General features: G+C 41.6%; 3 pseudogenes; 2 read left to right on the top strand and 1 right to left on the bottom strand.

Moving 5' to 3' along the window:
- Positions 1-40,479: 40,479 nt before the first annotated feature.
- Positions 40,480-42,760, bottom strand: LOC142454443 (ATP-dependent RNA helicase DDX50-like; annotated as a pseudogene).
- A 21,212-nt stretch (positions 42,761-63,972) lies between these two features.
- Positions 63,973-64,976, top strand: LOC142454442 (succinate dehydrogenase cytochrome b560 subunit, mitochondrial pseudogene; annotated as a pseudogene).
- Positions 64,977-551,243: 486,267 nt separating this feature from the next.
- On the top strand, positions 551,244-552,711 carry LOC142454441 (ribosomal protein S6 kinase beta-1 pseudogene; annotated as a pseudogene).
- The last annotated feature ends 24,005 nt before the right edge of the window (positions 552,712-576,716 follow it).

Raw genomic sequence — 576,716 nt, 5'->3', positions numbered from 1 at the left:
GAAAGGGTCGCGGCAGGAGGAAGGCTGAGAACCACTGCTCTACAGCCTTAGAATCGATGGAATTCATGACTGCGAGGGGTACGCACTTCAAACTTCTCCAAATGCCTTGTCAGTCTGATTTCCAACTTTCAACAGTATGTTGCTATTAAAACATTTTCTAGTCTTCTTTATTCTGATGGGTTTTATGTTAGAAAACAAAACAAAAAACCTTTTTTTTTTAAACAAAATACTTTCTGTTGACATTTGTGGGTTTTTAATAAGAAGCACAATTAAATGATTCCTCAACTGGAAGTGCCAGCTGGATTCTGAAAACACAAAAAATGATGGATGTTCTATTTTTTTACATTCATTATATATTTAGCCTTACCAACATATTTTACTAATTATTTTGCATATTATTATTTTTTAAAGTCCTGTTGATCCTTACTGGGCTCGCTTCCCCTTATGTCGAGCAGTTCTTTTTGTAAGGGTCCATGGAGAGTAAAATCTCTGTGCTTGAATGCCCAAACATTTCCCGGATGTATCAATTATGTTTTTCCTATGTTTTGACATTCAGGTTCTCAGTGGGATCTTCTTGGCAAATGAAGATGGTATTCTGTCATCTTTCAGATTTTGTTTTTGCTGATGGAATGTGTCTCGCCCCCCACCCCCCCACCCCGGTTCTTTTCCTTGTGTTAATTTAATTGACCTTTTTAATGAATTATAGTGATCCTATAGGACTGAGTAGAATATTCTGAGTTTCCAAGACTGTAATTCTTTTTTAATCATTTTATTAGCGTATCATATAACTCTTATCACAATCCATACATACATCAATCGTGTAAAGCACATTTGTACATTCATTGCCTTCATCATTCTCAAAACATTTGCTCTCCACCTAAGCCCTTTGCATCAGCTCCTCATTTTCCCCCCACCCTCCCCATTCTCCCCTCCCTCATGAACCCTTGATAATTTATAAATTATTATTTTGTCATATCTTGCCCTGTCCGATGTTTCCCCTCACCCACTCTTTTATTGTCCATCCCCCAGGAAGGAAGTCACATGTAGATCCTTGTAAATGGTTTCCCCTTTCCAAACCACCCTCCCCAATAACGCTGCTCACACCACTGGTCCTGAAGGGATCATCCACCCAGGATTCCCTGTGTTTCCAGTTCCTATCTGCACCAGTGTACATCCTCTGGTCTAGCCAGATTTGCAAGGTAGAATTGGGATCATGAGAGTGGGGGGTGGGGAAGGAGGAGGGGAAGCATTTAGGAACTACAGGGAAGTTTTATATTTCATCATTGTTCCATCGCACCCTGACTGGCTTATTGTCTTCTCCCCGAGACCCTTCTGTAAGGGAATGTCTAGTGGCCTACAAACGGGCTTTGGGTCTCCACTCCGCACCCCCCACCCCCCAAAATTCATGGTGATGTGATTTTTAGTTCTGATGATGCCTGGTATCTGATGCCTTCGACAACTCATGATTGCACAGGCTGGTGTGCTTCTTCCATGTGGGCTTTGTTGCTTCTGAGCTAGATGGCCACTTGTTTACCTCCAAGACTGTAATTCTTTATGGGTTTAGAAAGTCTCAACTTTGGAGTTGTTCGTGGTTTTGAACTGCTGATCTTGTGGTTAGGAGCCCAACATGTAACCCATGATGTCACATTTAAATAATTCTTCTACCCTGTATTTCCTGCAAACTTAGATCCATATCCAAGCAGTGATTGCTTTCAAAGAAACTACAATTTTGACTCCTTAGAAGCAAGGGTGGTGAGATTTTGGTCTTGCGTACTTTGGACACACTGTCAGGAGAAACCGGTCCCTGGGAAAGGACAGCATATTGGGCAATGTAGAGGGGCAGAGAAGGAGAGGAAGGCCCTCGACAAGATGGACTGACCCGATGACCACAACGATGGGATTGAGCATAACAACACCAGTGAGGTCGGCGCAGGACCGGGCAATGCTTTGTCTGTGAGTCAGAACCAGCTGAAGGCACCTAACAACAACAATAACAACAACAACAACCGCAAGAACAATTTTGGTATGAATAGTTAATAAATGATGCTAGCTACTTTGTACTGTAACACGTTAGAAATGGCTATGTATATTTAAAATATAATTTTACAGCTTAGGAGGCATTTCCTTGTGTTTTGAGCTCAATAGGATCTGTGAGCTTACATTATGTGTTCCAACCATCATCTCAGAGTTGCAATACGTTTTTACCTTTTCTTTTTGTTAAAAAAAATATCTTTCTGTTTAAAGAAAAAATAAGTAAGGAGTCCTGGTTGCACAGTGGGTTATGCATCGGACTGCTGACTTCAACATCTGCAGTTCAAATCTACCAGGTCCTTTGAGGGAAAAAGATGAGGTTTTCTGGTCCCATAAAAAAACAAAAAGGGGGTGGGGGAGATGAAGGCATTGGGGGAATGGGGCATTAATCCACCAGTGGGAGGGTATTGTTTATGTGTCCACAGGAAAGGGAGAGAGGGACCAGACCTCAACCTGGTGCACCAAGCCTTGAGGGCAACATACAGGCATGAAGCAGCGAACTCACAGAGGTCTGCGAGGCCGGGTCAGCTGGCCCCTATCCCAGCTACTTCGACCACCTTCCCAGAGAATGTACTATAGAAGACAGCACTGATGATACAGCTCAAGGAGAGCGGCGGCGGGTCTTCCCAGACCACTCAGGAGCAAGCTAAGAGAGAAAGGGAGAGAGGTAGTGGGCAGTATCCTGGCCCACCAAGCTTTGAGGACGACCTTCCTGCTTGGAGCAGCTAATGCACAGACAAGACTGTAGGGTCGGCCCCACCACAAGACAGGACATCTCCTTACTGACCCACAGTGCTGCAGGGGGTCAGCCCAAGAGAGACACAGTGCAGGCACTGTGCCCGGTCTGACCCCTGACACCAGGGAGCAACACGAAGGGAGTGCAACAGAGCAGCAAGGGGAGCAAAGGACCAAAGTCCCCAAGGAATTCTGAAAATAGACTTTGGAGGTGCCCGCAGGGCTTGGCACTGCATCAGACCTGATCAGAACACATTCACAAGGGTCAGCACACAGACCTGGAACTATTCATAGGCTATTTCTTTCTTTCTTTTCATGTCTATATATATATAAGATAGGCAGGATAAACAATCCTGAGGAGAAAACAATAGGATCGACAGTTCCGGGGGAACAGGGGAGAGGAGGAGGTGGGGGAAAAGGAAGAAGGAGCCAACAACCCAGGGACAAGGAAGGGGACAAGAGATCTGAAATCGATGGCGAGGAGGGCATAGCATGCCTGACGGGGTCCAATCAAGTGCAGCATAGCCAGAGAGGAAACACAGAGAGCCAAATGAAGGCCAAACATGATAGTGGGACAGGAGGAAAGGAAAAGGAAACAAAGTACTAGAAGGCAAAAGACATTTATAGAGGTATAAAATACATTACATATGTAAATATATTTAAATATAACAATAGCTATATAGGTCTGTGTACATAGATGCATATGTTAGGTATTAAGGCAGCACTATCTATTGAGCCTTTACTCAAGTCCACCCTCAACGCAAGAGCACTTTGTTCTAATAATCTGGCATTGCGTGATGACCACCTTCCTGACATGATCACTGAAGACAAGACGGGTGCATAAGCAAATGTGGTGAAGAAAGCTGATGATGTCTGGCTTTCAAAAGAGCTTTTATTTTTTAACATAATTTTATTGGGGGGATTGTACAACTCTTATCACAATCCATCCATCCATCCATCCATTGTGTATCAAGTACATTTGTACATTTGTTGCCCTCATCATTCTCAAAACATTTGCTTTCTCCTTGAGCCCTTGGTATCAGCTCCTCATTTTTTCCCCTCCTTCTCTGCTCTTTCCCTTATGAACCCTTGATAATTTATAAATCTTTATTATTTTGTCATGTTTTATACTGTCTGACATCTCCCTTCACCCACCTTTCCGTTGTCCATCCCCCAGGGAAGAGGTTATATGTAGATTCTCGTAATCAGTGACCCCTTTTTACCCCACTTTCCTGGTATCACCACTCTCACCACTGGTCCTGAATCCAGGATCATCTGTCCTGGATTCGCTGTGTTTCCAGTTCCTATCTGTACCAGTGCACATCCTCTGGTCTAGCTGGATTTGTAAGGCAGAATTGAGATCATGATAGTGTGGAGGAGGGGGAAGCATTTAGGAACTAGAGGAAGAAAAAAACAAAACAAAAAAAGATCTAGAAGAAAGTTGTATGCTTCATCGTTGCTACACTGCACCCTGACTGGCTTATCTCCTCCCTGAGACCCTTCCGTAAGGGGATGTCCAGTTGCGTACAGATGGGCTTTGGGTCTCCACTCCACACACCCCCTCATTCACAGTGATATGATTTTTGATGCTGATATCTGGTCCCTTTGACACCTCATGATCACACAGGCTGGTGTGCTTCTTCCAGGAGGGCTTTGTTGCTTCTCAGCTAGATGGCCGCTTGTTTACCTTCAATCCTAGCGTCCGGTGTTTTAAAGACTCAAATTTAAATAAGTGGGTATCTAGTAGAGAAACAACAAAGCCCACCTCCTTGGAGGTGGGAGACTTTCTGCTCACACCCTGGGAGACATAGCAGCTAACAAGACACATGGGCCCAACCTGATGCAGCCCTGGGTGCTGGAGAAGCCATGCAGAGACCCCTGCCAGCACTGAGGTGTTTCCAATGACACTGGATCCAAAGACTTCCTGCCCACTGGCCCGTGATCTTCCACATTCGGCGTCATTGCATGTGTTTTGTGAGTCTGAAGAGGACTTTATAGATTGATATAGGAAATATGGGCTAATATCAGACTTAGGGACTTGATGTGGACTGGACTGGGATGTTTTCTCAATGTTCAATTGCTCTTGTATATAAATCTCTTTCTTATATACATGTGTGTCCATGGATTTGTTTCTCTAGTCTACCCAGACTGACACAATGTACAATCCCTGCCACTGCCCCAGTCCCTAGGGGACGAACAATAGAAATGTGGGTGAAGGGAAACAGCGGATGGTGCAAAATATGAAAATAAAAATAATTAATAAATTATCAAGGGTGGGAGAGCTGGGGAGGAAGGGGAAAAAGGAGGAGCTGATACCAAGGGCTCAAGTCAAAAGAAAATGTTTTAGAAATGTTGATGGCAACATATGTACCAATGTGCTTGATACCATTGATGTATGGATTGTTATAAGAGCTGTAAGAACCCCTAATAAAATCATTTATTAAACTTAAAAGGAAAAAAAAAAAGAGACTGTGAGGCAGAGCACCAGGCTTCCTACTCCACAGTAGAGGCCAGGGAATCATGTGCTTGAGAGGCTGAGGGTCAGAGGGCGCCGGCTGTGGACAAAAATACTGTATCCTTAGTGTTTTCTGATCTTAACTTGTGATCAGTTTCCTGTTAACTTTCCTAGAGAAATTCCAGGTGTGCGGTATTGTCTGTGAGTGTGGTGTGGCCATTGAAACGGATGCTCAAACCCAGCAGAGAAGGGCAGTCCCATGGCAGAAGCACGTCTGACTTCTGTCTTATGGTCATTGGCCTTGGACTGGTGTGGAGTTGCATTTCCTTCCCCCACCGAACCTGGAGGAGGTCACCTGTCGCTGCCATGCCCTTGCTTCCGCTCCTAACAACAAACAACAACAACAACAACAACAACAACTATCTTTCCTTTGTCCCCGTATCTTCTAATTTTTGGCTTTTAAGTCCTTGTTAACCTTTTAGTCTCCTACAATTATTTTTTTTAGCACACAATAGACTTTTAATGACAATTTCTGGCTAGCCTGTCAGTCTTTATCCATTTTAGCAACACAGATTCCAGAAATTAGCAAATAAGATGACTAACAAAAGGTTAAATAACCCATAATTACCCTAGCAGCAAAATGGAAGATTAGACAGAAATTAAAAGAATTTTTGTTTGTCTGGTTATCAATGGCTCCCCCATCCCAATAATCAGATGTACTTTCCTGTTAATGAGAACAAATGGAATTAAAGGATGTCTATAGTGTTATAGCTGTTACAAAATGTTCCTACCAGTACATGTTTATAATGACTAAATAATTGCCGTAGCTCCAGGCCAGGGCATTTTCTTTAATTTGCAATGGTTTAAGTGAACTTCTCTTGTACATTAGGCTGATGGGTTTAGTGATGTCTCTAGGGTTTTCTAGACCTCTGACTCCAGATTCAAACTAAGTTAACAAAAATGAAGGCAACCAAATCTTAATTATCTCTGGGGAGGAGAAAAGTTTGGCAATTAAATGTTGGATATACTAACAGATCCCTGTGGTGGCCACATCCTTTACCAGTGATCCCCAGCACTTGCCTGCCAGGAACTTCAATGGGATGCTTTCAACTAGAGCCTGTGCAGGCTAAATGGCAGCTTCTGCATGATTCCTGCAACTTTTCTGGAAGTTTGAAATTGTTTCAACATAAAAATATGAAAAATAGATTCTAGTGCCTAAAAATGAGTGAAATAGATATGTCATACTCCTTATAGTATTTCTATTTGTACACTGCACATACATTATCATTAATATGTTTTACGATAAGCTCTTATTAGAACATTTATTTCTCTCTCCACTCTCTCCTTTGTTCTCTGATTACCTCCTAAAGCAAGAAAAGCAGAAATTTGGACCTCTAATGGCCATGGAATGTGCACGGGAGGAAAAGTCCAAGAACTCAGAAGGGCGAGGTAAATAACCCCAATTACTTCAATAGCCCAGGGTCATTGTCGGTCTACTTGCAAAATCATGGGAAGTCAAGTCCTTGGCTTTCTAGGCATTTTCTTTAAAGTTCCCTGGTATCTAGGACCATTTCTTAAAGATGGAAGGTTAGGAAGGGCATGTCTTGTAGTAAGGACTTTCAGATCCCTTTTCACTATCTTGTGGCAAATCACTTAATCTCTTTGAGCCTAGGGGCTTCCTAGGATTGTTGTGAGACTCTCTCTCTCTCTCTCTCTCTCTCTCTCTCTCTCTCTCTCTCTCTCTCTCTCACACACACACACACACACACTCCATCTATATACAGCGGTTCTCAACCTGTGGATCATGACCCCTTTGGGGGTCAAATGACCCTTTCACAGGGGTGGCCAATACATCCTGTATATCAAATATTTACGTTACGATCCATAACAGTAGCAAAATTACAGTTATGAAGTAACAAGGAAAATGATGTTATGGTTGGGGTCACCACAACATGAGGAACCGTGTTAATGGGTTGCGGCACTAGGAAGACTGAGAAGCACTGGTCTAAACTGAGGGTTATTTTGAAGCTGAGCGCTGAAGCTTAGGAAGCTTCCTTTCCCACGCCTCTGAAATGATTTCACCAGGCATCTATATCGTGATCTGGTTTGTTGTAAACATTACATATAGGAATGCTGCAAATAACCTAGTACAGGACCTGGTTCACAGTAAGCATCCCGGAAATGTCTATGAAGATTACCCCACTATGTGTGAAGCATGGTGTAATTGGGTAGTGCAAAAGGTAAATAACGATTAATGCATATGACTGCAAATCAAGATGTTGGTGGGTCGAGTCCAAGGGGCTGTTGTTCTACTATAGGAAAACCAGCCATTGAAGACCCTATGGAACATGGTTCACATGGCGTCACTGTGAGTTGGAATCAACTTCATGGTATGACGGTAACTGTACTCACTACTGATGTGTACAGTGTGCACACCTCCCCTATGAAGACTGCTTTTATTCCCTCATCTGTTTGTTTTTCACCTGAGTGTGTGTATTGGGTCTGGATCCGTTTTTCATTTAAGGAGGCACAAAAGAAGCAGGAGAGTATAGGAATAAGCTGGGGAAGTTGCATATGGCAACCACAATTTTCTGAACCCAATTCAGAATGCATGATCTGATATTGGGGAGATGGGGACAGGATATTTGAAATTGGGTTGATCTGGCTAATGGGATACAAGGTGCTCTGGTAGGATAGTGGTTACATGTTAGCCTGTGAGCCACCAGCTGCTCTTGGGGAGAAAAACGGGGCTTTCTACTTGCTGAAAGAGTTAAAATTCTTGGAAACTCAGAAGGGCAGTTCTACCCTGTCCTACAGGGTCACTATGAGTTGGTATCGACTCATGATAGCAGTGAGTTTTTCTTTTCTTTTTAATGATCGGAAAATCTGATACCTGTAGGGACATATGAACAGGGAGAGAGAGAGAGAGAGAAAAAAAGTACTTGGGGGTTGAGGGAAAGAAAATAAGTTCTAGGAGGAATTCTCCTTTTCAGCCACTGGAGGCTGCTCTGGCTTTTCTTATGAGTGTACTTAACAAATGATGCCTACTAGGCAGGAAATGTATGAGCCCAGAACATGAGAAATATGATCATCCAAGGAGGAAGCCAAACAATGAAGCAAATGTGATCCTCAAAGGAGGAAATGGCGAGATAGATATCCGTCCCTTGTCTAAATATGAGCTCAAATATCAGGCAAATATCATCGTCAAAGGAGGAAACTGGGGGATAGCTAGTCATTTGAGCCTGAGGCAGAGATTTTGAAGGGGGGCTCACCTTAGAAGAAAAGAATTATGTTCTATGTGTTATGACACTAGTGGGGCAGTAGGAGGGCAAGTCACCTGATAGCTGAACTCCATGAGCTCAAATCTCTTATTTGAAAGCATAAAGAGAGAGTCAATACCTCTGGGGGGTGGGTGTCAGGTGCATGCTGAGGTGCCAACCATTTGCATCAGGACTGTTCCTGATAAGGTGGTCAGCAGAGAGGAAAGAAATGAATGTTTCCACCTTCCCAATTCCTTTCAGTCATTACAAACACCATTATTGGGAACACTGAGAAACTGTAAAGAAAATATGCTACTCTTATTTTCACAAGCCAAAGATAACCTCTACTGATTGACGAATTTATTTTTGCTTTAAGATTTGACATGATAGACATTGGTTAATAATATTAACTCTAGTTTATTACATCTTCATTGTTTTGATGTGGCAAATGCATGAAATCACAATCAGAAGATAAAACTTGTTGTAAAACCTCAATCATTTGAGATAGACATGTTATTGGATGCCCGGAGTCGGGTCTGGACCATAGCCACCTCATGCACAAGAGAAGAAGACACTGCCTGGTCCTCGCTAGTCTTACCATTGCTCCCATGCTTGAGACCATGGTTGCAATCCATTTCCTCGAGAGCGTTCCTCTGCTTCTACTTCCTCTCCACTCTTCCCGCACTGCCCCTCCACTTTACCAAGCACTATGTCCTCCTCCAGGACTGGTCTCTCCTGACAACACGTCCAAGGTATGTAAGACGACGGAAGTTTCACCATCCTGGCCTCTAAGGAGCGCTCCAGCTGTACTTCATCCATGGTCCTTTCCATGTTCTTCTCCAGCACCACCATTCAAACGCACCGATTCTTCAGTTTTCGTAGTCAATGTTCAACCTTCACATGCACATGAGGCAATTGAAAATATCATAGTTCTTTGGTCATAATAGTATTCCACTCTTATACCTTCTATTAAAAAAATCATCTTATTGGGGGCTCGTACAATTCTTAGCACAATCCATACATGCATCCATTGTGTCAAGCACATAGGTACATTTGTTGCCATCATCATTATAAAAGTATTTGCCTTCTACTTGAGCCCTTAATAGCAGCTCTTCATCCCCCCCCCTCACTCCCCTCTGCCCCTCCCCTCCCTCATGAATCTTTCATAATTCATAAATTATTATTTTGTCATATGTTACACTGTCTGACATCTCTCCTCACCCACTTCTTTGTTGGCCATCCCCCAGGGAGGAGGTTATATGTAGATTCTTGTAATCGGTTCCCCTTTTCCAGTCCACATTTCCTCCACCCTCCAGGCATTGCCACTCTCACCACTGGCCCTAAAGGGGTCATCTGTCCTGGTTTCCTTGTGTCTCCAGTTGCTATCTGTACCAATGTACATCCTCTGGTCTAGCCAGATTTGTAAGGTAGAATTCGGATCATGATAGTGTGTATGTGTGGGGAAAGCATTTAAGAACTAGAGGAAAGTTATAGGTTTCATTGTTGCTACCTGCAGCCTAACTGTTCAGAGTGGGGATATCTTCCTGTAGGCCTGCTGGGCCAGGATGTGCTCCACTCTCTTTCCTCCCCCTTCATTTGCTCCCTTACCTTCTATTTTCCCTTATGCATATTTCAATAAAATAGACATACTTTATAAAATTAGTTTTGTCAAAATATGTTATAACTTTAATTTCTTTATGATTTGTTCTTTGTGTATTTCTATGACTATTTTGCCACCAGTTGGTATTTCTTACCTTTTAAATGGATTTTTTTACTGTGAATCAGGCGACAGATGTTGAGACCATCAGCTCTGCATTTAGATGTTCAAATGACTCATCACCTGCTCACTCTCTGTGTTCTATCCCACCCTCCCCTACATCTCTTCTCCTTCTTATGGATCTTTAGCCTCCTTTTCACCTAAGTCAATACCTGTCAGCTTTCTAGTCTGTTGCTTTCCCTTCCCACCTTTACCCGCTCCTGTGCCTCTTCAGCCCCTTGGAACCTTCAAAGTCTGTTCCCTTTGGTGTGCAAACCTTGGTCTTGGTTTTTACCCTGATAGTAGTAGTCTCACACTATATTTGTCTTTTTGTGGTTGACTAACTTCACTTAGCATACTGTTCTCTAGGCTCACCCAGGTCATGAGGCACATTGTGGTTTCATCACTGCTTTTTGAGTGATGCATAGTATTCCATCATGTGTAGGTACCAAGGTTTCTTTATGCAGTCTTCTACTAATGAACATTTGTTCTCTAACTTCTTGGGAACAGGGCGGTGAAGAACATGGGAGTGCATACATTGTAACACCTGCTCACTCATTTCTTTCTTACAATAAATCTAAACAACTTGAGGCAGGGATCCTGACTTTCAATTCTACATTCTTTCTGTCTTCTCAGTGCTGAGAACATTGTTAATGCTCAGCTAGTAATTTAGTGGTTAGTGAATTTTTGACACATTGGACTGAGGAATGGACCACACTATTCACAAATATGTATTAGAGGCAAGAAGATAACTAATTCCTGAAGTGTGAAAAATTCCTAGAACCTGTGAGAGCATGTTCCAAGAAAGGTAATATAATGTATTCATAAATTCTTTTACATTTCTCACTAGATATCCATTTTCTTCCCCTGAAATGTGGGCTATATTTACTAATTTTTAATAACTAGAATGTGGAAGAAGTGGTGGTGTGTGACTTCTAAGATTATACCATAAATGGTCTTGCATATGTCCCTTTGCTTTCTCTCTTGGATAACTTCTTTTAGGGAAACCAACCACCAGGTCTGATGGTGCTCAAGCAACCTTAGGAAAATATTCAAATGGAAACTGACATCCAAAAGGCTTCCTGACAACGTCCACATGGGTGAGCCATCTAACAATTAAATCTTCTAGCACTGATCAAGCTCTTAGATGACAGCAGCTCAACCAACGTCTAACCCAAGCCTCATGAGACACTCTGTGTCAGAACCAGCCAGCTAAACATCTTTCAAACTGGTTGGCCTACACATAGAATTTTGGGATATTTTAAATGTAATCACAGATAACCGATACAATGGGTACAGGACAGTGAATTTTTAATGTGGCTCTCCTGGCTATTATCTCTGTAACTCCCACCAAACAACCTTTTTTGGATGGATCTGGGTAAGAAGCCAAGGAAAGATGCTGAGAAGATTCAGTTGTGCTTCTGAGCTGGACTCCTTGCGATTGTCATCCTGCTGCATATAAAATGAGCCATTTCAGAAACAGGAGGGTGATTTCACTATCAGTAAGAGCCAGGAGTGGAGTGCTTCTTTGGACCCTGGTATTCTTGTGCAATGAACTTTCCTGCTCCAGGAGACAGTTTTGAAACTGCAGGAGTTTCAAAGTGACAGGCGAGCAGCAACAGAACCAGGAGCCTGAGTAGGAGAGAGAACAGTGGGTTTCCTGGCCTACAAAGCAAATAAAGTTGAGTGTTTTGGGGCAGGAAGTTAATTTGTGGGGTGGAGTGCCTCTGGGCACTTAATTGGTAGAGCTGATTTGCTGACTCAGAGAGTTGGATCTGAGTGTCTTCCAGTTCAGGCTTACAGCAGAATGGTATGTATGTGGGACATTTATTTGCAGCCCTAAACTCACTGTTTGACATGCTCTGACTAGACAACTGTATCCTGAGGGTTTTCACTAGAATTATAACCTATTAACTTCCATAATAAAATTCAAAATTGTAAGCATTGTGTGGCCATTGCAATGAATTACAGAATCCAACAAAAAGTAGAAAGTGTGTGCTTTGGGTGTGAGAATAAGATGCTTTCGATTTTTCATATTGGACCATGTCTCTTTTCTGGTAGGCATCTGTTAGAACTCTCAGAAGCTAACAATACTATGTTGGGGACATAATTGTCCATATGCCAAATAAAACCATAGGTTTATAAGGACCAGGTGGGCTCTAAAGAGCTCTATCAAAGAGTAATTGAATGGGCATCTCAAAGTGTCTATTACTTTGGTTCATTTTTTTATATCAGCAAAAGGAGAGATTTCTGGAATGTTCCCAGAGCTTGTTTTATATATATATCCTTAGGTCAAATAATATATTTGAATGCATATATTCAAAGGAGACAGAAAATCATAAGCAAAGAAGCCATCTTTTTTTTCCTCTCAGTGCTCCTCCTTGCTTCTAACCACCTCATACATAGAGCTCTGATTTCAGATGCCTGAGCTATGAGGGCTTCCACTGAACAATGGGAGGTAGGGCTGAGGAGCACGTGGCAAAAGAAGAGAAGGACTGAGGCGTTGGTGGGACATTTGAATAGTCTTTGGAAGAAAGAATTTGCTCATGGTGTGGACTATCGATTGAGGCAGAAGACCTGTGCTCCAGCCTTGGTGTTATTTCCCCCCCAGGAACTTGTACTGGCAATTAATTCACATACCATCCAATTCAATAGTTCAAGCTCACAAAGAAGAGTTGTGCAGTCATCACCACAGATAGTTTTAGAACACTGTCTTCATTCTTATTTTTGTTGTAGCTTCCATTTCACCTCCCCATCTCCCTGGCTACAGCCCCAAACAAAGAAATTCACTGTCTTGGAGTCAGTTCTCCCTCAGGGGCTCTCAGTCGGATGGGGGAGAACTGCCCCTGCGCGTTTCGGAGACTCACTCTTCGCAGGCGTAGAAGGCCCTCTTCCTGGTGATTCCGCGTGACAGACCTTTGGATCACAACCCAACTGCAACCGCTGGGCCACCAGCACTCGTTCACCAACCCGCGAAACAATTAATCCAGCTACTGTCTCTGGAGATTTACCCGTTGAGGGTTTCATATTCAGAAAAACATTAAATTATCAAGGGCTTGTGAGGGAGAGGGGGTGTCGAGGGAGGGGAAAAATGAGGAGCTGATACCAAGGGCTCAAGTGGAAAGCAAATGTTTTGAGAATGATGAGGGCAACAAATGTACAAATGTGCTTGACACAATGGGTGGATGTATGATTGTGATAGGAGTTGTATGAGCCCCCAATAAAATTATTTGAAAAAGAAAAAAGAGGGGAAAAATCTTAAGTTAAATGAATCAAATTAAAGGAAATATAAGGTATTTGTGTAAAATAAAATAATTTCAGCAAGCAAGAAAGAAAATCTCTGCCTTCAGTTTTTCCTAAGTCCAGGTAACATCCTACGTATTCACTACATGAACCATCTCTATTCAAAGCCTTTATGAACTGCGTCACCAGGTCTAGCTTTCCATTTAGTGGTGGCAGTATGATTCTATCTCATGTTACCAAAAGTTCATTGATTATTTTAGCCTCAAACCTCCATAGATTCTCTGGGAGACCAATTTTTTTGTGACCATTGTTCATGATTGGCTCTTCTGTCCCAAAGGCATAAAAAGCCAGGCTAAGCGGTGCATCCATTGAGTGGACTCATTAGAAATTAGTCTTGTCTGTCTGCATTTGCTTTTCATCTGTTTCATCCACTATAATGACAACTGCTATCAGGTCCTTCCCAGCCTCTAGCCACCCCACCCAACCGGTACTAACCTTCAACATAGCAACCACGCAGAGAAAGGAACCCCAAAACTGGTAAAAAGTAAATGGAACCACAGCAGAGTCTCTTGAAAGACAGCTCCCTGGAAACAGAAACAGCCTGGAATCAGGCTTCACACTCCGTCCAACGTGTAATAAAAGTACTGAAACCAAGACCCCGTTCCTCACGGAGCTTGTATATGTTTTGTACAAGAATCCCTCCGTAAAAACAATCTCTAATTACAGACCACTTTCCCGCAGCGTAAGATACATCCAGGAAGGGAGCTATCATACAACCCAACACCAAGCATTTCTTTTCTTGGCGTCTTGGTTTTTAGGTTTGTTCTTGGAGTTATTTGTGGTATTGATTCAGAAAACTGCATCAGACAGAACACATCACCTCTAATTTCTTAGATACCGTTGAATTTATTGTATTTTAATCTGTGTAAAGGGATTTCCTCTGAAGAATCGGGATGTTATGACAAGCTTTCTTACTTTGAATAGGAAATTATGTATTTAAACTGCCCACATTTTGTGTGTGTGTGTGTTTGTGTATGTATCATGACCTTTGTTTCACAGCTTCTCTTCTACATCCTTTCTTATAAAGCACACTGTTCTGAACTTGGGCTTTGTACTCATTCAGGCCTATTAAAAGGAGCAAACTTTTACCTGTTAAAGGTGAAAGTTTCCCTTCCCCACTCTTTCCCCGCCCCTCCCAAAATACGTGCATGTGTGTGTGCGCACACACACACACACACACACACACACACACTTCCACGGCCATTATGTTAATTCTGATTCATACCAACCCTATAAAAGGGTTCTGAGATTGTAAATCGTTAAGGGAGCAGACAGCCTGAGCTTCCTTCCAGGGAGCGGCGTGGACCATGGACCACTGCCCGCGCGGCTGGGGAGCAGCAGAGAGCCTTCTCCACAGAGCCACCAGCACTTGAGCGGCAAGATTTGAAGACAGCAGATGACGTATTCCTGAAAAGCTTAAGAATGGTTCCTAGATTAGGAAGCCCTTTAGAGTCTCTGCTTCCCATTCAGCAGGGATAGTGCCAGAGAGCAAATCGAAGGCAGGAACCTGGCCAAACACATTCTCTAACTTGGATCTCAATGTGATTTCCTTTTTCCTGGGCTTAGCCGCATGTTCCTGGAGAGTCAAGTTCCTATTAGTACTTGGAAGGAAAAAGAAGCCACTGAGGTAAAGCTCTGAGTCTTGATTTTCCTCACGCCTTAGCACGCGCCACCTGGTGGAAAGAATGTGAAGGCATGCGACTGCCTTTTCCCACAGTTCAACTTGCAGTTTGCTGGGATTTACTCAGTCACTTAATTGATGCCTTGCTCTCTCCATCGTAGCCCAAGGTAACAAAAGTCAACATCCTCTCTCTTGGGGCGATTTATTTTTGCCACAGGCAGAGCTTTACTTATGCTAGAGGTCAGGAAACTGGAAAAACAACAGAGCCCGCTTAAGTACAGGTTCAAAGCACTTAGGAATCTAGCCCTCAGAAGATGTGGCCACCACAAAAAACTCTGTCCGGAAAAATTTTGCAAAAAGTGGACAAATAAAGATGAACTGGTTTCCTCTGAGTTGTTTTCTTTTCTGTTTTTAACTTATCTTACAAACAACATTGTAAATGATAGGGAACCAATCATAATGCACGTGTTCCTTGTCTGTAGGAATGCAGTTATTATATCCAGGGGATCATATTTGAAAATTCAGTTCAGACATCTAGACTCCCTACACATACATGCCTTTGCTCTGGGAATTCATTTTTGAACCAGTTGTAGAATTTGATGGTTCCATTATTAAGCAATGAGTCAAATAAAATTTTTAACTTGTGTTTATTTTATATTTGTGTGAGAGTCATGATTGTACCCACTTTTAAAAATTATAGTTTGACACAAGATAGGGTAGAGGAGATAGTTCTCTCTACTGCTGCTCATGGGCACCCTGGGTAATAATGATTAAGAACGCAGGAAAGGCTCCTGCTTCTTTTCCTGACTGGACAGAACCCGGGAAAAGCTAAGTGCTTGCCAAGAGTATCGATAAGTACACACAGCTTCCTCGAGTGAGGACACTTCCCTACGCTGCAGTCTGACCCTCGGCTGAATTTAAGCCACAGAGTGGAGTGAATTTAAACATACATTCCTAACACAAAATTACATTCCCTTTTCATTGACTCTACTCTCTTAGTCACCCTATATAGGTTGTGAATCTTTATGGGAGTGTGTTAGACTGGGTTCTCTAGAGAAAAAAAACCCATAATGTTGTTAATTTAATTTAATTTATATTTATATAGATAGATATATAACATATGAAATAAACAGTTATTTAAATTATAACAGTACAAATGGCTCAGTGCAACTCTCTCCCATGAGACAGTTGTGAGACACTGGCAGTCCTTCAGGGCTTGAGGGCCGCCAGGTAGTCCTCTGTAGAGCAATTCAGGCTATCTGGGCCCAGGCAGCAAACAGCAAGGCAGGTCATCAACAGTCAGCCAGATGAGAGGGTCTGACAGTCCTCAGCTCAAGAGATGTACATTCCAATGGCGTGGCGAAGCAGGTTTTGAAGGAACCTCAAGTTACAGCAACACAGTCCACAGGTTAGGTGTCCCACAGGTAGCGTAGCTTGCAAAGTGAGGCACAGAACAAGCAAGGACTGGTCCGATCATCAAGGAGCAAGAGACAAGAAAGATGAGGTTCATCGAGCTATTTATCTTTCTGTCCTTCAATTAATCCCACATGTGTTTATTGGCTAGGTTGGCACAATAAACTAACTACCTCAGGGAGCAAGCAAGTTTATTTTTTCTTCCTAGATGTTTCGGCTGCCAGGGGGCTATTTTGCCAGGACATGAGCTTTATGAATGGTGTCCCACTTTATCAGTGTTAAAATCTGGTCACCTTATCCTAGAGCAGCTAACTAATTCAAGCCACCAACCTTGTGGTTAGTAGTTCAGTTCTTGCCAGACATCACCGCAAGGCGTCATACAGTGCTCAGTGCTCAGTGGTCCACATTCCCCTGACCCCCAAATGACTAGCACGTACAGCGCTCAGTTCAACTCATTGGTGAGCAGTTAGCATTTAGTGCTTTCTTCACTCTCTAATCACAGCTATGCAGTAAAACCTGCCAGTGGCCATCAAGTTAATTTCCACTTATAGTTACACTACTGAATAGAGTAGGATTGCTCCTTTGGATTTCGAGACTATAAATCTTAAAAACAAACAAACACTTTCACTGGCGCTTCATGCACATATCATACATTTCAATAGTTCAATCATAACAAGAAGAGTGGCACAATCTATAAACTCCTCATAGCAATAGTACTCAAATTCTATGCCATTGGGTAAATTTATTGATGTTATCAATGCAATTGACTGATACCACAGGGGGATTATTGGCAATGATTTTATTTGTTTGTTTGGTTTTTTTAATTGTTTTTTTGCTTGTTTGTTTCTTTGGTGGTAGTGGTGTTGTTGTTGGCTTTTGTTTCTGCTAATATGAGACTATACATCTTTATGGGAGTTGACAGCTTCATCTTTCTCCCAAAGAGTGTCTGGTGGGCTTGAACTTCCAACTTTGTGGTTAGTAGCCCAAGGCTTACTCAGCTCACTCACTATGCCACCACTTCTCCTTTAACCTAGGTAGCAGGAATTACTAAAAACAACTGTTAGTTTTCCCCAAAGATGGGGAGGGGATTTTGGGCAAAGCTGGGATTGAACATTGAAGCAGAGTTAGGTTTTGTGGGGTCTGAAGTTTATTTCTTTAGGGGATTTTCTTAATGAAAAATATTTCAAAGTTATGAGTAAGAAATTTTAAAAAGGCAGGAAAGTGATTATGCACTTAGAATGACAAAAGAACACAGTAAACTATAAATTCTAACAGATATGAGAAAACAATAAACATCACAAGTTCAGGAAAAATAGAAATATTTATATTGATTGCCTCAAATGCTTTCACAATATTTTTTCTTATTTTTGACTGTCTAATCATTGACTGTCTTTTAATAAGACTACAATTTATATTTTTTTCTATAGAAAAATACATCATTGAGACTGCTAACATGGCTTATTGAAATTTGTTTTTTATTACTGGTAGTTAAGGTGAATAAAAGTGGCTCTTCACAGACCTGCCTAACTCTCCATAGCACTTCCACAAGTTTGCATTGTACACTGGGCCACTCTCACTAAGAAGGAATGAAGTCCACGACACATTTCTCATCGTGCCAGTCTCCGTCACTGGAAGTACTTCTCCCAGGAGAGACCGTCTAGCGCGGCCAGGCATTCAACTTAAACTCCAGCTCACCGCCATCCTTTTCTGGGTTACTTGTTGTGGTCCACATCTGGTGTTTGAAAGAATGCCCGCAATATAACTTCTGGTTCTGTACATTTCAAACCTATTTTTACTCTACTTCCTGTCTACTTCTGGGGTGAGAGCCAAGGGTCATATAGAGGAGGATCGCTGGCCCAGCATCTGTATGTCCTGGTACTGGGTAAGCCGAGTTGCAGGCTTGCTCCTGTAGCCACTCAGCTCTATGGGATGGAAGTGACTAGGAGCTACATCATTATCGTAAATGCAACCTCAATGTATTTCCAACTGAACTTCACTTTACTGAACCAGAAAACCAAACTCACTGCTGTCGAGTTTATGCTGACTCATAGCAACCAGATAGAACCGGGTAGAACTGGCTTTCCAAGCAAGAGAAGCCCTGGTGGTGTAGTGGTTGATGGGATGCTAATGACAAGGTCAACAGTTCAAGGCTACCAGCTGGAAAAGTTTACAAAAACATACGACGACTTTATGAATTCACTACTAGGGCCTTGGAAGGAAATCACATATGTGAGGGCCCTTGTGAAAAGTGATTCACCAAAAGAAACTCATGTTTCATGCCTGAAATCCATGAATATTACCTAATGTGACAAAGAAAAAAAAGACTTCAAATCCGCGGTTCTCAACCTGTGGGTTGCAACCCCTCTGGGGGTCTTTCAGAGGGGTTTCCTAAGACCATTGGAAAACACTTATTTCTGATGGTTTTAGGAACTGAGACACCGCTCCTCGCTCCTCTATCCGTCTCCAGCTGGGTCCGCCCACATGCAGATATGCCCACATACGAGTACTCAACATGAAGACTGTTACCCATGCTAGACCATGCTTCAAGACAAACTTTCATTTACTTGTCATTAGAAATAAGTATTTCACAATATAGAACTACATATCATTTTTGTGATTAATCACTATGCTTTCATTATGTTCCATTTGTAATGATGAAAATACATCCTGCAGATCAGAGATTTCATTACAATCCTCAACAGTAGCAAAATACAGTGACGAAGTAGCAACGAAAATAATTTCATGGTTGGGGGGGGGTCCCCACAACATGAGGAACGGTATGAAAGGGTTGAGGCATGAAGAAGGTTGAGAACCGTTGCTTTAAATGAAAGTGTGAGGGATTACCCAGATATCCAAATGAGCCCTAAATGCAACACATTTGCCCTTACAAGAGGGAGGCAAAGAACAAGAGAAGACAGTGTGAAGGATCTTGGAGCAATGTAGCCCCAAATTAAGTGGCGGCAGCCACTTGACGTAAGCAAGGGATTCCTTCTTCTCCAGAACCTCTGGAGGGAGCGCGACTCTGCTGACCCTTGGTTGGCATCATGAAATCAGAACTGTCGGGGAATATATTCTCTCTGCTTTACCCAACCAAGGTTATAGAAAGTCACTGCTCTTTCCGTTCACACTCATGCTTAGCAAGAACAGGAAAAACTTGTTGAAACTGTAAAACAGCCTCCAGACCAGAGCAATGAATTCTTTTCTATAGTATGTCTTGCAAGAGGCAGGGCATAAAATCCGACATGTACGTACATAAATAGATCTCCACACCAGGAACCCTGGTGGAGTAAAGGTTGTGCATTGGGCTGCGATTCTTAAGGGCAGCTTGAAACCAGCAGCCACTCTGTGGGAGAGAGACGGGATTTTCTACTCCTCTGAAGTGGTAGTCTCAGAAACTCACAGGGACAGTTCCACCCTGTCCTACAGGCTTGCTATGACTATGAGGCATCGACTGGATGGCAGTGAGTGAGTTTATGTATACGAGGGGGTACCACCCCCAAAATGGGAAAAAAGCTTTGCTAGGCAGAACTTTCAAAGTATGCATTCTCCCTATGCCTTTTCCCCACTAGGCGAGCATCCAGCAACTGGTTCTGAGTTAGTGCACCCAGTGGTGTCGCCTGGGAAGGCTCTCTCTGGTCACCATGCATTTTTCCGTAAATGCAGTTTGCGCCAACCTTGTTATTTATTTAGTGTGTGTGTGTGTGTGTGTGTGTGTGATGGTCAATTTAAGAGAACAGTGTGCAGCTGTGACATTTTGTTTCATGCTTGGAAAAATGCTGCAGAAACTGTTGTGATGTTGAACACTGCTTAAAAGGACAGTGCTATGGGGAAAACTTAAGGGTATGAGGGGTTTTCTTATTTGAAAAAAGATGAAATGTAAATTGATGACAAACCTTGTTCTGGATGTCTGTCAACTTTCCAAATGGAAAAAAAAACTTGTTGACCAAATTTGTGCACTTGTGCTTAAAGATTGATGACAGACCATTGAAGAGATGGGGAAGTTATCTGGACTATCTTGGAGATCGGTTCAGCGGATTTTAATGGAAGATTTGGGAATGAGAAGGGTGGCTATGAAATTTGTGCCTCAGGTTCTGCCTGACCAGGAATGAGAGCATCAACTGGAAACATGCTGTGCTCTGCCACCCAGGATTTCCCCAAGGTCATTACTGGTGAGGAGTCATGGAGCTATTCTGATGACGGCAAGGCAAACATCAATCAAACCAGGGGAAGATGCCATTGCCACCTTGTTCCCCCAAAACTCGTCAAATGAAATCAAAGATCAGGACAATGATGCTCATTAGGTTTTTTGATGTGAAGGGATAGTGCGCTTGGCGTTCATTCCACCAGGTCAGACTGTTAATCAAGCTTTCTATTTCGAGGTTCTTAAAAGATTGCGTACCAGTGTACAACAACAAAATGGTCTGATTTGTGGCTGATCAGCTTTGCCACTACAACATTACACCTGTTCAAGCAGCCACCTCAGTGTGCCAACTTTTGGCTAAAACAGCATGTCTCTCTGACCCCATGCACCTTACTCACCTGACCTTACTCTGTGTGACTTCTTTTTGTTTCTGAGTATGCAGGGGAACAGGAAAGGCCAGCAATTTAATGACATAGAAGAGGTGAAAAAAACCCCCAAAAACGAAGGAGATGCTGTCAGCCATCCAAATAGATGAGTTTGAAAAAATTTTCCCAAAATGGAATCACCGAAGAGTACTTTGAAGGTGATAAGGTTGTTTTGTAAAAAAAACCCAAAACATAGCTTTGAAAAAAATTCATTTTTGGGGGTACCCCCTTTTATAAACAGAATTAGTGGTTTTGATGAAAGAAAATAAAGATAGGTGTTCTTAGGGTTCAGTACTAGAAAATGGGAATTCTAGAGCTACCAGGACTTTGGGCTCTCATGATGTCCCAGTTTCTGGATGCTACTTTACAGATATCCTGCAAGTGGGCAGCTTTTAAAAACAGACCCATCTTTTCTTACAGTTCTGATTGTCATTAGGTGCCACCGAGTGCCTCTGACTCATAGTGACCCCATAGGCAGCAGAAGGAAACACATGGTCCAGCCCTCCACCACCCTCACAAGTCAGTGTGATCTTTGAGCTCATTGTTGCAGGCACTGTGCAATCCATCTCATCAAGGATCTTTCTCTTGTTTCGCCTCCATGAGAAGGATAGGCACTGTGGCTGCAACACGGGGCTCAGGCCGAGGGACCATTGTGAGGGTGGTGCAGGACTGGCCGGGGTTTCCTACTGTTGTGCGCAGCTTCACTATGGGTCAGATCCGACTTCATGGACACCTAACAACAACTACTACCTTGCCAAGGCTGATGTCCTTCTCCAAGGATTGCTCTTTCCTGAGAGCATGTCCACAGCACACGAGCAGTCTCACCACCCTTGCTTTCAGGAAGCATTTTGGCCTGTTGTTCCTTTAAGAAATATTTCTTTGCTCTTCTGGCTTTTTGTTAGGGGGTGTCTAGTTGGTTTGGACTCATAGTGGCAGCACAGGACACGGGACAACTGCCCCTGTGAGTTCATGAGGCTGTAACTTTTTTTTAAAGCTACTGATTCTTTTATTTTTATCATTTGTTCGCTCTCTCTGTCTCCTAAGAGAATAAGTCAACATTCTGAGTATTTTTTCTTCAGCCATAGATTACTTGAGGCTGTAACTCTTGATGAGTAGAAAGGCCCATCTTTCTCCCAAGGAGCAGCTCATGGTTTGGAACTGTTGACCTTGTGGATTGTCGTCCAATTCCTAACCGCTACACCACCACGTCTCCTTACAGGAACCTAGAAATGCAAAATCAGAGTGTGGCTCTAGAGAGAGGGCCTGGTTTTTGTTGAGTATTTACTAGTGGAACGTGACTCAGAGACTAGGGATCTTTGGAGGTCCTGGGCCTGTGGATTTTATCTGCTTCAGAAAGCATTGCTCTTCCCTTGTGTTTGCTTGTCTGTCTTTGTCTATGCTGCTCTCTATATTTCCTGGAAGCAATTAGGCTTAAGAAACACCCTATTGGATGGTCCAATTAATATAACAAAGAAAACATTTCCCAACACATCTGCAAGTAAGTATAGGGTTTAGGATCTCAACTTATATATATATACTTTTTTCAACATATAATTTTGAGGAACACAATTCAATCTACACAAGAAGGTGAGTGAAGACAGAATCCAATCCTATGTTTTCTGACATCAGCTCTCAAGATAAGAATCAACATAAATCACAATCCCTACTTTTCACTATGCTGAGTTCTGACACCAGCTGTGTACTCATCACTTCTAGTCTTTTGGAGCTAGATTGGAACTTCAAGTTCAAACACATAGTCCACCATGTACAGCTAACTCCCCCTGATATCAGACAGCGGTCCCCAGTCTTCCCCTCATTTCTGACCTGCTGATTACATATTTGGGCTTTCTACTACCCCTTCAGGACACCAGCTGCAAGTTTGGGATCCCTTGGGCTCCTTCACTCCTGATGTACTGGTATAAATTTGGGAATTCCCTCTATTTCCTCAGGGACCAGTTGTAAACACAGGTGTGGTAGTTACATAATCTGGTGTCAACTTGAGGATTAAGAGTTTTGGGGTGGAGCCTAGCCTGTCAATCCGGAGATAGCCAATGAGACCTGTGTGTGGGCATGGCCTTCTCTTGAGAATTCTGGGAACTGCTAGGAGACACTTCTCTGTCTCTGCTCCCTCTCTGAGAGATGCTTTACTGACAAGACACATGGCACTATGCTGAGAGACTCTGTACCCAGGGAACTGGAGGAGCCACGTGGAGACCCCTGCCAGGGCTGAGATGCTTACGCCACTGGATCCAAATACTTTCTCCCCACTGGCCTGTGATCATCCTGCATTCCATGTCATTGCATGCATTTTGTGAGTCTTGAAGAGGACTTTATAGATTGGTATCAGACATATGGCCTAATATCAGTCTTATGGGTTTTGACTAGACTGAGTTGGGATGCTTTCTTAATGTACTATTACCCTTTATATAAAACTCTCTCTTATACACTTATGAGTGTCAATGAATTTGTTTCTCTAGTCTACCTACCCTGGCTAACACAGCTCTCTTCACTTCTGATCCACTGACTCCTATAGGGTCGATAATTTGCTGGGATAACTCACAGAGCTCAATGAAAACTATGTGTAACATGACAGTTTTATTATAGCCGAAAGGATACAAGTGAAGAGACCCAACTCTCCTATTCTTCGTCCTTCCAAGGGACCACGAAGTACCAGGTGGGAGCTCTTTCTTCAGATCCGAGAGGACGAAGACCAGAGTTGTGCCGGTTCCTTGCGGACATGTAGCATATTTTAATCTTTATTAAAATATAGGATAGTATTTTAATGTACGTACTTTGCCTTTTAAAAAGAGTTCTGAAGCTGTTTAAAGTTAGTGTCTCACAATTTCTCTCGTTGGCAGAGTGATTATTACTCAGTTGAACGCCATTAACTACCGTGGTGATCGCTATAGACTCATCCTTACGCTCAGTCAATTATTGGCTGCTATATTCCTTTAGCGTGCTATTGGTTGAAGAAAGGAGTGATGAGGAACACAGATGTTAGAATATAGCAAGCCAGGAACATAAAAATGAAATATTTCTTCAAATTTCCTCCAAGTAGTTCAGTTTGAGTTACTTTCTGTAGCTCAAATGCATTTTAGGGATACATGGGATGTTCCTGGTATGATATATAGGTTCAAAAGAGAAAATAGAGTCATGACTGAATCCAAGTTTTCTCTTCATCGAGTGAAAGTAAATTCTATTCATGACAAAATGTATTATTTACAGAGAAGTATTTGAAAATATTAGCTTGAAAACTTCTCTTACTTTGTCAGTAAGAAATAAAAGATGCACATATTCAAATGAATCCTTTTGTATTTTAATGTAAAATGCAAAAATTCAAATGTTTACTTAACAAGAGGAGTATTTGCCTAAATTTGGTGGCTTTGCATAATGATTCTCTTGATTACGTATTTTTATATAAGTTCATTTTGTAAAATCACACATAATCTGATGACATTTTGGAAATTGTTTTTGCCAACAAAAATTTTTGAACATAGTAATTTACTCCCAAACAAACAAAAACTCATTGCCATTGATCTGATTCCTATAGGACAGGGTAGAAGTGCCCCTCTGTGTTTCTTTTTAGGAATAGAAAGCCTCATTCTTCTGCAAAGCAGCTGGGGGTTTCGAACTTCTACATGAAACCACTACACAACCGGGGCTCCTATAAATAATTTGAGGCAAGTAAAATTGAAAAATATATCTTTGTGAATTAGAACAATAACTGGCTGTCATCTAAAAGGCCTTAATTTGTATATTACTGAATAAATTAATACAAACTAGGTTTAGACTAAAATATCTTTTTCCCTTTTTATTGTTGTAAATATAATATAATGCATGCGTTAGTCTGGGGGAATCAAATCCAGAGACACTCATCTATGTGTGAGAGAGCTTCATATCAAAGAGTAATTGTATATTAAGAAAACATCCCAGCCTAGTCCAGATCAAGTCTATAAGTCCAATATTAGCCCACCTATCTCATACTAGTCCATGAATTTTCTTCAGACTCACACAGCACATGCAATGATACCAAAGGCAGGCAGCTCACAGGCCAGGTGGTGGAACGTGTGGTGGAAGCATCTCAGCACTGGTGTGGGTCTCCACATGGCTCCTCCAGGTCCCGAGTGTGGCTCCTCAACAGGAAGGTGAAGCAGAGAGAGAGTGTGTCCCACCTCCAGGACAGAACAGAAGTTCCAGAATCAAGGCCATGACCATAAGGAGGGATCATTAGGCTGTGACCTGATTGACAGACTAGACTCTGCTCATTTTGATTTATCAAGTTGACATGAAATAGCATAACTACTACAACACATTTTTTTAAATGAGCATTTTTTGTACGTACAATTCATGTACATCAATTTAATTTTTAAAATATTTTATTTTTGTGAATATGCACAGCATATTCGACAGCATATACCAATTCAACAGATATTAAAAGAACTTTATAGTAATTATGTAAAGCTATGTACATCTAAAATGATATTCTTTCTACAAAAATAATTTAATAATCATAGGTTAGTAAAATGATACAATAATTATAATACCACATATGGGAGATAGAGGAATACATGTGCTTGAATTGTGGTGCAGATGAAAAGTATCAAATGTCCTGGGTCTTCCAAGAGAATGAGCCAATCTCTCTTAGAAGAGATACAATGAGAATTGCCTTAAAAGAGATAGCAGGTAGACTTCAGGTCTCCTCTACTTTGAACAGGTCATCAGGAAAGATATGCCATAATAGCATAAGGAGAAGATACTGTGCTTAGTAGAGGGCCAATGGAAAGGAAGAAAACCCCTCATTCAACAGTTGCTACAACAATGGACTTACATATACTACTAGTCCCGTAGATAGCGCAGGGCAAGGTTTTGTTCTGTTCTCCATAAGGTCACCATGACCCGTGCCAACTTGATGCCAGCCACAGCAAGAAGAACATTTATGCCACTAGACATTATCGTTTAAGGTGCAGGGTTTTGACTTTCCTGGACTGGAATCCACTGATATCAGTCTTTCTCTTTCTTTCTTTCTAAATAGTTTTACTGGCACTTAATCCACATATCACCCAACTCAAGAGTTCAATCACATCAGGAAGAGTTGTGCAATCAATTTTAGAACATTTCCCCACCCACCACGGTAAGTCGGTTTTAAGTTCTAGAGAGTGCTCTCTCCTTCCACGTACACTGTTTGCTCCTCCAACCCCCCTCACCCTCCCTATCTCTCACCCCTCCCACCCACCTCCCCATATCAAGCCTTGAATCAGTTCTTCCTTTATGCCTCCACTCCTTGTGGACTTCACGAACTGGAAAACCAGTCTATTTCAACTGCTAGCACCCTACCATAGGTGTTTTGAGACGGTTCTCTTTCAGAGAATGATGCCAGGGTTGCATGGCTGACCTTGCAGTTAACAGCTAACCCACAGCATTGCCAGGGCCCCTTTTGCTGTAACCTAGGGACACTATTCACATATAATATAATATGATGGGTACAGGAACTAAATTCAGAAGTCAAGAAGATTGACATATATTGTTTTTCACATATTGTCACATTAGACCCTCGTTGAGTCTTCCAAAGGAGATACTGTATCAAGTTTATTGACACTTTCAAAAAGCAGTTGATCAGTAAGTGAAATGATTCAGATTTGACTCCAAGTCTCACTTATCTAAAAGCCTGCCATATGTCTCCCAATTCTGTCTTGGTGGCTATTACTGGTATTCAAAGGCCTCAAAATGAGGGTGGGGTGGGCATGGAGAAGGGACATAATCACAATCACAATCATTCAGGAGAGAATCACTGAGGTGAGGAGTGAGGGGACAGGATACTTCTGTCTTGTATTTAAAACCCAAACCAAATTCACTGCCATTGAGTCAATTCTGACTCGTAGCAACCTTATAGGACTTGGTAGAACATCCCTGTGGGTTTGTGAGTAATTTTTGTGGAAGAAGAAAGCCTCATTTTTCTTCCACAGACTACCTGGTGGTTTCACACTCTTGAAGTTAGCAGTCCAATGCATAACCACAATGTCACTTGGGCTCCTTGGCTTTGAACTGGTGGCAAGAGAATACTTCCCTTTTGGACACACCTTGCTTGTAGTCCTCGAAGAGCACTGACACAGGTGGGTGTGGTTGGCGATTGTTTCTGTCTGTCTGGAGCACAGGCGATTATCTAGGTTAGTAGGATGATATCGAACAAAAGTCTGGCACACGTACCAAGAGCAATGTTTACCTTCCTCCAGATTTTGTCAGGAGATAACCCTGGAAAGAAGCCTTGTATAGCTTGACTTGGGATTTCTCTGGAAGTGGATTTAAATACTAAACCAAGCCACTGTCCTTGAGTCAATTTTGACTTATAGTAATCCTAAAGGGCAAAGAGGAATTCTCCTTTAAGGTTTAAGAGACTACAAATCTTTATGGAAGCTGACCGTCTTATCTTTCTCTCCTCAAGTGGTTGGTTGATTAAGTTGAGCTGCCAACCGTACAGTTATTGGCCCAAGGCTTAAGTTACTTTATGCTACCAGGATGCCTTGGATTTAGATCAGAGCCCTCAAAATCAGGTGCCAACAATATAGCCTCAATTCTCTTTTCCATGAACTTCTGTATTACAGGTAGTATGAGTCTTGTCCTTGGGTCCGGGAAGTACATTCTAGCTCCTGTTGTATATACAACCCAGAATGATCTTTGACCTAGCTTATGTTACGGTGCTTTCTTAAAAATGGTTCTAGGTCATGGAATCCAGTGAGGCTCATGGGCCAGAACCCTGGTTTTAAACACCCAGTCAGATCCAGCTTGAGAGTCTTCGTGTGGTTGAAGTCAGGGCACTGGAACAAGGAGAAAAAAACTTGTGCTTTGAGGTCAAATGCTAAAATAATCTTGTCTTAGTTATTTAATGCTGTTACAATACAAATAATGTAACTGAATGGATTTAAAGAACAAAAATTTGTTTTCCCAAGGTTCAAATTAGGGTTGCAACATGTCAATTCTTCACACAGTCCTGCTGTTCATTAGATTGTTGGCATTCCTTGGTTTCTGTCTTCTGTGTAGGTGTGTGTTGGTGTTTAATCTGCTATTTTTATAAGTTAAAAATGACTAGATTTAAGGTTTACCCTACTTAACTCACTGCCATCAAGTTGATTCTGATTTATAGCGACCCTATAGGGCAGAGTAGGCTCCCTCTGTGCGTCTCTGAGACTGTAACTGTTTACTGGAGTCGAAAGCCCCATCTTTGTCTTGAGGAGTGGTTAGGGGTTTGAACTGCCAATCTTGCTGATCACAGCCCAATACAGATCCCGTTATGCCACTAGAGCTCCTTACCCTACTTAAGTAAGATTTCATAAACATAGCAAAGAGAGTTTCATCTGAGTATGAGGATTCTACCACTTATTTTGTGGTGGACACAATTCAATCTCTAACAGTGTGTTATAATCAGTTAATTTTTGATGACAACACAAATGCTGTATTAAGTCTGTCTCTTGCTTCCTGACCTTCCAAGCTTATCTTTTATAAGTAAGAAATGTGTAAATGTATATGTGTTGCTATGGAGAACAAAAGATACCCTCAAATTAAAATATATTTTATAGAGACCCATTTACTACCTCTTAAACAGAACAAAGGCTAGACAAAGACAAAAACAAACCACCCGGAGAAGGACAACCATCAGCATGAGGTCATAACGGTGTCCGAGGGATTCCCAGTCTACTTCGTGAGGCTATGGGAACGGACATTGTTACAAAATCGTGATTCCTGGCACACCAACTCCTCATGGCCACAGGCAGTGTTACAGAATCGAGAAAGGGCCGTGACTGGGTTACATCGGCTACATCCACGATCGTAGGTTAGAACACTTGATGGAATTGGTTCGGAAGCCCCTGACTATCTTGCTCGGGGTACGGCTCATAACCATTCAGCCCTAGGAGCACAGGATCCCCCGGGGAGGGCCTCCGCAAGCGCGGGAGGGTGAGTGCCCATCTCAGGGCCGGCCAGGGGCTTCCAGTAAACATAACTATCTGAGTTCCGGGCTTTTTACATTGCTGGTCAGTGGTCAGCGAGAAATCAGTAGAGGCTGATTCCACGTGGAACCTCAAAATGGACTTAGAGCTCCTGCCATAGACTGTAGTTTTGGAAACTCCAGCGCTCAGCTTTCGAGCGCTAATGCAGTGTGTGTGTGTGTGTGTGTGGTGTAGTAGTAGTAGTAGTGGTAGTGGTAGTGGTAGTGGTAGTAGTTGTAGTAGTAGTTAGAGAAGGCCAGGAGTTTATAGCAAGGGAAAATACAAATAAAAAATGGGATGGGGAGGAGGAGGACAGGAGAGACAGAGAAAGAGCTGTGGAAAAGGTAAATCATATCTAAGTGAACGATGATAATTTACTTGAGGAAAGGGCAGTGGAGTCAGCTGATCTCTAACATTGTCTGACTATGAAAGCAGTAACCTTTATAGAGAGCGAGGGATTCACCCAGGGACAGCGGAAGAGGGGCATTGTTCTTTGCCGCGCCAGATAGAATGTGACTTTTATTAAAATAAGAAAGGCCAAAGGGTGACAAGTGTTGAGAGTGGGCAGAGTTCTGGGGAAAGCACGCATAGTTTTCTGAAGCAGAAGTCTCCCTCCTGGCCGCTCATTCCGACCGCCACCCGATAACCGTCCCGACGGGACGGGAACAGAGCCTGTCTTCCCACCCAGCCGATGGCGTGCTTAGTCAGAAACGTGCAGCTCAAAGTCCATTTTGCTCTGTCTGTGTAAAGATGTTTAGCTGAATCATAAGCATTCAGTGTAGACAATGCATTTAACTTGGTTAAGGATTCTATCCTCACAGATGCGGGGGCTTTTCGTGACCTCGTTTATTACGAGGGCGCTTTGTGCGCTGCAGTATCAATGGGCCAGCAATGGCATCCTGTCCTGTGGGGGCCTCGGTTCTGTCTTTCTTATTCGTTCCCTTCCTGACAAGAAGGGCTGTAGTATGGGGGAAAGCCCCCCCCCCCACCCGCATTTTCTTCTGAAAACGAGCCAGATCTCTGAAGGGCTTTGTTGATCCTGTGGAAAATCAATCAGTGATTGTAAACATGTGCACAGGGCAAAGGTAACTACATTCCCAGAGCCTGAAAAAGCCTTTATCATCTTGGTCAGCCTCTGGTTGATTTCTGTATGATCCCTGACTTTTATCTTTAATTAGAACTTGATCCTAAGCAGCCAAGTCCATCCCATTTCAAATTATTTTGTCACTCTATTAAAGAATAGAATGCCCACCATGATTTCCTTTCCCACGTTTGCTGACTGAGCTTCCTGGACTAAAGCAAATCAAACCAAATTCACTGCCACTGAGTGGATGCCAACTCATAGCAACCATACGGGACAGAGTAGAACCTCTTCTATAGGTTTGGGAGGTTGTAATTCTTTATGGGAGTGGACAAACCTGTTCCCCCGCCCCCTGCTCCCAACTCCCCACCCCCTCCCCCCTGTCCCTCCCGCCCTCCCCATCACCCAGCCTGGTCTTTTTGAACAGCTGACCTTGCGGTTAGCAGACCTGCCTGTAACCACTATAGGCTGTGAGGCTAGTTTATTTCTCCATTCCGTTAACTTTGGAATTCGCTACATGCTATGACTTGAGGTAGTTAGTGAGATGTATGTGGGTATAACATGCAAAACAGAAGCTCTGCATGTAACTATTTTAAATATTATCACCGTCTACTCTGCTCTCTGCCATGAAAATAGCGTGCTTCAGACACTGGGTGACTTCAACAAGTTCATGGAAAAACCCCATTAGTTAGCTTTCTCTCTCTCTCTGTCTCTGAGAAGCTGGCAGGCTTCCTGGTTAGTAAACCATAGCTGGTGCACACGTGGCTGCTCCGGGAGGCCCTGCTTCGCGGGTCTGAGTAGAAGAAGCGCTCAGGAAGGAGGCCGAGCCCGTAGGACAGGAGTGGGATCAGCCAGGGGCTCAGTCGGGCTGCGGGAAGCCCCAGTGCGTGCACTCAACCATCCAGCTCGCTTCCAGCTTGCTTTTGGAGACTTGGCGGATGCAGCTGGTCCAGGAGTTGGTGGCCCGGGCCTGGATGCAGCTCAGGCAGCACAGGTTCTCGCAGCTGCTTCCACGTCATAATCAGGTTTTTGTCACAGTAGCCCTCTTTGATGTAGAGGTCAGAGATGTACGTGGGGGGGGGGCAGGAACTCCATTTGCCTCATTCCCTCATGGGGCCTCTTTCTGCTTCTCTGTCTTGATCCCATTCACGCAGTCTTGGGGTGGTGGGGGGAACTTTCCAGCTTCTTTTGATTTTGGCATTTTTATTCAAATGGGCAAAGATTTTAGGATCCGCTTGCCAAGGCCGGTGTGATCAGAACACCTCTAGATGGCGCGGTTAGAAGCTTGGATTCTTCTCCGCATGCTTCCGGAGAGGTTACGTTTCCTCTCTGGTCTTCAACTTCCTCCTCAAAAGCCCCGTCTCTGACGGCCAGTTCTCTACTCAAACTACACTATCTTTTAATTCCTGTTTTTTCATGAACTTTTTGAAGAGTCCTCTTATTACTATTTGTAATGTGCGTGAGCCATCCATCCCGTTGACATATTTCTTTCCCCATGTAAAGACTGAAGAAATCGGCTCAGAGGGATTACAAATACATTCTGGACAACACTCTCATACCTCGTTGGATAAGAGGCAGACACTTGAATGGAAGAAGGAAGGAAATATTGCATGGCTTCACATGAGGAAAAGCGTGTGTCAGAAGTGTATCCTCTCGCTACACGTATTCGGTCTATATGCTGAGCAGATAACCTGGGAAGCTGGCCTCTATGAGTCAGAAAGCGGCTCCGGGACTGGGAGAAGGCTATGAACCACCTGCCACATGCAGATGACACCCTTTGCTTGCAGAAAGCGAGGAGGACTTGAGTCATTTATGGATGAAAGAAGGATGGCATCCTTTCACATGCATTACAACTCAGTGTAAAATTCTGGACCAATAGGTAGCATCGTGATACGTGGAGCCAGGACTGAAGTTGTCGAGGATTTCAGCTTGCGCTGACAATCGAGTCTCATGGCGGCAGCCGTCAAGCTATCAAAGGAGCATGGCACAAGGTAAACGTGATGCCGAAGACATCTGTAGTATGTTGCAGAGCAAGGGTGTGACTTTGAGGACTCAGGGGCGCCTGACACAGCGACTGCCCACTTCCTTCAGTGGCTTTTCTTTGGATGCCATGGAAATGTTTGTATTTTCCATATTTGTGTCTTTGGTTCTTATTTTTGACATCATTGACTACATTCTTTATTACAATATCTGTTACATAGTGATGAAGGCATGTAGCCAGAATGTTCCATAGAAGAAAGGACGGTGAGACTTTATCTCACATACTTCGGACATGCTATCATGAGAGACCAGCTCCTGGAGAAGGATATTATGCTTATTAAAGTTGAGGGCAGCGATAAAGAGGAAGGCCCCCAACGAGAAGAATGGACAGTGGTTGGAGCCACAATTGTGAGGATGCCCAGGGCTAGGCAGTGTTTCACTCTGTCTCACTCCAAAGCCAAACCCACTTCTATCATTGCACATTGCAACCCAATGTCATCTCACACAATGTTTCAGAGACTGCAAATCTTTACAGGAGGAGGCAACCTCAATTTTCTGCCATGTAGGGTCTGCTGGGATTTTGAACAGTTGACCTTGCAGTTAGCAGTTCATTGCTCAGGGTTGGTTCCAATTCAAACAATGCCGAGACACCCTGGTGACAATGTGGCTAAAGTACTTGGTTGCTTACCGAAAAGTTGGTTGTTTGAACCCCTAGCCACTCCACAGGGGAAAGATATAACCACCTGGTCTGTAGACAGCTACAGCTTTGGAAATCCCATGTCCTTTGGCCACAGGAGTCCGACTCAGAAACCTCTCCATAGCACCCACCAACCACAACCACACTGTCGCCCCCAGGTCACCTCTCGGTTTGAGCTGGTTGTCAGGAAAGTGCTTCGCTGTGGGATTGGGAAAGAGGGATGCAGGAAGGTCAGCTCAAGCTATGTGGGAGACTGGGATCTATGCTCTTGTATGGAGTAAAAAAGTGAAAGCTCTATTACCAGGCAAGAAGTTGAGATTGGGTATCGATATCTCTGCGATACCCTCCCCCCCACTCTTCTCCGCTCCCCAGGTCTCAAAGCCGGATGCCTGAGAGTCCTCTTTTGTTCCGGTTGCTCACTCTCTGTGGTGCGCTGCCAACCATTTCTATAGATTCTGCTTTCCTCATTCTCTCTTTCTTTACTTCAAGTCAGACTTTACCATCTTCTAAGCTGTGAGCACATTGATAGCAACAACATTTATTGAACACCATGTTTCGCTTGGAAAATGTTTTATATGCATTTATTCATCTTATCCTTTAGGCAACTCTATTTAATATTTTATATAGTATTATATTAATATGCCACATTATAAAATTCAGGCTGAGTAGGTTAAGAATTTAAGTCTCATATCTCCCAAGTAAAAGAGCTTGCCCTAGGTCTTTCACCCTGATAATTTCTATTCCTTCTATTGGCATATGGCTGGTCCCTGGTGGCAAGGGCAGGAATGGGCTTTGACCTTGGGGCATCGGAGAATTCAGTGGCCATTGCCCACAGTGAGTAATCACCGATTCTGTCTCTTTAAAATGCAGATGTGGCCTGCTTCTTTCCTAGGTAACACCATCAATGATTTTCTACAGCTTTCAAAACAAATTCTGAACTCCATTACCTGATTCCAACCCTCAGCCTTTGACAGTTTCTCATAAAGAGCTTATGCTGAATCCACCAAGCAATGCTAAATTTCTTTAAACGCACACTGTTCTCTCTGGATGTCAGCACTCACAGTCTCTTCTGCTGGCCTGCTCTCTCTCTCCCTTTCCCCACCGAGCCTGTCATCTGCACATCCAGTCTTCTAAAAAACACATCCCGGCCTTCTCCTTCACTCACCTTGGCCACTCTCCTCCCTTCAGGCTGTCTTAATTCTCTGTGTACATACTAAAAGGACGAATACATTTAAAAAATCTGTTTCTTTTTCTATTTCTCCCCTTCGTCTTCAAGTCTTAATAGTCTTCTCAGCTCTAGGACCTAATTGTGTGCCTGACTTTTCAAAACTCAAACCCAACTCTCCGTCACCAAGTCAGTTCATAAGGACCCCGGAGCACAGGCCAGAACGGCCCCTGTGGATCCCACGGCAGAAAGCCGCATCCCTGTCGCTGGCAGCCACCGGTGAGTGCCGATGGCTGACCCTGCGGTAGCGGCCCAGCTCATAATCCATTAGCCCACCAGGGCTCTTTGCCTGCTCTTTAGTGCCATGAACGACCAAATATGCACCCAGAATAAGAAAGATCCTAAGTAAATAATACACGAGGGCATCTAAAAGTTTGGTGGAACAATTTAATTGTCTTTCAATTTAAAATTTGTTTCACAAACTTTTGAGGGCCCTTATGTTTATATCAACATTTCTTAAGTTAAACAAAGTATATATATTGTGATGGTTAGGCTTAGATGTCAATTTGGCTAATCTATGCTTCTCAGTGGCTTGGCAGATATTATGCAATCATCTGTCATTTTGAGCTCTGTTGGGAGCAGCCAGTCAGTTGAAAGGCATGTTTCATGGAAAGTGTGATCTGGGTCCTATCTAGATGAATTTTCTAGCAACTCTCTTGCTCTCAGCCCTGTGTTTGATCCTGCATTCACCTTTCATATTCTGACCATGAGTTCTTGGAACAAGCCACCTGCCACCTGATTTGCTGATTTGTTTCATCAGCCCCTGCAACCATGTGATCAAGAAAAGCCTCCAATCAATGACTGGACCATGGATTTTGGACTTCATTAGTCTCTACATTTGTGTGAGTCATTTCCTGGGAATAAATCTCTATGTACTTATATACACACTTCATTGGTTTTAATCCTCTGGACAACCCAGCCTAAGACAATAGTGGAAAGTGAGCACAATGTCAGGTCTTCTTCATTTAAAAAAGTACACGTTAATTCCTCTGATGACCTTGCATGGAAAGAGGACTTGATGCAAAGGGCTTAACTGGAGAGCAAATGCTTTGAGAGTGATTAGGGCAAAGAATGTACGGATGTGCTTTATACAATTGATGTATGTATATGTATGGATTGTGATAAGAGTTGTATGAGCCCCTAATAAAATGTTTTAAAAAAAAGGGAAAAAAAAGAGAGATGGTCTTATGTGACATAAAATGAGTAAGGCCTTTGGAATCAGATGGAACTGTACTTGGATTCTGGCTATGACATTTGTCAACCTTGAAACCTTGGTTACATTTTAAAACTCTTTGAACTGGGAATTCTTTATCAGTCAAAGTAGACTTATTAATGCTTACTTTTAGGATTTTTTAAAGAGAAGTAAACAGTAAAATGTAGAATTGTCATATAGAAGAAAATCAATAAATAATCTCATGCTTAATTCCTTTTCTTACCCTCTTTATGTCTTTGTTCTATTTCTCTTCCACCCACCCCCTTTCTATCCAGGCTGATATCATGCTAGATACAAAGAAGGGGGTTTGACTCTCGGTCTTATTGTTTATTGACTACTAGATTTAAAACTAGATTTTTAATTGTGTAAGTTAAAACAATTCAGTCCCTTGAGTTACATTGCTTTGTTTGCTTCCAGCACATAACAGGCGTGTTACACAGAGTCTATTCAGTAGCATGTATTCATACAGGAAATATCATTTGGGCCCCAATGATTTCTAGCTAAAGAGCCTCTGCTGGCAGGAGGATTTCCGGGAGGGGCGGGCCAGTGAAATCCGGGTGAGGCTGCAGCTGCTGACCTGGCCGATCAAGACCAGCTCTGAGCCATCTGCCTGGCCAGCACTTGATTGGTTGGACATAGAAGGGAATGAAAACCAATCAAGAAAGATGACCTTTTCTGGAATTAAGCAATTTGCCAGCAGCTGCAGAGATCCTGATACCTCAGTGAGAGTGAGCAGATTTGCCTGGCTTTTGTGTTGGGCTCACATCAAACTTGTAATGTCAATAAGAAAGCAATGGCGCTTGTCTTTGTTGTAAGCCTAATGAAACCCTTGCTGGCTGCACTACATTTCTCCCTTGGACACGTGCCCCCTGCCCCCCCCTCCGCCTATTTCCTTTTCTGTAGCATCCTTCTCTGCAGTGGCTCTTTTATTCTTGATTTTCAAACAAGGGCAAGGGGATGGAGGTGAGAAAGAACAGTTTGAAAAAGGAGAAAAACTTTTCAGTGAGGGTTTTGCATTTTCTCCAAGGCTCAAAACCGATATGCTGAGAACCGAAGTTCCCAAATCTACTGCCCTTCAGCCTATTTCAATGCACAGCAACCTTATAGGGCAGAGTTGTGGGTCTGAATTACTGACCTTCCTGCTGAATGTTAAAGAAGGTGCTTTAACCACTGCTCCACCAGGGCTCCTATCTGTTCTCACTCACTGTCATTAGTGACCAGCTCAGGGTTTCAAAGACTCCCCTCCCATCTTTATGGGAGCAACAGTCTCGCATTTCTCCCATGGAGTGGCTGGGAGGTTTGAACCACCAACCTTGTGGTTAGCAGTCCAGACCCCAACACACAGTTTTCCATAGTTCTTGTCTGCTCAGATCCTCCCAAATCTGGGAAAATTGTGTTATCAAATAATGGGTGCTGAGGTGAAGGTGGAGTACAGTTGGCTCTAGGTTAGTATTCTTGCTGAGGGCGACATAGTCCCCCCCCCCCCCTTCCTCCTGGGAACCCACTGCTCTCTGAAATATTTCCTTTGGAAGCTTGGTTTGTTAGGGCTTTAACTTACTTCTATGTGACTGAAGAAAATAGGAGACTTTATTAGCTGATGCATTTTAAATTCCCAGGATAGAATTGGCATTGAATAATGTCATTAGAAATCAATTTCTCTCCATCTCTGGGCTTTAGTTGCAAGCTTTATGGGTGGGTCCCCAGCAACTAAAGGAGAATACCATCCTAAATTTAAGTTCAATTGTCAGGAACTAAAGCTCTCTCTCCTATAGCTCTTGCATAAATCCTGAGATTAACTATGATTAGAGATGACAGAACAAATCACGGTGGCCAGAAAATGATGTTTACCAATTGGCCAAGCCTAGGTCGTGTGTTTTCCTCACCCATCTGCCAGTTTCTTGTACTGTGTGAGCTGTGTGTTGCTGTTATGTTGCATGTTATACCACTAATATTTCCAACACAAACAGCCCTGATATTTGGTTTTATCTGTGCTTCCAGACTAAAACAGACTATAAGCCAAATTGATCCGACCACCTACTTCCCTAAACCAGTAACTGAATGCCCTATGGCTTTCTCCCACGGAGTGACTCTGCTTCTCACTGGAGTCCTTGAGTGGTGAAACAAGGCTTGGTTGTTAATTGAGTGACTGGAGGTTGGAGTCCACCCAGAAGCAACTCAGAAAAAAGGGCTGGTGATTCACATTGCATGCCACTGATTTCCATTAGTCTGTGACACACATAAATGCTGTGCTATAGAACTGGAGGTGAGTGAGGGTGGAAGGCGGTCAATATATATAGTGGTTGCAATAATAGACGTGAACACACCATTCTGAAGCTGGTGGGGACAACTAGGCAACATTTTGTTCGTTGTGCACAAGGTCACCTTGAGTAGGAGGAGACTTGATGGGAACTAACAGCAGTCACATGTTTGTCGTAGGCAAGCAGTGGCCTGGGGGTTCTTGAGGCCACTGTCAGGTATTGGAGTACCTGTGCCCTCCAGATCTGGGAGGATCGCCATCCCAACTAGGTAGCCTGAGAATTGAGAGGGAACTGTGGGATATGACTGTCCTACAAAAGAGGAAAAAAAAGACATGGATGTAAGGCAACCAAGCAAAACAAACCAATTGTCCACAAAAACTGGCAAGCGATCAGAAAGACTAATGACGCTTACATAGAGGAATGCCTTTCAAAGCTGCAGTTAGAAAACAACCAAGAGGTCTCTGGGGTTAATGCTTGATTCAAATTTCTAGTAGTTACAATCATCATACTGTGAATTTTAGTAATTTCATACTCTGAATTTTAGTGAACTTCATGATGCAGTGTCTTATGTTTATTAGTCCGAACTCTTCATTTTTGCTTTGTATTAGTATTTCAGTGTTGTACACTACTATTTTTGTTCCTTATAAAGATGAAAGCAATAATATTCCTTTTTTCCTTTAAAATATTTATTGCTGGCTTACTAAATGGATAAAAAATCCTACTCTGACACCATAATTAAAAGTGTACTTTGAGTAGTTAGATATCTAATTGAAAGTAAGGCTATTTGTCAGTAGAAGATACAGAGCCAAGACATTTTGTGGTCTTGACTTGAGAAGGATATTTAAACATCTTCTTTACCTTCATCAAAACTGAGGGTTTATTTTTAATAAAGAATATAATAGGCAAATCTTACAGGCAGAGGATAGATTGGGAAAAGATTCTGCATGGTCTAAAACTGACGAGAATGTTTCCTAGAATAGATAAAGACTTTCCACAAGAAACAAGAAAACATTAAAAAGTCTGAATAAAAGGAAAGGGCAAAGCACATGCAGAGGCAGTTCGCAGAAAAGGAAACCCCTAAAAGCCAACAAGTTTATGAAGAGAAACAATATTCACGGCCATGGAGTCAATGACAACTCGGCAACCACATAGGACAGGGTAGAATTGTCCCTGTGAGTTTCTGAGACTGTAATTGTTTATGGGAGTAGAAAGCCTGTCTTTCTCTCACCATTCAGAATCAGAAGCCTACAGTTTGAACCAATAATGCACTTTCCCTGCGATTAGATTAGAAGCATGTGAAGGCTGGAATGCTAATTGTTGGTGGTCCTTTAGGATGGTACTGTACCATCATGCCCTGCCTGTGAGGTGGAGACAGGAGAACAATCAGGACAGTCTTAGTTAAATTAAACACATACTATATAATCTAGCAATCTGCTTTGGCATACGTGCGCTCCTTGTCAGGTTCACAAGGAGGCGTGCCCAAAGTTGCTCTTCGCAGAACGTTATTTGGGGGTGGTGACATCTCCATCAGAATCCACTCAGAAGACCGAAGTCACACAGTGAAATTAAGCATGAAGAATTATTGACTAGAATAGACTATAGGAGAAGTGAGGTATTGGTTAGTGATAAATCAAACGAAAACCAAAACTAAAAATTACTAGTTGTTATTGGGTCAATTGCAACCCATGGTAATCCTGTGTATTTCAAACTGGGATCTAAAGAGTTCTCAAGGGTTGAATTTTCAGAGACAGACCACCGGGTCTTGTTTCTTAGTTGTTTCTGGGTAGACTCAATCCTCCAATTACTCGATTAATATCCAAGCATTGTTTCACTAGTCAAGGACTCCAGGGGGAAGTGGGGAGAATCTTAAAGAACATAAGAATGTAGAACAGCCAGGATTTTACAGCTGAGATGGCTCACCCAAAAGAAAGCCTTCCCATGCCCTCTTCTCCCAGGACTGAATGGCAGAGAGGTCACTAGGGTATATAACATGCTGAAAATTTGCCCTCCATCTGCAGGTAAAGGAGCCCAGTGATGCAGCGGCAAAATGTCAAGGTCAGTGGTTCAAACCCACCAGCCACTATGCGGCAGTTTGATTCTGTAACTATTCCAACCTTGGAAATCCTATGGGGGTAATTCTACTTGGTTCTACCCGGTTGCTGTAAGTGGTAAATGATTTGCCAGCTGTGGACTTGTCTCTGTTTTATAGGTTGGGAAGCTGTTCAGGGGAGATGTTTCGTTGGAAACACTCCTCTACAAAACTAAACAAAGGGAAGTTGCTTCATGCCACGGGTCTCTGTGCTCGTGAAGGTACTGGAGAAGCTGCGAGCAACAGAGGAGCTAGAGGCCCCTTGTTGTAGCATGACCAGACTGGGCATGAGGAGGAGGAGAGCAGTGGTGGGAAAGGCCTTTGTACACTGCAGTGTACACAGTGGTGGGAAAGGCCACCGTACACTGCAAGAGCTCAGCACCGGAGAACTGTAGTGTAGGAGGCTACGAGCGCACGTGGGAGCCAAGAAAGAAAACTCCCTTTTTTCTTGCAATGTATGTTTCTGCAATATCTTACAGACATTGCTTACCATTGCACTTACTGGTTAAAAACAACAACAACAACAATAACATATATATGTACATATAAATATATATACATATGTAGAGAGAGATCCGATTCACTTTCTTTTTTTTTTTGAAAACAGACAATAAAAGTATTTTTTTATTCAAAGGTATAACTGGATAAGTAGATTTGTTTACAACCATTCGTGTGAAATACTTTAAAAAATATATGGCCAGCTTCTTTGCAAATAGCAGATACATACCTCAACTATGAGGCCCTAATTTTTGGTAGGTAATACACATGATTAGACAGAAATAGGAAAGCTCACACTGGTAGATTAACTATCAAATTCTCAGTCAAAACTCCATTTGTGGCCCCCACTTCTTGATCGATTTCTATTTCCACTTTGTCTTCTACTGTCTTGTCTACTTCCTGACCGGCTTCCCTGGTGACTGTCTACCTGACCGGCCACCAGATCAACCACCTGACTGGCCTGACTGACCACCTGACCAGCCACTCCTCAGCCTGGAATTAGAAGATGTGTTTCCATCATAGTATTTTTCAATTTCAGGTAATTTGGCTGGCACTGAGAGTGTCCAGTCTGAGTCATGCCACTCTGCCTGCAGTCTTTCTGATTCAGTTGTTGGGACAGCAAAGCAAACACCCATATTTCCTACTAGGAGGCACATTCTGGTAATTCTGGACACAGCATTACTACTCAGTTCTCTATTAATTCCTTTCCAGGCACAGTTAACATCCTGTATTGTTCTGGGCTTTCCAATGTCATGGCCACAAACCCCTTATCAGAGGTGCTTAAAGATCATGGTTCAAAACTCAAAGCGCCCGAGATATGGGCTAATGCTGCAGCCAAAGCACCCACTGGCCCCTTTTCTTCTATGAGTCTCTGAGCTGATGGTCGGGACAAATCAACAGCAGCCAGAGACAGACGCCAGAGATCTGATGGCATCCGTGCTTTTAGATTTAACTAAATCCTTTGTAGAAGGAAGACCTACACATTTAAAAGTAATTCCTGCTTTTTGTTCCACATATCTTAGTTGACCTCATTCTCGTGGTTGCTAAAAACATAGGCAAATCCCTATGTCCATCCAGAGCGATGGATATAGGACTCAACATCCTGCGGGGGAGAACGTTGGATCACCGGGTCAACCTCAGAAATATCCCAGCCTCGGGCAGCAACATGGGTAACCACCAACACTTTGAAAGTGCCGTCTCTGAAGCCTTTTAGTGTAACTTCTCTTTGTGACTGTGCAAAGTCGCCATGTAAACACTGGGCATCCTGTTTTATGTGTGGATTCATGGCCATCTCAGTCACATTCTTTGTTTTGCAGAAAATAATAGCCCTCCCTTCAGATCCACTGTAGACTGGAAGGACCTCTCCAATAACTGCTGACCTCCGAGACCCATGGCACCGATGGCCAGATGTTCCCCACTAGTTGCAGCCTTTTGAGTCATCTTTCCAACAAGGTCAATCTGTTCATATCTGGATTTCATGTATTTTTTTGCAACTTTGTATACCCACTGTGGGCAAGTTGCAGAAAAAAGTAAAGTCTGAGGATTGTCTTCAGAATCAGCTTTGTCAGATTCATGGATAATATCTTCAACTTGTTCAGCAAAATCTAAATCTAACATTTGCTCCACTTCATCAAGGACCACATGACGCAGTTTCGAAAGACCCAATCGGCCGCTCTGCACATGGTCTTTGATTCGACCAGGGGTCCCAACCAAGATGTCAATACCATTTCGAAGATGGCTAATTTGACTTTGATACGATGTTCTACCATAAAAACATGCCACACTGGGCTTCCTAGTTATGTCTTTGAAATCCTTGGCTACTTGGTTTGCCAGGTCCCTTGTTGGAGCCAAAACAAGTACCTTTGGGGAACGGCTTTTTAAATTGTCTCTTGATTTCTTCGGAGTCTTTCAACCAAGGGGATGGCAAAAGGGAATGTCTTTCCTATTCCTGTTTGTGCCTGAGCAATTAAATCTTGTCCTTCCTATACAGGATCAAAGGTCTTAACTTGAATGGGAACAAGATATGTTACCCCTCGACCTTTCAGAAGCTTAATAGTTTCTTCAGAAACAGGGAAATTGGAGAAGGCTCCTTCTTTTTGTTCACGTGTTAGGGCCTCATCTAGTTTAATATCACTTGATTTATGGGTGGAACTGTCTCAGGATGACACTCGCTTTGTTTTTTTCATATCCAGCAATATTGCCATTAGGCAGATCTTTTCTTGACTTATGAGATTTAGAGAATTCATCTGAAAGTTTATTAAAAACCTTCAGTGTCTCCATTTAGCTTCTCTTTCATTTTTGTTTTTTGGCCCTTGGAGCATCTAGATCATCTGTCACACTGTTTCCCCTTGCTTCTGATTTCTCAACTGAGTCATAATGGTGCCTTGACTTCCTTCTATCATTCCAGCATTGTGTCATCTGTTTTCGGCTTATCTTGTTTAAATCTTCACAACAACCCTATAAGGGAAGTATAATTCCATAATCCCTCATCTAAAATGCCAATATCCAAAAAGCTCTTTTGCCTCTCCTTCCTTGGGCTCTGTGACTCCTCCAAGGGTGCCTCAGCTCCATAATGTCCCCCAGAGGAGTTTCCCAGGCATTACTCACTGCTGCTGCCGCCTTCAGGGCATGGTAGCCACAAGCACCCCTGGGCAGCGACAGAGTGAAAGGAAGCTGGGGCAGGGCGACAGGCCGGCCGGGGCTGTGCGTCACTTCCCTCATTTTCATAGATAAGGAATAAGTGGAAAATATCTTCTTCTTGGTGATCGAAACAAAGTTGGAGATAGTGTGATAGAATTTTGCAAGACAAACAATATCATCGCAAATACCATTTTTTTAACACTACACATGGTGACTATACACATGGACCATTCCAGATGGAAGACATAGAAACCAAATGTATTACATCTGTTGAAAGAGGCAATGGAGACGCTCAATATCAGCAGCTAAAACCAGGCCACAGGCAGAACATCAATTGCTCATATGTAATTTTAGGTTATAGGTAAAGAAGATAAAAACAAGTCCACGAGAACCAAAACACATCCTTGAGTCTACCCCACCTGAATTTTGAGAACATCGAGAGAACAGATTTGATGCCTTGGACACTAATGACAGGAGTCTCGGGGAGCTATGGTATTGTAACAAGAACATCCTAAAAATGTAGTGTATCATCAAAAGTATAATGAGTTTTGTGGAACAAATCAATAAACATTACAAGCATAAAAGTAACATTATAAAAGCAGAAAGCAAAAGATCATTAAAAAGATAGGAAAGAAAGAATAGGTCAAAGTGGATGTCAGAAGAGATTCTGAAAATTGCTCTTAATTGGAAAGTAATGAAGGCAAAGGGAAGAAATGATGAAATTAAAGAGCTGAAGAGAAAATTTCAAAAGTCACCTAGAGAAGACAAAGTAAAATATTACGATTAAATGTGCAAAGACCTAGAATTAGAAAGACAAACAGGAAGAATATGCTCAGCATATCATCAGCTAAAAGAACTGAAAGCCTCGAGCTGTAATTGACAAATTCTGAGGGCAAAATATGGAATAATGCAGGGAACATCAACATAAGAAGGAAAGAATACACAGTCGCTATACCAAAAAGAACTTCAAGTAGTAACATGACCAAGACCCATTCCATGGTACTGAAGGAAGAAGTTCAAGTTGCACTGAAAGCATTCATCTAAAATAAGGCTTCAGTAATTGATGGAATAACAATTTGAACATTTCAACAAGCCGAGAAGTAAGGGAAGCCCTTCCTTGTCTATGGAAAGACATTGGGAAGACAGTTATCTGGCCATTTATCCATAAAAAAGATGATCCAATAGAATGTTCAAATTATAGAACAGTATCATTGATATCACATGCAAGTAAAATTTTGCCGAAGATCATTCAGTAATGCTCTGAGCAGTACATTGGCAGGGAGCTGCCAGAGGTTCAGGCTGGATTCAGAAGAGGTCATGGAAAAAGAGATAGCATTACAGATGTCAGGTGGATTGTGGCTGAAAGCAGAGAATACCCCAAACATGTTTACTTGTGTTTTATGGACTGTGTAAAGGTATTCTACAGGGTGGACTACATGCGTTGGGTAGAAGAGGAATTCCACAACACTTACTTATTCTCATGCAGACCGTGTACATGGGGGATCAAGAGACAGTTGTGAGAACAGAATGAGGATACTTCATGGTTTAAAATTGGGAAAGGTTGTATTCTCTCACCATACTTCTTCAACATTTAAACTGAGGAAATAATCAGAGAATCTGGATTATATGAAGAAAAATATAGCTCCAGAAGTGGAGGAAGGCTTATTAATAACCTAGGATATGCAGATGCCACAGCACTTTCTGATGAAGACCAAGTGTGGTAGCTTTCAATGGAGTGCATATGGATTACAACTCATGTAAAGAAAACCAAAATCCTCACAACTAGAACAATAGGTAACATCATGAATAACAGTGGAAATTGTCAAGGATTTCGCCTTGTTTGGATCCACAATGAATTCTCATGGAAGCAGCAATCAAGAGATCAAATGGCACATTACATTGGGTGAATCTGCTGCTGCTGCTGCTGCTGTTGTTACGTGCCATTGGGTTGGGTCCAACTCATAGTGACCCTATCTACGCACAACAGAATGAAACACAATGCAGTCCTGCACCAGCCTCACAATTATTTCTATGGTGGAGCCCATTGTTGCAGCCATTGTGTCAATCCATCTCGTTAAAGAAAGGCCTTCCTCCTTTTCAAAAAAGTCATTTTACTGGGGGCTCATATAACTCTTATCATAATCCATACATCCATCTATTGTGTCAAGCACATTTGTACATTTGTTGCCCTCATCATTCTCAAAACATTTGCTTTCTCCTTGAGCTCTTGGCATCAGCTCCTCATTTTTCCCCCTCCCTCATGAACCCTTGATAATTTATAAATCATTATTATTTTATCATATTTACACTGCCCGATGTCTCCCTTCACCCACTTTTCTGTTGTCTATCCCCCAGGGAAGAGGGTATATGTAGATCCTTGTAATCGGTTTCCTCTTTCTGCCCCACCTTCCCTCCACCCTCCCAGTATCACCACTCTCACCATTGGTCCTGAAGAAATCACCTGTCCTGGATTCCCTGTGTTTCCACTTCCTATCTGTATCATTGCACATCTTCTGGTCTAGCCAGACTTGTAAAGGTAGAATTGGAATCATGATAGTGGGTGGGGTAGGGTGGGTGGCATTTAAGAACTAGAGGAAAGTTGCATGTTTCATTGATGCTACACTGCACCCTGACTGGCTCTTCTACTCCCCTTGACCCTTCTGCAAAGGGATGTTCAGTTGCCTACAGACGAGCCTTGGGTCCCCAATCTGCATCCCCCCTCATTCATAATTATATGAGTTTTTTGGTTCTTTGATGCCTGATCCCTGATCCCTTCGACACCTCGTGATCACACAGGCAGGTGCACTTCTTCCATGTGGGCTTTGTTGCTTCTGGGCTAGATGGCCACTTGTTTACTTTCAAGTCTTTAAGACCCCAGACACTATATCTCTGGATAGCTGGGCACCATCAGCCTTGCCTTCCTCCTTTTTGCAGAACTTTTTTTTAACCAAGCCTGATGTATTTTTCTAAGCACTAGTTTCTCCTAACAATATGCTTAACGCATGTAAAACAAAGTCTCTCCATCCTTGCTTCTAAGGAGCACTCTGGCTGTACTTTTTCCAAGAGAGATTTGTTGGTCCTTTTGGCAGTCCATTTTACATTCAATATTCTTTTCTAGGACCACAATTCAAATACATGGAATTTTCCTCAGTCTTCCTCATTCAATGTCCAAATTTCACATGCATATGATGCAATTGAAAATACCATGGTTTGGGCTAGGTGCACCTCAGTCCTAAAAGTAACCTTTCTGCTTTTCAACACTCTAAAGAGGCCTTCTGCAGTGAAGTTGCCCAATGTAATGCATCTTTTGATTTCTTGATTGTTGCCTCCATGAGCATTGACCCTGGATCTACGCAAGATAAAGCCCTTGACAACTTCAGTCTTTTCTCCATTTATCATGATGTACTTTTTAGGTCAGATGTGAGAATTTAGGTCTTCTTTACATTGAGTTGTAATCCATACCGAAGGCAGCAATCTTTCATCTTCATCAGGAAGTGCTTCAAGTCCTCCTCACTTTCATCAAACATGGTTGTGTCATCTCCATAGAATGGGTTAAGAAGCCTTCCTCTAATCCTGATGCCAGTCTCCTTCATGTAATGCAGTTTCTCTGATAATTTGCTCAGATTACAGATTGAATAAACACGGCGAGAGGATAAAACCCTGTCACATGCCTTTCCTGATTTTAAATCATGCAGTATTTCCTTATTCTCTTTGCACAACGTCATCTTGATCCATGTACAAGTTCTCCATGAGCACAATCAAGTGTTCTGGAATTCCCATTCTTCTCAAGGCTGTTCATAGAGTGTTCTGATTCACACATTTGAATGCCTTTGCATAGTCAATAAAACACATCTTTCTGGAATTATCTGCTTTCACCCAAGATCCATTTGATATTAGCAATGCTATCCTTCTGGCCATGTCCTTTTCTGAATCCAGCACGAATCTCTGGCAACTTCCTGTTCATGTAGTACCACAAACATCGTTGGATAATCTTCATCAAAATTTTGCTATTGTTCTATAATTTGAACATTCTGTTGGGTCACTTTTTCTTTGTAATGGGTACAAATATGAATCTCTTCAAATCAGTTGGCCAAATAGCTCTCTTGCAAATAGATGAGTGAGTGCTTCCAGTGCTTCATCAGGTTGTTGAAACACTTCAATTCGTATTCTGTCAATTGCTGGAGCCTTGTTTATGGCTGATGCTTTCGAGTGCAGCTTGAACCAATTCCTTCAGTGACATCGGTCCTCGCCCATATGCCACCTCCTGAAGTGGAGGGATGGTGACCAGCTCTTTGTGGTACAGTGACTGTGTAGTCTTTCCACGTTCTTTTGATGCTCTCTGCACCATTCCATATTTTGCCCATAGAAACTGTCAATGTTGCAACTCGACGTTTGCATTTTTTCTTGAGTTCTTTCCATTTAAGATATCTTGAACAAGTTCTTTCCTTTTGTCTTTCGAATTTTAGGCCTTTGCCCATTTCATTATAATGTTTTACTTTGTCTTCTCTAGCTGACCTATGAAATTTTCTCTTCAGCTCTTTGACTTCATAGTTTTTCCCATTTGCCTTCATTACTTTCCAACTAAGGACAAGTTTCAGAGCCTCTTCTGACACCCACTTTGATTTTTTATTTCTTTCTGATCTTTTAATGACGTTTTGCTGTTTTCATGAATGATGTTTTTAATGTCCTACAACAGCTCATCACGTTCTCTGTCATTAGTGTTCAATGCAGCAAATCTCTTTAAATTCAGATCGGACACACACAAGGTCGTATATTAGCTTTGGGGACTTGCTTTAATTTTTTTTTTTACCTTCAACCTGGACTTACACATGAGCAAATGTTGGTCTGTTCCACAGAAAGCCCCTGGCCTGGTTTTAGCTGATGATATTGAACTTCTCCATCATTCTGCTTACAGACATAGTAAAATCACTTCTCTGTGTTACATCTGGATAGGTCCTCATGTATAGTCACTGTTTGTGTTGGTGAAAAATACTATTTGTTAAGAACAAGTTGTTGATCTTGCACAATTCTGTCATGCAATTTCCAGCTTCATTTCTATCACTAAGACCACATTGTATTGTTCCTTCCTCCTTGTTTCCAACATTTTCATTCCAATCAGCAATAATTATCAGCACCTTAATTGCATGTTTGATCAATTTCCCATCAAAGACATTGGTAGATTTCTTCAACTTCTTTATCACTAGCTTTTGTGAGAATATATATTTAAAGTGTTAAAATTCAAGATATTATTTTTGAGGACTAAGGTGCATCTGAACCAGGTCATGGTACTTTGAATCACCTTGCATGCAGATGAAGTTGGACCATGCGTAAGAAAGACCGAAGAAGAATTAATGAATTTGAATATGGTGCTGGTGAAGAATATTAAAAATACCATGGACTGTCAAAAGAACAAACAAACCTGTCTTGGAATAAGTTCAATCAGAATGCTCCTTAGAAGCAAGGAAGTTGAGGCTTTGTCACAAGTACTTGGATATGTTATTAGGAGAGATCAGACCCTGGAGAAGGACATTATGCTGCTTGAAAGACAGGGGCAGCAACAAAGAGGGAGGCCCTCAATGAGATGGATGGACACAGTGGCTGCAACAATGGGCTCAAGCACAGGAACAATTGTGAGGATGGTGCAGGGCTGGGCAGTGGTTTGTTCTGTTGTATGTAGAGTCCCAATGAATTGGAACCTACTGGCCGGCACCTCTCAATAATAACAACAACAATTGGCAAAAAAGAGTGAACTTGGCGTTGAGGCAATAAACTGGTAACTGGCACAGGTCAGGAATTTAAGGCAATTTAGGTATATATTTCTGCAGAATTGGAGGGGGGGGGATTGTAGAGAATACACACTGTAAGTACTATATGGGCATAGCTGGTTGAGCATGTTTCTTCACTTTATTGCGCTTTACAGACAAGCTTTGTGGCAAGGTTGGCTCTAGCAAGCCTATAGGCGCTGTTGTTTTGGACAGCATGTCCTCACTTTGTGTTTTTGTGTCATATCTTGGTAATTCTCACAGTATATTAAACATTCTCATAATGCTGCTGAGCACTTAGTAGATTGCAATATAGCATAAACAAAACTCTCATATGAACTGGGACACTAAAGTCATGGGACTGCCTTTATTGTGATGATTGGTCTGGGACTGAACCCACACTATTTCTGCGATATGCCTGCTTAGTGATTAGAAGCAAAAGACTGAAAATGAGTATACAGCAACATACCGTATATAGTCGTGTATAAGCTGAGTTTTTACATCTATTTTTTGTGTTTAAAATTTTTTTTAAAATTAGGGACTCATACAACTCTTATAACAGTCCATACATACATCAATTGTGTAAAACACATCTGTACATTCATTGCCCTCATCACTCTTAAAACTTTTGCTCTTCACCTAAGCCCCTGGCATCAGCTCCTCATTTTTCCCCTCCCTCCTGCTCCCCGCTCCCTCATGAACCCTTGATAATTTATAAATTATTGTTTTGTCATATCTTGCACCATCCTATGTCTCCCTTCACCCACTCTTCTGTTTTCCGTCCCCCAGGGAGGAAGTCATGCGTAGATCCTTGTAATTGGTTCCCCCCTTCCAACCCATCCTCCCCCAACCCTCCCAGTATCGCCACTCACACCACTGGTCCTTAAGGGATCATCCGCCCTGGATTTCCTGTTCCTATCTGTATTAATGTACATCCTCTGGTCTAGCCTGATTTGTAAGGTAGGATTGGGATCATGATGGGGGAAGGAAGCATTTAGGAACTACAGGAAAGTTGTATGTTTCATCATTGCTACATTTCACACTGACTGGCTCGTCTCCTCCCAAGAGCCTCCTGTAAGGGGATGTCTAGTAAGCTGAGTTTTTCAGGACATTTTTAATGCAGTTTTTATGGTAAAAGTAGGTGCCTCAGCTGATATTTGGGTTGGCTTATACTCGAGTGTATATGGTATATGAAATTTAGAAACAGGAGCTGACAGAAAAAAGTATGCAGCACAATGAGACCTAGAATACAATAATGTCTCAAAAACACACACTCAAACAGAGTCACAATACACGAGGGGGTGACAAAAATTTGTGCAAAAAATTCCACCATCTGCTCACCTTCCTGACACAATTGCTGAAGACAAAGCGGGTGCATAAGCAAATGTGGTGAAGAAAGCTGATGGTGCCCGGCTATCAAAAGATATAGCATCTGGGGTCTTAAAGGCTTGAAGATAATCAAGCAATCATCTACCTGAGAAGCAACAATGCCCACATGGAAGAAGCACAGAAGCCTGGGTGATCATCAAGTGTCGATGGGATCAGGTATCAGTCATCAAAGAACAAAAAAATCATATCATTGTGAATGAGGGGGAGTGCGGGGTGGGGACCCTAAGCCCACCTGTAGGCAACTGGACATCCCCTTACAGAAGGGTTTAAGGGAGGAGATGAGCCAGTCAGGGTGCATTGTAGCAATGATGAAATATACAACTTTCCTCTAGTTCTTAAATGCTTCCTCCCCCCACCACTATCATGATCGCAATTGTACCTTACAAATCTGGCTAGAGCAGAGGATGTACACTGGTACAGATAGGAACTGGAAACACAGGGAATCCAGCACAGATGATCCCTTCAAGACCAGTGGTGAGAGTGGCGATACCGGGAAGTGGGGTAGAAAGGGAAAACCAATCACAAGGATCTACATATAACCCCCTCCCTGGGGGACAGACAACAGAAAAGTGGGTGAAGGAAATGTCGGACAGTGTAAGACATGAAAAAATTTATAAATTATCAAGGGTTTGTGAGGGAGGGAGTGGAGGAGAAAATATGGAGCTGATACCAAGGGCTCAAGTAAAAAGAAATGTTTTGAGAATGATGATGGTAACAAATGTACAGATGTGCTTGACACAATGGGTGTGGATATGGATTGTGATAAGAGTTGTATGAGCCCCCAATAAAGTGATTTGGAAAAAAAAAGAAAAGTTATTATCATGAAAAATAAAGATTGAAATTGTAAACAAAAAATCCCATCAACTTTCATTTCTGTTTTTTTCATGAACTTTGTGATATGCCCTCGAATGGTTTTCCAGTGCACATTCTGACAGAGGCAGACACATTAAACCCTTCGTTATGTTTGCTGTGTGGGCAGGCAAATAAAAAAGGAAATAGATATTAAAGTGAATATAAATTATAAAAGGGGAATTTTTACAGTTACAATATATGTCATGAAATTAAGCACAATTAACTTGATGTTTAGCACGCGGAGTATAAATTTTAATTTGTTATTTTTCTTGCTACATATGTGCAGTGTTGATAGTGTATATTCTTAGGGCTTATTAGTTGTTTGGAATTTATCAAAACTTTTCAGAGGAGTGATGTGGCAGTTTGATACTCTCCAGCCAACTTTGAAAGGGGTGGAGTCTAGCCTGACAATCAGGTCACAGCCATTGAGGCCTCTGTGTGGGCATGGCCTTCCCCTGAGGATTCTGGGAACTCCTATCTTCCTCCCTGGAGGTGGAACACATTCTTTCTCCTTGTGAGACATTTCTGCTGACAAGACACATGAAGCTACACTGCAGCCTGGAGCTGGAGGAGCCATGTGGAGACTACTGTCAATGCTGAGATGCTTCTACCGCCACTTGATCCACAAGACTTTCTACCCACTGGCCTGTGATCTTCCTGCATTTGGCATCATTGCAGGCATTCCATGAATCTGAACAGGAATTTATGGATTGTTATCAGACATGTGGGCTAATATCAGCCTTACCGATTTGATCTGGATTGGGCTGGGATATTTTCTTAATATACAGTTACTCTTTATATAAAGATCTTTCTTTACTCATATACACATTTGAGGGTCTATGAATTTGTTTCTCTAGTCAACCCAGACTAACACAGTGATATCTTTTTTCTTTGAAGAGTAAGGTAGTCACACCAAAACAGTAATCTAGGCTGTGATACACGCAAACGCCAACCAGCCAACAAACTATTAGATTCTATTTGAGGACTACAGAGGGGGAGAACCTAGGCAAAAATGATTTGCTTTTAAAGTAATTAATATGCAAAATAAAACCAAATCAGTGTGTTCATATACATCCACTCTCACAAGGTAGTAGTTTAAATCTCCTGTGAAAAAATAAGTTATGACTTTAGTGAAAAAGTGAACTTTTCTATGAAAAACATTTTCACAAATGAGGTTTACCTTAGGACTATTAAAGCAAATCTCTCAATTTTATAGAAAAGCTCTTTATCACTTTCCATAAACATTCTGAGATAGACATTTAACTTTCTGTTTACCAGATACTGAATAAGCCCACATTTAGCTTAACGTTTACTGTAACTTATACATCAATGTTCACTAAGATTTTCCTCAATTCTCACAAAATGGTGTCTAGCTGAGTACTCTGTCTTCTCAAGGCTCCCATGTCACAGCCTTCCAATTCCTTTCAAGGATCCTCATTAAACCACTAATTAGATTTTGTAGCCTTTGGCTTCAGTTACATTTTCTTGTCAAGGCTGAATTAAAAAAATATATGGGTACCCCTGAAGGAGGAATGTGATCAGTAGGCTATGATTTCTCTAGTGGGGGCTATGAGACAGCAAGTTACCATGATGGTGAACTGGTGATCTATAACCCTGGAATTTCATATCTCTGTTTGTTGGGGATGATGGAAATAGGTTATTACACCAAGTCTAAGGTGCTCTGTGAGCAAGGATTCAGTTCTCTCTTCCTTCTCCAAGTGAAGTGCAGACATAAAATAAATGAATAAGAATACATACTGAAATTGCTTCTCTTACTCTCATTCAACACAGCAGCAAAACCAAAAAGAATGTGACTAGCAAGCTAATCATTTTAGAGTTTAATGTTCAGACCCACATCTTACACTTTATATAATTTTCGTTAATGCTGTTGCTCTTCTCTGGAATATTTCTGTATGAGGCATTCTTTTAGTGCACAGGAAACTCCATGGTTAAAGCTCAGAGCACATGATTTTATTTTAATGACATAATCAACCTCATATATTCCATCTACATTGGGGGTTGAGTGGTCGAGTCTGCCATTGCACCTCGTGTATGGTCATCACCCATTTGTCAGTGGAGGCTTACATGTTACTGTGATACTAACCAGGTTGTAGAGAAGCTTCAAGAACAAGATGAACTAAGAAGGGAGGCCTAGAAAACCGCTTCTGAAAACCAGGTGTTTCAGTCTGGGGAGACTAGAGAAACGAATCCATAGAAACTCATGTGTACCGAGAGAGTCTTATATAAAGGGTAATTGTACATTAAGAAAGCATCCCAACCCAGTTCAGTCCAAGACCATAAGTCTGATCTTAGCTCATATGCCTGATACCAATCTATAAAATCCTCTTCAGACTCACGGAACACATGCAATGAAGCCAAATGCAGGATGATCACAGGCCGGTGGGTAGAAAGTCTTTGGATCCACTGAGAAGCATCTCAGTGCTGGCAGGGGTCTCTACATGGCTTCTCTGGCTTCAGAGCTCTGGTTGCATCAGGGTAGATCCATGTGGCTTCTCCAGCTCAGGACACTGGCGTAGTCCCATGTGTCTTGTCAGCTGCAATGTCTCCCAGGGAGTGAACAGAGAGAGAGAGTGTCTCCCGCCTCCAACGGGGAAAATACCGGATTTCCCAGAATCATTAGGGGAAAGGCTATGCCCACACCAAAGCCTCATTGGCTATGACCCGACTGGCAAGAGTAGATTTCACCTTACTCTTAATCCCCTTAAGTCCCAAATGATACCAGATTATATCACTACTACACCAGGCAATGAAAACTCCTATGGGTCACAACACTCTGACTGAGCAGTGTTTTCTTCTGTTGTTCATGAGTTCACCTCGTGTTGGGGGCCTTCTCTATGGCACCTAACAAGAGCCACATCCTCATCTAGTCCAACGGTGAGAGTACAGTTACTTGCTAAAGGAAAAGATAAAGTATTAATATCCTGGAAGTGATACTTTCTGTGCTCCCCAAAAGTCAGATGCATGGCCACTGCGTCAACTCGGACACACAGCAGCCCTCTAAGATCCGGCTGAACTGCTCCTTGGGGTTGCAGGAGTAGATAGCCTGCTCTCTCTCCTACGGGCTACCTGGTGGCTTTGAAATGGCAACCTTGTGGTTAGCAACCCAACCCATAATCGCTATGCCGTAGTATTATTTTGATAAGGGGCTCTGTTTCATTGACCCTTATTTTAGTTGTAAGGAAAATGCATCTGGTCTTTGTACATAGTTTTTCTATCAAACTTTGGATCTTGCTTCTTTTAGGGGTTGCTTTGACTGGATCGGATACGTCTTCTAAATAGAGCCATGTTGACACATCGAGGCAATCTCCAGCGTTAAGCATGGAGCCTCAGAGAAAGAGTTATGGAGCATTAATCCAAGAAGATGAGGGCGCTGACCTGATGTTTCATGGCAAGAATGATTTATGTTTCCCTTGAGTCTCCCCACTTGTCTCCTGAGCCATTATGAGGATGGAAGATGCGGTTGGTGGGGAAGAACATGTGAGGCTTGCACTGGGCACTGCTGTCTTCTTCTCTCATATAAACGGTGTCTGTAGGCAGTTAAGCTGCTTGTATTCTTGACAGATGGCATTTTCTCTCCTTGGGGGAATCTTTGGACGTAGATGTTTATGTGGATGCGGGAGGCTGAAAAATAAGCACCCTGGTGGTATCCACATCAAAACCCTGAGTCATTTAATTTGGAAAAAGCATCTCTGCCGTAGTGGAGGAGAAGTAAAAAAAATGCTACAAAATCCTGGAAACACTTATGAAACAAAAACATCGAAGTGTGAAGTGACTGTTCTCAACATATTCTCTACTGAAGTCTCTGCGCTTCTGAAGGTGGTGCTTCCGTTTCTTCAACCCTTCCCCAAAGTATTCGTACCTGTTGATTCACACCATGTCAAAATGTTAGTTTTGGAATCTTTGTGGGAACTCAAATGGTGGTCCTTTTAAATGTTGAGATTTGGAAACAGAAAGCAGCCAGAACAGGCAAGAACATGACTGTGAAGTGTGTGAGGTAAGATTTCCCAATGAAATTCTTGTAGGACAGACATTACAACCTTTGCAGAATGACAAGGTGCCTTGTTGTGATAGGGAAAAAATTCGAAGTGACTTTCCTGACCTTTTTTCATAGCAATGCAGTTATCAATTTTCTTAATTTTTTTTGGTAATAAGCTCCCATGATCATCTTGCGCCATTTGAAAAAAAATTAAGATTACTCTTTTGGAATCACAACCTCTCTCCCCCCTCACAACAAAACAAAACGAATCAGTAGCCACCCCCTCCTGCTACCCTTTGCTTGTCAGTTGTCACCAAGATGGGCTCAGGCACAGGAGCAAGCAGGAGGATGAAGCAGGATCAGGCAGGGTTCCGTGCTTTTGTGCAGAGGGTCAATCGGTCGGAACCAACTTGATAGCACCTAACAAAAACAACAACATACCTTTTGAGCTGACTTACCTCACTGCCTAGCAGATCCCCTTGCAAGGTACTCATTTGATCCAACCTCTATTTTACGTTTTGCTTTCTTCTAGTCTTTAAATTTTGGTTCTCAACTTTCCTCATGCCACAACCCTTTCATAGGGTTCCTCATGATGTGGTAACCCAACCATAAAATTATTTTTGTTGCTGCTTCATCATTTTGCTACTGTCATGAATTGGGCGACTGCTGTGAAAGGGTTGTTTGAGCCCCCAAAGGGGCCACGACCCACAGGTTGAGAACCACTATAAATGTAACCAAAAAAGTTTTATTGGGGGTATAATTGACATATCAAATGATTCAATGGCTCAGTCATGTTGCAAAGAGTTCTGCAATCATCACCATATCAATTTTAGAACATTTTCCTCTTTCTTGTAATCACTGTTGTCAGCTTGCCATATCCCCTCCAATTTCCCTGCCATGTCCATAGATGTTTGCTGATCCATTCCTAGCTCTCTCCTGGATTTCAGAAGCAGTAAAACATTCAAAACAAAAACAAGAAAGAAAGAATAAAAAAACCCAACAACAATGATATCATAAAAGAGAACAATCCAATAGAGAAGAAGGCAGATGAAAATGATGGTGGCAATATAGGTAAAAGTGTGCTTGATTCAACTGGCTTCTGGATTTATTATAAGATCTGTAAGAGCCCCTAATAAAGTGATTAACAAAAAAATAAAAAAGGAGGCAGAGAATATAAAAAAAATGGAAACCAACTTAAAATGGGTCCAGAGGTCAAATGATAAAGCATGGCATTTTAACATGATCACATCTGTCATAATCGACTTTACAACACTCGGCCTGACAGCAGAGTCGTCCTCATCCCTGAATGACATTCAGAGAGGATTCACTGGAAGCTTGATTCTCATGGGAACCCCTGACTGGAGTTTGGACTTTGAGTGTCACCCATAGCCTTCTGCAAAGTGGGTGTTAGGAATTTAAGCTGTGGTAGCGTTCCTGAAGGTATCCTACTATCACGATGGGGGAAAGAGGAGGCTGCCGCCTCTTGTGAAAATGTACAGTCCAGGAAACCCACAGAGGGCCACTGCGTTGGAACTGATTGAATGACAGGGTTTTGTTTTTGTTTTTAAACAAGACTAACACAAATTTAATACAAAGAGACCTTGTCTGAAGGCATTCACTGATTGAAGAGACATGTTTAAACCTATTTTGTTTGGAAAAAAAATCCATGAATGCACAAACTGGAATCCCAGTAGTAATGCTTTTTGCCATACCCTTGTAATTAAATCCATGTTCCTAAGACGAGAGTATTCTGAAAGATCAGTGTCCCTAAAACCAACGAAGATGTTTTCATAAGGAGCTACAGGAAGAGACCAGCGAAGGTGAAGGCAGAGGTTGAAGCTCAGGAAATGAGAGAATGCCAGAAGACAACTAAAGCTGGAAGAGGCATATTTTGGATTTGATTGTGTACTCCTGGTCTCTCAGACTGTGAAAGAATAAATTATTATTATTTTGTCACCATATTTTTCTGAAGCCTTTTTTTGGCAACAGCAAAATGCGGAAATTAATAAAATGGCTATAGAACAAAAAAGTGTGTGTGTGTGTGTGTGCGTGCGTGCGAGTGTGTGTGTGTATGTGAGTGTGTGTGTGCGTGCGTGCGTGTGTGTGTGCATGTGTATGTGTGTGTGTGTGTGTGTGTGTGTGTGTTTAGGAACCCAGTGGCGCCCTGATGACATAGCAGTAATGGCTGGGCTGTTAATTGCAAGGACAACTTTGAAACCACCAGCCTCTCTGTGGGAGAAAGATGCGGATTTTGGATTGAAACACCCACAAAAGGTTAGTCTTGGAAATCCACGGGGCAGTTGTAATTTGTCCTATCGGCCACTGAATCAGCAACAACTCGATGGCAAGGCATGGGGGACCAAGGTAGAGCAGTTGCCTGCTGTCTGTATGATACGGGTTGAAAGCTGTCATGGAATGTTTTCCCTTTTTGGACTCATCTAAATATTCCCCCTACTTGCTATCAAAATTCATTGTGACAAAAATTGTGTCAATTATTTATGCTTTGAAATTTGGGGCTGGCAGAAGCCTCTGTTGACCTGCAGAAATTTGAGGGTGATCGTTCATAAGGATTACAGCCAAGAACACCTCACAGGGCTGTTTGTGGTCCTCTGCCACACAGGGCATGATGAGTTGAACCCAGTTTGGTATTACCTGAGAGTCCTCATATCGGACGCCTGCGATTAGGTTATGCGCTGGGTTTTGAACCACAAATTCAGTTGTTTGAAATACCCAGGTGCTCTGAGGGAGAAAAATGAGGCTTTCTACCCCTACTGTGAAGACTGATAGTCTCAGAAACCCACAGGGACAGTTTCCCCCTGTCTTATACGTCACTGTGAGTCAGAATCAGCTCGACAGCAGTGAGTTTTGACTGAGAAGTAGCCCTCATTCTCAGAGATCCTACAGGACAGGGTAGACCTGCCCCTGTGTGTTTCTGAGACTGTAACTCTTTATGAGAGTAGAAAGCTGAGTTCTCCTCCTAAGGAGCTGCTGGTGGTTTTGAACGGCTGAATTTCTGGTTTGCAGACCAATGCAAAGGAACTCTGGTGACATAGCAGGCTGCAAATTGGGCTGCTAACCACACGGCCAACACTTGGAAACCACCAAACTGGGAAAGAAGAGGCTTTCTACTCTGTTAAAGCTCTATTGTCTAAGGAACCCACAAGGGTAGTTGTACTCTGTGCTTAAGCATCGTTATGAGTCAGAATTAGCTCAGTGGCTGTGAGTTTAGTTTCTGGTTCAGAACAAAAACCAGTACATTATATGCATTAGCCACAGTGACTGGCTTTTTATGTGATTTGTCAGATAATTGAAATTATTTAAGAATGAGAATCCGCAAGTAGAATAAAGGTTTTTGGGGGAGTGGTAAAGGGTACAGTGGGGGTGGGGGAGGGTGTAAAAGGGAGATGACGTCAAGGAGTCCATGCAGAAGAGGAATGTTTGGAAACTGATTGTGGTAGCTATTGTACAACTCTACTTGACGTGATTGATCTATGAAATGATAGAACATATATATTCAACCCCAATTAGTAATAAATTAGAAACCAAACCAAATCAGAGAATGAGAAGCTAGCCCAGGAAGTTCTGGTCCAGTAGTCGGGTGGTGAGGAGAAAGCATCAGGAAGACCACAGTTCAGGAATCTGGGTTTGTGGTGCGTGGAGTTGAGGACTCACAGGCTAACTCGGGCAGCTGAGGCGGACATCCTGTGCTGTGGGAGTGGAAAGCAGGAGAAAAAGGGCAACTTTGCCCACGAAAGCTGAGAAAATCACCTTGGCTTACACCATCCATTTTTTCTGAGGTCAATTTCTCACGCCCTAAATTGCATTTCAGTCAGTATGTGTACATTTTTTCTCCTTTTGAATCGAAGTCAATGTTTTGTTCGTTTTTCAATATTAAAAAAGCTTTTTGTTGTAAATCAAGGGAAGGCTTACAGAGCAGACCATAGATTTACATGTAACAATTCACACAATTTCTTACTCAACTCATCTATAGCCACCCGCTCCATGGCACATGGCTTATCACCTTACTTGCATGTGGTCCTGTTCCCATTTCTCCTATCCTAACTCTCTGAATGTTGTCCCTAGGTAAATGCTGTCCTTTCGACCTTAAACTGTTGATTATTCAAACACAATGGGAGTTCAGTTCCAGGCATGAAGAGTCAGGGCCATAGAGTATTGTGGCCTCTAGTCTCCATCCAACCTATTAGCCTCGTCTTATATTTTCAAATCTTTAACTGCATTTATGCAAGAGAATAATTATTAAGTCTTAAATGGGGCAAGAACAAGACAAAGGTACATTATTCATATGAAGGAGACCATTAGCATAGGGTCATAATGGTGTCCAAGGGTTAGCTGATATGTTGTTGCTGTTAGGTGGCATTGGGTTTGTTCCCACCCATAGTGACCATAGTGACTGTGCACAACAGGATGAAACACTGCCCGGTCTTGCCCACCCATACAATTGTTCCTATGCTTGAGCCCGTTGCTGAAGACACTGGCCCCATCTCATTGGGGCCTTTCATTTTTTTCACCGCCCCTTTACTAACCAAACACGATGTTCTTCTTCAGGGACTGGTCTCTCCTGACAATATGTCCAAAGTTTGTAAGACTAATTCTTGCCATCCCTGCTTCTAGGAGCATGATTCTGATTTACAGAACTTTAAAAGTGACATGACAGGTCCAGGGACTCGGTCACAAATGTATGGCTGATGGCAGATCAATACATCACAGTTACAGGTGGAATTATGGGAGTGAGAATGGGGTCATGATTGGTAATTTGTGGTAGACAAAAGCACTTGCAAGATTGATCCAGGGGTCTCCCCAAGGCAGTCAGGGCATGCTTCATAACTGGGGGACCTTCAGTACAGTTGTGTACATTTTGAGTGCACATGAGGGCCAGGCACATGTCTATATTTATGGGAATATGTATTTTTATGGATTACAACACATATATATATATTATTATGTAATAACCAGTATGGATGACAACAACTGCAGCAGTTAAAACCAGACCAGGGGCTGACTGTGGCACTGACCATCATCAATTGCTCATGTGCAAGTTCAGGATAAAGCTGAAGAAAATTAAACTGAGGCCACAGGAGCCAAAATGTGACCGTGAGTCTACCCTCCTTGAATTTCAAGAACATCTCAAGAACAGTGTTGATGCAGTGAACACTAAGGAGAGAAGCCCCGATGAGCTGTGGGAGGACATCAAGACCATCATTCACGAAGAAAGCAAAAGGTCATTAAAAAGACCGGAAACAAGTCACAGTTCAAGTTCAAATGGAAAAGCTTGCCTTTGTTCCACATCTGGTTGCTGCTGTGGACATTCCTTTGCTGAGCCGACACTGCCATCCACTTTTGAGCAGGTGTCTGCTGAACACACTGACTCATGGTCAACACGGAATCAGAGGCCATGGACACTAACAACTGATGTTCTCTGTTTCTTTTACCCTTTCCCATGACTGGATACAGTGCCTTGTCCTGATTTATAAACCTGGAAGAACCTACAAAATTAAATGCTTTGGGGTTTATTTAGGAAAAGTACAGGAAACATTACTGGTATTTTTGGTGAAAAAAATCAACGTTGTACAGTTTCTTTAAATCTAAATGAAACGTGAAATTTGTTTATAAAAAAGGACAGGAAATAAATAAAAGATCAGAGTGGAAGTCAGAAGAGACTGTGAGAGGCGCTATTAATTGTAGAGTAGCCACAGCAAATGGAAGAAAGACGACGTCGAGACGCTGAGTAGAACATTTCAGAGGGAAGACAAAGCCAAATAGTACAACAAAATGTGCAAGGACCTGGAATTAGAAATCCAAAAGGGAAGAATACTCTCAGCGTATCTGAAGTTGCAAGAACGTAGAGAAATTCAAGCCCCGAATTGCAATTTTGAAAGACTCTATGGGAAAACTATTGAATGATGTAGGAAGCATCGAGAGAAGGTGGAAAGAATGCACAGAGTCACTGCACCACATACAACTAGTCGACAGTCCACAATTTCAGGAGGGACCATGTGAGCAAGGAAGAAGTTCAAACAACACTAAATGCACCAAAAATAAGCTTCCAGGAATTGATGGAAATACCCATAGAAATGTCTCAGAAAGCTGAAGAAGCACTGGAAGCACTCACTTGTTCATGCCAGAAATTTGGAAAACAGCTACCTGGCCAACTGGAAGTGATCCAGATTTGTGCCCATTCTAAAGAAAGCTGACCCAACACAATGCTCAAGCTATAGAATAAATATCAATGATGTCCCACCCAAGTAATATTTTGCTTACTATCATCCAACAATAGTTACAGTAGCACATTGACAGGGAACTTTCAGAAGTTTAGGCTGGATTCAGAAGAGGACATGGAGCAAAGGGTTACCATTGCTGCTGGCAGAAGGATCTTGGCTCAAAGCAGAATATACCAGAAGGATGTTTACTTGTGCTTCATTGACTATCCAAAGGCATTGACTGTGTGGACTGTAAGAAACTGTGGATCACCTCGAGAAGAATGGGAATTCCACACCACTTCCTTGGGCTCATGCAGAACCTGCACGTAGACCAAGAGGAAGTTGGGTGAAGAGACCAAGGGGCTGCTGCATGGTCTAAAACCAGGAAAAGTCTGCGGTTGTATCTTCCCAGCACACTTGTTCAATCTATATGCTGAGCAAATACAGAAGCTGGATTCATCAGAGAAGTGGTATTCTATGAAGAAGAGTGAGGCATCAGGATTGGAAGAAGGCTTTTATCAACCTGCATAGACAGATGACACAACCTCGCTTGCTGAAAGTGAGGACTTGAAGCTCATGACAATGAAGAGCTAGGATTCTAACCTTCCCTATGGACTACAACTCAATATAAGGAAGACCCAAATCCTCACAACTGGACCAATATGGGGCATCATGATAAATGGAGAAAAGGTTGAAGTTGTCGAGGGTTTTGCCTTGCTTGGATTCACAGTCAATGCTCATGGAAGCAGCAGTCAAGAGATCAAAAGGCATGAGACTTAAAGTGCACCTGACCCAAGCCATGGTATTCTCCATTGCCTCATGTGCATGTGAAAGTTGGACATTGAAGAGGAAAGACCTCAGAAGAATCAATGCATTGGAATTGTGGTGCTGGAAAATAATATTGAAAGGACCATGGACTACTCACAGGACAGACCTATCTGAATTAGCAGAAGTAAGGCCAGAGTGCTCCTTCGAGGTAAGGATGGCAAGACCTTGTCCTACATACTTTGGACATATTGTCAGGAGAGACCAGTCCCTGGAGAAGACCATCATGTCTTATGGAGGGATGGTGAAAAAGAGGAAGGCCTTCGATGAGATGGATCAACACTGTGGCTTTACCAATGGGCACAGGTCTAGGTACCATTGTGAGGCTGGTGCAGGGACGTGCGGTGTGCATAGGTTGCTGTGGGTTGCAGTGGACTCGATGTCACCTAACAACAGTAACATGCATTTGTGCCTACAAATAGGTTTGGACACAAAGGAATCTGCTCATGGTATGCCTGGATCTCACCTTGTTGGATTATGATAGGACTTCAAAAAACGTAATGAAAAATGGAATTAAGAGAAAATAGCATTTTCCCCCACAATTTTTTTTAAAGCCCTCTCATATAACTTGAGAGAAGCTATGTTATATGTGCATGCGTATGTCCTCAGGAGAAAAGGGACTTACTATGAATTTGCTATATGTGTCCTTGGTGCACCAGCTTTCCTGATAAATGAGGCCCTGGCGCTCATCATTATAAATTCTGACTTTGCAACAGCGTTTTGGGATGAAATAATTCTTCTAGACTAACTAAAAGGAATCAGAAAGCTAAGTAGAGAGAGGCAAGTGAGTGAAACAATGTAAGTACAGGAGCAAGTGAGCAAAACCATTAGGCGCGTGTAGCTAGGTGCAGTGGATAACGTGCCTATCTCCCGGAATAACGCTATTTCCCTAAACAAAGCAAAGGAATCAGGTTGGTAGCCAGGCACCCACCCTCATCTGGTTGATTAATTTCCCTCGGAGGGCAGCAATTACACCTTCATACTGCAGGTGGCAGCATTGCTGTGCACAATCCCGGCTCAGCCTCGTTGGCTGGGCAGTGCGATGAATCGGCCCAGGCAGAAGTGCGTGCTTGCATTATAGGAGACTATAGCTTTTTGGAATTTCATTAACAAAGGAAAGACCACTCTTATTGTTATTGCAATCGTTTTCCATTTCTTGATGTGAATCTAGAGCAGATACATACAATAGCAATGTTATAACTTCCTGAGGCGCTATTTTAAATGTCTGAAGCAAGGGTTTGTTAAATTTTTGGTCACTGTGAAAATTGTTGCATTTTAAATTATATGTACAGATGAAATTATTGGCCACGTCTTGGTGAGATTACGCTCCGGAAGTATTCATTATGCTGGTGATAACCATACTTTAGTTTTCAGGTGAAAGTTATTCTCTGCTACATTTTATTTCCTTGATTTTATGTATACATTGAATAATGCCTTATTAAACAATAACTAAAACTGGGAAGTTTCTAACATGTTTACAGTTTTGTGCAGAATATGTAAATCCATACATTCCTACCTCCTTTGGATGATGGTTAAATAAGCCATTTTTAATTATGGTTTATTCCCAGGCATGATAGAACATCTTTGTAAAGATCATTGGTGTTGACTGGTACAGATAGGAACTGGAAACACAGGGAATCCAGGGCAGATGATCCCTTCAGGACCAGTGGTGTGAGTGGCAATGCTGGGAGGGTGGGTTGGAAACGGGGAACAGATTACAAGGATCTGCATGTGACCTCCTCCCTGGGGGATGGGCAACAGAAAAGGGGGTGAAGGGAGATGTTGAACAGGGAAAGATATGACAAAATAATAATTTATAAATTATCAAGGGCTCTTGAAGGAGGGGGAAGTGGTGAGGGAGGGGGAAAATGAGTTGCTGATGCCAGGGGCTTAAGTAGATAGCAAATGTTTTGAGAATGATAAGTGCAATGAATGTACAAATGTGCTTCACACAATTGATGTATGTATGGATTGTGATAAGAGTTGTATGAACCCCTAATAAAATGATTAAAGAAAAAGATCATTGGTGTTGAGTTGAATCCGATTAATATCATCTCCGTAGGACAGACTGCACTGCCTGCATAAAGTTTCCAAGCTACAGTCTTTACAAAAGCAATGCCACGGTCCAAGATGGCTGCGCTCTTGCTGAGACATGCTGGCCGTTATTGCCTCCGTGCCCATCTTAGCCCTCAACTCTGTATCAGAAATGTTGTTCCTATGGGAACCACAGCCAAAGAAGAGATGGAGCGGTTCTGGAATAAGAACACAGCCTCAAATCGTCCATTGTCTCCCCACATCACTATTTACAGTTGGTCTCTTCCCATGATGATGTCCATTTGCCATCGTGGCTCTGGTATTGCCTTGAGTGCAGGAGTCTCTCTTTTTGGCTTATCTGCTCTGTTGATCCCTGGGAACTTTGAGTGTCATTTGGAATTCGTGAAGTCCCTGTGTCTAGGCCCAGCACTGATCTACACAGCTAAGTTTGCACTTGCCTCACCTCTCATGTATCACGCCTGGAATGGCCTGCGGCATTTGATGTGGGACCTGGGGAAAGGCCTGAAGATCCCCCAGCTCTACCAGTCTGGAGTAGTTGTCTTGGTTCTCACGGTGCTATCCTCTCTAGGACTGGCGGCCATGTGAGAAGTTGAGAGTCCCAACAGCTTCCCATAAATCATTACATACATCTGTCTTCCTTGTTGTTATTCCTGTCTCCAGCCACAGCAAACGTCTCCTGATTTGATGAAACTCTTTTGTGCTTGCAAATCCCTTCAGATCTCAGTAATAGTGGGGAACTTTGTGAAACCAGAGTAATGGAAAGGTGTGCCATTTCCTCCTAGCTTCTAAAGTCAGAGTGGCAGCAACAACTCCTGTTTCCTGCCCTCAGCTCACAGCCTGCTCTGGGCCTGGGGACCTTGACTCTCCCTCCACATTGAGCTGTGATTTGTGCTGAGGGTCAGTTTTTGGCTCCTTCTTCCTGAGACAGTGGAAACAATGCCAGCTCTGTGGCCTTCACCCTAGGAGCTGGGGGTAGAGCTTTGGGTGCCACTGCCTGTGGGTTGCTGACTTAAAGGACAATTCTGTTCATTGGTCAGAACCCAGGGTCTTTAGTGCCCACACACTGTGACTGAAAGAAGAGGGGGTGGGAGGGGGGAGGGGAGGAGGGGGAGGGAATTAGCCAGTCCCAGCTAGAGGGAGATTGGGAGGGTGAGTTGGCTCTGGGAACAGGTGCTTTGGGGGAGAAGGCATACAGCCTTTGATGCAAGAGGAAGATCCACCAAACATTGTCATTGAACTTATTAAAAGAGTTTGCTTGTTTTTCTATTCTTTGCATTTCCAGGAAACAAACTTCTTTATGTTATGTTTTCTAATCCAAGGTCATGTGACATTTCTTTCTGAAACGGAATTAAAATACTCACTTTGAAAAAGAAAAAAAGCAATGCCACACGCTTCTCCTGTGGAGCTGCGGTAGGTGGATTTGAACTGCTGACTATCAGCTGAGCACGTAACCACTTACTACCAGGGTTCCTAAAAATAATGATAACCGAAAGAACAACAAACAAGCTCAAACTCTCTGCCACCAAGTTAGCAATGACTCACAGGGACTCTGTAGTGTGGGGCAGAACCACCTCTGAGAAGTTACAGGAATAGAAAGCTTAGTTGTTACTATGGAGCTGCTGGTTGGTTTGAAACTGCTAACCTTCCATATTGCAGACCAATTGGTAACCACTGGGCCACCAGGCTCCGTATTCATTGAACCCTTTCTAGATGTTAGCTACTCTCCTAAGCACTTTATATGTATTAAAACATTTACTTCTCATCACAATGTTCTGAGATATGTATTATTACTACTCGTATTTTACAGATTAGGAAATTGAGACAAGGAGAGATGAAATAATCTTTAGAAAATTTCCAGGATAGTCTACTTTTACTCTTCACATTAGTTACTCTTTGTTTTATGAACTTAATCGTGGTGTTCCTCAGAACACAAAGGATTAAGTTCCCGAAGAGCGGATGCAATGCAACACACACATCAGTTAAAACATTATTTTTATATAATAAATTTAATGTGCAGTTAATTAAAAATTCCTGTTTCATTTGAGATTATTTTTCTTCGAAACTTACTACATTAAAGTCATATTTGTTAAACAAGGAAAAGAGTCAATTTGTTTGTGCTTTTTGTGTCTGTAGAAAGGGAGTCAGAGGCAGTGTTTGAGCTCTTCTTATTCCGAGAGGGGGAGGGAGACTCACCATCAGTGTCGGCTGCCCAAAGCCAATCCCATGCAGGAGGATCTCAGACAGGCCTCGACGCTCTAGCTTTCTTTCTAGATTCTGATCCCACCTCTGACCAACAGCATTCTCTATGTCCCATTTGGATCCCAAAATTCATTGCAATGGCAACACAGAACTCACAGACCATAACCATGATTATGGTTTAAAAAAAAAAAGAAGTTAACAAGTTATACAATTTAGGATCAGAAATGATCAGAAAATAGTTCTTTTGTCAGGATTAAAGAATGTTCTCTGGTGTGCCCTCAGGCATCCCTTTCTCTGGCTCAGTCATTGGGCCTGCCCCCTACCCTGCTGGGACAATGGTACAAAGTTCTTTGAGCACTGCTGAGAAATGTTCGAAGGGTACCCAAGCTTCAGTTGGAAAGTGCTCAGCTCTAGCTCCATGTGGTCGGCAAATCTAACACCCCAATAAAGTGACTGGAGACTACCTATTCTTCAGATGAGCCTCCTGCCCAAGGCATTCAGTTTTATTCACTCCATAGGCTGGGAATTTAAAAAAAATCATTTTATTGGGGGCTCGTACAACTCTTATCACCATCCATACATCAATTGAATCAGGCATGGTGAGCCCTTGGTAAAAGCACTCCCCACCCTCCACCCCGCGGCGCCCCCCCCCGCCCCCATTAACCCCATGCTAGATTGTACATTGTTACTACTTTCATCTCTCACACTGACTGCTGTCTCCCTTTCCCCATGTTTTCTGTTGTTCTTCCCCTGGTTATGTGTCGATCATTGCGATTGGTTCCCCCTTTCTCTCTGATATCACTATTCCCACTCCTGCTCCTGGATTCTGTGTGTCGTGAGCTCCCATCCCTTTCTATACCTGTGTACATGTTCCGGTCTAGTCTGAACTGGGAAGCAGCACTGGGGTCATGGTAGTGGGGGGTGAGGAAGCCTCAAGGAACCAGAAGGAATATCGTGTGTTTCATCGATGCTTTACTGTACCATGGTGACTTATCCCCTCCCTGTGGACCCTCTGTGGGGAGATTGGTCCACTGTCTACAGATGGGCTTTGGATCTCTGCTCCAGCTCCATCGTTCTCAACAATATGCTTTTGTTGGTTGGGGAGTTGAATGCTCTGTGTCTTGCTCTGGCTCTTGGATCTGCTGCTGCCTCTGTTTCTTTGCAGCTTCTATGGTATCACGGCTCTCTCTCCTGGATTGAGGACACTCAACGAACAGGGACATCATTGTCCACGGACATGTTCCATTCTTGGCTCTTCTTTTTGATGGTAGTGAGACACTCGCCCGTTTATCCTGTGTAGCAGGGAGGAAGGGGTGTCTGGTGGCCAGTTTTATAACCAGAAGAATGGTAAAACTGACTGTGCTAGTCCGGGTAGACTAGAGAAATAAACTCATAGACACTCGCGTATAGGAAAGAGATTTATATAAAGAGTAATGGCCCATTAAGAAAACATCCTATCCCAGTCCAGATCAAGTCCATAAGCCCAGTCTTAGCCCTTATGTTCAATACTAATCCATAAATTCCTCTTTATACGTATGCAGTCATGCAATAATGCCCAATGTAGGTTGATCACAGGCCAGTGGGTGGAAAGTCTTATGGATCCAGTGGCGGTAGAAGCAGCTCAATGCTGGCAGGGGTCTCCAACACCTGTATCCCGCCTCTAGAAAGTTATTTATCTTCTTAGAGCCTTCAAATGAGGTCATGAAGGTGTGACCTGATTGACAGCTAAACTTCACCCCTTTACTCTTAAGTTCAAATTGACACCAGATTATGTAGCTACCACACTGACCAATCCCCATGTCAGAGTTCCAAGTTTTTAAAATCACAATGAATTCTATTAACAATCATTCACAGCTAAGTCATATAATCTATCAGCATCTCCCCAACTATCTTTTACCCAGACCTATCAAGAAAATGTCATTTGGTGGGAGTTGTAAAGGCTATGGCTAAAAGGGTCAGCTGAAATAGTTCACTGTACCACAGTTTCTAACAATGGCCTCCAAGAATATATTCCTTCGAAATGCCAAAAGCCCCCAGGAGGAGAGTTACTTGCAAGCAAAGCATTTTTGTAAAATGGATAAAAGTGTCTCTACAGATACCACACCCAGTTTGTAGGACAAAAAGGTAGTAAGATTCCTAGACTTTGGGACAGAAACTTGGGTTTAAATGATTACTTTGTAGTCTCATCAAAGTCACTCTTTGTCTGGGCCACAGTTTCCTTATCTTTAATGGGAATACTAATGCTCTGGAGTAGAGTTGTTGAATAGAACGAGCTACCAGCCAGAAAGCATCTGGGATTAATAATGATTATAATTATACAATTATGATCAAAACTATTAATGCCTTACTTTTGTATAAAAATTACATAGAAATGATATCCTTTATGCCTGAGCAGGCTCTCTTGTTCAGCTTAACAGTGCAGGGAGTAGTTCTTGTTTAGTTTTTTGTATGTCTTAGAGATTCCACAAACAACACCTTTACGGGTCAGTTTTTTGATAATGTTGACAATGATAATTGAGATAAAAATCTCTCACTGCCCGTATATGTTAGTCCGGGTAGACTAGAGAAACACACTCATATATATATGAAAGAGCTTTATATACAAGAGCAGTTGACTATTGCAAAAACATTGGAGCCCAGTCCAGATCAAGTCCAAAAGTCCAATACTAGCCCATATGTCTGATACCAATCTATAAAGTCCTTTTTCGATTCATGAAACACATGCAATAATGCCACACACAGGAAGATCACAGGCCAGTGGGTGTAAAGTTTTGTGGATTCAGTGGCAGTAGAAGCATCTCAGCACTAGCGGGGCTCCACATGGCTCCTCCAGTTCTCAGGGCACAGGGTCTATTAGTGTATTGCTGTGTGTCTTGTCAGTAGAGAATCTCTTAGGGAGGGAGGGAGGGAGGGAGGGAGGGAGGGAGAAAGGGAGGGAGGGGGAGAGAGAGAGAGAGAGAGAGAGAGAGAGAGAGAGAGAGAGAGAGAGAGAGAGAAAGAGAAAGAGAGAGAGACTCCAAGGGAGTGAGTAGAGAGACAGTGTCTCCTGCCTCCAAGCAGAAAATATAGGAATTCCCAGAATCCTCAGGGGAAGGCAGAGGCCTCATTGGCTATGACCCGATTGACAGACTAGATTCTACCCCTTCACTCCATGTCCCCTCAAGTCCCAAGTTATGTAACTCCCAGATTATGTAACTACCATACTGCCCTCAGGGTGATGCCAACTCACAGTGCCCCTGTAGGACAGGGCAGAACTGCCTGTGCGAGTTCCCGAAGCTGTAATTGTAGCTCTCTCCAGGAGTAGAAAACCCTTTCTTCCTCCCAAGGAACTGCTGGTGGTTTCGAATGGCCGACCTTGAGGTTAGCAGCCCAACATGTGACCCCAACACTACCAGGGGTCAGGGGTAATACACCTAAACATTACAGGACAGGTTTTAGTTAGAAAATGTGGCTATCTATAGTTAGGCTGTTTGCACTAACCTTCTGGGTCACCCTTCCTGCCTGCAGACATATTTTCCCCCCTCTGTTTGCTGCTGTTGTTGAGGACACTCAGCAACACATACATTCATCAAACATTTCTCCGTGTGCAATTCAGTGACTGATGATGTTCTTCAAGCTGTGCGGACCTTGTCGGCTTCCGTTCTGGAGTGGCTCCTCCTTCGTGAACATAAACTCACTGACCCTTCAGCTGCCGATCTCATCTTTTGAGATGTTGTTGCCAATCTGATCCTATCTAAACAAACAGAAAAACCCGAACCCACTGAAGGGTCCAGTTCATAACGTCCCTATAGGACAGAGTTAAACCCCACTTAGGGTTTCTGACACTGCAGATTTTTTTTACAGAACTAGACAGCTTCATCGTTCTCTCAAGCAGAAGCTCAATCTCACTGCCCTCAAGTTGATGTTCATTCAGAGTGATCTGAGAGCATGGGGTAGAACTGCCACTGCGGTGCCTGAGCCGGTAAGTCTGTGAGGGTAGGAAGCCTCAGCGGCGGTTGGCAGATCAAAACACGGCCCACTATGGCACCAGGGCTTCTCTTCCTGCCACTGAGTCAACTCCAATTCATGGCAACCACGGGGGGCAGGGTAGAGCCGCCACTGTGGGTTTCCCAGACTGTAACAAGGGTGCAGAAAGCCTTGAGTGGATTTGAATGACCACATTCAAATTGAGGTTAGCAGTGTAAGTACTTAACCCATGGTGCCACCAGGGTTCATAAAGACAATGCTCAAAAGAGCACAGTGATCAAGGCAGACTAGTGCAGCGAAGGTAAGCTTGGTTCTAAGAAGACTCGGGAGAATTTGAGTTTAGGATTAAAATGATATCAAGGCAATAGTTGTAGGGGCTCACTCACCCTCCATAACTCCAGAAAGTTTAGCGCCTATGAGAATTTTAAAAAAAGTTCAGCATTTTCTCCTCCTGGTTCAGGATTTTTCTATAGAATCTTTGATTAGAATGGGACCCTGGCACCCTCCAGGTCTTATGGGCTCATGGCAAAGGAGCTAGTTGTTCCAGCAATTAGCTGCACTGTTCATACTGTCCTGCTGTTCTGGCTCGTCTCCCGCTGCTGCTCAGGGGAATGGAAATCAATACCTGTGCCTTGGATGATCGCTCACCAGCATTTAAGATCCTGGGCACCAGGCAACAAATTAAGGAGAACAGAAGAACTCGACTCTTTATGAAGCTAATTCACCAGGGTGTTCCATGAACCCAAGACCTTATCCCTCCCAAGCAAGGAACCAAATCCCATAATGTGTTTGGCTATACATAAACAGCCTTGGTAGCGGTTCTTCTCCCATCCCCCAGTGTTGTAAATATACCTATCAAATAACTTTTGCCAATTCAACTTTTTACCCATGCCCAACTTATTGACAGCGATTACAGTAACTTGCTGTGTAACCCTATCATTAATCACAATTAACCTTTGTGGCAGTTACATAATTTCCGATCAATTGTGAAGGGGTGGCATCGAACCTATCAATCAGGTTTCAGCTTGATGACTTCATTTGGAGGCACAAAGGAGATAAATAGCTCAATGGAGGCCAGACACACTCTCTGCTTGTCTCCCTGTGAAACATTCCTGTTGACAAGTCACATGGAGACACATTGATGGAGCCAGAGCCCTGGAGCTGGAGAAGCCATGTGGAGACCCACACCAGCACTGAGATGCTTCCATCACCCCTGGATCTACAAGACTTTCCACCCAATGGCCTGTGTTCTTTCTGCATTCGGCGTCATTGCATATGTTGCATGAGTCTGACGAGGAATTTATAGATTGGTATTGGACACATGGGCTAATATTGGACTTATGGACTTGATCTGGACTGGGCTGGGATGTTTCCTTAATATACAATTACTCTTATATATAAAACTCTTTCTTATACACATATGAGTGTCTATGAATTTGTTTCTCTAGTGAACCCAGACTAACACAACCCTCCTTTCTCTACCTCCACCCCCAACCCCTCCAACTACTAACACACATTGGTTTCTCTTCTCATGCTTTTGCCTTTTGTTGTCCTTTTTGGTATAAGTAAGGTCACAGAATATTCCCCTTTTGTGATAGGCTTATTTCACCCAGCAGAATGTCCGCAAGAGCCATTCATACTGCAGCATGCTTCAGGACTTCCTTGTATTTTTTAATTCATATTTTTTCACATAGCTGAGCACAAATTGTACATGTAATTTTATGTTCTACTTTTTATACTGAAAATCATATTACAGGCATTTTCCCATGCCCTCTACTCTCCATAAAATCATATTAATGGCTTTGTACTTTACATTGTTTGGAATATGCTAATCAGTTTAACCAATTGCCTTACGTTGGACTTTTAATATGACTCAAATTTTAGCATTAATACTAAGGTTTGGTTGCCTCCACCCTGTAACTATAGGTTTAGACCTCGTTTTGTTTCTATGCTGGGAAAAGGAGCCAGATCTGTGTGTCTAAGAGTTCTGGCTCCACTGAGACTCTTTAGTCAACATAGAAGTGCCTAGGAGGAGCTGGCAATGTCTCTGAGAACTGTCAAGGCCCCATGGCCTCCGGGAAATATCTCTAACCATGTCAGTGGCCAGCTTATTCCATGAAGATGGGAGTAGCATGTTCTATTCCCTGTTCCTCTTTTTAAACCCATCAGCATGCTGTCATTTCAGCAACATCTTAACAAATGAAAATCCTCCTCTGAGTCAATAGTAATTATAGGAATTTATCACAATTGCCAATCAAGGTGTACTGAAGAGACTCATCTTTCTTGTTAAATTAGCTTTCACTGCACGCAAACAGTGAGTTATCTTTAGGAAATCAATTGCAGGGAAATTACAGCTTTCATGGAGTGATATAACCTTGCCAACCGTCTTGTTATACATAATTCCTCTACCAAGACTTTCAGCTGGGCTCACATGGCTTATTTTTAGGGATCGTATTTCAATGCAATAAATGTTGAAAAGCCAACTTCTAAAAGCCCAAGAAAGAGGCGGAGGTAAGTACCATGGAAACATCATAAGACACAGCCAATGAAATGAGCATTCCAGAAGTGGTAAGTGGGCTGGGCTTTGCTCCAGTGGGCTTGGGGGGGGGGTGGGAACGGGACAGTTAGGTACTAGTGGTAGGTGTGACTGGCACTCTCTGCCTATTTAAACTGGAAGAAACTTTAGTTGGAGGATTCTTTGGGTAATTTCTGAGCTCTTTAAAGAGGCAACAGCATAGCTGTGAATTCAGACAGACTATCTAAGATTCATGCAAGCAATGTTATCAAAGAGTTTCTAAGGCTTTAGGTTGTTCTGAAAAGCCCCAGTGTTCCGGAGACATCCACCTTCACTTCCTCCCGCAGCCAGAGAAAGTCCATGTTTGCATCTGATCTCTGTTCCCAGTTCCCACTTCCAAAGTATGGCTCATCGATGCTATCACAAGATGGTAATTAATATGCAATTAACCCAGAACTACTAGAGAATTACCATGTGGTTTTAAAATGAACTTGACTTAGCAATTTTTCTGCTTATTGATTGTGTCCGGCATGTGTTCTTTTCCTGGAACAGTTGTGCATGCACTTGCACTAGATGATGGCAGCTGCCATGGAAATCAGACAGAAATCCTAGCTTGTCACTGAATGGGTCTCGCCTGCACGGCAAGTGTACGGGGAGTTAATGTCTTAGGAGGCTCTCAGTAGAGTTGGCAGAAAGACCTGTCTAAAGTTGTGTGTCAGACACTGTAGTAAACATCACTTGTGTGTTGTTTGTCATTTTACTTCATCCACAAACCACCCCTACAGGACTGGACTATTGTTGTTTCCATGTTCCAGAAGCACTTGCCCCAAGTTACAAAGCTAGAAAATGTGGAGGAGCGATTTCAACCCAGTTACCTTGACTGTTGACCCCACGTTCAACGTCTCTTTCCTTACTATGTTGTTTAGCAAGGCTTCCAGAGGTTTATGCACCCACAGTCCACTGAGAGCACAGCATCTTTTCTGTCTCAGTCTGTCGAGTACTATACTTCCCGAGAACATCAGAGCCATATTATCCCCAGAGAAGTGAGGTCTCTCTTTGGGAGGTGGGTACGTGCAGGTCCTAAGGACAGGACTGCAAGAGCTGGACTCTACTCCTATTTTGCAAGAGATGCTTCATGTGATTTTGGGAAAGTCGCTTCATATTTTCAGCCTGCATTGTTTAATTTTTGGTTTAAATGGTAGAATTGCTCTGTATGAAGTTTATGGTTCCTTGCAGCAAGAAGATTGTATAATTCTGTGGAATTAATACTTTTACACACATTCCTGAATGATCATATAGTTTCAGGGGGTCTATACATTGTTCTAAATTGTGGACTCTTAGTGACACCAAAGAATCATTGAGATTAGAGGAAGGTGCTGGGGAATGGGAGACTGGGAGAGATTGGGCATGAGGTAGGCTGCGACAGGGAACATCTGGGAGAAAGAAGTAGCGATTTGTGATAGGTTCATTGTACCAACCTGGCCAGTAGGAGCATGTGGGATTAATAAGGTCGCAGTTTGATTGGAGGGCAGAGAGATAAGTGGCTTGGAAAGCCCCACCTGTCTCTCTCTTGTTCTCTGGTGATTGGACCAGTGTGTGGATGCTTTAGCTAGTTCTCTGCCTCAACTTGTGAGCTATACTACCCGTGGGACACCCAACCCGTGGCTTGTGTTGTTAGAGCTTGAGGTTCCTTCAAGATCTACTTCACCACATTGCTGCTATATACATGATTGAGATGGGGACTGTCGGATCCTTTCATCTGGCTGACTGTTGGCGACCCACCCTGCTGTTTGCTGCTTGTGGATGAACTGCCTGCATTGCTCTACGGAAGACTCAGCAGTCTGCTTCCTTGACCTTGGACCAGAAGCCCTCGTGAGTTGAAGGACTTCCAGTATATTAACTGTTTCACAGAAGTGAGTTGAACTGAGCCTGCTGCACTGCTGTGTGGACTAATTAGCTGTTCTAGTCCTTTGTGCTGTATATATATATCATAAATGTCCTGGTTTTGTGTCTCTAGAGAACCCTGTCTAACACAGGTTTGGTATGTGTTGAGGATCAGAAACAGCAACTTACTATTTTTTGCAAAAAAGGGAAGGTTCATTGACTGTGAGGCCTACCAGACAAATTGGATCTGAGAGTCCAACAAGGCCAAGAGCCATTCTTTAGTGTCCAAAGAACATTTGTAAGAAACTTTTAAAATAGGCTTTCACCTCTTTTGAAATGTTTAACTGCTTCACTGGGTTATAATCTTTATAAACCTATCCTTGTAAATACGTAGTTAGGTTTTTTTCATTCTACTCATCTTTTCTGAAGTACTTCATTGTGTTTTTTGGTGAGCCTTCAAAGACTTTTGACACGCAGTTTTCCCTCCGATTACTGTGCTTTTCTGATACAGGGCTCCAATAAGCCTGCAGGGTGTTCTCTCTTGCTCAGATGTCGTTGCTAGCACATACAGAGCTTTGTGTGAATTAGTGAGAGGCACCCTAGGACAATCACAGTACCCAGTGATTGTGTGGCCTGATGGGCAGATCGCACCTTTGTGGGAAAGGTTCCCTTTCCTGTGGGCAGCGGTACCTGTGCCAGGGCAGTGGGGGAGGGCTGGAAGCTGGCCTCTGATACCTGAACAGTCTGCACAGCTTCTCCACTTGGGGCAACGGGGCTCTGCTACTGGAAGAGCAAAAACTTTGGCTGGCAGGAGCCTGTGGACAAATTGGGTTAAGTTTTCTCTCTCTGTGAGAGTGGCCTTCTATCTGCCGGGTGAAATTGAGATGTCTCTCTGATTCTGTTTTCCCTGTTTATAGGCTGTGGTTTCTGATGTATGTCAGGGCTGCTAACACTTGTTGGTTCTACCAGTTGATAGATGAGAGGTTTTGCAAGGGCATAAAATCAACCTGCCTCTCCTAGTTTCTCTCCTTGATCTAGTTATGAGCTTAGCAGTCAAAATAGTTTATGGCCCCCTCCTGTCCGGAGAGGATATTGGGGAAACCCTGCTCTGAGAAATGATGCCCTGGCACTAATTCAGCTTGCATCTGAAGAAATCAAAAGGAGGGTCGGCAGCATTCAGTCGGTGCCTTTGCTTTCAGGATGGCAAGGGTGAAGGCCTTGGAAGCTGCAGCCTTTGAATCAGAGCCCAAGGCCAAACACAATCTGATGGCTCTTCCAGTGCCCTCCCTGTCCCCTGGAGCCCCCGAGTCACAAATCTATAGAAGGCAGTAGTTCTTTACCCTGAAGGGGCCTTGGAGCCCCCTCCAGTTGTTCTTTGCAGACTTCTGTCATTGCTAGAAGCAAATGCTACCCTTTAGGCCCCCAGGGCTTTAAGGGCAAGGCCTTCTGAGCATCTTGGAAGCCCGTGGGGTGAGTGAAAGTGGGTATTTAGAAACAGTCAGCAAACATTTTAAAAGGCTACGATAATACCTCTTCTTTCATCCTATTTGCTGTTTCAAAAAATAATAAAGCAATATCAAATGAGGCCTTTTTTTGAAAGAGGGAAAAGTGTGGCCTGTAATTCCTGTCCTTCACAGCATTTTTTGCTTTTGCCTGTTGACTTTCAGTACTTTTTCTGGTATCTATGCATTTTCACAGTTATAAATCAGACTCCCAATTTATGATGCATTAGGTGAAGAGAGCAGAATGCCAAATGCTTTTCCATATTTCTTCTTCATATTTCCCGGTGTCTCCATTTTAATGGCTGGACAATACTCACATATTAGAATGACGCTTTCAGAACCTTGTTCTTTAACCTTTTCTCCTTCTGTGACCTTGGAGCTTTTTTAGCCTCATCCTGCCTGGGAAGGAGTGAGGGACTGAAGCTTTTCTCTTCTGAAAATATCCTGGGTGGACAATGCTAATATAATATAAACATAAAGATCTTGCCCTCTAAAATGTTTGCTTCTTATCAGTGCATCCTCCTTTCTAAAGTCTTGTTAGACATGTTATGAGATCCTAGCAGTAAGCTCTACAGACGAGGAAAAAGAACCACATGGAAAGTTCTAGAGACCTACTTACTCATGCGTGCTCATTACAAGAGTGATGACTGCGTGTTGACTGGTTGTCAGCTCCTTCCCAAGGCTCATCCTGTAAGAATAAAAAAAAAAAATCTTCCTAGCATTTAAGCTTTCACAAATAATACCTGCACTGCCTACCTTGCCTAGGAGTCTGGGTGACTAAATTCTGGATGGCACCAAGGGCTGGTGAGAAGAGACTGTGCACACCCAGTCCTCAGGAAGGTACCTCACCAAGATAGGGAGGGGCTCAGAAATTATCTGTTGAATTGAATTGTGATGGCTCTACAACTCCTCATTTTGATTTATCATGGCTATTGGGCCACTGGGAGTGGTTTCCAAAAAACACCCTTGGAGGTGATGGTATAATTTGGGAATGGATAAGGGTGATGGCTGAACAACATGATGAGCATAATTCCTATCACCAAACTGTACATATGAAGATGGTGGAAGTGTCAGATGCTTTGTTACACAGTATCTATCACAAAACCCCAACAACTTATGTTTGTTTTAAAAGAGTAATCAATAACCTTTCATTGTTTTGACATATTTTGGAGAAACGAAGACGAAAAAGAGTGTATATGTTCGGAGATTACATGGAGGAGTACGAGCACTTGCACATTACTCGTTCTCTGCATTTCGTCACAGTTACCAAGGACTCACAGCTTAAAGTGCATCCCTGTTCCTGGGATTTCCCTAATGAAATTCTTGAGGGCATTTCGGCATTGGGCGCCATGGGTGGGTGCTAAGCATGCAAAATTGAACATATTAGAAACAATGGCAGCACTTGAAAGTCCCTAGCTTAATGGGAAAATATGTACATGCAATTTGACAAAACAAGGTGGAATGGGCACTGTCAGGAGACTTAGGAAGAACGGGGAATTAAGGACATCTTACAGGAGTCAAGATTTGATTTCTTCTTTGAGGGATGAATGAGAGGGTCATCTTAGCAGGAAGTAGCAGCCAATGCTCAGTGTTGGGGAGCGGGAGTTGGGAGGATGAGCATCAAGGAGTGTGAGGAACTGAGCAAGACAGCAAGGCAAAGGAGACCCGATGATGTATTTAAAACCGAGGGGTGAATTAGTCAGATTTACATTTTAGGATGAAGCTTTTCTGGAAACTGCATAGAGGATGGATTGAGGGGCTGTGTAGGGGGCAAGGTGACCCATTAAGAAGATCATTCTTTCAACAACTATTGTTCCCACTTACTGGTTATGATTCTTATGCTACAGACTAAACTAAACAAACTCACTGCATTGAGTCAATGCTGATTCATAGCCCTTGTGGGTTTCCGAGACTGCAGATATTTATGGAAAAAAGCCCATGCTCCCTGAGAGCTGCTGGTGGGTTTGAACTACTAACTATGTGGCTTACAACCCAATGTGTAACTACTACATCAGCAGGGCTCCTATACACCACACACAAGGGCCCTTAAATGTCATATTACTGTCCCTAAATCAAATCAATCTTCTCAGTGCCTGTTAAGGGTCTGACTCCACAAGAAGCTTTGAGAAAAGCTCTCTGACTTTCTCTTTCTATGCTGATTGTAGCACATTTGCTGATTATTCTAGGGCACAGGATTCTTAAGAGTAATCTTTGTCATGACTAGGCCCACAGGTGCTTCAGTTACAATTCCCTGCAAGTCCACCATCTTCCCTTCAGATGCACTGCAGTCTCCTAAGGTTTTGAAAACAGCCAAAGCCAAAAGGAAAAGCTGTCTTCTGATATTACAAATCCCTTCGAGCTGAAGGAGGAGGCCTGGGCATCTTCAGATGGAAGGAGAACGTGTAAATGCTAATAAAGTAACCTGCCACACGCCCTTTAGAGGCAGAGCCTGGTTAGTGGTTCTCTGATCCGCTGCTTGGTAACAATGCTCGCCCAAAGATTCCTCCATCTTAGACCCCTCACAGAGGGGCTCAGGGGAGGAGATGAGTCAGTCAGGGTGCGATGTAGCACCGATGAAAAATACAGCTTTCCCCCAGATCCTAAATGCTTCCTCCCACCCAACTACCATGATTCGAATTCTACCTTGCAGGACTGGATAGGGCAGAGGTTGTACACTGGTGCATATGGGAGCTGGAGGCACAGGGAATCCAGGGTGGACGATACCTTCAGGACCAAGGGTGTGAGGGGCGATACTGGGAGTGTAGAGGGTGAGTGGGTTGGAAAGGGGGAACCGATTACAAGGATCTACATGTGACCTCCTCCCTGGGGGACGGACAACAGAAAAGGGGGTGAAGGGAGACTCCAGATAGGTTAAGATATGACAAAATAATAATAATATAAAATTATCAAGGGCTTATGAGGGAAGGGGGAGCGGCGAGGGAGGGGGAAAAAAAGAGGACCTGATGCAAAGGGCTTAAGTGGAGAGCAAATGCTTTGAAAAGGATTAGGGCAAAGAATGTACAGATGTGCTTTATACAATTGATGTATGCATATGTATGGATTGTGTTAAGACTTGTATGAGCCCCTAATAAAATGTTTTAAAAAACCCCAAAGAACAAACAAAGATTCCTCCATCTTAAACGCTGGAATCTGTGAACTTGCTACATGATGAGGTAAGGTTTTGTGTCTTCCTGGCTGGCTCAGGATTCTCAGTAGTTTGGCAGTTAAGATGTAGTCATCGCCCATGACAACATATAATACAATGTAATCACCTCTGTGACCTCTTCTATGAGTGGTCAATCAATTGAAAGTAAGTTTCATCAAAGGTGTGGCCTGCTTTCAATGTATGTGAACTTATGAAAAAACTGACCTGCTTTTTGTTGGGTCTGGGTCCTGCATTTGGATCATCATCTGACCTCTGATTATTTTGACTTAAACCCACAGAGATCACTTATTGCCTGCCACTCGTGAGAGGTGTCAGCACCCTGACATCTTATCTACTGACCTTGGATTTACTCACCTCCACAGCCAGAAGTCTGCTGTCTGCCTGCCAATCTTGAGTTCATCAGTCCTTATCTGCATGTTATACATATGATACATTGATATGTTCTCACCGCTATCCAGTCAATGCTGACTCACAGCGACTCTATAGGACAGGGTAGAACTGTCCCTGTAAGTTTAGATGATTGTAACTAATTATGGGTGAAGAAAGCCTTGTATTTCTCCAATGCAGTGGCTGGTGGCTGGTGCTGACATTTTTGGATCATACCCCAATGTGTAATTACTACACCACCAGGGCTCTCTCTCTCGTTCTCTCTACACCCACCCACCCACCCACTCATATGGGAAAACATAATAAATAGTGAATATCTAGATTTATGTCCCCCCCCCGGCCCACACACACTGATTTTGCTTCTCTAGAGAATCTAGTCTAAGACACATGGTAGCAGAATTTTTTCAGAGGTGACTAAGAAGTGATTCTAGATTATTTGGGTAAACCCAAAATGTTAAATGCAACACTGTGTCATGAATCTTTTAGCACCATTTTTAAAATTCTTTGTGGTGGGAGTGAAGGTTTACAAAGCAAATTACTTTTCCATTCACCAATTTATCCGTATTTTGTTTCACATCATTAGTTGCAAGGTTCTCAGTGTAACAGCATTCTTCCTATTTCCTCCGTGGGATCCAGTGTCTACTCACTCTGTTCCTTGCCCTTTCTTTGGGCAGGAAAACCAAACCAAACTAGGCAATTCTGATACATCAAAACTCCATAGGGCTTTCAAGGTTGTGACCTTTTATAAGCAGATCACAAGCTTTTACTCCCAAGGTACCCTTGGGTGGGTTTAAACCACCAACCTTTTGATTAGTAATTGAGTGCTTGAAGGTCTGTGCCACCCGGTACTCTAATCACAAGAGTCCCGAAACGTGGAAACGCGCAGCAGAGGGAGGATCAGGAGGGTGAGAGGTGGGAACTCATCACGGGTGTTGGCTCTCAAGATGGACACAGAGCTGTGCGCCGAGGAACACGGCAGCCACGAGGATCAGGGAGCATTTCACAGCACCCCCCCTGACCTCAAACAAAACAAAAACAAATCAGCAAACTAAACCAAACTCTCTGTTGTCTGGTCGAGGGCTGACTAATAGTTACCCTACAGATGGGGTAGAACTGCCCCCATGAGTTTCCAAGACCATAACTATTTACTGGAGTGGAAAGTTCGGTTTTTCTCCCACCGAGCAGCTGGCAGTGCCCAACTGCTGCCCTTTCCGACCACTGGGTCATCAGAGCTTCTCTCTCATGGTGCACCAAGGATGAGATTAAGGGCTTAAATTCTACCCACGGCCCAAACGAGCAAGGAAATGGGTTCTTCCCTAGAGCTTCCAGATGGGGAAGATGGAGCTGCAACACCTGTGTAAGCCTGGTCCGCAAAACTGCAGAGTAACTGATTTGTGTTGTGCTAAGCAAATCCATTTGTGATCACTTATTTTGATGGCAACAGGCACCTAACAGCATCTCATAGCCAGCAAAAGCCAGGAGTGGACCTCAGAGCTGTCACACTCTCCAGGCCACCCTCTCTTGTCTTGCGTGTCATCGTTTTACAATGTCCCCAAGTCTACCAGTACTATGCAAGCGTTAAATGAGAAGATGTGTGATTTTTTTTCTTTTGGAATAATCTTATTGTTATAAAAATTTAAAGACAGTCAAACAAAGCATTGAAAGTACAAAAAGAAAGCAAAAGCCCTTAGAAATTCCATCATGTAAAAACTATCACGGTTATACTTTTTATAAATATCTTTCCAGAAAATCTGCATTGTGTGTATGTATGGTAAATATTTAGACTTTTTATATGGTTCTGTAATTGCTTCCCTGACTAGATGATTTTTCATCGACATCTTTGTGTCAGTAAATACAGATCAACACCATTATTTTAGGGGACTGAGTAATATTCCATTGTCTGAATGTTTCATAATTTACTTAAGCAATTCTTACAAATGAGCATTTATGCTCTTTTCAATATTTAACTCTTAACTGTGATGGATGCCTTTCTAGCTCACCTGATGCTTTTGTGCATACCCTTGAAGCCGCTCTGGAAAACGCAGCTGTTCAGAGAGGATGCAAAAATCGCATTTTGACAAAGCTGGGGGGCAGAAAACTTGCCCGCTAGGGTGGTTTTTATAACTCATATTCTCAGCAACAGGGTGTAAACCAGTCATTTATGTTTCCATGCATTAGCACTGCTCTTGTGGGCACCCACGTGGAACCAGGCTCAGGGGCTCTGACAGACACACGCCACCTCGCAGGCAATCACGTTTTCAGGAGCCAGATCAGCAGGCCTTCCTCTCATAGTGGCAGGATGGGTTCACGAGCTGCCCCGAAATTCACCTATGTGCCCCCAGGGATTTAAATTCTGAATTGTCAGGGGAGGAAGCACTCTGCCCTTGATAGCCCCTCTCTCTGCCGGGAGGGGATTTCTGGTTCATGTTTGCATCTGGCCCAGGTCTTCCCTGTCTTCCGTCTATCCCAGAGGCTCTCCGTAGGCAGCAGGGGGCTGGCACGGGCCGCTTGCCGAGTGAGGCTTTTCCTGAATCGTCAGTTTTCTCCCTTTCCGCTCATTGCCTCCAGCCCCAGCCAACAGCCGGAGACAGCGGAGTGATTCGTTGATTCATGTTAACAACTATTAATCGGGCTCATTCGTTCCCAGGACACTGACAGTCGGACGCTCCTCCTTGTCTTCTGTTTTCAGGGCACAATTGATTCCTTCTCGCCACGCTAAAAGGCAGCCGTTTAAATCATATCGATGTCTATAGTTCAAAGTGATGCCTCTGATGTCTTGCGTGTGAACAAATTAAATATGGACTCTGGAAGCCCGAACATGCCATTTACCTGTCTGCAGGCACTCGATGGAGCGCGCTGAATGGCACGAGGCACGAGGCCCTTTCATCATGCGGGCAGAGATGGGCGAAGACAGACGCCAGCCTACACGGCGGTCGCTCAGGAAAGCGAACAGAAGCGGAAAAGAAATGTGGACCTTTCCCCAGAGCCAACAGGGAGAAAATGCCTCTCCCAGGTGCTCTGAACTCAGGCTGCTAATCTCAAAATACTGTGAGAAAATAAATGTTACTTGTGAAAGCTCACGGTTTGCTCTTTCTGCTGTAGCAGCACAAGATAAGGAGGACAGGTTATTCCCAGGGGTGACGTCTGTGTTTCCAGCAGGTCAACGGACCGAGCGTTCTCTGTGGTAGTGGAAGGGACGTACATGAAATCAGGGAGCACAGGTGACACGTGCTGGCTGGGCTAGGCCTGCCTGGGCAGAACAGCCGAATCCAGGTTATCTTTGCCCCAAATGCTCCACGTTATTTTCTTATCAGTATTCGTTAAGCAAACATATGGTGTCCCTGGACACGGCTGTTTCATTGGATCCACTGCCACATCTCTGCCTGGCCAATGTTGCCATTCTCATTTTATAGAAGATGCGAGAGAGGCTAAAACAACCACGCTTCCTACTGTTGAGTTGATTTCACCTCATAGCAACCCTATCGACAGAGCAGAACTTCTTCGTTGGATCGGAGATGGTAGATATTTATGGAAACTGACTTTCTCTCGTGGCTTGAGTTGGTTCAAACGACTGAGCTCTGGGTTAACAGCACAATGCTTAACTCGAGGTGTCACCAGGGCTCCTCACTGAGGCCCAGAGATGCTACATAACTTACTCAGGATCACACAGTTAGCATGCCACCAAGACTACATTAGGGATCAGTGTCCCTAGATGTTCAGCTTCAGTGAATGTCTTTATTACAGCACAGCTTCTCTTGGGTCCCGAAACATGACCCTCTGCCGCCCAGACTATAATCAAATTTAAACATGCCTGATTTTGTCATTGCAGTGCCTGTGTATAATAGGTATTTATAAGATGCCTAATTATAGTTGACTGAGCACATACAATATGATTTCATTTATTCTGACTTCTCTCCTTCCAGCCCGTACCTTCTTGTAAAGATGGACCCCCTTCTAAGCCCATAGCAACAGGACTCTGAGCTGGCAGTTTCCTTATAGCTAATGAGATGGAAATGGTAAAATAAACAAACTGGGGAAGGAGAAGGCAGCAAGAAGGAGGAGAAAGCAGATACAGAGATATGGTGACCTCTGATTCTCCAAAGCTGTTTATTAAACGCATTTTTGAGCTAAGACCGCCTGCTGTCTTCAGTCTGCACGCTGCCTTCTCTCCTCCTAATTAAAGCCAGCAGGCTAGGGTGGAAGAAAACAATTTCAAAGCTAGGGGGTGGGATAGGGAAAAAGAAGTAGCTTTCCTTTTCTTATTTCTGCGAGAGACTCTGAGCCTGTGTTGGGTGAGGCCGGCCTGAGGGCCATACCTGAGAAATTAAAATCCAGGGTGGTCAAAGGCATCATTTGAATTGATGGTGTTCCCCCAGAGCCTCTGGACCCTGGCTCAGTGTGCTGTCAGGAAGGGAGTAATAACTGAGGGATGCTGAGCCTTAGTCAGGCTGATGTGTTTGATCTGCATGGCTCTCGCCTTGCCTCGATGGTTGCTGGTTTCTCAATGGGAGAAAGTAGCTCTTTGAAAAGCGACTTCAGTTACTATTATTCTCCTTTGCTCTCAAATGACAGTGAACATCAGAACCACCTGGAAAACCCATTGCTCTCCAAATGATTCTGCCTTACTGTGACCGCACAGAACTGCCCCACAGGGTTTCCCATGCTGCCTTCATTCTGGAAGCAGACCGTCACATCTGTCTCCTGTTCAGGGCTGGGTCCCAACTGCTGACCTTTCAGTGGACAGTGAAACCACAGCATCACCAGGCCTCCTCAGTGAGTCTGACACAGGAAAGTTGAGACCTACTGTTTTAGAGCAGAGGTTCTCCAATTGTGACCGTGGGAACCATAGTATCAGAATCACCCAAGACTCTTTAGAAATGCACATTTTCACTTCCCACTCTGGTTTTACTGAACCAGACATTCTGGGATGGAGTCCATGAATCTGTGTTTTAGTAAGCCCTGGTGGCACAGTGGTTAAGCACTCAGCTGCGAATGAATAGATTTGTGGTGGGAAGCCACCTGCTGCTCGAAGGGAGAAAGAGGTGGCAGGCAGTCTGCTTCCAGAAATATCACAAACTTAGGAAGCCCAGGGGACAGTTCTATCCTATTCCATAAGACTTGACAGTAACGAGCTTTCTCCCTAGATACAAATGGTGAGCTGGGACACAAATCAGGCCTGTGGGCATTAGAGAATACACCCATCGTCACTGTGCTTTACAGCCTCCCATTTTGACAGAGGACCACAAGTTAATAATGTATTGTCTTACAGGCTTTGTAAGGGGGATGCCACTGAGAGCTCCCCTCTCTGCCCTAATTGACTGGCCCACAGACAAGTGCTATTGTTTGGACTGGTTGGGATGCGAATGCAGAGTTGTTAGGATAGCTGCCTTTAAGTGGACTCCAACATTATGTACAACAGAAAGGGATACTACCTGACTCGGTGACTTCTTCACAATGGCCAGCATATTTGGGTCCATTGTGTGTGTGTTGTGCCAATCATCTCATTAAGGGTCTCAACAATCATCAGAGGATGTTTCTGTGTGTAAACCTCTCCCCCACTCCCCATAGTTGTGGTAGTGATATAATCTGGTGTTAATTGGGGGATTAAGAGTGGAGGAGTGGAGTCTAGTCTGTCAATCAGGATATAGGCAATGAGGCCTTCTCCTGAGGATTCTGGGAACTCCTGTATTTCCTCCTTGGAGGCAGGGGACACTCTCTCTCTGCTCATTCCCTGGGAGCCATCCCTGTGGAGAAGATGCAGAGAGAGAGGCTGATGGAGCCAGACCTCTGGAGCCAGAGAAGGCACATAGGAATGCCCAGTTGCCTACAGATGGGCTTTGGATCCCCACTCCACACACCCCCCATTCACAATGATATGATTTTTTTGTTCTTTGATGCCTGATACCTGATCCCATTGACATCTATTGATCACACAGTCTTGTGTGTTACTTCCATGTGGACTTTGTTTCTTCTCAGCTAGATGGCCGCTTGTTTATCTAGAAGTCTTTAAGACCCCAGATGCTATATCTTTTTTTAAAAGTCATTTTATTAGGGGCTCATATAACTCTTATCACAATCCATACATATATCAATTGTGTAAAGCACATTTGTACATTCATTGCCCTTATCACTCTCAAACCATTTGCTCGCCACTTAAGCCCCTGGCATCAGCAACTCATTATTTTCCCTTCCCTCTCCACTTCTCCCTCCCTCATGAACCCTTGATAATTTATAAATAATTATTATTTTGTCATATCTTACACTGTCCAACATCTACCTTCACCAAGTTTTCTGTTGTTCATCCCCTAGGGAGGAGGTTATATGGAGATCCTTGTAATCGGTTTACCCTTTCTAACCCACCCTCCCTCTACCCTCCCGGTATCGACACTCTCACCACTGGTCCAGAAGTGATCATCTGCCCTGCATTCCCTGTTTACAGTTTCTATCTGTACCAGTGTATAGCCTCTAGTTTAGCCAGATTTGTAAGGCAGAATTGGGATCATGATAGTGGGGGAGGAGGAAGCATTTTGGAACTAGAGGAAAGTTGTATTTTTCATCGTTGCTACATCACACACTGACTGGCTCGTCTCCCTGAGACCTTTCTATAAGGGGATGTACAGTGGCCTACAAATAGGTTTTGGGTCTCCACTCCACACTTCCCGCCTCATTCACTATATGATTTTTTGTTCTGATGATGCCTGATACCTGATCCCTTTGATACCACGTGATCTCACAGGCTGGTGTGCTTCTCCTATGTGGGCTTTGTTGCTTCTGAGCTAGATGGCCGCTTGTTTACCTTCAAGCCTTTAAGACCCCAGATGCTATATCTTTTGATAGCCGGGCACTATCAGCTTTTATCACCGTACTTGCTTATTCACCCACTTTGTCTTCAGCACTCATGTCGGTATTGGTCCCTTTCTTGCTGAGGTGCTGATATTTTAAAATAAAAGTTTAGAGATCCAACTCTTATCTGTCATATCATCGCCTACTGTTTTGGGGTTCACTTTGAGCTCTTTTGGTGAAATGAGATACGCAGAAGTGTCTAATACTTAGCAGGTTCCAGTTGTGGTAGTCACATAATTTCATGTCAACCTGAAGATATATGACATTGTAGGGGTGGAAAAAGGTGTAGGGGCGGTATTCAGGCTGTCAATCAGGTCTTAGCCCTATGGTGCCTACTTGTGGCACCATATGAGGGGCCTAGGGAACCTCCCTGCTCTCTGCCTTGATCTTCCTGCTTGTTGGCCACTTTGAGAGCTGCTGGAACCCTACCGTGTTTCCACTGACCTTGGATCCACACAACTTTGCACCACCAGCCTGCATCATTGCACGTGGTTGTGTGAGTCTGAAGAGGGACTTATGGCGCAGTATTGGACTTATGGACTTGAGTTGGACTGTGCTGGGATGTTTTCTTGATATAAAGCTCTTTATTATTTATGTCACTGGATTTTTTTCTCTAGTCCCCCTGACCTAACACACAGTCATATAGTTAGTCTTCTGCTGTTTTATGTTTTCATCAATTATGTTTCATAGTGTCTTTATGCCATGGATTAGGGCTCCTAAAATTCCCACTATGTTTTTCATTGATGGTCTTTGTAGTTTTAAGTTACACATTTAGACTTTTTCCATCTTGAGTCTGTTTCTGTAGATGACGTGTTTCTGTATATGGTTCCCGCATAGCTGTGAAAATGGCTCCGATAGTTGTATATGTGGACCAAGCCAATCTAGTGTAAAGTCTGTGGGTCAGATGTTAAACTGGAGGCTTCTCTTCACGGCTGCAGCAACTTCCGGTGCTGATGAACCCAAGCTCAGGAGGAATAGCATAGACCAGTGGCTATGGAGGTGGATGAATTAAAGGGCAGTAGGTCAGACTTGCTATTGGAGAGATCAATAAATCCAAGATCAGTCTGAGCACAGGATAATGGAAGGCTACTGATGACTCGAGTTTGACAGGCAATATGGCAAGTTGCTGTGTCAAATCCAAAGACCAGAGGAGGATAAGCCAGGGGCTAGATCCAGGATGTACACAAGTAAGCAGTCACCATCCAACATTCCCCTAGTTCCTAAATTCCACCCCCACCCCATCATGATCCCAAGATACACAGGGAATCCAGGATCGATGATTCCTTCAAGACCAGTGGTGAGAGTGGTGATACCGGGAGGGTGGGGTGGAAAGGGGTCACTGATTACATGGATCTACATGTGACCTCCTCCCTGGGGGATGGATAACATAAAAGCGGGTGAAGGGAGACATCAGACAGGGCAAGATATGACAAAAAATATATAAATTATCAAGGGTTCATGAAGGAGGGGGTAGGAGGGAAGGAGGGCTAAATGAGGAGCTGATATCAAGGGCTTAAGTGGAGAGCAAACGTTTTGAGAATGATGAAGGCAATGAATGTACAAATGTGCTTTACACAATGGATGTATGTATGGATTGTGATAAGAGTTGTATGAGCACCCCCAAAAATTATTTAAACAAAAAGTGTTCACACACTATCCACATATATAGGATGAAGATCACACCCCTCAGATAACTTCCTGTCAATTGCATTAGGGCTGTAACCTGAGAAAGGGCTTGTATTCCACCGTAATTTTCTTATAGCTGCTTGGCTGCTCATAACAAGTCCCTTTATGGAGTTGATTACATTGTGTTAGATCACATCATGAGGCCTACTAGGCCTCAATGGCCAAACCACTGAGAACCATGGCCCAACGAAGTTGATGCCAAACCTAACTATGCCAGCATGAGATATGGGTCCTAGATCATGTTCCTATGAATGGATATCCAGTTTTGACAGCGCCATTTGTTAAAGAGACACTCTCGTCTTCATTTACCGTATATACGCGAGTATAAGTTGACCTGAATATCAGCCAAGGCTCCTAATTTTACCATAAAGACTGCGTTAAAAATGTGCGGAAAACCTCGGCTTATACACGAGCATATACGGTAATAATTTGGGGGCCTTTGTTAAAGATCAGCGGTCCATAGATGGATGGATTTACTTCTGGGTGCTCATTTTGTCATCTTGGTCTCATCATTGTACCAGTACCAGCTGTGTTGACTAATATGCCTGTGCTTTCCGTCAGGGGAAGTGTGAGGCTTCCCGCGTGTTCTTTTCTCGTCCAGTAAGGCTTTGCTTACACAGCACCCCTTCCCTTTTCATATGAAATTGGTGATTAGTCTTCCCATCTCAGCCAAGAATGATAGTGCCTCACAGATTTTCAGGAGGCCACCTGGTTAGTGGGAAGGACATACATGCTTTTAGAGTCAGGCCTGGATTCAGTCTATTCCTAGCTCTACTCCTTGCAGTTGATTGACTTTGAAGGCGTTGCTTAACTTACTTGAACTTCAATTTACTCTGTGTAAAATTAATTTATTCAACAAATATTTATAAAGCATCTACCATTTTTCTAGCTGCTGGGGCTATAACACATTTGATAGTTCCTGTCCAATGTAATTTACATTACAATGAGTAGAGGGAGACCATAAACAAGTAAACCAGCAAATAGGCTTTATAATTCCAGTTAATATATAGAAAATAAAGTAAGAAAATGAACAATGCATTAAAAAAATCCTTTCCTATAGGATTATTTTGTGGATGGAAAACAGCCCTGGGATATAGGTGGTTGGTATTAATAGCTTTTAATCTCTGCTCTGAAGCCCTGGCACACAAAATAGTTCTTTGTAATATAGATATAACTCTTAAGGGCAGACAAACTTTGTGGGAGGAGCTTTCACATTAGCATGGGTCATATGCCTCTGTGTGTTTAGTGGAATACTCACCCAGATTAAGCAGGGATCCCTGGGTGGGGCAAACAGTAAAGTTCTTCACTGTTAATCAAAATGTTTGTGGTTTGAGTTGACCCAGCAGCACCAGGGAAGAAAGGCTTGAAGGCTGGGTGTCTATTTGAGAAAAATCAGCCACTGCAATTCCTACGAAGCACAGTTCTACCCTGACACCTGGCGTTGCCCTAAGTTGGAATGAAGTCCACAGGAACGCGTGCCGGTTAATGTACAGAAAGCTTCCACTGTACCCATGCATTTAGATTCTTCTTTACCCTGTTTTCAGTTCTCTGTGCATATAGAAACTCCTTTCATCCCACACATTAACTAGGGTGAAGCATCTGGAGGAGCCCCCAAATTTGTCTTGCTTGGAAAGGGAAGCCATGTTCAACCAAGGAAGGAGGACATTCATGTCTTAGATAAAATAGGGCAAATGAGAATGGTCAGGGTGAAGGGCATGTTCAATATTTGACTATCTGTTTACTTTAGAAGAAATAAAAAAGCCCGTCTTCTGTTCAGGCATGACTAACCTGCCTTGGCCATGGGGAAAATTACCAGAGTACCTATGTTCTCACTGCTGAGGGGCTGGAAGTTTGTATTTGGAGAACAAGAGGGGTTAAGAAAGATCCCTCTTAGACATTTTTAATTCCTGGTTTGGAAGTAAAAATCTTCTTTTTCACATAAGGTGTTCTCAAGTTGATACCCTGGAAACCTCATGTGTTCCTGTACTGCCTCACACGCCTTTGGCTCCTTCCCCAATGTCCCTGTGGGTGCACATAGTGCCTTAACTTTCAGGGCCTCTCCAGTGTCTGAGACTCATTTGAAAGAGCCTTAAGAATACCTCATCATAATTTGTGTGATTTTAAGTTTAACGAGTTTGTCTTTTTTCCCTGTACTGTCTGCGGTCTCATTTCTAAGGTGTAAGTATTAGATAATTAGACACTTTCCTTGGAGCGTGTGTGGATGGAGAGACAGAGACAAGAGTACTAGGGTCAGTCAAGGGTTCTTGAAGGAGGTGTGGCACGAAAGTTAAAAAGGAAACCAATGACTTACTCTGTATCTCCGATGTAGGAAGGGCATATATTTTGTTTCTGACAATCCAAAGGGCAATAATTTGCTCTACTTAGGTTTTGGACAATTTCCTTAACCTTTCTGAGCTTTAAGAAACCCTGGTGGGGCAGCAGGGTTAGAGTTCGCAAGCTAACTGCAAGGTCAGCAGTTCAAATCCCCCAGCCATTCTGCAGGAGATAGACAAGCCTGTCTGCTTCCATCAAGATTTTTTTTCTTGGAAACTCTGAGCAGCAGTGCTATGCTGTCCCATGAATCAGAACAGATTTTATGATGCAGGTTTTTCGTAGCTATTGTTGCATTTCTGAGTACTACTTTTTTTGAATTAAAATGGTAATAACAATAACAATAACAATAATGATAATAAAAATACCTATTTTACAAGGCTGGGATAACAGAAGAATAAAATCTTCCTGCTCTGAAGTGCCTGTGCACTAAGTGCTCAGTATTTAGCATATCTTTTATGGCCCCCATCTTACAAACTCACTCACCTTTTACTAATTTCCTTCCCATTCAGATGAGAAGTGTTTTTAAGTTTCATACTTTAGCGGGGGGGGGGGGGGAAGAATATGATACATTAATTTGCATTGTGATTTTGGAGCACATTAAGTCAAATGCTAGCTTTCCCATGGTTGCTTCATTTTAAAAGGGAGAAGCCAATGCTTAGTACAAATGGTGGGTTTCCACTCTACTATGGTACCATTCAGGAGCCCAAATAGCAGAGAGAGTTCTGTGCTGGGTTGCTAATCAGCTTAGCAATTCAAAACCATCAACTGCTCTGAGGGAGAAGGAATTACACTCTTGGAAACACACATAGGTAGCTCTAACTTTTCCTGTTGGGTCACCGTGCTAGATAGGGTTCTCTACGGAAGCAAAACCAGTGGCGATTGTATGGGTATGTGTATAGAAAGAGATTTATGTACAAAAGTGACTCACACACTTGTTTTTTTAATCATTTTATTGGGGGCTCATACAACTCTGATCACAATCCATACACACATCAGTTGTGTAAAGCACATTTGTGTATTCATTGCCCTCATCACTCTCAAAACATTTGCTCTCCATCTAAGCCCCTGGCATCAGCTCCTCATTTTTGCCCTCCTTCCCCACTCCCCCCCCTCCATGAACCCTTGATAATTTATAAATTATTATTTTGTCATATCTTGCCCTGTCTGACGTCTCCCTTCACCCCCTTTTCTGTTGTCTGTCCCCCAGGGAGGAGGTCACATGTAGATCCTTGTGATCGGTTCCCCCTTTGCAACCTACCCTCCCTTCATCCTCCTAGTATCGCCACTCTCACCACTGGTCCTAAAGGGATCATCCACCCTGGAGTCCCTGAGTTTCCAGTTCCTATCTGTACCAGTGTACATCCTCTGGTCTAGCCAGATTTGTAAGGTAGAATTGGGATCATGATAGTGTGGGGGGAGGAAGCATTTAGGAACTAGAGGGAAGTTGTATTTTTCATCATTGCTACACTGCACCCTGAGACCCTTCTGTAAGGGGATGTCCAGTGGCCTACAAATGGGCTTTGTGTCTCCATTCTGCACTCCCCGCCTCATTCACAATGATAGGATTTTTTGTTCTGATGATGCCTGATACCTGATCCCTTCGACATCTCATGATCGCACAGGCTGGTGTGCTTCTTCCATGTGGGCTTTGTTGCTTCTGGGGTAGATGGCAGCTTGTTTACCTTGGCTCACACAGTTGTAGAAGTGGGTAAGACCCATCTGGTTGAAGTCTGTGGGTCAGATGTAAACGGAAGGTTTCCAGACTCCTTTAGCTGTAGGGGTTGGTGAACAGGAAGCAGGAAGATGAAGTTTGAAGACTACAGACTGGCAGATGCCAAGCAGAAAGAATTTGAGATGGGCAGAATGGCTGATGGCCATTTGAGGGCGGCAGTCTGCTGATGGCTTCCAGTGTTGCCAGGTGATATAACATATGCAGGATTCAACTCCAGTGGCAGCAGTCAGCTAGCTTGTACACATTGTGAATGTATACTAAGTGTAGAGCACACCTTGAATGAAGCCTCCCTCTGTCACATGTAGGCTGTGACCATAGGAAAGAGGTCTATTCTGACACAACTGCTTAGCTACATCACATAAGATCCTTTAATGGAGTTGACCACACTATGATACATCATATCATGGGGAGAATCTTGGCCCACCCAAGTTGACATAAGCCCTAACTACCATAGTTGCTATGAGTTGGACTTGACCTGATGGCAGTGTTTTTTTGTTTGTTTTAGTGGTGAAATTCACTTGAGGTGCCTGTGGCCAGGAAAATTCTCTGGTGTCTGGGAAACATCCTTCAGAATTACATAGAAGATAGTTTTTACACATTTTTTCAATCATGCCCAGGAAGGGAGACTTCCCTTCCCAAACAGTTATGCAAGCAAGTCTTCTTGAGCTTTAGCATGGGTCAATTAGTTCCGACCACAATCTGATGGTGGTAGTAGTAGACACTCCTCCCCCTCCCCCCCCCCCAGATTCAAGTCAATTCCAACTCCTGGCAACCCTGTAAGACAGAGTACAATCAACTCATGTGGGTTTCTGAGACTATAAATCTTTATGACAGTAGAAAGCCTCATCTTTCTCCTGAGGAGAGGATGGTGGTTTTGAACTGATCACTTTGTGGTCAGAAGACCAACATAGAACCTACTATATCACCAGGGATCCCAACAAATGGGGAGAGTATTGAATAATATTATTATTATAACATGTAAGTAAATTTTTGCTGAACATAATTTAACAAAAGTTTCAGCGGTGTATCAACATGAAGCTGGAGAAATTCAGGTCAGATTCAGCACAGAATGTAGCATGAGGAATATAATTGATGAAGTCAAACGTTCCTTGGCTCAAGGCAGTGAACAGAAGAGCGGCATGCTTACTTGTGTTTTATGGACTATGCAAAGGCATTCAACTGTGGGTCACATTGGGAAGAACTGGAATTCCAGACACTTCATTGCGCTCATGTTGAATCTGCACATGGTTCAAGAGGCAGTCAAATGAGCAAAACAAAGGAATAGCGTGTGGTTTAAAGTTATGAATGGTGTGTGTCAACGCTGTATCACTTTACCATGTTTATTCAATCTATACGCGTCTCAGCAAATACTCCGAGAAGCTGTATTACACAAAGAAGAACATGGCATCAGACAGGAGGAAGGCTTTTTACGGACCTGTGATATGCAGATGATTTAACCTGGCTTGCTTAAAGCAGAGAGGACCTGGAGCACTTGCTGGTGAAGATCAAGGATTGTAGACGTAAGTGTGCACTGCAACTCTGTATAAAGAAAACTAAGACCTTGACAACTAGACAACTAGACAACATCATGATAAATGGAGAAAAGATGGCAGTTGTCAAATATTTTATTTTGCTTGGCTCCACAATCAATGCTCATGTGAGTAGAAATGAAGAAATCCAAGGATGTTTTGCACTGGGCGAATCTGTTGCACAACAGCAAGGACACCACTTTGAGGACTAAAGTGTGCCTAACTCAAACCATGTTGTTTTCAATCACTTGATATGCATGTGAGAGTTGGGCAATGAATAAGGAAGACCACAGAAGAGAGAGTGAAGTGTGATGGTGTTGAAAAACATTGAAAATACAATGTAATGCTAGAAGAACAAATACATCTGTTTTGGAAGAAGTGCAGCCATAGTGGCCCTTGGAAGCAAGAATGGTAAGACTTTGTCTTATGTGTTTTGGATATTTTAGCAGGCGAGTCAGGTTCCTTGAAATGGCCTTCATGCTTGGCAAAGTGGAAAGTCAACAACAACAAAAAGAGAAATCCTCTCAACAAGATGGCTAACACAGTGGCTGCAATGAAGGACTCCAACGTATCAATAATCGTGAGGCTGGCACAGGACGGGGCAGTGTTTCATTCTGTTGTACATGGGGTCACTATGAGGCAGAACCAGCTTAAGGGGACACGACAACAAATACATTGTATATTTTCTGTGTGTCAGTCTGGGTACTTTAGAGAAACAAATCCACAGAAACTCATATATAAGAGAGAGTTTTATATAAAGGGTAAGTGTGCATTACGAAAACATCCAAACCCCGTGCTGCCCGAGCCCACAAGTCCAACATTAACCCTTATGTCCAACACCAGCCCACAAAGTCCTCCTCCATCTCACTAAACTGACACAATGATGCCGACTGCAGGAGGAAAGCCGAGTAAGTGAGTGTGTAAGCATCTCAGCGCTGGCAGGGGTCTCCACACGGCTGCTCCAGCACCCAGGGCTGCATCAGGGTAGGTCCATGTGGCTCCTCCTAAGGGATGTCTTGCAGGAAGTGAGCCTTGCCAGCTAAAGCAGGGAACTGGCTAAGGCAGCTGCAACTGGGTGCGACCATCACAAAGGAAGAGACCTGAGAACTCCAAAGGCAATGCTTAGTGAACCATTTATTCCCCACCCTTCAATTAACCCCTCATGTGTTTATCAGCCAGGTTGGCACAATAAACTAACTCATTCTGCAATGATAATGCTATATCAATAGTAGCAATGAAAGGAAGGAGTGACTCCAGGGGAAAAAAAAGAGAGCTATACTTTAAAGAATAGTAGACCAGGTATCTGCTAGCACATTTTGGACAGAGTGCTTATTAAAAAATTTAGAAGAGGTGGGAGTGAAGGAGCAAGTGTAGGTTCTGGGACCCTGTCCCTACTCAATATATTTCAGGACTGCTGATCACAATTCATTTTTCCTGAAGGACAAAACCAATGTCCTTCTTTGACTCATTGCTGTGTCTTTTAGATGTCAGATCCCGAACAGCCCAAGGATGGCACGCTATCTGTCCACACATGATTTTTGAGAGGCTAATGTAACCTTTTTGGTCCCTGGATGGCTGACCTCTGTGATGGTTTCGTCCATTTTCTATAAATGACTCTCTCTACCACTTGGTTAATTATGTGATTCCAGCAGCCAGTGACAAGGAGAAAATTAAAAATCCATGCTGCATTTTCCACAACACTTTATTGCTCTATGCAAAAGAGGGCAACTGCAATTTAGCTGAGCGGCGATGAACAAGATCTGCTTCCTTTCCCACATTTCAGTCCGCCCCCCTTCCCCCCCTTTCCCGGGAGAGAAGCGGCCTGAGCAGTTGACTAAAGAAGGGACGAGAGCAGGTGTGGAGAACAACATAAATTACCATTATCCCTGACAATTCTGGACTGTGCCACCCACAGAGAAGGAGTTCAGCCAGACTTTCCTCCCCTCCCTATTTTAGTAAGGGCCAGTAGCTTGTGTGGGCTTTTAACTAAATGCATTAGTATTGAGCATAAAATCACCTTGGGCACATTTGATCTCTTGCTTTATATTAACACCGATCCATCTGTTGTGGTTGTGACTCGGCTGGAAAGCCCAAGAGACACAGAGGGTGGCCAAGCACGTTGAGTGCGGGGCGGGGGGGGGGTAGGGAAAGTGGTCTGGGGGCCAAGAAACCTGAATGCGCCTTTTGCTTATTTGCCACCTCTTTGTCACTTACCTAGCTAGTGTCTGATATTGGGCAGTGGGTTAGTTAAAGTTTATTGTGCCAACCTGGCCGATAAACACATGTGGGGTTAATTGAAGGGTGGAGGGATAAATGGCTCAGTAAGCACTACCTTTGGAGTTCTTGGGTCTCTTGCTTTGTGATGGTTGGACCAGGGTGCAGCTGCCTTAGCCAGTTCCCTGCTTTAGCTTGCAAGGCTCACTTCCTGTAAGACATCCCCGAGGAGAAGCTGCATGGACCTATCCCAATGCATCCCTGGGTGCTGGATCAGCTGTGTGGAGACCCCTGCGAGCGCTGAGATGCTTACACGCTCACTGACTTGACTTTCCTCCTGCAGTCGGCATCGTTGTGTCTGTTTAGTGAGATGGAGGAGGACTTTGTGGGCTGGTGGCGGACATATGGGTTAATGTTGGACTTGTGGGTTTGGGAGCAGTGGTTTGAATGTTTTCTTAATGTGCACTTAACCTTTATATAAAACTCTCTCTTATACATGAGTTTCTGTGGATTTGTTTCTCTAAAGTACCCAGACTGACACAGGCAGTTACTCATTCTCTCTAAGGTTTGATTTTTTTTACTTATAAAATGCAGATTTTGAAGATGCAGTGTTCTTCTTCACATTTAACACCTCTGAAATCATAATGAGATTATAATGGATTATATTTAAGAATTGTGTCAAAGTTTAATGACCTTCAGTTTTTCTTTTTTTAATATTCCACAAAGTGATACTGAGCCTTAGAATTGACATTTTAGACAGGATGAAATGAAATACTATGCCAATTTCTTGTGGTAGCAATTAGAGGAGTATATATATGTAAACCACCTGACTCTGAGTAATCTTATAAGAATCCTGGTATGTAAATCTAACTTGGTCACTCTGTGCCACTTAGAAAAGTCATTCAAACTTGATCCCCTGATTTGAAAAATGGAATTGTATCTAATGTTTCCATAGGGGTTAACTTAAGGTGTTTAGGACCAAGAAACTAGACAAGGAATAGATGTTCAAAATTATCTGGGTCATCTGCATGTGAAATTTTGTGGGGGATACAAAGATCAAGTTAACTTGGTCAAGTATGGGGTTTATGATTTATGGTTTGAGAGTGGAAGCAGCATTATGGACACAATAGTATTAATATTACATAGAATGAGATACATGAGATAATGGAGGTATAAAAAAGGCTTGTTTACAAATAACGGGAGAAGAGAGAATTCCATCAGCCAGGGTTAGGAATTCCAATGTTAGTTTGTAGTCTTAAATCATGCCTTGCTGGATAGGGTGGAGTATCTGAGGGCACGAGGGGATAGGAAGGACACACAAGGGGACACGTGAGATTATGGTTCACCTGCTTGCTCAAACGTAACGCCTAGGAGCCATCTCCGATGTCTTTGATTTTATTTTATCTCTGCCTCCCACAACTGCTCTACCAATGAGTTCTGCCAACCTACATCCTCTTTCTAGCACAACCCAGTTCACTTCTCTTTATGTCCTTTGCTTCCACTCTGACCCAAGTCACCATCATTTCTCTCCTGAACTCTGTAAAGACTTTAACAAGGCTACGTGCTTCATCTCATGCCCCAGTTCAATTCGGTGTTAAATCGGATTGACTAGGGAAATAACTTCATTGGCAATCAAGTACATTTAAGAAAGAGCTTTATTTCAAGGAGTAATTGGTTATCAAGAAAACATCCCAGCCAGTCCAAATCAAGTTCATAATTCCAATACCAGCCCATAAATTCCTCTTCAGACTCACGCAGCGACATGATGGAGAACGCAGGAAAATCACAGGCTGGTGCAGAGTCTTATGGATCCAATGGCAGTGGAATCATCACAAGGCTCTGGTAGGTCTTAGCTTCATGACTTGCCCACAGAATTATGAAGCAGAGAGAGAAGGGACTGACCTCCAGGGAACCATTTCTAACTCTTACCCTCCAATCTATCTGTGACCTGTATTGACAGGCTAAATTATATCCACACACTTCTGTGGGAGCTGTGTTGGTACAAAAAACCTCACTATCACAACTCCATTCTCCTCCGGGTAGCCAAAGTGATCCTCTTAAGCTGAATAGTACATTAGTGTGTTGCTACCTTTACCATAGCAAATGGCTTCTCTTCCAACTCATAGTAAATATCAAATTCCTCACAATTTGAACTCTGATACTATTCCCTCCAGATTTAGATTATATAATTTATCATCCTTGGGTGTGCTTCTTCCAGGTGGGTTTAGTTGAGGTCTCACTTGCTTGGAAACAAGCCTGTAAGACCCCAGAAGCTTTCTATCTGATAGCTGGGCACTATCTAATTTCTTCACCACACATTGCGATAGCACCCATATCTTGTGTGTTTCCTCCAGAGAGCAAGTATGGAGCAGGGCCATGTTGTAAGAATGAATCGATCTTAGATTGGAACTAGGATTAATGCAAGCCCAAGGCAATGGATGACAGCAGAAGCCCAAAATATAATGGGAGGATCTACCCAGTGAACAAGCCTTCAGTGATTTCCCTCTAATCATAACTGAGTGATAGGAATAAGCTGCTTATCAGACAGAGAGTATTGGACAGATATCTATAGCAGATTAAAATGATAAATCTGACTTGAACAGTTAAAACCTTTTCACTTAATTTCCCTTGTGCTTGATTTATTGTTTAATAATAATTTTGGTGCTTTTTGGCTCATATTGGAGTTTATCTCTGCTGTATTTTGTCATTGTGTGTAGCCTCCTTGGATTTTTGTTAGGTGTTTTTCTGTTGTTTTTTTTGTACACATTAAATCCAGGATAGAGGAACCTAGAGAGACAACTAGAATAAGGATCGCTGGGGGTGGGGGTGGGGTGGAGGGGTGTATGGTATCGGGGGAGATATTATCAAGGATTTCAAGAAGGAAGAAAACGTCTTCAAACTGATTTTGGTAGCAATTTTACCATACTGCTTGGTGTGATTGAACTATGGAATGGTAATGATGTCTGTTTAGCTAATAAAATATTTTTTTGGGGAAAAAATCAAATTCCTCACCTGGCCTACAAGGCTTACAATATCCAGGTTCTGCTCATTTCCCAAGCTCAGCTCACACTGCTGCCCTGCTTGTTGCTGATACTCTAACTTCTTTGGACCTCTTTATTGTTCTACTGAACCTTTGTCCTGGCTGGTTTTGTTTTGTTTGTTTTATATACTTGTTATCTAGATGTCCACGTGACCGCTCCCTTGTCATTTAGGTCTCAGCTTAAATGCCACTTGCCTAGATGCCTCTCCTTAGCACTCATTCTAAAGTAGCTCCTCTATCATTCTCTACTGATTGCATTTTTTGTTGTTGTTATAGCATTTATCATTTTTAGAATTTTTTTCTTGTTTAATGATTCTCTTTTCTATTAATTATAAAATATCTATAAATAAAAACTTAGTCTTAAAAAAAAAGCACAACCATTTTCATACCCGGATCACTTAGTGGATATTTGGAAGCAGCAGCAAGATGGTATCAATGGGCTTTAGCTAAGTTTGAGATTGCTGTGTGCTCATGCCAAGTACTCATGATGTCACTGAATTGTCAAGGAGATAGAGCTTTACACATCTTTGAGAAGGTGTTCAAATGCAATCAAGATGAAATTTAAGGTATATTAACCTTGTTAAAGTATAAAACATGGATTGGATAGGGAAGAGACGAGAGAAAGGTGTTGTTAGATATCATTGAGTCACACAATGACCGTGTGCATAAAAGGATCGAACATTGCACGGTGCGTTCTACAATGGTTCATATGCTTGAGCCCATTATTGTAGCTATGGGATCAATCCATCTCATTGAGGGCTTTCCTCTTTTTCTCTGCTCTCCTACTTTACCAAATCTGATACCCTTCTTCATGGACCATCTCTCCTGACAACATGACCGAAGTAAGTGAGATTAAATCTCACCATCCTTGCCTTTAAGGACCACTTTGGCCATGCTTCTTCCAAGACAGTCCCTGGTATTTTCAATATTGTTCTTCAGCACAACATTTAAAATGCATCGATTCTTCTGCCATCTTATTTTTTCAAAGTTCAACCTGCATATGAGGCAATGGAAAACGCTATGGTTTGGGTCAGGTGCACCTTAACCTTCAAAGTAAAACACTTGCTTTTCAATACTCTGAAGAGGTCTTGTGCAGCAGATTTACCTAATGCAATCTATGTCTTTTGACTTCTTGACTGCTACTTCTAGGACCATTGATTGTGGATCCAAGGAAGACAAAATCCATGACCACTTCCACCTTTTCTGCATTTATCATGATGTTACCTATTGGTCTAGTTGTGAGGACTTTGGTCTTCACATTGAGTTGTAACCCATACTGAAGGCTGCAATCCTGATCTTTATCAGCAAGTGCTTCAAGGCTTCCTCCCTTTCAGCAAGCAAGGTTGTGTTATATTTACCACAGGGTGTTAATAAGCCTTCCTCCAATCCTGATGCCTCCTTTTTCTTCATATAAACCAGCTTCTTTGATTATTTGCTTGGCATACAGATTGAATAAGCATGGTGAAAAGATACAATCCTGTCTCATAATTTCCTGATTTTAAACCATGTAATACTCATTCCCTTATTCTGTCTACACAGCTGCTTCTTGATTCGTGTAAATGTTCATTTCCCCCCTCCCATGTAAATGTTCTTAATGAGCACAATGAGGTGTTTTGGAATTCTTTAGTATGATCTGCACAGTCTAATACTCTGGCAAAGTTAATAAAGCCCAAGTAAAGATCTTTCTGCCTTCAGGTAAAATCCATCTAACATCAGCAATGATATCCCTTGTTCCAAGTGCTCTTCTGAAACTGGTCTGCACTTTTGGAAGCTCCCTGTCAATTTACTGTTGCAATCATTGTTGGATGATCTTCAGCATACCTTTCTTTGCATGTGATATCAATGCTATTGTTCTATAGTTTGAGCATTCGGTTAGGTCACCTTTCTTTGGAAAGGAACAAATAGGGCTGAATAGGGAAGAGACTAGAAGTAGGAGATCAGTCAGGAAATGAAACCTGAAACACTACTTGAATCTTAAAAAAATTGGTAGTTTCTCTGGCTTATTTCCTTAGCATTGCTCATCAAAACAATAGCTTGATGCTTACATAGTACCTTGGACCAGTGGCTCTCAGCCTTCCGAATGTTACGGCCCTTTAGTACAGTTCCTCATGTGGTGGTGACCCCCAACCATACAATTATTTTTGTTACTATTTCATCACTGTCATTCTGCTACTGCTATGAATCAGGTGACCCTGTGAAAGGGGCATTTGACCCCGAAAGGGGTCACAACCCACAGGTCGAGAACTGCTGCCTTGGACATGAAACCGCACGATCATTTATCACTTTTAGATGTGCTTCTTTGTTTACTCATTTGTTCCTCTCCGTTTTTCACTCGTCTCCTAACCTCCCTGCTCAACCTCATGAGATCGCCAGCTCTGTGGGACTGGCCCCAGCCTTAGTCCTCTGGTGATCACTGAGTCTAGCACAACTTAAGGCACACAGCAGGTGGTCGATACCGGCTTGCAGAATGAACAGATGTGAGAGGAAAGTGCATTTCAGTGTTTTTAGGAAGCAGTCAGCACAAGTCACTGCAGGTTGGCCCACAGGTAAAAACCTGTATGTTGCAAAAACTCCATGAATGGAGCCTGTAATGAATTCAGAGACTGAGATAGACATAACAATATTATGAGTGAGAAGGTGGCGATTCTGTATTTTGATTTCTTCACCAGACTTTGACCCATTATTACAGAATTTTTCAGGTCATAAATGGAAAAGAACTGTTTAGATGCCTTCTAGTACTAGGAAGATAACTGGGGCCATAATTCAGTAGGCTTTCTTTTGGGAATGAGAAATCCTCTTTTCATTTCATTTGATGTTGCTAAGCTCTGAAGATTGCCAATTAACCCTGGCCCTCACTGGGTGCCTTGATAAAATTTTTAAATTTGTGGTCCTTGAGAAAACAAAGCAAGCAAACCTATTATTTTTTGTACTTTTATATCTTTATAAGCCTTTATTATAGTCTGCTTTATATCGCGGTTATTTGTGGTTACGTCTTTCTTCCAGAATAGATGGTAACTCTTTAAGGCAGGGATCAGGACATTCATTTTTTTCTTAGCATGGTGCCAAATATATAGCAGGAACTGAATTGATGCAGGTTGCATTGAATTTGTTGTAATTGTACCGTCAGTCACAGAGGAAGGGATGTTTGTCTTTGTTGTAGTCCTCTTGAGAAGTAGGAGTTACTGTCATATTTGTCCATCTTTCAGTCTAAGCAAAAAATATTTGCACATTGTCTTCAATTGATTAATAAAGCTTAAAGCTATATCTATGTACAGTGAATCCAAGAGTACAACCAAATCACCTACAGCATAACTCTTCAGAGACTTGGCATTATCTGTGGGGCAAAACTTGTCTTTTTAAAGAGCTCTATCAGTTCCCTTCTGAGAATTTTGCAGCTTCAAAGGAGAATTCTCTGGTTACTGCCTGCACTGTACATGTGTGAACTATAGGGACAAATTAGGACTTAAAGTGGTTCCTTCTTGAAGAAAGTGTAGCTGCAGAGGTTATCTAAGCTACCTGTGGCCTTGGGCTGAGCTTGAGTTGTGTAGACATACTTAACTTTTGCATAAACACTGAGAATCCTTTGGAAATATTGGTTCTGAATCTTGATAGGGTCTTGGGGATGGATCTCTAGTGAGTCAGCTAGAGCCAACATCACTGAGCATATTTATCCCCAATGGATTGCTCACCTAGACTCCTTCAGGGCTTCCATGCTCCCCTTAGCTCAAGAGGAAGGTATCATACTGGGAATGGAAAGGTCCTCTTCTAAATATTAACCTTGTGGGGTTTGTGGAAATGTTGGCAGATAGTATTTGCAGGTTACATTTTGGAATTAATTTTAAATGTTTTTTTTTCTTCACAAAACTAATTTAAAAACTCATCAAAAGATGAGTGAATAAACAAACAGTAGTCCACAAATGTAATGGAATCATATTCAATGTTAAAGAATAATGATGAATCAATGAAACACCCAATAACATGGATAAACTTGGGCAACGCTGCTGAGTAAAATAAGTCAATCACAAAAGACAAATATTGTATGGGATCACTATTATAAAAAGTCAGAAAAAGGTTTACAGGCAGAAAGCGACATTCTTTGGTGGTTATCGGGGGTGGAAGGGGAAAGAGAGGGGGCGTTATACTAACAGAGCAGCAGTCAAGAGGTCAAAAGACATGTGGCATTCATTAAATCCCTGCACAAGACATCTTGAGAGTATTGAGGAGCAAGGATGTTACTTTAGGACTCAGTTGCCCTTTACTCAAGCCGTGGCATTTTCCATGGTCTTATATGCCTGCGAAAGTTGGACATTGAATTGTGGTTGGAAGAGATGCCAGCCAGCCTCCCACCAGTAATCACGGGTTCGATAGGCACAATTGTAAGGTTGAGATATATAAATATCATATTAAAGTCATAAAGAACATGAGAGATAGAAGAGAGAGAGAAATAATGGAGTCAGACACAATTCATGGTAGCAATGCTCACCTCAGCCCCCCTTGATGGTCCACATGCAGAGAGGGGGAGGGGAAGGAGGACAATGGGAAAGGGAACGAGGGAGCAAGGAGGGGAGAGGAGAAGGGGAGCTGAGGAGAGGTCAATAGGGGAACCTGAGAGAGAGCTCTTTATTGCTAACCCAGGCCTATATATCTGGGGGGGGGGAGGGGTGTGCAAGCCCAATAATTATAGGTAAAGGCATACGTCCCAGGAAGGGGTTGCACTATAGGTTATGCAGCAATGAGAGGGACAATCTAGGGAAATACATGCAATAGGAAGAGGAGGGATTGGGGTATACATGTGACGAGAAGGGAGGATCCTAGATTCAGGATGGCAGCCTAACTTTGGATGTCACTGACCTATTCCCTGGCTCAACTATAGAGACCATTAGCAGTGGGGTGTGAACTCCACCTACAGGAACCAAATGGATGACTGCAAGCTTTTAGGGAGTGGCCCATTGTCCTTAGCAGCAGGGAGTGGGACCTACCATAAGACTGACTGCCTTCAGGGAGGATGTCTCTGGGTATCTGACCTGTCCCCACATGCTAGCAAAAGGCCGCCAATGTTTGGCTTGTCTTTAGGGGAAAACAAAGCTGTGGAAAAGTCTCTTTATAATCCCACATTGAATAAAGAAGATCAAAGGAAAATTGATGCCTTCGAATTCTGTGCTGAAGAAGAATATGCAAAGTACTACGGACTGCTAAAAAGACAAATGAATCTACTTTGGAAGAAGTAAGGCTAGACAGTGTTTCTTAGAGGCAAGGGTGATGAGACTTCCTATGTATTTTGGACATTTTGTCAGGAGAGATCGTTCACTGAACAAGGAATCCTGCTTGGTACAATGGAGGGGCGGGGAAAGAGGAAGGCCTTCGAGGAGATGGATTGACCCGGTGGCCACAACAATGGGCTCAAGTGTAGAAACCATTCTGATAACACAAGCGTGTACAGTGCTTCATTCTATTGTGCACAGGGTCTCTATGGGTCGGAGGTGACTCGGTGGTGCCTAACAATGTAACAAATGTTTAGACGTTCCAGGAAGTGATTTGAATGCTCAGGTTCTATTGGCTTCCACTTATAGGGTGCCTCATAAATTTCATTATGCTGTGCATTGGCCCTCCTCAATCCGTGGACAGAATACTGTGACACCACGGACGTGCAGAAGAGTGGCAGAGGAGTGGCAACAGCAGACCCAAAAGCCATAGAAGGAGACAGCATGGTGGCCTTCCTGGCTCACGGAATGGGTAAAGCTGAGTGTTGTCCAGCAGGAGGCTTGCTTTCAGAGTGGGTTTACTTCAAGCACATAATTGAGGGATCTAGATTTGCTGACTCACACAGGTAGAACTTAGTGCCTTTAGTCTGAGGCTTATGGTGGAGTGGCAGACCCTTCGGGCTCTTTTCAGGCAGTGCTAAAAGAGTTTTGCTATATGTCTCAAGCAGGGCAGAGGCCCCGGGACTGAGCGTCAGAGAGAGACCTGCCTGCATGTATGACTGGGAAGCTGTCCTAATCTTGAATATTTCTGGTTGTGACTTGTAACCAGTTAACTTTTCTAATAAAACGCATAATTGTAAGTGTGGTATATGAGTTTTCTGTGGTCATTACAATGAATTATTGAACTCAGATGACTAGAGTACTAGAGGAGGGGTGGCTGGTGACAGAACTGGTAAGGATGGGTGGGAGTTGGAGATATATCTGATCTCGGCCTGAGGAACTGGCCTGGCACTGATGTGGACTTTGATTTTCCTTCCCCATTTTATAGTCAATGGAGGGTTACCTGCCTCCCCCCATGTCCTTTTTGTACATTAGGTCATCTGTGAGCAGTTTTCTGTATCTTGAGATGCTCAGCAGAAGCTGTACTTATATTTCATGAGAAGGTCAAAGGGATCAACTAAAATGTCAGGTTCTATTATTTTTTGTCTTGATCCAGTATAATGATTTCATTCTAACTGGACTCACAATCAATACCGGTGAGCGCTTGCTGTCAGGAGCTGTTGAGCTGATCCAACTCATAGCCACCCTACGGACACGAGAAGGAAACGCGGCCTGCCTCTGCACCACGCTCACAACTGATCTTATATTGAAGCTCCCGGTGGCAGCCACCGTGGCAACCCGACCCAACGGCACCTAACAACCACAGCACATGGTAGCTGCGTGTTTAGTTTCACAGGAAATCACCAAACTATGTTCCGCAGTGGCCACACCATTTTACCTGTTGCCAGCGAGGTACGAGTCATTCGGTTTCCTGTATCCTCACCGTCATTTGGGGTAGTCCCTCTTTTTTTTTAGAAAATTCTGAGACGTGTACAATAACATCGCATCATAGTTTTGATTTATATCTCCTCAATTGTGAACGATGCTGAACTTCTTTCCAAGAACTTCTTTGACATGGGCATCTCTTCTTCGGGAAAATATTTCTTCATATTTTTGTCCGTAATATCATTTGATTGTTCCTATTTTTGCAATGGGGTTTTGAGGAGTCTTTGTATGCTCTTAGATAGCAGGTTGCCAGCTACATGGTTGGTGCTTTAAGCCCACAAGTCCCTCCTCTGGAGAAAGATGAAGAAAGTCTCTGCAGGGATCACAGTCTCAGAAGCTCCATATCCGATGAGTTGAGACGAATAGTAGTTATCCAGTGGGTTTGTACGTTCTGGGTAGAAGTCATTTGCTGATTTGCAAATATTCCTCCTAGCCTGTGGCTTATCTTCTCATCCTCTTCGCAGGACTTGTCACAGATCAAAAGCTTTACATTTTAATGAGGTTCATTTTTATCCATTTTTTTCTTTTTATGGGTTATGCTTTTCTGTCAAGTGAAATCATCTTGTAGGGGAGGGTGGGAGTTGCCTGGAAGCAGTGGGATGGAAAGAACATGTGGGTTAACTGTGAAACACTGAAGGACTAAGTGGTCTTCATTCTCCCTGCTTGGAGGGTGGTCGGGTGCCTCGCTTTAGTACTGAGTCAGTGGGGGAGGGTGAGTCAAGCCTTGACATGCCATTAGTGAAAAGGAAAGGGAAGCAGGCAGTGTGTCTGTAGTGTGGACACAGAATAAAACCCCCAGGAGCCACGAGTTAGTTCTAGAATTAACGAATTGCTTTACTCCAGCCTAATCAAATACTCCAGCTCATTTCATGGGAGATAAATGACAGGACCTTGTCATCCTTGCTCCCAGAGGAGGATGCATCTGTGATTTATGTGGCTTGCCCCCGAGAGCCCAAGGTGGAGGCCTGCCTTTCTGATGGATGATTTGTGGCCCATTGACCTTACTGCAAGGCGGTTACTCAGGGAACAGGGTGGGGAGAAGAATTCAAATAAGCTACTGCTCATAGGACAGGCAGGGATGGTGTTCCCAAGGACTATTGTCAGGTTAAACCTAACATAAATATTCAGCTTTCAGAGAGACCTGACCCGACTCAAGCTAAAATCCAAATAATTGGTATTTGGCTTTGTTGAATCTGTCTTTGGTTTGTTAATTCAATGGTTTGAATCTGTTATTGGTTTGATAGTTCAATGCTAGAATTCTTGCTTTCTCTGTGGCAGACCTGGCATTGATTCCTGGCCAAAGCATGACAGACAGCACCCTTTGATACTGAACTGCTTTCAGAGCCAGATGAAGACAGATGAGGGAGCAAGATCTTGCATTGTTCTTCCAAAAATTAGCCAGTGAACTCTATGAACCACAACAATCTGATTGGCAATAGGCCAGGGGGATGGTGAGCGACTGTTTTATTCCATTGGGCATTGATTCCTCATGGAGTAAGGGGCCGCTTGGAAGGCAGGTAAGAGCAACAGTGATCGTTGGTTGACAGCTGTGTCCATATTGAGGCTCTAAGGGGTTGTGTTGCAAGAGAAAAGAGAATTCTGTAAGGTAGAAATGATGTTCATCAGGAATGGAGTTTGGGGGGTGAGCAGGGGATACCCAAGAGAGGCTGTGTACTTAGTACTGTGAACACAGACAACACGCAGTTCACGATAGCTTTCAGATAGGCTGCACGGTGACACAGTGGCCCATGGTGAGGTGTTCAGTCTCTACTAAGGCCCAGTAATAAGCCAAGTGCTATTCTGTAAAGGAGAGTAGTCATCTTTAGAGGATGGCAGAACTTTGCTCCCAAATCCTTTGGGTCTGCTTTGTGATGCACCAATGGGGGCCTGCCAAAGGCTCCAAATTCTATGGCATCTTTATCTGCCGTTGACACTCAAATAACCATTGGCTCACCTGGATCATATGGCCCAAGTGGTGAAGCAGCTTGTATGGCAGCCTGGAACTGCTGCCGAACCTTCTTCTGTTCTGGGCCACATCCAGAACTTTGTCAACGATATATCTGTGTTTGTGATTGTGTTCCACTGGTCTACATACCATGTTTTGACTGCTGCAGCTGCGTAATAAGTTTTGAGGTCAGGATGTGAGATGCCTTCTGCACTGATCTTCTTAATAAGTTCTTGCTTATCGGGTCTCTTTCCTCTCTATAAGACACTTTATACAATTGATGTATGTATATGTATGGATTGTGATAAGAGTTGTATGAGTCCCTAATAAAATGTTAAAGAAATGAGTCATGAGTTTTGTCATTTCTTTAAAGAATAGAATTGGGATCATGATCAGAATTGCATTGTATATATCGAGTGCCTTGAGTCCTGACATTTTCTCAATGTTAAAACATCCTATCCACGAACATGGAATATTCTTCCACATGTTTAGGTCTCTTTTGGTTTCTGGTAATAGTGTTCTGTAGTTGTTTTGTAAAAGTCTTTTGTTTCTCTGATTAAGTTTATTCCTAAGTATTTCTTTTTTAGTATACAGAAATAGATTTTTGGGGTGTTAATCTTATACCTCGCCACAGTGCCAAAAATATCTCCATTGTTTCCAACTTTTTTGGGTAAATTCTTTGGAGGTTCCTCCTAGGTGTGGATAGTGTTTCACTTCTTCTTTGCTCATTTGGATGCCTCCCCTTTTTCTTTCTGTGGTCCAATCACTCTGATAAAGGCCATCTTTGTCTGGTTTCCATTTGCAAGAGAATGCTTTCAGCTTTCCCTATTGGCCTTTTATTAAATGTCTTTCTGTGGTGAGTGATATGACCATGAGGCTTTTATTTTTTGTTTTGTTAATGTGGTTACATGGATTGCTTTTCTAATGTTGAAATATATATATATATGAAATTCTCTGCCACAGTCAATGCTGACTCATGGTGACCCTATAGGGCAGGATAAAATTGCCTCTGTGGGTTTCTGAGACTGTAACTCTTTTTTTTTTTTTAACATTTTATTAGGGACTCATGCAACTCTTATCACAATCCATACATACATCAATTGTGTAAACACATCTGTACATTCATTGCCCTCATCATTTTCAAAGCATTTGCTCTCCACTTAAACCCTTTGCATCAGGTCCTCATTTATTCCCCCTTCCTCCCCACCCTCCTCTCCCTCATGAGCCCTTGATAATTTATAAATTATTATTTTGTCATATCTTGCCCTGTCTGACATCTCCCTTCACCCCCTTTTCTGTGTCTGTCCCCCATGGAGGAGGTCACATGTAGATCCTTGTAATTGGTTCCCTCTTCCCAACTCACTCTCCCTCTACCCTCCCAGTATAGCCACTCACACGCCTGGTCCTGAAGATATCATCCACCCTGGATTCCCTGTGCCTCCAGCTCCTATTTGCACCAGTGTACATCCTCTGTTCTATCCAGACTTGCAAGGTAGAATTTGGATCATGATAGTTGGGGGTGTAGAAGCATTTAGAAACTGGAGAAAAGCTGTATTCTTCATCGGTGCTACATCACACCCTGACTGACTCATCTCCTCTTCTAGCCTCCTCTTCAAGGGGATCTCCAGTGGCCAACAAATGGGCCTTGGGTCTCCACTCTGTACTTCCCCTTCATTCACTATGGTAAGATTTTTTTTTTCTGATGCCTTATACCTGATTCCTTCGACACCTCGTGATTGCACAGGCTGGTGTGCTTCTTGCATGATGGCTTTGTTGCTTCTGAACTAGATGGCCGCTTGTTTACCTTCAAGCCTTTAGGACCCCAGATGCTATCTCTTTTGATAGCCAGGCACCATCAGCTTTCTTCACCACCTTTGCTTATGCACCCATTTGTCCTCAGCGATTATATCATGGAAGTGTGGACCCAATATGATTTTTTGTTCTTTGATGCCTGATAACGGATCCCTTTGACACCACGTGATCACACAGGCTGGTGTGTTCTTCCATGTGGGCTTTGTTACTTCTGAGCTAGATGGCCACTTGTTTATCTTCAAGCCTTTCAGACCCAAGATGCTATCTCTTTTGAAAGCCGGGCACTATCAGGTTTCTTCACCACATTTGCTTGTTCACCCACTTTGTCTGCAGCAGTTGTGTCAGGAGGGTGAGCATCATAGAATGCCAATTTAATAGAAGAAAGTATTCATGCATTGAGGGAGTACTTGAGTAGAGGCCTTCTGCCACCTTAATACTAAATATATAAATATAGGCACATAGATCTATTTCCCCATCCTCATATATATATTTGCATATGTACATGTCTTTGTCTAAACCTCTATAAATGCCCTTTGCCTCTCAGCTCTTTCCTCAATTTCCCTTGACTTTCCTCCTGTCCCACTATCATGCTCCGTCCCCACCTGGGTTTCAGCTATACCTCTTCGTTATATTACCCTTGATCATTCCCTACCAGGCAGACTGTAACTTTTTATGTGTGGGGTCCCATTTGATTACGGTGCAAGAAGTGTGTACAATCGTTATAAAAATCAGTCGTAGAACATTCTATATTTTTCGTGTACTCCTTCTGCTCCCCATTTCCCTCCAACTCCCTCTGCTGTAGCCCGAGGGACCACTAATGCAGTTACTGTCTCTGTGGATTCACTCATCCTGGCTTTCATATACCGAAAAACAAAAAAATTCAAAACAAAAAGTCAGAAAAGCTAACAATAATAGAATAGAGAAAATCCCATTGGAAAGAAAACAAAAAAATATTAAAATTAGAAAAATCTTAAAGTGTGTCAAAAGGGAGATCAAATGATAAGGTGTTAAATTTAGCCTAGTTATAGTTGTCACAATTCACTTTCCAATGTCTTCTGGGTGACAGTAAGGCTGTTCACATCCCCCGCCTGTGCTCAGAGAGACTCACTGGGGCTCATTCACATGCATTTCCCCTTTGCTTCATTTTTCCTTACCCGCTACAAATTTTAGATATGTCAAAAAGAGTATCAAATCAGACACTACTTTTGAAATACTGTACTTGTCTCTACCCTACCCTCTATCTGATAACCAGAACATTCATATCTATTGATTATGGTCAGAGGGTATTCACTTGAGGTTTAATCTATGTGTACACATTGCAAATGGATCTTGGGCTTCTAGTGTCATCCATATCCTTCTGAAAACCAGGAATTTACAGGATATCTTTCCCTTCTTTAGATATGGATTATATTATTTACAATCCTTGGGTGTAACTTATGTGTACTTAGTTGATGGCTCACTTAGATGGTTGCTTGTTTGAAGACAGAACTTTAAGACCCCAGACTGCTATTATTTCTGATAGCTGGGCATATGGATATATATATATATATATATATATATATATATATATATAATCTCCAGGATTTTGTTGATAATTTTTACATCTACATCTATAAAGGATATTGGTCTGTAGTTTTCTATCTTTGTTATATCTTTGCCTGGTTTTGGTATCAGGGTTACACTTTTGATAAAATGAGTTCTGAAGTTTGCTGTCCTTTCTTATAATCTTGAATAGTTTGTGTAGAATTGGTGTCAGCTCTTCTCTGAATACTTGGTACAACACTCTGCTGAAGCCTTCATGCCCTGGTCTTTTTTTGGTGGAAGTTTTTAAATTACCTTATCTATTTCTTCTTTTTACAATGGATCTGTTGAGGATTTCTGTATCAGTCTGCATTTACGTGAGTAGATTATGTGTTTATAATAATTTGTTCATGTCATCTAGGTATTCAAATTTGTTGGAGTGCAGTTTTTCATAGCAATGTGTTATTATTCTTTTTATTTGATTTGGTTCTTTTGTGATGTCACCCTTTTCAGCACCAATTGTTGATATTTACATCTTTTCTTTCTCTTCAATTGTTAAGTTTGCCAGTTATTTTTCAATTTGTTTATCCTTTTGAAGAACCAACTTTTTGTCTTGTAGATTTTTCTATTGTTTTTCTCTTTTCCAATTCATTCATTTCTGCTCTAATATTGATGATTTATTTTCTCATGTTGGCTGAAGGTATATTTTGTTGTTCTTGTTGTTGAACATGGTGGATTAAGGTGTTGATTTTGGTTTTCTTCTTTTTTAAAAAAAGTACCCATTGATTGCTATACACTTCCTTCAGACTACTGCTTTTTTTCCATCCCTTTTATTACCCATTTCTAAGTAGTGTGTTGTCCAGTTTTCAGGTTTTGCCCTGTTCTTTCTATTATTGCTTTCTAATTTTCTAAAAGTGTGGTGATCTGAGAAAATGGGATACAGAATCTCAATACTTTAAAATTTGTTAAGTCTTGCTTTGTGCTCTAACGTGGTCTATTCTAGAGATTGTTCTCCGTGTCCTGGAAAGGAATGCATACTGTGCTGCTGTTAGGTGGTGCGACAGTTTATTGTGCCAGCCTGGCCCAAAAACACAAGTAGGATTAACTGAAGGGCAGAGGAATAAATGGCTCGGTGAGCCTTGCCTTGCTTGTTCTGTGCCTCAATTTAAAGGGGTACACTACCTGTGGGATGCCTGGTCTGTGGACTGTGTTGCTGTAAGTTGAGGTCCCTTTAAGCCCACATGATTGGAATGTTTGTCTCTGGAGCTGGGGACCGACAGTTGATGACAGTTAGGGACCTGCCTTGCTGTTTGCTGCCTGCGTATATATAGCCCAGCTCTCTCTCTACAGAAAGGGACTGGCAACTGGCGCCTCTCAAGCCTTAAAGGACTGCTAGTGTCTCACTGCTTTATAATTTAACTGTTAATTTCTTGTATTATCTATCTGTATATAATTTAACGGTTCATTTCTTGTATTATATATCTATCTTTATAAATATATTTATATACAATTACTAGCAATCTGGTCTTGTCTCTAGAGATCCCTGTCCAACACAGATGGAGCACTGTGAATATGTCTAGGTCGAGTTGGTTAATTGTGTTGTTTAGTTCCCTTCTGTCTTTACTGATTTTCTTCCTTGTTGATGTGTCTTTCCTCTAGAGTTATGTCTTACAGTCTCCTAATATTGCTGCCATAGTGTCATGTCTCTCTTTAATCCCGCAGCTCATATACTTGTGTGTTTTCCCTTTATTATTCTCTATAACTCTGTGGCTCTTTGGAGTACTCTCTTGACTCGATGCTCCCCCATTCTTTAAAATTCTACCTTCTTGCCTTGAGGTTGAGTCTTACAGTATAACACTTTTGGACTCTTTCTCAAACCCTTGCTTTGAAATTTCTCCTCACTACATATGCCCCATATTGTAGGAGGTGGATGCAGGCATCATTTTATTGTTTTTATTAAGTCTATTTGGACTTTTTTACTTGTATTTAATAAACAACTAAAAACCCTCACTGTTCTACAATAACATGTACAGGTACTGCTTGTGTTCATGAGATTGTCAGGCAGGTGGCTTTGCTGATCTTACCTGAACTTGTTCCCTTAAGAGTCAACTGCCTACTTCCTGATTTCGGATGGGCTTGGACTAGGCGTGATGTGTCTTTCATCCCTCGGTAGGCTTGCTTGGGCATATTCTTATGGCAATGACAGTGGAGCAAAGTGAGAATAAAATAAATCATGCAAGTCCTTTGTTGTGCCATGCTTGTCAATGTCTCATTCAGTAAAAATGTGTCTCAGATAGCACTATATATTTAAAAAATGTGTGAAAGTGGAATTAAAATATTGGATTTTTTCACAAACTCTTTGAAGATCCCTTTTATATGTCAGCCATATCATTTACCAAGATGGTTAAGTTTTCTGAAAACCAGCTATCGCACAAAAACTGGTGTTAGTGAAAATGGAGGGCGATCACAGAATGGAGGATGCCTATGTCACTTCATCACTGCCAAATTACGTTGCTGCGTGGCTTCCAAAGCACTGGCAGAGCCACATGGACACATGACCTTGCCGCTCACGGCCAGTGCTCCTTTCACCTGTTACCTGGATATGCACTATACCTAGATATACATTGTTAATGGGCAAAGTAGTTGGAAAGGAGTTTTTTTTTAACTACTGTTGTAAATGTGAAATAATTGATAATGAAATTGATAACAAGTGAGGAGTGGGTGTATTTGTGTGTGTGTTTAATACCTATATCCGAGAGAGCTTCTGTAATGTTTGTGGAAAAATCCATTATTTTTAAATTCTGTTTTTTATGCAGACATTTTGAAGCACCCTTGTACACACACACACACACACCCCGAGGCTGGAAACAAATAGACAAATTAGCACAGTCAGAAATTGTCTGAGGTTCAGAGGTAAAGCCAAATTAGAATAAGAACTAGGTAGTTATGGATATAAAAGTTAGTAGCAAAGTAAGAAGTTTGTTGTCAGTTCCAACTCATCGTGACCCTAAACCCAACAGACCGAAGCCCTGCCCAGTCCTGCACCACCCTCAGCTTTATTCTGTGCGCCACCCCACTGTTCTAGCCACAGAGTCAGTCCATCTTGTCGAGGGCCTTCCTCTTTTTTGCTGTCCATCTACTTTACCAAGCACGATGTCTGTCTACAGGGACTGGTCTTTCCTGTTAATGTGTCTAAAGTATGTAAGAGGAAAGCTTGCCACCCTTGCCTCCTAGGAACACTATGGCCATACTTCTTCCAAGACAGCTTTGTTTGTCCTTTTGGGAGTCCATGGTACTTCCAATATTCTTCGCCAACACTTACTGCCAATGAGTGGATTCCAACTCATAGTCATTCTACATAGGGTTTCTAAGGCTGTAAATCTTTACAGATCACCTTATCTTTCTTCCATCAAGTGACCGATGATTTTGAACATCCAACCTTACGTTAGCAGTCCAATGCTTACCTGAAAGCACCACTAAAGGGATACGTATCATAACATTATAGTAGAAGGCCAAATATGGATGTTTTGCTGAATTAGCCTGGATGACTCAAGTTGAATAGTCTTAGCTGACTTGTCATGATTCAGCACATATGCCAGTTGGAAACCCCAAACCATAGCCGTTTGACATTCCTGCATGCCTGTGAGTACTAGCAATATCTGTAGGTGCCTAAATCTCAATTTAAGAAAATTTATTCATGAAGACAAACAATATGATGAGGGATCTTCTCTTTGAGCAGCAGCCTTTGAGGGAAAATAATATCGCATGCCTCTGGAGCTTAATTCTCTCCTTTTCTGAAGTTATATTCTTGTGATACCTTATGTTCAATGAAAATCCATTTGTCCTTTACGATCTAGCTTATTTGTAACATTTTCTGTGAGCCCCATCTAAGCACTTCAGGCTTAATTCAATACACTTTTCCCTTCAATTGCAAATAGTACATTCATAATGTATAGTCTTTGTTATGATGCAGGGGTTACTGTGAATGCTTTTTAGTACCTCCACACATTTGAATATGTATATATATATATATATTATTAAGTACAAGGGCCGATAGTTATTCTCACTTTATCGTTAAAGGGTCAGTGAAAATTAGGGCATCCTTTTTTTTTTAAATTTTATTTTATTTTATTTTATTTTTTTATTTTTTATTTTTTTAGGGCATCCTTAATAAGACAGATCGATACAATAATAGGCTCAACTATAGCAACACTTGCGAGGAAAATGCACAGCCAGGCTGTGCTTCTTTCTGCTATACGTGAGGTCAGCATGAGTTGGAACCAAACTGATGGCTTCAAAATCTATTTTTAAAAAATCTATTATTTTTTAGCTCCATTTTTTGTGAACTTTTTGCAGTCCCTTTGCTAGACTCTAAGTTTTTGATAGGATGCCTTATATTAAGGAATGCACATACACGCATGAGCTAGTCTTTCAAAAACTTAGATTCTAATTGTGGTCGTTGAGGCTTTGATTCAACTTGGCTGGACTAGGATTCTCAGTGCTTTGCAGGGTAGACCGAGTAAACTCCCCTGATAAGATCTCTTTCAGGGTGTAATTTCCTGCCAACATAAGGGAACGCTATGAAAAAGCTTGTTTGCTTTTGACTGGCTCAGGATCCTGCTTGCGACTCAAGGACTTCCTGTTGTTTGGACTTGAGCCAGTGGCCTGGCATACTGTTGATCAGTCCACAGAGCTGTCAACCGCCAACCATATTATTTACCTGCCTTGGAATCATTTTCCTCTGCAGCCAGAGCCTGCTATCTTATTTCTGATCTTGGGTTCACCATCCTCTGCAGCTTTGCAGATCACCTGACCCACTAACTCGGAACTTGCCTGCTTCTGCAATTGTGAGAGCCATTTCCTTGATAGAAAGTTCTCTCTATATGTCCACTTCACTGGCTTTGTATTTCTAAAGAACCAAGCCTAAGATAATAGTATTATATGAGGACTTCAAAAAGTTTGCAGAATGAAATGAAAAATAATATACTTAAAAATCATTGTATTGGGGGCTCATACAACTCTTATCACAATCCATACATCCATCCATTGTGTCAAGCACATTTGGACATTTGTTGCCATCATCATTCTCAACATATTTGCTTTCTATGTGAGCCCTTGGTATCAGCTCCTCATTTTTCTCCCTCCCTCTCCACCCTGCTCCCTGAGAAACCCCGGATAATTTATAAATTTTTATTATTTTGTCACGTTCTACACCATCCGACATCTCCCTTCACCCACTTTTCTATGTCTGTCATCCTGGGAGGGGGTTATATGTAGATCCTTGTAATTGGTTGCCCCTTTCGACCCCACCTTCCCTCCACCCTCCTGGTATCACCACTCTCACCACTGGTCCTGAGGGGTTCATCTATCTTGGATTCCCTGTGTTTCCAGTTCTTATCTGTACCAGTGTACATCCTCTGATCTAGCCAGATTTGTAAGGTATAATTGGGATTATGATATTGGGGTTGGGGTGGGGGAAAGAAGCATTAAAGAACTAGAGGAAAGTTGGATATTTCACTGTTGCTACACTGCATCCTGACTGGCTCATATCCTCCTGCCACTCTTCTGTAAGGGTATGTTCAGTTGCCTACAGATGGGCTTTGGGTACCCATTCTGCACTCTCCTTCATTCACAATGATATGATTTTTTTGTTCTTTGATGCCTGATACCTGGTCCCAGTGACACCTTGTGGTCACACAGGCTGGTGTGCTGTTTCCTTGTGGGCTTTGTTCCTTCTCAGCTAGATGGTCGCTTGTTTACTTTCAAGACTTTAAGACCCCAGACTGTATCTTTTGATAGCCAGGGACCATCAGCTTTCGTCACCACATTTGCTTATGCACCCTCTTTTTCTTCAGCGATCGTGTCACGAGGGTGATCATCATCGAATGCCATTTTAATAGAACAAAGTGTTCTTACATTGAGGGAGTATTGAGTGGAGGCCCAATGTTCATCTGCTACCTTATTACAAAACCTATAAATATATGCACATATAAATATATTTACATATGTACATGCCTGTTTTTAGACCTCTATAAATGCCCTTTGCATCTTAGCTCTTTACTCTATTTCCTTTTACTTTCCTCTTGTCCCACTATCATGCTCAGTCTTCATTTGGGTTTCAGTAATTCCTCTTGGTTACATTGTCCTTGATCAAGCCCAACAGGACTCTTACACCTTCCTCGCCACCAATTTTGGATCATTTGTTGTTCCCTTGTCCCTGGGTTTGTTAACACCACTTCCTCTCCCCCACCTCCCCCTCTCCCATGTAGTTCAAGGTCTGTTTGTCGACCTTTTTCCTAGAAATATTTTACTAGGAACCCTGAGGATGTGGTGTGCTTGGAGTAGGGCAGCTAAGCACAAGACTGGAGATGCAAACTGACTAGCTGCTCTGTAAGGGTTATAGATGAGATGATCTGCCACCATGAGAACTGCAGTTTCAGAGACTGTACATAGCTCATGATGAGCCAGAATTGACTCAATAGCAGTGGTTTCATTTTTTGGGTTTGCATATCTTATACATTGTTGGGGACATAGTCAGCATGTCACAATGCCATTGTTTTGATGAAAAAAAGAGAAAGAAAATGAATGAATGAATGTCTGAATATGTGGACGAGTAAGAAGGGCAATTCAATGGCCGATCATTGAGGAGATAGAAATCCATTAGTTTAAGAGTTAAGCTACTATGGCCTAAACTCATCTTGTTAAACCAACTGTCACCAAGTTTATCAGGCCTCACTTGATCTCACACCTTAAAATCATAAAACTTCAGGGCAATCAAAAGCAAGACCTTTTCTGGGAAAGGTGAAATACTCTTGAGGCACAGGACAAGAAAGCCTGCTTATCTTTGAGTTCATACAGGCTGCAGAGCTTAAAAGTTTAGCAAGACAGACCCATATTTTTATCATTCCTATTTCCCCCCCTTGCCCCACTGTAGAATAACTGTAATCATTTATCGAGAATTTACTGAAATAAATGTCTTACAAGCTTTGCTTCTCCACGATAACTCAGAGCAACACCCACAATTGCTATTTTGTTTTGTTATTACAGGAAATAAGATTTAGAGAAAGGGTAGGTAACTTGTCTAATGTCATGGATCTAGTAGCTAGCAGAATAAATTTGAATATAAGTCTGTCTGTCTGGTAACTAAAGACTGCATTGTTCTGTGTCTTACCTCAAGTATGGGTTTGCTTTGTTTGGAATAAAAATCTTAATGCACAGAATTAGTTGATTCAGTTAAACTACTAAGAAAGTTTTACCTCTTAAAACATCAGCCCTTCACCCCATACCTATATCACCCAGAGACATGTTTTCTTCACCCCCTTTGGGCCACTTAATTATATTCTCTCTTCTTTAGGAGGAAAGCTGACATGTAATTATTTTCATGATTAACACTCTTGTGCAGCTAATTGTAATTATGCCTTATAATCACAGTTATGATCGTCAATTACTCATTCCTGCCTCATTTGAATGTTTTTCTTTATCCCAATTTCACAAAGTTGATGGAGCTAAAGTGCCTGCTTCTGCTTCTTTCCACACCACACACACATTCTCTCTCACTCACACACACACACTCACACACACACACACACACACGTGAACAGTCATTATTTTCGTCTTTACTCTTTATTCTCAACTTTGTTCTTGCCCCTAACTCACTGTTTATTTGGTGTTGCCTCTAATTTCTGGTTCTGCTTGTTTCAACTCCTTATCTGTTGGACTTCCAGCCCTAGGTTTCTGGCCAGGGTCAAATACGCAGTAGCCGACACTGGCCCGACGCGGTCAGCAGTCAGTTACTATTCACAGGTACTCTCAGTCTGAGAGAGGAGGGCGTCATGTGCTCTGAAGGGCTGGATGGAGATCACACTCAGGAACAGCATGAGCAACATGAGGCTGTTAAGGGATGAACTTTAGAGGGTCAAGAGATTGAGGTGGCCCTGGCTCCCACCAGAGAATACAATTGTGTCTTATTTGGAAAAATTCCAGGAGGTAACAGAGAACTGAAACTGCTACCCCAGGGTAAGAAGGCCCTTTCCCAGGTCCCTTTGATAAGGAGGGCTGTTTGGATAAGGGACCTTATCCACAGGAGCAGAGTTAAGAGGGAAATCTGGGACTAGGCTATTTGGCAACACATCGTGTTGGGCCTGATTGTAGGCCTCACACTCCATTGCCATCGCCTTGTAATTGGAACAAAGATGTAAATGTAGAGATGATGAACAGAGGCCCCGGAGGAGGACAGGACACATTTGAGCTCTACTTCCATTACTTGTAGCTCTTTGATCACGAGAATGCTATTTGACACTCCTGTGTCTTGGTTTTCCCAAAAGGACAAGGAATCATTTGTCATCGACTGTATTTTAGTTCAGAGTCGAGGACACTAAAATGCTCACAGCATTGATCTGGTGTGTTTGACACATATTCCCAGTGAGCGGCAGCTTTTCTCCTGTTCCTTTGTCAGATGCTTGAGGAAATGATTTGGTCTCGTATGCCATATTTTTGCACATATTGCACATGCATAAATAGTGCATATACAGATAACACGCATCGCATGCATAGGAAACTAACACATCAGAAGGTGGTATGGTTGGCAATTCCATGCAAAACCACACCAGACAAGGCACACACTATTTGTGTATAGATGCAGTAGTCTTGGATTGCACAATGTAAATTCTCGTGCCAGGCTACCGCGGTCTTTCATGGCAGAAAACCAAGTGTTTTCTGGGAGCTTAGCGAGCCTTCAGCTTCTCATTACCTTCTTCTGAGTTGGGGAATCGTCAGGTTATTTCAGTCAGAAGCACCATCTCCCCTTCACGGCCCCTGACACAGGCCTTTTGGGAACTGCAGCGTGAACGTCAGCAGGCGTCCCCTCCTTACTGTATCAGCTTCAGACACATGGAGAACTTGACTCGCTCCTTCATTCTATGCCATCCAAATGGCCCCTTCAAAAATGCCTCTCCATCGTCTCTTGCTAATGCCATGCTCATTACCATTGATTCTTGTCCACGGCGACTCTATTGGACATGGTAGAACTGTCCTATAGGGGTTTCCAGGCTATGCATTTTTACAAAAGCTGACCGCCACGTCTGGATCTTGAGGAATGGCTGATGGGCTTGAAACCCTGACTTTCAGTTCACAATTAATGTGTTAACACTTGTCCCATCAGGGCTCTTCCCCGGCTATTACCAACTTTAAATCCATTAATCTATTCCATTCCCATTGTTCAAATCACGGCCACGTGATAGCTTCCCTATGGAACGTTCCCTATTTCCTCAGAAAGACACAGTCTTGTCATTCTCCTTTCTTTCTTTTTTTAATTATATTTTTATTGACACCTAATCCACATATCCTATAATTCAACAGTTACTCCTTCAATTATATCAAGAAGAATTATACAATCATTACCACAACCAATTTTAGAACACTTCCCCTATGGCTAAATCGATTTTACAATGAGTTTTTAAAAAAATCATTTCATTCAACTCATTTCATTTCATAACCATTTCATTCATACAACTCTTATCACAGTACATATACACACCAATTATATAAAGCACATCTTTTGTACATTCATTGCCTTCATCATACTCAAAACATTTGCTCTCCACGTAAGCTCCTGGCACCAGCTCCTCATTAAAATGGGTCTTGTAATCACAATCAGTTCCAGTGCTCCCTCCTCTCTCGCCTTCATTGTTTACTTCTAAATCTTCTCGTTCGCTCTATCCCCCACCCCACCCCCACAGGCCCTATAAACCTTCGCATCAGTTATTATCACTATGCATCCACTCCTTCTGTGCTCTACAAACTTGGAAGCCCAATAGAAACAATAAAAACAAAATCAAAATAAAGTGGTCAGGATACTATATTAATAATATAAAGATAAAATTACAAATAATGAGTAAGAAAGAAAAGATCCCCCTCAATATGTAAAAAGCCAGGGAAGAAATTTTTGTCATGGAACACGCAACCTAGAACCCTTGCACCTAGAACAAATTCAGGTTGGGTCAATAGAGAGGTCACCTGACCAAGCATCAAGTTCAATCTAGCATAATCAAGATTAAACTTGTCTGGGGCTAGTGGGGGTCTGACAGCAGCTTAATCTAAGTAGTTACCTCTTGAGATAGTTAATGTTTATTGTGCCAATCTGGCTGATAAACACACGTGGGGTTAATTTGAAGGGCAGAGAGATAAATGGCTGGCTCACTGAACCTCGCCTTTCTAGTTCTCAGGTCTCTTGCTTTCTGATGGTCGGACCAGGGTGCAGCTGCCTTAGCCAGTTCCCTGCTTCATCTGGCAAAGATCACTTCCTGCAAGACATCTCCAAGGAGAAGCCTCATGGACCTACCTTGATGCAGCCCTGGGTGCTGGAGCAGCCGTGTGGAGACCCCTGCCAGCGCTGAGATGTTTACACCACCATTGGATCCACAAGACTTTCCACCCATTGGCCTGTGATCTTCCTGCATTCGGCGTCATTCCATGTTTTGCATGGGTCTGAAGAGGAATTTATAGATTGATATTGGACATATGGGCTAATATTGGACTTATGGACTTGATCTAGACTGGGATGTGTTCTTAATATACAATTGCTCTTGTATGTAAAGTCTTTCTTATACCCAAATGAGTGTCTCTCTATGAATTTGTTTCTTTAGTCCACCCAGACCAACACACCCTACTAGCCCATTGAGATTCAAAGAGAGGCTAGAAGAGTTTGCCTAGAGAAACAAAGAAGAGTAGTCTACTGTTAATCAAAACCCTAGAACTGTAACATAATTTACCATTGAGTTGGCTGAAAATACAAAATGTAACAGCTTCCTCCCTTGTAGTAAAATTTCCTCTTAAATTTAATCAGCAGAGAGGTTCCAAGGAAGTAGACAGCAAAGCCATTTAGCTAAACAATGAAACCTGAGACTTCAGGTGTAGTCTGACAACCCCTGGAGATCCGTAGCTAGTAATTGGTAGTCTAAAAGGTAGATATCAACGGCTTTCTGGGAAGTGTGCTTCTTTTAGCACATTGTTTGGGGTCCTGTAATGATTGAAAAACCTGCTGATTATTTCCTACAAGATTTGTTTTTTGTCACATAGTTTGGGGCATATAACTTGCTTGATTTTCACTGAATTCTTGAAGCAGTTTGGAGGTAGCAAATCCCATTGTTTCCTTCTGTTTCGTGCTTGCAGAAATAAACTAGAGTTTCTTGAATCAACTTGGTCGTTGTATTTGGCTGAGACAGTGACAGGAAATCCCAGACCCTTGTTTCGTGGTGTCAAGATCAACAACAACAACAACAACAACAACAACACACACACACACACACACACACACACACACTTTCCTATTAGATCTAAAGATCTAGTAGGAATTGTAGGGGTATTGGTGGAGGAAAGGCTTCAAAGTTCCTGACAGCCAATGTCTCTTTTCTTTTTGGTCCAGTTGCCAATAGTCTACACAGTTCTTCATATTTTATGAAGTGAAGGTGAACCTGTATTTTCTTATAATACAAGGGGTACCCCCCCCAAACAACCCAGAATTTTTTCAAAGCTATCTACTTATTTATTTATCTTAAAAAAACAACCTTATCACTTTCAAAGTATACTCTATTACACTTAATATGTTTATCAAGTCTGCAATTCCATTCTTGGGAATATTTTCCAAACTCATCTGTTTGCATGGCTAATAGCACCTCCCTCATTTTTTTCTTCACCTCTTCTACATCATCAAATCACTGTGTTTTCATGTTCTTCTTCATTTGCAGAAACAAAAAGAAGTCACACAGGGTGAGGTCAGGTGACTCAGGTATGTGGGGCAAGAGAGGCATGCTGTTTTTTTTTTTTTTAAACCAAAAACTGGCACACTGAGATGGCTGCACGAGCACTGTCGGTGGCAAAATCAGTCCCCCATCTGCCACAAGTCAGGCCTGTCTGCTGCACACTGTTACACAATCTTTTCAGCACCTCCAAATAGAAAGTTTGATTAACAGTCTGGCTGGTAGAATGAACTCCAAATGCACTATCCCCCTCACCTCAGAAAAACAAAACAAATAAGTATCTGCTTGATCTTTGGTTTCACTTGAAAAGCTCTTTTGGGCAAGGTGATGATGGCATCTTCCACTGGCTTGATTGATGTTTGCTTTCAGGGTCGTAAGAATAGCACCATGTCTAGTCCCCAGTAATGACTTTGGGATAAAAAAAACTTCAGAACTGTTCTTTCAAAGCACAGCATGTTTCTTGGTCAAGCAGAACAAGAGACACAAATTTCACGATGACCCTTCTCATTCCCAAATCTTCTGTTAAAATTCACTAAACCGAACTCCAAGATAGTCCAGATAACTTCCCCATCTCTTCAGTGGTCTGTCTTCCAGCACAAGTGTCTGAATTTTGTTGACATTTTCATTCGTTTGGGAAGTTGATGGATGTACAGAATGAGATTTGTCATCAATCGACATTTCACTTTTTTTGAAATGAGAAAACGCTTGTACACTTGAATGTTCCCCAGAGCGCTGTCCTCCTTGTAAGGAGTGTTCAACATCACAACAGTTTCTGAGGCATTTTTCCCAAGCAGGAAACATTTCACCGTCACACCCTGATTCTTAATCGGCCATCACACAAAATAGGTGTAAGTGAAACTGCTTGTATGAAAAAATTCACTGTGACCAGAGGGAACCTTCCCAGGCGCCACTGGGTACACTAGCTCAGAGTGAGTTGCTCGATGCTGCCTCACAGGCAAAATGCATACAATGAAAGCTCCGCTGGGGAAGCTTTTTTCTGTTTTTTTTTTTTTTGGTAGCTCCTTCATATGTGGTCTCAAATTAGAGAATAACACTGAGAAGTCTCAGTTTGGTATCAGGTTTACTATGAAATTGTCCTCTTGAAAAGCGTATAGAACTGAAAGAAATGAACAGAACAAACATCTATTCAATGCTTTCTATATGCATGAGATCCCAATCATTGCTACCCTAAGACCTGCATCTTTGTTTTACATACAAACAGTGGACACATGCTTCGGGTCAGACCATCTGGAAAGCCAACTCTGCCAGGAGATTGCTTTGTTAGTGAGGAGGTGTTTTCAGCACCAGCTCTTGTGTGGGAAGGGAAGCAAGTAGGTTGGAGTGGAGGAAGAAGTCAGTACTTAAATGTGGTGAGAAAAAAGGTCTTACAAACCCCCCGTGCTTTTTAGAAGTATTCCATGTTGAGAGAGGGGATGAAACATTTCTAACCTTGCAGTGCCCAGCTATTATAAGCATTTTGCCTCTGGGAAAGGGTATAACCTTGGGCGAGGTCGATCTGTCTTCAAGGGTAGCGAGGGCTGGAAGGGGAAGAGTGCCTGTAGGCAGTACTTTCCGAAACAGAAGGGATGAGCCATTCAGTCTTGAAAATGGATTTGCACTACAGCACAGCAGTCACATCAATGCAATTGTGATCTCTGGAAGCCCATGCCCTTCTCTGACGATTGCTTCAGGGAAGTGTGAGACTGACAATAGCCAGGTTGGTAGTTCCAACCCATGAGCCACTCCAGGAAGAAAGGTCAAGCTATCTGCTTCCGTAAAGGTCTACGAAGTGCCAGAAACCTTAGGGTTGCTTTAAATCTCAGAATCGCCAAGGGTTGGAATCTACATCATAGCAACAGGATTTGTTTTGGTTTTTAATAATAATTGACCCCAGCTGCCATATTTTCACCATGGCATCATTCTCTTGGATGTGCTTCATGCCGCCTAGTCAGTTCTGACCCGTGCACACAACACTGTGTGCAACAGAATGAAACACGATCCAGTCCTGCACCAATCGCTCAATGGTAACTATGCTTGAGTCCACTGTGGCAGCCACGGCGCCAGTCTGCTTCTGTGAGGGCTTCCTCTTTTTCTCAGCCCCTCTTCTTTACCAAGTGCGATACCTTCCAGCAGGGACTGGTCTTCTTTGAATTGGACATAGTTGAAAAAAAATTTGTACTAAGAAGTGGGCTCCTGCTCTAACAGATGTTTAATATGTGGATGTGGTTCTGGAACTGGATAATGAATTAGAGATTGGGGGAGTTCTTGGCTAGTCAAGGCACTTGGCAAGGGAAGGAGGAGGAGATGATAAATAGAGGAAACTGGCTGGAATCTTGAATACAACAGAGAGGTGGAGACAAGCTTACAGCACAGGGGAAGGTGAAGCCCAGAGAGATTGGAGATAATGAAAGGGCCAAGGAAGAAAGGCAGGGCGTTCATACCCCCCTCAATTACTGAATAGACTCTTGAGTTTGGGGTTTGAGGTGAGAGCACAGCATGAAGTCTGGGTGCCAGAATATACCTACCTGAAAGGAGGAGGGAAACATCAGAGGACCAGCCAATAGAAGTCCCACCAGAAAGCCAGTCTATGGTTACATAATACAGGGAATCATGCCCTAACCAAGTTGACATGTATCCTCTCCCCACTTTTTTTTTTTAAATCAGTGGCTTTAAATGTTTAATTACTTGATTCAAACAGAGGAAGAGCTCTCTTTGGTGCAAAGTTTCCCTGTGCAGAGAATGTGCTGAATCTTTCTTGGATTCAGCAGTTTTTGAATGTAGCCAGCAGAGTGTTACAGGCGTGTGGGACGTGCAGATCTCTTAATATCAGCACCAATATCCTATCACCAGTCATCGTTTCGTCATAGTAAATGTTCTCCTAGTCCACATACTTCCATTTTTGATCTGATGCAATTATCCTATGCATTGTAAATCTTGACCTTTATGACATTTATGAGACTAGAAGTAGAGGCTGTTATGTTAATGAGGCGGGGTATAGCATACAGGATTGGGTTGCATCTTGAATCAATCTTTCGAAAGATACAAGAGATTAAACAAGTGCACAATAGAGAATGGGAGGATCTGAGTATTATCCAAGAAGAAGAGAAGGGTGATGCCAAAATACATGGGCCTTCTCAAGGACTGCTGGCGTGGCAGGTGTTGAAAGGAGGCAAGGACCGTCCTCCAGAGTCAACAGTGGTACTCCTCTCCTAGCGCTGGCTCCATACATTTGGACTTCTAGCTTCCTGAACTGGGAAGTTTCCGTTTGTGGAAGCCAGATACATTTTTGTTATGTGGATGCTTTGCTACGTGTTATGTTTTGTTGAAGCCATGTTAGTTTTATTATGTATGTTTTGCTACATTGTTATGTTTTGTTGAAGCCATGTTAGTTTTGTTATGTGTATGGTTTGCTACATTGTTATGTTTTGTTGAAGCCATGTTAGTTTTGTTATGTGTATGGTTTGCTACATTGTTATGTTTTGTTGAAGCCATGTTAGTTTTGTTATGGGTATGCTTTGTTACGTTGTTATGTTTTGTTGAAGCCATGTTATTTCTGTTAGAGCAGCACTAACAAATAAGATGAACTTGGACCTAAGTCCCACCATTTAACTTTTCCTCCTCTGAGAATGAGAGACTGGGTAATAGTTAAGTGGAGTAAGGGCATAAAATGTGTGCTAAATGCACGGACAGTCTTAATAATCCATAAATACTCAAGAAGATAAAGTGATGCCTTGCCGAAATTCCTGAGAAAGTTGTGCTTCCTAGGCCCCTTTGCTTATGAGGCCTGGCTACACTTCTTGTCCTTGGATTCTGGGGTGCTCTCCTCACACATCTCCTCAAGGAACTTTAAGACCAGAGATGATCAAAGTAAGAGTCAGGGAAGTCCTGAAACTTATTTAAAATTCATGTGATAATAAAAGGTTCAAGCTTAATTTTTATTTCAACAGTAAGCCCCCCTTTATTCAGTCTTGTAAATTAAAAATAAACTCCAATAAAATAGAATTTTGGAATCACTATGCAGTGAAACCCTTGAGACCTAAACACAGCATGGCTGCCTTGTTTGTCCTGGTCTTGCATGTTACTTTCTGCCTTTGACATGGCACAGTCACAACCATTTATTTGTGACTCAGTTTAGAGGAAAATATTTTGAGTTTCCCATCTCTGACAGGTGTCTGCATTACATAGTTTCTAATTGTTGCAGGTTTTACAGTATTCATTTATATTCAGTATGTATTTTGCAAATGTACTTTTGTAAAGTACATTTATGTTCCTCACCTCATTTTGATCATACAGTGTCTATCCAACAAGCTGTGGGAATAGGCGGTGCAGATACCGTAACTCCCATTTTCCAGAAAAAGGAACTGAAGCCTGAGCCAGTGTTAAAGTCACGGGGCAAGATAAATAGAGAGAGAGACATAGAGATGGATAGATGGATAGATAGATAGATAGATAGATAGATGGAGATTGAGGTGAGTGCAACAGAGTCCAGAAGCAGCTCTCTTTGCTACTAAGTTGTGTCTAAATTTTTTTTCTTCCAGTAATAAATGTTGACTCAACTGGAACATAAGCCAAAAGTTTCTTTTAAGAGTTGGTTTTTTGAAATTAGAATTTAATGGAATTTTCTAGTTAAAGAATCATGAGGTCCTCAGAACTGAAAGGAAAAAGAAAAGTCAAGATCAAGTCCAGTGGATTTAGGACCAAGTCCTTGGAGGAATAATTTTGGTTGCATATATTCAAGAATTTAAAGATTGGGGCACACTATGGGGCGACTAGGGTGTATGTCTTCCATTGTCTGTGTGTCTCCAGTGTTCCTCAAGATCGGCTTAAGGAACTAGAGGCAGAGAGATTATTTGCTTAAGGAACATCATAGACATGACATAAGGTGGTTCTGTGTAAATTTATACACTTAGCAGCACATTTTCCCCAGAATAAAGCCAGGTCTAAATAAATAATAAACCACTAAGAGAAGAAGAAATGGCCTCAGGCTAATAGGAAATTTAATATAATTCCTGGCACTTCTTTGACTCTGAGCTATTATATCTTTGGGGTTGTGCAAACAGATCTAATATGAATACCTTGAACCCTGTACATTTTAAGATCGGGTGTAGAATTGCAATTTTCTTTTCTGAAAAATGTTCCTACTTTGGCTCAATCGTTAGCTATTCCAGGGAGGTATTTGTGAGTTGCATGACAGAGTTGTGTTTGATCACTGTACAACTGGTACGCCTTGATGTCTTGTCATTGGCTAACACATTTCTACATGTATCTCTCTCTGTGAAACTCTGTAGGCAGGAGATCCATGACCAATGACTAGGTGAGTGTCATTTTGTTCTTCAGGTTGACTTGATGACAAAAGTGTATGAGGGGACATTAGTTGTTTGAAAGTCACATTTTTGGGGGAAGTATAATGGAGTCTGATCCATATTTCTTTTAGAAGTTTACTATGTCTCTTGAAGAGAGATGAGGTAGCAAAGTGAGTCATGTGTGTGCATGTGATTATTGGTTATGTGTGTGGATGCACATCTATGCAGGGGCTTAGAGATAGAGATATAGACTACTTTGGTCCTAAGATAGATAAGTGTTACCAAAATGCATATTTTAGGACAGGCTTTCATTTTTGTCCACCAAATAAGAACTTCTTTTTTATTATTACTTCTGTGGTCTTTGGTTTCTCTCCAACTTGGAGTCAGCCTTTATTTCTCCTTCCTATACTCTCAACAAAGTGTACTGGGAAGCACTAGATTTTCAAGAAGATTCGGTTACCACGTCTGAAGTCCCTTTCAGATGACTGAAGGAAACAGAGACCTCCAGCTCCGTGGTTAGTGCTTTATTAATAGAGCCAACAGGAAAATACTTGTGTGGGGTTCTAACGGGAACCGCAGGAATTCATCTGGGCTCATTTCATTGAGACGCTTCAGAATCCTACGGAGTGTCCTGCTGTGACATTGGTGACTATTTAATGAACTCAGTGTGTCCCTGTACTTTCCCTATGAGCCCACTCAGCACCACACCACTCACGTGCTCTCTCTCTGGGCCCACTGTTCCAGTTTCCACACCAAAGCAGGCTGCCCCTCTTCCAGAAATATCTCTTTATGCTTTGCTGGCCTGGTTTAGATGGATCAGAATTCCAAAGTCAGAGTTTAGAATGCACAATAAGGGCTTATTTTCACAACTGTGAAAACTCCACTCAGGCTCATAACGGTGAAGCAATTTGGCTAACAGCATACATACTAACCCAGTACACCCAATACCTTGGAGGCAATTAGGTTCATAGTGACCCTATAGAAGAGACTAGAATGGTTCTTTCAGGTTCCTGTGGTTGTACATATGTGGGGAGCAGACAGCCTCTCATTCGTCTGTGGAGTGGCTTAGGCGGTGATTTCCTTACGAGGGGGGGTTTCAACTGCTGACCTAGCAGTTAGCAGCCAGTGCAACGCATGCCCCACAGTGCTCCTTGCATCGATCTTGGTGGAGGAACAATTAGAACACAAAGCTACTTGGTTCCTAGTATTTAAGGACTAGTTTCCCAGGCCTTGAAATTCTTAGGTGGTTCAGATGGTTAATGCATTTAGCTCTTAACTGAAAGGTTGGAGATTCAAGTTCTTGGTTGGAAGTTCAAGTGTACCCAGAGGTGCCTTGAAAGAAAGGCTTGACAATCTATTTCTGAAATCCGTGCATCAAAAGTCCTACGCAGCACAGGCCTACCCTGAATGCATGGGATTGCCAGGGGTCAGAGTGGACCACACAGCCACTCCGCACTCAGCTCTTTGTACTTAGCAAACCTCGACAAACCAGGCATGGAACTTCTACACTCAACTCTGTATCCTTACCCATCCTACCATAGGTGTCTATGATTAGAGGCTGTTCTCTTGGTCTCACATGAGAATATTATACATTTACCACATTTAATTTACTAATTTAAATAAAAATTTTACTTGTGATTTGCCCCTATGTTGGTTCCTATTTTGAAATCCCAACTTCTGATATTTATTGGACTAGATTTTGTGATAACAGGCACACATCAAACGTGCTCTGCATTATACCTGCCTGTTTTCATTCAGTTGATGAGTTAGAAGGTGAGCCTCTGAATATTCATTAATGGGCCCATGCAATAGGAAAACAAGGCTTTTGAGAAATGATAAAAAGGAGCTACTGGTCTAGAAGAGAAAAGTCTGAGAACTCAGTTTCTAATGTTCTTGTGTGTGAAGGAAGACGGAAGTGACTCAAATGGATGAAGTGGGTTTTATTTGCCTAATCAAGATCTCTGATCCCAGAATTTACAGATGCCGGTATAGTTTATCAACAGACATGTATATGGAAACATTCCTAGCTCAGGAGATTTGACAGCTGTGTTATTACTTTAAGCACTTATCATCTTACAAGTGGAAACATAAAACCAAACATAGAAAAGGACAAAAGGAGAGCCAGCAGCACCCCAAATTGCACAGCCCAGGTTTTACGTGTAACACTTGGTGTTCATCACTCTATGCACGCACACAAACCACATGTGGAGAAGGCCTGCGATAGAAGCCATCTCATGATAGAACCAGACTGTTATAAGCTTTTAGTATGAAATGCTAACTTTGATATTTTTATGAGCAAGAGTAACAGGCAGGTAATAGGAATTGCTGAATTTATATATTTCCTCACCTCACGACCACTTCATTTTGAAAAGATCCTTTCAAGACTACAAGAAAAACAATACTAAGAAGTTGAAATTATTGTGTGTTTTTAAACTCCACATTTCAACTTGTGACAGCACTGAAGGTCTTCTTGTAATGAAAAAACTGGCACTCTAAGTAGTTCCTCTCCACGGTCCCTCTTGCCCTCCACCTACAAATGTTACGCAATCAGCATTTATAACATTCACCTTTTGTTACGTAATCATAATTTTCATGGTTCCACAGTGGAAGTTCTACATTTAAGGTTGTTCGATTTCTGGAGATTGTAGCAAATTTCTCAAAGCACCCCCCTCTCTCACTCAGTGCAGAGATGCTTCTCTGGAGCAGATCTCCTTGGGCTCCATTTACATGCCCTGCTGTCTATAAATGGCTTCCTACATTGTTATCAAAAGGCACCTATTTTCTTAATCGTTTATTCCATGGGTTTCCTGGGATATTTACTCCATTAACTTCCTAAGGACATTTCAATTCTTGAAAATAGATCTTGGAAAAGTAGTTGTAGCTTGTCCCATTGGGTCAAATCTGAAGGGTGTCAACAAACACAGGAACCAGTTTGTAACACCCTGGGGCAATTGTTTGGGCAGTTGAGATTATTGTATCTGGCAGTTAATTTTTTTCTTTAATTAAAATATGTTCTTTTTATTTAAAATAGCTTAGAATCTAGAGGCAAACAAAAAGGAAGCATCAATTTTTACCCACAATTCTACCACTTAGGGATAAGAATTGTTAAAATCTTGGTAATTAATTCATTTTTGTATTCTTGGAAGCTCTTTCTCTATTCATAGAAAAAACTACTCATTCTGGAAAATGAAGACATGCTTAGCCTACAATATTATTTATAATATGATTTTTAAAAGCATAATATATTGAGAACTATTTTCATTAATAGTTTTAAATAAACTAGGCCTTTAAATCAATTAAGAAATTAATCAGTATCAGAATGCTATCATATGGAATTATCATCAAATAGTAACACTTTTATTTTAAATCAGTTTGAGAACTTTACCTATATTGTCAAGTTTATTAAGCATACCACTGTCAAAAGCATGAAGTAGGGAAAAGGCATCCATCAATAGCTTATTTAATGTATTCATCATTTTTTTGCAACACAGAATTGTGACAAGTGATAGTGCATAATAATGATACTAGAGTGATCTCTCAGGAATTAATGGAATACCAATTAAAATGTTTCAAAAGGCTGATGAAGCACTGGGAGCACTTGCCAGTCTATGCCAGGAAATTTGGAAAACTACTTAGTCAACTGACTTGAAAAGATCCATATTTGTATGCATTCCGAAGAAAGGTGACCCAACATGCTCAAATTATAGAACAATCACTTAGATCACATGCAAGTAAAATTTTGCTGAGTATCATCCCACTATGATTGCAGCAGTACATTGACAGGGAGCTACTAGAAGTTCAGGCTAGGTTCGGAAGCAGACATGGAAAAAGAGACATCCTTACAGATGTCAAATGGGTCTTAATTTAAAGCAGAGAACACCAGAAAGTTGTTTTCCTGTGTTTTGTTGATGATTCTAAGGCATTTGACTGTGTGGATCATAACAAGCTATGGATAGCTTTGAGAAGAGGGAGAATTCCAGAACACCCGATTGTGCTCATGCAGGATCCGTAAGTGGGTCCAGAGGAAGCGGTGAGAACAGAACAAGGGAGTACTGCATGGGTCAAGATCAGGAAAGAGGTGCGTTGGGGTTGTATCCTGTCACCGTAATCATTTAGTCTATACACTGATAAAATAATGAAAGAATCTGGACTATATGAAGTAGAATTTGACATCAGGATTGGAAGAAGGCTTTCAAACAATCTGCAATATGCAGATGATACAACCTTGCTTGTTAAAAGTAAGGAGGCACTTGCTAATAAAGATCAAGGATTAAGTACAGATTACAACTCAGTGTTCAGAAAACAAAAATCCTCATAATTAGAACAATGGCGAACATTATGATAAACGGAGAAAGATTGAAGTACTTAAGGATTTTGTCTTGCTTGAATCCATAAACAATACTCGTAGAAGCAGTGGTCAAGAGATCAAAAAACGTGTTGGGTTGGGCAAATCTGCTGCACAAGACCTCCATAGAGTATTGAAGAGCAAGGATGTTACTTTGAGGGCTAAATTACACTTGACCAAGCTATGGTTTTCTCCATTACATCATATGTATGTGAAAGTTGGACACTGAATAAAGAAGACCATAGGAGAATCAGTGCATTTGAATTGCGCTGCTGGCCAAGAATATTGAAATTCCCATGAACTGCTAAAACAATGAACCCATCAGTCTTGGAAAAATTACTGATAGAATGCTTTTTAGGGCCAAGGATGGCAAGACTTTGTCTTCCATACTTTGGACATAATGCCAGGAACGACCAGTCCCTGAAGAAGGATATTATTCTTGGTATAGTGGAAGGTCAGTGAAAGAGGAAGCCCATCAAGGAGATGGATGGACACAGTGGCTGCAACAATCAACTCAGCCTAGGAAACTGTGAGGATGGCGCAGGACTGCGCGGTGTCTCATTCTGTTGTACTTGAGGTTGCTATGGACTGGGAGCAACTCAATCCCACCTAACAACAACCACAATGGAGGGATTTTTTTTTTATCTCCAGGGTTTTTCTCTTCATAACACAACTCTCTTTTTTTCCTATCTGAACAATTATTTACATATAAGAAAACATTTTCTAACCTTTCATAAAATCTTCTAGATAACTATATGATCAGTAATAGCTTGGGAAAACTCTATAGAGTTAATATCTATTTACTACAGTGTCACCATTGTCAGAGTCAGTAAAATGCGGGGACATTTTACTATAAATTAATTTCTCTGACTTACCTACCCTTCATAAATATGGTTACAATTTCTTCAGTTAGTGGACAGATCATGCTTGTTATTCTGTGGATTTGAAGTGTTTCTGCAGTGACTCACTTCCACAGGCAGGGGGACTCCGTTGGAGTTTATTGGAACTACAGAGTGAGTCCAGGCATTCTTCCTCACAGACCAGTCGCTCAGATCAAATGAAGACTTCAGAAAGAAATCAGTGAATACCCGTGAATTATTATCCCTGGATGTAAACATTGAAAAAGATCTTGGAAAATAGCATGCAAGTCAAAATTAGGCCTTTTAAACTTATTCTATCCTTTCTTTTTGCCACCTCATATTTATTTATTTTAACTGCTGTGAACTGTTGTTGGCAGGTGCTATTGAGTATGCGCAATACAGTGAAATACTGCATGGCCCTGCATATTTCTCTCAATTGTTCTTATGCTTAAACTTGCATTTTTCAAAACCATTTTATTGGGAGATAATACAGATATCATATTGTTCCATAGTTCAATCATATCAAGTAGTATTGCACAATTGCTACCACAATCAATTTCAAAACATTCTCTTTCTTCTTGAACTCCTTGACATCAGCTTCCATTTACACCCCACCTCCACCCCAGACCTGATACTATTCCCTCGTTTGGCTTGGGATTATAGGATTTACAATCCTTAGGTCACTGGTGATGTGCTTCCTCCATGTGGACTTAGTTGACATCTCAATTAGATGGCTGCTTGTTTGGAAGCAAGGCTTTGAGACCCCCAGATGAGCATAAGCCGGTAGTTACAGCCATCATGTCAGTACATCTAGTTGAGAGCCTTCCTTTTCTTTGCTCCCCTGCGCTTCTCCAAGCATGATGTCCTTCTCCAGGGACTGGCTTCTCCTGACAACATGCCCGAAGTACGTAGACGAAGCTTTGCCATCCTTGCATGTAAGGAGAATGGTGGGCGCACTTCTTAGTTGAAGGTTTGTAGAGAAAATCAGTTTTACCTTCCACAAGTCATACACATTTTGTTTCATGTCATTGATTGCAACCCCCACACTTGTCCTATTCTCTCTCCATGTTTCCCATCTTCATTCCTACCTCTTCCTGACAAGAACTTTGTTCCTGGGCAAACGCTCCTCTCTTGATCTCAAATAGGTGCTTATTCTAAGGAGTGAATGCCCCACTGTGTTCCTCGTGTAGACCTGCCTATGGAGATTGAGCAATGTGGTGAGTTGAGTGTCAGACCTGAAGGCTGACGATGGTCTTGGGGGTTTCATCACTCTCCATCGTACTAACAAGGCCGGTCTTTGAAAAATGAATTTGAATTTTGTCCTGCATGTAGCCTCTATTTAATCCAGGACCTTCTAAGGCACTCCCTTTCAGATGGCTAGCAGGGTAACTGGACTCCCTCTAGTTTTTCTGGTCTCTGGGTCATGGAGGCTGATCCATAAATGACCCTCAGTCTGTTGAACCAATTGGTTCCATATGGCTTTGGTGTCCATCACTCTTCTTTGCGCCACACGGGGAGAAGCCAATAGCTGTCCCTTAGAAGGTCACTCATAAGCTCTGAAGACCACAGTAGCCCCTTACTAAGGCAGATTCAGGACACTGTCTTTGTTGACTTTGTTAAACCTATTGACGTCGGTGTCCTTTCAGACTGTGGTCCTGAGCTTGCCAGGCCCAGTGATTCATTTTCTCATGGCGTTTGGTTACATCTAAAACGTTTTCATAACTTTTCCTCCTATTTGCTTCCATACTCATGGTCATATTCGCAGCATAGGTAAATGCATATGCAGAAATGTCCTCTACCAAACACACACACGTACACACACACACATTTATATACGTTAGCGAATAGACCCTTTCTTTTTGACAGCGAGGCAAAGGAACAAGGACATGATACCTGCTTTTCCTGAGCAATTATGACCCATGCTAAAGTCGTAATTTCAGAGGTTACTTTAAAACATAATTACTGCGTTTATTAGTGCTGTAGGCCTTTCTAGCTTACAAAATTCTGTCACATACAGTGCTACTTTGATCTTAACAGAATTATTGTGAGATGCTTAGAGCAGGTATTACTCCCTCCCCCCCCATTTTACAAGTAAAAATAATGATTGAATCAGGTTGTATAGCAAGTATAGCGTAACCTTATTCTGGCATCAGAATAACTTCAAAACCTTTTTTTGACATTAATAACACTTTGGAAAGTAAGTCAGACCCCCCTTTCTGGAGCCTCCTGTTTTTATTGGGGTTGCTGTCTCCAACTCCCCTCCAAACCCAACAAAACAAACAACAGCAGCAAACAAACAAAAACAAACCAAACCCTCCCAGCTCACTGCAATCTAGAGACTCTGACTCAAAGCATTTGCCTATGCTGCCAATGTGGCCATGTATATGGCAGCATAAGGGAAGGTGTGCCCCGCCTCGGCGGGTTTCTGAAACGGTAGCTCTTCATGGGAGCGGGAAGCCTCATCTTCCTCCCGTGGAGTAGCTGGAGGCTTTGGACTGATGACCTTGCCGTTCGCAGCCCAGGGTTGCGGTCTAGTTGGCGCCACCTCATATGTCAGCGAACAACACATTGCTCGGTTCTGTACAGTCTTCATGATCATTAATATGTCTGACTCCATTGCTGTGACTGTGGTGTCATTCCTTCCCATCATGGGGCCCTCATCTTCCAGGACTCTAGCAGATAAGAGTCTGCTGCGACCCATAAAGTCTGGCTAATTTTTAGAAGTGTATTGCCAGACCCCCACCCCGCGCCCCCGACTATCTCTTAGAGCAGAAGCTCTGCAGAATCCTCCTTGCTGTGGGGGATGTGGCACAAAATGTCAATGGCAGAGCTGGACACATCAGAGCAACAGACAAGCCTCCACAGAGCAACAGACATATAGATGAGTGGCAGTCCTATATGATATTTAGCACCTCTTTAGCAGGTATATCCTTAGACCACATCAACCCGAGGGACTCATGGGGAAACTACAGATTAATACATCTATCAGTCTCAGGAATGTTTCAGAAACATTCTTGTCACTTTTTTTTTAAAGTGCTTCGGTGCTTCCAGATGGCCTTTGGGCTTTCCGTTCTATCAGCAGATTTACCAGGAGGCCTGTGCTTTTCTTCAAGGAGCCCCCTCCACGTGTGAGGGATTATATACACACAGAGAGAAAATTTTAAAAAGAAAGCATGACATTAAGTGGCAGGAATAATTTATGCTTGGGGATGCTCTATAATCTTCCCTCATGCTAACCTATTTTTAAAAGAAACAAATATATTAGTAATGCATTCAGATGGGTCATAAATCAAAATGATATAAAAAGTGCATGTTGGAAATCTTTATCCCACTCCTGCCCACATCATCCAATTTCTATCCATTGCAAATAACCACATGAATTCTATTAGTTTACTAAGCTTACTATAACAAAGTGCCACAAAGTAGGCTGCTTTAAACAATAGAGACTTATTGCATCACAGTTTGGGAGTTTAATCGTCTGAACTCATGAGCTCGCAAAGCCATTTTCATTGGGAATATTCTAGTGGAAGAGCCTTTCTTGTCTCTCTCACCTACTGATAGCTCTCCATATTCCTTGTTTCAGATTGGATTACGACTTGTCCTTATTCAGTATACGATGACCAAAACACCAGACCAAATTCATTGCCATTGAGTCAATTCTTGCTCACCACCACCCTAGCAGACAGAGCAGACCTGCCTCTGCGAGTTTCCAGCCTTTAGGAGAGTGGAAAGTTTCCTTTTTCCTCCCGAGAAGCCACTGGCAGGTCTGTAATATTTGTTCTTGCATTTCACAGATTAGCTTGGAACCCACTAAGCCACCAGGGTTCCTCACAATTCTAAGTACACAATTAGTGCATAGAAAGTGCCAAACAATGAAAAAAGAACAAGGCCAAAATGAATGAGGAACTTAAAAAATAATTTTACTGGGGCTCGTACAACGCTCATCACCATCCATCCATCCATCCATCCATCCATCCATCCATCCATCCATTGTGTCAAGCACATTTGTACATTTGTTGCCATCATCATTCTCAAAACATTTGCTTTATACTTGCGCCCTTGGTATCAGTTCCAAAGAGGACATTTTCATAGGATAACCCTAAAGGTCAATATTCAAAATTTGATATATAGAATTTCAGCAGAATATTTCCCATCTAATCAAAAGTTAATGAATAGTGAGCTTATTTAATTTCTTGATGAGGTCACCATTTTCCAATCACTGCCCCAGACATTGTGGCATTTCTCATTGCCTTCATTCTTGGTTCCTTTAGTCTCGCCCCACCCCCAGTTTTATTGGCATATAATTCACATGCCAAACAATTCAATAGCTGACTCACATCAAGAAGAGTGACACGATCATCACCACAGTCAGCTTTAGAACATTTTCTTCATTCTGGGCCTCAAGTGTTACTAGCTCCGCATTTCCCACCACTTCCCCTGTCAACCCCTCAGGAGTTCATTTATTGTTGGAGCCCTTTGAGTTCTGAGTGGGTGGAGGGAATCAAAAGATACAAATTCTTGTTTTATCTTAGCTTCCTCCAATTTTAATTTAATTTTAGCCTTTGGAAAAAGTGTTCTTTTTAAAAAATTGTTTATTAGGGGCTCATACAACTCTTAATTGCAATCCATACATACATCAATTGTGTAAAGCACATTTGTATATTCATTGCCCTCATCATTCTCAAAACATTTGCTCTCCACCTAAGCTTACGGCATCAGCTCTTCATTTTCTCCCCACTCTCCCCGTTCTCCCCTCCCTCATGATAATTTATAAATTATTATTTTGTCATATCTTGCCCTGTCCGATATCTCCCTTTACCCACTTTTCTGTTGTCTGTCCCCCAGGAAGAAGGTCACATGTAGATGCTTGTAGTTGGTTCCCCCTTTCGAACCCACCCTTCCTTTAGCCTCCCAGTATCGCCACTCACACCCTTGGTCCTGAAGGGATCATCCACTCTGGACTCCCTGTATTTCCCCTGTTCCTATCTGTACCAGTGTACATAGTATTGTGGGCATCTTTGCTCATGATTATAATGAAACGAAGGAGCTTTTGCTTTTCAGTGCAAATGAACTTGGACTCTGGGGCATCTGCAGCAAGGTAACAGCATTCCAGCTGGCTCCAACAACTTAAGGAACCTGATGTTTAGACTTAAGTGACAGCAAGTACAGTCAACCAAGGTCTCTGCTGCTTGTTACAGGTCGCAGTGAAGAAGCTCCCAGTTGGTCTTCTGGAGATTAAGTTGATGAGATGCCATTCTTCCTGTTGGGAAATGAAATGCTTGGACCGTTGTGTTTGACTCCCAGCCCTTCAAAGTCTGCACGATGGTTGCAAAACTGTTGAAGGCTTGGACAGGTTGTTGTTAAGTGCTGTCCAGTCAGTTCCGACTTGTTGTAACCCTGTGCCCAGCAGAACTAATCACTGCCCGGTCCTGTGCCATCCCCACAATTGTTTTCATGTTTGAGGCCATCAATGCAGCTACTGTGCCAAGCCATCTTGTCAAAGGTCATCCTCTCTTTCACTTCTTGGATACTCTACCGAGCAGGATGTCTTTATAACATGCCCAAAGCACATGAGATAATTGATTCTTGCCCTCCTGTGTCTAAGGAGCATTCTGGGTGTACTTCCAAGACAGATGGGTCTGTTGTTTTGGCCTTACATGGTACTTTCAATATTCTTTGTCAGTAACATCATTCGAATGCACTGATTCTTCTACTATCTTCTTTATTCAATGTCCAACTTTCAGGTGTGAGGCAACTGGAAATACCACAGATTGTCTCAGGCGCACCTTAGTCCTCAAAGTAGTGTCCTTGCCTTTTAACACTCTAAAGTGGTCTTGCGCAGATTTACCCAATGCAATACCTTTTTTATCTCTTGATCACTACTTCCCTGAACAGTGATCGTGGATCCAAGCAAGACGCAATCCTTGACAACTTCATTATTTTCTCCATTTACCATAATATAGTTGAGAGGATTTTTATTTTATTCACATTGAGTTATAATGCACACTGAAGGATGCGATTTTTGATCTTCTACAGCAAGTGCTTCAAATCCTCATTTTCAGCAAGTAAAGTATGTCATCTGCGTATTGTAGGTTGTTAACAAGCCTTCCTTCAGTCCTAATGCCCCATTCTTCTTCAGATAACCCACCTTCTCTCATTATTTTCTCAGCATACAGACTGAATAAGTACGGTGAGAGGATGCAACCCTGACTTATTTGACTTATACCTGATTTTAAACCATACAGTACGCCCTAGTTTTATTTGCACCTTATTCTGTTTGTATCCTCGATCCATGTATAGGTTCCACATGAGCAAAAGGTAGTATTCTGGGATTTCCATTCTTCTCAAAGCTCTCCATAGTTTGCTATGATCCACACAGTTGAATGCCTTAACATAGTAAAAATACAAGCAAATATCTTTCTGACATTCTCTGCTTTCATTCAAGATCCATCTGGTAACAGCAATACCATCCCCTGTCCTCTTCTGAATCAAGCCTGACATTCAGCTCCCTGTCAATGTCCTGCACAACTGTTTTTGGATGATCTTCAGTAAATTGTAGTTTAAGAGTGATATTAATGACAGTATTCTATCATTTGAGTATTCTGTTGGGTCGCCTTTCTTTGGAATGGGTACAAATATGGATCTCTTCCAGTCGGTTGAAAGGGTACAGGGTTAGAACGGCGAAGTGCTCCTAGGAGATTTGCTTGCACAGGTAGATGTGTCTCAAACACACCCTTTCCTTCCCATTCTCAACACCGCATTCCTGCCTTGGCCTTGAAAATTTCCTTCACCACTTTTTTTGACTCCAAATAGTTGGAGCTATTGGTCACTTGCTGAAAAATAGCAGGGACTGTTTGAGGCTATAGCATGAAGCACTTCCTCATGTTCTTCATCAAGTCCCAGCTGGCCCAACTGATGTGGCCTTTCTGCCAGACATCCTAGGTTCATGACACCCTTGGGGAGCAGCTGTACCCGACCCCCTTCCACTTAGGTATTCTTACACTTCCTTGAAGGGTCAGCTCATATGGATTTGCATATCTCTGTGATGCCCTTTGTGCTCCCGCCGATGGGACTGAAATGTCCACACCATGCTTCGTACGCACTTGACTGCAGCCCACCTCTGATTAGCGGAGAGGGCGAATATGCTCTCTGCACTAGTCCGAATGCACTCAAGAGGGGCTGAGTCTCAGTCAACTCAGGTGTTTTTCTTCAGTATTTACTACCATGTTTGCCCATTTCATGTGTTAAGTATATAAATATACAGAGTATATGTACTTTAGAGTTTTTTTTTTTGGGTAATAAACAGTGGGATCCAATAGGTGAGTAAAGTATAGGCTAAGATGAAAGCCAGGTTGGGAAAAGATTGTGCTAAAACTGGAACTCATTCTTTCTGTTTTTTTTTTTTCCTGGAACACGAAGGGCACCAAGAACGAAGAGACCAAGGATGGAGGCAGACGTGCCAGAATTGTCAGGGGCCTTTGCGATTTGAAAATGGTGCCCTCACCAGGAAATTAAAATGAGCTCATTATCTCATTAACTTTTGACTGGAGAGGGAATATTCTGTTGAAATTGTATTATCTTTCCAATATGACACGTTGGTAACAACCTGGGGTTTTGAAAGAAGCTTTGTTTTCTTAGCAAGAAATTCCACCAATACAAATGAGTATCCATAGAGAGGAATTCCATTTTAGGATGATCCTTCAAGGCAGGAACCATGCATGTCTAAATTGCTTTGTGTGCATGATAAATCCCAACGGTTGATTAAGGTATCCTTATACCATGAGATTAAATCTCACTGCCAACATATTGGAGTAGTTAAAAATTTTAACAGCTATGCAAGATAATTGTGCTTGACCAACTTTTTTCCTTCTCCCAAGAGTTCCTTTGAAATGGAGATAACAATCTGAGCATGCATATTAGCAGTCACCACCTTTAACGACCTCTAGCGTCTGAAGGGGGTATTATGAATTCTACAGTTAATAGATTGTTTACATTGCAGCCTTGTTTTTCAGAGATGAGAGAAAACAGTGAGATTCTGAAACTGCTTGCTGGTTACCTTACAGATTTGAGAGCATCTATGTTCTTAGCATGAAATATTTTATTTCTAATAGTAGATATGGTAGGAAGAGAAAGAAGCTTGAAGTCAGGAGACAGGGGTTTTAACTTAGCTTAAGTCTGCTTAACTTTGGTTAAATTCTTAGCCTTGTTCCCATTTCCCTTAATTATAAAATCAGTAAGAGGATATACTCGAAAGGGCTTGGGAGCAACTCCGTGAGATCCAAATGGTTGAGCACTTGGATGTATGATGTGCCCCCAGAAGCCGCCCCAGGCTCGCCTGGGTAGAAGAGATCCGCGCACGCACTGAGCTGGTATTCTGAGGAAAGCTCTTCAAGAAAACCTTTGAAAACTTCTGAGAGATACTGGGAGGTAGTGTTCCATATTTTAAGCTCTCTAGTGGTTATCCTCACTGTTTTTCTGGGTGAACTCTATAAATGCTCTCTTGGATATGAGAGTTGGGTGGGCCACAAGGTCACTTTCTGGAATCTCAGGCTTCAACAGGTGTGTGATAGCACAGGGCACGCCACCAAACCCCAATGCCACCCAATGTGTCACCCACATTCACTTCAAGAAATGATTTTGAATCAACCCTAACTTGTAGAAAAATGAGCAATTATATTTGGGGATATAAAATCATAGTTTCTTTTCCTAATTCGGGTTTTCTTTCTGTTTGCTATAGCAAGAGAGGTACGTAGTCAGAGCATTCAAAAGAGGGGTCACCAATAAACAAGCTTGAAAACGAGATTACAGGAGAGCACAAATCATCTTCCTGAGCCCTACACAAAGTTAAAGGTCTGCACTTGAAAATGAAGGGGAATGGGGCCAAAGAGCTTCCTTAGAAAGAATGAGAGTTTTTCTGAGCTGTGAAAATCAGGGGTGGGAAGAGCAATTGCTCAGCAGCTGCAAATAACTTCACACCAAGATGGAAAGGCAGCGACATCTGAACGAATGTTACAGGTGGCTGAATTAATTAACTCCAAATCCCAACACCCCAAAACATCCGGTGCTGGGATTAGGGAGCAAGAGCTGGTTTACTTGTGAATCCCAAATCTCAGACATTATTTGGTTTCAAATTGGAACTGTTACAGAATGGTCCAGATGGGGAAAAAAAGAGGGGAATAGGGTGGTTGGATGTTTCCTCTCTTCTGGGGAAATGACTCTCCACTCTTCTGCTTCTCACGTCTCTTTGTCCTCACATCCGTTTCCTCCAGTTGCTGCCTCCTTGACTCCCTCACCCCTGCTCATCCCCTGGCTTCCCCGTTGCATGGACGGCTTCTCCATTCTTCACTCCATTCTGTTCTTGCCAATCTCCTCTACACCGTTGCTTAATTTCAGTTATTTTCTTTAACTTTCTCTTGACCATATGAAAATGGGTATATTAAGGATGAACATGAATAATTACCAAGAGGCATGGCAAACGTGTGACAAAAGAGAGGTCATCAAAGGCTATATTCGTATGACAGGAGTGAGTCGACCACTCATGATTGAGCAGCTCTCACGTTTGCATGGTGTCTGTTTTCATCAGGGTCCTGGTGGCATTCTACCCACTGCGCTGTTAACCTCAACCCGCACACCCGTTGCTACTGGGAGAGGGAGACGGCCTTGTACTTTAGTAAACAGTTGCAGTCTCAGAAACACACAGGGGCAGTTAGACCCTGTCCCATAGGGTCGCTGTGAGTTGGAATGGCTGTGTGGCTGTGAGAAGCCCCTTCACATTAAATAACTGACCATAATTTTTCCTCAGACTTCCTGACAATGTTTCTGACAGAGAAAGACGAGGTTTAAGGGGAAAGCTAGACTGGTGAATCCCTTTTAAGTGTCGTCTTTCGAGTTGTAGAGCAGATGGGTTGATAAGAAAAAGAAGTTTTCCAGGCAGCAGAGGATGCTGTGCACTCCTCATTTGCCTTTAAGGCCTCCTCTAACCTATAAATCTAACCTAAGGGTGTTAGATTCATATACAATTACCTGTATCTCCACAGGGCGTTGGAATCACATAGACTTAGGTTTGAATTTTCCCTTGGTGGTTTTGATATATACTATTTGATATTGAAGTTATTATTTAACTTGTCTAAGCTTTAGTTTTGGACACCAGGTTGCTCAGTGGTTAAGCACTTGATTAGTAAAGTCCGGAGGTTCAAACCCACTGAGCTGCACTTGGACATCTGCTCCTGTAAAGGTTGTCTCCTTGAAAGCAGTGCAGAGGCAGTTCCACTTTGTCACAAGGAGTCCTTATGTGTTAAAAATTGAGTTCTTGGTACAACAAATTTTGGTTTGCTTACCTAAAAAGGAGTTATGATAAAACTCATCTCAAGGGATGGCAGAGAAATTTAATTAGGTTAATGCATGTGAAGTGCTTCTTCAAATATTATGTATTCAATCCATGATACCTACTATTATTAATATTTCCATGCAAAAAGCCTACAGAAATGTTTTGGGCAGACTTGTAATAATTTGTTACAGAAACAATCGCCTGGAACAGTCACATTCTTGGAAGGCTTCTGTAAGTATAAATTGAGAATCATATGGCTGGATTGTATTTTGTTGGAACAGCTTAGAATGACGTCTCACACCAGAGGTTATCAAAGTTTTTTTTTCTGTAAAGAGTCAAATAATAAATCGTTTAACCTTTGTAGGTCTCACAGTCTCTGCTACAACTATTCAACTCTGTCAATTTATGGTGAAAATAGCTATATGTAAGTGAATGACTGTGCCTGTGTTCCAGCAAAACTCTTTATGCCAAGGAGATAAGCATTAAATAGTTTTAATAAATCTGTTTTAGACTATTAAATCTGGAAAAATTGATTTAAAAATAAGAGTGGACTAGTGTATTCAGAATGCTTAGTGAAAGTGAGGACTTGAAACACTTGCTGATGAAGATCAAGAGTGCAGCCTTTGAGCTTGAAAGGTGAACAAGCGGCCATCTAGCTGAGAAGCAACAAAGCCCATGTGGAAGAAGCACACCAGCCTGTGTAATCACGAGGTGTTGAAGGGATGAAGTATCAGGCATCAAAGGACAAAAAAATCATATCATTGTGAATGAGGGGGAGTGCAGAGTGGGGACTCAAAGCCCATCTGCAGACAACTGGATATCCCCTTGCAGAAGGGTCACAGGGAGGAGTTCAGCCAGTCAGGGTGCAGTGTAGCAATGATGAAACATACCACTTTCCTCTAGTTCTTAAATGTTTCATTCCCCCCCCCCCCCTTACCTCCACCACTAACATGATCCTAATTCTACCTTACAAATCTGGCTAGACCAGAGAGTGTACACCGATACAGATAGGAACTGGAAACAGTGAATCCAGGACAGATGATCCCTTCAGGACCAGTGGTGAGAGTGGTGCTACTGGGAGGGTGGAGGGAAGGTGGGGTAGAAAATATGAATGGACTATTGTATTCAGAATGCTTAGTGAAAGTGAGGACTTGAAACACTTGCTGATAAAGATCAAGAGCACAGCCTTTTAGCTTGAAGGCAAAAAAGCAGCCATCTAGCTCAGAAGCAACAAAGTCCACAGAGAAGAAGCACACAGCTTAAGTGAATACAAGGTGTTGAACGGACCAGGTAGCAGAACCAAAGAACAAAAACCATCATTGTGCGATCACTTTCCTCACATAAACACTGAAGGCGAATGTGTGCATAAGCAAGTGTAGTGAAGAAGGCTGATGGTGCCCTGCTATTGAGAGATATAGCGTCCGGGGACTTAAAAGCTTGGAAGTAAACAAGCGGCCGTCTAGCCCAGAAGCAACAAAGCCCACATGGAAGCAGCACACCAACATGTGTGATCATGAAGGGCAGAGGGGACCAGGTTTCAAACAACAAAGGCAGGAGGAAAAAGTCATATCTTCGGGAATGAGGGGAGTGTGTGATGGGGACCCAATGCCCATCTGTAGACAGCTGGACATCCCTTGCAGAGGGGTAGTGGGGAGGAGATGAGTCACTCAGGGTTTAGTGTAGCAACAATGAAACTCAAAACCTTCCTCTAGTTCTTGAATGCTTCCTGCCCCCCAATTATCATGATCCCAATCCTGCCTTGCGGATCTGGTTAGACCAGAGGATGCACAGCGGCGCAGTAGGGATCTGGAAACACAGGGAATCTAGGACGGATGGACCCCTCAGGACCCACGGTGAGAGTGGTGACACTGGGAGGGAAGGGGGTGTAGAAAGGGAGAACCGATCTCGGGGATCTATGTGTAACCTCCTCTCTGGGGGATGGACAGTGGGAAGGTGGGTGAGGGGAGACGCCGGGCAGTGTAAGATAAAATAATTTATAAACTATTAAGGGTTCATGGGGGAGGGGAGAGCGGGGAGGGAGGGGGAGGGAAAAAAAGGAAACCTAGCTGATTCCAGGAACTCAAGTGGAAGGTGAATTTTGAGAATGACGAGGTAAGCATAAGGGTGCTTTACTCAATTGATATATGTATGGATTGTGAGAAGAGTTATATGAGCCCCAATAAAAAGATTTATTAAATTAAAAAAAAGAAAGGGGGAAGAGATTACAAGGATCTACATATAACCTCCTTCCTGGGGGATGGACAACAGAAGAGTGGGTTAAGGGAGACGTCAGGTACTGTAAGATAGATACAATGATAATAATTTATAAATGATCAAGGGTTCACGAGGGAAAGGGAAGCGGAGAGGGAGGGAAAATATGAGGAGCTGATACCAAGGGCTCAAGCAGAAAGCAAATATTTTGGGAATGATGAGGGCAACAAATGTACAAATGTGCTTGACACAATGGATAGATGTATGGATTGTGATAAGAGTTGTACAAGCCCCCAATAAAATGATTTTTAAAAAATAAAAAAAAGAATTAAACAGACAAAAAAAGTGCAGCCTTCGCAATGAGTTGCCACTCATTGTTAAGATTACAAACATTCTCACAACTGGACCAATTGACAATACCTTGGTAAATGGAGAGAGATGGCCATTGTCAAAGATTTCATCTTTCTGGGATCCACAATCAGTGCTCATGGAAGCAGCAGTCAAGAACCCAAACTGTGGATCTGTCACAGACCTCTTTAAAGTACTGACGCGCAAGGATGCCGTGTGGAGGAGTAAGGTGTGCCTAGCTGAAGCCACACTATTTTGAAATGCCCGAGAGAGATGTGAACGTTGGACTCTGAAGAAGGAAGACGAAAGAAGAATCGGTGCTGGCGAAGACTGTTGGAAGTGCCGTGGATGACAGGAAGAACAAGGACTCTTGCTTAGAAAGAGCACAGAATGCATTCTGAAAGGAGGACGGTGAGACTTCGTCTCCAATACTTTGGACATGTTATCAGGAGAAAGCACTTCCGGGAAGGAGACTTCGTGCTCGGGACAGAAGGGAAGAGAAACAAACGAAGATGGATTCACATGGTGGCTGCAGCAATGGACTGAGAGAATTCCACGGACGGCACAGGAATGGGCAGTGTTCTGTTCTGTTACACACGAGGTTGCTATGAGTTGGAAGCAAATTGATGACACCTGACAACAAAAACTCAGTGGGTCGTGCAAAAACGAAGTGCCTATAGAATAAGGAGCCTGGGGGCCTGATGACCACAGGGTCAGTAGTTTGGAACTACTGGCCACTCTACCAGCAAAAGATAAGGCTATCTACTCCCGTAAAGACGGACAGGCTTAGAAACCTACAGGGGCTGTTCTAGCCTGTCCTGTTGGGTTGACGGGAGTCAGAATCAACTCAATGGCAGTGAGTTTGAGATTTGTGGTTTTTTTAATCGATACTTTTCTTACCTATGTCCTGAAACATCACTGTCTTTCTTCAGGTCACACATGAAGTATCGGGCATTAGGTGACGTGGCTGGAATCGCCTCTTGGTTGTGATGTAGAACTGGGATTAGAATTTACATCTTTTGATTCTTAGGTTGATTTATAGTGCAAACTGTCCTTTGCTGACTCTACATAATAGTCTGTTTTCTTTGCCCTAGAATTTTGTCTGGAAAATATGATTTTGTTTAGTTCTCTCAAAATTATTTTCAATCTTCTCGTGTATTGATTTCTACAGAGATTCCATTGCTTAGCAAGGGAGGCAAACTCACATGCCTCCGGGATCAGGAAGTTAACAAGCCTTGCATGAGACCATATGGAGTGGGGGGAAATGTGGCAAATTGAGAGCATATGTTGCTTATAACAGAGGCTGAGTCTATTCAGCTCAGATGATTATAGTTCTCAGGGATGAGCCCAAGGAACACAGATCCTTTAGGCAAGGCCCAAATCTGGATTTTTACCCAAAGTTATATCAGCATGTTTAAAACAAACAAAGCCCATGATGACCAAGCAACATGTACCCAAGGATTACAACCAATTTGTAGGCTGTTGTTTTGTGACTTTTTCCTTAGACCGTCATTATTTCACAGGATGACCTATGCACGACATAAAAATATTTTAAAGTGTTTTGATTTCATTTAGAAATATATTTGTTAGATGACAGTAGTGAACTCTGGGGTCAATGGGATATAATTAGATGCTGCTGAGCTGATTGCACCTCTTAGCAGCCTTATGTATAACAAAACAAACAAACAAACAAACAAGCAAGCAAACACTGTTGCCACTATGTCATCCTCAGAATTGCTATTGTGTCTGAGTTCATTGCTGCAGCCACCTTCTCAATCGGCCTTGTCCGGGGTCTTCTTCAGTTTGCCGACCCTATCCTTCACCAAGCATGACATTTTCCTCTAGAGGTTCGTCGCTCTGGATAATGTGTCCAACCACGTGAGACCAAGTCTCACCATCGTTGTTTCCAAAGAGCATTCTGATTGTACATCCTCAACGAAAAATATTTTAGGCCTATTGGCACTTTGCATTGCATTTCTTTTTCCAGCCCCTGACCCACCGTTCACTCCCACCCCCCACCCCACCCACCCTGCACCAAAAGACCTAGCAAGCATGGCGGTTGTTTATTTAAAAATGGAAATTCGGGAGGGATGTGGTTTCCCTCATTTCATAGATACCTGAAGTACACAGTGCTTTCCTAAGGACATTTAGAGTTAAAGGACTGTCGAGAGCGGGTACGGTGGGGAACAAAAGGAAGCGAGGAGGGCGGCAATGATGGTGACAAACGAGTTGGAGAGGTGAGCTTGGGGAGAAGTTCCCAAGTGTGGGTGCTTGGAACAAGCCCAGCTGGCTACCTAGCAATCACCTGGAGCTTGCTGATTTGGGTACCTCACCTTCTTCGTTTCTGATTCTGTTGATTTGGGGTTGGATGTGGGCATATTTTAAAAGCACATATTTCAAAAGCCCTCCAGTGTTAGCCAGGTTTGGAAGTCAGGAGATCACATGAGTCTGCAGCTGAAGGAAGCGCTTTTGAATTCCCAGGGAAGCATCTTTTGGGGAAGGTGAGGCCCAGTCGCTACAATACTTTGAGGGACACACATGTATGTAGGGAACCAATAAAGCCAGTTTTTGTTGAGTTGATTCCAACTCACAGCAATCTCATGCGTGTTATTTATTTGAAAATAACAGTGTTACTGACATGTAATTCACATACCATGCTCTTCAAGAGTTAGGGCGTATCATAAAGAGCTGCACAATCAGCACTACAATAATTGCCAGGATACTTTCTCCCTTCCTGCACCCACTTCTCCTGACTCCCGTTTTCTCTCCAATGCCCCTAACTCCCTCCCCACCGATACACACCCAGTAAGCCATCAGTCCAGCTACTATCTCTACAGGTCTACTCTCCCTGGATTTTAAATACTGGAAAACACAGAAACAACAACATCAACAAGAAACCCAGTAAAAACAAAACAAAAAGCCCCAATAATAAAATGAACTGGAGGAAAAACCCTAATCAAAAAAGGAAGGAAATACAAAAAACCAGGACAAATTTTAAATGGATCAAAAGGGAGATCAAATGATAAGGTGTTAGATTTTGATCTAACTGGTTCGGAGCAATCCACTTTCCATTGCATTCTGTACCGTAACGAGGTTCTTCACGTGCCTGGTCCATGGAGGTTCAGTCCATGTGTATTTGCCCTTCACTTGGAGCCTGCCCTGCATTTTCACTGACTGTCAATGACTAATTTTTTTTAAAGTAGATCACCAAGTCTTCCTTCTAAAGTGCTTCTGGGTGGAACAGAACCTCCCACATTTTGGTTAGCAGGTCAGTGTATTTCCCATTTACACCAGTTAATAAAAGAAAAGAAAGATATAGAACCCATATTATTATTGCTATAGTTGGAGAAAAATATTTATTGAGAAAAAATGGATATTTAAAATTTTTTTGATAATGAGTAGATACTAGATTAATTCGGGTCCACTGTATATACTTTCTTATCCCTATCAAAGATTCCTGAATCACATGTTCTCAGGGTTGTTTTAGATGTCTATGCAGTTAACATTGGCAACCCCTGCACCTGTGTTTCTGGGACCATTTGTTGTTAGACTCTATCAAGTCAGGCACAGTTTAACCTCAAAATGACATGCTTGCTGTTCACCCCTGAAAGAGGCCTCATACAACAGATTTACCTACTGCCATTTCTTGACTGCTCCTTTCAGGAGTATTGACTGTGGATCCGAGGAAGAAAAAACCCTTTGAAACGTCAATCTTCTCTCCACTTATGAAGATGCCATCTATGGGTCCAGTTGTGAGGATTTTTTATTTCTTTACATGGAGCTGTAACCCAGATGGAAGGCTGCAACCCTTAATCACCAGCAGCGAGTGCTTCAAGTCTGCTTTGCTTCCAGCGAGCAAAGTTGTATCATCTGCATATGGATATCGTCCAGTTGTGCACAGCATTGTACGTCAGCACGCATTTTGAATGTCCTTTTTGATCATGAAGGTGATGCCCTTTCTCTTCAATGTGTCATTTGTGGTGTGGTAGACCATAGGATTGACTTAAAGTGGCTAGCACCAGTCCATTCAACTTCTCTAATACCTAGGTTATTGCTTTTTGAACAATTTCATTTTTGATGATTCCAAGATTCTTATCTTGAACCCTGTATTCATACCGTGTACATTCCATCTTCCAATTATTAATGAACTCCCACTGAATCACGCTACATCAGCAAATGAACTTCCTAAAAGCTTTAGTCCAACCACATCATTAGTGCGTGATTGACTTTGAGGAGGCAGCTCTTGCCCAGTTGTATTTTGAGTGCCTCCACTTCTGGGATGACAACAGACAATGCTTTGCTGTCATCTGTAGGGCCGTCCTTTTTTTCTCTCTCTCTTTTTCTCCAGAAGTAGGTATCCAGGCTTTTCTTCCTAATCTGTTTTCCTAATATTCATATCTACGCTTGTTGTGCTTTGGTGACTTGTGAGATGCCGTGATGCTAAAAGCTATTTTGCGGGCATTTTAAGAACCAACTCTGGGTGTACCGATTTCTGGTGAGCATTTAGTCTATTTTAAGACCTACTGGCGTTCTCTAGGAACATGAATCTTTTTTTTTCTACATAGGGTATATTTTGAGTAGTGTGAAATCCTCCACCTAGTCTTCCTGCTATCACTTGACACTGTCCTTCAGCCTTACTATTTTAAAAGATGCTGTAAGCGTTTTCCATCATCTTGAAGTAACCGTTTTCATTCTTAGGGGTTATGATGGGTAGATAGGAGCCCTGACGACATAGTGGTTATGTGTTGGGCTGCTAATGGAAAGTTCAGCAGCTTGAAACTACTAGCTGCCCCGTGGGAGAAAGCTGAGGCTTTATACTCCGATAAAGACTTACAGACTCAGAAAACCTCAGGGGGCAGCTCTACTCTGTCCTGTAGGGTTGTTGTAAGTCATACTTGACTCGACAGCAGTGAGCATGGTAGGAATGTGTACACAATAGCTGCCATCAATTCTTTCCCTCTTCATAATGTGCGGTCTTCTGTTTTTACATAGTGAATGGTGGCATGCGGTTCCTTCGGTTTGGACTGGCTTTGTGAAGGCTTTTAACAGTATGCTGTGGAAGTGAGCTGGGATTCGGTCTGGGTTTAGCCAGTAGACAGACAACTTCTAACTCTACCACACAGAGAGGTCTATCAGAGAAAGAGTTGCCCTGTGTGTGGGTGGTGGGTAATGGGGCTGGTGAGTGGTGGTGGTTTCTGAGGTTGGAGGGAGTGATTTCTTATCATGTTTCTATACATCTTATGACCCTCTTGGCCATGAACTATCTTTGTAAGAATATTTGTAGGGCAAACAACCTTGGAGAATAGCGATAGAGTAACTGCCCTGGACATATGGTAGATTTTTTTTTTCATATGGTAGATTTTTTTTTGCTAAACCAGATGATAAAAATATTTTCCTTTGGAAAAAGAGGAAAGAACTAGGAGGCAAAGGACATTTATAGTGGTATAAACATAGGCATGTACATATGTAATATATATTAATATATAATGATAAGGATATAGGTCTATGTACATACATCTCTGTACATAAGGTAACAGATGGACATTGGGCCTCTACTCAAGTCTTCCCTCACTGCAAAAACACTTTGTTCTAATAACCTGACATTCTGTGATGCTCACCTTTCCAACATGATCACTGAAGACAAAATGGGTGCATAAGCAAATGTGGAGAAGCAAACTGATGGTGCCTGGCTATTACAAGATACAGAGTCTGGTGCCATAAAGGCTTGAAATTAAACAAGTGGCCATCTAGCAGGGAAGCAACAAAGCCCACATGGAAAAAGTACAACAAACAACCTGTGTGATCAAGTATCAGGCATCAGAAGACCAAAAATAAACAATCATATCGATGCAAATGAGGGGGTTCAGAATGAAGACCCAAAACCCATCTGTAGACAATTGGACATCCCCTCACAGAGGGTCACAAGGAAGGATGAGTCAGTCAGGGTGAAGTGTAGCACTGACAAAACACATAACATTCTTCTAGTTTGTTAATGTTTACCCCGCTCCCCACTATCATGACCCCAGTTCTACCTTACAAATCCAGCTAGACCAGAGCACGTACACTGGTACAGTTAAGAGCTCTCGACACATGGAATCCAGGACACACAACCCCCTCAGGAACAGTATTTCAAGGAGAGATATCATGAGGGTGGGTGGAAGGTTTGGCAGGGCAGGGGGATGGGAGAGAAGAGGTAGAACTGATCTCACTGATTGATGTATAAGAGAAACGTGGGTGGAGGGAGACAGTGTATGGTATAAGATATGAAAGTAATAACAATTTATAATTATAAAGGGTTCAAGAGGGTGGGAGGGTAGGGACGGAGCGAAAAAAGGAGGAGCTGATACCAAGGACTCAGACAGAAAATGTTTTTAAAATGATGGTGGCAACATATGTACAAATGTGCTGGATACAATTCATGTATTGATTTTTATAAGAGCTGTAAGAGCCCCCAATAAATGAGTTATTAAAAATATATTTTCTTTTGGAACAAAGGCTGTGCAGGTGCTGGCTCTTCTTTTAAGACTGGGAGTTTTCGAATATTGGCATTCCTCAGATGTGGGGGGAAAGTCACTGTAAGCAGCATCCGCTTGGGTCCCTGCACTTTACTTCCCTGGAACGTGTGGGTGGGGCAAGGGGAACGCATGCAAACATGAAGCTCATGCTGACACCTGCGCCATTCATAACCTTCGTCTCCCACAAAAGACTTCCGCAAGCATCTGGAAAACTCTAGCCGCCTCATTTGCCACTTTGCAGGTAGGGGAAAACCTGGGGGTGCTTCCTCTTTTTGGATATCTGGTCAGTCCCAGGGGAGGCACCACGTGTGAATGATGAAACCACACTAAACACTTCCCTTTCAGCAGACACCACATGGGAGAGAAGAACTGTCCAACTGAGCCCACCTGGATGGCAGATTCCTGGCAAACGATGAAGAGGTCAGGTTTGGGGATGGTAGCAGCCGATAACTGAAACAGGGAGCATAGCTGACATAGTCTCCTCCCAGGATAACACCAATGGGCTTTGCTCATTCTTTCTGTTCACTAAGCATAACTCTCAACATTTTAGAAGCATGCTTTGACATCCAGATAGATCTGCCTAGATCTACATCTATCTATTTCAGAATTGTAAATTCACACTTAACAATTGCAAGTGGCTTCTCATTGCTGATAAGATAAGATTCACAGTCCTCTCACTTGTGCCTCCATCATCCTCAACTGATGTTATTATCCTTAACGCTGCTTTCAGAGCAGTTTTTAGTCTACGCTGAATATGTAATTTTCATTCTTGAACTCTGAACCTCAGTTCCTATGATTTCTTTGTACTAGAATGGTCTTCCAGCTTATATCCTTGCTGATTGTTCTTCTCTGCGTCTGTGCAGCAGTTTTTGTTAGTGTTACATGGATTATTAACTGCATATTGGCTTCTGCTCTAAATTAAAAATAGAGTTTTTATATATAAGGGCAAATGTGTTTATTGCAGAACAAATTCAAAGCCACCACTCTTCAAATAAAAAGAAAATCATTATTCTAGCTCCCACATCTAATTCCTGCTTTGTTGCTATTATATTTTCTGTCCTCATCCTGCACACAGATGCCTGCATTTAAATATAATCAATTTATATATACAAGTGAATAAGATGTCATAAATAATTTTTAAAATTGTAATTTATTTTATTTTTAATGTGAAACTATTCAGCAACACATAGAAATCATTGACAATATTCTTAGTGCTGGAATTTTGCTTAACAAGTTTTGAGTCAGGAGAGATGATTGAATTTAAAGCACAGAAAAGGATTTTAACCAAATTGATTGCTAGACATCTACGGTTAAAAAAATAAATAATAGAAATGTGAGGGGTATGCACATTTGAAGGCTTTTGATGCATGCTTGTGATGTTTCTAAGACGATCTTCAACGCCATGTGGTGTAAGTCCCTACTACGCTTTCCCAGTCTATGTGTATAAGCACTCCCCACATGAACGTGGACATAGAGCTTCCCAGCCTTTATGAGTCTTCACTGGCGTTCACTATAAGCTCACAGAAATGTGTAAGCCATAAGAAAGCCATAAAGACACTTTGAACTTAGACACAGAAGTATGTGTAGCCACAAAGCAGCATACATTTATTCAAGTAACACGTGTGTTCCATAGTAGTTTACCAACCTGCCCTCCCTGCCAAGTGTTTTTGTAAATATGCTGTGCTGTTATTGATATACTCGAGTATAAGCTGACCCGACTATCAGCTGAGGCACCTAATTTTACCACAAAAACTGCATTAAAAATGTGCTGAAAAATTTGGGTCATCCACGAGTGTATGCGGCGTTTTGCAGCAATGCGGGCCCCAAGCGGCACAGTACACAGTGCTGCTCCGCGGCACAAGGGATGGGAGTGGACCGACGAACATAAAAGCCATGTATTTAAGGTGAATAAAAATATGACTGTAAGGAACACAAACAGCGTTTAACTTCACTTTGACAGAACAGGTGATAACAAAAGAAAACAAGGCATAAATCTAAACAACCTCCTTGACCTCTAGTCTTGAAGAGAAGCTGCATCCTTTGGCTGTACTCTAACCCTGGAGAAAAGGCCTAACACACTCATCTTTGCCGTCACACTGACCCGTGAGAAGCCAACGTGAAGTCAGTATAAACCCTGCATTGCTGCTCACTCACCATGAAAAGACAGAGAGGGAACTGAGTTTCCGTCCGCCACAGGCAACCTACCTATGTGGGACGCGCCTGAGTCTGAGTTGCGGTGAAGTCCTCCTACAATTTCTGGTATAAATAGAGCTTGCAGTCTAAAGATTCGCACTCTATCCATTGCATTGACATTAGAATCGTTCATCTCTAGTCTCTGCTTCCAAATGACTGTTGTGCAGTGTGTGTGTTTCCATGAATACCTTGGAATTACACGCATTTACACATGTCACACCTAACTATCGGTCTATTACTTCTCTTAAGCACAATAGCTACCAATATGGACTTGAACCGAGCAAACATTAGGAAGCTGGTGTAGGAGTGCTGTCTCAATGCACAAGGGCGCACCGTGACTCCCCCCACCCCCACTAACAGCAGCATACGCCTGTATACCACTTCTTGACTATGAGGCTTCTTTTATGGTGTGCAGAACCTCTGCACAAACATCCTCTACTCAGATCTTCACAACAACGCCAAGTGCCTGGGAGTCAGATATAGTGCAGAAAGATGAAATAAGAACTCGGAGAAGTCCAATCAGAACCCAGGCCTTGTGCTTTCTCCAGGGCTTGGGGCACCCTCCCCTCCTGCATCCACCTGGAGAGAGAGCTGTGTGGGAGCCATGGCCCCAGTGAGGCAGAGAAGGTAGGGTCGCCAGCCTCGTCCAGGGCTACCACCCATCTGATGGACTCCTGGATGCTCCCACGAAGTTTTCTTCCTGGATTGCCTGTGAACCAACTTCCTATGTACTGGCTTGACTAGTCAGACTTTTCATTCTTTTTAAAAAGTTCTTATATTGTTGCTGTTGCTGAGACAACATCGTAGCAAAGCAGGCATCGGCTCACCATCTTCCCGAGGACAATTCAGGGTGTGGCTGAGTTGTGCATCTGTTTCCACCTTCATCTTCCGATCCGTGCTTTCTCCATGAACAGAAACCCGCTACTCCCCGAGGTGCCTGTCTGGGTTCCCTACAGTGGCTGTCGTCACTCTGATCCCTCATGGAGAGTTCATCAAAGACCACAATGCTCCAGGCAGACGATTTTCACTAGTTTAGCTGAACTACCGTTTGGTGTTAAGAAGACTTTCGTGGGCATGTTTTGTTTGTAAAGATTTTAAAAGATAAAGTAGATGGGTTTCCATTTCCTCCTCTTAACAAAAAGGACTTACAAGGACACTTTGGGGAAAATGAGAAAGGTCAGCAACTTTCTACATTCATAGCAGTAGATGCTGTGACCTTCAGTTGAAAGGTGGAGATGGGGGCTGGGAAGGGGCAATGGAGAGCCAGAGGAAGAAGAGGTGTGCCTGTGTGCATTTCCGCTGTGGCCTGGACGGTGACCAATGGCTCTCCCCTCAGCTGCCGGGTGGCCTGTTAGCAGAGTGATTGAGAGAACCCCGCCCCTCTGGCAAACCTGGCTAATGTAACGGAAATGATAATTATTCCCAGCTCTGAGCCTTTCACTTCCTTCTGCACGGCAGGGGTATTAACGTTGATTAAACGCATATGCTTTGGGTAGCCAGCTCCTCCAGTCACGTATGGAGTGATCCGTTTTCTTCCTGTTCAGTTAGCAAGGGAGCTACTCAGACCCCAGTCATGCGAACAAAGACTGAGCGGGGCTGAGCTCACTCTTTTTAGGAAGTGAGTCTTCGTAAGGGGAGAACACCCACAGAGTACAACCTCTCTTTCATGTTCCTGTACAGAAAAATGCTTATTAAAGTTAGAATTCAATTTTAATCGTTTTAATAGGATTTATGGTTTCCCTTTTCTTTCAACAACATATATTGGATACAATTAATAAATTATACTCATGTATCTAAAAATCCCAATTTTACAACAAATGTACATGTATGTATACATAGATTATGGGTGGGTTGGGAGAAGTAGCACATTTTACTTTTGGGGGAAAAAACTCACACTTCCTTTGGGTTAATTTCCCCCCGTTTTAAAGTTTCTCTCTTAAAGAAATTGCTCAATTCTACAACATTTCTCAGAGGCAAGGAGTGATGTCATGAATTTAGTAATCAGGGCCTGGTTTTCCCCATGATTGGCATGGAGAAATATAAGAGACCATTGCACCTGACCCAGGCCTCAGTGTTTCCCATTGCCCCGTGTGCATGTGAAAGTCAGACACTGCCTAAGGAAGACTGAGGAGGAGTCGATGCACTTTAGCTGTGGTGCTGGGGAAGAACCTTGAAAGTGCCAGGGACTGGTAAAAGAGCAAGTGAATCTGTCTTGGAAGAAGTACAGTCAGAGAGCTCCTTAGAGGCAGGATGGCGACACTTCCCCCTACATACTTCTGTCATGTTGTCAGGAGCGACCGGCCCCGGCCAAGGTCATCATGCTCTGTAGAGGGGCAGTGAAAAGAGGAAGGCCCTCACGGAGGTGCACTGACACAGCGGCTGCAACAAAATTTGAGTTGCAGGTTTGAATTTTTCTTTAGTCTAGCTGGGACATTTTATCATGCTAATGACCTCAATTTAACAACTCTGTAATGCTTCATCATGACTACACAATGCGTCGCTGCACGCATGCACCATCATTTAATTAACTAGTCTTCTTTTTCTTGACATTTGGATAGGATGCAACTTTTTATTATTGTAAATAACAATGTAGCAAGTTACACCTTTATGCCAAACTTTCTGAGCACATCAATATTGGCTGACGCAGGACCCTTTCCTAGGGGCGTAGTAGGACCACAGAAGCATTGCTAAGGCCCTTGGTGTGGACTGCCCCATGACATCCCGGGAGAGGTTTCTCAGTTAGGCACTTGCCTACAGTACGGGGAGGTGTTGTCCAGCTGCACTCTGTCCGGAGTGCCTTCTTTTATGCCTCAGTGAGCAGTGGAGAGGTCAGCTGCTAGTCCCATTTCTAATAGATGAAGAAAGTGTGGCCCAGTTAACCTGCCCAGAGTCAGTCACATGGGCAAGCATGCAGTTAGGAAGAATAGTCTAGTGACATACATCTTAACTCAGTGCCAGATCCTTAACCTAGAATAAGATAAACACAGTTTGCAATGCCCGGAGGTGGCGGAACTGATAAGAAGCAACAAAAGAGATACAAATCAACAGGTCTTCTAGCACTTTTGCCAGTCAGTTGGAGACTCTAAAGGGAGGGACAGAAATAGCTGTTACTTAAGGATGTAATTGCCTCTGCTCTATCTAGGGAAAAAGGGTGAGAGTTCTAATTTGTGGAAGTCACAAAGTAAAGTGCTTTGAAATGTACTTAAGAAAAAAACCAAAAACAAACTCAAAGTGCTGAGACAGCTTTGTTCCTCAATAACCACAATAGAAATTTGATCATAGTTACATTTTTTAATCAGCTGTTTAGGGGATTCACGTGGCTGGTCTCTCGATGGTGCTTGTAGTTTTATTTATTTATTTTAAAAAGAATGAGCCATATAAAATTCCTTAGGACGGATATCTCTTTCTAACCTAAATTATGCAGGCACGAAAGACAATAACGCAAAATGCAGACTGTTAACTCTCTGACAGTTCGCGGTATTGGGGAGGAAGAGTCAGAATACTTCAAATCAGACACAGTCACTTAGTGTAGCGCGCATCCTGGGACCATCTCTGCTACAGCTGCCCCATGATCCAGCTGCTCACATCTGGATCGATTTGCTGAGTCCCGGCAGCCTGGGCCGGTGTTTCACTGAGGGAGATTGACTCCCACACAGCTGTTAAGCAGTAGGAGCAGAGCATCAGCTCAGATACAATTAATACCATCTTGTAATAAGGAGATGTCACCCAAAGAAACAGTTGCTGAATTGATTCTGATGATACCAAGGAGAGGACTATCATGACAATGGTGATTAATAGAACCCTTAGTGGGTTTACACTCGTTGAAGTAGCATATTCTTGCCCCGCCTTTATGCTTTTGCAGTCTTGCATGCACCACTCATTTAATGCAGATCAGGTTTATACAATTGCAGGGAAATTTTGCTTGGTTTTGAATTCTCTATAACTGAGCTTAACACATTTAATATGACTTAGGTAGACGATTCAATAACAACTATATGACAGGCTGCCTTTCCCCCACCCACCGCTGTCCTTTTTTTCTCTGTGTAAAATTGCTTGAGCAGGATTTCTTACAAGAGTGTCAGATTGTTTAATAGGAGTTAGAAAGGGGCTCTGGATGCCTGGTATCCCATGATGCTCTGTCTTGGTAAGAGAACATTTAACTGAGCACAACACTCCCGTGTAGCTCCTGGGTGATATGGACTGTACTGTACACAGCTGCTGACTGGGAGTTTGGAGGTTTGAGTCCACTCAGCGATGTCTAAGAAGAAAGGTCCGATGAAAGTGTTATGGTGAACAGTCACACATGGTGTGACTGGGGATTAGAATCGATGTTCTGGTTGTTTCCACTACCTCGGTATCCCCAATGCTGCTCCTATTGAACTGGGAGAGTGATTTGCTCCATGTGGACCCGACTCAAGAGTTGTAGACCTTTTGGGAACTCCATGTCATTAGCCCCGCAATCAGCCTGACAATTTAAAACACACACATGTCCAAGTTGGCCTCCCGTAATTGAGATGTATAACCTAGGTGATGGGGATTACCAAACTTTGTATAGATTAATTTTGAAGACTTTTCACTGGAAGGAGCGGTTGGGACCTCTGAGTTTAGCTCTATTTCAGGGTAAGGGGCCAGAGATTTATGGCTCTGCCAAGTTCTCCCTTTATACTAGTGCTGACCGTGTGCTAATGGGAGAGAAACGACCCAGAAAAAGGGGGCGAGAACGAGAGCACAATCCAAAGAATGTAAGTCATGGCCCTGCCCCGTGCCTGTAGAAGCTGCTGAGTCAGTGTGCATTCTCTTGTGCTTATTCCCATAAGCAACAGCAAAATAAAACAGATTGCATCTAAAGCAGAAATCCCGATTCCGACTGAGCTGTTTCTAGGTTCCCCGTGTTCTAATCCCGCTTTCTCGGCTTTCTAGCTGTGTTGCTGCGGATGAGCCACACAACAGTGCTGTGTTTCAGTAGTGTCACTGCTAACGTGGTGATGCGGTTGTTCCGGCCACAGATGCTCCCTTCACTGAAGGCGTTGTTGGGAAACAAGGTTCAAAAATTGAAGGGAAACCGACGGAGATGTTTCAACAACTGATGCAGTACCAGAAGTGCTACTTGTCTACGTCCAGAAAACTTGAAGACAGCTACCTAGGCCAACCAAATAGGAGAGCTAACTATTTGTAGCCATTCCAAAGAGAGGCCACCCAATTAAACGCAGAGACTATTGAGCAATAACCTTAACAGAACATCTATGGATAAGTGTGCATCTGTGAAACCTGTACACAAACCTAAGGGCAGCCATTCAAACAGAACAAGGGATACGGCATGGCCTGAAATTAGGGAAGGTGTCTGTCAGGGTTGTATTCTTTTATCCTATTTATTCAATTTATATGCCACGTGAATAATCAAAGAAACTGGACTGTATCAAAAATGGCACTAGAATTGGAAGAAGGCTCATTAACAACCTGCACTGTACAGAGGACACAACTTTTCTTGTTCAAAGTGTAGAGGATTTGACGAATTTACTGATGAAACTCAAGGACCACAGTCTTCCGTTTGGATTCTACCTTAACAATAAGAAAACAAGAATCTTCACAACTGGACCAACAAGCAACATCCCACATGATTAATAGAGAAAAGATGGAAGTTGTCAAGGATCTCATTGCATTTGGCTCCACAGTCAATAGTCATGGAAGCAGCAGTTAAGAAGTCAAACGGTGCATTAAACTGGGCAAATCTGCTGCTAAGGACCTCTTTAAACTATTAGAAAACACATGTCACCTTTAGGTCTAAGGTGCACCTGACCTAAGCCATCGTATTTTCAATCACCTCCTCTACATGAATGCAAACCTTGGACAGTGAATAAAGAAGATGGAAGAAGAATGGAGCACTGAATTATGTTGTTGGTGAAAAATATTGAATATAGTATGAACTACCAGAAGAGCAAACAAATGTGTGTTGGAGGAAATGTGGATGGAAAGAAGCAAGGATGGCAAGCCTTGGCGTGACCCACTTTGAACACGCATCAGGCAGGACCAGTCCCCGGAAGAGGCTATCCTGCTTGGTAAGGCAGATGGCCTCAAGAAAATGAAGCTCCCCAGGGAGGTGGACTGATACAGCGGATGAAAGACTGGACTCACACAAAATAATGATTATGAAGACGCCCAGGACTGGGAAGATCCTTGCTCTAGTATACAGAAAGTTGGAACCACCTCTAAGGCCCCCGAGAACAGCACGGCGCCTCATGGGGTTGGTTTGATAAAGGGACCAGTAGTGCAGGCAAGGGCCTCAAGGCAGTGACCATTCAGTAACCTTCGGTTTGCCTCTGTGTGTGTGTGTTGCATGCGCTCAGTGTTTCACACGGGCTAAACGCGAGCTATGTTTAGTGCCAGTGAGAAGTGTCAGCCCTTGAGGAGGGCTGCTGAATGTCAGTTATGCTTATGATTGTACTCACCACGGGGGGGGGGGTGGGGAATCCTCTGACAGGGTCCCTACAAGAGGAGCTGTAAAGCCTGCAAGCAGCGCAGCTAGAGCTTGACGCGTGCTAGTCAGAAAGTTCGTGCCTGTCCAGAGGCACCTCGGCTGGCCTGGCGAGCTGCTGCTGAGAGGCCACAGAATCGAAACCCCATAGAGCACTTCTACCCTGCACACAGGGGAGTTACCACCACGTGGCTTTTGAAAACGACTGTGAAAAGACGATTAAAATAGACGGAGAGCTGCACAGATTCTACCTGGCTAGGGTTCAGCCATCTAAGATCAGCCCAATAGTCTCCACTTAACAACACACTCCCAGGGGAGTCTGAAGCCCATAATGGAAGGTCCACTTGAGAAACAGCAACCAAGGAAAGGGTTTCATTTGTAAAGGTGAATGAAAATGAGGCCCATGTCTCTCTCCCACCCCCGCTTTTTTGCCTCCCATCCCCATCCCATCTCCATGGCAGCGTGGGGCCTGGAAGCCAGGCACCCTGACATCCTAAAAGTTGTCTCACCCAGCCTGAATTATACTACAGGAGGCCCAGGGAAGGCAGATGTCTCTGCCGTCAGCATCAACTTCTTGATTTCTTCAGGTTTCTGCCTGTGGGGTGTTTAGGTTTTTTTCTTTTTCCTTTTGAGCTTCAAAGTGTTTAATTTGACCAGCAGAGGTAAACCCTTGAGGATCGATGTGTGAACCATTTCTTTAACGAGTGTTGGCTTTCTGCTCACCTGGAATGAGTCAGAGCGGACTAAGGAGTAGCAGGGCTGAAGACGGTCTGGTTTCTGCCATGCGCTGTTATAGGGCAAGCAGGACACCCTCCATCTACCACCCACCACCAACTGCTGGTACATGAGTGTCCATAGGGACTCCTGATACACGTGCTGGGTATTGGAATCACACCACCAAGTCACCAAATATTTGTTTACATGTTTTTAAAATGAACTAACAGAGATACAAGAAGCCTCACTCCCTCACTCCCTATCAGCAGACCACCCCCTGAATACTGGCTGCACCTGCCAATCAATGATCTCAGGTGGTTTGCAACCACCCAGTCCTGGGCATTCTGTGCAGAAGCAGCTGGCCAGCAGGCTCCTTCATTAATAAAACAATATTCATTATAATCATATTATCTCCTACGAGTGTGTCAAATACTATGCTAAAAGCATTTTATGTAGTTTCATATTTAATTTACACAAAATTCTCTAAGTATTACTATTGCCCCTTTATAAGTAGACAACAGAAACTTAGTGAAGTTAAAATAATTCATCTAAGGTTACAAGGCTAGTAGCATGAGAAAGGTTCTTGAATCAGAGAATGGAAATTTGACAAGAGAATGGAAATTCCTTATTTTCCTAGTGGGGACCCATTAACTAATCACTTGGTAAGGAGGTTCAGAGAGCACTGGGATGTTGGGGAAGAGGAAGAAGGGAGGGAGGAATGTTACAACTTTGGGAAAAGCATACATTTGGGGGTGCTAGACATGTCTTCTGGTGAAATAAGATTCCTAAGCAGAGAGAAAGCCATGACATTAATTCCTTTCTTCAGTCCAATGGTTTACTTCACTTTTGTGTCACCCATTGGAATTCTCTAGTCCCTTGAAGCTTACCCTGCCCTGTAATAAATGTCAACCATGTTGAGCACTCTCTCTGGCATTTCCTATTTACTCATGTGATGGGTGATGCCTTTCTGACCCTATTCTTTTTCTCTCACCAGCATGAGTCTGCCAGGCACCAACTTTCCTAAGTCTTCTCGGTGAAAGGGGATACAGAGATGGGTTGTAGTAGGATAGCACGCTAGATGAATTTGTTTCTTTCCCCGTCCATTTCCACCCCTGCGTTCTGAAAGTGGATGTGGAGAAAAGTCTTGCACATCCTCTTCCTTGGCTAGCCTCTTGCCAAATTCAGTTGTCATAGAACACCTACTTACAGGGTCATACGTGAACCATGCAGAACATTCATTAGCAGAGATCCAGGATACCTGGGAACCCAAGATGAATAGAACAACTAGAACCGCCCAGTCAGTTTCTTGCTTGCTTCTGCATAGGCCTCCCTGGAGAAATTAGTTCACAAAGCCATCAGAATGATTCTTTAAAACTTGTGTCAGGTCATGCCATATCTTTAAAGCGCTGCCAAGACTTTCTTTGCCCCGCAGAATACCATGACCTACCGTCCCTGCCAGCATCAGTCCTCTGGACACCGCTTGCACATCTTTTGCCTCTCTCCCTGCTTGTCTCACTCGCCGCAGCAACGGGAGCTTTCTGACGGTACTCGGAGAAGCAGAGTTGAACCTGCCTGCAGGCTTCGCGTTAATTCTTCCCTCTGCGTGGAAAGCTCCCTCTTCGGTCTTTCAAAGAATTTTAGAAGATGTGATTAGTGAGCTCATCCATGGCCAATCTAAACAGACCTGAAACAATGTTCTTCTGCATACCATCAGGCACTTTTAGTTTCCTTTCTACCTGTCTGGGTTAACCAGACAAGTCTAGTGACACTCATATGTGAATAAGAGAGAGCTTTATTTCAAAGAGCAATTGTACATTGAGAAAGCATCTCAGTCCAGTCCAGATCAAGTCTGTAAGTCCTATATTAGTCCATATGTCTGACACTACTCCACAAATTCCTCTTCAGAATCACGCAGCTCATGCAAGAAGATCACGGGCTGGTGTGTGAAAACCTTGTGAATCCAATGGCAGTGGAGGCATTTCAGCGCTGGTGAGGGTCTCCACGTGGCTCTTCAGTGCTGGTGAGGGGCTCCAGCATGGCTCCACGTGGCTTGTCCACAGGAATGTGAGAGCAGAGAGCGAGTATGGCCACCTCCCCAGAGAGAGAGAGCAGTTCCCAGAATCCTCAGGAGAAGGCCATGCTCACAAGGACACATCCTCAGGCTGTGACCCGATTGGCAGGCCAGACTCCACCCTTCGCCCTTAATAACCTCAAGCTGACAGGAGATGATTAACTACCATACTGTCTGTCTCTGTGCTCCAGTAGACTCGAAGTTTAATGAAAAAAGGGATATTATCTCTTCTGTTATATCACCAGTGTTGAGTATAGTGCTCCCTACACAGTAAGAGCGCCATAAACATCTGTTGGAGAATTGAGTGAATGCATCCAGCATCCTAAAACAATATCCTCGTGGGGTGATTAGGTGCTACTAGATGACTACTGGTTACTTAACATACCCAAGTGTCTCCTCTTAGTACTTCTGCTTTACCCACACCCATTTTATAACCCCTCCCATGCATTCCTTGATGAAAAATGACAAAATGGTCATGTTATTTACCTCCTGATATTCCTTTGTAGTGGGACATTTTAATTTCTACTTTCAGAATACTGATAGAAAGGTGACTTGGTTTGGCCAATAAATACCAACAGACAAAGTCCTTAGAGACTTAAAAGGGGCTGACACAATGACATTCTGCGGCTAAAGTAACCTTGAACCCTTAGGTGATCACACCATGGATCGCCTGAAGCATAAATAAGAGACAGGTAGTCCAGTGGCCCAAAGTGCCCCAGATGACAGCTATCCAGCGACAAGAAGCTGAAACACTGTCTTGACGAGTGAGCCTGCAGAAACCAGCAGAGTCCTTGCCAGAACCAACTGGCTGAACCTACCCCATTGCTGGCCTGCAATTTTAAAGTATTTGAAGTAGTTTATTTCATGGGAAAGACTAAGAGAGAAAGAGAGAGAGAGAGAGAGAGAGTGCTGTAAAGAAACAAATCTAAACCCACTGCAATCAGGTCTTTTCCAGTTTAAAGAAACTCCACATAGGGTTTCTGAAGCTGAAAACAAGATGGGAGCAGAGAGCCTTCTCTTTTAACCATGGAACAGTTAGGGGGCTTGAACTACCGCACTGCCGGACCTTTGAGAAATTCACTGCCATTTAGTCAATTCTGACTCACCGAGACTCTGGCGGACAGGGTAGAATTGTTCCTGTGGGTTTCCGAGACTGTAACTCTTTACAAGAGTAGAAGGCCTCATTTTTCTCCCGTGGAACGGCTCCGGACGCAGACTCACTGCCTTGGAGTTGAAGTCAATTCACCGTAGAGGTGCCCCTCTGTAGCTCTTTACGCTGGAGTAGAAAAAACCTGTCTTTGCTCCCGGTCGCAGCTGGTGGTTTCAAACTGCTGACTTGCATTAGCAGCCCACTGAGTAACCCCCTACATTACCATCCATGGAAACAGGCAGATTTATTTAACCCTTAGTCAAGTTGTATCATTGTAGAAAATCATAGTTTTAAAAAATTTTATTGGTAGCCTTTGAATTTTGAACATTGAAAGGTAGGTCTGCTTAACAACTACATTTTTGTTGCCTCCGGACCTAAACAGGGTGAATCATTTAGCAGGGCACTGAATAGTCTTTCATAATAAGTGGAGATGAGAGTTGCAGAGGTCCATGAAGTATTAATTATAAAGAGTGGTAAGAGGATATCTCATTGCAGATGAGATCATTCAAACCGTGGATTCTCAATGTGAAAGAGGTAATGCCAATATATCGCCATGGACAGTCAGCAAGCACTCCCCTGTCCATATAACCCTTAAAACCTTATCTATAACAATCGCTCAATAAACCTCAATAACAATTAAATGTAGGGTTAGGGTTAAAAAAAGAAAAAAATTAAATGGAAGATGACAACACATTTTCAACAGCAATGGGAAGAGGGTTTTTCCAAGAAAAGAAGGCATATATTTTTGATATGTCTATATTTTTCTTCATATCTTCTTTATTCTATTACTCTTTAATTGATTGCCGTTTGGTTTAAGACTACTACTGTTGAAAATAGACACAGAACAACACACACCCCATGCAGCCATGTCCACGTGTACACGTCCATGACCTTGATTCCATTGTTCATATTGTGCAACCATTCTCTCGCTCTTTTCCAAAAAAGGTCCTCCTCTGTTGACATGCACTCACTGTCTCCTAAGTGTCTTCCCCAACCTTTCCCATTGCTATTGTCAATTTGATTCCATCTAGACAGTTCTTTTAAAAAGCACAGCGCTCAAGACAGATATTCTTTACGAGTTTAAGGAGCTCTGGTGGTGATTGAGCTTTGAATGCTTTAGAGTAGGGTCGGTGGTGAAAACCAGACAGTCACTCCAAGGGAGAAAGATGAGACTACTTGAGTTTATAAAGATTTATCACCTTGGAAACCCAATGTAAGGTCACTATGCCTTAGAATCAACTTGATGGCAATAGGTCCACAAACAAACAAATAAATAAAAACTGCTATTGAGTTGATTCCCACTCGGAGCGATCCTATAGGACAAAGTAGAACTGTACATATTTACAGGATTAGAAAGTTTCTTTTTCCCATGGAGTGGTTTTGAACCACTCACCTTGTGGACAGTAGCCCAATGTGTAACCCACTATTCCACCAGAACTAATGTGGCAGCAGGGAGTTAAATTGTTTAAAGAGGTCAGGCAATATTTGGAGTTTTAGGTTAGGTATTATCTCAGGGTAATGATTTTGGCTCTGGGATCTCAAATTCCATGAGAATTTGTAATTCTGTCCTGAAAAAACCTTCATCTTTGATCAATATCATTCTATATAATCATCGATGAATAATTTTGGTGATGTTAGCTGGACACCACTAGCTCTTTGGGTCTCGTGGCAAAGGAGGTGATCGTGTATGTTCCTGGTAATGATGTCTTCCTTGGTTACTACAGGTAAATAGAGACGCATTGTTGCACTTTGGATGGCCAATGGTAAGATCTTAAGATCCCAGGAACTAAGCAACAAACCAGGAGGTAGAGCACAAGTAGTGAAAACTAGGATGTCATGAGAAACCATGATTCCCAGTCTCCAATCCAAGGATTCGAATCCTATGGGGTAACTGGTTGTACACAAGCAGCCTCAGCTGCTCCTCTACTTCCCTCTGCTCCTCTTCTTTTTGTTGTTGTAAAAATATATTCAACACATTTACCGTTTTGACCCATTTTTACAGGTGTACAACTTGGTGACACCATTTACACCAAACAGCTCTACAATGATCACGCTTAACCCAATGCAATTTTTTCACTGCCATAAATAGACACTCCGTGTTCTAAAAGCAGTAACTTTCCATTTCATCTTCCCATGGCCCATGGTAAACACTTATACATGTTGGTCCCCATACATTTGCCTGTTTTATTGTTTATAAGTGAAATCATTGAATATTTTTTATATTACGATTGATTGATTTCACTCAGCAAAATTTCACTCCCTCCATGTAGTATGTATCAGGAACTTCATTTCTTTTTCTGCAGAAGTAGTATTCCAGTGTATGGATGTTCATATTTTCTTATCCATTCATCTGTTGGCGAGTACTTAGGTTGTTTCCATTATTGCGCTATTGTTAATAGTGCGGCAGTGAATATTGATATAGATGTGTCTCTTTGCACCACTGCTTGTAAGTCTGTTGTATATTTTCTAGTAACGAATTTTTAGGTTTCATGGTAGCTCTATTTTTCATTTCCCCGCCCCCTCCCACAATGGCTGTCCCAGTTTGCATTCTCCTCAGCAATGACTGAATTCTGCCTTGGTCACGTCATGAAAACATCACAATTTTTGCCTTAGCCAACCCGTAGGTGTGGATAAAATGCTAGAGCCGATGCCATTTTCCTGTTAGGCAGCCCATATCTAACTGTGGTAGGACAATGGTGATTCACCACAGGCCCTCCCCAATTCCAAGGGCCCAGAAGGCCAGGGTACCCGCCGGACTGCCAAGGCGCATTCCCTCCTCTTGCCATACAATCCTTTGGAAGGATCAGGAAAAAGAAGAAGAAGAAGAAAAAAATGGAATTTTCCTTAACTGTCAGGCAGGGTAAATATACCAACTTCCTTTATTCAAGGGGGAAATGCAGTTGATTGACAGACTAGAGAGAGTTGCTCCTCATTTAGCCCACCAAAAGATATTATCTGGCTTTAAGCAGTGTTCGGGAGCACAAGAAGGTAATAAACCATGTGTATGAGCTCGGTTCTCAGGGGAGGCAAAATTGCTGCAATGGCAGCACTGAAATGGTTTTGTTTTGTGTTTTCCTTTCTTAGGCTTTCTGAGCATGCCATGCTTAATAAAGGTAAAAAACATGGTGAGATTATAAAGAAATAAGAGCCCTCTCAAGGAAAAAGTCTCTCCACTCGCTTTCCTGGTAATGATGTCCTTTTAACCTGCTGGCACTGAAGGCACGAGGTTGGCCAGGCTGCATGGTGGGCACATTGTCAACGAGCAAACCAGGGCCTGATACAGTGGATTCGTAGGTGAATTTGCAGTGTCCTGGATGCTGCACTCTGTGAAGAGAAACCACTCCATCATCCTCTCAAGAGACTGTGAGCTGCATCGCGGAGAGCAGAACTGCTTCCTGACCTTTAGGTCTCAGGGTCTGGCCTCCATGCTGATGTCCTTGGTCACCATAGACAGGTGGCTGCAGTTCGTTTACAGGCTCCACATTGGAGTTCTCATTTGGGCACACTGTAAGGTCACGCAGTGGTTCATTTTAAATGAATCAATTCCCCCATGCTTCAATTTACTTAATTCTAAAATAACTTAAAGGACTAAAAACATTCTTCCAATTTCTTTTTCTAACTCTACATGTTCTGCTTATATTTTTAGCGCGCGACGACGTTTCCATTCTGTCCGTGAGGTTTCCCATGGCCGGCTCCTCAGAAGTGGACAGCCTATTCTTTCTTCATTCTCTGTTCTTCGTCTGGAAACCTGCTCATTGTGGTGATCCTGCTGGCCTTTGAAATGCCAATACCAGTGACATAGCTTCCGGCATCATAGTCACACACACAAGCCACCACGGGACAGCAAATGGACAAGGGGTGTCCTTGGAGAAGGACGTTGTATTTGGTAAAGTAGTGGGGCCATGACAAAGAGGGAGGTTTTAGACAAGATGGATTGACACAAAGACTACTCCGATGGGCTCGAACATAAGAACAACTGTGAGGCTGACACAGGACTGGGCCATGTCTCATTTTTCTGTGCGTAGGGTTTCTGATTCAGAACCTGATAATTATGAGATGCATACAGAGTCAGCCGTTCTAATTTGCTTCTACTGAGCATGGACTTTGTATCAGGCATCGGAACCCTGTTCTAGATGCTTACAGGTGCTCACAGTGTGAGGTGCATTAGTGGTATTATCCTCACACAGGAGCTCCTTTGTGGTGTAAATAGCTAAGCATGTGGTTGCCACCCTAAAGGTTAGTGGTTCAAATCCACAGAGAGGTGCCTCGAAAGAAATGTCCAGTGATTTATTTCTAAAAGGTCATAGTCATTGAAGGCATCATGAAGCATTGTTGAGTGACGTTTTTCTCTGATACGCATGGGTCGCTATGATTTGGAATCAACTCTATGACAATTTTTGTTGTTGCTGCCGTTTGTTTTCTTTTGAATGGATGAGAAAACTGAACCTCGGAGAGTTGAGTCACATTTCCCAAGAGTCTTCTCTAAAAAGTAGCAGAACCAGGATCCAAATCCAAGGACTTTTGTTTTAGAAACTTCTCTTGTGACCACTTAACTATACTGACTCTTGAGTAGTAGTAAATACCTACTTCTGTAGGAATTTCGAATAAGCTTTGCCAATGAAGGACCTGTTACAGTTGCTTCCAGATGACTGCTATTTGTTCAGAGTTTGTCATCTTTCCCTTGCACTACTTAAAACTTTTTTTCTAATTTAAGAAGAAATTATTAGTTACTGAAAGTATTACTCATTTTGACCAACAATATGAATAGCTGTTGAAATCCCTTCTCATTCATACGCTCAGCTAATTAATACAGGTCACTGCATTTACTGACATCTCTAGGCGAAGAACAATAGGGATTATGTGAAAGCCACAATTTCTGTCTCCTCAGGGGTTTTGCATCCACCGGAGAACCAAGAATAGACAGATGAGTACAGAAAGGACAGGTCAAAGCAGTCTGCAGTGTACAAAGGCGTGGCACTGGTACTATGCTGAAGGGAATGGAGCCGGAACGATAAAGACACTGTCTTTCACCAGGGGCAGCTTCACCCTTGCATTTTGGGATGGGTAGAATTTGAGGAAAAGTGCAATTCCAGCTAATGTGTCCAGGAGACCCAATGGCTCAGAAGTTACGAGAGAAGTTTCTGGAGTTTGACTGAGCTCAAGTCCTGCTTCTGCTATTTGTTAGCTGTAGACAGTGAGAAAGTGGGAAATTTCATCTCCCTGAGGTTCAGTTTCATTCAGGGCTCCAATAGGAAACCCATCAAATACACAATACGCACCATCGGCTAAGAGAACCATCTGCTGAGCTGTGGTGCAGGAACCTGGAGCAATGGTGGTGAACGGAAGGAAGAGCTATTTTGCTCAGACCCCGAGAACAGGAAGTAATGTCACTAGACCCAGTAAGAGAACAGCATAGGGGAAGCCAGCTCTTGGGGAGCAGAGTCTTGAGGTGAAGAACACAGTTAGCTGAAACTAACCCTAGAGAGAAGGAGCCAGGACATTAGCTGTCACCCAGAGGTTCCTGGGAAGCATAAATAACGAAGCATTTGACTACAAGCCCCGAGTTGCAGGCACCTTTGGAGATGGGCTTGGCGAATGGCTTCCAGTGGGTCTCAGCCATGACACCTCCACGGAGCAGCTTGGTCTGCACACAGGAGAGGACCAGACGTCCGAGGTGGCCCAGTGGCCACTCCCCACCACGGCTCCATCCTGCCTTCCGGCCGCCTCTGCCCCTGTCCCACCACTAACCAGAGCAGGAAGCGGGGTCCCTGGGAAGGTCTGGCACAGGCGGTGTGGAGGACAGCAGTGTGGCTCTGGAGGAGCAAAGAGAAAATTGCTGGCACAAGATGCGTCCACCAAAGTGCTACTGTCTAGAAAATCATCGAGAGAACCCGATCTTGCCATCCGTGCGAGTCAGGTTTAGCGATTTCAGCTTCGTTCTCAAAGCAGTAGGAGTTTTTGAGAGAGCAAAGTGATAGTCTGATGTACTGTAAGGCAGCGTGGGTGCTCGAGGGCGAGGTGCCGAGGCAGACCCCAGGCTTGCCAGCTTCATGGCTTCCCATGGCCTTGGGCTCGCACTTTCTCTGCGGCCCCCATCAGGGGCAGCCTTCCCTCACCACACAATGTTTCAGAGCCGCTGATGTCAGGCCTTTCCCCGCGGAAACTCCTCTCAGGGTCGAAGGCCCCTCTTCTTCCTTGTTTAGTGGCTACTCATTGGGCTGCTAGCATGGGGTACACTAGTTGGAAACCAGCAGCTGCTTCTTGGTAGGAAGAGGTTTTCTACTCCTGTGACGAATTACAATCTCTGAAACCCAGGGGGCAGCTCCACCCTGTCATCCAGGGTCTGTCTGAGTCACCATCTACATGATGGCAGGGAGCATTTTAACCTACCCAGGTAAAGGTAGCCTCTCCTTCACGCCCTTGCTGCCCACCCTGTCCTCCAGGGTCTGAGTCACCATCTACATGATGGCAGGGAGCATTTTAACCTACCCAGGTAAACGTAGCCTCTCCTTCACGCCCTCTCTGCAGGAGCATATTGACACTACAGGGCAGGGTAGAACTGTACCTTTTTATGTAACTCAGTAACTATTGTCTTGCTCTGGAGGAGCGGCTGGTGGTTTCGAACTGCTGACCTTTCGGGTAGCAGCCCAATGTGTAACTCACTCTGCCACCAGGGCTGGTAGCCTCTTGAGCCGTTAGATATTCTAGAAAGGAGGAGAGCTGGCTCTGATGCTGCTTCCTGAACGTCCGTCTCTGAATAATCCTAGAATCAGGGCACAGACCATTGGTACAGAAAGAAAGTGAATGCGGCTCATCATAGTCGGTGGCTGAGCTTCCCTCTACGACTCCCGAGGTAGTGGCTTGGGATGCACACCCTTCTACAGACAATTGCACAAGCTACTTTGCATTGTTCTTTGGACCTGTAATTCATCTGCTGTAGAAATGACTGCGTTGGTTGTACTACATATTTCCACTTTGAACGCTGCCTTTATTGGATCAGCTGAAATGTACAAGGAGTAAAACCCTCCGTGAGAGAATCAGCCCAGCACCTCTAGATGGGTTGAATGACCGAGGTCTTTCTAGAGCCAGGGCGTTTAGCTTTCAGGACTGCGTCTGCATGTTATGACGGTGTGTCTGTCCGCCATGCAGGGTTGAAATGGACATTCACAGTGGGTTGACCTAAAGAACTTGGCCCTATCATTCCCCGTTCTTCTTTTGGAACAACGGACTGCAGCGTTAGGAAGGAACCAGAAGGCCCGGTGTGCTAGTGTGGGTACTCCAGAGAAGCAAATCCACAGAAACTCATGTATAAGAGAGGGTTTTATGTAAAGGTAAGTGCACATCAAGAAAACATCCCAACCCAGTGCTACCCAAGCCCACAAGTCCAACATTAACCCATTAACCCATATGCCCAACACCAGTCCACAAAGTCCTTCTCCGTCTCACAAAACAGAAGTAATGATGCTGACGGCAGGAGGAAAGTCGAGTCAGTGAACGTGTAAGCATGTCAGTGCTGGCAGGGGTCTCCACACAGCTGCTCCAGCACCCAGGGCTGCATCGGGGTAGGTCCATGTGGCTTCTCCTTGGGGATGTCTTGCGGGAAGTCAGCCTTGCAAGCTAAAGCAGGGAACTGGCTAAGGTACTGTATTCTGGTGCCACCAACATAAAGCAAGAGACCGGAGAAATCAAAAAGCGAGACTCACTGAGCCATTTATCCCTCCACCCTTCAATGAATCCCACATGTGTTTATTGGCCAGGTCAGCACAATAAACTAACTACCTCAGACGGTGAAGAGAGGAATTTGCTGTTGCTTGCCCCAGGTGCCCCAGGAGGAGGGATATCCTTCTATCCCCATGCAGGGATAGCTCTAACTTATATTGCGCTTGAGTTTTTAATTCTTGTTCCATCTAGATGAGAGTACTGAGCCTCTGAAGCCCAAGCCAGGATGGAACTGGTTCCGAAAAAAAAATCAATTACATAGTAAACCATTATATTTCTTTCTCGACAGTTACCCAATTTTCCTCTTACCCAAATTGTAGGCCACTCAGAAATCTGGCTGATTGCTAAGAGGCTCAATCTCAGGGTGGGAGGAGTAAATGGGCCTTATTTTCTGATGAACACAGATGAGGTTGCCATTTGCAGTCTTCAATCAACAACATCGGGTGACACTGGCAGAGGTCACCCCCTAACCATGTTTTCATAATAGGAATCTGAGATCCCTTCACCAGGCAGCACACAGGTCAGTTTCTGCCATTTCCCACAGTACCCCTCACTTACAAGATGATCTCAGATGAATTTGGACTGGGCTTCAATTTTGCTTTGGGATGCACATAAAATAATTGCTTTTGAAACAATACCCTCATGATTAAAAAACCATTGCAGCTAAAAATATTTAAATCAGGAAGCATCGCAAATAAAGGACTTGGCAAAACACATCAGATACGACAAAAATTCCGCTAGCTGAATGTGAAATAGTTACCAAAAGATGAGATGACACCCCAGGCCCCATGAAGTGTTAGAATTTTGCTGGGTACCATTTTGTCTAAGATGTTTATCCATCTCCATGTAATAGTGACTAATTAGATAAATTCTTTGTTTCAGTTTGAAAAGCTATTCAGGTTAACACCTCCACTTTTTTTGTTGATTAGTTTTATCCAGTATTCTGCATTTTTTCTTTCAAAGAATATATTATTCACAGAACATGAGCCTGAAAAACAGGGATTTAATTTTAAAAAAATGGTTTGTTTAAAAAAGAAATAGGTATCAGGGGAACAGGGTACTAATCCATCCAAGGGGAGGGTATTGTTTATATCTCCACAGGGAAAGAGGGGCCAGACTTCAACCCCGTGCTCCAAGATGTGAATGCAACATGCTGGCATGGAGCAGGGAACCAGTGGAGAGGTCTGAGGGGCTGGCCCCAATGCCAATTACTATGTGGACACCTGCCCCTCCCTCAAGAAGAATTTATTTCAGAGGATGGCACTGAAGCTGCAGCTCAGGGAGAAGGACATGTCTGATCAAAGCACATGGGAGCAAATGAAGGGGGAAGAAGAGAGAGTGGAGCAGATCCTGGCCCACCAAGCCTTGAGGATGATATTCCCACTCAGAGCAGCCAATCCACAGAGAAGACTATATGGCTGGCCCCACTATGAGACACTACAAATCTCACTGACCCCATAGCCCTCCAGGGGACAACACTGGAGACACGGTGTTGGAATTGCATCTGATCTGATCACACCACACCGAGGCAGAACACTAAGGGTGTGCAATAGAACAGCAAGGAGAACAGAACAACAAAGTCCCCAGGGAATACCAAAAATAGACTTTGGGGCCAGTGTGTGGCACCGCATCAGACTTGACCAGAAAACACTCCTAAAGGCCAACAAACAATCCTTGGACTAACTACAGGTTTTTCTTTTTTGTTAGTGTTGGTTGTGTGTGTGTCATTTGCTTTGTTGTTGTTGTTTTGTTTTCTTTGTTGCTTGGTTTTTCTCTGTCTTGTTTTTTTGTGCATGTTATTATCTCCACAGGCCTGTCTCAATAAAATAGGCTGGATGAACAATCTGGAGGAGAAAACAACGGGACTGACAGTTCTGGGGGAACATGGGAGAGGGGGAAGTGGGGGGGGGGAATGAAGTGGTGATAACAAACCCAGGGACAAAGGAACAACAAGTGATCCAAATTGGTGGTGAGGAGGGTGTAGGAGGCCTGGTAGGTTGTGATCAAGGGCAATGTAACTGAGAGGAATTACCGAAACCCAAATGAAGGCTGAGCATGATAGTGGGACAAGAGGAAAGTCAAAGGAAATAGAGGAAAGAACTAGGAGGCAAAGGGCATTTATAGAGTTCTAAATAAAGACATGTACATATGTAAATATATATGAGGATGGAGAAATAGATCTATGTGCATATATTTACAGGTTTAGTATTAAGGTAGCAGATGGACTTTGGACCTCCACTCAAGTACTCCCTCAATGCAAGAATACTTTGTTGTATTAAACTGGCATTCCATTATGCTCACCTTCCAGACACAATTGCTGAAGACAAAGCGGGTGCATAAGCAAAGCAAATGTGGTGAAGAAAGCTGATGGTTCCCGGCTATCAAAAGATACAGCATCTAGGGTATTAAAGGCTTGAAGGTAAACAAGCAGCCATCTAGCTCAGAAGCAACAATGCCTACATGGAAGAAGCACACAAACCTGTGTGATCACGAGGTGTCTAAGGGATGAGGTATCAGGCATCATCAGAACAAAAAATCACATTATTATTGTGAATGAGGGAGAGTGCAGATTGGGGACCCAAAGCCCATCTGTAGGCAACTGGATTTACCCTTATGGAAAGGTCACGGGGTGGGGGGCGGTGAGAGACGAGCCAGTCAGGGTGTAGTGTAGCAACGATGAAACATACAACTTTCCTCTAGTTCCTAAATGCTTCCTCCCTGCCTCCCACTATCATGATCCCAAGTCTATCTTACAAATCTGGCTAGACCAGAGTATGCACACTAGTACAGATAGAAACTGGAAACACAGGGAATCTAGGACAGATGACCCCTTCAGAACCAGTGGTGAGAGTGGCGATGCCAGGAGGGTGGAGGGAGGGTAGAGTGGAAAGAGGGGCCCGATTACAAGGATCTACATATAACTTCCTCCCTGGTGGATGGAAAACAGAAAAGTGGGTGAAGGTAGATGTTGGACAGTGTAAGATATGACAAAATAATAATTTATAAATTATCAAGGGTTCATTAGGGAGGGGGAGCAGGGAGGGAGGGGAAAATGAGGAGCTGATTCCAAGGGCTTAAGTGGAGAGCAGATGTTTTGAGAATGATGAGGGCAATGAATGTACAGATGAGCTTTACGCAATTGATGTATGTATGGATTGTGATAAGAGTTGTATGAGCCCCTAATAAAATGATTTTAAAAATTGGTTTGTTTTATTTTTTCCTCTTTTTCCTGTATTTCCATCCAACTAGTCTTGACTTTCCAACTTCAGGTGCACCTCAGCGATTCTTTTGATCTTAATTACAAATGATCCTGGTCTCCCTCCCTCTCTCTCTTTTCTTCCCTCTTATTCTTGTCCTTCCAAGCATGCGGCCTTCCGTATTTGACAACGTTTCAAATGTAAGGCTGTCAGCAGCCGATTCCCTCAGCAGTGGGCAGCCGATTCCCTCTCAGTGGGCAGCTGCTTCCTCTGCAGTGGGCAGCCGATTCCCTCTGCAGTGGGCAGCCGATTCCCTCTGCAGTGGGCAGCCGATTCCCTCTGCAGTGGGCAGCCGATTCCCTCTGCAGTGGGCAGCCGATTCCCTCTGCAGTGGGCAGCCGATTCCCTCTGCAGTGGGCAGCTGATTCCCTCTCAGTGGGCAGCTGCTTCCTCTGCAGTGGGCAGCCGATTCCCTCAGCAGTGGGCAGCCAATTCCCTCTCAGTGGGCAGCTGCTTCCTCTGCAGTGGGCAGCCGATTCCCTCTGCAGTGGGCAGCCAATTCCCTCTCAGTGGGCAGCTGCTTCCTCTGCAGTGGGCAGCCGATTCCCTCTGCAGTGGGCAGCCGATTCCCTCTGCAGTGGGCAGCCGATTCCCTCTGCAGTGGGCAGCCGATTCCCTCTCAGTGGGCAGCTGCTTCCTCTGCAGTGGGCAGCCGATTCCCTCTGCAGTGGGCAGCCAATTCCCTCTCAGTGGGCAGCTGCTTCCTCTGCAGTGGGCAGCCGATTCCCTCAGCAGTGGGCAGCCAATTCCCTCTCAGTGGGCAGCTGCTTCCTCTGCAGTGGGCAGCCGATTCCCTCTGCAGTGGGCAGCCAATTCCCTCTCAGTGGGCAGCTGCTTCCTCTGCAGTGGGCAGCCGATTCCCTCTGCAGTGGGCAGCCAATTCCCTCTCAGTGGGCAGCTGCTTCCTCTGCAGTGGGCAGCCGATTCCCTCTGCAGTGGGCAGCCGATTCCCTCTGCAGTGGGCAGCCGATTCCCTCTGCAGTGGGCAGCCGATTCCCTCTTTGTCCCTAGTCTGTTCTTCCTCGGCAGCTCTGCTCAAACCTGTCCACTCTGGGTGACCCTGCAAGCATTTGAAATTCCAACGGCCCCGCTGATTGCTTCACGGCAATACACAAGCCACCGCAGTGTGCCAAGTTGACAGGCAGGTCGTGCCTCTGCAAAGGCATTCAACTTTGTGGATCATAACACACTGTAGATAGCTTTGAGTAGCATGGGAATTCGAGAACACTTCATTGTGCTCATGTGCAACTTGTGCAGGGATCAAGAGGCAGTAGTGTGGACAGAACAAGGGAATACTGCATGGTTTCAAATCACGATTGGTGAGTCGGGGTTGTATTCTCTCATCACCTTATTCAATCTGTATGCTGAGCAAATGATCAGAGAGCCTGGGTTACATGAACACGTATGCAGCATCAGGATTGGAGGAGGTTTAACAACCTGCAATATGCAGGTGACACAATCTTGCTTGCTGAGAGTGAGGAGGACTTGTGGTACTTGCTGATGAAGATCAAGATTTGAAGCCTACAGTGGGGGCCGCAAACTTGTGATAGTTAGGTTAACATGACACCTTTTAGAAGACATGGGTGGAGGTTAGCCTGTCAATTATGTCGCACGCAGCTCGATGGCCTCCTTTGGAGTTGTGACTGAGATAAATGCCTCTCTGGAGGCCAGCCCTTCTCTCTCTCTTTGCCTTTACCTTCTTGCTGGTGAGCAGCTCTGAGACCTGCCAGAGTCCTGTGATAAACTGTGTCCTTGGATCTACAAGACTTTGTAACCACCACCAATCTGCATCATTGCATGTGGCTTTGTGAGTCTGAAGAGGAACTTATGGACTAGTATTGAACTTATGGACTTGAGTTAGACTGGGCTGAGATGTTTTATTTATGCATAATTACTTCTTGATATAAAGTTCAAGTCAACCCAGTCTAACACACAGTCAAGGTGAAGAAGACCAAAATCTACACAAATGGACCAGTAAGTAACATCATGATAAATGGAGAAAATGTCGAAGGTACCAATGATTTTGTTTTGTTGGTTCCACAATCAATACTCATGGAAGCAGCAGCCAAGAGATCGGAAGATGTTCTTTGCTGGGTAAACCTGTGGCACAAAACTCCTTAGAGTGCTGAGAAGCAAGGATATTACTTTGAGGACTAAGTCATGCTTGACCTGAGCCGTGGTATTTTAAAATGTCTCATACACACATGAAAGTTGGACACTGAATTAGGAGGATTGGAGAAGAATTGATGTCTTTGAATTGTGTTGAAGAATAACAAAATCACCATTGATTGCCAAAAGGACAAACAAATCTGTTTTGGAAGAAGTTTTACCAGAGGACTCCTCAGAGGCAAAGATGGTGAGAATTCATCTTAGGTACTTTGGACTTGTTGCCAGGAGAGAGCGGTCCCTGGAGAAGGACATCTTGCTTGATAAAGTAGAAGGGCAGTGAAAGAGAGGAAAGTCTTCGAGGAGATGGACTGACCCTGTGGCCGTAACAATGGGCTCAAACACAGAAGATGGATGAAGATGGTGCAGGAGCAGGCCACGTTTCCTTCTGATGCACAAATGGTTGCTATGGGTCAGAACTGACTTGATGGTGCTTGATAGCTGTTCCTTCCCTGTCTAGCTTTGCCTTTCTTCATTGTTTAGGCCACTTAGAAGGTGGAATGTGTCCCAAGCTTCATGCTCAACTGCTAACTAACCAGCTGGGAGGTGGAGTCCATGCCGAGGTGCCTCAGCTGAAAGTCTTGCTTGATGTGCTAGTACCAAAGTATCAGCCACTGGAAATTCTCTGAAGCACAGTTCTACTGTGACACTCACGGCACTGTCGTGAGTTGGAATTCAACGGCAACTGTTTTTTGCTTTGCTCTTTAATGAACTGTAGACACTTACTTCCAAGGGTGCATTATTCTGTCTGGGTGACTGGCTCTCACCAGATATTACGTGGCATAAATTCTCTCACTTTGAAGTGAATGACTTACACTGAAAGGAGAACACATTTTTTTTTTTGGGTCACTTTTTTTTCCTTTCTTCCAATCAACTAAATTCACGTTGGGCAAAGGAAAGGGTTAATGAAAATTTGTTTGACTTTCTCCTTACTCATAGCAGGGAAGCTTCCCAAATGATTATGGGCACACTCCACACTTATGGACACACTCCCCACCTACCACGTTCATGGGAGAAACAGGAGCAAGGTGCATTTTGAGAATGCAGTGGGCTTCTGCGAGGAGGGGTGTTTGGGAAATGTAAACGCAGGGGCAAGAGTAGATTGGAGGGGTTGTCTCATTCAATCCTTGATTATCTGTGTCCCCGCAGAGTGGAAAGGGTCAGGAGGGAAATCCGGGGGACTAGGCTGAGTTCTCCTTCCTCTCAGATCGCACCACCTTTCTGATTCTCCTTTCATGGAAGCTTCAATGTGTTCTTCATTGGATTTGATCTCAAAGTTGGATCCCTACTTACCAGAAAAGCCCCTGGGATGGAGTGTGATATCATTTTAGAATAATTTACCTTTAACAATATTTCAATTTATTTGACGCCCTTCTTATTTTTCTCTCCCAGGGAAAGTATGTTCCCATTAAGGCAGGACGTCATCGATTTCGTCTAGAATTCAGTTGTTCCTGCTTCTCATGGTTCCAAATTGAGCCTTCTTCTAATCCCTACCCCCTATTATCTTTCTATTTCAGACTTCTGTATACAACATCTGGTTTCTGTAAAGATGTGCACTGTTCTTTCGGTCTCCTTAGATCCCAAGCACTTAACAAGATGTAGCCCACACGACCAGACCTGAGCAGGTATCCTCCAGCATGTATCATGTATTGATTGTGCAGCTATTTCCCCCCCTCTCCTGGTAAATATTTTTTGCTTTTCCAATAGGCTAAAGTTCTCTGAGGCAGACATAGTTCTATGCAACTCACCACAACCTGCACTGTTCTTTGTAGGAAGTAGATATTCATGATAGCCGTGTTTGGATGATGATTACTAAATTCCATGAATATTTGATTGAGTACCTTCTCTGACTTGAAAAGGGTACTAGTTAAAAAGGATTGAAAGCATGAAAAAACAACACAAACTCCCCAACCCTGCCACCTAGGAGGTCAAAACATAGTAAGATAGCAATTACTATCATGTCAGATTTTACATGTCAGATCCTTGCGGTCTGGCAGAAAGAGTCAATGTTGACTTAATTATCATTTTTTTTAGCACTTGGGGATTTTCAGGTGATTTCCTGGCATGTTAAATGCAAGACTAGAATTGAAGTAATTGTCTTTAAGGTGCCCTGAGTTATTTTGGTCAATGAACTGTAAACATTAGTTCCCATTTAGTAACTCTCCCAATATACATTCTGAGCACTGGGTAAGGAGAGAGAGTTGTATCACATATTTAGTTGTTGTATGGCTTTGAGTTGATTCGGACTTATGGTGATCCTTTTGAGCAGTAGAGAACTGCCCCATAGGGGCTTGCTAAGCTGAAATCTAGCAAGCAGGTCTCTGGGACTTTTCTATCCTCAGTGCTGCTGGTGGGTCTGAACCATCCACCTTTGGGTTAACAATAGAACTTAACCATTGCTCCACTCGGGCCCCTGGTTCTCACAGATTCACAACTGGGACTCATGCAAATATTGCTTCCCTACTATGAGGCCGGTTCTGCCATGTGTAAGAATCATTGCAATAAAACCACATGCTCCTGGGTGATTAATTTTGACTGCAGTGATACTGGCAGACTTCACAAATAAATTGACATTTGAGTTGGCCCTTGCCGATTGGATTTTGACAGCCCGAGTCGGAGGAAAGAGCAACGCAGACAGGTGAAACAGGATAAACAAAGCCATGGAAGTGTGAACGCTTCTGCCCTAAACACACAGTGGACGGCTAATAGCTGAAGGTGGTTGGGATATTGATTTTCAAGGACTCTGCCTGACCCAAGGCAGAGGCTACATTGGCAGTTTCCAGGTCAGAGCCAGCCTTTGGCCAAATTTTGCCTGGCCCAGAATAAGGCTTTCAGTTTTATTGAGTAGCTGCCAACATTAGAAAATCTGAGCGTTTGTGTACACATTTAGATTTCCTGTTTCTCTAGAAAAAAAAAATCTAGCTGTAGTGATCCTGCATTTTCTCAGGGAACCAACTGGCTGGCACTGAGTAATGGCTGCCCTTTTTCAGACAGGCATGAATTCAATGTGCCACCACCTCTGTTTTCTTGGCTCCATTCAAATGGCACAAGGACCTATTTGTGTTTGTGCCTTCTGACCAACTGTACTGAAGGTTGCGTGTCCAGAGAGCTGGTGTCTGCTTCAGGGAGCTTTATGCAGTGGTTGACCACACATCAAGAGCTCTGATGGCATTAGTTGGCTAGACACAAGGTTGGTGGTTCCAATCCATCAGGCTCACCGCTAGAGAAAGATGAGGCTATTTGCCCCTGTAAAGATGACTAGCCTCAGAAATCCACAGGGCCGGTTCTATTGTGTCCTATAGGCTCATCATGAGTTGGGATTGAGTCAAAGACAGTCTGTTTTGTTTTGTTTCTTTTTGAACATGGATGAAGATAGCTCTTGGGAATTAATCAACTCCTCAAAGAAGGAAAACTATCGGGAAGTCATTCTAGAATGCTACTCTGGGGACTCTTGTTTGATTCCAGCTGGGACACCTGGAAGAGTTTTCGCGTCAGGAGCTAATGACCCTCACAAGGTCACCGATCTCTTTCCCTCGCCACCCACGCAGTGTGAGAGCCGGTTAGCAGTGCATCTGCGGCTCATGGCTCCCACGTAAGTAAGTGTTCTTTTCTTCTGGATTGTAGGCTGGCTGTGTGCCAACAGGAATTGAAATCCCTTCTCTAAACGAGGGAGGAAATGTGTATGTGTGTGTGGTTTTTCCTTTCAGTCCCTTTGTTCGGCTCGTATTGCCAACCAGATGTTCGTAGTCGCTGGACCTTTGTCAGCTAACCTTCCGTTCGTGTGTCTCTCAAGAAAAGTGTACTTTGAGTGCCGTGGTGCCCATGTGACCGGCCTGGACCGTGGGCATGGAGGCACCGCCCCCGCCCCCCACTCCCGGGCGTGCCTGCATGGTGATGCACACCTCAAAGCCCAGCTGTGTGCACTCTGCTGCCACGGGAACCTTTGAGCTCTCCCTCATGCACACACGCGCTGTGGGCCGGCTACCTATTAAGAACAAGAGGTTCCTAACTGACATAACCTTCTTTTCAGAAGAATAAAATAGAAGGTTACTGAGACCACGAGCTAATCTGTCTAATTAGATGCCTCTGAGCAAAATGCATAAAATTTGCATGAATTATTTTAACATGCAAAGAATAGGACGCGGGAAGGGAAAAACGAGGAGATTTGCATTTTGGTGGGGAGGGGAAGGCTTTGGGAACATCCTCCAGAAGGTCCTTGCTTCGACATTCTGGAACTGCCAGCAGAGAAGCCACAGCGCCATCGAATGTCAGCAAGGTCAGCCCATCCAGCGTGGACGTGGCCAGCGGTTGTTCCTAGGCTGGTCTGCTGACAGTCCGGAGAAGCAGCCCAGGGCCTGCACCCAGGAGGCTGCGTAAAGGCCGGACTGGAAGGTTTGGGTAATCAGGCTGTTTGGGAAGGACAATCTCTTCTTGGACCCCTAGGTGGCACTGTTGCACCTGTTGTCAGAGTGCAGGGCTTGGACCAGGTGCCTCACTGCAATTTAAGATGGAGGGACACAAGGAGGGGGAAGAAAGAAAATTCAACATCCTCCCCTGCCCACCTCCCAGCGTCACAGCCTATGCTTCCTCCGCCCCTTCCCCTGTGCCACCCTATGGACAGTGTATGCTGTGGAACCTCATAGGCTTTATTTGAAACCAGGGTTCTCTAGTCCCTTTGCTCTCTATGTGCACAAACCTAGGGATGATTCACTTGGGAACTTGATAGACATGGGCCTTGCCGCTCCCCATTCTACTTCTCCCTTCCATCCTCCCAGTTCTTCCTCTCCCCGTGGCTGCTGCCCTTTGCACAGCCAGAGGGAGTGCTCTGGGATAGAGGGGCCGGGGGCTCTGTGCCTTAGCCTGAGAAGAAGCGCCTGTTAGTGGTGGTGAGCCAGCTCTGAAGAGAGCCCCTTGCTACCGCTGTGAGCAGGAGGAAGGCAACCTGACTGAACCGCGAAGGGAGAGCGGGAATTCAGCCAATTGCAGCTCTCCTCTTCCGGTTCTTGCTGGCAGCAGGGAAAACCTGTTTCCTGCCCGGTTGACAGGTTTGGGCCACGTGTGAAAATTACATTCTGACTTCTAGTTAGAAGTTACCAGGTTGAGGTGGGAGAAGAAGAACTCACTATTAGAATTCCCTCAGTTTCCCCAGTGCTGTCATGCGGCATCATGCTGACACAGTAAGCAAAGCTTTGGGGGTGTAAAAAAAGAAGAAAGAAAAGGAGGGAAAGAAAGGATGGCTTGGGAGATTGGGGTGAAATACGCAGACCTCACAGCATAAAATGAGCGATGCTGGATGACATAGAGATCGCAGAAAACATTTGCATAGCACTTTAAAATTTCCAACCCCCGCCACATGAATTTTCTAATTTCTGCTCTATAGCATTATCAGTTCCATCTCTTATAGAAGGACACCAGCTCCTCTCCTTGACTTGCTCAAGGTCACAGAGGAAACAGAAGAACTAGGCTCCTAAGCCAGATCTTTTAACTCTGAAGTCTGCTCTGTCTAGGTCAGACAAAAGCAAACCCACTGCCTTTGAGTGGATTCTGATTCAAGGCCACCCTATAGGTCAGGGGTGGGAAAAGTCCGGCCTGAGGCCTTTAGAAGGCTTGGAAAACCATCACAATACCAGCTCATAGCAAAGGCGGCACCTAAGACAGCAGTTCCAGCCATCACATGAAGGGTGAATTAAAGTGCTTGACCAAATGTAGCAGGCTAATTTTTAAGTCGATCATTTTGTATGGCCCACGAATGATGTGCTCATTAGCCAAATGGGCCTGAGCAGAAAAAAGGTTCCTGCCACTTCAGCTGTTTATTTTTTCCCTGAACAAAATCTTTGGTTAGAAGCAGTGTTCACATTTAACAGAGCAACACACACACCCCATTTGCCATCCAAGAGGTTGTTTTTCTGTCTCTCTCTCTCTCTCTCTCTTTTTTGTAAATGAAAGTTCCGCCTTTCCTCTGACTTGAGAAGCAATAGCCTTCTGGGCCTTTTCTCTGCTTGCTTATCATTTTTGCTCTAGTTCCTTTGTTGACCATTTTAATAGTTTGTGCCTCAGTGGTGCCTTCTGTAAAACAGGTTGACTAGATTTTCTTCAGGGCTTAGGCATCCAGGGAAAATTAGTTAATGCTTTATGAATCACTGAGGGGTCTTTGAATGAAGAGTCAAGACAAGGATTAGTTTTAATCATTGTTTTAATAGCAATTTATTAAGTCAAACCTTAGGGAATCACCTAAGGATATATGATTTCCTCTGCCTGAATACATCTTTGAGGTTTTCGAAATTTTATAATGGATGAAATAGTACTTAACAGCTTCATAAACCAAACTGTTACGCACATTTAAATGGTCTTCATTCTTATTATCTTAACTAATGAATTTTGCTAGGCATCTCTGTTAGAGCTGTATGATTTATAAAGATTATATTTACTTTTTCTCCTTATAAGAACCTAATGAGACCAAATTGGTTGCATGTAATCAGACACTGGCCTTTTTCATCTCTTCAGGTTTTATTTACGAAAGCTTATTAAAGCAAACGTACTGAGTAATATGCAGCGATAGCTAGGTTTTGCCTAATGATCCCAAACAGCCAACACAGAATGCAGATAATGAAATGACAGGCTGGTTACAAATGCAGGAGCAGAGGAAATGCACTGAGGACCCGTTGTAAAAGCCTTCCCTAGGCAGAACACAAGCATGGCGCTTTCACCAGGGAGCATCTCTTGCTATAGGCACCTCGACTGAGACTGGACTGACTATCCCAGAAAACGAGGCACACACCCTTTGCTTTCCAATAGCCGTGTCCTGATTGTTGTTCGTTGCTCTTCACTTAACTCTGACCCAAGGACCCCCTGGTACAGCAATGGAATGTTGCTCAGTCCAGGGCCATCTTTACCACGATCATTTCCTAGCCTGTTTTTTTTGGCCACTGTGCATACTATTAGGATGGAGCTATAATGAATATAGCATATAATCCAATAGTTAACAGAGCATACACTTCCGTAAGAGTGGAACTACTATGTCGAGAAGAGTTTGACATCAATCATCACCACAATCCATGCTGGAATCTTTTCTACCTCTTCCACATGGAGGCGAGCTCTCCACTTCCTCCACCCTCCCCTTCCACGCCCCTAGGTGGTCATCAACTCTGTTACCGTCATGTCTTCGTGATCCTACACATCCCAGTTTCCTTATGCTAATAAGTATACAGATCTGAGGCCGACAACAAGCGAGGATCCGTGAACAATGACCACACACAACTGATAAAGAGCCCAATCTAAGAGAAAGCAGAGACTATTCAAAATTTAGAATCATTTCACACTGGGTCTGTAAGGAGATCAAAGTATAAGATGATGAATTTCAGTCTAAGGGCAGTTACTAAAATCCCCTGTATAATCCTCTTTGTCGGCTATTCTGCGTTTCCATTGCTTTCCATCCTGGAGGCACATCTTTCAGCACTATATTGAACACTCTTCTGTTGTGATCCACAGGGCATGCCTTAGCTAAAGTAAATTTCCAGGATTTTTATCCTTTTTCTGTCGTAGCCTGGAAGCTTCACAGAAACCTGTCTCCCATGGGTGACCCTGCTGGTATTTGTGATACCAAAGGCATGGTTTCTAGCATCCTAGTGCCATACATGCTATCTCAGTTGGACAAACTGACAGGTGAAGAGCTACATGGTTTCTAGCATCCTAGTGCCATACATGCTATCTCAGTTGGACAATCTGACAGGTGAAGAGCTACATGGTTTCTAGCATCCTAGTACCATACATGCTATCTCAGTTGGACAAACTGACAGGTGAAGAGCTACTGGTAGCATTGGACTGATGACTGCACTGGGCCCCAGTTTCGATAACCTGACAATTTCAATGTACCAAAAGAAATTATATCAGGTAGCTCTCAGGGCTTAAATATAACAACAGCAAATAAAGACATAATCATTTGTCTAGCATGAGTCTAGCTCTCTTATGAGTTCTTTGTTTTGCCTTCATTCATATTAGCTCCATTAATACTCATCACATGTCAAACCTCCTTCAAAGATACAAGTAAAATACAAATGACATGACGTGCCTCTCATGGATGCTCTGTTGCTCCTCGATGCTGTCTTTTACTCACTGCCAGTGAGTCGATTCTGACTCACGGAGACGCGTTGTTGTTGTTGTCGTTAGGTGCCATCTAGTCAATTCTGAGGCAAAGTGAGTGACCTTACACACCACAGAATGAAACCCTTCCCGGTGCTGCTCCACCCTCACAATTGTTCCCATGGCAGAGCCTGTGGTTGGGCCACTGTGTCAATCCATCTCATTGAAAGCCTTCCTCTTCTTCACCACCCCTCCAGCTAACCAAGGCCTGGCCTCTCCTGACACCACGTCCAAAGTACATGAGATGAAGTCTCACCATCCTTACGTCTAAGGAGCCTTCTGGCTGTACTTCTTCCAAGAGTGATCTGTTTGTTCTTTGGGCAGTCCATGGTACTTTGAATATGCTATGCCCAACATCATAGTTCAAATGCATCGATTTTTCTTTGGCCTTAGTTTTCAATGTCCAACTTTTACATGCATATGGGGCAATTGATTTACCGAATGCAATGCACTGTTTGATCTCTTGGCTGCTGCTTCCATGAGTATGGATGGCTGATCCAAGCAAGACAGCTTCCATCTTCTCACCATTTAGCATGGCTCTGCTGGGGTCGCGATTCTGCATTGGGCTGCAAGCTACTAAGTAGACAATTCAAAACCGCCAGCCGCCCCACGGGAGGAGGACCAGGCTTTCTGCTCCTGCAAGCAGTGTCCCAGGAACCCACAGAGGCAGTTCTAGCCTGCACTATAGTGACACGCAGGGCGAGTCAGAATTGACTTGATGGCAGTGGGTTTTCTTTCTTTCTTTCTTTTTTTAATTCCTCAGATGTGGACCACCTATTTTTTTTTCATACCTGTTGTTAGTCTGGGAGCTCTCCTGAAACCTGTTCACTTGGGTGACCCTGCGGACCTTTGGAATACCGGTGACATAGCTGCCGCTGTCACAGCAACGCATAAATCACCAGAGTAGGACAAATTGACAGTCACGTGGTGGCCGCCATCTTTTTAGTCCCTTAATCCAGGATGTTGTAATCCCTTTCTTATTGCGATAAAACACAATAACAACAACAACCTCACTGCCACCGAGTCGATTCTAACACATAGCGACCCCGTAGGACAGATTAGAACTGCCCTGTGGTTTCTGAGACTGCAACTCTCCATGGGAGTCGAAGGCCCCTCTATTTCCTGAGGAGCCACTCGAGGTTTCAAAGTGCTGACCTTGGGGGGAGCAGCCCAGTCAAAACCACCCTGCCACTAGGACTCCTGCTTAGTCTGAGCTCCACTCACTTTATCTGAACACAGACTCGCTGCACTTTAGCAGTAAAACCTGGAGCTGTTCTTTTCTCATATGACTCAGGACCTCCTCTGGATTAAGGGACTTGATTGTTTTCCCAGATGTCAATGTTAAATGTTCCCAGCCCTCTGTAATGACTTCATGTCTTAGTTATCTGGTGCCTCTATGACAGAAAAACCACAGGTGGGTGACTTTGACAAACAAATTTATTTTCTCACAGTTTAAGAGGTTAACACTTTCTCTCTCAGTTGGCTCTGAAAGGAGGTTCTTGTCTATTCTAAGTTTCTGCTCCTGGGTGATTTTTATGTGGCTTGGCATCTCTCTTTGCCCATCTCTGCTTACATGTTTAATCTCCATATATCAAAAGAGACTGACTCAAAACACTAGCTCCACTAATCCTGCCTAATTATCATTACACAGAAGAGCCATTCCCAAATGGGATTATAATGGCAGGCATAAAGGTTAGGATTTACAGCACATATTTGAGAAGGACACAATTCAATCCTTAACACTTGGCGATCCATCAGCTTTCCCGGGTAGGGCTGTGGGATAAGCAATGGGCTTCAGATGGAAAGACTGGCAATTCCCACTCACCAGCCCCTTTGTAGGAGAAAGATTGGGCTGTCAACTTCCATAAAAATGTACAATCTTAGAAATCCTACATACATTGGAAACATCCAGTCGCTATGAGTCAAAATTGACCCGATGGCAGTGAGTTACCCTTTCCCAGGCTGTGTTTATAGCTGTTTATACATTTATTTCCCCCTTGCAGCACCTGTGGGTGTAATGCATTTGCTAAATTCATTATCCTTTGGGTGAACAACTTCTTCTATAAAGTTCCCAAAGGTGTGCTCCCATACTATTATTTTGAGATTTGGCAAATACATCTGCTCTCATGTTACTCATATTACTGAAGAATTTATAACTTAAGAGAAGCTTTCATGTTTGGGGGCAATGGATGCCCCAAGCCCTTGTACCTCTATTTAGTTTCTAAAATATTCTTTTTAGGACACCCCCCCTTAAGAGAGAAATATTTGAGTTCTTGATTAGTTGATTGGTTCTTGCCTCTACTCTTTAAGCTTGTTTACTTCATATTGTTACTCTTAGTTGTTGTTGAGTCAACTCTGATTACGGGGAACTTACAACAGAGTGAACATTGCTAGGTTCTGGGTTATCTTCATGATCTTTATGCTAAGCTGTCTTAGAAAACCTAAAGTAGTGGGAAACAGGACTTATGGAGTTAGAGAACAGTAGAGGTTACCTAGTTTCACATGAAGTGAAGCCAAAAAAGTAATTAAGGAGAGCGAAGAATTAGAACCGAACTCTCAGAGATAAATATCCTTGCCCACAGTTTATTGAGATCAAAGCGACGTCTGCTTTTCCCCCCCCCTAAATCTCCGTGTTGTCATGCAGATGACACAACCTTGCTTGCCCAAAGTGAGGAGGACTTGGAGCACTTGCTGATGAAGATGAAGGATTACGGCCTCAAACAGGGTTTACAACTCAATGTAAGGAGGACCAAATTCCTCACAACTGGATCAATGGGAAACATTGATATAATGTGACATTATCTAAGTGGAGAAAAGATTGACGTTGTCAAGCATTTCATCTTGCTTGGATCCACAGTCAACGCTCGTGGAAACAGCAGTCATGGGATGAAACATCACGTTGCACTGGGTAAATCGGTTGCGCAAGACCTCTCAAAAGTGTTGAAAAACAAGGACGTTACTTTGAGGACGGAGGTGCGCCTGACCCAAGCAAGCCATGGTATTTTCGATTGCCTAATATGCATGGGAAAGTGGAACATTCCATAAGGAGGGCTGGAAAGAATCGGTGCATTTGAATTGAGGTGCTGGCAAAGAAGGAGGAAAGTAACTTGGACTGGCAGAGAAATAAAAAGAAAATCTGTCTTGGAAGAAGTCCAGGCAGAATGCTCTTTGGAAGCTAGGAGGGTGAGATTTCATCTCAGCTATTTGGATATATTATCAGGAAAGACCAGTCCCTGGAAAAGGGCAGCATGCTTGGTAAAGTGAGCCAACCCCGAAAGCAAGCTTACTGTCATCGAGTCAACTCCGACCCATTGTGACACGAAGGGGCATGCTGGAACTGCCCCCGGGGCTTTCTGTGATGTAACTCTTCACGGGCGGAGATGCCCTCATCGTTATCCAGAGGGGCAGCTGGTGGTTTCTTAATGCTGACCTCAAGGCCAGCAGTCCGACGCCTCATCTGCAGTGCTGCCATGGCTACTAAGCTCCCTGCCATTTATTCACTCGCGCAATTGCACTTCAGTTATGGACTTCCAGTGACCCGTTAGGATAGGGTGGGACTGCCCCGGTCAGTGTCTGAGAATGTTAACTCTTGACGAAGTAGAAGACCTCTTCTTACTCCGACGCAACTGCTGGTGGGTCACACTGCTGACCTGGTGGTGAGAAACCCAATGCACAACCTCTGCTTCCCCAGGGCACCTGCTGATGTCTAGTGTTTCTGACACACACACACACACACACACACACACACACACAGACACACACACACACACACACACACCCTTTATGTTCTCTAGCCATTTTATTAGCTTCCTCAATATGCTGTCAAAAATGAAGAAAAACATGGTCTGGCTTAATATTGATTTATTCTCTCACAGTTCTGGAGACCAGAAGTCCAAAGTTAAGGTGCTCACAAGCCAAAGCCCTTCCTTGCCTCTTCCAGCTTCTGCTGTTTCCATTCCCCATCATATCTGCCTCCATTCTCATGACAGTGTCACCGGCCACCCTGTCAGACACTCTGTGTCATGGGGCCACTTCCCGGGCTGCACCACACCCTCTATGTGTTGATCTTTATGGGCTGTTCTTTTAGGAACTCCCATCAGCCCCTTTCTGCTGCCTGCCCCTCTCTTCACCCCAGTGTCATTTACCCCCTTTCTGGCCCCAACATCAAGACTAACTCTATTGGGCATTCTGTAGGCTGACATTTTAACTTGACTTATCATCTCACCCGAAATGTTCAGGACCCCAAATTCCTACATATTAAAAAAATATCTCTCCTCCATTGCTACTACTCAAAGAGTAAATGTGAGAACTACTGAAATCATGAACTTGCCTCGGGGTGGATGATCTGGGGAGAATGGTCATTACCCATGTCCATGGAACAGCAGCGTGTCGTGTAACGCCTAGGCCTGCCCTTTGGAGTCTCCACTTTCAAGTCCCTTCCTCTCAGGGGTGAGTTCTATGCGGGAGTTAACATTCCCATCCACGGACTAGACAGAGGCTACAGCCAGAGAACGCCATGGAGGGATCAAGGAGGAGGTGCCTCCCACATGAACCCTCGTGGTAGGGGCATCCTAAGACCAGAGAGGAGAAAGAACAGAGAGCCTATTGTTCATCTAAAAAATTACATCTCTTCTCCTATGGTTTCTGGTTCACTTCTCCCTCATTTTGTTTTATTTTGCAATTTTTAATCCTGTTTCTGTGTTTCTCCTCTTCGACCCTCATAGGCACATTTCTTCTTGAACCATGAGCAATTTTTCTGTGTTATGTTGTTCCAGAGACGTTTTCTCTGATGACCCCTCTTCAGTTCTGTACCTATTTTTAGCTGTCTTCATACGCGCTTCCCTTTTGTTTGAGCTGTTTATGATTCTGCATTGGAAGCAAACCTTTAGTCCTCTGCATCCTGAGTATATGAGCTGCTATTATTTCAGGGCGCCTGTCCCTGCTCTTTTACCTGAAGCATTTGAGCCTAAGAGAATTTATTTCCAAACCTCCTTATATCCACATTTATGAGCATCTTGTAATAACAATGGTAGATGTCATCATCTCTGTATTACTCTGCCGATTGCCAAGTCTATCTGCAGGGCTTGCCTCATCTACCTGCGCAGCCTGCATCCTCTCTGCGGAGCTTCCAAATACCTGTTGGCTCCACCCCGGTTGTAAACTATTGGGCAGAGACGCCTTCGAATCCTCCTTTCCAGACTCCATCCAGTCTCAGAAGAACATTATGCACACAATGGGCACTCGGTTTTCTGGGTGAATTTATAAACCATGATATCTCAGCCCTTAACTTAAATATCTCTAGTACAGATACCCTAGCTTAAGATAACCCAGTATTTGAAAGCTGAAATTTACCTGCATATAAATTATTTTGCATGACAAAATAATTTGGCATAGACATTCCTTCACTTTGAAACTCCCTCGTGAATTATTTTTATTTTATAAGGCAATTTAATTTATAAGGAAAAATAGATGAATTTGACTCAGGGATACATTGATTGCATAATATAAGAACTCTTGGTTTTCAGTCAGTGACTTATGGCCTGCTAGTATTTCTTTTGATCATATAGCTTTGTCATGGGGGAGCTTTATTTTTCATTACTACACACCACAGGTACTCCATTTACCAAAATGCAAAGTATTTGAGGGCAGATAACTCTGAGAGGGATGAGCCCACATTCTCCAGGCTAGGATCTCTCTTGTGCTGCCCACTTACGGCCTCCGTGCAGGATTTACAAGACTGCAAACCATTGTGGCAGCCAACAGCCTCCTCTTTGCTCCCAAGGAAAGGACCGACCTTGCGGTGAGTAGCCACCACCTACCCTCCAGCACCACCAAACCATGATATTTCATGATATGAAACCAGAGCAAATCTATGGCCACGTGGCTGCGCCTGACTCACAGTGACCCCATCGCCTTTCTGAGTCTTCGTGCACCTTCACACGAGCAGACCTTTTCTCCCTCTGAGCTGCTGGTGGCTTTGAATTGCCAACCACTGGGTGAGCAGTTCGATGCTTACTGGACACACAACTTCAAAGGGGACTTGTCATGGACACACACACACACACACACACACACACACACACACCGTTACTAACACCCCCTCCCACACATACTCTCCACCCAAATGACATTTATTCACTCGCGCAATTGCACATCCACACACACACCCCTCCGACTTCTCAGGTAGGAAGAGGGTCCCGCGTTGCCTGGCAGATCCAGCATGACCCAGGCCTTGTTTGTGTACCTTGTTCGGCCCTGCACTAGTTCATGACCGAGTCTCCAGAGACTCCATCCATGGGCAGGGGTCACTTTCCTGTGTGACCAAGTTACCCTCCCTCTTCAGGGCAGGAACCAGGGAGCTGACACGTCTTTGTGAGCCTGCCCGTTTTTGTGGGCACACTCTGATGCAAACAGCCAACCTCTGGCTCCCTCTCTTCTCTCTCCTACTCTTGAAAGCCAATTTCCTGCTTCAATCTTATTCTTATGAATAGAAACACGGAGCTTGCATGGAGAATGAGAAACTACTGTATCATAGGAAGCAATCACACAGAACACAAAAAGCCATTCAAAGTAATTAAACTACTCTCATCCCCTTTCCTAGATTTCTTTTCAGCTCCGCGCTGATGGGCTGTTTATCTTTGCCGAGGCAGCAGCAGCCAGGCCCGGGTTTCGGCAAGGGCTCCCGCGGAGAGGGCAGGATGAAGACAAACACTTCTAGGCTGCCAAAGGGCTTCAGCTTGAACAGGAGCAGGGGCAAAGCCATCGCCCCCCCCCCTCCAGTAAGGAAATATATAAATAAGAGTCGGGGGCGGGGGGGGCGGGTAGACTAGGGGTGATGTGCCTCTCCTAAGAGGTGAGAGGGGGCTGGGGGAGGGGGGCGCGGGGAGCTCGTTGTCTTCCAGCTCCTGGAAGCTTCTGTTCTCCTCAGCTGTGGGAAGGAGGCTGCAGCCCTGCGCCCAGCTGTGCAGAAGGAAGCCATCTAAGAGACTGGCATGTGGCATGGGACACCCAGCAGGCATTGCAGGGGGGGGGGGGATGCGGGGGAGGACAGCTGGGCAGGAAGTGGGGTGGCGTGAAAAGGCTCCCTGTTCATACCTGCATGGAAGCTTTGCAGTTCAGAGCAGAGAACGGAGCTGGGCCGTTTGGCAGGCAGAGGGCTCTCCCACCTTCTTGTCCTGGGAGGGCACACCTTGGATCTTACTCAGGGGGCCTCCGGGTTGGGATAAAAGGGAGGAACTCAAGCTAGCTTGGTAACATCGACACTGCCACCGGTCCAATAGCACACATGTGTCTGCAACGTGTTTCTTCTAATCAAGATGGCTCCAGAGTTGGTGAGAAAGCAGTTTACCTTAAAGTGAGCTGCTGAGCTGTCCTATAAGCCAGTGGCTCAGTGAGCAGCGCTTGGTACGTGTCAACTCAGAGGTGGCACAAAGGACCAGCGTTACAAAGGCCTCATCATAACAGGTTCTGGGTGGAACAGGCTAGTGGGTTTGGAAGTGGGCGTAGGGTAGGATGGGGTGGGGTCACTTTGGATCCAGTTCATTCTGGTTCAACCCTGTGCTAAGAACCGACATTTCAGAATGGAAATCTGGTTGACACCTAGATTGCGATTCAGTATATCTGGTTGGAAACGCAAATTCTTAGCAAGGGGTCATGAACCAGAATGAACCAGGTTCAAACATGAACTAACTTCTTAGGGATGGAAGCTCATCTGCTGTCAGCCCTGAGGCTCAGATCAGTTATGGGGGTTTTCTGGGCTTCAGGGAGCTTTGCATCTAACAGAGAATCTAACTTAGGTGGACGTTTTTTGCAAGACCTGGCCCACGAAATGCAAAATCAAGCCATCTCAAGTTTATTTTAGGGTTAAGTAAACTGTTCTCATGCCCCACTGTCTGTAGCGGCACAGATTTCTCTCAGTAGGTTCAACTTCTTGGTGTAGGAAAACATCTATTGCAGAGTGACCCCAGAGGCCCCCCTTTCTAATCCCATCTACCCTCCTCTGATTGCCTTTTGGTTTAATATGTGGTGCGAGTACCTCACCCATTCTCTCCGGAAGACCTGTGGTGTCGAGCACTCTCATTTCACATCTGTCATTATCTTTTGTATGCAATGAAGTTTAATGTGCAATAAATGTAAATGGGCAATGCATATTCTGTGTTTTATTAACTCTCATTTGATCCTGTTGTTGCCGGTGACTGCTCTGCGTTGCCAGGATTCATCAGCCAGAATCCCAGAGGTTCCTCCACTTCCTTGGCCTGTCGCCTGCTTCTTAGCACCCCCTGGCAAAGAAGACCTTTGTGCTGCAGTATATATTCCAGGAGAAAGCACAGGTACCTGCTTGTGCAGTTGCCCTGGCTCACTCCTGCACTCCAGGGGGGTGGGTCTTCCCACGTTGGGAAACACTAAGCTAGACCCCTGATAGTTGATTTCCTTTGCATGTCCTATCTCATGTCTGCAGTCAACCTTGCCCAAGTGCGCTTGGGTGGTACAGATGGTTAACACATGCAGCTGCTGACTAAGAAGTTGGAGGTTTGAATCTACCCAGAGGCACCTAGGAAGAATGGGATAGGGTTATCATTCCAAATAATTAGCGAATGAAAACCCATAGAGCACAGTTTTACTCTGATAAACTAGGGCTGACTGTGGTAGAATCAACTCAACAGCCGTTGGTACCTCAACCCAAGGCCTGTTTTTGTGAGGTCACTCTGCCGGCCCCCAGCTGTCTGGGCGACGTGCACCTATAGTGTAGATGGCATGGTCTTTGTAGTGTGGTTTATGCCCATCTTTACCCAGACTCAAAGGGCAGAGGAGGAAGGTCTCTAAAACATCTATCGTTAATGTCATGTACAGAAGTTTAGTAGATAGAGAAATTTTGCAAATAGTCCTTGAATTTAAGTCAAATCAAATAACATTAGCTGCCTCGACAGGAACATTACATCTCTCCCTGCCACACCCTTTAAAAACCTTTTTATAAGAACCTAATCTTACAATAATTTCACTCACTCTGCAAAAGTGTTCAATATGCTAAATGAAAGTGATCATTCAATTTATTCTGTCAGTGGGAATCCTTGTAAGATACACGTGAAGTGGAGAAATGTTTATGGAAATGAGAATTTATTCTGTGGGGTAATGGCAAGAGGGTTAGGTGCTCTGGACCCTCAAGGCCAGTAGAGGAGTATTCACAGGTCACTGGGGTTAATGTGCCTTTTTAAGTGCTTACATGATTTCTTATAATGCACCAACACACTGAAACATAGCACTAATCGGAAGGATGGTAGGACCCACAATTATATGTAGGGTTGCTATTAGTCAGTATTAATTTGGGTACCTAAGAACAATTTATTACTTAGGGTTGCTTCAAATATTGTAGAGAAATAAATTTTAATTTTGATGTTTATAAGTAGGCTACGGTACTTACATAACTTCATGTCAACTTCATAAATAAGTCTAGGGGTGAATTCTAGCTTATCAATCAGCTTCATGATACCTCCTTATGGGCATGGCCTTCTCATGAGGATTCTGGGAATTTTCTCTCTTTCTCCCTGGAGGTGGGCCACTCTCTCTCTCTACTTTACTTTCTGGCTATTGAGACACTCAGAGAGCTGAGGGAGCCAATTGGAGAACCATTCCAGTGTTGAGATGCTTTTACCCCCACCGGATCCACAGGACTCTCCACCCACTGGCCTGTGATCTTCCCGCACTCAGCATCATGTGCTATGCAAGTCTGAAGAGGAATTTATTGACTAGTATTGGACACATGGGCTAATATTAGACTTATGGACTTGTTCCGGGATTTTTGATGATATCCAATTACTCCTTGATATAAAGCTCTTTCGTACACACAAATGGGTGTCTCTGGATTTGTTTCTCTCGTCAACCCGGCTTAACACAATATGGTACCGGGAGTGGAGTACCAGCGAAACAAATCATACAGGCGGCAACTGGATGCTTATTTGACCTCTGCTCATAGTAGTTTCTCTTCTTTGCCTCGCTGGAGGTCAGATACGGCCACATTGTTTCCCTGATTGTTTTCTGGAAAGGACATGAGAAATGAAGGTTTTGTGTGATAAAGGTACATTTTGAGCTAAGGGTGTGGAACTTCCCCTTGAACTTTTCCTAGGGTGGAGTCTAACACGACGGCCATTCGTAAGAATTTATCCTAAGGAAATATGAAGCATATTTATAGATATTTATTCATTTAGAATTATATTCTCGCTTTAAAAACAAAACAAAAACCAACAGTTGCCATCAACTCGATTTTGACTCATGGCTAGTCTGTAGGTTTTCCAAAGCTGTGATTCCAAAGACTCTGACATAATTCCCACATGGAGAAAACTGCTGTTGGGGTTGGACCCATGAGTCTTGGGGATAGCAGTCAAGTACATACCAATGGGACACCAGGGCTTCCAGCATATTCTCTATAGGAATGCTTATTCACTAACTGGAAACAACTGACATATTTATGAGGAAATCATCGCACATCTAAAAAATAGCCCTATACAGTAACTAAAAAGAAAAGTGATAGTGAATCCATAAATATTAAACAAAGTTATGGACCACTACATATCATGATAGGGAATGAGTGTTTGATATATATGCACTTATAGATCTATATGGATGTACATGGATAGATTTACTTACTAAAACTTGTTGAAGAATATATACCAAACTGTTAATAGATGCTTTGAAGAGTTGTATTGTCCAAATTATTCACATTTTGTGCTATTTTAATTTCTTAAAACAATGGTATTATCAACAAAAATAGCTTATTAAGATAAACTTAAGCCTGCTATAAACATAAAGCAAGAACAGTTGAATGATGCTGACTTCAACTTATGACTGAGCAATGGCATTCTTGGAAAATAATTCTGGTTTTCCTTTAACTTTCTGTTGCTGAATTCTCTGCATTGGAAACTGTACAGCATACTTTATGAAAGATCTTGGTAGTGTTAAGTAGAGAATGAAAGACTCTAAAGAAGTCCTTTTTAAAAATTCTGATGCTTATGGGTGAGGATTTGGAGCAGCAAATGAAGAGAAAATGCATTTTTATATTTTCAAGGAGACATACCAGTGAACCTTTCTGCTTGGAAGACCAGAGAACATCAACAGTCGCCTGTAGCAGGAGTGGCTCTCTGAGCACAGGAGAAGCCGCATGCTGAGAGCACGCTTCTGCCAGGCAGGCGATACCGGGAATGACGTCAATGGCTCACAGCTGTGGGTGTGTTCTAGGAGGCACTGCTCAAAAGGGAATTCACAGTCACCTAGTAAGTAGGTTTGCTTCTGTACTTCTAGGTATGTCATAAATTACGGGGCTTTTGCTCAGGGATTGGGCTCTCCTGGTAACATGAGAAAGTAGGTAAGCTGAAGTCTTGCCATCCCCACTTGTATAGAGCTGCTGGCTATACTTCTCCCCATATCCATTCATTCTTTGTCAGTCCACAGGATATAAAATATTCTTTGACCACACCGGAATTCAAACGAAGCAATTCTTCTACCTTTCCAACTCACTATTCAATTTTCACATAAATATACCCCCAAACAAACCCACTGCCACTGAGTTGATTTCAACTGCAGAGATTTTATACAGGGTTCCTGAAACTATACGTCTTTATGGATGGAGACAACCTCATCTTTCTCCCACAGAGATGCTGGTGGGTTTGAACTGATAACTTTGTGATTAGCAGCCCAATGTCCAAACCACAGTGGACATGTATAAGAGGAATTAGGAATACTATGACTTGGTCTGGGATTACTTAGTCCTCAGGTGATATCTTTGTTTCTTTCCCTAACACAATAAAGATGCTGTTTGTTTGTTTTGCAGTTATCTAATGCAATACATCATTTAATTTCTTTGTTACTGCTAATAAGTAAAATGAAATTATTGAAAACTTTTCTGTTTATCATGATATTGTTTATTGGCCTACGTGCGAGGACTGTTGATGAAGCATAATCCATATTGAAAGTTGTCGTCTTCATATTTATCAGTAAGTGCTTCAAGTTCTCCTCACTTTCAGCAAGCAAGGCCATGTCATCTGCAAATCACAGGCTGTTGATGAGCCCCCTCTCTTCCTGATGCATGCTCTTTGATAAAGTCCAGCTTCTCCAATTCCTTTTCAGCATACAGACTGAGGCAATATGGTGAAAGCACACACCCTGATGTGCACATATACTGATTAAAAGGATGCACGGTCCCCTGGTCCCAGGTGAATGGCTGCCTCTTGGTTTGTGTACCATTTTCCAGAGCACATTTAAGTGTTCTCGAATCCCCATTCTTCCCAATGTGATCCATAGTTTGTTACAATCACACAGTCAAATACATGCCTTTGTGGTTGTTTTGCAGATCCTACGTCTTTATGGAGAGCGGTAAGGGAAATGCGTCAGAGAGAGGAGGCTTCAGAAGGACACCATCACAATCCTTGGAACCTCTGCAAATATTGATATACGAGTCCAGCTCTCTGCTGCAGGGTTTCCTCATGTCACAGGGCAAAAAAATACCCATGGAGTGATGGAGGTACATCTCCAGAGATGCCTTTTATTTTAAAATAGATTTTTGAGGCACAGTTAACCATATAGTTATGCAGTTATCCATATAACTCATCCACTGTAAGTGTGCCTTCACGGGCATGGCAGGGGAGGCTGGCGGCAAATGAGGAACAAGTAGCAATGAGGATAAGAATAAAGAGAATGTGCTGAATTGTGGCGGTGACTGTGCGACTCTTCTTGATGCGCCTGAATGGCTTCATCGTGTAGTATGTGAATCATGTGCCAAAACAACGACCGGGAAAAGAAATGTGCACTTGAATGACTTTTACAATATTCTTAGAGTGCGCAACCAATTTTAGAACATTTCCATGACTATCCAGAAACCTCCGTATGCATTCACTCATTCCCCAAAGCCCCTGACAATCACTAATCTGTTGGCCCCTTAGACTTGACTATGGGAGTAGCCTACAAGTGTACAAATGCAAAATATGGCCTTTGATGTTGGCCTTCTTTCACTGAATGTAATGTTGTCAAGGTTCATTCATGTTGTCACATGTGTTAACACTTGGCTTCTTTTTATTGCCAAGTAGTGTCCCATTGTGTGGATATATATATATATATATATATGTCAGTGGATGGACTTTTGGATGGACATTGAATAAGGCTGCTATGAACTTTTGTATATAAATTTTTATGAGGACATATGCTTTAGTTTCGCTTAAGAATACCGAGGAGTCGAATTGCCGAGGCAGATGGAAATTCAACATTTAACATTTTGAAGAACGGCTACACTGTTTTCCAAATAGAGTATACCATTTTAGACTCTCACCAGCAATAGAGGAGAGTTTCAATTCTCCACATCTTTGTCAATGCTTATTACCATCTGTCATTTTGCTTAGAATCATCCTAGTAAGTGTGAAGTGCTATGTCATGATCACTTTTATTTGAAATTCTGTAGTGGCTAATGATGTTGGACATCTTTTCATAAACTTATTAGTCATTTTATATCTTGTTTTGAGAAATCTCTCTTCAACTCCTCTGTCCATTTTTAATTGAGTTAATTATCTTTCTTATCATTGAGATAGAAGAATTCTTCATATATTTTATATACTATATAATAGACTTATATCAGATATGTGAGGGTAAAAGTAAAAGAGAATATTCCTACTAGGTTCCAGTTCATCATCAAAGGACATTTCTAACCAAACTTGTTTAAATACATTTCTGTGGTCAGTGGAGGGCTGCAGACAAGTTCTCCTAGCAATATATTTTTCTTTATCTCATTCGGGTACCTTAAAAAAGAGATACTTCTGTGGCACACATAAGACACAAATAATTTTGAGGTCAAGCCTAATATGAAATTTTCAGCAAAACTCAAGTGGATATCTTCATAAATGACTGAAGGTTTGCAGCACGTTTTACAGGAAGAATGCCCCTTATAAAACAATGGCTTTTACATGGATCAAACATTTCAAGGAAGCGTTATAAGGTCACAAAGATGAATTTAAGACAGAGACGTCAGCTAAGGTCATTAGGTGGTGTTGAGTTACTTCTGACGCATATCAATCTTATGTATAACAGAATGTAACCCTATCCAGTCCTGTGGCAACCTCATGACTGTTCTTATGTTTGAGCCCATTGTGGCTCCCACTAGATCATTCCAACTTGATTGGCTCTTCTTTTTCACTGTCCTGCTACTTACCAATCATTCCGCTCTTTTCCAAAGACTAATCTCTCCTGAAAACAAGTCCAAAGTACTTGAGACATTCTTGCTTCTAAGGAGCATTCTGCTCTACTTCTTCCAAGAGATTTGTTTGTTCTTTTAGCAGTCCAGCGTATTTTCAATATTCATCACCAGCACTGTCATTCAAATACATGAATTTTTTGGGTCTCCTTTATTCAGTGTCCACCTTTCACATGCATATGAGGCAATTGAAAATGACATGGCTTGGCTCAGATGTACTTTAGTAACATAAACGTAACATTCCTGGTCTTCACAACTTGAAAAAATTTTAAAAATCATTTTATTGGGGGCTCATACAACTCTTACCACAATCCATCCATCCATCAATTGCATAAAGCACATTTACACATTCGTTACCTTCATCATTTTCAAAACATTTCCTCTCCACGAAAGCCCCTGGCATCAGCTTCTCATTTTTCCTCCTCCCTCCCCCCTCCCTCATGACCCCTTGATCATTTATGAATTATTATTTTGTCATATCTTACACTGTCGGATGTCTCCCTTCACCCACTTTTCTGTTGTCCATCACCCAGGGAGAAGGTTGTATGCCGATCCTTGTAATTGGTTCCCCCTTTCTACCCCACCCTCCCTCCACCCTCTCGGTATCGCCACTCTCATCCCTGGTCCTGAAGGAATCATCTCCCTGGATTCTCTGTGTTTCCAGTTCCTATCTGTACCAGTGTACATCCTCTGGTCTAGCCAGATTTATAAGGTAGAACTGGGATCATGATAGTGGGGGAGCGGAGGGGAAGGAAGCATTTAGGAACTAGAGGAAGGTTGTATGTTTCATCGTTGCTACACTGCACCCTGGCTCATCTCCTCCCCACAACCCTTCTGTAAGGGAATGTCCAGTTGCCTACAGAAGGGTCTTGGGTCTTCACCCCACTCTCCCCATCATTCACAAGGATATGATATTTTTGTTCTTTGATGTCTGATACCTCATCCCTTTGACACCTTGTGATCACACAGGCTGGTGTGCTTCTTCCATGTGGGCTTTGTTGCTTCTGAGCTGGATGGCCACTTGTTTACCTTCAAGCCTTTAAGGCCCCAGATGCTATATCTTTTGATAGCCAGGCACCATCAGCTTTCTTCCCCACATTTGCTTCTGCACCCATTTGTCGTCAGTCATCATATTGGGGAGGTGAGCACACAAGGATATGATTTTTGTTCTTTGATGCCTGATAACGGATCCCTTTAGCACCTCATGACCACACAGGCTGTTGTACTTCTTCCATGTAGACTTTGTTGATTCTGAGCTAGATGGCCACTTCTTTTCCTTCAAGTCTTTAAGACCCTAGACACTATATCTTTTGATTTCTGGGCTCCATCCGCTTTCTTTACCACATTTGCTTATTCACCTGCTTTGCCTTCAGCTATTTTTTCAGAAAGGTGAGCATCATGGAATGCCAGTTTCATAGGACAAAGTATTCTTGCATTGAGGGAATACTTGAGTGGAGATCCAATGTCCATCTGCTACCTTAATATTAAACCTATAAATATAAGCACATAGATCTATTTCCCCATCCTCATATATAAATATATTTGCATATGTACATGCCTTTATTTAGACCTCTATAAATGACCTTTGCTCTTAGCTCTTTCCTCTATTTCCTTTTACTTTCCTCTTGTCTCACTATTATGTTCAGCCTTCATTTGGGTTGTAGTAATTCCTCTCAGTTACATTACCCTTGATCATGCCCTACCAGGCCTCCTACACTCTCTTCACCACTGATTTGGATGACTTGTTCCCTTGTCCCTGAGTTTGTTAAGACCACTTCCTTCCCCCCACATCCCCATCTCCCATGTCCCCCTGGAACTATTGGCCCCATTGTTTTATCCTCCAGAGTTTTCATCTAGTCTATCTTATTTAGACTGACCTGCGGAGATATTAACATACACAAAAATGAGACAGAGCAAAATCAAGCAACAAAAGAAAACAGCAACAACAATAATAACAAGCCAATGACACACACACACACAAAACCCCACAACACAACAACAAAAAAGAAAAGCTTGTAGTTAGTTCAAGGACTGTTGGTTGGCCTTTAGGAGTGTTTACTGGTCGAGTCTGATGGGGCACCAAGCCCTGGCCCCAAAGTCTATTTTTGGTATTCTGTTGGGACTTCGTTGCTCTTTTCCCCTTGCTGTTCTGTTGCACACCCTTAGTGTTTTGCGTCAGTGCGGTGGGATCAGGTGCAATCCCCACACTGTGTCTCCAGTGTTGTCCCCTATAGGGCTATGGGTCAGTGAGGGATTTCGTGTCTCATAGTGGGGCCAGCCATATGGTCTTCTTTGTGGATTGGCTGCTCTGAGCAGGAATATCATAGTCAAGGCTTGGTAGGACAGGATGTGCTCCATTCTCTCTTCCTCCTGCGTCATTTGCTCCCATGTGCTCTGATCAGATATGTCCCTCTCCCTGAGCTGCACCTTCAGTGCTATCCTCTGAATAAATTCTTCTGGGTCTTCAGAACTTTTAAACAGGTCTTGTGCAGCAGATTTATCCAATGCAGTTCATTGCATTTATCCAATGCAGTTCATCTTGATTATTGCTTCTGTGAGCATTGATTATGGATCCAAGCAAAACAATATCCCTGAAAACTTCAATCTCTTCTCCATTTATCATGGTGTTACTTATTGGTCCAGTCGCGAGGGTTTTGGTTTTCCTTTCATTGACTTGTAATCCACACTGAAAGCTGTCATTCATACTGAAGGCTACAGTCTTGGATCTTCATCTGCAAGTGCATCAAATCATCCTCATTTTCAGCCAGTGTAGTTGGGTCATCTGCATATCACTGGTTATTAATAAGGCTTCCTCCAATCCTGATACCCTATTATTTTTTCACATGCCAGATTCTCGGGTTTTTTGCTCAGCATACCAACTGAAAGGATGCAACCCTTCCTCAGGTTATGGAGATTATTTTGGAGGGATTCCAAAGTCATAATCTTGATAGCATGAGGGCTCATTAGGAAAAAGTTTTAAGAAAACTGAAAAAGGCATTGATAAGAAAAAAGGTCCAAAAAGTGGCACTGAGAAATTCTATTCCATCATGACAATGAGTCTACGCATTCCTTGAGAGTAGTAAGAAATATCTCATGAGAATTTTGTTGGGAAATCTTACCCCACCAACCCTAATCTGAAGGAGCCTTAATCTTGCTCCTTTGGATTTCGTTTCATTCCCCAAACTAAAAGATCATTGAAAAGGACAACAATCTTCTGTTACTAGATGGACACGTGGAAGTCTATGCTGTCAGAAATGAACAGCTCATTCAGAAATTGTGTGCATGAAACTATTGTCAAGGCTGAGTTTCATATGTCTGCTTTGCAATCTACAGTAAAATCCCTGGAAAATAATTTCTAAAAGCTCTATCTGATTCCATAGAATGCGATCTTAAACAAATCCTAGAAAAAAACTATTGATTTGGATCACATGTTCCCTTGTCCCTGAGTTTGTTAACATCACTACCTCTCCCCCCCACCTCCCCCACTCCCATGTCCCCCCGGAACTATCGGTCCCATTGTTTTCTCCTCCAGATCGTTCATCCAGTCTATCTTACTTAGACAGACCTGCGGAGATAATAACATGCACAAAACAAGACAGAGCAAAATCAAGTAACAATATACAACATCACCACCACCACCACAAACCAATGACAAAAAAATCCCCAAAACAAAGCACAACAAGAAAGAAAATTTTGTAGTTAGTTCAAGGACTGCTTGTTGGCCTTTAGGAGTGTTTTCCAGTCCAGTCTGTTGGGGCACCACGCCCTGGCCCCAAAGTCCACCTTCAGCATTCCCTGGGGACCTCGCCACTCCATTCCCTTGCTGTTCTGTTTGCACCTCCTTAGTGTTTTTCCTCAGTGTGGTGGGATCAGACAGGGTGAAATTCCCACACTGTGTCTCCAGTGTTGTCCCCTGTAGGGCTATGGTTCAGTAAGGGATGTCATGTCTCATAGTGGGGCCGGCCATGTGGTCCTCTCTGTGGACTGCCTGCTCTAATTGGACACATCGTCCTCAAAGCCTGGTGTGCCAGGCTGTGCTCCACTCTCTCCTCCTCATCTGCTCCCGTGTGCTCAGATCAGATATGTCCCTCTCCCTGAGCTTCAGAATCAATGCTGTCCATTGAAATAAATTTTTCTGGGGGGAGGGGCAGATATCCACATAGTAGTTACAATTGGGGCCAGTCCCTCATACTTCTCCATTGGTTCCCTACTCCACGCCTGCATGTTGCATTCACATCTTGGAGCACTGGGTTGAAGTCTAGTCCCTCTTTCCCTGTGGAGATAGAAACAATACCTGGTAGGGTGTGATCAAGGGTAATGTAACCAAGAGGAATTACTGAAACCCAAATGAAGACTGAACATGATAGTGGGACAAGAAGAAAGTCAAAGGAAAAAGAGGAAAGAACTAGGAGGGAATGGGCATTATTAGAGGTCTAAATAAAGGCATGTACATATGCAAATATATTTATATATAAGGATGGGGAAATAGATCTATGTGCTTATATTTATAGGTTTAATATTAAGGTAGCAGAAGGACATTGGGCCTTCACTCAGGTACTCCCTCAATGCAAGAATACTTTCTTCTATTAAATTGGCATTCTATGATGCTCACCTTCCCGCCACAACCGCTGATGACAAAGCAGGTGAATAAGCAACTGTGGTGAAGAAGCTGATGGTGGCCGGCTATCAAAAGTTATAGAATCTGGGGTCTTAAAGGCTTGAAGGTAAACAAGCGGCCATCTAGCTCAGAATCAACAAAGACTACCTGGAAAAATCACATCATCCTGTGTGATCATGAGGTGTCTAAGGGATTAGTTATCAGGCATCAAAGAACAAAAATCATATCATTGTGTGCTCACCTCCCTGATATAATCACTGCGGACAAGCGGGTGCATAAGCAAATATGGTGAAGGAAGCTGATGGTGCCCAGCTATCAAAGATATAGCGTCTTGGGTCTTAAAGGCTTGAAGGTAAATAAGCAGCCACCTAGCTCAGAAGCAACAAAGCCTACATGGAAGAAGCACACCAACCCTGGGCAATTACAAGATGTCAAAGGGATCAGGTATCAGGCATCATTAAGACAAAAAGTCTTATCATAGTGAATGAGGGGGAGAGTGTGGAGTGGAGACCCAAAGCCCATTTGTAGGCCACTGGAAATTCCCTTATAGAAGGGTCTTGGGAGGACATGAGCCAGTCAGGGTGCGATGCAGCAACAATGAAATATACAACTTTCCTCTAATTCCTAAATGCTTCCCCTTGCGCCCCCCCCCTCCCGTCATGGTCCCAATTCTACCTTACAAATCTGGCTAGACCTGAGGACGTACACTGATACAGATAGGAACTGGAAACACAGGGAATCCAGGGTGGATAATTCCTTCAGGACCAGCGGTGTGAGTGGTCATACCGGGAGGGTGGGTTCGGAAGGGGAACAGATTACATGGATCTACATGGACCTACTCTCTGGGGGATGGATAACAGAAAAGTGGGTGAAGGGAGATGTCGAATAGGCAAGCTATGACAAAATAATAATTTATAAATTATCAAGGGTTCAAGAGTGAGGGAGGAGTGGGGAGGGAAGGGAAAAATGAGGAGCTGATGCCTGGTGCTTAGGTCAGAGCAAATGTTTTGAGAATGATGAGGGCAATGAATGTACAAATGTGCTTTACACAATTGATGTATGTATGGATTGTGATAAGTGTTGTATGAGCCCCTAATAAAATGATTTTTAAAAAAGAACTATTACAAAGAGATTGGATGAACTATATTTTGTTCTTGCTTTCCTAACTATTACACTGATGTCTCAGACCACTGCTTATTATAGTTGCATATGAACTGGGGGAAGGTTGAAACAGATCCCAGGATATAAGATAGCGTATGGATCTGCTAATCTTTTCTGTGAGCAGTTGGTCTCTCCCTCTGTACACATTTGAGAGTCAGGATCTAATGACAGCAATTGCTGCTGGTCTTGAATTTAATTATTACAACCTCTTGAGTAATAACTGCAAAAGCTACCACAAAGGGATAAAGACACAGCCTTCAATCTGTGACAAGGCTTAAAAATCACCAGCATCTTCAAACTAGGATAACTCATCAAATCTCTTGTGTTGCCATTTTGGAAATGCCAATGATTGCTGAGTGTGTCCCAGGGGGCATTTTGGTTTTGGGATCTGAAGTGAGAAAACATGAGATTAGTTTTTCAGGCCCCTTTGTATGATAACATGAGTTGTTTCTGCCTTCACTTTCACATCTCTTAGGAATATTTTAAGCTCTTCTGTCAATTGAACATACCTTCTACTGACTACAGGATATTAACAGGTTATGTAAACGGAGAAACAGGGAAACTAATTGAAAACAGAAAAGTTTAGTCAAACAACCAATTCAACCCCAGAGGAGAGAGCTAGGGATGTAGTGCACAGCAGGGAATAGGCAACACAATATCAGATAATCCATTTTTTATTTATTCCCCCCAGTGAAGTTATTGAATGTGTGAGCAGATTTCTATGAAACCAAAAGGGCCAGCTGACATGGTCAATTCAATCAATTAGCACTGGCTTCTTTTCAGACTAGTTCCCTGAGGTGCATATGCATTATGCAGGACTGGCTACAGGCATTTGGGCAGGTAAAACCTTAGCAAGAGAACAATGTCTTTACCCTCTCAATATCATCTCTGCAATTCCTAGATTATGCAGTTTTCTACCATGGTGGGTTTGGAATGGAGATGAAATTCATGCTTTTTTTTGTTGAAAATTCTAAGTCAATGCAATTTGGAGCCAAGAGAGAAAGGATGTAGTGTCCAAGAATCCAGTTGTTGGCATTTTTCACCCAGACAGAAGGGCTGAAATGTGTACATGGTCTTTAAACCGGAGGCAATAATTTATTGCTATCCCTCAACCGAACTCTTTCTTTTTTTCTTAAATCACTTTATTGGGGGAACATACAACTCTTATCACAATCCATACATCCATCCATGTGTAAAGCACATTTGTACATTCATTGCCTTCATCATTCTCATAATATTTGCTCTCCACGTAGGCCCCTGGCATTAGCTCCTCATTTTCCCCCTTCCCTCCCCGTTCTCCCTCCCTTATGACCCCTTGATAATTTAGAAATTATTTTATCATATCTTACACTGTCCGACACCTCCCTTCACCCACTTTTCTGTTGTCCACCCCCCAGGTAGGAGGTTATATGTAGATTCTTGTAATCAGTCTCTGCTTTCTACCCACCCTCCCTCCTGGTATCACTACTCTCACCACTGGTCCTGAAGGGATCATCCACCCTGGATTCCTTGTGTTTCTAGTTCCTATCTGTATCAGTGCACATCCTCTGGTGGACCCAGATTTGTAAGGTAGAATTCGGATCATGATAGTGGGGGTGGGGTGGGGAAGCATGTAGGAACTAGAGGAAAAAGTTGTATGTTTCATCATTGCTGCACCCTGACTGGCTTGTCTCCTCCCTGCGACCCTTCTGTAAGGGGATGCCCAATTGCCTACAGATGGGCTTTTTGGGTCTGCATTCCGCATTCCCCCTTATTCACAATGATGATTTTTTTTGTTCTGATGATGCCTGATACCTGATCCCTTTGACACCTTGTGATCACTCAGGGTGGTGTGCTTCTTTCATGTGGGCTTTGTTGCTTCTGAGCTACATGGCCGCTTTTTTACCTCCAAGCTTTTAAGACCCCAGATTCTATATCTTTTGATAGCCAGGCTCTATCTGCTTTCTTCACCACATTTGCCCATGCACTTGCTTTGTCTTCAGAGATCATGTAGGGAAGGTGAACAACATGGAATGACAGTTTGATAGAACAAAGTATTCTTGCATTGAGGGACTACTTGAGTAGAGACCCAATGTCCATCTGCTACCTTAATACTAAACCTACACATATATGCACATAGATCTTCTATTTCCCCATCCTCATATATAAATATATTTACATATGTAAATGCCTTTATTTAGACCTCTATAAATGCCCTTTGACTCCTAGTTCTTTCCTCTTTTTCCTTTGACTTTCCTCTGATCCCACTATCATGTTTAGCCTTCATTTGGGTTTCAGTAATTCCTCTCGGTTACATTACCCTTGATCATGCCCTACCAGTCCCCGTATACCCTTCTCACTACCGATTTGGATCACTTGTTCCCTTGTCCCTGGTTTTGTTAACACCACTTCCTTTCCCCTCACCTCCCCCTCTCCCATGTCCCCAGAACTGTTGTTTTCTCCTCCAGATTGTTCATCCAACCTATCTTATTTAGACACACTAGCAGAGATACACAGAAACAAGACAGAGCAAAGCCAAGCAACAAAATAAAACAAAACAACAAAACAACACCAGAAGCCAATGACAAGAAACAAAACAAAACACAGCAACAAGTAAGAAAAGCTTGTAGTTAGTTTAAGGACTGTTTGTTGGCCTTTAGGAGTGTTTTCTAGTCGAGTCTGATGAGACACCAAGCCCTGGCCCCTAAGTATATTTTTGGTACTCCCTGGGGACTTTGTTGCTCTTTTCCTCTTGCTGTTCTGTTCCATGCCCTTAGCGTTTTGCCTTTGTGGTGGGATCAGATTGGGCGGAATTCTCACACTGTGTCTCCGGTTCAAGTGGATGTCACACTGTGTCTCTCTTTCAAGTGGATGTCAGCTTGTCTGCTTTGAATTCCTTTGCTATTTTGTGCTTATTATTTCTATTACTTAAGATCATTCACTCAGACACTATAGTTATGAGTATTTGTCTTATTTACGTCATGCTCCTTTTTATACAAAATGCTCATATCTATATTTCTATATTCTGCAGCTCTTAGGATAGTGGTCTGGGGATATGTTTTGTACATGAATGAATGGATGCATGAATATACAATCTAATGTGGTTACAAATAGAGCAAGGGGAGTGACTAAAACTCATGAAGGGATGGACTGTCGTTTGACATTGAGCTGGTTTTTGACTCTCCTCGTCATACTATAGGACAGACCAAAGTGTCATCAGAGGTTTTCCTAGGCTGTCATCTTGATGGAGACCGGTTGTGGGATCTTTTCTCCCTTGGAGATACTGGTGGGCTCAGCCTGTAGGTGCTACTGTTTGCAGCCAGAAACAGATCCTCTTATTAGTAGTGCCTTGAAGTTGATTCCTACTCATAGCAACCATACACAGGGTGGGTTACTCAAAAACCAAGCTAAAAATTGGCTTATTTGTGTTTGCTAATTTGTAATGAATCGTTTCGCATGCTTTCCACCACATCTTAGATGGGATGTAAAATTTTATGTGTTTATCTTGGTTACTGGATCATCTCAGGGATTGTGTGTTAAGCTGGGCTAAGTAGAGAAGCAAATCTAGTGATACTCATACATGTAAGAAATAGCTTTATATCAAGAAGTAACTATATATCAATTAAGTACCCCAGCCCTGCCCACTCAATTCCATAAGTCCAATGCTAGTCCATAAGTCCCTCTTCAGACTCATGCAGGCACATGCAATGATGGAGAATGCAGGAAGATCTCAGCCTGGTGGGTGCAAAGTCGTGTGGATCCAGTGGTGGTGGTACCATTGCAGGGCTCTGGAAGAAGGCAGGGTCAGCCAGCAGGATGGTGAAAGCAGGGAAGTTCCCATGGTCTTCCTTCTGAGAAGGCCATGCCCACAAGGAGGCACCATCAGGCTGTGGCCTGATTGACAGGCTGAACTCCATCCCCACACTTTTATATGTCTTCAAATTGACATGAAATGATGTAACTACCACAGATTGCAATCATGAAGAGGCGTTCCTTCTCTCGGAAGGATACTGTGAGGTTGACTGAGAGACAGCTCCAATGATTATCGAAGAGCAGATGTGTGGCAAAAAGATGTGAAATTGTTAACTGCAGATTAGTAAGGAAGCACAAGTAAGCCTATGCTTACCTTATTTATTGGATAATTCCACACAGACCCTGTGTACAACAGCAATAGCAAAATCAATGCCCAGTCTGGTACCATCCTCACAATCAGAGCTTATTGTTGCAACCACTGTGTCAATCCATCTTGCTGAAGGTCTTCTCCTTTCTCACGGATCTTACTTTACAAAGCACGGCACTCTCTCTAGGTGCCGGTCCTTCCTGGTAGCATGCCCAAAGTAAATGGGCTGAAGTCTTTCTCTCCTCATACCCAAGGAGCATTCTTACTTTTCTTTTTCCAAGACAGATTTGTTTATTTTTCCTATAGTTCATGATATAGTCTATTTTCTTTACCAACACTGTAATTCAAAGGCATCTTGTGCTGGGTTAGATGACCACAGGATTCTCCTGTGATGTGATTTCACATAATGTGATCAAGTCCATAAGAAGATTTTTTTTTGAGCAGCCAAGCAGTTATGGGAAGAATTAGGTTATAGACTTGATACAATTGAAAAGAAGTTTTCCTGGGGGTAGGGCCTAGTCTCATATAAACTGACACTGTGAAGAAGTTAGCTCACCTCTTGCTGGCCTGGATCCAGGACCTAGATTATTTACCTGTTGACCCTGGGAGCCATCAGCAGGCTGCTATATTGCCTGCTGACCTTAGACACCTCTATCTCTGCCCCCACCAAACTGTGGTCTTCCTGCGTCATTTGCCATGGCAGCTACTCAGGAAAATCCTCAAGCTTAACATCTGGCCCACGGACTTGAACCAGATTGGATTTAACCACGTCTACAACTGTGTGGGCCACTCTCTTCACACACACACACACACACACACACACACACACACACACACACACACACACACTCTCTCTCTCTCTCTCTCTCTCTCTCTCTCTCTCTCTCTCTCACTCACTCTATCCCTCTCACACTGATTTTGTTTCTCTAGAGAACACCACTTAACACACATCTATTCTTCTTCAATCTTCCTTTTTTATTGTTTAGTTTTCACATGAATGTGAGAGAACTGAAAAGACTACAGCTTGAATCAGCATACCCCATTCCTCAGGGTGACATCTTCTTCTTTAAAGCTTTAAAGATGGATTTTGTATCAGATTTATCTAAATCAATATATCATTTGATTTCTTGGCTGCTGCTTTCATAGTGGTTGAATGTAGAACCAAGTAAAATGAACATTTTAAAAACTTCAATATTTTCTTAATTTATTGTGATCTTGTTTATAGGTAAGGATTTTTGTTTTCTTAATGTTGACATACAATCCATACAGAAGTCTAAATAGTCTTTAATCTTCATCAGTAAATGCTACAAATCTTTTCACGTTTCGAAAGAAGGGTTGTATGATCTACCTATTACAGGTTGTTTATGAGTCTCTTCTAATTACAATCCGAAGTCTTTCTTCATTTAATTTAGTTTCTTGGATGATTTGCTCAGCACAGAGATGGAAGGAATAGGATGACACACACTTCTCCTGATTTTAAACAACATAAAAGAACATTTTTGTCAGATGCTTTTGAGTCCATTCTGATTCATAGCGACACTACCTATGGCAGGGTGAGGCACTGCCCAGCCTGCACCATCTTCACAACTGTTACATTTGAGCCTGTGGTGGCAATCACTAGACCAAACCGTTTAATGGAGGATCTTTCTGGTTTTTATTTACGTCCTACTTTACTAACCTTGATCTCCTGCTTCAGGGATTGAGCCTTGTCAATTTGCTTTGGTGCATCATTCTGGCTGCACTTCTTACATGATAGATGTACTTGCTCTAGAAGCCCACGAGATCTTAAATATTATTTGCAACCATGAAAATACATCAATTCTTCTACTGTCTTTCTTATTCACTGTCCAACTTTCACACGTGTATGAGGCAAGTGGAAACACCATGGCATGGGATAGACACACGTTAGTCCTCCAAGTGACACCCTTGCGCTTCAATATTGTGACGTCGTATGCAGTGGATTTACCCAATGCAATACATCCTTTTGGTTTCTTGACTGCTGCTTTCATGAGTATTGATTGTGGATCTATGCAAAGTGAAATATTTGACAACTTAAAGCATTTCTCTATTTATCATGATGTGGTTTATGGGTCCAGTTGGGAGGATTTTTGTCTTATTTACAGTGAGTTGCAATCCATCCTGAAGGCTAAAGTCCTTGATCTTCATCAGCAAATGTTTCAAGTCATCTTCACTTCCAGGAAGCAAAATTATATCATCTGCATACCACAGGTTGTTAATTAGCTTTCCTCCTATCCTGTTGCCTAATTCTTCTTCCTATAATCTAACTTTTCTGCTGATTTGATCAGCATATAGATTGATTAAATATGGAGAGAGAATATAGCCCTGAAGCACACCTTTCTCAGGTTATGGGGACTATTTGGTGTGTGTGTGTGGGGGGGGGTAGGGCACCATGGTTCAAGTGCATTGATTTTTCTTTGGTCTTCTGTCTTATTCATTTACTGCATTGAGGCAACGTTGACTCATATAGACTCCTCTGTGGGTTTCTAAGAATGTAAGTCTTTACAAAAGTAGAAAGTCCAGGCTTTTCCCCACCAAGTTGCTATTGCTTTTGTACTGCCAACCATGCAGATTACAGCCCAACGCTTAACCACTGCACCACCAGGACTCCATTGGTCTTCCTTTATTCAGTGTTCAATGTTCTCATGCATATGAAGCAACTGAAGATGCTTGGTTCAGGTGTATCTGAGTCCTCAAAGTAACCTGAACCGTGGCTTGGTTCAGGGGTACCTGAGTCCTCAAAGTAACATCCTGGCTCTTGAGCACTTGAAAGAGGTCTTGTGTAGCAGATTTCCCTAATGCCATGTAGTGGCTATTATGTGCCGTTGATTCTGTTTGACTCATAGGACAATGTGTTAGGAAGCTGGCAAGATCCTGTGCCATCTTCCCAATCACTGTTATGCTTCAAGCCCACTGTTGCAACCACCGCGTCCGCCATTAAGAGTTTTCCTTTTTATCTCGCTGCCTCTCTGCTTTGCTAAGCATGATGTCCTTCTTTGGGGACTAGGCCCTTCTGGTAACATGTTTAAAGTACATGGGACAAGATCTCAGCCTCCTGATTTCTAAGGAGTACCATGGGAGTACCATTTTTTGCAAGACAGATTTGCTTGTTTTCTGGCATTGCACGGTATCTTTGATATCCTTGATTGTGGGCAAGTGTGATCAATGTTCTTAATTGTGCAGATAGTCATGTCGACATCATAATTCAAGGACATTAATTCTTTTAGGTCATCCAGAGTGATTTTTAAAAAACATTTTATTAGGGACTCATTCAACTCTTATCACAATCCGTACATACATCAGTTGAATAAAGTACATCTGTACATTCTTTGCCCTCATCATGTTCAAAGCATTTCCTCTACACTTAAGCCCTTTTCATCAAGTCCTCTTTTTCCCCTCCCCCCGCTCCCCCCTCCCTCATGAACCCTTGATAATTTATAAATTATTATTTTGTCATATCTTGCCCTGTCCGGCGTCTCCCTTCACCCCCTTCTCTGTTGTCCATCCCCCAGGGAGGAGAGCACATGTAGATCCTTGTAATCAGTTCCCTCTTTCCAACCCACTCACCCTCTACCCTCCCAGTATCGCCCCTCAAACCCCTGGTCCTGAAGGCATCATCCGCCCTCATCCAGAGTGATTTTTTTTGGTCTTCCAGAGTTATTCTTATTTGTTCAGGTTTTCCAGAGTAATTTTTCTTTGTTTCCAATGTTTACATTTGAATCACCAGTAGTAATCAATACTTCTTGACTAATTGATCAATTTTCAGACTGCAGAAGTTAGTAGAAATCTTTAGCTCATTTATGTTTGGTATTAGTGATTGGGGTGTAAACTTGAACAATCATGTTAACAAATCTTCCAAGGAGACATACTGATAGTATCCTATCACAAATAGTATGCTGCATAAGCATGGATCTTGAAATATTCTTTTTGATGATTCTTGAGGTAACATTTATCTTTGATTTATCATTTCTGACATAGTAGACAAAGTATTTGCCAATTCAAATTGGCCAATGTCTCCCCATCTCATCTCACTTATGAAAGAGGCAAAGGCATATTACATTGGTTAAATCTACAAACAAAGATCTCTATAAAGGATGTGGTAGGGAAATCTGGTATCAACTTGAGATTATTAAGAGGGAAGGAGTGGAGTTTAGCTTGCCAATCAGCTCACTGCTTGATGACCTCATTTGGAGGGACTATGGAGATAAATAGCTCACTGGAGGCCAGACCCTCACTTCCTGCTTCTTCTTCCCGCTAACAAGCCACGTGGAGCTGCGCCGATAGAGCCAGGTGCTTGAAGCTGCAGGAGTGACATGGATATCCACCCCAGTGCTGACATGGTTCTGCCACCACTGGATCCACTAGATTTCCCACCCACTGGCCTGTGATCTTCTTGCATTCTTCATCATTGAAGGTGTTGCATGAGTCTGAAGAGGAATTCAAAGCTTAGTACGGGGCATATGGGTTAATATCAGACTTATGGACTTGATCTGGGCTGGGCTAGGATGTTTTCTTAATGTATAATTGCTCTTGGATATAAAGTTCTCTCTTTATATACATATGAGTATTTCCCTGCATTTATTTCTCCAGTCAACCTGGACTAATACAAAGGTTTAAAGAGAAGAGATAAGGTGTCACTTTGAGGAGAAAGGGGCTCCTGACCCAAAGCATGGTATTATAATTGCCTTATATGCATGGGGAAATTTGGCAATGAGTTATGAGTTAGGAAGCCTGAAGACGAATTGATGCCTTTGAAGTATGGTGTTGGTGAAGAATATTAAAATTAGCATGTTACAGAGGGCAATTCCAAACCTCCAGGTTGGGGAGAGGGGCTGGCATGCTTGCCCACTAGACCCCATATTGGCACACCAAGCTTGGAGGATAACATCCCTGCACAGAGCTGCTAAGTCACAGCGAGGACTATAGAGCTGATAACAGCTCAAGATACAATGTCCCCTCACTGGAGTACACCGCAAGAGAGGAAAATACTGGGGACACACGGTGGCGAGTTAGTCTGGTCTGAACTCCTCAGAGGGGTGAACCAAGAAGGGAACATAACAGACCAGCAATGGGAGCAAAGCCAAGCCACAAAGCCCCTCAGGAGCCTCCAAAATAGACTTCAGGCTATGAGAGGTAGTTCCCAGAATTTTCTCAGGACCAGTGTGGGGAAATAGTCATAAAGGTCAGTGGACAGACCTGGAATTATGTATGTTTTGTTTTCTTTCTTTCTTTTTATTGAACTTTTTTGTGTGTGTATATTTGTTTGGTCTCTGTTATTGTTGGTTTGCCTACCTATATAAGACAGGCATGGGAAGCAAGCTTGTGGAGAAAGAAATGGGACTGACAGTTCTGGAGGGACTTTGCGGGAGGAGGGGATGGGAAGTGAGCAGTAAGAAAATAATACCATAGACATGGGAACAACTAGGGAAGTAAAATCAACAATGAGGAGGGTGTAGAGATCCTGGGGGTGTTGGAACAGCAGCAATCTAGCTGAGAGGAAGTACTACGAAGTGGAAGAAGGGCAAGTGTGATGTGGGGGCAGGAGGAAGGTAAAGGAAACAGATGAAGAATCTAGGAAGCAAAGCTATGGATAGAGGTATAAGCATAGCTGTGTACACATATAAATGCAGTTATTAATAAATAAATAAATAAATATATATATATATACATATGTCTATATGGCAACACAGTGAGGTAGTGAATGGAATTAGGGCCTCTGCTCAAGCCCTCCCTCAATGCAAGAATACTTTGTTCTAACCAACGGGCATTCTGTAATGTTCACCTTTCCAACACAATCACTGAAGACATATAGCATCTGGAGTCTTAAAGGCTTGAAGGTAAACAAGCAGCCATCTAGCACAGAACAACAAGTCCACATAGAAGCAGCACCCTAGCCTGTGTGATCATGAGGTGTCAACAGAATGGGGTAACAGGCATCAGAAGACAGCAATCAATCAAACAAACAAACCTCATATTGTTGAGAATGAGGGGGGTTAGAGCAGAGACCCAAAGCCTTTCTGTAGACAATGGGACATCCCCTCACAGAAAGGTCACAAGTAAGGGATGAGTCAACCACGGTGCAGTATAGCACTGATGAAACACACAATATTCTTCTGGTTCCTTGAGGCTTCCTCACCCCCCACTATCATGACCCCAGTTCTGCCTTTCACTGCAAGCTGGATTGGAGCATGTACACAGGTACAGGTGAGAGATAAAAGCTCATGACATATGGAATCCCAGGAGAGGAATGGGAATAAAGGTACCAGGAGGATAGGGGGAAGGTGGGGAGTGGAGGAAAGGGGGGACAAACAACAGAAACCCTGGGGGAAGGGAGAAAGTGGTTGGTGTAAGATATGAAAATAATAATAATCCATAATTTATCAAGGGGTCACAAGGGTGAGGGGTGGGTAGGGAAAAAAGAGGAGCAGATACCAAGGGCTCAATAAAAGTAAGTGTTTAGAAAATAATGATGGCAACATATGTTCAAATATGCTTGATACAATTGATATATGGATTGTTATAAGAGCTGTAAGAGCTCCCCACACACAAAAAAACTATCTTTTAATAAACACAAAACCAAAAAACAACCCTTAAAACAAAGAAAAAGTAGCATGTAAGGCCAGAGGAACAAACAAATCTGTACTTTGGATATGAGCCATCCCTCGAAAAGGACAGCGAGCTTGGTGACTTGGCAGTGTGTCCTTCTTTTGTAGATAGGGTCATGAGGAGCCAAACTGACTCTACGACACATACACAATGAGCTATGGAAGAGAGACATGCACAGACCCTTTTACTTAGTATTCCACTATCCAGCGGGGCTTGGTAAGGCAAGTAAAAGGAGAGAGAGAGAGAGAGAGAGAGAGAGAGAGAGAGAGAGAGAGAGAGAGAGAGAGAGAGAGAGAGAGAGAGAGAAAGAGAGAGAGAGAGAGAGAGCACTAAATGGCCTAAGAACTGGAAAGAAGCTTCAAAATCTGTTCTATTTGAATATAAAGTTGTTCATATAAAAACCTCAAAGGAATATACAGAAAAAATTACACAAAATAGTTTATTATGATTATTGGATACCAAATTCATGTACACATTTTCCTTGCATTTCTTTTTAAGGATCAGAAACATTACTATTTTAAACAATGTTGCATTAGATGGCTCGCTCAGTTGTAGAAGCAGGCTAGTCCAATCCAATTCCAGTATCTGGGTCAGTTGTTAAGTTGAAGACTTTACCTGACTTGTGCATCTGCAGGGGCCGAGGAGCTAGGAAGCAGGAAGGCAAAGCAGGGAGACCAAAATCTGGTGAATGTCAGCAATTCAGGCTTGTGGCTCCAAAGTCCAGTGAATCAAAGGTTGGCAGGTCAGATGGCTCCTGAGATTGGCAGGCAGTATGGCAGGCCATTGGCTCAAGTCTGAATAACCAAGTATCAGGAGGTCAGAGTGACAGACAGAAGATCCTGAGCCAGCAGAAGAAGTGATGGAGCTCTCCATAGCAGCTCCTTGGGAGACACCAATGAGGAAAAATCACTGAGACCGTGACCTCAGTAAAGGGTTGCAGGCCATCCTAATCTTCCTACAAGTGCTTGGCTGCTCACAGCAGAGTCTTTTATGGAATGAACTACAACCGTTGCTCTGGTGGTATAGTCGTTATGTTTTGGACTGTGATCTTCATGGTCGGCAGTTTGAAACCACCAGCAGCTCCTCGAGAGAAAGTCTGGGCTTTTTACTCCCATAGGTAGTTATAGTCTTGGAGAACCACAAGGGCTGCTGTGAGTTATTATGACTCGATGGAAGTGACTTTGGTTTTTGGGTGAGGTCTCAACTGCCAAACTATTCAGAACACTGGTCTAGGCTAGTTGATTTGAATCCCAAGGATCAATAGTAAAAAAATGTAAAATATTCAGGAAGAAATCTAATAAAAATATGCACATTTATTAAAATACAGCGGTGTAAACTTAATAAATGGTAAGACATACAATGTTCTTAGATGAAGAGATTTAATATCATAAAGCTGTTAATTATTCAGATTAAATCCTAGATTCACTAAACTGTAATAAAATATTCCTGTCTTTTCATCGGGTTTGAAAGTCTTATTTTAAAATATCTATGGAACATCAAATGGATAAGAATATCTAGTCGACTTAAAACGTGAATGACGTGTGTATGTACAGAGAGGGTATCAGAGTCTCTCCATACTACTATCAAGATTTATTATGAAGTAAGAGTGATGAAGACAATGTATTTCTGGCGCATATAGAGAAGTGGGCCCATGGATCAAAGTAGATAGGCCAGGTACAGATTCATGATTATATGGGAACTTAATGTATAGCCGAGATTGAACTGCAGTTCACAAGATTAAACAAATGGACTTTCTAGTACATTATGATTCATATGGATAAAAATGAAATTGGATCTCCACTTCAAGGCATGCAAATTAATATATTCATTTTGAATAAAAGATGTATATTAAAATCAGGAAAGTCAAAACTTTAAGCATTTGGTAGGAAAATATAAGAGAATATGAGTTTGGCTAGGAAATATTTCTTTTTCAAGTAAAAATTTAATAAAAGAAATCAGAATTTTACAGGAAAAGGTTGATAAATTCAAGTACATTAAAATAACAACTCAAAAAATAACTTCTGTTCATCAAGAAACACCATAAAAAGAGTAAATAAAGAGATAAACTATAAACCGAGAAAATATATTTTGCAACAAATGTAACTGACAAAGATTTAGTATCCTGAATACATAAAGCTCTCCTATGCATCATTAAGCAAAAGGCAAGCAACTGAATTTAGAAATGGGTAATACGCATGAGTATAAATTTGAGAGAGGCCTTTAATAAACGCATAAAGAGAGCTCAACCTCATTATTTATTCAGTAACATGCAAATTGAGATCACAATGAGATTTCATTTCATATATACCAGATTGCGAAAAATTAATAAAAGCTCTTTGTGTACAAAACATTAATGAGATTGTGGAGAAATAGCATCAGAATCTCTCATCTACTTCTATTGGAGTATAATCTATTCAAAATGGTTTGACATTTCTTAATAAAATTTAAAGGACCATATTGATTTCATTTATTAATTGAAATAAATATGGAAGAGATGGTGACAGTTCCTTGGGCTAGTACTAAATATCATTAGGAGTTTGTCGGCACAGACAGGAAGGGATGAAGACGGAGGTTCATTATTGCTGGGAGAATTCTCAATGACTGTTTGAAACTTGGCATTTTTCATGGATCAATTTGTTTCTTAGGAAATCAGGTGAAACTTCAACATGTCAGAAATTTTGGGTGCTAAAAACTAGTCTACAAATCAAAGTAATGGCTTTACTGCCTTAAAATGTGACATTCTCCACAGGTTGGGCTTGTCACCTGCACACTGTATGTGAAAGGTGTGCTTGTGGGTTTAGGATTATAGAACTGTGGGGAGGGAGGGGAAAAATTAGGAGCTGATGCCTGGGGCTTAACTGGAGAGCAAATGTTTTGAGAATGATGAGGGCAATGAATGTACAGATGTGCTTTACACAATTGATGTATGTATGGATTGTGATAAGAGTTGTATGAGTCCCTAAAAAATGATTTAAAAAATTTCTGTTCAGTCACTCTCAACTCATAGCGACTACTGCATGGTAGAGTAGGTTCTTCAAAGTTGGATGATCCTATTCTAACGGTCCTGGTTGCGAAAACAGTGCACAGCCCACCTCTGGGTAAGCGGGGGTAAAGGAGAATAGAACTCGTCACCAACCGAAGACTTTCTGCCAGAAGGTGGAGGACAGACCTGCCTTCCTTCTTCTCTCTTTGACTTTCACCAACCTTTCCTCTCAGGACACTACTTTTCTGTTGCATTCGATAATCCACTGCAATAACCACATCGAACAGACAATACTCATGACTCAAGGTGTTGATTAGAGAAATGGACAGGTGACCACAAGGCAGGATCAGAAAACATTAACGATCTAGTCATTGGTCCACAGCAACAAATTGCTCCACACCAGCCAAATCTCTCTCCAGTCCTCAGCCTCTCTGCCAGACGCCTCGATTCGTCCAGAAGCTTGTTGTTCAGTTGTACCGTCTCACAGACCGGGTACTGCTTCTCTGTTCTGTCCCATGATCTCCTTGCCTCAGCCTCTGATCTCAGCCTGGCTCCTTTGCTCTGTCCCACGTTCTCTGTGTGACAACCTTTGGTGACTCTGGCCTCAGCATCTGCCACTCCGACAGAGGTTTTGAATGTATTCTTCTGGCGGCTCTTTCCCTAGGCGGTCCTGGGATCTCTCCTTTCTGCTTCTGAGATGGATCATCCTTAAAATGAGGGGAATGTCAACTAAAACGGAAAATCCCCGCTATCTGTGTTAGACAGTTTGCCACACCAGCAAACGAATCTCCTGAGAACTTTACATCATCTACGTAATTAAGATATGTTCTACTTGGAAGAGCAACTCTTCTGTAGTCATATTTTGATTGCCTTCCAACACAGGGGACTCATCATCTGGCACTATCTCAGTGAATATTCTGCTGCTATTCAGGATGCTTAAAAAAATAGATAGCTAACTCTGTCTTTCTAGTCTGTCTTAGTCTGGAAGCTCTGCTCTTATGTGGAGGTCATGGGTGACTCTGATGTATTTGAAATACCAGTGACTTAGCTTCCAGCATCACAGCTTCATGCAAGACCAGAGTACAACAAAAATGTCAGCCTAGTAGTGGTTGAAGATACTACGTCAAAATAAAATTTTCTCTAATTGTATAGGTTTCTGTTGTTATTATTATGGAAATTACATCATCTAAAAACTAGAAAATTCTTTCTTCTGATTGAATAAAACATATTGTATAGAGATGCCAGTTTTTAGTTGTATTTAATTTCAAAAACTAGAAGGATTTAATTTAAGACTCACCTGGTGTTTAAAAACAAAGAATTCATATTACCTTGACTACCAATCGTGACCACAAGATGACTCATTTTACAACAATTTGTGGCAAAGAGTTTTATTGAGACTAACTATAGGCAGGCTCAAAATATTACAGGCCTCAATTAATTTCTTTTCCTTTTCTTAGAAGGTAGTCAAAACTTCAAGGGCATTTATTTTGGGCTTTGACTTTGTTTTGTGCTGTCTTTATTACTGAATTCTCCAGTGTTTGAGAGATCAAATGAAACCCATTGTCATCAAGTGGATTATGACTAATAAAGAGCCTATTAGAATTATAAAACATTTTATTTCATGATTTCCTTAGCCACAGAGAAACTTGCAGGCCCCTATAGGTTTACCTGAGACATCTACCACATCACTACTTATACCACCACAACCCTCCCTGCCCCCACTCAACCCAGCTGTGATTTCACTTCTTCCTGGCTATTTCATTTTTGATTTTCCAATCCTAGTCCATATTTTTTTTGGTTAAAATAAAAGTTGACCTTTTATTTTTTGATAAGTGTAAAAGCTCACAAATCATTTAATACATTTGTAATTTTACAAATGAAATAATTCTTAAGAATCTATCCTAATTCTATGAAAAAATCCATTTAATTTATGCATTATGAATAGCTACTTATTCACAATTTGAGGGAAGTCCTAATTTACCAGGCTTACAGGAAATGCTAACTCTTGGTTCTGAAGTTCTTGATCAAAGATTTTATGGTGTTTTCTTTCTTTTTTAAAAAAATTTTTTTTAGGTGTTTCTTTTTATTTTTTTAAAATCTTTTTATTGGGGCTCATAAGGCTCTTATCACAGTCTGTACATACATCAATTGTGCAAAGCACCCTTATACATTCGTTGCACTCATCATTCTCATAATTCACCTTCCACTTGGGTTCCTGGAATCAGCTCGGTTTCCCTTTTTTCCCCCCATCCCCCTCCCTCCCCGATCCCACCCCTGGTCCCTTGATAGTTTATAAATAATTATTATATCTTATCTTACACTCCCCGGCATTCCTAGTCCATATTTTTATACTCAACTTTTTTTTATGGTGGATCAGGACTTTACAATTTACAATTCTTTTTGTTAGCGTCTCCTATTAGGCAATGCAGCTAGGTAGCACTATACGGAGAGCAGACCACAAGGTGAGGACAGATGGGACGCTCTCATACCATATCCAATAATATTAGCTACCCATTAAGAACAACAGCAGCAGCAAATAAGAACTAAAAGAAAATAACAGTGAAGAGGGAGGTCAAATATGATAAAGTCCAAATATAGTCTTTGCATTTAATGACATAACCATTTAGTTTGGGGAGAGTTGCTGTAGAGAAATAAGAAGGGTGCTTAAGGAGAAAGTAAGAAAGGCAACTGATGGGGTGGATGGTGCTGTTCATTTCTGGGCTCAGCTGATGTCCTACCGCTCAGTTGTAAGTCTTCTATAGCTTTCTTTTGGCTTGACTAAAGATGATATGAACCTATAGCTTGGACCTGAAAATGTACATTTATGGAGCTTAAGAGTCGATTAGATATTAACTCATGGCAGTATCTAGAACTGGCTCCCTAAACATAAGCTGATAATTACAGGACTGAAGGATTTGGCTGGACGGTGCACTTTTGTTCCTATAATGTCAAACTTCAAAAGTATTTGTGATGATCCAGAGCACTGGAGAATTGTCCAGTCCAACTGTCTTTTCTATTATTACAGAGATTTAGTTTTATACCGTAGGAGGTGTTTATGTCTCTGAAGGAGTCGGACTGTATTTTAATAACTAATTAATAGTGATTAGGATCTGGTGAAGGATTAGTTTGCCCTGTCAATTAAAATAGGCTTGAAGTCCAAACTCTGGGCTCTATCTGTTTGCCTTTTAGGAGCTGAGATCTGACAGGAAGGCCAGCGTAGGCCCTCCGGCAGGGTCCAGGAAGCAACTTTTATCTGAAAGACATCCATAGAAATTCTCCTTGGTGTCATGTCTCTTGACTTGGAAGCTCTTGATTTTAAGGCACAGCTAGAGCAGCATTTTGGATGAATCTTCAAGGAACGTTACGGCAGGGAGTCTATTAATGAGATAACGGAAACCGTGGGTGAGGAAAGTCCTCTCCCCTGAGACGACTACTTGAAATTTGATAAATAATGCTCATCTGTGCTTTAAAAATGGAGGCGAGTGGTTAGGTTCAGTAAAGTTTACATTTAGGGGGATAATATCCAAGTAACTTCCCAAACAGGGGGACTTCGTTGGACCTTAGGGAGGTACTAAGAAGGGAAGAGAGACACAAAGCAATTTATGCACATCTGTTGAGGGGTAACTCAGGAAGGGAATTATCCAATCAGAGGCCTGCCTCTGCGCACTCCCCACCAGATACCATTTGATTATTTAATTCTCTCAGGGCTTCTGAGTTTCCTCCATCTTGTTCTCCTTATGCCCAGGGGTTCTTTTTCTCGGTAAGAACTTGTTCCGCATTCTAGGGCAAGGACACTGGCTACAGAGACAAAACTGAAGCAAGACACTTGTGGTTCCATGACCCATATACACAGCCAGCATATTCAGTACAAGGTCACGGGGAAAGCATACAAGCAGGAAACACCAGGTGACAAAGAAAAATAATCCACCATCAAATGTCTGCTTCATATTTCTCTTATTCATTCTCTCCCACAATTTTATTCACAGCACAAGGTATGTGGGTTTTGCATTAAAGAGGCTATTAATTGTTTTAATACCCTAGGAGTATATTTTATCTACTAAGCTTGTCCTCCGGAGCCCCGGTGGTATAGTGAGTTTAGTTGGTTGGTTAATTGCAAGGTCAATGGTTCATGCCCATCAGATGCTCTGTGGGAGAAAGATGAGGCTGTCTGCTTCTGTAAAGATTTACTCTTTCTTAGGACCCAAAGGAGCAGTTCCACTCGGTCCTATAGGGTCACTATGGGTCAGAATTGACTTGAGGTTTAGAAGCTTGTCTTTAAGGTACAGCATGTCTACTGAACATACAGTGAAACTCTTTTTAAGATGTGTGTATTCAGACACCTTATCCTCTTTATAAGATCGGATGTCTTTAAGCAAATATATGTTATTTGACCATGTGTCAGACTGTTAGAGTAATAACCCCAAGGTGTCTCCTAGCTCAGTATGTAAGTACTTACCTATTTCTCTTCCGCTTTGATTTGGAGTTGGACACTGACTTGTTTTGTGACATCAGGAGGGGCTTGCCAAACACTTGTGTAATGGAATTTCTTCATGTGTGTTTGGCAACTGTGATATCACATAACAACCTCTTAGAGTTGCCTGCACATATGAAGGTAAGTCCAAAAGTATCACTTTAAAGTAATAGAAGGCTTTGTTAAACAAAATAATAAAATTATGAAGCTATTATGTCTTTACGTGCATCCATTCAGTTCCATGTACTTAAAAAAAAACCCTTACTGTAAATTAGGTGAAGATTTTTCTGGGTGGTGGTGTGTGTGTGTGTGCGGGGGAGTGGTGTCCTGAGGAGCCTAACCTTAGGAGAAAGGCAGGCTTTCTACTCCGGTAAATAGTTACAGTCTCCAGAACTCACCAGGGCAGTTCTACTCTGTCCTACAAGGTCACGGTGAGTCATCAGTAAAGGAGACTAAGAGAAATGTCGTACTGAGAGAACTTGTCTGCAGCTATCCCCTGCTCACAGAGACATGTTTAAGGATGGTTTCTTTGAACGAAACCCATGCATATATGAACCGGAACCCCAGTAGTAATACTTTTGAACACCTTGTTATAGGAGAGAGCTTCAAAAACAGTGGAAAGACAAAATGAGGAGCTGAGGCCAGAGGGTTAGGCTGAGAGCAAATGTTTTGAGAATGATGAGGGCAACGGATGTACAAATATGCTTGACACAATTGATGTGTGTGTGGATTGTGATAAGAGTTGCATGATCCCCTAATAAAATGATTTAAAAAAAACCCAACTGTGGAAAGGTGGAGTTAAAAGATAATGAATTTTCTCATGAACGTTTGAAGCTCCCCTGTATCTGAGTGTAAATAATGAGACTGCTTTACATAGGCTTATACAACATCTTTCCCATTACTCAAGACACAGATTGTACTGAAGGTATGAAGAGATTAGCCAGACTGAGTGGAAAAAATATGGAATTAGGAAAACGGAGAAGGCGGATGGCTGTGCACGTGGGTGCCCGGGCAAGGTTGCGGGCAAAAGAAGAATGCCCAGAGTCACAGAGAGAAGGAGACACCAACACCACGCGATGACAATGAACTTGAGGGCTGGGGTGCGAGTAAGGACCATTCAGAAATGATTCGAGGAAGTGAGTCAGTGGGAATGGTTCTCAGTGGGCGGTGATGTAGTAAGCAGCACAGGGCATTGAAACATACTGACTTTTGAGTTCAAGACCTAATGATCAAGCAGTCTACATGTGGTGCCTAAGCATGTGGTTCATCAGTAAGAGTCAGACTAATAAAAACTTTGGTCTTCTAGGGGATTCATTTCTAGGGTTCTTTTTATGCTTTAAAATTTTTTGTTAGAAATTCTTTGTAAATTAAATGAAATCTGTAATGCCAAAGCAATCCCTCGGCCCCCAATTATTTTGATACCATGTTTCCTATAGACTTCCCTAGGATATTTTTTAAATTATTGGAAAGCAGTCTCCCCCCAGCCCCATAAGTAAATATAAAAATGCAGTATATTAGAGAACTTTTTTAACTAGCAATACATCAGCCCTACTTAAATCATTCTTTCCAGTGTGTGTGTCCATATATGTTCAAGGGGCCTTCAGAAATAGGTGGGAAAATGAGATTACAGTATAATGTAATTTTTCCATGCACTTTTTGAATCCTCTTTGTGTGCTAGGCAAAGCATATTTCCAGTAGCTAAGAGGTCGTTATGTGGAGGTTTCACGTTTTCTTAGATCATGTCCTTGAGGCACCACGGCTTTTAACAGGAGGGAAGACTAGGGGTCACTCAGCTTCTTGTCTGACTCGCTGCCTTCTGTTCATGCACATCATTTACAAGGAAGTCAAATGAATCCTCTGCTAAGAAACACCCTCCACATAGCCGCAAAGTGATAGGGAAACTACGCATAACCATATGCCCAATGAACTGGAATTGTAACACGCCAGTACAGCATGCACATAACTCCACTCTGATGCCCCATGCATACTGGAAGGCCCCACGGCTTCGCTCACTTGGAATCGCAGCCTTGTGGCAGTCCTGGCAGAGCAGCGCACACTCTCACTCGATGGGACTAGTTGGAAATTGTGTTAATCAAATCTTTCTCACTGCGTCTCTAATTGCCTTGCTATTATAACAATGATGCTTTCTTTGGGAAACGAAATGCCATTTGCAGAATGCCCCATTCAGTGTCACCAGGTTCGAAAGCTGCTCTTCGTGCCAGAAAGTGATGGAAACGCAAATGGAAAGGAAGCAGGTGTGGTGGTTTGGCATGCCACATCTGATGCTTCTCGGGCTTAATGATGCCTGGCATTGCAGAGAAAAGGCATGCAGGAAAACTTCAATGCCCCCCACCCCCCCCCCGCCCCAGCCCCAGCTCACAGGACTCTTCTTTGTACTCGTGAATAAATAATTTTAAAATTACAGTCTCACCTCTTCCCTGTCGTGTCACTCTATACCCGCCCACCTCCGTCACACAGTGCTACAATCCACAACACATTTTCTGTGAAAATTAGAAATCAGCTGTCAGCGTCCATGGCAAGATTATTCACAGCGAGTTTCAGGTAAGACTCACTTAAACGACCGTCTTCTCTTTTAGAGCCACGTTGCGCCAAGCATGGTCTGGAGACCAGCGCTTTAGCAGAGGTCACAGGCACTCCGGGGACCAGGGAATATGCTTGTTCACTCTCTCTCCCAAGGTGAAGCTAGCTAGCACTTTCTTGGTAAAAACGTAACACAATAGCGTTCTACTTTTCTAGGAAAACAAGTCTGGACATTGAATCTACTTCTTCTGCCAGCATTGTTATGACTGTACCTCAGGTCACTGGCTGCCCTCCAGTTCCCGGACCCTCTGCTAGGGACTGCCTCCAGATTACCAAAGAGCAAACCCAGAGGCCTGCCCTCTATGGAATGATTCTACTTGAATAGGTATTGGATGTTATCAAGAAATATGCATTACATAACCAACCTCACAGGACTAGCATGCACACCAATGTTTGTGCATCTCAGTTCCACGTAAGGAATGTGGACTCGAATAGCCTGCAGACCGACGCCTTGGCTCAAATGATTCACTCTCTGTCTGGGCTGCTCATCTAAAAACTGGAGGCAGGAGTTCACCCAGAGGAACCGCAGAAGACCCATAGAAAATTTTCTCACACACACACACACACACACACACACACACACACACACACACACACACACACAAAATCAACCATTGAAAATTCTACCCAGTTTAGTTCTGCTTTAAATCACCAGGGATTACTGTGAGTTGGAGTTGATTCAACTGGTTTACACAGTTTTACGCAGTATTATTCTTGGAGAAGGAACTGAAAATGAACAATCTCCTGGGAGCAGTATTCAAGAAATTAAATGACAGATTGCATTGGGAAAGTCTGCTGCAAAAGATGTCTTTAAAGCGCAACAGACCAGTGATGGGAGCGAAGCCACAGGGGCCCTGAAAATTCCTGATCGTAGACATCTGACTCTGGGCAGCACTTGGTACCCTTTCTGAACTGATTGGGATTTACTCACAAGGGGCTATATTGAAAGTCTAAAGGTGTAATTGGGGTTAGGGTTAGTGGGGGTCAAGTAGACAGCCAACCCACGACTGTGAGATTAGCAATGTGGACTTATAGGATGCTTATTTTTCAGACACGAATGCTGAAGATTAACAAGGTCTATGTGTTGTTAGGTAAGTGGACCAGGATATGGAACCCTGGAAAAAATGGGAACTGGCCTGATGGTTTATAAGCTGTCCTTTCCTCTAGTTAACATAGAGGTATTCCTCTGCTCTTTGTCATGATCCCTGTTAGAGTTGTGACTGCCTGTAGGGTTTTTGTTTTGTTTTTTGGTGTCGATCTATACAAGACATGCAGGATAGACCAATCTTACGGCGAGAGTGACTGGATCGACGGCTCCTGGGTGACATGGGAGAGGAGGAGTGGGGGAGTTGAGCATGAGCCAACACTGAAAGGTACAAGGGAATAGGAAGTAGTCTAAAATTGATAATATGTAGCTTTTCTGGTCCTGTCTGATCCATCAAATTGTATCTGAGAGGAATTGCTGTGAGTTGAGCGATGGGTAAACATAAAAGTGGGGTAGGAGGGGAAAATAGAGGGGAAAAAAGCACATATATATATATATATATAAATATAGGTGTATGTGTTTATATATGCAAATGCAACAAGGTAGCAAATGGAATTTGGGCCTCTACTTAAAACTTACCTCAGTAGAAGAACGTTTTGTTCTAATAATGTGGTGCTGTCTGATGCTCACCTTCTTTACCTGGATGCTGAAAACAAAATGGGCAGCATAAGCAAATGTGGGGCAGAAAGCTGATGGGGCTCAGCTATTGAAATATATTGCATCTGGGGTCTTAAAGGATTGAAGTTAAACAAGTTGCCATCTAGCAGGAAGCAACAATGCCCACATGGAAGAATCATACCAGCCTGTGTGATCACGAGGTGTCCACGGAAAGAGGTGTCAGAAGTTCAAAACACACACAACCAAATCAATATGAAGGGGCATGGGTATAGTGGAGGCCCAAAATATACCAGCAAGACAATTGGACAGTCCCTCTCAGAAGGGTCACATGGGATGTATGATAAACCCAGGGTGTAGTATAGCACTGATGAACCGCATAACTATCATCGAGTCCTTTTAAGATTTCCTCCCCTTGCTATTAAGGTCTTTATGTGCTATACTTATTAACCATTTAATATTTTCTTTTGTTCATTTGTATAGTTAATATCACTCTGAACATGGTAGTCAAGATAGTTGACCCCTCAGAGAGGCACGGGAGTAATGGGTCTCACAGTGTATGGGAGTGGGGAAGGTGGATCAGGGAAGGAGGGAAAGGTGAGTTAATAGCATTGATGACTGTATAACCCCACCCAATGGGATGGAACAACAGAACTGTATGTGAATGGATATATTGGAATGAATAAAATATGTCAATAAAATATTATTTAAACAAACAAATAAATAACATGTTGAAGAACAATAATGTCCCTTTCAGGATACTGAGGTACACCTCATGCAAACCATGGTATTTTCATCAATCTGTGTGCATGTGAAAGTTAGACAATAAATAAGGAATTGCGGTTGGTGAGTTATGCTACTAGTGAAGAATATTGAGAGTGCCATGGGCTGCCAGAAGAACCGCCACATCTGTCAGGAACAAGTACCATCAGAGTGTTCCTTAGAAGGGATGATAGTGCCCTCCTGCACTCGCTCTTCGGCTCTCCCCCTGAGGACCACCAAGCGGGGCTGAGATCTACCTTGCAAGTCTGGCTGGACCAGAGGACGCACACTGCTACAGAGAGGAACTGGAAGCACAGGGACTCCAGGACAGGTGAGCCCCTCAGGACCAGCGCCACATGGAGCCACACTGATGGAGCCAGAGCCCTGGAGCTGGAGGAGCCACTGGAGAGCCCTGCCAGCCCTGAGATGCTTCCACCACCACTGGATCCACAAGACTTCCCACCAACTGGCCTGTGAGCTTCCTGCATCTGGCATCATTGCATATTTTGCATGAGTCTGAAAGGTAGTTTATAGCTTGGTATCAGACATATGGGCTAATATCAGACTTACGGACTTGGGGAAAAAAAGTGATGATGACAAGACTCTGTCTCACATACTTTGGACATGTTAGTAGGTGAAACCAGTCCCTAAGAATATCATGGTTGGCAAAGTGGAGGGTCATTGACAAACAGAAAGACCTTCAAAGAGATGAATTGGCACAGGGTTGATGATCAGACCGATGATTATCTCTCTGTTGGCAAAGTTCCCAGGACTCAGCAGTGTTTGGTTTTATTGTCCATGGCATCTCTTCCTATGATTCGGGACTGATGGAAAGGCACCCAACAACAACAACAACAACAACAACAAGTACTATTCTGAATTTGTAAAGGACATTGTGCCATCAAAGTGCCTTTTATGTATATTTATATACAAAACATCTGGTTATATATAAATATAAATCAGCGGGAAAAGGGAACTAATATATATTGTCTACTACCAGTGAGGAACTCTTGTCCCAGTTTTAGTATCATTACATAATTTAAAGATATATGTTGAACACATTATATTATTGCTATTTCCATACATAATGTGGTAAACATTACAAATTATATTCATAAATAATATAATCACATTATTATATTCATTTTACAGTGGGAGAAACAGAACTACAAATGTTCATTAACTTTATAGCAATAATAAAGTTACTAGAGGCTCACTAATATTGATTTTACTTTTTTTATATGCAATAAAAATATCTTTTTAACCAGAGATCATAATACAAGGTCAAAAGACTATATCATCTCATCTTCTTGTGGTTACATGTGCCCGGTGTCAAAATTTATCTTTTGGAATGTAAGCAAGATTCATATATAACAAGAAGAGTCCTCTTGAAAATTTTCATTTTATTAATATTATTATATGATCATTTTATTATATTAGTTTTTCATTTTTTTAAATTGGGGACAATCTCAAACTTGTATAAAAGTGGAGAGAATCATGTAACACATTCTCTGCATTCAGTTCTCAACTTTACCAGTTGTCAACTGGACGCATCTTCTTTTCTCAGTTCTTTCATCTTGCTTTGCACCTACCTCCGATCCTCACCCCTGGGCATCAAACGTCATTAGAGAAGGAGGTACACTTGTCCTCCAAGACCACTTCCTGCCGTTTGGAAATGGGTGTGGTGGGTACAACTTGCATCAGTATCATGTATCCTAGATAAAAACCACAGAACGGTGATGGCAGGAAAAGAAGGAAGGGCGGTTGGTTCACCATCCCTTCAGAACGCCATCTTTGCATCTCTGAACTCCACATCCCTAGACTTTGGGGTCGAAAAGAAAGACATTTCACAATTTCCAAACCACCGCTCTATAACTTACATCCAAAATGAACTCTAATATTTACAGTGGGTTAAACAAAAAGCCCTTCCTGTTTAACTGTTCTTACTAAAATGAAATAAGGCTATTTTTGTATTTTTTTGTCTTAGTATGATTAATATCATGAAAGTGGGAACGTTGATAAAAGAGAATGTGCTCAGATTCATCAGTCTGGTCAGCAGTGGAAACTTTATTGTAGGCTTGATATATATTGGCTGTCACATAGGATATCCATCAGTGATAACATGACCTTGGAAGTTGGGGATTGGATTATTATTAACTTTTGGGAGTTGACGTGGAGACTTCTTATTGGTTGTTCCATACCATATGTTTTTCTCTTCTTTCTTAAACTAGGCATCCACTTTTTAGCTGGGCACATGGCAGTATTAATACCATTTGTATTTCCTTGCTCTATTTCTGTTCAGGGGCCATCATGTAAGTTCTACAGTGGGATGTAGGTGGACGCTGTACAGGTGACTGCCGGGAACTGTCTGCAGGGAAGCTGCAGGGCAGATGTGTTGACTGGAGCTTGTGCAGACAGCCGGGAGTGTGATGGGGAATCCCAAGTGGAGCAGGGTGAGGGAGCCAATGAGAGTGAGTGTGGGTGGAATGCCCATCCAGCCGTGCACTACTAACCTCTATGTATGTATGCTTTTGTGTAAGAAATTTTTATTTTATTTGTGTTATTTTTGGTTTTCTATCACCTGCTACCACATGTAATCTGAGTTAATTGACATCATCCCTACCTCTGCTCCTGTAAACATTAAGTGTGATTGCTTTTTCTTCCGATGGATTTTGTTTAGGTTAGGTGAATTTTTGTTTGAGACATGATACGGTACTTTAAATAACTCTTCTCTCTTCTCCCATGGGCACTTCATTTCCATAACTGTTTGTAGAGAAGCCATTATAGGAAATTAACTTGTGGCCTGGGATTCTGTAGGAAAGTAGTGCTGGTATTAATATACTCGGGATGAACAGACTCTTCATATCTATTTCCTGTCAGCATTGACTGAAGGGAGTCCTGGTGGTGCTGTCAGGCAAGCTTCGGGCTGTTAACCACAAAGTCTGCAGTGTAAACCACCAGCTAAGCTCCGGAGGAAGCCCGCGCTGAGATGGACTGGCACAGTGGCTGCAGCAAAGGCTCAAGAATGAGAGCAATTGTGAGAATCTCCCAGGACGGGGCAGTGTCTCAGTTCGTCGCGCGGAGGGTCCGTGTGGGTTGGAACCGATGTGATGGCATCTAGTCACAATGATAACAACTCTGTAGGAGAAAGACGAGGCTCTCTGTTTCCATAAAGATTCATAGAGGGTCGCTAAGAGTCAGAACAGACTCAATGGTCATTAGTTATTGATTAAAATGTTACGTTCCCAAATCCATTTTTGTGGCCATCCCTCGTGCTTTCACGAGGCACTTGGCAAACATCTCCAGAAATGAATAGAATGAATAGAGATTAAAAATAAATGAATGAGAATGGGGGATTTCTTCATTTTGTTATTTCAGATCCACTTGCTAGCAGCCTTCATCATCGCACTCAGCATTAGAAGAATGACTGGTAGGGACTACAGCAACATTTTTTGGCTTCATGTTAGATTATATGGATACAACATACTAGCAGATGTTTATGGAGGGTAGCAGTAATAAAATTAAGATATGTATTCTTTAAAAAAATCATTTTATTAGGGGTCTGTACTTCTCTTATCACAATCCATCCATCCATCCATTATGTCAAGCACATTAATACATTTGTTGCCATCATCATTCTCAAAACATTTGTTTTCTACTTGAGCCCTTGGTATCAGCTCCTCATTGTTCCCCTCCCTCCCCTCCATCTCACCCACGAACCCTTGATAATTTATAAATTATTATTATTTTGTCATGTCTTACACTGTCCGATGTCTCCCTTCACCCGCTTTTCTGTTGTCTGTTCCCCAGGGAGGAGGTTATATGTAGATCCTGGTGATCGGTGGGGTACACATTCTTATGACCTTCCCTCTCCCTTGTCACTATTATTGGTTGCTTTTCTTCATTGAAAGTTCATTACCAGTCAGCTATTGTGATAGTTAGGTTTTATGTCAACTTGGGCGAGCTAGGATTCCCCCAGAATGTGATGTAACATAGTGCCATCAACTCCGTGATGGGGTCTTCTGTGAAGCAGCCAAGAAGGAGTTGTGGGGAGAATGCTATTTTGTTGTTTGGTGCTATTACGTTTGTTCAGAACCATAGCAACCCTGTGCACCATAGAAAGAAATACTGCATGTTCCCGCGCCATCCTCAAAATTGTGCCTGTGGTTGTGTCCATTATTGTGGCCACTGTGTGACTCCATCTTGGTAAGGGCCTTCCTCTCTTTCACTGCCCTTCCACTTTGTCAAGCATGATATCCTTCTCCAGGGACCGGTCTCTCCTAAGAGCATATCCAAAGTACAAGAGACCAATACTCTCTGTCTTTGCCTCTCAGGACACTCTGGTCATCCATATTCCAAGGCATATTGGTTTGGGTTTCTAGTACTTCAAGCTACTTTCAATATTCTTCGCCAGCACCACGATTCAAATGTATCAAGTCTTCTATCTTTCTTATTCAGCATCCAATTTTCATGTGCAGATGAAGCAATGGAAAATACCTTGGCTTGGGTCAGGCATATCTTTGTTCTCAAAGTAACACCTTTGCCTTTCAATACTCTAAAAAGGCCTGGTGAGGCGGATTTACCTAACATGCAATATGTTTTTTGATCTCTTGACTGCATGAGCATTGACTGTGGATTGCGATGCTTCCTATAGGTCCAGTTGTGAGGATGTTAGTCTTCTTCATGCTGCGTTGTAATCCACACTGAAGGTTTCAATCCTTGATCGTCATTAACAAGTGCTTCAATTTCTCCTCACTTCTGTAAGCAAGGTTTTGTTATCTACATACTGCAGGTTGTTAATAAGCCTTTCTTTGATGGTGATGCCACATTCTGCTTTACATAATCTAGTTTCTCTGATGATTTTCTTGGCATACAGTTGAATAACATGGTGAGAGGATACCACCCTGAATCTCACCTTTACTGATTTGAAACCATTCAGCATTCCCTTGTTCTGTTCACACAACAGCCTCCTGAACCATTACAAGTTCCGCATGAGCAAATGAGGTGTTGTAGAATTCCCACTCTTCTCAAGGCTATCCATAGTTTGTCATGCTCCATGTAGTCAAAAACCTTGACATAGTGGATAAAACACAAGTAGATATCTTTCTGGTATCTTCTTTCCGCCAAGACCTATCTGACATCAGCACTGATGCCCTTTGTTCCATGTCCTCTTCTGAATCCAGCATGAACTTCTGGTCGCTCCCTGTCAGTGTAATGCTGCAACCATTGTTAGATGATCTTCAGCAAAATTGTATTTGCATGTGAAAGTAAAGATGTTGTTTTGTTGTACATTCTCTGTATGCTCTATTGGGTCACCTTTCTTCAGAATAGGCGCAAACATGAATCTCTTCCAGTTATTTGGTCAAGTAACTGTCTCCCAAATTTCCTGGCATGGAGGGGTAAGTGCTTGCAGTACTTCATCAGCCTGTTGAAATATGTCTATTGGTATTCCATCAATCCAGGGGGTATTGTTTTTGGCTAAGTGCAACTTGAACTTATTCCTTCAGCACAATTGGTGTTGGGGCACCATTGATTCAGTACCATTGGTCCAGAAATGGTGAATGTCGACAAGTTCCTTCTGGCACAGTGACTCTGTATTCTTCCTATCTTCTTTTGAGACTTCATACGGCATCTGATACTTTTCTTATAGAATCTTTCAATATTACAACTCGAGGCTTGACTTTTTTTTTTTATCAGTTCTTTCAGTCTCAGGTATGCTGACCATGTGCTTCCCTTTTGGTTTTCTAATACTGTCTTTGCACATTTCTTTATAACATTTTTCCTTTGTCTTCTGGAGCTCCTTGACACAATTGAGGAGGTTTTCATTCAGGGCATGACCTGCTCAATATAAATGTACAGTGTGTGGAAGCGAGCAGGCTTCTGCTGGACTTGGATCCTGCATTTAATGGGCAAACTTCCTGTTATATTACCTGCTTATTTCAGAAGCCACCAGGGGACGTCTGACCCTGGATTCAGTCACCCAAACTGAAATTCATTTGGTTCAGCACCCATCAGCCTGTGGTCTTCCTACTTCACCTTCCTGTTTCCTGTTTGTCAGCACCTGCAGCTATAGGAGTGGGGGGAAGTCTTCAGCTTACCTTTGACTCATGCACTTGAAGAGGACTGGATTTGAGCACTTCTACAATTGTGTGAGCTATTTCTTGAGATAAATCTATTTTTAGATACATACACATAGAAGGCTCACTGATTTTGTTTCTCTCCAGCACCCAGCCTAACATAGCCGTTATGCTTAACAAATCTTCTCCAACTTAGTGATTTAGACAATCATTTATTTGACTCATGATTCTGTAGGATAGAAAGTTCAGGTGGCCTTTGAAGACTAGTTCTTCTGGCCTTAGCCAGGCTTGACTAGGCTTTTCATGTGTCTATAGACAGTTTGAAGGTTGATTGGGTGCTGGCTGGCCCTGGGATGGCCTCACTTCCCAGTCTGGTAGTTGGCTGACTTTCAGTTGGTGCAGAAGGACAGATGGAAGAAAATTTCTCTTATCATCTGCCATGTTGTCCCTAGGCTGTTGGACAGGGTTTTAGGAGAATAAACTGAAAAATATACAGTACTCGAAGCCAAGGCTCAGAATTGCCTTGCCCTTTCTTCTGCGATATCCATTTGGCTAATATAAGCCAAAAGTGGCCAGAAACGGTCTCTGGTCTTAATTAAAGTATGTAAACATATAGTGTGATAAGTTCTCCCCACCCATGAGCACGGAAATTAACATGTGTCCTAGAGCACAGTTAGCAAAGTGGATAAATATAGGAGCTTCATGACCAATCATGTTATGCTGAACATTCTTGGCTTTTCTTGTTCAAAATATGGCCTTCAGAACAAAGATTAAGTTCAAAATTTTGGAAATTGCAGGTATTTATCAATTGGTTGGTTTGTCTCCAATGATGTTTCAGAACAAACGGTGTTCAACTTAAGCTATAAATGATAATTATCTGGGCTACAAATTGTTTCTACCAGGAACATTTGATGTGTGTATATGTATGAACTGTGGTGGGAATTGTATGAGCCCCAATAAATTGTTAAAAAAAAAAGATAAAAAAAATTCACAATGCTCTAATTCTCTCCCAGACCAACTGAAAGAAAATTCTCTTGCAGGTGGAAGCCAGACATCAGCATTTTAAAACTCCCCAGATGATTACAAAGTGGCCAAGATTGAGAATAACTGCAGGAAAGCATGTGGGTGTTGTTTCATAGAATTTCCTTATTAATTGGCTTTATAGAAAGCAACCACTGGCATTTATTAGCTAAGTAGGAGATGATATGTAAACAGCAGTTATTTGCAGAAGTAAATAAATAAAATATAATGTGGCATATGTCTCATAAATATTGCACCTTGGATTTAAGACCACATTTGAGCACTTTGCTTAATTTTGTCAATCCATATACTACTTCACACTATTTTTTTAAACTTATTTAATGTATGGTTCAGATTCCCAAGTCGTAGAGGTTTAAGTACTGATTTTTATCATGAAACACACGGATCTATGTGAATAGATTATTTCCTAATGAACTAATGAATAATAACCAAATTACACCAGGAAGACACAGTATTTAATTACCATGTAATTCATACTACAGTTTCTAAATCACATACAAAATCTAATAATTATAGAACAATTGCTATGTAATTACCTTTACTCCACATAGTAATTACAGTGTAATTTTGTCAATAGTTCACATCACATATCCATAAAGAGAGCTGTTATTACTTTGCATGCTCGAGTTAAAAATCACTAGCTAGCATTGGTTTAGGAAGGAGGGCCTTGAAATTATCTCAGATTTAATTTTTAATCTGCTCAGTATTTGGCATTGCACTATTTGATACTAGAGATATTTAACATGCAAGACAACTGGGGCAGGAAAGATTTACACATCCAGTCTGCTACTCTGTAGCATCCAACATTTAAACGGCTCCAGGAGAGTACCTGACTAAGCCGAGGAGAGGAGAGTGACTGTCCAAGAAGGGGAATGCCCTTTGAGTAAGAGTAGCAAGTAGAGCAGAGCTGAAAGTGAAGCTCTTCCTTTGAAAAGAATAGTTTTATTCCACGTGAACTTGAGTCGGTACGTTTTTCTTTCGAAAGTGGGTAGACGGTGATATGCTTAGCTCTCCACAGTGACTTTGAAGATATTTCCTCTATATTGGCAGTACTCTACGCTTCAGAGAAAGGCAGACTGATCCCAGAGAAGGAGCAGGAGACACCTCTTACTGTCTTCTGTCCAGAAAGGGGTTTGTAATCTAAGGCCAAATGTAAAGAGATCAAAGCCATTTCTTCCCATGTCCAAGTAGAACATCTTCAAATTGGGGGGAGGTCAAATGGAGGATAATGGTGGTGATGTGAGACGCCCTCAAGTCAAATTTTGACTAATTATGACCCCATATGACAGAGTGGTGCTACCTCTAGGGTTTCCCAGCTGGACTTGGGTTAGCAGCAGGTCTCGGTCCTTTTCCGAGCCCCTATGTGAGTTCCAACAGAAAACCTTTTGGATGGCAGCAAAGCACTTGATCCTTTGGGCTCCTTCAGACCATTGTGGGAGGTTGGGATCTCTGGAGAAGCCAAACCAGTGATACTTGTATGTGTTTGCATATTGAAAAAGATTTTTATTGAGAAATGGCTTACATTGTTATAGAGGTAGATAAGTCCAGTCCAGTTCAAGGCTGGCTTCTCTTGAAGCATGTGGAAGCTCTTGAGCCATGGAAGTTGAGCAACAGGAAGCAGAATGATGAGGGTGGGGAGGGTGGGGGCACAGACTGGTGGATGTGGAGGGAAATGAATCTGAGGCCAGGAGCACAAATCTGTCACTAGGTCACTGCCAGCTTATGGGATCAGCAGGTCTTGCAACAGGAGAACCAGGAACCACGTGCAGGAGCAAGCTCCAGCAGACAGTGGAATGCTAGAGAACTAAGTTCTGATTAGCATCTCTCTCATATATAAAAGATCACAGTGACAAGGGGGTGTGGTTGGACTGTGACCTGATTGATAGATTGGGCTCCACCCCTGTCTTCACCCTCCAGTGTCTAGTTGACATTGACTGTAACCGTCAATGGCTGAATTCATTATTGCTCAATATGAAGGCAATGCATGTGCCAATAATAAGTTGAATCATTTCAGAGATTTCATCAGAGTGGTAATGAAATAGTAACTGATTACAGATTTATTTGCCATAACTCCAATACCACATGAAGGATTATTCATTGTCATCTTCCTGGAGAAGATATATTCCAGAGAAGATGGGATTCAGGAAAATGATTAGAAATGCATCACCAGGTTGGATATCTAGCATCCCCCCCCCCTAAGGGGCCAGATAACAGAAATGTGGGTGAAGGGAGACTTAGGACAGTGTAAGATACAAAATAATAACAACGTATAATTTATCAAGGATTTACAAGGGTGGAGAAGGGAGGGAAAAAAGAGGAGCTTATACTAAGGGCTCAAGTAGAAAATGATTTGGAAATGCTGATCACCACATATGTACAAATGTGCTTGATACAATTGATGTATGGAATGTTATAGGAGCTGTAATAGTCCCCAATAAAATGATGAAAGAAATGCCTTTCTTTTTAAAAAATGTATGGCTTCTTTTTGAAATTAAATAGTTTTTTTGGGGGGGGGCTCTTAGGTCTCTTATCACAATTCATACATTCACCCATTCTGTCAATCATATTTGTATATTTGCTGCCATCATCATTTTCAAAGTATTTTCTTTCTACTTGAACCCTTGTTATCAGCTCTTCATTTCTTCATTCTGCCCCCTCCCCTGCCCACCCTCCCTCCTGAACCCTTGATAAGTTATAGATTATTATTTTCATATCTTACACCATCCTCTGTCACCCTTCACCCACTTTTATGTTGTTCATACACCTGGGAGGGGGTTATAGGTTGATCCTTGGCATCATTGCCCTTTCTCTCCCCACCTTCCCCTTACCTTCCTTGTATCTCTACTCTCATGGTTGGCCCCAAGGGGTTTATCAATCCTGGATTCCTTGTGTTCAGGGCTCTTATCTGTAGCAGTGTGTATGTTCTGGGGTAATCCGATTTGCAAGGTAGAATTAAGGTCATAATAGTGGGAGGAAGGAAGTATTAAAGAACCAGAGGAAAGTTGTGTGTTTCATCGGTGCTATACTGCACTCTGACTGGCTCATCTCTTTCATGTGACCCTTCTGTGAGGGAATGTCCAATTGTCTACAGATGAGTTTCCACAATTTCTATCTTTTCAATGTCATCGAAGGTCTAGGGCAGGTGGCTTAGGAAGACTTGTTTGTTTTTCTCTGAGACTCTAGGTTGCAGTTCCAGATGCACTGACGTCTCCCTGATTATAGTGTGGAAATGGCAACCAAACAACTTTTGGAAGGTGATAAAAAAGCAGTTAGATTAAATAAATGAAGCTGAACCTCTTGACTCCAGTTTTTCTGCCAGGGAAGGATGGCAAACTCTGATTGCTAAGCTCCTGGACTTTGACAATGGAAACATCAGAAGTCCTTGTATTAACTTTCAACTACACTGATTCTGGTCCATTCAGACAATGCAATATTTGTAAGCTGACTTTTATAATAAGAATTAAACTACAAAAAAGGATGTAAACTTCACTGGGCCAAGACAGTAAATGGAGGACATGACCCCACAAAGGCATAGTTACCTCCCTGTCCCCTGAAACGCCCACCAAATTAGGGAAGAACAAATGATGCCTGAAGGTCGGCCTGCAGTCCCTCTAAAAGTGCCTGAAGGTCGGCCTGCAGTCCCTCTAAAAGTGCTTTCAGTAGTCACCGCAGACCGTTCCCCGGTGCGCTTCTTCATGGTTTAAAATGCACACCTTTTCTAAAATGTCCCCTGCAAACCTGTCAGTTTCTAGGCGGGTCCCATCTGGACTGACCCACTTGCCAGTGCTCTCGGATCATCATGCTCCCGCCGAAATGTCCAGCCTGAATGCTCCCTGTGCCAGGAAGCCTTGTCTTCTCTCCTCAGTCGGGAGACTCCCAGAAACCTGGACACCTTGAAACCGTAGACTTGTTTTATATGTAAACATGCCTTCCTTTTCAGAACAGTTTGGAATTGGTAAAATAATTACGCAGAAAATACAGAGTTCCCATACATGGCTTAACCCCTCTGTGCAATATGCTCTATCATTACAAACTTGTATTAGTGTGGTACGTTTGTAAAACTCAAAGAGCCATCACGGATACATGTTTATTAAATAAACAAATAAAACAAAGCCCACAGTTGATATTCAGGTTCATTTTTTTTAGGTTGTACAGTTCTATGGGTTCTGAGAAATGCAAAATGTCAAGCATCCTTCTCAAAGTGCTATTCAGACTAGATTCACTATCTTTAAAATACCAACTTCCAACTCTTTATCTGGGTTGCTTTATTTTATTCTTCGCATGTACAAATCCAGATGTTCTAGCACCATTTGCTGAAAGGATTTTCCTCTCCCCATTGAATATTCTTTGTCCATTTGTCAAAGATTAGGTGACGATATTTCTCTGGGTCCATTTATTCCCTCTTATAAATTCCTGGCAACTACTAATGGTTTTACTCTCTTTTTAATTTTGCCTTTTCCCGCAGATCTAGTTGGCATTTCATAGTGTTTAGCTTCTCAGTTTGTTTTCTCTCACTAAGCAATATACACTCATTCCCGCCAAGCATTTCCATCGCTTAATAGCTATTTTTTCTTACATTATAAACATTTATGTGCAGGTTTTTGTGTAGACATAAGTTTTCACATCATTTTATGTAAATACCTAGGAATGTGACTGCTGGATCAAGCGGCAAGCCTATGTTTTCAAGAAACCGCTTGATGGTATTCCAAAGTAGCAGTAACATCTTGTTGAGATTTCGCTCACTTCTTTTGCCCCTCTTGTATTTGGTTGATTTGGTTTTGTGTTGTGGTTAGGGGTCTTTGCATAGTTTAGACACACATCCTTTACAGAAATGTACTTTGCAAACATTTTTCCAAGTATGTGGCTTCTCATTTTTGTTCTTATTATAGTGTCTTTCACAAAGCAGAAGGGTTTTTTTTGTTTTAATTTTTCAATTATTTTTTCCCCATGAAATATACTTTTGTGTGAGGTTAAAATTCAGGAAATTGCAAGGCATGGGAGGAAGCAAACTATGTATGAATTGTTAAATGTAAAACTAATAATCATATGTGTAAACTTTCATCCAATTCACAGTGAAAGTTAAAACAAACAAACAAAATCCTGTTTTACTCTTTGCCATGTAGAATCACCAGGAGTTGAAATGGACTTGACAATGATTGGCTTAAGAACAAGAACAAAACAGCAAAAAAGGTCATTGCCAAGGCCAAGGTCACTTAGATTTTCTTCTAAACAACTTTCTAAAAGTGTTGTTTTGTGTTTAAGTATAAATTTCATGTTTACATTTAGGCCTATGATTCATTTTCAGTAAACTTTAAAAAAAACATTTTATTATGAGTCCCTAATAAAATGTAAAAAAAGAAAAGAGGAGAAAAAAATGATGAGGGCAAAGACTGTACAGATGTGCTTTATACAATTGATGTATGTATATGTATGAACTGTGATAAGAGTTGTATGAGCCCCAATAAATTGTTAAAAAAATAAAAATTAAAAAAAAATCAAAACATTTTATTAGGGACTCATACAACTGTTATCACAATCCATACATATACATACATCAATTGTAAAAAGCACATTCACACATTCCCTGCCCCAATCATTCTCAAAGCATTTGCTCTCCACTTAAGCCCTTTGCATCAGGTCCTCTTTTTTTCCCCTCCCTCCCCGTTCCTCCCTCCCTCATGTGCCCTTTGTAATTTATACATTGTTATTTTGTCATATCTTGCCCTCAGTAAACTTTTACAAAAAACCGTGAGCTGATATTATTTACAGTCCCTGGATTACACAGGGTGGTGTATTTCTACCATGTAGACTTAGTTAATACCTCACTGAGATGCCTGCTTGTTTTAAGACAAACCTTTAAGTCCCAATATGCGAAACTTTCTGATAGCTGAGCACCCTCTGTTTTCTTCATCACACTTTGCTTGAGCACCCATATATCCTGTGATCTTCACCAGGCTAGTTCACTAGGACCATGTCATAAAAAGAGTCATTGTTCTTAAGTTAAGGCTATGATTAAATGCAAGCCCCAAAATCTATGCAATGACTCAAAGTCACATCTTGCCAGCCTGGAGTGTTTGTTTTGCTTCCTCAGTATTGTGGTAACTATTCTGTCATTGGACATTGAATATAAATTCATAATTTTATTGATATTCACAAAAAGACTTGGGGATTTGCCTGGGATTTCACTCACTTTATAGACCAAGTTCAGAAGAACTTATATATCTTAACAACATTGAATCTTCCTGTTTATAAATATGTAATATCTCTCTATACTTTGGTATCTTTCTCCAGAGTTTTCTAGTTTTCCTTATATAGACCTTATATATAATTTGTTAGAATTATGCATCAAGCTACAATCTTCATGGCCAGCAGTTCCAAACCCCCAGCTTCTCTGCAGGAGAAAAACTGGGCTTTCTACTCCCATAAGCAGTTACAGTTTCAGAAACCCACAGAGGGTCACGATGAGTCAGCATTGACTCCATGGCAGTGAATATTTCATTTTGGTGGAATTTTAACGTAAATTATGTGTTTATAACTCCAATTCACATTGTTGATTTATGGTATATAGGAAAGCAATTGATTTGTCTTATATTGAATTTATTTATAAATTATTTTTATTTTCATATTTCATACCATCTGCTGTCTCCCATCAACTACATTTTTGTTGTTTGTCCCCCCTGAGGGGGGGTGGTGGTTATATGTCCATCATTGTGATCGGTACTGACTTTCTCCCCCTTCTCCCACCTGCCCCCTACCCTCTTGGTATCACTACTCCCATTTCTGTTCCTAAGGGGTTTATCTGTCCTGGTTTCCATGTGTCAAGAGCTCTTGTCTGTTTTAGTGTACATGCTCGGGTCTAGCTGGATTTTTAAGGTAGAACTGGGATCCTGGTATTGGGAGTGAGAAGGCCCCAAGGAACCTGAGAATATTGTGTGTTTCATCAGCGGCACTATTCTGCACCTTGGCTGACTTGTCCCTTCTTTGTGAGCCTTCTGTGAGAGGATGTCCAATGGTCTACACTTGGGTTTTGGGTGTCCACTCTGACCTCCTTCGTTCCCAACAATATGATTACTTGTGTTAAGTCTTCTGATGCCTGTGACCTAATGCTGTCTACACCTCGTGATCCCACGTGCTGGTGTGCTTCTTCCACGTGGGCTTGTTGCTTCTCTGCAAGATGGCCGCTTGTTTAACTTCTCTTGCTCTCTTTTTTCTTTGCCTTGGTTAGTGTGGCTAGTAGCTTAACTGTGTTTCTGATATTTAAAAAAATGAATTTTTGGTTTTGTTAATTTTTATTAATTTGCTGTTTTCAACTTTATTGATTTATCCTCTAATCTTATACTGTTATGTCTTCTGCTAATTTTGAATTCAAATTGCTTTTTTGGTTCAAATTTCCAAAAGTGGATGTGTAGAGAATTGATTTTAAGTATTTTTTTAAATGTGCACTTAATGCTATTTATTGCCCTCTCAGCACTGCTTTTTATGAATTATACCATCTTTGATAAGTTGTGTTTTTATTTTCACTTAATTACATATTTGTTTTTTAATATGTCCTTTTCTTTCTATTCTCTTTTTATTGTGTATTTGGTGAAAATTTATAGAGCAAACCAGTTTTCCATTCAATAATTCATACACATTTTGTGTTATATCATTGATTACCACCCACAAATATAACATCACTCATCCTGTTTTTGTCCTGTTACTGTTTCCATTTCTCCTTTCCCCCGCTAACCATTCTTGCCTTCTGAGCTTTGTTGGCAGCCTAATGCTGTCTATTGTTCATCTTTTAGAATTGGAATGAGTTTACTTCTATCTCTGAAGGTAAAGTTCATAGTCATGGGGGTTACACTATCTCTAACTGACCAGTAAGCCTAGTCTCTTACATGACTGTAAGTTTAGTTCCACAGTTTCCTGACTCGATCTAGGACCTCTGCTATGGTGCTTTTCAGTGTGGTTGGTGGTGAACCAGATGCCTCTGGTTCTTCTGGTCTCATGCTTTGGGAGGCAGAGATGCCCAGGATTCATTAGTCCTTTGAACTTATTGTGTCAGCATGTCTTTGAACTTTATTTGAACTTCTTTTTGCTTCAGATTGGAGATATCAATATTTCTTCCTTAGATGGACACTAACCAGCATTTTTTTATATAAGCCACGACTCACCAAAGTAAGATATAGAGTATTTTCTTTTTGAATTATTTTATTCTAATTGATGTTGTTGTACCCCTAGATTATATAAAAATATCCTGTCAAATGTATATATCTGTAACAAAGATATATATATATATATCTAAAACATATGCATGAGTATATATACATGTACATATATGAGTATATATGTTCATGGTAATAAAATGTTAAAGGGACCAAGTATAACCTCCTCCAAAAACCCAGTGGGAAGTAAAATCCAACTCCACCCCAGTCCTGGCCTGGTTTCTATGAGGCAGAAGTCAGATGCGCCTCTACTCTCTAGTTCCTTCACCCTCGGCTGGTACCACTGCCTCTGCCCTGCACTACCCTGCTGGGCTGGATAATCCTTGCAATGGGAACTCAGAACCTACACATAATACTCAGATTTATGGGTCTTCATCAGGGAAGCTCACAGGTTACAAGGCAGGTTCAGATACATTAAAGAAAGAGTTCCTTTGTCCACAGGGCCACTTTTCAAGAATGCTCTGTGGGCATGTCTCTCTCTAGTCCTTAGCCTGAGCCACATGGCCCTTGACCTCTGCTTGCTTAGGTAAGTGTTACTAAGCTCCTTTAGCAGATAAAAAAACCCCAAAGGGCATCCATACTGCATATCAGCCTCCTACTTGCAGATACTCAGCTGTACTTGTTCATGGGCCAGGAAGCCTGCTTCTCTGCCCCATGATCCACTGCTGCTCCTTGCCCTGTCTCCAGGTCTCAGGACTCTTCCTCTCCCACACCTCTGTGAGCTCCTTACACAGGGATATGGACGCTCTTCACTCTTGCCTCTTCAGTCTCGGTGGGGATGGTATTCTCAACTCCGGAGTCTGAACTGGCTTCCTTTACACTCCGTGAAATGGTTCACATGGTTGTAGAGGTGGGCAAGTTCTAAGCCCATGGGTCAGACGTTGGTCTGGTTCATATAGCTCTAGGGGTTGATGGAATGAAGATCAACAGGTCAGATTGCAGCGTCTGCCTACAGAGCTGGATGAATCCAAGGTTGACAGGCAAACAGCCTGGGCCTGGCAGCATTCTTCATTGGCAGTGAAGGGAGCCATGTTATTTAAAGTAATGCTACCTGGTGCACACTTGAAGATGGCAGACTCTTGATAGCTCCCAACACTGATGTGCAATAAAACAGGCACCTGGCTTAAGTCCAAACCCACCCCCCAAACAAACAAATAAACAAACAGAGGTCAGGAGAGCCAGATGATGCCGAACCAGAATCAACTAAAAGAAGGCAAGCTTTCCACAGCATCCACGTATGTTAAAAGGAGGTGATATTCCAGAGGAAACATTTTGTTCAGTTGGTAGTCTGCTCACAGGAGGAGTAGAGGTGATAACCTTCTGTTAGATATCTTCATGGGAGTTAGTAGGTCTTAATTGCCAAACCACTGAGAATCCTGGCCCAGCCATGCTGATCAAACCATCAACCCCTTCCAAACTTGGCACCTCTACATCACTCCTAGAATCATACATAATCTCTAAATAAAGATAATTACCATCCCAAATAAGACATACCCATAAAATAAGCCATAGTAGGATTTTTAAGCATTTGCACAATATAGGCCATACCCGGAAAATAAAACACAGTGACAGGCGTGACTCAGCAGTGCACCTGCGTGGAGCGGTCATGAAGACCGGCAGCCCTTCTCATCTGCCCCATCGGGACACCTGCTATCTCCGAGGTGACTGGGGAGGTGCGAGCAGCCCCATCCACAAGGTCGGAGCCCCCGTCAGGTCCAGGTCCTTCTGTGGTGCTGCAAGCTGAGGCTTAGAGGGAGACGTAGACGGTGACAGTCAAAGTCTCCTCAGGGAAGTGAGGAGCAGGATGCTCTGCTTTAGGGATCGTGTGTCCTCAGGGGGGAGAAGGAAAGCTGTGGCTGCCGTTTGCCCCAGCCTGTGGGTCGATGTTCCACAAGATGACTTACATATGTTTGAATAAATGTAGATTGTTGTACCATACTTAATAAAAATAAGACATCCCCTGAAAATAAGCCAAAGTGTGTCTTCTTGAGGAAAACTAAATATGGCAGTATCTTATTTTCGGGGAAACGGTATAAAATCATACTTGCACTTAGCAGCGAATACATGTACAACTGAAAGCACACCAATCCCATTTATAGCTCTATTATATAAGTGAACAAAGATACTTGATGCAGATGTACAAGGAGGAAATGCTTGTAATACTCACTGTCCTCGTTTCTACATCTAATCACACGACTGTAGCTGCTAGTTACAACTACCGATCCCACTGCCCATTCCTATTTCCTGTAACCTCAGCGATCGCTTCAGCTGGTCATGGTTCTTTGCATGGCAGGGTGGCCCATGCATGGCCCTCGTCCTTGCCACCATCCCCACCTCCCCCAGTTACCGCGCTGCTTACACAGCAGCCTGAGCTCATTGCAGGCTTCTTTGGTTTGGGTCCCACTCAAAACGCGTAACTTTTGGACTCACTGGGTAAGTGGTGAAACTCAGAGAGTGCCCCTCAAACGAGGGACATGCTGCCTCCCAAATCCAAAGAGGATCTCCAGATGTACTTCCTTTTCGGTTGTGGAAGGTGCCAAGTGCAATCACTTATCTTTCTCTCTTTCGTGGGACTCTCTTGGCCTGCCCCATACCACTGACCCATGGAAATGCTACCTATGTGGAAGAAGATGTCTGACTTTTTGCTGTTGTTAATTTCCCACCCTGCAGCATGCAAATGTTTGACCAATAAAGCTATCGTCATTGCTACTTTCTAAGTAGGTTCAGTCAGCATAATGTCATTTATATAATAGAACAGAGTGACATTTTGTGGAAGAGAAAGGTGATCAAACTGCCTGCAAACTAAATTGTGACACAGCAATGGAGATTTGATATCCATTAAGGTAGGAAAGTAGACGTATACTGTCGACCTCGCCAGCAGAAGGAAGACTACATCTGGCTAGATACGAGGGGCCAGGACACGTGGCACGTTTCTCAGGGAGTGAAATGGAATCTGGAACAGCAGCACTTGCAGTCACCATGTGGTTATGTTTGTGATGATCCACTGTCTCTCTCCAAGATCCTTCTGTTTTTTTTTTGCCCAGATTTGGCCAGGATCCTCAGTGACTTGGCAGCTAATATGTAGTAAGCCCTTGTAAGGAGCTCTAACATGTTATAATCACCTCTATGAAGAGCTTTACCAGGAGCAGCCAACCAACGGAAAGGATGTTTCCTTGGGTTGCAGCCTGCATCCAACACAAATGGACACTGTGGAAATGCTTGTATGCTTTTTACTGGATCTGAATCCTGCATCTAGCTCATCCTCTGCCCTCCAGTTCTTTGGTTGAGGGCCAGCGGCTTTATGTATTGCTTGCTAATGTTGAGATCTGTCATCAGCCTGACATCTTCCCTACTGATCTTGGGCTCACCATCCTTTGCAGTTTTGTGGGTCAGTAAGAGATATCAGTCTGACGTTGGTCCATGGCTTTGGAACTTAGCCACATCTACAACTGTGTGATACATTTCCATGATATAAACCTCTCTCTATATATTTATACACACATCTTCCATTATCCCACTGCTATTCATAAGGTTTTCAGTTGCTAATTCTTTTTTAAAATATTGATTATATATCTACATTAATTAATCATTTTATTGGAGGCTCTTACATACCTAATAATCCATAATTCAATTGCATCAAGCACACTTATACATATGTTACCATAATCATTTCCAAAGCATTTTCTTTCTACTTAAGCCCATGGTATCAGCTTCCCCCCGCCCCGCCATCCCTCCACCACCCTCCCACCCTTGTGAATCTTTGATCAATTATATAGTATTATTTCAAACTCATACCATCGGTTGTCTTCCTTCACCCACAGTTCCATTATTTGTCCACCTGGGGGCAGGGCAGCGGTTGTATATCGGATCCATGATCAGTTCCCTTTCCAGCCTCCCACTCCCCACCTCATAGTCTCCTGACTCTCACTACTATTTCTGAGGGGTTTATCTGTCCTGGATTCCATGTGTCAAGAGCTCTTATCTGTACCAATGTCTGTACTCCAGTCTAGCTGGGTTTGTAAGGTAGAACTGGATCATGATGGGGGGTGGGGAGGGGGAGAAGCAGCATTCAAGAATGAGAGGAATTTGTATGCTTCATCATGCTGTGAGTGGCTACTTCTTCAGAAGCGGACTAAGACATCCTTGATCCAAGCCATGATATTTTCAATCTTTTCATATGTATATGAAAGTTGGACATTAAATAGAAGTCCAAGGAAGAAACAATGTATTTGAAGGTGGTGCTGGTGAAGAACATTGAAAGTACCATAGACTGCCCAGCCATGTCGACACAACACTTGAACCATCACACAACACAAGGCTTGAATTTGTCTTCAGTTCTTTCAGCTTGACATATGTGGAGTATGTTATTTTCTCCTGGCTTTCTATACCCATGTCTTTGCACATTTCATTATAATATATAAAGTTTCCTTCTGGTGTTAAGGAATAGTTCCCTCTAAATTTTAGGAGAAATTTCATATTTGTAAGTGTAAATGGTAAATCAGAGGCTATGTTTGCTAATGGAAGACTAAAATGTGGAATTGAATAGTTTGAAGGGCTGCCCATTTCCATGTTCCCACCAATAACAATCCATGCAATTTGGGGCTAGCCAGGGACTATTTATAGATCCCTGTTTCCTCTTGTGCAAAATGACAGGTTTAGGCTATGTAAATGTTAACCTATCTTCTAGCACTACGATTTCCCAAGTCTTAAAGCGAACATGCTATGGATACATTTCTTGGAAAGAAATATTGCAGTATAAAGAAATAAAAATACTGGGATGAAGCCATGAAGTATTAAGAAAGTGTTTTTATGAAGCAGTGGTAATTTTTTTCCCTCAGAATTGATCCTAGGAGAATTATGGCAAGTTGTCTCTCTATCCTTTGGCTGCCACTTCTCAAGACATTTATCCTCTGTTACAATCCTAAGAGCATTGCTCTCAAAATTTTGATTGATAATGTGGGTATAGCTAAAGACAGCTTAAGTTATTGCTTCTCCTGTAGAACTCGTACTAAGAGACACAAGAGGCCTAGGGAGTTTTCAAGGTCCAAAGACTGTGGTTCTAGTGTTGGAATTATGAGGAATTCTCTCAGGGCGTGTGCCCTTCAAATGTCCTCACTGTCCTGCCTAACCTCATTGCAGGAAAGTGGTGAGCTATTAAGATAAATTACTGGTTCTAACTATTTGAGGGAGATTTATACTTTTGTAATTTCAATCATATTGCCATTATCACTTTCAAATCGATCTAAATAATTTAACTCAAGTCCCTTTCGCACAACGTGGCATGTTAAAAGGTTGCCATAAGCAACACTCTGCTTCACTTAGTGACAAGAACCCAGACCAGGTACTCAATAGACTTTCACCATTGTGTATTGAAAAAGCAACAGGCTTCGCTGTCTGGAACACAGAGAACACCTTCCATGCCCATAAGTATTTATTGCAAAAGTGTGCAAGCTTCATACTGCATAACACCCCAGTTCACACATTGTGGAGCATTAGTATCTAGTCACTGATCAACAACCATAATGATACTATGTAATTAATGACCTACTTGCACATGCTTATCAGGTTGTTACTGTTTCCATCTTAATGGGGTAATTAACAAAACAAACCCTCTGAGTCATATTAAAGTAGGATGAATTGTTAGGTGATTGGCGCTGTTCGATTCATAACACCTTCACCTACAGCAGAAGAAAACACTTCCAGGAACCTTACCATCCTCACAATTACTATTTTTTTACCCTTGAACTTATTGTAGACGCTGAATGAAATCATCTCCTTACGTGCCTTCCTCTTTGTCACTGACACTGGACTTTATGAAGCCTGATGAACTTACCCAGAGACGGCTCTCTCCTGATAACATGTGCAAAGTGTCTGTGATGAAGTTTTGCCAGCCTTCCTCCAAGACATTTGTTTAGTCTATTAGCAGTCCTTGGTACTTTGAATCTTCTTCCCCCAAATCATAATGCAAAGGCACCAAAACGTCTGCTCTCTTCTTTTTTCACTGTCCAACTTTCACCTGTGTATAAGGTGACTGAAAATACCATGGCTTGAACCAGGCACCCCTTAGTTCTCAAAGGAGGAATTAAAACTTAATTACTTGGAAAGGTCATATTTGAAAGAAAATAATTCAAGGGCTACAGGTGAAACATTCTTAGATAAATACAGGTAGTTCCTGAGTTGAGGTCTATTTGGGGTACAGCTAATTATCTTTGAGATTTTGGGGGGCACATTTATCATTAGTATTATGTAATGCAGACACTGTTGCAGTGCAGATGCTGTGGACGTGGTTACTCTCAGATGTTCACTTTCAGGTGTTACACTTTAAGATTTACGGTCTAAGACCCTGCTATATAGATTTCATTTTCTTATCTACATTAGGAGCTTCAGTTTTTGAAAACATGAACACAAACAATGATCACTGTGCTGAAGTTGAGAGGAGATATGGGAACCATGAGATGTTATCATAAAATACATATAGTAAAGGACCATATACACAATTTTCACTTAAAAAAAAACTAGAAGTACCATCCCCATTTCCAGGGATAAATCACATAATCTAGAACCTTCTATCAGTAGAGTTATCATAATTCACAAAATACAAATGTCATCCATTTTTTTCTTCATCATTGAGGCAAATTTTAATAAAATTTTCATTTTAATGTATGCATTAAAATATATTTGTACATTCATATATAACTTTTCTAACCCCAAGATAAGGGAAAATTTATAAAAATATTGATAATAAAATGAAAATAAAAAAACCCCAAAACTAAAACTCATTTTTAAAAAAGAGGTGTTTGACATGTCACTTGACTTATTGTAGAACAGTCAAAATAGAACTCAATTATTGGTATAAAATACAAAATAAGAGACCTGTTTTTAAGTGTTTGAGTTTCCTAAAACAGCCCAATTTTTCTTTGAGCAGAATGCATTTACTTTATATTTACTACTTCTGATTATCAAGGTTGTGGAAAATTCAGTTGGCTTTCTCTAACCTTGATCAATACGGAACTTGTAAGGAGCCTAGAGGTGACTTACAAAACCATATTGTGAGGGACTGGAGTATAGGGATTTTATATGTGTGTGTGTGTGTGTGTGTGTGTGTGTGTGTATGTATGTTTTACAAAGAATAGATACTTTGTGCCAAATGAAATCCATAATTTTATTTCTTTGTAGCTCTGGGAAGATTAAAGTGCGCTAGGATGTATTTTCTCATTGTTTACAAGAAAAGAAAAAAATTCAATTGGTTCTAGGAAATGCCAACAATACCCAACTGTGCATCTTAGAGGAAAGTCACAGGCATTGAAGTGCAAGACCACTGTGATGAATGTAGCTCAAGGACATTTATAACTATGCTAAACAATGAAACAAGATTTGAAACCATCATAAATCAGTGTTCTAGAGACATTTCTGGGAAGTGTCCCCACCCATACAATAAACTCGCTTTCCCCAAACGAACCACTACTGGCATCCAGCAGCAGTATAAGCCATCCTCGAAGTCAGTAAGCCAAACGTCATTTTGCATGCTTAGCTAGTTTACCGCCCGATTATATTTCACATCACTTGCTACCCTGTAAAACTCAGCACACTTTTAAAGTTTGATTTAATAACTTTCTCATCGAAAAGAATACCTATAATATACAAAGCAGGGAAGAGAAAGCATTTGTCAAAACTTGAAAAAAAAGGGACAACAGAAGCATAGCCCCAGCTCTCAGTGACAGCTGCTCTTCATAAATTATATAATCTTCTGGAGAACAATTTGGCAACATGCATGAAAAATCATATAACATACATGTTTTTCAGTACAGTAATTCTCATTGCAGGAATTTACCCTAATGAAATATGGAGTGCTGAAGGATGTGAAAACTAAAGATTTTCAACACAGTTTGGCTTTTACTTCCCCAAACAAAGCCAAATTAAGTGTTCAGCAGCAGAGAATTGATAGCATAAATTAATAGTCATTAAAAATTATGATGCAGCTCCATATTTCTTCAGGACCTATAGTTAGTGAGAAAGGAGTTTCAAGCAAAAATATATGGTATGAAATAAATTTCCATGTTTTTCAAAATGGTTTGTTAACCTAGAATAAAATGTCTAGTACTCACCTGAGATTATGTTTTGATCATGATTTATGAGTGATTATTTTTCTTTTCTTTTATTTTAGTCCCCTCGAGAAGCATGAGTTGCTTACATAATGATATACCCCCGATATTATCCTTGCAAAGACTTCTGCCTAAAACGTCCCTGCCATCAAGTCTATTCCGACTCGTTGCAGTTGAGATGCTACAGCACAGAGGCGAAACGCCCTCGTGGGTTTCCAAGGTTCAGTCTTCACAGCAGTTGAAAGCTCCCTGTTTCTGAATCAGCAATTCTACCAATGCTTCTAGACACACAGTCTCCTGTTGTAATTGGAACACATAAAAAATTCCTCCTTCTTTCTTCCCTCCTTCCCTTCTCCTCCCTAGTCTCTTTCTTTCATTTCAGCTTATGTATGTGTTTTATAGAGATAAAAATTCACTCTCTTTGGGGTATAGGTCTACGAGTCTTGAAAAAATTGTAGATTAGCTTGCAAATGCAATCAAAGTACATAAGAGATTTGATCACAAAATTCTCCTGTGTTTTTTGGTAGTGAATCTGTGTACTTCAGCCACAGAGCCGGACAAGCTCCCTGTTGTTTTTCGTTTTCCAGAATGTCGTGCTTGCAATCCTACTGTGACAAGACTTTTCTGAGTGGCTCTTTACCTAGCACAATGCATTTGAGATTCATTCATGTTGTTGCATGTAGTAGGAAATCTTTACAGATTTATTGACATGTTTTACACATTTCAATAGATCCATTCCCATACAATTCTGTTGTTCAATCCCATCATGTGAAGTGAATTCAATCACTGAGGTTTCCCACTGCTCCTCTCTCCTCCCCTCTGGCCTCCTAAGGTTGCCTATCCTGACGGTCTTGTAATGATAAGCATCCCCCCAAATTACAGGATGCCACAAGACTGGCAGGAATCCTGACACAGAGCAGCTGAATACTTCTCCGTTAAAGAGAGAGAAGGACGTGTTAAACATCACCAGTCTAGTCCTCCTTTCTGCCAGGGTTACCTATCCTAGGACCAGCTTACCGACCAACACGTACACCCTTTCAGTCTTCAGCAATCCCGTCTGAGAGGCACGCATCCTCAAAGTTCACATTGCTATTCCCGCAGTCAGGGATGGAGCGGTCTAGTGCCCCTGCCCCTCCGTTCTGCCTTTAGGCTTCCCTTGTGGCCCCCTTGCGGGAAATCCTCAGCCAGATCAAATGGGGTGCCCAGTGCTGACCCTGGGGTCGATGTCTACCGCAGGGATTCTTCCAGGACTTCGTGGTCTGACATCCATCACTGCTCTGTTGCATTCCCGCCGTCTTGGTTTGACCCCGTGGGAGATCAGACTGGCTTTTTTCCCTTAATGTTATTACATTTCTTACATTTTTTAGGCGTGAGTAGTATTCAATTATATGGATGTATCATACTTTATTAACTCTACAGCTGACTCGCTTTAGGGTTATTTCAGGTTTTTACAATTATGAATAAAGGAAACACACAGATTTCTTTACAGGTTTTTATGTGAATTTAAGTTGTTATTTCTCTGAACACCCAAGAAGTGAGGTTACGAGGTGATATGGTTGGTGTATATTGTGCATTATGTGAATTATGTGAATCTGTCATTATGTGAAACTGTCAACCTGCTTTCCAAGCTTCCTGGACCAGCCTGCATTTCCATGGCACTGCAGGAGAGTTTGGGTGGTTTTGCTTTCTCATCAGCACTTAGTATTATTAGATTCTTTTTTAAAATTAGCAGACCTTATCTTATATGTTCACAAATATAAGCTCATTTAATCCCTATGTGAGATATACTATTTATATTATCGATTTTAGTGGTAAAGAACCTGAGGCAAAGAGATATTATAGTTTAAATTTAAATGGCTGACCTGAATTAGAACTCAGGTAATCTAACTTCATGTTCTGTTACATTATTGCAAAAATTTATTTATGAATGGTATTATTCAATAACTTCCCCATTCTGTTGGGTCACCTTTCTTTGACACGTGCACAAATATGGATCGCTTCCAGCTTATTACCAGATCTTCCAAATTTCTTGATATAGACTAATGTACCATTTTGCTGAAGATAATTTAAAAACAGTTGCAAGTGCTTATTGACAGGAAGTTTCCAGAAATTCAAGCTGGATTCATGAGACAAGGGGTATCAGATCTGATGTCACATGAATCCTAACTGAAAGCCAGGAATACACAAAAGAGGTATTGGCTTTTATTTGACTATGCAAAGGTATTTGACTGTGTGGACGATAAACTATTGCGAACATGGGAAAGGACTGGAATTCCAGAACATTGCATTGTGCTTATCCAGAATCTGTACGTAAATCAAGACATAGTCATTCAAACAGAACAAGGAAACATTGCATGGTTTAAAATCAAGAAAGTTATGCAGCAGAATTGTATTCTTTCACACATGTATTCAATCTGTATGCTGAGCAAAGAGTCCCCAAAGCTAGACTATATGAAGAAGATGGCATCAGGAGTGAACGAAGACTTATTAACAACTTTCAATATGCAGATGGCACAACCTCATTTGTTGGAAGCAAGGAGAAGTAGGATTACCTGTTGACAAAAATCAAGGAGTATAATTCGTAGTGTGAATTGCGAATCACTGTAAAGCAAATCAAAATTCTCACAACTGGATCAGTAGACGCACCGTGACAAATGGAGAAAAGTTTAAAGTTGTCAAGGATTTCATTTTACTTGCATCCACAAATGATCTCATAGAAGCAGCAATCAAGAAGTCGCATATGTTGCATCGGATAAATCTGCTACGCAAGACCTCTTTCAAGTGTCGAAGAGCACAAGAAAGCCACTTCGAGCACTACGGTGTCTCTACCCCCCAGCAGAGTATGCAGTCGCTTCATATGCTTGCGATCGCTGAACAAGGAATGTGAAAGCTCAAAGAAGAATTGATGAATGTGAACTGTGGTAGGGGGAAGGATAGTGTCAATATGGCAGACTGCCAAGAGAACAGGAACATCTATCTTGAAAGAAGGCTAGCCAGACTCCTCCTACAAAGCCAGGATGGCTAGACATTGTTTCATATATTTTGGACCTGTTGTTGGGAGAAGCCACTGCCTAAAAAGAACTCCATCCTTGGTAAATTTGAGGGTCAGTGAAAAGGAAGGTCCTTAACCAGATAGATGACACGGAGACTGTACCAGGGGGCTCAGATACAACAACAGGTGTGAGGATGGCGCAGGACCGGACAGTGTTTTGTTCTCTTGTACACAGGAGAACTATGAGTTGGAATCAACTCAATGACACCAATAAGATTAACAATATGTTTCTTCTTCGGTACATCCAAGAAAGAATTGCAATGCTGCAGTTTGAGAGTTCATTTACATCTACATTGGAAACTAGCCTGAAATTCATTAAATCTCAAGTTAATTTCCCCCAAGTGTATAATGTAGTCTAGCCTAAGATGATCTCAATCATGAATCTCTTCTGACTATAGTTGAGGGATGTGAATAGCTATCACCCAGAGTGTAATGGAAAGTAGACTAATACAGGTGTAATTAAGTTAAATTTTAATACCGTATCATTTGTTCTAGTTTTTGTCATTTTTCTCTTGCAGTTTTCCATTTTATTTTGTTATCGTTGTTGAATTTGTTTTCTTTTCTCTAGCCTTGGGTTTTTGTATGTTTTTCTTTATATGAAAGCCAGGATACATAAAGCTGTAGAGATAGTAATTGGATTAATAGTTTCTTGGCGTTATGGCAAGAGAGTTGGGGGAGGGGAGAGTAAATTTTCTCTTTTTCCAAGATTGATGTCCTTAACCAAGAACTGGGCTCTCCTGATAACATGTCCAAAGTACATGAAATGAAGTGTTTCCATCCTTGCTTCTAAGAAGCATTCTGGTTGTACTTCTTCCAAGACGGATCTGTTTGCTCCTTTGACAGCTCATGCTGCTTACACTATTATTCACCAGCACCATAATTCCAAAGCATCTTCTTCAGTCTTCTTTATTTAATGCCCAATTATCAAATGCAAATGAGGTGATTGAAAGTACCATGGGTTGGGTCAGACACATCTATTCCTCCAAGTAGCAGCCTTGCATTTCCCACTATACAGGGATCTGATGCAGCAGATTGACCCAGTGAAATGTGTCATTTGATTTCTTGATGGCTGCTTCCATGGCCATTTATTTGTGGGTCCAAGAAAGACAAAAACATTGACAATTTCAATCTTCTCTCCATTTATCATGATGCTACCTATTGGTTCAGAAAATCTTGATTTTCTTTACACTGAGTTGTCATCCACCCTGAAGGCTGGAATCCCTGATCTTCACCAGAAAGTGCTTCAAGCCCTCCTCACTTTCAGCAAACAAGGTTGCATCATCTGCGTACCGCAGGTTGTTAATAAGCCTTCCTCTTATCCCGAAGCCTAGTTCTTCCTCATGTAGTGCAGCTTCTCTGATTATTTGCTTAGAATATAAATTGAATAAGTATAATGAGAAGATGGAATTCTGATGCTTCGCTCAAACCACATGGTATTCCCAATGCAGCAGTATCACAGGAAAAAGTTCTGGCCACCTTGTTGCCTAAGGATTATAGTCATGAAAATCCGATGGACAGGAACGTGGGATTGCTGGAAGTTGGAATTAATTTGGGCTTTGTTTTCCTACTTAATGCAATCAACAGCATCCCACTCATTAGTTTCTTCTGCTCCTTTACTTTCCACGATTGGCTGTCAAGTTTTATAAAGAGCCTCTTACAAATTTAGCTGCTTATTTTCCATTACCGTTGCTATTAGTTGGTCGACCTCTCATCTCTTCTCTGGTGACTTCTGAGGGACTCCACGAATTAAACTGACGAAATTTGTTCGTGCTTTCTTTCACATTTTCTCTTCTTCTCAATGTATCTAACCAACTACTTCATCACCCTCAGGCACCGTCAATCTGGCCTTTAAAGGATAGTTGGGACAGTATTCTGGAGAGAGAAGCCTTCTCTTCCTTTACTGTTGCTTCAGGTAACTTGGTTTAGCAAGTCCTTCATTTTGAATCCTGTTACTTTATCCTTTCTGATTGATACTCTAGATGGTTGATTCCAGATGCCATTTTTTCCTTTGACTAATTACTCCCTTTTGACATAAACGCTTTGGACATTTCCTTGACTCTGGCCTTTCTTTTTCTTTTTTTCTTTCTAGGATGACATTCAATGCAGTCAAGGCAAAAAACATAAAATAACACTTTTGCTCCATTAAAGGCTTCTTACTGGACCACTATCCTACTGGGGCCCCTTTCACTCCAGATTTCTCTTTTTCTGATCTAGTTGTAAGTGTGCAGCTGCAGCTCTCCACTAACTGTGTGGAAACTCCCGCTCTAATGGTTTGACCTGAAATGCCACCGAGACGGGTTTGTACTGGCTCCCCGCCCAATGCAAACAGCAGGGAGAAAGGACAGTGCTCTGCTTACCACTTTGCCAGTGACTGTCATTAAAAAGGAAACACCTGCTACCCAGAGAGTCTTTATATTTTACTGTACAGCAGGGGTGAACTCTGGACTTGTGAACGGATTGCTTCAGAGGTATGCTGGGAAAAAAAACCCCCACCATTTCCCCGTGTGCTATCTACTAAATAAGGAAGTTTCATTTGTCCGCATTGCCAATCCACAAAACAGACCACAGAGAGTGCAGAATGTATGCTACAGTTTAAGAAAGGAACACGACATGGTGTCCAGTTATCCCAAGGACCCCCCAGTGATACCGTGGCTAAGCACTCAGCTGCTAAACAGAAGACTGGCAGGATGAGCCCAGTACCTGATCTGTGGGAGGAAACGGTGCCAGCGTGCTTTCAGGAAGATGGCATCCTTGGAAACTCCACGGGGGCACTTCTCTTCTGTCCGGTAGCTATGAGCCAGAAAGGATTGGATGGCAATGGATTCTAGTTATTCTGTGGAGGGATAGAACACAGGTGGAAAGTATCAACTGTGCATCTAGAATACCGCCATCTGTGGGGATTGATATTCCACAGTAGCTTCCTGATATGCTAAAATTATTTGTTAACGATTTAAAGATATCCGTATAAAGTGACCTGCACAGTTCTAAATTAGTATAGTTTGGGAGGCAAGCCATACCAGAATATCTAATGTCTCCAGGACTGCTTTCTCATCAGCGCCGCATGACAATTAAACAGCTTGGTCATGCTTTAGTAGTCTAAGAATCAGCAACTAATGTGTTCCTCTCTCTATCTGCACTTGCTGTATATGCTCGTGTATAAGTCGAGTTTTTCAGTATGTTTTTAATGACGTTTTTTGGGGTAAAATTAGGTGCCTCAGCTGATATTTGGGTTGGCTTATCCTCGAGTATATACGGTAGTTAACTGGAAGCACTTGTTGGTCTCCTCCATAGGGCAGAGAGCTTTCACAAGATCTACAATGAAACTCCCTGCTCACAGAGGGGGCAGCAGGTTGTTTGAATTATGGGATGCCATTTTCAGAAATGCCTTCTTTATTACTTTCAAATGGCCACAGGAAATAAGCTAGGCCAACAAATTATTGTCAGGTTGTTTTTGCCAAATATAGATCTTTGTGTGAATATATCAGAAGGATATGTAATTAACTTCTGTTATTTGTACATCCATGTGAAATTCTAAAGTGTTTAAAAACAGATGATTCCTGTTAAGTAGTCAAAGACTTTTGCATGACAGTCTCGATACAACTTGCCGGTACAAATGTACAGTTGCACTCATATTTCTCTTTTCGCTCAAAACTGCAAGGTGAAAACATGTTGTTTTGAATGGCGGTGCTGTTGCTCTTTGTGAAATTTCTGTTGCTGCGTATTTCTTCTCGGGAAGCCTTCGTTCTTAAGAGCCCCGTTTGTCTTCACCTGTGCTCCATTGTTGTAGAAGTTTGGCTGCTCTTGCTGACTGTTGGAGGTACATGCATGTACCAAAGAATTCAAGAGTCTTTAGAGGTGAAACATTTTTACTGAATGACTCATTGGCTTTCTTACTTCCGCCTGTTTCCTCATTCCCCAAGTCCCTCCTGTCTCGATATGTAATGTAACATTAGGAAGCTTCCGGTCCGGTTGTCCAATGCAATTTACAAACTCCAAAGCCCCTCAGTACAACCTGGGAACTAGCAGCTTGTTGTTGTTAGGGGCCAGCGAGTTCGTCCCAACCCAGAGTGACCCTCTAGACAACAGAACGAAACATTGCCGGGGTCCCATGACATTCGCACAAGTGTCCTATGCTTGAGTCCACTGTCGCTGCCTCTGTGTCAATCGTCTCCTTGAGGAACTTCCTCTTTTTCACTTCCCCTTTCCTTTACCAGGCACGGCGTCTTTCTTCAGGGACTGGTCTCTCCTGACAACACGCCCAAAGCATGTCAGACGATGTCTCACCATCCTTGCCTCTAAGGAGCACTCTGGCCAAACATCTTGCAAGACAGTTTCTGACCTTTTCTACTTTCTTTAGTACTTTGAATATTCTTCTCTAGCACCACAGTTCCAATGCCATTTCAGTTTAGGAAATGATAACTGGTGGCTTTGACAACCAGAGTTCTCATCGGAGTCGCTGAATTCCTTAGTAACTATTTATTGAATACCTACAATGAATACACTATACAGGATGAGAACAAGGATAAAAAAATACAGGTCCACTCTCAAAGAGCTTGCTTGCAAGCAAAAAGACGAGGTAAAGTCCTTAATGAGCCTATTTCTATTTTCTAAAGGAACTGGTTTTGCCCTTGTCCGCAGGCTTTAATATCTACCACACTCTGTGGAAGCTATCACCTTTTCAGCATGAATGACAGTAAAGGACACATTTTTCATTAGGCGTAGACTGTGCCAAGGGAGAAGACTTCAACACAACATTATTTGGCTTAATTGCAATGTCTACAAAACAACTGATTTATAATATTATTAGATATTGCAAAATATCCTAATGAAGTGTGGAACGTTCCACAAGTTAATAGCAACGAAGCTATTTTCTTTTAAACACAAATTAAACAGGTGGCTGGAATGGTGTGGTGTGGGAATAACTCTTTCAGGTTAAACTTTGTTTTATGGACTTTGGGCATGTTATCAGGGGAGACCAGTGGCTGGAAAAGGACATTCTGCTTGGTAGAAGGTCAATGAAAAGGATGAAGAGCGCACAGGTGGTTGATGGAGGCAGTGGCTGCAACCATGGGCCAAAGCACCAGGATGACCGTGAGGACGGTGCAGGGCGCGCGGCGTTACATGCGGCTCTACATGGGGCTGCTGTTTACTCAGCAGCAACAACAAAACAGACCATGAGAAGGGAAAAGAGACATAACAATGTTTTAGAAAATCGCCACTACTTGCATCAAAACAGAATGTCTGCTGACCTCTGGAATAATGTAATTGCTTATAGTATTTTTTTTAAAAAAGAAGAGCTCAAAAATTCATGGCCACTCTTTTGACCTGTTGATAGGGAACCATAAATAGACTTGTACCTCCAGGCCAACTATTTGCCCCCATCCTGCATCACCCCAAATTTCCACAATGAGCATTTGTAGGTAGCTGTTTTCTCGACACGTTTACCCTGTGGAGTAATTGAGAACCCATTACCTAACAGGTTAATGCCTTGAGTAGCTTATATTCAGCTGGAATATGCTTATAAACAAATTCAGGTCCAGAGAGCCTATTCAAGCTCAGCTTCATGCAATGGAGAGAAGTGAGCTGAGGGGGTGGGGAGAAATGGGGCTTGGAATGGGAAATTGATAAGTTATAAAGAGCAGAGTTTTGATAGGAGAGAGAAGCGAAACAATTCTAAAGAGAATTGCCTTGAAGTCTCATGGGCTTTTGAATGCACAGTCTTGGACACCCGGGGGCTGGAGGAACCACAATGTCTTTATTGTCTGTCCCTTGCCAGCTCTTGACTGCACGGGCCACTCAGCATTCGACTGTACTCAGTGAGCGTGCTTGCTCGCTTGGGTAGTGTGGTCGTGCTCTGATGGTTTCGCTATGAACCAAACTAGGCGCCAAGAGGTTTCTTGCTTCATCAGGGCAGGACCACATTTCCACGAAGCCAAGTTCTCTGCCTAGTTGTGCCAGGAACTGCCGTGTGGCACTCGGCATGTCCGTTCTTCTATCCATCTAGATAGCCAGTTTTCTTTAGCTGCGCAGCATCAGGGGTGACAGGTAGAAGTCCAATGCCGAGTAGCTGCTTTGTCTCCACATCTTATTAAAAACACCAGATCTCTGGTATTGGGGATGAGATCTGACACGCACCCTTATCTCCAACGTAAAGAAAATTCAATGTCACAGTGTAATCCAATGCTGCACTAGAACAGGTCTCTTGGGGAACGTCAATGCATGTAAAATGTGAGCCCCAAACTGCGTGGTAGAAGCCCTCCCTCAGCCTTCTTCTCTGGTCAAGCCATCTCCCAAGACTAGACTAGCTAGCCCTGTGGTGTCTGGGGCAGGCCCAACCCTGCCCTAAGCTAAGCAGGAGACATTTAAGAGGGCAGAAGCCTGGGTTTTAATATAACAACTGGAGCCAATTTACAGAAGTAATATGATTTTCTAAATCATTGGAATTAGCTAGTCAAGCCCGAGAGTTACAATTACTCAGAGGCTCACAAGCCCTAATAACATCTGGCAAACTCCAACTGGGACAGAATGAGAAAGAAAGAAAAAAAATCCAAACCACCCTACGCAACATCAAGCAAATAAACAAAATACAAACCTAAGGCACTGTCATCCATTTTTATTATGACAACCTTAAGGTCACCATGTCAGGGACAGAGGGGAATTAAAAGGAAGCTTCTCAGAGGACACTGCTTACAAGGATTCCTTTCCTTGTAGCTTGTTAATTTTCACAGTACAGTTGCCCTGAGCTGTGAATTAAAGAAACAGATGAAAAAAATATTGTGCCTTTAACTGTCCTGGAGGCCCCTTGCATACTCCTGTGCCTTTTGATGAGAAACATTAAACATTTTTAATTTAGCACATCAATTTGAAAATCTAATTTTTTTTAATGCTTTGTAGCAGCAGACGCGTTCACGGTGCTGTCACGATCATAGAAGAATTATGAGAAACTTGAACCGCAAAAAGTAAATTAGAAAAATCTCATTTCAGTTACTCTAAAAAGAGGGGAAATTAGATTTTGATTAAAATCACTCACACATACAATTTTAGGTAAACTAATTTAGCAAGACTGACTATATAATTTTTTTTCCTGCCAGTATTTCCTTTTAATACTGACTGTGAGGTATTTGTACCCATAACCTTTCTCACAACCAATGGATGAAAAAAAAACACACACCAAAAAACCACCTCTAATAAAGTGGCCTCTTGACCACGGTGCATGAGGCCTGCTAGGGAGAGATTAAAGCAGTATTTGTAGATAGAGTCGGCAGAAGGTGGGAGTGAATTTAATCCCCTTGCACAAGACTCTTTGTGTTGGTCCCTAGCTTTGCCTTTTCAACCATCCTCTGTCTGCCCCCGCCCCTGCCCCCCAACGCTTCTCCTTTTAAGGTTTCAACTTGGAAATTTTTACTTCACGGAATGATGTGTCAGCTAATGCAGGAGATTAATTGCATCATTAGTACTGCATAATGTACAGCCCATGGCCAGAGGCCCCAGCCTGGGTTAGACAAATGCCGCCCCTCCAACGTAAGACAGGGGCCCAGGAATGGACGGTTCTCATTAATTAAAGGCAGACCCAGGTCTCCTGCAAAGGGCTTGCTAGGTGAAGTGAAACGTCACAGAGGGACATGCAGCTTTGCAACCTGTAAAGTACTGCTCAAAACTACAGTGCCAGTACTACTGCAGTGCCCGCGTTAAAAGCAGTGCCCCGAGGTGTCCGAACTTGGCTTTCTGATATTATCAGCATAGAATCTGGGCACAACTGGAGGAAAGATTGATTGAGTATTTTAGTTATTAAGTATCTCATACCAAAGCTCATTTTCAAAATTGCGTTGTTAATGAATTAGAGTCTTTTAAATTAAGGCTGAAGGGCAAATTATCAACACGATGTAATAACAGGAACAACTTGTCCACAGAGGATCCTCTCTAAAATCTAGCCTCTTCACCACTGAGTACAAGATATACAGAAGCAGGCGTCTTTGAACCCATCAGGATTGAGGTATTATGAAATGGAATGACGTAACGAGCTTGAGTGCCGTTGAGACTGGGAACACATGAGCACACTATTTAATGAGAAATAATAGAACAGAATGGGAACACACGATGAATGCTATTTAATGAGAAATAATAAGGTACAAAATAACAGCTGAGTAGAATGTAAAGACAGGAGAAGGAGAAGAAAGACTGAGAGGAGAGAGCACCTTTCCTCACTATCCCAGGGACCACCACCCTCTCCTTGTTTTAGCATTTCTTCTACTGGGAAACAGAGAAAAGGGTAGGATCTACTGAGGAAGTGCGAGATTAGAGAGGGGAGGAGGATTGGGAAGAGTAAATTATCTTCTAAAGCAGGAAACAGAGTAGAAAAGGGGCAGGGGAGAAGGGCTGGAGAGAAGCACAGGAGAAAGGAAAAAGGAGAAAAGTAAAAATAAGAAAATGTCATTGATACTCCATGCTGTACAGCTCCGCCTCAGAGATCACAGCCAGTCTCGGGAGCCTATGCATAAGGTCACCACCACGGAAAATTCCACACAGTGAAGTTCTTCTTCATGCATACTGGGTCACCGTGAGTCAGAATGAATTTGATGTCAATGAGTTTAATGGCAAAATGAGGGGCTTCACTTTTTCCCCACGAACCCCGTATATAATGTATAAGTACATATACATATATACGCATAGATCATATATACACAAGCATACTAACTTGCAATTATGTTATAGGATATAACATTTACAATAGATTTTTAAAAAACATATTTTAAGTTCCCCACATTCAAATTAATGACAAATAGGTTTTTGATGAATTCTTTGACTTCGTATATCTGCTTTTCAGACTTTCGTATTTTTTTTCGATTGCAAATACCAGATACATTTTTAATATGAGAACATTTATTGCACAACTAAATGTTGAAATCCTTAAGATGAACTTTTTAAGGTATTCTCTGCATTCACCAAGAACCATCTGATGTTAGCAAGGAAATCCCCAATGCCCTCTTGGGTTTAGGAGTTGTTTCTTCACGGAATCCAAGTCTGAATCTGCGGTAGACAATTCTTAGGTGTCTCATTCGACCAGTCCCGGTGGTATTTCGCCTTTTAGCCTTGGCACTCCAGTTATACTTTCTCTTGCGCTTGGCTGGGCAGCCACACTTGCCACCGGTCGACTTCTGGAGATGGGAGGCCTTGGAGCCACAGGGGCGGCACGAGGTGTGCGCCATATTGCGACGCTTTCCGAAGGATGACGTTCCCTTCGTCATCTCGCTTCTTTGGCCGAGACCAAAGAGGCCGGAAGAGAAGGCACTTCCACTCTTTTACTTTCCTTTCGTATTCTTATGAAGGCCACCAAAGATTCTCACATTGGCTATGGAATTTGAAATTAAATCTACTTTGTTGTCTGCTTCTTTAATTTGTGCCTAAAGAACAAAATCCCTGCCATCAAGTTTACGCTGACGCACCGGCCAAGCAGAGCTGCCCCTGTGGGTTTCCGAGACTGTGTCTGCTTATGGGAGAGGAAAGCCTCATCGTTATCCTGAGTAGCAGCTGGTAATTTCGAGCTGCTGACCCTGCAGTTAGCCCATTGCTTAACAACTACGCGATCAGGGCTCCTTATGTGTGCCTAGCGTGGCACAAGAAGCATGAACTTGGTATCCGACATTCTCATTTGATCCCAGTTCTGCCATTTACAAACTCTCTGACTTGAGTAATATACGTAATTAAACTTGCTAATCTTACTTATACAATCCAATCTATATGTATCTTGATATCGACTTCTTGTGTTGATGGTAGGAATAAATGAACAACAATAAGTGATGAATATGGTGCCTGGCACAGTATTAATAAATGGTGATTAAGAAATGGTGTGCAGTAGTGATTGTCCACCACTTATCAGTTAGATTACTGCATTGTGGTGGCTTATGTGTTGTTATAGTGCGGGAAGCTGTTATACTGGAGCTTCTGATAACAGCAGGGTCGCTGTGATAATGTATAGCACTAGTTTGTTTCTAAAGAAGCAAACCAGTGATAGGTACACATATATTTATATCAAGGAATTGGCTTAGACAATGGTAGAAGTGGGTAAGTCTAGCTTGGTTCAAGTTCATGGGTCAGAACTTAAGCTGGAGGTTTTTCCATGAAGCTGCTGGGTCTGACAAATCAGGAAGCAGGAAGACCATGGCCGGTGGAGGGGTAGGTGGATTAATTCAAATTTGGTAGGTCCAATGGCTCCTAGGGTGGGCAGAAAATGGGATGTCTGTTGGCTGAAGTCCTAAGAACCCTTAGTCAGTGAGTGAGGTGGAGGATGGAGGGCCCAGGCCAGAAAGAAGACAAGCAGGACTCCACAGTGTCTACTGATATCCAAAGTAGGCCACACTCCTAAGGAAATGTCATTAGGATTGTGACTTGATAAGGAGTTGTACTCCACCCTAATCTTCCCACAACTTACTTGCTGATCAAAAATATTCAAACATGGAGTTGATTACGTGTTAGATCACATCATGAAGGGAGGCCTCCATTGACAAACTACTGTGAATCCTGGCCCAAGTAAGTTGACATAAAACCTATCATCGTCGCCCATGGTGAAAGGTGCAAGTGGAGATTCCAGACCAAGACAGACTAGAAAGTAGGAACAGGCTGCTCACTTCTGAGGAATCGGCCACTCAAAACCTTATGAAAAGCAGCGCAACATTGGTTTAGAGTCAGCAAATGAGCACCTTGGTTAGAGGCACCGCTCAAAATAGGACTAGGGATGAAGCTGCTTCTCCAAAGTAGAGTTAACCTTAATGGCAGAAGGAAAACGCGTTTGAGACCTTCAGTTTGTGATGTGGCACTGCTCTGTATTAGAAGAAAGAGTTGCAAACATCCCGCAATAATCAGAATGTATACAATATAAATGTAGGGAAATTAGAGATCATCAAACATGAAATGGAACACATCAAGATTAATCTCCAATGGATTAGCAAGTTTAAATGGAACATAACATGTAGTAGAAATGAAGTGAACAGAGTTACATGGAAGACTAGTTAATACAACTATTATTCAAATGTATGCACAAACCACTAACACCAATGTTAAAGAAGTTGAAGAAACCTATTAACTTTTTCATCTGAAATTGATAAAACACACAATCAAGATATTGATAATCACTGGTGATTGGATACAACATTAGGAATAATAAGAAGAATCAGTCATTGGAAAATATGGCGTTGGTGGTAGAACTGAAGCTAGGGGTCACACTATAGAGTCGTGCAAGACTTCTTCATTACAGACCACCTTCCCCCACATCACCCCGCCAACAGCACAGTAAGCAACAGCTTATATGTGGACCTTACTTGATGGAATGCACAGAAATCAAATCAATTACATTTGTGGAATGAAACCATGGGTAAACACAATAGCATCAGCCAAAACAATGCCAGGGCTGTTGATTGTGGGAGGCACCCTTGATACTGATACGCAAATTTATGTGGAAGAAAATTAAATGCAAATCCATTAGAACCAAAATATGCCCTTTAGTATGAGGGGGTACCCTACCCCCCTAACCAGAATTACATTGGGCAGAGACCATCTCAAGAACAAATTTTATGGATTGTACAGTAATGATGGGAGATCCAGAGGATTTTTAGGCATTAATAATTACTAGTACATGAAATGAGGTAGTTCAAAAAAAAAAAGGAGAGATCAACAGTTGGAAAATTGACCTTTGTGATAGAAACAGGGCTGTAGATTTCATTTACTGCTTCATTTGTTTACTTCATCATTACCAATACCATTTTCAGCAACACAAAAGGTGACTCTATGTGTGGACTTTGGCAGATGAAATACACAGGAATCAAACTGACTACCTCCGTGGGAAGGCCCACTAGAGAAAATCAGTGGTTCCAGCCCAAACAAGGACAAGGACCGACTGTGTGACAGACCATCCATTGCTCATATTAAAGTATAGGCGGAGGCTGAAGAATATTAACACATGTCCACAAGAGTCAAAATATAACCTTGAGTATATCCTACCTGATTTAGAGAACATTTCAAGAACAAATATGACATATGGAACACTAATGACAGAAGATCTGATGAGCTGTGGGATGCCATCATGGACATCACACAAGAAGAAAGTAGAGATAGGTCATTTAAAAGACAGGAAAGAAAAGGCCAAAGTGGTTGAAAGAAGAGACCCTGAAAGGTACTCTTTAATGTAGAGTAGCTAAAGTCAATGGAAGAAATGATGAAATAAAAGAGCTAAACAGAAGATTTCAAAGGGCAGTTCAAGAGACAAAATAAAGTATTGCATGAATGTGTAAAGACCTGGAGTAAGAAAGCCACCAGGGAGAACACCCTCAGCATTTCTCAAGTTGAAAGAATTGAGGACAAACCTAGTAGTTGCAATATTGAAGGATTCTCTGGATATAATATTGAATGATGTAGAAAGCATCAACGGAAGATGAGAGGAATATGTAGAGTCATTGTACACAATATTTGCTTAACATCTAGCTATTTCAAGAGGTAGCATATGATCAAGAATGATGGTATGGAGGAAGAATCCCAAGTAGCACTGAAGACGTTATAAAACAAACAAGCAAACAAACAAACATACAAACAAGGCTCCAGGAATTGATGGAATACCAATCAAAATGTTTTAACAAGCTGATGAAGTACTGGAAGCACTCACTAGTCTATGCCAAGAAATTTGGAAGACAGCCACCTGGCCAACTGAAAGAGATCTAGATTTGTGTCCATTCCAAATAGAGGGTACCCAATAGAATGCAGACATTTTCTAATTATATCATTAATATCACATGAAACTAAAATTTTGCTGAAAATAATTTTAAAATGGTTGCAGCACTATATCAATGGAACCTACCAGAAATCCAGGCTACATTAAGAAGAGAATGTGGCATGTGGGATGTCCTTGCTAACTTCAGATGGTTCTTGGTGAATGCAGAGAATACCATAAAAAGGCTTATTTGTTTTGCTTACTGTGCATTCATTTGACTGTGTGCTTTTTAATGATTGCTGAATAATTTTTAATATCTTTACACCATTGACTTGTATGATATGTAAATTATATGCCAACAAATCTGTTTAATTTTTTTTAATGGATGGAATACTAACTGGAATTTTTCAACAGGCTGATGAAGCACTGGGAGCACTCATTTGTCTGCACCAGGAAATTTCAAAAACAACTACCTGGCTGGAACTAGAAGAGATCTGTGTTTGTGCCCATTCTAAAGAAGGGGACCCATGGGGTGTGAAAGTGTATCACACGACATCATTTAGATCACAAGCAAAATTTTCCTGACTGTAATTAACCAGGGTTGTGTTGTTGTGGGTGTTGTTGGATAATCAGGGCTAAAATCTTACTTATGCTCCATCAGCGATAGTTTGAGTATTCCGTTGGGTCCTTAGTTGGCCTTGTACCTGTTTTTCAAATTTCCTGGCAAGGAAGAGTGAGTGCTTGCAGTGCTTCTTCAGCTTCCTGAAACATTTGATCATTTTAAAAAAACATTTCATTAGGGGCTCATACAACTCTTATCATAATCCATACATACATCAATTGTGTAAAGCACATCTGTACATTCTTTGCCCTCATAATTTTCAAAGCATTTGCTCTCCTCTTAAGCCCTTTGCATCAGGTCCTCTTTTTTCCCCTCCCTCCCCGCTGCCCTCTCCCTTATGAGCCCTTGATAATTTATAAATTATCATTTTGTCATATCTTGCCCCGTCCGACGTCTCCCTTCACCCCTTCTTCTGTTGTCCGTCCCCCAGGTTGACTGTGTGCTTTATAACAAATGATGCAAAGAGATTCCAGAACGACATCACTGTAGTACGTTGGAACTTGCCAGTAGACAAAGCGGCAGAACAAGGGAGTACTGCGTCACTTAAAGTCGGGAAAGGTGTGTGGCAGCCACCAGACATCACCACCTTGCTTGTAGAAAGGGAAAATGACTTCAGTATTTACAGATACAGATCAAAGACTGTACACTTCAGTATGGACTAAAATTGAATATAAAGAATACAAAAAGCTTCACAATAGGACCAATGGATAAGATCCTGATAAATGGAGGGGAAAAAATGAAGTTGGAAAGGCTTTCATTTTATTTGAATCCACAATCGAGGATATTAGTAAAGAACTAAAACAATGTATTGCACTGGGTAAATCTGCACAAACACGTTGCCATTTAGTCATCCCGACTTACGGTGACTCTAGGTAGGGTTTATGAAACTGCAAATCATGATGGGGGCAGGCAAGCTCTTCTCTCTGCGTTCTCCCGTGGAGTGGATGATGGATGATTTTAACCACCAACCGAGCTGTTAGCAGCCTCACATATCCTACAGGGCCAAGTGTTAAAGAGCAAACATGTCACTGTGAGATTCAGGCTTTCTAAACCCAATTCATGGCATTTTGAAATGCCTCAAATGCATGTGAAAACTGGGTAATGAATAAGGAAGACTGATGAATAATTAATTGATGCATTTGAAGTGTATTGGTGAAGAATATGGGGCTGTCAGAAGAATAAACAAATCTTGCCTGGGAAAAAGTACAGTCAGAATGCTTTTTAGCAACAAGGATGAAACGACTTCATCTGTGGTACTTTGAACATGTTACTAGAAGAAGCCATTCCCTGGAAAAGGACAACATGCTCGATGAAGGGCCAATGAAAAGAGCGTGACCCTTCGCGAGATGGATTGACATAACGGCTCCAACACTGAGTTCAAACAGAGGAGCACTTGAGGGCATCCAGCCAGAAGGCTCCTTAGAGGCAACGAGGACGAGGCTTAGTCTTACATATTTGGGACATATCATCTGGAGCGGCCAGTGGACAGGGACATCATACTTGGTAAAGGAGAACGGTATCAAAAAAGAGGAAGACCTTCAGCGAGATGGGTTGACACAGTGCCTATAACAATGGGACCGAGCATAGGAACCGCTGTGAAGCTGGCGCAGGACCAGGCAGTGTTTCATTCTGCTGTTCCCAGGGTTGCTATGGGTCAGGGCCCACTAGATGGCACCTAACACAGTTTTCTTGGTGATGTTTTGAGTCTGCTTGTGAAGAATTGTGGTACCGTGGCAAGGCGTGTCATAAGTGGATGATATGCTTTTAATGTACTTTATAGGTTAGAGATATTTTTTAATTGTGAGTTGGGTGTAAGTGGAAAGAGAAAACTGATTTTCCATTCAAAAGTGCATGCATCCTTTGTTTTGAGACAATGTCCACCAAGTAACAACCGCTTTCACTCCTTCCTTGTGTTTACTGTCTCCATTTGCCTTTCTTTCCTATCTCTTCTTAACTTCTGAGCTTTATTCCTAAGCAAATCCGTTTTGCTCTCCTATGGTTGATTTTTTTTAAATGAGTGAACTCAGTTCCAGGCTTGAAAGGTGTTTTTTGGGACCACACCAGTGTGTATTTTGACTAGGAAACCTGTTAGAATATATTTTTAATATTCACTTTTTTTTTGCTTCCAAATCTGTGACTGAAGTAGATAATGAATATTATTATGTGGGTTTACATAGATTAGAAAACTATGTTTTCTTAGCCAAATTAGTGTGTCTCCTTCCCCTCCCCCCACTGCATCCCCACCTCGAGCCTTTTTTATCTTGAGAAACAAGGAAACAACAATGCTGATAAAGTATAAAAGGCAGTTGCAATAAAAAGTTATAATAATTTAAAGATAAAATTAGAAAATGTGAAACGTAGGAAGACAGAGTTGAGGAAAGGAGCTGAGAACAGTCATGGAAAATGTGGTCGAAGAAGGAGGCAGTGTGGAAGCTTCTAACCAGGGGCTCTCCACCTTCCTCATGCGACGGCCCTTTCAGACAGTGCCTCATGTTGAGGGGACCCCAACCATAAAATTAGTTTCATTGCTACTTCATAACTCTCATTTTGCTACTGTTATGAATCACCATGTAAATATCTGATATGTAAGATGTAATTGCATTGTTACAAATGGAACATAATTAAAGCATAGTGATTATATATTGTGAAATAAATATGTATTCCACAAAGCAATATGTAACTATATATTGTGAAATACTTATTTCTAATGACAAATAAATGAAAGTTTGTCTTGAAGTGCGGTGTAGCATGGGTAAACAGTCTTCATACCGGGTACTTGTAGGTGGGTGTATCTGCATGTGAGCATATCCTCCAGGAGATGGACAGAGGAGCGGCATCTCGGTTCCTAAGGCCATTGTTGGAAATATGTGTTTTCCGATGGTCTTAGGCAACCCCTGTGAAAAGCTCGTTCGTACCCCCAAAAGGGTCGTGACCCACAGGTTGAGAACCGCTGTTTTAAATGGCGTCACGGATATGCTGAAGATGCTTGAGACAAATCATATACAACTAAATGGAGAAGAATCAAGGCTCAAAAATATTTAAAAGAAAAAATAATGTTCTTACTATATATAAAAAACAAACACGAATAACAAATGAAAATATACAAATTGAATAAAGCTCTTTTAAACATATTGCCCTAGGAAAACAGAGTTTCCCAAAAAAGAGAATTTAGGCTGACAAATATTCACATGTAGACTTTTTAGTTGTTAGGTACCATTGAGTTGGTCCAAATTACAGCGATCCCAAAGTGTGAGACTCGACATGTACAATATGTTCAACAGGACAAAACACTGCCAGCCCTCTGCCATCCTCAGAGCTCTTCTCGCCTTGGAGCTCAGTGTTGCAGATACTGTGTCCTCCCGTCTGGTAAGGATGCCTGACGAGATAGGCTTCCTACGTTAGCGATAGCCACGAACATTTCTGTGGAATTTTAGCTGGAAAGGCAATCTGAGTCTGGCCTCAGCCTACTCAATTTTAGCATTTAATTTTTAAATAGAGCGGATGAATATCTAAAGATATCCATGGAAGTGAGGAAGAGAGAATTGTATAGCGCATTAATTTGTCTTTCAAATGAAAAGAAAGGCAGCCGTAAACATGGCAGTTACTGAGGAAGGTACGACAATGCTTGCAAACACTCTTGAAAAATTACTTGATGATAAAATTAAGCAAACAAGCAAGTGAAACTAAAGAAAGGACTCAGGGATAAGGCAGCAGTAGTACAAAATCTCTGGAAATAAACAATGAATTTATGCATATATAAATAATTAAAATAAATTAGGATTACGAAAGAACAGAACACACACAACTGTTATAAGCTTTGACAATGTATAATTGTAATAGCATAACTAAAATGTTTGTAGGGACACTGAAGAGAGTTATAAGGATAAAAAGGCACTTTTTTCATATTTCATGGTCAAAATTTAGAAGATTCTGAACAAAGTTGATAATTCAATAAGTGTTGAAGTGCATACTATAAAGTTACAAAAGACTTGAGAAGGATACTTGGAAGTTTTTAAATTTGTAATCATAATTTATTTTAATTAGGTCAGAATGGGATGAAAAAAATTAACACAAAGAAACAACTACAAACTTGTAGACTATCAAAAAAGATAGCAAGCAGCAGACACATAAAAACAGAAATAGTAACATAAAATAAGATGTCAAAATTCAGACTCAGACTGTTTCTGATAGAAAAGACTATAAATGGAATAAATTAACTGAATAAAACAAAATGTCTCCAAGTTTTAAAAGGGAACTGATTTAAAGCAACATGACTACAAATTGTGGAGTATAAATTGCACGTTGGGCAGATGAATGTACTCACACAAAAAGCAGACAGCAACAACAAACATTCCCCTCAAACCAAAGAGTAGAAAGAAACAACAACCAGCAATCACAACTTTTAATTAGCTCAAAACAAAACCATTATATGAAAAAAAGAGAAACAACTTATAAATGTATGAATAAAAATATGCCCCACAATGAAAACTAAACTACAGCTTGGTACCAACTGGCATAGCATCCAAATATTTAAGGCTAAAATTGCAATAAATAAAGGAGGAATTGATAAATATTCTAATAGTCAGACTCTCTAGTGCATTGCTCATATTTCTGTGACAGATGGCATAAGTAAAAACCCCGTAACAGAAACTCAGATTGATTACCTTGCTTTTCTACAATGGAAATGATATGGAGGTTGCATCCAAACCCTTACACAAAAACACATCTACTCAAGTCCATGAAGTCGTTTTAAAAATTGATCTACACCTGCACTTAAATTTAGTTTATGAAAAAAATAATCAATGTATAGAATCTTCTACCCCATAATTTTGGCAACCTTCCCTGAAATCATAGACTTTTATGAACTAGAGTCTGAAAACCCCAGGATGAGAAATGAGAGCTATATTATTGGACAGGCAGCATGAAAGGGTTTCCTTTCAATATCAAACTACTTTCCCCTTTGTTATTGCAGAGAAAACATTTTTTTCCTGATTACAGTTGTCTGGGCAGCTGTTAGGTATAGCCAATCCTACCATTTTCTAACAAAAGAACGAATGGGAACCTGGAATTATAAATCATCTCAAAGATGATTTCAGTAATAACACTCGAGGTTGCAAAATAGTCAAGCTAGTAAAAGCCACCTGGTGCGTCCGCCCAAGAGCACATCCCTAAATTCTGCATCCGTCTGAAGAGGACGGAATCCTTTTGGTTAGGAACGGAACGAGAGCGCCGGAGGCTCTCGCGAATTTCCAATGGTCACACGCAGCCTTCGGAGTGTTAATTGTATAAAATGGGTTCAATTAGTTTATTCTGTACGAACTCTCTTGCTCACATGTCATAATTGTTACGAATGAGAACTGCAACTGCACCTTTGCTAAAGCCTCTGCACATACTGCGCACGTCTGTCCAGTCCGTGGCCGACATGCCCTGGGGGTGCTACTCTAGTTCGCTCTGGTGGCATGACCCCACATATACATGCATTTCTTTGGACACAGCGTGAATGTCATCACAGGACATTACTGGGATTGTTTTTCCTGGCCAATCCTCTCTGTTCATGCCTTCTGGTTGTACACTTTACCAGGTGTTTAATAGGCTTTGAGTTTTCCCCTTTACAAACACATTTCATTTACAATAATAAACTAAACTGTTCTTAAAGAATAGTCAGAAAAGTTTTGTGATTTAAAAATGAAGTATTGCGTTGTTTACTCTCTTTCTAGATATACTCTCTGAGCTGTTTTATCCACTAAAGGGATAAAGTTATTTATCCACTAACGGGATAAAGTTAGTCTGAGCCTTGGGGAACTCTATCTAAGAAAGGGGAAGCTTTGTCAGAAGAATACAATTTTGACATTGACAGTGTTTTCAATATTACCATCAAGATCATTTATAAGTTGAGATAACACACTTGGGCCCTCCTGCACACGTACGTGGAAACTTAATTAATATGTATAAAGCTGAAAATCTGGCTGTTTCCAACTAGATGAGGAAAACTTCCCAGAATGCTGAATTTGTTTGTGCAACATTCGATCAATCATTCCCCCCCTTTTCCTCTGGTGTTCCTTTTAAAATTACGAAAAACAGAAAATATAAAATGGGAGTAATTAAGTCTTGTCTTGTAGGGTGAATCTACATTGAGGTCATAATTCACCTCTAGCCCTGTGAGGAAACGTTTAAGTTTGAGAGTTGTTGATTAGATCTGAGTTATTTAGTATAACTGGAGGAAATGTCTACATTGTAAGGCATTTGGTTATTCTCTGAGCATAAACATAGACTGAACAATTTCTGCTTCAATGCAGTGTGTGCAAGACCCTAACATTTTGGGAATGGCACATGGGCCCAAAGAGGCAGCAGTCTCTTCTGTCAGACTGCTTGCTGGGGTCAGAATATGATATGCATACTCTTCATTTTAATATAAACTCAGCAACCACGTTCACTGCCATCCGACCAAGTTTGACTCATGGCAACTCTGGTGGTGTATTGGGTCACCCCTTGGGAAGCTCACCCTAAGTCAGCAGTCGGTCTTTCTGCTCCCATACAGCTTGACTGCCTTAGAACCTCACAGGGGCCATTCTGCTCTGTCCTACAGGCTCACTGTGGGAAAATGTAGATTATAATGAATGAGAGGTGACAGATGAATTCAGAATCAGCAGAGATTATTTCTGGCTGTGGAGCTGGAAGAGGCAGTAGTTGCTGTGAACTGGGCCTTACAGTTAGGATTTTGATATATAGAAATGGGCAGCAGTACACATAAGCAAAGACAATATTGGGATGAAGTTTGTATTAGTTTTCAATGGAATTCTTAGGATCTGTGCTAGAGAATAAGGTCTATTTCCCATTAGACACCCACTTTCTGGCCAATAATAACTCTGATTTCTGTGTTTGGTGTCTGTATGGCTTTATCATTTCAAATCCTGAACCAGATGACAGTCTCAACCTCTTCAAGGCTCTGAAGGCTGGTGGACCACTTAGCATTTGGTAGAGAGGTTTGGAGCACTACAGCCCATCTGTCCTTCTCAGCCCCTGGCTGGGACATTCTCCTCCCAGCCATCTGCTTTTGCCAGCTGTCCATCACCTTGGAAAAATAGAAATTCCTTTGTTGAGTGCTAGTCTATTTTTTTTTGCTTTGTTTTGGATTCAGATTTTTTTTCCTGTTCATTCTTCAGAGGGCACTAGGTTGTGCTAACACAGAACCTACAACATTTCACAACCACCACAAATCCTAAACCTATTGCGCTTTTGCACTGACTCTACTATTTGCAGTTTCAGCTTCTCTTCTTGGAAAATGGGAATAATAGCATTGGCTTAATCTCTGCCATTCTCTGGACCTGAGGGACTAATGAGGTGCAAGGTGCTCCTTTGAACGTGGCGTGTTACACGGAAACAGATGTAACTCATGCATAGATAGCAGGAGGTTTATTTCTATCCATTCAGCTAGGAAGGATCTTTTGCAAATTCAATACTTTCAATTACGTTCCTTCATAAAGGCAACATGTTCATAGGGGGGAGAAAACTGAGGACACAGAATTGTAAGTGAAAATGAATGCACCTTCAGCATCTCACACCTCGCAGATCATCCTTTTTAGCTTGTCTCCTGGTATCACTGTTTAATACAAGCCACCAAATAAAACAATATGCCCGACAACGCGATCCCGTGAATTATCCATACCCAGGTGAGAATGGTCCAGTGGAGAGGTTGCACACTACCGAAGTGATGCATTTCTGTAATGCTTGGAGTACCTTAGGAAGAGTCGTTGATTAAGCTTTGAGGTCACTCTTCTACATGGCTGTCTTGGAGTGTGATGGAGCACTCAAGGACGTAAATACAGTCCCACCGTTTACCCAGTAATTTCATGCTTACGCATTTCCCTTAGGGCCACAATCAGAGATGTGCCTCTAGCTTTATGTGTGATTATACTCAGGGCAGTGTTTTGTTTTCTATGAACAAACAGTGGAAACAACACTAATGTCAAATACTAGAGGTTGCTTAACTAATCTCTGATACATCTATATCTAGGATACTGTAGGATCATGAAAAATAAGAATCTCAAGGACTGTCAGAAGGTTGTGGGGAAATACTTATATTTTTTAAATAAAGAAGAAACAGTCAGACAAATGGCAGAGGTGTGCTGTTGTTTTAGGCAAATACAAGTCTATGTGGCTCCAGACGATGGCTATAGACCAAAATGTTCATAGTGGTCGTCTCCGGATGATAGAACACAATGCTGAATATTTCCCTCTTGCCTTACAGTCTGATTTTATACGTTTTTAGATTTCACAGGCATGCATATTTTTATTATGTTCAAAAGAAAGTCTACAAATGTAACCTATCTTAACCCACGGCTATCCAGTTGATTCGAACTCATGAAAAACCTATGTCGCGTTTCTGAGACTGTGAATCTTTGGCCAGCAGACAGCCTCCTGGTCTCTGAGGTGAGGCTGGTGGGCAAGCAGCCCAATGTGTAACACACTGCACCACCCGGGCCCTTTATACACGATTTTGTGAATCACCTTCTACCTTTCTCTAAGTCAGGCATTTCTCTGGGGGCTGTTAGCACCTTTGTACATGCTCATGGGAGTGCTTTTTTTGGGGGGGGGGGACCTGTTATGTTTGGCGTTTGGTGGCTATTAGAACTTGATCACTGTTTTGAACTTGATTTCTTCAATATATTCAGGTGACGTAACTGTGGGGATGGACTTTCAGTAATGAGGCAAAAAGACTGCTTTCAATGAAAATAGAAACAACCCTGAAGAACATTAATGGCCTATAGAGATCAAAAGCTCATCCATTCATTGAACATGTAAGTTTCTCCCAAAGGATCATGATGTCCAGAATGGTAAGCATACTTTCCAAGGTCACGTGGCTGGGAGTAGCAAAATGGGCAAGAACTCAGTGTCTGGACCAAATTGCTCCATTCTGGAGCCCTGCTGATTCAGCAGTTAACTAGTTGGCTACTAATAAAAAAAATCAGTGATTCCAACCCATCAATAACTCCACAGGACAAAGATGTGGCAGTCTCTTCCCATAAAGATGATAACTTTGGAAACCATACAAGGCAGTTCTGCCTTGTCCGAGGGGGTTGCAAAGAGTCAGAATAGAATTGATGGCGGTGGGTTCCTTTTGACTGGTTGTCAATCATTTCATTTCTGGTATAGGGTATAGAGTGTTGGTCGGTGGGAAGTATGTATGTGCGATTTACCTGGATAATATTCATGCAACTGTTATGCATCTTTCTATTAGATTCCAAGCACTACCTGATGATAATTTGGAAGGTGTAGAGCAGAAAATTAAGCCCTGTAAATGCTGTCTGGCAAATTAAAAGACATAATTGATTATATTAGCTTATTTAAGTGATCCTAATTGTTAGAAATATAATTTGTTTGGTATAGCTTTTCAAAGTTTACACTGTCAACAAACAAGTACTGGAACTTGCCAAATGGCTCTGTTAAAAATTTCAACTCTCAGGTGTGTAATTTTATTTGATATTTTACTTTTGATTCCAGACCCATTTTCTAGTATGTGGTAAGCGGCAGAACAATAAAATCTCCAGATTGGACCTCGAAGGGGCCCCCAGTGCCCACCTATCACTCCACACTGTGGCCAGCAGTTCCAAACCCATGCCAGCAAGGGGATTCTATTATTTTTCGAACTGCTGAACCAAAGATACTGTGATATTCAAACCTTGTACTCAGCGATTCTTAGAGAAGCTTCTTTTTCAACTTTATTTTCTTTAAATTTTGTTTATTTGGTTGTTGACGGCAATGAACACAAGAAAACCCACACCAATCGAACAGTTTCTGCATCTCTAGTTTAGTGACATTGATTACATTCTTCCAATTAGGCAACCAGTCTTAGCACTTTGCTTTCTGAGGTGCCTAACTAACCTTTTCTGGTTGCTCTTGTCAATTTGACCCTCACAGACAGTTCTTAAAGGAAGTAACGCTTAAGGCAGAGCTTTTTTACTTGTTAAACTGAACAATTGTTTGGTTTTAAAAAGACTTTGGTGGAGGGGCTGCGTAGACTTTTGGGGATATTTTTGGTTTCAGGTTTAAAGATGATCTCAGGGCAATAGTCTCAGAGGTTCATCCACCCTTCATGGCTCCAGGGATTCTAGCATCTATGGGAACTTGAAATCCTGCTTCTCATTTTCCCCCTTTTGATCAGGATTCTTCTAGGGCATCTATGGATCAAAATGCTCATTAATGATGGCCAGGCACCATCCAGTTCTGATCTCATGGTAAAGGAGGAAATTAGCCACAGATTTGTATCCTTCTTTGAGGGGAGATTATGTTAGATCTTTCTGGGGAGAGATAAACCTCAGTCCTTGGCTCTGCATGAGAAAGAATTCACGCTGAAGCCTGGTTTGTGATCCAAGTGAGTTTTATGAGAGTTAGAAGAAGTTTGAGATTTACACAGGCACCCACAGGGCTCCTCACCCCATGCAGCCTCCCTAGAAGCTGCTCAGAAAATCATGCCGTTGGCTCAGGCTCCTGCCTTTTCACTTATTCCGTGGGGAGGCATGGTGGACGACCCTGGTCGACCCTATTGGCTGAATCGAGTTTACCTGGCCTAGGTGGACCAATCCAGGTGCAGTGCCCACTCAGGTGTACCCACTCTTCTTGGCCAGAAACCTCAACCTCTGAGCATGCGCTGTGTACCACTCTGCAATGGGCCGGTAGCCCCGACCTCGGGGCATGTGTAACGGATGACCCAGTCCCTAAGCTAAACTACCTAACACTTTCTTTGTTCATGCTGAAGGAAACCATTTCCTCCCTTCTGAAACACGATTGTGGTTTCTCCGTGAAGTAGGACACTCACTGTTCTGAGTCGATACAGTTCTTCAGGGCTGCAGGGCTTTAATGCCATACTAGGTAGGCATTCTTTGGCAGCCATTATTCTCTTGGGGTAAGAATTAGGGGGAAAATGTAATCCTGCTTATTCACATAGAGTTCTTAACTACATTCACAAATTACATTGGACAGCAAGGGACACATACTCCCTTGACTGATACAAGTGGCTTGGATTCCTAGAATACATGTAGTTAGGACAACTAACTTAAACACTGGTGGTTTGAATTTACCTAGTAATGGTACTGTGGGAGAAGGGGCAGGCAATCTGTTCCCATAAGGAATGTAACCTATGAAACAGTTCTATAAGGCATGGCATCTCTATGAGCTAGAATTGACTTGATGACGGTATATTGGGTTTTTGGTATTTAAATACAGGTGGTCAAGGAATTTACAGATCACTTCATCCTTTCTTCCTGAAATTGCTTCTTTCCCTTTCTTTTTAAATAGAGTGGCGCTACTAATGAATCAATGTATATTTATTGGGTACTTTTTTATGCACACACCACCATTCTAGATGCTCTTGTGAAAGTAGAGTATACATCAAAGTTTTTATCCATAAGAAATTTACAATATGTTAGGGAGACTGTGCATGTGTACCTTAAAATAGCTACAACATAAGTCAGTTATTTGTAAGTGTCAACTGACAGGCCTAAGGGACTTGTTCTAAACTCTGCTACATTGTAAGCATTGTGAATGTAAGGGCTCAGAATTCCTGAAGGCCAAACTAAGTTTGCTCCCTTGGGTGCACTCAGCTTTGAGAGTAAGAGACTACTCAGACCATCAGGTGGTTGGGGGCTTGTTTAGTGGTTGCTAACATTTGCAGTTTCATGCATGTGGTCCCCATCCCCATCCTTTTCCACCTGGGAAGCAGCAGCAGCCAATGGTTCCTGGCATGCTGTTTCATGGCCCATCAGCTCTGCTTGCGGACATCACTTACTGAAGCAACAGAACAGAAGAGACAGCACCGCGAGGACATTGACGTTGTTTTATGCATGCTCTCATATTTCTGTGCTGAGGTTGACACCACTTTCCTAATCCAGATGGGATAACTGATTTTAAAAAATCTTTAAAATCATAGATAATAGTAAGAGTAAATATTTCGAATGCTCTTTGTCAGGCCCTCTGTGAAGCCTTTTATATACACGATTTAGTTTAATCTTTCCAGTAACTTTGTGAAGGACTATTTTTCTGACCTTTATGTTACAGGTAAAGAAGCAGCTTGAGGCAGCTCAATTTCTTTCCCCTTGTTATTGTTGTTCCGGCCATTGCATAGGCTCCGACGCACAGAGACCCCAAATGAAACGCCGCCTGGCCTGGGCCATGCTCACCATCCTTGTGTTGGTCCAGTCCTGTGCTGCAGCCACTGTGCCAGTCTTTGTCGAGAGCCCGCCTCTCTTTTTTGCTGCCCCTTTACTTTACCAAGCATGAAGAACTCTTCTGATAACATGTCCAAAAGATATGAGAGGAAGTCTCCCCATCCTGGCTTCTAGGAGTCTGGTTGTACTTCTTCCCAGACCTATTTCTTTCTGCAGTCCAAATGCATCCATTTTCCCTCTGTCTTCCTTAGTCAATCAAGGTCCCACTTTCAAATACCTGTCAGGGGACTGAAAATGCCACAGCTTCTCAGAGGCACACCTTGGTCTTCACGGCAATGGCTTTGCCCTTCAGTACTTTAAAGCGGTCTTGTGCCGCAGCACCTGCCCAACGCAATTCTTCCTTCGCTCTCTGGACTGCTGGCTGCATGAGCACTGGGTGTGGGTCCAAGGAGGGTGAAGTCCTTGACCACGTCCACCTTGTCTCCATTTCTTATGTCACCTTTTAAAAAAATCATTTTATTGGGGGCTCATACAACTCATCACAATCCATCCATCTATCCATTGTGTCAAGAACATTTGTATATTTGTTGCCCTCATCATTCTCAAAACATTTGCTTTCTACTTAAGCCCTTGGTGTCTACTCTTTATTTTCTCCCCTCCCTGTTCCCCCTCCCTCGTGAACCCTTAATAATTTATAAATTATTATTTTGTCATGTCTTATACTCTCCAATATCTCCCTTCACCCACTTCTCTGTTGTACGTCCCCCAGGGAGCAGGTTATATGTAGATCCTTGTAGTCCATTCCCCCTTTCTACCTCCACCCTCCGGTATCACCTCTCACTACTGTCCTGAAGGGATCATCTGTCCTGGATTCCCTGTGTTTCCAGTTCCCACCTGTACCAGTGTACATCCTCTGGTCTAGCCATATTTGTAATTTAGAATTGGGGTCATGATAGTGGTGGAGATGGGGAGAATTTAAGAACTAGAGGGAAATTGTATGTTTCATCATTGCTATACTGCACCCTGACTGGCTCATCTCCCTGAGACCCTTCTGTAAGGGAATGTCCTGTTACCTACAGATGGACTTTGGGTCCCCACTCTGCACTCCCCTTCATTTACAATGATATCACTTTTTGGTTCTATGATGTTACCTTTTCGTTCAATTGTGAGGATGACCGTTTTGTTACATTAAGTTATAATCCATATTGAAGGCTGCATTCATCAGTAAGTACTTCAAGTTCTGCTTAAATGTAGCAAGCAAGGTTGTGTCATCTGCACACTTCAGGTTGTTAACAACCCTTGGTCTAATTCTGATGCCACAATTGTTATACTTGAGCCAATTGTTGTCATTGGCCTAATTACTCAATGTCCAACTGTCACAGACATATCAAAGGGTTAAGAATATCATAGCTTGGATTAGTTGCACTTTATCCTTGAAACAAAGTAACATCTTGCTTCTCAATTCTTTAAAGAGGTCTTGTGCAGATTTACCCAAATGTGATGAATCCTTTGAACTCTTGACTTCTGCTTCCATGAGCTTTGCTTGTGGTTCAAACAACATGAAATCATTGACAACTGCAGTCTTCTCTTCCTTTATTATGATCTTATCTTTTGGTCCATTTTAAGGTGTTTTTGGTTTTCTTTACATTGATTTGTAATCTACCCAGTTAGGGCTCCAATCCTTGATATTCATCAGCAAGTATTTTAAGTCAAGCAAAGTTTTGCCATCTGCACATTGCAGGTTGTTAATACGTCTTCCTACAGTTCTGATGCCACATCCTTCTTTACGTAATCCAGTTTCTCTGACAATTTGCTCAGCATGCAGATTGAATAAATATTATGATAACATAGAACCCTGACATCATCTATCCTGACTTTACACAAGGCAGTATTCCCTTTTGTCCACAATACTGCCTTTTGATCTATGCACAGGTGTTATCTACATGAGCACCATCAAGCGCTCCCATTCTTCATGAAGGGTACTCTTCGTTCTTTACGATCCACACAGTTGATACCCTTGAATAGTCAATCAAGCACAAGTCAAACACCTTTCTAATATTCTCTGAGATTAAACAAGATCCACCTAACACTAGCCATGAGGTTCCTATTTCCATGTCCTCTTCTGAATCAGACCTGAACTTACAGCAGCTCCCTGTCAATGTACTGCTGCAGCCAGTGTTGGATGATCTTAAGCAAAATTTTACTTGCATGTGAAATCAATGATAATGTTCCATAGTTTGAGGATTTTGTTGTCACCTTTTTTGGAATGGGCACAAATATGGCTATCTTCCATTCAGTTGTCCAACTAATGGTCTTCAAGCTTCCTGGCATAGATGTGAGTGCTTCCAGTGCTTCATCAGCTGTTGAAACATTTCAATTGATATACCATCAATTGCTAGAGTGTTGTTTTAAATGATTGCTTTAGTTCAGCCCTAACTTACTCCTTTGTTAATACCATTGCTCCTTGCTCGTGCGCATGGTACTCACTCACTGTCTTTGAGTCAAGTCTGAGACATAGGACAGGATAGAACTGCTTCTGTGGGTTTCTGAGAGTGTAAATCTTTACAGGCATATGAAGCCTCATCTTTCTCCAGTGGGCTGGATGGTTCTATTATGGTTAGCAGCCTAACACCAGGTCATGGCAGCATTATTGAAATGTTGGTGGTGCTGTTGTTAGATATCATTGAGTTGGTTCCAAGTCATCAGAGGCCTTTACACAACACAATGAAGCACTAGACTGGCTTGCGCCATCCTCGTGATGATTTCTCCACTGGAGCGGCCACGGCTGCAGCCACAGTGTCCAGTCAGCATGCTGAGGACTTTCCTCTCTTACCCTGCCCCTCTGGGTGATCAAGCATGATGTCCTTCTCCAGGCGCAGATCTCTCACTACAGCATGTACAACATAAGTCAGAGGAAGCCTTGCCATTTTTTCTCTAAGGCAATGACGGTAGCACCCACTTTTCCATGTATATAATGAAGCTCCTTGGTGCTGCCTGTTGGGTTTTTGGTCTAGTTAGCGACCAGAGCATGAGCTAGCCACGCTGTGCTTCCCTGCTTCACCGCTGAGTCTAGACTGTCCTCACTTGGACACAGGATATCACCTTAAGTTAAACATTAAGTTAACATTTAATTGAATCAAATCTCAGACGATGGGCTATACCATTGTATTATAAATGACATTTCTGTACATGCACAGTTGTACAGGGCCAACATAAGGCTTTTAGTGACTCTCTGTGGTCCTGAATGCTGTCTGTATCTGCTTATCTTCATCCATGGGCTCTTCTGCTGTAATTGATGGTATTTCACACCTAGGTCCTGTATCGCTCCTTAATAGCATCTGACTGATATGAAGCAGCCCGGATCTAGAGTATGTGTGCCAGACCCAAGCAAATCTTTGTGACTTTGCCACTAGCTAGTCGTGTTGCCTTAGGTAAGTTATTTGAAAATTCTAGCCTTAAGATCCCTCATTTCCATCTAACATGGCTTTGTAGTACTTAGTGGTACATTTGTACAGTTGTAAGGCTAAAATAACTTTTGTTACACGCTTAGCATACTATCAGGTACCAAAAAACAAACAAAAAAAATCCAAAAGACAAAAAAAAATCCCCAAACCAAATCAACTGGCTAACAAGTGTTAATGAATGCTCATTGTTTCATATGAGTCCTTGTATAGGGCAAAGAGTTAAACTACTATCTGGAAAGATTCAAACCCACCAAGAAGAGCCTTAGAAGACAGGACCGTCAATCTACTTCTTAAAGATGACAGCCATTGAGATCCCTATGGACTTTGACACATGCAGAGCTGCCATGAGCCAGAATGGACCCAAGAGCAACTGGTTTTATTACTTTTTGCCCCTGTCAGAGAGTGAGCCCTGGGACAATGTCCAGCGTGAAAAGCCAGGAGTTAAGCCTCCAAAAGTGTCCAGCACGTACTTCTGCTCCGGTGGAGCTGATGGTGTGAAGTCACAGAATCCATGGGCTGCCTCCCAGTGGAGAAGCAATGAGGACACTCCAGTGGGCAGAAGGATACAGTTATCTGCATGCTTCAGATGTGTGTGTGTGTGTGTGTGTGTGTGTGTGGTGAAGCCACTTCAATTATTGCCAAGTGAAATTTCCAGGATTTTGTTTCTGCTTTGCTGTTTAGCTTCCAGCCCAGCTGCTGATATGACACAGTTGTGCTTTAACTTCAGGGTTAAACACTGGCAATAATGAGTGATCTTGAAACTTCTCCCGGTCACACTCTGACCCCAATAAGTACGTGTTTGGGTTTAGTTCTGGCTATTTACTCTGCTTTACACCTAATTCTATATCTAATGGATTTTAGGGTATTGATTATTACTTCTTTCTCTCAATTTTAATTTTCCCACTTGATTCCACAGAGAGCTCACGTGCCAGTGCTGCAGCCCCCTCAGAGGAATTCCGGGGAAGGTGGGTGGGTGGGTGTGGGGTGGGGAAGCAGTTCCTCCTTCAGTTACCTGAGGAAGGCTACCTTCCTTAGCCACATGCGGAGGATCATTCCCATTATGACGAGTTTAACGTCATAAGTCTTTGTGCTTCACACGTGATCGAGAGTAAAGCCTCATTAATTAAGGCACCACTGATTCAGATTTAAGATAATTTGTTTACAGGCCAAGTTGTAATGTACATTTGTACTATCTAGGAAAAAAAAGGTTCATTAAGTAAATCAATAAAGTAAAGAAGATTGCAGGAAGCCTGTTTAATCTAATTAAGAAAACAAACTATTTCCAAGCATTTAGTAATACCATTGACATATAAACAATGTGTTCATTACAAATGACTTTTATGTGTTCATTAAAGCATAGCAGGTAAGGGTCCTGCTTGACAAATTTTTTAAAAAGTGGTTAGCTCAAGCAAATATAGTTAATTGAAGGTAATGAAATAGCTCTTAAGAATTGTTGGCCTTTTCTATAATTAAATATATTACCCAGGAATTGGTTAAGGGAAGAATAAACCCTGGAACGAAGACTGCAGTTCTTATCTTGGCTCCCTTAATTTGGTATTTCCAGGTATTTCCTTTCTATAAGTTATAGTTCCTTTTCCTGAACAGAGTTTTGTGAGGTATCTTATGTTGGGTTCTCTAGAGAAGCTAACCCAGTGATAGTGGCAGAAAATATAACAGTCTATTCGTTCACGTCCCAAGGACCTGAAGTCAGTGAGCCAGATGTAGAATACCGACCCAATAAAAAGCAACAAGTGTTCCCTCAGCATCCACTTAAATAGGGAAAAGGGCACACTTACAGTTGAAACTTCCTTTCAATCGCATCAGGGCTGTGGCTTGTGTAAGTGGGGGATGGGGTTGAAGGTGGGTTTGCTCCATTCTAATCTGAAAACCCCTTGGCTGCTCACAGCAGACCCCATTATGGAGCTGATTGCATTGTGTTAGACCACAGTATGGAAGACTACTAGACTTGAACTGCCAAACCACTAAGAATTCTGACCCAGAAACGTTGGCACAAAACTTAACTATTACATGAGGATTAAATAATACATATGTATATATGTATATATATATTAAGTGATTTTCTCTGTCTCAACATACAACAGTAAGCAACTGAAGCAAACATTTTATTTAACCCATATAGAGCCCAAGGACACTGCTATTCTCATTTTACACATGAGGAAGCAGCAGCTCAGAAATATTGAGAAAACTTCCCCGTTGGTAAGTGGAGAAGCTGGGACACAAATGCTGGTCCTCCTGGTTCTATACCCCCTGTTGACTGCCTTGTGTTCTGTTTGCTTGGTGACTGCCAATCAGGTAACTCCAGAGGGACAGAGGGACACTGGTTCTTTTGTTGGAAGCACTCGGCTCTAATGTTGTACTGAAATTCAGTCATAGCTTATACCTGGTGGTCTCCACTTTAGAAGATATATATATATATTTTTTTTTCAGTTGCTTTTAGTTTACTTTTTAAAAATTTGGGCGAGGGTTAATCTGGCAATAAGAAAGAAGACAAAGGTATCTGCAAAGAGGCTTTTGAGAGATGCAGAAGCATCCTGGTACCTCTGTAAAGGAAAGGGAGAGAAAGCCCACTCTGCTGTAATGAAGGCAGGAGGCAGACCTCAGCCACACATAAATCACTCCGAGGAAAGCAGAGCGGTAGCTCCTCATACTGAAACTCGAGCTTCTGAGATGATGGAAATCTATTGTTGACAAGAGGGAAGAAATATGGATTAAGCCTATAACTATGTGTAGAGCATCGGGGGATGAATTAGCCTAATTGGAATATTAGTCTCAGTTACAGAGAGTAATCACTACAGGCTGCCTCTGTTTTCATTAGAAATTTAATTAAGTTTATCAATGTTTGGCTTCTCCAGCCTTCATTTTCCAGACTCTCTCCGGACAGCCCTATTGTTTAAGGGGCATTTTCCCTTGTTTGATTTTATTTCCCAGGAAAGGCGCTGGAGGCAAGCTGGAGTGAAAGTCTGGGGCCAGAAAGAAGTACAATGGAGAAGCAGAAGAGTGGCGATTGGCCAGGCAAGTCCTCCTCAGAATCTTGGTGGCAACCAATCCCCTGGAGAGCTGGTGGACCTCAACTGGTGAGGTGTCAACACTGAAAGCTTACTACTAGCACATAAGAAATCTGTGTTAGACAGGGCTCTCTAGAGAAACAAAACCAGAATGATAATAATTATATATATATATTTATACAGATAGACTTATAACACAAGAAATAAACAGTTAATTAAATTATAGAGCAGTACAAATGGCTCAGTGCAACTTACTCCCTTGAGACAGCTGTGAGACACCTTCAAGTCTTGAGGGCCGCCAGGTAGTCCTCTGTAGAGCAAGTCAGGCTATCCGGGCACAGGCAGCAAACAGCAAGGCAGGTCACCAACAGTCAGTCAGATGACAGGATTCGACAGCCCCCAGCTCAAGAGATGTAAATTCCAATGGTGTGGAGAAGCAGATCTTGAAGGAACCTCAAATTACAGCGACACAGTCCATGGGTTAGGTGTCCCTCAAGTAGTGTAGCTTTCAAATTGAGGCACAGAACAAGCAAGGCAGCCGCACAAAGAGCAAGAGTCAAGAAAGGCGAGGCTCGCTGAACCATTTATCTCTCCACCCTTCAATTAATTCCACATGGGTCTATCGGCCAGGTTGGCACAATAAACTAACTGCCTCAAAATCATAGAAGATACACTTAATTAGGAATGTGAGCTTTTTCTAAGTTCACTTTGGAAGTACCAGCTTTATAACCCATTGCTATCAAGTTGGTTCTGACAGAGGACACCCTTATAGGACAGAGTAGAACTGCCTGATATCTTTAAGGAAGCAGCCTGCCCCATCTTTCTCTCATGGAGTGCCTGGTGAATTTGAACTCGTAACCTTTCAGTGAATAGCTGAGTGCCTAACCACTGCATCACCAGGACTCCTTATATTTTTCTATAGATTGATGCCTCCATAAGGACAAATGAGCAGCTTGCAATTGTCTTTGCAATTTGGGTGTTTAACAGCCAGTTTTCCCTAGGAAAAGAGAAGATTTCCCTCTGATCTCACCAGGTCTGAGATCAACCTTTAGAGAAAGAAGGGCGAGCACAGAACAAATGCTTGTGAGAGGAATGAGAGTACGTTGGTTCAGCAATGAGTATGTCTCTCTTCTTCCCTCCTTGTGTTTCTATCTTCCTTCTTTCTTCTCTCTCTTTTCTTATTCCTCCTCGCTCATTGCTTCCCCCCACTGACTATTTTCTCCCCCTGCTTCCTCAAAGAGCTTACATCTCTAACTATATGTTCTCTAATAGCTCTTCGTTTTCTGCACTGATCCTGGTCAGTTTCAACATTATATTTTGCCATTTTTTGTTCTCTTTCTATATAAACATATATGTAGGAATGGGTATACATGTAGATATGTGTTTTTGATAACTAAAACATTATTAGTTTACTGCTATGCATTTTAGAATGTGAGAAGGTTTGCTTTGAAATAATTTCATCATAAATAAATCCTGAGCATGAAGTCCAAGCACCCACTTTTCACAAGAACACTTCGATTGGGAACCTCTTGAGACTGAGAGAGGAAGAGGAAAAAAATGGTGGTGAACTGCTGAAGGCAATTTGCTTCAAATCGCCCTGACAACTCTCTTCATCTGTGGGTCAAAGAGAAAATGCTTTGTTTTTTGTTTTGCCAGTCCAACAAGCAGACCCTTTCAAGGTTGAGAATTTACCCTGAACAAGGTTTACTTTGCACGATAACTGGACCACAGGACCTCCTTTCTCTTGGTTCACGGTGTGCTCCCACTCTTGGCCATGCTTAAAGGGACCATGTGAAATCAGTTGCTCATTCCATCTCTGGCTCTCAGCTTTATCCGCTGAAAATGAGGAAGTCAAGGATCCTTTGTTCTTGTTGTGTGTTGTCAAATCTCTTTTGACCCATAAACCCCCTGCCGAAGAGAGCACCCTGACTCATAGGAGCAGTGTAGGACAGATTTGAACTGGTCCCCAGGGGGCTAAGGACAGGCTGTAATCTTTAGGGTAGCAGACTGCCTCGTCTTTCCCTTGTGGACTGGCTAGTGGGTTTCAATGACCAAACTTTCGTTTAGTAGCTCAATGCTTAACCCACCCTTTAACCCTTTAGACTTTCTTGAGCTATAATTTACATGAATTACCCAGTTTCCATTAGTTGAATTTTAAAAACTGTACACATTTATGTAAGCAACACTAAATAAAGAAGGAACATCCAATCACCTCCAGAATGTTCTCCAGGGCTATTCCAGCAGTCAATGCTTATCCTAGTCCTGACTCTAGGCAACCTCTGATCATTTTTCCTATAATTCCCTACAACTTTGTAAAGTACATAATCCTCAACATTATGTCTTTTTATACATGTTGTGGCACATATCAGTGGCTATTTAAAATTTTTTCACTGTTCTGTTCTATGGTTATAACACAATTTGTTGATGAACATTTGGGTTGTTTTTGATTTTTGCCTACTGTAAATAATGTTATGTGAGCACATGCCCAAGCTTCCATGGGGCGCATGCTTTAGTGACTCTAAGGTAAATATCTAGAAGTGTGATTACTGGGTTTTATAGTGTGCTTATGTTTACATCTATGAGACACTGGCAAACTGTTTTCCAATGTAGTTTAACCATTAGGCTTGCTACCTACAACATGTAAATGTTCCATTTGCCTCATATCCCCACCCACATTTGTTGCTATTAGGTGTCATCCTGTTGGTACTGATGCAGAACTACAGTATGGACAGCAGAATAAACCACTGTCTGGGCCTGCACCATCTTCGCAATTGTTATTGTTAAGCCCATTGGTCTTCTGCTTTTTGTTTGCTCTTCTAGTTTACCAATCCCTCTGCCAGGGATTGGCCTTTTCTGACATGTCTACAGCATGTGAGATGAAGCAGTTCTTCTTCCAAGACTCATTTGTTTGCTCATCTGGCAGCCAATAGTACCTTCAGTAGTCTTCACCAATACCATGACTCAAATGCTCACCTGCATTACCTTAAAAATTTTATCTATTACAGAGATATTTTTATTGTTGTTTTACTTTGTGTGATTAAAGTTGTTGAGAATCTTTTCATGTGCTTAATAACTGTGTGGTTTTCTCTTTTTGTTTGGTGTCTACTTAACTGTTTTGCCCATTTTATTACTGAGTTATTTACTTGCCTTTTTCTTTGAATATTTAATTAAACTTGTGCCCAAGAAAAGAATCCACTTGATCACAATTTATTTTGAATATATTGCTGGATTTCATTTGCTAATATTTTCTAAAAGGGATTTGGCGACTACTCATGAAGGTACAAACTTACAGTGTTCTTTTCTTGTCCTATCGTTGTCTGATTCGTTTTTATAACAGAATAACATACAAAATGAATTGAGAAACATATTTTCAACTTTGACTATATCAAAGTTGATGTGAAAATAATATTATTTATCCTTAAATGTTTTCTAAAAATTACCAATGAACCTATATCTTTTATTCTGTTTTTTAAAAATTTTAGTTTCTTAAAGTATAAGTTTAATCATTGGCTTTCTGTTTTCTGTGATAGCATTTAAAACTACACCTTTACCTTAAAGTACTGCTTAAACTATCTCTCTAAAGTTATTGATATCATTTTGTAATTCCTTGCTGAGATTTCCAGGTTGTATTGAAGTATCAACCATGAGTGGGGAGGCTTTTTTTCTGCCAGATAGATTTGTTTGCTCTTTTGGTGGTCCATGGTGTGTGCAATATTCTTTCCCACCACCATAATTCAAATGCTTCAGTACTTCTGTTTTCTTCATTCATTGTCCAGCTTCCAGCTTTACGTGGAGCGAGTGAAAATATCATGGCATCGGTTGGGTGCACTTAGTCCCCACGACAATACCTTTGCTCTTTGATAGTTTCAAGGTTCATTTCACAACAGATTTGTCCAATGCAATAATTCATTTGATTCTTGACCATTGCTTCCATTAATTGTGGGCCCATGCAAGAGAAAATCTTTGGCCACTTCAATCTTTCCTCTGTTATAATGATGTTGCTTAGTGGCCCAGGAGTGGGGATTTTTGCTTTCATTCTGTCAAGGCATAATCTCGAAGACTATAATCTCTGATTTTCATCAGTGCTTTTTTCAACCTTGTTCACATAAGTTAGGATGTGCGATCTTCATGTCATATATCACAGTTTGTGAGACGAAGATTACAGATTCTCCCAAGCTTGATGATGATTTCTCCTTCATATAGTCCACCTTCTCAGACTATTTGCTTAGCATAAAGGTGGAGGAAAACGTAAAGTATAGAAAAAGAAAACAACCATGACATACACCTTTCCCTTTAAACCATGCACTATCCCCTTATTCTGTGCCAATCATTGCCTCTTGGTCTATGTACAGGGTCCGCATGAGTGCAAGACTGTCACTGGGAAACCTTACTTGATCCTCCTTACAACCATGTTCTTGTCCCTTCCAACTCTATTTTGATTCTTTAACTCAAAGAGCAACAGAAGGGAATGTGATTTGCGTCTTTCAAGGATTCCCAAATCACTGTTTGGGCATGCTATAAACCACAGAGCACAGAACTCTTTGGGGGAAGCCTTAGGAGGTTGAAACACCACCTTCTTAGATCAAGGCACAATAGTGTCACGTTTTGATATTTTTATTTAATAAAGATCTCTATGATTTTATATCAATACCTTCTCTTCTAATAATTTTAACTCTTGTGTTAGTTGATATGATATATTTTGAGCTAATTTTTATGCATTTTGTAATGGTTGAAGTTAACATATTTATTTTTATATAGGTATTCAGTTGTTTAAGCTGAATTTATTGAACAGATTTGGATGGCTTGAATGCTTTAACCCCCGCCCCCCATTTTTTTCAATCTATCTAAAAAAGGGGTGGGGAATATCAGGTCTTGGCTGTATAGGTCATCAAAATCAATGCCAACTCTTGGGCCTTACCAAAAAGAAGCAGTTCCAACCATCATAGTAGGGGTGAGTTAATTAGATGTTTGACCAGGATGGCTCTCATAAGATCTTATAAATATGCAAAAGGCCCTTGGCAGAAAAAAAGTTCCCCACTCCTGAAAACAACAAACCTACTTCCATCAAGTCAATTCCAACTCCCAGTGACCCTGTGTGCTGTAGAGTGGCAGGAGTCTCCACAGTCCCCTTGACTGTCATCGAAGCCATGCTTGGCGCTTTCTTCTGGGCAGGCACTGAGCGGGTTTGAATTGCCAGTATTTAGATCCACAGCTACTTGAAAACTGCTTGTGATCCCGTCTCCTATCATGGATCCAGACATTTCACAGATTTAACGGGAGTTTGGTTGTCCACATAGAACAAGCTTTTAGATCTTCCAAGGAAGATCTCAGAATGACAGCCAGGGGAAAGGCTGTCAACCTGAACAAACTAAGAAACTTTGACTAAAATCCAGAAACTGGTAGGAGAATTGCAATTTTTGTGAGAGTGACTAAAATTGACATCACACAGGATTTGGCATTTTCAATTTTAAGCGCACATCTTAACCCAGCAAGCTCTCTGCTAGAGGAGCGCTAAAAGCATTTTGAGAAGATCAGCTACTCAAAGACCTGACCTTTCCATCAATCTTTTAAGCAAAATCAAAGCTAACAAAGACAATTTTAAGGAATGGAATGGAATCAGGGAGGAGTTTAAGATATACTAAAATGATCCAGGGAAAAAAATACCATCAAAACCGATTTCCAAAAGGATCTGCTGGGCTAGGTAAATTTGAGACAGAGAAGTGAGCTCCTGAAGTTAAGGCAACAGTGTTTTGTTTTGATTTTTGGATTCCAAGGGAGGCAGTTATCATAAGGAATTTTCTCAAAGGATATAAGATGATCACGTGGGCTTATTATCAGAGCTTTTTAGAAACTTGAAAATGGATTAATGAAAAAAATAAAGACCAGAAAAGTTATGTTGAGTTTTGTTTTATTTGTTTTTTGTCACAATAATGTGCCTGCTGATTCTTCCGGGGTAGCAATGGCTATGCTAGGAGAATTTTGTTGGGAAAACTTACCCCATCCACTCTATAGCCTAAATCTTGCCCATCGGAATTCTTATTGTTCTGCAAAGTCAAAAACCTTTCAGATGACCATGATTTCATTCTCCTGTGGTGTAAGTTACAGAGCACAGAACCCCCTGGGGAAGGCCAGAGAAACGGAAACACCAGGCTCAGACCCAGGTGGAGGTTATGTAGGACTCGGCTACCTGCATTTTTGTTCAGTGCTTGGACTTTTTTTTCCTCCATAAATATTTGGAAGTGAATTTGCTGTTTCCGGGGTTTAATTGAAATTAGTATGACTTAAAAATGAACATTTCTCTATCAAATCATATTTGCTCAGGTCAAGTAGCCATTCTGCCTAAGCAGTCTCAAAACAAAAACACAAACCAACAAAATTCATTGCTATCGAGTCAACACCAACTCGTGGCGATCCTACAGGACAGGGTGGGATGTTTCTGTGAGTGTCCAAGACTGTACCTGCGTCGAAAGCCTGCTCTTCTCTGCACAGCCAACTTGTGGCTTCACACTGCTGACCGTGCAGTTACCCACTCATCACCACCAGGACCTCTCACATAAGCAATCTAGCACCTAAAAATCCCACCAGAGTGGATCATAGAATAACCTGATCGCTATTTGTTAGGACTCTGGGTTTCTGAAGACCTTGTTCTACAGTAGGTGTGGTGGTGTTTGTGGTGTAATTCAGTGTCATCTGTCTCTTCATGACCTCTCTTCTTCCCCACCATACTAAGCACTCCACGAGCTGCCATTCCCCGGTGCACTGCGCAAGTTCTTCCCCAGGTCTCTCAACCCATCACAACTTCCTGATGATGCAGACAAATTCTCTCCTCTTGTGTTTCTATTTCTTCCTTTGCGCACTCTCCTCTTTCACATTCCTCATTAAAATAAGAAAAGAAACAGGCTTCTGTGGGACAAGGTGTCACCTATCTTCAAGCTTAATGAGGAAAAATGAATATATATATGTTATTTTCCATTTTATTGGAATAGTATAACGACTTCAGAGATGACAGAATTAAGGACTAGAAAACACACATTGTGTAATCAGGGTCACATTGATAGCATACTGCACAATGAGATTGCTACTTAAGCTCCATACTAGATCTAAAGTTCCCCCACCTCTGGTCACACCCCCATACAGATGAAACTGTGTCGATGATATCGTGGTCCGTCAGGAATCCAAAAATCTATGTGGTTAACACGATCTACTCCACACGTAGCAGAAGGAGCGTTGCCGGCCCCACGGCATCCTCACAACCTCCTCTAGGTTTGAGCCTATCTGAGCAGCCCCTGTGTCCATCCATCTCACTGAGGCTCTCCATTGTTTTCGCTGACCTTCTACCCTACCAGCAAGAGGTCCTTCTCCAGGGAGCGCGACCACAGTATAATCAACCAAGTCTCGTCATTCTTGCTTTGAAGGCGCATTCTTTTAAACAAACAAACAAACAAACAAACAGTTCTATTGGCATATAACTCACAAATAATTCAATTTAATGGTTTAGTCACGTCAAGAAGAGTTTTGCAATCATAGCCACAATCAGTTTTAGGACACTTCATCCTTGTACTCACCGTTATTAGCTCTCCATTCCCTTCACTTCCCTTGCCACACCCCCAAGGAACCACGGCTCCCATTACTGCCGCGGTAGACTGACCTATCCTGGATTTCACACAGAGACTAAAACTAACAATGATAACAAAGTAAAACAAATGGAAACTTCAATGGAAAAGAAAGAAAAGAATAAAAGCTAGATCAAATTTAAATGGATCTTAAGGGTGGTCAGTTGATAGGGTGGTCAGATGATAGGGTGGTCAGTTGATAGAGTGGTCAGTTGATAGGGTGGTCAGTTGATAGAGTGGTCAGTTGATAGGGTGGTCAGTTGATAGGGTGGTCAGTTGATAGGGTGGTCAGTTTTAACCTAACTCATCTTCAACAGTCTCATGATAGCAAGCCTCTTCACAACCCTGGTCTGCAATCAGAGGGGATTCATCAGGGGCTTAATCCATGTGGATTAAATGGTAAGGTGTTACATTTTGATCTAACTATGTCTGCCTCAATCCACTTGACAATGCTCTCTGTCTGGTACCAGGGCTGTTCACATCCATCAGCCGTGATAAGAGGGGAGTCACCGAGGCTTCATCCACGTGGGGACCCTGCACATGGACTTTGGGCTTCCACTGTCATCCATAGCCTTCTGCAAACCAGAGATCCACAAGTTAAACTCTGATACTATCCCCTCCTTCAGATTTGGATTATATTATTTACAATTGCTGGGTCATCTGGGCACGTGCTTCTTCCATGTGGACTTCGTTTGCACTTCACTTAGATGGCTGCTTGTTTGAAGACAAGCCTTTAAGACCCAGACACTCTTTGTTTGGATAGCCCGGCACCATCTAGTTTCTTTGCCAGACTTTGCTGTGGCGCCTGCATCTGCAGTGATCTCTTCATGAGGGCGAGCATCGAGCAGGGGAAAGCGCATTCTGCTCCATTACTTCTAAGGCAGAGCTGTTCTTTCTTCCAGCAGTGTGTGGTATTCACTAATCTTTAACACCACGATAGTTCAAAAGTGTGAATTCTTCTTGGGACTTTCTTATTCACTCTCTGGCTTTGCTGTGCATTTGAGGAATTCAAAGCGAATCAATCGAAAAGGAAAAACAGAAACCTTCCTGTGACCCTGCTTGTTCCCTCTCGTTTCTGGCCAGAGCTGCTCTCGCCCTCAGCCCTCATTCTCCACCGCCAGCCTCCTGCACAAGATTATCTTCTTTTTCTTTCTAGTTCTCATATAGGATTGCCAAATTTATCTTTGTCCCTGAGTGTACAGAACAGATGCTCAAGGCAAGGAATTATTTTTCTTATTTTGAGTCTGGGTACCAAATAAGAGGTCATTTTCTTCTTTCTCTCTCTCTTTTTTTAAAAAATCATGGGGCTCATACGCCCAAGATACTTTTGTCTCAGCTGAACTCTGTAGAGGGAAATAAAGGGGTGGGGTCCAGTGGTAGCATTTTTGAATGTCTTACCAACAGATCCTTGGGACACTGAAGACTTTTTTTCCCAAGTGGCACTGAGGGCTTCAAAGCAGTTTTTCTGTTGTGTGCCGTGGGCTCAACCTAGTTGAGTGTTCAAAGACCACTGGGCCGGGACCATGCTACTTTCCACACGGAATTCTGTGGTGCTCTCTCTAACGGGAGGCTACTCGGCTTTGCTTCTGTAGCTGCACCAATGGACTTGGAAACACTGCCCAGTGGACTTGTTCCAAACTCTAGAACGGTGACTGGCGTGTCTGCACACGTTCACTGTTGCTTTCACGTGCTGTGAACGGCCTCACTTCTTGTCTGGCGTCTGTCAATGTGGACAATTAAATCATGACTAGCATTCAATTTGAAAACCAGAGTTCATGATTTTTCTTGTATCTGACATTGGCCCTTTTGAGGAAGAGCGAGCAAATGAACTTGGACTGCATTTTGTTTTTGTCAGGGACACTAAGCTGGGCTCGGCGCAAAGGGCAAAACTATGTGACTTTCATTGTAAATGCTTTGCTCTCAGTAGATATTTTAAGATGACATTGTTGCTAGATCTTCCTGGGACATATACATCTTTGGGATTCATCTTGCTAATGTAGAGGCCTGAGTGTGACACCTTACTTTATCATCACACCTTAAAAACCCAATACATATGCACAAATATGCAGCATTGCTTAGCATTTGTCATTAGAGTGAAGGGGTCTGGCAGTGGCTCCATACCCCGATGCATTGTCTAAATTAATCCATTGAGGGATATTGAATCACTTAATCACAACGCAGACTTGCTGCCGTGGTAGGCACGCTCTCCCTTCATTAGATTTAATATATTTCTCATTATACAAATCTGCCGCTGTGACAATAAGTCTTGTTCATAAATCAGTTTGCCCTTTTGCTTTGCAGATGCAAAGAACTTTCATCAAACAAGACTTAAATGGAGTCGGGTAGACAGGAGGTCAGCAAAGCCAGCAGCCGATATTAATATCTACTTATGATGATGATTTTTAATAGCATGTTTTAATGGGCAAAGGTAAAGCAATTAAGGTTTTAACAAATTGTTTGCATTATAAACAAGAAAACAGAAACATAGCAACATGAAAAGCTTAGAACTCCTCCGATCAGTTCCTCACACTTTCTACCCCCTTCATTCTGAATGCAAACAAAATGCTTGGGAATTCAGAGTGGGCACAGGTGGTCTCTCATGGCAGAAAGGCTGATTTGATTTGAAAACCAAGACAGAAAGAATGATATGCACATAGAGGTATGCAATATGTTTGGGAATCACTAAGGAAAAAGATAACTAATGCAGCTTAAATGATGGTTTTTGACTCTTGAAAAAATACTTTTATCCATTCTCCTCTTGTCCTACTACCTGAGATGCTGATCAGTAGCTTGAGTAATAATTTTTTTAATAAAAAGTTCTGATTTATTAAATAATTAATATATACCCAGGAATTCTATTGGCCCCTCTTTATTATATGCTTGATTGGAGTTTCCAAAGGATTGCCTTTGTTATTAATCTTTCCAAAGAACAAGCTTTTATTTTCTATTGATCATTTTCTGTTTTCATTTTGTTATTACGTATTTTATCTCATTAATGTCTATTTATATCTATATTAATCTCTCCTCGATTTTCTTTGGATCTTTGTTGCTACTTTATTAACCTTCATGAGTTGACAATTTTATTTCTCTTCTATTTATTTGTTGTTTTTTAGATTGCGGTACATAGAGATTGATGAACCAGTTTTTGGTTTACAATGTGCCATTGCCTCACATTTGTTTTTTGTAAAAACACATGTCAAAGGATTGTCCAAAACAAAAACCAGGACTCTGACAATTTCTTCCTCTAATGTAGCTTCGCTGTTCTTCCTCTCTGCCCTGGAAAGAAGTCATTATTCTGAGTCTCAGGTCTCTCTTTGCTGTTTGTATCATTTCATTGCAGGGCTACGGTGTTAGTTGCTGCTGAGCGCGAATGTTTCCCATGTGTGCATGGTAGCATCACTCCACAGCGCTGTCAAGGTTGTGATTTCCAGAAACAGATCACCAGACCTCTTTGCTGAGACATCTCTTGGTGGTTCGAACTGCTACCCTTTCAGCTAGTAGTTGAACATTTAGCCACTTGTGCCACTCAGGGATTTCTCTAAGTAGACCTAAAATGATATATCTTTATTTACGTGGTTGACACTTTATAAGAAGCATGGCATGTTGTATGCAATTTCTCGGGACTTATTTTTTCACTTAATGCTATATTGTTAATACTGAATTACTGAAGATCACTTATTTTAAATGCACATAATTTTCCATTGTATAAGTTTACCATGTTTATTCATCCACATTTCTATTGATATATATTTGTCTTGTTTTCAAGATTTTGCTCCTGGGACAAAGATAGTTCTAACAATTCCATATGATAACTAGAAAGAAAGGAAAAGGTAACTTTGTACATAAAACAGGTAGTGAGGAGTGAGCACTGGAGAGCAGCTCTGACCAGAAATAATATGACTATGAACAGTTTATTATGTTTATTACATTTGTAATAATTTCTATTCTCTGGGATACCTATTCCTCCAATGGAAATGGAAAGTGGAATCGATGAATCACAGGAATATGAAGGACTAAATTTCAGAGAGAATGCCAAACTTTTCAAAGTTAATCCATTGACACCACCTTCAAATCTCTTTCTTATAGTTTTGCAAATTTCTTCCAAACCAATGACTGTAATTGTATGGCGGTAAGTCTTGGTTCGCATCTCTCTGGTCAATAACAACACTGACCCCTCCTTCATGTAAGCACCTGTGCGTTCTTTCTGGAGAATTAATCCTTTCCTCGTAGGCATGTGTGCTTTCCTTATACACGTGTAGCCAGTCCTTATTTAATCTGAGATTAACAATCCCTTCTAACTGCGTGTGTAATCCGAGGTGAGGCAAAGGGTTACGTGACAGCTAATCCCACGCTCACAACTATTCTTATATTGGAGTCTATTATTGCAGCCCGGTGTCCATCCCCCTTGTGGAAGGTCTTCCTCTATTTCACTGCCCTTCTAGTTTACCAGGCCTACTGTTCTTCTCCAGAAAGGCCGTAGCCTAGAGGTTATGCTTTGGGCTGCTACCCAAAAGGTCAACAGTTTCAAACCACTGGCTTCCTCTTAGGAGAAAGACAGGACTTTTAGTCTGGGAAATTCACCGGGGAGTTCCATCTTATCCTCTAGGGTAAGCATTGATTTGATGGCAGCATTGATTATGCGTCAGCCTTGATTTGATGGCAGTGAGTTTGGTTTTTGTTTTTATAATGTTTCTCTCCAGGGACTGGTTTCTCCTGATAATATGTCCAAAATACGAAGGTGTCTCCTTCCCTCTAAGGAGCATTCTGGCTGTACTTCTTTCAAGGTTTGTTCTGTGTCAGTGCTTTCTATATTCTTCTCCAGCACCTTGATTCGAGTGCATCAGTTCTTCTCCAGTCTTCCTTATGTAATGTTCAATGTTTGCATGCGTATCAGGTGACTGAAAATTCCACGGCTTGGGTCAAGCACACTCCAGTCCTTAAAGTAGCATCCTCCTTTTCAACACTTTGAAGAGGTCTTATGCAGCAGATTTACCTAATGTAATGCACCATCTTGACTTTTGATCTCTTTGACTGTTTAGAAGTAGGCTGGCCAAATTCTCACATCACAGATTAGCGACTAGTTGCTAAAAACTGCATAGGGAAAGTGCACACTTACAATTGGGAAACCTGGCTGTTACAACTGTGACCAAATGAGCACTGCCAATATCACTAGTAGTGGATGATTCGGATTTTGTGAACTTCTTGATTTGTTGCAATATTAAGTATGCACTATCAAGACATACTTGTCAAGAAAGTTTAAACTGAATCCATTCAAATTACTAGGCATAATGTATATTCAAAGAAAAATTAGCACCATAAGCAAACCACCAGACAGATCTCAAATATGAAACTGTCTCAAACCAAATGCTTTTGATAGGCAAGAGGCTTAGGGAAAATGAGTTCTTCCTGAAAGGTCCACCAGACAGCAAGGAATAGCAAGCCATGGCCCTTAAATCCAAGGGTTCTTCCTAAGAGATCAGGCGCATGTTAGATGGCTTTAGGAGTATGGGAAGAGATATGTGTGTTAAGCACCAGCTACATGATATATCACATGTACACTAGAGAGCATCCCCTAGAATCTACAGACACACACACAACCACGCTCCCCAAATGGGTCTGAGAGGAGACCAATTGTGAAGGAGGGCTTACAAAGTGGAGGCATGGCTTTAGGCTTTCCTATTTTGATCCCACCACCCTTCCTTTGCTGTTCTCTCCATGGTCTCTTCACACGTTTCTCCATGTAACCCTCCATGCTTTCCAGGGATGGCCCATTCTTATCTGTGACAATGCACTATCTACCACAAGCTTTATTTCACTCATAAAAGTTTACTTTGACCTGGACGTGTGTTTCTGCCATATGAAATCTTTCTGCATCAAGAAACAAGGACTGAGGACAACCATTCCCAGAACTTAACACTTTGAGCTTTTTGACGAGTTAATGTCATGGAAAAATGGTCAGAGAGAGAGAGAGAGAAAGAGGTCTCTAGAGAAACCAAAGCAATGCCTGAACCTTGCATGTGACCTCACATTCTGAGCACCCATTTGCAAAAGGCCACGGATGACAATGAAAGCCCCAAATCGATGTGCTGAGCCCCACGTAGATTTTAGCTTCCATGCTCGGGTCAGGACAGGAGGTGGCATGCTGTGTCAGTCGTGCCTTGACTGGAAGGCCCTGGACCAATCTTGTGAGCTCCTCTAGCTAGCATAATCATGGTCCTGCTGTCCCCTCTGAAGTTCCATCTGTAGTTGTGTTAGGTAACCAGAGGCTGGCTCAGGGAGAAGATGTGGTGATGGCATGAATCTGGCAGAAATTGTAACCAAGGGAGATGGACACCTGTTTCTCTGCACATACCTCTTGACATACTTCTTCAGCACAAAGGAAGGGGAAAGGCAGATAAGACACATTTTCTTAACAATGGAAGGGACCAGAGACTATGAAGACTGGGTGGAGAAAAACAAGATATTCACACACCACGGCACAATAGACTCTTGGATTTGGGGGTGGATATAAGGGCACAGTATCATTTCTGGAGTGATCTGAGCAGAAGAGGGACACTATAGAGGACCAGCCAATAGCAGAAGACCCTCCAGAAAGTCCACCATTAGCAGCTCCACATTCTTGTGGGCCTTTTAGACTAAGGTTCTTTGGATTCCCCCCCCCCACCCCCAAAATAATTCCTGTCATTCAGCTGCCTCTATCTGTTCAAACCTTTTCTCTGACTCGGGGCTGACTTTTGTCCCTTGCCTAAAACCTTTGTGTGAGCGGGACAAGAACCGAGGAGTGGAGAGGCTTGAAATTCTCAGTGTCCTTCTGGCAGCAGCTGTGATGTTTTCATCTGCGACCAATCTTGCACTTGTGAGATTCCTTTATTCCGTACCTTATTGAATTAGGTTCCTGATTGTGAAATCTTGGATGTTGTTATGACTTCCTGCTAATGGTCTCCCTTATCCTGATGCTATGTCTGTGTCTTTTAAGACTTAGTGAATCTTCTCCTTAAATTATATTTGAGTTGGAGTCTTTGTATTATTTTGTAGCTTAAAATAGTATATGGAGGATGAGGCCAGGGGCAGGGAAAGCAAATATGGAAAATATTAAGTTCTTGACTTTAGTTGGGTATACAGGTTCATGGTATTAACCTTTCAATGCTCATGTATGTTTGTAGTTCATGATAGGAAGTGAGGAAGCAAATAGACCTAGTTGACTGGGAAAACACAGTTAACAAAGCTCTCTTACAAACAGGGTCCGTAGACTTGATTTTTATCCCAGGCTCACTGAGCTAGAACCTTTGTGTACAAAGTATGTCCTGAGCATCCTCCTCCTCATCATCAGCAGCAGCATTTAGGGCTTTTATTAGAAATACAAAATATTGGGCACTACCCACAGCTCCCTAATTAGAATCTGCACTTCACAAATATCCCCAGATGATTCTTGCTTACTACATTTTGAGAAGTACTGAGGTAGAATGAAAATTGAATTCTCAATAAAGCAACTACAATTGTCCAACTATTTTTTATAATGCTTCAACTATGCCTGAGTTTACACAGTCTTTCTAAACTTAAACAGTTGGATGTAATCTATCTCAGATTCATTTTTCTTTCACCTGAGGAACATAGGATAATTGCTCCATAATTATATTTATCTCAGGGCAGGTAGCCTATGATTCAATAAACAATAAGGCTGCAAGCAAAGATTCAGATCGGCTTCTGCATCATTTACTTTGTATTTCCTTGCATCAGCGGCAATTTCAGGAAAATAAAGGGGCTTCCTCAAAGAGAGAGAAAAAAATGTCCAGAGAAATGTGTTCCCAATTGCCTCTGCCTGCTTGGTAGATGCTGGCAGAATGCATTTAAATAGACTCTCCATCCTGCCTGGAAGGAGCTGACCAGCACAATGGAGTCCTAAAAGTCCTACTTGAATAAGCATGGCTCGCTGATTCCAAGGACACTAGATGACTCAAGCAGAGGTGATTTCCTCACACCCTATTTGAGGAGTATCTGCTATTGCTTCTTGTCCACCTTGGGAGACATGTTTTACCATCTTCCTCTGTGTTGTCCTTTTGCTTAGGGACATCTCATCTGAACTTTCTAAATACATAAAATTTATTGGGAATTAAAGGATCTTTGCTAATTTGAGGTAACCAGCATTCATGTGTTCTTTTTGTTTCCCTCCTGTTATTTTTGAGTCACACATGAGTCTAAACATACCTCGGTGCTTTTCTTCCCATTTTCCTTATAAGACCAGGCAAAATGTGGGATAATTTTCTTCCCTTGAGCCATTTATCTCCAGAATTGCCATCTAGCTGCGATATTTTCTGTGTCTTCCACACATCATATAAACCACCTAGACTCCCCAAGAGGATTCCACAATAGCTGCCCAGCACAGGTAATCAGGCTGACAAATAGCTTCCTGCTTCTGACCCTCTCACTTTTGAATGCAATTAAGAAGTGATAGCTTGTGTGAACCCTGCTGGGGCTCTGGGGTTTGGTGGTGAATAAACTGTAGATACTTTGATTCATATTTCTACTTTCTTTACAGCTTCCTGTCTTAATCTGGCTGTGGTTTTCTCAGGGATCTTCACGTGACCCATGCCCATGGCAGTCAACTCTTCCCTCAATTTCACTGCAAAAGAAATTGGCCAGGTGGGATTTGGTGGCTCTTCTCATTGAGCAGTCTTGGAGCCGGCTTTGTCCTCAGTACTCCGACTTTATGTTACACACAAAGCTATCAGATCTGGTCCTTGGGGGTTGGGGTGCGGGAGGGGGAAAGCACTCGTGAACACTCCCCAAGCTCTTTTTCCTTTGCCTTCTTCAATAACCAATGTTGTTTCTGAGTTCTCATTAAATCCCACTCTCAGTTTGAATGCTTTGTTGCCTGGGTGTTTTGAGCAATTGAATTGAAAGTAATTTGACGTAACAATATATTAGGTAGCTAGATTGAGGGACCCAGGGGACAGGGGTTGGCCCTCCAATGCCTACAAGGGCCCCCACAGAGAAGGCTAGAAAGAAATCAGGAAACCATTGGACACCTATGGGAGAACCCCAAACTGAGCATGCACGGACTAGGACTTCCTAAGCCCAGGTAAAACCAATACCTTGGGCATGCTTAGGTACATTATATAGGTGGGCCTAACTCAGCCAAGAAGGTCAACCGATACCTTACACTATGCCTCCCCAGCAAGAGGTGTTTAAAGCCGGCTAGGGGAAAGCCAATCGCACGCTCTCTCCTTTGCTCTGGTCTTGTGGCAAAAATTACACAAACATGAGGTCAACAGTGGCTTGGATGGTATAGATTCAAGAAATGAATTCCTCAACACTTGTAAGCTTTGGAGATTAATTAAATCATTTCTTGTGGCTCTGATTGTCTCATATTAAGGAAGCAACACATTGGAGTTTGGATCACTTGTCAAGAGTGCTTTTTGTTTTGAGATCATTGTAGATTCACATGCAATTGTAGGAAACAATGCACAAAGATCATGTGTGCCCTTCGTTCCGTTTGCCCCTTACTCGCGTATAGTCCAAAACCACCACCAGAGAATTGACATGGGTGAAATTCACTCTCATACATTCATTATTGTGTGCATGTATTTAGCTCTTTGCCATTCTGTCCTGTGAAGATTGGTGTGACCATCAATGCAGGTAAGACAAAAAGCAACTCCATCTTCTCAGTGATCCATTTGTAAACATAGGCACCTTCTTCTTTTCACCCCTTGCCAAACATGTGCCCTCAACTACTTTGTTCTTGCTCTTTATAGCTTTATCGTTTGAAGACTGTGACAGAAATACAGTCACAGAGGCCACTTCTTGAGCGTAAAGCCTTGCATTCACATACATAGCCATGGCAGTATAATTGGAAGCAATTACACATTTTTTAGATCATTAAATAATCATTTTAATGCTTAGTTTCTTCCCAGTTATTCTGAGTTTTTACTGACCTGTATTGAATGCTGGCCAATACTTTCTTTCACATGTGCTTAACCAAGATAAGATTAGAGACACGGGAAACTTTTGTTTCTAGTGAACAGCTGCCACCTAGCTCCCACAATTTAGTTTCTATGGTACACCTATGTTTATTGCAGTAGCAATTCAGATATTTCCAACATAGAGAAAAGTTGGTTCTGAAGTACCCTAAGGCTCATTTGCTAACTTGCTGACTCTCACTTCTGTATTTTCCCATTGCTTAAGCTTGCTACTTCCACATTAGTTTTCCCACCCAGAGCCAGCAGATGCAAAGTTTTGGTGGGCTTCGTCCCATGCCCATACAAATAACGAATACTGATAGGGAGTTCTATAGCTGCTCATCACCCTAGTCAGCGTATGTGGTTGTGATGGGATGTGAAAAGTCACCCCACCCACTCATGGTCTGTTGCTTTATCAACCAGAGTTTCTGTAGCTCTGGACTGAGAGACACAGAATGAGAGATGACGCCCGGTTGCAAGCTCCATTAGAGCTTTTCATTGGACCAGTGCGGTGTGCCCCTGATTGACTTGCAAACTGGGTGCAACTCTTCCACCCTGTCCTGTAGGGTCACTGTGAGTTGAGATCAACTTGATGGCCATTGAGTTTTTTGGATAGGTAGACGTGGATAATATATGAGCAATAGTGTCCCCACTCAAAATATTATCAAAATATATGGCCGTGCTTAAAAGATGTGCAGTTAATGCTAACAAACACATATCATTTATCTATTTAAAGCCAAACACTTTCACGGTATTGGCTGTTTAGCTTCTTTAAGCCTCGTGACGACCATGGGAATGCCTTTTCAGTGCTGTTGCATCGTGTGCAGTTTTAATAGAACAGAATGAAAATCTGCCTGCTTCCAGGATGCACACCTTCCTGACACAGCTGCTGAAGAAAAATGTGTGCATAAGCAAATGTGGTGAAGGATGCTGATGGTGCCCAACTATAAAAAGATATAGCGTCTGGGGTCTTAAATGTTTGAAGATAACCAAGAGGCCATATAGCTGAGAAGCATCAAAGCCCACATGGAAGAAGCACACCAGCCTGTCTGACCACAAGGTGCAGAAGGGACTAGTTATCAGACATCAAAGAAATAAAAATCATATCAGTGGGTGCCCACCTTCATGATACAATTAATGAAGACAAACAGGTGCATAAGCAAATGTGGTGAAGAAAGCTGATGGTGCCCGGCTATCAAAAGATATGGCATCTGGGGTCTTAAAGGCGCTAAGATAAACAAGTGGCCATCTAGTTCAGAAGTAACAAAGCCCACATGGCAGAAACACCAGCCTGTGTGACCACGAGCTGTTGAAGGGATCAGGTATCAAGTATCAAGGAACAAAAAAATCATATCATTGTAAATGTGGGTGAGTGCAGAGTGGAAACTCAAAGTCCATAGATAGCCAACTGGACACCCCATTACTGGGGGGTTGTGAGCCAGTCACGGTGCAGGGTATCAATAATGAAACATATAACTCTCCTCTAGTTCATAAATGCATCCTCCCTGTCACTATCATAATCCCAATTCTACCTTACAAATCTGGCTAGACCAGAGGATGTACATTGGTACAGATAGCAACTGGAAACACAGGGAATCCAGGACAGATGACTCCTTCAGGATCAGTGGCGAGAGTGGCGATACCTGGAGGGTGGAGGGGATGTGGGGGAGAAAGAGGGAACCAATTACAAGAATCTACATATAGCCTCCTCCCTGGGGTTGGACACCAGAGAAGAGGGCAGGGGGAGATGTAGGATAGTGTAACATGTGAAAAAATAATAATGATTTATGAATGCTCAAGGGTTCATTAGGTAGGGAATGTGGGGAAGGAGGGAGAAAATGAGCAGCTGATATTAAGGGCTCAAATGGAAGGCAAATGTTTTGAGAATGATGATGGCAACAAATGTACATATATGCTTGACACAATGGATGCATGCATGAATTGTGATAAGAATTGTACAAGCCCCCAATAAAATGATTAAAAAAAAAAAAAGAAAGTCTGCCTGGTCCCACACCATCTCCACAGTCATTACGATGTTGAACCCACTGCTGAAGCCATGGTGTCATTTCATCTCTTTAAGGGTCCTTATCTTTTTTGATGATTGTTTTGTTTCAGCAAGCATGTGACTTTCTCCATGGAGTCCTCTCTGATTTCATTTCCAAAGTACAGAAATGAAATCTCAACATCCTTGCTTCTGAGAAGTATTCTGGGTGTGCTCCTACAAAATAGATTTGATCATTCTTTGGTGATATAAGTGTACTCTATTTAATATTCTTTGCCAACACTATAATTGATCAAGTTGTCTTTGGTCTGCAATATTCATTTCCCTGTATTTACATACATAATGACAAGGACGGAGAAAGCCAACTGAGTGGTCTGAGGAGTTACTAGATAGCATAAACAAGGGAGCTATGGAGCCTGACCACCCAGGACCCTTCTAAATAAGGACAGAGTTCTGTCCCAGTTGACCAGGGACCTTTCCCAGAGCTCAATGCCCCCTGCCAGACATATAAGAGGCACTTTTCAGCTCTGGGCAGGGAGGTGTGTGTGTGTGTAGGTGGTGGTGGTGATTTCACTATCTTCACCCTTTCCTTGGTGTAGACCTGCTGGGGGCCTGTCCCCATTGTGTCTGGACTTTATTGCTCAAAAGACATGCAGTGCTGCCTTCTCCCACCTGTTTGTTCAGTTCCTGCATTGCTTGCAGGCACCAGGAACTGCCAGGGGAAAGGTGGTCACCTATCCAAACACTATGAGACAATTGAAAATACTATGATCAAAGCAGCTACACTGGGTCCTCAACATGAGATGTTTGCTTGTTAATACTTTCAAAAGTCTTTTCCAGCAGACATACACAATAAAATATGGCATTGGCTTTGTTTCAGTGCTGTTTCCATGGGCATTTATTGTGAATTCAGGTGAAACAAAATCTTGACAATTTTGATCTTTTCTCCCTTTATCATGTTTCTTGGTCCAGATGTGAGGATTAAAATATATTTATCTGTTAGAATATAATTCTTACTGAAGCCTGAATGAAGCTGTTGATCTTCTTCAGTGAAGTACTTTAAGTCCTCTTTATATTCAGTAAGCACGGCTGTGTGAACTGCATATTTGAGGCTGTTAATGAGCCATCCTGCAATCCTGATCATTTTAATCACATCGAGCATAAATTTGTTTTACCTTAATTAAGTAGAAATTTCTGTTAATTTGAAACTTCACTCCAAGAGTACTATAGCTGGGAGCAGTTTCCCTATATGCTTTGTGACTTAAAATTACCCCTTTCCAGCACTAACCACAGCAAAAGGAGATTAATAGCTGCAACAACATGTCATGCTTATGATGCTCAGTGAACTAATAGGAACAATTATTTACAGGGACAACAGCATAAAGGAAATAAATATCCTCACAACAGGCCTGAGAATATCATAACTTCAAGATAAATAAATAAATAAATAATTGAAGTCGTCAATAATGATCTTGCTCTATTTGCAATAACAATCAATGTCCAGATGCCAAGAAAACAAACAACACTTTGCAAATCTGCTACAAAGGTCTAAGTAGCAAAAATGTCACTTTAGTGATTAATGCCTGCCTCATCCAAATGATCCTTCCGTTGTCTGTAGTGCCAGGAAAAAAGCAGGACAGTGAGAAAAGAAGACATAAGAAGTCATAAGTTTATCTTACGATTATACCATGTTGTTGTCATTGGGTGTCCGCAACTTATAACAACTCTAAGTACAATAGAACAGGGCCCTGCTGGCCCTGAGCCATTCCCACCATTGTTCTTGGGTTTGAGTGGCTGCTGCAGTTACCACAGTCGATCCATCTCTTTGAGGTGCTTTCCCTGTTTGGCTGATCTTCTACTTTATCAAGCATGGTGTCCTTTCCCAACACCTGGTTTCCTCCAATAATATATCCAAAATATGTGAGATGAGGTCTCACCATCCCTGTTTCTATGGAATATTTTGACTCTACTTCTTCCAAGACAGACTTATTTGCTCTTCTGGCATTCCCCAGAACTATCCATGTGCTTCATCAGCACCATCATTCAAAGACATCACTTCTTCTCCAGTCTTCCTTATGCAATGTCCAACTTTCACATGCAGATGAAACGATGCAAAATCCTATGGCTTGAGGCAGGTATGCCTCAGTACTGAAGTGACAGCCTTCCTCTTCAACACTTTAAAAATGTCTTGTGCAGAAGATTTGTGCATAATAATTAATTGTTTGATTTATTGACTGCTGTTCCATTAGCATTGACTGTGAATCCAAGAAAAATGAAATCCTTGGTAATATCATTCTATTCTCATTTTGTTGTGATGTTAATTGATCCATTTATGAGGAATTTGCTTTCTTAAAACATTGAGTTGCTATGCACATTGAAGGCTATAGTCTGATTTTCATCAGCAAATGCTTCAAGTCCTCCTTGCTTTCAGGAAGCAAGCAAGCAAAGAGAGTAAGCATATTTCATATTGTTAATGTGCTAGGTTGGGTTCTCTCCAGAAGAAAACCAGTGATACTCACATGTATTTATATAAAGAAAGAGATTTTGACACCACAGAGTCTGCAGATGGAGATAATGACCCTGAATACCAATGACCTTAACTCAGACATTGAAAGACTGAGACTAGCAGACTGGCTAAGAAAACAAAACCCATCAATCTGCCACCTACAGGTGACACATCTCAAGACTACAGACAAAAATAGGCTGAGAATCAAAGGCTGGAGAAAGTCATTCCAAACAAACAACAATTCAAAAAAAGCAGGAGTTGCGATCCTAATCTTGGAAAAGATTGACCTAAAAATGCAAAGCATAAAAAGAGATAAGGAGGGACACTATATAATGCACAAGGAAATGGTAGCCAAAGAACCACTAAGCATTGAAAACATATATTCCCAGAATGAGAAACCCACTGAATATGTCAACCAAACACTCCAAAAGATTAAAAAAGAAATCACAGCCTCAACAATTACAGTGGGTGACTTCAACGCACCACTCTCTAAGAAAGATAGATCACAGGGAAAGAAACTCAACAAGAAGGCTGGAGATCTAAACACCACAATTAGACAATTTGACCTGATAGATATTTAAAGAGCTTTTCATCCAAATACAATTAATTCACATTCTTTTCAAGCCCACTTGGCACATATTCAAAGATAGACGGCATCCTGGGGCATCAAGCGAATCTACATAAACTTAAGCACATTGAAATCATACAGACCTCTCTCTCTGACCAATGTGCCATAAGGCTGGAAATCAACAAAAGGAATACAAAGAAAACAAGAGCAAACAATTGGAGGATGAATAACTCTCTACTGCAAAAGGAGTGCGTACAGGCGCAGATCAGAGATGAAATTAGGAAATTTCTAGAAATCAACGAGAATGAACACACGATATACCAAAACTTATGAGATACAGAAAAGGCAGTCATCAGAGGAAGTTTCATAGCAATACATGCACACCTGAGAAAGGAAGAGACACTCATGATTAATATCCTGGCACAAAATTTACAACTAGAGCAGAGTCAGCAGGACAACCCTACTAATAGAAAAAGAAAAGAAATTATAAAAATCATGGCTGAGATTCAGAAGAGGGAAAATAAGAAAACTATGGGAAAACTTTATAAGAAAAAATTAATAGTGAAAAAAGTTGGTTCTTTGAAAGGATTAACAAAATCAATAGACCACTGGCAAACCTAACCAAAGAAAGGAGGGAACAAATTCACTAGCAAGAATAAGGGGTGAAAGAGGGGACATTACAACAGACCCTAATGAAGTCAAAAGGATAATTACACAGTACTACAAAGGATTGTTCTCCAATGACTTCAACAATTTGGAAGACATGGGAAAATTCTTGAATAGTCCCTAGACTATCCTCGGTGGATGTCAAGAATCTCAACAGACCCAAAGCAATAGAAGAAATAGAAAGGTTATCAGGGGATTACCAACAAAAAAGTTCCCTGGACCAGATGGCTTCACTGGAGAATTCTACCAAGCATTTAGGGAAGAACTAACACCAATCCTACACAAACTCTTCCAGAACATAGCAAAAGATGGCAAACTCCCGAACCCATTTTATGAAGCTAGTATAACTCTGATACCAAAACTGGGCAAGGATCCCACAAGAATCAAGAACTACAGACCAATATCCCTTATGAACATCAATGCAAAAATCCTCAACAAAATACTAGCCAACAGAATACAAAAGTATATAAAACAAATATTCACCAGGCATGCAGGGGATGGTGCAACATACAAAAAAATTAGTATTATTTACCACATTGACATGAAAAACTATAAGAACCACATGATAATATTGATAGATGCAGAAAAAGCATTCAACAACATCCAACACCAATTCCTGTTTAAGACACTTGAGAAAATAGGAATGGAAGGAAAGTTCCTCAAGACAATATGAGCTACATAAGAAAAACCAACAGCCAATGTGATAGTCAATGGAGAAAAGACTAACACAATCCCACTGGAAAAGAGGACGAGACAAGGATGCCCTTTGTCCCAACTCTTATTTAATATCATGCTGGAGGTTTTAGGTAACATCATAATGATTGAAGAGGTGAAACTATTGTTATTTGCAGATTATATGATTTTATATATGGAAAATCACAAAAGTTCCACAAGGGGAGTAATGGAAGCAATAGAGGAGTTTGGCAGAGTGGCAGGATACAAGATCAACAAACAGAAGTCCATTGGACTGTTATACATATCGGAGAAGGCCACAGAAGAGGAGATCAAAAAGGTGGTACCCTTCATAAAAGACAAATACAAATTGAAATATCTAGGGATATACCTGACTAAAGGAACAAAAGATCTATATTAGAAAAATTACAGAACACTATTACAAGAAACCAAGAGCAACCTATCCCATGCTAATGGATTGGAAGACTCAATATAGTTAAGATGTCAGTTCTGCCAAAAGCACTATATAAGTTTAATGCACTCCCGATACAATTACCTTCATCTTTCTTCAAAGAAATTGAAAAACTGATTACCAACTTCATATGGAGAGGGAAGAAGCCCAGAATTAGCAGAGAAGTCAAGAAGAAGGAAACAGTGGGAGGGCTTGTGTTACCAGACTTTAGCACATACTATACAGCCAAAGTTGTCAAAACCACCTGGTATTGGTACAATGACAGATACTCATACCAATGGAAAAGAACTGAAAACCCAGAAATAAAACCCTCAGCATACAGATAACTAATCTTTGATAAGGGACCAAAAATATCAAATGGGAAGCAGATGCCCTCTTTAACAAGTGGTGCTGGAAAAAAATGGATATTTACCAGCAGAAAAAAGAAGCAAGACCCTTATCTCACTCTATGCACAAGAATAAACTCAAGGTGGATCACAGACTTTGAAGTTAAACCCCAAACTATTAGGGTCATCAATGAGGGAATTGGAACCAACTTGAGAACTTTGGCACAGGGAATACATAGGCTATCAGAAATAGGGAAGGACACAACACAGAGGAGGCACAAATTGACAAATGGGATATACTGAAGATAAAACACCTATGTACATTAAAAGAATTCATCAAGAAAGTAATGAGAGTCCACGGACTGGGAAAACATCTCTACCAATGACACATCCGACAAAGGCCTCTACTAAAATCTACAATACTCTGCTGCTTCCCAAAATAAAAAAAAATCTAATTGCCCACTTGAGAGGTGGGCAAAGGACTTGAACAGAACTTTCACAGGGGCATAAATCCTAATGGTCAACAAACATATGAGAAAATGTTCCCGATCTTTAGCCATAAGAGAAATGCAAATTGAAACAATACTGAGGTACCACCTAACACCCTCAAAGGTAGCCCAATTAAAAAAATCAGAAAGTACTAAGTGTTGGAGGGGCTGTGGGGAGACAGGAACTCTCATCCACTGCTTGTGGACTGGTAAGTACGTACGATCACTATGGAAATCTATCTGGCGATACCTAAAACAGATGGAAATAGAGTTACCATATGACCCAGCAATCCCCCGACTGGGCATATACCGAGAAGAGGCAAGAAACAAACGAAGGCCAGACATCTGTGCTCCAATGTTCATTGTGGCACAGTTCAAAATTGCAAGGAGTTGGAAGCAAACCAAATTTCCATCAATTGACTATTGGATTAAAAATGGTGGCATATACATACAATGGAGTACTATGCATCCCTAAAAAGCAGTGATGAACGTTTGAAACACATCACAGCATGGGAAGAACTGGAGGAAATCATGCTAAGTGAAGTAAGTCAGGCACAAAAGGACATGAGTCTGCTGAAGTAAGCATTAAAATATGCAAAAGGGTCATAGGAAAAAGCTATTTTATAAAAACATTCTTGGGGTGAGGACCGTGTAGTATGGCAGGGAATAGATAAAATGCAGGGATCCACATGGTAGGCAAATGGAGAGGAGGTGGGGAAAGAAAAAAATGATGAAAACAGAAGAAATTGGTAGTGGTGGCACAGGGAGATAATCCATGAGAGGCGAGGGTATGGTTTATATCTCTACAGGGAAAGAGGGACCAGACTTCACCTCAGGGCCCCCCGGTGTGAATGCAACATTCCGGCGTGGAGTAGGGAACCAGTGGAGAGGTCTGGGGGGCTGGCCCAAGTCTGAAATACTAAGTGGATGCCTGCCCCTCCATCCAGAATAATTTATTTCAAAGTATGGCACTGAATCTTCAGCTCCGGGAGAGGGACATATCTGATCAGAGCACATGGGAGCAGATGAAGGGGGAGTAGGAGAGAGTGGAGCACATCCTGGCCCACCAGTCCTTGAGGACGGTGACCCCAACTAGACAGCCAGTCCACAGAGAGGACCTATGGCCAGCCCCACTATGAGACATGATGCCCCTCACTGACTCACGGCCCTGCGGGGTAAGCACCAAAGACACAGTGTGGAAATTGTGCCCTACCTGAACCCGCCACACTGAGGCAAAGCACTGGGGGAGTGCAGTGGAACAGCAAAGGAATGGAGCGGCAAGGTCCCCAGGGAATGCTGATGGTGGACTTTAGGGCCAGGGTGTGGTGTCCCAACAGACTGGACTGGAAAACACTCCTAAAGGCCAAAAAATGATCCTTGAAAGAACTACAAGTTGTTCTTTCTTGTTTTTTTTTTTGTGTGTGTGTGTGTTCTTTGTCAATGGCTTGTTGTAGTTGTTGTTTTTTATATTGTTGCTTTGTTTTGCTCTGTCTTGTTTTTCTGCATGTTATTATCTCCCCAGGTCTCTGGATGAACAATCTGGAGGAGAAAACAATGGGACAGACTGTTCTTGGGGGACATGGGAAATAGGGAGGTGGGGGTAAAGGAACTGGTGTTAATAAACCCAGGGACAAGGGAACAATAAGTGATCCAAATTAGTGGTGAGGTGGGTGTGGGATGCCTGGTAGGACGTGATCAAGGCTAATGTAATGAAGAGTTATTGCTGAAACCCAGGTCAGGACAGAGCATGATAGTGGGACAGGAGGAAAGTCAAGGGAAATAGAGGAAAGAGCTTGGAGGCAAAGGGCATGTATAGAGGTCTAGATAAAGACATGTACATATGTAAATGTAATTATATATGAGAATGGAGAAATAGATCTATGTGCCTATATTTATAGGTTTAGTATTAAGGTAGCAGAAGGACATTGGGCCTCCACTCAAGTACTCCCTCAATGCAAGAATACTTTCTTCTATTAAGTTGGCATTCTATGATGCTCACCCTCCCGACACAACCGCTGAAGACAAAATGGGTGAATAAGCAAATGTGGTGAAGAAAGTTGATGGTGCCCGGCTACAAAAGATATAGCATCTGGGGTCTTAATGGCTTGAAGATAAACAAGTGGCCATCTACTTCAGAATCAACAAAGCCTACATGGAAGAACACACCAGCCTGCATGATCACGAAATGCCAAAGGGATCAGTTATCAGGCATCAGAGAACAAAAAATCATATCATTGGGTGCACACCTCCATGATATAATCACTGAGGGCAAATGGGTGCATAAGCAAATGTGGTGAAGAAAGCTGATGGTGCCTGGCTATCAAAAGATATAGCATCTGGGGTTTTCAAGGTTTGAAGGTAAACAAGCAGCCATCTAGCTCAGAAGCAACATAGCCCACATAGAAGAAGCACACCAGCCTGGGCAATCACGAGGTGTCGAAGGGAACAGGTATAAGGCATCATCAGAACAAAAAATCTTACCATAGTGAATGAAGGGGGGAGTGCAGAGTGGAAACACAAAGCCCATTTGTCAGTCACTGGAGATCTCCTTGCAGAGGGGTCTAGGAGAGGAGACGAGTCAGTCAAGGTGCGATGAAGCAACGATGAAAAATACAACTCTCCTCTAGTTCCTAAATGCTTCCCTCCATCTTCCACCCCCCCAACCCCCCACTGTCATGGTCTGAATTCTACCTTGCAAGTCTGGCTAGACCAGAGGATCCACACTGGTACAGATAGGAACTGGAAACACAGGGAATCCAGGGTGGATGATACCTTCAGGACCCGGGGTGTGAGTGGCAATCCTGGGATGGTAGAGGGAGAGTGGACTGGAAAGAGGGAACCGATTATAAGGATCTACATGTGACCTCCTCCTTGGGGGATGGACAGCAGAAAAGTGAGTGAAGGGAGATGTCGGACAGGGCAAGATATGACAAAATAAGAATTTATAAATTACTAAGGGCTCATGAGGGAGGGGGAGCGTGGAGAGAGGGTAAAAAATGAGGACCTGATTCCTGATTCCAAGGGCTTAAGTGGAGAGCAAATGTTTTAAGAATGATGAGGGCAATGAATGTACAGATGTGCTTTACACAGTGATGTATGTATGGATTGTGATAAGAGTTGTATGAGCCCCTAATAAAATGATTTAAAAAAGAAAAGAAAGATATTTATTTAAAAAATGGCCCACACAGTTGCATAAATAGCTAAGTTTAGTCCACTTTAAGTCAGTTTTGTAACTCATAGATGTTGATGAATAGGAAGTGGATGGGTCCAAGTTGGCAGATGCAGAAGTAATATGAAGTTGCTATTGGCCAAATGAAGACACAATTTTTGGTCTGATGATGAAGTCTCCTCGAATCAGCAGGTGCTCAAACAGGAGATCAAAGAGCAGATGAAAGATCCCAATCCTGCAGAAGGCCAAGGGCCAAAAGAGAATTCAACTCCTTTATCGCTCTTCTCCTCTCTCTTCCTCTCCTCTCCTCTCCCTTCCTCTCCTCTCCTTTCCTCTCCTCACCTCTCTCTCTATTTCTCTCCTCTTCTCTCCTCTCCTCTCCCTCTCCTCTCCTTTCCTCTCCTCACCTCTCTCTATTTCTCTCCTCTTCTCTCCTCTCCCTTCCTCTCCTCTCCCTTCCTCTCCTCTCCCCTCCTCTCCCTTCATCTCCTCTCCTTTCCCCTCCTCTCCCCTCCTCTCCCCTCCTCTCCTCTCCCTTCCTCTCCTCTTCCTTCCTCTCCTCTCCTCTCCCCTCCTCTCCCTTCCTCTCCTCTCCCTTCATCTCCTCTCCCCTCCTCTCCCTTCATCTCCTCTCCCCTCCTCTCCCTTCCTTCATCTCCTCTCCTCTCCCCTCCTCTCCCTTCATCTCCTCTCCCCTCCTCTCCCTTCCTTCATCTCCTCTCCCCTCCTCTTCCTTCCTCTCCTTTCCTCTCCCCTCCTCTCCCTTCCTCTCCTCTCCCTTCCTCTCCTCTCCCCTCCTCTCCCTTCATCTCCTCTCCCCTCCTCTCCCTTCCTCTCCTCTCCCTTCATCTCCTCTCCCCTCCTCTCCCTTCCTCTCCTCTCCCCTCCTCTCCCTTCATCTCCTCTCCCTTCATCTCCTCTCCCCTCCTCTCCCTTCCTCTCCTCTCCCTTCATCTCCTCTCCCCTCCTCTCCCTTCCTCTCCTCTCCCTTCATCTCCTCTCCCCTCCTCTCCCTTCCTCTCCTCTCCCTTCATCTCCTCTCCCCTCCTCTCCCTTCCTCTCCTCTCCTTTCCCCTCCTTCCCTCCCTCCCTCATTCTCTCTCATAGAAAAGCCATCAGTTTGATAGACCAACTTGACACTTGTACAAACCCTTCAGGCTATATAATCACCAAACTGAGACAATTATAAAATCATTCTTGAACCGAAGATGATACAACTAGCATGTGTACAAGCAAAACACACTAACCCATTTTCATCTTACATTTTCTAAATGAACAGAACAAACAATATTATGTGCATATATACAAATAAGAGTTACTCATAATAAAGGTCTCACTCCTGCAGCTTATCAGGTGGCAATACCTGGTATTTAGAACTACCTTCTCCCACCACCCATTCCATATGTCCTTTACAGCAGGTACCTCAGCTGGACATGGTTCTGGTGGAGTGACCTAAACCTTCATTCCTGAAAAGTCTGTGTTATTAGTGGTCATGTCAGAATTGGGGTGTTGTACTTAACCATTGATTTTAATCACAGAATATGGTAGGACTAAGATATGACATGGGATCTCCTAGATTCCAGACATATTCTTCTTCCCCACCATTAGGCAATACTAATCCAATTCCCCTGGTAATCAGAATCAACCACACCACTCAATACAGGGCAATCTAGTAAAGAGTAGTGGGAATTATCTGAAAGGTAAACTATGTCTTAGTGGGTATGTCTTGCATATGTTACATTTAAGTTCTTCTTAGTTATCTAGTTCAGTGAGTTGATTCCTGGTCTCAACCTACAATTCTATTCCAGTTATTAAAGTAACAGTCAAATTGTCTTAGGTCCATGTTGCCTCAAGGTACATCATTATCCCCACCACTGTGGCATTTCAATAGGAAAAATAGCTATCTAATATGGATCCAAATTCAGTTCTTGCAATAGGGGGGGGGGTGGAGGGAAAATATTTGGTTTAAAATTTAAGCCAGCTAGAAGTATAAAACAAAAGCAATAATAAAAGTCTTACTTATTAAAAAACTTGGAGACATGGGGTGGCCCATAAGTCTAAGCCCTAAATTGTCAACAGAAACGGTGGTGGTTTCCATCTATCCAGATGTTTCTTGGAAGAAAAGCCTGTAAAATAAGTCACAGAACATTCTATGGAGCAGAGTTGAACCTTGACACATGTAGGATCACCATGAGTCTGAATCACTTCGAAAGTAACTGCCTTTAAAGCTCGATGCTATATAAGGGTGTACAGCGTTACTGTAGTTCTAGTTCATGCCTGCATGGGTGTTTCACAACAGAACCTGTTGAAACATATCTTGGCACTAAGTGGATGTCTGGAGACAAGTTCTCTCTGGAATACACATCTCTTAGTCCCATTGGGGTGCCTTCAGAAAAACAAATGACCCTCTCTGTGTTATGGGGAAAAAACTAAAAATTGTTCGAGTTCAGAACTTATAAAAAAATGTGTAACAAACTCAAGCAAATCTATTCCCGAATAGTGTAGCTTTGCAAGAAGTTTTTGGAAGTGCTGACCTACATAAAACAGGCTTTTAAAAAATGGATAAAATCTTTTGAAAGGAAAATTGGGAAGATCTCAAACATGAATTTAGGGCAGAGAGGTCAACTCAGAGGTTTTGGTGACTATTTTTTAGAAGTACAAAGGGATAATTTTCATAGATCTTCAAATCTATGAATAAATGGAGATGACAGGAACTTATTAATACGTTTTAAGAAATCTGAGAACTACACTGGTAGGAAAAATTAGGAAACTTACACCAAGAAATTATTTTCCACGGTAAACAACATAGCTTTTATTCTTCTTGAGAGAAGCCAAGGTTGTCCTTCAGCAGGTTCACTGGGAAACCTTCCCTCTTGCAATTACAGCCCTGATCTTGGCCCTTGGTCATCTACTGGTTCTTAAAATTTAGGAACAAAATTTTTAATCCCTTGAGGTGGCCGCTGCTTATTTGATGTAAATTAAAGAGGTTGACACTGCTATTTTGATGTGATGTAAATTTTTCAGGGGTTAGAGAAATGGAGAATCTGTGGGGAGAGGTCAACCGCTTACAGACATCCTCCCCAGGGTAGTTAGTCACCAGACTACAGGGTAGACCTCTAGGTCAGTTAGTCAACCAGACTATATATATGGCAGGCCTCACTCCCTGCTACTGGGGACAATAAACTATTCCTCCTTGAGGCCTGAGACCAAGCGTTCACACCCTACTGCTAATGGTTTCTATGGAGATCTAGGGAATAGGTCAAAGTTAGGCCGCCATCCGGAACCCAGGATCCCTCCCCTTCCTATTGCATGTATGCCCCTAAACCACCTGCCCCTCCCCCCCCCCCCCCCCCGATTACTGTATTACCTATAGGACAATCCCTTCCAGTGATGTATGTCCTCACCTGTAATTAGGGGGCTTGCATGTCCCCAGAGAATATAAAGGGGGCCAGGGCTACCATTAAACGCTCTCTCTCTCCCTCCACGTGGACCATCTAGTGGGGCTGAGGTGAGCATGCTACCATGAATTGTGTCTGACTGCATTTATTTCAATACTTCTCTTCTATCTCTCATACTCTCAGTAACTCTACTATGATCTTTACTTATTATCGCTGTACAATTGTGCCTACCGGACCCGTAATGATGTGTTAGGGGCTGGCTTCCCCTGACAAGAATCCACCTTCAGAATTGTTTAGACATGAAGGATGTTTCTTGACATATCATAATTTGATATTTTTGTTTAATAAAGATTTTTATAATTTTGCAGCAGTGCTTTTGGACTTGCTTTTGGATGAAGGGCTATCTTTATTTTTAGTCTTCATATAATCTACATCCTAGTAAAACAAAAGCACCAGTTCAATAATAGCAGATAGGATTCTTTTTTCATGCAAAGGAAAAGCATGCTCTTATAGATATCATGCTCCTGACTTTTGGGACCCAGATAATTAGATGGTTCAACAAGTAAAGATCATGCTTTTTCTTGTGTCTTGGTTTTCTCACCAGCTAGTAGAGAAGAGACAGTCTTGAGTAAAGCACATTAATGTGAGTATTGACTCACCTCTGAATTTTCAATATATAAACACATATAACAATGTGAATAAAGTAATGAACCTGCATATTTTTTGCAAACACAGTACAACATCAGCAACCAAATGAATATTCTCTGTAATGTGATGATTACAAACATATTCATTCCATTAATGCTGTCATTGCTCAAATCAGTTTTTAAATTCTTCTTTAAAATTGGTGCTAGAAACAACAGACCCATTCTTTCAAACATTTCACCATTTGCAAACTTCCTATAATGGCGATTATATTTTGGAAACAATCATAAGGCATGATGCTAAATAATTTTTGTCTTAAGTGGGCAATCAGAATCCAGGTGAGATTATAATCTGAAAATATTAATTTGTTTTGTAGTTCATGGAATGATGACAAGTGATAATAAAAGTGCTACTTTAATAAGATGAGAATATTAAACAGAAAATACCCAGAAGGAGGGAAAAAATTAACCACCATGGGATCCCCCTGAAATTTACCATCATGAAACTATAGGCAAAGTAAAACTCTTGATGCTCAAAACCTAGCTTAATGAGTGGCATAGTAAATATCACTCAGTAAATATGTAAAGGATGAGACTGTAAGCCCCTATTTGACTAGAAGATAACAGTTATTCCTTCAAGTATGTACAAACAATGTAGGTGGAATTTGCATATTGCTAGCCCATGATTGTCATTTGTTTACCATTCCTATACACTTTTAGTGGCAGATTCGTGACTTCATATTTTAATTTATAAATTGTCCTAATACAAAAAGTGAAAAAAACCAACCTCTAATGTATATACCACCCAGATTTTAGAAATGATATTATTTAGCAATTTTACAGGACGGAAGAACGGTAAATTACAGTTGATACCCACTAAGATTGCAGGAGACATCACAAGGACGAGACATCAAAATTGCACTTACAAAATAGTGTCTTTTCCCTGTCTGTCTATGTAATCTTCCTCTCTCTCCTTTTTATTTGTATATTCTACTGACTCTTCAAATTGCACCTTTAAAACTTTGCTTTTACTTTGTGCCTCTGTCTGGCTCTTGGGCAATCTTTGTAATTTGATGTTAATGGCATATATTGGCCTGTAATCTCCATTTCACTTCTTTGGAGCACGTTTTTCTCCCAAGTTTTTCTTCTTTCCATCCGACACAAGCTGCAAATAATACTTGTCTCCAAACTCCTACCGTGGTGCTCTTTTATCCACTTCCTGTTATTCCCAGCTAGGTCCCCCAACCTGACTCTTTAGAATAAAAACAACAAAAAGCCCTTCAATTTAATAAAAAATCAAGCTATTATGCTATGTTATTTTACTGTATGTAGGTACTATGTTTATCATGCTCTAATGTTCTATGCTTCTTGGCATCAAAGAACATCACTTTATTTTGACATTTTAAAATGAAAACTACATGACAGTGCCCGTTTCCACAGAGCTCTCATTTACCTTCCCAACACTTAGGAGAGGTGAGCGAAAAATACATAAAACCACTGCTTTGAGCAAAACGCTACAAGGATTATTTAGCAAACAAGCTCACATATTAGAACGGCAAAGGGGAAGATTGCTTCTACAGACTAAATTACACTCTACCCACAGTCGCTGCTGAATAGCTCTCTATAGAGGTTATGTTTAAATTATAGCTCTTGCTAAACAAACATCTCACGGTTTGTGTGTGAATTTGAATTATGCATTTAATAGGCACCATGTTTACAGAAAAAAGTTCCAGTTGATAGATGGCTAAATTGCTACAACATTTGTAAAGGACAAAAATAGCTGTGGTGTTAGACAATGAAGGAGCTTTGAAAGATGCTCCACTTAATCTCTAGTTTTTAAAAAAAAGGTTGAGCAATTTTGGACCACAGTGAATGATCAACCTTTGGCTACATTCAGTAACATCCAAAAATTGCTTTACTGTCTATTTTCTCTCTCTCTCAAGAACATAATGTGGTACCATGCATGGAAATCCTAAATCTGGTGCAAACACATTGTAGGGCTTCCAATTTTAGTTTAATTTCTAGAAAAAGGAAATTTATGTGAGCTGTTCCGGTTCTGAAGAAACACATTATTAGGCAGTTTAAACAGGCAATCAAGTGAAATGGACAACCCTGGGGAATGAAGATCTAGATAGGGCCATTCCGGCCTTCTCAGAACATGCACAAGTCCCATGTACATTCCAGATTTCAACTGCATACAGGGCCAAATGTGCCTTATTTTTATCTGTGATAACAGGTCTAAAACAAATGACATTTTTGCTTTTAAGGCGCGTTCTGGCTGCACTGCTTCCAAGACAGGTTTGTTTGTTCTCCTGGCGGTCCATGGTGTTTCAACTTCATGATCACCAACCTTGGAATGCACAGAGCTCTGTTCCTGGCCTTCCTCATTGGCCAGCTTTCACTTGCATATGAAGTAACTGACGGCACTGCAGCTTGGGCCAGGTGCACCTTAGTGCTCAAATCAGCACCTTTGCTCTTGAGCATGTGAAAATGGGTCTTTTAGAGCAGATTTACCTAGTCTTTTGATTTCTTTACTGCTGCATCCATGAGCATTGATTTTCATCTAAGTCAATGGAAATTCTTGTCAACAGCAATCTTTTCTTTTTTTATATTGTTATTTTATGGCTTGTGAGTCCAGTTGTAAGGGTTTTCTTTTTCTTTACATTGAGGTGTAATCCATACAGAAGACTGAAGTCTGATCTTCATCAGTAAATACCTCAAGTTCCCTTCTGCCAACAAGGTTGTGTTATCTGTATAGCACAGGTGCTTACTGAGTTCCTCTAACGTGATGCCATGTTCTTCATAGAGTTCAGTTTTTCAGATTATTTGCTCAATATACACATTGAATAATTCTGTTGAAAGAATACAATGGTAATGGACGCCTTTCCTGATTTTACAGCTGGAACTACCCTTGGCCTTTTCAGATGACTACCTCTTGGTCTACGAACAGGTTCTTCATCAGCACAATTAAGTGTTCTGAAGCGTTCATTCTTCCAGCGGTTAGCCATCATGTTTAAAAGATGTACACAGTCAAATAGCTTTGAGCAGTGAATACAGCACATGAAAATATCTTTCTGGTATGATCTGCTCTTCCCAAGATCCATTTGACATCAGTCAGCATGACAGCTCTCATTCTATATCCTTGTAATAGTTGGATAGTTTTATGAGAAAGAGATATGCCTAGGTAGGGGTGGAGTTAAGCCTGTCAATCAAATGGCAGCTTGATGACATCTCCATGGGGGCGTGGCATTTTGTATAAGCGTGAGGGAGTCTCTTCACCTTCTACAATCCTGCCCACTGGAACTCTGCCTGCCTCAAACGGTGGTCTCATGTGGGCCACCTCACCTTAAGAGCTGCCAGTGTCCTACCATGTTTCCACTGCCTGGATCCAGGTGACACTGCACACATTGGCCTGTGACCTTGATGCTTCCTGGTTAGCTTCACTTTTCTGCATTAGTGGAGTGTGGCCATAGGAGTCTAAAGAGAGACTTATGAACTTCACATTGGACTTATGACCTTGAGTTGAACTGGGTGATTATATATAATACTTGATATATAAATACTTCTTGATATGAAGGTCTCGCTGAAACATAAATGAGTGCCACTGGATTTGTTTCACTAGACAAGCCAGCCTAATATAATCCTCTTCTGAATCCAGCTTGACTTTGTAGTTCACTACAAGGCACTGCTGCAACCATTTCTGAATTATTTCCAACAGAATTTAACTTGTGTGTGATAGTGATGATACATTTTAATACCTTCTACATTCCACAGATCAACTTTCTTTAGAATGGGCATGAAAATGAACCTGCTTTAGTTGGTTGGCTAGGTAGCTGTTTTACATATTTTTAATATAGATGAGAAACACTTCTATTACTGCATCTGCCGTTGAAACATCTCCACTGGGGGTCCACTCAGCCAAAGATGAAGCTATCGATGATTTGTTTTCTTTTACCAAATTGATGAAGAGATTGATACTTTTGACCAACTTCTACAATCTGAAACTGGTCAAATGTGCAATTAATATGCACTGACAATTACTGAGATTTGAAGTATAAAAGCTGGAAACAAACAAGTAGGATTAGTACCTAGAAAATAAGGTTTTTAAAAAATGAGGAGTTGATACCAAGGGCTCAAGTAGAAAGAAAATATTTTGAGAATGATGATGGGAACAAATATACAAATGTGCTTGTCACAATGGATGAATGTATGGATCGCAATAAGAGTTGTATGAGCCCCCAATAAAATGATTAAAAATAAAAAAGAAAATAAGGCTTTTATGATAATAATTAAGCTAATTGTGTTAGGTTGGGTTCTCTAGGGAAGCGATACCAGTTGTATGTGTTTGTATATGGAAAGAGATTTATAGTTTAAAAATAGATTAAACAGTTGTAGGAACAGGTAAATCCAGTTTGATTCCAGTCAGGCATCTCTCTACTCATAGAAGCTGATGAACAGGAAGTAGGATGGTGAACCAAAGACAGCAGGAGCCAGGGGTTGGAAGATACAGAGGTCAGGTGAATCCAAAGTCGGCAGAATGAATACACCTTCTGTAGTTTGCTAATGGTTCCTGAGGGTGGCAGGCAACACAATACATTGAAGAACCACATGCAAGAATCAGATCTGGCAGAAGGTGAAGGACCAAAGAGGAGTCAACTCTCAGTCTCTCTCTCTTATAAAAAAAGACCATACCCCAAGGGAGGTGTCAATAGGCTTTGACCAGATGGATAGTTTGTGCTCCGCTCATTCCTTTACACAGTCTCATTGACATAAAACCCTTAATCATGGAAGAGAATCCCTTGTTAGCATGACCCCTGTATATAACTCTTAAACCACACATAATCACCAAAGATAATAATAAAATCATACTTGTGCCTAACATGATACAACCAACACACGTATAAGCGAAAGTGCACTAAACCCATTTTCATCTGATATTTTATAAGCAAATAAAACAAAAATATTTGGTGCATACATGCAAATAGGAATTACTCAGAACAATTATAGTCTTCATTTCTGTAGGTGGTCGAATGGTTGCAGCTGATATTTAGAACAACCTTCTTCTACTGCACATACAACGTTTCCTTGGTTTTCAGTGAGCACCTCCGCTGGCCATGGCTCTTTGCCTGGTGGAGCGATTGAAACCTTCCTTCCTGAAGGTTTTATTAGGATTCATGTCAGAATTGGGGTGCTGTACTTTACCATTGACTTCAATTACAGAACATAGTAGTAGATGACTTATGATGTAGAACGTTGTAAGAGAAGATATAAGGAATCTCTTGAGTTTCAGACACATTCTTCTCTACCATCATTATACAATATGAATCAAATTTTCCGTTGGCATTCAGGATCAATCACACCACTTAATACAGTTTTACCCTTATTTGCCTGTTGATCCAGAGGCACAAGGAGTCCAACATGACTAGTCGGCATTCTGAACTTGCAGTTCAGTGGAATCAGTGTGGTGTCTCCAGGTGGGAGCATCCCTCTCTTTTTAGCTCAGACCTGTAGACCCGAAGAGCAGAGGTTTTCAGGGACAGGTAGCAAAAGTGTGGTGGCTGGGGCATTATAACAGGTGAGTGGTATCGCTCCCATTTCCACCCCTTGGGTCCTGGACCCGTGTCTTCTGGATTTTGGAGAAACAGCACTGTAGGATGGATTCTGATTTAGAGCACAAACAGCCTGCTGGAGAACATTTCACCAAGAATGCCAGGTGAGTTAGTTTATTGTGCCACCCTGGCCTATAAATATGTGAGGTTAATTGAAGGGTGGAGGGATAAATGGCTCAATGAGCCTCGCCTTTCAAGTTCTTGGGTCTCTTGCTTTTTGATGGTCAGATCAGGTGTAGTTGCCTTAGCAGTTCCCTGCATCAGCTGGCAAGGCTCACTTCCTGCAAGACATCCCCAATAAGAAGCCACATGGACCTACCCCGATGCAGCCCTGGGTGCTGGAGCAGCCATGCAGAGACCCCTGCCAGCACTGAGATGTTTACACATTCACTGACTTGGCTTTCCCCCTGCAGTAGGCATCATTGTGTGTATTTTGTGAGATGGAGGAGGATTTTGTGGATTGGTGTTGGACATATGGGTTAATGGGTTAATGTTGGACTTACGGGCTTGGTCAGCACTGGGTTGGGATGTTTTCTTGATGTGCACTTAACCTTTATAAAACTCGCTCTTATACATGAGTTTCTGTGGATTTGTTTCTCTAAAGTACCCAGAATAACATGCCAGGTATTGCTACCTTGCTGGCACCATAATTGTGTCTCTAGAAATCCATTTCATTACTCTAACAAGCCATCTGCTTCAGGATGATGTGAAGCCTGTAAAAAACATTGGATCCCTTAAGCATAGAGCCAATAGCACACTTCATTTGCTGTGGTGAGTTGCTTGATCAGAGGCAATGCTGTGTGGGATACCATGTTGGTGGATGAGGCATACTATGTTGGTGGATGAGGCATACTGTAAGTCCACAAGTGGCAGTTTTGGCAGAAGCATTGTGTGCAGGGAAAGCAAATATGCATGCAAAGCAAGTGTGTATTTCAGTAACAACCAAATGCTGTCCTTTTTGGGAAGGATGTGGTTTTATGTAATCAACCAACCACCAGGTTGCTGATTGATCTACCCAAGGACTGGTTTCATATTTTGCAGTCCGTGTTGGTCTCGGCTGCTGGCAGACTGGCCATTCAGCGGTGAATGTAGATAACTCTTCATTGGTGAATGGAAGTCTGTGTTGCTGAGTTCATGAATAACACCTGTGTCTGTCACCATGGGTACTTTGTTCATGCACCCATTGTACAAGGACAGGAGCGCTTGGGGAAAGAGGATGTGTCATCTTATCCACTTGCTAGTTAAAGTCCTCCTATGCAGATGTGAGCATCACAGGAGACATAAATATCTTCACTTTTCTGCCCATTCAGATAAATCAATCCACATGTCTCTTCCCAACAACTTCCTGTCCCCAAATTTCCAGCCACGTTTTTTCCAAGTCCTTGATCACCCAGTCAAGTCCATGGCACAGTCCATGAGTGAGTAAACAGCCACAGCTCTGGCCATTTCTCCTAACATGTGAAGGTGAACCCTTGAAATTCTGCCCACTGGGACAGTTTCCCTTCACCACTATCCTTCTGGGAGTTCCCAGAAAGGGGCTTTAGTGTTGCTGCTGTGCACTTTTGAGTTTTACCTGCATATCATGCAGATCCAAAAGTAAACCAAGCATGATTTCTGTCCCTCAGTCAACTCATTATAAGGAACTCCTCATGAGGCCATCGATGCATGTTGGGAGGAAGATGGTACTGTGACAGGAGGGAAGACCACAGGCATTCGGGCCACTTCTTCATGCAGCTTGCTAGTAGGAGCTTGAACTCAAGAACTGTTATGTTACAACCCAGGCTTTGGCCTCTATTATGAGGGGGCTTCAAAAAATTTTGCTGAGAAATGGAATGAAAAGATAATGGAATTAAAAGATAATCTCTATAAATGTTTTGAAATTCTCCACATACTCTCCAGTAACAATAGTCAATCTGGACAGTTTTTGAGGGGAGGCATGTTTTGTTTTGGGTAAAAACGTATTTTTCAAGGATATTTTGCTTCCCATTGCTGCTGCAAAGCCACCACTTCCATGCCTTCTAATACAATCTGCCATTGCTTCATGCTTGTGCGGTTTTACTCACTCACTAGCCTTCTCTGACCTTCCAGTACGACTCGATCACCATCCCATTGTGGATAAATCCAAGTTCCCTCTTTCTTTGTATTCTTATCAACAATAAATAATTGCCTCCCTCTTTTCATTCTTATCAACAGCTGGAGTAAATTTTGTACTCGTTTGCAGTCAGATGCCTGAGTTCTACTAAATACGCTATAGGCTAAGAGGAGACAGCGGCACGTTCAAGATTCTCTATGATTTCCATGGTCACTGGCCAGATGCAGTGGAAGGAAGACACTGGTTCCTAATCCGTGGAATACTGACCCTCTGCATCTGCATCCACTTCCTCCTGGCACAGGGCTCTGAAATGTCCCAGGATCTCAGCCTCACATACTTTCCTTGTCCTTTTCACTTTGGCAAAAATAATTTTTCTATCAGACCTATATTTCTTTTTCAGCTATTAAGTCAGTCCTCCTAATAAGGTCATATTACCAGGATAAGTGTTCAGAGAACTCTGACAATGTATTTCTTATTAGCTATAATAGTATGTGGTCATCCAATTTATACTTTGACTTTAATTGTCCTAAGGGTAAATTTGCTTCTATTTTTTCACACTATTGTGCAAAATAGTGCACAATATCCCTGATACCTACTGTGGTATGTGACATAGAGCAGGTTCGAAGTTAATACGTATCTAATGAATGAGTAGATGAATCAATGAATGAATGAATACAAAATTTAATTTCTATGCTAATCTCTTTCCAGAGAACACGAACACACACTTCTTTTGCTCAGTTAAAAACAGAGAAAACAGATGGTCCTGTAGGGCCTCCTCTTGGAATTATGGGAATTATTTTGGCAACTATTTTGACCCTTGGATTTTCTCTTTTTTCCCCTCCTAAACTAGAATGTAATGTTAGAAGTTAGGCCTCACGTGGATTTGAAGCATATCACAGCTGTGTTTTTGAAACTGTAGGCATTGTCTGATCACAAGGTGCAGAAGGGACCAGGTATCAGACATCAAAGAACTAAAAATCATATCAATGGTGCCCGCCTCCCTGATATGATCAATGAAGACAAACGTGTGCACACGCAAATGTGGTGAAGAAAGCTGATGGTGCCCACCTATCAAAAGATATAGCATCTGGAGTCTTAGTGTCTCAAAGATAAACAAGTGGCCATCTAGTTCAGAAGCAACAAAGCCCACATTGAAGAAACACATCAGCCTGCGTGACCACAAGCTGCTGAAGGTATCAGGTATCAAGCATCAAGGAACAAAAAATAATATCATTGAAAATGTGGGTGATTGCAGAGTGGAGACTCAAAACCCAATGGTAGCCAACCAGACACCCCTTACTGAAGAGTTGTGGGGAGGAGATGAGCCAGTCAGAGTGCAGGGTAGCAACAATGAAACATATAACTTTCCTCTAGTTCTTAAATGCTTCCTCCCCCACATTATCATGATCCCAATTCTACCTTACAAATCTGGCTAGACCAGAGGATGTGCATAGGTACAGATTACAACTGGAAACACAGGGAATCCAGGACAGATGACTCCTTCAGGACCAGTGGTGAGAGTGGCAATGCCTGGAGGGTGGAGAGAATGTGGGGTAGAAAGGGGAGCTGATTACAAGAATCTAGGTATAGCCTCCTCCCTGGGGGATGGACAACGGAGAAGAGGGCAGGGGGAGACGTCAAACAGTGTAACATATGACAAAATAATAATAATTTATGAATGATGAAGGGTTCATGAGGTAGGGGGGAGTGGGCAGGGAAGGGAAAAATGAGCAGCAGAGATTAAGGGCTCAAATAGAAGGCAAATGTTTTGAGAATGATGATGGCAACAAATGTACATATGTTCTTGACACAATGGATGTATGTATGGATTGTGATAAGAATTTTATGAGCCCCCAATAAAATGATTAAAAATGTTAACCATATTCTCTTTTGATTTACTAACTCCAAGTTTTTGCATGTTCTATTATAATGCTTTATTTTATCTTATCAAATTGACCTATAAATTAAAAGATGTTTCCATTTGGGAAAAAAAGAAATTGTAGGCATATAAACATCTCTGTATTCTCAGATCATACACTATGATATGTTTTTTATTTGTTGCTTCCCCTTTCAGTGCACCCGAGCTTCCTAGAGTCTCTAAAATTGTAGAGAGAAAAAGGGAAGTAAAAGTGTTCTCTTGCTTTTCCCGTTGGATGCACCTTGGAATCCACAGTGCTCTGCTCTGAGTACTCCTATAACAAAATGGAAAGCGTCATGCTTTATGGCCCTGGCTGTCAGTAATTAAATATGCAAGTTCTTTCAAAATAATTTTGTAACTTGAATTTTGGGGGTCTGAGATTTTAGACTTTAAAGTTTGTTTTTGGTATGATTTTTCAACATTCTTTAAGAGGTTATAGATTCTTCCTGTAATGCCAGTTCTGATAAAAACAAAACAAAAGGAAACAACCCTAGTTGCTGTTTTTTAGAACTGGTCACTTGATTAATATTTTTCCAAGTTTGACTGAAGTATTTTAGAAGAACAAATTTACCTCTTTTAGATCAGGTCATATGTAAATTGTTTTGTTTAAAAGTTTAAATTGTGATATTTTAATACATGAAAACTTATGACAAAAATCATTGCAGGCATCCTCATGTGAAGAAACCCCTCAGGGAAGTTATTAGCAATTTACCATTTGCTGTTCATGAAAGAGTGCTCTTTTCAGTTACTCAAGAAGACCACAAAAACAGTAATCATTCTGAGTAAGACCAAGCATTCTATATAAGCTTAAAAATGTGAAGTCGGCGACTGTAGCAGACACTTAGAATCAACACACCTGCCATTACGGGGGGAGGTGAGTGTGCCTGATTCCATTGTATTTCCTTTAAAATTGCTTTTCTGGACCTAGGAACTGCAGTGACCTCTCAGCTTTCAAGGCATTTTCCAAGTCTATAATTTTGACCTGCACAGGTGAGCCCTTACCTGGTAACGCTAACAGCCATCACTGTTGCTCATTCTTACTGATGTAACTTCCTTCTTTTCTTTTCTTGTGAATAGGAAAGCCCATTGCTTATAGTATCTTAAAAAAAAAAACTCACTGTGTTCTTCCTACCCACTAGCTCATGAACTCCCAACATGGTCTCAAGATTATCTCAGAAATATCTTATTGAAATGTCCCCCTTGACAAAAAAGTCCACTATGTCATGTAGATAAGGAATGTGAGACTCACATAAACAACATGAATTGTCCAGTTATAGAATAAGTTAGTAAAGACACCAGGTATATATGACAGGTTTTTAACTCTTAGTTTGAGATTTATTTCTAGAATGTTATCTTTCTTATTTCCACTGGGCTAACAGCTGTTCCATTTTAAAAAGTAATGAAAATCATATCACATCTTGGGCAGTTGAATCACAAAATTGCCTTTTTAAAATTAAAATATCTATTTCAAATTGTAGTAATTCACTAGTAATTGATCTTTTTTTTTTACAGTCATGAAAAGGACAAAGTTGAGACACTGAAGACCAGTATAAAATAGTCCAAAGACCTGGGAAAGAACGGAAGCAGGGAATGTAAAAGTGTTACAACCCCTCTTCCCCCAAGAGGACTTTACGGAAGCTACAGCTCAGGGAGAGGGACATGCCTGATCAAAGCACAAGGGGAAAACTGAAGGGGAATGAAGAGAGAGTGGAGCATATCCTGGTACACCAAGCCTTGAGGATAATATCCTTGCTCAGAGCAGCTAATTCACAGAGAGGACCATATGGCCAGCCCTACTATGAGACACAATATCCCTCACTGACCCATAGCCCTTCAGGGGACAACACCGGAGACACAGTGTGGGAATGGCACCTGATCTGACCCCACCACACTGAGGCAAAACACTAAGGCATGCAATAGAACAGCAAAGGGAGCAGAGCAAGGAAGTCCTGAGGGAATACCAAAAATAGATTTGGGGGCCAGGGTGTGACACCCCATCATACTCAACCAGAAAACGCCTATAGGTCAACAAACAGACCTTGAACTATTTCCTGGCTTTTATTTATTTTTTAATCATTTTATTGGGACTCGTAGAATGCTTCTCACAATCCATCCATTCACATCCATCCATTGTGTCCAACACTTTTGCACATTTGTTGCCATCATCATTCTCAAAGCATTTGTTTCTACTTGAGCCCTTGGTATCAGCTCCCCATTTTTTCTCCTCCCCCCTGCTCCCCCTACCCTCATGAACCATTGATAATTTATAAATTATTATGTTGTCATATTTTACACTGCCTGACATCTCCCTTCACCCACTTTTCTGTTGTCCATCCCCTAGAGAGGCTTTTATTTTTTTGGTCATTGGTTTTGTTTTATTTTGTTACTTTGTTTTGCTCTGTCTTGTTTTGTGCATATTATTATCTCTGTAGATCTATCTAGATCAGATAGGCAGGATAAACAACCTGGAGGAGAAAACAATGGGAATGACAGTTTCAGGGGGACATGGGAGAGGGGGAAGTTTTGGGGAAAGGAAGTGGCGTTAACCAACCCAGGGACACGGGAACAACAGGTGACAGGTGATCCAAAATTAGTGGTGAGGAGGGTGTAAGAGGCCTGGTAGGGCATGATCAAGGGCAATGTAACCGAGAGGAAAGCTAAGCATGACAGTGGGACAAGAGGAAAGCCAAAGGAAATAGAGGAAAGAACTAGGAGGCAAAGGGCATTTATAGAGGTCTAAAAACAGGCTTGTACATATGGAAATATATTTATGTATGAGGATGGGAAAATAGATCTATGTGTATATATTTATAGGTTTAGTATTAAGGTAGCAGATGGGCATTGGGCCACCACTCAAGTACTCTCTCAATGAAAGAATAGTATGTTCTATTCAACTGGCATTCCATGATGCTCACCTTCCCGACACTATCACTGAAGACAAAGTGGTTGCATAAGCAAATGTGGTGAAGAAAGCTGATGGTGCCAGGCTATCAAAATATATGGTGTCTGGGGTCTTAAAGGCTTTAAAGTAAACAAGTGGCCATCTAGCTGAGAAGCAACAAAGCCCACATGGAAGAAGCACACCAGCCTGTGTGATCATGAGGTATGGATAGGATCGAAGAACAGGCATCAAAGAACAAAAAAATCATCATTGTGAATCTGGGAGAGTGTGTAGTGGAGACCCAAAGCCCATCTATAGGCAACTGGACATCCCTTTAAAGAAGGGTCATGGAGAGGAGATGAGCCAGCCAGGGCGTAGTATAGCAGTGATGGAACATACAACTTTCCTCTAGTTTCTAAATGCTTCCTACCTTCCACTACCATGATCCCGATTCTACCTTACAAATCCAGTTAGACCAGAGGATGTACACTGGTACAGATAGAAACTGGAAACACAGTGAATCCAGGACAGATGATCCCTTCAGGACTGGTGGTGAGAGTGGTGCTATGGGAAGGGTGGAGGGAAGGTGGTGTAGAAAGGGGAAACCGATTACAAGGATCTACATATAACCCCTCGCTGGGGGATGGACAACAGAAAAGTCATTGAAGGGAGATGTTGGACAGTGTAAGACATGACAAAATAATAATAATTTATAAATTATCAAGGGTTTGTGAAGGAGTGGGGCAAGGAAGGGTGTGTAAAAATGAGGAGCTGATACCAAGGTCTCAAGTAGAAGCAAATGTTTTGAGAATGATGATGCCAACAAATGTACAAATGTGTTTGACACAATGGATGGATGGATGGATTTTGATAAGAGTTATATGAGCCCCAGCACAATGATTAAAAATAATAAAATTTTAAAAAGTGTCACAAATTAGAGGAGAGCAGGAAAACAAAAGCATAAAAAATTAATGGAAACTGGAATGAAAAGATAATGGAATTTTTCTATGAACTTTTTGAAAACTCTCTGTGTTGGACAGGGTTCTCTAAGAGACAAAAACAGATTGCTAATAATTTTTATATATATTTATACAGATAGATATATAACACAAGAAATGAACACTTAAATTATATATATGTATATGTAATACAAGAAATGAACAGTTAAATTATCAAGCAGTACAAATGAATCAGTGCAACTCCCTCCTGTGAGAGAGTTGTGAGACACTGGCAGTCCTTCAAGTCTTGAGGGCCACTGGGGAGTCGTCTGTAGAGTGAGCTGGGAGTCCTCTGTAGAGTGAGCTAGGTTATCCCCGCACAGCTAGCAAACAGCAAGGCAGGTCACCAACAGTCCCCAACTCAAGAGATGGAAATTCCAATTGTGTGGTGAAGCAGGTCTTGAATGAACCTCAAATTACAGTAACACAGTCCACAGGTTAGCTGTCCCACAAGTAGTGTAGCTTGCAAATTGAGGCACAGAACAAGCAAGGCAGTTAGTTGTACACTGGTCCAATGTTCAAAGAGCAAGAGACAAGAAAGGCGAGCCTCGCCGAGCCATCTATCTCTCCGCCCTTCAATGAATCCCACATGTGTTTATCCGCCAGGCTGGCACAATAAACTACCTCACCCTCATAACACGGTATAAAATAGATCAATTAGTGACGCTGTTAAATTAATATTCTTAAGACAAAAATGGGATGAAATGCCTTGGTTTTAAGTGAATTATTTTTCTTCTAAAGGGAACTTGTTTACAGTAATAAGCACACAGTAAATGTTAGTTATGTGCTGCAAAAAACACTGAATCTTGACAAAATTCTCCCAACTTAATCTCCATTTTACATATGAGGAAACTGCGACCCAAGACCATTGACTTCTAAGTCAACAATTGGCGTAGGCTAGCGTGGTCAAGGGAATTCTCTTATAGCCTACTTAATACAGTCCAGCGCATTCTATACATTAGAACCCATAGTGTATGGACTGAATTGTGCAGCCCCTTCCTCCCCATGCTATGTTCTATGACTCCTAAATACGTACACCTGGGGCTGTAGTCCCAGGAGGCTCTCTGCTATGTTAATGAGCTCGTGTCACTTCTGCAGTATGTAAGGAACAGTTTATGCCCAGAGAGGAATGCTGATGGCGCAGTGGATGGGCATCAGGCCATTGGGAGAATGATCGCACTGTTTGCGCCGGCAAATATTTACGAAAGCCTTAACGAGCAGTTCTACCCTGTGAACTGTGGAAATCAGCTCGTTGGCAGTGGGCTTGCTCTAGACGACACAGAAGCAACGAAGCACAAAAGAAGATAGAAGCTGCATGATATTTCTTGGTAACACAGAATCAGAAATGGAAAAAGGGCAAAGATTTTTATCCCAGAGCCTAAAGAACTTGCCTTCCTGTAGAGCCAATGCCCTGCATTTGAACTTCTAGCCTCCTGAATTGTGAGAAAATAAAACTCTGCTTGTTAAAGCCAACCACGTGCAGCTTTTCTGCTGTAGCAGCACCAGGAGGATAGACAAACGTCTTACTTAAAAAAACCCAACCTATCATTATCAGTATTATTTGTTATATGATTCAAGAAACATTAATAGAGTGATTATTCCAAGTCGCATGTGCGTGGAGGAATTACAGAGGCATTTGAAAGTCTCTATGGAAGGAGAAGGTGCAGCTGAAATGATTGGGACAATTGTGGTAAGCACAGCAATGCAAATCCACAGAGAAACACGTGAGCGCACCATGCTGGAGTCTCTGCTGGGTTGGTGTGATGTGGAGAGCACTGGGCCTTCTGAGAGGGAAAATTGGCTTTGGGTGCAATGGACAGATGAAGCAGATCTTCCTAACGACATGCCATTGTTTCTCAGAATTTGGTCACGTGGGGCTGATGCAGAGCAGCCTGGTAGGAAAGAGTAGAATTGCTCCACAGGGTTTGGAAGGCTATGGCACTCTATTGCTGTGCCCTTTCCCCGTGGTGCAGCTCATGGCTTCAAACCAGTGATCTTTTGATGAGCAGTCAGATCCTTAACATTGTGCCAACAGTTCTTTTTTGTTCAGAGCTGAGATTCTCAAATTTCCATGGGAGGCCCTATTGAAATTTTTCATTGGGCCCCATGGAGATGACTCTTCCAGAGTCACCATTTCAGAGTCCAGCCTTAAGTTGGAACCAATATCAAGGGCCTGACTAATCTGTAGGGCGGTGAACAATTTCAGGCTCTACGAAGGTTGGTAGGGATTGGCCTGGTGCAGACTATATGTTCTGTCTCTTAGTTAACACTCACTGTCATTGAGTCATTTCTGGTTCATAGTGATCCTACTGGATGGAATAGAACTGTCCTTGTGGGTTTCTGAGACTATGGATCTTCATGAGTATAAGGCCTCATCTTTCAGCCACTTCAGTGGTTTCAAACTGCTGACTTTGCAGTTAGCAGCCCAACTCAGAACCCATTACAGGACCAGAGCTCTTTCTAGGGAAGTTATGAAATCTCCACTCACTGCCCCTCATCTTTAGGAATCTTGTTTTGCAAAATATCATATCTATGTGAATGAAGGGGATGGTGGAGTGGAGATCCAAAGCCCATCTGTAGATAATTGGACATCGCCTCACAGTAGAGTCACAAGGAAGGGATGAGCCAGTCAGGGTGCAGGATAGCACCAACGAAACATACAACTTTCTTTTGGTTCTTTAATGCTCCCCGCCACCCCTCCCAATCATGACCCAATTCTACCTTACAAAACCAGCTAGACCAGAGCATGTACACTGGTACAGATAAGAGCTCACAAGGACAGACAAACCCCTCAAGATCAATAATGAGAGTAATGATAGTAGGAGGGTAGGGGGGAAGGTGGGGCGTGGGTTGGGTAATAGGGAACCAGTCATAGTGATCAACATATAATGTTCCTCAACCCGAGGGACAAACAACAGAAAAGTGGGTGAAGGGAGACAGCGGTCGGAGTAAAACACGAAAAAAATAATAATTTATCAACTGTCAGGATTTATGAGGGAGGGAGGGAGGGAAAATAACGAAGAGCTGATACCAAGGGCTCAAGTAGAAAGAAAATGTTTTGAGTATGATGAGGACATATGTACAAATGTGCTGACACAACGGATGGATGTATGGATTGTGATGACAGCTGTCAGAGCCCCCAATAAAATTATTTTAAAAAGAAAAAAAGGAAGTTCGTTTTGTTTATTGGAGATAAAGATTCCTACTCTTGGCTGTTTTCCCCCTTCCATCCTCCCATTTTCCCAGCTGCTTGCTTCATGCAGGCTCTTCATCGGTCTGTGAGTTGTGGCTGTTTATTCCCTCACCGTGTGGTGACTTCTAACTGGGAAGCAGATAGCAACTCTGCGATTTGTCATCGTTAGGGAATGATTTTATATTTTCCTAACATGCTTAGCTGTGTGTAGCCTCAACTGTGTGTATGTGCATGGGGAAAGAGGGGAGTAGGCTTGCCTTATTTAATGGGTTTTTCATCACATGATGATGCCAGTATACATTTACCCTGAGGGCAGTTCTAGCTGAGGGCTGATGTTTTCCTGGTTGTCTTAAAGCTGAATAGTTACGATTTAATACCATCCAACACCAATAATCATAAAACAAAACTAAGGAATTATGTTTATAACAATCTGTTCTCCAGGCACTACGTCGGCTACAAAGTCATTCATTATCATTATACACATTAGCGTTAAATGAGTCCATTAATATTTTATTTTCATATTATCAGGGTTGAATGGTAGTAAATGCTAACAGGCAGAGTCTTGAACTTAAATGGCGAGAATTTTTTTATTACTCTTTGTAAGTCCACTCATGTCACGTGTACATAGGCAAATCAGACATTTTCGTCAACATGAAAATTCACTGGGATCACCCCGTGATTAATCTGACCTCCCCAATCAGTAACAAAGACAAAGGACCCCCTGGGGCATGATTACACCGCCCCCTGATAAATACCGTCTAGGCTTGCTGGTTACAGCTTTCGTTCTAAGAGTGCTAGCTGACGCAGCCCACATGCATTATGCCTGCGCTCCACTGCAATGGAGCCCCCAAACGCAAGATTTACAAATGTTTAGTGTAAACACAACATCCAAAGGTAAAGGTGGAATAGGCATCATTTCTTTTGCTCACTAACTAGCACTTACCGTAATTTGGAATGCTAAAGCACTACCAAACTAAACCAAACCAAATGAAATCAAACCAAACTCACTGCCATTGGGTCAAATCTAACTCATAGCAATTCTGTAGGATGAGATTCAACTGCGCCATAGTCTAATGCAGCAAATATTTAAGGGATCAGATGGTCACATTTTTGTTTCTGTAGAATGGCTATTAAGTTCAAATTTCTGACCTTATGGTGAGCAGCTGAGAATTTTAACAACTGTGCAAACATGCAAACAAGGCAGCAGCTAAGAAGCTACTCTTCCAAAACTATACACTTGTCTTTAGATTCTAAGTGCAGAAGGTGCGTAACACATTTTTTTGCATGGTCTGCTCCTTCAAACGTGCAAAAAATTTATTAAATCCCTTCCGTGTGTTGGTTCTGTCAGTTTGTCCACCTGTGGGAGCTTGCATGTGGCTGTGATGCTGGGAACAAAGTCCTGATACTTCAAACATCAGTAGGTTCACCCACAGTGAGCAGGTTTCAGTAAGGCTTCCAAACAAAGACAAAAGCAAACTCACTGCCATCAAGTCAATGCTGACTCATAGTGACCCCTTGTGGGTTTCTGAGTCTGCAACTGTTTATGGGAGTAGAAAGCCCAGTCTTTCTTCTGCAGAGCTGCTAGTGGTTTTGAAGTGCTGACCATGTGGATCACAGCCCAATGCATAGCCAGTACACCAGCAGCGGTCAACTTGGAAACAATCCTAGTGATCTACTTCCAAAAACGAGTCAATGAAAATAGTATGGGTCACAACAGAATACTGTGGATTCCTTGCTTTAGACATACAATGAGGAGAGATCATTTGTTAAAAAATGACATCATGTTTGGTGAAATTAAAGGCCAGAGAAAGCAAGGGAGATCCATGAAGGCATCAATAGGCAGATTAGCTGCAGCAATGGTTTCAGAAATGCCTGCCATCTGTGGGGAGGATGCAGGTTGGTAACATTTTCCCCCTGTTGTATACAAGGTTGCCATGAATTGGTGATGATCTAATGACAGTTACCTCTCTCAGCCGGTATATGAATCCCACAACTGTCTGTCAGTGTGTCACACTGTGGTGGTTTGTGTGCTACTGTGTGCTACTGGTTTGTGTGCTACTCAGGGACCTTGACACAGGTGTTTGAAAAACCAGCAGGGTTACCCATGGTGAACAGGTTTTACTAGAGCTTTCAGACTGGGAAAAGGAAACAGACCATCCACTTCGGAGGGATAAGCCACTGCAAAGTTTCTGAAAAGCAGTAGAATATAGTCAGAAAACGTCCCAGAAGATGAGCCCCTTGACTCATCGGGAAAACAACTGGGGAACTGAGGTTCATGTAAAGCTCTCAGGACATTCATTTGCTGATGGAATATGACTCACAATGAGTAGAAATGGCTGCAAAAAATCCATACAATCAGAAAGTGAAATATATAAAGTATGAATCTAGGAAAATTTGAAGTTGTAAAAAATGGAATGGAATTCATAAAGGTAATAGTGAATTTGGATGGACTGTTATTGACCACTTTGAGTGGGGCAATCATATGGTTGAGTACGCAGGAAATGGCAAATTCAAGCGAAATGAGATCACAGTTATTGTCACAAGATCCTTTAAAGATCTATCTTGAACTATAATGGTGTCTGTGATAGAAAAGTATCTACATGCCTACAGCGAAATCCAGCTAATAGAATTATTTTCAAATTTCCACACCAACCAATGAGGAAACTGAACAATTCTATCATGTACCTTAATTTTGCATAAGTCATATATACAATAAAGATGCATGAATAATTATTGACTATTAGAACGTAAAAGTTGAAAACAAAGAGGAAGGATAATAGAAAACATAATTGCTGGTAGAAATTAAATGCAAGACTACTCATTATAAATACAGTTTAAAATAATATAAACAGTGAATATACAGGTAGATAGTACTAGATTAAAATTACAAGAATCTAATTGACTATATTTGTTGGAAAAGCTGATGGAGAAACTCAATATTATCAGCCCAAAGAAGGTCTGGATCCAACTATGAAATCATCAATTGGTTACATGTAGATTCATGTTGAAGCTGCAGAAAATCAAAACAAGCTCAGAAAGCCGAAATACAACCTTGAGTATATGCTACTTGAATTTAGAAATGCTCTCAAGAAAATATTTGATGCATTGAACACGAGACCTGGTGAGTTGTGGAACAATATCAAGAATATATGTGAAGAAAGCAAAAGGTCATTAAAAAGACAAGAAGGAAAATACTAAAGTGGATGTCAAAAGAGAGAGAGAAGCTTGCCTTTGAGCATAGAATAGCTCAAGTAAATGAAATAAAAAGTAAAAGTGCTAAACAGAACATTTCCAAAAGCAACTCGGGAAGAAAAATATTATAAGGAAATGTTCAAAGACCTTGAGTCAGAAAGCAAAAAAGGAAGATAGCATTTAACATATAGCAAAATGGAAGCTGGGTTAAAAATTCAATTATAGAGTTGAAAGAGTGAAAGATTCCATAAACAAAATATTGAATAACTCAAGCATCAAACAAAGATAGAAGGATATGAGCAACCGTAGCAGAACACGAGACAGAGCACAGCCAGCTATGAACTTCCCAGGCCAGACAGCAAATAATGCTCAATGTTTGGGGGCAAGAGACTGACTTGTGGAGAAGGGTGACTCTGGGCACCTAGTGGGGGAGCTGGGTTTGTTGGCCCTCAGAGCTGGCGTTGAATGCATTTAGGTTGAGGCATCAGGCAGAGGTCTTGCCATTTTGACATTTATTATCAGTCCTATAATAGTTTAAAGATATTGCCTGAGCAGAGAAGAGGCAAGGTTAAGTGGCTGAGGGCCAGAGGGCCTCATGTCTACAGACATGCCAGAGAAGAAGCTATTCCGACTGAACAACTGTATCCTGAGCGTTTATTACCTGAAGTGTAACCTGTTAACTTCTCTAATAAACTTCATAGTTTTCAGGGTGGAAAAGATGGAAGGAATTCAGAGTTACTGTATACAAAATAATTGATTGACAATCAATGCAAGGAGCAGTATGTGCTCAAGAATTAGTGATATTCAAGGAGTATATCTAAGCTGTACTGAATACATTAACCAAAGCTAAGGCTCCAGGAATTGACTGAAAATCAATTGAAATAGTTCTAAAAACTGATGTACAGGAAGAACTACCTAGTCTCTCCTTTAGAAATTTATGAGACAGCTACTTAGGCAATCCACCTGAAGAGATCCAGATGTGTGCCCATTCGAAACAAAAGCGATCGAACAAACTGGTGGATAGAGGCAAGGTCAGCAGGTGAGGTTTGTAACAGCAGAGTCCAAATAATCTAAGGTCGACAGGTCAGAAGACAGGCTGCTTTATGGCTCCCAGTGTTGGTGGGAAATATGGCAAGTTGTTGGCTCAAGTACACAGAATTGGTGGTTGCTGAATTAGTTGTAGCATAGCTCTCCACAGCACTGACTTGCATAGGAATTAGGAATTAGCACACCCCTGAGGAAACTTCCTTTCAATGACACCAGGGCAGTGAAGTAAGAAGATTGCACTCCACCCGAATCTTCAAACTAACTGGCTGCCGCCAGCAGATCCCATTATGGAGTTGATTACAGTGTGTTAGGTAACATCTTGTAGGATTAAGGCCTTAACGACAGGACCACTCAGCTTTCCAACCCAGCCAAGTTGACACAAATCCTAACTATCGCCAATGGGCTCAAACATAACAATTGTGAGAATGGTGTAGGACTGGGACGTGTTTGGCATGGTTGTATATAGGATAGATCTGAGTGGAAACTGATTGGCTGACACTTAACAACAAGAACAGCAACACCTGCATGCTGCCTGTTTGTCTATCAGCTGATCTATATACCAGGTAATTTTTGCTAGGTGCTATCGAGCCATTTATGATATATCGGTGACAGTATGCATGACCCTATGTACGACAGGACAACACAGCTGGGTCCTGTAACATTCTCACAATTGTTACTATGCTTGAGCCCATTGTTGCAGCAATTGTGTCAATCTAGCTTGTTGGCTGAGGGCCATCCTCTTTTTCACTGCTCCTCTGCTATACCAAGCATGAGGTCTTCCTCCAGGGACTGGCATCTCCTGAAAACATGTTCAAAGTGTGGAAGATGACCTCTTGCCTTCCTTGCTTCTAAGGAGCACTCTGGCAATACTTCTTCCAAGACAGATTTGTCTCTGTTTTCCTTCTGGCCGTCCGGGTGCTTCCAGTACTCTTCACCAGTACCACACTTCAAGCATTCAAATTCTTTGTCGACCTTCCACATACAATGCCCAACCTGCAGTTCCATATGAGGCAAATATATATATATATATATATATATATATATATATATATATATATATATATATATATACATATATGTATGTGTGTGTGCGCGTGTGTGCGCGTGCGTGTGATGGCTTGGGTCAGCTGCATCTTAGCCCTCAAAGAACCAATGGCACTGAAGGAAAAAGTTCAAGCAGCATTTAAAACCATTAGCCAAAAACAAGGTTCCTGGTATTGCTGGAACACCCACTGAAACATTTGAACACGCGGATGAAGCATTTACTCCTCTCTGCGGGATAATTTAGAAGACAGCTACTTAGCAAACTGGCTAGAAGAAATCAGTATTTGCACCCTTTCCAAAGAAAAGTGACCAATAGATCACTCAAATTAGAGAACAATATCATATGTAAGTAAAATTTTGCCGAAGGTCATCCAATAACAGTTCCGGCAGAGTTAGGGAAGAGAGTTTGACAGAGAGCTACCAGAAGTTCAAGCCAAACTCTGAAGAGGACCTAAAACAAAGGGTATCACTGCTGTCAGATGGATCTTGGGCCCAAAGCAAAGGATACCCATGAAGATGCTTACTTGTGTTTTATTACTGTGCCAATGCATTTGACTATGTAGATCATAAAGACTATGGATAATTTTGAGATGAAAGAGTTCCAGAACAATTCATTGTGCTCCCGCTGAACATGTATATGGAGCAAGAGGCAACTGTGAACAGAGCAAGGGAATATTGCATGGTTTAAAATCAGGAAATATACACACCAGGGTTGTATCTGCTCACTGTGCTTATTCGATCTATACGCTGAACAAATTACCAGAGAAGCTAGATTATATGAAGTTGAACTTGACACTAGGATTGGAGGAAGACATTTTAAACAACCTGCAGATGACAAAGCCTTGCTTGGAAAGTGAAGAGGATTTGAAGCATTTTCTGATGAAGATCAAGGACTGCAGCCTTCGGAGTGGATGACAACTCAATGTAAGGAAGAGCAAAATCCTCACAACTGGACCGATAGGTGACATCACCACAAATGAGAAAAGACTGAACTTGTCAAGTATTTCATTTTGCTTGGATCCATAATTAATGCTCTTGGAAAGAGCAGTCGAGAGCTCAAAAGATGTGTTACATTGGGTAAATCTACTGCACGAGATCTCTTTAGGGTGCTGAAAAGCAGGCACTTTCTACCAAGCAATAAATACTCCAGATATTATTCCTCTTTTCATTGACCTTAGAATATGCTGAGGAGCTAGAAAATAAACACAGTACTAAACAATTGAGCAAGAGTGGTAAGTCTAAGACAAATACAGAATGTGATAGACATGACAATTTTCTCATGTACTTTGATGAGGAAGGAGCAGTCCCTAGAGAAGGACAGCCCTCTGGATAAAGAAGAGGGTCAGCAAAAGAGACAAAGGGTGTCAGTGAGTTGCACTGACAGAGAGTCTGTAATGGTTCAAACATTAGTAGCAATTGTGAGACTGGCATTGGACTGAACAGAGTTTTCTTTTACTGTCCATAAGGTTGCTATTAGTAGGCGTTAACTTGATGGACCCTAAGAATAATTTCAGTGTGATGGAGGACAGGGGAATGTGGAACATCTTTAGGTATAGAAGCAGGGACGCTTCATTGAGAAGTTTTCATTTTAATTGAGACAGGAGGGATGAGAATGGTCTACACATACAAGTGGAAAAGAACAGTGGGGCAGCCTTAAATTCCTAGTCAAATTGTCTCATAAGATCTGTGTGGTAGCAGGAACCTCTGTTTTCGCTGAGGGGTATGAACCAGAGCGCTTTGGGATTTAAGTTAGTGCTGGGTGAAAACCGAACTTGGTGGGCAGTCAAGGTTCTTTAGAAAAGGATCAGGTATCAGGCATCAAAGACCAAAAAAAAAAATCATAGCATTGTGAATGAGGGGGCATGCAGAGTGGGGAGCCAGCGCCCATCTGGGGGAAATTGGACATCCCCTTGCAGAAGGGCTGTGGGGAGGTGATGAGCCAGTCAGAGTGCAGTGTAGCAACGATGAAACATACAATTTTCCTCTAGTTCTTAAATGCTTCCTTCTCCTCTCCCCCCCACTATCATGATCCCAATTCTACCTTACAAATCTGGCTAGGCCAGAGGGTGTACACTGGTACAGATAGGAACTGGAAACACAGGGAATCCAGGGTGGATGATCCCTTCAAGACCAGTGGCAAGAGTGGCGATACTGGGAGGGTGGAAGGAGAGTGGGTGGGAAAGGGGGAACAGATGACAAGGTCTACATATAACCTCCTCCCTGGAGGATGGACAGCGGAGAACTGGGTGAGGGAGACGTCTGATGGTGTAAGATATGATAAAATAATAATTATTTATAAATTATTAAGGGGGAGGAAGGGGTGAGGAGTGGGGAGGGAGGGGAAAAATGAGGAACTGATACCAAGGGCTCAAGTAGAAAGCAGGCGTTTTGAGAATGATGATGGCAATATACGTATGAGTGTGTTGGACACAATAATGTATTTACGGATTGTGAAAAGTGTTGTATGAGCCCCTAATAAAATGATTATATTAAAAAAAGAAAAGGCACAGCTAGAGTGAAAGGTATGGGAAGCAAAGACAGTTTAAAAAAATTCTACAATTATTTCTAAAAAGCTGTGGTGCAAGCAGAAATCTGTGTGCTACAGAAAATCTGTCACCTTGGACTGACAACCTGAAGGTTGCCCGAGGACAACAGCCTAGAAAAAAAAGGCAGAATTCCTTAACTCTTGGCCTTTTCACATTTGGCTGGTTAAATGTCAGGGTATAACCATGGAGACAAGGGCACAATGGTGCTTTTCTCTGTAGTCTCACCTGCTTGACTGGACTGTGTTCATGATGTCAGGCTTGGGTCCACCTGTCTAAATACTCTAGGCTGATTTGGAATTGTCCATCAGCTCTGAGCTGCACCTGCGCTGGCTGTTCAACAAAAGACAAGAGGCTTGTCTTGTGTCCTATATTAGACCATGGCACTATTCAGCAAAACCACCCAGTTGAAGAGTGAAAAATGTATTCAATCAACCCATTGTTTAGCATTCAAAACATTAAGCAGTTTGACTTAGCTTTTAACTGGATTGGCCATAATTTGAATGGGCATGAAAATTGCTTAAATGAAGTAGAGAATTAAAATCATTATTACACGCTAATCATTCATATATTCAAATATTTAATGAAAACCTATTATGTACGATTGAACCTATCTCATTGTACCGTAGAGGGGGGATTTCAGAGTCAGGAGCACTGTTACAGGCTATGTATGAAGGGCCTGATGAAAGGAAGCCCAGATCTGACTTAACTGTATGCTGTCTTAACACCAGAGATAGAGTTTACCAAAGCATCATTACAACCTCACAGATCCAAACAGTCGTAGGCACTGGCTTTTAAATGTTTTTGAAAGAGTAATAATAGTAGTCTCTATTTATGTGAGTTGGTGAAATGTTGCCAAATGTTTAGAAATGAAGCTTTCTGGACAAACAAAAGAGTATACATAGGACTTTGTTTATTTTTAAGTTTTGGGGAAAAACAGTATGTCCAGAAATGGTTGTGCTAGAACACAGAATCAGTGTGAAAGAAGTACGAAGGATAAAAGGTAGTTGAGACAAGTCCGTAAAAGGGCTTATAAACACTATGCTGAGAAGCATAGATTTCGTTTTTATGCTAGTGGTTCTGAAACTTTCGTATTTAAGGAACTTGATGTTGCCATTTGTTCTCAAGTTGATTTAGATGCATAGCAACCCCAGAGAGCACAGTAAACTCCTCCATTTTCTAGATTGTAATCTTTTAAAAAAATCATTCTATTAGGGGCTCATATAACTCTTTTCATAATTCATACATACATCAATTGTGTAAAGCACATTTGTACATTCATTGCCATCATAATTCTCAAAATATTTGCTCTCTTCTTAAGCCCCTGGCATCAGCTCCTCATTTTTCCCCAAGCCTCCCTGCTCCCCCCTCTCTCATGAACACGGTATTTTATAAATAATTATTTTATCATATCTTGCACTGTTCAATGTCTACCTTCACCCACATTTCTCTTGTCCACCCCCTAGAGAGGAGGTCACATGCAGATCCTTATAACTGGTTCCCTCTTTCCCACCCACTCTCCTTCCACCCTCCCAGTGTCGCCACTCCCAGCACTGGTCCTGAATGGATCATCCGCCCTGGATTCCCTGTGTTTCCAGTTCCTATCTGTACCAGTGTACACCCTCTGGTCTAGCCAGATTTGTAAGGTAGAATTGGGATCATGATAGTAGGGGGTGGGAGAGGAAGCATTTAGAAACTAGAGGAAAGTTGTATGTTTCATCGTTGCTATATCACACCCTGACTGACTCGTCTCCTCCCCGAGACCCTTCTGTAAGGGGATGTCCAGTGGCCTACAAAAGGGATTTGGGTCTCCACTATGCACTCCCCCTCTCATTCACAATGATATGAATTTTTGTTCTTATGATGCCTGATCCTGATCCCTTTGACACCACGTGATTGCACAGGCTGGTGTGCTTCTTCCATGTGGGCTTTGTTGCTTCTCAACTAGATGGCCGCTTGTTTACCTTCAAGTCTTTAAGACCCAAGACACTATATCTTTTGATAGCCAGGCACCATCAGCTTTCTTGACCACATCTGCTTATTCACCCGCTTTGTCTTCAGTGTTTGTGTTGGGATGGTGAGCATCATAGAATGCCAGTTTAATAGAACAAAGTATTCTTGCTCTGAGGGAGTACTTGAGTGGAGGCCCAATGTCCATCTGCTACCTTAATACTAAACCTATACATATATGCACATAGATCTATTTCCCCATCCTCATATATAAATATATTTCCCATATGTACATGCCTGTTTTAAGACCTCTATAAATGACCTTTGCCTCCTACTTCTTTCCTCTATTTCCCTTGACTTTCCTCTTGTCCTACTATCATGTTCAGTTTTCATTTGGGTTTCAGTAATTCCTCTTGGTTACATTACTCTTGATCACATCCTACCAGGCCTCCTATACCCTCCTCATCACTGATTTGGATCACTTGTTGTTCCTTTGTCCCTGGGTTTGTTAATACCACTACTTTCCCCCCCTCCCCACCCCCTCTCCCATGTCCCCACAGAACTGTCAGTCCCATTGTTTTCTCCTCAAGATTGTTCATCCAGCCTATCTTATTTAGACAGACCTGCAGAGATAATAACATGCACAGAAACAAGACAGAAAACCAAGCAACAAAATAAAACAACAAAAAGCCAATAACAAAAAAAAATAAAACACAAGAAAGAAAAGCTTGTAGTTATTTGAAGGACTGTTTGTTGGCCTTTAGAAGTGTTTTCCAGTACAGTCTGTTGGGGCACCAAGCCCTGGCCCCCAAATATTTTTGGCATTCCCTGGGGACTTTGTTGCTCTGTTCCCCTGCTGTCCTGTTGCACTCCCTTAGTATTTTGCTTCAGTGTGGTGGATCAGATCGGGCAGAATTCCTACACTGTGTCTCCAGTGTTGTCCCCTGTAGGGCTGTGGGTCAGGGAGGGACGTCGTGTCTCATAGTGGGGCCAGCCATGTGGTCTTCTCTGTGGTTTGGCTGCTCTTAGTGGGAGTGGAGTATTCTAGACTGTAATCTTTATGGAAGCAGGTTGACAGTGTTTTTCCTCCCATAGAACGGTTGCTGGGTGGGACATCCAGACTTTTTGGTTATCAGCTAAGTGCTAAAGTCATTGTATGGTCAGGACTCTGTAGATTGTGTTTAAAGGCAGATTCTCAAGTCTCACTTTCTGAAATACCAATTCCTCATCTAGTGAGTGAAACTCAAGAATACATATTTGTAGTGTGTCTATATATTTGCATGCCTATAGGTGGTCTGATCATTTGAGGAGTATTATTGTAGGTAATAAGAAGTTCTGAAAAGGTTGGAAACTGTAGAGTGTCTTCAAGGCTACCTTTATTCCAGTCTACTGAACTATTCCATTACTTGCTACATTCTAAGCTTTACTGATCCCACGGTAGATAACCTGGCTTTGTGTGTATACTGCCTTATCAGTAATTTTCAGCTTGTATCTATTGGAAACTAATATTAATGATAACAGGAAGTCAAAGATTTTCTGATGTAGTGCAAATGACCACCTATTAAAATCCTTCATGATAAATTGAAATATGGTTTTGATTCAATATCTATTCATTTTAAAAGATTCATTTTTGCTGAGAATATACAAAGAAAATATACACCAATTCAGCCATATTCTATGTAGAATTTAGTGACGTTGATTACAGTGTTCAAATTGTATGACCACTTTCACCCCCTTTTTTGAGTTGTTCCTCTCATTTTCCCAAACTCACAACCCCCCAAGATTTCTATCTAATTGTTCAACTTGCTACTATCACACTGATATAGATATTTTTTAAAAGAACACAATGCTTAATGCCGGCATTTTTTTTGTTAGCGTAAGTAAATACTGTTTGGCTTTAAGAAGATTTCAAGGGCTATATTTGGTTTTACTTTAAAAAAGAATCTCAGGGCAATTGTTTCTGGGGTTCATAGGTTCTCCTTTAGAAAGTCTAGAGTTCATGAGAATTTGAAAATACATTTTCTTCCTATTGATCAGAATTCCCTTATAGAATCTTTCATCAAAATGTTTAGTAATGGTAGCTGGGAAGTCAAGTTCGTCTAGTTTCTTGTCAAAAGAAGTAGTGTTTATAGAGGTAATTCAGCATATATTCCATACATAATTCAATTTTAAAACTTCCCACTACAATTCCATTTAACTATGTTTCCATGGTGGCTCGTATTATGACTAGCATTCTGGGGCAATTAACTGGCTAATCTAAGTGTTTTTTCTATTTAAAAAAATCTATCTATCTATCTATCTATCTATCTATCTATCTATCTATCTATCTATCTATCTATCTATCAATAAGGCCACTTAAAATCTACTGAGTCTCTGGGATGATCCTACCTCATTCATTATTACTAACCAATCTAACGCCAATAATTATTTCTCAAATCCATTTGTTAGAGTTAATTTTCTAAAAGTGATACAGAGATCATGGACACGGCATTGGGGCAGGGGTGTGTGTCTGACTTCCTCTGGCTTCCATATTTTCACGAGGCCAAGGGCACACATGCCTGCCCACCTGCCTTCCTTCTTTATTCTAACGCCAACTGCTCCTCTCATGCCACTGTACTACTATGTCCGCTTTGTTAAATCATTTCACTGGCCACGTGGAATTCCAGACAAATCTCACAATGATGAGGGTTGACTAGATTCATAGGTTACCACAAATCAGGACCAAGGAACAGTACTGACAACGTCCTGAGAGTCACAGCAGCCTCTCCTCAGCCAGTAGCCCAGTGGCTCTCTGGTCCTCAGCCTCTCAGCCACGTGGCCTCTGCCTTGTATACCAGGAAGCCACCCCCCCCCCGCCCCCACTGCTCTGACTCAGTGTCTCATGATCTTGGGCCCACTCTTCCATTTGATCTCAGTCTCCTTGCCTCAGTCTCGGGTCTTGACCTGGCTCTTTTGCCTTGTCCCATGGTCTTTGTGCTGCAGCCTGCAGGGCCTCGGGTCTTGACCTTGGTCATTCCAGACAGACAGCTCTCAAATGTGCTTCACTGGGAGTTCTTTTTCTGATGCTCCTGGGATTTCTCCTTCTGTCCTTGCTTCTGAGATGGATCTGCCACACAGTGCCATAGTTATGGACTTGTGTTTCTTCTTTCTAGGGACTCAATTATTTTAAAGAATGTTGAAGTCCTCCTCCGGAGCTTCCTATTAATCATATAGGTAAAAGAAAAGAAAAGCCAGAAAGATTGCATGGGAGTTTTTCAGAACAGCCTTGGAGGTGGTAAGAAACACAATCTGCCCACATTTTTTTTTTGTTTGAGGCCAGAGTTCTGCCAAGGAAGCCCTGTACTAACTGCACAGGAAGCCTGTAAATATGGTTAACTGTCGGTCTAGAAACAGGAAAAACCATCTGGTGAGTATTGTGGTAAGTTCTTTCATATGGACTATAAGAAATTTGAAATCTCCTTGCAAGTTATGTTACAACCCGTAGTTCAAGAAGGATGGACTATTCTGGAAAAAACAAAAATAAACAAAGCAACACAGAACTCTCACCACCACCACAAAATCCAAGCCACTGAGTTCAAGCGAGAAGCCTTGTGTACTGAGCACAGCCGATGTTAAACATGTGGTTCCCTGACAGTAACCTCATGGACCTCAGATTCCAGGCTTTCTCGGTCAGACTCGCTCCCTGAGGCCTAGGCATGCTTTCTATCCGAAATGCCAATACTACTCCCGAAAGCGCAAGCCATTCACTTTGGAATGGAACGGAAACATTCATCCTGAGAGTTGAATGAGGTGGATCGCCACTTTTCACTTTAAAGGGCGGCCTGCCCAGCGAGGCAGCCTCCGACTCCTCTGTTAAAGGTGCCGCAGAGCACTGGAGACGTCTTACAGTTGATTGAGCACGCCGGCTCTCCTCAAAGGCTCATCTGGCATGCCAGTCTCTTGTTCCTCACTCAATCCTTCGCTTCCCCTAAATCCTTTACACCGATGGGCATTTTCTTTTTCTGGAGTTTGACAAATTGTACTGTCTACATGGAGATAAATGAGAGCAGTCGGATTTTTATTTAAACCCAGAAAATCTGTGGTGACCAGACGCGTCCAGAGACACAGCAACACCTGGAGCCCACCCGAAAGCGGCTAGAAAAGAGGGGGACCGAAGGGGACATCAAACAGCGAAGCCAAGGCCAGCCCAGACGACGGGGCATCACTCTGCAGCGACACGAGGGAAAGCCAGATTCATTCCGGTACTCTAATTAACAGGACCTTTTACTAACACGGAGAGGTTTGTTTGCCTCAAGTCCAGTTCCAGATTGCTGTGAAAAGGAATCTCTGGGGTATATTTTTCCGTATTTATTTATTTGTATAAAACAGAGGGACCTCTCGAATGTTCTCATCTCTCACATTTATTTAAGAGAAGGAGTTTGCTGACAGCACCCCCATTAGGATGACTCCCCTTATTTATCAATGCTGCTAAGCTCCCTGACAGAAAAGGGGTTTGGTGCTTTTAAAAACATGGTTTCTTCCTAAGTGAAGCAAAGCGAGGAGAAAGGGGAAAGAAAAGTGAAATGTGACGCTTGTCATGGGAAAGGCAGTTCCTCCTTTAGCTGCCGGTGCTCCCACTGAGGCAGTGGTCAGGTCTCTCCCCAATTTGCCAGAGATGAACGCCCAGTTGCCCAACCATAAATGACAGAAAAGGACACTGGGAGCAGAGGATTTTTCTAAGTACTAATCCTTCCTCTTAGGACTGAAAGAGAATCAGAGGACCAGTCCTGCTTGCTTAGTATATGTGAAAACATTCCAAATTTGAGTTTTTAGGTTTTGTAGCTCAGAAAGCTCTGTTGGACACCTGAGTTTCTATGTGTGAAAAATGATGTCATTCACATAGATATGTTATTGTATGAATGCTCTGTGTCATCTCTAATCCTATTTATCTTGGGCAGTTTTCAATTCTGAACTCAAACCCTCTTATTCTTTTCCACCCACAAACTAGAAGTTTGAAAGGTAACCCCGTGTCCACTCCATTCTCACCCAAGCCAGGCTCATTGAAAGGACATCTGAAACACATGCATATTCACAGAAATCTAGAGGGATGGGTCAGTATTGCTGCATATTGGAAACACGGAGTAGTGGAAATGGCATTGATTGAGTCAGATAAGCATTGAAAACCAGAGGACCAGTGCTTTACATTTTTCTAACTCTCTGGCAAAGGGGAAATATTCCAACAATTTGAGCTCTCTGAATGGCAAAATGTGCTTAAAGTGGTATAGGATTGATTACATGACTTCTACAGTTTCTTTCTGTCTCATGAATAAGGTTCTGCAAAACTCTTAGATTCTAGTCATCCTAATGTCTATGGAAATGAAAAATAAAGGATCGTTTTTCAGCCTTTGGAAAGATATGATCCAAGTGTGCTCTTTTATACAGTGAAAGCAGTGACAGTACCTCACTTGTAGGGCTGTTGTCAATGTCAACGGAGATGAAATTTGAAAAAGCTCTTACCACAGTGTCAGCCAGATTATCTAGATGAACTGTAATGGAACCCCTCCCCCCCCGGCAATGCCTGTTGTATCCATGGAGAATCAGGGAGAATCGAACGGATCCGAACTTGAGAGAATGTTCAACTGAGACACTGTGTTAGTTTCTAACGTGCGAGCTTCCGCCAAAGAAATTTTACCAACTAGCCTTAAAGAAGCATGCTGTATCTCTAACAAAAGTATTACCCTTGCGGTTGGGTCTATTTGTGGGAACAGGGGAACAGGGAGAAAGGAAATTAGTATTCCTCATCTACTGGGTGCCAGGTCCTTAATGTCGGCAATCGCTATGTCTCAGAACAGTCCCATTAGCCAGTCTATCCAATCAAGAGCCTTGCTAATGCCCCACAGAAGTGAAGCCAGTAAACGGAGTTAAACATAACCCTGGACTTATTGCCTAGTGCTGCAATAGAAGCTTCCTGGTTGGTTGTTTGGTGGTCGATTTCTTACCTGTCATTTGGAAGAACTAGGTTCAATTCCAGCAAAGGCACGTCCCACCAAGCCACACCCATCTATCAGGGAAGTGAATGTGTGACTGAGATGCCGAACATGTTTCTGTGGTGATTTTTTATAATCCTGTTTTGTGTAGGGTCACATTAAGACAGAAGATGATTCAACAGCAGCTAACAACACACCAAATAAATGGAATAGGACATGGCATTTTTTTTCTTTTGAATTACAGATAAAAATCCGATTACATTGTTGGTTAATCACTTAGTAGACCCTCATGTTTTCAGAGGAATGACACAGACTCCTTCATGTTTTGCATTCTGAAAAAGCTGTGGATGTTTCACAGTTTCATATTCTCCAAAGTGATTCAAAGCTACAAATGATACAAATGAAAAAAAAGCATATTTCCCATCATGTGTAGGTGGTACTTATGTAAATGTGTATTCTGTTGATCTCAATGTGTGTTAACATAAGAATGTTTGAGTGAGTGATAGATCAGAGAGAGACAGTGACAGCAATTTAATTAATTCTACTGGCATTAGTATGCTTTTAAGTTTAAGTAAGAATTGAGATTGGAACAACCTAGACCTCTCCATGGCTGATATTGATCTTCCTCTTCTATTCAGTAAAAAAATAGACCTGCAAATTAACAAAACTAACCAACTTCAGCAACTGATGGCTTCTTGATGAACAAATCTCTGAGGAAGTTCGTGGAATGACCTCTTTGCCAAGAGGGTTGGGGGTGGGAGAAGGTGGTGGGGGTGGGGGGGTGGAGGTTGGGGTGTAGTTGGGATATCTCTAAGCGCTATCCCTCTGCAAAAAAAAAAAGTAATAAAGCCTTTAAGTTCAAGGAAAAGGAAGAAGATCAGCATTATGGGGTTACCTATTTGGCTCCATATATCTCTGTCATGGCACCCCTGCTAATTAGCAGAAATGCTTTCCCAACAGCCACTATTAGGGGCAATTTTATCCCCAAAAGTACTGAAGAATGAAACCTTAAACAGTATGTAAGTATAAGAAAACTGGGTCAACTAGCTGTATTTATTTGAGTTGTCTGCACATGTGCATGAAACTCTGGAAACTAATGAATACGCACAGAGAAAAATGCTTCATTTTCAAATGGTTTATACTCGGGGTTCAGAGAGATGAGCGATTTATATACACGAGAATGGATTATGCCATTAACTCATTGAATGACCTGGAGCCACTCCTTCCACTCGTAGAAGCCTCACTCCTGGGTGTGTATGCTCAAACTTTCTCTGGGGTTCACAGTGGAAGACCAGCTTCACAGTCTGCTTCACCTCCTCCATTGCATTATGCACCCCGTACCATCGCGTTGCCCACTCCCTCCCCGTGTTTCCTCTGTCCAGTCCTCCTCCTTTCTAACCCTCCGATTTCTGTCCCTGGGGAAATGTTTTCCCTTGTATCATAAAGGATTGAGAATTCTAGCACAGTGCGCGAGGGAGTTCCCAACCTGACGGACAGCTATGAGCCAGTCTTAGGGGTCCCACTGCTCTGTTTGACTCCTAAGCCTGGTCTCTTTTCTGCTTTGTCACTTCTGTTTTTAAAGTTTTTTGCAAGGATTGAATAATTTCTAAAGCCCCTCTCAATTCTAGGTTCTCTAATTTTCCCTCCTAGGCCGACGGCAATGATTCCTAAGAATGCGGGCTTTCCTTGACAGAACTTGTGGCATGTGTTGGGGGAGCGTGCCGGTGGTATGTGGAGGCACTTTGTGAGTAGAGGCAGGGCAGAGATGCGGTTAATAATCTACGAGACACTGAAGAGACTTTTGCAACAATTATTTGGTGCAAAATGTCAATAGTGTTGAGGTTGAGAAACTTTGCTTTAGACGTTGAGGTATGACGTGGAAGCCATATCTGACCTGCTTGAGCTCCAGAAGGGAGACAAGGAATCAAATGTCATATGTGCTTAAAAATTATCCCAATAAGGCAGAGGTCATCCCTTATTGAGCATTCTATTTCTCTGTTGGATTTGATAACCCATTGCAACGGTCACAAAGAATTCACAGATAATACTGAGGTTTATGGGGTTTACCAGGAAGTTAATAGTTTACAAAATGTTAAGGATGCAATTTTTCCCCGTAGTATCTCTTCTCAGCAATGCTAGTAGGCATGTTTCTTTCTGGCCCTCAACCTCTCAGCCATGTGGCTTTTGTTTCTGCCCTGCTCTGACAAGTGTTAGTAACTTCTTTAGCAGTGAAACTATGCAAAGGGCACTGTACCCTGTCTGCCATGCAGCCTCCTGCCCAAAGGCTCTCAGCTTCACACATTCTGTGGGCCGAGGATGCTCCCGATTCATCACAGCCTGGACACTGCCCCTGTGCGCTGTCTCAGGGACTTGGAGTGCTCCTCTGGGGCCTCCTTGAGTGAGCATCTGAGCATGATAACAACATCAGCAAATCATAACCGCAACATTAAAGATAGTGCATACTACTTCTATTAAGATAAGCCCCCATGCCCCATCCCTCAAAAAGGGCCAGCTAGAAGTCTAGTTCACCCATGACTCCAGTATGTCACAAATTAGGAGCTACTAGTTTCCACTGCTGTAGAATATCATTTTTTCACGAACTCTTAAAAGTCTCTTTTCATATCCCTAGTTCAGTTTCTCTCCAAAAACCAAACTCACTTCCACTGAGTCACATAGATTCTGACTCATAGTGTCCCTATATGTCTGGGTAGAGCTGCCAATATGGGATATTTTTTTAAATGAACTTTTAAAAATCATTTTATTGGGGGCTTGTACAACTCTTATCACAATCCATACATACATCCATTGTGTCAAGTACATTTGTACATTTGTTGCCTTCATCATTCTCAAAACATTTGCTTTTTACTTGAGTCTTTGGTATCAGCTTCTCATTTTTTCACTCCCTCCCTGCTACCCCTCCATCATGAACCCTTGATAATTTATAAATTGTTATTATTTAGTCATATCTTACACTTTCTGACATCTCCCTTCACCCACCTTTCTGTTGTCCATCCCTCAGGGAGGAGGTTATATGTAGATACTTGTAATCGATTCCTCCTTTCCACCCCACCCTCCCTCCACCCTCCTGGTATCGCCACTCTCACTACTGGTCCTGAAGGGATCATCTGTCCTGGATTCCCTGTGTTTCCAGTTCCTTTCTGTACCAGTGTACATCCTCTGCTCTAGCCAGATTTGTAAGGTAGAATTATGATCATGATAGTGGGAGTGGGGTGTGGGGGGAAGAAGCATTTAGGAAATAGAGGAAAGTTGTATGTTTCATCATTGCTACACTGCACCCTGACTGGCTCATCTCCTCCCTGTGATCCTTCTGTAAGCGAATGTCCCGTTGCCTACAGATGGGTCTTGGGTCCCAAATCTGCACTGCCCCTCATTCACAATGATTTGATTTTTTTGTTCGTCGATGTCTGATACCTGATCCCTTTAACACCTCGTGATTACACAGGCTGGTGTGCTTCTTCCATGTGGCCTTGGTTGCTTCTGAGCTAGATGGCCACTCATTTACCTTCAAGCCTTTAAGACCTCAGATGCTATATCTTTTGATAGCTGGGCACCATCAGCTTTCTTCACCACATTTGCTTATGCACACATTTGTCTTCAGGAATCATATTGGGGAGGTGAGAACACAATGATATGACTTTTTTTCTTTGATGCCTGATACGTGATCCCTTCGACATTTTGTGATCACACGGGCTGGTGTGCTTCTTCCATGTGGGCTTTGTTGCTGGCTCAGCTAGATGGCTGCTTGTTTACCTTAAATGAAACTTTTATAGGAGTATAAAGCCTTGTTTTCCTCCCATGTAGTAGCTGATGGTTTACACTGCAGACAGAATGGTTAGCAAACCCAGATGTAACCACTAGGCATCACCAGGACTCCTCTTTCTCTAGAGGTTTCTCAATTAAGGCAGGAGGGCATTCTCTTGGTGTTCAGGCTTTGGGGAGAGGAAATGCAAGCGTCTTTAGGGTTAAGCTAAACAATTCACTTCCATTGAGAGATGCAGCTTCATAATACCCAGCAGGATAGAGTAGACCTGCCCCTGTCGGTTTTACAGACTGTATGTCCTTATGGGGATTGAAAGCCCCATCTTTCTCTCAAGAGAGTTAGGTTAGATAGAAACTATTTCCGATCATCTCTTGCATCCAGGACGTTTTGTCCATGACCTCAGGTTATCAGACGAAAGGGGTAAAAGATAAAAACAAGTTCTCCAACCTGCTTATTCTCAGATTCTTCTCCATTTGAGCTATTTATAAAAACTGATAATCAGGCATCCTTTTCAGTCACAGCTGGTGTACAATAACAAACTAGTACACACCTTGCAGTCTTAAGCAACACACATTTAGTAGTTAAAAGTACAATACAGGTCTCAAAGAACTAACGACTAAACACTGCAAGGCTGTCTTTCTCTTCAGAAGCTTCATGAGATAATCCACATTCTGGCTTTTTCCAGTCCCCAAAGACCATCCACATGCCTTTGCATTGACCCCTTCTTCCAACTGCAAAGCCAACAACATCGCATTTCTCTGATCATTTTTCTATAATGATCCCTTTGATTCTCAACCCAGGAAGGCAAGATATTTGGAAGGACTCATGTGATTAAGCTAACTCAAAATAATATTCTTATCTCAAGGCACATAACTTTAATGGTAACTCTAAGTCCCTCTTGCTATGCAATGTAATGTATGCAGACTGCAGGGATTAGAGTGTAGGCATCTTTATACCACACAGTACACAACGCTCACACATGTGGGGCCACCAGGAGTTGGAAGTGACTAGATTAAAAACTGGTTAAATTTGCCTATAGATCTTCACCCAAACGGAAAATCTTGATTCTGTGGAAGACTGCCTTCCTTTTTCAGAATATGTTTATCTTTCATTTGTAAGTGCCATTATAACTATCATGACTTTCTCAGCTGTAAGAAGACATAAAAATTCGAAGGTAGTGTCTTCTAGAATCGGAAGTGACCACTATTGGGATGGGAATGTACAAATGTAAGTTTTACTGTACCAAAATCAGTTCAAAATGATAGCTTGGATTATCAAAAATGTCAGTTCTGTTCCAGGTATTTAATTTAAGCTAAGAGATTTAGAAACACATTCAGTCCTAAAAATAGTTAATGTTTAATTTGTGATTAAAAATAGAAATAAGAATTTGTCTTTGCAAAAAATATTAGTTAAGAAAGTAATTTCTTCCGTAAAACTTCTTTGAACTGAAGAGTGATTCTTTGTGGTGACTCATTGTTGTTGAGAATACTTGGTCTCTTTAAGAAACTATAGATACATTAGGCATAAAATAATTATTTCAATAGACATTGTTCAGACCAGTGATAAAGAAATAATATGAGTAATAAATATTTCTCTTTTGTTTTTATTAGGTACCATTGAGTGTGTTCTGAATACCAGCGACTCTATGTACCACAAAATGAACTATTGCCCAGTCCTGTGCCCCTTTATATAAACAAATTAGTCCCTAGTCATTTTTAACACGAGTGAATTATCTAGTTGCAATGAAAATAAGCACTATAAACAAGAAATTTAAAATGTTTAATAATTTACCTTTGTAAAGCAATATACCAAAAGGTATATAAAGGGGCTTCCAAAAGTTCATAGGGAAATTCCATGATCTTTACATTTAATTTTCCATGAACGTTTGAGACCCTATTCTATATATTTTGGGTAATTTGGAATTAAAACAATATGAAGTAGGGAAATTTTCCAATGTGTTAAGATCATCATTATCATTGTATACCATCAAGTTGACTCCAACCCTTATGGATATTATAAGACAAAGCAGTACTGCCCCATAGGTTTTCAAGTTATACAAGATATATTTACTAATTTATATAAATTTATTTCTTAAAAGGGGAATGGAAAAGGCTCTCCCCTCTTCTCAATTCCTATCTCCATCTCCCATCTCACTGTCTATTGCCTATCTAGCTTCAGCATATGTTACCAGATCACCAGGACAAATTAAGCAAGATAAATGAAAGAATGAAAAATGCTAAACATAAGTGACCCATTAAATAATTATGGTAGGGCTTAATTTTTAAACACATTGTGATTACATGAATGAATATCTGAATTTCAAAGTTTACTTGTAGCTCAAGGTGGCAGAATCAATGGCCAAACCTTGAATACATTATGTTTCTCCTGTCCCATGTTGTGGTGGTGGTTGTTCTAAGTTGTCTAATACAGGTAACAAGGGCTGTTTATTTTTCTTCAGTTAAAAAAAAAAAGAATGTGGACATGTTTGAGGGCAATTAATCAGAGCAGCACCCTGTACGTATGCAATCCTCTGGCATGCCAGTCACACTCTCCGTCAGAACTATAGCACTCGTTGCCTCATTTGGTAGGTGTGCTGGAAGATGATGACTCCACAGTAGTGTCCTCATCTCCAGAGAGAACAACTTATTCTTTCTAGCGTGAGAACAATGCCAGTCCCAAGGTCAAGTCCCCTTCCCAGAGGCAGCATGCACCAAAGGTTCGTTGATGTCAAGATATAAAACGATTGGTCCCTCTGTGAAAGAAAGAAATCTCTGAAGGCCCAATTCAACCCTGGAGCTCATACAGGGCTGGGTCAACCGTGAACTGTGATGCCAGCCTCAGAGATTCCTTTCTTTCCCCGTCCTCTAGTTTGTATCCCCCAGAGGGTTTGGTTCTGAGGGCCCTCCCAGTAAGTTTCTTGCAAGCCAATCTCCATTTCAGGGTCTGTTTGTGGTCTTCCGAGGCCAATAATGGCCTGTGAAGTAAGGTTTTGTAGCAGACAATGAAGATTTAATCTCTGCTGGAATGTAGAGGATGGATAGTTGGCATGCTGCAGTGACATGCTTACTAAAACTACCCAGTGGTGAACTCTGATAGGATACTGGTGGGAACAAAAGGTCCCGTTGGAAAAATATTTAAGATAGATTTAGGGTTGTGGGTAGGGATAAATTATAAAGATGCTACAATTTGTGGGGGGGGGATAATGCATTTAGAAGTATAATAAAGGGCTGGGGCAATGGATCTCCAATTCGAGGTTGTGTATGATGTGCTGCAGCCGGTGTGTAGACAACCTGGAGAGCGCGTCCAGGATTTAATTATAAAAGGGGCAAAGCTCGACAGGAGGTTGAATTTTTAGCCTCAGCACATCTGCCATGGAAAAACGAGGTCTTTATCGGACATGGGTGAGGACCCCCGAGTCGATGCCCTTAACACTCTAAAAATCTTCAGATCTTTCTCTGGACCTACTGCTGTGATCCATTTCTCCCTGTTAAAGATGCAGATTTTCCCACTGCTTAAAGGTGTTGCAGAAGTTTTGCTCTGCAAAGCACTTGCATCTCTGTTGCTTTGTTGTTGCTAGGTGTCTTTGAGTCAGCTCGGACACACAGTAACCTGATGTACAACAGAAGGAAACACTGCCTGGTCCTGGGCCATCCTCCCAATTGCTCTTCCTCTTGAATCCTTTGGGGCAGCCAGTGTGTCAATTCATCTCGTTGAAGGCCTTCCTCTTTGTCACTACCCCTCTGCTTTAGCAAGCATGATGTCATTATGCAGGCCCCGGTCTCTCCTGACATGCCCACAGTACCGGTGATGGAGTCTTGCCATCCTGATTGCTCAGGAGCATTCTGGCTACACTGCTCTCAAGACAGATTTGTTTGTTCTTTTGGTAATCCATGACACTTTCAATATTCTTCACCAGCACCGTAATTCAGACCCCATCAATTCTTCTTTGATCTTCCTTAGTCAATCCCCCACTTTCACCTGAATATGAGGTGATTGAAAATACCTTTAGACAGATGCACCTAAAGATGGCCTGATCTTAGTCTGGAAACTGCTGAAACCTGTTCACTTTGGGTAATCTTACTGGTATTTGAAATAAAAGTGACATAGCTTTCAGTATCACAACATAGAAGCCAAACAAATGGTGGTGACTCCCTCTTAGGGTCTATCCTCTCCTTCCATCCTGGTCAGAAAACCAACGACTGCAGTCAATTTACCGCATAAGTCAGCCAGGACATTTCTAGCCCTGCTAAAGGAGGATGAGAAGTTAGTATACACGGACTTACGTTAGCTGATGAGACGAAGCTGGTATACACGGATTTATGTAAACTGATGAGAAGCTGGTATACACGGACTTACGTAAATTGATGAGAAGCTATTATACACGGATTTACATAAGCTGAGGTAGTAGGTCTGACAATATAGCCTTAGAAACTGGGTCATATGATAAGTAAAATATAAAGTTGGAAAAGGGAGAGTTTATCAAGCTTATCAAAATGGAAACATGCTTGTGCTATAGGATTAATAAATATTAAAGGACCATAGGAGATGATGTGCATATTCTATTGGGTTGGCATTTTACCAGAAAGTTAGAAAAAGCTATAGCCCATGCTTAAATGAACTAGAAAGGCTTGAACAAGTGAAGGGTCCTTTAGAGAATTCTCTAATCACCGTGTAAAGAATTTGTCATTTTAGCTAGGATATATCTGTCACCTACCAGCTGACTGTGTTCTCTGGGGGAGGGGGTCAGAAGATTCTCCCGTCACCAAAAGCAACAAGGCATTTACTAGTTAGAGGGATGTCAGATTTGTTGAGAAAAGCTCAATGGTGGCTGTCCTCTGCTGATCATGTGGACGCTGAAGGACATTATTACAGAATTGGGTTTCTTGAGAGAGAAGGGTGTGAAAAGGTCTTGAAGTAACAAAATCCAGGTGACAATGCTTAACTGTCAGAAGGAAGATGTGTTAAATTATTGTAATAAGCAGCAAGGCAAAGTTGTGGTGGCACCTGGGAGGCTTGTCTCCCGAGGAAATAGGGAGGCGGTTAAAGAACACAGTGCTCCTAGAACAAGATAAATGGGTAGTGAAGGGTATTGCTAAATCCATGCAATTTGAAGAAATCAACGACAGATGAGCAAGAGGTTGAAGACAGGAGTCGCAATGATGAGTCATCATCTGTTAGTCAGCTTTTACATGTGAGCCAGTTTCTGACCCAGGACCGTGGAATGCACAGACCAATTTCCCAGAAAGAATCAATCTGCAACCCTGCAAAATTTATACATAATGACAAGTCTACTAGTACCCTCCTTAGAAGAATTGGTGCATTTGAACTGTGGAGCTGGAGAAGAACATCGAAAGTACCCTGGACTGCTAAAGGGACAATTCGATCTGTATTGGAAGAGGAGCACTCCTTAGAGCAAGGATGGCACGACTTCGTCTTACATGCTGCGGAGAGAGTGTCAGGGGTGATCAGTTCCTGGAGAAGGACATCATGATTGGTAAAGTGGAAGGGTGACAAAAAGGGGAAGCCTTCAATGTGACAATTTGCCACAGTGGCTGTATCAATGGGCTCAGGCATGGAAACCAGAGTGAAGATGGTACAGGGCCAGGGAGTGTTTCCTTCGGTTGTGTGTAGCTTCTCTATGGATCAGGGCCAACTAGATGGCCCCTAACAACAGTACTCTCCCTGATGGGTGTATGACCACGTCCTGGGATGACACTAGAGAAAGGGAGCTATTCAAAGATCCTAAGATAGAAGTCGATGCAGACACGACAAAAGAATAAGCACCAAAGCCCATGTTGAAGAAGCACGCTAGCCTGTGTGATCATGAGAGGTCGAGGGGATCAGGGATCAGGCAGCAAAGACCCAGAACAAAGAAATCATATCAATGTGAATGAGGGGGAGTGCGGAGTGGAGATCAAAAACCCATCTGTAGAAAATTGGACATCCCCTTACAGAAGGGTCACAAGGAAGAGATGAGCCAGTCAGGGTGCAGGATAGCACTGATGAAACATACAACTTTCCTTAAGTTCCTTAATGTCCCCCCCCCCCCATTCCATATCTACCTTACAAATCTGGCTAGACCAGATCATGTACACGGGTACAGATAAGAGCTGTACACACAGGGAATCCAGGACAGATAAACCCCTCAGGACCAATAATGAGAGTAGCAATACCAGGAGGATAAGGGAAAAAGGTAGGGGGAGAAAAGAACTGATCACAATGATCTACATATACTCTCGTCCACAAAAAAGTGGGTGAAGGGAGACATCCATTAGTGTAAGACATGAAAAAATAATAACATAAATTATCAAGGGTTCATGAAGGAGAGTGAGGGAGAGAGGGAAAATGAGGAGCTGATACCAAGGACTTAAGTAGAAAGAAAATATTTTGGAAATGATGATGGCAACATGTGTACAAATGTGCTTGACATAGTGGATGTATATGTGGATTGTGATAAGAGCTGTATGAGCCCCCACTAAAATGATTTTTTTAAAGCTCTTCTCATAGATAGAGTACATTCAGGCTGCTCCTTAGCGGCTAGAATGGCAAGCCTTTGTGTTATATATGTTGGACATGTTGTCAGGAGACCCTAGTCTGTGGAGAAGGACATCATGCTTGGTAACATTGAGGGGAAGAAAAACAGGGAGTCTCAGTGAGATGGCTTGACACAGTGGCTTCACCAATGGGATCAAACGTGGGAACCATTGTGAGGATGGCCCGGGCCCAGGTAGTGTTTCATTCCATTGTGTGTACAGTCATTATGGGCCGTAACTGACTGGAGGGAACCTAATGACAACAATGACAACATAGTGGTTCCAGGTCATATATGCATGAGTTTATCCAAATTAAATATATCTAACATGTCTTTTTAGTCACTGGATGAAGGCAAACAATTTCTGTCAGAAGTCTCGTTAGGGTGCCTTCAAACAAAAGGTGTTGATAAAAAATAAGGGACTTCCAGAGGTATCTGCTGGTGTTAGGATAAAGAGTTCATATATCAGGCGATTCAATAGTTCATTCGGATCAAGAAGAATTGCACAATCATCACAACAATCAATTTTATAACGCTTTCTTCATGCTGTACTCCTTGTTACTAGCTCTTCATTTCCCCCCAACTTCCCTGCCTTACCTTGAAGGAACTATTAATCGAGTTACTGTCTATATAGATTTACCTATTCTGGATTTCACATACAGAAAAACATTAAAATACAAATAAAAAACAAGGGTAGCAAAGTAAAATAGTAAAAAGAAAAGAAAGAAATAAAAATATTAAAAACTAGAACAAATTTAAATGGATCATTGGGAGATCAAATGATAGGATGCTAAGTTTTAGCCTAACTCTATCGACAATAATCCATTTCCAATGCATTATTCCAAGGCTGCTCACATCCCTGGTGCAAGGTCAGAGGGAAGTCCCCAGCGACTTAATCCATGTATATTTTCCCTTCACTTAAAAAAAGAAATGAAAATAGCTTTAAAAAGGGTCCAAAGGGAGATCAAATGATAAGATATTACATACTTGACTTCTGGCATCTGCCATAATCAAGTTTACTATGTCCTCTGTCTGATAACGGCGCTATTCACATCCTCAACCATGGAAGGGAGTCACCTTAGGTTTAATCCATGTGTGAACGCTGTAAATGGATTTTGGGGTTCCACTATAATCCATAGCCTTCTACCAACTAGGTGTTCACAATTTAAATTCTGATGTCATTCCTTTCTTTAGATTTAGCTTAAATTATTTACAATCAGATTACATAAGACGATGTGCTTCTTCCATGTAGACTTAGTTATGAAGAGATCTTAAGACAATGAACACTGTATTGTCAGCAAAAGACCAGAAACATTGCATAGGATGATTTCTCATCACAACAACGCACGCTGCTCATTATTGAGGGTAAAAAGGACTTCCCAACAAGAAATTCACCAGGAAACCTTACCACATCTACCCCGTAACCTTAATAGTGCATCCTCAGACATCGTCTTTTTTCCCAAACTTCAAGACTACTTGAAAGGCATGTCATTTGAAGCTCGCAAGGATTCCAGAGTTTTGATATGGTATAAATCAGGAGTACAGAAATTAGCAGGAAAGGTAGGACAGATGGAATCCTTGCTTTCAGAAATGTATACATTTAGATGGAGGATATGTAGAGAAATATCTTCCCATTTTGATACATTTGTTTAATACAGGTTTTGATGTCTTTGTGGCAGTTAGTTTTGATTTACTTTCATAAGACTATTCAATAAATATCAGATTGTGTTAAGAATTTACATTTAATTTTTAAAATATCCCTTATATTTTCATCATTTTACAAATGAGAAAATGAAAGCTTTAAAATCTTAATTGCATTTACAAAGCCTTATTGCTAATTAAGGAGAAAATAAGAATGAATGATTTTGAATATAGGTCTAGAAATTTTGTTCTATTTTACTGGTACACACTCAGATGAAGGTACATAAGTCTAGTTCTGGAAAATTCAACTAATTCAGATATAGCAGTTAGACAATAATTAATTAAGATCTTAAGACTAATTCAAGGTTAAATTCTGAAACACATTTGTTTGATAATAAAAATATTAGTTAACATATGTCTACAAAAATATTTAATCCCCAAATGATATTATGTGACATGCTATAACACAATTTGCTCATAAAGTAATTGGAATTATTTTTTAATGAAGGATGTGAAATAATATAACTTTAAACTTGAGATTATTATGGTAAACAATTAATTCAAAGCTCTATAAAATCAGAACTCTTAAAGACTATCTCCTCAAACTAACGTAGTTCCAGGAACTAAGGTTGTTAACTCAATAGTGAATTCCCGGATAAGTCCCACAGATGTTACTTAACCTGCCCAAGGTTGGATAGTGGCAATGTGTACAGACCTAGTTTTTTAATCAGTACTTTTCCTAAAAATCTTTCCTCTACATTAACTATTTCTTGGTTCAGTGGGATATTAGCCATAAAATGTACATAACCTCAAGGACTGAACGCTGTAGTCACATTAATCATGTGGAAAAATGTCTGCTTCAGCCTTGGGTTAATTGATTTCCATAAAGTGGATGGGGGAGCAAAGATTTTTGGATGAGTACAAGAGTATCTTTCAGGTATTTCCAAAATTCTCCTTCTCTATTTATTTCATATTATTTTTCTCTGATATTTGTTGAATGTTTTGATGGTGCAGAAAATCTCAGAAGAGGACTCAGGGTAAAATGTGTGTGTGTGTGTGTGTGTGTGTCTCAGAACTCTGATATGGGCAACATAACTGATGACTCCAGCTGCTGCCCCTCCTCATCCCCTATCACATGCATGTTAAAGTCTTACTGGTGGTTGTGCCAAGATAACAACAGTGTAGAGTGTGGGTTTTAAGATAGACTTTGGCCATAATTTGGAATATTCCAGCCTTCCCATCAGGCTGGTGCAACCTTTATTTTAATGCCACTATAGTACAGAGTGCATCCTATCCAATTCACTTTCCTTCTATTTCTCCTTCCACAGGTATCAGACCTGCCTCATAGCCTGAAGATTTCTCATCTTACTTTCATCCACCCACCCCAAATCTTTCACACTTCGAATCTTGTTTTGATGCATATTTATCAGAAGACCCCAAACCAATAAAGCAAATGGAAATTTGGTACGGACTCATTCAGTGCTTCATGGACAAAGATACCATCATCACCCTGAAAAGTGGGTTGTGCCTAGGTAGCCACTCATGCAAAGTGTCTGAACAATTGTGAAATATTTCACCTCTAAGGATGGAAAATGTCATGGTAAAAGGTGTGGTAATAATTTATTTTAGAAGAATAAATGCCCTTTAGTATACAAGGAAATACCCAAAACAAACCGGAATTTTTTTCAAAGCTACGTATTTAAAGTTTTTTGCAAAACAACCTTATATTCAAAGTATTCTCCATTAAATTTAATACCTTTGCAAAATCTGCAATTCTTTCTTGGAACCATTTTCCAAATTCCTCTATTTGGATTGCTGACAACACCTCTTTCATTTTTGTTCCCAAATCATTTTATTAGGGGCTCATATAACTCTTATCACAATCTGTATATCCATCCATTGTGTCAAGCACATTTGTACATTTGTTGCCATCATCATTCTCAAAACATTTGCTTTCTAATTGAGCCCTTGGGATCAGCTCCTCATTTTCCCCCTCCCTCATGAACCCTTGATAATTTATAAATTATTATTATTTTTTCACATCTTATACTTTGTGACATCTCCCTTCACCCACTTTTCTATTGTACATCCCCCAGGGAGTGGGTTATATGTAGATCCTTGTAATCAGTTCCCCCTTTCTACCCCACCTTCCCTCCACCCTCCCAGTATCGCCACTCTCATCACTGGTCCTAAAGGGTTCATCTGTCCTGGGTTCCCTGTGTTTCCAGTTCCTATCTATATCATTGTACATCCTCTAGTCTAGCCAGATTTGTAAGGTAGAATTAAAATCATGATAGTGGTGAGGGAGGAAGCATTAAAGAACTAGAGAAAAGTTGTATGTTTCATCTGTACTACCTTACGCCCTAACTGGCTCATCTCCTCCCCATGACCCTTCTGTAAGGGGATGTCCAGTTGCCTACATATGAGTCTTGTATCCCCAATCTGCACTCCCTCTCATTCACAATTATTTGGGTTTTTTTGTTCTGATGATGCCTGATACCTGACCCCTTCGACACCTTGTGATCACAAAGGCTGGTGTGCTTCTTCCATGTGGACTTTATTGCTTCTCAGCTAGATGACCGGTTGATTATCTTCAAGCTTTTAAGACCCCGGTTGCTATATCTTTTGATAGCCAGGCACCATCAGCTTTCTTTACATTTGCTTATGCACCCGCTTTGTCCTCAGTGATTTCAGTGATCATGTTGGGAAGGTGACATCATGGAATGCCACTTTAATAGAACAAAGTGTTCTTGCAACTTCCCTCATTTTTCTTCAACTCTTCTACATTGTTGCATCACTGTCTTTCATGTCCCTCTTCATTTGTGTAATCCAAAAGAAGTTACAACCCCAATATCAAGACACCCCAGAAGCCTGATACCTTAGAAAACACCTTCACTCTAAGACATTTTTGTTTATTGTTTAAACTCCCAGAGATTGTGCCATCACATACCAACCTGGTCCATTAACAAAGCTGTAGCATAATAAAGCAAGGAGAAGCATCAGGGTTTGCAAACGCAGCAGGTTTTACAAGTTTAGGCTGGAGACAGGGTCCTAGGGACCCATCGGTCACTCACAGCCCACATATCTGGCTAGTCAGTACACCAAGCCTCTCACAGAAGATACCACCCTCTGAGGAAGCCATTGTTTTTTTAGTCCACCCTCCTATGCAGTCTATGCAGCTGATAGGAATAGGCCCCATTCCACTACCCCTCCTTGGCCATCCCCAAGTGTGAACCCCATTCCCTCTGAGCTGATTCACCAGAGGTCTATTCTTTCAAGAAAATTAACATAAAAATCACCAGAATATCAGACTCCATCTATACCAGAATACCAAATAATTACTTTCATATCCCTGACTGAAAGAGTTATCTGCTCCAAGAAGTAACCACCCCCCCACCGCCCCAGGACAAGGTGTGGGACTCCATGAATCTTTGTGCTGGTCTCGCTGTTGCACTGTGTTCTAGCACAATATACTCCCCACCCCTTTACAAAATTGTGTGTTATTCTTATAATTCATCCTCAAAAAGAACTTTCTGATTTGTAGATATATGGAAGGACAGGGATATACATATATCTATATCTATCTATCTATATAAATAAAAAACTTTACCTTTTTCCTTTCAAATTAACTATTACTCTCTAGTCCCTTAACATTTAGCAACCACAACAGAGACTAAGCTCCTGGGAATAGCTTAGAGCCCAAACATACATTGAAAGGTCTTCTGTGTCTTACTCTAATATTGTTTTCCCCATTAGTATACTTAAAACTTTAGTCTCTTGTCCTCTCCTTTAAGTTTCCTAAAATTCTGAAATTTTACTTCATAACACTATTACGTCGTCCTTTAGTTTCACTTTTCTTACTGTCAAACCTGTTCTGTACTTCTCACCCTTATAAAAACCAAAGCTGACACTAATCTTACATTTTTAAAATCTTTTTTTCCTATTAAATATTAGTACCCATTTATTAATCACTGCAAATCAGGCACTCTTGGGGCTTATGAGCCCTTCCTTTAACTTACCAAATAACACTGCCCTATCTCTCCTATTTTTTATTTTACCGACTGGTCTTTTGCCCTCCCGCCACCTCACCCCAACCCCTTCCTCCCCTACTGTCTGAATTTCCCTTAACACCTAAGCTAACATTTTCCCCCAGATACGTAACACAAACTGTCCATCACTGCTCTACTCTACCACCTAACAGAGTTAACCACACCTAAATAACACCCTACCTAACACCCCTAATAGGGATTCCAAGATGTATAGTAAACAACAGAAGATACTTGTGCATACATACAAAAAACAAGAGAAACAGAAACAAATAACTGAAAATCAACCAGACTTAAATGCAATGACTGAAATTGAACGGACTCTGGATTTACCAGAAAAATAATTTAAAAGAATGATGATGGCACTCATGCACAGGCTGAAGGAAGAGTCTGAGAGAAAAAGTGAAACAATTAAAAGCTAAGAACCTCACTAGAGAAACTCCAAACAGAAACACAAAAATCAAACACTATAAGAGCAGAATTAAACAACACTATAAGGGAGTAGAGGGAGACTAAAGAGGAACAGAGAAACAGAATTGAAGAGATGAAAAGTGGAATTAGTGAGCTGGAAGTGAAATCTACTGATTTAACCTAAAAGAAGAACAAGATACAAAAACCGCAAAACAGGCCGAGAAATTGTGAGAACCTCGTGGAACACAATCGAGAGGAACAAGCTGCACCTTAAAGGGACTCCAGAAGAGGAGGAAGCAAAGAAATCCACACAGGGAATTACCCAAGAGCTCATGAAGGAGAGCTTTCCTCAAGGTCTAAAGGAGGAAAAGAAAGTTGTTCATGACTCTGAGAGAACCCCATCCAGGAACGATCCTCAAGGAAAACTCCCTGGCATGTTTTAGTCAAGATGTCGAACGTCAATGATTAGGAAAAATTCTAAGCAGCCAGAGAAAAAAAGATCGATTACATACAAAGTGTCAGCAATTAGAACAACCTCAGATTTCTCAGCATAAACCATGCAGGCAAGAGAACGGCATGATGTATGCAGAGTACTGGATGAAAAATATTGGCAACCTAGAATCCTATATTTAGCAAAATTGAAAATCAAATATGATGGGAAAATAAAAGGTTTCCAAGACAAGGAGAAACTAAAAGCATTCATAAAAACAAGACCACCACTACAAAAGGTACTCACTACCAGGAGCCCAGTTCAACCTTACAAATCAGGCTAGACTGGAGCATGTACACTGGTACAGATAAGAGCTCTCAACACACAGACTCCAGGACAGAGAAGCCCCTCAGGAACAGTAATAGGAGTAGCAATCCTATGATGGTAGGGGAAAGGTCAGGAAGAAGGGGGATAAGGGGAAATCAATCACAAAGATTGATGTGTAACACCGCTCCGAAGGGGGACAAACAACAGAAGCATGGGTGAAGGGAGAGAGTGGATAGTGTAAGATATGAAAATAATAATATTTTACAATTTATCAAGGGTTCATAAGGGTGGGGTGTGGGGGTGAAAGGAGTAAAGAGGAGCTGATACCATGGACTCGAGTAGAAAGAAAATGTTTTGAAAATGATGATGGCAATATATGTACTGATGTGCTTGATAAAATTGATATATGGATTGCTGTAAGAGCTATAAAAGGCCCCCCAAAAATGAATATATATATACTGCTTACAAGAAACATACCTCACAAAGACATGAACAGATGAAAAATCAGAGGTGGGATAAAAGCACACCAAGCAAACGGCAACCAAAAGAAAGCAGGTATAACAACATTAATGTCTGAGAAGATAGATTTCAAGACAAACAACATAATAAGAGATAGAAACGGTCACTACAGAATGATAAAGGGAACAATAGCTCAGGAGCCCATAACTATAATAAACATATGTATCCAATGAAAGACCCTTATAATACATCAATCAAATCCTCACAGATTGAAAAAGAATGTAGACACATCAACCATAGTAGCTGGAGGATTTAATTATCATTTTCAAGGAAAGACAGAATATCAAGGAAAAAACTCAACAAACACACACACACCAAAAAAACCCATCAATAACATGACCTTGTAGACATAGAAAGAACACTTCATCCAAAAAAGCAACAGTGCAAATTTTCTCCAACACATAGGGATCATTCTCAAGAACAGACTACATTCTAGGCCATGAATCATTCCTCAACAATTCAAAACAATTGAGATTCTATAATCAATCTTCTTAGATCACAAAGCTATATAATAAGTCAACAATAAGATGAGCAGAAACATAAAGATGAACACATGGAGGTTGAACAACATAATACTAAAAAAGGACTGGGTAATAAAAGCAAACAAAAGATAAATTTTTAAAATTCCTTGAGACAAACGAGAATGCTAATACAACATATCAAAACCTTTGGGACAAAGTGAAAGCAGTAATTACTGGCCAATTTATATCGATTAACACACCCAAGCAAAATGAGGAGCGATCTAAACGCAATACCCTAACAGAACACCTCCAAGACCTGGAACAAGGACAACAACACAATTCCTCCAATAGAAAAAGAAAAGACTCAATAAGGAACAACACATAAATTTAAAAAAAATGGAAAGCAAAAAATTAAAACAACAAAACAATGGAAAAATCAACAGGAAGCTGGTTCTTTGAAAAGATTAACCAAATAGACCACAGACAAAGTTAACAAAGGAAAGAAAACAAAAGATGCAAATACCCAGAGTAATAGATGAAAATGATGAAATTACAACTGATCTAAGTGAGAGAAAAAGGATAATAACACACTACTATGAAAAACTACTGTGAACTATGAAAAACTGTACTAAAATTCAACAATGTAGAAAAATGGGCAGATAATTAAAAACACATCAACCACCAAAATTAACACAGACAGGTATTGAAAAACTCAACAGACCCATAACAAAAGAAGAACTAGAGCAGGCCATCAAGAAATCACCAACCCCAAAGTGCCCAGTACTAGATTTTCACAGGGAAATTCTACCAAATATTCAAAGAAGTTCTGGCACCAATACTACACAAACTTTTCCAGAAAATAGAAAAAGACAACAAATTCCAAACTCGTTCTATGAAGTCAACATAACACTGATACCCAAACCAGGCAAAGACCCCATAATGGTTGAAAATTATAAATTGATATCTCTCCTGAATGTAGATACGAAAAATCCTCAACAAAATCCTGGCCAATAGAATACAGCAGTTTATAAAAAGATAATTCACCATTACCAAGTGGGATTCGTTCCAGGTATGCATGGATAGTTCAATATTAAAAGAACAATCAATGTAATCCACAACATCAACAAAGCAAGAAATAAAAACCACATGATCATATCAATAGATGCAGAAAAGGCACCTGCCAATATTCAACACTCATTTCTGTTCAAAACACTCAACAAAATAGAAATAGAAGGACAATTCCTCAACATAATAAAAGCAATATAAGAGAAACAAATTGTCAACATCATACTCAGTGGAGAAAAGCTAGAAATAGTCCCACTGAAAACAGGGACTAGGTAACGATATCCCATATAACTACTCTTATTCAGTACTGTGCTGAAAGTTTTAGCTAGAGCCAACAGACAACGAAAAGATGTCTAGGGAATACAATTCGTCAAAGAAGAAGTGAAACCAAACTCTTCCTATTCACATAATTGATATAATTCCATATATAGAAAACCCAAATGTCTCCATAAAAAAGCCTGCTGGAAATGATTGAGGAATTCAACAAGGTAGCAGGATACAAAGTTCATAACCAGATATCAACTGGAGTCCTATATGCCAGTGAAGAGAAATACGAAAAAGACATTAAGAAATCAATACCATTTACAATAACCACACAAAAGGTGAAATTCATAGGAATAAAAATAACTAAAGAAACAAATGAAGTTTTCAGGAAAACTACAGAACATTACTACAAGACTGAAAGGACCTATATAAATGAGAGAATATCCCATGCTCACGGGTAGGCAGATAATGTGAAAATGACAATACTATCTAAAACAATCTATAGATACAATGCAAAAACAATTGAAATCCCAAATAAACTCTTAAAGTAATGGAAAAGCTAATTACCAGTTTCACATGGGCAGGCGAAAGACTCAGGATAAACAGAGAACTTCTTAAAACAAAGATGCACGTAGGAGGCCTAGTAGTGCCTGACCTAAAAACCCACTACATAGGCCCTAATAGTCACAATAGCATGATACTGATACAAGAGATACACGGACCAATGGATCAAAAGAGAAAAGCCAAACACACATGCATCAGCCTACAGGCATCCAATTGTTGACAAAGGAGATAGAAATATCAGATGGGAGAAAGGCAGCCTCTTTGACATATAGTGTTGGACAAACTGGATTTCCCTATGCAAAAGAATGAAACAAGACCCATACCATTCCCCATGCACGCAAACAAACTGAAGATGGATTAAGGACCTAAGTATAAACCCCAAAGCTATCAGGGTCATCCATGAGAAAGTGGGAACAAACTTCAGGGCCCCATAACAGGACATACACAGACTACCAAATATAACGGAATAGGCATATTTAGCAGAAGACAAGATAGAAGATTGGGACATGCTGAAATTACATCACTTATGCACATCAAAAAGCTTCATCAGGAGAGTGAACCGAGAGCCCCTAAGTTGGGAAAAATAAATTACCAATGATACATCAGGCAAACGGCTAATTACCCAAGTATAGAGAACTCTACAACAGCTCCATAAGGAAACAACAAGGGTCCCAATTAAGAAATGGGAAAAAGATATGAAATGTTCATGATCACTAGCCATCGGGGAGATGCAAATGAAAATCACATAAGATACCACTTTATACTCAAAATGCTAGTTCAAATTCAAAACAAAACAAAACAGAAAACAACAAATGTTGGAAAGGATTCAGAGAGATTGGAACTCATATACACTGCTGGTGGACTCATAAACACATACAGCCACTTGGAAATTTAAATCCCGTATGATCCAACAATATTACCTTAGGTATATACCCGAAAGAAATGAGACCACAACATGGGTGGATGCATGTTCTGCCATGTTCAGAGCAGCACAGTTCACAACAGCAAGAAAGAGGAGGCAACTCAAATATCCAAGAGCAGAAGAACGGATAAAGAAACTATGGTGCAAACACACAATGGAATATTATGCACGCCTAAAACAGCGATGAAATCAGAAACCCCACACGCTCTGGAAGGACCTGTAAACCATTGTGCTGAGTGAAGTAAGTCCATCACAAAAAGACAAGTACTCAACGAGTCCACTACCATAAGAAAAAACACCAATTAGACAAATCTTAGGAATCAATTCCTGAGCAAAAGGAAAAAAGGCTACCTACTGACCATGAACCATACATACATCATCTCCTTTTTGCACACTTCACAAGAGCCCTTGTGAAGGAGAAGCCCCTACATTGCCTGGGGTCACTACTTCAAGAAGGGGCCATTAGGGGATGACCATCCACTTCAGGTTATACAAAATTGAAACGAGGCTGGCCAATCGGTGCACCTCCCGTAGGAATGGAAGGAGAAGTTTTCCATAAATTTAAGCCAAGACCAGGAGAGGAGACCATCGACATTGTGCAGGAGACGCTAATAGTTCTGTTGGTGAGGATGGTGGGTGATTGGAGAGAATAAGCTCACAGCAGGAAGGGATGCTAAACAATGAGTGCAGGGAATCTAGCAGGACAATGGGCCAGAATTTATGTGCCTGGGTAGATACTCTGACTATGTTTCTACCCAACCTTCGGTAAACCACGCCATGGACTAAGCACCACGATGATCATGGAAGCTGACCTTGCAGGCAGCATGCCATAACAAAGGGACTACACCAGAAGGACTTAACATAGAGGCCCCACTAAACGAACTGAACCCTCCCTTCCTTAAAGCTGCCTGCACCCTTGAAGTGAGCACTAGGGTACTTGGATTGGAGAGGAAGCAGAGAATCTGATTGGAATCTGCACTTGGAAGAACTGATCCAGGAAGGTCCCTGCTGGCACCAATCCCCATATTCAGTGTCAACAGAGCCCAATTGAATGGGAAATCCAACCGTGTAGGGCAAAAACCCATAGTTTGAAGCTCAAGGTGGAACTATACTCACATAGCTTCTTCATACCGACAGTGTCTGGAGTGCTGGGTCACTGGGAAAACTGTTGATGATAGTAGTGCAATTGACTTATACCCGAAGTGGGGTTCAGATGGGTGATTGACAATGATGTACATCTTTCTTTATATGGGCTTTTGCTTTCCTGCTTGTAGCTTGCTTGCGCGTGTGTGTGTGTGTTCTGTTTGTTTGGTTGCTGGTTGGCTTATGGCTGCTATTGATGCTATTGTTACAGTTGGTCTTACAGGTTTTGATTTTGTCATATTACAACCACCATAGTAAACCTGAGATGTGCAAATCCCATGGACAAGCAGTTGGAGTCTGGGCTCCTACTTAACTCTAGCCCCAATTCAAGAACGGTTAGTTCTGATAATATGGCCCTGCTCGATACCATACTTCATGAGATGATCACTGAAGATAAGCAATACAGCAAAGTGTGGTAAAGAAAGCAGATGGTGCAGGGGTATCAATTGGAATAGTGTGTGGGATCTTAAAGGTCTAACAAGCAGCCACCTAAGTGAGAAGTCAACAAAGTCCACATGGAAGGCACACACTAGATTGTGTGATCCAAAGAACCAGACTGAGTAATCTAAAGATGACAATTACAAAATTCAAATATGGCTAAGGGAAAAGTATCAGAGCTAAAATTGTGATCACTCAATTTGTGGAATGCTATGGAGGACAGTGTGAACCCAAAGCCCATCTGCGGAGTATCTTGTTGGACTAAGTCTTTGGTAAATTCCCTCTAGCCACAGGTAAGAGTCTCCAGCAGAGGCGATTGTAATCTTGATAATGCTAGATCGAACTCTATGCTTGGCCAGTTGACCTCCCTCTAGACCCAACCTAAATTTTAATGTAGGTACAAGTATCTCTTACTTGTTCCATGACAAAAATTTCTTCCCTGGCTCATTAAATGTTGATGGGGTCTTTTCTTTCTTACTCATTATTTGTATTTTAATATTATTTTTTATGTTTACCATGCTATTTTGATTTTGTTTGTTTGTTTGTTTCTGTTGGGTCTCCTAGTTTTTGAAGCACCAGAGGAGTGGATGCATAGTGATAATAACTGATGCAAAGGTTCATAGGGAATGTGGGAGTGGGGTGGGGGATAGGAGGGTGAGGGACTTTGGGGAGTAAACAACAAAGGGGGGGGCACTACAACCGATTGTGATTACACAACTCATTTAAAGATGATTTAACCATGAGGAGAAGGGGGGTGTGCTATAATTGATGTGGTAATGAATGTACAATGCCTCTTGATATGATTGAATGATTAAACTATTGAATTGTATAATATATGAATTATGTGCCAATAAATCTGTTGGAGAAAAATAAGAATAGCATTATATTCTGAATCACAGTGATGCTGTCATGGAGGAAGCTTAGCTCACTCAATGATGGGTAGTACTTTTATCTTATCTTAAAGTTTACTGATGGCATCATTGATGGAAACATTTGCATCTTAGATTTTCATGTTTTATTCCAAATAACTCCCCCTGTGCAGATCGTTTTAAAGGACCATGATTCACTTAGCTAGAAAATGTCATTATAAAAACTGATTGATAATTAAAATGTAGAATTGGCAAAATTGTGATGTAAAAGTGGAGTTTGGCACACAAAAAGTTGGACTAAGGATGTGTTTTAGTCCACAAATTTTATTCAATTTTTGAGCCAATGATTCTACATTTTCCTCTATTTTTATCATTCTTTGCCTTGATTAAGCAAATAATATTTCCTGTAAAACTAATTACTCATGTTGCTGTGCTTATTTATACAATGGCCTAAGAAACAGCTTCTTGTTTATCTTGGAGGCAATTTCTATACTTGTAGCATCTTCAGTTCTATGGTCACTCATATGAAATCTTTCTAAAAGATGGCTCATAGTCTTATTTTATATTTAATAATGTTGGCATTTTATAATATTTTTCCAATTAAATATATTTGGATATTCTTATTTATTATACAGATATATTACACCAAAATCTTAGCTGAAGTAGTACAGTGTTAAGTTGTTGTTATAAAAAAGTTCATATTAAGAATTATAGAATGATAGTAGCCTCTGGATAATGGAGGAATAATAAGAAATATAATCTGGTTCAAACTCTTTTTTCCTTGATGAACAAAATTGAATTCCAGACATGCTAAAATTTCTGGTCAATGTTATCAAAAACAAAGAAAGTTATTCACTACTTAGAATTCTACACTTTTAATAGAACAATGAGTTTAATGAATGCTATAATTAATTAGCCTTTTGAAAAATGTCAGTTTAGAATTCTATAACTTTGAACTGACTGGTGATGCAAAAAAGAATTAGGGTAATATTGAACTAATTAAAGAGAAAAGTAGCACATCACCCTCTTCACCCAAAGCAATAGCATTTAGGGAGGAAGATGTTTGGAAGAATTATGGGTCCCTCAAGGACAGTGTCTAAATTGAGACATTTTTTGACCACTTGTAAAAGATAGATGATGTCACTCCCACCCTGGCTGCCATGATGAAAAGGTAGTAGAGGAAGCAATTATTACCAGAGTATGTACACCAGTACAGTTAAGAGCTTGTAACACAGGGAATCCAGGACAGATAAACCCCTCAGGATCAATAAAGAGAATAGAGATACCAGGAGGGGAAGAAGAAGGTGGGGGTGGGGGGGAGAAAGGAGGAACTGATCACACAATGATCTACATAGAATTTCTTCCTAGGAGGATGGACAACAGAAAATCGGGTGAAGGGAAACAGCTGTTGGTATAAGACATGGGGAGGGGGAATTATAAATTATCAAGGGTTCATGAGGGAGGGAGGGCCCGGGAAGGGAAAATGAGGAGCAGATATCAAGGGCTCAAGTAGAAAGAAAGAAGCACATATGGACAGATATCCTGACAATGGATGGATGGGTGGTTAATGATAAGAGCTGTAAGTGCCCCAGTAAAATGATTATTTTAAAAAGAAAACAAATTTGTCACAGATAGCTAACGATATACATTGCCCAGTGTCTGTGCTCTCTCTGCAGCACTCTGCAGACAGGCTCCTTTGCTGGCTCTTCTCAGGCACCCAGACTTCCTCTCACTTTGCCACACATTCCGACGCTGGACCAAAAGTTTAAGAAGCACAATTGTGTATTTTGCACTTGGCTGTTGAGGTGCTGTTTTTCTTTAATGTTTTCAAATGTAGAACAGAGATATTAATAGTAGCTTTATCTGTTCTACATCCTCTTTTTTGTAAATAATGTAAAAATTGGAAGACGGCCATGGCTATTCTTTTAAATATTGTCTACAGCTGTTTTCAGAATTGAATGGTTCTGCTAAGGGTGCCCAAAGCCTAAAATATTTATTCTCTTACCTTTCAAACAAAACTCTAAAAATCTGTGGAGCCCCATTATAGAAATTCCTCTCTACATTTAATTTATCACACTCTCTGCCCTATGACATTGACATGTTGAAAAGACTAGGCCGATTTTCCTAATTACACATTTTTAATTCATTTGATTTTTTTCCTAATGATATTTAACTTGCTCTCGTCTCTTCTGTGCTTTAATAAGTTAAATTTAAAATCTTTTGAGAACTAATCATTTATTTGCCATCTATACATTTTCTTTTTAATGCGAGACTCTTGTCTTGTATAAGCAGTCATGCATTGCTTCCAAGAGAAATACAAATAATTGAAGGCAGGAACACAGACACTTGTAAGCCAATGCTATTGGAGAATCATTCACAATAGCCCCAAAGTGAAACCAACCTAAACTCTGATCAAATATGATTGGATAAACCAAACAGGGTACACATAGGCAATGAACTAGACTCAGCCTTTTGTACAAGAGCTGACCTCTGTGGGCTGACCGCCCAGTCCTCTTCCCCTGACTTCTGATTGTGCTGGGCTCCTGACCGTTATTCAGAAGACTTCTATGGGGACAAGCAGAAAGGGAAAAACAAAAGGGACAGGAAATTTATTCACTATAAGTCCATGAGTATAAACTGAAGTCTTGTATCAGTCCTGATCCTGGCAGGCTTAATCTAAAGGAAGCTGATATTATAAATGTGAATAGGGAGACTAAGCAGCCAGAAAGGATTCAGAATTATTCCTGGGTTTAGCAGCAACTCAGGGAAGCCCTAGCCCTGAAAACTTAGGGATAAAGGTTGGAGCTGTGGAGTTCCTAGAGGAAGAGGAGAGGGTGTGTGTTCTGGCCAAAATGATGTCTAGAAACGCATGCCTTTCTGAAGACTGTGATTTTTCTGGTACAAGAGAATTTAGACATCATTTAGTAATCTGTCATGCCATGATGGAATTTAACCAGTCTCTTTTGATGACCCGGTTCTTCTTTCTCTGATAAATAGCTGTCGTGGGTAACTGGTTCTCTTTTAGCTCTGAGTCTCCACTCTCTCCAGGGAGGGTAAGCTCATAACACAATCCAGCCGGGTCTGCCAAACTGTCCTTGTATTGAGGCAAAAGAGCAGAATGATGCCTTTCAAGTGAAAATGGCCATAGCAGCAAAGCTGTACAAGCATATCAACAATTTCTGATAACGAAAAGCTTGATTACCTTGATTCAGGAGCAGGGAAGAAATTTGCATGGGAACAAACGCCAGTCAACAATCAGTCTACTCATCGTGACTCTTTTAATGTTATTAAGCAATTATCAATTAAGTAATACCTTGTGTTTGATACTGGGAGAGAGACAACAGCAAACACATATTCACATGGCTTTGGTTTTCTCTGAAATAGGAAATTTTAAGTGAAAAAATACTTTTCTTAAATAAGCAAATCACTGGAAAAGGGACATGAAACACTTTTTACATGGTGAAGTAGCTTTTCTAGTGGGACATATTAAAATATTTGTTTTGCATATGTGTATTCCAATGTCACACCCTCCTGGGACATAGCTGGATTTTTTGCAGTGATTGAGCGGAGGCACACCGACTTGTCGGTCATTCCTTTTGAGAAATCAAGGGAAGCAGCAGGCAACTGTAGCAGTGTTTGCAGCCACTGTGAAAACCTACCACAGACTTACTGACTTAAAAGCAAGCAAATTTATTGTTTCATAACTCCATAGTCTATTATTTCAATAAGGGCCACAATAAGATGAAATCCAAATATCAGCAGGACACTTCCTTTGTGTGCCCTTTTCAATGTCTGTCGAACACATGCATCCCTGGGTGCAATGCCATGAACAGCGAGTGGATCGAGACCTCCACACCCTGCCCCCCGACAGATCCCATTAGTTATCCTTTTATAGCTGTGACTCCTTAGCTGCCTACTTCTTCCACTTTTACGGAGGTTTCTGTCTACATTGGATCCATTGAGATAATAAAATATAATCACCCTATTGCAAATTCAGTGGATTATCAAATGGAATTCTTTATCTTAATTTCTTTAGGTCTTGTGTTATGTATACAATTGTGCCTCCCTGAAACACGTGTTGAAATTCTAGCCCCTGTATTGGTGCTGTTGTGGGGTAACAGCTGGGTTGCTAACCATAAAGTTGGCAATTCAAACTCACAAAGAGGAGGCTGTCTATGCCCCAGGACATTTTCTATAGGGTCATTAGAAATCAGAATTGTCTTGATTGGAGTGGGTTTGTTTTTTCGTTTTGTGCTTACAAATATGAATCTGTTTTAAAAGATTTTTTGTTATGTTAAAGAGGTCATATCAAAAGAAAAAAAGAAAGAAAAAAAGAGATCATATCAGGGTAGGGTAAATCCTAAACCTAATCACTCCAAGTTATCAAACACCAGAGCTGCACACAGAGGGTAGATGGCCGTGTGCGGCCAGTCTGTGTGCCAAGGCAGGCCAAGGAAGCGAGGACAGCTTTGCAGCCACGAACAAGGAAGGAAATGACACACCCAAGACGTAATTTAGACTTTAACAGTCAGATCTGTGAGAAAGTAACGCTCTATTCTCTAAAGTCACCCAATTGTGGCATCTGTGTTGCAGGAGACTGGGTAGCCAAGACACCTTATCACGTTAACAGATTATGAGAACTAGAATGTGGATTGATTTGGGTGGTCATTATACCACCTATAATAATCAACAATTAACTAGAAATCCATGGTGAGGATCTGCTATGTTTTAATATTTGGGCTAGGTACTGTTAAGGACAAGAGGGAGACTAAACATATATTCCAAGTCTATGGTGAATTTCACAACTTGTTGTATGCAATGTACTTTCTAAAATGGGACAATGCCCTTGAAGTCAAGTATCTGAATAAAAGCAACTATAAAAATGTTGTTTCAGAGAAAAAAAGTGTGTTGAAAACTCTCCCACTGTGTTTAGAAAAGTTGAATAACTCTCTTGACTTGGTGTACTTATATTTCTCAAAAAGTTAGTCAAAATTCTCCCATCGTTGCCACCCACAATGTTTGTTGAAACTTAGGAAAACTTTCTACATTACATATATTTGAATGGGAGAATCTGTCTAGTATTTTTTCACAGAATGTCTTGGGAAGTCTTTGTAGGCCACTCCATGTTTTCCACACTTGGATGACTCTCTGAACTTCATGCATGTGCATTGGAGGAGCATCTTCATACTGGTCTCAAAGACTGTTTTGGACATTTTTCCAAACCCAATAGAAGATGTTCTCTGAAAATCTATAATGACTGCATTTAATTGAACTAGAGAATCTGTGTGCTGTTCTCTCCCCCAGAGAACATATGAGAATGATAGAGATTCTTGCTTTGTATGATGTGATTTGAAAACCAGAATAATTCTCTTGGCTTCAGGTTCTTTAATATAAATACTTATTATTATTATATTAAAAACAGTTCTCTCAGTTAAAAAAGAACCATATATTCTAAATAGAACAGATAGAGTTAGTTACAGAATAAAGACTAACATAAACAGAACAATACGTGGATGTGGTAAGATTTAGAGATCACAAATTGTTAGCCTGGCAACCAAACTAGTTTTACAGGTGGAAGGGACAGTTCACCTCAATCCCGACCACTCCCTGTTGTGTGATACGTGGCCAGTTTCATAGGATCAGCCACATTTTGAAAAGCAGCTGCATTTTCAAGACCAATGACTTATCACACTATCCCATATGCGCCTGAGTTGGAAAAGTACATTGGCAGATATCACTGTAAAACACAACCAAATATAACAGCTCTCTAGCTCCTATGTGATTGATCCAATCATCTTCCTTCTCATGAAGCCTCTGTGCACCAAAATCAGTTGTTTGGTCATGTTTTAATCATGTAGATGCACAAATAAGAATTTCTGTGAAAAGCAACTGTGAAGTTATTTTGTGAAACTTTATCAATTTACCTCTATTGCTTATTTTTACCTATACTGTTCTTTGTGTTTTTTTAGATTAGTCATTTTACCCTATTTACTTTTAAGAAATAGGCTAAAAACAAATTTTGGATCTTTGTTTTTATAGAATTATCTAGAAAAATAACTTTGTATCTTTTATTAGCCACTTGCCTTCCTGGTAAGCCAGAAATGCTAAGGCTGGGACACATTTTCTAAGTATCACCGACTCTAAGGATATGCCGAAGCCACTCTCCTAAGGAGAGCAGAGTACACGGTGCTCGGGATAAGGAAGCTGCATTCCCTGGGCTTCAATAAAAATCTTTCAAACAAGCTCTTGAAGTTGTCTCCTGTGCCAAAGGATTAGACCATCAACCTTTACAATGCCAATGTGTTCTCATTTCCAAATCCTCCTTAATTAGTATCTAAGGTAATATTGAAGAAGAAACCTGCAGAGGGATATATAAAAGCATTAGATGCTCATAAACACAATAGTTTTTATTAAAGATTTTTTGGTAATGATTGTGCATTAACTGAGACTTTATAAGGCAGTTTCCTGTGGTGCAATTTATACATGTTGTTCCATGACATTGGTTGCAATTCCCACAATGTGTCGACACACTCCCTATTTTTACTGTGAACTTACTCACCCTCTCCTGCCTTCTTAACTTTGCTTTTGGGAAAATGATGCCCTTTTGGTCTCTTGTAGTTGATTATGCTGAGGAGCATGCTACTCCTGGGGGTTAATTATTCACTTTACAGACCTGTTTTTAATGTGAATACAAGGTAATCTCTGGGATAGCTTTAATTCTGATTTAAAAGAGTGTCTAACAAATATCTGGGGGGTCCACCAATCTCTTTCAGATTAGCAAGTCTAGGATATTTAAATTTTTTTGCATATTTCTTCTCCCACTCAATTCAGTACCTTCTATTGGAATCCTGGTCACAAAGATTGGTGGTGATAGCCAATCACCATCTCGTTCTTCTGGTTCTCGGGCAGTGGAGGCCAAGGTTTGCATGGTCCATTAGTACTTAGAACAAATTTATTTCTTTGTGCCTTTGGTTTTTCCTCACTCTACTTTGCTCCAGACTGAAAGGGACCAATAGCTGTAACTTAGGTGGTTACTTTCATCTTCTTAAGAGTCTAGTTGCTATGCATAGAAATATGCTACAGAGCATAATGTAGCTTGACTATTTTATACCATATGATTTAGAGGTCCCTAAGATTATGGTGCTTAGTCCTCAAGTCCAGGATCTCAGTTGATGGAGGTGTTTTGGTTATGGCTAAGAAGTTCTCATGATGGTGTGGCCTATGTGCTTTATATATACATGACTACATGAGTATTTGCAGCATGGACAAGTATATATGTGAGGCTGTCCCTATGAACCCTATATATATATTGTAGTGTACTTCCATACACCACGCATATATACCCATGTACACATTATACTTTGTTATTACTGTTTTTTCGAGAATGTATATTATGATAGTATTTACCATTGCTGCCTTTTTCTCTGATGTACTTTTCAATGGCTTTCCTTGATTACATTTTACTGACTCCTTTTATCTTGATTATCTGTCCTTTAAACAAAGTTGGCATGTGTCTGCTATCTAATAGTCATTTTCTGTCTCATCTCCTCCCATCCCTGACAACCATAAAACAAAGCTTCTGTGTATAAATCTTTTCTCAACTTTTTGAAACAGTGGGCTCATAGAATATTTGTCCATATTTCCTCAAAAACTCTAAATTCTTTTTTTTAATTAGGGGCTCATACAACTCATCAAAATCCATCCATACATCAATTGTATAAAGTATATTTGTACATTCATTGCCCTCATCATTCTCAAAACATTTGCTCTCCACTTCAGCCCCTAGCATCAGGTCCCCCTTTTTCCCCTTCCCTCCCCACTCCCCACTCCCTCATGAACCCTTGATAATTTATAGATAATTATTTTGCCATACCTTGCACTGTCCGATGTAAGGTAACAAGACGTCCTGCTTTTGGCGGGTCAGTCCCGATTTTTAACAATTTTTCCCGCGTCCCACGGCGTTTTAAAAAAGTCCCGATTTTTGGAAAGAATGCATGACATGCTAGGGTATACGGTTTTTGGCTGTCATGTGACTATTTTGCCAGGATATGAGTTTTATCAATGGTGTCCTACTGGTGTCCCGCTTTACCAATGTTAAAATCTGGTCACCCACTTTTCTGTTGTCTGTCCCCCAGGGAGGAGGTCACATGTAGATCCTTGTAATTGGTCCCCCCTTTCCAACCCACCCTCCCTCTATGCTCTCAGTATTGCCACTCACACCACTGGTCCTGAAGGGATAATCCACCCTGAATTCCCTGTGCTTCCAGTTCCCATCTGTACCAGTGTACATCCTCTGGTCTAGCCAGACTTGCAAGGGAGAATTTGGATCATGGTAGTTGGCAGGTGGCGGGGGGGGGGGGGGCGGGGGGCACAGGGGAGGAAGCATTTAGGAACTAGAGGAAAGTTGCTACATCTCACCCTTACTGGCTCATCTCCTCCCAGAGACCCCTCTGCCAGGGGGTCTCCAGTGGCCTACAAATGGGCTTTGGGTCTCCATTCCTCACTCATCCCCCTCATTCACTATGATAAATTTTTTTGTTCTGATGATGCCTGATACCTGATCCCTTTGACACCTCGTGATCACATAGGCTGGTGTGCTTCTCCATGTGGGCTTTGTTGCTTCTAAGCTAGATAGCTGCTTGTTTACCTTCAAGCTTTTAAGACCCCAGATGCTATATCTTTTGATAGCTGGGCACCATCAGCTTTCTTCATATTTGCTTATTCGCCCGCTTTGTCTTCAGCGGTTATGTCGGGAAGGTGAACATCATAGAATGCCAATTTAATAGAAGAAAGTATTCTTGCATTGATGGAGTACTGGAGTGGAGGCCCAATGTCCTTCTGCTACCTTAATACTAAACCTATAAATATATGCACATAGATCTATTTCCCCATCCTCATACATAAATATACTTGCATATGTACATGTGTTTATCTAGACCTCTATAAATGCCCTTTGCCTCCCAGCTCTTTCCTCTATTTCCCTGACCTTCCTCCTGTCCCACTAACATTCTCACTCCCCACCAGGGTTTCAGAAATTCCTTTTGGTTACATCACCCTTGATCATGCCCTACCAGGCCTCCTACACCCTCCTCACCACCGATTTGGATCAGTTGATGTTCCCTTGTCCCTGAATTTGTTCTCCATCTCCCATGTCCCCCTGGAACTATCTGTCCGGTTGTTTTCTCCTCCAGATTGTTCATCCAGCCTATCTTATTTAGACAGACCCTGCAGAGATAATAACATGTACAAAAACAAGACAGAGCAAAACCAAGTAACAATATACAACAAAACAACAACAAACAAATGACAACTAAATAAAACACAACAAGAAAAGCTTGTAGTTAGTTCAGGGGTAGTTTGTTGGCCTTTAGAGTGTTTTCCAGTCTGTTGGGGCACCACGCCTGGCCCTAAAGTCCACCTTCAGCACTCCCTGGGGACCTCACCGCTCTATTCCCTTGCTCTTCTGCTGCATCCCCTTAATGTTTTGCCTTGGTGTGGCGGGATCAGATCGGGTGCAGTTCCCACATTGTCTCCAGTGTTGTCCCCTGTAGGGCTATGGGTCAGTGAGGGGTGTCATGTCTCATAGTGGGGCTGGCCATGTGGTCCTCTCTGTGGTCTGGCTGCTCTAATTGGGATCATCGTCCTCAAGGTCTGGTGGGCCAGGATGTACTCCACTCTCTCATCCTCCCCCTTCATCTGCTCCCATGTGCTCTGATCAGATAAGTCCCTCTCCTGGAGCTGTAGATTCAATGCAGTCTTTTGAAATAAATTCTTCTGGGGGGAGGGGCAGGTATCCACTTAATATTTGGGATTGGGGCCGGGCCCCCAAACTCAAAATTTTTATAAGGCAATTCTATATTGAGTTTTTGAGGAAACATTATATCATTTTTATAGCAGTTGTACCATTTAATATTTTTACCACAAATGTATAATTCCAACCACACCAGCATTGCTATTTTCTGAATATTGTTATCAGTGCCATGATTGCACATTTAACATAGGGTCTAATTGTAAGTTTTACATATCTTTAAAGGCTAATGATCATGATCATCTCTTCACAAGTTTGTTAGCTGACTCAATAGCTTTTTTGGTGAGCTGTATGTTCATGTTATTTTTTGCCAATTTTTAATTGTATGATTTTTCTTTCTGCTGTCAATGTGTTGGGGTTTTCTAAACATTTTAGAGATTAGACCCTTGTCAAAGACATCATTGATAGGGGGAACAGGGTACAAACCCACCCAAGGGGAGAGTATTGTTTATATCTCCACAGGGAAAGAGGGAGCAGACTTCAACCCGGTGCTCCGAGATGTGAATGCAACCCACTGGTATGAAGCAGGGAACCAGTAGAGCGGTCTCAGGGGCTAGCCCCAATCCCAACTATGTGGACAGACTCCCCTCCCCCCAGAATAATTTACTTCAGAGGACAGCACTGAAGCTACAGTTCAGGGAAAAGGACATGTCCGATCAGAGCACACAGGAGCAAATGAGGGGAAGGAAGAGAGAGTGGAGCATATCCTGGCCCACCAAGCCTTCAGGATGATATTCCTGTTCAGAGCAGTCAATGCACAGAGAGGACCATATGGCCAGTCCCACTATGAGACTCAACATCCCTCACAGACCCATAGCCCTACAGGGGACAACAATGGAGAGACAGTGTGGGAATGGCGCCCAACCTGACCCCACCACACCGAGGCAAAACACGAAGGGCATGCAACAGAACAGCAAGGGGAACAGAACGAGGAAGTCTCAAGGGAGTATCAAAACTAGACTTTAGGGCCAGGGCATGGCATCCCATCAGGCTTGACCTGAAAAAACTCCTAAAGGTCAACAAACACACCTTGAACAATTTACAGGCTTTTAAAAAAAAATAATTGGTTTTTGGTTGTTGTTTTGTTTTCTTTTGTTGCTTTGTTTTGCTCTGTCTTGTTTTTGTGCATATTATTATCTCTGCAGGTCTATCTAGATAAGATAGATGGGGTAAACAATCTGGAGGAGAAAACAATAGGACCTATAGTTCCTGGGGGACACGGGAGATGGGGAGGTGGCAGAAAGGAAGTGGTGTTAACCAACCCAGGGACAGGGAAACAACACGTGATCCAAAATAGATGGCGAGGAGGGTGTAAGAGGCCTGGTAGGGCATAATCAAGAGCAATATAACTGAGAGGAATTACAGAAACCCAAATGAAGGCTGTGCAAGATAGTGGGAAAAGAGGAAAGTAAAAGGAAATAGAGGAAAGAACTAGGAGGCAAAGGGCATTTATAGAGGTCTAAAACCAGGCATGTACATATGTAAACATATGTGCATATATTTATAAGTTTAGTGTTAAGGTAGCAGATGGACATTGAACCTCCACTCAAGTACTCCCTCAATGCAAGAACACTTTGTTCTATTAAACTCACATTCCATGATGCTCACCCTCTGGACACAATTGCTGAAGACAAAACAGATGCATATGCAAATGTGGTGAAGAAAGCTGATGGAGCCTGGCTATCAAAAGATATAGCATCTGGGGTCTTAAAGACATGAAGGTAAAGAAGCAGCCATCTAGCTCAGAAGCAACAAAGCCCACATGGAAGAAGCACATCAGCCTGCGTTATCGTGAGGTGCTGAAGGGATCAGCTATCAGGCATCAAAAAACAAAAAATCATATCACTGTGTGCTCACCTCCCCGATATGATTGCTGAAGACAAATGGGTATATAAGCAAATGTGGTGAAGAAAGCTGATGGTGCCTGGCTATCAAAAGATATAGCATTTGGGGTCTTAAAGGCTTGAAGGTAAACAAGTGGCCATGTAGCTCAGAAGAAACAAAGCCCACATGGAAGAAGCATACCAGCCTATCTGATCATGAGGTGTATAAGGAGGAGATATCAGATATCAAAGAACAACTGAATGGTGATGGTGCCCAGCTATCAAAAGATAGGTACCAGTCATCAAAGAATATTAAAGTCTTATCATTGTGAATGAGGGGGAGTACAGATTGAGGACCCAAAGCCTTTCTGTAGGCAACTGGACATCCCCTTACGGAAGGGTCATAGGGAGGAGATGAGCCAGTCAGGGTGCAGTGTAGCAATGATGAAACATATAAACTTCCTCTAGATCTTAAATGCTTCCTCCTCCCTCATTATCATGATCCCAATTGTAAATTACAAATCCAGTTAGACAAGAGGATATACACTGGCACAGATAGGAACTAGAAATGTAGGGGATCCAGGACAGATGATCCCTTCAGGACCAGTGGTGAGAGTGGTGATACTAGGAGGGTGGAGAGAAGGTGGGGTAGAAAGGGGGGAACTGATTACAAGAATCTATATTATAACTCCCTCCCTGGGGGTGGGGCGGACAACAGAAAAGTGTGTGAAGGGAGATTTTGGACAGTGTAAGACATGACAAAATAATAATAATTTATCAATTATCAAGGGTTTGTGAGGGAAGGGGGCGGGGAGGGAGGGAAAAATGAGGAGCTAATACCAAGGGCTCAAGTAGAAAGAAAATATTTTGAGAATGGTGATGGCAACAGATGTACAAATGTGCTAGACATAATGAATGTATCTATGAATTGTGATACGAGTTGTATGATTCCCCAATAAAATGATTAAAAAGGAAAACTAATGATATCAAGAACATTATATATGATGAAACAAAATGGTCATTAAAAAGAAATAAAAATCTAAACTGGATTTCAAAAAAAAAGAAAAAGTTATCTTTGATAAGATGTTCTGCCCCGTATGTGGGTTTCCTTATTATTTCTCTGAGAAAGTCTCTTGATGAGCATTAGCATGTGATTTTAAAGAAGTCCATTTCACTGAGTATATTTTCTGCTATTTGTGCATTTTCAGTTATGCTTGATAAACTATGTATTCCACAAACTAGGAATCTCAGTTTTTTCTTCTAGGTTCTTTATTGTTTTAGATTTTACATTTAGGTCTTAGGTCAAACGGAGTTAGTTTCGGTGTATGCTGTGAGGTATGGATCTTGTTTCATATTCCTGCATGGATATTTAGTATTGATAACACCATTTATTAAGGATTTGATTAGGTAACTGCAAAGTTGGTGATTCAAATCCACCAGCTGCTCCTCAGGACAATGGTGAAGTTGTATGCTCCCCAAAATTTACAGTCATAGAAACCATATACAGGGCTGTGATGAGTTGGAATTGACTTGATCCTGTGGGTTTCATCTTCATCTTTTAATGAATTTTAGTTCCTTTTCAAAAAGCAGTCGTCCATAACCAAAACCAAATGAACAAACAAGCAATAATAATTAAAATAAAACCCTCACTGCCAACTAGTCAATTCTGACTCACAGTGGCCCTTGTGACATAGTGGTTACTCTTTGAGCTGTGAATCATGAGGTACGCGGTTCAAAACCACCAGTCACTCCTTGGATTAAGAGGAAGCTTTCTAATCCCTTAGAGTAACAGTCTCCGAAACCCATAGGAGTAGCTCTACTGCCCTAGGGGGTTGCCATGAGTCTACTGCCCATAGGTTGGTGGAATTATTTCTGGGTTCTCTATCCCCCCTACACACATTGATCTAACGTCTCTTGTACCAGCACTCGGCTATCTTGACTACTTTGACTGTATAGTCAGCTCCTCGATCAGGAAGTGAGAGGTTTCCTAGTTTGTTCTTTTGCAAAGCTTTACTTTTTATCAAGTCTCCGTCTTTTCTATATGATGCTGTGATTATTTTTTTCTACCTTATTAAAAATGTTATTGGAATTTGGATGAGGGCTGCATTTTATCAGCCTTTATTTTATTGCTTTGGGTAGTAATGGCATTTTCACAGTGTTAGGTATCTGTATCCACAAGCTTGGTAAGTTTTACCATTTGTGCATATTCCTTTAGGGCTATTGAAGCAGCGTTTTTAGTTTTACTTTTTTAAAATTTAAGGTTTATTATGTCATATTTAGGCTTATTGCTAAGTGTTTTACATTTGGGGAAACTATTGCCAATAGTGTTATTTTCTTGCTTTCTGTTTAGAGTTCTTTTGGTAGTGTATCTGACTGGTTTTTATTTGTTGATCACACCTCTTATCACTTTGCTAAATCCTTCTAAAATTCCAGTAGCTCTTTTGTTGAGTCTGTGTATGTTCTATGTGTAGGAACATGTTATTTTCAGAAAATTATAATTTTACTTTTTATTACAATTTGTCTTTCCTTTTATTTTGATTCCTTGCCTGATAGCTGGCTAGTACTTCCTGTACAATATGGAATAAAAATGGTGATAAAGCATCCTCCTCTGTTTCTCATTCTCGAGAACATTTTCAGGATAACTCCATTGAGAATGATGATTGTTTTTGTAAATATTCCCTTAATTATCTTGTTAGATATTTCCCTTAAATATTAATTTGGAATTACTTTCTATTCCTATTTTTCTGAGAGCTTGTATCAAGAATAGATATTAGAGTTTATCAACTGCCTCTTTTCCATTGAGTAGGTCAGGTTATTCTGTTCCTTATTTTATTTATGTGGTGGAATATGCTAATTTTAAAATAGTGAAACATCTTTGCATATCCAAAAGCATCCCACCTGGTCCTGATATAATTGTCATATGCTGTGAAATCTGTTGGATGAGATTTTGTTGAGAATTTTATATCTATATTCATGGTGGGTATTAATATATATTACTCATTCTTAGTGATTTCTTTACCTGTGTAGAATTATGTTGGCTTCACACAATGAGTTCAGGAGCATGCAGTCCTCTGTGTGGAACAGTTTTGTTGTTGACTAGTTTGAGTAGAATGGTGCCAACTTTTTAAAGACTTGGTAGAATTCTCCAGGGAAATTATCTAGCATGGGATTTCATTTTTGTTGAAATATTTTATGGCAGCTTTAACTTTCCTTGTTAATAGCCTGTTAAACTTTTCTACCACAGTTTATCATAATTTAGGTGGGTAGTGTTTGCTTAAAATTTTTTCTATTTTTTCAGGTTTTCTAATTTGTTAGAGTAGTTTTCTATAATATTCTGTTATGATCCTTTTTACTTCAGTTAGTCTGTTGTCATGTCACCCATTTCCTTTGTTATTTTGATTATCCCTACCTTCCTTTTCTTTTCCTTTGTCATTTTGTCCAATAATTTGTTTACTTTATTGGTCTTCACCACCAATCCACTGCTAGTCTGGTTGACTATTTTCAATGTTTATCTCTTTCTTTCTTTCTTTCTTTCTTTCTTTCTTTCTTTCTTTCTTTCTTTCTTTCTTTCTTTCTTTCGTCTAATCTTTTCTCCTGGTGACTACGGCCTTCTTTCATTGCTCTTTTCTTGGAGTTGTAGGAGTAAACTATGGATATTGGCCTTTATTTATTTAGAAAACAGTTTTCTTGCATATAATTCACACTTCACACAGTTCAATCACATAAAGAAGACTTTCCAATCGTTATCAGTTTTCAGGTTTAGAACATTTTCTTCAGTTTTGTACTCATTGTTATTAGCCCCCCATTTCCCCTTCACCCTCCGCTGCCACGCCTTTAGAGTTACCCTCTCTATAGATTTACCCATCCTGGATTTAATATACGGAAAAACAGTAAGGCAAACAATCAAAGACTTAACAATGATAGCAAAGTAAAGCAAATAAATGTTAAAAACTAGAACAAATTTAAGTGGATCAAATAATAAAATAGCACATTTTAACTTAACTACGGCTTCCACAGTTGACTTTACAATGCTCTCTGTCTGACAACAAAGCTATTAACACCCTCAACCAGGAGCAGAGGGTCTTGCCTGGACGCTTAGTCCACATGTAGACCCTGAAAATGGATGTTGGGTCTCTCCTTGCATTTATAGTCTTCTGCAAACCAGGTGTTCCCAAGGGAAACTCTGATATCATTTCTTCCTCTGATTTGGATTTTATTATTTATAACCCTGGATCACACAGACTGGTGTGCTTCTTCCAAGTGGACTTAGTCAATGCTTCACTTAGATTTCTTCTTATTGGTCCTTTTTTTTTAATGTGTGCAGTTATTGCTATAAGTTCTTTTCCGATAGCTGATTTTCCCGTGTCTCAATGATTTTGGAATATTGTGTATTCACTCTTATTTGATTCCAGTAATTTAAAATTTTTCATTTTTAATTGCTATAAGTGGATTTTAAAGTAAGATGTTACACAGTTTTATGTATTTGATTTTTTCTTTTGTTTTTCAAGTTGATTACTAATTGTGCAGTATTGTGATCAGAGAAAGTGTTTTCTATGTGAATTTATTGGATGTTGTTTTGTGGGTTAAAATATAGTGTATTTTGAAAATTGGTTCACAAGAACTGGAGAAGAATGTTTGTTATGTTGGGTAGAGTGTTTGGTATGTCTATAAGGTCAAGTTGGTTGATTGTGTTATTTAGCTCTTCTGCATCTTTGTTTTGTTTCTTTCTATTTTTCTGCTTATCATAAAAAATGATGTGGTAAAAATCTATTACTAATTATAGAACTATCTATTTATGCCTTAAAGTTTTTTTAGTGTTTTACTATATACTTTGCAGATCTGTCATTAGATGGGTAAATATTTATTATTATTTTGTCATCTTGGGAGATTAATTAAGCAGCTAATCACCCACAAGGGAGTTTCACTTAAGTTAATGTATATCAAAGCGCCAGAAAGTTTTTATCTTACTTTGGCTCCTGCTTCCTACTCTCCCCAGTAGACTTCCTGTTCTTGGCCCAGAAATCGTCAATACTGCCTGCTGATATTAGAATTTGTTAGCATCTGCAGCATGTGAGTCAGCAGCCTACTGTCTGATCTGTTTACCTTGGGTTTGTTCGCCCCTGGAGAAGCATCCAGCCTGATGGATCAGCATGATGCCTGACTCATAGACATGGGACTTGCCAATCCAGTAACTGCATGAAGCATTGTGTTTTAAATAAACCTCTCTTTTTCTCTGCTCTCTGAAAATTTATATAAGTTGATATTAACTAAATATACAAATATATTTATATAAATTTATATATATTATGTGCATTTATTAGATATATATTTATTTATCTAAGTTATTTACACATACCTATATGTGCTTATATGTGTGTGTGTAGATAGATAGGTAGGTAAATAGAGCGATAAGAAGGAGGGAACTACTCTGAATAGTGAGTTACTGATTGGTGGGAGGAATGGGGCACAGAAGGGCACCACAACTCCACTTCCTGGTGAGCAGGTAAAGGAGAAAGGCAGACAGGATTGCATAGGGAACAGGAAGAGGGAGCTCACATTGTAGTCCATGGTGACCAGGGCTCTGGTGGCAGGGAATCCATGTGTCAGTGGTTAGGAATGTGAGGAGGAGGGGCATTCTTCTCAGGACCTGTGTGCTGTTGTCTGAACACTTTCCTTCCGCTGTGCTGAGGAATCAAGACCTGGTCACATGCCAGGAGTGGGCAGGCTGCCTAGTGTGCATTAAGTTGGGGAGTCTGTTGTTGCATGGACACCATTCACCCTACTGGGCGGAAGCGGCAGGTCTTGAACAAATCTGTCTCGGGATCCTAGCTCCCTCCTACTCGCTGTACGATGTGATCCTTAGACCATTTACTCTTCCTTCTGTGCTTTCCTTCTTCAGATCTGGATCATGCGATGTTCACTTTGCTTCCCACCAACTGGATCTCTCTAGTTTCTCTTTTCTTACTGAGAAGGGTGATGAGGTTCCTTGCTCTCTGATGCTTCCTAACCAGCATGCTACAGGTTTGCCTCATGATATCCTACCTCCCCTTTTCAAAAAGAGTTTACTCAGCATTCCCCTGGCAATTAAAAATGTTTGGACTAAAACTCATAATCTCAGATAATGTGCAGATATCTGCTTTTGCAACGCCCCTGGACTATGCCAGCTTCCCCTAGGAACCACTAACTTTGGGAAATATTGCTATAGAGGGACAGTGCAATGTGTTTAGGCTTCCATCCGAACTCCTCCCTTGAACAAAGCAGTCCTTGAGACACGATGAAGAAACAAACACCAACTGATTATAAAGGAAAATGGAATTTTGAGCTACGGAGATAGAGTCCCAGAGGGTTAGTGAGAGACTTCAGTGCAGTGCTATGCTAACTTTCTCTGATAATTAAAATATTCTCTGTCTGTGCTACTTGATACAACAGGTGTTAGCCATATGTGGCTATTGAGCAATTGAAATGTTGGTAGTGTGTCTGAGGATTTAAAATTTTAATCTTACTTAATCTTAATTACATAATTAAAACAGAGTAGCTATAGTGATTTTTTCCTTCACTGGGCTTTACCTACCAAATTGACCCTCCCACCTAATAATGATTACATTTTATATCAGCAGGATACATCAGTGTGTCGGTCTGGGTGGAGTCCAATCTCTCAATTAGGGAACAGCCTAATGATAACTTTGTGGGGGATTGGCCTATTTTAGGAGAGATAGTGTCGAGAATTTGTCACTCTCTTGCTTCTTGTCACCTTCCTGCTTGGCTGGATTCTGTGGATGGTTCTGATGTCAGAGGCCCTCATGGGCCACAGGAAGCTGTTGGTTCCCTGTCTTACTCCTTCCAAACATGCCTGTAACTCTACACACACTGGCCTCTGATCTCCCCACTTCACCTCCCTACTGCATCAGCTGGCAGCTGTATGCGTCTGGAGGAGGCTCCAGCCAGCATCTGTCCTACCTATGGACTTGGCTGACTGCTTAGTTGATATGAATTTCTTTATTGATATAAAGTTATATATATATATATCCATATATATATATATATATATACACTTTTTTTAATCTAGAAAACTCTGCCTAACAAACACTTCTACCCTCCAAAAGATATAAACAAAGAAAAACCAGCAGTGACAGTCCCCAAGTCCAAACGCCAATTATGAACACTTTCCCCAAAGAGGCAGCACCTAACTGTTACTAGATAGGGTGGCCTCACAGCTTTCCAGAGAAGACAAAGTAAAACTGGCAGTTTGATACTCAATTATTAGGGTTGATAGACAGCAGCCATATTCAGAATTTGTTTTAGAAAATTAGTACTGTAAATGTAATTGCCCAGGTGTAAGGGGTAGAGGTAGAATTAACACACCTGGACCTCTGTACCTTTTGTGTGAAAAGCCAGCCATTGACACAGACCAGAATTTAAAGATTTTTAGAGCTTTTTGTCTGTTTTGTTGACATTTGCATTTCCCAATCTTACAGCGTTTTTTATTATAGAGTTGGCACCATTAATAGTTTCAGAGGCTGCCAAAACAAAGTACCACTGATTGATGATTTTAAGAATATAAATTTATGTTCTCACAGTCTGGATGCTAACAGTCCAGGGTTTTGACCATGCTGACTCCTTTGGGGGCTCCGAAGGGGAATCTGTTCCACGCTTCTCTCCAAGGTGCTAGTGATGGCAGCTGATCCTCTGGGGACTTTGCTGTTTCGCTTCCTCTCTCAGCAAGTTGGATTAGGATCAGTTCTGCTGGAGTATGATCTCATTTTAATAGTTAACATCTCCAAAAACCCAATTTCAAAACAAAGTCACTTTCATAGACACGGGGGCTGAGGGCTTCAGCATAGATCTTTAGGGATGCAGTCTCCACTATGTTTTTTTTAAATTGTAGGTAGGCGGTGTGCATCCTATTGAAGTTGAGTGTACCTTATATTACAGCCATCACTACTTCTGACATACATCTGGCACGTTCTTAACACTCATCCCCCATCCTGATTTGTTTGTTCCAGAAAATTTCACTAAGATCTTTAAGTAAAAGTACATTTATTTCTATTATTCATTTAAAACATATATTAAAATATGTATAATTTGTGGAATTTAGATAATTTCCGACAATACAGAATGCCTAGTCACCATGAAAATAGCTTTATATTACACCCTTCAAGACTTTTATCTTCAAACATAGATGGCTTCAGAGTACATTGACTTTGTTGACAACACTTTTGTCTAAAGTACAACAAATTCTTAGGACCACTGTTTAATTCAGATTGTTTCAGTAGACCAAAAAAATGAAATAAAGAGAGGAGGTTATCTCTAAGTCTATAGCTATATAACTACATAACTATATGCATAACTATATATAACTTTCTATATATCTATATCTATCTATCATCTATCATCTATCATCTATCTATCGATCTATCTATCTATCTATCTATCTATCTATCTATCTATCTATCTAATGAGTCAGTGACATTCTGATATTATTCTTACCTTTTTTGCTGGGGTAAACAGTGAGCAACTGAATCATTAGCTTTATATTCTGGAGCTATGACCAACTTTACAAGAAGTTTCCTTTACTGTACAATCTCCCTATACATGTATCTTATATATCTTTATATCTCCCAGGACACACATTTCTAAATCGTGGCCTTGCCCAGATCAGGTTGGCTTATCATACATCAAAGTGTATGTATAGAACCTAAAAAAAGGAATGAGAAAAGCCATTCTGTAAGTGCCCAGAAGCCAGTGATCTTACATGGTACTGAGACATCACGATGTGGATTTTGGTCATGGGTCACATTGCTTTTGTTTGTTTGTTTTTTCCTAGTATCTCTGCTTACTCTGTGTCTAACAACTAACTGCGTGCAGACCTAATGCAGTGTCTTTTCAAACAAGAAGTACCTTTATTTATCCTTCTTCTCTCTCTCCACCCCCCTTCTTCCTTTCTCCCTGCATTCTCAAAGAATAATTATGACTGACCAACCAAATATTTGCCATCCAGTCAACGACTACCCTGAGAGGCCTTACATGTGTCAACCAACTAACTATGTTAGCTCAGTTTGGGGAAGTAGATCACCAGGGTTTTCTCCGGAGCGACCTATGGGAATCCTTAAAGCTCCAACCTTTTCATGAGCAGTTGACCATGTTAGCTGTTTGTATCGCCTTGAGACTCCCCAAGGATTGGGACAACTACATAGGAAGGTGCCCTGCTTGACACTCCTATGGGTCTTGAGAGAAAACACTGCTTGATTCTACTCCCCCAAAGTCTACAGTTGATCAGAGTTCTGGGTGTATGGAAAGAGTTCTATAAATCTTGGATATTAAAATTTGTATTTGTGGATTACTGAAGGATTAGTCACTCTAGGTACATTTAGTATGACCTCAATAGATGTCTGAATCAATACATTACCTGCCCTCTGCCCACAAGGACCTTGCGGCTGAGGTGGAAAAGACAAAACAAAAGAAGAAAAGCTTAGAAACAGACAACTTGTGCTATTCAATTACTATAGAACAATTACACATGAACTGTGTCCTGCTGAATATAAATATAAATAGGGATTTATAAAAAAGTGAAATTACTGAGAGTCAAGAATATTCGTAAGAGGTACCATGCTGAGGTAGAGATAAGGAATTAGAAGAAGAGGTCACTATTTATATTTGGCTTATGTTGTGCAGGTAATGATTTTGAATGATGTTTATGGAACAAGCCAAGCCAATTAGTTCTTCTTTGATGAACTCCATAACCATTTCCATGTCAGCATTATGCACTGAAATTATTGTGCTTTAGAAATGATTCTTATAGGTTTAATAAAGCGCTTGTGAATTTGCAAGCTTTCACTGAGGTTGGGAGATTAGTCCTGGACAAGTTGTAATTGTGATGTATCTCTCAGAGATATTCTAGAGCCTGAGGCCCTAACATACTAAAACAGGCAATAATGGAAAATCTGAGCCTCTGATACCTACAGAAACCTTAAATTCAGGAAAATCACACAGGACATATTTAGCTTTCACTCTTGCATCATTTCTATACCCTGCCCTGACCCTGGGAGGGTCATTAGTATAAGTAGAAGGAAGACATGTTCTTGTCTTCTGGCTTCCAGTTGGGCCTGGCAAACGGGAGCTCCTGGCGGGGCATCGGAGAGAAAAAGTAATACAGTTGGGGCATTCATCCCTCTGGCTCTCTCAATGGAGGGGTCACAATGGGTTGGATGCCTTCTTCAACTGAAAGGTCATGATTTTTTAGATACTCCTCTTCGTATAGGTGTTTATTCAGGTTCTATTAACTGACTTTTTGCTCCCTCCTTGAGCACTCAGGAAGGTAACCACTGTTAATGGTTCTGAAGTACTGAATAAATTCAGTTGGCTTTTCTAATGCTTATCCATGCCTTGGAATGATGTCAGAATTATTACGTTCTTCTCAACTGCCCAATGTCGATGTGCTGCTGGATTCCTGTTCAATGCAGGTTCTGGGATGACTGAGGGCCTCTGGGAGGTCTATCCACCCAACAAGCATGGTTTTTCCCAAGTCACGTTGAAGTGCTAACTTTTGATAACATCTAGGAGTCTGGTGTAAACCTAGTTGATGTGGAGGCCAATTGGCAAGGGTCAATTAACCAGCAACTTGCTTGAACATACATTCACTTCAGACAATTTTGTTCCTCCAATTCTCAAGAGGACTATAGCATCCTAAAATGATTGAACCATTTAACCTGTTGTTTTTGAGTTGATTTTGACTGTTGGCAACCCTGTGTGGATTAAAGCACAACCGCATTTCATAATTACGTCAATGGCTGAATCTTTTGGAAGTGGATTGCCTGGCTTTGCTTTTGAGGTACCTCTGGGTAGATTTGTGCTCTCAACCTTATCTTTAACTTTGTATCAACTCTTTACATCACCCATGCACTTCTTAAATCCCCCAGTTCTGGGTGAATGGTGCTGATGACTGCCAGCCATCCTCGTTGCTATTTCAACATTCTCTGTAGCTGTACCAGTAACACTTCCCACTTGTGCTTTCAAAAGGCATTGAATTCCACGCACTACTCAATTAGGGAAAGCTCTAACAGCCCAATTTGCATGTGAAGATGCTGTTTGCACAAGAAAATGCAGAGTTTTGTGCACACAAATGATTTGCTTATACAAAATTGTATCTAAGATTTGGGGGTTTTGAAAATGTATTACTTAAAGCGGATGGTCTAAGAACAGACATTACAGACAGCAAAACAACCTAATGACAGTCTCTCTTCCTCCAAGTGCCTTGCTGTTCCCGGGCTTCAAATCTTACCTACTTATCTTCCCTACTTTCCCCTGAATCTGCCCAGGACATGCTAGGAGGGAGGCAGGGAAAAAAGAAGCCGGCTGACATCCTGTCTCACTTCCCACTGACAGCTGAGTTCTCATCACAGAGCCTTGCATCCAACAATGATGTGCAAATCAAGACCTCTTACGGATTTGCAAGTCTCAGGAGGGACATATAGCCAAGGCATTTAAAAAACAAAACTGTCTTTTGACGGGAAAACTGATTAATTGTGATATGCCCTCCCCTGTGAGGATAAGCATGGAGGACTTTGACATGAGATCGCCAGGATGGCTGCTCAGGTGCCAGTCATTCATTTGAGATCATCTTTGAAATCCCCGAAGGCAAACCTGGGGCTTTTCCTTGGAGTTTAGTGATATTATGGCATTGAACAACATGGGGCTGTCCATAGTCTGGACAATTTTGTTCCAGTTGTACAGTAATATTTTCTATTCTGTGGCACCCTAGCTGAGAACTTGTGCTAGGGCTTTAAATTCCTTTTAGGCAATCAATCAACTCTCACACATAAATATTTACTTCCTACTGTAAACTTGGCACCATTTAGACCACCAAAAAGGTACAATAAACCCTGATCCTTGATCTTCAGGAATTTATGAACTTATTAAAATTGAAAATACCAATGAAGTAAGTAGTGAAAAATACAGCAGATTGCTCAATTCAATATTTGCTGAACACCCACTGTGATAGTTACATAATCTGGTGTCAATTTGGGACTTGAGAGGATTAAGAGTGTAGGGGTGGAGTCTAGTCTGTCAATCAGATCATAGCCAATGAGGCCTCAGTGTGGGCATGGCCTTCTCCTGCAAATTCTGGAAAATCCTGTATTTCTTCGGCGGAGGCTGGAGACACTGTTCTCTCTCTCTCTCTCTCTCTCTCTCTCTCTCTCTCTCTCTCTCTCTCCTCTCTCCTCACTCCCTTGGAGATAATCTACTGACAAGACATAGGCAGACTCCCTGTGAGACATCCTTTTGGAGAAGTCACATGGACCTACCCTGATAGAGCCAGAACCTTGGACCTGGGGAAGCCAGATGGAGATCCCTGCCAGTGCTGAGATGCTTACAGTGTCACTGGATCTACAAGACTTCCCACCCACTGGCCTCTGATTTTCCTGGATTTGAAATTATTGCATGTGTTTTGTGAGTCTTTGTAGATTGGTATCAGCCATTTGGGCTAAAATTGGACTTATGGATTTGATCTGGACTGCGTTGGGATGCTTTCTTAATGCGCAATTACCCTTTATACCAGACTCTCTCATACATATATATGCGTTTCTATGGATTTGTTTCTCTAGTCTGCCCAGAATAGCACACCCACTAGGGATTGTATTAGGGATACAATCCTAGTTCTTCACTTTGACTCTGATGAGGTTGGGAGATTAGTCCTGGACAAGTTGTAATTGTGAATCGAGTTGGTGAATCATGTACATCTAGGCAGTGTTCATTAGAGAAATTCAAAGAAAGAGGTTAGAGTAGTTAAAGAAAAGCATAGGATTAGAGGTAGGCCTAAAAAATAGGGTCTATGTTTGGGGTTAAGTGGTAGAATTAGTGCCATCTATGAGAGAGACTCAATTTTGATTCCAAGCCAATGATTTTTGGTTGATCAGCAGCCACCACTCACCTGTCAGTGGAGGCTTGTGGTTGTTATGACATTGAACAAGCTTCAGCAGAGCTTCTACACTAAGACATGCCAGGAAGGAAAACATGGTGATCTCCTTCCAAAACTCAGCCAACGGAAACACGATATGTGCCAATGGTCCTATCCATAATGAATGGGCCCGAGGCAGGATCTGATTGCCTTTTGTCCCTGCCTACACCACGTGTTATGAGCTGGCTGCAAGACAACTAACAAGTGGATGAGGATGAGTTGCATCAGTCATCATACAAACAGAAGCTGGAGTATCAGTGATGGGATCATTAAGGAGAGAGCCGGGGGACTAGAGAGGTTTGTGTGATGAGTGGTGGGTCATGCTCCTCTGCCTTTTATTCATGAACTGTGAAGTTTAAAGGCGCAGCCAGGCCCGTCTTTAGGAAGTGTGATGGGGTGGACATTAGTTAGGTGGCCCGTCATCCTGTTAGCAACTCTTCCCGCTTTCACTGTGAGGTTTCGGTCTTTTACAACAGCGTGCCTTTTCTTCGGTAGATAAGTGGCCCGTGAACTCTCCTTTATATGGGGGAATGGTTCTCCAGTGTCCTTAGCAAAAACTGTGTCATCAATCATGCTTGACAAGCGTGGGGATAAGGGAGGAGGAGGAGAAGTGTGCTTTTCATTTGGGGAGGCACAAAGGTCATAGGCATTTTTGCTTTCAGTAGGGTTTTCAGTCCCAATATTTCAGTAGGCACCTTCTTTTCCTTTTTTCTCTTGTCAGACTTGCAGCGTTTTTGCCCTTTTCAACGTCTTTCTTATATGAAATGTATTTTACAAGTCTCTGTCAAGTTCCCTGTGAAATATTCTTGATGCACACAGTCTAGAGGGCTTTTAAAAATTTCTTCATCTTGTACTGTACAGGACACACTGATCCACGCTTTCTTGTCTTCAAACTCCCCTTCTCCATTTTGCAGCAAGGGAGGGTGATCCGTGATAACAGAGAGTGATCATGCTGCGGTGCGGGTCCGTTATGAAGAAGTAGATGGAGCACAAAGAGAAATTTTAGTCTGAGGAGACAACACCAGAGTCATCTAAGTGGAACAGTGCAAAGCTGAGTCTCAATCTAAGATGCTTGATCAGAGCAAGTCAGGGAACTTGAAATTGACTGCAGACAAGCAAGCATCCCAAAGCATTTCAGTGGCAGAGAGTCGGGGTCAGGCTTGGGCCAGGAGACTAGCAGACACGATCAGGAAGACATCACAACAGAAGGCAGAGCATGGGAGAGGCACAGGTTCAGGTGCACAGAGTGACATCATTGCCCCTAACGTGCAAAACTGAGAGGAAGATGTGCTTTCCCGTAGGACTTGACATAGGTGACAGGTGTTTACTGGGCCAGGCAGGGAGAGTGTGAGGTGTAGGACACCATCAGGGTGTGTGTGTGTGTGTGTGTGTGTGTGTGTGTGTGTGTGTGTGGCATGGGGGAGGGTTTCAGATCAGCTGGAAGCCATGAAGCCAATAGGCATCAGCTCCAGCACATAGCCTCTCTGAGGAAAACAAGCCCGGTCCTGCCAACTCCTCTGGCATTTCTTCTAAGAAAAAGGGGGAAACTGCATTTTAAAAGCATACGAACTTTTTTTGTTTTAATGCTGGAAGCAAATTCAGATTTTTTCTTTTTCAAAACACCATTAGGGCCAAGATTGGTGTGGGCCAAACAAAATACCTCTATGGACTTCCAATGCGCAGCTTCTGCAAGTGGAAAGAATTTGAGCCCTGGTGTTGAACGTTCAGATCCCTCCTGCCCAAGTGCCCATCTTTAGAACTGCCCTCTCTCAGTCTAAAATTCCTTGTGAGCGAAAGACAGACAGTAGTTTGCCACAGAATGCGATAATGATTGCTACCTGTATTAGCTTCCCAGGGAGCCTGTGACAAATGACCACAAAGTAGGTCATGGAAAACAACAGATATTTATTCTCTTGCCACTGTGGAGGCAAGAAGGTCAGAGTCAGGGTTTTGGAGGAGCCATGCTCCTACTGAAGCTTCAACAGGAATATCCTGATTTCTTCTAGCTTCCGATAGCCGCAGGCACTCCTTGGTTTGTAGCAACACCAATTTCAATCTCATATTCTGTCTTCACATGTCCGACTTCTACCAGTGTCATTCTGTCTCCGTGTCTTTTCTCTTTGGCGAAGAATGCCAATCACATTAAATTCGGGCCCACCCTATACCACATTATGATTTACATTGATTAAAACACTATTTTCAAATAAGGCAACTTTTACAGATGTTGGACATTGACTTCAATGTATCTTTTCAGGTGCATGCTGTATGTATTATAAAAGAGGTCTTCTAAAAGCTCATGGGAAATAACCCACCTTTTTAGTGTATGTTCTAACATTTTGAAGCTCTCTCGGGTGTAAGTGGCTTGTTTGCTTTATTGTTTTAAGAAAGGACCTTGAAATCTGAAGCAGATATTTTAGACATTGGGTTACAGAGGCGGGAGTTGATACCTAGATTAGTCAGTCAGAGAGAAACAGGTAACTTGCCATCTCTTTATGTTGTTAGGGGCCATCAGGTCAGTTCCAACTCAGAGAAAACATTGCCCATCTGGTGCCATCCTTATGACTATTTTGGAGATGACTGTTGCAATCACTGTGTCTGTCTGTGGTAGATACATAATTTATTGTCAACTTGAGACTCTTAAGAGTGAAGAGGTGGAGCTAAGGAGATAAATAGCTCACTGGTGGTGGGACATCCACTCACCCCCTGCAAGGCATATCTGTCGACAAGCCACATGGAGCTATGCTGATGGCAGCCAGAAGCTTGGAGCTGGAGGAAGCATGTGGAGACCCAAGCTAGTGCTAAGATGCTTCCACTACCATTGGATCCACAAGACTTTCCATCTACTGGCTTGTAATCTTCAAGCACTCGGCATCATTGCATGTGTTGCGTAAGTCTGAAGAGGAATTTTCAGACTAGTACTGGACATATGGGCTAATCTTGGACTTAAAGACTTGATCTGGACTGGGTTGGGATGTTTCTTAATGTACAATTACTCATTATATAAAGCTCTTTCCTATACACACGAGTCTCCCTGGATTTGTTTCTCTAGTCAACCCAGACTAAAACAGTATCCCCTTTGGGAGAAAGATGGGGCTTTCTGTTCCCATAATGAGTTACAGTCTCAGAAACTCACAGGGGCAGTTCCGCCCTATCGTAGAGGGTTGCTATAAGTTGGTATTGACTCTATGGCAGTGAGTTTGGTTTGGTTAAATGTCCCTTTATTCTGTTTGAACTTGGCCTCTTAGTCTGTCTATGTATGTATAGATTCCATATGAGCACAATTAAGTGTTCTGAAATTCCCATTCTCACAATGTTGTCCATAATTTGTTATGGTCCACAGCGTCTAACGCCTTTGAATAGTCAACAGAACACAGATAAACATCTTTCCAGTCTTTTCTGCTTTTAGTCAAGATCCAGTTGACAACAGCAATGATATTCTTCATGCTCTGTTTTTTTAAACATATTTACACTTTCTGCTGTTGTTTTAATAGTGTAAACTATTTTTGAATTACCTTCACAAAATTTTACTTACATGTAACATGAAAGACATGGCCAATCTCTGCACTCTTTCGATCACCTTTTGTTGGAATGTGTGTGAATATGGAGCTTTGCTAGGCATCTGTCCAGGTAGCTGTATTCCAAATCCTTGGTACAGACATATGTGCATCTTCAGTGGTGCTTCTTTTGGTGGAGGCATTTACCTTGGTCTTTTGTCAATCGATGGACTCTTGGTTGTAGCTAGTGTAGCTTGAACTAACTCTTTCGGTACCATTGCTTCTGGATCACGCGCTTCCTCCTGAAACATCAACCAATTCTATTTAGCACAGGGACTCTGTGCATTCCTTCCATCTTCTTTGTACAATATTGTGCTTCAGGTTAGATCTTGAATCTTTTTTTTTAAACAATGAATGTGACACCCTTCCTGTTTGCTTTGTTATTCTTGGCATAGTTGATCATGTGGTTGTCTGATTCCAACACTAGGGCATTTCATCACATTAATGCTTAGATATCGATCTTTTTGCATTCCATTTCATTTTTTGATGACTTCTAATTGTCCTAGATTTATATTTTATACATTCCTGATTCTAAATTAGTAATAATTTTGCTCCATTCATTTTATTAAGAGCAACTGTACTTTGATGGGACTACTCTTCTATAGTCAATATTGCACTTGTTATCCATAAGGCTAATTTTTCAAAAGTGAACTAGCTCTTTTCCCTTTCTGCTTTTCTTAGTCTACAAGCTCTACAAGACCTGCCTACCATTGATGACTTGGCAGGTCTTTTGAATACTGGTATCATCATGTCCAGAATCACAGCCAAATGGAAGTCACCACAGGACAACAAATTGACGTAACAGTGGTGTAAACAGGCAGCTAGGGGTCCAAATATGGAGAACAAATTAGGTTTTAGCTGTCAAGATCTGTAGTTGCTCGATGAACAAGGATAAAGAAGATCAACATAAATAGGTAGCTTCTCAGGGTTACTGTATCTTAGTGTAATCCTAGATTCCTATGTCCAGGATACTTTGGATTCTAAAGAAAAAAACAGACTAGCAAAGAAAGAATTAGATCTTCCTAGGAGGTAGAGCTATGCTTTATTCTTTTTTTTTTCACATCATCTCAAGGCCTAGTTTCCCTAGAGTCAGGAGGAGATCTCAGTCTCTTGAGTTTAGGTCTGTATTTATTTTCCATGCCTTCAGTGTAGTGGGAACATTGCTCAAGATAATAGTCAGAAAGACTTCAGCGCCTGCTACCTGTCAGATATTGTTTTAATATTCAATATAGTTTAGATAATTAGGCCTGAGGGTAAATGATAATGTCTCCATTTTTAACTGTGAAAAACCCGAGTCCAGAGCAGTTCAAAATCATGCTATGCTTTACAGAAACCTTATTCCTAGAACAAAGATGTGAATCTATGTCTATTTGGAGCTTGACACTATATCATACTGCCTGCCCTCAATGGGGAAAAGATGGAAGCCTCTTTTTCTGAAAGCTTTTGGAGAAATGCATTCTATTGTTCAAAGGAAGTCAGCAGCCCATGCTCTATTTCAGTAAGAATTGAATCAAGCATCAACTTGGCCCAAGACTGATAAACCTAGGAACTTGGCATTTAGAAAGAATTTAGGTCATTCAAAACGGTTTCCTCCTTGTCAACCTTCAGAGATACTTTATTCACCCTTGATTTCCAACCCATCCACATGTGAGGTCGAACAGACCCTTGTATACTGATCGCTATACTTCACAGTGTATTTTCCTTCTGAGGAAGCAGATCCTGGTTCAACAATCGTCTTCAGCGGCTTGCAGAAAACATTGAGGGGCCCATTTGGATCACCAAAAGTGTTTTCCTTGGGTAAATAGAAACCATGACAGCAAAACAGGATTTTTATTCATAACAAGAACTGCAACCATACCCACATGCAAAGGCAGTCTCGCTTGGCACGTTGATGACTTCTGCTTAGCTCATGGTAAAAGCCGTCTGGGGCTCAAGGATGAGCTGATCTCACAGAGAATTGTTAGAGGTGGGGAGATGTAGGAGTCCTAGAGAGAAGGCTCGTCGACCAAATAACCCATTAAAGAACAGTTGTTTTCTGAGCACTCTCATGGAATGACAGCCTTGTCCTGCCTGGAGAGGGCCCAAAAGGAACTGAGCAGAGGGTCTGGCAACATACCTGCAGGGCTTCCGTCCACAGTGGGGAGCAAGGCTAAAACCAGCAGTTCTCTACCTGTGGGTTGTGAGCCCTTTGGGGGTTGAATGGCCCTTTCACAGGTGTCGCCCAAATCATCACAGTAGCATAACGACAGTGATGAAGTAGCAACGAAATTAATTGTATGGTTGGGGGGTCACCACCACATGAGGAACTGTATTAAAGGGTTGCGACATTAAGAAGGTTAAGAACTACTGGCTTAAATGAAGAAAGAAAAAAACTACAAACCCAAAAATACTCGTGATATTATCAAGACATATATGATTTTAAATCATCCTTGCTACTATTGTCTCTACCCCAGAAACATATGCATTTTTTTGGACTGGCTATAGTTAGAGGCTTGAATAACTTTCCATGTTAGAAAAAAAAAAGGCCTTATCTTTTCTCCTCAATCTAAGATACCAAGTTAGGGACTGTTATGCTTGGTTGCTAGTCAGATGGTTGAACATGTGAACCCACCTTGAGATCTACTCCTGAAAAACGAGCAAACCAGCCAGCTTTAGGAGACCCCGGGGAGCGCAGTTCTGCTCTGGCCACACATGGCTCTGTCCTGAGTTAGAATGGACACATTGGCAAGTGGTTAAGGGAGTGTTTACTTTCCTACAACCTCCCCCTCCCCACCGACCCCCCCCTGGCCCCCCACCCCACTGTGATGCTCTCTGCCTTTTCCTTCTCAAACCTGTTTCTTTCCCTAGCTTTTCTCTTCTCCTTGTTCTTACTTTTCTCACATGACAGCAGCGAACTGGCCATGGAATCCCATTGATTCTTGCTCTTAAATATTCTTGAAATGCATGTAATTCTTTTTCTGGTGCCATCAAGCTTCTTTTCCAGGTGCCCTACTCTATCAAGAGTTAAGCACTGTGTTAAAGTCTTTCTTTTACCCCCACATGAGTCTTGGCTGCCTTTCTTTTACCCACTGGACTTGACTCTTGGCTGCCTCCTGAATGAAGGTAAAATTTCTTGATAAAGTCTTTATGAAATCCTTCGGGGCTAGCCTATACAGCCTGAACTCATTTCACAAGCTATTTCTTGGGAGAGATTCCAATAGATCATATTAATTATTGAAGGATATCTTCATTTTGTGATTTTTTAAAAGGAGGTGCATGTTTCACCTTATTAATGACAAACATGATTTTCTGTTTAAGAATATATATTCTGACCTTAAAATGTCTCCCACACCCCCACAATGTTAATAACTTTAAAACATTTCAATAACTTAATCTATCATTAGCTAAGGCCTCCATGGTAGTTCTTACAAAAGCCATGCCAGTTTGATGCATTGTCCCATACTTCGCTATGACAGTCCTGTGATGCATTATGTCACTCAATATTTTCACCCAGAATAATAAATTGGAGAAATGAGACATCTGCTACCATTGATCCCTCTATGAGTTTCCTTCCCTAAAAAGGAAATGGCAATCCTTCTAAAACGAGGTCACCTTAACCCTTTGAAATGCTGCCTGCATATCCTTGGAACAGTTGCGTTAATTTTGTGGAAATTAGTAATTGTTAAGACACAAAAAGTATTTATGCATTTCCTTGGAAATGCCTCATATTAATTAACCAAAGAGCAAATATGGCAGGTGCTCCGTTAGCCTCAAGAACACAGAGGTGGTCGACTGGTTGTGTATGGGGAGAGATGGAGACCATGGGCTTAAGGTTGAACACATGCTTTTCTCACTGATGCGTGTCCAGAGCCTGTGACTCTACCTAAGTCTCAATTTCTTTCGCTGAAGAAATGAAGATGGTTGTATGTATCTCATAGATTTACATAAGAAGCCATGACTTAACTGGAATATACAGTAAATATGTAATAGATGCTAACTATCATTTTAATTTGGCAGACAAGTACATAGGCTATACGAGAGAGTAAATATTGCTGTTAGAGATTATACATTGTGGAGTATATGTACAGAAAACAAGTGGTCATTTTGTCAATTATTATTCCTAGAGACTCAATTTATGTCAGAATAAAAATGTTCCTCATAAGATTTTCAATGATTGATTTTTCAGTAGTAGATTGCCAGACCTTTCTTCCAAGAAAACTCAAGGTGGACTTGAACTCACAACCTTTCCATTAGCTGCTGAGCAGGGTAATCCTTTAAAGTACTCAGGAACTCCAATTGTACAGTAGTGGTTCTCATAGGGTTTTGAGTTGGGTTCTGTTACCACAACAGAGGCGCCTAATGCTTATGAGTTATTGTATTGTGGTTGAAACATATCATTCTTATAAGCTTTTGAGGTAGGTGGTACTTCTATCTTTGTTTCCCAAAGAATCAGGGCACAACGAAATTAAGTAGCTTGTGCAAGGTTACTTGTCTTCTTGTAAGGCTAAGGAACAATTTCTGGGACATCTACCAGATGTATCAGCAGATTCCTATACACATAAAGCTTTATTGGGGGTAAATTTGTGTTGTGAATTAGAGGCAAGTAGTCTCCTGTCAAGAGCTCTAATTGCGATGCTTTTGAAAAAATACATGCATTCTTTTTATTTTAGTGAAAATATTCACATACCATGATTCACCATTTCAACAAGCTCTATTTGTACGATTTAGTGATATTGAATACATTCTCCCAACCATTTCCAATAATATTCCTCCACCATTATTTAAACTCACTGTCCCCTAAATTCCCCATCCAATGTTAGTCAGTCAATTTAATGTTACATTGGTAATTCTTGAAAAGAACACAATAAAGCAGCTTATAAGCTGCAGAGGAACACGGAGATAAAAAGGGGAGGGTGGGAGGGCTTCTAAATCAGAGTTTTAGTGATAGGGAAGAGACGGTTACTTGATTAGAAATTCCTTTAAAGCAGGTGGCCCCTTTCATGCTACCTTTTGATGGCATAATCTAGAGCCTACTGGAGTGTTTTGTACAAAGTATTGCAAATAAATTTATTTAGAAAACTAACCAGTTAACAATTATTTATGGTAGCCAGGAGATTCGAAGAAATGTCAAGACTCCTCCACATACACTTTATAAAAGTGGGAATTATAAAATCATTTTCTTTTGAGAGATGTTCATGGTCTCAGAGATCAACTACTGCCCATTTGAGGGGAAAAGCTGGAAACAACCTAGAATAGTCTATGGATGATTTATTATTACATTTTAATAGGAGACAGGAAAACAGCAAGATAAAAGTAAAGAAATTGAGTGTCCAAAGCTCAAAAGACGGAAAAAAGGTAGGAGAGTGGCCCACAAAACAAGCACTATCGTGGGGTCTTACTTTGGACACATTTGGCATCGGCGCACTGCCGACTTGCTGAACTGTGTAAAACCAGCCAACAGCATCAGGACACCTCCTCAGAAATGTCCCAGCCCAGTAACGATGTAATCAGACCCCTTGTCTGACACTGAAGGCAGACATGCAGTCCCACCTTCCAGCACTGTCAGCCTTGGCTGCAGGCTCCGTTCGGGTGGTGCACAGAATCTGTCTTGCTGACTGGCTGCCAGAGAGAACACGCCCTCTTGCAAAGGGGTACTGGGTGCCTGCGTCCGCACAGACACGGTTCCGCCTCTCTATGAGAGGCTGGTGTGACGCAAACTTCCAGCACACAATTATAGCAACACGCTTTCAGGTCAAACTCTACGGCTGGCAAATCACCTTCACACACGTTATCTCTGATCCTCCCAGAACCTTCCTGGAACGGACTTCGCCATCCCGATTTGCTATTTGAAGAGACTGACTCTCGGCTTAGTACCAGTGACCTGGATCCTACAGGGAGTAATGTAAGGCCAGGACACAGACTCGATCATCGGGTTGGGTTATAGTACTCCCTCTTCCTCTGCCCTCCCCCACCCGCCCATACTGCATCAAAGCGCCCACTGCAGAACTGTCACAGGAGATATCCTAAACCCTAGGACCTATTCTCAGGCTAAGGTTCATAAAACAAACAGAAATGAAGATGGTGTGTGCTCTATGATGATTAAATGACCTTCACTAGTTAGGGTTCTGTACTAATTACTAAGTAATTAGTCCAATAGTGCATACCCGATTTCACTGTGTGTGTATTTACATTTCCAGGGTATTTAAAAATTACTGTGCTAGCGTTTGTGAATCCACATAATGACATGTGTAGACTGTTTGCTATGCACTCCCAGCCGCCTCACACACACAAAGCACAAGCTACCCAGGGGGCCCTTGGGTTGTGCAAATGGTTAATGCTCAGCAGCCACGGAAAAACCAGAAGTTTACATTTACCCAAGCCACTTCTGAGCAAAGGCCTGGCCACCTCATTCTGGAAAATCAGTCAGGGAAAGCTCTCTGAGTCACTGCTCTACTCAGATACACCTGAGGCTTCGGAGAGTCGAGTTGTCTCAAGAGCGACTGGTTGTCCGTTCTCTCTCACCAAAGGCAGAGGTAGGATAAACGCAGAAATCTTTCCATGTAAAAGCAACGGGGACCGCTAGGCATTTGAAGATGATGGTCCTGTCAAACTAGTGACACTAACAAAGGCAGAAAGTAACAAAGTCTGTGCCACTCAGAAAGACTTCTCACTGAATTATTCTACGCCAAGACTCCCTAGGTGGCACGGGTTCTCGAGGCTTCACTGACTCTGGATTCTTTGGCGGGAGTGATACATTATTTGGGAAAAGCAAATTGGTGTTTTATTTTAAATCCTTTGGTGTTAGAATGATCAATTTCTACTCACAATTGTATCCCACGAAACTGTCTCCCATTTGTTGCTAGTGTTACATCAAAGCAATAGCTTGGGGACATTGTTGTTTAAACACCTGACCACAGGGTTACTTTCACAAGATGCATTATAATATAGTCTGGGGGTTATTCAGTGCTGGTTCATCCGATGGCATTTTCTTCCTTGATGACGCTGAGGGATTCTAGCATGGGGGAGGGGAAAGGTCTTCGTCTCTTGTGGAAGAGGTGTTATCTAAACGGATGCCTTGAATCCCCCTTGGCCATCTGGGAAGACACACTAGATAGGAGGACGGGGTCCCTGCACTTTGGCTAGCCACAGATATGTCTTTCTCCCCCGGCTGCTGTAGTTGCCTCTTCGTGGGACACTAACCTAGCGGGGAATCTGTGTGTGGTCACAGCCAGAGGTTATGTGGCTGATTCTGATATTTTCTCATCTGGGAAGCAATTCCTTGTAGCTCTCAAGATAGAGATCTATTTTTATTCCTTTCCCTCCTGCTTTCCCTTCAGTAATGCACACACAGCTCCTTAAGCTGCTTTAGGCGTAAACTGCCTCATTTTCAAGGAGAGGACCTAGGAAATGAAGACACTAAAAAAATCAGCCTGTGTCTCTCCATGTATTACATAAAGGCTGGTTATGCCAAATTTGCTTTCCTGTGCCCTGTTAACAGTCTCCTCATTATCCAAAGCACAGACTCAATGGCTAATCAATAGTCCCACGGGGAACAGTTATGCATTGTTCAGGGGGGAAAAACCCAGGCAAAAGAGGCAAGTGCATTTAGCATCTTTAGGCAAACCCTAACATAAGCTTTAAAAAAACCAAAACACCAGTGTGTGTGTGTTTTGTTGGTGAGGACTTTGATTGCTTAATTTATTTTCTTCTAATCCAAGCAGAGACAGCTAGTGTTTGGCATAGATCATAAAAATTGGAGAGAAAAAGAGAAGAAAACAGAAAAAAAAACCCTTCATGTTATAAATCTGTTCCTTATTGCTTACAGCTCCAGGCAGCCTTAAGAATCAACTTTTATTAGCTCCCTATTAGAGGACCATTTCCCTTATAATTGGATTATTAGAATGGATATATTTGAAATCTACATTTCCATATAGATAGAAGCACTCAGTTTTTATGACCCTGATGTACTCTTAAAGACTCACAAAGAGGCTGCATCTAAATTTCCTTAGTTGATTGTTTTTAAGAAAGCCATTTGGGTAAAATCTAGTGAGCTGAACTAGGGGCTTGGGGCTTTGGAGGAGTAGATAGAAAAACGTGGTTACCTTGAGCCCGATTAAAGAACTGATAAGCACATCAATTAAGGAAAACAGCTTTATGGATTTTCCCTTTGCTTCAATGCTAAGATATGACTTCATTTCTCTTTTCTTATTTTTTTCCTCCTCCGTACCTCTTAATAAACCCATTAAGGAAACACAGACGTATGTAGAAGTCCTGATGATCCATGTAGTCTTAAGTGTTCACTTCCCAGTTCCATGTTGGCATTAATGCTAGCTAGCACTTGTTGCTCTTTCACTATATTCCAGGTCCGAACTACCATTATGCCATGTACTCAGTGTATGTGTTAGGTGCTATTATTTTTCCCACCCAATAAATAAAAAAAAGCAAACAAACCTACAAAACTGTGGATTGGAAACTCAAGTAAATTACCTAAGGTTCTAAGAGCGGTACACAAAGGATGAGCTGATCACAAGCAGGAAGTGTAAGTCAAGTGACCCTTTTACTGCCTATAGATGAGTGTGTCTATCAGCAGTATCTTCTAGAGTGTCTCCTCAACCTAGTAAGACAGGTTCCTCTCTAAAGTCATACACTTAGGTTCTGAGATGTGAAGTCATTGTGTCCTTTATTCACAGTCTGTGAGGGAGGAGTTACGGTCCTTCGGTCACTAGTAGGGGGGTTTGTTGTTGCTGGTTGGGTTTGTTTCTTGATCTGTGTTAATAAGGGGTTTGGAGGAATGTGGATAGATCCTATCTGAAGGAAACTGTGAAGACATGCTCAAGGAGATTCCAGGTTTCTCAAATTCCTTTTATGTTTACTTGAGACTACAGAATGCACTTCAAGGTTCGAGCAGCTCCATGGAGAGAGTGGTCATCCTCTCCAGCCAACTCTATTTCTTCTTGATGGTGGGTGGAAAACACTCTGTCTCTTGAGACACCCAGAAGGCCAAGTGGAAAATTATTCCATTAGCAGAACAAGGGAACATTAATCCCTCCTAGTATTTTCCCTCTTTTTAGCCGTGAAAACTTGAGTTGAGTGTATGAGAAGAAAAATTGCCTAAATGAAATGGTAAAATAAAAACAGACATGCTTCAGATTAATGACCTCATAGTTATTATTTTGTCATCAATTTCATATTTGGGGGAAGGAGGCCTTTATTTAGGACAGAGTAATCTTAACATATAACAATTAGGTTTGTTTAAAAACATAACTGAATAAGAAAAGGCGATTTGAGAAGATTAAAATTTAAGCCCCTCCCTCCTTTTTTAAAAGACATAATTTGCATCGTGTGCTTCAGCTGTAGGGAGACAACTATACAAATGCTGTCCTGGGTGAGACCTGGGAGTTAATTAGGACTGAAATGTACTACGGGTTCTATCTGTTGGAGAGAAGCCTTCCCTGGCTAAGAGTTATAGCAGTCATTTTAGGAATGTTAATGTGCAGGAGCTGAAAGGCGCACGGGTAATCGAGTTCAAGTCCTTATTCAGCACAGCAGTTAACGGATGCTTAGAGCAATTGTTTTCCTGTGACATGTGCAGAATCAAGGCTGGTGAGAAGGGAGGTAAAGGATGTCTATCAGGTGGAAACAGCGAAACATTTCTTCTTTTTTTAGTAGTGGTGTTGGTGGGGCAGTGCCAAAATTTGGGATTTAAACAGAAATATTTCTCATTGGTTCTTCAATCAGAAGAAGAATGTTTGGAACTTTAGTGGAGCTAAACACTCAACATTCACTGCCACTGAGTGGATTACAATGCACAGTGAGCCCATAGGACAGAATAGACTTCCCCTGTGTGTTTCTGAGACTTGGAACTATGAGTAGAAAGTCTCATTTTCTCCTGCAGAGTGACTGGTGGTTTAGACCTGCTGACCTTGCAGTGAGCAGCCCAACATATAACTACTACCCCAAGAGGTCTTCTGGAGCCGACTAGATGATATCAAAGACATCAAGAATTAAAGAGAGATCTGTGTAAATGCTAAAAAAGAGGCATAATGTTCCCAGAATGGATCCATCTAGAATACCCAGGACTGAATAAACAAGGCTTTCCAAGGTCATGCACAATTTGAGACAGGGTAAGGCCAAGGTCCTTGTTGGTGGTGTGAGTTGCCATTGAGCCGGTTCTGACCCACAGCAACCCCATGCCCAGCAGAACGGGTACTGCCTGTTCTGTGCCGTCCTCATAGTCTTGGCTATGTTTAAGTCCAGTGTTGAGCCACTGTGTCAATGCATTTGGCTGCTTTCTCTTTTCCGCTAACCTTTTACTTTACCAAGCTTGATGACACTTTCCAGGGACGGGCTCCTCTTGATAACATGTCCAAAGTTTCTGACATGAAATCTCATCATCCTGACTTCTGAGAAGGATGCTGGCTGCACTTTCAAAACTGATTTATTGGCTTTTCTGGATGTCCATGGAATATTCAACATTACTTGCTAATATCATAATTCAAAGGCATTATTTCTTCTTCGATTTTCTTTATCCATTATCCAATTTTCACATGCAAATGAGTCTGTTGAAAATACTATGGCTTGGGCCAGGCATCTCTCAGTCGTCAAAATAACATCTCTGCTTTTTAGCACTTGAAAGAGGTCTTGTGCCGTTGATTTGCTCAGTCTGACCCATTGCTTGACTTCTCGACTACTGCTTCCATATGCACTAATTGTGAATCCAAGAAAAATGAAATTATCGACAACTTCAACCTTTTCTCCATTTCCAAGGATGCTGTTTACTCAGTCATGCGGTTTTTCTTTCTTTCTTTTCGAGGCTTAATTCCTATTACAAGCTGCAGACTATCTCCATCAGAAGGTGCTTCCCGTCTTCTTGTCCTGCAGTAAGCACTGTCTTGTCTGCGTAGAGCACGTCATTAGCGAGTCTTCTGATCATGAGGATGTGCTTTTCTTTATGCAGTTCAGCTTTTGGTATTATTGGATCAGCATATACATTGAATTGTGATTGTGAAAAGAGACACACCTGACACACACCTTTCTAGAATTAATGGAATTCCCATGTTTGCCATGTTATCTATCCTTTTTTAGTTTTCTACACATTCAGACTCCTTTCTCTCTGTGCCTTCGAGGCAATTCTGACTCACAATGATCCCATAGGACAGAGAAAGTACAACTGTCTCTGTGGGTTTCCAACAGGGTGCATTTATCTGGGACTAGAAGGCCTCATCTTTCAGCTGATGGCTTTGAAATGCCGACCCTGCAGTAAGCAGCCTAACATACCTTGTCTAGATCGTCTTTTCCCCCACTTGTTCTAATACTATGAAGGGTGTGCTACAGGCGAACCCCCAAGGACTCTGGAATCTTAAATCAGATGAGAGATCGGTAGGTGGGATCTCTTAACTGTGTGACCTTGGCAAATTCCTTGTCTTGACTTCCTTGAGGTAAACTTGGAATAACAATCATTAGGCTTGTGAAGATAAAAATATAAATATAATACACACAGCACTTCTATCCGACCCAAATTGAGCTTGCAATAGTGTTAATTAATATCAGTATTGCTTCCTAAGATGACACACACTGTGCTTTCTGGTTATGTTTGATGAGACCTGTGCTTCACTTTGACAAGGATCCCCCTTCTATCCAGGGTGGGCAGGCATTTATGAGACAGCTCTCTGGGGACAAGATGTCATCTGTAACTGTGTGAAGGCATGTCTCTAGGTGAAACTCAGTCCTACAGGGACTGGCCTTTGGCTCCATCCATGACATGTCTGAAGCCAGTGAGCAAACAACCCCGATGAAAATGTGGTTGTCAGCTAAAGTCACAGCTCAGAGTTTGAAAACGTTGTCCCAAACAGACACCACTACTTAGGTAGGAAAAAACAAAACAAAACAGGATTTCTCAATATTAAGGATAAAGCCAAACTAATAATTGAAAAAGTTTACCCTTTCTGTTTGGATATAGTCTTTCGTTTTTACTTCTCCTTATATATCAATAAAAAGTAACTGAATGGCTAAAAAGTAAATCGCGTATGTGAAAGACAGTTGATGTGTCCCATTTTGAAATAGACCAGGGAGGAGAAAATTGACAAAAAGATATTGTTGATTTAGAAATTCAAGGAACATTTATGCAGAAATCATTCATAAAATAATAGAATTTCCTAGTGTGGCAACTGAAGTAGGAAGTTGTTTACTTATTTCCTTCAAGTGCTGAGTTTATATTGAGTGAACAATGCAATATCTTTTAATGGCCATTCAAAAGCCAATAAAACTCACTTGCATCAAGCTGATTCTCACTCGACGTGATCCTGTAGGACAGCACAGCATTGTTCCTGTGGGTGTCTGAGACTGTGACTCTTTATAGGAGTAGAAATCTGGTGGTTTCAAAGTGCTGACCTCATGGTAAGCAGTCTAACGTGTAACCCACTGTACCACCTGGAATTCTCAAAGGGTATTGCTGCATATGGAAATGATCTTTTGGAAACTGTAGTGGATTTGCAGATGCCTTTTGGACCCCAAGCTACAATTAGATTCTGTTTGAGTTCAGAGTTTATGATTAATATTCTCTAGCTCTTCCACCGCTCAGTCTCTCATTTTCATTGAAAATTTTTGAGTCTAAGTAGAGAGTACTTGACTGTGAGGCTAAAACAAATCCATTTAGAGGCACCTTGAAAGATAGCCTGGTCATCTTCTCCCCAAAATACGCAGTCTGAAATCCTTATGGAGCAATTCTACCCTGCAAGCATGGGGTCACTATGAGTCAGAATGACTCATATCAACTAACAACAAGAGTACAGGACATATGTAGTATGTGCTCAACAAATAGTTATTGAATGAAAAAATGTAGACGCTAAACTACAAAAGGCTCTTATAACAATTATAATACTAGCTAACATTTATTGGGTACCTACTATGTTATAGGCACTATTTGAGTGTTTTTAGTGTTTTTACTTATTTAATTTTCTCAGTGATGCTAGAAGAGAAGCACTAGTTATCTACATTTTACAGATGACATATAGATAAATCAAATCATTGGTCCAATGTCACATAGCTAGAAAGTAGGAAAATCTTGACTCACACTACAGCAACCTGGATTCTCCATGAAGACAGAAGGTGCTCTCTCAATGGTGAGCTGTCTTCTGGGCCCAAGGCAGCAATGATGGATAAGAAGACTTTTGTGAGTTGAAGTTCGTCTCCTAATGCAAGGTGTGTCATTGAGCCAATTCTGATTCATAGCGATGCAACATAGTAGGGCTCCCCAGGCTTTCATCTGTCTGGGAAGACGGGCATATTTTTCTTGCTCTGGGGAAGCATGTGGATCCCAACCATTAGATATTCAGTTAATAGCCAAGCTGCTAACCATTGTGTCGCCAGGAATCCTTTTAAGCTGCAAAGAATTTGCAAATATCAAGCAAGAATTTGCAATAACTCACTGCCACTGAGACAGTTCTGATTCATAGGGCAGATCATCATAGATGACTCTTAACTGGTCACCTTTATGATCTCAAGGGTCACTGATAAAAGAATGGGAAATAGTTGGGAAAAGAAAGTGCTGCAGAAATATTAATGTCAGAGATGTTTAAAAGGTCAACATTACTCGTTATTGCTATAGTAATTGCCATGGGAATTAGTGAGGTGTTTTGTTTTTCAGACGTTGCTGGCGTTCTGGCTGAAATGGCTTTGTCTCAGCTGGGGTACAAAGTCCGGTACAGAACTTGGACACAAGCCAGGACCTTTGAAATGTTCTGCCTCTCTTACTTTCATTTCCATCATCACTAAACCATGCAAAGTCTAGAAATCTCCTTTCATTCCACATTTCCTATTTTTCAAAAAGCACTTGGGTTTCTATTGGCACAATCTTCAAGTTGTTTTTTTTACCTTTCCCAGAAACGAAGAGGAGGAATTATATTATTTCATCCCAGTCATGTCCTCCAGGTAACAAAAAACCCTCTCCTCCCATTTCAGAGAGCTTGTATAAGTAAACATGAAAGGCAATCTCTGTCTTTTTTTGCTAGCACACATGAGAGGAAGCTTTTATACCAAAGAAGATGAAATCAAGAGGTCACTGTTCAGTGGGCCAATCTCTCCGTTCAGCAGCTCGCTTCTCAGCACTTTATGAATGCTAAGGTTACTTCATCCCCATGGCTACCACAATATGAATTGTATGGCCTTGAAAATGCCTAATGGTGCTACCTGCACATTTTAAGTTGAAAGTATATCACTCTTACAACTTGCCTTTGGTATGCAGTATTTGGTACTGGCAGGGCATAAGCCGAGCTGCTCTTACAGTGTGCAGCAATGAGTGAGTTGCTAAAGGCACAATATCATTGTTGTGGTTGTTGAGGTGGGATCTCTATTCTAAGGGGCATTTCACAGTTTTGTGTAGATTGGTTTATTTTCCTCCAGCTGAGTATTAGAGTATCTTGAGAAGTGTCATGTTCAAAGCCTGCCTCTTATCCTCAGAATCCTGGAAAAATACAGCATCTAAAGTAGGACTTGCTGTTGGAGCAGAAGAATTCAGAACAAGATGGGTTGAAACAGGAATGTCATAAGTAGCTTCTATGGTTACCAATTCCAAGCAATAGGTCCTAACTCAACAGCTAAAGTTTTACCCAATGTTTCACCCATACTTTAACGCTATCACTGGAAAAGAAGTTTTAGCTACATTATCAGCACAGATCCAAAGAGATCCACTCACTTATTCCTTGTCCACGTTGGCAAGATGCAATTTGTATGCCAAGTACCTATATGGACAGAGAAGAGCATAGCCTTGCCAAATTTAAAAGGAGGCTCAGGATGAGTTTCTCTTATGTATTTTCTGTGGTGCATTAAGCTAGGTTGGCTAGAGAAACAAATTCAGAGACACCAATATATGTGTAAGAAAGCGCTTCATGTCAAAAAGTCATTGTATATTAAGAAAAAATCCCAGCCCAGTCCAGATCAAATCCATGTCTGATATTAGCCCATAAGTCCAACAGTAGTCCATAAATCCTTCTTCAGACTCACACAGCACACGCAATGACACAAAATGCAGGAAAATCAGAGGCCAGTGGGTAGGTCTCAGCAAGTCTCCACATAGATCAATGTGTCTTGTCAGCAAGAAGGTGGGAGCATCTCAGTTCTGGCATGGGTCTCCATGTGGCTCCTCCAGCTCTGTGCATGACTCAACAACAGAGAGAGAGAGAGAGACTCCCATAGGGCCAAGCAAATCTCCCCATGGTTTGTCAACAGGACGACAAGGCAGAGAGAGAGGAAGTTCCCAGAATGCTCTTGAGAAGGTCATGTGCACAAGAAGGCATCATCAGGCTATGACCTGACTGGCAGGTGAGAGTCCACCCCTACACTTGTTTATCAAGAGACATTAAATTAGGTAACCACCACATTTGGCATAGACAGATCGACTGTTTACTAGGGCAAGTCAAAAGCATTAGTAATTTTAGGGCTTCCAGATCATACAAGAATGGTCTATTCCAAACAAAATATGTTTAAGCATGCCATCCAAAGATGGCTGCAGACCAGTTCTCTCAGGAATCTCATTTTTAAAATTTTGTTAAGGTGCTTTCGAAAGGAAAGGTCCTCCAATGGAAACTGCAGAGCAGGTTAAATCCCAGGCAGCGAAGTCAGCCCAAGAAGGCTATGGTGAGTGTGGATTTGGTTGCTTGTTCCACCCTCTCTTATAGAGACCCTATAGGGCAGAGTAGAGCTACCTCTCTGTTTCTGAGACTGTACCTCTTTATGAGAGTAGAAAGCCACATCTTTCTGCCACAGAATAGCTGGTGGTTTCGAACTGCTGACTTCATAGTTAGCAGCTCAATTTGTAACCAGTCAGCATTGCCCCAAGGGTAGTGAGTTCGGTGTTTTGGATCTCAAACAACACAGTATTATCATAGGATATCAGAGACATGTTCAAGAACATTGAGAGCAGAACCTGAAGAAAAAGACCAAGCAATTTTAACAGGAATTTTTCCCCATCACGCCAATGACTTGCTCACTCTTCAAAGTTAGAAGGAGCGTAGTTTGAGAAAAGAAATTATTCTTCCTCCACCCAACAGCCTTAACCTTGCCCAGTCTCAAAGAATATTTAAATGGAACACAGGTTTTGGTTCCTTGAGGATGCCAAAATGGTTTGAATGACTATAGATCCAGGAAGGCAGAATTCTGAGCCCACATGAGAAGTGCCTCAGGTCTAGAAAAAGCAATGACTATGCTCATGGGTATGTTGTGCCAGATTAGAAGTCCTCAGAAAAAATATTTTAGGGGGGATAGTTAATTCATTGTGGATGTTACAGAAAACCCTGTATCGGATTACACAATACTCCGAGGCTCAGCAATACCAAGTGAAACACTTTTAGTTACGCCCCAAATTATGATGACACTGTAAGAGTCAAGTAGAACTATGCTCTGAAGGGTTCTCAAAGGTCGATTCTTTGGGAACTACGTCACTCAGATTAGCTAGATCAATTTTTTAGGTATCTCTATTGGACTTACACTTCCAGTCTTTTGGTAAATATGGTGAAGTGAAGCTCTTAATACAGGCCTTCTATCATTGTCTCCAGAATCACTGCATGCATGTGAATGTTTGGACATTGCATAAAGAAGACCAAAGAAGAATGGATGCACTTGAATGATGATGCTGCTGAAGACTATTCAAAGTACCATGGACTGCCAAAAGAGTAAACAAGTCTGCCTGGGAATCGGTACTGTCAGAAGTTGTCCTGAGAGACAGAGATGGTGAGAATTAGTCTAACCCATTTGGGACATGTTATCGGGAGAGACCAGTCTCTAGGAAGGATGTCATGCTTGGTAACGTGAAGGGACAGTGAAAAGAGGAAGGCCTTGGCCAAGGGGAACTGACACGACACAGTGGCTGCAGCAATGGGCTCAAACATAGGAACAACAGTGAAGATGGGGCTGGACTGGGCAGTGTTTAGTTCTGTTAGACAGTGGGTTGCTATGGTACCTCACAACAAATAGCACCCACTGTCTCTGGAACTGTAATTATAGGTGTCATAGATGTTAGAATGCAACATGACTCTATCCTTAATGTTTTCATATCTTGGCCTGAGGTAACCTGTTAACTTCCCTAATCAACTTCCATGATTGAGAGTATTATTTGTAAGTTCTGGGTGGGCATTATCAAACCCAGCACAGTATCAAACCCAGCACAGAAGTAGAGTGGGATGGAAGGAATGGTTGGGGTCAGAATAGGGTCAAAGAAGGATGGAGGAAGGAACCATGTCTGTCCTTTGACTCGTGGCAGTAGGCTTTGGGCTGGTGAGGTATGAGATCCTCTTTCTACTTGTGTAGCCAGAGAAGGTCACAATGGCTTCCTTACATTTTTCCCAGTTAGCAACGCATTAATCAACTGCACCACCCCCAAACCCCTCCAGACACAAAGTGGTGATTTTATCTATCTGTCTATCTATCTATCATCAAAATCTCTATCTATCACCATGATATCAAACACAAAAGTTGTAGTTTGTGGTGGGAGTGAGTGATAGTGGACACACTGAATTCTTAATCTTCGTAGGAAAATATGAAGCTACCTTAATTAAAACTATAGGTCCCTAGGGACTCAGCCAGTTTTGATAACTGGCTTTCAATGAAACATGAAATGATTTCATGAAGGATAACGTGACACAGTAGCTTGGTTTAGAGATGGAAATGAAAGAAGGCATATATTCTGACAGGTTTATAAGCAGCACAAACTCATCAGGACATCCCTGTCAGAATTGTATGTTTGGCCTTTATCAGAAGCAATTATTCTGGACAACTGGAACATATTTATAAGGGCACTAGTTTGAAATGTCTTTGATTGTATTATCTTGATTGCTGCTCAGCCCTTGTCCTTATGCAGATTGTTTTGATCATCACAGTGAAGGAAACCCAGCAGTCACATTGGCTCTACGATCACTTGATCAGTCATGATAGGTGGGAAGAAGGCTCCGACGCCAGTGGAACAGAAGGCCCTAGCTAATCTTGAATCCCTCTTCTTTGAGTGATCCAGATTCTTTCTAGACACTTAAAATTACAAGAGACTTCTCTATGGAATTGCATCTTATATCCCTATCTACAGACATTTTATTTAGGGTTAAACATCCTCAGTAAGAACTTGGTTTGCTTATAATTTCTGAATTAGAGCTTAAATTTAAAAAAATTGGTTGATGGATGGCTGTGGGCTATACGGGGAGTTCAAATCCAATTGAGAGTCTTGACAAAGGTCCTCTGTGATCATTAAACCAACTACAAGACTAATAGGTACGCAGGTGCTGGGAAAACTTTGTTGAGGGAGTTGTGTCCTCAGTCAGTGTGTGTTTAAAGTCCTAACAACTCTGTGAGAGCCCAGAGAAGGGCAGTTACACCCTCAGCCTTTCATGGAGAGCTGGGGAACTGGCATGGGTGTGTCCTGCATGCTTTTCGAGAAACAGGTGATCATTTGCAGTCCTGGTGGCTATGGCTTAGCACTACTTGGTCATGACTCAAAACTCCACCTATCACATGGCCAGATGGTCAAAGGTTTTACAATCTGCAATTGTGCATGTATGCCAAATGTATGTAGTTCTACTTGGACAGTGATAAACTGACCTGCACCAATCGTGATTTTGTGATGGTTTCCTTTGTTTCCCATCATGTATGAGTAATTCTGTGACTTTGAATCAGAAGATTCGATGTCAACCTAAACTGATTATATACTGTTTAGTTCTTGAATTCTGGGAATTATATTTTGGAGTGTCATTATCCTAAGGGATAATAAAAGGGTCTTTATGGAATATGTTTCAATCTGAAATAATTTTTCCCCTCACACATTTTGATATAAATAAAACCAAAACTCTCACAACTGGACCGACAGATTAACATCATAATGAAGGGATAAAATATTCACGCTGTCACAGATTTCATTTGTTTGGCTCCACAATCAATGCTCATGGAAGAACAATAAAGAAATGAGATGCTGTATTGCATTGGGAAAATCTGCTGCACAAGACCCCTTTAAAGTGTTAGAGAGCAAAGGCCATCAGTTGTAGGTCTAAGGTATACCTGACTGTGTTAGCCTGGGCGGACTAGAGAAGCAGATCCTTGGACACTCTCATATGTACAGGAAAGAGCTTTACGTACAAGAGCAGTTGAATACTGAGAAAACATCCCAGGTCAGTCCAGATCAAGTCCATAAATGCGATATTAGCCCATAGGTCTCATACTGTTAGGTAGACAGAGGAAACTAGGGTTGTCCCTCTACATGCCAAGCACTACCCCCCACGCCCCTACTTTACAGGAAGTTGGAAGCCCATATAAGCTAGAGAGCATGCATGAATTTAGACCATTGAGTCAGGAAGCCAGTTACCTGGGTGGGGCCCAATAAAGGCCAGGTGGGCTTAATTCAGCCAATGGGGTCAACCAGTACTGTTGACCATGCCTCCCAAAAGAGTGCCCTGAAATGCCAGAATCCAAAGCCCACCTCTCTCTTTTTTTTCAGCTGCTCGGTGGCTGGGCTACAGTTTTCTCTGGCTTTAGGTTTCCACATGTGGGTGTGAAGTGCCCTGAGGGTGCTTGTGTAAAACCTGAAATGGTTTCTATCATTTATAAAAACCCACTTTAATCACAAACCAGGCTTTGGCATGATTTCTTTCTCATGCATAGCCAAGGAACAAGGTATTTCTAACCCAAGAAACCTAACATTTCCAATTATAAAGTCCTCTTCTGACTCACAAAACACATGTAAGAGCGCTGCATGCAGAAAGATCACAGGCCAATGGGTAAAAGTCTTGTGGATCCAGTGGCATCTCAGTGCTGGCAGTATCCTACAAGTGGCTTCTCTAGTCCTCAGGGAAAAGGGTCTATCATGCTATGTGTCTTGTCAGTAGAGCATCTCTCTGGGAGTGAGCCTAGAGAAAGAGTCTCTCCTGCCTCCAAGGAGGAAATTCAGGAACTCCCGGAATTCTCAGAAAGCCATGTCCATGCAGAGGCCTCATTGGCTAGGATCTGATTGACAGACTAGACTCCACCTCTTCCCCTTAATCCTCTCAAATCCCAAATTGACACCAGATTATGTAACTACCACACTGACCCAAGCTATGTTATTTTAAATCACCTCATCTTGGTGACATTGGACAATGAATAAGGAAGACCACAATAGAATGGGTGTATTTGAATGGTTGCTAAGGGACATTGAAAGCATTATGAACTGTCAGAATAACAACCAGGTTTATGTGGAAGATGTATAGTGCTAAGGCCACTTGGAAGCAAGTTTGGTGTAACTTTGTCTCACATACATTAGACATGTTGTCAGGAGAGCCCATTCCCTGGAATAAGGATATCATGTTTGGTTAAATGGAGAGTCACTGAAAAAGAAGAAAACCCTCAAGGAGATGTATTGATGCATAGCCCTACACAAGACAACAAGTAGGAGGATGGTGCAGGCCTGGGGTACATCTCACTGTACTGTGTATAAGGTGGCTATCGGTTAAAACTGGTTTGAAGACACCTAATAACAATAGAAACAATAGCAATGGCATATTTATGAAATTTGAAATTATGAATTTAAGTATGCTCCCAATTACTTATCTCTGCCCTTTGCCTCTTTTTAAGTTCTAGAGGTTTGGTGGGAATTTATGGCTGGATGTGTGGGAAAGTTATATTTATTTTGCCCTCATTTCTAATACAGCACCCTATATAACGACAGTGATATATCTGTGATTTAACTCTTGTATAGAGTCACCATGAGATAGCGCTGCCTGGATGATAATTGATAAGGCAACTCTTACACAAGAATTCGAATAAAAATAAGTGCCACATAAAAATTCAAATAAAAAATAAGAGCAACAATAATATGTCAGATTTTTATATAAGCCTACCCATTTGGCTTTCAATATTTCTCCTTGAGGTAGTCACTGATTCTTTTACAGATGAGGAAACACAGGATCAGACAGATTCAATGACAATAGTAAATGCGGACTACAACCCTTCTCCATGGCTCTCATGGGTTTGTGTTGGCCAGTGACCTTTCAGCACTCTCTGTCTGGGAACAAATACAGAGAGCTGTGATTGTTTTGCAAAATCTCACGATATAGAAGGGAATCCTCTTCCGTTCTCAGTGATGTTTGTCCAGCTAGCATTTTGAATGTTATTTTATTTTAAAATTTAGTTGTCACGTACATGCACGCCATGTTCCTTTAGGCCAGGCATCTTCAAACAACGGCCTGCGGGCCACATGCGGCCCGCTGAGGACATTTATCCGGCCCACAGGGTGCTTTTGCCCCGTTTGTTTTTTCACTTCAAAATAAGGTATGTGCAGTGTGCATAGGAATTTGTTCATAGTTTTTTTTTTAAAAACTATAGTCCAGCCCTCCAACAGGTCTGAGGGACAGTGTACTGGCCCCCTGTTTTAAAAGTTTGAGGACTCCTGCCAGGCTGATGGTCCAAATAAACAAAATCATTGCCAGTCTTCTTGTGGTTCTTGTTCTGCTTGTGAAGTCTCTCTTTTGAGTATGGATAGTAATACATAGATGCTTGCCGGTACCTTTTCTTGAAAAGTTATTTATGGAAGCCGAGATACTGTGTGTCTGTTTCTGTCTGGCATCTATGCCTATTGAACGGCTAAGAAGCAAGTTCTGGGGTGGTGAGGCTCTGACCATCCTCCTGGTCATACATATGACACCCAGGCTCACCGGATGCTGTAGAGCTCCAGAAGACAGTTTTCCGGAGTGACATTCACGTTTCCTTCCCTGTAGCTCTGCCACCACGGCAGCTCTACCTGAAATTCCCGTGGGTTGAGGAGAGAAGAATGGTTTGGCTATAGTTTAGCATCATCTTGATGGAGTGTCCCCTGGAACCTTAACTGTGCATGAGGAGGGTCTCCCAAATCCCCTCTGAGCTCTCAGCTCACATGGCCATTGGTATTACTTGAGCCAAAGCTTGCTGTATTATGCGGTTGTTTACAAAGTATCTTGAGACAGTATACCTTTACCTTCATTTAATTCTAACAATGGCCTTATGAAGAAGGTTATTATCATCAATATTATACAGGAAATGTCATGTAAGGTCAGCCACTTGCCCGAGAGCACACAGTAAGTGGCAGAGCTTTGATAAGAGAGCACTTGTCTCTGACAGGAAGTTCAATATCCTCCTTACTAGATCCATATTCTATCTGCACCCCGGAGGAGAGTGCTCTCTGCGCTCCAAACTGTCGGTCGAATGTGATGTTATTGATGAGTTCATACTGGAGAAGGGACATAGAATACAATTAAGGACAATAATTCTGCTGTTTGGGGATAGTTGTCGCAGTAACTCAAGGGATCCTCAAAGGTTATTAGAGTTTAATAGGAAAGTTATCCTAAAGCACAGCTCTGATTTCATAGCTTCTCTGGGATACAAACTTAAGCTATTAACTGGTGATAAAGGCATTCCACACACTAACACCGACCATTGTTTATTTCCCATCTTCTATTCTGGTCACTTAACTATGCCCTGCGACAGACATCTGTGTTCTCTGCCCTTACTTCTGTCCTGTTCTGATACCACCTTTCCCTTAGGAATGTCCCCCCTTCCCTTGCTCTTCCCTACCACACAATCTGGCTTCTTCATCAAGGTCGACTTCGCCCATCACATGGTCCCTGTTGCATGCCAACAACCTGCTCATGAGCTTTATAGCCATGTCATTTATTTGCATTTTTATAGCACGGATGGCAAACTGAAATAAGTACATGGGACCGGGTACCTTAACTTAAACAAAGGAGGTCGTTAAGTTTAAAGACAGAGGCAACAAACATCAAAGGTTGTCCAGGGTCTGGGTTATGCAAACAGTTAATGTGCTGGCTGCTGTTGGGTGTTAGAGTCCCACCTGAAGTAATTTGGAAGACAGTTCTGGTGAGATCCACTTCTGAAAAAAAATCCCTAAACCTAGCTATTAAAAACCCTGTAACAGTTCTACCCTGACACACACAAGTTGCCATCAGTCAGCAGTGACCACACGACTAATTTTATTTATTTTTATTTTTGTAAAGCCACTGAGCTCATATATCATCTAAGAGATAGCATATGCTCTAGAATGAAAGATACTAAAGGAAGAAATCCAAATTTTATTGAAATAATCGATGAAAAGTGAGGCTCCAGGAATTGACAGAGTAGTTACTATTTGAGATATTTCTACAAGTAGATGTAAAGCTAGAAGAACTTACTCATCCAGGCCAAAAAAAAAATTGGAAGACAGATACCTGTCCAACTGACTCAAAGAGATCCATATTTGTGTCTATTCCAAGCAAATACCATTCAACCGAAGGTGGGGATTATAAGACAACATCATCATCATGTGCAAGTAAAATTTTGTTGAAAATTATTCAAAAATGATTATAGCAATATATCTACAGGGAACTGCCAGAAATTCAAATGGATTCAGAAGAGGTCACAGGATCATCTGGCTCTTGGCTGAAAGTGGAGACAAATATTTCTTTATGTCATGTTGATATGCAAAGAATAGGATTCTATGAATCATAAAACATTATGGATAATATTTTGAAGAATGAGAATCCCAGAACACTAAACTGTGCTCATATGAAACCTATACATAGGTCAAGAGGTCGTTATTTGAACAGACAAAGGGAATGCTGCAAGGTTTAAGATCAGGAAAAGTGGTGGGGGGTGGGCAGGGCAGTATCCTTCATCATACTTATCAAGTTAGTATGCTGAGTCAGGAATTTGAGATGCTAGACTGCGTGGAGAAGAACACTGCCTCAGGGTTGGAGGGAGACTCAGGAACAACTTTGGACATGCGGATGGCACGATCTTGTTTTCTGAAAGTGAAGAGAACTTGATTTGCTGATGAAGATCAAAGACTTCAATATGAATCACACTTCAACATCACGAAAACAAAAATCCTCACAACTGAGCATACAAGCAATAGTATGAAATGAGAAAACATTGAACCTGTTTATTAATTCATTTTATCTGGATTCAAATTAATGCCCAGTAAAGCAGAAGTCAATAAATCAAACCACATATTCTACTGAGTACATGTGTTGCCAATGAACTCTTTGAATGGTATGTAGCAAAATGCTACTTAGAGGATTAATGTGTACTTGATCCAAGCTAATCATCTAAGTTAGTCATCTCCTACCCCTATGGGGAAGCAGGAGAGTCAAAAAGACTGAAAAATTGATGACTCTGAATTATAGGTGTGGGAGATAACTATTGAATATGCCACGGACTTCCAGAAGAATAAAGCTGTTTTGGAAGTACCGTCAGAAGACATCTTAGAAGTAATAACTGTGTGACTTCATTTCACAACTTTAGATGTGTTATCAAGAAGAACTAGTTCTACAGAAGGACATCATGCTTGGTAGATGGTCAGTGGAAGCTATTCAACTAAATGGACTGATAGAGCTTTCAACAGTGGACCCAAACACAGAAGCAATTGTCAGGGTGGTACACAATTGGGCAGTCTTTCATTCTGTTTTACACAGTGTGGCTTTGACCTAGAAGACACTTCACTGTGCCTAACAACATCAAAGAGCTGCAGATGTGTGTCTTTCCAATCCTAGAGCACCTTGTGTGGACTAGTCGTTCAATACACTTTTGCTGAATTGCAGGAACCTTTTGGAGGGCGATAGGTGAAAGGGTTAAAGGACAATTAGCTGCCTGAGCTGAGTGTGCTGCTATTTTAGATTAGACAAGTTGAGACCACTTTTTGTAAACTGTTTCATTTTGATGTTTTATTAATCACTGCCGCTGGTGAATTTAAATATTTTAATGATTTGGTATATTTTACTCTTTACATGCCCTGGGGCTTTTAAAAAGAAATGGCAGTTACAAAATATTAAAATAGAATTTCCAGTCAATCAACATTCAAACTGCCTGGTGACACCTAGGCTCTCTGCTCTGAATCTGGGGCAGCATGGTATTTGGTGATTGGGAGACCTGGATTTATTTTCCCAGTAGGTTATATCTAGGCTGAAGTCTCATCCAGAGTCTTTAAATTTTTCATTTCTCAAGAAATGTGACGGCTGTAAATCATTACAGAAACAGACAGCCACAACTTTCTCCTGTGGAGTGGTGGGTGGATTCGAAACACTGATACTCTGTTTAGCAACTGAATGCTAATCACTGAGCCACCAGACTCCTTTCTAATGCTTGCGTCATGAAAATCACCCCATAAGAGTTTCTTTCTTTATTTTTTCAGTCCTTTCTTTTGACTATGAGTCTCCATGCTCCCAATAAAACTTACAGGGAAGAAAAAACACCTTTATCAAATTTAAAGTTTTAAAATGCTGTTTCTTTATATATATATATATATATATATATATATATATATATATATATATATATATATATATTATACATGATGTCTCTGGGGGGAGCCTTGGATGAAGTTCAGATCTCCTGAAGGGTAGAGTGCAGTTATCCAGAGTTTACTTACCAAATCTTAGGTGTTTGTAACTGCCAAAGAAAAAGTCATTTGGGGGGTTGATTTTGGATAGCTTGTTTTCCAGGGGAAGGGCCCTGGCTCCTGTGTCATGGCAACAAGGAGTTACTATGCAAATGCTACCGCTTGTCTGCCAGTTTGTCCTATTGTGGCGGGTTGTGTATTGCTGTGATGCACAGCAGGGTCACCCAAAGAGAACAGGTTTCAGGAGAGCTTCCAGGCCCAACATAAACTACAAAACAAAGGATAGTAGTCCACTTATGAGAAAATAGCCACCTAAAACTTTATGCAAAGCACCTGAAGATGGTCAGATACTGAAAACCCTAAAGCCACTCAACTATGATTGAGAAAGAGCTACCGTCTCAAAAGTCAAGAAAACTCAAGTTGTAATACTGAAAGATTCTATGGGGAAAATATTGAATGATGCAGACAGTGTAGAAAGAAGACAGAAAGCATATACAGAGTCTATGTACCAGAAAGAACAAGTGAAGTTTCAACCACATCAAGAGTAATATATGATAAAAAAAAATCAATGGTACTGAAGGAGGAAATCCAACCTGCAACTGAAGGTATTACCCCAAAATAAGGCTCCAGTAATTGACAGAATATCAAATGAAATGTTTCAACAAGCTGATGGAACACTGTAAACCTTTCATCATCCATGCCCAGATATTTGGAAGACAGCAACTTGGCCAAGTAAATGGAAGAGATGCATATTTGTACCCATTCTGAAGACAGGTGACCCAAATGAATGTTCTTATTTTAGAAAAATATCATTGGTATCACATAAAAGGAACATTTTGCTTCAGGTCTTCCAACCATGGTTGTAGCAGTACATTCAGGGAGCTGCCAGAGCTTGAGGCTAGATTCAAAAGAGGACAGGAAACAAGAGCTACCATTGCTAATGTCAGATGGACCTTGGCTGAAAGGAACACCAGAAAGAGGTTGGCTTGCGTTTTATTGGCTATGCAAACGCATTCAACTGTGTGGATCCTAATAAATTATGAAGAGGAGCACGAATTCCAGAACACTACATTGTGCTCATGTGGAACCTACACATGGATTGGAAGGCAACTGTGGTAACCATGCAAGAGAATGCTGCAAGGTTTAAAATCAGGAAAGGTGTGTCAAGGTTGTATCCTCTCACCATACTTATTGAATCCATATGCTTAGCAACATGATCAGAGAATTGGGCTATATGAACCTGAGATATGCAGATGACACAAACTTGCTTCCTGAAAGTGAGGTGAACTTGCTGATGAAGATCAAGGATTGAAACCTTTCATGCTAATAACATCTCAAAGTAAAGAGAATCCAAATCCTCACAACTGGACCAAATGCAGAGAAGCGTGATGTTATCAAGGATTTGGTCTTGTTCTACCCACAATCAATGCAAATGGAAGTAGTAGTCAAGAGGTTGGATGCCGGAGCTTGGGAAGCTGAATGGGGAATTATTAATAGCGAGTAAGAGAAAGGAGAATATGTTCTAAAATTGATTGTGGTGAGGACTGCACAATTGATTTTAATATGCTTAAACCATTGAACGGTATGCTATGTGAACTGTATTCAATCAAACGGTTAACATTAAAAGCGAGCGCGGGCTCACGTGATGCATTGCGTTGGGTCAACCTGCTGTATAAGACTTCTTTCAGGTGCTGAAGTGCAACGGTGTCACTCTGAGAACAACGGTGTGCCTGATCCTGGTAATTTCCATTGCAATTTCAAGCTATGGTATTTTGAGCCACCTCCTATGCATGTGTAAGGTAAACATTGAATAAGGAAGAACAAAAAAGAATCAATGCATTTGAATTAGGATGCTACCAAAGAACACTGAGTGCACAATGAACTGCCGCAAGAACAAACAATTCTGCCTGGGAAGAAGTACAGCTAGACTGCTCCAGATGAGCAAGGAGGCGAGACTTTATCTCCTACTTGGGATGTCTTATCAGGAGAGACCTGACCCTGCACAGCATGCTTGGTAAAGTAGCAAGGCAGCCAAAAAGAAGAGCCTCGGTTAGAGAGTTGGACACAGTGGCTCTAGCAAAAGGCTTGGCCGTAAGAACGATTGCGAGGATGGCACAGGACTGGGTGGTGCTTCTTTCTGCTGGGCACAGGGCTGCCAGGAAGCAGAAACCACTCGAAGGTGCCACCAACGAAATTGCAAAGGGATTACGTTCTCTCTTTCTTGCCTCTGTTTCAACTAAAGCATCATTTCCACATGGAAGCTGGGGGTAATCTAATTGTTTTTGTGCCAGGGGGTTCTTACCCTTGGCTCATCCCACAGAAGCCTTCGACTGCCTCGTCGGCCCCTGTTCTTCTTGCAGTTGACAGAGGACTTGCCCACAACTATGATTTTCAGGCCACAATCTAAAATGGTCCCTGAAAATCATTCCACACACTGGTCCTGCCTGTCATTTCCCATCTCAACTGCAACTGTGCCTTTTACAGTGCCAGCAACGGCTAATTTCTCCTTCTCTGGGTTGCTGTCTAATTCTGTGAATCATTGACAGGCAGGATGTGCTGAGTCATGTCACAGAATCTGATTTTTTCACTCCCTCCCACTCAGCCATTCTCATTTGTCACTTTTCAGCCAGTTCTTAGACACAAAGTTAAAAAAATACATGAATAGCTTTTTGACTTCCCTAAGGGAGTCTTTGACCTTTTATTTCCATTGTTTTCACTCCCCCTCGCCTCACCATTGAAAATCGACAGTTTACATTTTAAATCTGAACGCACTTCTCCCCTCCACTAAAGGTGAAACAGAGTAGGAAAGATTTTAAAAGACTCCACAGGGAGGCAGTGTAGACTCAGTCCCAATTGCTAGTGATCCTACAGGTTGTCAAAAGACCCCATAGGGTATCCTAGGCTATAAATCTCTACAGAGGCGGCCTGCCATAGTCTTGTCTTAAGGAGCTCCAGTGGGTGATGAGTCACCGACCTTGGTGGTAGAAGCCCAACCCTTTAACCACTGCACCACCACGGCTCTTCAGAGGGGTAATGAATAAGGTGTGTGGGGGGGAGTGGGGGGTATTTAAGGGGAAAAAACATCCAGGTTGGACTAGATATTTGAAAGATAGAGATTTCCTTGTAAGCAAATCAAGAATAATGTCATTCTTCTCTTCTCAACACTCCCATTGCCCATGCCAGTCCTACAGAAACAGATACCTACATTATTATTATATAATAATATATATTATATCTATATTCCTTAATTTTGAGCCAGATGTGGATATACCAAAAGATAATAAAACTAAACCTTGGGGTCTAGCCAAGCCCCTGAGAGGGTCCTAACAATGTCTCCATGAAGTCTGTGCTTTATAAAAGTGCAAACATGAGCTATTTTTACTGCAATGGAACTGGTCTCACTACAGCTGTTTGAATAACTGACTGCCCCTTATGGCGTTGGGACTCTGCAGGGGGAATCTGAGTTGAGGACATACTTTGAAGGGGTTAATGAGTTGCATTAACGTGTTATCTGTCCCTTCCATGAATAGTTGTGTGACTGCCAGCCGTCCCAGTGTAGGACCAGTTGCTAGGAATTGTTCGACAAGTAGTTGTGATGGCTCTCGGGGAAAATTAATGTTATGGTGAGTTACAATAAATGTGGTGGTGGTTGCTGAATTGAAAACCAATTTACTCGGTGAACTTTCTCCCAAATCATCATAAAAAGTTTTATTACCTTAGTTTCTATCCCCATCTACAGTGGTGGTCATCTATCTTATACAATAAAGTAGTTTCTATCACACATTATTTCTACCTAAATAGAAATATAGTATTGTTACTTTAAGTGTCTGATAACTCTAATACAATGTCAGATAACAAATACAATGAAAGGTCTACCCCAATTCCAGGAGATCTTACGTAAACACCAAGTACAATGATCTAGCCCTGCATCCTTTCCACAATCACCAACATTTTCCGTTTCTTTGTTGAAGACTAAGATAATTTTTAAGTTCACCAATACATGAGAAATTAAAATGGCCTGGAGTCTTATGAGTTCAAAATGAAAGAAGCTTGAAAAAGATTTTTCAATATTGAACAATCCTAAAAATGTGCCTGGGCGTCCAAGCACAGTGTGGATGGAGAACACACGTGTCTGCGGACTGACAGGTTAGAGCTGAGTGGGGCTGTAGTTTAGGTGCCAGGTGTTGGCGGTTCCACCTTACATAATGGAAGAAAGAGGAGGTTCTCTGCTCCTGTGAACGTTTACAATGAGTCCCATTGAGCTGGAATAAGCTCTATTTAAGTTTAGAACAAACTTCAGCGAATCCTTACACTGTAACATTTGTTGACAACCTATTTCCTTTCTCTTCTATACGATTATTTTCTTGTTCAGCATTTCTTTCTTTTTCAAAATCCATTACATCCTGATCTGTCAGTTCCCCTTGTTTATGATCTTTGAAATATTTCATATTTAGCATTGTTATTAGGTGCCACCTTGTGCATTCCAACCCCCCCCCCAAATGACAACACAAGGGAACACGCCCCATCCTGCGCCGTCCTCACAAAACCTTCCAGTGCTTGCGTCCATTGCTGCGGCCACTGTGTCCAGCCATCTCCTTGAGGGCCTGCCTCCTATTGGGGGCTCCTTGTAACCCAGTATGATGTCGTCGTCCATAACAGGTCACTGGTATTTCAAGACAGAACAGACAAGAAGAGGGAGTTGGCTGCCCACTTTGAAGAAAGTGGAGGAAGCAGTCACTTGATATGCGACTGAGGAGAAACAGTTGCAAAAATTTGCTAATGAGTAGAAGTCCGAATGTGGGCAGCATAAACCTAGGCAAATTGGAAGTTATCAAAATTTAAATGGAATGCAGAAAGACAATTATACGAGGAGTTAGTGAGCTGAAATGAACCGATAGCCATTTGGAATCAGAAAACCATGATTTACTATGCCATGCTGCAGCTGCAGCTCCGTACCTTGAGTCAGGCCCCCTCAGCAAATAAAGACTCTGAAGGCTCCCCTCCCACAGGCTTTACCTGACTCATGTCACCATGGTCAACGGCTCCCAGAACGTCGCTCCTCCTGTCACATTTAGAGTACCTTCTGACCTGAGGATGTCACATTTAGAGTACCTTCTGACTTGAGGGGCCATCCTCTGGCACCGTCTCTAGCAATGTTTGCCTCCACTCATTAGGCCCTCAGTATCTGACAATATTCCATAGCTATGCATAAGGTTTTCGGTGGCTACTTCCCCGAAAGCCGATTCCTTCTTTTTGTCTCTTCTTTGTCTAGAACTCCACTGAGACCTGTTGATGTCTGGGTGACCCTGCTGGCATTTGAAATACCAGTGACAGCTTCCAGCATCACAGTGACACACAAGCCACCACAGTGCGACACACTGGCAGACCGTGGTGGATATCTGCATATCAAGTTCTCAATTCAGTGTTTTTGCCATCAAATGATCTTCACCAAATGCTTGCCTCCCAGTGACGGTCACTCCACTCAACATATTTCCTCTTATCTCCTGAATACATTTTACTGCAACTTCTCCCAGGAAAATGAACCACAATAAGATCTGATTCTCTTTTTTAAAGCAGAAGCAAAGCATGGATAGTTGTAAATGTGGTTTTTCTTAACTTGAATACTTGTATTGTCACCACCTGAATCCTCATTAAAGAAAATAAAAACTGAAACTCAAATAAATGAAGTCCCCTGTCATATTCATATAGTGCATAAATAGAGTATGGTTTAAAGATAATATATCTGTTTCTAGAATCTAATTTATCAATGAGGGCTTATGTCTTCCTTTTGAGTTGGAGAAGCATGGAGGTATGAAAGATTCTTTTTGCTTGTTTTGTTTTGGCAAAACATTGGAGAATATTGGATGCAATTCAAAGCTACAGTGAGACTGCATTCCTAAGGCAGGGACTGGTTTTCTCTTTCACTGGTTACCTAAAAACAGAACCTGCCCTTTCCTCTTCGATCAATCCTTTTATGCATATCATCTTTGGGTTCTGGACATTTGGTTAAAATTTCCATATTATAGCACTATAAATAGTGTGATTAGTTGCTATTTCAGATGATATATTGGAAAGCGCAAGACTGAAGAGTTTACTAGCTCAAAATGACTGACAGATTCCAGAATTGAAATGATTACTTTCTTAGAATTTGCATTGACTTAGATGCTTACCTCCTTTTAAATAAGAGACCTTAAGGTTCTATGCAATAATTAATCTTAAATATGGGTTAAAAAATAAATCTAAGGAAGCGCTCCTGAAATGAAACAAAGGGAAAATAATCTAAACTTTTCTTTTTATCACAGTGACTTTGCAGATGCGAGTTAAAACTTTGGTATTAACTAACGCTTATGAAGTAGGCCACAAAAGAACATGTAAGTATGAAGTTTATAGATAAAGATTTATCAAGGTAGAATGGATTATGTGCGTGTGTGTGTGTGTGTGTGTGTGTGTGTAGTTTTAACACTGACTTACCAAGTTTGTTGTGCCTGTGATAGTGGATAGAACACAGGACAAAGTCAGGTGGTTAGAACTTTAGATGAGAAGGAGGAAAGCTATTGTCTGCAATATATTGTAAGTCACCCAGCTTCGCTTGGAGTAAAAGCCAAGCCTTGAACACATCACAGTGCAGGTGAGGTGGAGTCTGTGAAAGGCACTAGATTCTTACATCACTGAAAGATGCTTATTGCCATGGGGATAAAGAGAAAAACATAGGTAAAAATTCTAATCAGTACGCAGCCAAAGTATGTATTCCTATAAATGGCTATTGAATAAATGGCCTAGATTAGAAAGCTTATATTCTGAATTCTGCTCTTCTAGGAAGGCTCTCAACCAGATGGAGTGGCTGCAACAATGGGCTTGGGCATGAGAGCAGTTGTGGGGGTGGAGCTTTGTTCGGTTGTACATTGGGGCGCTTTTGAGTTGGAACCACCTGGATGGCACCTAACAACAAGAGACTCACAGAGATGCTCCAGGGCTTACGTAACTGGTACTGGTGTGGCGAATATAGCACTTCTAGAATGTAATAAAATAAAAGTCTATTTTTCATCAACCCTGCCCCAGGAAAATTTCTTTTTGTCTTGGAGGATTGTCCTTGGATGAAAATGTGGGCAGGTACTCTACCCTTTTGTTCTTCTTAGGTCACAGGATCGATCCTATGTCATAAACCACTGATACTGCGTTTTCTTGGTAAGTGGAACGTGTATGATCCATTTCCATTTCCTTTGACATGCAATTCAGAGTACTTCTGTTTTCTTTTTCTGTGCCAAACTCTGTAGCTGTCTTCAGCCTTCCTTCAAGGATGGTTTACTTTCTGGATCCATGCTCCTTCTCTACAAACGATCAACTCCTGCTAGTTTGCAACTCCGGTGGCGGTCACAGGGAACTCATGGCTGAGAGGCAAATGCAGCCTTCCTTGACTGAGCCAAGTCAATCTCTTGGGACCTTGTCAATGGTTAAAGATGATATTTTCTTGGTATTTTAACAGATTCTTCAGATTCCAGTCATTGGCAACTCCTGTGACATGGGCAGTTCATTCCATTGTTCAGACAGCCACCCACTATTTAGCACCTGATTCTCTGAGAACTCACCACAAGTTCTGTCCCCTTTGTCCTCATTCAAATACCTTGAACGAAATTTTAAAGGGCTTTCTCCAAATCTTTTTCTTGTGAGTTGTTCTTAGTCTTAAAAGTCTCTGCAAGTGTAGGGAATTTCAATGAAAGTCCCTTATTTTGCTGTTATAGGATAAATACTTTTATACATAAGAAGTATATGGGACAACCAAAAATTCTATTAACTTTTTTCTGCACCTGGGTTAGGGATTTTCCTTCCTTTTATCTGTGTAAGGAAGGGTTTAGCTCATTTTAAAACAAACCTTATAAATACTTTCCTTTCAATGCTCTGCCCGCAACTTTTCATTTTATTGGGGGTTCATACAACTCTTATCACAATCCATCCATCCATCCACTGTGTCAAGCACACTTGTACATTGTTGCCATCATCATTCTGAAAACATTTTCTTTCTACTCGAGCTCCGCCCTTTTTATATCCTTGATGGTGCTGAAGAGTAAGGTTCTTGGAACCAGGTCTCCATCAGCCTTTACAAAGATAGTCCAGTATTCATTTTTCTATTCAAAATTTCTCATAGTTGTACTTTAGTTGAAAATTTCACATTTGTATTCTATTACACAAACAATAAATTATTTTCCATAAAATCATAAAAATGTAATTCCTTTGAGGGATTTATTTATTATTTATAACTTCTTATGTAATGATGGTCATCCAATATTCTTTTTGGAAAAAGTTCCTTAGCTAAGAAGATTGGAAAATTAATGCATTTATAAGACAACAATGTTGAGGATTTTCCCATATTTATAATTGAATTACTAGTCTTCATGTAAATCAATCAGGTTGCATTCTATAAGTTTGTTTCTAAGCAGATCCCACCCTTATCATGCTCGCTATTAAGACTAACAATGACATAACCAAAGGCTTACCTAGGAATCTCCTTGGCCATCAAGTCAGTGAAAATATCCGGCCATTTTTAATTTCCATTCTACATAATCCCACTCTCAATTACATAATTAATTTAGTAATGTTGTTGAAGACATGGGTCTTAAAGAGAGCAAAAGGGGTCGGGAGGCGCTATTATACTCAGAAATGTATGGGTTTCTGGTATCTCACCATCTTCCCACCTCGATTCCTCCTCCTTGCTTCTCCAGAGTAGCAAGAAATTTCTTCTCCACACTTGGCCAGCATCAATCCTATTCAAAGTTCCTCTGGGAATTTCACCTTCTACTGTCAGCTCTTTCCAGCCCAGACAGAGTTCACTTTGAAGGGAAATTTTGGTTTCTCTGTTTTACCATGGCATTATATCAATCAGCATTTTTAGAACACTTTTATGAAACACACTGTTTTAGAGCAGTTGGTGAAATACATTTAAACCTACAGGATTTCTTGACCCTTATCATTTTCTAAGAGATGGATGACATCGGCATTGTTATCGTTACTTTATAGACATATGGGCTGTAAAGGTGTACTATCTGCAATATTGGAATTTGTAATCTTTGGAGAGGTACATAAATCATAGGTATAAATCAAAGCAAACCCTCCACCATCATGTCAATTCTAACTAACAGGGACCCTGTTCAGGGTTTCTGAGACTGTAAACCTTTTCAAAATTTTATTTATTATTATTTTTTGTCATTTTATTATTACAACTCATGTTACAATCCATACATCAATTGTATCTGACATACATATATTCCATCGTTCTTTTCTAGACATTTACTTTCCATTGAGCTCTTGGGATCAGCTCTTTTTCCCTCCCTCCTCCCCCTCACCCCCCCAACCCTCATGGCCTCTTGATAGATTGTAGATCGTTAATGATTTTCAAATCTCACACTGACCACTGTGTCCCTTCCCCTTTGACTTCTGTTGTAAATCGTTACAAGAGCAGATAGCCTCATTTTTCTCCAACAGAACCACATATAGGCTTGAACTGACACCCGTGTAGTTGGCAGTTTCCTTAAATTTTAGGTGTATACATAGAGTAATTTAGAGATAAAGTAGAGAGGTAGATAGATGGCTATCCATATTATAAGGTGTGGGGAAAAAGTGGCACTTTTAGCACTGTATTAAATCGTGGTATGTAAAGAGCTCTGGGGGTGCTGTTTGATAAATATTGGAATGTTAATCACAAGGTTAGAGCTTCAAACCCACAAGTGGCATTGCACATGAAAGCTATCCAGCCTGAGAGACCCTTTATAGTGTCATCATGCATTATGCGAGGGAGGCGCTCCCTGGAGGTGGGCCTGGTTTAGAATTTGTAATGGAGATGCCATAACAATTACTTTGATTTGGCAGACAAAGGAATATTTCAAGGAAGAGATGATAAGTGGGCTGACTATTTTTAAAAGGCTAGTATTTTGTCCCCAAATCTAGACAGGGCAAAGGGAATTCTAGGATTCTAAGCAGACGAGTTTGCAGGAATATGTTCATGATGAAGCATGCAATGTGCTGAGGAGGGTTGCAAATAGTACAGAAAAGAATGGTTAGGCAAAAATTAATGAAGTATCATGCAATTATTGGTCTTCTTTTAGATCCTATTTTCAACTAGTTAAATGGATACTCTATGTATAACCAGATTAATAACTGGATTTGAGTTGGTTTAGTCAAATTTTTTACAGGATCTTTTTGTCTAAAAATCAGATCCTTAATACTCACAAAGTTACTTGGAAATATTCTGATTTTGTGGAGTTTTTTTCTGTGAGTTTATTAATTCTTATGATATTGGCAATAATATTGCTTATGAAAAGTTTATGAATGTATCTACTTTTTGAGATATTCTAACTAAAATAAGGAATTCCTACCTTTTAGAATAAATACCCTCCAAAAAATAGATCAGTAAATCTGAATAAAGGCTCACTCTTTCCTTTCTAAGAACAGAGACACAGGCGTTTTGTTAGGAGGATAAAAAAGTACGTTAAGACATTTTTGCTTGATATTCTTATTGAGGGAATAACTTAAAATTTCTAAACTATGAAGAAAATTTTCTAATACTAGCATAGTTTCTTCATTTTTATGGATAAGATAATGATAGTTTTCCATCTGAACATCATTTAGTGGTTCTTACTGTTATAGTAGGTAAGTAGATTTTTGCATTGGCAAAAAAGCTGTCTTTAAAATGGAGATGTCTCTCTGAAAGGCATTCTGGTGGCTTTGTGGGTTAACCATTGAGCTGCTAATGGAAAGGACAGCAGTTTGAAAGGACTCTCTGAGCTCTAAGGGAGAAAGATGGGGCTCTACATCTGTGGAGCTCTACAGTCTCAGAGAGCCATGAGGTCAGGTGTACTCTCATGTTCCCTATGAGTCAGAATCAAGTTGATGATCATGAGTTTGGCTTTTTGCCTTTTCGTTTTTGGGTCACTTTGAACACTACTCATAACAACCCTTGATTTGGCATTAACTCTAAGGTAGTGAGTTGTTCTGTTTTGTAGACAAAGGCGGGTTTGACCTAAGTCAGGATATTTTCATTCGCCTCATATACACGTGTAAGCTAGACAAGGATTAAAGATGACTGGAGAAATAATGACACTTTTGAATTTGGTGGTAGAAGAATATACAAGATACCATGGACTTCCAGAAAAATAAACAAATTTTTTTGGAAGAAATTCAGTCAGAATGCTCCTTAGAAGTCAGGATGAGAAGACTTCAATTCAGGTACTTTGAATGTTACCAAGAGAGTCCAGTCCCTAAAGTTTATCACACTTGATAAAGAAACGGGTCAGCAGAAAAAGAGGACAAATCTCAATGAGATGATTTGACTCAGTAGCTTCAACAATGGGCTTGAACAGAGGCATGATTCTAAGGGCAGCAGTGGGTCTGGGCAATGTTTAATTCTCTTTTTACTGTGAGCCAAACCTAACCGAAACAACACAGCTCATATCTATACAACATATTATTTCTTAAAATGAAAAAGATTTGAATATCCACAATTTGTTAAACAATCTTTTTAAGACTGGGGTTATAATGGGTCATGGCTTTATCCAGTGGTGGGACTGAAGTAATTTAACAACTGGTTTACTGATCGAATGACCATTTTAAATATAGAAAATCAATATCCTGAAAGATAGTTGATTCTTTCATCCAGTTAGTACTTAAATAAGAACAAAAAAAGATGTGCACAAAAGTGTTGTGAGTTTTAAAATATTAATGAAAAAAATCAAATAAGACCCAACAAATAACAATTAAACTGGTATTTAAGATATTTGCATATTATCATCTTAATTGGCATCCTCATTTGCAATATTCTTCGCTTTTGTCTCAGAATGAATCTTCGGCTGTGTGATTTCTTCTTAATCAAGTTTTCACTGTTATGAGTGGAATCTCATTCCTTTAGAGGTAGGCCCAGTAGACAACTGTGTTCAATTACTAAAAAGAGTGAGGCAACTTCTCTCTGAACATATTCTGTTCATCTTTGAAGAACTCCTTCCTGCTTCTGTTGATTTCCCAGCAATTGTTCTGAAAATATTTTTAACTCTTTGAATACTTTCAGAAATATCACTATTCACTCATAAATCTCATGGGAGTTTGGGGCATAACACAAAGCGGAAACAAATGACAGCGTGTCATCTTCTGGCTGTTTGGCACTTTTTCTCTTTACATTATATGTTGGTTTAGTGCAGTAACAATCAGAAAGGAATAGAAATGTATTTTCATCAGAATTATAATGAGTTTTATGAAATAAGTAATAAACATTGCAAGCATAATTACATTTGATTTTTTATACCTATGGGTGGAATGAATATTGCTATCTGCACTTAGAATATGCCATTACAAATATGAATGTTAAAATATGAATGAATGTTAAAATATGAATGAGTGTTAAAACAGAGGAAGGGATGTAAATCTGTGATTTCCACATTGAACAGCCACCCAGCCACCTACCTTGTAGAGAACCCCGATTACAAGTTCCATTTTCACAAACAGTTCGCCAGACCTAACAAAAAATTTGGTGTGGTAGTAACATAATCTGTTGACTCAATTGTAGACTTAAGAGTGCGTGAAGGGGTAACGTTTACCCTGTCAATCAGGTTACAGCTTGATGACCTCGTTTGGAGGCGCTAAGCTGATAAACAGCTCACTGGAGAAAGGACACATGCTTGCTCCCTGCGAGACATTCCTGTTGAGAAAACTCATGGAGCTACGCTAGAGCCCTGGAGCTGAAGGAGCCACATGGAGTTCTCTGCCAGTGCTGTAATGCTTCCACTGTCATTGGATCCCCAAAACTTTCCACCCACAGGCCTGTAATCTTCCTGCATTTGGTGTCATTGTATGTGTTGCGTGAGTGTGAAGAGGACTTTATAGACTGGCATCGGACATACGGGCTAATATCGGACGGGTGGCCTTGACCTGGACGGGGCTGGGATGTTTTCTCAATGTTCCATTGCTCTTCTTTGTAAAGCTCTTTCTTCTACACGTCTGGTTATCTGGTCAACCCAGACCAACACATTAGGGATCACTGCTCCTGAATCTGTTCAAACCTGAATCCCACCGTTGGATGTATTAGTCATATAAACAAACAAAGATCAAAATATTGAAAAGAAGTTTTAAAATTAGCTAATTAAACAGAGTAATTACATATGTATTTTTTATATGTAAGAGACTCGGTGACTTGGGCATCTGAGTGGCTATGTAAGAAGGGGAAGTAACATTTGGGAGAGGCAGATGACAAAAAATAACACGTCACGTGAGATGGTGCTTGACGGGTTTGCTAGGAAGAGAGAAGAACCAAAGAAAATATCCCAAGGCAGGAACAAGCTTGGGTTATTAAAGAAATAGGAAAATAGCAGGTCTTGGTGAAGCTTAATAAGCAAGTTGGTGTGTGGCATGAGAGAAAGCGAGAGAGCGAAGCAGAGGTCGGGTCATGGAGGTGCTGGTAGATCATAGAAAAATAGAAATTATATTTTAAGTTTGGTGGAAAAATATTGAAGGAAGCTAATTTAGAAAGTGAAGCAGGCTGGTTTATATTTTATAAAAAATATTAGTTTGAACTTTTTGTGGGAAATTTAAAAAATAAAATTTTTATAAAATTTTATACTATTTTCTCTTGCATGCTGGAGAGCTAGGGACTCAGGATATATTTTTGAAGTGCTTAGTAGTTAGAATTAGGTTAGGTTAATATCTAAAGTAGGAAGCAAATTTGAAAAAGTAAATCACCTGTGCTGTGATAGTAGAGTTCTAATTATTATGGGTATATAGGCAAAAGGTCACTCAAATCTTTAAGTAGAAGTCATATGGAATCAAATCAAGATGATCACTGGAAATATATACTTTAGAAAATATTGGTAGTTAATGCAATAGAATAAAATTTAGGTATTTTTCTCAAATGCGTGACAAAGAAAGACATTACATCCAGAATAAAAACAACAACCAAAAAAACAACCCTTACATGATTATATTACCAAATTCTACCACACCTCAAATTTTATTCCTAAGAATCAACTATTTTTAATCCTCTCTTTATATGTCCTTCTACCCAAAACTCAGCATAGTAAGATTACATCATTCTTCATTAATTTATTTGCTATACTTTCTGCTTTCATTCTAAATCTGACCTCAACTTCAGTGTTAACTCTACCATCAACATCTCCTTTATTGCTTCCTTATATGATTTCATTGCAATGAACAGTATCCTTTCACTGACATCAGGTTGATGCTGACTGATGGCTACTCCACAAGACAGGGTAGAGCTGTCCCTGGGTTTCAGAGACAGTGACGCATTACAGGAGTAGAACACTTCATCTTTCTCATGAGGAACAACTAGTGGTTTTGAATTGCTGACCTTGGGGTTAGCAACCCAACTCATTACTATGCCACCAGGGCTCCCTGGTAGAGCAGTAAACAGTATGGGGTGGCCATATCTGACCCCTGGCTTCCCTGATGCCAAGAGGCAGGTCTCAGACATGCCTCCATGCTCCATTCTTCTTTATCTACTCTGATACCAACTGTTTCTCCAAGGAAAAAAAATGCAGGGTCCAATGATTTGTTACAACGGCTACACAGAAGTCACAGAGTCTACTCACAATTATGGGGGCGTATTAGGGAAGTTAGTAGGTTACTACCAGCCAGGTTGAGTAACATTAAGGATGCAGTAATTGCTCCACAGCATACCTCTCTTTAGATTGCAACTGGGTCACTCTCTGGGCCGAAGTCTCTCAACCATATGGTCCCTTGGCCTCTGCCTTCCTGGGCCAGGAAGACCACCTTTAGCTCTTCTCACAGCCCCCCAATCTTGCTATTTCTCTGGCTCTGTCTCATAGTCTCTGGTCCCTCTGAAATTGGCTTCTGCCACTTTAGACAAGATTTAGAACATGTCCTTCCAATTTTCTTTGACTTTCTGTCTCTCTGCTGCTTCAAAGATGGCTCAGGTTCAGAGCCAGGATGGTGGTAACAAAGACTGCACAAGGCCCGTGATGTGTGGTTCACACGTCCTATTGCACACTCCCACCCAGTCATTTGGCAGAAGTTAGAGACTTGAGTATAAGTCAAGAGCCATATTAAGAAATGTCACTCCACTACATCCATAAATGTTTCTAGTTCCTCCATTTCTAATGCTTAAATCTGCCATTTCAAACAAGTGACTTAAGCCATCCCCCCTCCCCCATGGATTTTAATTTTAATTCATTTAAATACTTACTTTAGATGTACGGAAGTTCCTGTGTGGTGCAAATGAGCAAATACTGGACACCTAACAGAAAGGCTGGCCCTTCACCAGATGACCCCTCTGAAGTGAGGCTGAGCAATCGGCTTCTGAAAGGTGCAGCCAGGGCAACCCTGAGAGCAATTCCACTGCGCACAAAAGGGGCTGCCGCGAGCCAAAGCTGACTTGATGTCAACTAAGAGGAACATTTGGAGCAGGAGGTGGTAAGCTTTGGAATATATTTGGAATAGCTTGAGTACATGGATGTGCTTTTAAAAAAATAATTTAGATTTTTATGAAATCTAAACATAGATCAAGTATTTCCTATAAAAATGAAGCTTCGAATGAGATGGCCTATTAATGTAAAGAATTTCATAGACTTAGTTAAAAATGTAAGATACCTCATTAATTGTTTTTCATATTGTTTAAACATTGAATTATAATATTAGGATTAAGTTATTACTTTTCTGAATGTTTACTAGAATAATCAAAATTATATATATATTATCAACATTATTTTTTTATTTGACAGGGGTTCTTTAGATTACTACATGAAAAGAACATAATGTTGTTGAAGCCATTGAACTATTTGTTTATTTTAGAAGCTCAGCTTCTAAATTTGTCTCTTTTAGAAGTTTATAGTGTAAGGGAAAGAACGGGAAAGCTGGAAAATTCCATTTAGAGGGAGGAAAGATCAAATAATCAAACAAAACTCCTAATATTGAAAGAGTAGTCAAGAATACTTCAGCTGATAAACGGCAGAAAACTTTAGTAACTCAAGAACCATGCCCTGCAATGAGAGAACTCTCGCTCACCTTGAGAATGTGCGGTGGGGAAATGCCTCCAAGAAATCTGGTTGTTCATTACGATGGTACCAATCACACCCACCAGTGACTGTTTGCCATCACCTAGGAGATCCACATGGCACTTCTGACTTGACTAAATAAGGGAGAGAGATGGACTTCAAACTTATCAGCAGTTCCCCGCATTTCCCCTAAATAATCATGCTTATTCCTCCCGTGGTTTCGTACATTTGTGAAAGCAGAGAAATTATCTCTGCTGTGGCCCACCCTTGGTCATCTCCACCCTGTGGAGATGGGCCAGTCCGTCCATCCTGTGGGTGTGGCCCACCCTTGGTCATCTCCACCTGTGAAGATGGGCCAGTTTGTCCTTTGGGTTTATACTTTTACTCTGAGATAACTGCCTGGCTGAGTGAGACTCTGACCCTGTGTGCTATTTTTCTAGAGTGGAGCCAACTGACTCTCAATGCTTGGTAGGGAAGTGGAGAGGGAGGGCAGGGGCATTTGCAGAGGATAACAATATGGAAACGAATGTGCTCTGGAGTTTGTTTCTTTCTTTGTGTTTGATGTTCTATAGTTTCACGATCTTAGTTCTAAGCTAACATGCATTTTTCTTTACTCTGCAGAGGAATAGTATTTAAAACCGATAATAGTTTACAACATAGTATGATGTATTTTAGTTTTTACTTGACACTCACTATTGTGACTTCTAGGACTCTTTTATTTTTGAAATGTAAGGATAAAACCAGCCACAAATTGGATCAAGTTTCCAAAACTTAAATATAATATACAATGAGCATCACTTAATGTCCGTGATATGTTCTGTGAAATAGGATATGGTGTGATGTGGACATAGTGCAAATACATATGATATACAGACAGTCCCTGTTTAATCCATAGTTAAATTCCTGCAAACCTATTCAATCAAAACTTTGGAAGAGTCCACGAGGTAAAGCCTGCAAGCTGTGCTCCCTGGATGTAGGAGCCGGCCTTTCAGAGTTTGTGGCTAGGCTGTATTGGCAGGCAGGCCAGACTTTGCATATCTTTGGGCCCAAGGAGAGGGAGACAAGAGCAGGGGGAGGCATGGTGAGGATGCTGTAGAGATGGTGTGTGTGGATGCTGGCAGCGTGACTGGCCGCAGTGACTCTAGCTGCCATTCCCCAGTTCGTAGGGTCATCTTGGTACAGCAGCTGCTGCGACCTCCTAGCGCCAGCAAGGAGTCTGTGAGCACCCTGAGTCTGACTGATGCACACGTGCCCATAGCAAGAGCTGAGGAGCCCTGGCAGAAGCATTGCACTGCCCCAGGGCAGGGAACACACCCTGGAGTGAATGAAAGCTAGTGACTGGGAAGGAGGAAGAGGTGGTGCTGGGGGAGTTGGGCTGTACCTGGCAGCTTGCTGCTCATCTGCTCTGAGGATTTAGGGTCTTTAAAACCATAAGGTGGGGGAATAAAAACAAAAACAAAAGGAGAGTTGCTTTCCCTTTAGAAACAACAACAACAACAAATACCCTAAGGACTATGGATATATAGGCGGTCAAACATTGTTGAATGAGCAAACATTAAGTGATGCATACCTATATTTTAACTAGCATTCTCAATTTGTTTGATGTGATGGCGTGTGCATATTTCTCCACCAACTCTGTACACCATTCTTGAAGTTTCTTGTTTGATTTATTATCATTTTAGTAAACACGATTGAGTCTCTTGTGAGTTTTCAATGGGTTAGTCATGAAAACTGAAAGTCCATTCACAGGAATTACATTATTATGACTACACATATGAGAAGGCTTCAAAAATTTTGTATAACAATTACATTATTTCTTAATCCTCTTTTTTCATGAATGTTTCGATGCCCCTGCATATTGTTTACTTCAGAGCTACCAGTGACCTACGCAGTATTTCTCTTAGTACAAATGCATTGGATGTCATCTCTCTTGCCATCTCCATAGCTACTAATGGGCAAAATAACTGCTAATAGACACGAAGGCTGTGCCTCTAGGGAAAATGATTGCCCTTTCAGAAACTAAAATCTATCTTGATGAAGTTACGGAGAACAGACAGTTTACACCAGTAAATCCAGAACAGCCAATCAGAAGATGGTTTGCTAACCCTGCGCACAAGGCACTAATGTGCATTGCTCCCGGGGTGGGGTGGGGAGGTGCGGGGGCTTTCCTTTTTATTACTCTTCTTATTTCCCCTTTCCATTTTCTTTCTATTTGGAACATAATCCTTGTAGCTTATTAACATATTAACCACAGAAGAGAAGAGCTTTCAGGTTACTCACCAAGGCTACAAACGAGCCACACTTGGCAGGAGCAAAATATCACCATGAAAGAGGAGCACAATTCCAATGAACTGTGGCTGCAGCTTGTATTTTGCTGTTTGATCACCCCTTCCCTGTGAGGACTAATACACCTGTTGACCAGGGCGTTACATCAGTTTCTTGTCTGTGTCCTGCTCCATATGGTCCTTCACTCTAAGAACCTGTGATCTTGGTACATAACATGGATCTAATATTGTGGGTTGGGCTATTAAAAGGAGATTGATCATCATCAAGTTTCAATGCAGACAGCTAGGGTCATAGGCCCTAGTTCATCACGGATTGCTCATGTTTCTGTGTGTCTTTGAAGTAGTGGGACTGACTGATCCTCATTCTGGATTATCCATCCAAGGATGCTGGTATAGCACTAACTGAACTCAAACTCAATGCCCTCTTGTTTAGCAAAATATTCACAACCAACTCACCGCCATCGAGTGGATGCTGACTCATAGTGACCCAGTAGGAGAGGGTAGACTTGCTTTTGCGGATTTCTGAGATTGCAGCTTTTTCAGAAGCAGAAAGCCCCATCTTTCTCTGAAAGTTGGCTGGTAGATTTGAATTGTTGACCTTAGGGATCGCAGCCCAGCACATTACCACTATATCACCGGGGCTCCCGACATAGCACTTAGTCTTGCACACTGGAGATACTATCTTCTTTAGAAACAAAGGAAAAGTGTGCCTATTGCCTCACAAAGAGTTGGAATTTTAAGTTCAGAGTTCCTCTCTCACAATGTAACCCATTCATTGTGCCCGCATTTATCTTTACTGGCGTCATCCTGATGGGACTTGAAAGCAAGTGATATTGACACAAATGTGATGATGCTCATGTTGCTTGCTATATCATGAGTAATACAAGCCTAGTCTCTGACTTAAGAGTGTCATGTCTTTGCCAATATACATGGACCTGTGGTAAGCGATCATGGGCGCTTACAAGTATAGTAACATCTCAAGGCCATTTGCAGTTACTCACAAGAATTTGCCAAAGGTTTGGTAAGATGTTTCTGGAAAAGCATTTTTAAAGGGATAGTTTTAGACATAACATCTTTCTGTATTTCCTGTGTAGACATATAAGGACAAATCAAAAGTATCACTATGAAATAATAGAAACATTTATTAAACGAATACATGAAAAAGGGAAGGTAGGTTTTTTATACAATATATCCTGTGTCAAGTTCTATATACATCTGAAGGTGGTGTGTCCATCTCTCTTAGTTTATCCTAAAGAATTCTGTGCTTTTCAATATCCACCATGCAAAAATGGCATTTTGACATTCTCAGATAACTTAGATCATGTTCCTTCTACCTGTTTTGAAGTTTCGGGAATGAAAGCAAGTCTAAGTGGGCAAGATCAGAGTGGTAGGGTGGAGGAGGTATGGTTTCCCAGGGAGAGTTTTATAGGACACCCTTTGCTATAGCGAAAGACCGAGCAGGTGCATTGTTATGATGGACGTAGGGGGAGAATTCCTCAGTGCAACTTTCCTGACATTTTTCACATCAATGTAGTTTTTAATTTTCTGAAAACATCTTTGTTCTAAGCCACATGGTTTTCCTGATTCCTTTGAGAAACTCTGTCAAGAGTATCTTTTTGGAATTAACGAAACAAAAAACATTTTCCATAATCTTCTGAGCTGACTTCTCTGTCTTAAATCAAACAGATATAAAAGATACCCAAGGAAGTGATGTGCCTGGATTGTGGTGCTGGAGAAGAATATTGAAAGTACCCTGGACTGGCAGAAGGGCAAACAAATCTATCTTGGAAAATGCATAGCCACAATGCTCCTTAGAGGCAAGGTTGCAAGACTTCATCTTGCATACTTTGGACATGTTTTCAGTCCTTGAGAAAGACATCATTCTTGGTGAAAGTGCCTGTAACAATGGGCTGAAGCATAGGAGCAAAGGTGAGAAGGGCCAAGGACTGGGCAGCTCAATGTGGTTTCGTAGAGGGTCACCATGATCTGGGAACCGACTCAATGGCACTGAACAACAGCAGAAACTCTTGGAAACTATTGCTTGGAAGGGACTTTGCAGGAAAGCACCTAAAAAGACTAAGAAAACCATTTTCCTACAAGAACATGTCTGCCAGCCTCCATTGATTTCAGAAACATTTAAACACATTGTTTTAGACTAGATTCCTACATGTAGGAACTAGAAACCCAGTAGCGATACTTTTGGACTTATCCTTATAGATGGTTTCTGGAGCAGTGATAGATATCTCAAGATCATAAAAGACAAACCTTGATATAACTGAGCCATTTAACAAATGTCAACAGCTTACCACTCTTTATTGATTGTTAGCTAAAACAAAAGTATCAAAAGGAAACACATCCTAAAGCACTACCAAAAACAAAGAACAAATTGTTTAAACTTCTCTTAACTAAATCTTCCAGTTCTTTGTTCAAAGAATATTTAAATTATATTATAATTGATATTTTCCCCATGAAATCGAAGTTTATTGTGTATAAACTGTTTTACAATACACTGATGAGGATAGTCTTTTTTTTTTTTTTAAATGGTGAGTAACAAAACAAGGTCTCACTCATGCCATCGAGTTGATTCTGATGCACATCAAATGTGTAGTTGAGGCAGAACGGATTTCTGAGAGTGTAGCTCTACTGGAGTAGAAAGCCTCATCTTTCTTCCTAGGGAGCGGCTGGTCGTTTCAAACTGCTGACTTTGAGGTTAGCAGTCCAATGGGCATATCACTGTGTCCCTAGGTCTACCCCAAACAAGGTATTAATGTAACATTCTAAGAGATTGAGATGGTTAACAGAACTTCTTAGACGTGAATGCAGAGGGATGCTCCAAACCAAAATGCAATCCCCTGCCATCGAGCGGATTCCATCGCGAACTTAAAGAGAACCCCTAATCCTGACAGGATCAGAAAGTGTCATCTTCCTCTGGCAGAGTGGTAGGTGGGTTTGAACCACTGACTTCGTTTCTATGACTAGGTGACTGCCAGACTGTGGGGGTAGGGGGAAGACAGCTGCTCTAAAGTGAGGAAGCTGACAAGAATCAGAAGTTCTTGAAGTGAATAAGGGGGAAGTGCAGAGTGGAGACCCAAAGCCCACTTGTCGGCCACTGGAGATCCCCTTGCAGAGGGGTCTAGGGGAGGAGATGAGTCGGTCAGGGTGCGATGTAGCACTGGAAAAGAATACAGCTATCTTCCATTCCTAATTGCTTCCTCCATCCCCCTCCCCCCAACTCTCATGATCCGAATTCTACCTTGCAAGTCTGGATAGAGCAGAGGTTGTACACTGGTGCAGACAGGAGCTGGAGGCACAGGGAATCCAGGGCGGATGATACCTTCGGGACCAGGGGTGTGAGGGGTGATACTGGGAGGGTAGAGGGAGAGGGGGTTGGAAAGAGGGAACCGATTACAAGGTTCTACATGTGACCTCCTCCCTGGGGGACGGACAGCAGAAAAGGGGGTGAAGGGAGACATCAGACAGGGCAAGATATGACAAAATAATAATTTATAAATTATGAAGGGCTCATGAGGGAGGGGGGAGCAAGGAGGGAGGGGAAAAAAGAGAACCTGATGCAAAGGGCTTAAGTGGAGAGCAAATGCTTTGAAAATGATGAGGGCAAAGAATGTACAGATGTGCTTTACACAATTTATGTATGTATGGATTGTGGTAAGAGTCGTATGAGCCCCTAATAAAATGTTAAAAAATGGAAAATGGTACAAAATGAAAATATGATAGGATCTTCAAGATGTAAACAATACATAAGACAAGATAAAGCATAGCTTCTCTCATAAACTGAATGTTTGAGTTCTGGTCACCTGATCCCACTCCTCCATGTAGTCCTTCTTCCATTCTCTGCTCCACATTCTTCCCGTTAATGCCCTGCTTCTCTTAAACACCAAAGATTGAAGCGCACAATTTGAGTATTATCAAGCCAAAGAGCTGCAGAGATTTATAGAGCTAAAGGAAACACATTTGTTAATGGTAAGGAGCATCTGTTTGAGGTTTCATCAGTGAGCTCTGGTGGCTTCATTAGCATAACGGAAGGCACGTGGTCCCCACCACTTTCTGACTTGGCTTGCCACTTAGTTGCAGACAGTGGCTTCTTGTTGTTGAATGCCATCAAGTGAGTTCTGATGCAGAGTGACTTCTTGCACAACAGAACAAAACACTGCCCAGTCCTGCGCCGTCCTCCCAACTGCTCCTCGGCGTGAGCCCATGGTTTCCATATGGTGTCCTGTCAGCAGTCCAGGGTACTTCCACTATTCTTCTCTAGCACCACAGCTCAAATGCATTTCTTTTTCTTTGGTCTTCTTTACTCAGTGTCCAACTTCCATGAGCATGTGAAGTAATCAAAAACACCATGGTTTGTGGCAGGTGCATTTTAATCCCCCAAATGACACCCTTCCTTTGCCATACTCTAACGAGATCTTGTAAGATTTATCTAATGCAACTCATCCTTTGATCGCCTTGACTGCTGCTTCCATGAGCATCAGCTGTGGATCCAAGCAACACAAAAATTCTTGGCAACGTTCATCTTTTCTCAATTTATCATAATTTTGCCTATTAGTCCAGTTATGAGGATTTTAGTGTTCTTTACATCAACTTGCAATCTCTATGAAAGGAAAGCTGGAATCTTTCATCTTTCTCAGCAAGTATTCCACGTTCTCTTCACTTTCAGAAAGCAACTTTGTGTCGTCCACATATGAGGTTTCATCAGTTAGCTCTGGTGGCCTCTGCTGCCTCTTGATCCACATACAAGTTCTACAGCGAAGCATAATGGAATTCCCATTCTTCTCAAGGCTATCTATAGTTTGCTGTGATCCACGTGGTCTAAGGCCTTGGGATATACAATAAAACACAGAAAACATCTTTCTAGTACTCTGCTTTCACCCAAGATCCATCTGATATCAGCAATAAAATTCCTTGTTCAAAATTCTCTTCTGAATCTGACCTGATCCATTTGGATCTCCCTGTCAATGTATCATGGTTGGATATCTTTTGTAAAATTTTACTTGCATGCAATATCAGTGATGTTGTTCATAGTTTGAACATTCTGTTGGGTCACCTTTCTTTGGAATAGGTACAAATATGGATCTCTTCCAGTCTGTTTACCAAGTAGCTGTCTTCTAATTTCCTGGAATAGATGAGGGAGTGCTTCCCGTGCTTCATCAGTGTGAAGCACAAAGTCAGTCGAAATATGGACCAATTCACAGGCTCAAAAATCTAAACTTCATCTAGTCGGTTTTGCTCAACTCAATGTGGGCTGCCTTGCTTAGCCCCACCATGATGCCCATTGGCCACTTTGCCTTTTGACCATGAGACCTGTCACAAATTCTCAAGAACTCTACCCCCCTTGGGCTAAGTCATGAGCTTCAGACCAGCCAACCTGCTCTCATCTCTCATCTTCTCCTCTGGTCCCTGTGAACCAGATCCATGGGTGCCAGCGGCCATATTCAACCTGTCTCTCTATTGCTGCATTTTCCCCATTTCTCCTGAACAAATGGATCCAGGAGGTCACCTAGCAAGCATTTACAGCTGCCAGCATGCTCCCTTTAACATTGAGTCCTCAAGGGGGAGTTTCTTCAAGGCTCCAATTTTTTTTTCAGTTTCAGGCACAAACTACTGGTTCAAAATTCAAAAATCCAAAGGGTTCCTTTTTTCTTCAGTTCCTCAACAGCCCCCTAAGCAAGTGTCTTCAAATTTAAATGTCCTGAGTACACAAGACACTGCGTGGGGCTTGTATTTTCAGAGCCTTTGCAGGCATGTCCTACACCCATTAAAGATCTGATTTAATGTCTAAAGGTAAGGGGGCTTACAAACTCTCTATTTTTACTTCATAATAATCATTTCTATAACACATATCAATAAAAATAGGCAAAGAAGAATAGTACATATCTAATAAAGCCAGATCGTAAACTCAATTCTTAAAACAGTCAAATTATATTCTTATCTAAGCTTATCTTAATCCTTATGCAAATTATTCCATTGACAGATAATATAGCCTTCAGCCTCTGACCACATCAACCAGGGCTGGGCCTCTGCCAGCCATTTTGACCTTCTGGCAGCCATTTTCACTAAGCAGCATGGTCTCTGAAAAACTCAAGGAGTGATTTTTCCTCCTGAGCTCAAGATTCACATTTGTCACTTTCATTTTCACCATTTCAGACAGGAATAATCAAAGACAACTTCTAAAGAAAAGAATCAATATTCCTCATGCTCCTTCCAGAAAACAACCAAGTAAACTGCATGGCCACATCTCACCTCCAGCTAGCCAAAGAAAAACTAGCAGAAAGTAGAGGACAAACAAGCATCCACGCTCCATCTTCATGATTTGTTTCTCTAGTACCCCACTCCCAAGGTACCAACATGTGTTGGGCCGGATTGACTAGAGAAACAAATCCAGGGGCACTCCTTGTGGTAGTTACATAATCTGGTGTCAATGTGAGATGATTACAAGTGAAGGGGTGGAGTCTAACTGTAAATCGGATCATAACCAATGAAGACTCGCTGTGGTCATGGATGTTTCCTGAGAACTCTGGGAACGCCTGTAATTTTCCTCTTTGGAGGCAGGAGACATTTTTCTCTTGCTACTCACGCTCTTGGAGATTCTCTACTGACAAGGCTGACTCCCTGCGAGATATCCCTGAGGAGAATCCACGTGGACCTACCCTGGGAGCTGGAGAAAGCACGTAGAGACCCCTGCCAGTGCTGAGATGCTTACAACACTGTATCCACAGGACTTCCCACCCACTGGCCTGTTACCTACTGGTCCAGTTGTAGGGATTTTGGTTTTCCTTACATTCAATTGTAATCCATCCGGAAGGCTGTAACTTTGATTTCATCGGCAAGTGCTTCAAGTTCCCTTCACTTTCAGCCAGCAAGGTTGTATCATCTGCACATCACAGGTTGGTAATAAGCCTTACTCCAGTCTCGATGCCCAATTCTTTTTAATATGGTCCAGCTTACTTAACACATGCTATTTGATCAGAGCAAGCTGAGAGGACATGTGGTAGGGTCAAAGGATGTGGATAAATTCATTCAAACTCCATCATCACTGTCTAGAAAAACAACTCTCAATTCATTCCTTTCTCTGTGGGCGGGTGATGAGTTTCTGTTTATTAAAGGTGGCACATGCCTATTTGGAAATCAGCACTTTCAGCACCACAAAAAGGGGGAGGGACTTTTTAGATTAGTTTCCCCCCCCCCCCCCGCCCCGTGTACCCAGAGGGGAAGGCTTTTGTGGTCATTAGCTTTTCCTGTATTAAATGTGTTTGGTCTGATTAGGCTATTTGACTTCAGGTTTATACGAAAATCACAGAAATTGATTTGTTGTGGCTGAAAGAGAAGCAAAAGCAATGGCATTTGTATATGTTTCCATGCAGAAAGAGATTTATATCAATAAATGACTTACACCGTTATCAAAATAGGTAATTCTGGTCCAGTTCATGTCAGCCTTCTCCTGACTCATGGAAACTGAAGAATAGGAAGGAGTTGGAGGGGCACAGGCTGATAGATGCAGACAGAGGTACATTAATCTGACATGGGCTGAATGAATCCACCATGGGAAGTCTGCTCATGGCTCCTGAGATAGACAGGTGACACAACAGAAGATCAAGTAATCAGATGCAAGATCTAGCTCCAGCAGAAGGCAAAGGGCCAAAGAGGACTCAACTCTGCTTGGTCTCTTTCTTATACAAAAGGCTACACTCCCAAGAAGGTGTCATCATCGTACAACCAAAGTGATAGCTTGAGTTCCACCTTCACCCTTACTCAGGAATGTCTACTGGATATAATCCAGAATCATTACACTGGGAATTTAAACCCAAACCAAATCCACTGCCAGAGCGGATTCTGTGCTATCTGCCCTTAACCTGACCCAGGTTCTAATGCCTGGAACACACCCAGCTAATGGAGGTCATTATTGCTATAGAAAACAGTAAATGCTACCTTAGAGACCCCAGGCTTTATTTCAAGAGGAAACCATTTTGATTGGATGACACAGCATATTGCTAGAGAATTAATGCCCTGTGTATAAGCCAATCTGATTGCCTGTAAACACCTCCCGGTGCTTGTGCTGTTCAGCTGATAATCCACTTTGAGACACTGGGCAGCTGACTGGAAACTGCAGCAGGTTCTATTTTCAGCTCTTAAAATCAATGCCCCACTCTGGCAGCCCAGCCTGCTGCCTCATTATGCCCCCCGCCTGGTGAGCTGAGCACGGCTTCCCTTGGTGGGAGATTAAAGCGAGTCGGGGAGTGTGATAAATGCTTTCAGTCATATTTGCTGTCATTTGAATAATACTAGGTGTCAGGAAGAAATACGTCCCTGGCCAGTTCTAACCAACTAAACTCTTGATACTCTCTCCTTGGTGCAATAAGAAGCATCCACCGATTCCCTCCCACTGTCCACGTGAAACAAAGGAGAACACACAACAGCCAACACAACAGAACTCCTTTTTTTGGATCCTCAGACTGGGAGAGGCATTATCTTTGGAAAGATCATCTATCTACTTATTTGGAAAAAGCCAAGAGTGTCTGCTAGGCTGGGGATCATTTTCTTTATTCGCCTGCTATGGTTAAAAAATTATGTCAATTACACACTTTTGGGTAAGGATAGGGGTGGAGCCCAACCTATCAATTAGGTTGCAGCCCGCTGACGCCTCCTTGATGTTTTAAGCATTTTAATTTTTTTAGAAAAGTTGCATTGTACTTTAATTCAATTTTCTGCATGAACTTTTTGAAGCCATGTCATACACATATGCATTTACATACAGTATATCCTATTACAATACACACACATTTATATCATAGAGCACTTCAGATTCACCAAAGAAAATCACATTTTAGAAAATCATCCTCAGTTTGTGTGTGTGTGTATGCAAAAATGTGCAGAACAAAACCTCCTCCCAGCCCACAGTTTCTAGACATACCAATCAGTGATATTGGTTACATTCCTTACATTTTGTTAATGGTCTCGTTATTTCTGTTCTACTCGGAATGGTGACCTGATGGCAACTGGTTTGACTTGGTTTTCACCGACAGTTCAGTTTAGTGCTTCCTGGAGGAGGAAACGACTTAATTTACTTCTCTGAAGATCATACTTAATATTTAGGTTGTTATGATGAGGTACTTAACAAAATAACCATCGTGTCTGGTATCTTCTTGATGGTTCATTTTGAAACACATATGCCCTCCTACTGTAGGGAGCTCTAATTTTATATTGTAGGCAGCAATGGCTGATAATACTTTCACTATAGGAAGAGTTTTTGTGAACTTAGCAGGCAGTAACTGGTCCCTCACTGCTGGCTCTTAGTTACAACTGCCGAGCAAAACCAAACTCACTGCTACGGAGGCAGCGCTCACTTATAGTGACCTCCCATATAGGTTTCCGAGAATGTAATTATTGACGGGAGTAGAAAGCCCGATCTTTATCCCTCGGAGATGCTGGTGGTTTTGAACTGCTGACCATGCGGATTGCGGCCCAACTTGTAAACACCAAACCAGGGCTCCTATTTACAACAGTAGGGCAACATAATAATAGCTATATATCTAATTCACTACCTCACTACCTAATTATCACTATAACACAGCACCGCTTTGTAGTTGATACTTTGTCAATGTTTCTTAGCTTGCCATGTTCCAATCATTTTTCTAGATTGCTGTGGACTTTTTAATTTATTTTGAAATTAGCATTTGGTAAGTAGCTGTTTTATAGCTACTTCAAACATTATCATATTATCACTTTCCATTTCCCCCCAATATAAACAGTACTAAAATGGACATGTTTATGCACATAGCTTTTGTTCATATTTGGACACATTTCTCCATTTGAAAAAGCATGAAACAAGTTCCTAGCCTCTGATCCAATGTCTAAAAGGTTTTGAGCCTTTTTACACGAGAGAGATCAAGCAGAGTCTAACACTCCTCAGCCTTTCGCCTTCTGCCTGGGCTGAGTGTTATATCTAGTTCCTTGGTCTCTTGTTGCATTGCCTGCCGACCCCAAGATGCAGTGCACTAACAAAGGTGGATTAATTGGCCAACTTTGTACTTCTTCATCCACCAGCCTGTGCTTATTGCTATCTCTGCTCTGTTGTCTTGCTTCCTGTTCATCAACTTCCACGAGTTAGGACAAGCTTGATTTGCACCAAACTGGACTTACCTATTTATACAACTGTGTAAGTTCTCTCTTGATATAAATCTATTTCTCTACACAAACATGTGAGCATCATTGGTTTTGCTTCTCTAGAGAACTCAACCTAACACTTTTGGTACTAGGAGTGGTTCTAGAGAAACAAAGTCTTAAAGATGATTGGTTCTATATTGGTTCTCAGGTCTAGTTAGGCTGAAACGCACTAGAACTTCCTTTCTCTTTCTCCCTGGGATCAGCTGCGGAGTTGACTTTGTGGTCAGCAGCCCAGTGCTTAACCCATGGTTCCACCAAAGACCCTTGTGAAAGAAGGCAGACATGCTAATGCCTCAATAAATAGTTTTAAGATCTTTTATGTGGCAATACAATACCTATTATATTTATTTTTTCTGTTTATTTTATTCAAGGATTTCATTTCACTTAGATCAACAATCAGTGCCAATGGAAACAGAAGTCAAGAAACCCAGTAATGCATTGCCTTGAAGAAATCTGTTAAAGAGAACTACTTTCAAATCTGAAATCTTTAAAAGATGTCACTTGGAGAGATTGATCCAAGATGAAAAACTAGGCAGATATCCCATTGACATCTGGCATAAAAAAAGACTTGAGAAACCAAGTAAATGGATGTGGATGACACTTTGGGAACCCAGAACTTCAAGGGAGAAGACAAAGAAGCGGCAGAGACTGAATGAAAACAGAACAAGGATGGCCCACCAAGCCTTGAAGACAATAACCCCCCTCAGAGCAGCCAGTCCACAGAGAAGACCACATGGCCGGCCTCACTAGGAGACACGACATCCCTCACTGACCCATAGCCCTACAGGTGACAACACTGGAGACACAGTATGGGAATTCTGCCCGATCTGATCTCACCGCATCGAGGCAGGACATTAAGGGAGTTCAATAGAGCAGCTAGGGAATGGAGCAGTGAAGTCCCCAGGGAATGCTGAAGGTAGATTTTGGGGCCAGGGCTTGGTGCCCCAACAGATTGGCCTGGAAAACACTCCTAGAGGCCAACAAATAGTCCTTGAACTAACTACAAAAAGTCCTTTCCTTTCTTGTTGTTGTGCCTTTTTTTTTTTAAATTTTAACAATTTATTAGGGGCTCATACAATTCTTATCACAGTTCACACATATACATACATCAATTGTATAAAGCACATCTGTACAGTCTTTGCCCTAATCATTTTGTTGTGCCTTTTTGAAAAAAAAAATTTTTTTTTGGTCATTGGCTTTTTGTTGTTGCTGTTGTTGCTGTTTTGTTTTCTTTTGTTGCTTTTTTCCCCTCTGTCTTGTTTTTGTGCATATTATTATCTCCGCAGGTCTGTCTAAATAAGATAGGCTGGATGAACAATCTGGAGGAGAAAACAATGGGACCAAAGGTTCCTGGGAGACATGGAAGAAGGGGATTTGGGGGGAAAGAAAGTGATGTTAACAAATCCAGGAACAAGGGAACAACAAGTGATCCAAATTGGTAGTGAGGAGTGTGGGAGGCCTGGTAGAGCATAATCAAGGATAATGGAACTGAGAGAAATTACTGAAACCTAAATGAAAGCTGAACATGATAGTGGGACAAGAGGAAAGTAAAAGGAAATAGAGGAAAGAACTAGGAGGCAAATGGCATTTATAGAAGTCTAAATAAAGGCATGTACATATGTAAATATATTTATATATGAGGATGGGGAAATAGATTTATGTGCATATATGTATAGATTTAGTATTAAGGTAACAGATGTATATGGGGCCTCCACTCAAGTACTCCCTCAACGCAAGAACACTTTGTTCTATCAAACTGGCATTCCATGATGCTCACCTTCCCGAAATGATCACCGAAGACAAAGTGGGTGCATAAGCAAATGTGGTGAAGAAACCTGATGGAGCCTGGCTATCAAAAGATAGAGCTTCTGAGGTCTTAAAGCTTGAAGATAAACACATAGCCATCTAGTTCAGAAGCAAAAAAGCCCACATGGAAGAAGCACATGAGCCTGTGTGATCACGAGGTATCGAAGGGATCAGGTATCAGGCATCAAAGACCAAACTATCAAATCATTGTGAATGAGGGTGAGTGCACATTGGGGACCAAGACCCATTTGTAGGCAACTGGACATTCCCTCACAGAAGGGCTGAAGGGAGGAGATGAGCCAGTCAGGATGCATTATAGCAATGACGAAACATACAACTTTCCTCTAGCTCTTTAATGCTCCCCCCACCCCATCATGATCCCAATTCTACCTTACAAATCGGGCTAGACTAGAGGATGTACACTGGTATAGATATGAAATGGAAACAGGGAATCCAGGACAGATGATCACTTCAGGACCAGTGCTGAGAGTGGCAATATCAGGAGGGTGAGGGAGGGTAGGGTGGAAGGGGGAACCTACTACAAGGATCTACATATAACCTCTTCCCTGGGGGATGGACAACAGAAAAGTAGGTGAAGGGAGTGGGTAAGATATGACAAAATACTTTATAAATTTTCAAGGGTTGATGAGGGAGGGGCGCGCGGGGAGGGAGGGGAAAAATGAGGAGCTGATACCAAGGGCTCAAGTAGAAATCAAATGTTTTGAGAATGATGATGGTAACAAATGTACAAATGTGCTTGATATAATGGATGTATGTATGGATTGTGATAAGAGTTGTATGAGCCCCCAATAAAATGATTAAAACAAACAATCAAACAACAAGACTTTCAAAGTGGTGATCAGTCAATTGGCAGGGCACAGCCATTTTGCATTAATTCAAGCAGTGTCCTGAGGAATCTGATAACCAACTCCTTTCCTCAGGGCTACCCTCTACTGAAACCAGAGAGCTGTGACCTGCCTGCCTACCTTGAACTTCCTCCCTGTGATCAGAGGTGCAGTCCTCTGATTGTCTTCACATCCAGTTCTTCAGAAGAACCTACCACACAACCCAGGCTACCATTTTCCTTACCAACTTGAACTTCAGGAAACCATCTCTATCTTGCTATGTCAAATATGAGCATACCAATGCTGTTCTTCTGCCTTCTCTTTATGCTCTTATATATTCCATTATATAACTCCTGCTATTTAGACATGTAAAAGGGGGCTGGAAAAAGTTTATGGGAAATTTCATAATCTTTCAATTCCATGTTTTACATGAATTTTTTGAATCCTTAATATAGTACCAAAAGCGAAGTCCTCTGTGTAAATAAATGACCAAATGAGGATTGATTTGCAGCCACTTCTAATCTTTACAGGAACACTGCTCTGGAGAGTAGAAAACACTTCCTTCCCTTTTTCCCAAGGAATTGTCCGGCCTCCAAAGTTGGGAACTCTCAGTATAGTGTGGGGTACTGATTGCTTCCTGGTCCTCAGCTTTGGGCTCTCACCCCCAATCTTGGGGAACAGAAATGCCATAGTTCCCTCAATGGTTAGTAGACAATAAGTCATTTTCTGCAAGTATAGAGACGTTTGATCAACTTCACTCCCTGATTGGTGGTCACGGAGAATAGAGTCCTATTGTGTGAAATCTGGTTCCTTAGTAGCAGAGAAGCAAGGTCCAAAGAAGAGTATGGTGCTATGGCAGAAAACATCCTCATGATGGTCATTAGGGAACCTGAATGAAGATTCAACTCTGCCACATGCTGCTTGGCTTTAGGGAAATCACGTGTCCTTTGAGAGCTGTTCCCATTATAATATAACCCAAATACCAACTCATGGTGTCCCTATAGAGGATTTCTAAATTTGTAGATATTTATTAGGAAGATTAGGTGATATTTTAGTGAAAGTAGAGGTTAATTTTGAACATACTGTTTCTAAGTGAAGATTGATTGAAAAATTTTGCTTGTTCTATTCACCCATCCATTCATGACCCATCTATTAATCATCCATTCACCCATCATCCATCCATTCATCATTCATCTATCCACCCCTCCATCCATCCCTCCATCCATCCATCATGCATCCATATATCCATTCACCCACCCACCCACCCCCTACCATCCATGCATACATCCATCCACCCATCGTCCGTACATTTATCATCCATCCATCCATCATCTATTCATCAATAGTTCATTAATTATTTTGAAAATAACTGAGCAACTATCATGTGTCATGTGCTCAGGATCAACTGGTAGATAAAATATGTTTCCTTGTGGTGGCATCATGCAAACAAAGCAATCAGTATATAAGCATCATGTAGTAGGAAAGTGGTTTTGATGAAGCAATTTACATGGTCTTGGGAGCATTGAGTGAGAGCATTTTAATTCCTGGGCTGATTCAGTGAGGTGAAGAGCCCATCGCATGTAAAGTCTGGGAGAGTGAACACACTGTGAATCAGGCTGGACATCTTCTGAGGATTCTCCCATGATGAAATGATCTCTCAGTTTGTATTCTCAGATGCTGCCAATTTTCCTGTGAGGTAACATCTGCTGCAGCACCTGGAAGCCTTAAGCTAATGATTATTAATGACACTTCCCCCTGCATTATGGAAGATTACAGGAGAAGCAAGAGCAACTTTCCTTCCACACAGCTTGTGCTGTGGCCACTGCTAAAGGCACACATATCCCTCCTCTGGTGCTGCTGGGAGCAGTGTCTAGCTGTGACATCCCCCCACCGTCAGCAAGCTCAGTCTAAGCTTCTCTTTCCATGCGCTTCTCTTAACCACTCCTTGTCTCTCAGTTTGTCATACTGCGCTGGCTTTGTGTTGCTTTGATGCTAGAAGGTATGTCCCCTAGTATTTTAAATACACAGCAGGGTCACTTAAGGTGAACAGGTTTCTGCAGAGCTTCCAGATTAAGAGCAGATTATAAAGAAGGCGTAGGCTGTCCACTTCCGAGGAATTAACCCGTGAACACGTTACGGGCAGCATCAAATCATTGTCATATACTGAAGACCTCATGAATCTAAGCAGAACATTGTCAGAGACTGTGCCAGAACATGAGCTGCTCCTATTGAAAGATACTCAAAGTATCATGGAGGCAGCACTATCTTACCCAGGTGGAGTGAACCATGATACCACAAAAGAGGAAAGCCTGCAGGAGCAAAGCCATCTGGACCTTCATTTGATGATGGGGAACAACTCCAAATGAGAAGAAACAGCTGAAAACATCAATTAATAATTGGAAGTCGGCATGGATCTAGGAAAACTGAAAGATTTCAGAAAATAATTGGAAATCATAAAAATCAACAGTGAGCTGAAATGGAGCAGTATTGGGCATTTTGCATAAAAATTCAGAGAGTTTACTATGCTAGGAATAACACAATCAAGAAGAATGGTGTTCCATTCATTGCCAGAAGAGGAAATTTTAGGCTCCATCTTGAAGTACAATGCTGTCTGTGATAGGATTATATCTCTCTGCCCACAAGGAAATCCAATCAATACAACTAGTACTCAGATCTATGCAAAAACTACTGAAGCGAGTGGTAGGGAAACTAAGGAATTCTACAAACATCTCCAGTCTGGACATGCAGTCAGGATGCATTGGTAATTATTATTGATTGGAATGCAAATGCAAAAGTTGGGAGCAAAGAGGAAGGAACAGTACTTGGAAAACATGACCTTGGTAAAAACAAAGCTGGAGATTCTATGACAGAATTTTCTAAGACCAATAACTTGTTCATAGCAAATACCTTTTTCGGCAACACAAATGACATTTAAACATGTGGACTTCTACAGGTGCAATACACAGAAATTAAGTTGCTTGTGCATGTAGGAAGAGACAATGGAAAAGCTCAAGAACAGTTAAATCAAAGCCAGGGACTGACTGGGGTACAGCTCACCACTGCTCATATGTAAGTTCAGGTCAATGCTGCGGAAAATTAAACAAGTCCACCAGAGCCAAACGACAGCCTTGAGTCTATCCCACTTGAATTTAGAGACCATCTCAAAAAGTGGATTTGGTGAAATGAACGCTAATAGCAGAAGACCCGAGGAGTCGTAGGGTGACATCAAGAACATCATTCACGAACAAAGCGAAAGGTCATTAAAAAGACAGGAAGGAAAGAAAAGATCAAAATGGATGTCAGAAGAGATTGAAACTTGCAATTTATCACAGAGTAGCTAAGGCAAATGGAAAAAATGATGCCGTTGGGAAGCTGAATAGAAAGTTTCAAAGGGTAGTTTGAGGAGACAAAGGAAAATATTTCTAAAAGGTGTGAAAAGACCTAGAGTTAGAAAAAATTTTAAAAGGAAAGAACACTCAGCATATCTTAAACTGAAAGAACTCAAGAAAAAAAATTCAAGCCTTGAACTACAATCTTGAAAGGTTCTATGAGCAAAACATTTAATGATGTAGGAAGCATTAAAAAATGGAAAGAATACATAGAGTTAATGAACCCAAAAGAACTAGTCAGCAGATAAACAAGTGGCCATCTAGCTGAGAAGCAACAAAGCCCACGTGGAGGAAGCACACCAGCCTGTGTGATCACAAAGTGTCGAAGGGATCAGGTATCAGGCATCAAAGAAAAAAAAATCATATCACTGTGTGTTCACCTCCCCGATATGATCGTTGAAGACATATAGGTGCATAAGCAAATGTGGTGAAGAAAGCTGATGGTGCCCTGCTATCAAAAGATATAGTGTCTGAGGTCTTAAAGACTTGAAGGTAAACCAGAGGCCATCTAGCTGAGAAGAAACAAAGTCCACATGGAAGAAGCACACCAGCCTGTGTGATCATGAGGTGTCAATGGGATCAGGTATCAGGCATTAAAGGAAAAAAAAATCCTATCATTGTGAATGAGGGGGAGTTTGGAGTGGGGACCCAAAGCCCAGCTGTAGTCAACTGGACATCATCCTACAGAAGGGTTATGGGGAGGAGACGAGCCAGTCAAGGTGCAGTATAGCAATGATGAAACATACAACTTTCCTCTAGTTCTCTAATGCTTCTCCCTTGCCCCCCAATATCACGATCCCAATTCTACCTTACAAATCCGGCTAGACCAGAGGTTGTACACCAGTACAGATAGGAATTGGAAACAGGGAATCCAGGATAGATGAACCCCTCAGGACCAGTGGTGAGAGTAGCGATACCAGGAGGGTGGAGGGAAGGTGGGGTAGAAAGAGGGAACAGATCATAGGATATACATATAACTCCCTCCCTGAGGAATGGACAACAGAGAAGTGGGTGAAGGGAGACTTCAGACAGTGAAAGATATGAAAAATAAAAATAATTTATACATTATCAAGTGGAGGGTGGGGGAGGGAGGGAAGGGAAAAATAGGGAGCTGATACCAAGGGCTCAAGTAGAAAGAAAATGTTTTGAGAATGATGATGGCAACAATTGTACAAATGTGCTTGACACAATGGGTGGATGTATGGATTGTGATAAGAGTTATATGAGCCCCCAATAACATGATAAAAAAAAGAAGAACCAGGGAACATTCCACCATTTGAGGAGGTAGCTTGCTTATGAGCACAAAGCAATGGTGCTGAAGCAAGAAGTTCAAGCTGCGGTGAAAACATTAGCCAAAAGCACAGCTCCAGGAACTGATGGAACACCAATTGGAATGTTTCAACAAGCTGATGAAGTAATGGAAGCATTCACCTGTCTATTGAGAAATTTGGAAGGCAGCTACTTGGCCAACTAACTCAAAAAGATACATAGGTGACCCAACAGAATGTTCAAATTATAGAAGAATATTATTATCATCACGTTCAAGTAAAATTTTGTTGAAGATTATCCAACTAAGGTTACAGCAGTATATTGAAAGGGAGCTGCCAGGGATTTAAACTGGATTCTGAAGAGGATGTTCATGGAATAAGGATATCATTGCCAATTTCAGATAAATGTTGGCTCAAAGCAAAGAATACAAGACCGATGTTTACTCCTGTTTGTTAAATTGGTACAGTAATTTGATTGTGTGGGTCATATCAAACTATTGATAACCTCAACAAATTGGAATTCTGGCATACCTCATTGTGCTCATGTGGAACTTGTACACGGTTAAAGACAGCTGTGGGAACAAAACGAGAGAATACTGTATCATATAAATGTATAAAGGTGTGTGTCACGGTTGGATCCTCTCACCAGAGTCTGGATGCTGAGCAAATAATCAGAGAAGCTGATTTACATGATGAAGGAAAATACAGCATCAGGACTGGTGAAAGGCTTATTAACAACCTGCGATATGCAGATGGCATGACCTTGCTTGCTGAAAGTGAAGAGGACTTGGTGTACTTGCTGATGGAAATAAAGGGCAGAAGCCTTCAGTATGGATTACAACTCAGTGTCAAGAAGACCCAAATCCTTACAAGCGGACCAGTGAGTAGCACCCCGAGGAACGGAGAGAAGATTGAAGGTTTCAAGGATTTTTTCTTCTCTGGGTCCACATTTACTGCTCATGGAAGCAGCTGTCGAAATCAAATGACTTACTTCACTGGATAAATCTGCTGTGCTGGAAAGCAAGGAGGTTCCTTTGAGGAATAAGATGCACCGGACTGAAGTCTTGGTATTTTTCAATTGCTTCATGAGCATGGGACAGTTCTACCTTAAATAAGGAAGACTGAAGAAAAAGCAATGCAGTTGGATTATGGAGCTGGTGCAGAATACGGAAGTACCATGGACTGCCAGAGCAAACAAATCTGCCTTATCAGAAGTATGTCCAGCACGCCCCTTAGATGCAAGGATGGTGACACTTTGTTTCATATCCTTTGGACATGTTGTCAGGAGGGATCGGTCTCCCTGGAGAAGGCCATTTTGCCTCTTCAAGTAGAGAAGCAGTGAAGAAGAGGTGGACCCCTGACACGATGGCCTGCAAGAGCAGACTCACACATGGAGACAGTTGTGAGCATGGCACTCCACTGGACAATGCTAATCCCATTGGACGTGGGACCGACTGGATAGCACCTCACACTTTCTGAGATGTTCTCTTTGTTTCTTAACTTTTTAGAAAGGGACTTACTTTTCCTATTTTTTTCTATCTCTCCACTTTTTTTCTTTAGAAACTGAGCAACTCTCATATAAAAACAACACAGTGAATTCCCATTTCGTACTCATCCATTTGTCCACTGCACACATCCTCGTCATTTACTCTCCAGACCAGAATATTGATGTCCTTTTTTGGGTGAGAATAAGGACTTTTACAATTTGAATGTAACATATATGTATACGGGACTTTTCTGGAGAACTGGGCTCGCACCCTGCATTCAATATTTCCCAGTGGTATGGCCTTGGACAAGTTACTTATTTCTGTAAGCCTTAGTTTCCTATTACAATTCTTTGTCTAGAGGATAGTCAGGGGGATTACATGAAATAATGCATATGAAATTCTTGTCACCATAGAGTAGAAGCCTAATAAATGAATATATCACTATTATTTGTTATTTTCTCTTTTCTCACCGACTGCACTTTTCCTCTGGTGTTAGGATGAACATTACATGGATCTAAGAGAAGAATTGATTAGGGCATCATCCCCTTGGCATCATTTGTCAGTGGTTGTATTAGGTTATGATATGCTTTTCCTAGCTTCATACCGCAGAAGCAGGAAAGTGAGGGGAAAATAAGCCTTTATGAGTGAAAGCAGTATTTTTTTAATATTAGTTTTCATGGAAAAGAACAAGCCATCTTCAGAGAGGAAAGGTAGAAAAAGGCCAAGTGACCCCACTCACTGATTTTATATACCCTTCCTCCATGACTGGTCTCCCACCTGCAGTTGTGTGTTGGTGGGCTCTGCGTAGATGTGCTCAAGTTTGCGTGTGACATAACTGGTTCCTACCACAGATGTTCTTTTTTTTTTGTTGTTTTAAACATTTTATTGGGGGCTCATACAACTCTTATCACAGTCCATATATATATATCAATTGTATAAAGCACATCACAGATGTTTTTACGTTAGCCATCTAGCACGTACTTAATCTTTTAGGAAATTTCCTTTTCCTAAGAGTGGGTTTGGCTTGCTATTCCTTGCTGATTTGGTGGGTATTTGGGAAAACACCTTTTCCTTAAGTTTCCTTATTATTAGTTTGGAGAAGGTTAAAGCCTTTCCTAAGACTCACTGGGATATCTGTTTATAGGCCTTAAGTGTTTACTAGACAAATGCCATAAGATAGTCACATGCACGTTTAAATAACTTTTTGTTTTGAGATCGCTAGCCCATAAATAGGAAGTACTCACATGTCTTCTTGTATAGTGCAAAACACCTTCTGTGATTGTTATTTGGTCTCATCTACTCTACCTGAGTGTCACACGATCCTCCTTCCCCCGTTGAAGAGAAGGCCATTCTCCCAGTAGTGGTTGGGATATTATCATTATCATTGTTCGTGGCCATCAAGACAACGCCAGTGGTGCACAGTAGGTATTCTACATAGGATTTTCAAGACTGTGACCATTTGAAAGTTGATCACCAGGTCTTACTTCTGTGTGTCTCTGGGAGAGTTTGAACTGTCAGCCTTTTGATAAGGAGTTGAGTGCTTAACCCTCTGAAAATAAAAGACTCTAACCAGCTCTTGTGTGAAAGAACTGATGATGTTATATTTGGAGAGCACACTCTTCCTTTCTTCTTGCAATGCAATTCTTGTAAATAATTGGGTCTGATTTCTAAATTCTAAGTCTAGGGTATTATTTACACAACATATATTATTTCCTTAAGAGAGACTTGACTTTGGGTAATGCCATCATTTTCTTTTGATTGCTTATCTCTTCTCCCCTTACTTACATTGCAGGCACTATTAGTACTTAACATAAACATCAGTAACAGTTGCATAGTAACAGTAGCTGACATTTAAGTAGAGCTTGCAATACATCAGGCACGAGTCTAAACGCTTGGTTAGTCACCGCAGCACCACAACATCTGCATTTGACAGAAGGGGAATATAGGCACATAGAGAGTAAGTATTCCTAAATCACACAGCTGGAAAATTGTGGAGCCCTGTTTCAGTAAGAGGCAGCAATCTCCAGAATCCCTTGTCTTTACTGACATTCATGATTCTCATTCATGCGCACCATTTTATAGTTCAGTCCTCACAGCAAGTCGGCACTGTATTAGTAGTTTTCCGTACTAAAGCTAAGAAAAACAGTGTTCAGAAAGCTATTGTGATTTGCTCACATGTGAAAGTAAGTCATCATCCTGGAACTTGAACTAAGGTTTCTAATTAAAATGACTTTTTTTCATGTAGGACATTTCTCTAGTGTGACAGAGGTGCAGGAGTTAGCTTAGCATCTGACCCTTGGGACTATAGTTCCTTTGGAAGAAGACATTGCATGCAGGCATCATCAGGCATCAAGGAATAAAAAATCATATCACAGGCTGCACACCTCCCTGATACAATTGCTGAGGACAAATGGTTGCAAAAGCACATGTAGCGAAGAAAGCGGATGGTGCCCGGCTATCAAAAGATAAAGTGTCTGGGGTCTTAAATGCTTGAAGGTAAACAAGCGGCCATCTAGCTCAGAAGCAACAAAGCCCACATGGAAGAAGCACAGCAGCCTGTGTGATCACGAGGTGTTGAAGGGATCAGGTATAAGGCATCATCAGAACCAAAAAAATCTTACCATAGTGAATGAGGGGGGAGTGCAGAGTGGAGACCCAAAGCCCATTTGTCGGTCACTGGAGACCCCTTGCAGAGGGGTCTAGGGGAGGAGACAAGCCAGTCAAGGTGCAATGTAGCAACGAAGAAAAATGCAGCTTTCCTCTAGTTCCTAAATGCGTCATCCCTGCCCCCCCCCCCCCCCCACTATCATGATCCGAATTCTACCTTACAAGTCTGGCTAGACCAGAGGATGTACATTTGTACAGATAGGAACTGGAAACACAGGGAATCCAGGGCAGATGATCAGTTGTGTGAGTGGTGATACTGGGAGGGTAGAGATGGAGTGGGTTGGAAAGAGGGAACTGATGATAAGGATCTACATGTGACCCCCTCCCTGGGGGACAGACAGCAGAAAAGTGGGTGAAGAGAGACATCGGACAGGGAAAGATATGACAAAATAATCATTTATAAATTATCAAGGGCTCATGAGGGAGGGAGGAGCTGGGAAGGAGGGGAAAAAATGAGGACCTGATGCCGGGGGCTTAAGTGGAGAGCAAATGTTTTGAGAATGATGAGGACAATGAATGTACATATGTGCTTTACACAATTGATGTATGCATGTGTGATAAGAGTTGTATGAGCCCCTAATAAAACGATTTAAAAAACTTTTTAAAAAAGTACTTCTCAACAACTCTGTCCTTACAAGTCTGATTTTTCTTGCGTTTGTTTTCCTTTACACAACATGAAAAGTTCATTGAAATTCATGCTGTGATCTTATGAACTATGTCAGAAGAAAAGAAAAAAAAATCACTTAATGTACTAATTCTCTTTTTAAACAAGCAAACGGAATGAGCTTGGGTTAGAGGCTCAGAGGACAGATAAGGGTGCAAGATGCTTTACAGGAAACTCTTTGAAAACATGCTACTTGATTTTTGCAGCTCTTCCGGATCCTTCCAATGTAACTCAACATGCCTCTCTCATATGCTCTATCCAATTAGAAGGAAGCTAACTGATTGTATTTCTGTATCTGCTTGCATGTGGGTCATTTATTAGTCAGAATCAAGTCTTCTTTACAAGCATCATCCCAACTGAGAGGATAAATGCCGTTATCCACCAGGGTGCCTGGAGTCCATCTATGTTATTTGGTGACTATGCTAGATTTGATTCTGCGAATTAAGTTCAGTCTACCAGAAGGGCTGACACTTGTTTGCACACCTTTCCCTCTATCTCTTTTCTTTCTGGTTTGCTTTCTTCCTCGGATTAGACACTCAAGATATCTGTCAGAATTTTCATGTAGTCAAAATTACTCTCAGAGAGCCTACTAAATTCCCTATAATGAGGAGAGTAGATGAACGAGTCATTGTGAGTTGCACCTGACACGACGACACCTGAAAATAGCAATTATAAGTCCAATGCACAGTTAGTATTACCCTTTCATTTTGAAAGAAAGAAACTTTCTTTGACTTAAAGAGTGGTTGGCTTATGTGTAGAATCACTTGATCTAAAGTAATTATTAACACATTTTAAAATAATGTCACTAGCCGAGTGTGCATAAGTTTAAAGGTCACTGAACTGTACCTAATATGTGCCCCACATATCGAAGACACTGACTCAAGCTTGTGTATTATTGTCTGATGGAGGCACAGGAGCCAGGCCACTGTCCTGACAAATGTGTCACATAGCAAGGAGGGACAAGTATAAGAATATGTCACACCTTGCACAGCTGTTCTCTGAACTGTGGCAGTCATCTTCTCTGAAAACTTACTTGGTTTTGTTTTTAAAATATAATATACCACATTCTGTCCATAATCATTGACTCATGGTACTCTACCGAGTGACTTTTTTCAATGTTGTTTGTGTTTTTATCTATAGTGAGAGAATGGATATACCTCTGAGTTTATGAAAGGTTGTGTTTATCGATGTGATATAAAAATGATATATTTAAGATTCTGGAAAGGAATGCAAGGTATAGAAGGGTTGCATATTGGCTGTAGGTTTATATTATTGTTCCTTATTTGTACCTTCCTATTGTAAATGTCTTAATTTTACTTTATGATTTTAGAATGCTATTTTGAATCATGTATTGATATTTATATTGTGTAAAGGTTATTTATAATGGAGAAAATATTGCATTTCTATAGAAAGCATTTAAAAAGTATAAAGAAAACCATATCATTGCATTAGACTACTTAATTAAGGTTAAGAGGCAATAAAAGAAGGAAAATCAACAGAGAAGAAGACACTTAAAAGAACATTAAGGCTGTTAGCTCTTAAGAAATGACTATAATTGTCATGGGTGATGCAGAGGGGATTTGAACTGATACATGTGACTTACGTTTGCAACATGGTAATGGAAGATGGATAAGAGATGATACTACTCCACATATATTTGGGTAGCCTTCAGATCTTGATGATCAGGAAGATTTATAGCATATTCTAGCATATTCCCGTACTGACGTGTCATCCTTTTACCCACGGACCTTACCTTTTCAAGACTGGTGTCCTTTTGGAGGAGTAGATCACGGGAGCCACACGTCTTGATCTGCCTGATTGGTGACGATCGTTAGATGCCGTGTTATTGTCCTCATGGAGCAGCCAGCGCATCCGAGCTCTTCCCCAACCCGGTGTATCCAACACAGACGTGCAGCCACCTTGTTGGACCCTCAAAGGGAAAAGGAAGCCCTGTTCACTCTGACTCACAGCGGCCACATCTCCTGGTCGTTCAGCTGATCTTCCAGCAATATAGTTAGGAAAGGTTGGAGTAAACTTTTAGATCTGCTTCTGATTTTATGTGTTATGAAAGTGCCCGGGGAAGGGACTTGTCTAAGGTCAAGTAGATAATTTGTTAAAGGTCTGGTTTCCAGTTTCTGTTTGGCTACTGATTAGACAAGATATTAAAATAAAATAAGATAAAATAAATTTGGGACTATAATTTTCTGGCTTGACTGAAAACATTGATCTAGTTATTTATGGATTTTCCACGTTTCTACCTTCCCCTCAGTTATAAAGGAGACCTATTGGCATTTACCTAGAAATATGAACTTTCTTTGAGGAAAATATAATTAAAGTTTTTCTACTTTATTAAAACAGGAACATAATTCCTAAAAGTCAGCAAGGTCAGCTATAGTGCAATCAAAAATAGTCAGGAGATTTTGTTCTTTTCTTTCCCAGCTCGAAGGTTGTTTTTCTGTTGTTGTTGTTGTTTTTGTCAGTGTAAGAGGGTAGGGGTAGCTATTACATTACCTCTTGCAATATTTCGCATTTGAAGACAACATTGGGAGTCAAGGCAGTTTAAGGTACGCTCTCCCTTCAATAGGAAGCATCTCGCTTGCTTCCCCTGTAGACTAGATTGAGTGACTGTGAAGAGAATGGAACAGACGTAATGACGTGCTGCTTCGGAGACTATGCCATCAAAAGGCACTCCAGCTTCCTACCCCATCCCTTTCTGGACTGTTCCCTGTAGGGGAGTCAGCTGTCATGGGGAAGGAGGCTAACACAATGAGTGGAGATGCTCCCGTGGTGAGGAACTGAAATGTCCCACTAATAACCAGCCAGACTAAAGCCTCTGGCCAATAGTCATATGAGGCAGTCATTTCAGAAATAGATTCTCCTGCTCCAGTCAAGCGTTCAGATAAGGACCGACACTGACTATCCTGGCTATAACAACATGGCAACCCCATGCCAGACCCACCCAGCTAACCCTGTGGTGATCAATTCATCTGGCTTGCCAACAACTTTCCAAGTTTGCACACTAAAAGTCAGGTGTCAACCAGAGTAGTTTGTTATTCTAATCTTTCCTAAATTCCTGACACGTAGAAATTGTGAAATAATAACTGTCATTTTAAGCCACTAAATTCTGAGTTAATTTGTTATCCAGTGATTGATAACCAATAGAGAAACCATTGTTTATGACTGGCTGTGGCTGAGACTTCCCAATGCAGACACTTAGGTTTGTCTCAGACGTTTATGTACAAGATCTGGAGCTTTAGATGACTGCTCTGGGCATTAAGATCACACAGACGGCTAGCTGAAAACAGTCTGTCTTACCCATGGCCTTACCCTCCAATAACCATTTGAATTAATGTATCTGTTTTCACTGAGGAAGCGATGGCCTTAACACTTGATAGACAATCATCGCATTTCCAAACACCTTACTCAACATATTGTATGTAGGCTACTCACTTAAAGTCTGAAGAAGAAGAAGAATAACAATTAATAATAATTTTGCGGAAGGGTCTCTGTCTCATTCCAGACCCCCTGAATCAAAATTTCTGGGGACAGGGTCAGGATTTTTTATGCTAATCAAGCTTTGCAGGCGGTTCTGAGAAATTTTTTAAAAATCCTGCTATTACCACCAACTCTCAAGTTGCGAGAAATAATACTTTGACTATAATATGCTATGAAAGCTCTGTTATTGATAACAGGATTACAATTACCCTTGGTTTCAATCTTCTTAATATCCCTGGGAGGGGGGGCTACCTACTGACAGGGCAGATGGATGAGTTCAGTGATGATTCTCGGGAGAGGGATGATAGGTCAGCCAACATGCTGTGGACTCATTTTGGAAAGTGCCTCCTGTTACCTGGTGATAGCAGCTGAGGAAACAATTGCAAGTTCCCTGGTTGTGAGAACTCTGTGCATATTTTCTTATTTCTAGTCAAGTTCACAGGTCTCAGAAGACCCAAGTAATCTGTTCCAAATCAGAATGATTATAACTGGAGACAGGCGATTTTTGAAGGGAGATTGAGCAAAAGGAAGACAAATTGAGGAGGTGCGGAAGAGACAAAACGAGGAAAGCAATTGCCGTTCCAGCACGATGGCAAATATTAATAGTAAACACCCCTTCCTAGTGTACACATACTGGCTACTGAAACACTTTACAGATTGCACAAATAGCATGTCCATCATGAAGACACCAACGAGAAATAATTAGGGGAAGTAACAGAGGAAGGATGCGATACAGCAAGAGCAACAGAGGGGAACTAGTGGAAGCAATAGAGAAGGGAGGCTGTGAGAGGCCTCTTGTGCTAAAATAAACAAAGAACAGGAGGTCAGAGAGGACGATCAGAGGGGGGAGGAAATGAACCTCAAACAGCACAGTCTTCTTGCTTGGATACACACATTCACTTATCATGGATTTGGGTAGCTTCAAGTCAGTTAAACTTAATTGAAATGAATACAACATTATTCACCCCACAGTATATTTCACGTAAGATTATCCAGGAATGGGTAAAACAAGATTCACAGCCTTGAGGAGTTTAAAATCTAGAGGACTGGAGTAAGGGAGAGCAACCAGACGTAAAAACAACGAGTGGGCTATGCTGACTCTACTGAGTGAGATGCCTCGATCCTCCTCTGGGTCCTGGAGGACACTCTGCGTGTCTTCCCGGGTGTGTGGAGATTGAAGCAATTTTTAGAATTTATCCAATTCAGCTGCAAAATTCACACAATTTTGTTGCCATCAAGTTGTTATTTCAGATCATTTATGTGGCTGCTTTCCTTTGCTCCAAAGGGAAAATATCAGAGGAGATTCATTACTGAAAATCAGCTAAGGAAATATATCTTTTCTCACCTAATATTTAAATGATAGTAGAGATAAAAACATAAAGATTTGTCTACTCATAATAATAATGTGGAGTATTATTTTTTAATCATTTTATTAGTGGCTCATACAACTCTTATCACAATCCATACATACATCAACTGTGTGAAGAACATTTGTACATTCGTTGCCTTCATCATTCTCAAAACATTTGCCCTCCACCTAAGCCCCTGGCATCAGGTCCTCTTTTTTCCACAGTCCCTCCCCACTCTCCCCTCCCTCATGAAAACTTGATAATTTATAAATTATTATTTTGTCATTTCTTGCCCTTTCCAACGTCTCCCTTCACCCACTTTTCTGTTGTCCGTCCCCCAGGGAGGAGGTCACGTGTAGCTCCTTGTAATCAGTTCCCCAACCCACCCTCCCTCTACCGTCCCAGTATCGCCACTCACACCCCTGATCCTAAAGGGATCATCTGCCCTGGATTCCCTGTGTTTTCAGTTGCTATCTATACCACTGTACATCCTCTGGTCTAGCCAGATTTGCAAGGTAGAATTGGGATCATGATAGTGGGGGAGCAGGAAGCATTTAGGAACTAGAGGAAAGTTGTATGTTTCATCATTGATACATCGCATCCTGACTGGCTCCTCTCTTACCTAAGACCCTTCTGTAAGGGGATGTCCAGTGGTCTACCAATGGGCTTTGGGTCTCTGTTCCACACTATCCCCGTCATTCACTATGATAAGATTTTTTTGTTCTGATGATGCCTGATACCTGATCCCTTCGACACCTCGTGATCACGCAGGCTGGTGTGCTTCTTTCATGTGGGCTTTGTTGCTTCTGTTGTTTATCTTCAAGCCTTTAAGACCCAAGATGCTATATCTTTTGATAGCTGGGCAACATCAGCTTTCTTCACCACATTTACTTATTCACCCGCTTTGCCTTCAATGGTTGTGTCGGGAAGGTGGGCATCATAGAATGCCAATTTAATAAAAGAAATTATTCTTGTATTGAGAGAGTGCTTCAGTGCAGGCCCAATGTCCTTAATACTAAACCTATAAATATATACACATAGATCTATATCCCCATTTTCATACATAAATGTATTTGCATATGTACATGCCTTTATTGATACCTCTATAATTGCCCTTTGTCTCCTAGCACTTTCCTTTATTTCCTTTGACTTTTCTCTTGTCCCACTGTCATGCTTAGTCTTAATTTGGGTTTCAGTAATTCTTCTTGGTTACATTACCCTTGATCTTGCCCTACCAGGCCTCCTACACTCTCCTCACTACCTATTTGGATCACTTGTTGTTCCCTTGCCCCTGGGTTTGTTAAGACCTTTTCCTTTCCCCCATCTGCTCCTCTCCCATGCCCCCCTGGAACGGTTGGTCCCATTGTTTTCTCCTCCAAATCATTCATCCAGCCTATCTTATTTTGACAGACATGGGAGATAATAACGTGCACAAGAACAAGACAGAGCAAAACCAAGCAACAGTATAAAGCAAAACAACAACAACAAACCAATGACAAACAAAACAAAACACAACAAGAAAGAAAAGCTTGTAGTTAGTTCAAGGATTGTTTGTTAGCCTTTAGGAGTGTTTTCCAGTCCAGTCTGTTGGGCCACTAAGTCCTGGCCCCAAAGTACACCATCAGCCCATTCCTTGGGGACATCACTGCTCCATTCCCTTGCTGTTCTGTTTCACCCCCTTAGTGTTTTGGCTCGGTGTGGCGGGATCAGATTGGGTGCAATTCCCACACTGTGTCTCCAGTGTTGTCCCCTGCAGGGCTATGGGTTAGTGAGGGATGTCATGTCTCATAGTAGGGTCAGCCATGTGATTCTCTTTGTGGACCGGCTGCTCTAACCAGGAGCATCGTCCTCAAGGCCTGGTGGGCCAGGATGTGCTCCACTCTCTCCTCCTTTCCCTTCATCTGCTCCCATGTGCTCTGATTGGATATGACCCTCTCCCGGAGCTGCGGATTCAATGCCGTCCTTTGAAATAAATTCTTCTGGGGGAGGGGCAGGTGTCCACGTAGTACTTGGGATTGGGGCTGGCCCCCCAGACCTCTCCACTCGTTCCCTACACCACACCGGCATGTTGCATTCACATCTTGGATCACTGGGTTGAAGTCTGGTCCCTCTTTCCCAGTGGAGATATAAACAATACCCTCCCCACGGGTGGGTTAGTGCCCTGTGCCCCCGATAATGTGGAGTACTATTATCCACATTTTAGAAATGATGAAAATAGGTAGTGTTTACATGCAGTAAGCTAACCATGGCCACACCTATTAAAGCATAGAGATGGAACGCTAACCTACGTCTTTCTAATACCATTAGTGTTCTCTCTCACATTGTTTTATGAAACACTATAGAAGGAGAATAAAATAAGTTCTGAGTCTTGGTCATATAATAGTTCAGTATTCAGCTGCTAACCAAAAGACTGGTAGTTTGAATCCATTTAGCATCTCTGTGGATAAGATTAGGTGATCTGCTCTATAAAGATTGCAGTACAAAAATACATTGGGGGTAAAAAATAATAAGGATTTGTACATTCTCAAGGGTTCATGAGAGGAGGGTAGGGGAGGGAGGGAAAAAACAAGGAGCTGATACCAAGGGCTCAAGTAGAAAGAAAATGTTTTGAGAATGATGATGGCAACAAATGTACACATGTGCTTGACACAATGGATGGATGTATGGATTGTGATAAGAGTTGTATGAGCCCCCAATAAAATGATTAAAAAAAGAAATATATTAAAAAAAATAAAATGATCTATTTTTTAATAGGTAATCAATAGTTAAGTATCTTGATGCAGTGGATGAGAGAAGAATTTGTATGTCTGACTAGTATGTAATGGCACTGTGAAACAAGATAATCTCAGCAGAGAAACAACTTTCAGTAAGAGGAAGTAGAGAGTTCAGCTTTATTGAAAATGAGTTTTAGAAATGTAAGAAAAAATCTAGAAATCGTATTCTCAAAGAGACAGATAAGGGCTTGAGCTTTCGTTGAGAGAATCTATGCTTGTTGGGTGGTTTAGAAGATTATCTCCATTACATCTACAGAAAAACGGAGTAGCAACAACAAAACAGGAAGCTTTGCTTCATGAAAGGAACTGTCTTTGGCTCAGGTGCTGTGTAAGGTGCTTGCACCCAGAGCATCCCTACGAGCAACAGAACGCAGCACTCTCCAATCCTGCAACATCCACGCCGCCATTGCTGTTTGCGCCCATTGCTGCAGCCACCGCGTCGGTCCGTTTCTTTTAGAGTATTCTGTTTCACTCACCTCCTAGTTCACCAAGCAAAAGGACCTTCTCCAGGAGCTGGTCCCTCTGGATAACATGCACAAAGTACACGAGACAAAGTTTCAGCATCCTCATGTCTAAGAAGCATTCTGGCTGTATTTATCCCAAGATAGATCTGTTTGTTCTTCCAGAAATCCATAGTGTCTTCAATATTCACTACAAACACCTAATTCATAGGCATCAATTCTTCTTCAATCTCCCTAATTCATTGTCCAGCTTTTGCATGTAGGTGAAGGAAAATACCTTGGCGCAGGTCAAGTGAACCTAAGTTTTCAGAGTGCACTTCCCGCCTTTTAGCATTTTAAAGAGATCTTTTGTAGTAGAGTTGTTTGATGCAATGCAACATTTGTTTTCTGGAATGCTGCTTCCATGGGAGTTGATTCTGGCTCCATAGTAGAGGCATAATTTCTTGTCAACTTGAAGCTATATAAAAGCGTAGGGGTGGTATTCAACCCGTCAATCAGATCACAGCTTATGGTGACTCCTTGTGGGTGTGGCCTTCTCATGAGGAGGGCGCCTAGAACCTCCCCCCTCTCTGCCTTCACCCTCCTGCTGGGGACTCACTTTGGGACATGTCAGAGCCCTGGAGATGCATCTACCACAATCCGATCCACAAAACTCTTCACTGACACCCACTGGCCTGTGAACTTCCCGCATTCTGCATCATTGCATGTGGTTTCGTGAGTCTGAAGAGAGACTTACAGACTAAGTATTAGACTTATGGACTTGAGTTGGAGTGGGCTGGCATATTTTCTTGAGATACAATTATTTCTTGATATAAAGCTCATTTTTACACACATTTGAGTGTCACTGGATTGTATCCTCTAGTCAAACCGGCCTAACAAAATGAAATTCTTAAAAACTGTAATACATTCTCCATTTATAATGATTGTGTTCATTAGTACAATTATGAGAAATTTTGCTTTCTAGGTGTTGAGATGTAATCCATGGGTCAGGCTATCTTCACCAATAAGTGCTTCAAACATGTTCTCTCTCAGCAAGCACAGCTGCACTATCTGGGTTATCAGTCACTATGAGTCTTCCTCCGATCCTAGTGTCATGTTCTTCGTCACACAAAGCAGTTCTAAAATTACTTTCTAGCATGCAGACTGAGTGGATATGGTGAGAGGCTGCAATCCTACTACATAGCTTTCCTGACTGCGAACCACACAGTGCCCCCTTGTTCTATGGGAACCACTACTTCTTGCATATGTATGGGTTTTCAATCCGCATGATTAAGAGTTCTAGAAGTCTCAGTTTTTTAATATTATTAAAAAATTTTCACGATCCACAAAGTCAAATGCTTTTACATAGTCAATACAACATAGGTAAATACCTTTCTGGAACTATCTGCTTTTAGTCAAGATTGATATCAACATAATATTCCTCATGCCATGTCCTCTTCTAAATTTGGCTTAAATTTAGACCCATCTCTGCTGATGTCCTGCTTCAGTCATTTTGAATTATCTTTACCAAATTTTTCCTGCATGTGGTATTAGTGCTATCATTCTATAACTTCTACGTACAACAATGTAGCATGCAAATAAAAATAAAAGATGAATCTTCATTGATATGGTATTTAATGAGAAAGAAAGGCACAATCTTGGCCTTAAAATCCTTCAGTCAGAGGATACATAAGACATAATCCAGTTTTTAAAAATATTCTAAATATTGCTGTATCTCATGGAGTTGTTTTTGCTGTTCTTAGCTGTCATGGATAAATATAGCAGCCACCATGTATGGGTCTCTTCTGATGATGTCACCAAAGTAAGTTTACCATCTGTGGAATTTTCATTGGTTAATGTTTAGAAGTAGATTACCAGATCTTTCTCCTTAGTAGCTTCCTTTTAGCTCTGCTGAAATCTGTCCACTATGAGTGACTCTGCTGGTGTTTTAAAATCCATTGGCATAGTTTCAACATCACAACTAAGTGTAAGTTACCCAAGCGGGACAACCTGGCAGATGGGCAGTGGGTTCATGAAATGAGAGACTGTTAACAGAGGAGTCTGGTGCTCTTGTGGCACAGTGATTTATGCTTTGGGCTGCTAACCACAAGGTTTGCAGTTCAATTCTCTCTGTTGCTCCACTGGACAAATATGAGGCTTTCTTTTCGGACAGATTTACAGCCTTTGGGGCCCACAGGGGTAGTTGTCTTCTGCCCTCTTGAGAATTTCTCGGATGAGTTGGAATTGACTTGATGGCAATTAGTTTCAACTGAGTGTCTTAGTGTTTCCAAATCAAATGCAACCTCTTTCAAGCCAGAAAAGTGAGAGCCTCTTAAGCTCAGGTGACTTATTTTTTTATCCTACACCTGATCTGAATCAAACCATTAGACAAGCTGCTTTAGGCACTTCTGTATTCATATCTTAACATTTTTACTGACTCTGAATCATTGCTTCATTCCCTAGTGGAAGACTAACTTTTCCAAATATGTTGTTCCACTCTGTTTTGAAACCCTTTTTGAAATCTTGATGTTATCCTTTCTACAGCCTCTCAAGAGACTTAAGTAGAAACAGCATGTGTCACAATTGGAAAATATGTCTTTTCTGTTCTGTATTGAAAGGAAGAGATTTTTTGTAGCTGTCATGTTGAAAATTAATTACCTCTTATGCTACATGCACGAAATAGTATCATAGTATTTGAGCAACACTAGGAGTATTATTTTAATTATCATGCTATAACATAAATCTCATTATTATAATTATTGACTAGAATCATTTCTACAGAGTCTAAATGGACTTGCTATTTATGATTAAAAGGTACTCAGTATTCTGTTTATTGCAAGCTGCTTTAGGTCGTCTTGTAGATTTTTGAAATAAATTTTAGAAACTACATACAGCCTTGAGAAGAATGAGAATTCCAGAACACTTTGTTGTGCTCATGCAGAACCAGCACATGGCTCAAAATATAGTTGCGCGAACAGAAACATGGAAAATAGCATGGTTTGAAATCCAGAAAGGTGTGTGTCAGGGTTGCATCCTCACACCATAGTTATTCCATCCTGTACGCTGAGCAAATCATCTGAGAAACTGGCTATCTGAAGAATAATGTGGCATTTGGATGGAAGGATGGTTTATTAACGATTTTCAATGTGCATATGACTCAATGTTGCTTGCTGAAAGTAAGGAGGACTTGAAGCTACTGCTGATGGAGATCAAGGATTGCAGACTTCATATGGATTACAACTCAGTGTAAAGTAGACCCAAATCCTCACAACTAAACCAATAGGCACCATCATAATAATGGAGAAAAAACTGAAGTTGTCAGGAATTTCCTTTTGCTTGGATCCACAATCAATGCTCATGAAAGCAGCAGTCAAGAGATGAAATGAAGTGTTACATTAGGAAAATCACAAGGCTGCAGGAGACTTCCTGAAAATGTAAAGCAAGGAGCTTACTTTAAGGATTAAGTTGTGCCTGACCCAAGCCATAGTATTTTGCTTTGCCTCATATGCCTGTGGAATTGGACACTTAATAAGGAACACTGGGGAAGGTTCGATGCAGGGGAATTGTGGCGCTGGTGAAGAACGGTGAAAGGACTGCCAAAAGGACAGCAACAAATCTGTCCCGATGAAACAGCCTGGCTGCTCCTGAGAGGGAAGCACTGCACAAGTTATCTGTCAGGACAGAGCAGTCCCTAGAAAAGGACGTTTGTCCTTGGTCAAGTAGAGGGGCAGCTAAACAGAAGTAGGCCCTTGACAAGATGGATCGTCACAGTGGTGGCAACAATGGCTCAAACCTGAAATTGACTGTGGGGACGGCACAGGACCTGACCTCCTCTCGTTTCGTGGTGCACAGGGTTGCTATAGGCTGGAACCACCTAAGTGGCACTGACTGTCAACAACAAAGTTTAGGAATGGGACATTTTCCCCATCAGTTTAGAGAGGATCCCGTGCAGATTTTTATGACACTTTGGTCAACCAAGTAATTTTCACTAATCGACATGGGAGGCCCTGTGTGACCTCCTCTGACTTCCTCGTCTGCTTGCATTCACATTCCCACAATACTCTCGTTCTTCGCTGGGTTTAATAATTGGTGGCAGTGGAAACATAGAACGCAGAATGATGGGAGTTTATTAGGGAAGTTAGGTTACCACAAGTCAGGATCAGTAAACAGTAAGGATACCGTCTCTGGTCCACAGCAACACCTCACCTCTGCCTGCAGTCAAGGCTCTCTCAAGTCCTCACCTTCCGGCCACGTGGTCCCCTGACCTCTGTCTCTGTGGATCCCGACACTCACCTGTCGCTCTGTCTCACAGCCCCATGTTCTTGGTGCTGCATCTCTCGCTTTGTCCAGTAGTCTTCTTGCCTCAGTCTCTGGTGCCTTTGGTCTTGGCCCCTTCTACTTGAGACAGAGATCTGGAATGTGCTCTTCCGATGATCCTAAACTTCCTCTCAGGCTGCGATGCCTCACGCACCCGAGTCAGTTGCCTTGGTGAAGTTGCGGCTTTGTCTTTAGCAGGCCCCAAGGAAAGAGAGAAGGCTTTCTACTCCTTTAAGAAATCACAATCTTGGAAACCCCCAGAAGCAGTTCTACCTTGTCCTAGAGTGTTGCTGTACGTCGGAATCAACTCCATGGCAGCGAGGTTGGGCTTTGGGGGGAAGGAATCTAAGGACAGTGAATTAAGTCATACTTTCTAGTGACACCACTTCACCTCAACTCACAGCCGCAACCCATAGTGCCTCTATAGGGCAGGGTAGAACTGGCCCTGTGAGTCCAAGACTGTAACTCTTTACTGGATTAGAAAGCCCCATCTTTCCCCCACAGAGCGGACACCCTTGCAGTTATCAGCCATCTAAAGATGCATCCTGCCTTTATCCTGTAACAGAGAAGGCTCTCCATAATGTGGTTATAGCCACACGCATAGAGTTTAGCATTAACATTCATTACATCAAGAAGTATGGCTAGAAGGATAATATTAGAAATTAAACAAATTAAAAACAGCACAGGAAGGTTTGAAGGCATCTGCCTTCGTAGGCACTGATCGGTCTCACCATGACGGCAGGGTGTCAGCTTCTCTGAAGCTGAAGTGACCTGAGAAGGCCATCCCTCTAGGACCTCTCGTTACGACTGAGCATGTTTTTCCAAGGTAAACAGATGTTCAGAATTTTCATTATTAGCAATCCATTGAAACCCTGTATTAAAAGCAAACCCAAACCAACAACAGACAAATAACACTGACTCTGAGTGTATGCTCACTCATAGCAACCCATTAGAACAACGTAGAAGTGTCCCAAGTGGTTTCCTTTTTTTAACTTAAAAAAAATCATTTTATTAGGGGCTCATATAACTCTTATCATAATCCATACATACATCAATTGTGTAAAGCACATCTGTACATTCATTGCCATCATCATTCTCAAAACATTTGCTCTCCACTTAATCCCCTGGCATCAGGTCCTCAATTTTACCCCTCCCTCCCCACTCACTCATGAGCCCTTGATAGTTTATAAATTATTATTTTGTCACATCTTGCCCTGTCCGATGTCTCCCTTCACCCACTTTCATGTGGTTTCTAAGACTGTAAATCTTTACAGACTATCATATCTTTTCCATGTGTGGAGCTGCAGGTGGCTTGGATCCCTAAAACCCTAGACCTTTAAGCTAGCAGCTGAGCTCTTTAATTACTGTACCTACAAGGCTCCTCTTTATAAAACCAAAACCCAAACTGTTGGCAACACAGAAATTCTGAGGTTGTAAATCTTCACGAGACCAGTAAGCCTCATCTTTCTCTCACAGAATGACTGGTAGATTTGAACCACTGACCTTGCCATTAGTCCAACATTTACCCAACAAGACTTCTCTTAAACACCTGTAAAAATATTTACAAAACACAATCATTAGTTCTCATGGAATAAATCTCCTCAAGTGATTGGTTGGCCACAAGCAAGTCAAATCTCTGCTTGGCTCATGAGACATCTGAAGTTTTATTAGGTTTTTCTGCATAACAAAAACTCATTGTCCTTGAGTAGATTCAGACCCTGAGTGTCCCATAGGAAAAGGTAGAACTTCTCCTGTGGAGTTTCTGAGATTGTTACTCTTTACTGGAGTGGACAGCCTCACCTTCCTCTCTGGGATTGGCTATTGGTTTGGAACTTCAGACTTTGCAGTTATCAGTCCAACTTGTAAACCTCTATATTACTAGAGTAATGGCGCAGTCTGTATATAAACTATAGAAACTATATACTATAGAAAGACTATCGCTTAACTCAGTGCTCCACCAGGCCTCTTTTAGTCTCTCACAGGAATAACTAAACGATGCAAAAGAGGCAATATAGTGAGGGTTTAACATTTGGACCTTTGCATTGGTTAGACTTGTCTTAAAGTCAGCTGTCTGGGCAAAGTTGATAAAATTATTGTTTAGACTTTCTCAATCCCTATGTTAGCATACATTACAGGGTTTGGGTGAGGATTAATGAGAAAATGAAAGTGTTAACTTGAAAAGGGAAATTTGGGGGGTTGGGTATTTGCCTATTTATTTGCTTCAGGAAATGTTAATTGTTTTTGTTTAACAGAGGATTTGAGAAGCAGGATGAAGTTGCTTCAAGTGAGTCCATCCACTGATGTCAGGGAAAGATAGTACCTGACACAGAGAGCACATGAAAAAAAGGAAGTCAATATTCTTATTTAAAAGCTTTCATAAATTGGCACATCAAATTTCATCTATGTAGATAAGGAAGTTATGAAAAATCTTTTTATTCTATGCCTACTGCCAATATTCTTTTATGTTACAAACATCCACATGCTTTTATAATCCTATCACTATCATTTCTTAATGAATTTCCTAAAATTAAAAAAATGTTTTAATATGTTTCTGAAAATTGGAAAAGAAAAATTCCCAAGAATATATTTTTGGAATGTTTCTAAGTCATGATTTAAACTCTGGGCTGTGTATCTGCAAATTTCGTGAACTTTCCATTTCCTTCACCTGCTGGTGAAACTGTTTTGGACCTGAAAGTGAAAGAAGTGAATTGAGAAAGAGAGTACGATGGATCAGTTGGATCCTAGAGAGCTGTTGGGAGGGCCAAGGTGGTTTCTCCAAAACTTGCCAAGAAAGCCATCCCAAGTCCTCCCCCTGTAAGGTAACCAAACACTGTGAATCTGTACAGACTGCAGCTGGAGCCTGTGAATGTACAAAGTCTGCTGAAGGCACAAGTAGGACTGATCAGGATACTATCTTCAGACCCAATGCCAGACACAAGTCTTGGGAAAGGGAAGATTCGTCTGAATCTTGAGGAGCTGAAAACACAAGTAATGTTAGACAAGGCTGAGGATGGCCCAGACCAATTACAAATGTGCAGCACAGAAAGTTCCCCTTTGATTGTAAACCCATCTGTTCCTCATACTCGCAGGGCACCTTTGTGCTTTGCTTTCTTGGTAATGGTTTCTAACAAGGTCTCCTGTCAGATTTACAAATGACTTGTGGCTTTGTTAAAGGGTAAAGAAATAGCCTTGTCCAGCCTCAATCAGCCTCAGAAGACACTATAAACCCACGTCTTCAAATGCTTCTTTAGTTAACAAGCGTAGGATGGCTTTTTATTCCAAGGAGGTACTAAGTTGGGAAAATAGTGAAGGGAAACAGAACAACTGAAATCAGCTTTACATGTGTGGCTTTTTCTTTTTCTAGTTGCCCCATGACATGTTTTAGTCCTTGTTTGTTTGTTTGTTTTCAAAAAATTCTTATTGAGCATTAGCTGTGTCCCAGAAACTATTCTGGATGCTGGGGGAATAAATGACTCAGAAAATATCTCTGCTCTCATGGCATTTATTTTTGTGGCTGGGTGGACAGACAATAAGCAAGCAGGGATATATATATATATATAGCTAATATATATTATATAGCTAATATATATTATATAGCTTATATATATAGCTAATAAAATATATATAGATAATTAAAATTTATAGATATACACAGATCTATCTATAAATTTTAATTAGCTATATAATTGTAGTTAGCACAGGAGAAAATAAGGATAAAAAAGAAGTCGAAGAGGGTGACCAAGGGGACAAGACAAGGCAAATATCAAGCTAGGTTGCTTAGGGAAGATTCTTTGAAGGATTTGGCATCTGGGGTCTGAAGAAAGAGTGTGGAAGACAAAGAAGAAGGTGAAGAGTGAATGAGACAATTTATAGAAGAACCCCCCTCCCCCCCACACACACACTCCCTTTAAAAACAAAACAAACCAAAAAAGCACAGGTTGCCTCAGTGGGTACCTACTCCTGACAACTCCCTGAGATGCTGTACAGAAAGCGACAGATCCAGTCGCAGGTGCAGAGCTGGCCAAAGGGGCAGAGATAGGAGCTTGGTTTCTCAATATGGATGAATGCAATTTGGTCTCTGTGTTTCCTTCTAACTAATAATGCATCAAACCAGATAAATTTTGTAGCATATTTCCTTCATTAAGAGTATATCCTTCACTCCACTCTCCCTCTAATTCCTTCCCAGAAGGCTTTATTGTTGGAGAAGAAGTTAATTTAACTAGAAAAGCTGAAACTGACAATGTGGAACCTAGATTCTCTTGCAAATGCAGCTTTGATTATTACAAAATCCGCCTATGACAGGTCTAATATGTCTCTCTTTACTGGTAAATTATCATTCATCCTGAAAGGTGTGAGAATTTAATCCTTTGTATTTAAGGGGCTCAGAGCCTGAGTACTGCAATTATCAACCTATGTCTTCTTCTTTTTAAAAAATGACTGCAAACACCCTTACAGTGTGCCTGTGTGGATCTTCGCTCGGCCCTTGGCTCAATGCTGTTGATACAGTTTTCACATCCTTGTGGTATGTTTTCTCTCTGGTCCTCTGCACTTTGTGAAATGCTTAGAGTGGATCATTGCTTGCTTAATAATCTTAGTAAAGAGAAACAAACTATTTTTCTCCACGTGATGCAATTTTCTCAAGTTCACAAATGTTAGGAGATGGCACAAAATAATAGAAAGGGTGAAAATCCTGGCACAAACCGTTTTGGATTCTAACTACATGTTCATCAAGCTGTTTGAGCTCAAATACATTATTTTACCTTGCTGAGACTCAGGTTTCTCTGATATAAAATCGAGTTGTGCTACGGCTTATCTTGTCTGGTTGCTTTCAGGAAGATGAAGAATAGGGTACCTGGTTGGCAGACCCTGCAAATACGGTCATTTTAAACTCATCTTTTAAAATTAAACATTAATATCAGCAGAATCACTCACCCATCATATATTGATTATCCCAGCTTCCTCCTAATATCTTGCAAGAGTTGGAGAATTCTTTTGTCTTACCTAGGACCTTCTAGCATTAACCCCTGGAATACTTTTTTCTTCCTATGCCCTTCTGGGTTTAACCCCTGAGTCTATTGCCTTACTAATGGCAGGACTACCTTCTACGGTGTGTTTTGGTTTTTGTACCAACTAGCATATGTAAAGACACAACACTGTGTAAATAAGAAAATGTATTAAAGATTTGGGAACAACAGAAGAAACAAAGTCATAGCAAAAGCAAATAACCAACCAACTTACTATTGAATATTAGGATTCTCAAACTAAGGGTTCGCCGGTGATTCTTTCCATTAGAACATTTCCTTGATCCCTCTTCCAAATAAAACTTTATCCAGTTGTTATCTTTTTGCTGACCCTTAACCTTCCCATTCTGTTTCCCTTAGCCACATGCTGCTAGTCTACCTGGAGAAAATGTTTTTATTTCTATTTTATTATTCAGCAAACGTTTATTTTTGCCCATTAACTCTTGCATTTTTTAAAGGGGAATTTCGTGACTGTCAAACAAATAAGAAAGAATACGTGACCATTTTTTTGGTTCCACTCATTATTTCATGAAGGAACCAATGAGGTGCTACAACTGTTTCAAAAGAAAATTCAAAGACCCACACACTTATAGCACAATCAGTTGCACTTGAGTTGATTCTGACTCTCGGTGACCCTATGCATGCAGATCAGAACTGTACCCTCTAGGACAGTGGTTCTCAGCCCTCCTGATGCCACGGCCATTTCATGCTGTGCTGACCCCCAACCATAAACTTATTTTCATTGCTACTTCATAACTGTCATTTTGCTACTGTTATGAATTGGATGACCCCGTGAAAGGATCATTCAACCCCCAAAGGGGTTGTGACCCACAGGTTAGGAACCGATGCTCTAGAGTTCTTAATATCTGTGTTCTTTCAGAAGTGTATTACCAAACATTTCTTCTGAGACACTTCTGAGTGAATTTGTTTAATTAGTAGCTGAAGTTTCACTAGCGCTGAAGACTGTGCTAGTAAGGAAAGGGCCAATCAAGGGGCACTGAGGAGTTTGTTCCATCATGACAAGGTACCTGATCATCCCTGGAGGCGAGCGAGGGCTATCCTATAATAATGTCGTTGGGGAACTGGGCTCCATTGACTCTACAGTTTTGCTCTTTCCTTCTCAGACTTCTATTCTCTCCAAACTCAACTGCACACCAAACTTACCACCTTAGATCTATCCTGACTCGTAGTGACCCTATAGGACAGAGTATAATTCCCCAGGGGTCTTCCTGAGACAGCACATTTTTACAGGAAGATAAATATTCATCGTTCTCCTGCAGAGTGGGTGGGTGCCTTTGAACTCTTTATCTTGTGGCCAGCAGCCTAACACATAACCCATGATGCCACCAAGGGCAGTTAGATGGGACACATCTTGGGTCCTTGGAGGCGGCCCAAATTGTCATTGAACATGGTCCAAATGGAAGAGGGAAGGATTCTTCCAAGAAGGGTTAGAGAGATGAAATCACCAGTTTCAGAAGTATATAGATAAAGATGGAGGCCATATCAAGAAATAATAGATCTAGATTTTGATATTTTTGGATAGTGAACATTTCTATGGTTTTGCAGTAATACTAGTTGTTGATTTCACCCTTGTTTGCTTTGTATTGTTCTCGTGAGCTTCCACGTTCTCCTGGCTGAGATTCCATGTCTCCACACTGCTCCTCCTCCATCGCACAACTGAGGCTCATCAGGGTGGTAATAGATACAGGTGCTCTTCCCTCTTCGTCACCCAAATTTGTTGAATGATGGGGTCATTCCTATCTGTAAACCCACTTACTGACTATGTGACACATTCCAAGGCTTCTCTTGAAAATGTTTCACTTGAGTTGAAGCTTTGCTTACAACTATATATAATGTCTCTGTGCATTCTGAAGCAATCAAATGGTTAGACATTGGTCAATTAGCTGAAAAGCTGGAAGTTTGAACTTACCAAAAGGTGCACGGAAAGAAATACCTCACAGTCTATTTCTGAAAGAATAAAGTCATAAAACACTTTGGAAAGGTTCAGCTGGACACACAAGGTCCTGAATTGACTTGACAATTAAAAAAATCCCAAACATGTAAAAACCATTTTAACAGGTATCTGAGCTGGTAAAAACCACATGTGAGTAGATTGCATGGAGATTAAAAGGAAGCTGAAGCATAAAGATTAGAAGCATTTTGCAATCTTCTAATTACAAGTTTCATTGAGGTGAGAAATTTACATTTATTAGGTTGTGAAGAAAAATGGGGAAAGGTTGTTAATTGCTTTCGTACTTTGAAAAAACAAACTTCCCTATCACCATCATAATCATGTTTCTCAAAGTGGGTTCTATGCTGGAGCTAGCTGTAATATGACCAGTTGTGGGTTTGTTCCTACCCACTACATCCATCCCCTGCCTTGGAGTTGATTCCAATGCAGAGTGACCCCACAGGGCAGAGTAGAATTGCTTGTGGGGCTTCTGAGGCTATGACTCTTGAGGGGAGCGGGCAGCCTCATACTGCTCTCCTGAGCATCTGGTCTGTGAACTGGAAGCACCAACCTTTCAGTGAACAGCCCAACACTGAACTCCTTGCTCCACCAGACTTCCTTGTGTGAAGGTGTTATTGAAAGTGAAGACATCTATCATCATCCGAGACCCACTAAATTGGAAAATTTGGGGATATATCTCAAGAATCTACACTTTTATTAAAAATGCTAGGTGATTCTTATGCATATTCAAGTGTGGAAACTGTGGTTTAATAAAATACATCAGTTTGGTACTCAAGAGGATTGGTAGAGACTCCTGGTAATATGGCCAGCAGCACTGTTGTCCAGGCAGAATCATATCCCTATACCCTTCAGCAGATCAAGGGGTCCCCTGTCGTTGTCATGACCCAGCAGGTCACCTGGGTACGTCTCTAAGTCTTCCTGAACCACACTTCTTTTCTGAGAAGGAATCAAACTCAAGGATATGTTTTTATTTTTCAATCCTTAAGTTTGGTTTTTCATTTTTGCAAATGAACATGAGGATAAACTTACTCTGATAATAATACAATATGGAGAGTATTGGATATTTTCTCTGGGTCTCATCATCATATTGATTCAACTGCCTGACAGCAGATCACTACAGAGAAGGGTGCAGTGGAAGGCTCACTAATACCTTTTCATGAGTCATTAGTTATCTTGGTTCTATTCATAGGATTGATTGTGTGTGTGTGTGTGTGTGTGTCTGCTTTCTTTTGTCTAGGTATATATAACATTGGTCTTTCTTGTAGGAACTGAAGCAGAAACACTCCTGAGTTTTCCCCCGAGTGGTGCAGGGCACCTGAAGCCTGAGAAAGAATTAAATAAGAATTGGGGCATTCAGCATGATGGGCCATAAAAGCCCCATTGTTCTTTCTGAAACGGACTGAATGGCAATGTTCACCCTCCCCTCCACTAGAGCTCAATTAATTTAGTTAGACTAATTTTTCTCCATTTATTAACTGTCCCCTGTACTTAATGGGACCAAATGTGAGAGGGAAAGATGGAGTGCTCAGGCGACCACAGGACTAATTTTAGCACCAGGGAGAGGTGTGTGGGGCTTGGAGCCAGGTGCATTTCAGTCTTAATGAGATGGCACCTCCTCGATGTTTTGACCTTGTCCATTGTAGGTGGGAATTTGCAGAAACCATTTAGACAGCTTAAAGCACAGTTGACAGAACTGTCTGCACCATTCATCCTTATCCATTTTAGCACCACAAGAGCAGACCAAGTGCCATTTTCTGTAAATAGAGAATAACATACATTTATCTAGTCATGAAACAGACACAAACACGAATTGACACCTCCTTCTGACTCTCCCACCCAACACGGGATCAGCAGGAACAAACCAAAATGGTTCTTAATTTGCTCAGAGTCACACACCACGCTGACAGGCTTCTCATGTCACTGCTCTATCTGCAGCAATTACTTGGTCGTAGAAAATAGAAAGTAAAATTAATCAAAAGAATATCTAAGTCTAGGGCAATTTCCTCCAAGGTAGTTTTCTGACCACCTCCTCCAGAATCACCTGCTAGGTATGGGACTAATCTCAAATACGATGGGTAATGGGGTCATTCATCTCTGCAATCCCGGATTACTGACTTTTGTGACACATTACTAGGCTCACTTTTAAAATGTCCCACATAAGGAAAGAGGGTGGATATCTTTGATTTTTCTTAAGATGTCTCCTGTCTTCTCTTGAATATTCTTGAAAAATGTTTTCACTGAGATCATTGTTTTCTTACATGTTCCATATCTATTTTGTCATTTCCACATAGTTTCTATTCCTTCCTCTGTTTTTATTACAGGTTATAATTACAGTGACTCAAGAATAGTAAATACTATTTCCCCCTAAAAGCCAAACACAAAAAGGAGAGCCTTTTTTTATTGACATACACATATTCTCTCTGATTGTATTAGAGCTTAAATTCTGAGTAGACTGTTTCGAGAAGGCTATGGACAGTGATTACGTGTTAGGCTACTAATGGCAAGGTCAGCAGTTCAAAACCAACAGCTGCTCCTTGGGAGAAAGAAAGGGCTTTGTACTAACGACAAAGCATCTACTCCAGTAAAGAGTTACCGTCTTAGAAATGCACAGGAGCAGCTCTACCCTGTCCTTTAAGGTCACTGTGCAATGATTCAACTCAATGGCAGTGAGTTTGGTTTGGTATGGATGACAGTGAATGCCTCAAATCCATTTTCCAAGTCTCCACATCTATTAGGCCTCCGCTGAATTCCTCCGATTAATTAGGGATAGGAGTAGTCCTGCCCTCAGCCGGAGTTCATTGGCATGTGGATTACCCTCATCCCTTTCAGCCATTTCAGCCAGGGGCAGTCTTCCTTAGGGGCTTGCCTGGGTGTGACTTTGATGGAGTTCACCATATTGGGGTCACATGGTCATGATTCATGATGTCCTATGAGTCGTGCCCTGACTGCCTTGTTGGAAGTCCCTGGACAATGTTGTAAGCTCTTCTGTCTGTGGCCCCCTTTGTAACTTTGATGGATGGATCCACTACCAACCAGGGCTTTGTGAGCATTTCCTTTGCTCTTCATTTGTTAAGCGGCTGTGTGGCTATGAGCCCTTGGATGCCATTATGAACCTGGGCCAATGGTCTCCCGCCCCCAGATGACTTATGCCTGACTTTTGTCTATTTGGGACTTAATAAATGCTGCCCCTAGATTATATTTGAGATTTAGGTTTTTCTTTTGTACTCTGAGATACCTGCTTATCTTACAAGAGGAAAAAGTCTACCATTGGTATTTCAATATAAAGGCTTTGAGTATGGTACTTTCTCTTAAAATAATCACAAAATAGGTTGAATGTATTCATGGTTTTATGGCTGTTTAGCTTTGAAGTAAGATGATGTAAAAGACCTGTCTTGTTAAAAATATTGTCTCATGTTTAGATTTACTGAGGAGGAAAAAATGAAAGCACCTTTATACTTCTTGGAATAAGTGGTATACCATATACACTCAAGTATAAGCCACGTTTTTCAGCACATTTTTAATGTAGTTTTTGTGGTAAAGTCAGGTGCTTCCGCTGATATTCGGGTTGGCTTATACTCAAGTATATACAGTAATTAGAAAGCCTTAGAAATGGGAAGGCATGCCTAATGATAGCGTTAAGGACCAGATTCCTGACATGTTACAAGCTATTTCTGACTCATCAGTGAATTCTGGATTCACAGATGTCAGGAAGCTTCTACCTGGAAAACTGCTTATACAAGTGGAGCATTTGAGGGGGAAGAGCAAGCACCTGATTTTTCTGCTTCTGGAAGTTATACATTCACGCCCCCGATTCTAAATCTACGCCAAAGACACTGCGCCACCATCATTCCCTTTGCTTCTCTTCCCTTTTTATTGATATTTCTGTTTGGTTCTTGCAGCTTCAGCCCAACCAGCCATACCCACCCAACTCCCCAGAGTCTACAAAATGCATCGGTGTGTAAAGGAAGCCACAAAAGAGCATCGGCCAGGGAAATCCTTTTATTGTTAATTCTAGTGATTGTCTAATGTTTTCCAGAGGACACTGAGCTCATGATCAGAAAGACTGAGTTATATTTTGTCGGTTCTATTGACTGGTAGGTGGCCATAGACATTTCAGTTATCTCAAGTTTAGTTTCCTGACTGGAAAAAGAAAACAGCAGTGCCTTTCTGCCTAATGCACAGGATAAATAAAATGATAAAATATGGTAATTTAGGTGAAAAAATTGTTAAATATCATCCTAGGAAATAGTTTCAAGCAAAAGAAATAAATTAATGAAGAATTTCTTTCTCTGTTAAAAGCAGCTGTTTTAAACAATGCAGTTTTTTCTCATTGACAACTGAAGTAGTAGACCACTCACACAAAAGAGGAATTTCTTTTAACAAGAAAATAGTTGTGTTCCAAATTTACTTTCCCCACAAATTAATCCTTTCTGCTCTAATTCAGAAAGTAAAAACCATTAGGGCCCCAAAGTCAACAAAATCAGAGTCATCCTTGAAGCCCACAAGTCTCCGCAGGCCAGACAGAGTGCAAATGGGGAGCTAGGGTAGACAGTCATTGTAACTCCTGGCCATTCAGGCAGCATGCCCCCCCCAAATGAAAAGGAACCATCTGCTCCTTTGCAAAACCACGCTGTGAAAAACCCAAGTTTTGTTTAAATCAGAAGTCATTTTGGTGCACAGAAAACTAAACCCAGCACAAAATAACAGCAGATGCCAAATGCATCAGGTAAACATCACTGGGAGTTTCCAGATGACATGGAGAGAAAAACTCTTCTTGGCTGCACCAACGTAATGGTAAGCATGGGTGTGCAAATGCAAACATAAGCAGATGGTTGTAAAAGAAGCAAGAGCAGTAGCCATCAAATTAGAAAGTTTAACCTGGTATTAAGTGTATTAAAATAGTTGCATGTTTAGTCTGTAGTGACTTTGGGTAGGACTCTAGAAATATTCGAACAATGCAAAAATAAAAAATTTGAGACAGGTTATTATGGGATTTGGGTATAGACAGATCCCAAACAAAGGAGCCCTGGTGGCACAGTGGGGTATGCGAGGCAGCTGACAGGTCAGCAGTTTGGACCCACCAGCTCCTCCACGAGAGAAAGATGAGGCTTTCTGCCCCTGTACAGACTGACCGTCTCAGACACCCACCGGAGCAGCGCTACACTGTCCTATAGGATCACTCTGAGTCAAAATTCACTCGATGATATGAGTGAGTGTGAGTGGGTGTCAAACATGACCAAGGCTTGGATTTATCCATCCTTTAATGAAGTGCGATTAGGGATGTTTGAAACACAAAGAAGCAAAGCTGTGTTTTTGGTTTGTGTCACAAGTTATGCACATCCCTACATATTATCTCTCTTTAGTTATATCATTTGTTTTCATAATCTTAATGCTAAAAGTCAGAGTATCAATAAAATAAAAAAGATTAAACTGGACTGGATCTGGCAAACATTTAGATAAAATGTTGTTACCTAACAGGTATTAGCCTCGAAAGAGCTACACAACCTGTTATGAAACATTTAAAATGCAGCTGGAAGCAGAGCAGAACCTGTCCTGGCTTGCCAGAAAAGGTCACAGAAACACCCGTTTTGACATAAGTGCAAGGTTTTGTTACTAAAAATAACTACTTGCCCACAGCACAACAAGCATTTCTGGAGGTAGGTCAATAAACTGCCAATTGCCTCTTGTGCAATCAGCCACTGCTCTTCTTTTACAGGAACCTCATGGAAGAATAGAGGTTAGACTTGCTGAGAAGTGCAAAGGAGCAAATAAATGCCTCAGATTATGGTTATACTCATCATCTAAGGAACCTTTGCCTACTCACTCTCTCTGGCCAATATCCCCTTGTTGTTGTACTGATTTATTTCTGTCCTCGGTTGCATGTTCATTCTTCTTGACTCACACTGATATGTGCCAAGCACTGTGTTTTCATGTAACTCCAGGAATAAACTAAATAGAAAAATTTACTCCATCTGACGAGTCAGAATAGTGCAGTGAGGAAGTATACATGACCAGGTCTGGAGGACAGCTCATTAACAACTGGCAATGCGCACATGACAACAACGTTGCTTGGTAAAAGTCACAGGAAATTGAAGCACTTACTGGTGACGATAAAAGATGTATTCAAAAGCCTGAATTACAACTCAATGTAAAGAAAATCCAAATCCTATAAACTGGACCAATAAGTAGCATCATGACAAATTAAGAAAAGATTGAAGTTGTCAAGGATTTCATTTTACTTGTATCCACAATCAGTACTTGGAAGCAACTGTCAGAATTGCATGATATTGCTGGATTTGGCAAATCTGCTGTACGAGAACTCTTTAGAGTTTAATAGAGCAAAGGTATTGCTTTGATGACTCTGATGTACTGGGCTCAAACTATGATATTTACAATGGCCTCATATGCAAGTAAAAATTGGACAGCTAATAGAGAAAACCAAAGAAGAATTTATGCCTCTGAATTAATAGTGTTGGTGAAGAATCGTGAAAGGACCGTGGACTTCCTGAAGAACAAACATACCTGTCTTGGAGAATGCACAGCCAGAATGGTCCTTAGACATGAGGATGTCAAGGATTAGTCTCATGTACTTTGGGTATATTTTATGAAGAAACTAGTCCTTTGAGAAGGATAGTCTGTTTGGTAAAGTACAGTGTCAGCCACAAAGAGGAAGACTCTCCGCAAGATGGATTGGCTTAGTGGCTGTAACACTGGGATCAAGCACAGCAAGTGTGTGGATGGCGCAGGGCCAGGCAAGAGTTACTTCTGCTGTGCATAGGGTTGTTTATGAATCAGAGTCAACTTAGATTCACCTAATAACAATTCTTGTCACTTCTGTGAGGGGTGCCCATATTGTTATAAACTGTGACAAGCATAAACACTTACAGACAAGTATAAAAAGCTGGTTATTTTGAAAAGTCATGGAAGTCCTCTTGGATAAAGTGGCATTCCATGAGAAATCTGAAATGTGGGTGAAAGTGAAATAATATAAGTGTATGAATAACAATATCTCCAAGAAAACACGTCCAGAGACTCTGAGATGAGACAAAATTTGACTCTTTGAAAAACTGATAGAAGGTCCATGTGACCTGAGTGTTGGAAGCAGGAGTGACAGCTAGCGAGTGGTTTGCAGTGGGTGGTAGGAGGAGCAGGAAAAAGAAGTGCCAGGGCTCTTCTAGCCCACATGGACGTCCTCCGTTCCTGGATGGCCCTTCTTTTCTCTATGTTGTCCAGTCTGTCTCCATGTCTGCATGTTGTCCAGACCATCCTGTCTGTAGTTGTCTCTGCTCTGCTCCATTCCCTTCATACCTTTTGTTACTTAGGCGTCATCATGCCCTGACTCTTCCCGTTATTAGATCCTCATTTACTTCCACTTTCCTCTTGTTTCCCCTTGGCATTTCATCTAAAATGAAACAGACTAGAGGAAATAGCGATTGCTGGAAAAAAACCCTCACGGTCACAAAAGACACTAACATAGCAAATGACTAGAGCAAACGCGACAAATAAAATTGCATTTGTATGAGGAGACTTCAGAAATATCTTGGAAAAAGTCAATTTTCTATAGCTTTTATTTTTTCCCCACACCTGGTTTGAAGGCCCCTTGTATGTTGGGAATTACTTGTCGATTACTGGCTAACTAAAAAGCCAGTAGTTTGTATCCACCAGGTCATCTGAGAGAAGAAGATGAGGTTTTCAGCTCCTGTAAAGATTTACAACATCAGACACGTACAGGGGCCATTCTATTGTGTCCTATAAGTTTGCTAGGAGTCGCCGTGCACACGACAGCAGTGAGTTCGGTTTGAGTTTTGCAGCTTGGAGACAGTGTGAGTGGGGCAGTGGGGGGTGCACGTGGGACATGCATCCTGCAGCATCCAGGAGCTAGCTCCGTGTTGCTAGAATTACTGTGTTCTGGTGTTTAAGTGCCATCCAGTCGATTCTGACCCTCAGCGGCCGTGTGCACAGCAGAACAAAACACTGGCCGGTCCTGTGCCACCCTCACAGTTGTTCCAGCGTCCGAGCCCATCTCTGAGCCATGGTGTTGATCCCTCTTATTGAGGGCTTTCCTGTTTCTCGGTGTGAGAGAGAACCACTACACAAGCGACGAAACGCAAAATGGATTAGAGGCACTCACCTTAGTGGGACACATTTTAGCTCTCCTTTATAGGAGTCACAGTAGTACAGTGGGTTGAGTGTTGGGTTGTGACCAAAAGAGATGCACTCTGAACCCAGCGGCTGCCTCACCTCAGACCCCAGATGGAGCAGTTCTATTCTGTCCTCCAAGTCTGGCCAAGAAGCAGAATCAACTCAACAACAGTGGACTAATGGTAAAGCAAGAGTCCTTGTGTGGTATCACCAAAATTCCGGTGGTTTGAAGTGATACAGAAGGAAAACCTGGCAGTCTACTTTGGAAAAATTCGTCATGAAGATCCCTCTGGCAGACAGTTCGATTCTGACACATGGAGGGGACCATGAGTGGGAAGTGACTTGACAACTGGTCCCCATGAGTCCACCCCACACTGCCCCACCCCTCAGGATAGTGTTAATACAAATTTGCTCTTAATTTGTCACTCAGATTGTCACCTTTCATTCAATCAAATGGCAAAGGATTATATAACACAATGTGTCACTGATAACATTTAGCATTGTGTACTTCCTTTCCTGGTGGGAGCTAAAGATAACACGGGCTTCCTTAAACCAACTCTCATAAAACTGAAAATGGAGCCAATAAAGCTCTATGGATTCCTAGGAGTTAAAGACCTCCATAGCCAGGTTTCCTGGAAACCTCATCACCTACTAAAAAAGATGACTCCCTTAATTCTACTTCCTGGTGAAGAATTAGGAATTGTTGAGGAATACATTCCTGAAGGATTGTTTTCCAGTGGAAATTGCTCACAATCTTTAACATTTTCTTCCCCTCCTGTTACCTTCCCTAATTACCTGCTTTCCCATATATAGGATCATGTGGCATGGGGGCAGGGTCGGGAGAAAGGGGCTGGTAAGAAGAGGAAAGTTGGGGCGAGATTGAGGGAGAAGAAGCAAGAGTGGGGAAACCACTTCTTGTAATAAGGACATTTATCTGAGACACATCTATAGTTTTATGGCTGTCCCTTAAAAGCATTCAATCTACAAGTGTATCTATAGATACAGGGAACTGTCTTCCCCATTGGAGTTGTCTAATGAATGAAGAAAAGACTGACGTTGTCAAGGATTGTATCTTACTTGAATCCACAGTTAATGTTCATGGAAGTGGAGTTCGAGAAAGGAAAGGAAACTTTGCCTTGAGTAAATTTGCTGCACAAGATCTCTTAAAAATGTTGAAGAGCAAGGAGATCACTTTGAGGACTAAGGTGCAATTGACCCAAACCAGGTATTTTAAATTGCTTACATGAGTGTGAAAGTTGGGCTTTGAATAAGGAAAACCAAAAGAAAAAAAAAAGGAATTGATGCCTTTGAATTGTGATGCTTGTGAAGATTATTGAAAGTATCATTGACTGCCAAAATATCAAACAGGTCTCTCTTGGAAGAAATACAGCCACAAGACTCTTTAGAAGAAAAGTTGGCAAGACTTTGTCTCATGTACTTTGGGCACACTTGGTAAAGTAGAGGGACAGTGAAAAAGAGAAATTGTCTTGAGCTGTATTAAGACAGTGTTGGCAGCAATGGGCTCAAGCCTAACAATTGTGAGGATGGGGCAGACTAGGCAACGTACACAGGTCCTATTGTACATAAGTTCAGTAGGGGTTGGTGCCAAATCAATGGTCTCTAATAACAATAAAGATTCTCAATAGCTACTAACTTTGGAAATTAATTTAAAATGGTCAAATAAGTATTGGAAAATTAGATTGTAGAAATGAAAGCAATGTTAGAGTACCAAGTGTTTCTGATTTGGGGGAGAATTCACCAGAAAATGACCCTTAACTAATTATTGCTATCGTCTTATTGTTTTTCCTAAGGAAAAAATAATCTCAGCAATTTCCGTAGATTTTTCAGACTGAACTAGCACCAATTACCTTTTTCTTGCCTGTTACTTGGTTATTTATGTCTAAGTCGAGAATAATAGTCGATTCCTTAGGGCACTAGACATTAGACATCACCTTCTAGACTTAAATATGTGAGTTTATATACAGCTCCAGGTGGGAGCTCCCAGGGTTTGGCAGCTGAGGAATGTTCAGTCACCACTCATAAATGTTCTTCAAAATACAGCATGGACTTCCCTAGAGAAACTCTCATGTAGCTAGAAGAAGAGCTAGTAAAAATAATGCCCAGTAATGTTCTTCATTGGCAGCACTTTCCATGAAACACACAGGCCTGCACCACAGGGGGCGGGGGAGGGAGCATGGCAAACGGCAGGGGGCCGGGAGAAATTAGCTGTTAATCAGGATTCCTAGGAAGCGGTCTCACCGGGCTACAAATGTGCAAAATTGGTCAGGTTAAAGGGTCATTCTCTGTCTCATTTTTTAAAAGCTTCTCTTCCTTTCTCACTTTTTTTAAATACCAGGGATAATAGCATTGGCTTGTTGCTTTCACAGTGAGTGGCTAACTACAGGGGAGGAGAGGCAGTGAGGAAAATAGAGCGAGTTAGCTTCTGGTTAGGTCTCGGGATTGGTTTTTGACTTTCTCTGGAAAATAAGTCACCATGGCTGAAAAGGCATAGTGCTTTCTAGACTGCGGTCTACTTGTCCGGGGTTCCTTTTGATTGTCTGTCCTCCCCACGCGGGCCTTTTACGACAGAAGTGCAGCCTCCCCACACGAAGCATTGGTCTTGAAGAGTTGCCCCTTCCTTGTTGATGCTTCTTGTAGATTGATTCTGGATACACTTTTCAATGCTTTGACATCATTTCCTGTATATCAAATAATGATGATACCTGCATAACTACTCATCACAATAGGTACTGGATTAGAAAGAGCCTAAATAAAGATTTTATAATTTTAAAAAGTGAGTTAATAGCTCCAATATTCTTTTGAAATACCCTGACAGTTATAGGAAGGGTATTTGGGTGGGAGTCGGGCAGTAGAGGCATTTCTTTTTCTTTTTTTAAAATTAGTTTTGTTGTTGTTGTTAGGTGTCCTCAAGTCATATCCAACTCAGAATGCTCCAATGTATAACATTACAAAGCATTGCCTGGGACTCGACAATCTTTAAAACAGCTGTTATGTTTGAGCCCATGCCTGCAGCCATTCTGCCAATTCATTTCACAGAGGGTCTTCTTTGTTGCTGATTTCTACTTCATCAAGCATGATATTTCTTTCCAGGACATGGCTTCTCCTGATAACAGGCCCAAAGTTATTGCGATGTAGCGTCACCATTCTCACTTCTAAGCACCATTCTGGCTGTGCCTCCTCTCAGACAGATGTTTATTCTTCCGGCAGGGATGATACTTTCAGTATTCTTCACCAATCCCATAATTCACAGGCATCGCTTCTTTGCAATTTCCTATTCACCATTCAACTTTCACATCCATAGGAAGCAATTTCAAATATCATCATTAGGTGCACCTTAGTCCTCAGAGCGACATCCTTGCTTGTTAAAGAAGTCATGTGCAACAGACCCAATACAATACGTCTTCTGGTCTCTTGAGTGTCGTTTCCATGAGTATTGTTGTGGATCCAAGCAAAATGAAATCCTTGACAACTTCAATCTTTTATAAGATTATCATGACATTGTCTATTGGTTCTGTTGTGAGGATTTTAATGTTTTTTACATTGAGTTGCAATCCATACTGAAGACTGTAGTTTTTGATTTTCATCAGCAAGTACTTCAAGCCTTCCTCGCATTCAGCAATTTTTTGTCATTTGCTTACTCAAAAACTCAAACAGTGCCATTGAGTCAATTTCGACTCACAATGCTCCTATACGACACTGTAGAACAGTTCTGTGATATTCTGACATGGCAACCCTTTATTGGCGTAGAAAGCCTCATCTTTCTCCCATGGAGCTGAAAGTAGGTTCGAACTGCTGACAATGCAGTGAGCCTCCCAAATTGTACCCACTATGCTACCAGGGATTCTTTATTTGTATACTGACCATTGTTAATTAGTCTTCCTCCAATCCCTAGACTCAATTCTTTTTCATATAGTCTAGTTTCTCAGATTATTTGCTCAGCATACAGAATGAATGATTATGGTGGGAAGATACAACTCTGATGTAATGCACCATTACTGACTTGAAATCACAGTGTTCCCAGGTTCTGTTTGAACTACTGCCTCTTGGTCCATGTACTGCTTCCACATGAGCATAATTTGGTGTTCTAGGATGCCCATTTTTTCAATGCTATCTAGAATTTGTTCAGTTTGTTATGATATGTACAGTTGATTGCCTTTGCATTGTCAATCAAGAGTAAGTAAACATTTTTTGTTTATATTTTGCTTTCAACTATGATCCATCTGACCTCAGTAATGATATCTTTCTTGCTAAGTCCTCTTCGGAATCTGGATTGAATTTCTTATAGCTCCCTGTACATGTATTGCTAGAATCAGCTTTGAATTATCAACAAAATTATATGTGCTCATGTTAATCGGCGATAGTTAGATAACTTTTGTATTCTGCCGGGTCATCTTTCTATGGAATGAACAAAAATTCGACCTTTTCCAGTTGATTCCAGAGAGCTGTCTTCCAAACCTCTTGTCACAGATGAGTGAGTGCTTCTGGCACTCTCTCAGGATTTTGGAATGTTTTCATTGGTATTTGTCAAATCATGGAGTCATGTTTTTGTTAATTGCTTCAGTACAATTTGGACTATTTCCTTAAGTCCCACTAATTCATTACGATATGCTACCTCTTGAAATGCTTGGGTGTCTATCACTTATTTTCGGTAAAGCGACTCCGATATATTCCTTCCATCTTCTTTCAATGCTTCCTGCATTGGTGGGTATTTGGGCCCTTGGGTTCTTCAATACTTTAATTCAAGGATTGAGTTTTTACTGAAATTCTTTCAGTTTAAGATATACTAAATATATTTTTTTCAATTTTTCCTTTCTAATCCCAGGTCTTCGTACCTTTCATTATAATCATCTACTTTGTCTTCTGGACCTGCTCTTTGGAGTTTTCTGTTCAGCTTTTTTACTTTGTCATCTCTTCCATTTGCTTTGGCTACTGTGTATTAAAAAGGCATAAACTACCCATTTAGGGAATCTTGAGAACAAAATGTCAAGGAAAACAACAGAAGAGAATTATTAGGGTTCATTTTCTACCTGGATATACCAAAAACATCAAGAAAAGGAAAATGTTAATTTAATGACATTTGGCTGCTTATGTAATCATCACTGCCATTGAGTCCATTCTGATTCATAAGAACTATATCTAGGTTTTCCAAGACTGCAAATCTTTTTAGGAGCATGAGCCTCAGAGGAGCTGGGGGTTTCTAATTGCTGACCATGTGGGTAGTAACACGACACTTACCTGATAGCACAGCAAGGGCTACTTGAGTGGTTTAGGGAAGTGGATTTGGTTTACTTGGAGTTATTAACCAAAAAAGAGTCCTTTGGATGAAGTTGCTAAAATGCTTTACTGCTAAACAAAAGGTTGGCAGTTTGAACCAATCAGAGACCCCATGGGAGATAGATGTGACAATCTGCTTCTGTTAAGATTTACTGTCCTGGGATACCTGCCCCTCCCCCCAGAAGAATTTATTTCAAAGGACAGCACAGAATATGCAGCTCCAGGAGAGGGACATATCTGATCAGAGCACACGGGAGCAGATGAAGGGGGAGGAGGAAAGAGTGGAGCACAGCCTGATCCACCATGCCTCAAGGACGATGTTCTGTTTAGTCCACAGAGAGGACAACTTGGCTGGCCCCACTATGAGACACGACATCCCTAAATCACCCATAGCCCTAAGAGGAACAACACTGGAGACAGTGTGGGAATGGCGCCCTATCTGATCCCACCACACCGAGGCAAAAACACTAATGGGGAGCAACAGAACATCAAGGGAATAGAGCCGCGAGGTCCCCAGGGAATTCTGAAGGTGGACTTTGGGGCCAGGGTGTGGTGCCCCAACAGACTGGACTGGAAAACACGCCAAAAGGCCAACAAACGATCCTTGAACTAACTACAAGCTTTTCTTTCTTGCTGTTTTTTTTTTGTCATTGGTTTGTTGTTGTTGTTTTATTTTCTTTTGTTGCTTGGCTTTGCTCTGTCTTGTTTTTGTGCATGTTATTATCTCCACAGGTCTGTCTAAATAAGACAGGCTGGATGAACAATCTGGAGGAGAAAACAACAATGGGGCTGATAGTTCCGGGAGAGGGGTGAGCTTGGGAGAGGGGGAGGTGGGGGGAAAGGAAGAGGTGTTAACAAACTCAGGGACAAGGGATCAACACGTGATCCAAATTGGTGGTGAGGAGGGTATAGGAAGCTTGGTAGGGCGTGATCAAGGGTAATGTAACCAAGAGGAATTAATGAAACTCAAACGAAGACTGAGCATGATAGTGGGACAAGAGGAAAGTCAAAGGAAATAGAGGAATGAGCTAGGAGGCAAAGGGCATTTATATAGGTCTAGATAAAGACATGTACATATGTAAATATATTTATATATGAGGATGGGGAAATAGATCTATGTGTCTATATTTATAGGTTTAGTATTAAGGTAGCAGAAGAACATTGGGCCTCCACTCAAGTACTCCCTCAATGCAAGAATACTTTCTTCTATTAAATTGGCATTCCACGATGCTCACCTTCCCGACACAACCACTGAAGACAAAGCAGGTGAACAAGCAAATGTGGTGAAGAAAGTTGATGGTACGTGCCTATCAAAAGATATAGCATCTGGGGTCTTAAAGACTTGCAGGTAAACAAGCGGCCATCTAGCTCAGAAGCAAGAAAGCCCACATGGAAGAAGTATACCAGCATGCATGACCAAGAGGTGCCAAAGGGATCAGTTATCAGGCATCAAAGGACAAAAATCATATCATTGTGTACTCACCTCCCTGATATGATCGTTGAAGACAAATGGGCACATAAGCAAATGTGGTGAAGAAAGCTCATCAAAAGATATAGTGTCTAGGGTCTTAAAGACTTAAAGGTAAACAAACAGCCATCTAGCTCAAAAGCAACAAAACCCACATGGAAGAAGCACACCATCCCGTGCGATTATGAAGTGTTGAAGGAATCAGGTATCAGGCATCATCAGAACAAAAAAAATCCTATCATTTTGAATGAGGTGGGGAGTGCAAGTGGAAACCCAAAGCTCATTTATAAGCCAGTGGACATCCCCTTACAGAAGGGTCTTGGGGAGGAGATGAGCTAGTCAGGGTGCAGTGTAGCAACAATGAAACATACAACTTTCCTCTAGTTCCTAAATGCTACTTCCACCCCCACCCCACACTATCATGATCCCAATTCTACCTTACAAATATGGCTAGACCAGAGGATGTACACTGGTACAGATAGGAACTGATAACACAGGGAATCCAGGGTGGATGATCCCTTCAGGACCAGGGGTGTGAGTGGCAATACTGGGAAGGTGGAGGGAGGGTGAGTTGGAAAGGGAGAACCTATTACAAGGATCTACATATAACCTCCTCCCTGGGGGGTGAACAGAAAAGTGGGTGAAGGGAGACGTTGGACAGGGAAAGATATGACAAAATAATAATTTATAAATTATCAAGGGTTCATGAGGGAGGGGCAGTGGGAAGGTAGGGGAAAAATGAGGAGTTGATGCCAGGGGCTAAGGTGGAGAGCAAATGTTTTGAGAATGATGAAGGCAATGAATGTACAAATGTGCTTCACACAATTGATGTAAGTATGGATTGTGATAAGAATTTTATGAGCCCCTAATAAAATGATTAAAAAAAAGATTTACAGTCCTGGGAATCCTATGAGAGATCTTTAGTCTCTCCTATATGGTCAGTGAGCTAGAGTCTACTCTAAGACACTGTTTAATTGGAATGAGAAAAAGAACCCCACACACTGGTGAAAAGTTTGGTTGCTAACCAAAAGGTTGGTGGTTTGGACCCATCGGCTGCTCCATGGGAGAAAGATGTGGTAGTATACTTCTTTAAAGACACCAGATTTGAGAACTCAATGGGAAAAGTTCTACTCTGTCCTATAGGGTCACTGTGAGTAGGAATCAAAGGGATGACAACAAACTTTCTGGATCCACTCAGGCTAGATGAATGCCTGAAACTATTGCCTTGAGACCCTCTTTAAATCTTAAACAAAAAAAAAAATTGTCCTGAGGTAAAAAATTAAATAGTTTAGCTAACTAATAAAATGTGTCTGTCTTGTGCTCTGGTGGTGCCGTGAGTGTAATGTAAGACGACTTGGTAACAGTTCTACTCTGTCCTGGAGGGTCATTATGAGCCAGAATGCATTCAAAGGCAGTGAGTTTGATTTTTTTTTTTTTTTTGGTATAGGGGAATAAACTGCTAAGAGAAACTCGTAATTTTAGATAGAAAACCGGGGGAGTAGTGAATTTACATTAATGGAGGAAGAACCACTCAGAAAAAGCAGATCTGAATGGTTATGCAATTAAGAGAATGCAAACAATGTCACTGAATTGTCTATAAAGAAGCTAATGAATAGGTGTATGTTTCACTGTATATAGTCTTAAAAATAAAACCATAATTAAATTACATTCACACATATACAAAAAACAAAAAGTGAAATCCAAATGAAAATAATTGTATGTGTATTTTTTTAATTTGGTAGAATAAAGATAAAGACCCCAAGCATAATGTCACCCTGGTGATTTCTAGCAAGTATACTGCACATGGGTATCTACAGTCCCCGGGAAGTAACCTTGAAACAATCCTGTCTGCCAATCAGTCAGCAGCAGAACAGAGCTAAGAGGAATTAAATAGCTCACACGGTGAGGGAAGCAATCTTGTTAAGCTAGGTTTGTAAGTGACCCCAGACTGACATACCTCAAACTTGGGAAGTCTTTGGCTTTCACTGTGTGGAGACTGAAATCTAAAGAGCAGCTTGTCTCTTTGGTATAGTGATTGCAAAAAGTACAAGAAAAGCGAACTTTCAAAGTTAAGCTTTAAAGGGCCACCAAAAGTGATCCTTGCTGTTAGCAAAAGGCTGTGCTCTGACGGGCTGAGTGGCTGGAGCTGGAAGAGGGCATATGGTCTTCCAGAGGAAGCCTAAAGGGCTGGGATCGAAGTGAATATGCAGTTTATCAGAGCTGGGGAGCTTAGAAATATCAAGTAATAGGGAGACCTATGAAGTTTGTGAGTCTTGAGCCTATTATTTTGAAGAGGCTATTAATTGTGAAACAGGAAACCCTAAAGCACTTTTAGATGTGGAATAACAGCAAAACTATTCCTTACCCTCTATAAGAATAAACCTCTCTCTCTCTCTCTCTCTCTCTCTCTCTCTCTCTCTCTCTCTCTCTCTCTCTCTCTCTCTCTCTCTCTTGCTTGTGAGAGAAAGAACTTCAGATTATTTTCCTTGGAAAGGACTTGCTAATTCTATACAGTCCCTGATTGATGAGCATCGGACTTAGGACAACCTGTAGTTACAGCCAACCCCTTAATGGCTATTCCATTAAAAAAGTGAAGTGCTTACAGGGGGTTACACATTGAGCCCCTGAACATGAGATCAGCTGTTTAAAACTACCAACTGCTCTTTAGGAGAAAGATGGAGCTGCTTGTTCCCATAAAGACTTATAGGCTCAGAAACTCACAGGGACATTTTACCCTGTCCTACAGGGTGGCTAGGATCCACTCGCTGATAGAGAGTTCTGGAGTTTAACAGTGGTCCATAATGATAACTGGTAACTACAACGTACTTCAAATTACTATCATTATCATCGCTGTTGTTTGGTATCACTCAGTTAGTTCCAAATTATAGCAAACCTATGTCCAACAGAAAGAAACAATGCCCAGACCAACATCATCCTCATAATGATTTCTGTGCTTGAATCTGTTGTTGAAGCCAGGGTATCAATCAATCTCATTGAGTGGTCTTGCCTTTTCTTAAATGATACTCTACCAAGTAATAATTTACTTCTCAAGAGACAGGTCCTTCCTAAGAAGATGTCTAAAATATGTGACATGAAGTCTTGCCATCAGGGCATCGAAAGAACTTTCTGGTTCCACATCTCTCAAGATAGGCTAGTTCATTCTTCTGGCAATCCATGAGCTATTCAATAGCTTTAACCACTGACATAATTTAAAGCTATCACTTCATTGTCCAGAGAAATTGCTGTGCCATGCGTCAGGTGCATCTTAGTTCTCAACAGGACATCCCTTCTTCTTTAACGCTGTATAGAGGTCTTTTCCAGCAGATTTTCCCAACACAAGACATTGCTTTCCATGGCACAGTTCACAATCACAAGGAGTTGGAAACAACCCAAATTTCCATCAACAGACGAATGGATCAAAAAACTGTGGTGCATACATACAATGGAGTATCATGCATCCCTAAAAAAGCAGCGATGAATGCATGTAGCACATTGTCACAAGGGAAGAAGTGGAGGAAATCATGCTAAGTGAAGTAAGCCAAGCACAAAGGGAAAAGTACAACATGAGTTCACAAAGGTGGGCTTAAAAAAAACCCAAACAAAGAAAAAACAACCCCAAAACAGGGCCTTGGGGAAAAGGTACTATATACATACACCCCTGGGGTGAGGTCCAGCAATTATGGCAGGGGCCAAACCTAATCCAGGGACACATACGGCAGCCAACTAAATAAGAGGGGAAAAGGAAAAAAAAGAAAAAGACAAGGGTAGGGGATGGGAACAGGGCACTAACCCACCTAAGGGGAGGATACTGTTTATGTCTCCACAGGAGAGGAAGAGAGAAAACAGGCTTCAACACAACACGCCCAGACATGAATACAACATACTGACATGTACCAAGGAACCAATAGAGAGGTCTGCGGAGCTGGCCCCAATCCCAACTGTATGGACACTGCCTTCCCCCCTCACCAGAAGAATGAACTTCAGAGGACCCAGAACAAAACGATACCTAATGTGAATGGGGGGTGGGGGGCATGGAGTGGAGACTCAGTGCCCATCTGTAGACAATTGCACATACCCTCACAGAAGGGTCACAGGAAAGAGATGAGCCAGTCAGGTGCAGTATAGCACCAATGAAACACCCAATTTCCTCTGCTTCTTTGGTGCTTTCTTCCCCCCACTATCATGACCTCAATTCTACCTTACAAATCAGATTAGACCAGAACATGCACACTGCTACAGATAAGAGCCTGCAGCACAGAGAATCTGGGATAGATGAACCCCTCAGGGCCAACAGTGAGAGTAGAGCTACCAGGAGGATTAGGGGAGGTGGGGGAGAAAGGAGGAAATGATTACAGGATCAACCTAGAACCCCCCCCCCCAGGGGACGGATGATGGAAAAGTGGGTGAAGGGCAACAGAGAACGATGTAAGATATGAAAATAATAATATATAACATATCAAGACATCAGGCGGGAGGGCAGGAGGGGAAGGGAGGGGGAAAAATGGGGAGCTGATATCAGGGGCTCAAGTGGGAAGGCAGCATATGTGCAAATGTGCTTGACACACTAGATGGACGTATGGATTGGGATAAGAGATGTAAGAGACCCCAATAAAAGTACTTTTTAAAAAAACACATTGCTTTCGTGACTGCTACTTCCACGGGTAAGGGAGCCCTGGTGAAACACTGGGCTAAGCGATACCACCAGAGAAAAATGAGGCTTTCTACAACTGTGAAGATATATAACCTTGGAAATCAACAGTGACATTTCTACTCTGTATAATAGAGTGTCCCCGAGTCAGAATCAACTCAATGGCAGTGAGTTATTTTTATTTTTACACAATCATGGGTTGCGCCCAAAGAACGGGCTCAAACAGAAAACCTCTTGTGAGAATGGCCCAGGAACTGCCAGGGTTTCGTTGAGTTATTCACAGGGTCTCTTGGCATTGGAACGAACTTGTCGGCACTTAACAACAGCACAACCCATGGATGTTGATTGTGAATTCAAGTAAACTGAAATCTTTAAAAAATTTAATATTTACTTAGCATGCTTATTGAGTTTGGTTGTGAGGATGATTATTTTCTGTAAATTGAGGTGTAACCCATAATGAGAGTTGTAGGCTTTGATCTTCATCATTAAGTGCTTCAGTCTTTTAGCAAGCAAGCTGGGATTCTCTGCATAGTATTGCAAGTTGTTCATGACCCTTCTCCAAACCTCCGCCATGTGCTTCATATAGGCATGTTCTTGCATTATTTGCTCAGCATTCAGATTGAAAAAATATGAGAGGTAAAACATCGATTCACACCTTTCATGACTTTGTGATTATTATGTTAAAGATATTTTAGGCTACCTATAAGTTTTTCTTAAAAGTTTTTTTTTCATAGATAGGCATATTATATACGATTAGTCAAATACGTTACTAACAGGGTTCCACTTTAGACATGTATAGGTTTATTCCAACTGAAATCCATTTCCGCATGTCTCTGCAGTCGCTGGGTGGCTACAGATAAATACCTCCAGTAATACACTTGTCTGGTATTTTTATGGAATTTTCTACCAGAAATGCTCAATCAACACAGTGGCTTACAAGGAATCTTCTGAACTACATAAATTCAAGGTAAAGAGGTCAGCTCCTAATACTATAGAGGTTGTTTTTTGGAATTCTAAAGTTGTAATATTTATTATCTCCAAAGGCACAGCATGACCATAAAAACTTAATATGAAGATTTTTTTAATTGAAAACTACATTGGTGAGAAAAAGTCCAAGAAAACTTTACCAAGTAATTTTTTCCCTTTATCACAACACACTTTCTCCTAGGATCGCAAGGACTTCCCTGCAAGAATTTGCTTAGGAAGCATTACCCCATCTAGCCTATAACCATGAGCTTGTCCCTTCAGACTTCTTTTTCTTCCCCAAATTCAAGGAACAGTACGTGAAACTCTCAACGATGCTCCAAACTGCTATTTTAATGACATGTAAATCAAAGAGTGCAGAATATTGGGGGAAGGATAGGCGTGGTGGAAACACCATCTTCAAAAGTGTGTAGACATAAGTAGCCAATATATTGAGATTCGATAGCCTTGCCTTTTGATATTTGTATTTACAAAAGGTTTGTTTTTATGATTGTGTGGCAATGCTGTTGGACTGCAGTATTTATTGGTGCAGGGCAAGGGAAATATGGCTGTGCCCAAGCAGGGGCTCTGGGCCTTTAATCCTTTGTGAATAGTTCACATGATGTTGACAGGCTTGCAGATCTGGGTGGCAACAGAGGCTAGCAAGGTGTTTAAGATGGGGTGCTCGCATGTTACTATTGGTTAGGTTGGCACAATAAACCTACCTATCACACAATGCCCAACAGATCAGGAGACAGGGGAGGTGTGCAGCCATCCTGATCAGTGTGTTGGTATTCAGAGCACAGCATCTGACCTGAATTACACTGAGTTTGCCCAGTGACCTAAGAACAGACCTGGGCAATTTGAGGATGGTTCACAATGTTCTCTTTGAGAATCTGTTGTTATTGCTTAACACTTGGTGTCTATAAATCATAACAATGGCGTTCACTTTGCTACCGCTGTGTGAGTAAGGGTCCAGCTCCATCATAGATGAATTGAGCACCCAGATGACATTTGCTATCAGTGGATGTATGTGCTGCATACCTAGGCATCAGATCAGATGGCAGCGTTGGGGGTTGAGGCAGTCTGTCTGTATTCCCAGTGTAGACAGACAGGAATGTATATCAAAGTATGGTATTCCATTCAGGATACCACATTACATTTAGTTGTGTCGTCTCCTTCGGCAACTACTGATTTTGACAGCTTCTTGGACTTTCCTTCCCTTTGAGTGCCCAGAGAGTTGTGAGTAGTTTGGGTCAGGTGTTTTGTAGAATGCCTCCCCACTGGGCTGTCTAATGCTGTTCTCATATTAGACAGGGGCTATGGGTATTTGGGAAAAGAAGACAAAGTTAAAATGCCATTGTTCTCCTATGACCATATCAAGGGTATATTTCTTTCTTTTTTTTTCCTTTAAGCCACCCAAACTACTATTTAAATTTGAGGGATAACGAATCAGGAGAGATTTAAAAAAAATAAACATACTACACATATATTACACAGTCGAAGAAATGAAATCTTCAATGATACCCTCTACACCTCTCCATTTTTGTGCCCCCATCCCCTCTTCTTGTTCCCACCCCAGTCATTGCCCTCCTGTAGTCGTCAAAGTCTTGTCTATTGGTGTATAAACCAGATTCTTCTTCCTCGTTGTTTCTGGAAGTAACCACTAACTAATGGGGCTACGTCACAGAATTCTTTCCTCATCCACAGCTGTTATCTTAATACTTCACTCTTCATTTAGCATTACTCCCTTCTCTTTTTCACTTTCCCCAAATTCTCACTTCTCTTTTCGAAGTTTGCCTCCCAGATCAACTACACCTCAAATACCAGCTCAGCTTTTGTGGTATTCATACCTAAGACATATGGGAAGGTGCACAGTGGGCTAACGGGGCTGGCCATGGAGAAAGGCAAGGGTAAAGAGAGGTTGGAAAACACAGAGAAAAGTTTCACTATGACTGGAAGTGAGATTAAGAACAGGGTTCTCATTTTATTTCTAAAATTTTATTGCCTAGCTCAGATTTTCTCTCTTTGCTTTTCTCCCCTCTGCAAAGTTTTATTAAGTCTCAATAGGAGACTGGTACCATGTGACAAGCTCTCAGAAGTACAGTGCCGTGTTCTTAAGGAGCTTATGAGATGTTGGTACATTTAAAGACATCTGGGGAATTGTGTGTGTGTGTGTGTGTGTGTGTGTGTGTGTGTGTGTGCACGCGTGTGTGTTCACTGAGAACTTGTTGAAGGAGGTGGGGAATAAGGGAAATCATATTAAGAATGACTTCTTCTCCCATCTGCTCCTGAGTTCATATTACATTGCCAGGTATGATCACAAGGCAGCTTTTTGACAGCAAGGATCACTTGGCTATTATGAATTGCCCTTACCAGAGAGATTAAACCGCTGACACACATAAAAGGTGAGATATTCACCATTATATCATCTGCTGAGACACAGGAGGCCTAACAAGACTCTGTCTTCCCAGCAGATTTCCGACAATCCACTGTGTTTGCACAGATAACTGGGCTCATTATCCTCTGTGACACTTAGGTTTTCTGTGCCAACATGGCCCCTGTAGAAACATGTGGACAGAGTTTAGCCTGTCAACCAGGTCGCAGCTTGATTGGAGGGTAGCTGAGATAAACAGCTTTCCACGACCGGCCTCCTTCTTTCTTTCTCCCTGGAGGCTATATCAGATTTACGGTCTAGTATTGGACTTAAGGTCTAGTACTTGATCTGGATTTGCTTCTCTAGTCACCCCAGCCTAATACACCAAAATGTGCCCATGATGCATGATCAGCAGTTGTTTTGAAATAAACTCAAAAGGAAATTACTCTTCAAGTCCCTTGTCTTATTCAGAGTCAGCAACTGACGAGTAATCAATCAATAGCCTTCAGAACTAAGGTCAGGCATTTGCCAAATGCAGAGGTGGTTTCAATCATCTGAAAGCTTGGTGGCTCCGAAGATCCATGCCAGGCATTCCAGGGCACGCATGTGTGTCTGCATTCACTCTCTTTCACACACACACCAACTCTTTCTGTTTAAACGGGAGAGGGTATAGTGCTACAGGGATACGAGGACAGCTTTGGGGGCTAACGTGCTTGGTTCTGAATGTCTGCTCTGCCTCTTCCGAGGTGAGTCAAGGCATGCTAAGGAACATCTCTCTGCTCCAATTTTCTCATGAATATAAAATAGAGAATAAGATGTCTACTTCAGAGTTCTGATGTGAGGATTAAAGAAAATACTTCATGTGCCAGGCACACATCTTAGCTATTATCATAACTCAGTTATTGAGCTGGAAAGTAGGTACATGCCAGAACATAGCAGTACTCCAGTTCCACCCCTGGTCATCTCGGGGGAAGTCCATGCAGTGCTAAAGCTTGGGAAACTTCACTGAACATATCACATGAAACGTTTCCATCCTCAGAAAGTGTTTCAGAGCTCCCGAAACCCATTCTTTTTCTGTGCCTGGTACACACACAGGGAAGCTGGCGGGGGGTAGGGGTGGGGTACCTCCAGAGTGAGGCTGGGACTGTGCGACATTGTGGATTCCGACAGACTGATTCAAAGTGCAGCTCTGACAGGTGCCAAGTGTGCATTTGTGCAGTTCCTTATTCATGTTAAGCTCTTCTCTCGTCTTCCAATGTGAGCAATGGTAGATGCTTATAAATAATAAGTATTACTATAGCATTGAATTAAAAAGGATTTTACGTGCCACACACATTATAAAAGGATAGAGGTAGGAAAATAGGTAGGTTTAGACATTAAAAAAAACAAGTACAATTAATTAAGCTAGCAGATGTGAACTGTTCCTAAATATTGGGGGGAAAAAAGAACACCCCCCCCCAAAAAAATACACAACCAGAATTCTAGAGAAGAATCCCACACTCTGGAGGAGTCAGGGAATCTGATTTTGAATTGTCTATTTTTGCAGTATTCCTAGTTAAAAATTCTTTTTCACCTTCATATTCTCAGTTTCCATTTTTCTTAACAATGAGGAAGCTTTTTAAAACTCTCTCTGTTTTTCCTTTTCTTTCTTCCTTCCTGCCTGCCTGCCTTCCTGCCTTCCTTTCGTTCTCTCCTTTTGGTCTCTATTCATGTCTTCCCTCTTCTAGCAAAATCTTACTTTGTGGGTGCACTGTTCTCAGGGAAGGTGGAATCTTCCCCGACCCCAGACTTTAGGGCCCTTTAGTCTGAGGTGTCTGTAGCCTACATCGCCATCCATCTTGTCCTTGTCTGGGGCACAGAGTTGAGGCACACAAATATATACAGTCTCTTCAGCTCGTTGCAGACATATGGAGAACCAACTCTCACTTATCTTCGCTTCACTTATTTGGACTATAATTCTTCATGTATAATAAGAACTTCATAAATGATCTACTTGCTATTGATGATGATATCTCTAACAGATATTGTGCTTTTAATAATACTCTTTGAAAACTTCTCAATGAACATAAACACAAAGTTAAGTGTCAGGCACACATCAGCAGTGTTGCTACAATTCATGTAATACTATTTCATGGTATTTAATATGACTTCTTTTATCTCAGTTTTGTATCTATAACAAAATATTAATAATCTGACATCAAACTACTCTGTGAGTTCAGAAAAGAAGTAATGTTATCCCTAATAGACTGACAATAGTAACTAACATTTAATGAGAGTTTATTGTTACAGGCATCATTTAAAACACTTTCTATAAAAAACTCATTTTACCTTCATAATAACCTCACGGTGAGGTGAGCATGGTTATTTTTATCAGTCTTATTTGAGATGTAGAAGGCAGATACATTTTTTTCTTGTTCAAATTTTTCCTTCTCAGAGGATCAGAGATCCCTGGACTTTGCCTTTAGACTTTCAAAGCAATTCTATCACAGACGCATACTCATACTTTGTGTATTGGCTTCATGATTTAGGGGTCAGTGGGTGTTGTCGATGAGTAATGCACTTGGCTGCTAAATGAAAGGTTGGCAATACGAGTCCACCCAGAGCAGTGCCTCACAAGAAAGACCTGGAGATTAACTTCCTCACTCCAACTGCTGAACGCTCTATAGGGAAGTTTGGACTCCGACTGCTATGTGTTTTCACTATGGTCTGAGTCAATGAAGGAACAAAAGGCCCATTTTAATAAAGAAAGTTAAGAACAAGGTTACCCACTGATTTCTTAGACCTCTGCCATGAGGCAGCGATAGAGGCTTTATCACAGCCTACATCCATAGTTGCAAAAACGGGTTGAGCAGAGCCCCAGAGCTTCGGAATGGCACCGCACCTGAGAAGTGAACCTTTACTGTGGCAAGCCACCGAGAGGTTGGTGAATGTCTGTTACGCAGCACGAGCAAGAACTACTGTAGCAACTGCAACCAACTTGCCTACGATTGCACAGTTGATTAGTGTCAAAAACGGTCTCATGGAAGAAACTGTGGCCCTCCCGGAAGACGTGTGGAATCCTCACCCTCTTTCTGTGGCTATGAAGCTGTTTGTAAATAGACGTTTCCTTGTGATGTTACTCAGGCCACTCCAATGTAGGATGTGTCTGGCACCTAAACCCTCCTAGTGAGGTTGCTGTGGGTTGTTAGATGCCATGCAGGAGGTTCTGATCCAGTGCCAGCCTAACAATCGTTCTATGTTTGAGCCCATTGTGGCTGCCACTGTGCCAACCCATCTCCTTGAGGTGGCTTCCTTGGCTACTCCTCCGCCTCCACTTTAGCAAGCATGATGTTCTTTTCCAAAGACTGGTCTTTCCTAATACCTCTGCACAACAAAAAAAGCCAATTAAACACCGATTCTGGCACTTACAGGAGCCTTGGTGGGGTAATGGATTATGAATTGGGCTGTTAACCGCAAAGGTCTGTAATGGGAAACTAGCAGCTGCTCCAAGGGAAAAAGAGTAGGCTTACTGCTCCTGTAAAGATACAGAACTCGAATGGGGGCAGTTCTACTCTGCCTGAAATGGTCACTATGAGTCTGAATTGACTCAGTGGCAGTGAGTTCTCTGGTTGGTATCTCTTGGGGAAGACAATTACTGCTGAAGGATCACCAAGAACCAAAGAATACCCAGGTTACTGACAAGAAGGAATCCACATGACTGAGATGCTGATTTGGATTTTTAGCCTCCAGAATTGTGGGAATATAATTTTCTGTTCTTTCATGTCACCCACTTATGATATTTATATTAGAGTGGTACCAGGTGACTGAGATCACTGATTCAACTATAATGAACGTGGTTAGTGAAGCCACCTATTTCCATCTTTAACCCGTACCCAATACTGCTTCATAGCACCTAAAATACCGAGGCTGAGAGACTTTATCTCTACAGTTTGGGTAAATCGAATATTAGACACTTTACTGAGTTTCACCAAGAACTCTAAGCCATGAGCTTTCCCAGGTTTTGAGCTCATAGAAACTGCTACCATGCTGGAAAATCACTGGTTCCTATTACATGACAAAAATTTGGAATTCCTTCCACTACCCCGTGGCTGAGCTGCAAAATGATTCTCAGTGGCAGAGTTCCAGTCGACCAGGGTACTCTGTTCAGCATTCAGCCTCTGTCTCTCTGCCGCTGTCCGCCTTCTTGGGGATTATTTATGGGGGTTGAGGAAAGAGGAGGGTGTGAAAAGTTATTTGTTTTTCTGCGAAGCTAGGGGATTGGAAATGTTTTAGAAACATAACTCGTTGACACAAAGGATAAAAAGTTAAACATATAGAACCCAACATGTCCTCTCTCGGGACCCCTGTCTAGCTAACAGCAGGATTCACTCAACAATGTACTGCCGATTGAATGAGGATAAAAGACAGCCTCCTTCAAACAAAGGCTTGAATACAACGGTTCTGAAAGACTCACACTGAGTTCTGCGAAGGTGTTCAAGAGAAAAGGCAGCTTGAGTGCTAGAAAGAGCCTAATGCAGTGAGTTTAGAACTCACAGGAAATGGATTCAGGGATTTATCATTCGGTTATCTGTGTACTTGAGTCTCCCTGTGGAATAAGAAGATGTAGATTCCAGTGATTAATGCAACCCCTCTCTAGCAAACCTGCCTATCCCCATTTCAAAGTAATCGATGATAGGAAAATCACTAACATTGTTTTACTCAAAACACTTCTCCCCCTTGCATTTTATCCTTTAATGACACAAGGCAATGACGGTGCCTTGGCACATCACAGAGACATTCACTGGAAAGCAAGTCACACTAAGATCTTGGTTTCCCAGTGCATACAAAAGTTTATATTTATACTATATTATAATATATTCAGGGTGTGATAATATTAGGGAAATTCTGAATTATTGTGAGAATCAACAACATTTGACACAAAGACACATATACTATTGGAAAAATAGCACTAACAGACTGGCTAGGGACATAGGGAAAAAGCTATGGTATACAAATATTCCTGGGGTGAAGACCAGGTAATATGGTAGGGACCAGACCAAATACAGGGATACACATGGTAGACAACTAAAAAGGGGTAGGGAAAGGGGAAAATAATAATAAAAAATAAAAAGGGTAGCAGGGGCACAGGGCACAAACCCACCCAAGGGGAGGATATTGTTTATGTCTCCACAGGGAAAGAGGAACCAGACTTCAACCCGATGCTCCAAGATATGAATGCAACACGTTCAGCATGGAGTAGGGAACCAGTGGAAAGGTCTGGGGTGTCAGCCCCAACACCAACTACTAAGTGGATACCTGGCCCTCCCCTCAGAAGCATTTATTTCAAAGGATGGCACTGAGTCTACAACTCCGGCAGAGGGCCATATCTGTTCAGAGCACACAGGAGTAGATGAAGGGGGAGGAGGAGAGAGTGGAGCACATCATGGCCCACCACGCTAGGATGTACATGTTCCCAATTAGAGCAGCCAGTTGACAGAGAAGACCATATGGCCGGCCCTACTATGAGACATGACATCCCTCACTGACCCATAGCCCTACAGGGGACAACACCTGAGACACAGTGAGGGAATTGTACCCGATCCTGCCATACCGAGGCAAAACACTAAGGGGGTGTAACAGAACAGCAAGGGAATAGAGTGGCCAGGTCCCCTGGGAATGCTGAAGGTGGACTTTGGGGCCAGGGCGGGGTTCCCCAACAGACTAGACTGGAAAACACTCCTAAAGGCCAATAAACAATCCTTGAACTAACTACAAGCTTTTCTTTCTTGTTGTGTTTTGTTTTGCTTTGTTTTGTTTTTGCCATTGTTTGTTGTTTTTTTGTTGTTGTTGTATTTTGTTACTTGGTTTTGCTCTGTCTTGTTTTTGTGCATGTTATTATCTCCGCAGGTCTGTCTAAATAAGATAGGCTGGATGAACAATCTGGAGGAGAAACAACAGGACCGATAGTTTCATGGGGAAATGGGAGACAGGGAGGTGGGGGGAAAGGTAGTGGTGTTAATAAACCCAGGGACAAGGGAACAGCAAGCGATCCAAATAGGTGGTGAGGAGGGTGTGGGAGGTCTGGTTGGGCATGATTAAGGGTAATGTAACAGAGGGATTGCTGAAACCCTGGTGGGGACTGAGCATGATATTGGGACAGGAGGGAAGTCAAAGGAAATAGAGGAAAGAGCCAGGAGGCAGAGGGCATTTGTAGAGGTCTAGATAAAGACATGTACATATGCAAATATATTTATACATGAGGATGGGGAAGTAGATCTATGTACATGTATTTATAGGGTTAGTATTAAGGTAGCAGAGGGATATTGGACCTCCACTCAAGTACTTCCTCAATGCAAGAATACTTTATTCTATTAAATTGGCATTCACATTCCCAACACAACCGCTGAAGACAAAGTGGGTAAACAACTAAATATGGTGAAGAAAACTGATGATGCCCGGCTATCAAAAGATATAGCATCTGGGGTCTTAAAGGCTTGAAGGTAAACAAACGGCCATCTAGCTCAGAAGCAACAAAGTCCACTTGGAAGAAGCACACCAGCCTGTGCGTTCACAAGGTGTCAAGGGATCAGGTATCAGGCATCATCAGAACAAAAAATCTTACCATAGTGAATGAGCGGGGGAGTGCAGAGTAGAGACCCAAAGCCCATTTGTAGGCCACTGACATCCCCTTACAGATGGGTCTTGGGGAGGAGATGAGACAGTCAGGGTGCGATGTAGCAACGATGAAAAATACAACTTTCCTCTAGTTCCTAAATGCTCCCCCCTCCCCCCCCGCACTGTCATGATCCGAATCCTACCTTGCAAGTCTGACTAGACCAGAGGATGTACACTGGTACAGATGGGAACTGGAAACACAGGGAATCCAGGGCGGGTGATGATCTCAGGACCAATGGTGAGAGTGGTGATACTGGGAGGACTCAGGGAGGGCATAGGTGGGTTGGAAAGGGGGAACTGATTTCAAGGATCTACATGTGACCTCCTCCCTGGGGATCGACAACAGAAATGTGGGGGAAGGAGATGTGGGACAGAGCAAGATATGACAAAATAATAATTTATAAATTATCAAGGGTTCATGAGGGAGAGGGCAGGGAGGAGTGGGGAGGGAGGGGAAAATGAGGACCAGTTTTAAGAATGATGAGGGCAATGAATGTACAAATGTGCTTTACACAACTGATGTATGCATGAATTGTGATAGGAGTTGCATGAGCCCCTAAAGAAATGTTTTTTTTTAAAGAATCATAAAAATAAGGGGAAGCTGATATAAAGTAGTTAAAGAAGAAAGGAAATATTTTGAAGCTGCTTGTTCAATGCTGCTTGATGTGATTGAACTCTGGAATGCTATGATATCTGCAAAAGCTCCCAATAAATTATTTGGTTTTAAAGAGGAAAAAAAAAAGAAATAGGATGATAAGACTCTATCTCAAGTACTTTGCACATGTTATCAGGAGGGAACAGTCCCTGGAGAAGGACATTGTGGTAATTAGACTTCATGTCAAATTGAATTTGTATGAAGTGTGAGGTGGAGTCCAACCTATCAATCAGGCCAACAATGATCCTCTACTGATGCTTCCTTCAGGGTGTGGTTCTTTCTATAAAAGACAGTGAGAACTTGTCTTTTCTCTCTTCTTTCCTTTACCTTCCTGCTTGCTGAGACTCTATCCCTATGCCCAGGGGTGGTCCCATGTAGGCTTCCTAAGCCTAAGAATTGTAGGTATCCTCCCAAGTTTCCTTTAACCTTGGATCCATGAAAATCTGAACCACCTGTGATAGCTCTGCATCCTGCTTCACCTTCCTGCTTCATTGACCTGTAGCTACCTGAGAGGCCCTGCTAGCCCCTCACGACTTATTGACTTGAGTTGGATTGGATTGGAAGACTTTATTGATATAAAGCTACATTTCAGTGTAATTATTTCTTATGCATGTATGAATGTCACTGGTTTTGTTCCTCCAGACAACCCAGTCTAACACAGGTATCAAGGTTGGTAAGGCAGAGGATCAGGGAGAAAAGGGAAAGTATTCAGGGAGATAGAGTGACACAATGGTTGCATCAATGACTGAAAAGGAAGATGTATCTTATAAGAGGTAGAAGGGAAATGGTTAGGGCTGTGACAGGGCATGCTAATTGAGAGGTTAGAGAAGTTAAATTGCTAAACACAAATATGATGATCTGAAATATAAAACCCTATGGAATTAATAATAATAAGTTAAAGGAAACCCCAAGAACCACTTTGATTGCATTGTAGTTCTTTAAAAGTCTTGAGAAGAATGATGAGAGTCCCTGAGCCGAAGATAGCCATTGGAAGAATCCAACATTGGATTGCTCATTTCCTGTAGGTTTTGACTAGGAGATAGCCAGGAGATACATGGCTGTGATGAACACGTGGCCCTTAAGTAACGTGTTAGCAGGTGACAGTAATTTTTGTTCCCTCTAGTTAAAACTCTGGCCTAGGACTTGCTTTGATATATATATTTGTTAGGACTCAGCACTGCCCAAATTCCCTCTCTGTGTGCTGTAGTCAGAAAGAAATTTAAGACAGTAAGCTAGAGCAATTATAAGGCTTACCTCATTATTTTCCCATCTCTGAGAGATCACTATCCTTTATTGCCTGACATCTAGTGCTTTTAAACTATTGTTTAGTGTTTAGTGTTTGTGGAGGTATAAATCCAATCCTTGTTACTCCATTTCATGACAAAAGAAGTCTAGGAAATATTTTTCCCCATTCTTTACTTGCAACTGAAGTAGAATAGGTCAGAAAAAGTCAAAGGCAGAACTGAGAGGAATACTATAGAAAATCCTGCCTTCTTCTCTGTTCTATAGGGTGTTCTAGGCTATTTAAAGTAAGTGGAACATCTAAACCGGGTAGGCAAATCAGCGAAGTTGAGGCGCTCTCTTTACTTAGAATGAAGACTGATCTGTTGCACGGAAGGTTGCTATGAGTGGGGGCCACCGGATAAGGAAAAGAGAATAACAGTTGCTGTAAGTGATGGTGCCAATGAATAATACCAAAAGCACTGTGGAGTGCCAGAGAACAAACACATCCGTCTTGGAAGAAATGCAGAATACTTCTTATAAGTAGGGATGGTATGACATTGTGTCACATATTTTGGAGAGACCAGTTACTGAGAAATCCATCCTGCTTAATAAAGCAGAAGGTCAGTGTCTTTTGCACATGCTGTCAGGAGACACTGGTCTCTAGATAAAGTCACCATGCTGGGGGAATTAGAAGGTTAGTGAAAAAGAAAAAGATGGATTGATACAGCGGTTATCACACTGGGCTAAACATAACAACTATTGTGAAGATGGTACAAGACTGGACAGTGTTTCCTTCTGTTGTGTACAGGGTCATTCTGAATCAGAGTGAGGTGACAGCACGAAACAACAACCTAACAATTCTATGAAGCAGTACTGGAGAGACAATTGCTGTTTTATTTTCTTTGAGTTTATAATTTTATAAGGTGCTTACTTATATTGCCTACAAAATTTGTCGATTGGACTTTCATGTTTGGATAATCAAACTGACTAACAAAACTTTTAAGGATCTTAAGGGGAGAGTATGACTGGCAATATGCACCTAATTAGACACATTGGCCCGGGTTTCTGTACCTCCTGGAGACCCAGACCAAGTGCCACGGAACACCGGGGCCTTCAAGGCACAGAACCTGCCATACCTATGTGGTTTCTATATGAAAACCCCACCAAGCAAACTAGAATCTATTAAAAATACACCTATAATCTGAGGACATGAGACTGAAACTACATGGTGTGTGAAGTAGAAGATAGCTATACCAATAGTATTGAACTGTCAGTAGGCAGACCAACATTGACTTAGTACAGTAATGGCCTCATTTCTTTTTTAAGATACATATTATTCTGGAAGCCCAGTGATGGACATTGTTAGTGAATATTATTGCAAGTTTTGCCAGACCACCATCTCCCATTGTTTGTGCAAACAGTGTCCAGTCATGTAAGGATTTGTTCTCTACAATTGAATAATCCAGGTATTGCGATATGTAGTTAGACTCCACTTGTTAAATATCCCTCTCCTAAAAGTGCATTAAAAATTAGTGCCACAGGCTAATCAATAACACTATTAACAGAAGGTGCTTATCCTCCAGGGAGATGATCAATAAGATTCTCTCCTATAAATTAACAAGGATGTCTCTAAGGTGAGCTAGAGGCAGACAAAAAACAAGATTCAGGAATAGATTTGGGGCTCACACTAAATCATAGCTTCAATCTAAGAACAATTATTTCTTATGATATAGCCAGCTTTACACTTGCCCTCATGAAAGAAAAACAGACGATATGGGGGCTACAGCACATTGTGGTGAGGAAATTAGACAGTGCCCGGCCAACAGAATAGCACCTAGGGTCTTAAAGGCGTGTTTCCAGATAAGCAACTATGTAAGTGAGGTATCAACTAAGTCTACATGGAAGAAGCACATCAACGTCTGTGACCCGAGGATTATAAATTATATAAGCCAAAGATGACGAAGGAGATAGAATTCGAGCTTAAATGGCGAGAATCTGGTTTGCAGAAGACTAGGGATGACAGTGGGAGGCCAAGGTACGTTTGTGAGGTCTGCACCAGAGATACGACTCCAGTGACTCCCATCTGCCCATAACGGAGGGAGGGGACTACACTGGGTCCTAGACAAAGAGGATCTATTGGAGCGGTGATTGTAGTAGATTAAAATGAAAAATCTGACTTGAACTGCTAAAACCTTGCTACTTGATTTCCCTTCTGGTACACATTGGGCTTGATCTGGTCTTTAATATTTTTGTGTTACTTTGTTCATATTAGAGTTTATCTCCATTGCATTTTTCCATTGTGGGTAGCCTTCTTGAATCTTTGTTATGTGTTTTCTATGTTTTTTTGGTACGTGAAACCCAGGTCAGAGGAACCTATAAAGACAACAACTAGAAGAAGGGTCCCTGGGGTTTGGGGTGGGGGTGTGAGGGGCAGCTGATACCAAGAAATTCAAAAAGGAAGGAAATGTTTGAAACTGACTTGGACAACAAGTGTACAACACGGCTCGCTGTGATTGAACTATGGCATGATATGGTGCCTGGATGAGCTCCTAATAAAATGGTTTGGGGAAAAAGAAAATAAAATTTGTTCGAATTCCCTTTAGTTTCTCCAATTCTTTCGCAGTGTCAGCTTTCTCCAGTATTGCAACTTTAATGCTCTTATTATTATTTTACCTAAACATAAACATGCATATATTCATTCACCGGGTCTTACTTATTCTTTCTTCAAGATATTCACTGAATTCTCCCATTGCCTTTTCTTACAGGATTTTCATTATCCTAGATTGATTCCTCTTCTTAGAATTCTTAGCAAATCTTTTGACTCATCTCTCTTCCTCCCAACACTCCAATTACCATCCATTGTAGGTGAAATTGGTATGTCAGACATCTCACCGTCCACTTCCATCATGCCACTGCCTTCATTACCACGCAGCTCCCCAACAGACTCCGACTTTCATTAATTCATGTGTCAAATGGTGCTGTTCTGTATTATAACGCATCCCTTTATTTATTGATCAATTCAACAAATATTTATCAAGACCCTATTCTGAGAACAGTACTGGATTGGGGGGCGGAACAAATTACTTATTTCGTGAACTCATGGGCTTTATATCACAATTGTAAAGACAGAAGAGTATCATTTATTTAATATAAGTAAGAAAATTGATATGCAGCAAACCAGTCTGTGTTTAAATTCAAAGACTAGCATAGAACATAGATATAAGAGAATCCAATAATTTGGCGAACAAACCTGCTTTGGACTGGAGGGAGTATAAAAACTTCATTGAGAAAGTCAGTGACAAGAACAGTGTCTTGAAGAATAAATTTGGTATAGCAGAGAGAAATGTAAGAGGAACATATTTTATTTATAAAAAATTGGATGAGCAGAAATATAAAATTTGACACATATGTATTATAGTCCAAATAATATACTGAAGCTATTTCATGAGGAGTTTTTACTATCTTACTGATTTTTTAATAATAAAAAATAATAATTGTTATTGTAAGAGTTTTCTAGTTATTTAGGTCAGGTTTTATGTGAGGTTTTTATACATTAGCTCATGTAACGCCTCATGATATAGTTAGATAGGTGGCATTATTCATAGGTTAGAAAGGAGAACAAAGAATCTCAGAAATTTTAAAGGACATACAATGATGTTGAGGCTAAACGTTAGCCTGATTTCCAGGCCTACAGAATGTTTTCTTTCTGTCCTGCAGCAGTGTCGGTTGGAGAGTGAGAGAGAAATTTGAGTGGGACAGGTAGAACGTTGAAAATGGGAAGAGTAGTTGGAGGTGTACTTTAGGGAGCAGAGACAGAGTGAAAAATAACTATCACCAATAGAAGGAAGATGAAATATATTAAGGGGTTCAAAGAGTTAATGGGATAATGACATGGTCTTTCAATTCCATTTTTGTATGAACATTTTGAAGCTACTTCATAAGAAAACTCACGGAGGTAGTTCATCTCCGAGGAACGGGATCACTGGGACTCAGACCACTTGATTGCTGTGAGCTTGGTTTTTAATTTGGGGATATTATTTTTTACTTATGAATGATTTAGTCAAGGTGACCAATCAGTAGCAGAAGCAGTACTATTATTGGTTTGAGTTTCCTGAAAGCGCATTATTGTTGGGGGCCACTGAGGACATTCCACTCATAGTGACGCCTCCCTGCACAGCAGACTGGAACCCTGCCGGGCCCTGCTCTACTGCACTAGCCTCATGTTCCTATGCTTGAGCCCATTGTTGCAGCTACCTGGTCAGTCCTTCTTGGTTGGGACTTCCTTTCTTCCACTGCTCCTCCACTTTACCAAACATGCTCTCCTTCTTCAGAGATTGGCCTTTCTGGATGGACCACATGTCCAAAGTATGTGAGACAAAGTCTCATCATCTTTGCCTCTAAGGAGCATTCTCTCTTCCAGGACAGATTTGTTTATCCTTTTACAGTTCGGGGTACTTTTAATAACCTTCCCAGCACCATTGTTGAAATGCATCAATTCTTATGTCTTCCTTATTCACATGCATATGAATAATATTATGGCTTTTTAACATATTTTAACATTATGGCAATTAAAATATCATGGCTTGGGTCAAGTGCAATTTAGTCCTGAAAGTAACCTCCTTGCTGATCAACGATGTAAAGAGAACTTGTACAGCAGATTTACTTGGTGCCATGCATCGTTTGATCTCTTGACTACTACTTTTATGAGAATTGAAGGATTCAAGCAAGATGAAACCATACATCTACTTGACTCCTTTATGCCAAGCATCATGGAAGTGAGCTAAGTTCTGATCAGTCAGACCATAAGGAACCATAAGGCCTATCACATGTGTCAGATTGTGGCAGTTACATAATCTTTTACCTTGCGTAGGAGTGGAGGCTAGCCTGTCAATCAGGTCACAGCCAATGAGGCATGGCCTTCTTAGGATTCTAGGAAACTCCTGTTTTCTTCCCTGGAGGTGGGACACACACTCACTCTGTGAGACATTCCTCTTGACAAGTCACATGTAGCTACTTTGATGGAGCCAGAGCCCTAGAGCTGGAGGAACCACATGGAGACCCACACCAGCGCTGAGATGCTTACACCACCACTGGATACAGAGGACTTTCCACCCTCTGGCCTATGACCACCCTGCATTCAGCATCATTGCATGTGCTGTGTGAGTTTAAAGAAGAAGTTATGGATTAGTATTGGACAGATGGGCTAATATCAGACTTATGGACTTGATATGGACCGGGCTGGGATATTTTCGCAATATACAACTGATCTTTTATAGAAAGCTCTTTCTTATACATATTTGAATGTTTCTGGATTTGTTTCTCTGGTCTACCCAGACTAACACACAAACAATATTTTGTACAACAGTTACTTTTTAAATGTGTATACAATAGCCTGGTAAATAATATGTTCCTTTGAAAACATTGCTCGAGCTTAAGGTAAATTTGACATTATATAGGATTTATTTACAGACCGTTGACAGTGCTTTTAAATATCCGCAACCTCACTGATTCACACACTACTTACTCTATAGGCTTAAGAATACTTGAGTTACAAGAACAAAAACCCAATTCTCTGCTATTGACTTGATTCCAACCCATGACAATCCAATGGGACTGGGTAGAATTGCTAATCAACTGGTGGATTTGAACCACACACCTTGTGTTTGGCAGTTCATTGGTTATTCTACTAGGCAATCAGGGCTCCTGTGCCAGATCCTATGAACACAAAGAGGAACACCAAGTATCTGACAGACTAAAAGGGCTATAAGAAAATGATTAAATTATTACAATCCAATAATTTCATCTATAATAGCAATCAAGAAACGTTATGATTTTAAGGAAGCAAGTATTTTGCAGTTAGGTAGATGTGAGTATAGTATCTGGTTTAATTTTTTTTATGAATTGTGGGAATTTGGCTCACATAGAAGAGGGCTTCAAAATGTAAAAAAAAACAATTAAAAGATATTTTCTACAAATATGTTGACCCCTTTATATTTGACTGGGCTTGGGCTCAGTTTCTTTTCTGTGAAGTAAGGTTTAAGCCTGCCTTGCAGCATTCTTTTGAGCATTACTAATTGCTACACAGTTAATCTGAGCAATCAGAGTGGATGTTTGCTGCCCAGGCTGGCTGTTCAATAGGTGGTTATAGGATACAGATTGGCAAGAAGTTCTTTTGAGGTGTCTTTGGTGGACTTGAGCTTGCATGCTTTCAGTTAGCAGCCTAGTATACTAACCTGCACCATCCTTGTGCCCCTTAGAGACACTGTATCCACTCCTTGAGCTTAGGGCTCAGCACAGAGATGAGTGTCAATGACTGCTATTATGCCACTAAAGCCAGTGATGAAGTATGGCCTGATAATGAAGCAGCACAAAGATCCGTGGGAACAAACAGATTAAAGTATCTGTGATGGACTCATCTCTAAGATGCTTCTTATTTTATTTGGTTGCTGCTTCAGAAACAGATTTCTAAGGGGCTTTCCTATGTCGCTTGTTTTTTTTCTTCCTCAAACCATTGAAAAACAGTGTTGGAAAACGTCACCTACACAGGTTCTTTAGATCTCCAAAGGGCCTTCGAAATCCTCTAGCTCCAACTTTTCGCTTTCCTACTGAGAACATGAAGGTCTGCAGTGGGCGGGGCTAGTCCAGGGTCATAGCAGTTAGGGAGTAGGAGCGCTGGAGGCTGAGCGAATGAGCTCACACTGTCTAGTATTGGATCTACTACACCAGTTAGCTTGGAAAATGAGAAAGCAGCGCCGATTAGCCCACTGAGATCGCTATCATTGTAACAGCATGTCAAAGAACTGGATGTTTCTATAACATTTTGAACTTTCCAAAGCACTTTCACATCTGTTATTTAATTTGATTCTCACAGTAGCCTGTGACTTTATTTATAAAATCCTTTCATTTGAAAAAATAAAACAGAAATAACATGTCCAATGAGGGCAGGCCCCAAAGTTTAAATAGAACCAGACTGATGGAGCAAAGAGTTCACCCTCCTCAGAGATGGAGGGCATATGACAGGAAGCCTTGCAGAGGACCAGGTCCCAAACATCTTGGGCTCCTTGAGACACCTACAATCTCTGGTGTTCACAATATCAAGGGTGACAGACTTACATACACACAGAAAAGCTCCACTGGATAGAGAAAATATGCCTTCTTTATTGTGTGTGTGTGTGAACATCGCAGTTGTCTTTGCCCCTCACAACCAGAGCTTATTTAAGAGAAATGTTTCCTAAACAAACCCAGGATGAACTAGAAGGCCCAGGGGTCATTGAATTCAGTGTCTTCCGGTCTGTGTGAGTAATGAGGCCATGGTTCTTGCCTGCTGGATGTGGTTTGCCTTGTGGGGATTCATGGTTGGACTCCATGGCTGACATAAACCAGATGCTGACTGGTTACTCTCAGCTGGGTTAGATCAGGGCATGTGGGCATTGGGATGGTGAACTGCCCTGCCTTACTTGACACTCACTTATATTTTATAGGCCCCTTGAGGTTTACCTATGATTTTTTGGTCAGCCACAGTCTTTGCAGGGCATATAGGTAGCTATGGAGATTGAAATGAGGACCCCAATTCTTCAGACACCCACTACCTTCTCCTACTTTGCCACTGAGTCTAATTACATGAAGCTTACTATCTACATATTCCCCTTTCTACCTTCCTTGATCTGGTCCATCCCCAAATCTGGTCTGATTGTGACTGGCTTCGGTTAAATGTAAATGCAGGTTCATTACTTCAGTAGACAATTAGGCAGAATGGATGCTGTAGCATTTGTGAGCCAAGACCTTCAAGAGCATATTCACATATAGTCTTACTGTTTGTGTTTCTGCCATCTCATGCTGGGGTTAGCCTGACAATGGACAAGAGATTCTTGGCACAGAGCTGTGCTACGTACCCCTCCCAGTCCAGGCCACCCTAGACTAGTCACTTGTCACCTGTCCCCAGAAATCTGAGGGACTGCAGGCAACATCAGTAGCAGGGGCACAAGCAATAAATATATATTGCATTGTGCCACAAAGGCCTTAAGTTTTGTTTTTGCTATACAACAATAGTTGACTGAACAACAATTTTACCTCAACTATAGTGATTCCCTCCAGACAGCTGACCATTAACCATTGCCAATGTGCTTTGGCCAAAGACCCCCAGGAATGCGTCTGTAGTGGAGCAAGTTGAATTTGTTTCTAATGGGTTGGGACACCACGGGGTGCCCCAGTCAAACACTGTCAGAAAGAAGCCCTGGTGGTGCTATCAGATAACTAGGAGGCTGCTAAGCACAAGGTGGGCAGTTTAAACCTGCTCGTTGCTCCATCAGAAAAAGATGAAGCTGTTTGCTCTCCCAAACACTTACAGACTCCGAAACCCTATATGGGAACTTAATGAGTCAGTATCAATTTAGTGGCTGTGGATTTGGGCTATTAGATAATTTGGGGTTTGGTCCAAAGAAGCAGGGGCTTTCTATACGTTGTTTGTTGCTGGAAAACAGAAACAATTCTATGATTGAAGATTTTAATTAATCTATCTTATGTTGTTGTTAGGTGCCATTGAGTTGGCTGCAGCCCACATTGACCCTATGCACAACAGAACAAAACACTGCATGATCCTGTGTCATCCTCACAATTGTTCTTGTGTCTGAGCACACTGATGCAGCTAGAGTGTCAACCATCTCCTTGGGACCCTTCCTCTTTTTTGATGTCCCATCCACTTTATACTGCTGGTATGACGGCCTTCTCCAGGAACTTGCCTCTCCTGACAACATGTCAAAAATACGTAAGATGAAGTTTTGCCATCTTTGGCTCTAAGGAATGCTCTGCCCTTAGTGTTTCCAATACAGATCTTATTCCAACCCTCTTGTTGCTATAGAGTTGATTTCTGAAGACACAGAGTGAAGTGAAGCTAGAACGAAGATAAAGCAACGGGCACTCAGTCAGCACATGGGAGTTTGAGTGCTCTGTGTAGTGACCACTCTGTCGTGGTCTCAGAGTTATCTGATGTGGTACAAATATTATTCGAAAACAGGAGAACAAACGGGTTGTTTTTGTAACAACCTTGAGGTATAGTTCTAAAGGTCAGATTAGTTCTGGGTGTCAGAAGCTACTTTTCCTTGTTATCAGTCTTTGTAGAATCTTTCCCAAAGACACACAGGAATTCCTGAGTTCTACTGATGTCAAACATGAGCCAAAGGAGTCCCTTGCATTGTGCAAAAAGTGGTCTAATGTTTAGTTGTCATTACAAAACAAAAATGAACTGACCAACCTCTTCGCCTCAACTATGGTGACCCTCTCCAGAAAGCTGACCCTGAACCACATCCTTTCAGAATCTTCTCTCTTTTGTGTAACTTTACTCTAGCCGATACCCAAGAAGAAACCTAAGCAGATGGTGGTGATGTAAGCCTTCCTTCTTCGATACCCCTTAATTGGTTTAGGTCAGAAACAGGAAAACCTGGGCACTCTTTTCTTAATTATTTTTCTACTTCTTTCTTCCTCCTCCTTAAGACTTGGACTTAAAATGGCATTTTAAAAGAAAATTTAACATTAATGAGACTGCGTACCATAAAGTATGAACTCCAGAGAAGTCTAACTCTGCCATGTACTGACTAGATCTTAGACAGGAAAAGGAATGTTTTTTTTTTTCAAATATTTCCAAAATATTGCATAAACTACAAATGCCAGTTCTTTTTCTGCTCCTTGCAGTGACTACTGTGGGTCGTTATTTTCCGAGCTGGACGAGACCATGGAGAATGGGCTCTGGGTTTCTGGCTGCGGTGGCACATGGGTAGCCAAAGTGCCTATTTATCTACATTGCTGATGGCTTTGCAGTGGATGCTTTAAAACACTTATTCTCTATAGAAAACTAAGATTTATCCTATTACTATGTATTTTGCTTTATTTGAGACAAGAACCCTAAGTGGAGTCAATGTGGCATAATGTGACCTAAGGTAGAAGGCAGAATGGCAGCTCTGGAGCTAGGCTGCCTGGCTTCCACCCACTCATGGCTCCCCACTAAAACTGAGTGTGGGTAACTGTACCCTTTCCACTCCTGAGCTTCCTGTTTATAATGTGGATGTGATATCAAGCTCTACTCAATAATATCATGAAAATCATATGTGGAGAGCCACCAAAAGCACTTAGAATAACATCTGTTATCTTCTCTTATTCTCCCAATTCCTGGGCTGACGGTATTTCTTAATTTTAGAGAATATTTTATTTGTAAACAAAGCCTCTTGTCTCATTAGGCTAAGAAATATCTCTTTCTCCTGTTCTGAGCTGTATGCTAAATATGCCCGATCAGAGAAGCCTCTCCCTAGACTACAGAATGAAGCGTGGGTGGTCCTTTCTCTGCATTTTCTAGAGCTGTGTCCTATAGTACCTTCAGTTCCTGTCGTGAATGAACAGACAGCCTGTGCTATAGTTCTGTATCTCACTCCCTATTAATTAAGGAGGTAGAACAATTTGCTTGTGAGGCACAGGAGTGTTTTTCAACTCTTTGAACACCACTGGAGGCTGATTCGCAGACTCTTGCAAGGCAGCGGCAGGAAGGTGGCTGGTATCTAGTTTATTATACACGCTTTGTCCTTTGCAGGGAATATGAGAAATGTCAAGTGGATTTGAATTCACTTAAACTGCAAAGTTTATTTATCCACTCTATTCATTTCTTCCTCCTCTGTCGCCACCTGAAAATATTGCTTTGTTTTGTTGTTCATATTTAAACACAGTAAAGAAATTATCCTACGAATAGTGCTTCTATACTGAGAGAGAATTGATGTGATTTTTCATATTTCATGAAAAGCCAATGTTGGAGAGTTCCAGGATAATGAGATTTTGGAAAGGGGGCTGGGAACCAGGTGAAAAGAGAAGAGACAGGGCTGTTAGGCAGTCTCATTGTGCCCGGGGTAGGATTCAATAAAACAACAGCTTCTCTCCATCTCCCTGCCTTTGTGAATACAACCCAGAGTACATTTCTTCAGAAGACTCTGAAGTTGTTAGACAGGTAAAAGACAAGAAGACAATGCAGAGGATAAGAAGGGGGAGATTACATCCTGTACATTAGTGCTTTTAATGACACCATGATGGCATTCAAGGCAAGGATGTTACTTTGGCACAAAAGTGTGCCTGGCCCAGGCCATGTAGTTTTAGTTGCCTGCTATGCATGTGAAAGTTGGACACTGAGTAAGAAAGACTGGAGAAGAGTCCTGTGTTTGACTAGTGGTATGGGTGAAGAATACTACAAGTGCCATGGACTGCCCAAAAGACCAACCAATCTGTCTCGGAAGAGGTATATGGCCAGGGTGCTCCTTAGAGGTAAGGCTGGTGAGGCTTTGTCTTATACACATTGGACATGTTGTCAGGAGAGCCCAGTTGCTGGAGAAGGGCTCCATGCTTGGTGAAGTAGTGCGGCAGCCCAAAGAGGAAGGCTTTCAACAAGATGGATTGATACTGTGGATGCAGCAATAGGTGTAAGCACAGAAACAATGGTGAGGATGGTGCAGGACTGGGTGTTTTGTATGTTACACATGAGGTTGCTAGGGGCCGGAACCCAATCAATAGCACCTAAACAACAACAACATTCAAACTGAGTGTAGGCCATACTGACCTCAATGGAGACTTGCTTTTTTCTAGGCCCTGTCTCTGCAGGGAAAAAGGACCCGCACCAGTGCATTTTCCAGTGGACGCAAGATCGGCAGAAGCCATCACAGCAAGAAGGCTACTTTTATATTCATTAACAGCCTAGCAGAGATGCACTGAGGAGCAGTGAGTTCTGGATAGTTTTCTGTTGGGCATATTGTGCGGGAATCACAACCATGACTCTCTTGGGCTCTTGAATCACAGTATCACCTGTGGAAACACACACACAAACCAAACCCATTACCATTATTTCTGACTTAAGGCAAACCCATGGGCAATGGCATTGAACTGTTCCATGGATTATCAGGGTCTTAGATGTCATCTGAAACAAAGCAGATAGATGCTCCTTCTTCTGTGAGTCCACGGGCTGGTTTGGACCATCAACTCTTAGGTTATAATTAGTTGAGCAAAATGGTTGCAATGAGTTGAAGTTGACTTGATGGTAGTGAGCTTTTTAAAACACACACACACACCCCATTTGTGCCACCCTTTCACCCTCCTGCACGCCAGGATCTTGGGTAATGAAGAACAAAATCCCAAACCAAGCCTGTTGCCAAGCACTTAGTTGTGACTCACGGTGACAGTATGTGTGCCGGAGTAGAACTATGTTCCTTAGAATTCCTCAAGGCTGATTTTCCAGAACTAGGTGACCAGAGTTTTCTTTCAAGGTGCCTTTGGGTAGATTCGACCCTCCAATGTCTTGGTGTGAAGCTGAGCTCTACACCATGTGTGGCACTCAGAGACGTAGTGGTCTCTGAACAGTGTGGCCACACTTTGCTGTAAGTCGGTGGCTGCTGTTGCTGTCAGGTCTGCTTCAATTCATGGTGCTCAGTGTGCAACAGAACAAAACGTTTCCTGGCACTGTGCCATCTTCAAGATCATTGATATGCACCAGTCTGTTGTCCAATGTACATGTTGAAAACCTGTTCTAACACACAATATTCTTTTACGATACTTAGGGATTTCATTGGCTAGTTTTGGGAATCAGATTGTCAAAATTTTCTATGTAGTCTGTGTTGGTCTGAAGCTTTTCTGAAACCTCTCTGCCATAGGTTGACCCTGCTGGTATTTAAAACACTAGAGACCTAGCTTCCAATATCATAGCAAGCAATATGCAAGTCTATACAGTCCGGCAAACTGACAGAAAAATGTAGATCTAAGGTAGATAGCAACACAAGGTAGATGCTTCACAAGTATTGGTCAAATGAATCAGTGGCCTTAAAGAATACTTAGTTCTCCATCATTGCATGTTTTAATGCTCTTCAAACCTCCTTACCAGATGGCTGCCTCTTCTTTGCTGGCTCATCTTAGGCAATAGGAGTCTCTTCCTGCAATTGTAACCCAGTTTCTCTGAGGTTAACAAACTAAAATTAAATAGAAGAATTCACTTTACCTCTTTGGCACTGTTTTTCTTCTGTGAAACATTGAAAGGATCTCCCAAGTCCATAATCGATTTGTAGTACATTTTCTCTGAGATTTTACACAAGGTTTCTGAAACAGCTAACTCTCTTCCTCTCTTCGCTTTCCCCTCCCATTTAGAATAAAGGAATCATGCATCTCCCAGGGTGGGGGCATTAAAAACACCTAGACCCATATTTTACTTAAAACCCAGAGGTCAGAATCTGATGAGTTTCAGACAAGTAGTTTCTCTATCACTTTTAGGATTGTGTCTGTTATAGAGAATTTCCAACTGCAAAGAGAGAAGACCCTTCCAAACAGGTCATCTGACATTTCCAAAGGGCTTTGTAGACATCCTGAGTTTCCCCTGCGGCAATTCTCTGAGGTCAGTCAGGGTTTTCATTTTCTCAAATTATAAATAAAGGTCTAGATGCAGGTGGCTTGCCCTAGTTCACAGGACGTGTCAGGGGTTGAACATCCATTAAAGCTCATGGCCCGAGGCTCCGTCAGTTAGCTGACCCGTCTTTCTATCAGTAGGCGAAGGCTGATTGAGTCCATGGGCTTTGACATTACCCCACAGCTCTCATCTATCTCAGACTCAGAACGATGGGCTAGTGTGGCAGAAAGGGATTTCCGAGGTCTCTGTAGGGCCAGATCCCAATTTGGTTACGAGAGTAATGCAGTGGAACAGACATGGCCATTTTAAAGCAAAATGAAATTGAATAGAAAAGAATATTAGAAAATATTAGATTGTGTACAGAGTGAACATTAATCTAAACGCTAATATTGAATAAATAGAAAATGTGTTTTGAAAAAAGAAAAGACAAGATAACAGAACAAGAGTTGTGTGAGGGTGTGTATATAAAGGACTAGAGATGCAAATGACTCAGTGCACCACAGGTGCCTAGAAAGGCTGCCATCGGTTAGACGCAACACAATAACAACTAATAGCAAGCAATAAGGAGAGGGTTGCAATATAAACATTTTCTTCAACTTAAATAAATCTTAAAGCCATTCATTAGTCTTGGCTAGACCTCTTGCTTTTATTTTAAAATGGAAGGAAATGGAAACTCAAAGATATCAAGGTATTTGACCCAAGCCACCTCGAAGGTTGCTGGCCGAGGCCAGGTGTGGCATTTCTGGTCTCTCTCTAATGTCCACAAAGGGAAGCCTGGTGGCTTCGTGGCGCTAAGTGGAGCTGCTGTGAGCGCAGCAGGTGGGGCTCACCGGAGAGCTGAGGGAGAAAGATTTATACCCTTGGAAACCCACAGGGGAGATCCTACTCTGCTGTCACTACACATTGATCACTACGAGGCCTAATCAACTTGATGGCAGTGAGTTTGAATTTTTTTTAAAATTTCCACAAAAAGACAAGTTGGCATGGTGAAAAATTCTGGGCTTTGGGGGCCAAACACACAGGTTGTGTCAGATCTTTGTACTTTCCATATTAGGTGTATAATGAGCGGCCAATCCCACATTCATTTTGCAGATAATGAAACTAAAATTTTAGCATTTATAGTAAGACTAAATTAGACAGCACAATCTACATAAATGCCTAATATATGCTTAGGTTGTCTAACAAATAATTCTTAGTACCTTTTGAAGTCATATTTTATTCTTAGGCTACCATTATTTCATTTTTAAAGTAAAGTACTGATTGACATACACAATGCTGGAGCTCTGGCATAATAAATGGTAAACAGTTATCTGAGAAATTCTAAAATAATTCCCAGGCAATAGGTATCCCTTCAGCCTTTCAGACATTATAAAGAAACATATACTCTAGCTAATCTAGTGGACAAATTGAAATACATGCATATGAAAAGTTATATTGCAAAGCAAAAGTTGACATGCCGCTGTTTTGACTATGGTGACAGGCTCTCCCCGGCCCCTTGCTGTCCAACAACTGGATGACTAGTACCTAGCAGGAAACACTGATGGCAGCTGGGGAACATGTCCTGTCAGAAGAGCCTTATGTTCCTTAGGAGTCTGAGAAAATGACGACTTCGTTTTCCACCAGCGTATCACAGTCGGCAGCATGAGCAGATAGTACAGACAATAAATGACTTGGCGCTTTCAGACTTCATCCAAGAATAGAGATATTGGTACTTGTAAGTTAACATAAAGCAAGTAATTACAGTAGTATTCTCACTCTTGGGGCTGTAGTCTTTTTTTACTATCCCATATTCCAGAATTATTCTTCCTATTTTTATGACATCTTAGTTTTCTGTTCCCTTGTAGTTCAGTCAAGACTGCTGTGAAAACCAAAAGATCTAGCCCATAAAGATTCTTTGTACCTCTTATGTGAATGCAAAGCATCATAGTATTTTACTATGGTTAATACTTTACATTATTTAATACTCATTTCATTATACAGTTAATACTACTGTATGTAATTAGTACTGGCTTATTATTTTTATCTTCTTCCTCAAAACACTGTTATACATTGTTAGAGGCAATTAATACAAAATAAAAGGAGAGCAAGAGCAAACATTTTATTAGCTTTTCTACATTAAAAAACACATTTTGTTGGTTTTATTTGCATTTGATTAGCCACTTGTTAATTCTCTAGTTCCATACAACTCAGCCCATTGTCTGAATGAAGATATGACAGAGAATTGGTACCGCTGGAGGAGAACTCAGAGATCAGTCGGATTCTTCATTCTTCTCCAGCGCAGAATTAGATAGGCATCCAGTTTTGTTTCAAATCAAGAAGTACTGTTACACAGAATAAACATTCTGTTTTGTGGCAATTACATCTAAAAAAAATCTTCGCATACTTTGGAACAAAATCTTCCTCCTTTTATTTTAGAGTAATTAAACTGAGTTCTAGCCACTAAAGATACACAATGTCAGTTGCCAGTCTAATTATTTTTCCACTTGATAGTTCTTCAAACACTTGGAAAGCTTTTATGTGACTAGTAATTTCAATAGTCTTTTGTTCCCACCTTCTCCTCTGTCTCCTCCACCTCTATTCTATCTTTTATTCCTATCATTCTTCTTCAGCACACAATTACTGTATCTTTAGCATCCCTCGAACAGTATGCTTTTCAGACTCTTCCTCAAGGATGTCCTTCCCGGGCACGCCCCCCCCCCCCAAACACACACATAACTTTATGCACTTTTCTGAAGGAAACAATTCTCCTTATATTAGAAAAGCTGAAATGGAACATAATATTCCTTTTATGACTTAATTTTGGAAGGCCATAGGAGAGGCCTAATGGTGTAGTGGGTTACCATTTGAACTGCTAACCACAAAGTTAGTGGTTCAAAACCAGTAGCCTACTTCTTGGGAGAAAGGGGAGGCTTTCTGCTTCCATAAAGATTTACAGTCTTTATTAAAGCCGCTGGTGCAATTCTCATCTGTTCTGTAGAGTCGCTATGAGTTGAAGTTGACGTGATGGCGGTGAGTTTGGTTCAATACAGAGGGTTGATTTTGCATTTGGGTTAGGATACAGAAGCCCTCCCACTGCACCCAAATATATAAAATTTGTGACTTCATTTTCTAATTTTGCTTTACTCCACCTGTCTTCAAGTCCCTCCACCACTTGTGTCATGGTGACTCTACAGCTCGCGGGCCACATGTGCTCTGCCAAGGACATTTATCCAGCCTGCTGAGTGTTTTTTTACTTCAAAATAAGATATGTGCAGTGTGCATAGGAATTTGTTCATAGTTTTGTTTTTTTTTAAAACTATAATCCGGCCTTCCAATGGGTCTGATGGACAGTGAACTGGCCTCCTGTTTAAAGAGTTTGAGGACCCCTCGGTATCTCTGCCTCCCCGGGGTCGGGGCTGGTTTTACACACTGCCTCTGTTTGTTGCACGATTCCAGCAAACTTCGTCTCTCCAGTGCTCACACCCAATTTGGCTCAGCTAACACAGAAGTGGTTCAACTCATCACTTCAGGATTCAGATAAAGAGCCATTCAGCATGAGATCTGGTTTCCCCCAAAGGCTGCTTAGAGGATTAGACAGCAACACACCCCCATGTGGGAGGTGCTTCCCTTTCTGTGGATCCGAGTCTGACCAATGACAGCTGCTAGAAGGAAGGCACTAGATGTCATCCCTCCCTCAACCAGTCACTGGCTCGCTCTCTCTTTCGGTAACTTCAAAATATTAAGCAACCGACCTGGAAGAAATGTTTTGTTGGACTTAAAAGTCAAGTAAGTTTTCATGAAAAGCATGGACAGCAAGGAAATGTATATCTTTTGTATGTTGCTGCCCTTCCTTTCCTACCTCACTTTCTTTTCTTTTTTCCCCTGTCATTTTACTTTAGTAGTATTACCATGAAAGTAATAGCATGTCAGCTTCTCTTTGAGATCTCTCTTCTAGGGAATTTGGTTAAGGCATAATTGAGTTTACAATAACTTATTCAACAGATATTAACTAAGCACTTTCTATGAGTCTTGGTGGTGTTGGGTAATGGATGCTGACTGCTAATATTGAGGCTGGTGATTGAAACCCACCCGCTGCTCTGTGGGAGAAAGATGAGGCTCTCTATTCCTATACGTATTTATGAAACTCTGTATAGGATTGCTAGAAATTTGGATTAACTTGATGGGAGCGGGTTTAGTTTGTTTTTGTTTTCCATGTTTTTATTCCAGATAATATGCTGTAAAGTTGTGGCACTTTCTTAAAAAGTCACCTACAATTTAGTTGCTATTGTAGCTAGCTGTTGTTGAATCAGCACTCCATGACCCTCCGTGAACAATGAATTATGTCCCACCCTATCCTTTCTCACAACCGTGATTGGTTGCAGACCAGATCATGTATCCTTAGGGCTTTTTCCCATTGGCTAAAATTTTGAATTAGGTCACCAAGTCCTTAGAAATAAAACTTTAATTTTGTATGGTGTGTGCCTGCCTTATTAGACTTGTTGCCTATCTGTCTTTTTCAGTAAGCATAATACTTCTCTCTTCTTTCCCCGGATTGGTCCTGGTCACCTTTGTAGTTTGGTGGTCAGAAATGTGGGTATAGAGTACTCAAGATGCCTATGGGACTGATTCCATGCAAAGGATGCAAACAGGGCTCTGCAGGTTCCTCCTCTTGATTAGAGGTTGAATGTAGCACACTGTTGATGAATTGGGGCCTGGCTGGGTCCTACATCCTAGAGGGCACCCATGGCAGGCTCTTTAAGTTCACAGTGCTAGTTTCCCACTGGATACCATCTGGTTCTTCACCAGGAGTTAGATGCAAGCAAGATCTATGCCAAGTACCTCGGTATGTTGATCAGAGCTGATGGAATGCACCTTGGTCCAATCTGTTCTTTTCCTTATAAACATGTGAGGCAGCTGTGAAATACAAGTTTAACTATGCACAGAATGAAAATGAAAATTATTATCATTCCTTGTAAAACTGACCTAACCCGTGTGATTATTCCTGATGGTAGCCACCCAAATACGCCTAGTGTCTGTAAGGGTGTTAAAATGTGTAGTTACGTAGTCCATTGTATAATGCTTTGTCTGTTTTGTTCTATATCCTCTGTACCATTTATCCATGTGCAGCAATAAGTATTAAGTACCATACAGACTCCCTTTGCTGGGTTATTCCAAGGCCAAAGCCATTCTGTCGTCCAGTGCACCTTGGGCCAAAGAGTTTAAGGATCGCTATGTACTTCTGCTCCCTCAATAATTTCACTCACTATTTGTCCTGTGGTTACTGATAAATTTCCCAAAGACTGTTCTAATTCAACCTCTACTATATCTAGGGATTAAATCTCTCAAAAATGACCAGTCTTAACCTGAATATTGGACTAAGGGGTTTCCTTCTGACTTCTCATTTTACAACATGCCCTGAGTTCACATCGGCATTTTGGCATTTACTAGCATCTTTACTATGCATATCTAAAGGTCACCCCAAAGTTTTCAGTGCACACCCTGCACACATTTGCCATGGATCTAAATAAGGTTGCACATGTAAACTTGCTATCAGTAGATGTGGGATCATTGAAAGTAGTGATTTGGATCACCACACAGGTGATTCATAAAACACAAGAGTTCATAAAACTTATACCAAAGACCCAGGTGTAGAAAAATACTTGTATGTGGCAGCCAAATTTCCATTAGGAATTTTCATAAATAATTTCCTGACTAAAATTCTACATTGGTGAGCATATTCTATCATTCATTATTATCATCATGAGGTAAGCGTGACAGATTCTGAGCAGCAGTTTCAACCAGCCTGTCATAACGTTCTCCGTACCACCCACCTTAATCTTCAGGGAAAAGCATCGCACATTGCTACAAAATGCTTTCACCATCAGTCAATGGAAAATGTCTTTCTTTTTCAGTAACTGGGTATCTCATAAGTAATCTTTTAATAAGTAATCATTGCTAATTTGTTATATGATTGATTTCATTTGAACCTTTTATTTCGTGTAAAAGATAAGAGAGCATGCTTCTCCTGGACGATGTCCCTGCTGTTGAATCATCATTCAAGCGGGGATCTGCATGTGGTCTTGCTGTCTCTGGGGGCTAGTTATTGCTTTGAACACACACTTCATTGGCATATATCATAGACTTTCCTTTAACACCTTCACTATGAGAGGAGGTTAAAGCCTCCTGAAAGATCAAATTAAATCTTTCCTGAAAGATCAAATTAAATCTTTCCAAGATAAGTCATAGGTAAAAAATACTTTTTTCTGTCTTTTAATGAATTTGCTAGGACAATCTGTACAACTTCCTAATTTATCTTTAATGTTTATTAAACCCTGCATAGTAGCGTGGAGTTTGGACTCTGAACAGCCTGTTGGCCCTGTGGTTTTTCATAAAGGAAAAGTTGAGGGTACTTGGTCTTGGACAGCGACTTAGGCTCTCTCTGTCTCAGCACATTAGTTCATTTGGGACTTAATAAGTTTTACAGAGGGGAGTGCTAGCCCTGGACCTCCATGTGGAGACTGGGGCCCAATTACTATATTCTCAGATTCTTGTTATACTCTTTCTCACAATCAGTAAGAAAGCAGGGTCCAGCTTATACTTCCTGTATAATTTGGGAACATTCTGCAGTGCCATGAAGGTTTCAGGTTGCATTCCATTGGTATATCCTGTGGTATTGAATTCTGGAGTCCTTTATGGGGAGTCAAGGTGATCATGGGAGAGTTGGGGTTTTCCTTGACCCTCTGCCCATGTTACATTCTGTTAGAAGGAACCCTCTTGAACCTGGGTTTCCATAATCAACTCATCTTTCTGTGTAACCCATAGTCTAGGATTAACTAGCCTTACTGCATGATCTCTATCTCCTCTACCTTTCTTGAGCGAGGATTCAATGCTCTACCTACTCCGGGGAAACTTTTCTTCTGTCTCTTTCAGCATCTCTTGGCTGTACCTCCTCTAGGGGGATCTTTTAGGGGATCAAGTCTTGTTGGTTAGCTTTGGCTGAGTACCAAGTTCCATGAGAGTACAAGAACAGGGGGAAGGGGATGGGAGCAAGTTTCTGGAATGGAGACACTCCCTGAATTTCTTACATGCCTTCCATGATTTTAAAAAAATGCCTCTCCATTAAAGATGATCATATGAAGGTAGGAAAATTTACACGAGGCCCACAGAGTAACTGTTTTGGTTCCATCTGTTCTAGCTGAAGGGGGAGGTTTGTCCATGTAAAGTAGAGCATTGTAATGCTCTAAGTAACCTGAGATATGGTTGTAAACTTTCCTTAATATATATCCAGAGATTCAGACCAGAACCAGCAGAAAGACTTGGAACAAAGGAGATCATTGCTAATGTCAGATGGATCTTGGATGAAAGCAAAGAATATCAGAAAGATGTTTACTGTGTCTTATTGATATGCCAAGGCATTGGACTGTGTGAGTCCTAGCAAACCTTGAGAGGAATGGGAATTGCAGAACACTTCTTTGTGCTCCTTTGGAACTTGTGCATGGAACACTGTGCAAGAGGCAATTGCTAGAACACAGCAATGGAATACTGTGCATGAGGGTCGTACCTTCTCACATACTTATCTAACCTGCACTTTGAGCAAATCATCAGAGAGACTGGCTTATATAAAGAAGAATGCCTCATTAGGATTGGAGAGAAGCTTATCAACAACTTACAATCTGTAGATGGCAGGATCTTGCTTTCTGAAATGAGGAGGACTTGAAGCACTTGCTAATGAAAATCAGGGATTGCAATCTTCAAAATGGATTAAAACTCAATGTAAAGAAGATTAAAGAAGTCCAATGTAAAGCCCCTCATTAATCGTAATGGATATGTATAGCCACTGCTTGTATTTATTTGTAAGGTTACTCCTGAGGTAATTAATTGAGACAGCCAAAATCTGTATTTCCATGGTGACTTACCTCTCTAAAATATTTTCTTTAAGGGGGATAAAGGGGAAACAGATTCCAACGATCAATGTGTACCACTGTACCCCACCCTCACCCCCAAGGGGTACAAACAACAGAAATGTGGGTGAGGGGACAGCAGATGGTGTAAGATATGAAAATAATTTATCAAGGGTTCATGAGGGTAGGAGGGAAGGGAGGGAGGGGAATAAAGAGGAGCTGATACCAAGGACTCAAGCAGAAAGAAAATGTTTTGAAAATGATTATGGCCACATATGTAAAAATGTGCTTGATACAATTAATGTATGGATTGTTATAAGAGCTGTAAGATCCCCAAATAAAGTGATTTATTAAAAAAAACCCCAGAAAATCAAAATCACAATCAGACAAATCGGCAGAACAGAGAAAAGATTGGATTGTCAAGGGTTTCTTCTCACTTGAATTCACAATCAATGCCCATGGAGCGGCAGTCAAGAGATTAAAAAATGAACTGCATTGGGTAAATCTGCTGCACAACACCTCCTAAACATGTTGAAAAGCCAGTATATCTGAGAACTAAGATGTGCCTGACCCAAGCTGTGGCCTTTTCAATTGCCTCATTTGCTTATGAAAGTTGGGCACTGAATACAGAAGACCGCAGAAGAATGGACACATTGAAATTGTGGAGCGGAAGAAGACTATTGAAAGTACCATGGGCTGCTCAAAGGACAACCCAATCTCCCTCGGAGAAGTACAACCAGAGTTGTACTTAGGTGGCAGTACTTCGTCTACCATACTTAGGACACGTTGCCAGGAGAGACCAGTGCCTGCAGAAGGACATCATGTTTGGTAAAATAGAGCGCCAGTGGCAGTGAAAAGAGGCTCAAAGCTATGATCCAGAGTAGGGTGTGTGGTGCTCTGTTGGGCACGTGGTCGCTATGGCTCCGCATTGACGCCACGGCTCCCAACAGCAGCAAGAACAGGAGGGAGAGCCATGGCTCCTATCATCTAGAACACAGCCTCTTACCCGAGGACATGTGTTTGGTGACTTCAGACGTTTGTGTACTGCTGGGCATAAGTGATTCTGGAACATCCGTGGATGCATGGTCTGTTCCCACTAGAGGGCAGCTATACAAGGGATTCAGGGAAAGGTGATCCTGCGGATGAAAAGTAGTCCACAGGATGGTGCTGGTTCTCAGGCAATCACTATGGAAACTATCAAGAGATTTGCTCAGCGAGAAGGCCTGACCCTAGTAGTGCCTCTGAGCAATAGCCTCGTTTAGTTACAGAAAGATGACACCTACCTGTGGAAGAGTCCACCTATCTCTACTTCTGCCCCCTGCTGGGTCTCAAACTAACCAAAATTAAATGTCAGACTCTGTCTGTGTTTGGTGTCTGTTATCTCAGTAGAGAACACAGAATGTTGCCCTTTATTGCATTCCTGGACATATGTTTGAAAAGTTTAGAGGCTTTTTCATGTTGTGATTTCTATCCCCATAGCTATTGGAACTTTAGTATTTTTCTCATTAACTTGTGGATATTAGGAATATCTGTTTTCCTGTTACCTCACCCATACATGTTACCTCAGTTATCTCTATGTATACTTTTAAATTTTTATTGTTTTATTCTCAAAGCAGATCTCTTTGAGTCTCAATTATCAGTACTTCATATTAATTATACCTTCCAAGTTTATGCTGTATGGGATTAGACAAACTATATTGCCTTAGAATCATTGACTAAAAAATGCAAAATCAAAAGCACTGGACCCCTAAGGCAAGGCCAGTGGGATGGCAGCCCAGGGACTTATCTTTAGGCTGGCATTGGTCTGCTATGAAAGCTAATTTTGTGATTTATCATTAATAAATGCTTTATTTTTTTCTGTTTCACCACAAAGAACATCTGATGGACTCATTGCATCTAATTCCCACCAAATATTTGAAGCTGTCCACAGAGAGTATCCCTATGACGTCTCCTCCGATCATCAGGACAGCCATCCCGGATGGGCATGTTTGGTCTTAGATAGAATTTGCTGTTAAAACGGAGGGGCAAGAAAGGGTCCCTCGGCCCTCATTACACAAGCTGTGCAACAAAATTCACAATCAGCAAAGAGACCAGGCTTGCTGGTCGGGTCGTGACAGTTGGACCCTCTAAGAGTATGGCCCCTGGTTAGCACCCTGCAGCTCTGGAGATAGACTCACCCCTGTATTAGGACAGTCAGTCATTTAGCACCATGAGGGCGGCACTCACCCAAGGACTAATTCCAGAAGGGTGCAGAAAGGAGGAACTGATTGGGCCACACAAGGAGAAAGTGAGATAAGTGACCACACTTCGAGGACCGGCACGAATGGATGAGCTGAGGCAAAGTGTGTCTGAGCTGCTGAATACAGCACCGATGAACTGCTATGGAAATATTCACGATGAAACACTTAAAAGATAAAGCCTCTCATATTATTTGTGAAGAGAGTAATATGAAACATTTCTAAATTGATTTTTTTTAATCTTGAGGATTAAGACAAACTCTGTGTGAATGCTAAGGCAACAAGAAGAGGCCAGAGCTACTGCCCACAATGAAACGGATGATGTTGCCGGGCTTCATCTGAACTCTCCCAGGCTTCCCGGGGTCAAGGAAATCTACATGCATCATAGTAGGGGCATTATTTTTGGCTTAGATTGTAATTTTTCTTCAATTTTATTTTCTCTCTCCATATTATAGTTTTTAAGCAATTAATGGTAATAGAGAACTCAGAAAACAACTAGGAGGGCTTCGATCTTCTCTGTGCCATTCTTATAGATATGTACTAACTGTCCTCATAATCATGGTTTTCTATCGTTGCACTCATTGCAGCTCTTGCCCTCTCCTGATACCTGCCGCAGAAAATCAGTCTGTGTAAAATCAGCATTCACAATGTGTGGGGCCAATGTGGGCCAGCTGCCTGAGGTTTCTAAGGGTTGGTCATCATTGGCGCTGAGCACACACCTGGAACTCTGCAGCCATAACTCACTCTTGACCCTGGGGGAGGCCTCTCCCAGCCCGTGCTATCAATCACCAAGCACTAGGATCTGAGGGTCAACATTTCCATTCTTCAGGGGAGGGCTGGGGCCTCTAGATTCATGTACATGTATACAACATAAATCCTGTTGTATCTGATGGCCATCAGTAGGATAGTTTCACCTTGTTTCTCAGTTTATTCTCTCAAAAATGGAAAGGGACTATCGAACTAAGATCATACCTCTGTCTAGGGATCATTTTCCCCCCAGGAGAAGATCCCTAGAAAATCACTCTCACCTTGTCGATGCAGTCTCCCTGAAAGTCACCAGGAGTCTGACTACAGAAGACAAAGGAGTCTGAAACGGATGAGTCTGTCTCCTATGCTATTTAACTTTGAGGCCAATAAATGTCCGTGGAGCGAAGCTGCAGAGATGGATAACACATATGTTTAAGTTTAACCTGCAAGCTGTTGGGGGAAAATAGCACAGGAAATTCAATTCCAAGCTCCAGTTGTTCCTGATCAGACTTGACATGTATGCCGGGACAATAACATTTGTGACCTAAGAAGAATAAATGCAAACCTAATCCCAATTAGCATGTATAACTCCCTCTACTGCAGGCTCCCCAAACAGAAGGAAGGGATGTGTTCTAGTTCCAGCCGTCTTTCTCCTTGCAATTCTCTATGTTGTTGTTGTGAGGTGCCTCCGAGTGCGGAGTCAGTTCCTCTCTATCGTGACCCTCCTCACAATGGAACGAAACACTTCCCAGGCCTGCTCGTCCTCACAACTGTCCATAAGCCTGAACCCCTTGGTGCAGCCATTGTATAATCCATTCCATTGAGGGCCTGCCTGTTTTTCACTGCTTCTCTGCTTTAGCAAGCATGATGCCTTCTCCTCTAGGCAAGTTAATTAACTTGGCTAAGTTTCAATTTCTTTATCTAACAATGATAAAGTAGTCCTATCTCATAACCTTATTCTCTCCTTCAACATTGTCTCCTCCTTTAGCAATGAAATAGGCAAATCATGTCTCTTAAAGGAAAAGGTGGAATTAAGAAATTTTTCCATGGGAAACTTTTCCATATGCATGCAGAATTAATTATGGGTTATACTTTGTTCCATATGCATGCAGAGTTAATTATGGGTTACAAATCTTTTCATTTCAACTACAATTCAAAATAAAATCTAAAGTCACTTGTGGACAATGGATAATGTAAGCAGAAATATAAGCAGTGATAATACATACTCTCTTAAATATTTTACATGCTATATTATAAGAACTATTCTAATTTTACAGTTATAAAAACAGGATCAGAGGTTAAATAAATACTCGGTCATAATTCTTAAAAAAGAACTCAAGGAATTTTGACCACCGTTGGTAAGTGTGGATAACATATGAATAGAGTGACCCAAAATTTCAGCCTTAAGAAGCTCACTTTCCAGCACAGGAGGTAAATGATACAATAAAACAGAGTGGTCGGTGTAGCCAGCGCTAAGGAGAACAGTAACGCAGGTTTGGGTGCTAGGAAATATCAGAGAAAGGAAGTGATTTTAGATGGACAGTCAGGGAGCCCACACGAAGAAGGTAACATTTGAATAGGGACCTGTGGTAATCACCTAATCTGGTGTCAATTTAAGGATTAAGAGTGTAGGGGTAGAATCTAGGCTGTCAATCTGGAGATAGCCAATGAGACTTCTGTGGGCATGACCTCCTTAGAATTCTGGGAAATCTGGTTCTTCCTCCTTGGAGGCAGAAGACACCTCTCTCTCTCTCTCTCTGCTACTTCCTGGGAGACATGGCAGAAGACAAGCTACATGGATGCAACCCGACCTCAGAAGCTGGAGATGCCACAGAGAGACCCTGACAGCACTGAGATGCTTACAATGACATTGAATCCAAAGACTGTCTACCCACTGGCCTGTGATCTTCTGCATTCGGCACCATTGCATGTGTTTTGTGAGTCTGAAGAGGACTTTATAGATTGATATCAGAAATATGGGCTAACATCAGACTTATGGACTTGATCTGTACTGGGCTGGGATGTTTTTTCAATGTTCAATTTCTCTTGTATGTAAATCTCTTTCTTTTATACATATGTGTCCATGGATTTGTTTCTCTAGTCTACCCAGACTAACGCAGGACCTAAAGAAACTGTGGAAGCAAATTATGCACACATCTGAAGAAAGAGCATTTCAGGACATGGGTAAAGCTGATGAGGTCAGAGAAAATAAACCTGAAGGTCCAACCTGGGAACCAGCAAGCATAGAAGTGATTCAACAGTTCTGAGCAGGGCCTTGCAGTGCCCTAACATACCTCACTTTGCTTTTAAATTAACTTTTTATTTTGGCATACTCAAAAATTCCTGGAGTAGTCGGAAAGGTAGCACAGTGTTCCCACATGCCATCCACCTCGTTCCCCTAATGGTGCACTTGTCCAAATGAAGTCAGTGACCCTGGCACGTTACTATTCCCTAAGCTCCAGGCTTTAACTAGATGTCCCATTGACTTTTGCATGTGATGGAGGGGCTGACATCTGCATGATGAACAATGGGGTGAGGCCAATCATTCCTGTCAAGATTCCCAAAGCTGAAATGTGTTGGAATAGCCTTGATGCCTGGTTCTGGTTTGTACTTTTTGGGTTCCAACCTTGCTCTTAGTCAACACGGCACTTCAGACTCTCTCAATCAGTGACAGTGTCTCAGTCTTCTCTTTTTCCCCATGATCATAAAAGAGTTGAAGTCATGTGTTTTGTAGACTGTCCCTTAATTTGGCTTTCTCTAATGTCTCGTGTTTGTAGAGCATTTTTGTGCTTGGCGGCTTGCCAAATGGCTGGTAGTTTTCAGTCCACTCATAGGTGCAGCAGACCTGGTGATGTAGTTCCACAGATCAGTCATTGAAAACTCGGTGCAGCACAATTCCCCTCTCATCCACAGGGTCTATGACTCAGTGGAAACTTATTGAATGTGTCCCTGTGATAGAGAAGAATTTATTACCTAAGAAAGAATACCAGAGAGTTGAAGTTTTTTCTTCTTCTTATCATTACATATCACAAGGCCCGTGATATCAACATACATACCACTGGCTATGAAGCTAGATCACTTGGTTAAGGTAGTGCCTGCCAGTTTCTCCATTGTAAACTTATTACTTTTCATGACTTACTACTTTGTCCCTTTCCCTTCTTAGTCTTTGGAAATGAGTCAGTAAGTGCAGTCCATGCTCCAGGGGCAAGAGATTAATCTCACCTTCGTAACTTTTTGGAACTTCACTTAAAAAGCCCGGGGGAGAATTCAGTTTGGATGCTCTTGACCTAATCTAGCAAGGGCTAATGGTAGCTTGGACCATGATAGAGTCAATGGAAATGGTGTGAAGTAGTTGGCTTGGAGATATATATTAAAGATACAGTCTGAGATAATAGATTGACAGATTTGTATTTGAAGAGAGGAATCAAGGGTGACTGTAACCACCTGGAAGTATGAAGGCACCATTTGCTGAGATGAGGAACCATGCAAGGCAAGACGGCTATATTGCTGTTAAACATTGGGTAAGTGACTAGGTAAACTTGGTTCTGTGTGACTGAGATAGTTTATTGTAGCACCCTGGCCGATAAACACATGTGCAATTAATTGAAGGGCAGAGGGGTAAATGGCTCAGTGAGCCTTGCCTTTCTAATTCTTGGGTCTCTTGCTTTCTGATGGTTGGAACAGGGTGCAGCTGCCTGAGCCAGTTCCCAGTTTCAGCCAGCAACGCTCACTTCCTGCAAGACATCCCTGAGGAGAAGCCACATGGACCTACCCTAATGCAGCCCTGGGTGCTGGAGCAGCCGCGTGGAGACCCCTGCCAGCACTGAGATGCTTACATGTTCACTGACTCAGCTTTCCTTCTGTTGTCAGAGTCATAACATGTGTTTTGGGGGATGAAGGAGGACTTTGTGGATTGGTGTTGGACATAAGGGCTAATATTTGACTTGTGGGCTTGGTCAGCACTGGGTTGGGCTGTTTTCTTGATGTGCACTTACCCTTTATATAAAACTCTCTCTTATACATATGAGTTTCTATGGATTTGTTTCTCTAATGTACCCAGACTAACACAGTGACTATAAAGCCCAAATCCACAACTTCTGTACTATTCGGCTCTCATACCTCACTCTCATCCATTGGCATGTGTATATCTGGCAGGACACAGAATGAAAGTTCAGTGTTCTGATTCTGAATTTACTCTAGTGTTCCTCCATTTGTCGCTGCTCTTCGTTGGTGAGGATTTTCTCCAAGTTGAGTTGCGTCCTCTTGCTCCGTGGCTACCTGACAGCCGGCCAGCAGTAATGCCTAGAAAGGGGACTGTTTTAGGACATGAATTCCCTATTATCCGCATCCGGGCCTTTTATTGGCTTTCTTTATTATCTTACTGGAAATGCTGGCTTCTTCTCTGATAGTTAAACAATCACTTTTTATGATCATTGACAAAAGTATCCAATAACATCTACCCTGAAGCATTCCAGCTCCTCAGGTGAAGGGGATGCTCTGTGAAACTGAGCAATAAAAATGAGATTTTAAGAGCATTTGGCAACATTGGATGAAATGACCAAACAAGCTAAATAGAAGCGGAGACAGACCCAAATGTTGGCTTATGCATCTCACAGCCGTTTCCTTTGCAGGTTTCCCTTTGTGGCAGTCAGGGGGAGTTGCTAGGTCTAGATGAAGCCAGAAGAGGAAAGTGGGAACTTCTTGAGCTGGCCTAGATGCATGTGTACCAGAGGCATTGATTTCAACACACCATGGGCATGCCCATTGATTAATATACCCAACTGGAATATTTTCTCATTATATTTAGAAAAAAAATCAACATTCCTCACTGTGACATACAAAGTTCAACATTTTCTAACCCTGTCCCATCGCACCTTTATATATAGCCCGAGGTGTTACAATCAGAGACACATGCTTCCTGCCCCAACATTCTCAATGCTTCTTAGCTCTGTGCCTTTGCCTGTGTTCTGCTGGCCTCAGCTGGCCTTTCATGGCTCATTGATCTTCATTGTGAATGTCTCAGTTAAAATGTTATCTTTCCAGAGAGGCTTTCTTTCACTGTTGAATCTAATGTTGGAACCTTTAAAAATTCTCTCAGAAAATCTTCTCTTTCCCGGTCACTTTGCAGTGCATGGCCCTTTCAGTTACAGCATTTAGAAAATTTGATATTGTTGCTTATTTACTTGTCTCAGAATTTTTTTTACTCCTCCCAGTTTTTACTTGCAGGAGTATTATATGATCTTTTATATAATGTGTTTTCTCAGAAACTAGACCAATGCCACAAGTATATGTGATCAAATTATTTATTAAATGGGTGAGTTAGGTGTATTGTGACTTTCTGAATACACATTGTGAACAACTCACTTTATAGCATATAAAAAACCTGTGGGAAAATAGTATCTTAGGATAAATAAGATACAGGAAGAGCTTTTGAATTGAGGATCCAATGTATGTAGTTTGAACTTGGTATAAAGGAGCAGCTTCAGGGAAGTAGAGCAGATTGGGGCAAGAAGGGAATCCAAAAGGTTAAGGTCAGTATAAAACGATCTTAGAAGAGTCCGGGGCCGGGGCACAGTCGCACTAAGCCAAAGCAGCCGGTTATGGCGGCGGCACTGGTTGCGGCGGTCCGGGCCCATGAGGCGACGCCGGAGGCGGGACGGCTTTGACTCAGCGCCGGATGTCCAAGACCTGGAAGCTGAGGACATGGCTGGCGTGTTTGACATAGACCTGGACCAGCCAGAGGACGCGGGCTCTGAGGATGAGCTGGAGGAGGGGGGTCAGTTAAATGAAAGCATGGATCATGGGGCAGTTGGATCATATGAACTTGGCATGGAACATTGTGATAAATTTGAAATCTCAGAAACTAGTGTGAACAGAGGGCCAGAAAAAAAAATCAGACTAGAATGTTTTGAGCTACTTCGAGTACTTGGTAAAGGGGGATATGGAAAGGTTTCACAAGTACGAAAAGTAACAGGAACAAATACTGGGAAAATATTTGCCATGAAGGTGCTTAAAAAGGCAATGCTAATAAGAAATGCTAAAGATACAGCTCATAGGAAAGCAGAACGGAATATTCTGGAGGAAGTAAAACATCCCTGCATTATGAATTTAATTTGTGCCTTTCAGACTGGTGGAAAACCCTACCTCACCCTTGAGTTTCTCAGCGGAGGAGAACTTTTATGCAGTTAGAAAGAGAGCGAATATTTATGGGAGACACAGCTTGCTTTTACTTGGCAGAAATCTCCATGGCTTTGGGCATTTGCATCAAAAGGGGATCATTTACAGAGACCTGAAGCCGGAGAATATCATGCTTAATCACCAAGGTCATGTGAAACTAACAGCCTTTGGACTATGCAAAGAATCTATTCATGATGGAACAGTCACACATACGTTTTGTGGAACAATAGAATACATGGCCCCTGAAATCTTGATGAGAAGTGGCCATAACTGAGCAGTGGATTGGTGGAGTTTGGGAGCATTAATGTATGACATGCTGACTGGAGCACCGCCATTCACTGGGGAGAATAGAAAGAAGACGATTGACAAAATCCTCAAGTGTAAGCTCAATTTGCCTCCCTACCTCACACAAGAAGCCAGAGATCTGCTTACAATGCTGCTAAAAAGAAACGCTGCTTCTCGTCTTGGAGCTGGTCCTGGGGATGCTGGAGAAGTTCAGGCACATCCATTCTTTAGACACATTAACTGGGAAGAACTTCTGGCTTGGAAGGTAGAGCCTCCTTTTAAGCCTCTGTTGGGTTTTACTTATGTGGCTCCATCTGTACTTGAAAGTGTGAAAGAAAAGTTTTCCTTTGAACCAAAAATCCGATCTCCTCGAAGATTTATTGGCAGCCCACGAACACCTGTCAACTCGGTCAAATTTTCTCTTGGGGATTTCTGGGGAAGAGGTTCAGCAGCCAGCACTGCAAATCCTCAGACACCCGTGGAATACCCAATGGAAACAAGTGGAATAGAACAGATGGACGTGACCAGGAGTGGAGAAGCATCAGCGCCACTTCTAATACGACAGCCACACTCCGGGCCATACAAACAAGCCTTTCCCATGATCTCCAAACAGCCAGAGCACCTGCGTATGAATCTATGACAAAGCAATGCTTCTAATGAATTTAAGGCAAAACAAAAAAGGTGGGATTTGTGAGCATCCTACAAGGTGAAACAAGAAGACTCAAAATGACAGTCTTGAGTCGATGTCTTTATACAGAACACTTTGAACAGAAGGAAAAGTAAACATAGATTTTAAAAAATCAATCAATGGTGCAAAAAATACTTAAGCAAAATAGTATTGTGGAATTCTTAATCGATTCCTAGCAACATCTTCTCAACCTTATCCAGGATTTTCACGCTGATGGCTCAAAACGGACAGTATTGGGGTAGGATGTTGCTTCTGAATAACTGTTGCATTCTGATTGTGTCCAAGAAGGTTATCTTTTTATTAGGCAAAGTATGAAGTTGCCTATTATACTTGCAACTAAGGACAAATTAGCATGCAAGCTTGGTTAAACTTTTTCCAGCAACATGGAATCAAAGACAGAAGAAACCTATCAATTGATGTTCAGGTGCAAACAACCTGAATCTTTTTTTTATATAAATATATATTTTTCAAATAGATTTTTGATTCAGCTCATTATGGAATACATCCCAAACTTTAAAATGTGAAATTATTGGTTGGTGTGAAGAAAACCAGACAACTTCTGTTTTTTCCCTTGGTGATATAATAAAATGCAAATGAATCATTAAAAAAATCTTAGAAGACCTAGTGAATTTCTTTGCTACTCATCTGTCAGATTGTCCTACTGTGGTGGTGAACTTATTGCTATGATGCTGGAAACAAGCCAGGAGTATTTCAAATACCAGTCGGTCACCTCAGGTGGGCAAATTCCAATGGTGCATCAGGCGAGAACTGGAAGACCCTGAAGATGCTGCAGGGCCAGCCAGTGCTTCTTTCTGCTGCACCTGGAGCCACCTCATGTAAGAGCAGACTCCACAGCAGCTCACAACAAGTGAATTTCTACCCATACAAAGTAGCCGAAGTGGAGCACAAACCGATTCCTAGGAGATTATTTCCCATGAACTGGCTTTCTGCCGCACATCACACTTTCAGGGAGCCCCAAGTTGTTTTCCTATGCGATTCCCAAAGGAGTTGTCAAGATATAGCAAAAGAGGGGTAGGGGGTGTATTTGGAAGCCAATTATCTTGAAAAAAATCATGCGTTATTTCCATTTCAGTCTCTTGGGAGGACTGTCAGAAATCTCTTACTGGTACTTGGTTTTCAAGATGAAAACTGAAGAGGAATATGGGTATCTCAAATTTGGTTTCAGAAGAATCCAATGCTTCCTCAAGCTAACAAAAAACATAAGGCATACAAACACTCATACCACGTACTCACACACTGAAAAGTGTATAGGAAGACTTGTGTCCACTGAGGAAGTGCACTCTCCTAAAACGAGAAGCCAGACCAATGCAATTTTGCCTGTTTCCAGACCACAGCTCTTGGTAATACATGCCCTGAAGTGCCCTTTTCCTTAGAGCCCGCAACCTTTGGGTTCATACAAAATCAGATCAACGTGAGCCATAGAGTTGCTGTACAAGTGTAATTTTCAGATATTCTATCTAGAGCACAATTTATTTAACCTTGGCAGGACACAAAGCTACGCTGAATCCCAAGGCAGGAAGAGACAATGAAGTGCTCTTGCCAGGCCTCACCTGCAGCTGGCAGGATGAGAAGGAAAGGCGGAGCCTCTGGGTCCAAGTCAGATTTCCTGAAAACTGGCATAGTATTTGGGTAAAAAGACTCCAAAGTTAGGGAACATTTTAGCAAGAAAACTCATATTGAGGAGTAGGAACAAATAAGGACGTCCTCATACGATATTCATACCAACTATCAATACTATATTCATACCAACTATCTATCAACTTGTCATCTTGTGGCTGGTGGCTAGTGTATTGCTATTCTGCAGGAGCTTATGCCAGTGGCTTTTCAAATACTCGCAGGGCCATTTAGGGTGGGTGGGTTTCAGTGGAGGTTTCAGACTAAAGAGAACAAGGGCAAAGGCCTGGTGATCCCTTTCTGAAAATTAGACTTTGAGAGCCATCGGGCTCACACCAGAACATTGCACAACTCACTCACAGTCAACACATCAGGAGAGGTTAATTGCTAAAGAAGGGCATCATGTATGTTGAAACAAAGGGACAGAAAAGGTGAGGGAGACTCTTGGGAGATGAATGGCCATAATAATGGACTGAAACATGCTGATTATTGTGAGGATAGTGTAAGACCGGGTGACATGGTGTCCAGTTGTGTAAAGTCACCATGGATGGGAATCAACTTGAGGGCAGCTATTGATCTCCACTCTAGGCTTCTAGCACTGACAATCTCAGGTTTATGCTATCCCCATTGGATTGTTGTTTGTTTTGCTTCTCTTCTATTATTTTCCAAATACTCTATTGGATATTTAGTTTCTTCTTGGGAAAGGATTCTGTTTTCATATTTGCTTGTTGGTTTCTTAATTTATTTTGTAAATAACACTACTTGTGTCCCAACCCCCACCCCATTGCAATACCCAAAGAGAGAATAAAGAGCAACAAAACCGATCCTTGCACTACCGTTTGACTTTCCAATGCTATCTGTCTATCTATCTATCTATCTATCTATCTATCTATCTATCTATCTATCTATCTATCTATAAATCATCTATGCTCTATATCTACAAATGATGTTAATGTTTTCAAATGATGCCAAAATTACATGTATGTGTGTATATATGCACATACACATATAATGGCTTTCATATTTTACATTTTCTGCTTTTTCCCTATCCAAATAAAATCTTCCAACATCTTATGCTGAGACTTTAATAACTGACAAACAATCATTATTTTCCAAGAGGAAGTAGTTATCAATGGAGAATGGAAAAGTACTTTCAGACTGATGCTAGAGAGCATTGGAGCTGTTGGAAGTACTCGAAATATGCTCTGACCAGTGAATTCTGATGATGACATTGGGGGTTCGAGGGAGAAGAAGCGAATAAAATCATAAACTAAACGGTATTTAGAAGTCCTTCTGCGCCAGGTCTAGCACATTCTGCCTCCCAAAGATCTCCCACCGCCTTCTTCCCACTGCTTTCTTCAGGGATGCACAGTGCTTGTTATGAGTGATGCTGAAAGAGTTGACAAGCCAGCAGGGAAGGTCTGACCCGACTCTGAAAGATTCTGCCTCCCAACTCTCAGAGCCAATAGGATTCCTCCAGTTCTGTTGAGGATAGTAGGTTAGCTGCAGACTGCTGGGCACTGTGTCAAGGGTTGGGACACATGCAGAAAAATAAATCTAATCTTCAACCACAGTTCTTTCTTCAATCTCCCACATCTCCTAGAGAAATCAGATCTGGCAGCTCAAGTGTGCCCCAAACTGGAATGATATGTACTTTCTGCTTTCTCACAAATTAAGACTTTTAGAGATGTACAGAGAGGCAGAAAGAGAAGGAGAAATAGAAGAGCAAGTCAAGGAGGAGTGATCTGGGACAAGGGGCCCTGCAGACTCCAAGCCCTCATCATAGGTCTTTTGCTGTCTGCATAGTAGTTATATCAGTGAGCTCTATGGATGTTATTGTATCAGCAACATAACTGGGCTTCCAGGTGCCTTTAGAGGAACCTGAATTATAGCAACCTGTCTCCTGGTTTGGGGAAAGAGGGAATTAACTGAGAGAGAGAGATGTGGCCTTGCATGTATTATCAGAACCTCTCCTCCTGGCAGGGGTTAGAAGAGATTAGAGTTTGTTAACATGTGCCTTTTTGAAGTGAGGTGTAGCTTTCAAGCGATACTTTTCATTCTCAGTTTGCTGCCTCTCTGCGGCAAGAGGCAAGGAGAGGAGCAGCAATATGGTATGTTAATTCTTATTACAAGCCCGGCTTAGAGCTAGGTGGCTGCTCTAGGGCATGGCTGGGTCACGTGAGCAGCAGGAATGAAAGCAACTGTAGTTAGCACGAGACTTGGACCCCGGCTGGCTGGCAGTAGGTTCAGGAAGTGCGCAAAGCCAGAACTCTGAGAGGAGATTCACAGAAGTAGTGAGATAACTCCAGAGGAAGATGGCAGGGCATCAGCTTTGTCCGGGGAAGGGGTTCTATTAGTACCAGAGTCAGGTGTGATATGGGCCCTGGATGTAAGGTTTCCTCCTTACCTCTGTCTCTGGAATCTCCCCCCACTACCCTCAAGAGACGATAGCATCCTGTGAGAGGACACTACCTATTCCAGCCTGCTGTGGTTCTTTGAGGAGGTGCCCAATCATCTGAATTTGAAAGGTTTGGGGGTTTACTAGCAGGAATCTGCACTTCATTTCATCCCAGGCCTTTTCCTCTGAGGACAGACCTTGACTCTAGGCTGAGACTAGAGGGAGGTGAGGTAGACATTTGCTCTGAGTACAGAAAACAGTGGGCTGCCAAAAAAACATAGTAATCTAGACAAATGAGAGTTTCGTGCAATATTTTAAAAAAGTAAAAATTAGTTTCAGGTTTCACATTTAATAAAATACCAACATGTTCAATAAAAACAGGCTCAATAATACTTGTTTTTATTTTTTGGTCTACAGGTTTTACTGTGGTTCTTCAGCTTGGCATTGACCTTGACAATACCATCAATGAAGCAGCAACCTTCCTTTCCCCTCACGGCCCTTCCTCACCAGGGAAGATGGAGGACATGGCAATGTAGCAGCTGAGCCAAAGCTGGCGGCAAGAGCTTACACCTCGAAAGATCGATTGTACTAACTAAGCCTGCTGCTGAGCAGCACAGTTTTTTTTCTTTATTTTAAATACTTTTAATGGGGGCTCTTAATCGCTTATCACAATCCATACATTCCTCCAATGTGTCAAGAACATTTGAATATATGCTGCCTTCATCATTTTCAAAGCATTCTCTTCCCACTTGAGCCTCTGATATCAGCTCCCCATTTCTCACCCCTCCCTCCACTGTCCGCCCTCCCTCATGATCCCTCGATAAGTTATAGATTATTTTTTCTATGTCTTACATCCTCCTCTGTCTCCCCCCTCCTACTTTTCTGTTATTTGTCACCCTGGGAAGGGAGTTCTAGATTGATCCTTGTGATTGATTCTCCCTTTCTGCCCCCATCCTCCCCTAATCCTCCTGGTGTCTCCACTCTCCTTGTTGGCCCTGAGGGATTTATCTATCCTGGATTCCCTGTGTTGCAGGCTCTTATCTGTAGCAGTGTGTATGTTCTGGTCTAATCTGATTTGTAAGGGAGGATTGAGGTCATGATAGTGGGGGAAAGGAAGCACAAAAGAGCTAGAGGAAAGTTGCGTGTTTTATCGGTGCTATACTGCACCCTGAATGGTTCATCTCTTCCCTGTGTCCCCTCTGCGAGGAGATGTCCAATTGTCTACAGATGAGCATTGGGTCTCCACTTCATGGTCCCCCTCTCCCATTCACCTTAGGTATGGCTTTATTCTTGGTCTTAGATGCTTGATCCCTGATCCCACAGACACCTCATGGTCCCACAGACGGGTGTGCTTTTTCCATGTGGGCTTTGTTGCTTCTGAGCTAGATGAGAACAACCTTTTAATGAACTGAGCGTTCCCTACCCTACCTCACCCATGCACAGTTCTTTTCTTGATATGAGTTGGCTCTGGACTTGGGACATCCCTGTGCACAATGGAATAGCACACACCCTCGTTCATGCCGTCCCTGTACTCAGGGACAGATTGGACCAATGGCAGCCATGGGGTTTTCATTGGCTGCCTTTCTGAAGCAGAACACTAGCTGTCTCTTTCTATCCTATTTTCATGCAGAATTTCACTAAAATCTACTCAGCATTCTAGCAACAGGTGAGCCTCCACTGACAGACAGGCATGGCTGCGCATGAGGGACTTTAATCGAGGTGCCAAGAACTGAACTGGCTCTCCCACATTAAAGGCAAGCCAGTTACCACCGAACCACAAATACCTGTGTTTAAGTAGCCTCTAACTGATTAGAAATGTTCTGAGCCCACAGAAGAAATGCATGGGCAGGTTTTAAAAGCCTTCAAGAAAAAATAGAATTTTGAAAAAATGGAAATTTCCCACATATTTTTGAAGTCCCCTTGTATGAATGTAAGGATGTCCTGAGACTCCTTAGCTGTCAGTGCCACGTCCTTTGGTGGGACTTGTAGGAGGAGCCATGAAGAATAGCCCTTGTGTCCTAAACATGATCTAAGGTTTTGAGCCCCCGAGGAATACAGTTGAAGGGGGCCTGATGAATACCGTCTTTTCTTTGTACCTACCTTATGTGAGCCTCAAGACCCAATTTCACATCTGTCAGCAACATTTCTGGTACAGGGATTGAGACTGTCTTACGTTACACTTTAAATCACTAACTATCTCAAAGACTCCTTGGACAACAGAATTAGCTAAGACTCTGATCTTTGTTAACAGTAGCAGTGAAATTTCTGGTCTCAATGAAAGAATAAGAGAGGTGAAAAATTGTTAGCCTTTCTCCTGGAAGGAAAAGCCAGCCATGCTATTCTGATTAATTGGTATTTGGGAGATGGGTTTGAATGTCTGTTAGGAATTCATCAATCTTTCACCGTGGTTTTTCTCTAATGTTGCTGTTGTTCTTAATGATAATACCAATACAGGTAAAGTGTTTCTCAAAGTACAAACTGGTTTACAGATTCACTTCAGTCCTTGTACTGACCTTTGAGCTGTGTGTTAGTCTGGGTACATTACACAAACAAGTCCATAGAAACTCATATGTATAAGAGAGTTTTATATATAGGTAAAGTGCACATAAAGAAAACATCCCAACCCAGTGCTGCCCAAGACCACAAGTCCAACATTAACCCATATGTCTGACATCGATCCACAAAGTCCTCCTCCATCTCACAAAACACACACTATGACACCAACTGCAGGAGGAAAGCCGAATCAGTGAACGCGTAAGCATCTCAGCACTGGCAGGGGTCTCCGCACAGCTGCTCCAGCATTCAGGGTTGCATCAGGGTAGGTCCATGTGACTTCTCCTCAGGGATGTCTTGCAGGAAGTGATCCTTGCAAGATGAAGCAGGGAACTGGCTCAGGCAGCTGCAGCCTGGTCTGACCATCACAAAGCAAGAGCGCCGAGAACTAGAAAGGCAAGGCTTATGGAGCCATTTATCTCTCTGCCCTTCAATTAACCACACAGGTATTTATCAGCCAGGTTGGCACAATAAACTTTAACTATCTCAGGTGGGTAACAAGCACAGGAGCAAAAAACAACAAAGAGAAACACATACTTTTCATGCCATGGAGGAGAAAGCAGAAGTACAGGAACAATTATTTGTCATCTATTGTATACGCTAGTTAAAGTGGTGGTATTGCAAATCAGACCTAGTTCAGATAGATCCACATTCAGGCTTACTTTAAAAACTCAAATGTCTTCAAAATCACTCTGATACATTGTGAATTCACTTTTTCCTGCAATGCCTCTGTTCAATCTAGAATGCTGTTAGGTATCATTTCTTCTCTAAACGGTAGCCGATTGAAATAGACCCACCAGATAAACCACACCCTGTATCACATGGGGTTTGCCCATAATCATTCAGCTTCTCTTCAACCCCCACCCCTATCATATTAGACATATTGCATGTATCTCTTTCCTCTGGAAGTCTTGGAGAGTGTTCTTTCTGTCAGACTCAGGGAATGCGTCTGATGAGAATCTGCCCTTGAAGTGCTCTTTTGTATTCCACTTCTGAGTCTGGCTAGGCTGACCCCCGGGATGTAAATCCTCACGAAGCTGGAGCTGCACTGTATTCTTGCCTGACAGCCACTGATGCATTTTGTGTCCTCAGCAAAAAGGCAGATCTACAAGGGAAAGTCTTATGGACTCTACTTGGCATGTCAAATAGCTATCAGATTTGGGGAAAGATGACTTTTCCAATGCATTGATAAGCTGAATCTTGTGGTTTCATTATAATAATTAGCAAATCTCATTTATCATCGACCAATTGGACTTTTGGGGAGAATATTTACTCGGTTTGGTTGTCTTGGGATCCAAAAAAGCACATCTCATCCACTAACTCGCCTCTGAGAAAATGTCATGCCATACTCATAATTAAATACTAATCAAAAATTTTTGTTGTTGCTAAGATACTCTGATTTTTTTTGTCCTTAAGGTAGTCTAATATGTGCTACAGTGGTAGAAATGGGGGGACCAAATTAAAAAATTATTGGAAAATAAAACAAAGATAGTTTTCATGAAAAAATATGGACTGAACAGAGGGGAAAATTAGTTAGAAACAATCGATTATGGTTTTATTCATGATATCTGCTCATGAGTGAAAGAAAAACACTTGTCCTAAACTATGAAAATATTAATATGCTCTCTCCCTGTGAAGGGTAAGAATGGAGAAAAGTTAATATTAGGTAAAAGAACAAAGCCCTAATATTTAAAGTTTGAATCTGTTTATCTACAATAGGTGGAGACACTATACTTAACTTGATGAACAACTTTTTAAACATTGTATTATGTCATGCTTCTTTATAACATAATATTTTTGTAGCATTATATTTTGCCACTTTTTACATGTATGTGGGTTAGATATTGAATGATTTAAATATATATATATTTCTAAATAAAATAAATTTGAAGAGTCAAAGAGACATTCACAGACTACCTCTCATAATAATTAGTGATAACGGCAAAATCTTCTTCCTAAACATATTTATTTGTTGTGCTTCATGCTATTTAATCTTCCTTGTCCATGGAGCATTTCCTCTGTATTTCAGGAAAATATCATCTTTTCATATCAAAAAATAATGCAGAACCCTAAAATTCTGTAAGGTTTCAATATTTACAGATAACCTCAGCTACCACATTTTGGATCGGAACCTTGGCACACACATATACCCTATTCTATCACTTATTCTATATCTTTATGGTTTGTTGTGGATTTAATTATGTTCCACCCTACAGTATGTATTAGAATCGTAACCCCTGTGCATGTATACATAATCCCACTTGAATATTAAAATTTTCTTTCTTTGTTAAGAAGGCCATATCAGTGTAGAATATATCTTAATCCTAATCATTATATTTGTGTGTGTGGTGTTAGGGTTAAGATCTATGCTACACTCATATGATACACACCTATCAGATTAGGCCCAGAGATAAGCAAGTGTGAAGAGAGGAGTATAGAGATGCTCTATGGAGAACTCCAAGGAAAACTGAGAACAATGCTTGAGAACTTCAGATGGTTTCTCTTCCCAAGAGCACACAAGAGTTTTCCTCTAGAACTGGTACCATCCACTTGGGTACTTCTATAACTGCAGCCCTAAGAGACTTTAGAAAACCAAACTCACTGCCACTGAGGTGATGGAGACCCATAGTGACCCTACCGGGCAGTGTAAAACTGACCCTGCGAGTTTCTGAAACCATGACTCTTTATGGGAGCAGAAAATCTAAGATACTAAGTCAGGATAAATGGGCTATGTTTTTTCATCATTTGAGAGAGCGTCTACTATTGTACTTGCTATTTGATGTCCTCTAGTTTTTTTCCACTCACAGTGTTGTTATGAAGCAAATCAAGCACCTTTATGTATAACCGAATGAAACACTACCTGTGCTGAGCCGTCTTCAGAATCGCTGCTATGTTTGAACCCATCGCTGTGGCTACCGCACAAGTCCATCTTGGTGAAGGTCTTCCTCTGTTCACTGACACCTAGATGAGCAGGGTGTCCATCTGCAAGGACTGCTCATTCTTGATTTGATGCTCAAAGTTCATCAGACAAAGTCTTGTCATCCTCCTTCCTAAGTATTTTGACTGTATGTCTTCCAAACAAGATGTGTTTGTTTTTCTGGTGGCCCATGGTACTTTCAATTTTCTGCTAATACCATGATTTAGAGGTATCAAGTTTTCTTTGGTTTTACTTATTCATTGTCCAGATTTCACAACAAATAAATTCAAACTCACTGTCGTAGAGCTGATTCGTACACAGAGCAACCCAATAAGGAAGAGGAGAAGTGACTCTTGGTTTTCTAGATTTTAAGGCTTTACTGAAGTAGACAGCCTTATGTTTCCTACAGCACACGTATATCTAGTGATGGAAGATATGGCTTTGGGGCAGGCAACCTTCTCAAACTTTGTTTTTTAAATCATTTTATTGGGGCCTCATACAATTCGTAGCACAAACCAGACATACATCCATGGTGTCAAGCACATTTGAACATGTGTTGCCATGATCATTCTCAAAACAGTTGCCTTCTACTTGAGACCTTAATATCAGCTCCTCATTTTCCTCCTCCCTCCCCACACTCCCTCCTTCATGAACCCTTCATAATTCATAAATTATTGTTATTTTTTCATATGTTACACTGTTCAATGTCTCCCCCAAGTCCTCTTCTCTGCTGTCCATCCCCCAGGGAGGAGGCTCTAGGTAGATTCTTGTAATCGGTTCCCCCTTTCTACCCGACATTCCCTCCACCCTCCAGGCATTGCCACTCTCACCACTGGTCCTGGAGGGGTCATCTGTCCTGGATTCCCTGTGTTTCTAGTTGCTATCTGTACCAGTGTACATCCTCTGGTCTAGCCAGATTTGTAAGGTAGAACTGGGATCATGATAGTGGGGGGGGAGTATTTAATAATTAGAGGAAAGTTATATGTTTCATCGTTGCTACCCTGCACCCTGACTGGCTCATCTCCTCCCTGAGGCCCTTCTGTAAGGGGGTGTCCAGTTGCCTACAGATGAGCTTTGAGTCTCCACTCTGCACTCACCCTTCCTTCTCAAACTTCTAAGTGACATCTTTGCTGTTTTACACTTTACATAGGTCTTGGGCAGCAGATTTGTTCAATGAAACATGTCATTTAATTTCTTGACTTCTGCTTCAATGAGTGCTGATTGTGGATCCAAGAAAAAGAAAATCATTGATGTTACTTATTGGTCCAGTTGTGAGAGTCATTGTGGAAGTGTAGCCCACAGAAAAGGGTGTGGCATTTCATCTTAATCAGGCAGAGCTTTAAGTTCTCCTTGTTTTCAGTAAGTAAGATTGTGTTATCTGCATAATGCAGGTATTAGAGTCTGATTCTAATGCCCTGTTCTTGCTCATATTGTCCACTTTCTCAAATTATTTACTTAGCATAAAGTTTGAGCAAGTCTTATGGTGAAAGTACACAAGCCTGACACATACCTTTACTGGTTTTAAATCATGGAATACTCCCTTGTTCTGTTCAAATGCCAGCAACTTGATTTATGTGTAGGTTCTGTTTGAGCAAAATAAAGTGTTGTGAAATTATTCTTCCTCACACTGCTATCTGTGATTTGTTGTGATTTTTAAAGTTCATTTGTATGATCTACACAGATTGTACAAATAAAAAATAAATTGACATTAACATTTAATTCCATTTTTGGTAAAATACTTGCTTACTATGTTTTCTACAGCTTTTTTCTTTTTTCCTAACACTTCTTAGACGATGACTTAGGAAAAAGAAAATAAAAGGTAGTATTATCTTTGCACCTTATCTGCCTAAGGACATATTTCTTTTTGATTATTAATAGTGAAATAATGAAATGAATTTCTAACAATACTAAAGAACTTTCAATGTTTTAAAACACTGGATCTTTGATATTTATTTTTGTGAGTAAGATAGAAAGGTCTTGCTTGTACAAAAAAACACGATTTTACTCAAACAGATTTCCTGCAATGTTGTTTTATATAATAAATCCTCAATTCAATAAATGATCAGATTTCAGCCTCAGGATGGAAACAAAATTAAACTTCTCATTCTCATTATCTGTCTCTCTCCCTTTCCGACTTTTACGTTTTACTCCTTTTTATTCAACCTTAAATTCTGTACATGTTGCTATTATTTTTAATGACAATATTTTTTTCCTTTAGTTTATTCTTCAGCCGATCTTGTGTATTTTGTGATCTTCAGCTAACAAAACAGGGTTCAGGTTACATCATCTTTAGAAATTAACATTGACTCAAGTGGGGCTTTCAATTTTCACATAAAAAGAACTTAGAACATGCTGAGAAATGTAGGGTTTGTGCAAGGACAGAATAATGGTGTTATTGTCAGGTGCCATTGAGTCAGTATAATCTAATGAAACACTAGCTGGTCCTTTCCCTCCTCACAATTGTCCCATGTGAGCCCATGGTTGCAGTCCCTGTGTCAGTCCATACAACTTTCCTCTAGCCCTTTAATGCTTCCTCCCTGAACCCCCTATTGTGATCCCAATTCTACCTTACAAATCTGGCTAGACCAGAGAATGTACACTGGTACAGATAAGAAAGAACTGGAAACACAGGAATTCAGGACAGAGAAACCCCTCCGGACCAATAATGAGAGTAGTGATTCCAGGAGGTTAAGGGGGAGGTGGGATATAAAGGAGGAACCGATCACAAGCCTCCTTCCTGGGGGACAAACAACAGAAAAGTGGGTGAAGGGAGATGTCAGACAGTGTGAGACATGACAAAATAATAATAATAATTTATAAATTATCAAGGGTTTGTGTAGTGGGTGTGGGGAGGGAGGGGAAAATGAGGAGCTGATGCCAAGGGCTCAAGTAGAAATTGTTTTGAGAATGATGAGGGCCACAAATGTACAAATATGCTTGACACAATGGATGGATGTATGGATTGTGATAAGAGTTGTATGAGCCCCCAATCAAATGATTTTAAAAAGAAAAAAATATATAAGTTATTGTTATTTTCAAATCTTACACTATCTGCTGTGTCCCTCCACCCATGTTTCTGTTGTTCGTCACCCTGGGGGAGGGGTTATACATTAATCATTGCAATCAGTTCCTCTTTTCTCCCCCTTCTCCCTCCACCTTCCCCCTACCCTGATGGTATTGCTACTCCCAGTACTGTTTCTGATGGATTTATCTGTCCTGGATTCTGTGTGGAGGTCTCTTCTCTATACTAATGCATTAGCCAGATTTGTAAAGTAGAGCGGGGGTCATGATATTGGGGTGGGGTGGAAGCATTACAGAGCTAGAGGAATGTTCTGTGTTTCATCGGTGCTATGCTGTACCCTGGCTGACTCATTCCTTTCTTGTCACCCTTCTGTGAGGGAATGTCAACTGTCTACAGATGGACCCTGGGTCTTCACGTCAACCCTCCTCATTCACATCAATATAATTGCTTGTTTGGGCTCTTCCAATGCCTGATACCTGATCCCTTCAGCACCTCGTGATCACACAGGCTGCTGTGCTTCTTCCATGTGGGCTTTGTTGCTTCCCTGCTAGATGGCTGCTTGTTGAACTTCAAGTCTTTAAGGCGCCAGATGCTATATCTTCTAACAGCCGGGCATTATCAACTGTCTTCACCACATTTGCTTGTGCACCCATTTTGTCTTTAGCAGTTCTTACAATTATAACCATAGTCCTCATTAGCTTTATATTTGTAGATGGTTTTTATTTTTTTAAATAACATAATCTTATATTTGATCTTAGTTTTTAATCTCAAAACTTTAAAAAGACTTTAAAAATCATTTAGTAGAAAAATAAAAGCAAGCCTGGAGGTTCAGTGTGTTAAACATTGGACTGGTATGTTAAGCATAAAGTCAGTGGTTCAAATCCATGAACCATTTCACAGGACAAAGATGAGGTTTTCTGCTCCCATGAAGGTTTTCAATCTTGGAAGCCCTGTGAACCAGTTCTACTCTGTCCTACAGAGTCACTATGAGTTGGAATAGATTCAATGACAGTGGGTTTGGTTTGCTTTGGGGAATATCCGCTGTATCTCCTAAAATAAGTATTATTGGTTATATTTCATAGGCGGGGAAACTGGGACAGAAGGTAATGAAATGGGTTGGCTAGGATTTTCTAGTGAGTTAATGTAAAGGTAGTGATAGAGCCCAGGTTCTGACTTCCCAGTAAATGCTCCAGGCTGTCTGCTTTCAGAAGTCCCTGTGTGATGCAATGATTCAATAAACTCAACTGCTAACCCAAATGATGGGTTTTAAAATCAATTCAGAGGTGTCTTGGAAGAAACCCTAGAAACTTATTCCAAATAGTCACACCACTGAAAACCATATGGAGCACAGTTCTAATCTGACAGATGTATGGTTGCAGTGTATATGAGTTACACAATTTCATGTCCACTTGATACAAGACTGAAGAGGTGGAGTCTAGCTTGTCAATCAGTTCACAGCCTGCTTGTAGGTGTGGCCTTCTCATGAGAATTCTGGGAACTTTGTTTCTCTTGATTCTGCCCTCAGAAGAGGAGGCCTTCTGTGGCTCTCCTCCCCTTCCCTCCTCTCCCCTCCTCTCCCCTTTCTTTCCCTTCCTTTTCCTGCTGTTGAGACACCCAAGAGACCTGGAGGAGCCACATGGAAACCTGTGTCAGTGTTGAGATGCTTTCACTGCCACTGAATCCACAAGACTCCATACCCATCAGCCTGTGATCTTCCTGCATTTGGCATCACTGAATAGGCTTCATCAGTCTAAAGAGGAATTTATGGACTAATATCAGACATATGGGCTAATGTCAGAATTATGGACCTGGCCTAGACTGGGCTAGGATGTTTTCTCAATATACATTTGTTCTTTGATATAAAGCTCTTTCTTATACATATATGAGCGTCTCCAGATTTGTTTATCTAGCCAACCTGAACTAACACACTGTGTGCCCAAATCAAATCAATAACCAATGCTAATTGTCTGCTTCATGCTGATGGATTCAAACGTATACGACACATCTTTCCCAACGTTCCTCCCATTACGGTCGAATGCACCAAGGTGGCCTGCTATGAAGAACGTTGAGCATAGCCCTATGACTCTACTGTGGAACCTTTGGAGTTGTTATCCCTAATTAAGGATTCAGAAACCCTCCAGACCAGATAACTGCCCACCTATGATTCTGAGTCATGGGAAAGTTAACTAAAAATATAAAGTCTCACAATTGTGTTCAATTTGATGAAGTTTACAATGCAAACACATAATGTATGATGTTTAGTGTTTCTTCTTCTACTCCACCAATCCTTACGTCCTAAGAGAACTTTTCAGACAGGTTTCCATGGAAATGCCAGCCAGATACTTTGAGGATGTGAATCAAAAACGGTTTCCAATTTTTCCCAGGGGACTCAAACATGTTGGTTGCTAAAAGAGGTAGAACTTGAAAGTGAAGCACAAACCAGAGGACTACAGACCCAGATTCTATGCTACTCTAGCGTCTTCTACTTGAAGGAATCTTAGAGAAGACAATACATTATTCTAAACATTGGTTTTTCTCAAAAGTCATAGGGCATCACTTCTGTACCATTCTATATGTACTATTAAATTACAGTAACCACAGCTACATAATTTTGTTATTGCTGGATAATAAAACATATGTTCACTTAAAAGAACAAACAGTTATTTAGCACACTATTCTTCAGTTGGTAATTTCAGTTCACCTCAACTGGATGATTCTCCCCTCAACTGTGGTCAGGTGTAATTCTGCACATGAATATAAGACAAAAAGTATCACTACCAAATAATAGAAACTTTTATTAACCAAAGATATCAAATTGTGAAACTATCCTTTCTCAACATAACCTTCGTGTAGGTTTACACATTTCTGAAAGCAGAGTCTTCATCACTCTAAGCCTCCCTCTAGTAATTCTGTGTGCTTCAATTTACACCATGCCAAAACAGTATTTTGGCCTCCTTGAGGCACTAAATGTCATTACACTTAAATGATTTTTGAGACTTCAGAACAAAGAAGTATTAGGGTGGATTGGGTAAGTTTTCCCAACAAAATTTTTATAGAGCACTCTTTGCTATACTCAAAAATGAGCAGATGCAATGTTGTGATAGGGAAAAATATCTTCATAGTAGATCATTTGTATTGTGGGTTTCACAGGAGAAGAATTTTGCTGGTGGATGAAATACACCTAGAATCTCACCCAAACTTGATTTAGAAGATGGTCAAGAATATTAAATTCAATATTGAATGCACTTTTAGAAAATGTGCTAGGCTGATGTATGTTTGCATATGAATAGGATGTGAAATTTGGGGGAACAAGTGTGGACCACTTTCTTGATATACATCGATTTGAATAGAAAATTTCAAAGGCAGCTCCAGAAGACAAAGTAAACTATTATAATGAAATGTACAAAGATGAATTAGAAAACCAAAAGGAGAAAACATGCTTAACATATCTTAAACTGATAAATAATTCAGAATACTGAAAGATGGCGGTATATAGTGATAAAAAGGCTCCAGGATTGACAGAATAGCAACTGGAATATTCTAACAAGCTAATGAAGCAATAGAAGGATGTGCTCACCTATGCCAAGGAATCTGGAAGATAGTATCCTGACAAACCGACTTGAAGAGATCCACAGTTGAACCTTTTCCAAAGAACGGTGACCCCACGAAATGTGAAAAATATCAAATGATGTCATTATTATCACATGCAAATAAAATGTTGCGGACGGTCATTCAAGAACAGCTTCAACAGCACATTGACAGGGAGTGCCCAGAAATGCAAGCTGTCTTCCGAAGGGAACGTGGAACAAGGGAGGACATTGCTGGCACGTGGATCCGGACTGAAGGTAGAGAATACCAGGAAAAGGCTCTCTTGTGTTTTGCTGACTTTGCAAAAGTCATTTGACTGTATTGATTATAAGCTGGATGAGCAGCGTCGAGAAGATTGAGAATTCCAGAACACTGAATCGTGCTTATATGTAACCTGAATATACACAAGAGGCTTGTGGACAAGGGGCTATTCATGGTTTAAAATCAGGAAAGATGGGTGTCACGGTTGTATTTTCTCACCATACTTAATCAATCTCTATGCTGAGCAAATGGTTAGAGACACTGGCTTATATGAAGAGGGACATGGCATCAAGCTTGCAGGCAGGTTTAGGGACAGGCTGCCATATGCAGATGACACGACCTTGCTTGTTGAAAGTGAGGAGGACTTGAAGCACATGCTGATGAAACTCAAAGATTGCAGCTTAATATAAAAAAAATAAAATCCTCATAACTGAACCAATGGCTAACATCCTGATACATGGAGAAAAGATGGAAATTATCAAGGATTTCTCCTGGCTTTGATCAACAATCAATGCTCATAGAAGCAGCAGTCAAGACATCAAAAGACGCATTGTATTGGGTAAATCTGCCACCCAAGACTTCTTTAGAGTATTGAGAAGCCAGGATGTAACTTTGAAGACCAAGGTGTGCCTGACCCAAGCCATGGTATTTTCTATGGCTTCATCTGCATATGAAAGTTAGACACTGAATGAGGAAGACTGAAAATGAATTGGTACTTTTATTTGTGGTTTGGGTATGTCACTGGGAGATGAGGCCCTGGAGAAGGACACGATGTTCAGGAAAGTAGAAGTGGGGTGAGAAAGAGAAAGATCCCGAAGGGGAAAAACTGACACAGTGGCTGCAACTCTGGGTTCAAACATAACAATTGGGAAGGTAGTACACGAATTGATGGTACCTAAAAATAGGTAATAAATGTGGCTGAAATGGATTATGATTTTGAAAACAATGTTGATTTTATATTGATATGCACAGAAAGGGTTTACAAATTTAAACAGGGTGGTCCTGACCATTTAATTGAAATGTTTGGAATGCTATTGATTTTATTATTTCAAAATTCCCAGGTTTTCATTAACTATGTAGAGACCCTTTATCTTTGAAGACAGACATGATATTAGGATGAAAGAAAGCAAAAACGAGACTTCCGTTTCCTTGCTAAGATCTGTGTTATTTTTACCTTCTCTTATTTCATTCTCTACAAGATCATTCGCAGTATGCAGAAAGTGACTTATTATCAGAGAAATTAAGTAAGTTGCCCTGTTTTTGTTGTTGTTATTCTTGTTACATGCATTTGAGTTGGCTAGACTCATAGTGACCACGTGCACAATTTAACAAAACACTGCCTGGTTCTGGGCCACCCTTAGAAACGTTCTTTTGTACACTGAGTACATTGTGGCACCGAAAATGTTACTACATACTGTTAAGAGACATCCTCTTTTTCATTGGCCCTCTACCAAACAGGATGTCCTTTCCCCGGGACCGGCATCTTCTGACGTGTTCAAATTACATGAGATGAAGATTCCACATCTTTACCTCTAAGTATTGTGGCTCCACTTCTTCCAAGACATATTTGTTTGTTCTTTTGGCAGTTCCCGGTACCAGTCCATGGTAATTTCAACATTCTTTGTTAGCACATAATTCTAATGCATTGATTCTTTCGTCTTCCTTATGCAGCATCCAACTTTCACATGTATATGAGGTAACTGAAAATATCATGGGTTACCTTAAGCACAAACTAACTTTCTTGCTTTTCAATACTTGGACGAGGCCTTGTGCATTACTGAAGACAAGGCATCCTTTGATCTCTTGAGCGCCGCTTCTAAGAGCCTTAACTTTGGTCTAAGCCAGACAAGATCCTCGACAACTTCTATCTTTTCTCATTATCATGATGCTAATTATTGGTCCAACTGTGAGGAATTTGGTCTCCTTTACATTGAGTTCTAGTCTAAACTGAAGTCCTTGAACTTTATCAGCAGGTGTTTCAAGTTCTCACTTTCAGGAAGCAAGGTTGTGTCATCTGCTTCTTGTAGGTTATTAATAAGCCTTCCTCCAATGCTGATGCCACATTCTTCTTCATATCAGCCAGCTTCTCTGAATATTTTCTCAGCATACATATTGAATTAGTATGGTAAGAGGATACAACCCTGGTTTACATTTTTTTTTTTGCATTTAAACCTTCAGTACTTCCTCATTGTGTTTGCACAATTGTCTCTCGATCTATGCACAAGTTCCAAGGAGCAAAGTGAGGTGTTCTGGAATTCCCATTCTTCTCAAGGCTAGCAGTAGTTTGTTATGATCCACAAAGTCGAATGATTATTGAATAATCAATAAAACACAATGCACATCTTCCTGATATTCTCTGCTTTTAACCAAGATCCATATGATATCAGCAGTGACATCCCTTTGTCATTTTCTCTTCTGAATCTAGCTTAAATACCTGGTATTTCCCCGTCAATAGACTGTTACAACTTACATTGTATGACCGTCAGCAAAATTGTACTTGCATCTGTTATCAATGACATTGTTCTAGAATTTGAGCGTTGTGCTGGGTGACCTTTCTTTAGAACAGGAAAAATATGGATCTCTTCCAGTTGGCCAAGTAGCTTCCTTTCCAGTTTCCTGGAATATATGAGTGAGTACTCCCACTGCTTCAGCTTATTAAAAATTTCAATTGGTATTCAATTAATTTCTGGAGTCTAGTTTTTGGCTAATGCTTTTAAAGCAGATAGAACTTCTTTCTGTATCACTGATTGTAGCTCATGTGGAGCCTACTGAGTGACTGGTTGTCAACCAGTTCTTTGGGTACAGTGACTCAGTGTATTCTTTCCATCTTCATTTACGCTTCCTGCATCATTCAGTATTATATCCATCAATACTTTCAAATTTGCAACTTGAGGCTTGAATTTTTCTTTAGTTATTTCATTTTAACATGTTGAGGGTGGTCTGCCTTTTGGTTTTCTAACGCTTGGTCTTTGCACATTTCACTATAATATTTTACTTTGTCTTTTCAAGTTGCCCTTTGAAATTTTCTTTTCAGCTCTGTGACTTCATCCTTTCTTCCATTTTCCTTAGCTACTCTGTGATTAAGAGCAAGTTTCAGAGCCTTTTCTGACATCCGTTCTGATCTGTTTCTTTCCTGTATGTTTAATGACCTTCTGCTTTTTTCATATACGTTATTCTTAATGTCACCCTACAACTCATCATGTCTTCTGTCATGTTCAGTGCATCAAATCTATTCTTGAGATGTCCTCAAAAGTCAGGTGGGATAATCGAACTCATATTTCAACTCTCATGAACTTGTTTTCATTTTCTTCATCTTCAACCTGAATTTATTTGTGAACAATTGGTGGTCTGTTCTACAGTTTTCCCCTGGCCTTGTTTCAGCTTCTGATATTGAGCTTCTTCACCATCTCTTCTCACGGATTTAATCAATTTGATTTCTGTGTATTCTATCTGAACAAGTCCCTGCATAAAGTCGCCCCTTGTATTGTTAAAAAGGGTTATTTTCTATGAACCAACCATTGGTCTTGAGAAATTCTACCATGCAATCTCCAGCTTTGTTTCTATCACCAGACCATATTTTCCAATCATTGTCCCTTCCTCTTTGCTTCACTTGTACACTCCAGTTGCCAATAATTATTAATTAATCTTTATTACATATTTGATCTATTTTTAAAATAAATCTGGTAGAATTATTCAATATCTCTATCACTAGCTTTAGCATTTGGTCCATAAATCAGAATAAAATTTATATTGGGTTGATTTCCTTGAATGTAAATAGATATAATCACATCACAGATAGCAGTGTACTTCCAGGTTGATTTTGAAATGTATTTTTGATGCTGAGTGCATCACTCTTCTTGATTTTGTGATTCATGACATAGTAAATCATAAGATTTTGTTATTAAAAATGTTCAATACCTGTCTATTTCAGCTTGTTAATGTCTGGATCATCAATCTTTGTGCATTCTATAACATTTTTGAAGACTTCTAATTTTCCTTGATTCATATTTTGTACATTCCAAATTCAGATTATTAGTAGATCTGTTCTCATTTTGAATAATGCCCCCCAGCAACTGAAGCTCCCAAAGATATTACTTCCGCAGGATTTATTCCATCCATTTTCTTATGATGAATTTTACTCAGTCATATTTTGAGAACTTTCTGACCAGAAGAGATCATCTTCTAGCACTATTTCTGAAAATGATCTGCTTCTAGTCATGAGGTTTGCAGCATCTCAGAATGTTTCAATGCTATACATAAGGTTTTCAGTGGCTAATTTCTTCAAAGTGAATAGCATATTCCTCCTTTGATGTCTGTTCTTAGTCTCTAAGCTTTGTTGAAATGTGTTCACATTGGTGACCTTGCTGGAACTTGAAATAGTGACATAGCTTCTATTACCACAGAAACACAAAAACTACCATAGAACGAAAAACTTGCAGACAAGTGGTCTCTATTTAGAAAAGGGATTTATGTTGAGAGAAGTTAGATAATAATTTGCCCTAGGGTCCTAATTACGTAATGAATAGAGTCAGGATTTGAACCTACGCCTCCTTATTTCACATTTAGTGACCCTTGGGTAATTCATTCTAAAGGCGTTATGAAATCAGGCTCCTGTGTGTGCAAGAGGAGCATTGTCCTCACTTGCGTACGTATGTGGAAAGAAGGAAGGCAAAGGTTAAGTATTATAAATTGAACTAGCACCTCAGGGAGGACACCTGGGACCCATAGTGAGTTAAAGACTCCTTTATCCTCCCAAAATGGCTTTGTTGATGTGGTGCTTTCTCACGTTTCCAGCATCAGACTGTGGTTTATCAGCCTGATATGAATATGGGTTTGAGTGTATGATGTGGTAGAGAAATTTCTCAAGCAGACCGAGTGAGTTATTTTCAGCCATTACAGACATGTCCAATTCTATTTCCTTTATGGCATTTAAAGAACTACATTATCGGCTCAGTGACCTGCTACATTTAATTTAGCAAAACAAATCCACTTTTGAGATCATGTAGTCAAAAAACCTTATTAGAAAGAGCAGAATTCTATTCTACCCTTCGAACAGAAAGTAGTGGCTGTGGCGTAGAATGTAAAAGGAAGATTGTGTGATCATTCTCAGTAAAGAGAGCACTTGGATTTTTGAAAATAGAGGTGGTTTTTGTGTCCATTTTCATTACAGCAGTAGCCTTTGAAGTGCCCTGATGATATTTTCAATTCTTAATAATGTAGTTATATATATGTATATATATATATAAACATTTGCCTTTTAACAATATTTACACTTACAAATGACATTATTTAAGTTCATCATGTTGGAAACTGTCACCACTATGCATTTCCAAGGTTTTGTATCACTAAACAGAAGCTTAGGGTCTCTAAGCAGTAAGCTGTCCTTTCTACCTTCATAGTCACTAATGTATTTTGGATATTTTTTTATTCAAAATATTTCATGTACGTGAGTTTATTCAATATCTGTTTGTGACTGGATGCTAGATGATGCTTTCAGCTTCCATCATATTACAACATATCAAGACTTCATTTCTCTGTACGGTTTGGTAGTACTCTGATGTATGTGCATACTGCTTTGGGTTTTCCATTCATCTGTTACAGACTTTTAGATAATTTTCATTTGGGGTTTATTGTAAATGACGCTGTAGTAAATATTTGTATATATGTGTGTATATCTGTCTATGTATATCATCTATATCTAAATCATCCATACCTATATGTAATCTTAGCTTCCTAACTCTCAGAGTAACACTTGTGCTTTACAACCCTCTAAAGAGGTCTTGTGCATTAGATTTACTCAATAAGACACATCTTTCAATCTCTTGACTGCTGCTTCCATGAGCATTAGTTTTTGATTCAAGTAAGACACCTTTAATCTTTTTTCCATTCATCATGGTGTTATTTTTTGATCCAATTATGAGGATTTTCATTTTTACTGAAGGCTGTAATCAGTCTTTATCAACCAGTATTTCAAGTCCTCCTCACTTTAAGCAAGCAAGGTTGTATCAAAGCCTTTCTTTAATCCTGCTGCCACTTTCTTCTTCATACAATCCAGCTCCTTTGATGAGTTTCTCATCATACAGAATGCATCAGTATAGTGAGCAGATACAACCTTGACTCACACCTTTCCTGATTTTAAATGATGTGTTATTCCCTTGTTCTGTTTATATAACTGCCTCTTGATCCATGTACAAGTTATGCATGAGCATAATGGAGTATTCGGGAATTACCATTCTTCCAAAGGCTATCGATAATTTGTTATGATGCATGCATTTGAATGGTTTTACATAGTCCATAAAAACACTAGTAAACATCTTTCTGGTACTCTTTACTTTCAGTGAAGATCTATATGACATCAACAATGATGTCTCTTGTTCCACTCCAGAGAAGTTTTAAAAGTTCATAAAAAAACACTATAAACTATCATTCACTAACAAATTAGATAACCTTGATTAAATAGATAAATTCCTAGAAACAGAGAGACTTCCTATATTGTCTAGGATGAAATAGAAAATCTCAGGAAACCCTTAACAAGTGGTTAAAAAGTAAGTCAGTGATAAAAACAACAGAAGAAAGGTCCAGAATTCTCAAGTCTTTATCAATACGTTGTATAATCGAAGTATTGCATTTCCCCTGACATACTACATTTATGAGCTTTCTAAAAGTGAGAATGGAAGAAAGTAGAAAAGTACAAGGTTTATTTGGCGTGTGTGAAATACAGTAGCCACTCTAGGAATTAGGCCCTGTGGTTTCGTAAATAGCCCTCCTCTATTTTTCCAACAACTCACTACGCTGTGACTTATCCATTTTCATGTTTTGGAAATAAAATTGTCCAAATGAAGAGACCAGTCTCTGGAAAAAGATATCCTTGATAAAAGAGAAGGTCAGTGAGAATGAGGGGAGTTCTCAAAGGCTGACAATGGTTGAGACAATGGACTCAAACGTAATCATTGTGAGGCCGGTCGAGGCTGGGCACTGTTCTCTTGTACATAGTGTCATCATGAGTTAGAACTGACTGAGTGGTACATACAATAACTACAAAGAAGAGCAACAAAGTATTTCATTCTAGCACATTGATTGTATTTCTTTGGCAATAGTTATGAAGTCCTTATTATGTGCTCAGTTCTAGAAAAAAGAGGTAAGTTTCCTGCCTTATGGAGTATGCATTCTAGTGTGCGTATGCATGCGAGGAGAGTCTGTAGGTGCATTTACATGATACTTTCCACTAAGGACATGAAATATGGATACTGGAATAAGGGGCAACTGGGAAAATACAAAGAGGGATGATTCAGAAATCAAATAATGAAAATAGCTGAGATTCTACTTCCGTTGATGTTTGGGATCTAAAGAGTTGTTTATAGGAAGGGCTAGGAGGGTGTTATACTATTGTTTTAAAAGTAGAGCCCTGGGAATAAGATGAAGACAGTGGCGCACTGATTGTAGCTTTTCATCTATATCGCCCTTTTCTTTGTAGAGACCAGGATTTGGATTCATGTCTTTGTTATGATAAAAGCCTAGCCTGTGTAGAAACCCTCTGACCTCATAGTTTCCTTCCATATGTTTAGTATTGTCTGCTTCCAGGT

Source organism: Tenrec ecaudatus, chromosome 8 (assembly GCF_050624435.1).
Source record: "Tenrec ecaudatus isolate mTenEca1 chromosome 8, mTenEca1.hap1, whole genome shotgun sequence".
Lineage (NCBI taxonomy): Eukaryota > Metazoa > Chordata > Mammalia > Afrosoricida > Tenrecidae > Tenrec > Tenrec ecaudatus.
The sequence above is the reverse complement of the archived record's forward strand: the minus strand, read 5'-3'. Positions and strand labels throughout refer to the sequence as shown.